General features: G+C 45.4%; 6 protein-coding genes, 7 long non-coding RNA genes, 1 other non-coding gene and 9 pseudogenes across 48 annotated transcripts, besides 44 other annotated features; 10 read left to right on the top strand and 13 right to left on the bottom strand.

Moving 5' to 3' along the window:
* Window positions 1-6,898: 6,898 nt before the first annotated feature.
* Window positions 6,899-40,522, bottom strand: CHAF1B (chromatin assembly factor 1 subunit B). Of its 2 annotated transcripts, NM_005441.3 has the most exons (14): window positions 40,463-40,522; window positions 39,652-39,854; window positions 38,184-38,316; window positions 34,246-34,363; window positions 31,264-31,367; window positions 28,403-28,499; window positions 26,309-26,393; window positions 23,063-23,156; window positions 17,084-17,153; window positions 16,449-16,540; window positions 14,310-14,451; window positions 12,599-13,030; window positions 10,525-10,619; window positions 6,899-9,639 (listed from the first exon to the last, which is right to left on the bottom strand). In NM_005441.3, the coding sequence occupies exons 2-14, from the start codon at window positions 39,775-39,777 to the stop codon at window positions 9,548-9,550; spliced, it is 1,680 nt and encodes a 559-aa protein (NP_005432.1). In that variant the 5' UTR covers window positions 39,778-39,854; window positions 40,463-40,522; the 3' UTR covers window positions 6,899-9,547. The 2 variants fall into 2 exon arrangements, with proteins under 2 accessions (NP_005432.1, XP_047296956.1); XM_047441000.1 differs by lacking the exons at window positions 28,403-28,499; window positions 34,246-34,363; window positions 38,184-38,316; window positions 39,652-39,854; window positions 40,463-40,522.
* Window positions 16,181-17,380: an enhancer, noted in NCBI's record as "CDK7 strongly-dependent group 2 enhancer chr21:37780832-37782031 (GRCh37/hg19 assembly coordinates)". NCBI's record gives its function as "activates an origin of replication core promoter dependent on BRD2, BRD4, P300/CBP, MED14 and CDK7 cofactors, with strong dependence on CDK7, by STARR-seq in HCT116 cells {active_cell/tissue: HCT116}" and the evidence as "EXISTENCE:reporter gene assay evidence [ECO:0000049][PMID:35650434]".
* On the top strand, window positions 36,802-37,036 carry ATP5MFP1 (ATP synthase membrane subunit f pseudogene 1; annotated as a pseudogene).
* Window positions 39,070-39,569: an enhancer, noted in NCBI's record as "H3K4me1 hESC enhancer chr21:37758643-37759142 (GRCh37/hg19 assembly coordinates)". NCBI's record gives its function as "activates a minimal SCP1, AML or CMV promoter by ChIP-STARR-seq in primed H9 embryonic stem cells {active_cell/tissue: H9 hESC(primed)}" and the evidence as "EXISTENCE:reporter gene assay evidence [ECO:0000049][PMID:30033119]".
* Window positions 39,570-40,071: an enhancer, noted in NCBI's record as "H3K4me1 hESC enhancer chr21:37758141-37758642 (GRCh37/hg19 assembly coordinates)". NCBI's record gives its function as "activates a minimal SCP1, AML or CMV promoter by ChIP-STARR-seq in primed H9 embryonic stem cells {active_cell/tissue: H9 hESC(primed)}" and the evidence as "EXISTENCE:reporter gene assay evidence [ECO:0000049][PMID:30033119]".
* Window positions 40,191-40,290: a silencer, noted in NCBI's record as "silent region_13286". NCBI's record gives its function as "represses an Ori minimal core promoter by ATAC-STARR-seq in GM12878 lymphoblastoid cells {active_cell/tissue: GM12878}" and the evidence as "EXISTENCE:reporter gene assay evidence [ECO:0000049][PMID:35858748]".
* Window positions 40,321-40,690: a silencer, noted in NCBI's record as "silent region_13285". NCBI's record gives its function as "represses an Ori minimal core promoter by ATAC-STARR-seq in GM12878 lymphoblastoid cells {active_cell/tissue: GM12878}" and the evidence as "EXISTENCE:reporter gene assay evidence [ECO:0000049][PMID:35858748]".
* Window positions 49,282-105,717, bottom strand: MORC3 (MORC family CW-type zinc finger 3). Of its 3 annotated transcripts, NM_001320446.2 has the most exons (18): window positions 105,611-105,717; window positions 95,921-96,006; window positions 92,196-92,268; window positions 88,908-89,040; window positions 87,968-88,182; window positions 86,993-87,140; window positions 84,368-84,515; window positions 81,207-81,335; window positions 80,883-81,002; window positions 76,506-76,603; window positions 69,190-69,294; window positions 65,837-65,959; window positions 65,656-65,730; window positions 63,686-63,731; window positions 61,655-61,821; window positions 56,038-56,926; window positions 53,383-53,540; window positions 49,282-50,771 (listed from the first exon to the last, which is right to left on the bottom strand). In NM_001320446.2, the coding sequence occupies exons 4-18, from the start codon at window positions 88,937-88,939 to the stop codon at window positions 50,618-50,620; spliced, it is 2,607 nt and encodes an 868-aa protein (NP_001307375.1). In that variant the 5' UTR covers window positions 88,940-89,040; window positions 92,196-92,268; window positions 95,921-96,006; window positions 105,611-105,717; the 3' UTR covers window positions 49,282-50,617. The 3 variants fall into 3 exon arrangements, with proteins under 3 accessions (NP_001307375.1, NP_056173.1, NP_001307374.1); NM_015358.3 differs by lacking the exon at window positions 95,921-96,006; NM_001320445.2 differs by lacking the exons at window positions 92,196-92,268; window positions 95,921-96,006.
* Window positions 60,961-61,137: a silencer, noted in NCBI's record as "fragment chr21:37737075-37737251 (GRCh37/hg19 assembly coordinates)". NCBI's record gives its function as "represses an EF-1alpha promoter that drives an FKBP-Casp9 reporter gene in an ReSE screen in HepG2 liver carcinoma cells {active_cell/tissue: HepG2}" and the evidence as "EXISTENCE:reporter gene assay evidence [ECO:0000049][PMID:32094911]".
* Window positions 88,118-89,317: an enhancer, noted in NCBI's record as "CDK7 strongly-dependent group 2 enhancer chr21:37708895-37710094 (GRCh37/hg19 assembly coordinates)". NCBI's record gives its function as "activates an origin of replication core promoter dependent on BRD2, BRD4, P300/CBP, MED14 and CDK7 cofactors, with strong dependence on CDK7, by STARR-seq in HCT116 cells {active_cell/tissue: HCT116}" and the evidence as "EXISTENCE:reporter gene assay evidence [ECO:0000049][PMID:35650434]".
* Window positions 88,569-88,863: a silencer, noted in NCBI's record as "tiled region #5695; HepG2 Repressive non-DNase unmatched - State 15:Elon". NCBI's record gives its function as "represses a minimal TATA promoter and a strong SV40 promoter by Sharpr-MPRA in HepG2 cells {active_cell/tissue: HepG2}" and the evidence as "EXISTENCE:reporter gene assay evidence [ECO:0000049][PMID:27701403]".
* Window positions 105,134-105,593: a silencer, noted in NCBI's record as "silent region_13284". NCBI's record gives its function as "represses an Ori minimal core promoter by ATAC-STARR-seq in GM12878 lymphoblastoid cells {active_cell/tissue: GM12878}" and the evidence as "EXISTENCE:reporter gene assay evidence [ECO:0000049][PMID:35858748]".
* Window positions 118,286-118,857: an enhancer, noted in NCBI's record as "OCT4-NANOG-H3K27ac hESC enhancer chr21:37679355-37679926 (GRCh37/hg19 assembly coordinates)". NCBI's record gives its function as "activates a minimal SCP1, AML or CMV promoter by ChIP-STARR-seq in naive H9 embryonic stem cells {active_cell/tissue: H9 hESC(naive)}" and the evidence as "EXISTENCE:reporter gene assay evidence [ECO:0000049][PMID:30033119]".
* RPS26P1 (ribosomal protein S26 pseudogene 1) lies at window positions 121,911-122,028 on the top strand (annotated as a pseudogene).
* Window positions 129,857-130,098: a silencer, noted in NCBI's record as "fragment chr21:37668114-37668355 (GRCh37/hg19 assembly coordinates)". NCBI's record gives its function as "represses an EF-1alpha promoter that drives an FKBP-Casp9 reporter gene in an ReSE screen in K562 erythroleukemia cells {active_cell/tissue: K562}" and the evidence as "EXISTENCE:reporter gene assay evidence [ECO:0000049][PMID:32094911]".
* SRSF9P1 (serine and arginine rich splicing factor 9 pseudogene 1) lies at window positions 130,122-131,083 on the top strand (annotated as a pseudogene).
* DOP1B (DOP1 leucine zipper like protein B) lies at window positions 131,640-269,090 on the bottom strand. 5 transcript variants are annotated; one of them, NM_001320714.2, is made up of 37 exons: window positions 268,971-269,090; window positions 261,043-261,206; window positions 226,663-226,844; window positions 225,413-225,583; window positions 217,010-217,199; window positions 214,263-214,361; window positions 213,817-213,940; window positions 211,724-211,833; window positions 211,358-211,472; window positions 206,422-206,542; window positions 202,564-202,683; window positions 200,247-200,349; window positions 198,037-198,228; window positions 194,780-195,464; window positions 192,839-193,110; window positions 188,500-188,652; window positions 187,213-187,313; window positions 185,959-186,149; window positions 179,237-180,866; window positions 178,286-178,397; window positions 177,346-177,534; window positions 174,630-174,752; window positions 172,005-172,142; window positions 165,182-165,237; window positions 162,264-162,368; window positions 162,100-162,166; window positions 155,757-155,901; window positions 148,814-148,893; window positions 147,830-147,939; window positions 147,559-147,705; window positions 145,568-145,629; window positions 144,303-144,431; window positions 137,764-137,900; window positions 137,103-137,158; window positions 136,708-136,869; window positions 133,681-133,810; window positions 131,640-132,594 (listed from the first exon to the last, which is right to left on the bottom strand). In NM_001320714.2, exons 2-37 carry the CDS (start codon window positions 261,178-261,180, stop codon window positions 132,343-132,345), a joined length of 6,897 nt encoding a protein of 2,298 aa, NP_001307643.1. In that variant the 5' UTR covers window positions 261,181-261,206; window positions 268,971-269,090; the 3' UTR covers window positions 131,640-132,342. The 5 variants fall into 5 exon arrangements, 3 of the variants coding, with proteins under 3 accessions (NP_001307643.1, NP_005119.2, XP_016883998.1); NM_005128.4 differs by lacking the exon at window positions 268,971-269,090 and adding an exon at window positions 261,321-261,379; XM_017028509.2 differs by lacking the exons at window positions 225,413-225,583; window positions 226,663-226,844; window positions 268,971-269,090.
* Window positions 136,072-136,121: a silencer, noted in NCBI's record as "silent region_13283". NCBI's record gives its function as "represses an Ori minimal core promoter by ATAC-STARR-seq in GM12878 lymphoblastoid cells {active_cell/tissue: GM12878}" and the evidence as "EXISTENCE:reporter gene assay evidence [ECO:0000049][PMID:35858748]".
* Window positions 143,567-143,686: a silencer, noted in NCBI's record as "silent region_13282". NCBI's record gives its function as "represses an Ori minimal core promoter by ATAC-STARR-seq in GM12878 lymphoblastoid cells {active_cell/tissue: GM12878}" and the evidence as "EXISTENCE:reporter gene assay evidence [ECO:0000049][PMID:35858748]".
* LOC124905072 (small nucleolar RNA U13) lies at window positions 167,383-167,488 on the top strand. The gene has a single exon (XR_007067951.1). It is a non-coding gene; the product is annotated as a small nucleolar RNA U13 (small nucleolar RNA).
* Window positions 169,944-169,993: an enhancer, noted in NCBI's record as "active region_18432". NCBI's record gives its function as "activates an Ori minimal core promoter by ATAC-STARR-seq in GM12878 lymphoblastoid cells {active_cell/tissue: GM12878}" and the evidence as "EXISTENCE:reporter gene assay evidence [ECO:0000049][PMID:35858748]".
* Window positions 171,764-171,863: an enhancer, noted in NCBI's record as "active region_18431". NCBI's record gives its function as "activates an Ori minimal core promoter by ATAC-STARR-seq in GM12878 lymphoblastoid cells {active_cell/tissue: GM12878}" and the evidence as "EXISTENCE:reporter gene assay evidence [ECO:0000049][PMID:35858748]".
* Window positions 179,654-180,155: an enhancer, noted in NCBI's record as "H3K4me1 hESC enhancer chr21:37618057-37618558 (GRCh37/hg19 assembly coordinates)". NCBI's record gives its function as "activates a minimal SCP1, AML or CMV promoter by ChIP-STARR-seq in primed H9 embryonic stem cells {active_cell/tissue: H9 hESC(primed)}" and the evidence as "EXISTENCE:reporter gene assay evidence [ECO:0000049][PMID:30033119]".
* Window positions 185,476-185,975: an enhancer, noted in NCBI's record as "H3K4me1 hESC enhancer chr21:37612237-37612736 (GRCh37/hg19 assembly coordinates)". NCBI's record gives its function as "activates a minimal SCP1, AML or CMV promoter by ChIP-STARR-seq in primed H9 embryonic stem cells {active_cell/tissue: H9 hESC(primed)}" and the evidence as "EXISTENCE:reporter gene assay evidence [ECO:0000049][PMID:30033119]".
* Window positions 214,410-215,344: an enhancer, noted in NCBI's record as "H3K27ac-H3K4me1 hESC enhancer chr21:37582868-37583802 (GRCh37/hg19 assembly coordinates)". NCBI's record gives its function as "activates a minimal SCP1, AML or CMV promoter by ChIP-STARR-seq in naive H9 embryonic stem cells {active_cell/tissue: H9 hESC(naive)}" and the evidence as "EXISTENCE:reporter gene assay evidence [ECO:0000049][PMID:30033119]".
* Window positions 215,949-216,243: a silencer, noted in NCBI's record as "tiled region #3517; HepG2 Repressive DNase matched - State 12:CtcfO". NCBI's record gives its function as "represses a minimal TATA promoter and a strong SV40 promoter by Sharpr-MPRA in HepG2 cells {active_cell/tissue: HepG2}" and the evidence as "EXISTENCE:reporter gene assay evidence [ECO:0000049][PMID:27701403]".
* Window positions 240,757-241,950, bottom strand: LOC124905016 (uncharacterized). The gene is made up of 2 exons (XR_007067855.1): window positions 241,908-241,950; window positions 240,757-241,352 (listed from the first exon to the last, which is right to left on the bottom strand). It is a non-coding gene; the product is annotated as an uncharacterized LOC124905016 (long non-coding RNA).
* RPL3P1 (ribosomal protein L3 pseudogene 1) lies at window positions 255,708-256,993 on the top strand (annotated as a pseudogene).
* Window positions 268,596-268,895: a silencer, noted in NCBI's record as "silent region_13281". NCBI's record gives its function as "represses an Ori minimal core promoter by ATAC-STARR-seq in GM12878 lymphoblastoid cells {active_cell/tissue: GM12878}" and the evidence as "EXISTENCE:reporter gene assay evidence [ECO:0000049][PMID:35858748]".
* Window positions 268,926-269,475: a silencer, noted in NCBI's record as "silent region_13280". NCBI's record gives its function as "represses an Ori minimal core promoter by ATAC-STARR-seq in GM12878 lymphoblastoid cells {active_cell/tissue: GM12878}" and the evidence as "EXISTENCE:reporter gene assay evidence [ECO:0000049][PMID:35858748]".
* Window positions 268,926-269,896: a biological region, named in NCBI's record as "H3K27ac-H3K4me1 hESC enhancer GRCh37_chr21:37528316-37528982".
* Window positions 269,230-269,896: an enhancer, noted in NCBI's record as "H3K27ac-H3K4me1 hESC enhancer chr21:37528316-37528982 (GRCh37/hg19 assembly coordinates)". NCBI's record gives its function as "activates a minimal SCP1, AML or CMV promoter by ChIP-STARR-seq in naive and primed H9 embryonic stem cells {active_cell/tissue: H9 hESC(naive and primed)}" and the evidence as "EXISTENCE:reporter gene assay evidence [ECO:0000049][PMID:30033119]".
* CBR3-AS1 (CBR3 antisense RNA 1) lies at window positions 269,606-294,147 on the top strand. 3 transcript variants are annotated; one of them, NR_038892.1, is made up of 4 exons: window positions 269,606-269,697; window positions 279,559-279,658; window positions 292,153-292,227; window positions 292,840-294,147. It is a non-coding gene; the product is annotated as a CBR3 antisense RNA 1 (long non-coding RNA). The 3 variants fall into 3 exon arrangements; NR_038893.1 differs by lacking the exon at window positions 292,153-292,227; NR_038894.1 differs by lacking the exons at window positions 292,153-292,227; window positions 292,840-294,147 and adding an exon at window positions 283,968-284,518.
* Window positions 269,656-269,715: an enhancer, noted in NCBI's record as "active region_18430". NCBI's record gives its function as "activates an Ori minimal core promoter by ATAC-STARR-seq in GM12878 lymphoblastoid cells {active_cell/tissue: GM12878}" and the evidence as "EXISTENCE:reporter gene assay evidence [ECO:0000049][PMID:35858748]".
* Window positions 269,796-269,845: an enhancer, noted in NCBI's record as "active region_18429". NCBI's record gives its function as "activates an Ori minimal core promoter by ATAC-STARR-seq in GM12878 lymphoblastoid cells {active_cell/tissue: GM12878}" and the evidence as "EXISTENCE:reporter gene assay evidence [ECO:0000049][PMID:35858748]".
* Window positions 269,897-270,564: an enhancer, noted in NCBI's record as "H3K27ac-H3K4me1 hESC enhancer chr21:37527648-37528315 (GRCh37/hg19 assembly coordinates)". NCBI's record gives its function as "activates a minimal SCP1, AML or CMV promoter by ChIP-STARR-seq in naive and primed H9 embryonic stem cells {active_cell/tissue: H9 hESC(naive and primed)}" and the evidence as "EXISTENCE:reporter gene assay evidence [ECO:0000049][PMID:30033119]".
* Window positions 279,352-290,835, bottom strand: CBR3 (carbonyl reductase 3). 2 transcript variants are annotated; one of them, NM_001236.4, is made up of 3 exons: window positions 290,433-290,835; window positions 287,982-288,089; window positions 279,352-279,838 (listed from the first exon to the last, which is right to left on the bottom strand). In NM_001236.4, the coding sequence occupies exons 1-3, from the start codon at window positions 290,719-290,721 to the stop codon at window positions 279,402-279,404; spliced, it is 834 nt and encodes a 277-aa protein (NP_001227.1). In that variant the 5' UTR covers window positions 290,722-290,835; the 3' UTR covers window positions 279,352-279,401. The 2 variants fall into 2 exon arrangements, with proteins under 2 accessions (NP_001227.1, XP_011528074.1); XM_011529772.3 differs by lacking the exon at window positions 279,352-279,838 and adding an exon at window positions 283,770-283,990.
* Window positions 289,861-290,030: an enhancer, noted in NCBI's record as "active region_18428". NCBI's record gives its function as "activates an Ori minimal core promoter by ATAC-STARR-seq in GM12878 lymphoblastoid cells {active_cell/tissue: GM12878}" and the evidence as "EXISTENCE:reporter gene assay evidence [ECO:0000049][PMID:35858748]".
* Window positions 289,861-290,672: a biological region, named in NCBI's record as "H3K27ac-H3K4me1 hESC enhancer GRCh37_chr21:37507540-37508346".
* Window positions 289,866-290,672: an enhancer, noted in NCBI's record as "H3K27ac-H3K4me1 hESC enhancer chr21:37507540-37508346 (GRCh37/hg19 assembly coordinates)". NCBI's record gives its function as "activates a minimal SCP1, AML or CMV promoter by ChIP-STARR-seq in naive and primed H9 embryonic stem cells {active_cell/tissue: H9 hESC(naive and primed)}" and the evidence as "EXISTENCE:reporter gene assay evidence [ECO:0000049][PMID:30033119]".
* Window positions 290,181-290,350: a silencer, noted in NCBI's record as "silent region_13279". NCBI's record gives its function as "represses an Ori minimal core promoter by ATAC-STARR-seq in GM12878 lymphoblastoid cells {active_cell/tissue: GM12878}" and the evidence as "EXISTENCE:reporter gene assay evidence [ECO:0000049][PMID:35858748]".
* Window positions 290,673-291,480: an enhancer, noted in NCBI's record as "H3K27ac-H3K4me1 hESC enhancer chr21:37506732-37507539 (GRCh37/hg19 assembly coordinates)". NCBI's record gives its function as "activates a minimal SCP1, AML or CMV promoter by ChIP-STARR-seq in naive and primed H9 embryonic stem cells {active_cell/tissue: H9 hESC(naive and primed)}" and the evidence as "EXISTENCE:reporter gene assay evidence [ECO:0000049][PMID:30033119]".
* Window positions 290,781-290,850: a silencer, noted in NCBI's record as "silent region_13278". NCBI's record gives its function as "represses an Ori minimal core promoter by ATAC-STARR-seq in GM12878 lymphoblastoid cells {active_cell/tissue: GM12878}" and the evidence as "EXISTENCE:reporter gene assay evidence [ECO:0000049][PMID:35858748]".
* On the bottom strand, window positions 292,808-293,520 carry RPS9P1 (ribosomal protein S9 pseudogene 1; annotated as a pseudogene).
* MEMO1P1 (MEMO1 pseudogene 1) lies at window positions 293,998-295,442 on the bottom strand (annotated as a pseudogene).
* CBR1-AS1 (CBR1 antisense RNA 1) lies at window positions 299,274-356,272 on the top strand. Its single transcript, NR_040084.1, has 4 exons — window positions 299,274-299,427; window positions 327,655-327,790; window positions 350,947-351,033; window positions 355,429-356,272. It is a non-coding gene; the product is annotated as a CBR1 antisense RNA 1 (long non-coding RNA).
* Window positions 311,679-311,738: an enhancer, noted in NCBI's record as "active region_18427". NCBI's record gives its function as "activates an Ori minimal core promoter by ATAC-STARR-seq in GM12878 lymphoblastoid cells {active_cell/tissue: GM12878}" and the evidence as "EXISTENCE:reporter gene assay evidence [ECO:0000049][PMID:35858748]".
* Window positions 312,076-312,588: an enhancer, noted in NCBI's record as "H3K27ac-H3K4me1 hESC enhancer chr21:37485624-37486136 (GRCh37/hg19 assembly coordinates)". NCBI's record gives its function as "activates a minimal SCP1, AML or CMV promoter by ChIP-STARR-seq in primed H9 embryonic stem cells {active_cell/tissue: H9 hESC(primed)}" and the evidence as "EXISTENCE:reporter gene assay evidence [ECO:0000049][PMID:30033119]".
* Window positions 312,730-312,829: an enhancer, noted in NCBI's record as "active region_18426". NCBI's record gives its function as "activates an Ori minimal core promoter by ATAC-STARR-seq in GM12878 lymphoblastoid cells {active_cell/tissue: GM12878}" and the evidence as "EXISTENCE:reporter gene assay evidence [ECO:0000049][PMID:35858748]".
* Window positions 312,870-312,999: an enhancer, noted in NCBI's record as "active region_18425". NCBI's record gives its function as "activates an Ori minimal core promoter by ATAC-STARR-seq in GM12878 lymphoblastoid cells {active_cell/tissue: GM12878}" and the evidence as "EXISTENCE:reporter gene assay evidence [ECO:0000049][PMID:35858748]".
* Window positions 316,224-321,033, bottom strand: LOC105369306 (uncharacterized). Its single transcript, NR_147887.1, has 2 exons — window positions 320,791-321,033; window positions 316,224-318,316 (listed from the first exon to the last, which is right to left on the bottom strand). It is a non-coding gene; the product is annotated as an uncharacterized LOC105369306 (long non-coding RNA).
* Window positions 319,457-319,657: a silencer, noted in NCBI's record as "peak4410 fragment used in MPRA reporter construct". NCBI's record gives its function as "represses an SCP1 promoter by STARR-seq MPRAs in K562 erythroleukemia cells {active_cell/tissue: K562}" and the evidence as "EXISTENCE:reporter gene assay evidence [ECO:0000049][PMID:32103011]".
* Window positions 320,676-321,177: an enhancer, noted in NCBI's record as "H3K27ac hESC enhancer chr21:37477035-37477536 (GRCh37/hg19 assembly coordinates)". NCBI's record gives its function as "activates a minimal SCP1, AML or CMV promoter by ChIP-STARR-seq in primed H9 embryonic stem cells {active_cell/tissue: H9 hESC(primed)}" and the evidence as "EXISTENCE:reporter gene assay evidence [ECO:0000049][PMID:30033119]".
* Window positions 325,424-326,285: an enhancer, noted in NCBI's record as "OCT4-NANOG-H3K27ac hESC enhancer chr21:37471927-37472788 (GRCh37/hg19 assembly coordinates)". NCBI's record gives its function as "activates a minimal SCP1, AML or CMV promoter by ChIP-STARR-seq in primed H9 embryonic stem cells {active_cell/tissue: H9 hESC(primed)}" and the evidence as "EXISTENCE:reporter gene assay evidence [ECO:0000049][PMID:30033119]".
* Window positions 346,645-346,794: an enhancer, noted in NCBI's record as "active region_18424". NCBI's record gives its function as "activates an Ori minimal core promoter by ATAC-STARR-seq in GM12878 lymphoblastoid cells {active_cell/tissue: GM12878}" and the evidence as "EXISTENCE:reporter gene assay evidence [ECO:0000049][PMID:35858748]".
* On the bottom strand, window positions 352,750-355,890 carry CBR1 (carbonyl reductase 1). Of its 2 annotated transcripts, none has more exons than NM_001286789.2 (3): window positions 355,510-355,890; window positions 354,857-354,964; window positions 352,750-354,099 (listed from the first exon to the last, which is right to left on the bottom strand). In NM_001286789.2, exons 1-3 carry the CDS (start codon window positions 355,796-355,798, stop codon window positions 353,975-353,977), a joined length of 522 nt encoding a protein of 173 aa, NP_001273718.1. In that variant the 5' UTR covers window positions 355,799-355,890; the 3' UTR covers window positions 352,750-353,974. The 2 variants fall into 2 exon arrangements, with proteins under 2 accessions (NP_001273718.1, NP_001748.1); NM_001757.4 differs by having other exon boundaries at window positions 352,750-353,468.
* Window positions 355,585-355,834: an enhancer, noted in NCBI's record as "active region_18423". NCBI's record gives its function as "activates an Ori minimal core promoter by ATAC-STARR-seq in GM12878 lymphoblastoid cells {active_cell/tissue: GM12878}" and the evidence as "EXISTENCE:reporter gene assay evidence [ECO:0000049][PMID:35858748]".
* RNU6-992P (RNA, U6 small nuclear 992, pseudogene) lies at window positions 359,262-359,369 on the bottom strand (annotated as a pseudogene).
* SETD4-AS1 (SETD4 antisense RNA 1) lies at window positions 361,238-365,310 on the bottom strand. Its single transcript, NR_186380.1, has 3 exons — window positions 365,293-365,310; window positions 362,345-362,408; window positions 361,238-361,697 (listed from the first exon to the last, which is right to left on the bottom strand). It is a non-coding gene; the product is annotated as an SETD4 antisense RNA 1 (long non-coding RNA).
* Window positions 365,386-365,435: an enhancer, noted in NCBI's record as "active region_18422". NCBI's record gives its function as "activates an Ori minimal core promoter by ATAC-STARR-seq in GM12878 lymphoblastoid cells {active_cell/tissue: GM12878}" and the evidence as "EXISTENCE:reporter gene assay evidence [ECO:0000049][PMID:35858748]".
* Window positions 365,388-391,373, top strand: SETD4 (SET domain containing 4). 24 transcript variants are annotated; one of them, XM_011529643.2, is made up of 13 exons: window positions 365,388-365,567; window positions 366,990-367,098; window positions 368,437-368,530; window positions 368,710-368,805; window positions 372,294-372,331; window positions 377,518-377,606; window positions 379,903-380,332; window positions 381,958-382,132; window positions 384,026-384,107; window positions 385,259-385,339; window positions 387,641-387,764; window positions 389,663-389,829; window positions 389,954-391,373. In XM_011529643.2, coding segments are annotated over exons 3-12 (1,251 nt in total). In that variant the 5' UTR covers window positions 365,388-365,567; window positions 366,990-367,098; window positions 368,437-368,529; the 3' UTR covers window positions 389,798-389,829; window positions 389,954-391,373. The 24 variants fall into 24 exon arrangements, 22 of the variants coding, with proteins under 22 accessions (XP_011527945.1, XP_011527946.1, NP_059134.1 ...); XM_011529644.2 differs by having other exon boundaries at window positions 365,388-365,632; XR_007067790.1 differs by lacking the exon at window positions 368,437-368,530 and adding an exon at window positions 389,234-389,396 and having other exon boundaries at window positions 366,941-367,098; window positions 389,663-391,373.
* Window positions 365,466-365,615: an enhancer, noted in NCBI's record as "active region_18421". NCBI's record gives its function as "activates an Ori minimal core promoter by ATAC-STARR-seq in GM12878 lymphoblastoid cells {active_cell/tissue: GM12878}" and the evidence as "EXISTENCE:reporter gene assay evidence [ECO:0000049][PMID:35858748]".
* RIMKLBP1 (ribosomal modification protein rimK like family member B pseudogene 1) lies at window positions 373,727-375,891 on the bottom strand (annotated as a pseudogene).
* Window positions 409,357-409,880, top strand: RPL23AP3 (ribosomal protein L23a pseudogene 3; annotated as a pseudogene).
* LINC01436 (long intergenic non-protein coding RNA 1436) lies at window positions 417,619-420,594 on the bottom strand. Its single transcript, NR_110419.1, has 2 exons — window positions 420,049-420,594; window positions 417,619-418,595 (listed from the first exon to the last, which is right to left on the bottom strand). It is a non-coding gene; the product is annotated as a long intergenic non-protein coding RNA 1436 (long non-coding RNA).
* A 652-nt stretch (window positions 420,595-421,246) lies between these two features.
* Window positions 421,247-471,254, top strand: LOC101928269 (uncharacterized). Its single transcript, NR_110418.1, has 6 exons — window positions 421,247-421,350; window positions 437,743-437,784; window positions 441,084-441,342; window positions 443,998-444,163; window positions 455,747-455,839; window positions 471,089-471,254. It is a non-coding gene; the product is annotated as an uncharacterized LOC101928269 (long non-coding RNA).
* Window positions 472,045-473,244: an enhancer, noted in NCBI's record as "BRD4-independent group 4 enhancer chr21:37324968-37326167 (GRCh37/hg19 assembly coordinates)". NCBI's record gives its function as "activates an origin of replication core promoter dependent on BRD2, P300/CBP, MED14 and CDK7 cofactors, and independent of BRD4, by STARR-seq in HCT116 cells {active_cell/tissue: HCT116}" and the evidence as "EXISTENCE:reporter gene assay evidence [ECO:0000049][PMID:35650434]".

Below are 489,047 nucleotides of genomic sequence, written 5' to 3'. Positions count from 1 at the left end.
CACGATCTCGGCTCACTGCAACCTCTGCCTCCTGGGTTCAAGTGATTCTCCTGCCTCAGCCTCCCAAGTAGCTGGGATTACAGGCGGGTGCCATCACACCTGGCTAACTTTTTTGTATTTTTAGTACAAATGGGGTTTCACCATGTTGCCCAGGATGGTCTTGAACTCCTGACCTCAAATGATCCACCCACCTGCCTTGGCCTCCCAAAGTGCTGAGATTATAGGCATGAGCCAGGCTTGCTGTGTTTTTTAAATGCTTGTTTCTACATAGTGGCTGTTTTAAAGGCCTTTTTGCAACTGTGTGCATGAGAGCCTCACTCAGCATTGTCAGCTGTAGAAGCCGTGCCACACATAGCAGCCTCGTCCGCCTTACATCACTGGACGTTTCTGCAGCTGCCTCTGGTTCACGGCTCCCACCCTGCCTGAGTCAGCTCCCCTGGAGGCTGCTCTGGCCTGGGCTTCTCTGGTGGGTGTCAAAGCCAGCCGTGGTGGGTCGGGGGATGGTGTAATGACTGCAGCTTGAGAATGTGCATCTCACTCATCCCTCAGGGTGGTCCAGGGCCACCAGCCCACCATAGGCAGCTGCTCCTTTGTTGGTGAACAGTACGAATCCCACCGTCCCCCAAAGGGGACTTTCTTCCCAACATCTGCTTCTCAATAGCAAGAAACCCAAGAGCAAAGGGCTTTTTTTTTTTTTTAAAGAAATGGAGTCTCACTATGTTGCCCAAGTTTGAGCGCAGTGGCATGACCATAGCTCACTGCAGCCTTGAACTCCTGGGCTCAGCCTCCTGAGTAGCTGGGACCACAGGCTCTCGTCACTGCGTCCATGGAGGGCTTTTGAGATGTTAATTTGATAGCTTTTGACAGGGCAAGGTCTACTAGGAAGAGCAATATGAGCTGGGGCCCAAAAGCATTGGTTTGGACTGAAACCCCTGTAGCATGTGTGCCCATGAGGGGGTCAGTGGCGACAGTGACGGGGTCTGGAAAGGAGTAGCCCTGGCTGACGGGTTCTGAGGCTCACCACAAGGGACACCAACACCAGGCACTCCACACAGGGTCTCTCATTTAATCTGCACTGCAAGGCCTCGAGCCCAGGGCTCTCTGTCGTGTCATTTTACAGATGAAAAAAGCAAGGCTCAGCGAGGTTAAGCAACACACCCTTGGTCACACAGCAATTGGCAGAGCCAGGATCCAAGCCCGGGCACACTGGCTGGGAGTCTGTAGCCTTTAAACCATGTGATGGCTGAGAACCTGTGTTGTGCTGGATTCAGCTACGTATTAACTCACAAATTCTTTGGGTTGTTCCTGCTCACAGGGAAGGAACCAGCTTAACCCTGTTTGAATAGTTCCTGAATTGTTATGAGAGGTTATCAGAGTATGATATTTGATTGATATCCTCAGAGTATTCTCATTTTGTAGATGAGAAAATTTGGAGGGAGAGAGGGTATTGTACTAAATGTCTGGGAGGCCAGGTTAGCCACGGATTAAGGATCCAGACCCACGGCTGTTTGGAGTCTAGACTGTTGGTCAGCCCACCAGGCCACACACGTTCTCAATTCCCAATTCCTAGTGCTGGCCTGGGTGCAGGTTGATTTTGTGTGTCAACTTGGAGAGTGTTTTGGAGAAATTAACACTTAGATTCATGAACTCTGAGGAAGCAGATTGCCCTTTATAATGTGGGTGGGCCTCACTCAATCTGTTGAAGCACTGACTAGAACAAAAGTTGACCTTCCCTGAGCAAGAGGGGACTCTCCAGCAGATGGCCTTGGCCTTCCTCTGCACTGCTGGCTCTCAGGGGTCTCCAGGCTGCCAGTCCACGCTGTTGATTTGGATTTGTCAGCCCCAACAATCGCATGGGCCTGTTCCTTAGAGTAAATCTCTCTACACACATCCTGTAGAACCGTGACTGATAGTGGTTAAGTATCTCTCCAGAAATCTACATTTCTCTTGTGAGAAAACAGAACTCTCAACTTAAGAGGAAGCTAGGCCGGGTGCGGTGGCTCACGCCTGTAATCCTGGCACTTTGGGAGGCCGAGGTGGGCAGATCACGAGGTCAGGAGTTGGAGACCAGCCTGGCCAATGTGGTGAAAGGCTGTCTCTACTAAAAACACAAAAATTAGCCAGGCATGGTGGCATGCGTCTGTAATCCCAGCTACTCGGGAGGCTGAGGCAGGAGAATTGCTTGAACCCAGCAGGTGGAGGTTACAGTGAGCTGAGATCGAGCCACCGCACTCCAGCCTGGGCAACAGAGCAAGACTCCGTCTCAAAAAAAAAAAAAGAGGAAGCTACCTGTCTCAGGTAATCCTTTCAAACACCGTCAGGCATATGCTGCATCCCCATTTTACAGAGAGGAAAATGGAGGCCAAGGTCGGTGAAGTGAAATGTGCAAAGACCCACGGCAATTTATTGCTTAAGACAGAACTAAGCCCCTCTTCTAGCTCCAAAGTCCATGGTTTTCCACTCTCACCTCCCACACCCCCTTTCTCACCATCCCACACACTCCGGCAGCCCCAACTTGGGGGAGAAGCTGACAGTCACTTGGCTCGCTGGCCTAAGGTCCCCTGCCACCAACAAGGACAACTCCCTTGCCAGCCTTCCACCCACCCGCCTGGTTTAAGGTCTAACGCTAATATTAGGTGCTGCCTGGCCTCTAAAACTGGAAGGGCCTTGAATGGCTTAACTGCAAGCTCCCCTCCCCACTCTCCAGCCGGGCCTTATCATGGCCCCAGGCGCATCTCCTGTTTATCCCTGAGCAGCAGGCTTCACTTCCCAACCACCCCAGGAATTAGTCACATGAGCCCATCACATCCTCCTGTGGGAACCAGGGGGACCCCGTCCTCTTGTTACTGCAAAGCCGGCTGCCCACCACCCCTGCGGTTCACTCTGCCCTCGAGTGCTGCCCCGTGTGGCCCTGCCTGGACGGAGTACTCCCCCTCCCAAGCTGTGAGTGATGCGACTAGCAAACAGCTGTGCACCTCAGGTGTCCCGTGTTGGATGCTGTGTTTGACCATCCCGAAACCCCAGTGTGGGAATCCCTCCCTCACCAACAGGGTGGAAAGGAGGCGATCAAAACGCACCTCTGGTGCAGGGGCCGTGGGGAGAGAGCTGCTGCTAGGGGGTGGGCAGGCCACCTGGCCAGCCAGGCAATGTGGCGGGGCAGTGGCCCAGTGACATCAAGGATTAGGAGACAGGCCACGTCTAAGGCGGCCTTGAATATCGAGGATTCTGTGGAAATCAAAAGGACAAACAACTCAAATGCCTCTGGTGTCAACGACAACCAGCAGACATGTCAGTCCTGGAGGCATGGTCGGACTCTGGATGGGACAGTCACGGGAACAGCTGCCTATCTGATAAGGGGCCGCCAGGGAATTCACAGCAGTTTCCAACAGCAGAGCCCCACAGAGAGCAGGGACAAGAGACCTGGGCCCGGGAAGGAGACAGGGACAGGACTCTTTGGGGCAAGTAGGAGAGAAGGATTAGCAATACCGCCCCCTAGTGGCTTCCGCAAGTGCCCGGCCTGTTAGGAACCCGAGTTCCTTGCTTTGGGGGTGGCGGCAGTCACAGGGCATTTACTCCTTCCTGTAACTGTCACGTGAAAGCAGAATGACACCGGCATGGGGGGTGACTTTTCCCCAACACTCAGCCTCTTGGGTCGTGGAATATGGATGCTTGTCATGAAATGGCTGAGCTCCAAGTATTCCATTCCCCTTCAAATTTTCCAGACTTCCCAATCTCCCCCATCGGGGGTTCCCTACGCTGAGGGCCTGGAGTCTCCTGAGCTTTGGAAATTGCATGTGTCCGGCTCACTTGCAGAGGCTGACTCCGGATCTGGACAAAGCCCAGGCTTGAGGTGATGTTCTTTTGTTTTGCTTTTGAGCACAGCCAGCTCCACAGACTCAGAGGGCCGGAGGAGACAAGGAGGAACTCGAGGGAAGAGAAGACCTGGAGCAGGAGGGGCTGACACCAGCCCTCACTTCATCCCAGACTATACAGACTCACCAAGGGCTCTGACCAGGAACAGAGACCAGAGTGATTTCAAAGAAAGAATCTGTGATGACACTTGAAATGGCTTTTATAGATAATATTTGATGACGGAAGGAGACATCAGGTTGTTCTGGGTATTAAGAAAACAGAGGCTGGCCGGGTACGGTGGTTCACGCCTGTAATCCCAGCACTTTGGGAGGCCAAGGCGGGTGGATCACAAGGTAAGGAGTTCGAGACCAGCCTGACCAACATGGTGAAACCCCGTCTCTACTAAAAATACAAAAATTAGCCAGGCACGGTGGCAGGCGCCAGGTACTTGGGAGGCTGAGGCAGGAGAACCACCTGAACTCGGAGGGCGGAGGTTGCAGTGAGCCGAGATCACGCCACTGCACTCCAGCCTGGGCAACAGAGCGGGACTCCATCTCAAAAAAAAAAAAAAAAAAAAAAAAATACCAGCACTTGGGAGGCTAAGGTGGGAGGATCGCTTGAAGCCAGGAGTTCAAAACCAGCCTGGGTAACATAGTGAGACCCCAGGAATGAGATCTACAAAAGAAAAAATTTAAAAATGAGCATGGTGGTGCATGCCTATAGTCCCAGATACTCGGGAGACTGAGGCAGGAGGATTGTTTGACCCTGGAGGCTGCAGTAAGCCAAGATGGTACCACTGCACTCCAGCCTGGGCAACAATGAACCCCTATCTCAAAAGAAGAAAAAAGGGCCAGTCTATTACCCCCTCTGTATAATCATTGCTACAAATTTGTTACAGACTCTTTGAAAGGGGCAACACCTGTTGCTTCACGCCATCACTCAGAACTGAAACTTGAGGGAAAAACAGCCCTCTCTGCAGGGGACCCACATCAGTGGAAATATTTTCCCCTCCATGCTGACCTTGTCTACGCTAAGGCAGGACATAAGGTACAGGGGCCAGCAGAAGAAAGTGCCCTCCACAACCACCACCTCTCACAACTGAGTGCTTAAAACCACCACAGAATTTGCTAAAAGCAGGACATGGAAGGTAACAGCTAGATGACACGTGGTTCTGCCTTCGATCTGGGACAAAAGGGCCAGGCCAGAGACGGAGGACCACCCAACTGCATCCCCAGAGGCTGCGCACAGGCAGGCGTGGGGTCGACTCCCAAGGGGAGGGTGACAGGGAGGCCGGGTGACGAACAGGGCAACTCCAGACAAAATGGGGATTCATGCCAAGTGGGGAAGCAGTGGGGGACCCCAAAACACCCAGCCTGCCCAGAGAACACACCGGGTACCCTAGATGACAAGGATATCCTGCTCCTAGAAAAATCTAGAACGCCCCATCCGATCACTTTCCGTTCTCTCTTGCGTTGCCTCTCGACCTTCTCGGCTCGGCCCTTCTCACTCCAGGCTACAACCCAGTCTCCAACCCAGCTCTCCCAGGGCGCCTCACCACTCTGTTTTCCCTGTATTTACTTATGTTGGTCTCCCCAAGCCAGGATGTAGGCCCCAAGAGGGTGGTGGCTTTTGTCTGGTTTGTTCCTGAGGTGTCCTCTGGTACCCAGAGGATATTTGATAGACATTTCTTGAATGAATGAATGAATGAATGAATGAATGAATGAACAAAGGCATGGCCATGCACATACTGCTTTCATCATCCTCTCCCACCCCTGTCTGCTCAACAGTGTTCCACTCTGGGTCTGGCCATCGGGGCGGAAGCCGGTATCTAAGGCCACTCTGTTCCCAAGACCGGACAGGGGCGCGGATCACTTAGAGGAGGTGGGGCGGAGACATGGGACCTTCAGGCCTAAGGAAGCAGGACTGCTGAGTGGATTCAGTGGGGACAGTGACCCCCAGTGGCCACTGAGAATTTGTGCATGAAAACAAGTGTGTTACTTCAATATGCCAGGCAAGGGAAGTACAATCTGGCTCAGCTTCCAGCTGCATTAACTCAGTCTCTCGTTTCTCTGTGGGTGACCCCCCCCTACATTTTCTCTTACCCCTCTCCCCTACCAAAGCAAACAAAGTCCAAGGTTTTCTAGCTGTAGAGACTTTTTCTGATGAAGAAACAGGCACAGACCCATGAAGTAATTTGTCCAAGTCTGTCTGTCCTACACACACACCCAAGGTTGAACTGTAGCTTAATAACCAGGGAGGCTGCAGAAGTCCTGGGAGACCCCAGACCAGGGAAGAAGGGGCTGGAGCAGCTCATCCTCCACCTCCTCCCTCTCCCCATTTGATGTTTCCAGAGCCAAGGACTTGGAACCTATGTTGTTTAAGTGAACGCTGACAACTATTTAGGTAAGGAGGGCCAAGGGCATCGTTACACAGATGTGCTTTCAGCAAAGACGACGGAAGTGGATATAAGGGAGGAAACTGGAGTAAACGAGGACCCCAGGAGACTTTCTCCCCTGCCCCGTGGCACATCCTCCTGCCCCTCTCTGCTAGAGGGCCCTGGCCCTGTGGGCACTTGCTGAGGATGGCTGGGCCCGTTATCCACGATAACCCGAGGAGGCACCGCATACCCCTGTCCACCGTACGGGCCACTGCATAAAATGAAGGCTTCACCCTCTGCTGCCCACGCTGAGCCTCCAACTTTCTTCCTTCAAACGCCGACCTATCCTCACAATCCCAGATTCCAGGGAAGTCAGGTCAAGTTCTCCCAAGCAGTCTCCCCAAGCCTGAGACTGATTTTCTTCTAGGCACCCCCAGCAGCAGGAACTAATATTCAACAGTAGAGTTGCTAGAGACATCTGGAAATACTGCTCAAAACAGAAACAACGACCCCTCCAAGTACAGATCCAGAACCATGAGAAGGATCTTCAACCCAGCAGCCACTGTAAGGTGGAAGCCTGCCCAACCTTCAGGCTGGGCTCCCTTTGCAAAAGCTTTCCCAATACACTGCCCAGATGGTTGCAGGCAGTTTTAGACTATGACACTGAAGTGACTTCACTTGGTCTTTTATTGCCAATTTTGATTTATATTTAAGGATGATGGCTGAGAACAGGCAGGCCATCAGGGGTCCCCCACCCCAACTCCCACAATCAATGCACAAGAAACAGATTTGTAAAACCTAATACTGTTCTTCTTTTTCTCTTTTTTTTTTTTTTTGAGACAGAGTCTCGCTCTGTCGCCCAGGCTGGAGTACAGTGGCACCATCTCAGCTCACTACAAACTCCGCCTCCCGGGTTCAAGCGATTCTTGTGCCTCAGCCTCCCGAGTAGCTGGGATTACAAGTGTGTGCCACCGCGCCTGGCTAGTTTTTGTATTTTTAGTAGAGATGGGGTTCCACCATGTTGGCCAGGCTGGTCTCAAACTCCCAACCTCAAGTGATCCACCCACCTTGGCCTCCCAAAGTGCTGGGATTACAGGTGTGAGCCACCACACCCAGAAAAACCTAATACTGTTCCTCCCCAGGTATGGCCAGGAAGCAGGCTGCTCAATAAGGACAGGGGACCCATGGTCATTCATCTGTCTGCACAGGATCAACAACTGCAAACCGCACCTCACGCCAGCCACATGACACTGAAAGCTGTCTCTTTTCAGAAGAGCTGATGGCACCTCCTGCATACTGTCCTTCAGTCCGCGGCCCCAGCAAAGGAGGATGTCAATCAGTGACGGGGCAGAGATAATCAAGAAAATGCTTTCGGCTGGGCGCGGTGGCTCACGCCTGTAATCCCAGCACTTTGGGAGGCTGAGGTGGGCAGATCACGAGGTCAGGCGTTGGAGACCAGCCTGACCAACATGGTGAAACACCATCTCTACTAAAAATACAAAAATTAGCCGGGCGTGGTGGCGGGTGCCTGTAATCCCAGCTACTGGAGAGGCTGAGGCAGGAGAATCCCTTGAACCTAGGAGGTGAGGTTGCAGTGAGTGGAGATTGCGCCACTGCACTCCAGCCTGGGTGACAGAGCGAGACTCTGTCTCGGAAAAAAAAAAAAATGCTTTCAGTGGAAATGCATTTAACCAGAACAGACCGTATCCAGGGAAAGTTTTTTCCCTTAGATTTCTCAATCTTGGCTGCGCATCAGAATTACTCCAGGAGCTTTAAGAAATCCTAATATTCAGAACATACCCCAGACCGATTAGGCCAAATCCTCCGAAGCGGGAACCCAGGCACTGGTATGTCAGCTCTTAGGTGATTTCAGTATGCAGCTACAGTTGAGAACCACCCGTCAAAACAGATACCATTTGACCAGGCATGGTGTCTCACGCCTGTAATCCCAACACTTTGGGAGGCTGGGGAGGGAGGATTACTTGAGCCCCAGGAGTTCGAGACCAGCCTGGGCAACATGGAAAAACCCCGTCTCCCCTAAAAATATAATAATTAGGCCAGGTGCAGTAGCTCACACCTGTAATCCCAACACTTTGGGAGGCCGAGGCAGGCAGATCATCTGAGGTCAGGAGTTAGAGACCAGCTTGGCCAACATGGCAAAACCCCATCTCTACTAAAAATATAAAAATTAGCCGGATGTGGTGGCACACACCTGTAATCCTAGCTACTCAAGAGGCAGAGGCAGGAGAATCGTTTGAACCCAGGAGGCGGAGGTTATAGTGAGCCGAGATTGTGCCACTGTACTCCAGCCTGGGCGACAGAGTGAGACTCCATCTCAAAAAAAAAAGAAAAAAAATATATATATACACACATACTTGTGTGTGTGTGTATATATATATATATGTATCATATATATGTGTGTGTGTGGGTGCATGTGTGTGTGAAATTAGCATGGCATGGTGGCACATGCCTGTAGTCCCAGCTACTCGGGAAGCTGAGGTGGAAGGATCGCTCGAGCCCAGGAGGTCGAGGCTGCAGTGAGCTGAGATAGCGCCACTGCACTCCAGCCTGGGCAACAGAGCAAGACCCTGTCTCAAAAAACAAAAAAGATACTTTTTTTGCTTTGAAAAACCAATCTAAAAAACTAACCTATTTAGATACCAAATTGCATATGAAATAAAATCTCAATTCTCTTTTTAGAATAAATAGATCCACAAAAATGCTAAGGAAATATACTACAACATTAACGAGGGTTACTTCTGGTGGGAAGATGATGGGTGATACCCATCTTTTTCACTTCACTTAGTTACTAAAAGAATAAGCATCGTCACCTTTAAAATCAGAAAACAAACACAACTACCTTCCAAAGTTTAATCAATCAACTCCTTAGAAGTGAAATCTAACAATCACTTCAAATACTCTAAAATTCGACAGAGTAAAATCTCAAATTACTTTCTCATCTTCCTAATTCTTATTGAAAAGGAGTCCCTCCATGAAGTGTGTGCACTTTCACGAGGATGCCAGGGAGGACTCACTGATTTTCACACTGGATAACGTTGAACCGCTCCAGTTTCAGAAACTCATCAAAAAGAGGATTTACTACGTTAAAACGTTCATGTCCCAAGTTAAAAATGGATACTGAATACAACAGCATCCATATTTCTGGAGAAAAATCAGTACACATGTCACTTCTGTTATAGAAATCCATTTACAGTGTGTCCCGCTCCATGGAAGCCCTGGTCTCAGGCACCTCCAGCTTTACCGTCTCCCTGCACACACCGGGAGCCTGGTAGGCTTCGAGCAGAAGCCGAGGTCCCATCAAGGGTCCAGACTTTCCGTGCCTCCTTTGTTTTCATCGAGTCTGGGCCGCTTTAGCTCTGGGGGACTGCCCTGAGCGTCTCCAGGCGTCTCTGCAACATTAACAAACATAAGGTTGGCAAGTAAATGAAGAATTCTGGAAGTCAAGGGCTGACATTTACAGAATACAGAGCCAAGACACGGAACTGAGCTGCCTGGCAAGATCCTATACTGATATAATGGAAGTTCTATAGAGTGGCTCTCAACCAGGGGCGATTTTGCCTCTCAAGGGACAGTGGGCAATGTCTAGTGGCATTTTTGAATGTCATGGGCAAGCTGGGCGCGGTGGCTCACGCCTGTAATCGCAGCACTTTGGGAGGCTGAGGCGGGTGGATCATTTGAGGCCAGGAGTTCAAGACCAGCCTGGCCAACGTGGTGAAACCCCCGACTCTACTAAAAATACAAAAATTACCCGGGTGTGATGGCGCACGCCTGTAGTCCCGGCTACTCGGGAGGCCGAGGCAGGAGAATTGCTTGAACGTGGGAGGTGGAGGCTGCAGTGAGCCGAAATCGTGCCACTGCATTCCAGCCTGGGCGACAGAGCAAGACTGCATCTCAAAAAAAAGAAAAAAAAAAAAAGAATGTCATGGGCAAGAAGTAGCAGCCGGGGATGCTGTTAAACATCGCATAATACACAGGACAGTCCTCCACAACAAAGAATTGCCTGGCCCACAAGGTCAGCAGTCATCAGGTGGAGAAACCTGAGCTAGACAATCTCCTGCTGAACCCACTCCCTGGCTCACCAGGATGCTCTCACTGGCCAGGTGCCCCCTGCTGAGGCGTAAACAGGCAGCCGGCGGGTTTAAACAATGGTTCCAATAAGATGCATCCCTGCTGTCTCAGAACTGACTTAAAATTAGGCGGCATTAATTTCCAAAAGAACAAAAGAAAAGATACTCTACCTTTCATTATATTAAACCAGTAACAATATTACTTACCTGACTGAATTTCTTCTGTAGAAGGGGTGGAAATCACACTGGTTGGTACAGAACTTGGTGGAGTGTCCGTCTTTAAGGGTGTTAAGTTTATTCTCCTTGATTTAAAAAAAAAAAAGTAGAGGGGTGATGGCTCATTAGTATCACAGGAATTGTTTATGTATGATACCAACCTTCAAAACTACCAAAGGAAATACTTAAATTTTCAGCTGAACTTCTGGTTCAAGGCATTAAATAGTAAGATGTGCCCACTTGTTTAATAACTGAGGATTACATTCATGTATTAAGTTAAACCATCACATTTATAACAGTCAACTTAAACCATAACCAGTCATCGAAAAGTTTCAAAACCTGTGTTCTGTTCATTACCGACGGTCTTGTGAACACTCTGCTGGCTGCTGTAAAAGGCAGTCAGATATGGTTTCTATATATAGAAAGCGTCGAAACACAGGTAATACTTTTTTAAAATCCAGAGCGTTGGGCCGGGCAAGATGGTTCGCACCTGTAATCCCAGCACTTTGGCGGGCTGAGGCGGGCAGATCACTTGAGGTCAGGAGTTTTCGACCAGCTTGACCAACATGGCAAAACCTCGTCTCTACTAAAAATGCAAAAAGTCAGCCAGGCATGGTGGCGCATGCCTGTAATCCCAGCTACCTGAGAGGCTGAGGTAGGAGAATCACTTGAACCCAGAAGGCGGAGGTTGCAGTGAGCAGAGAGCATGCCATCGCACTCCAGCCCGGGCAACAGAGCAAGACCCTGTCTCAAATGAATAAATAAATAAATAAAAACCCAGAGTCTTAATTTTCAACAACTATTCTTGTTTGCAAAAGATTACATCTTCAAGAAGCTTGGTAAATAATTCAGAAGAAATCAAGAGGGGAAAAATAATTTAATACCAAAAATAGTTCAAGGAATACCTTCCGTCACATAAAAACAAACAGAAAAATTGTAAAATACATTGCTAATCTGCAGAAAGAAATGAGAGATTTTAAGAGGGCGTTAAAGCCAGCAACCCATACACATATTATGAACTTGCCAAAGAAGACCTATTGGCGCAGGAGAGGCTGAGAGGCACAGGGCGCTTCTGTCCAGCTCACCATCCCCACCACTCCCCTCTGCATCCCCCTTCCCAGCTCTCCTCGTGACTCAGTTTATGGGAAGGTTGGGAGGCAGAGGGCTTGGTGGAGAAGGAACTATACAGGATCAGAGGGGTAACTGGACATCAGCTGCAGGGGAAGAATGGAAACAGGAGGCTGTGCTGCCTGACGGCAGAAGGATGTGCTAAGTGGCTCTGTATCCAGTAGAAGTGGCAGACACAGGCGTGCGTGCCAGCCACACTGATGTAAGCAGGGAAGAAACGACTCTGCACCTCCTGGGGATTATTTGTTATCAGATCAGGACCTCCGTTTCTCACCGACCAGGCTGCTGGAGACATCAAACGCAGTCTCAGGAAGACACTCCTGGAATTGCCTACATCCTGGGCAGAACAGCATAAATAAAAAATGGGACCTGCTTCCTGTCCTTGGGGGCTCACAACCAGCAGGGGAACTGGAGCATCAAAGCACCTGCTATGGAATCTGATGTGTGGTGACAAGGGAAAGGCTGAAGGGCCACAAAGACTGCAAACAGAGAGGGTACATTGAAATGGGTCTTTCAGGAGACTCCTGGCATCACCAAGAGGAAGAGGTGTCCAGGGCTTCCCCAGAGAAGGGAAGGACAGAGGCCTCAAAGGGCAGAGAGTGCTCTGGGAAGATGACATTCAGGACTAGGCCGGAGATGAAGGCCACAGACTCAGGAGAGAGAGTGGCCACAGTCCTGGATGACAGGCTGCAGCCAAATCACAGTCTGTGTGTGTGCATAGGAGCCTGGGCTTTATCTGACAGGCAGAAACTGGAGGAACAAACAGAGGCCTATATGCAAGAAATGACACTCTCGGATTTGAAGTTAAGAATCTCTCTGGCAACCTACTGGCATGAAGCATTCACCGCCTGAAATTTCACCTGCAGCAGGGTGGGAGCGTTCTGTCTGCATTTTGTGTTTCATTTTGCAATGACATCTTGTTCCAACAAGTTCTTACCGGGGTGTTGTCTTGCTCCAGGCTTGCAGTGTGTTCAGAGTGACCCTCCGGGATGGGTGGGCTTTTGTGTTTTGACTACTGGGCTGCAGGGTCTTCTCCTCCGAAGGCCCCGGCAAGGGGCTTTTGACAGCAGGAGTGATGGAGGGAGGGTCCCTGATGACTGTTGGGGCTGGGGCCTGTCTGGCCTGAGGGGGAGTCGTGCCGGGGCTGCTGGGGTCTTGGGTTCTGCTGGCAGGGGTTCCCTCTACCGGTCTGGGTCCTGGCGAAGACCCTCGATGTGTCTGACTCTTGGTTTTCTTTGCTGTATCAGGAGTTCTCATGTTCAAAACTGGCTTCTCTTTCAAAGGAATTCCAAGTTCATCTTTCTCAAATGTCACAAATGAGCAGTAACCGTCCGTGGAAGAAATGGCCAGGAAGGCACCATCGCTGGACCTTCGTCCCCAAAACAGGGAAAAGTTACAGACCTTACCAACACTCTCACATCTACTTAGAAGAGGGAAGTTCGAGCAAAATCACAAGCTTGTTTGAAGGCAAAAACCAGGGAAAAGATACAACTGGAAAAGAGTGTGTGATAGCGACTCACTCATGCAGTTTCATCGCGATTTGCTAAGTCGCTGCAACCTATCTGTGCTACTAGCAATTTTCACTTGAATAGGCCGGGTGCGGTGGCTCACGCCTGTAATCCCAGCACTTTGGGAGGCCAAGGCAGGTGTATCATTTGAGGTCAGGAGTTCAAGACCAGCCTGGCCAACATGGTGAAACCCTGTCTCTACTACAAATACAAAAAAATTAGCCAGCCATGGTGGTGGGCGCCTGTAATCCCAGCTATTCGGGAGGCTGAGGCAGGAGAATTGCTTGAACCCAGGAGGCGGAGGTTGTAGTGAGCCACGATCGTTCCACTGCACTCCAGCCTGGATGACAGTGAGACTCTGTTTCAAAAAAAAAACCTCACACTGGGCCAAGCAGGCCACGGGGGCTGAATTGGGGACCAAAAGGTGGCAGAAGGACAGTGCTGAGTGACATCCTCTACACAGGCCCAGCTTGGGGCACTTCCCTGTCCTGGGCAGCAGGGGCATGCAGGGAAGGGCTTCCTCCCAGAGGGCCTCAGAAGTCCCCAAATGGCCAGGGAGTCTACAAGGCCTCCCCTCAGTTTATCAAAGTCCAGTTAACCCCACAAGGCAATCTGAATGCCATCAAAACCCACCAGTGTGAAAATAAGAAGCAAGTATTGTGGCAAACTAGAAACGGCTTTCCTTTTAATGTTGATTCCTTTAAAAAACAAAATTGGGGCCGGGCGTGGTGGCTCACGCCTGTAATCCCAGCACTTTGGGAGGCTGGGGCAGGAGGATCGTTGAGCCCAGGAGTTTGATACCAGCCTGGCCAACAGGGCGAAACCCCATCTCTACTAAAACCACAAGAATTAGCCAGGCGTAGTGGTGCGCACCTGTAATCCCAGCTACTTGGGAAGCTGAGGCATGAAAATCACTTGAACCTGGGAGGTGGAGGTTGCAGTGAAACGAGATCACACCACTGCACTCCAGCCCGGGTGACAGAGTGATACTTGGTCTCAAAAAAATAAATAAGAAACAAAATTGGTGAATATGTCCCCCAAAGCCATCTTTAGTAATGAAATGCTCCCTAACCCCGGGGTGTCTTCCAGGATACAGCCACGGTCTCCTTCACTCACTCTCCCTCATTAGCAGCCACTCACCATGAAATGTCACTGAGGGTGTGGTAATGTATATTAGACACGTAACCAAAAGGGAAGGACTGCTGGGTGTCATACAGAAGCACGGAATCCTCCGAGGCCACAGCAAACACCAGGCGGTAGGGCAGACTCATCAGCTCCACACCTGGGGGTTGGGGACAGAGACAAAGTAAAACCACAGAAACAAGGCTTCTGACCAGGTGCAATGGCTCACGCCTAGAATCCCAGCACTTTGGGAGGCCGAGCCGGGTGGATCACTTGAGCTCAGGAGTTTGAGACCTGCCTAAGCAACATGGCAAAACCCCGTCTCTATCAAAAATACAAAAATTAGCCAGGCGTGGGGGTGTGTGCCTGTAGTACCAACTACTCAGGAGGCTGAGACAGGAGAATCGCTTGAACCCAGGAGGCGGAGGTTGCAGTGAGCTCAGATTGCACCACTGTACTCCAGCCTTAGTGGCAGAGGAAGACTCTGTCACAAAAAAAAAAAAAAAGAATATTTATAAGAATAAAAATACATCCAGCATCCACTAAAGTAAAAGTCAGTGTCTAGTATCTAATCAAAAAGTACCAGGCAAACAAAAACAGGAAGATATGACCCACAATGAGGAGAAAAAAATCAAAACCAACCTGTATACAAGGACATTAAAAGAGCTATTATAACTGCACTCTATATGCTTAAGAAGCAAGAGGAAACTGAGGCGGGCAGATCACCTGAGGTCAGGAGTTCGAAACCAGACTGGCCAACATGGCAAAACCCTGCCTCTACTAAAAATAAAAAAAGTAGCTGGGTGTGGTGGCGCACACCTGTAATCCTGGCTACTTGGGAGGCTGAGGTGGGAGATTCACTTGAACCTGGGAGACGAAGGCTGCAACGAGCCGAGATTATACCACTGCACCCCAGCCTGGGCAACAGAGCAAGAAAAAAAAAAAAAAGAAAGCAGCAAGAGGAAAAATGGAGCATGGAGAGGCACAGAATATATAAGGAAAACCCAAAGTGAATCTCTAGAGATGAGAACCACAACAAAGAAAAACACACTGGATGGGACCAAGGGCAGAGCATGCAGAAGAAAGGGTTAGCAAACTCAAAACACAGCTATAGAGACTTCCAAAATCAAACACTGGAAGAAGAAAAAAACAAAAAAAGTAAGTAGTATCAAAGGCCAGGAACTAATTTCAAAGGACCTAATATAATACATGTGTAATGGGAGTATTTGAATAAGAGAAGGGAATAACAGAAATAACATTTGAAGGAAAAATGGCTGAAACTTCCCAAATGTAATAAAAACTATAAACGGATAGATCTACGAAGTTCAATGAACCCCAAGCACAAGAAAACAAAGAAAATGGCTGGGCATGATGGCTCACGCCTATAATCCCAGTACTTTGGGAGGCCAAGGTGGGTGGATCACCTGAGGTCAGGAGTTCGAGACCAGCCTGGCCAACATGGCAAAATCCCATCTCTACTAAAAATACAAAAATTAGCTGGGTGTGGTGGCATGCGCCTGTAATCCCAGCTACTCTGGAGGATAGGAGGGAGAATCCCTTGAACCTGGGAGGCAGGGTTTGCAGTGAGCCAAGATTGCACCACTGCACTCCAGCCTGGGCGACAGAGCAAGACCCCATCTCAAAAAAAAAAAAAAGAAAAAGAAAATTGATAATGAGAGACATAGACAAACAAAAGGAGTACGTCCATTCCTTTTAAAGTGCCTTAAGCAAGAAAATATATCCTGAAGAAAGAAAAAAAAAAAAAAACTGACATGTATTTTGATAACCCCAGTCTTTGCTCCAGCTTTTAAAAATAACTAAACCAGGCCGGGCACAGGGGCTCACACCTGTAATCCCAGCATTTTGGGAGGCCGAGGCAGGTGGATCACTTGAGTCCAGGAGTTCAAGACCAGCCTTGGCAACATGGTGAAACGCTGTCGCTACCAAAAATACAAAAATTAACCAGGCTGATAACCTGGTCTCAAAATAAATAAATAAATAGATTTAAATGTAAAAATAAAATATTTTTAAAATAACTGAACTGAACCAAACCCAGATACCCACCTTTCCCCATAAGACAGAATCCAAATCTCCACCCCACTCTGGTGACCTGTTTCGGAGAGAAAACATAACACACCCCTGAGGCTCTGAGGATACCTGTTTCCACCACTGGCCTCAGTTCAAAGTAGACCGGACAGCAGCGAACAGCAAGAGTGGCTTTTCCAGGACATGGAAGATGAGCGATGGGCCTAATGGATTAATTGCAGTGTTAGGAAAAGGCACTGTGACTAAGCAAAAGCAAAAATAAAAGGTAAACATTTTGGCAGGGCGCGGTGGCTCACACCTATAAACCCAGCACTTTGGGAGGAGGAGGCAGGCGGATCACCTGAGGTCAGGAGTTCAAGACCAGCCTGGCCAACATGACGAAACCCCATCTCTACTAAAAAAAAAAAAAAAAAAAAAATACAAGCCGGGTGCAATGACTCATGCCTGTATTCCCAGCACTTTGGGAGGCCGAGGCAAGCGGACCACTTGAGGTCAGCAGTTTGAAACCAACCTGGCCAACATGGTGCAACCCCATCTCTACTAAAAATACAAAAATTAACTAGGAGTGGTGGCGGGCACCTGTAATCCCACCTACTCAAGAGGCTGAGGCAGGAGAATCACTTGAACCCGGGAGGCAGAGGTTGCAGTGAGCAGAGATCGCACCATTGCACTCCAGCCTGGGCAACAAGAGCGAAACTCCGTCTAAAAAAAATGTAAACATTTCAAACATTTCCTTGACTGCATACCTTTTAAGATTCTTCCTGGAGAAAACATAAGTGGTATTCATTACATTTTCACCAGATTCCACACATCCAGCTGGGGAACAGGGAAGGGAGGGAGAGGAAAGAAAAGTCACTGTTTCAGCAAACTGTTCACCAACAGAAACTCAAGAGCCTTCAGGTCCGGTTTGCAAAATACTTCCCCCTGCAGTTATATTCTCTGGACAATGTTGTGACAGAGCACAAAAACATATATTCCGGCACTGTCTGTTCTCAGCCCTTACTCCAGTTCTACCTACCTGTCATCTCCACCTACCTGTGGGCAATCCCCGGGGACCTGGTTCTGATCTTGGGCGAGGAGAACATAGTGAGCCTTTGCCATAGGGCACCGTTGAGCCTCCAGGCAATTCCTCGATTGAAGCACCGTGACTAGATTCAGCTGCCCAGGCTCCTTTCTCCCTAGGACCCTCATCTCTATTTCCTGGATTCCAGCCTTGGATGCCATCCAAAGGCTGAGACTCGCCTTTCCCCAACTTCCCTATCCAGCCATGAGGCTGCCAGGAGACCTTGCCCTCTGCTGAAACCTCCAGCCTCCTTCAGAACCTGACTTCACTCTGGGGAACAGTCCCCATCTGAGAGCTCTTCTACACTCACCCCCTGCTGTACTTAAAACAGTTCAGCCCTGTCAGAGTGACCATCATACACTGCTGCTCTTGGAAACATCTCCCTGTTTTATGCTATTTCTTGATACATATACACACACGTAACTTTACATATGACTGTTTCATATCCACCAGGGAGGGCAGTAGACAGTATCAATAGTCTTTTTTATTATTATTATTAATACATTCTACATAGCTGCCCTCTTTTTTTTTTCTTTGAGATGGAGTCTTGCTCTGTCACCCAGGCTGGAGTGCGATGGCGTGATCTTGGCTCACTGCAACCTCCACCTCCCAGATTCAAGCAATTCCCCTGCCTCAGCCTCCTGAGTAGCCGGGATTACAGGCACCTGCCACGATGCCCGGCTAATTTTTGTATTTTTAGTAGAGAGGGGGTTTCACCATGTTGGCCAGGGTGGTCTCGAACTCCTGACCTCAAGTGATCTGCCCTCCTCCGCCTCCCAAAGTGCTGGGATTACAGGCGTGAGTCACTGCACCCAGGCCCCTCTTTTCATCCCACTCCATTCTTCCATCCCCAAGAAATCCATTTTAACATTCAACAAACCATTATGTCATCTGTATATTTCCTCCATGCTCACATAATCATTACAATCAGTTATAACTCAATCACATGTATACCTCTATGATATTTTTTATTGAGTCCATTTGTTTTACAAAACTGACACTTCTCCTTATTTTGCTTGTTTCAATCAACTACTCATGAAAGTTAACTTGCATAGCACTGATGCATTATTTTTTTGTAGCTGCATAATATTTACTGCAAGATTCATTCACCCAGCCTCTGTTAATGAGTATTTTTTTGGCTTTTGGTTTTTTACCACTATAAACAATGCTTGCAATAAGCATCCTTGAACATATACTTTTTTTTTTTTTTTTTAGACAGAGTCTCACTCTGTTGCCCAGGCTAGAGTGCAGTGGTGCGATCTTGGCTCACTGCAACCTCTGCCTCCTGGGTTGGAGCGATTCTCCTGCCTCAGGCTCTTGAGTAGCTGGGATTACAGGTGTGCATCACCATGCCCGGCTAATTTTTGTATTTTTAGTAGAGACAGGGTTTTGCCATGTTGGCCAGGCTGGTCTTGAACTCCAGACCTCAGGTGATCCACCCACCTTGGCCTCCCAGAGTGCTGGGATTACAGGCTTGAGCCACCATGCCCAGCCAGTTTCCAGTCTTAATTGGGTCTTCTCCATTCCTAGAATGTCCTCCTATATTTCCTTACAAGAGTTTTCTATTTTTACCTTTTGTGTTTAAGTACTGAATTCACCTGGAATTTATTTTTTACATCTAGGCAAGGGGTCCAATTTTACCTTCTTCCACATAGCTGGCTACCCCAGCACTACTCATTCAATAATAGAGTCCTCCCTTTGCAAGATCCATCTCTTGTACAACATGGTGATTATGGTTCATAACAATGTATTATATTCCTGAAAAATGCTAAGAGATATAAAGCGTTCAAACCACAGAAATCCTAATTATGTGAGACCATGCTATGCTAATTAGCTAGATTTAGTCATTCCACAACATATATATACTTCAAAACATCATGTCATACACAACTACATACAATTTCATCTGTCAATTAAAAAAAAAAGGAGGCCAGGTGCAGTGGCTCACGCCTGTAATCCCAGCACTTTGGGAGGCTGAGGCGGGTGGATCACCTGAGATCAGAAGTTTGAGACCACCCTGGCCAACATGGTAAAACCTCATCTCTACTAAAAATACAAAAATTAGCTGGGCATGGTGGCCGGCGCCTGTAATCCCAGCTACTTGGGAGGCTGAGGCAGAAGAATCACTTGAACTCAGGAGATGGAGGTTGCAGTGAGCCAAGATCACGCCAATGCTCTCAAGCCTGGGCGACAAGGGTGAAACCCTCTCAAAAAAAAGAGGAATAGGTCTTTGTCCAATCTCAACACTTCCCAACCTTCTTAATGACATACTCTTGTCCTATCTGCCTTCAGTGTCTAATTCTCTTGAGAATTATTTAAGTAACATACAATTAATTACAAATAAATAATAGATTTTTTTCCACTGGAACAGCACCTGAGGTCATATATTAAATCGCCTTATATCCTGAGATCTTTTTCTGGATTCTGTGTTCTGGTCCACTAATCTATTTGTTTGGTCCTATAGCAACACCATATTGATTGGCTAAAAGTAGTGTTATAGGATCTTCTGATATGTGGTGAGGCAAATGCCCTCCCAAGTATCACTGTTTTTTTTTTAATACTTCTTTGGCTATTCTTCAGCATTTATTCTACTAAACAAAGCTGAGATTTCATCCAATTAAAAAAAAACTTTAATGCAATTCTAATTGGAAATGAAATTAGTATGTTAATTGTTAGAACACGACATATCTTTCCATTTGTTCAGAACTTGCTTTATAACCTTCAGTAAGACCTTCTAGACTTCTCCATAAAGGTCCTGCCCCTTTCTCATTAAATTTACTTCTGCCTGGGTGTGGTGGCTCACACCTGTAATCCCAGCTCTTTGGGAGGCCGAGGCGGAAGGGGTGCTTGAGCCCAGGAGTTTAAGACCAGCCTGGGCAACATAGCAAGACCATGTCTCTACAAAAAAATAAGAAAATTAGCCAGGCATGGTGCTACACGCCTGTGGTCCCAGCTAGTAGGGAGGCTGAGGTGGGAGGATTCCCTGAACTCAGGAGATCAAGGCTGATGCAGTGGGCCATGATCACACCACTGTACTCCAGCCTGGGTGACAGAGTGAGACCCTGTCTCAAAAAATAAATAAATAAATAAATTTACTCTATGTATTTTGCAGGTTTTGCACTACTCTGAATGAAATATTTCTCCTCCTTCCATTTCTAAGTACTCACTGCCAATATAGACGAAAGATAGGAATTTTTATATATTTTATAATATCCAGCCATCTTATCAAATTATTTTAAAAATTCTAATACTATTTTTAAAATCTCTTGGATTTTCTAGAAATACAATCCTATTGCAGTTTTTTATCTGTTCTTTTCCAATCTTTGTAATTTCATTTTCCTGTTTTTCCCACACTTACTAACACCACAAAGAACAATAACGTTGATAACAGACATCCATTTGCTACTTGATTTTAATTGAAAATATTTTTAGAGTGGCCAAATAGTAAAGGATTTGCTACTGGGGCTGGGCGCAGTGGCTCACACCTGTAACCTGTAATCCCAACACTTTGGGAGGCCAAGGTGGGCAGATCACCTGAGGTCAGGAGTTTGGGACCAGCCTGGCCAACATGGCGAAACCCCATCTCTACTAAAAATACAAAAATTATCTGGTTGTGGTGGCAGGCGCCTGTAATCTCAGCTACTCAGGAGGCTGAGGCAGGAGAATCGCTTGAACCCAGGAGGTGGAGGCTACAGTGAGCCAAGATGGTGCCACTGCACTCCAGCCTGGGTGACAGAGCGAGACTCTGCTTTTTAAAAAAAAAAAAAAAAAAAAAAAAAAAGGCCAGCGCAATGGCTCACACCTATAATCCCAGCACTTTGGGAGGCCAAGGTGGGCAGATCACCTGAGGTCCGGAGTTCGAGACCAGACTGACCAACATGGAGAAACCCCGTCTCTACTAAAAATACAAAATTAGCTGGGCGTGGTGGCGCATGCCTGTAATCCCAGCTACTCCGGAGGCTGAGGCAGGAGAATGGCTTGAACCCGGGAGGCGGAGGTTGCTGTGAGCCGAGATCGTGCCATTGCACTCCAGCCTGGGTAACAAGAGCGAAACTCCATCTCAAAATAAATAAATTAATAAATAAATAAAATAAATAATTTAAAAAAAAAAAAAGGGCCGGGCGTGGTGGCTCAAGCCTGTAATCCCAGCACTTTCGGAGGCCAAGGCAGGCGGATCACAAGGTCAGGAGTTTGAGACCAGCCTGACCAACATGGTGAAACCCCGTCTCTACTAAAAATACAAAAATTAGCTGGGAGTGGTGGCGCACACCTGTAATCCCAGCTACTCAGGAGGCTGAGGCAGGAGAATCGCTTGAAACTGGGAGGCGGAGGCTGCAGTGGTGAGCCAAGATCGTGCCACTGCACTCCAGCTGGGCAACAGGGCAAAACTCAGTCTCAAAAAAAAAAAAAAAAAAAAGGATTTATTACTGGGTTTAGTGAATAACTTTTAATAACTAACTTTAGTAAATATAACCTAAACAACTACTTATTCTTAGTCCTGAGACTTCTTGGGCCAAAGTGTCATTCGCACATGTTCCGCAGTGTTCTTTAAAGCCCCACCCACACAGCTGCATGTGTGATTCACGCCCTTCTCAGGCCCTCCCTGGCTCAGCTGGGATGGGACTCAGTGGCAAACCAAGACAGTGCCCTCCCGTTTGGCCCAACCCTGGGCTATGTTGTCATCTCTATGCACAGGATGGTCCTGGAGCCACGGCAATGAGCAGACATTCTCCTCTGAGAACACTGTGGCCACAATAATGCCTAGCCTTATCTTGCTGGGCTGAGCCCCTTGCCTTCCTAGGGACATAGGGACAATAAACCTATCTAGTCCTTGCTACTTGGCTGACCTTTTGATTTTGACCACTGCTGCTTCCACAAGTTTGTCCATGAGTCTAATCCTGTCACAAATGCGCTTTATTGAGGAGAATAAAAACAATAAAGGAGCTTTATCTTTGGCTTTAGCGCTATGGCTTCCATACACATGTTAATGAATGAAAAAGCATTCATTGAAAGGGTTTAAATAGTAAAGTTTCTTTTTTTTTTTTTTTTTTTTTTTTTAGATAAGATATCACTCTGTCGCCCAGGCTGGAGTACAGTGGTGTGATCTCGGCTCACTGCACCCTCTGCCTCCTGGGTTCAAGCGATTCTCCTGCCGCAGTCTCCCAAGTGGCTGGGATTACAGGGTATGCGCCACCACATCATTAATTTTTGTATTTTTAATAGAGAGGGTGTTTCACCATGTTGGCCAGGCTGGTCATGAACTCTTGACCTCAAGTGATCCGCCCGCCTCAGCCTCCCAAAGTGCTGGGATTACAGGTGTGATCCACTGTGCCCAGCCAAAAGTTAAATTTATCTAAGAGAAAATGCCTATCATTTTAAACTCATTACTCCCAAACTTTTCTGCACATTACAATCACTTGGAAATCTTCTTAAAATTCCAAAAGCCAGGCCACCCAGACCAATTACATACACTACAATCTCTAGGGATGGGACATAGGCACCAATGTGTTTTTTGAAGCTCTCCTGGAGGTTCCAATGGGCAGGTAAGTCGGGGACCCCCACTCTAATCAGCATTCACTGAGCTGATAAGCTGCAGCGTAAAACGGGAGCAGACATCCCCACTCGGCCATCATTCCTTTAAGTCCAAAGCTACGAAACACACCTGGCGTGAGAAGCAAAGATCCGTCGGGAGTGAAACTCAGTCTACGGAAGAAAGACTTCATGCTGTCGTCGTGAAACATCCGGTAGCTTCTTGCCTGTCGCACACAAAATTTATTTTTATTATTTTTTTTGTTTGTTTTCTACACACAAAGCTTAAACATTTTTCCAAATCTTTACACTCACAAATAAACGCTTCCCAACTGCTATATGTGCCTATGGTTTTCTTTACATAGTGTCATTTATTGTTGACATAATCATAAATGAAACTGAAACACATTACAAATCAAATAATTGTACAACACTGCAAGGGTAAACATTCATGAAAACTGACCACACATTTTTGTTAGGTAAAGCTATATGTATATATGTGTGTTTTATGTGGTTCTAAAATTATTTTTAAAAACTCTTAAGAACACAAACCACAGGGTCAATAGTGGCATGTCTGGGGCCTGAGACTGGCAGACAGTGGGAAGATGACCAGGAGACCTCTGCTTTCTATCTGTGTGGATTCATTAGAATTTCCAACTGAATGCACTCTTTAGATACAGAGTCTCGCTCTGTCACCCAGGCTAGAGTGCAGTGGCGCAATCATAGGTCGCTGTAACCTAGAACTTCTGGGCTCAAAGCAATCCTCCCGTCTCAGCCTCCTGGGACTACAGGCACATGCCACCACATCCAGCTATTAACAAATGCACCCTTTAAAAAAAGAAAATAGTGGATTATTAAACTGGTAATCATTAATCTTTTAAAACAACATTTCTTTAACACCTGTCTGGGACAGTTTTTACTACTATTTATAAACATCAAGCATTTGCCAGACATGGTGGCTCACACCTGTAATCCCAGCACTTTGGGAGGCCAAGGCGGGCGGATCACTTGAGTCCAGGAGTACGAGACCAGCCTGGCCAACATAGCAAAACCCCATCTCTACTAAAAATACAAAAATTATCTAAGTGTGGTGGCACACGCCTGTAATCCCAGCTTCTCGGGAGGCTGAGGCAGGAGAACCGCTTGAACCCAGGAAGCAAAGGTTGCAGTGAGCCAAGATCGTGCCACTGCACTCCAGCCTGGGTGACAGAGCCAGACACTGTCTCAACAAACAAACAAGCATTTAATTCTTAAGAACACAAGGAAGCCGGCATTACTATTCATATATATATATATGTAATAGATATATTTTTATATATATAAAATATATAATATAAAAATATATATTATATATAATATAAAAATATATATTATGTATAATATAAAATATATATTATGTATAATATAAAAATATATATTATGTATAATATAAAAATATATATTATGTATAATATAAAAATATATATTATGTATAATATAAAAATATATATTATGTATAATATAAAAATATATATTATGTATAATATAAAAATATATATTATGTATAATATAAAAATATATATTATGTATAATATAAAAATATATATTATGTATAATATAAAAATATATATTATGTATAATATAAAAATATATTATATATAATATAAATATATAACATATTAAAGTATATATTATATATAATATATACAAAAACATATATATACACATATTTTTTTTTGAGCCAGAGTTTCGCTCTTGTTGCCCAGGCTGGAGTGCAATGGCGCAATCTCGGCTCACCGCAAACTCCACCTCCCAGGTTCCAGTGATCCTCGTGCCTCAGCCACCGGAGTAGCTGGGACTACAGGCATGCGCCACTATGCCCAGCAAATTTCTGTATTTCTAGTAGAGACAGGGTTTCACCATGTTAGCCAGGCTAGTCTCGAACTCCTGACCTCAGGTGATCTGCCCACCTCTGCCTTCCAAAGTGCTGGGATTACAGGCTGAGCCACCGCACCCGGGAAGCATTACTATTCTTACTTCACAGGTGTGACCTCTCAGTGCCTGTCAGCGCCCAGCCCACACTGCCTTACCCTGGTTCCTTGGATGCATTTGCACCATGTCCCCGTGTGAAGCCAGTAACCAGCTTGCTCCCCGCACCTCGCTGCCTGCCTCGGTAGCCTTGATTCCTTTACAAAAAGGGTCCTATTTTCATTTGCCAATTATTTGAAAGTCAAAATCCTTCCTATTCCTAAATACCAGTGTTTTGGCTGGGTCTCTGCTGTCTGCTAGCAAAACTCTCTACCTACCTGCCAAGATAGTAAACTGCCTGCTGCCAGACAGATCCAACGCTCGACCTGCCTGTCTTCTGTTGCCTCGTGTAGGGATCTTCCCAGATCAGTAGTGACCAGCCCTTGCTATACCTGAGAATCATGGAGGCCCTGCTTACCTCCAGCCAAGTGAATCACGCCACTCAGGTTGGGGCCAAGGCATCCATATTTTTATTTTTATTTTATTTTTATTTATTTATTTATTTTGAGACTGAGTTTCGCTCTTGTCACCCAGGCTGGAGTGCAATGGTGTGATTTCAGCTCACTGCAACCTCCACCTCCCAGGTTCAAGCAATTCTCCTGCCTCAGCCTCCTGAATAGCTGGGATCACATGCATGCACCCGGCTAATTTTATATTTTTTGTAGAGACAGGGTTTCACCATGTTGGCCAGGCCAGTCCCAAACTCCTGACCTCAGGTGATCCACCTGCCTCAGCCTCCCAAAGTGCTAGGATTACAGGCATGAGCCATCATGCCCAGCCTTATTTCATTTTATTTTTGAAATCGAGTCTCGCTCTGTCGCCCAGGCTAGAGTGCAGTGGCATGATCTCCGCTCACGGCTAAGACCTCCGCCTCCCAGGTTCAGGTGATTCTCATGCCTCAGCCTCCCGAGTAGCTGGGATTACAGGCATGCACCACCACAGCTGGCTAATTTTTGCAATTCATTGAGATGGGGTTTGGCCATGTTGGCCAGGCTGGTCTCAAACTCCTGACCTCAAGTGATCCGCCCACCTCAGTCTCCCAAAGTGCTGGGATTCCAGTCATGAGCCACGGCGCCCGGCCAGCACCCATATTTGTAATTCTTCCCAGGTGATTCCACCGTGCAACCAGGGTTGAAAACCACTGTCCTGTCCTCCATCAGTGGCTCTACCCTGGTCTCCAGATGTCCCCATTTCCATACAGACTAGCCCACCACAGTAACTGAGCCTTGACTGTCCAAAAGGAAGCCTTATTGTAGTTCTGGAATCGGCTCTTTGTGGCCAGTGATTTGGCTGCAAGGGTATGGGAGGAGCTCATGACTTCCTAAGTCTCAGTTAAAGCGCTGCTGAAAAAGAATGGCAAAATATTTTATACCTCTCCTTCAGCCCCTATTCCAGACAGCATCTTCGAAACATTGAAAGCCACACGCTTCTTCTGTATACTGTATACTCGCAGCACCCTGAAGAAAGAACATGTCTGATTTACCACTTCTAGTAAATGAATTATGCTTCACACAGAAACAACTTATTACCAACAGCCTATTACCACCGCAACAGTTTTCAGCCTGCAAAAGCTTTTACCAATGATATTCACAACTGGGTAATTAAGAAGGAAGCAAGTATTAACAACCTAAAGGATATTACAGGCCGGGCGCGGTAGCTCACGCCTGTAATCCCGACACTTTGGGAGGCAGAGGCGGGTGAATCACTTGAGGTCAGGAGTTCGAGACCAGCCTGGCCAACATGGTGAAACCCCATCTCTACCAAAAATACAAAAAATTAGCCGGGCGTGGTGGTGGGCGCCTGTAATCCCTGCTACTCGGGAGGCTGAGGCAGAAGAATCACTTGAACCCGGGAGGCAGAGGTTGCAGTGCTGAGATTGTGGCACTGCACTCCAGCCTGGGCAACAGAGCGAGATTCTGTCTCAAAAAAAAAAAAAAAAAATTGGTAAGTCACATTACTCCCACTAGCTAATCAGATTGTTTTACTGATGACTGTCTGAATAAAACACACTTGTCAGAAAATAAATGGCATTTAGAATACAACAGAAGATTCTATGAAAAATAAACACTAACTCCTCCCTACCACTTTTATTCCAAGGCCATCTTATATTCAATTTGTTTTATTTAAAAGTAGTCAGATAAATATTCAAAAGGACTATTAAGTAATATAGGAGGCACTCCTCATTTTTTCTAACTCTTTGTTCCAACAATACAATTAAATGCAATTATGCCAGTAAACACGACAACAAGACTTCTTTTCAGAAAGCACAAAAATAGTTTATTTTTATATCCATTTAAATGGAGTCATTAAAATAACTGGGCTGGGCGAGGTGGCTCACGCCTGTAATCCCAGCACTTTGGGAGGCCAACGCAGGCAGGTCACCTGAGGTCAGGAGTTTGAGACCAGCATCGTCAATACGGTGAAACTCTGTCTCTACTAAAAATACAAAAATTAGCCAGGCATGGTGGTACACACTTGCAATCCCAGCTACTCAGGAGGATGAGGCAGGAGAATCGCTTGAACCTAGGAGGTGGAGGTTACAGTATGCCGAGATCGCACCACTGCATTCCAGCCAGAGTGACAGAGTGAGATTCTGTCTCAAAAAACAATTTAAAAAAAATAAAAATAAAAATCACCGTAGCACACCTGTAATCTTAGCACTTTGGGTGGCCAAGGCAGACAGATGGCTTGAGCTCAACAGTTCGCGACCAGCCTGGGCAACATGGCAAAATCCCATCTTTACAAAAAAATATAAAAATTAGCCGGGTGTGGTGGTGCACACCCGTAGTCCCAATTACTTGGGGGGCTGAAGCATGAGGATTGCTCGAGCCCAGGAGGTCAAAGCTGCAGTGAGCTGTGATTGCACCACTGCACTCCAGCCTGGGTGACAGAGTAAGCCCCTCTCTCAAAAAAAAAAAAAAATAGTAATAATAATAAAGATTTACTAAGTTCAGGGCGGGGCATGGTGGCTCATGCCTGTAATCCCAGCACATTGGCCAAGGCAGGCAGATCATTTGAGGTTAGGAGTTTGAGAACAGCTTGACCAACGTGGTGAAACCCTGTCTCTACTAAAAACACAAAAATTAACCGGGCATGGTGGCATGTGCCTGTAATCCCAGCTAATAGGGAAGCTGAGACAGGAGAATCGCTTGAAACCAGGAGGCAGAGGTTGCAGTGAGCTGAGATTGTGAGATTGCGCCACAACACCTGCCTGGGTGACAGAGTGAGACTGTGTCTAAAAAAAAAAAAAAAAAAAAAGATTTACTAAGTACAAACTTCGTGTAAGGCACTTGTCCTAATTAATTTCCAATTTCTGATTATGTTGTAAGAATGAGTATGAAAACAAGAACAAAAGAATCAAAGTTAGACTATGATAAATCTTGGCTAAGTTACGATAAATACCTCTCTTCAGAAAATTCCAAGTAAATACAAAGAAATTCCAAGTAAATGCCAAAGCTGAATTTACCTGTCACAGCTCAGAGTAGCAACATATTGACCCAAAGGGTCCCAGGTTACTCCTTGGACATAACTTTTATGTTCATTAAAAATTGATATCTTTTGTCCTACAAAAAAAACACACACACACGCACCAAAACAGCATTACCAAAACCTGTTTGAGCCCAAATAGTATAAACTATGACTTAAATATTATTCCCTTTACCACGCATCACTCAGCAGGCAGTAAGTGAGAGACTCTGTACTAAAACCCTGTGTCAGGCTCTGGGGTCACAAAGATGACTTCATGCAGTCCCCACCCTCAGGGAGCCCACAGATCAGACAGACCCATCAACAAGCAAGGATCACACATGTGGACCGGGGGAGGGGAGCTGACAGCACAGGGCGGAGGGTCTGAGAAGATCTAAGTTCAGTTCCCCAGGTCAGGCAGGATGAAGAGGGGATGAAGGGTGGAAGAAGGTATTGTCAGGGAATCCCTGGGTTAAAACAGCTTAGCGAAGTGAATATGGAGCAGGGAGAGGTAGCTGAGAACTGCTAATGGGTACAGAGGAGGGCCAAGAACAGAAGATAAGGAGGAAAGGAGAAGTATTACAGAGACCTTGTGTGTAAGGAAAAGGCTGTGAATTCAAGCTGAGAAGCTGTCTGCATTTTAAAGGTGAAACAGGTTTAGAAGATGACAAAGAGGGTCACTAGTTAGGAGGTGACCGAGTAGACCAGGAGAGAGATGAGGAGGGCCCAGAGCAGACAATGCGAACAGGGATGGAAAAGGGACTTCGGGGAAAATATTTAGCACACAGAGATCGCCTGCATAAAAAGACAAGAGAGTTATGAAGCCTTGGCCATTCCTTTTTTTTTTTCTTTTTTTTTTGAGACAGGGTGTGGTTCTGTTGCCCAGGCTGGAGTGCAGTGGCGCCGTCAGAGCTCACTGCAGCCTCAACTTCCCAGGCTCAAGAGACTTAGCAGCCCTAGTAGCTGGGACTATAGGCATGTACTACCACACCCAGCTAATTTTTGTATTTTTTTGGTAGAGAGAGGGTTTTGCCATGTTGCCCATGCTGGTCTTGAATTCCTAGGCTTGAGCAATCCTCCCAAAGTGCTGGGATTACAGGCCTGAGCCACTGTGCCTGACAAGTCATTCTTTTTTTTTTTTTTTTTTTTTTTTTGAGGTTTTTGGTGAGGTTCAGTAACAACCCATCACACTTATGATAAAACCTAAAATCCTGGCCAGTCGCAATGGCTCATGCCTGTAATCCCAGCACTTTGGGAGGCCGACGCAGGCAGATCGCTTCAAGTCAGGAGTTTGGGACCAGCCTGGCCAACATGGGCAAACCCCATCTCTTCTAAAAATACAAAAATTAGCTGGGAGTGGTGGCGGGCGCCTGTAATCCCAGCTACCTTGAGGGCTGAGGCAGGAGAATTGTTGAACCCGGGAGGCAGAGGTTGCAGTGAGCTGAGATCGCACCACTGCACTCCATCCTGGGGAACTGAGGGAGACTCCATCTAAAATAAAAAAAAAAACCACACAAAACAAGACAGAACGGAGGATGGAGGATGGCTTGGCTGGACAGCATGGTACTAAAAAGAGCAAAAATTTTTATAGACTGGATGAGAACTGGGCTGACACAGTGCTGCGGTGGCAGCCAACAACAACTGCCCTACCCAGGTACTTGAGTTGTAGAATTGGCAGGAAGAGGTTTGGGAGAAAACAAAGTTTGAGTAAAGGATGGCAGGGGATAAAAATGATTAGGAGTTAGCCATACTTGCTTTTGGCATTTCACAGCTATTTTCACACCACTATAACTTTTCACATGTCCACTGTCTCCCCAACTAGAGAACAGAATGTCCCTGGCTTTCCTTGATCTTCTAAAATGGAAACCTGATCCCACCTACCCCATCAACTAGCATGCAATGCCCTATAAATTATAAGTGACTTGTTAATCTTCCCGAGATCCTAACCTCCATAAAGGCAGGGCCCGGGCCTGTCATCTTATCTGCTGGCCCCACCATGTGGGATTTGCCTGGCTTCAGCATCAGTAACTTGCAGCACCAGTGCTAAGCCTCTTACCCTCTGACAATCCATAGCATATGGGACTAACCCCTATCCTGTTGAGCCAACCACCTACTTTAGTTCACTAAAACAATTTTTTGTGTTGCTTTTAAAGTTAAAGCAAGTAGGCCGGGTGTGGTGGCTCATGCCTGTAATCCCAGCACTTTGGGAGGCCGAGGCGGGTGGATCACCTGAGGTCAAGAGATAGAGACCAGACTGGCCAACGGTGAAACCCCGTCTCTGTTAATGATACAAAAATTAGCCAGGTGTGGTGGCAGACACCTGTAGTCCAGCTACTCAGGATGCTGAGGCAGGAGAATCGCTTGAACCCGGGAGGTGGAGATTTCAGTGAGCTAAGATTGTGACATTGCACTCCAACCTGGACAAGAGCGAAACTCCGTCTCCAAAAAAATAAAAATAAAAAATAAAGTTAAGGTAAGTTAGGGCCAGGGGCAGTGGTTCATGCCTGTAATCCCAGCACTTTGGGAGGCTGAGGCGGGCAGATCACCTGAGGTTAGGAGTTTGAGACCAGCCTGGCCAACATGATGAAACCCGTCTCTACTAAAAATACAAAAATTAACTGGGTGTGGTGGTGCATGCCTGTAGTCCCAGCTACTTGGGAGACTGAGGCAGGAGGATCGCTTGAATCTAGGAGGCAGAGGTTGCAGTGAACCAAGATCGCACCACTGCACTCCAGCCTGGGCGGCAGAGTGAGATCCTGTCTCAAAAAAAAAAAAAAAAAAAGTTAAAGCAAGTTAGACTTTTAGGCTTTTATAGATGCTTAGAATATTTCTTCCTGCTAATAACAAAAATATATCATTTACCTTTGCTGACATCCCATATGATGGCTGTGTTATCCACAGAGGCAGAAGCCATTAAATTCCCATCAGTTGCCCAGCAAATATCATACACATCTTCTAAGTGGCCCCTAGAATCCAAAAACAAAGAGGAAAAAAGCAATTACTCCCCAGGTATAGCAGCTTACCCCTGTAATCCCAGCACTTTGGGAGGCCAAGGTAGACAGACTGCCTGTGGTCAGGAGTTCAAGGCCAGCCTGGCTAACACAGTAAAATCCCATCTCTACTCAAAATACAAAAATCAGCCAGGTGCTGTGGCTCACGCCTGTAATCCCAGCACTTTGGGAGGCCGAGGCAGGCAGATCACAAGGTCGGGAGATCGAGACCATCCTGGCCAACATGGTGAAACCACGTCTCTACTAAAATACAAAAAATTAGCCAGGCGTGGTGGTGCACACCTGCAGACCCAGCTACTCAGGAGGGTGAGGGAGGGGAATCACTTGAACCTGGGAGGCAGAGATTGCAGTGAGCCAAGATCGCGCCACTACACTCCAGCCTGGCGACAGAGTGAGACTCCATCTCAAAAAAAAAAAAAAATTAGCCAAAAAAAAAATAGCCAGGTGTGGTGGCGCACACCTGTAGTCCCTGCTACTTGGGGGCTGAGGCAGGAGAATCCCCTGAACCCAGCAGGCAGAGATTGCAGTGAGCCAAGATCATGCCACTGCACTCCAGCCTGCGCAACAGAGTGAGACTCTGACTCTAAACAAAACAAAACAAAAAGCAATTATTAACTCAAAAACGGACAAGTTATCAAAAATATAAGGACAATCTCCAGAACTAAGCATTAAAATGAGATTCCAAAATTTCCACTGGCACTATATTAGCTATAGCTATAAAAAACTACTTTCAAGGATAGCTATATCTGACCGGTCGCAGTGGCTCACGCCTGTAATCCCAGCACTTTGGGAGGCCGAGGTGGGCGGATCACCTGAGGTTGGGAGTTTGAGACTAGCCTGACCAACATGGAGAAACCCCGTCTCTACTAAAAATACAAAAAAATTAGCTGGGCATAGTGGTGCAGGCCTGTAATCCCAGCTACTCGGGAGGCTGAGGTAGGAGAATCGCTTGAACCCAGGAGGCAGAGGTTGCGGTGAGCCGAGATCATGCCATTGCACTCCAGCCTGGGCAACAAGAGCAAAACTCCATCTAAAAAAAAAAAAAAAAAAAAAAAGGATAGCTGTATCTTTAAAATTGAATACTTTTTACTAAGAAAAATGTATAGCCGAAACTAAGAAAATCCATTTTAATTATGCTTTCATCCTTTAAAACTATTGTCTTAGGACTGTTTCATATAAATAAAACTTCTAAATTAGACCAGCCTGGGCAACATAGTGAGACCCTGTCTCCACAGAAATTTAAAAATCCTCTCCCTCTCCCTCTCCCTCCACCGTCTCCCTCTCCCTCTCCCGCTCTCTCCACAGTCTCCCTCTGATGCCAAGCCGAGGCTGGACGGTACTGCCGCCATCTCGGCTCACTGCAACCTCCCTGCCTGATTCTCCTGCCTCAGCCTGCCGAGTGCCTGGGATTGCAGGCGCACGCCGCCACGCCTGTCTGGTTTTCGTATTTTTTTGGTGGAGATGGGGTTTCGCTGTGTTGGCCGGGCTGGTCTCCAGCTCCTAATCGCGAGTGATCTGCCAGCCTCAGCCTCCCGAGGTGCCGGGATTGCAGACAGAGTCTCACTCACTCAGTGCTCAATGTTGCCCAGGCTGGAGGGCACTGGCGTGGTCTCCGCTCGCTACAACCTCCACCTCCCAGCCGCCTGCCTTGGCCTCCCAAAGTGCTGAGATTGCAGCCTCTGCCCGGCCGCCACCCCGTCTAGGAAGTGAGTAGCGTCTCTGCCCGGCCGCCCATCGTCTGAGATGTGGGGAGCGCCTCTGCCCCGCCGCCCTGTCTGGGAGGTGAGGAGCGTCTCTGCCCGGCCGCCCCGTCTGAGAAGTGAGGAGCCCCTCCGCCCGGCAGCCGCCCCGTCTGGGAAGAGAGGAGCCCCTCCGCCCAGCAGCCGCCCCGTCTGGGAAGAGAGGAGCATCTCTGCCCGGCAGCTGCCCCGTCCAGGAGGTGGGGGGCAGCCCCCGCCCGGCCAGCTGCCCCGTCCGGGAGGTGGGGGGCGCCTCTGCCCGGCCGCCCTGTCTGGGAAGTGAGGAGCCCCTCTACCCGGCCGCCACCCCGTCTGGGAGGTGTACCCAACAGCTCACTGAGAACGGGCCATGATGACGATGGCGGTTTTGTCGAATAGAAAAAGGGGAAATGTGGGGAAAAGATAGAGAAATCAGATTGTTGCTGTGTCTGTGTAGAAAGAGGTAGACATAGGAGACTCCATTTTGTTCTGTACTAAGAAAAATTCTTCTGCCTTGGGATGCTGCTAATCTATAACCTTACCCCCAACCCCCTGCTCTCTGAAACATGTGCTGTGTCAACTCAGGGTTAAATGGATTAAGGACGGTACAAGATGTGCTTTGTTAAACAGATGCTTGAAGGCAGCATGCTCCTTCAGAGTCATCACCACTCCCTAATCTCAAGTACCCAGGGACACAAACACTGCGGAAGGCCACTGGGTCCTCTGCCTAGGAAAACCAGAGACCCTTGTTCACTTGTTTATCTGCTGACCTTCCCTCCACTATTGTCCTATGACCCTGCCAAATCCCCCTCTCCGAGAAACACCCAAGAATGATCAATAAATACTAAAAAAAAAAAAAAAAAAAAAAAAAAAAAATTTAAAAATCAGCAGGGCATGGTAGCATGCACCTGTAGTCCCAGCTATTTGGGAGGTGAGAGGATCACTTGAGCCCGGGAAGTCAAGGCTGCAGGGTACTGTGATCACAGTACAGCACTCCAGCCTGGGCGACAATGAGACCCTATCTCAAAAGAAAAGAAAAAAAAAGTCAAAAGGTATATTCCATTTAATGCACTCATCGTAAACAGAGATCACTGCCATGGTCCCTCCCAAGTTACCGCAGAGTCTTCACAACCGTCCAGTTCTCCTTGTTCAGCTGGGCCTCGTCCTCATCCTGAAAAGCGATCTGCTCCGGCTCCTTGTTATCATTCACCTTCCACAATAGGATGACAGCATCTGCAGGGTGATTCAGTAACAGTGATCCACGCTTCACCCACACTCCTTCATATTAGGATTTTTATTTTCATTTTTTTTTTTTTTTTTGAGACGGAGTCTCACCCTGTCGCCCAGGCTGGAGTGCAGTGGCGCAATCTTGGCTCACTGCAACCTCTGCCTCCCAGGACCATCCTGGCTAACTGTCTCTACTAAAAATACAAAAAAATTAGCTGCATGTCAGGATTTTTAGGGTATTAAAACAACATTTATGTTGTTCAGTGGACACTATGGCCAGGATGATTTACTTCCAAGCATTTCAACAGGGAAAGTAGGCAAATTGCCTTCTGAGCTAAAACTCCAAAATCAAATTCATAACAGATCAGAGCTATACAAAATCACCTTAAACAGAAGGGTCCCTAGGCCAGCAAATGCCACTGCAAAATGACTGGCTACATTAATAAATCTGAAGGCATAACCTATAAATAGCTGAATAGAAAAACAAAACAGCAAAGAACCCTCAGTGCAAGGGTTGGCAAATGTTCCTAGCTCAGAAACCTTCAGCAAGTCACTTAGCATCTTGATGTCTCAGTTTCCTCACCTGTAAATGGGGATAATAGGCAGGGTGGGGTGGCTCACGCCTGTAATGCCAGCACTTTGGGAGGCTGAGATGGAAGGGTTGTTTTAGCCCAGGAGCTCAAGACCAGCCTGGGCAAGAGAGCAAGACCTTGTCTCTACTAAAAATCAAAAAAATTAGCCAGGTGTGGTGGCACACACCTCTGGTCCCACTACGCAGGAGGCTGAGGTGGGAGGATCACTTGAGCCCGGGAGGTGGAGGCTGCAGTGAGTCCTGATCTTGCCACTGCACTCTAGCCTCAGTGACAGAGCAAGACCCTGTCTCAAAAATGAGGATAACAATATATCTACCTCACAGGCTGTTGTGAGGATTAAATTGGCCAATGTATATAACACACTTACAACACAATGGCTGGCAGATAGTAAGCCCCATGTAAGTGTCAGCTATTAATACCATTATAGATATCAGGTACTTTAGCCTGAGGTCACCCATTGTCTAAGTCCAATAACTCCCCACATTCTGACTCTACGATTACCACGTAACCTTCTGACCATCCCTTAGCTTCCCTTTTAGGAATGTGCACAGCAGGACAGTGAATGAATGAGGTTGTGAGGACATACGCATTCCCATTCTTTGTTTTTCTTTCTTTTTTTTTTTTTTTTTTGAGATGGTGTTTCACTCTTATTGCCCAGGCTGGAGTGCAATGGTGCAATCTTGGCTCACCACAACCTTCGCCTCCCGGGTTCAGGCGATTCTCCTGCCTCAGCCTCCCGAATAGCTGGGACTACAGGTATGCACCACCACACCCAGCTAATTTTGTATTTTTAGTAGAGACGAGGTTTCTCCATGTTGGTCAGGCTGGTCTCGAACCCCTGACCTCAGGTGATCTGCCCACCTCAGCCTCCCAAAGTGCTGGGATTACAGGCGTGAGCCACCGCACCCAGCCTGCATTCCCATGCTAAGTTAACCGGAATCCTATTCGCACACATTAGTCTGGGAGCTTGGTTAACATGCCATTGGCCCTGATGGATGAACACTCTCCACGTGCTGACAACAGCAGGTTTCTGGGCCTCCAAGACCAAGGGACTTTGGAAAATGGGGGCTGCCATGTGCAACCTCAGGGCAGACAGCAGGTAGCCACCCCCAGGTGGCGCTCCTGCTCCCCACTTTTCCCTCTACAAATCAGCGTGCGCGCGCACACACACACACACACACACACACACACACACACACACACATCCCTTCATGCACTCTGGGTATCATGGCACTGAACTCAACCAGGTCTCTTTTCCTCCTCCTGCAAAAAAAAACTTTAGATTTCTGTTTTATTTTGTAATAGTTTCTAGATTGTTTTAAAGTATGGTAAAAAGGTTTACTTTTTTTTTTTTTTTTTGAGACAGACTCTCACTCTGTTGCCCAGGCTGGAGTGCAATGGCCCAATCTTGGCTCAGTGCAACTTCCACCTCCCAGGTTACAGCGATTCTCCACCTCAGCCTCCTGAGTAGCTAGGATTATAGGAGCGCACCACCATGCCCAGCTAATTTTTGTATTTTTAGTAGAGATGAGGTCTCACTATATTGGCCAGGCTGATCTCAAACTCCTGACCCCAAATGATCCACCTGCCTCGGTCTCCCAAAGTGCTGGGATTACAACATGTGTGAGCGACCGCGCCCAGCCTGGTTTACTTTTTCCATATAGTTTTATCCCATTTAAGCACAGGCAGAAAACAAGAATCAATCTATTCCCACCAAACAAGCAAGCACAAATCACAAGGCCATTCATTAATGACACTCCCGGTATGCTCCCTCCCCAGCACCCTCCAGCAGCCCGGCACTGCAGACACCAGGACTCCAAAGCAGCATCAGTCACAGCAGGGAATGGGAGAAAACACACAGATGTCAAACCAGAGGAGCTGCCAAGCTGGGTACCGACGCGGGATCTTACCCCGACCGGCACTGCTGGAGCGTTTCAGAGGCTACTATGGGTATTACAACAAGTATGTCACTGTGAAGAAAGGGAGCATTGCGGGGGTTTCCACAGTGTTGGCAGCTTAGGTGCTTTTCAGCTACTGCCTTTCTTACAGGGAGATCAAACACGAGCAGCTACTCAGGGCCCACTGAAGAGGGGCCAGTGGGAGGGCACACTGCACTTCTGAGCATGGCACACCTCCATGAGGAACTTTGCCATTGCTGAATTCTTTCATATCCCAGTTTAGAATTCATGCCCAAATAGCCCGGGCGCGGTGGCTCACGCCTGTAATCCTAGCACTTTGGGAGGCCGAGGCAGGCAGATTGCCTGAGCTCAGGAGTTTGAGACCAGCCTGGCTGACAAGGCGAAACCCCATCTCTACTAAAAATACAAAAATTAGCCGGGGGTGGTGGCAGGCGCCTGTAATCCCAGCTACTTGTGAGGCTGAGGCAGGAGAATCGCTTGAACCTGGGAGGCAGAGGTTGCAGTGAGCCAAGATTGTGCCACTGCACTCCAGCCTAGATAACAGTGAGACTGTCTCAAAAAAAAAAAAAAAAAAAACTCCCAAAGCCAATTAATTACTAACACAGTCCTAAAGCCATTTAATTAATTACACAGAGACACAGAACTGACTCTGATCACCACAGATGTTAAACTAACAATCCAACAAAACCAGAACAGTCGCCTTGCTTGGGATGTGACAGAATGGTAAGTGCCTTTCCATCTCGTCTTAGAACAGCCTGGTGGGAGCTTGCGGGAAAGCAGCTGTTTTCAAACAGGTGTTCCTGGTTTCATCTTGCTGTCCTCCCTCCCTGACTCTACCACATTCCCTAGAACAGTATTTTACTGAACTACCTAAATGACAGATTGAGAGGGTCAGCCACACCTGAACTAAAAAGCATATCCAGGCCGGGCGCAGTGGCTCACGCCTGTAATCCCAACACTTTGGGAGGCCGAGGCAGGTGGATCACCTGAGGTCAGGAGTTCGAGATCAGCCTGACCAACATGATGAAACCCTGTCTCTACTAAAAACACACAAAAAAACTAGCCGGGCGTGGTGGCAGGCGCCTGTAATCCCAGCTACTCAGGAGGCTGAGGCAGGAGAATCGCTTGAACCCAGGAGGCGGAGGTTGCAGTGAGTCGAGTTTGCACCACTGCACTCCAGCCTGGGGAACAAGAGTGAAACTCTATCTCAAAAAAAAAAAAAAAGCATATCCAGCTCAAATCTCACTATCTGACACAAGACACACAGGTATCTATCTGGTTCCCGAAGAATCTCTGAAGGACAGCAATACTCACCATCTCCTCCCGATGCTAAAATTTCCCCAGTTGGAGAAAAACGCACAACATTGACGGCTTTGGTATGACGAGCAAGATTGGACAAAAATTCCACGATGGCTTTTCCATCTGGTCCCTTTTCTACCTTCCAGATCTGTCAATACCAACACATTCATTTGAAAAACATAGAATGGGCACATATTATACTGTCTGTATTAAAACAATACTATGGGCTGGGTGTGGTGGCTCACAACTGTAATCCCAGCAGTTTAGGAGGCCAAGGTGGGTAAATCACTTGAGGCCAGGAGTTCAAGACCAGCCTGGAAACACAGTGAGACCTAGTCTCTACAGAAAATTTAAAAAATTAGCCAAGTGTGATGGCACATGCCTGTAGTTCCAGTTATGCGGGAGGCTTAAGAGGGAGGATCACTTGAGCCCCGGGTCGGGGCTGCACTGAGCCAAGATCAGGCCACTGCACTCCAGCCTGGGCGACAGAGTAAGACCCTGTCTCAAAAAAAAAAAAAAAACAAAACTATGCTTATTTTCAGAAAGAAAACTTAGTTTTTCTTTTGAAACATAAAATCAAAGAACTCCCTATCTAAAACATAAATGTCTACTGTCCCCCTCCGCCTTCTTTCTAGAGCAACTTGTTACCCAGTAGGAACCAGGATCAGGATCCCAAAACAATGAACGTCCAGTTACAATAATCTAGGGAAAATGAATCAAATAAGAAAGCAGAGCCGGGCATGGTGGCTCAGGCCTGTAATCCCAGCACTTTGGGAGGCCAAGGTGGGTGGATCACCTGAGGTCAGGAGTTTGAGACCAGCCTGGCCAACATGGTAAAACCCCATCTCTACTAAAAATACAAAAATTAGCCAGGTGTGGTGATGAGCGGCTGTAGTCCCAGTTATTTGGGAGGCTGAGGCAGGAGAATAGCTTGAACCTGGGAGACAGAGGTTGCAGTAAGTCGAGATTGCACCACTGCACTCCCACCTGGGCAACAGAGCAAGACTCCGTCTCAAAAAAAAAAAAAAGAAAGCAGCTCTCTTTTGCTTTCATTGTTCACCGCAGGCCCTGGAAATTTAGCATTCTGGGCTAGATGACAAAGTAGTTTAGTTTGTTGACATACGTTAATTCATTCATTCATTTACTTAAGAGAAGGGTCTGGCTCTGTCACCCAGGCTGGAGTGCAGTGGAGTGATCGTTGCTTGCTTCAAACTCCTAGGCTCAAGCGATCCTCTCACTTCAACTTCCCAAGTAGCTGGGCCTACAGCTGCACACTGCCACGTCCCGCTACTTTTTCATGTCTGGCTGTTGCCCAGGCTGGTGTCGAACTCCTGGACTCAAGCGATCCTCTCACCTCAGCCTCCCAAAGCACTGGGATTACAGGCGTAAGCCACCGCGCCCAGCCGACACTGGTTTTAAGTAAAAGAATGAAAACTATTGCTTCAAGCAGTGTTCCCGGATGTCTATCTCTGCCCCAGTTTACCCTGACATTGGTGTCCACGCCGGCAGACGCCAGTCTGTGGATCCTCCCAGCCGTCCCATGCTGGAAGTCCAGGCTGTACACGGGCTCCTTGTTGTGCCAGGCTATTTCACAAGTGATGACTTTCATCCTCCTGAGTCTCGAAGGGGAAAAACGTTTCTCGGGCACCGTTCTACTTCTTCAAGACAGGAGAAAGCTGCAAAATGCTGGTGATGGATTAAACAACAGTGTTAACAGCAGCAAAGGGTTATTGAGCGCTGAATAGGGGCCAGGAGCCATTTAAAATGCACACTGCATTGGGAAAGGATGTTAACGTTGCCATCTGACAATAACACCTTGCTAGCTCCACCTAAAATGCTTCGCTGGGTCCTGACATCCACAAGTTTATGATACGCCGCTACATCCAGAAAAGCAAAACGAAACACCCAGGTAAAGGCTACCTAGGGGCCCCGGCCGTCTGCACGGCCTGTCCCCGCTTAGTAGGGGCTAGGGGCGCGCCCTGAGAGCCCGGGGAGGGGCCCGCCCCGGGAGGAGCCTCCCGGAAGAGGGGGCCAAACGGGGTAGGGGACCGGGGCGGCGGGGCGAGAGGAGAACCCCGCCTTTCCCAGGGACCGGGCGCTGGGCCCGGGAAGCTGGGACTGAGGCCGCCGGGAGGAGGCCGCGCGGGGCCGGGGGTGGACGGGGCCCCGCCGCCCCAACGCGCGCCGCTCCGGAGCTATCCCGGGGCCCAGGGGCCCGCCCTCGGCGAGGGCCTCTGGCCCGGACCGACGCGACCAAAAGAGCCGCGGAGCTGCCCGGGCCAGGGAAGCCGTACCTGGAGGGACCCGGACAGTCAGAGGCACCGTCACCTCCCGCGCAGCGCGCGCCGCTTCCCGCGCGCCGCAGGCCCCGCCCCCGCATGGGCGGGACCTCATAGACGCCCCGCCCCTCCAGCGGCCCTCAGGTCCCGCCCGACGTGGGCGGTACCCCAGGGAAGCCCCGCCCACTCATAGACGCCAAGGCGAGTCCTGCTCTGGCCCTGGGGTCGGAATCCCGGCCGGAATTTATGCCTGCCAGACCCACGACCGAAGGAAGAATGGATTCATTATTATTTATTATTATTATCCATTACTTATTCCTTGTTGATTCGCTCTTTTAGCAAAGGTTTACAGAGCCTGGGCTGTGTGTTAGACAGACCCTATGCTGGCGCTGGGCACTTGGAGGGCTAACACAACCGGTTCTCTTGCCCCTTCTGCAAACAAAAACTGAGATTTTTGGGTTTTCTGTATTGGCTTCTAGAACATTTTGGAGAGTTCAAAGCTATGAAATTGTTCAGTACCTAGCGCAAGGTTGCTTACATTTTATTATTATAGTAGATGCAGTTATAAACCCTTTTTAAGAACAGACTAACATTTTAAAGTGAGGCTGTAAATCAGTCGGTAGGCAGAGATAGATACCTCAGGCTTTTCGAAATGGGACGTTTCCAAATGAGACCTAATTTATCTGTGGGCTTCGCAGAAGGCCAGGAAACAAGTACCTCTGGATGCGCTGCTTTTACTGGATAAAAGAAACACACAGGGTTATCTGAGGAGCCAACTGCTCTAGGATTTTTGGAAAAAAAGAACAGACATGGATTCTTATATAAATACCGGCTGATGCTTTTAGCCAGCTTTATGAAAGGTACAGAAATTGCCTACAAATCCGTGTCTCATGTTGATGAGAATGGCTGTATGCTCCTTGAAGCCTGATTTCTACAGGAAGCTAGAATAACATAATCCGGATATGCAGTTTTTAGATTTTTCTCTTCAGGATTTACAGAGCTTGGACTGGGAATGACTATATACTTTAGATAATATGGCTGTTCTAAAAGTACAGATTCCTGGCCCTACTCAGCCCCATGATTCCGAATATCCAGCAGAGGCCCGTGCTCCAGGGGCTTGCATTTTCATAAACTCCCCGGTGGGTGTGATCATCAGTCTGTTTTGGAAAGCTCTGGATTCTTCGTGTCTCTCAAACATAAAATTTCTCCAAATTTCTCATAAATGCTGTTCATTCACAAATGAATAATCTGCCCACCTCTTGAAGTGTCACGACTCTGAACTGTGGATTTAAAAGATAAAAACACATGCTTTAAGTATTAAAAGTACATGAAGGAGTTGGCTTTCTTGGCGAACATTTTAGAGATCCGACTTCAGTGCCAACTTGATGAGCCAACACGGGCAGGGGATGCGGCTCTAGAGAGAGGCCCTGGGCTGTCAAATATTTTCTCAAAAAAAAAAAAAAAAGTATTTGTTCAAAACCTCAAAGTTTGCACCACAAATGTTGGACTAAAGAATTCCTGCCGGTCGCGGTAGCTCACGCCTGTAATCCCAGCACTTTAGGAGGCCGAGGTGGGCGGATCATGAGGTCAGGAGATCGAGGCCATCCTGGCTAACATGGTGAAACCCCATCTCTACAAAAATTACAAAAAATTAGTCGGGCGTGGCGGCGGGCGCCTGTAGTCCCAGCTACTCGGGAGGCTGAGGCAAGACAATGGCGTGAACCCGGGAAGCGGGGCTTGCAGTGAGCCGAGATCGTGCCACTGCACTCCAGCCTGGGCGAGAGAGCGAGACTCTGTCTCAAAAAAAAAAAAAAAAAAAAAAAAGGGAATTCCTATAACGCAATTCTAACTAGATTCCTCAACAACCACTGTTGTTCAGCTTGGGCCCCAAGCATCCATTTTGAGCAGAACTGCCTCAATTTAAGGGGACCAATGTTATTTGGTTCCTGAGAACTTTTTAATAATGAAAATTGATATAAAGGGACTAACTCTTAACTCAGCTTCGAAAAAAAACTTCTCAAGGCATTTTAATTTCCATTTGTAAGTGTGAACATTCTAAAATCAAAATCTGAGCCGGGCATGGTGGCTCACATCTATAATCCCAACGCTTTGGGAGGCCAAAGCAGGCAGATTGCTTGAGGCTAGGAGTTCCAGACCAGCCTGGCCAACATGGCAAAACCCCTTCTCTATAAAAATACAAAAACTATACAGAGTGGTAGTGTGTGCCTGTAATCCCAGCTACTCGGGATACTAGGGAGGCTGAGGCAAGAGAATCCATTGAACCCGGGACTTGGAGGTTGCAGTGAGCTGAGATGGCACCACTGCACTCCAGCCTGGGTGGCAGAGTGAGATTCTGTCTCAAAAAAAAAAAAAAAAAAAGCTTTGATAACAGACATACAAAATTCAGTACAGGGTTGGAAAAAAATGTTGAGCAAATATCAGAATAAGAAAACTAGGAGAAGCCAGGCGTAGTGGCTCACGCCTGTAATTGCAGCATCTGGGAGGCTGAAGCGGGCGGATCACTTGAGGTCAGGAATTTGAGACCAGCCTGGCCAACATGGTGAAACCCCATCTCTACTAAAAATAGAAAAAATAGGTCAGGCGCGGTGGCAGGCACCTGTAATCCCAGCTACTCAGGAGGCTGAGGCCAGAGAATCGTTTCAACCTGGGAGGCGGAGATTGCAGTGAGCCGAGATTGCGCCATTGCACTCCAGCCTGGGCAACAAGAGCAGAACTCCATCTCAAAAATAATAATAATAATAATAATAATAACAGCCAGGCATGGTGGTGGCGCCTGTAATCCCAGCTACTCGGAGGCTGAGGCACTAGAATCACTTGAACCCAGAGGGCAGTGAGCCAAGATCATGCCACTGCACTCCAGTCTGGGCGACAGAAACAGACTCAGTCTGAAAAAAAAAAAAAAAAAAAGAAAGAAAAAGAAAAATAGAAATGACGGAAATCAATACAGGAGATTGAGAACAACGGGACCTCTGGCACACTACTGGTGGAAGTGTAAACTGATGTAAATACTTTAGAAAACTGTTCAGCACTGTCTAATAAAGTTAATGATACGCCTACCCTATGACTCAGCAATTCCACTCCTTGGCATATATATCAGGAAAACAAAAGCAAACTCATACAAGAATCATTATCCATAATAGCCCCAAACTAGAAAGACACCAAATGTCCACCCACAGGAGAAAAGGTAATCAGACTGTGCCATATTCATACCACGGTATTCTACTCGGTAATCCAAAAGAAATACTGTGATAGTTAATTTTATGCCTCAGTTTGCCCGGGCTAAGACATACCCGATAGGTGGTCAACATTACTTCTGACTATGAGGGTGTTTCTGGAAGACTTTAGCATTTGAATCAGTAGACTGAGTACAGAAGATCCGCCCTCACCAACCTGGGCAGTATCTGGGGCATCATCCAACCTGTTGAGTCTGAAAAGAACAAAAAGTAGAGGAAGGGCAAATTCTGTCTCTTCTTGAGTTGGGACATCCTCTTCCACCCTCAGACATCAGAGCTCCTGGTTCTCAGGTCTTTTGACTCCAGGACTTATGCCACTGGTGTCCCTGGTTCTCAGGGCTTTGGAGTGGGACTAAGTTATACCACAGGCTTTCTTGGGTCTCCATCTTGCAGACAGCAGATCATGGGACTTCTCAGACTCCATAACCACTTAAGCCACTCCTCCTGATCAATCTCTTGCATCTATCATATTGGGCTCCGATTTTCTGGAGAACTCTACACTGACTGACACAGGCAGCAACATGGATGTGTGTGATGCACACAAGGAGTTATTATTTCAAGTGATTGGCAAACACAGAAATTTTATACTACCCCAAAGAAAGCTTACCTTCAGTCATACTATGGCTAGAAAATATTGGTATTGTTACATATATGCATACCTATGTATTTATGTATACATTAGGAAGAGCAAATACTTGTGTGGTTAGGAACCCAGATTTTCAGCAAAAGAGACTATATTATAGTCTCTTTTAGTTCAGTCTACTAAAAAGGCCTAGAAATGCCCAAACTAGGCCAGGCACAGTGGCTTATGCCGGTAATATCAACATTTTGGGAGGCTGAAGCAGGAGGATCACTTGAGCCCAGGAGTTCAAGACCAGCGTGGGCAACGTAGCAAGACTCCGTATCTAGAAAAAAAAAAAAAAAATCAGCCAGGCATGGTGGCATGCACCTATAGTCCCAGGTACTTGGGAGGCTGAGGAAGGCGAAGCACTTGAGCCCAGGAGTTTGAGGATGTAGTGAGCTATGATTATGCCATTGTACTCCAGCCTGGGCAACAGAGCAAGACCTGTCGCAAAAGAAAAAAAAAAAAAAAAAAAAAAAAGAAGAAGAAGAAAAAGAAATGGCCTAACTAGAAACAATGACTATATCTGTGCCTAGATTATTATCTTCAAATAGCATTTCCCACAAAATGAAGCAGAACTTTTGGAGAAATGGCTGTCACCAAGTCTAGACCAGGAAATTTATTAGATGTATTGAAATACCTTACATCTGAAATACCCTGGAGTATACAGAGTACAGAAAAACAAACAAACAAAAAAAACAAAACCCTAAGTTAGGGCTCATTCCTGTAATCCCCACACTTTAGGAGGTTAAGAGGTGGGGGAGTGCATCGCTTGAGCCCAGGAATTTTGAGACCAGCCTGGGCAACAAGTCAAAAATCTGTCTCCACAAAAAATACGAAAATTAGCTGGGCATAGTGGTGTGTGCCTGTGGTCCTGGCTACCCAGGAGGCTGAGGTGGGAGGATTACCTGAGCCCGGGAGATTGCGGCTGTAGTGAGCTGTGATCGCGCCACTGCTACTCGAGCCTGGGTGACAAAGCAAGAGCCTGTCTCAAAAAATATATATATATTTAAAGCCAGAAGCAGTGGTTCATGCCTGTAATCCCAACACTTTGGGAGGCCAATGTGAGCAGATCCCTTGAGCCCAGAAGTTCTTGAGACCAGCCTGGGGAAAAAAAACTAAAAAAACACAACCAAGCAAGGCAGGTTGGACAAGCTTGCTGGTACTTCAGTTGCCTCCATGAATATCACATTTTGAGAGAGATTCCCACCAAGGGAGTCACAAAACAAGAGACAATTGCCTAGAACAGAAAAAATTCTATACTCAAATTACCTTAATTCAGTCATGGTTCAGATCACAGTACAAACCAAGAGCCTCACTTCCAACAGGAACCCCATGGGAGATTAGGAAGACTTGACTCCTTTGTGAATATAAAACACCATTACATTTTGTTATGAAGATACAGCCAGCTGGGCGTGATGGCTCACGCCTGTAATCCCAGCATTTTGGGAGGCCGAGGCGGGCAGATGGCTTTAGGCCAGAAGTTGGAGCAGCCTGGGCAACATGGCAAACCCAGTCTCTACAAAATATTCAAAAATTAGCTGGGCGCAGTGGCATGTGCCTGTAGTTCCTACTACTCGTGGGGGCTGAGGTGGGAGGTCACTTGAGCCTGAGAGGTTGAGGCTGCAGTGAACTGTGATCATGCCACTGCACTCCAGCCTGGGCAACAGAATGATACTTTGTCTCAAAAAAAAAAAAAAAAAAAAAAAAAAAAAAAAAAAAAAACGAACTACAGCCAAATTCTAGATATTCACATATCAAGCACATACATAACCTAAATATTGTTAGCCAGGTTGGGATAAAAGTCCTTTATATTCAAATTTAAATTTATTCTGTCTTGTTACCAAGACATTGAGTCCTGATGACTCTCTAAGAAATTGTGGCTTTAAAAGGTTTCTTGTTAACTCTTAACCAGACTTTCTTCCTACAGGCTAGTATGTGAAAGTTAACTCTGTGATCAATAGACAATTCTAAAAAGCAACAGATTTATTTTTTCCTCTACGCCAATCAGATATTAATAGCATTCATCTTGTGAGCTGTGACCAACATTCAACAGACAAATATGCAGATAGGATTCTATTTAGATTTTCAAGCCACTTCAGTGAGTCCCTGTTTATGAGACACTGCACAAAATAGGACTTAACCAGTCAGGCGCGGTGGCTCAAATGCCTGTAATCCCAACAATTTGGGAGGCCCAGAAGGGTGGACTGCTTGAGTCCAGGAGCTTAAGACCAGCCTGGACATGGCGAAACCCCATCTCTACAAAAAATAGAAAAATTAGCTGGGCATGGTGGTGCACGCCTCTAGTGCCAGCTACTCGGGAGGCTGAGGCAGCTGGAGCATTTGGGCCTCGGAGGTTGAGGCTGCAGTAAGCCATGATCACACCACTGCACTCTAGCCTGGGCAACAGAATGAAACCCTGTCTCAAAAAAAAAAAAAAAAAAAAAAAAAAAAAGACAACCTACTGTGGATTTTCTGAAATAGGAAGAAATGGGTAGTGTGTCTGGGTAGTTTTTGGGTGGTGTGTGGCCAAATTAACACAAGCTTTCAGCTTCTTTACAGCAAGAAGACAAGAACACAGTGGAAAAGAATAGGCAAAGAACATGTATAAAACACAGAAAATTAAAATGGCCAATGTAAGGACTGAGACAAATGTCAGCTGTCATATTTTCACATATCAAATTAGCAAAAGTAAGTTTGAGAGACTTTGAGGAAAACACTCATATTTATTACTCATCCTAAGTATAAATTCCTGCAACCTTTTTTTGGATGGCAATATTTATTTAAATGTACATGGCATACATTCTTTGACCTATCAATATTCACTGTTAACAATTTACACTCTGGATTTAATCGGAAAATCATGTGTGGTATGTATTAATCTTCACAGTATACTTTGAGACGGAGTCTCGCTCTGTCACCAGTCTGGAGTGCAGTGGTGTGATCTCGGCTCACTGCAACCTCTGCCTCCTGGGGTTAAGTGATTCTCCTGCCTCAGCCTCCCAAGTAGCTGGGATTACAGGAGCCCACCACCACGCCCAGCTAATTTTTGTATTTTTAGTAGAGATGGGGTTTTACCATGTTGGCCAGGATGGTCTCGATCTCCTGACCTCATGATCCACCCACCTTGGCCTCCCAAAGTGCTGGGATTACAGGCACGAGCCACTGCGCCCAGCCAGTATATTCTTTCTAACGAAAAGTAAGTAAGTAAGTAACCATTAGGAGCATATTCCTATGATGAAATGTTACTTAAGCTTTTTGAAAGAATGATATGGAAATGTTTAGTTATCAATTATATGGTATAATCCCACTGTGTAAATATCGACACAAATATACGCAATTTAATGTAAATAAAATACATACACATGAATGTGTGCATGTATGCACACAAAAGCCAATAGTGGTTACCTTTAGAGGCCGTGGAGAAAGTCTTTTCACTGTTCATTTACATCTCTACCGGGGCACCGCTCTGCTTCCCCTCCCTCCCCCTGCTTGCCCCAGTGAGAAAGTGGATATGCTGATCCCGTTTGTTTCGTGAACCACTCAAGTTCAACATTTATAAATACTCAACAGAAGACACAACTCAACAGTGCTTGGCTCTGATGGTGCACTGGAATTAACCCGGGAGGCCTTGAAAAATACTGTTATCTGGGTCTAACCCCAAGGACGCTGACTTAATTAACGTGAGGTGCAGCCTGACTTTGGGAGTTTAAAAAACTCCCCAAGTAATTCTACTACGCAGCCAGAGGTGAGAACTTAAATGATTCCTCAATGATGTATGACCCAAGTTTAAGACGTCTCATGTGACAGCAAGAATCAAGCGTCTGAGATCACAGGCAGCGTCACCAACTGGACCTGCCACATGAAGAATTTGAGGCCCAAAGGAAGCACACAGGGACGTGCCATGCCCTCCTGCTCTGTGTGCTCACTCAGCTTTCACTGATTTTGCCACCCTAGGTCCTGTTTGAAGACTGTGGACTGTTTTGGTTTACTTCCTCATACCTTTCGTGTTTTAAAGTAATAAACATTAGTTGAAGCAATACTGTCCCCCACATGCAACAAAAGAAAGAGAAAGGTACATACATCATGAAAGCCCACGTTGTTCTGTTAAACAACAGTTGTTCTGTCTGCAACTGTGAGCCACATTTTCGAAGTCTCATATCTTGGCAATACTTCAATATCTTCATAAAGAGCAAAAAGTATCTAAGTGCTTCCAAAGAATCAATTTAGCAAGCAAGTTTCTCTTACTAATCCCATGATTAATTTTCCCATCAAGCCAGACAGCTACAGGAAATATTTTTGCAAGAATACATAGAGAAGCTGGCCAAAAGGAAGGGAAAAATAGCAAATTCCAAAAAGAACCACTGCATGAGTTAGATATTCACAAAACTTACATATGATTTACATAGCTGCTATTATTTAGGCAAGGTTTCTCTAGAGTAAATGATTTATACAAAGAAAAGTCCTTTTTTTTTGAGACGGAGTTTCGCTCTTGTTGCCCAGGCTGGAGTGCAATGGTGTGATCTCGGCTCGCTGCAACCTCCACCTCCCAGGTTCAAGTGATTCTCCTGCCTCAGCCTCCTGAGTAGCTGGGATTACAGGCATGCATCACCACACCCGGCTAATTTTGTATTTTTAGCAGAGACGGCATTTCTCCATGTTAGTCAGGCTGGTCTTGAACTCCCGACCTCAGGTGATCCGCCCGCCTCGGCCTCCCAAAGTGCTGGGATTACAGGCGTGAGCCACTGCGCCAGGCTGAGAAAAAGCTTTTGAAAACAGAATATACATGCTCTGAGGAAAGAGGAGCTCAGCCTCAGTCTTAATGGAAACAGTCTTCAAAAAATAAACTGCAATTAAAGTAGTTAAAATGAGCTCAAGTTGAGGGTCTAATGAATACATTTTTAGTTTTAAAATAATTTGAGGTTAATATTAAGTCTTTAAAAGTAGCATTTGAACAGTTAGCCATCATATATTTTTATTTTATTATAAGATATTTTAAAATTTGGGAAATTACAATTGTGACAGAAAACCAGCTTCATACCAAAAATACACTTTCAATTACTTTATCAGGCAAATAAAAACAATCTTCATTTATTTGCTCTTTCCAGAATTACTATACAGTAAAAATTCAATACTGTATATGACCGACACGTATTAAGCATACATACAAAATGAACGGATTGAATGTTCAAAAACAAAGGTAAAAATAAATAGCAATGATAAAACTTTGGAAAAAATAATGCACATTTTAGTTGTGGAAAATATGGTTCTTATATATACATAGTTTATACTTAATAGAAAGCCATCTCTTTAAAATTGCACAAAACATGGGACCAATAAAGCATAGTATTTTATGGCATGTAATACTATAATCCTAAGGAAATTTGTTCCTTGACTCTAGGATATAAAACACTTAGGTTTGTAATATAATAAAAGGTATGTAGTATTGTTTGAGAAAGACTGTCTTCCTCAACTCACATTAACCTGTAGTAATCCTACAAAAGGCTGTACAGGAAATTTCACAAAAAGAAATATTAAAAAATTATCATGCCCACTTCATGCTGACTAAACAGCCAAAAATGGGCTTCAAAGTAAACTTGGTGGCCATTTAATATTTCAATACCTTTTTTCTGTTAAAGACTGTTTCTTCATTCTATAAAAACACTTTGTGTTTAACCGTGATTGGCAATCTCAGCACAACAAAATCCTGGCAAAATGGAGTTGGTTTTTGCTTACCTTATTTTCATGAATAAAATATTTCAGGACAGGAATTTATACAAAAGAAACATTAATGCTCAATTCACTTATAACCAGAGTTGTATCAGGAGTGTTACTACATTATTTAAAAATCCTATTTAAACTCCTTTATAAGAAAATCAAAGGTAACATTTCCATTTGTATTATGGCATAGCCCTCGACTTAGAGAAAAATACACTTTGGGGAACCAGAAAAAATTGCACAAAGCTTAGGGGCAACCTGAAAAGCTCTTGGTGAAAAACACTTGAGTACTCTAGGGCAATAAAAAAATATGTGCAGGCTTAATTACAAATATTTACATTCAAAACAGAGTCATGAGTTAGCTTCAGCTGCTCAATGCCAACAATTCACAGGTATTTCAAAACATAAGATAATGTGTCCACAATATTTGTGACCACATTTGAATGCATAGAATACAGTAAAGATTATGGTTTTCAGTCTGTTGCCTATCATATCTATAAAACAAAATTAATTATATTTTGAAAGCTGTACAACCAAAAGAATTGAGCAAATATTTTATCTTACATAACATATACTTTAAGTACTACTGATTTCACTCATTTGTTCAACAACTTGTCCTAAAATCTCATCAACTACATCAACATCGTAATTCACTTGCTGAAGATCAAGATCAGGCACAATCATAGCCAGCAGTTGTCCTACGTTAACTCGAAGAGATCGGAGTTTGAGGCTGCAAATACAAATATGTAACTTATTAGATGAGCATTACAAGTTAAGATTCATGTAGACCTTAAAAAGTAAAATATCAAAATCAAATCTCCGTAGAATAATATACAATTAAACAAAAGGAAAAGCAAAACCTCCCCTAGAGAACTCAATTTACTTTAATAATTCACTTTTATGAGTCAGGTGCACTTGCCCATGCCTGTATTCCCAGCATTTGTGAAGCCGAGGAGGGAGATCGCTGGAGCCCAGGAGTTCGAGACCAGCCTGGCCAACATGGTGAAACCCTGACTCTACTAAAAACACAAAATATTAGCCGGGCTTGGTGACGACACCTGTAGTCTCAGCTTCTCAAGAGGGTGAGGTGGGGGATCACCTGAGCCCAGGAGGTCAAGGCTGCAGTGAGCTGCGATGGCACCACTGCTCTCCAGGGTTCACGCAATTCTCCCACCTCAGCCTCCTGAGTAGCTGGAAGCACAGGCCCACACCACCATGCCCGGTTAATTTTTATTATTATTATTTGTAGCAATGGGGTTTCACTATATTGCCCAGGCTGGTCTCAAACTCCTGGGCTCAATCAAGCATTCTGCCCACCTCAGAGTGCTGGGATTACAGGCATGAACCACCATGCTTAGCCAGAATTATCTAAAACATGTTCTATAAGATATCCATAGTTGTGTAAGAGGTAATAAAAGGTTCTGTGGTCAAATAAGCTTGCAAAACATTGTGTTAAACAATGTTAAAGCAGCTTTTTTTTTACGCCGGGCACAGAGGTTCACGCCTGTAATCCCAGCACTTTGGGAGGCTGAGGCGGGCAGATCGCCTGAGGTCAGGAGTTCAAGACCAGCCTGATCAACATGGTGAAACCCCGTCTCTCCCTAAAAATACAAAATGTAGCTGGGCGTGGTGGCGCACACCTATAGTCCCAGCTACTGGTGAGGCTGAGGCAGGAGAATTGCTTGAACCTGGGAGGCAGAGGTTGCAGTGAGCCGAGATTATGCAACTGTACTCCAGCCTGGGCATCAGATCAAGACTCTGTCTCCAAAAAAATAATAATAATAATAATTGTAGGACTGCTCTGATCCTATTACATGCTTAAGTTACCGTGCATTTACAGAGAACAATGGTTTGCTGAAAACACTGGGAAACCATAGATTAAGATAATTATGCCTTCCAAGTTTATGAATATCAACATTCTAGACTTTTTAAAAAATGCCCAAAAGTATTTAAGCAATAAACACCTAAACTGTAAGGCAGCTTTTGCTTCAAATATTATGGCAAACACATAAAATGAGTGTTACAGTTGTTCTTGTTCCCTACCCCACTACAATATAATAAGTCCATATTTAATTTAGATACTGATTTTTCTCGAGTGGAAATCTATGAAGGGATCAAGATGTTCTTCCTTAGTCTGATAATGCGGAGAATGTGATTTTGAGCATGTTTTTTTGTGAGCTTTTATGGTAAGAGTCCACTAGACCTTTGATAATACTTTAATCGTTCCCATACCAGCTTTTTTTTTTTTTGAGACGGAGTTTTGCTCTTGTTGCCAAGGCCACAGCGTGATGGCGCGATCTTGGCTCACTGCAACCTCCTTCTCCCAGGTTCAAGCGATTCTCCTGCCTCAGCCTCCCAAGTAGCTGGGGTTACAGGTGTGCACCACCATGCCAAGCTAATTTTGTATTTTTAGTAGAGACGGGGTTTCACCATGTTGGTCAGGCTGGTCTCGAACTCCTGACCTCAAGTGATCCACCCATCTTGGCCTCCCAAAGTGCTGGGATTACAAGCATGAGGCACCACGCTTGGTTTTAAGACAGAGTCTTGCTCTGTCACCCAGGCTGGAGTGCAGTGGCGCAATCTCGGCTCACTGCAACCTCCACCTCCTAGGTTCAAGCGATTCTCCTGCCTGAGCCTCCCGAGTAGCTGGGACTACAGGCGCCTGCCACCACGCCCGGCTAATTTTTGTACTTTTAGTAGAGACAGGGTTTCACCATGTTGGCCAGGCTGGTCTTGAACTCCTGACCTCAGGTGATCCGCCCAACTCAGCCTCCCAAAGTGCTAGAATTATAGGTGTGAGCCACCACGCCTGGCCTATCTACTTGTTTTAATAGGACTTCTTCCTAATATCATCTGTACTATGGCAATTTTTAATAATTTTGCAATTTCCTAAAAGATTAGAGTGAGCATACAGTGAAATAAGGACAGCAAGCCATAAAGACATGGTACCAAGTACGACAATAAAAGAAAAACAGGTTGAAGGAGTGAGTTTCAGTAAAAGTCTCCTGTCTTCTACTCATGGCCAAATTCCCCCTATTCTTCAATATCTTGTCCATTTTTATTTTCCTTCAAAAAGCATTCTAAAACCACTCTGACCAATCAAATGCTTTATCCCTTCTAAATTCCTATTCCACTTAAATAGAACCTAAAGGGTCAGAAACTGGAAAGGAAGGATAATGAAGTGTCACTTCTTTTTTATCTATCATAACACCAGGGTCACAGCAGACCATCAATAACTTCTTTTGACAGAACAGTATCTATTTGATGGGTGCTAGCAGATAAAAATAAATAGTATCCTAACCATAATTGCAGCCCCACAAAAACGCCTCATTTAATATTACCTTTCTCCATCCATATGATTTACAGACTCCTCAATGTTACTTGATGTTGAAACATCTGTTGCCGTCTGTTGATTTGTAGATTTTAACTGTTCTACTTCAGTTTTGAGTTCTTCACACTGTGAACGGATTTGTGACTTTTCCATTTCCAGCAATTCAACCTAACAAAAATATAAATGAGCTTTATAACTGTAAAACTTAAAAATACTAATGGCAAAGTGAAATTTCAAGCTAATATAGAGAACCTGCTTGATAACATTATCAACTATCAAAAAACAAATACACAAAGAAAAACCAGTAGTTTTCTATAAACAAGGCTTCATTCGTTTACAGCTTCACTTCTACATCTTTTTACACTGAGAGAATACAACATATTACCACTTGATTTAAAAAAAAAAGTGGTACCTAGAAAATGAAAAACCAGCCGGGCATGGTGGCTCACGCCTATAATCCCAGCACTTTGGGAGGCTGAGGTGGGCAGATCACCTGAGATCAGGAGTTTAAGACCAGCCTGACCAAAATGGAGAAACCCCATCTCTACAAAAAATACAAAATTAGCTGGGTGTGATGGCAGCCGCCTGTAATCTCAGCTACTCGGGAGGCTGAGGCAGGAGAACTGCTTGAACCCAGGAGGTGGAGGTTGCGGTGAGCTGAGATCACGCCATTGCACTCCAGCCTGGGCAACAAGAGCGAAGTTCCATCTCAAAAAAAAAAAAAAACAAAACAAAACAAAACAGAAAAACCAAGATACTAATGCCTAAATTATGTTAATGTCACAGTGGTTTTTATTTCTTGCATACTCATCAGCTTATAATTAAGTTACAATAATGAGTTTATGCTTTTTATAAACAGATGGTCCCTGACTTACAACGGTTTGACTTTATGATTTTCCAGCTTTATGATGGTGTGAAAGTTATATGCATTCTATAGAAACCACACTTTGCATACCAATACAATCATTCTGTTTTTCATTTTCAGCACAGATTCAATACATTACATGAAATACTCAGTATGTTGTAATAAACCAGACTTTGTGTTAGATGATTTTGCCCAAATGTAGGCTAACACAAGTGTTCTGAGCACTTTAAGGCAGGTTAGGCTAGGCTAAGATTTTGGGAGGTTGGCTGTAATTAAATGAATGTTGGAGTTAATGCTGTTTCCAACCTATGATGGGTTTTTCAGGACTGACACCATCATAAGTTGAGGAGCATCTGTATTTTGTCATTCAACTCCTGAGCCAAGACATCAAGATTAGTGTTTGCATGAGTAGCAAATATTCCCAAGGAAGAGACAGCACAGCACCACACCATGGTTCCCAAACTCTTTTTAGCAGGAAAATCCTTTCAAAGGCCTCACACACAAAAATGTATAAAATAGATTAAAAGGAGCTACCTGAATTTGAAGTAGGGGCATATGAAGAAGCTACTGATATTTATCATTTGTCTCTTGGTATTTATCGTTTTTCTCCTTCTTTCTCAGTAGAAGAACCCATGCATAAAGACTGCATTTCCCAGGCACCCTTTAGCCAGATGACTCAGTTCTGATAGTCAGAACACAAGCAACTCAGGCCAGGCATGGGGGCTCACGCCTGTAATTCCAACACTTTGGGAGGCCAAGATGGGTGGATCACTTGATGTCAGGAGTTTGAGATCAGCCTGGCCAATGTGGTGAAACCCTGTCTCTAATAAAAAGACAAAAATTAGCCGGGCATGGTGGCATGTGCTGTAATCTCAGCTACTCGGGACGCTGAGGCAGGAGAATCGCTTGAACTCGGGAGGTGGAGGTTGCAGTGAGCCGAGATTGGGCCACTGCACTCACTCCAGCCTGGGCAACAGAGCGAAATTCTGTCTCAAGAAGAAGAAGAAAAAAAAAAAAAAAAAAAAAAAAAAAAAAAATATATATATATATATATATATATATATGTATGTATGTATATTAATCAAAGATTTTAAAAGGGATAAGTCAGTTTCTCTCAGGAATCTTGAAAGACATAATCTAGAAAAATGAATGACTCCATAACTAAAGGATTAACTATACTTAAAAGCAGAATTGATGCCCAAAAAAGAACATAATTAACTGTATTAATGAGGTATTAAGTTAATATTGGTATTCTGAACAGGACATTTACCATACCTGGCTACCCCTAATATTTTTCAGGAATGCACATCTCAAGACATTGGAAGAACCAAAAATGCCCCTACACAATTCCATATGCCTCCAGGAGGCCCTCTCCTCAGTTGAGAACCAGTAGAATAACAGACACTCAATAAGAACAGAATTATTTTTAAGTGAAAGCATTCCAATCAAGCAATTGGCAGCTTTTTTTTGAGACAGAGTCTCGCTCTGTTGCCCAGGCTGGAATGTGGTGGTGCAATCTTGGCTCACGGCAGCCTCCGCCTCCTGGGTTCAAGTGATTCTCCTGCCTCAGCCTCCCACCACCACGCTAGGCTAATTTTTGTATTTTTAGTAGAAACGGGGTTTCACCATTTTGTCCAGGCTGGTCTCGAACTCCTTGACCTCAAGTGACTGACCCACCCGCCTTGGCCTCCCCAAGTGGTGGGATTACAGGTATGAGCCACCGCGCCCAGCCAACTGGCAGCTTCTTAAGGTTTAAATGGCCCTGGACTCCATGACTACATGTTGGATGATATAACTCACCTCACTTTTATACTGGTCCCTCTCAATACTGCATTTGTCCAGTTGTCTAAACACATCGTCAAGCTGCACAGCCATCTCATCCATTTCACTTTTACTCTCATTATTGGAACACTGGCTGCATTCAGCCTTTACATGTTGCAAAGCACTACATTGTTTTTTCAGCCTTTCTATTTCTTCCAAAGCTTGCTGATACTGAGATACCATATGGTCTGGACTTTCAGATTTGCCATTAATACTTTCAAGTAAAAATACAGCATCGGTTTCAGTGGACTGATGGCAAGTTTCTTTCTTAACATACTTGTCATTCATTTCTAGTATCCTCTGTTGTAACACTTTGATTTGATCAGTAAACATATGACACTGTCTTTTATAATTCTCTTTTTCCTCAGTGACAAGGAGTAGCTGGTTTCTCAGTTCTTGTAATTGGCAGCCTGCATCATCTGCAGATTTATCGGTGGTTTCCTGGGTTTCATGTATCTTTGCTTCAGCTTCTACACAGGAGGGCAGAATCACTGCATCATTTCTTACGTCTATCTCGTCTTCAACAGTTTCTTCTTTTTTAACAACTAAACTTGGTACTTCAGTCTGGGTAGCTGCAGTATTTCCCTGGTCGCATCGGGATGATGAGGTGCTTGTTGAACCAGTCTGGCCACAAGGTTCACTGTCACCCACAAACTCAACCTGAACACCACCTTGCTCAACGTGACTCTGTTCTGATTTCATGTCAATATCATGATCTACTGCAGGTTTGGGGGTACTGTTTTCTTCTAAGATGATGACATCTTCATCATCATCATCACCTTTATAAACTGAATTTTCAAACTGACTACTCAATCTCCGATTCTTTGCATTCAAAATTGAGGAACGAGTAGAAAGTCTCCGTTTCAAGCTGAAAAAAATTTTATACATAAAACATAAGATTATAAAATATGGACAAAATAGATGACCTTGAAGTAATCATTCTAACAAATGCAGTATTGTAACAGTTTTTTTGTTTTTTGAGATGGAGTGTCACTCTGTCGCCCAGGCTAGAGTGCAATGGCACAGTCTTGGCTCACTGCAACCTCTGCCTCCCAGGTTCAAGTGATTCTCCTGCCTCAGCCTCCTGAGGAGCTGGGATTACAGGCACCCGCCACCACGTCCAGCTAATTTTTATATTTTTAGTACAGATGGGGTTTCCCCATGTTGCCCAGGCTGGTCTCAAACTCCTTGAGCTCAAGCAATCTGCCTGCCACAGCCTCCCAAAGTGCTGGGATTAGACACATGAGCCACTGTGCCCAGCTATAAGTTTTGCAATACTAAGAAATACCCAGGCTCATTTTTTAAAGTGACGCATTGTATAGTACCAATCACTGATTTAATGAAGTAGAGATTATTTTCTCTTTTTACAGATGAAGACGATGGACTATTGAGATCTCTTTGAAGTACCAGATCTATTTACTGCCAAACATCTCTGCATTTGATCACCTCCAGGCATTTCAATGTACACATTTCCAGAACAGAATGCTACCCACCCCGGCCCCTTCTTTGTATTCTTCAGCTCAGGGAATGGCACCACCATTTTCATTTGCCCATAATAATTTTTATCAGTAATCAGTGATCAAAGATAAGCCATAAAGCAAACCAGTATTTATCCTTTCATATGAAATAATTTTATCTGAATTAAAATTGCCCCAATTTCTTCATTTGCATCATTCCCTGTTCATTCATGTTAATATGTGCATAGTTCACATTTATTTATCACCATTTGATTGCCTTTTTCCACACTTGGAGGAATATTTGTACTGGTTTGCTATTTGGGCCTTGTGTTAGACCTCCTAGATCTCAGGAAGGATTTTCCTCTTTTTTGGACTGTCTCATATTGGGCGAGCACAGCCTGCAACAGCATCTTAATGAAGGGTACACAGAACATAACAAACGCAAAGTTTTGCATGATGAAAACATCTTTATTTCTCTCTCAAGTCTATTGCTAGCTTAACTGTTATATAGGCTTCCGGGTTGAAAAATTATTTTCTCAGAAATTTAAAAGCATCATTCCATTTTCATCTGCCATTCAAGTGTTTCTGCCATTCTAATTCCTCATCTCTTGCCCGTACATAATCTGTTTCTTTCTGAAAAAATCTTTTATTCCCTGCGTTAAAAAAATGTCATGATCCTATGTCTTTGAGTGGCTCTCCTTCCAGACATTATGCTCTGTAGTTAGTGGAAATGCAGTTTTTCTGGTATGATTTCCCATTCTGGAAGGCAGCTATGTTTGCTACACCATACCAGTGCCTACGTCCCATTCTGAAACTCCCTTATTCAGATGGTGGCTTTCCAGCACAGATACTGTATCTTTTCTTCTTTCTCTATCTTCCGACTGTTAAGCTTTTCATTCTAAATGATTTATTTATTCAAGTTTACATCACTTTCCCCCAATAAATTTCACAATGTTTTCTTCTATTCCCTTTGTTTCAGTCTGCTGTCCCATGTGGGAGATGACACATGTGGCTATCCAGGGCGATCTGCGTATACCTAAGAGTGAAACTGACTAGCAGTAGTTAGGGCTGAGCTTGTGATTCAAAGGGTGCTCAAACTGCCATCATCATTTAGGGCTTCTCTCTTGGAGCCCAGTGAGGAGGGAAGGGTGGATTTCTGACCATTCAGTATCCAAACTTTCCCTTACTCATTCTGTTTCAAAACAATGGCTCATGTACATCTTCAGCAGTAAAAACTGCTCCATAAAGTAAATTCCCTATCTTCTGACAGAGGCAGAGAAAGGGCACTCACCAGACTTTGCAGGTTGGAAAGAGGTCTCGACTTTAAGTTTCCAACCAAGCCTCTGGTTCTCACCCCTATCTATCTTCCACCTTCAGCAGTCCCCAATGCTTCCAAGTTAGGAGACTTTCTAGGGACCTGTGGCGTAAACTGGTTTCTACCATCCTCCAGCAGCTTAGGTTTCAGCTTCCCTTGGTTTGCTGTATCAAGTACTTCTTGCTTACTCTGCCCTGTTTAATTTGGAGTTACTCTATTCTTTTTCTTACCAAGCTCATTCCTATTTATATTTCCTAAGACTTAGATACACCCTTTCCACAAACTTTGGTTTATAAATTTGAGAATACGGCTTTAAAAACTGTTTAATAGGCCGGGCAAAGTGGCTCACGCCTGTAATCCCAGCACTTTGGGAGGCCGAGGCAGGCAGATTGCCTGAGCTTAGGAGTTTGAGACCAGCCTGGGCAATATGGTGAACCCCCATCTATACTACAACACAATAAATTAGCAGGGCATGGCGGTGTACATTTGTAATCTCAGCTACTCAGGAGGCTGAGGCAGGGGAGTTGTTTGAACCAGGAGGCAGAGGTTGCAGTAAACAGATTATGCCACTGCACTCCAGGCTGGGTGACAGAGAAAGACTCTGTTTCAAAAAAAAAAAAAGTTGTTTAATCAAAAATTTCCCTCTTTATTCTTGTCTTCCATTTTGATGACGGCCAACTTTTAAAAAATTTTCTTTGCAGCCATAAAAAAGAAAGAAATAATGTCCTTTGCAACAACATGAATGCAGCTGGAGGCCTTTATCCTAAGGGAATTAAGGCAGGAACAGAAAACCAAATACTTCATGTTCTCACTTATAAGTGGGAGTAAGTGCTAGGTACACATGGACATAAAGATGGGAACTATAGACACTGGGGACCACTACAGTGGGGAGAGAGGAAGGGAGGTGGGCAGGGCTGAAAAACTACATATTGGGTACTATGCTCAATAGCTGGGCGATGGTATCATTCATACCCCAAACCTCAGGATCACGCCATATACCCATGTAACAAACCTGCATGTACCCTGAATCTAAAAGTTAAAATCATTAAAAATACCTTTAATCTCTTATCTATAAACTACAAAACCATCCTTACAAAGAAAAGCCAAAAATGTTAAGGAGAACTGTAAAATATGAGTTCTTAATAAAGTAGCAATCCAGCTCCAAAATGAGTGTCCAATACACAGGTTATAAAGAGCAAACTGGCCGGGTGCTGTGGCTCACACCTGTAATCCCATTACTTTGGGAGGCCGAGGCGGGCGGATCACCTGAGGTCAGGAGTTCGAGACTATCCTGGCTAACACAGTGAAAACCTGTCTCTACTAAAAATACAAAAAATTAGCCAGGCATGGTGGTGCGTGCCTGTAACCCCAGCTACTCGGGACGCTGAGGTGGGGGAATCGCATGAACCAGGAGTCGGAGGTTGCATTGAGTTGAGATTGCACCATTGCACTCCAGCTTGGGCAACAAAAGCCAAACTCCGACTCAAAAAAATAAAGAAAGGAAGAGCAAACTATTCTAGAATATGCCCTCTTTGATTTATATATGCATAAAGGCAGTTAGTTATTTATAATCTTCCTTGGGGTCAAAAATTCCTTTGAGAATTTGATAAAAGTTACAAAACATCTCAAAAAAAATCTGGCCCCACTATCTTAGAGAAGCTTGTTTCAATGTTCCTCTTCGAATAACAAACATCAGTATAGTCAGTGTGATCCACTCGTTTGTAGACATCACATTCATTCTTCTTCACTTGTCTTCATTCTATTAAATTGGAAGAGGCCATCTACAAGACTACTGTTTTCAGAACTTCAGGAACCAACGTAAGTACCACCTCATCACAAAGCCTTCGCTGATCAATCCAGTCAAGATGGCTAACTATTCAATTCATGCATCACTTTCTCTTTGTCCCTTCCTTCTCCATCCACTCCTCCAATAAATTAAGTGCCTACAGTGTGCCATAGGCTTTGCAAAGAACTTCTGGGTCACTATAGTGTCGTACTGTTAATTGCTTCATGTTTTTTTTTTTTTTTTTTTGAGATGGAGTCTCGCTCTGTCACCCAGGCTGGAGTGCAGTGGCGTGATCTCGGCTCACTGCAACCTCCGCCTCCCAGGTTCAAGCGATTCTCTTGCCTCAGCCTCCCAAGTAGCTGGGATTACAGGCATGTAACGCCACACCCACCTAATTTTTATATTTTTAGTAGAGACGGGGTTTCACCATGTTGGCCAGGCTGGTCTCGAACTCCTGACCTCAAATGATCCACCCACCTCGGCCTCCCAAAGTGCTGGGATTACAGGCGTGAACCACCGCGCCCGGGCTGCTTCACATTTTTTTAAGTCCTGATCATCTTAAAAGCAGGAATTGTCATACTATATAGAAATTCAAACAGGTGAGAATGCGATCAAACTCTACAATGAATACAATTAATGCTTTTTTTTTTTGAGACGGAGTTTTGCTCTTGTTGCCCAGGCTGGGGTGCAGCCTCAGCCTCAGCCTCAGCCTCCGCCTCTGGAGTAGCTGGGATTACAGGTGCCCGCCACCACGCCTGGTTAATTTTTTTGTATTTGTAGTAGAGATGGGGTTTTGCCATGTTGGCCAGGCTGGTCAATTAATACTTTTTAACGAATTTAACAGGTGGCAGAAGTAGGGTTTAGCCTAAGTTTAGACAATAAAAGCAAGACAATTTGTCCTGAAGATTTTCACATTCATGGAACCTACAATTCACAATGGAACCTACAATGATCCCGAATTGCATCACTGTCACAGAAGTGTCAAGTAAAAGCTCTGTTTAATATTCCCCAAATGGAAAACCAATCTTAGCCACTGACCTGTTGCTCTCAGGTTCAGACTGAGGTGGAACTTGATGATTATTTAGAAGTCTTGTCGCATAAGAATTTGTTCCTTCTGAAAGATGTCTTCTTGGAACACTTTCCTTAGGAGAAGAAAAGCTTGGAGTTGAAAGAGCAGTTGGCCGAAACAACAGTTCAGCATTAATCTGTTGGAGGGAAAAATCATCACCTTAAAGGAACTATTTCTAGTGTGACATGCCCAAAACACAAGATATAATCTTCCTCTTCCCCCTTATCCCAGAAGACACAAAAACAATTCCAAACATGTAAATTCCTTGTGCTATACCAGGAATCAACAAGTAAACCAATGAACTAAATCCAGCCTGCAAGTAGGCTAAGAATGGCTTTGTATTTTTAAAAGGTGTGAAGAAACAAAGCAACAAAACAAAGAATATGCAACAGAGACTTTATGTGGCCCACAAAGCCAAAAAGATTTACCATGTGGTGACCTCTTTGCTACTAGACTTATCAAGACCCAAACTTCTCAAGCAAGAAGCACAACTGCCTACTTGCATTCAGATGGCCCCTGATTTACAATGGCATCAACTTTATGATGGTGCAAAAGCAATACCCATTCAGCAGAAACTGTACTTCGAGTACTCAAGCAATCATTTTTGTTTTGTTTTTCACTTTCAGTATTCAATAAAGTTCATGAGATACTCAACACTTTATGATAAAACAGACTGTCAGATGACTGCCCAATGTAGGCTAATATAAGAGTTCTGAGCACAATTAAGGTAGGCTAGGCGAAGCTATGATATTCAATAGGTTAAGTGTATTAAATGCATTTTTGATAACAATATTTTGTTTGTTTTTTGTTTTTTTGAGACAGAGTCTCAGTCTGTTCCCCAGGATGGAGTGCAGTGGTGTGATCTTGGCTCACTGCAACCTCCATCTCCCAGGTTTAAGCAATTCTTGTGCCTCAGCCTCCTGAGTAGCTGGAATTACAAGTGCCTGCCACCACATTATTTTTTATATTTTTAGTAGAGACAGGGTTTTGCCATATTGCCCAGGCTGGTCTCGAACTCCTGGCCTCAAGTGATCGCCCACCTCACCTTCCCAAAGTTCTGGGAACACAGGCATGAGCCACCACGGCTAAAAACATTTTCAACTTATAATGGGCTTATCAGGATGTAACTCTACGGTAAGCCTAGGAGAATCTATACTCAACCAAAGCTCTTTAACACAGTAAGTATTAAGACAGAAGAGAGAGGCCAGGCAGAGTAGTCAACACTGGGAAAAACACTATGGCTTTTGTCCCGGTTAGCACTAAAATATGGCTTCCTGGGTGTTCCTGGGATGTCTTCCTTAACTGCTTATCTAACAGTACAATTTTTAAAGTTTGTTTGCCTTTCCTCAGAAGATACCCAACTAAACAATCAAACTAACAGTTTGAATGATGTTGGATTAGGAAGAGTTGGAAAGGTGGGCAAGCAGAAGTACAAGAGAAGAAAATGAACTAAATAAACCAAATCCCTTTGATATGTATTAAACTTTAACATTCACTACTGATTAAACTAAGCACTACACAATATAAGACACAGCTATAAAATGGAAAGCTTGGACAGGTGTGGTGGCTCATACCTGTAATCCTAGCACTTTGGGAGGCTGAGATGGGAGGATTACTTGAGGCCAGGAGTTCAAGACCAGCCTGGTCAACACAGTGAGACCCCATCCCTATTTTATTTATTTTTTGAGATGGAAGTCTCGCTCTGTGGCCCAGACCGCAGTGCAATGGTACCAATCTTTCTCACTGCAACAGCTACCTCCCAGGTTCAAGCAATTCTCCTGTTTCAGCCTCCCGAGTAGCTGGGATTACAGGTATGTGCCACCACATCCAGCTAATTTTTGTGTTTTTAGTAGAGACAGGGTTTCACCATGTTGGCCAGGCTGGTCTTGAACTCCTGACCTCAGGTGATCCACCTGCCTCGGCCTCCCAAAATGCTGGGATTACGGGTGTCAGCCCCCATCTCTATTTAAAAAAAAAAAAAAAAAAGAAGGCTTAATTACCCGAGGGATCATTTCCGGTTGTCTGATCCTGAATTTTTCCTTGTTGCTTTAAAATAAAGATGAAAAACATGTTGTTATTTCTCAATCCCATTTCCCAATGACATACCTGCCATTTATGCAGTTACTAAGGTACTCTGAACTCTGCTTCTATTTCAATATAATCAACAGTAAGCCCTTCAGGAAATACTTTCTACCTTTTATCTCAGTAGCACCCTAATTTTAGCCTGAATTTTTCCATCCTCACCGGTATAAACTGCAGATCTTTGGTGTTTTTTTCTCCACTAAGACCAGATAACTCAGTCCAGAATCACAGGCTTTTGAACTAGAACATCACATAGGTTTTTTCTTTTGAGAGGGAGTCTTGCCCAGGATGGAGTGCAGTGATGTAATCTCGGCTCACTGCAACCTCTGCCTCCCGGGTTCAAGCAATTCTCCTGCCTCAGCCTCCCGAGTAGCTGGGATTACAGGCGTCCACCACCATGCCCGGCTAATTTTTGTGTTTTTTGTAGAGACAGGGTTTCACCACATTGGCCAGGCTGGTCTCGAACTCCTGACCTCAGGTGATCCGCCCAACTCAGCCTCCCAAAGTGCTAGAATTATAGGTGTGAGCCACCACTCCTGGCCTGTCTGGGATTACAGATGTGAGCCACCACACCTGCCTTTTTTTTTTTTTTTTTTTTTTTTTTTTGAGACAGAGTCTCACTCTGTCGCCCAGGCTGGAATGCAGTGGTGTGCTCGGCTCACTACAATCTCTGCCTCCTGGGTGCAAGTGATTCTCCTGCCTCAGCCTCCTGAGTAGCTGGGATTACAGCATGCACCACCACACCCAGCTAATTTTTGTATTTTTAGTAGAGACGGGGTGTCACTATGTTGGCCAGGCTGGTATCAAACTCCTGACCTCAAGTGATCCACCCACCTCAGTCTCCCAAAGTGCTGGGGTTACAGGTGTGAGCCACCACACCAGCCCACATAGGTTTCTATACTTCCAATACTATTGCTGGATTTCACTAAAGAATAGTACACTACAAATCAAAGCCACCTGAAAGGCTCTTAGTAACCTGGCCTTCTGTGTGTGGTAGATTAGCCTGAAGTCTCCACTGGCTGACTATCCTTATTCAGCATCTGTCCCACTTCCACTATCTTTTTTTTTTTTTTTAAGATAGAGTCTCACTCTTGTTGCCCAAGCTGGAGTGCAGTGATGCGATCTTGGCTCACTGCAACCTCTGCCCTCCAGGTTCAAACGATTCTCCTGCCTCAGCCTCCCGAGTAGCTGGGATTACAGGCACCTGCCACCACACCCGGCTACTTTTTGTATTTTTAGTGGAGACGGGGTTTCACCACGTTTGCCAAGCTGGTCTCGAACTCCTGACCTCAGGTGATCCACCCGCCTCAACCTCCCAAAGTGCCACATCCATTTTCCATTATTCCCATTCACATACTCTAGCTACACTGAGTAAATGTTTATTCCCTGTACATTCTCATCGTACCCATCCTTCAAGGCCTATTACAAAAATGACCTCCTTCATGAAGTTTCCTGATCTATTTCTGCTCTCCTGCCCACCAGACAGAACTACTCTCCCTATGAGCTTCCTTACAGCACTGGACCAGAGCTTCTATGGCACTCACCAACACGTAACTGGTAAAATTCATGTATCACCTCTTCTGTTACACCTTCTCTATAAGCTTCAATGGGGGGGGTATTCACTAATGATTCCTCTGCATACAGCTCACAACAGCAGACTGCTCTTACACAAAACATCCGCACATATGGCAGCAATAAGCATGAAATAAACAGCAGGTATCCACAGCATAAGTTTTTGTTTTTAAAGCCCTTGATATTACGCACTCCACATTATAAACTTTTTCAGTTACAGGTGCTTTACCTTGGAGAAGCATCAAATAATGTTGCCAAGGCATCACTGTTCATGATCTGGGCATTATTACCCACTATACATCAATACAACACTCACGTCTTTTTGTAGGTTTTTTCATAAGTGGGATGTACCAAATCCTCATCTTCAGGTTCTTCTGGAACCTCACAATTTCTATTCAGAAAAATCACATAGGAATAACATGTCACCAGCGCCTATTCATACACTGTGAACAGTACTTTCCGTCTTTCCAAAAAGGGTACTACCAACTCTATGGTACCTGAACTGTGGGTCAGGGTTATTGGAGCAATACCATTTTTCAGGAAGTTGATCCATCCCATCAGGTAATTTCCGCCACTTTAGACAGGCATCACACTGAACCCATGTCTGATCAGGACGCTTCCTGTCCCAAAACAAGAACAAAATATTAACACAGAAATATGGACTCTAAATACTTCATCAGATGTTCCACATCATTTCTACCACAAGATGCCATTATTTAATTCCTTTCCTAAAAATTATGACGTAACTCTTTCAAAATTAGGCTGGGTGCGACGGCTCATGCCTATAATCCCAGGAGTTAGAGACCAGCCTGGACAACATGGTGAAACCCTGTCTCTACAAAAAAACACAAAGATTAACTGGGAGTGGTAATGCACACCTGTGGTCCCTGCTACTTGGGAGGCTGAGGTGGGAGGATTGCTTGAGCCCAGGAGGCAGAGGTTGCAAAATCATGCTACTGACCTCCAGCCTAGGCTACAGAGTAAGATCCTGTCAAAAAAAAAAAAAAAAAAAAAAAAAGGAGAGGAAAGGAAAGGAAAAGAAAAGAGAAAAGGCAAGGCAAGGCACGGTAGCTCATGCCTATAATTTGGGAGGCTAAAGCAGGTATTTTTTAGAAATACATTTTAAAAACAACTATTTTGAGCTGGGTGTGGTGGCATACACCTTAGTCTCAGATACTCAGGAGGCTGAGGTTGGAGAATCGCTTGAGCACAGGAGTATGAGGCCAGCCTGGGCAACATAGTGAGACCCCATCTCTCAAAAATTAAACACAACCATTTTGGTTACCTTCAAAAGATTAAAAGTCACAAGCCAATTTGAACAATGTGACTTATGTCTTAATAGCATTAAATTTTTTCTATAACTTAATATTTCAAATGCCTTGCCCTGAACTTTATGTTTAGTGTCTACAATGTTAAATCTACAATATATTGTATTTATTAGCATAATAAATCACTCAAGTCCAGAAAACAGAATTCTGTTGTTATAATTTAAGTAACTTTAAATAAGACACTTTTGCCCTCTTATTTCTGAATAACTAAAATTAGTATACTTTTAGTTTACAAAATGCTTTCATATTTTTCTCATTTAAAAATCAAGGCTGGGCGCGGTGGCTCATGCCTGTAATCCCAGCACTTTGGGAGGCTGACGCGGGTGGATCATGAGGTCAGGAGATCGAGACTACCCTGGCTAACACGGTGAAACCCCATCTCTACTAAAAATACAAAAAATAAGCCATGCGTGATGGCGGGTTCCTGTAGTCCCAGCTATTCAGGAGGCTGAGGCAGGAGAATTGTATGAACCCAGGAGGCAGAGCTTGCAGTGAGCCGAGATTGCGCCACTGCACTCCAGCCTGGGCGACAGAGCAAGCCTCTACCTCAAAAACAAAAAAAAAAGAAAAATCACAATAATTCCTGTAAAGAACTTGTATATATTCTTTTATTTTTTTAATTATTTTTTGCTTCTACTTTATTTATTTATTTTTTTAAGAGATAGGTCTCACCACGTTGCCCAGCCTGGTCTCCAACTCCTGAGTTCAAGCAATCCTTCTGCCTTGGCCTCCCAAAGTGCAGGGATTACAGGCGTGACCCACTGGATACAGCCTATGTAGACTTATTTTACATATGAAAACTTCACCTTAATGTCAATAGCTTTTTAAATCTAGTTTTATTTCATTTTATTTATTTTTTTTGAGACAGAGTTTCACTCTTTTCGCCCAGGCTGGAGTGCAATGGTGCAATCTCGGTTCATTGCAACCTCTGCCTCCCGGGTTCAAGCTATTCTCCTGCCTCAGCCTCCCAAGTAGCTGGGACTACAGGTGTGCACCACTATGCCTGGCTACTTTTTGTATTTTCAGTAGAGACAGGGTTTTACCATGTTGATCAGGTGGGTCTCAAACTCCAGACCTCAAGTGATCCGCCCGCCTCGGTTGGCCTCCCAAAGTGCTGGGATTACAGATGTGATCCAACGTACCTGGCCTGCTTTTTAAATCTAGCTTTGAAAAAGCATTTAGATATTTATAAACAACTTCAAAACAGGATGAGCGCGGTGGCTCACGCCTGTAATCCCAGCACTTTGGGAGGCCAAGGCAGGCAGATCACCTGAGGTCAGGAGTTCAAGACCAGCCTGGCCAACATGGTGAAACTCTGTCTCTACTAAAAATACAAACATTAGCCAGGCGTGGTGGCACACGCCTGTAGTCCCAGCTCCTCGGAAGGCTGAGGCAGGAGAATTGCTTGAACCCGGGAGGTGGAGGTTGCAGTGAGCTGAGATTGCGCCACTGCACTTCAGCCTGGGTGACAGAGTGAGACTCCATTTCAAAAAAAAAAAACCAAAAAAAAAAAAACCCAACCAACCAACCAAACAAATCCGAAACTTCAAAACAATCTAGAGGTTTATAAAGCATAACTTTATACTTTATAAACTCCTTGTCTCAGGAAATTACCACTGCTAATTTTTAAAATACTAGCAGAAATTTTCTATGCTTATAAAGTATGCATGTGTATACTGACACATTAAAAAAATACAAGCTGGGCACGGTGGCTCATGCCTATAATCCCAGCACTTTGGGTGGGAGGATCACCTGGACCCAGGACATTGAGACCAGCCTGGGCAACACAGGGAGACCCCACCTGTATAAAACTTTTTTTAAATATAAAAAAATTGAAAAGTACGATGGGAAGTCTATACACTGAGCTGCATCTTTCTTGTTTTTCATTATATATCTTGGTTATCTTTGTAATAATGTATAAATTATGAATAATATGTATAATGTATAAATTATGTATAATAATGTATAAAGAACACACAGATAAAGAACACACAGATATTGTTCATTCATTCATTTATAGGACTGTTATCCTGTGATGTGTTACTAAGTGACTGTCAGGCATATTATTTAATTCATATAATTCGAGGAGGCAAATGCTCTTAATGTTCCCATTTTATACACAAGAAAATGGAGGCTTACAAGAGGCCAAGTAATATGTTCAATGCCACATGGCTACTTAAGCAGAATGAGAATATGAACTCAAGTTGGGTTTCAGCCCCATCATCCTAATGATACACTATACCAGTGTTTTTCAAACTATTATATAATCCATCCATAGCATCTTAAAATGAAATAACATTAACATGCATCACATATGGGTAAACATTGTTTTATGGATGTTTTGTGTGCATGTATACAGGTTTACATTCTATTCACTGATTTTGCAGTGCGCTAATTCATGTTGCAGAATTTATTCCTATGAGTTACAGTCCTAAGTTTGTGAAACATTGTACAATCCCTTTACTCTCTAATACCACATCTTGATATCTAAGTGAAATGATATGTTTTAAAAATGTACTTACTGTATATCTTCAACTGGCAAATTTAGAGGATATTCTGTATTTTTCTTCACTTTCATTTCATTCCAGTAATCATTCAGCTTTTCTCCTAGTGCTGTTATTGTAAGTCTTAAAAAGTAAATCATAAAATCAAGAAAAAATTCTTTTCAAACATAAATCATAAATAATCTAGTAATGAGTACATAGACACTGTGAAGAGAAAAAACTCCAAAACATATAGTTAATAAAGAACATTCAAGGTATAGGTGACCCTTGAACAACACAGGTTTGAACTGCACTTATACACAATTTTCTTTCAATAAATTAGAAAATTTTTTAGAGAGTTATAACAATTTGAAAAAAACTTCCAAGAACTGCATTGCCCAGAAATATCCAAAAAATTAAGAATAAGTTAGATATGTCATGAATGCATAAAACATGCAAATACTAGTCTATTTTATAATTTACTACCATAAAATATACACAAAGCTATTTAAAAAGTTAAAATTTATCAAGACTGAAGCATATACAGACTGTAGGTGGTTTCATTTGCAGTCAAGAGAAATGTAAACAAAGATGCAGTCTTAAATTATAACTGCATAAGATTAATTATATACATACAATATTATTATAGTAATTTCATAGCCACCTCCTGTTGCTATTTTGATGGGCTCAAGTTTTTTATTTGCTTCAAGTGCCTTATGACATGCTTATCTCCATGTAAGCATCTCCAAGAAATTTTATATTGCAGTAAAAATCGTTTAGTGCAATACTGTAAACCTTGAAAAACACCACAGGACCCACACGAACTGCCACTAGTGATGCCAGTTGTTTTCCCAAGAAGCAAAGTCATAATATAAGAAAAAGTATAAATTGCTTGATATGTAGGTTGAGGCGCCTGAGTAGCTGGGGCCACAGGCACTTGCCACCACACCTGGCTAATTTTTTTTTTTTTTCATTTTTTGTAGAGACAGGGTATTGCTTTTTTGCCCAGGCTGCTCTCGAACTCCTGGCCTCAAGCTATTCTTGTCTCAGCCTCCCAAAGTGCTGGGATTACAGGGATGAGCCACCATGCCCAGCCTGTTTGAACAGGTTTTTAATGCAAACAAAAGTACTCTATTCTGGGAAAAAATGCCACAAAGAACACTTATTAGCAAAAAAGAGGAGCATAAACCAGGATTTAAGTCCAAGAACGGACAGGCTAACCCTACTGCTTTGTGCAAATGTAGTCAGGTTTATGATCAGGACTGCCATTATCTATAAAGATGCTAACCCTTAAGCCTTGAAGAGAAAAGACAAACACCAGCTGCCAGTCTTTTGGTTGCACAAATAGAAGGCCTGGATGAGAAATTCTTTTTCTGACTGGGTCTATTGATGCTTTGTTCCTGAAGTCAGGAATTAACTTGCCAGTAAAGGACTGCCTTTTACAGTTCTTTTGATATTGGACAAGGTACCCTGGCCACCCATAACCCCATGACTTCAATACCAAAGGCATCCAAGTGGTCTACTTGTCCCGAAACACAATGTCTCTAATTCAGCCTCTAGATAACAAGGAGGGTCATAAGACCTTTAAGGCTCATTACACACAGCAAATCTACGGAAAAGATTGTTAACGCTGTGGAAGACAATTCTGACAGAGAAAACATCATGAAAGTCTAGAATAACGATGCCATTATTAAGTACAGAAAAAGCTGTGAAAGAAATCAAGCTCAAAACAATAAATTCCTGCTATGTCCACATGTTGTGCATGACTTCACAGTATTTACAAGATAGCCAGTTGAGGAAATCATCAGAGAGATTGTGGATATACAGGAAAAAAAAGGTAGAGGGCAAAAAGTTTCAAGATATGGATGTTGCAGGAATTCAAGAGCGAACAGACACCACACCTGAGGAAATCAACTGAAGCCTACTTGATGGAGATGAGTGTTTCTGAACCAGTGTTAGACAGTGAGGAAGAAGACAGAAGAAGCAGTGCCCAGACAACAAACTGACATTAGACAATCCAGAAGGTGGGTTCCAATTATTCAAGACTGCTTTTGATTTCTTTTACAACATGGACACTTCTATGATACAGGCACTGAAACTGAAGCAGACAGTGTAAGAAGGATTGGTACTGTACAGAGATATTTTTATGAAAATAAAAATGCACTGGGCACGGTGGCTCACGCCTGTAATCCCAGCACTTTGGAAGACAGAGGCGGGCGGATCACAAGGTCAGGAGTTCAAGACCAGCCTGGCCAATATGGGGAAACCCCATCTCTACTAAACACACAAAAATTAGCCGGGCGTGATGGCGTGTGCCTGTAGTCCTAACTACTCAGGAGGCTGAGGCAGAAGAATCGCTTGAACCTGGGAGGCGGAGGTTGCAGTGAGCCAAGATGTGGGCAACAGAGCGAGACTCCATCTCAAAAAAAAAAAAAAAAAAGAAAGAAAGAAAGAAAGAAAACAAAAATGGAAATAAGTCAGACAGAAATTACAGTGTATAAAAATTAAACTGAGTGTGCCTGCCTCTCCTTCCACCTCTTCTCGTGCCATGGCAAAACCAATCCCCCTTCTTCCTCAGCCTACTCAACACGAAGACTACGAGGATGAAGACATATGAACCACTTCCACTTAATGAACAGTACATATATTTTCTCTTCCTTATGATTTTGTTTTTGGTTTTCTTCTTTTTTTTTGAGACAGGGTCTCACTCTGTCACCCAGTCTAGGGTGCAATGGCGTGACTTAGGCTCACTGCAACCTCCACCTCCTGGGTTCAAGTGTTTCTCCTGCCTCAGTCTCCAAAGTAGCTGGGATTACAAGTGCCCACCACCATGCCCGGCTAATTTTTTTATTTTTAGTAGAGATGGGACCAGGAGTGGTGGCTCACACCTGTAATCCCAGCACTTTGGGAGGCCGAGGTGGCCGGATCACCTGAGGTCAGGAGTTAGAGACCACCCTGGCCAACGTGGCAAAACTCTGTCTTTACTAAAAAAAAAAAAAAAAAAAAAATACAAAAATTAGCCGGGCTTGGTGGCAGGTGCCTGTAATCCCAGCTACTTGGGAGGCTGAGATAGGGAGAATTGCTTGAACCCAGGAGGCGGAGGTTGCAATGAGCTGAGATTGCACCACTGCACTCCAGACTGGATGACAGAGCAAGACTCCATCTCAGAAAAAAATAAATAAAATAGTAGAGATGGGGTTTCACCATGTTAGCCAGGCTGGTCTCGAACTCCTAATCTCAAGTGATCTACCCACATCAGCCTCCCAAAGTGCTGGGATTGTGGTTCCCTGGTGGTCTAGTGGCTAGGATTCAGTGCTTTCCAAAGGGCTGGGATTACAGGTGTGAGCCACCGCACCGGCCTGAGCCACGGCACCCGGCCATGATTTTTTTTTTTTTTTTTTTTTTTTTGAGACAGAGTCTCTCTCTGTCACCAAACTGGAATGTAGTGGCTCAATCTCAGCTCACTGCAACCTCCGACTCCCTGGTTCAAGCAATTCTCCTGCCTCTGCCTCCTGAGTAGCTGGGATTACAGCCACACGCCACCAAGCCCAGCTAATTTTTGTATTTTTAGTAGAGACTGGGTTTCACCATGTTAGCCAGGATGGTCTCGATCTCCTGACCTCGTGATCCGCCCACCTCGGCCTCCTAAAGTGCTGGGATTACAGGCGTGAGCCACCATGCCCGGCCTATGATTTTCTAATAACATTTTTTCATTAGCTTATTTTAAGAATACAGTATATATTTAACATATGAAATACATGTTAATAGATGGTTTTCTTTTTTTTTTTTTTTAGAGAAAAGGTCTTGCTCTGTCACCCTGGCTGGAAAGCAGTGGCACTATCACAGCTCACTGCAGCTTCAAACTCCTAGGCTCACATGATCATTCTGCCTCGAGCATCCTGAGTAGCTGGGACTACAGATGTGTGCCACCATTCCCAGCTTAATCAACTATTTATGTTATCAGTAAGGCTTCCATTCAACAGCAGGCTCTTAAGGTTCTGAGGAGTTATACGTGGATCTTTGACTGAGGGGTAGTCAGTCCCCCTAATAACTGCGCTGTTCAAGGGTTAATGGTACTTAACATTGTCAACTACTGGTACAAGCTGAACATCCCAAATCCAAAAATCCAAATTGCTCCAAATCTGAAACTTTTTGAGTGCCAACATGATACCCAAAGGAAATGCTCATGAAAGTACCTTGGATTTCAGATTTTCAGATTTGCAATGCTCAACCAGTAGGCATAATGCAAACATTCCAAAATACAAAAAAATCCAAACCAAAACACTTCCGGTCTCAAAGATTTCAGATAAGGATACTCAACCTGTAATAGAGCTTTATGTCTTCCTTTTCAACCTGCCCCCCCCCACCCCTTTTTTTTGGCCTTATTACATTAGTTATTTCCTCAAGAATATTTAGTGAATGGCTGGTATCCTTAACTCTCCCACCCTTCTAAGGAAAGCTATCAATTGTTCCCCATTAGTAATGTAGCTTGCCGTGTGTGTGTAAATACTCTGTTATTATGCCCTTTGATTCACAGTTTTTGTAGGTGTTCCTTTTAAAAATAATTGCAAGTGCTTTTTCTCTATCTATGTATATGACCATAAGGGCTTTCTCTTATTAAACATCAATATGATGAACTATACTCATTTCTTACATTAAAACCACCCATATTGTCTTAGAACACAACCCACTTGGTTTTAATGTTATTATTCTTTTAGCATGTACTGGATGGTATTTACCAATATTTTAATTAAGACTTTTAATTCTATGATAAGAGACTGACATAAATTTCCTTTCCTGTACTCTTGAGCTTACTAACAAGGCTATGTGGCTTCATAAAACCTTTGACTACTGTGAACAGTGCTGCAATAAACATGAGAGTGCAGGTATCTCTTCAAATATACTGATTTTCTTTCTTTTAGATATATATCCAGCCATGTGATTGTTCAATCATATGGTAATTCTATTATTAGTTTACTTGAGGAAACTCCATCCTATTCTCCATAGCAACTATACTAATTTACTTTCCCACTAATAGTGTACGAGGGTTCCCCTTTCTCCACATCCTTGTCAGCATCCATTAACGAATAAATGAATAAAAAAACTATGGTACATACACACAATGGGATATTATCCAACCACAAAAATGCTGTCATTTGTAATGACATGGATATAAATGGATATACCTGGAGGACATTACATTAAGTGAAGTAAGTCAGGTATAGAAAGACAAATATCTCATGTTCTCATCCATATCTGAGAGCTAAAAAATACTGCCCTCAGGACATGGGACAGGTAGTGGGGAGAGGGAAATAAAGAGGGGCTGGCTAATGAGTATAAAAATACAGTTAATTAGAAGGAATAAGATACAGTATTTGGTACCACAATAGGACAACAGGGCCGGGCGTGGTGGCTCACACCCATAATCCCACCATTTTGGGAGGCCAAGGCGGGTGGATCACAAGGTCAACAGATCAAGACCATCCTGATCAAAATAGTAAACCCCATCTCTACCAAAAATACAGAAAATTAGCTGGGCATGGTGGTGCATGCCTGTAGTCCCAGCTACTCGGGAGGCTGAGGCAGGAGAATCACTTGAATCCCAGAGGCAGAGGTTGCAATAAGCTAAGACCTGGGGGCCACTGCACTCCAGCCTAGTGACAGAGTGAGACTCAGTCTCAAAAAAAAAAAAAAAAAAAAAAAAAAGGAGGACAACCGTAGTTAACAATAACATCTTATATATATATTTCAAAGTAACTAGAAGAGTAAAATTGGAATGTTCCTAACACAAAATAAGGCAACTGCTTGAGGTGATGAATATCCCAATAACCCTGACTTGATCATTACATGTTGTATGCTTGTATCAAAATATCACATGTATTCCATACAAATGAACTATTATGTATTGTTTTAAATAGTTTTTGTAAATAAAAAGACTGATGCCACTTCTTCCTTAAATGTCTGAATTTAGTATGTGGGAAGTTTTCTAAAAAGTGATTCAATTTCAAAGGAATGTGTCCACGTCATCTAAAATGGAGAAAATTTATTTGTGCTATCTGCTTAATGTTTCATGTCTGGAGGCTCTGTAGTAATTTCTTCTTTTTCATTTCTAATATTGATGATTTGTATTTTCTACTCCTTTTCCTTAATCAGTCTTGACAAATGCTTATAGACTTTATTAGTCCTACCAAAGAACCGAAATTTTTTTTTTTTTTTTTTTTGAGGCAGGGTGTCTTCTGTCACCAGCGCGGGAATGCAGTGACACAATCACGGCTCATTGCAGCCTCAATCTCCTGAGCTCAAGTGATCCTCCCACCTCATTTTTTTATTTTCTGTAGAGATAAGCTCCCACTGTGTTGCCCAGGCTGGTCTCAAACTCCTCGGCTCAAGCGATCCTCCGCCTACTAAAGTGCTGGGATTACAGGTGTAAGCCACTGTACGTGGTCTTTTTTTTCCTGAGACGGGATCTCACTCTGTCATCGGGTTGGAGTACAGTGGCGCCATCTTGGCTCACTGCACACTCCACCTTCCCAGGCTCAAATGATCCTCCTGCCTCAGCCTCCTGAGTAGCTGGGACCACAGACACATGCCACCACACCTTGCTAATTTTTTGTATTTTTGGTAGAGACAGGATTTTGCCATGTTGCCCACGCTGGTCTCAACCTTCTGAGCTCAAGCAATTTGTCCACCTTTGGGCCCCCTTAGTGCTAAGATTACAGGAAAGAGCCACTGCACCTGGCTGACTTTTTTGATTCATTCAGTTACCAATTTATTGTCTCTAGGCTCCAAATCCAGCCCAAGTTCTGGTACTCTGTTACTATTTTGCTAGGGCCCAGTGACCTCCCAGAGGAGCTTCAGCTGTGCCCATCAGGCCATGCTTTGCCCACCAGCAGTCTTCTGCTAGCTCCAACAACATAAGGCTCCCTCTACAGACCAGCTCCAACCTATCCACACACCCTATGTCAACCAGAGACCACGTCTATAGGCCAGCATTGGCCAGGCCCTCTATTTACCTATTTAAATTATTGACTTCTTTTTAAAGTTTATTTTCAAAATACTTGCATAACTTCTCTTAAGCTAAATGTTTTGCCACCTTGTGGATTTTTATTTTAATTACAAAATTATAATTACATTATCGAACTTTAAGAAAATGGGTAGGTAAGGGACTTACATAGAAAACTAATATAACCATCTTCCATTCTAGGAATTGTAACCTACACCATCACAAGTAGTATATTCAAACCTTTCTTTACTAATAAGGTATTTCTGAGATTCACAGAAAATAGAGTAGTTCCTGCTTTCTTGGTAATACATTTCCTAGGAACCTCAGTCAATAATTTAAATAGGTAACATACCTGTACTCATTAGTATAGTCGAAATCTTGTTTATTATGAGTTGGCTTAAGGAAATTACACTCTATAATTCCAACCACTCCAACACCCATGTTGTTTGCCTGAAAAAATAAAATGAAATCAGCATTTTAAGCATAAGACATGATGCTCAAAATAATTACCCTTAAAGAATTATAGTTTGTATATTTTTCTATATTTTATCTTGTATGATTCTCATCACATTTATTTTTATTTTTATTTGTTTTTATTTTTTTGAGACAGAGTCTCATTTGGTCACCCAGGCTGGAGTGCAGTGGCATGATCTTGGCTCACTGCAAGAACCAAGAGACCGCCCAAGCTCAAGTGACTCTCGTTGCCTCAGCCTCCCGAGTAGCTGGAAGTACAGGCGCGCACCACCAAACCCAGCTAATTTTTCTATTTTTAGCAGAGACGGGGTTTCACCATGGCTAGTCTCCAACTCCTGACCTCAAGCAATCCACCAGCCTCGGCCTCCCAAAGTGCTGGCATTACAGGCATGAGCCACCGCGTCCGGCCAATTCTCATCAAATTTAGACTGAAAAAAACACTGGTAGGTGATTTATATTCCTGGGAGTTAATTTCTAAATACACTAGAGCCTTCCTCAAAAACCCTTTGATTGTTGACAAGTATCCATTTAGACAAGTATTAACATCCCCAATGTTATACAAGAGAAAAAGGACTACCTGCCAGGGGCGATGGCTCACGCCTGTAATCCCAACACTTTGGGAAGCCGAGGTGGGCAGATCACCTGAGGTCAGGAGTTCAAGAACAGCCTGGCCAACATGGTGAAATCCCATCTCTACTAAAAATACAAAAAATTAGCCGGGTGTGGTGGCATGCACCTGTAATCCCAGCTACTCAGGAGGCTGAGGCAGGAGAATTGCTTCAACCTGGCAGGCGGAGGTTGCAGTGAGCTGAGATCGTGCCATTGCACTCCAGCCTGGGCAACAAGAGTAAAACTCCATCTTTCAAAAAGACAAAAAAAGAAAAGAAAAGAGGACTACCTCTACTAGGATACAATTTCTTAGAGAACAGAAACCACAAATAATTCATCCTGATCTTGTAGTGACTAGCAAAGGCTCTGAAAGGCAATATTCCATACGTTTGTGAGATAAAAGTTAAAGTCATTTACCCAAAGTTAGGTATCCAGTTGCTAACAATGAAGTAAAAATCTAGGTTGGTTAAATTAGTTATTTTTTAAATCTGCTAGCTAAAATGTTGAACTCAAAGTATATGAGTCATCTTCTGATTATCTACGTGTGACTAACAAGTATATTTTGTTCATGATTGTAGCTATACTTCTTAGTCTATGAAGAAAAAAGTAAAATGTGTAACTCATAAAATGAAAATTTTTATAAACCCAACTATAGACCAAACCATACAACTAATCCTAATTCTGCTCTATTAAAAACCATCAGGTTCACCATTTCAGACTATTTTTAAACTACAGTAATAACAATATCCTTCAATTTGTGGTTCTTATCCATCTTCCTTCCAGCCTTATCCTGTCTCTCTCATTCCTCTGTTCTCCACTTAAAATATGGTCCAGCCACATCAAATTACTCCCTTTATGATGTCATACTCTCAGAAGCCTCTTTCTCTGCCTTTGCACATGTTGTCTCTGCCTGGAAAGCCCTTCCAGACTTTGCAGCACAGTGAAATCAACTGAGACTCATTTCAATCAACACTTTCTCTAAGAAGCCTTTTCTGATGCTTCCAAGGATGTTCCACAGTCCCCTCACAAAACTGAGCTTTGAGGGCATGCTCTGTATTTTACCAACTTTTTATGCTGAGCACCCAGCACAGCAAATCACAATGGGTATCTGATACTTATTTAATGTTTACCGAATCCACAGAATGCAAATACTAGGCCCAGTCCATCATCTGGTAAAGATAAACATTGTAATTTAGCTGTAACAGCCTATCTTTACAAGGTCGAGCTTAACTAGGAAATATGTACAGTACAAATTTAACTCGGTTGGGAAAATGGGCTATATATCTTGGTTAAGTCAGATTCATAGGTGATAAAAAGAAAAAAATTTACATTCTGTGGTAGACATAAAGTTCATTTACTTCTGCAAATATGCTATATTTGGGCTCATGCCATGTAAAGTAGGTGAAGCAGAGTCAGAACCCCTGTTAAGTGGTATTCAAGGTGAATCTGCATTGGTATACTGTGTAGATCTCACATCATTCTACAAAAAACTCAGAATAAAGTTAAGACAAAGAATTATCACCAAAATCTTAAAAATATGCAATGGATCCATATCCAAATGCAGTCAAATGATGTGTTTGTGTCTGAGATCCACGCTGTTATGTCTTAAGCAACTTGCTTCATCTATTTGTTATTTGCCCCAATTTCTTTGTTTTTTTTTTTTTTTTTTTAAGAGACAGGGTCTCACTCTGTTGCCCAGGCTGGAGTACAGGGGCAAAAATCATAGCTCAGTGTAGCCTCAAACTCCAGGGCTCAAGCACTCTCCCACCTCAGCCTCCCAAATAACTAAGACTACAAGGACGTACAACCACACCTGGCTAATTTGTTTTTATTGTTTTGTAGAGACGATTTTTGTTTGTTTGTTTGTTTGAGATAGGACCTCACCCTGTTGCCTAGACTGAAAAGCAGAGGCACAATTTTGGCTCACTACAGCCTCAACTTCTTGGGCTCAAGCAATCCTCCCACCTCAGCCTCCTGGTAGCTGGGACCACAGGCATGCACCACCAGGCCCAGCTAATTTTTGTATTTTTTTGTACAGACAGGGTTTTGCCCCATTGCCCAGGCTGGTCTTGAACTCCTGGGCTCAAGCAATCCCCCGGCCCAGACCTCTCAAATATGCTGGGATTACAGGTGTAAGGCACCGTACTCAGCTGAGGTAGAGACTTGGTATGTTGCCCAAGCTGGTCTTGAAGCACTGGCCTCAAGCAATCCTCCTACCTCAGCCACACGAAGCACTAGGATTACAGGAATGAGCCACTGTGTCTGGTCCCCAACTTCCTTATGCATAAAATAGGGATAAAAGAAATATTCTGTCCCCACCTCAGGGCTGTTCAGGATCAAATACAAAATTAATATACTAGGCCGAGCGCATTGCCTCAGGCCTGTAATCTGAGCACGCTGAGAAGCCGACGTGGGTGGATCACTTGAGTTCAGGAGTTTGAGGCCAGCCTGGTCAACATGGTAAAGCCGTCTCTACTAAAAATACAAAATTTGGCCTGGCATAGCGGCACACGCCAGTAGTCCCAGCTACTTGGGAGGCTAAGGCCCGAGAATCGCTTGAACCAGGGAGGTGGAGGTTGCAGTGAGCTGAGATCACACCACTGCACTCCAGCCTGGGTGACAGAGTGAGACTCCATCTCAAAAAATAAACAAACAAATAAATAAATAAAAGAAATTAAGGTGCTGGCATGCACCTGTAGTCACAGCTACTCAGGAGGCTAAGGTGCGAGGATCACTTGAACCTGGGAGTCAGAGGCTGCAGTGAGCCAAAATTGCGCCACTGCACTCCAGCCAGGTAGAGTCTCTCAAAAAATAAAAATAAAGCCGGGCGCGGTGGCTCACACCTGTAATCCCAGCACTTTGGGAGACCGAGGCGGGTGGATCACCTGAGGTCAGGAGTTTGGGACAAGCCTGGACAACACGGTGAAACCTCGTCTCTACTAAAAATACAAAACAACTGGCCGAGTGCGGTGGCACACGCTTGTAATCCCAGAACTTTGGGAGGCTGAGGCAGGCAGATCACCAGGTCAGGAGATCAAGACCATGCTGGCTGACACACTGAAACCTCACCTCTACTAAAAATACAAAAATTAGCCAGGCGTGGCGGCACGTGCCTGTAGTCCCAGCTACTTGGAAGGCTGAGGCAGGAGAATTGCTTGAACCCAGAAGGCAGAGGCTGCAGTGAGCCGAGATATCGCCACTGCACTCCAGCCTGGGCGACAGAGCAAGGCTCTGTCTCAAAAAAAAAACAAAAAACAAAAAAAACCAGGCGTGGTGGCATGCACCTGTAGTCCCAGCTACTTGGGAGGCTGAGGCAGCAGAATCACTTGAACCCAGAAGGTGAATATGGCAGTGAGTTTAGCCAAGATTGTGCCACTGCACTGAAGCCTGGGCAAGACTCAGACTCCGTCTCAAAAAAAAGGAAGGGAAAGGAAAGGAGAGGGCAGGGCAGGGGAGGGGAAGGGAGGGGAGGGGAGGGGAGTTAATAAAAGTTCAAATACCACAGTGTTATTTTTTACAAATTTACATTAAAAAGCTATAGGCAAAAGGTACAATAAAATTATTTAACATTTGACTCAAGAGCATATATTATCCTAACTTTTGTGGAAAATAGACATTTTCTTTTCAAATAAAAAATAAAGCTTACCCTTAACTGACATCCAACTTTTTCATAAGCTTTGATGAGTCTATTTCTGTGATACATCATTATCCCATAATGATCTTTATTTCTGCAGTTGAATCCAAAGGTAATTCTCACTGTTTTAGACTTAAAATATTAAGGTAAATTTTGAACACAACACCTCACTCAGTTCAAATCATCCTTTCTATTTCATTATTTGGTAAGTCCAAAAGCACACAAAGGAGGGCAAAGCTAGAGCAGACTAGAATCCCTATCAGCATATAAGGGGAAAGGGGCAAAAGAGAATACACCTGACTAACATATCTCTATAAGGAATCAGAAAAAGGATACTAAAAATTTTGGTCGATAAACATCACGTTCGATGTAGGCAAGACTCTTCGAAACCAGCTGTGTCTTCACTTTCTGTCCACGTAGGATGATCTGCATTCTTGGCTTTAGATATAATATACTGCAATAAGCCTGGAAAATAACATAACAAGAAGTTAGTATCTACAGGTTTGCTCACCATTACTTAGACATGGATTTACACAGAAGCTCTCCTATTAACTTGATAAAAGATCAATTAACTCTTCAATAAAATAGGCTATAAAGCTGTATGTTATTCTGATTTGGTTATTTTTCATTAAAAATAAGCTCAATATACCGCAGCCAGTAAAAATGACTTGCAGAATACAATCAACTGATCTATATAGATGCTGATATATTTATTACTAAGTGAAAAAGATTACAAAACAGCACGTATGGTATGATCACATTTTAATTTTAAAAAATGTATATATGTACAAAAAGGTACATTTTCTGATTTTTCTGTCAAGTATGGAGGCGGAGGCTGCAGTGAGCCGAGATCACACCACTGCACTCCAGTGTGGGGGACAGAGGGAGACCCCCCCACCTCAAAAAAAAAAGATTCAACACAAAACTAAAACTTAAAAGCTTCTCCTACTTTTCCTGACTCTTGATTTCAAAAGAAGTGGTGCTTTGCGTCATTTAAAAAACACTGTATTTTGTAGTGTACTAAAACCATACCATCTTCTCTGGCTGCCTCTGAACCTGTTTCATACTTGAATAAGACTTTTTCAACACTAGGAACACATTAGGATACATCAAGGAACAGTAAATATCTGCTATTTACTATTTTAGTAAATAGTAATACTACTATTTACTATTACTATTACTAATAATGTAATTGCTAAGACCTTAGCAAAAATTACATGAAAAATCTGTAAATGACAAATACATCCACAGCTTGGGATTAAAGAATAATATCAACACAAGAAATAAAGCAAAAAGTGGCTAGGCAAGGTGGCTCATTCCTGTAATCCCAGCACTTTGGGAGGCCGAGGCGGGCGGATCACGAGGTCAGGAGTTCAAGAGAAGCCTGGCTAACATAGTGAAACCCTGTCTCTACTAAAAATACAAAAATTAGCCAGGCAGGGTAGTGCATGCTTGTAGTCCTGGCTACTCAGGAGGCTGTGCCAGAAGAATCGCTTGAACCCAGGAGCCGGAGGTTGTGGTGAGCCGAGATCACGCCACTGCACTCCAGCCTAGGCAACAGAGTGAGACTCTGTCTCAAAAAAAAAAAAAAAAAGAAAGCAAAAAGTTAGTATCACATGTCTTATCAAAACAACTAAAAAACTTGATATTGGCCGGGCACGGTGGTTCACACCTGTAATCCCAACACTTTGTGAGGCCGAGGCAGGCAGATCACTGAGGTCGGGAGTTCGAGACCAGTCTGGCCAACATGGTGAAACCTTGTCTCTACTAAAAATGCAAAATTAGCCGGGCATGGTGGCGCATGCCTGTAATCCCAGCTAGTTGGGAGGCTGTGGCAGAAGAATCCCTTGAACCCAGGAGGTGGAGGCTGTGGTGAGCCAAGATCATGCCATTGCACTCCAGCCTGGGCAACAAGAACAAAACTCCGTCTCAAACAAACAAACAAAAAAACCTTGATATTAATTTATCGACATTATTATATCAAGATATTAATTTCTCCAATCTTTTTTTTATTTTTATTTTTTGAGACAGAGTTTCACTCTTGTTGCCCAGGCTGGAGTGTAATGGTGCGGTCTTGGCTCACCACAACCTCTGCCTGCCGGGTTCAAGGGATTCTCCTGCCTCAGCCTCCCAAGCCGCTGGGATCACAGGCTCCCGCAACCGTGCCCAGCTAATTTTTCTATTTTTAGTAGAGACAGGATTTCACCATGTTGGCCAGGCTGGTCTCCAACTCCTGACCTCAGGTGATCCACCCGTCTCTGCCTCACAAAGTGCTGGGATTACATGTGTGAGCCACTGTGCCTAGCCCATTTCTTTTAATCTTAAACAGATACTCATTTTGACCAGGTGCAGAGGCTCACACCTGTAATCCCAGCACTTTGGGAGGCTGAGGCAGGTGGATCACTTGAGACCAAGAGTTTGAGATCAGCCTGGACAACTTGGTGAAACATCGTCTCTACCAAAAATACAAAAAAATAGCCGGGTGTGGTGGCACACGCCTGCAGTCCCAGCTACTCAGGAGGCTGAGGTGGAAGGATTGCTTGGGGCCAGGAGGCAGAGGCTGCAGTGAGCTGAGATCTCACCGCTGCACTCCAGCCTGGGTGAGAGAGTGACACCCAAAGACCTAATCTCCAAAAAGAAAAACAAAAAAACAAAAACCTCATTTCTAAAGGGAAAATCCTAGAGGCATTTATCACAAAATTATATTAATGTACCTTATCTAACTATAGTCTATAATTTATTGCTTTAGGAGGACAATTAAGGTATGTATTCTAGAATACGTTAAATTTTTTGTGTGTGTGTGATGGCGTCTCACTCTGTCACCTAGGCTGGAGTGCAGTGGTACAATCTCCGCTCACTGCAACCTCCGTGAACCGCACTGCCCCACCTGCAGGTTCAAGCGACTCTCCTGCCTCAGCCTCCCGAGTAGCTGGGATTACAGGTGCCTGCCACCGTGCCCAACTAATTTTTGCATTTTTAGTAGAGACGGAGTTCAAGACCATCTTGGCCAGGCTGGTCTTGAACTCCTGACCTTGTGATCCACCCACCTTGGCCTCCCAAAGTGCTGGGATTACAGGTGTGAACCACCGTGCACGGGCAAATACGTTAAAATTTAATAAGACTTTGAATTTGTTGTTTTTTGAATTAGTCTGGCCACCATATACTGACTAATATATTGATTCTAATAAGATAATAATGTCAGCATATAGTAAAAACTACAAGCATTGTTAGGCCTGACGACTTCATAATTTAAAAAGGGTTTCCAAACAAATAAATCAACCAGTGTGCTAATGAAAAGTTTAACTAAATTTGTGTGTGTGTGTGATACAGCCTCACTCTGTTGCCCAGGCTGAGTGGGCCAGGGAAAATCATGTCTGAGATACTTTCATTTAGAGAGCACTGGCAGCCTTTCTATCACAAGCAGGTAACATGACCTCTCCTAATACTACCAGCATTCAATGATTTTCTCACTTCCACAAAGAGAGCTGAATACATACCCTCAGGGAATAGTCACTCTCAGGGGCAATCTGGTCCATCCTTTCCTGCTTCTTGTACCCCTTCTTCCCTGTTATCTCATCTAAATCCTCGGGAATTCTGATATCATATTTATCCTTTTCAAAATCGAACTCTGTTGCATTTTTGTAGCTGTAAAAATAATTTTTAGAAAGAACCAAAATTTAACTTCACAGCAAGATAAGCCAGCAAACACTGTAAGTCATTAAAAAGGTAAGCAAATAAATAAACCTACACATGGTGCACGTCAGTGGGGGGTTGGGGGTGCAAAGGCAAGAGAAAAAGAAAGAAAACGGATCCTGGATGATGTGGAGAAACTGTAACACTCATACACTGCTGGTAGGAAAACACTCAGGAAAACAGTCTGGCATTTCTTAGAAAATAAAATGCAAGTACTATATGATACAGCAATTACACTTCTAGATATTTATTTCAGAAAAATGAAGACTATATTCCCACAAAACTGTGTACACAAATGTTTACAGCTTTATTTGTAATATCCCAAAACTACAAACCTAGATGTCTTGAATAGGTAAACACACTGGGTTCCATACATACAATGAAACACTACTCAGCAAGAAAAAAGTGCAAACTGGCTGGGTGCAGTGGCTCACGCCTGTAATCCTACCACTTTGGGAGGCTGAGGCATGTGGATCACCTGAGGTCAGAAGTTCAAGACCAGCCTGGTCAATATGGCAAAACCCTGTCTCTACTAAAAACACAAAAATCAGCCAGGCATGGTGGCAGGTGCCTATAATCCCAGCCACACGGGAGGATGAGGCAGCAGAATCGCTTGAACCCGGTGGGCGGAGGTTGCAGTGAGCCGAGATGGCGCTATACTTCACTCCACCCTGGGGGAAAGAGCAAAACGCTATCTCAAAAAAAAAAAAAAGAAAGAAAGAAAGAAAAGAAAAGAAAGAAAAAAAAAAGAAAAAGGAAAAGGTGCAAACTATACATACAAGAACCTGGAAAACGCCAGGAGTTATGCTAAGTGAAAAAAGTCAAATCCAAAAGGTTTCCATGTTGTTTATGTAATATTCTTAAAATGGCAAAATTATAGAAATAGAGAACAGATTAGAGGTTGCCACGGATTAAGGAGGGAGTGGGGTTATGAGGGAAGTGGGTATGGCTACAAAAGAGCAACATGAGGGATTCCTGTGATGACTAAAGTGTCCTGCATCTTGACTGTATCAACATCAAAATCCTGTCAATATCAATAGTACTACTGTACTATAGTTTTTTTTTTTTTTTTTGAGACAGAGTCTCGCTCTTTCGCCCAGGCTGGAGTGCAGTGGTGCTATCTCGGCTCACTGCAAGCTCCGCCTCCCTGGTTCACGCCATTCTCCTGCCTCAGCCTCCTTAGTAGCTGGGACTACAGGCGCCCGCCACCGCGCCCAGCTAATTTTTTGTAATTTTAGTAGAGACAGGGTTTCGCCGTGTTAGCCAGGATGGTCTCGATCTCCTGACCTCATGATCCACCCGCCTCAGCCTCCCAAAGTGCTGGGATTACAGGTGTGAGCCAGTGTGCCTGGCTGTACTATAGTTTTGTTAGATGTTACCAGCAGGGGAAACTGAATGAAGTGTACCTAACATCTCTCTATTACTTCTTACAACTACACATGAATCTACAATTACCTCAGAAAGTATAATTGAAAAAATCCTCCAGGAGAAGGAGGGGTAGGGAAGTGAAAGCAAGAAAAACGAATTCAGGTATCAGAATAGCACAAGTTTTTTCAGTTCTTTAGGCTTATCACTACCTGTGCTTTATTCCTGTGATTCAGTATGTCTTAGATCTTTCAGTATTAGACATTAGTCTTAAATTTTAAAATTTATTTGCGAAGGATTTTATCCTCACAAAGATAAAGGATTATAAATTTTAGCAACACAAAAATCTCACCTATATTACTTTTCTCATCAGGTGCTACATCACTTTTAGTTTTAAGTAATGTACACAATGAAGAAAGATTTATCCTCCTGAATTTGTCTTCTCATTGCTTTTTTTCTTTTTTCTTTTTTTTTTTTTTTTTTTGAGAAGACGGGGTGGAATAAATGAGAGAGAATAGAGTGCTAATGGAGACTGAATGGCAGGGATAGAAAAAAATTTTTTTTTTTGGCCGGGTGTGGTGGCTCACGCCTGTAATCCCAGCACTTTGGGAGGCCAAGGCGGGTGGATCACCTGAGGTCAGGAGTTCTAGACCAGCCTGGCCAACATGGTGAAACCCTGTCTCAACTAAAATACAAAAGTTAGCCGGGCATGGTGGCAGGCGACTGTAATCCCAGCTACTCGGGGGACTGAAGCAGGAGAATCGCTTAAACCTAGGAGGCGGAGGCTGCAGTCAGCTGAGATTGCGCCATCGCATTCCAGCCTGGGGAACAAGAGTGAGACTTCGTCTCAAAAAAAAATTTTTTTTAACAAGATGAAAATATCTCAAATTGAAGCTGAAATGGCCTCTATAACATATCCTGGGCAAAGACAAATCAGTAACTACACCAAAAAATGAGTACCTTTCCATGTATTTCTACTGTGTGTAACGAGAGATGAATATAACACCACCACCCTGCACGTGCACTTTACTTCCCAAACGGTCAACATCTATGTCCACGTTTACCTTCTAAGATTCCAAATGATGATCCTCGTCCCCTTCTTGCCTATAATAGCATCAAGTTCTGCCAGTAACTTCTGTTCCGTGGAAAACAGAGAATGTTCCAGAATTGCAGCAAGGCTGGCTTTTGATTCTGCTAAATTAATCATCTGTCGTATATCATAAGTTAAAGACTCAGATTGACAACATAGTTTTCATAATTACAATATGAAAACTAACTCTATAAACTTAAATAACAGAAAAACTATTTATAAATAATTTTCTAAGGTTTTTTTTTTTGTGAGATAGGGTCTCACTATTGCTTAGGCTAGAGTGCAGTAACATGATCAGGGCTAACTGCAGCCTAGCTGGGACCGACCACAGGCACCCACCACCACGACCGGCTAATTTTTAAATTTTTTTTGTAGAGATAGGGTCTCCCTACGTTGCTTGGGCTGGTCTCAAAATTCCGGGCTCAAGCAATCCTTCTGTCTTGGCCTCCCAAAGTGGTGGAATTTCAGGGATCAGCCACCGAGCTCAGCCTATTTTCTAAGTTTTAACATGGCAGTTTGATTTCAAATGAACAAGAAGAAGAATAAAAAATAAGCAGATTATTATTCCTAACTAACTTAATACTTTCTAATATTCCAATGTGTTCATACAAAAGGCATTTTCCTAAAGTTATCCTGCCTTTTGTGGTCACTAGTCAAATTTTCAAGCCAAACCATAAAGTCTTACTAGTCTACAATAACCCTGAAGTAAACAGAAGAGCTATGGGAAGTTTAACATAAAATGTTGAGTATTTCCATAGCAGGATTCCAACAGAGAAGAGAAAGGGACAAACCCTTAGCCTCAGGTGTAGGGTAAATGCAGAGGACAGAGGTAAGAAATGGAATAGGTGTTATTCAAAGGGAATAATCTGGAAGAAGGCAAAAACATAGAATGTTTCCAAATTATTTCTTCAGTTTCTCCACAGCTTTTATTTCACAACCAAAAGGATATGGTGCTTGTTGAATGCCACTATTGGAACAACAACATGCTCCGCTTTTATGACTTCCAAGTAGGTCTGAGACAAAAGGCCCACGCTCATGCTTTCTCCATTTTTGGTAAAAACGATTGCGTCTTTACCCAGACGCATAGAACCCGACTTGAAGCCATTCCCATATAATCCAACTGGGACATGACCATTCATGGTGACTTTGTCACTGAAGCCAAAGCTAAGAAGAAAATAAAGATTTTTAAAAATAAATACCTATAATCAAAAATAAATAAATAAATAAATACCTATAATCTTTTTTTTTAATTCATTAATTGTAATACCAAGTAAAAAGCCTGGGTTCAAATACTGGCCTCACCCTTCCTAGCTGTATAATCTTGGGCAGATTACTTTTTTGTTGTTGTTGATTTTTTATGTATCGGGCAGATTACTTTTAATCTATCTTGACGTGTTTTCCCAGCTCTGAAATAAGGAAACCAAATCTACATCACAGGGGAGAAAAAGGATCACAAGTACTAACATGCAAACTCATCGCTGGCACACCCTGACTAAATAGCTGAGTATAACCCATGCTTCCGGGACTGTGAGATTTCACCCCATGAATCTCTTCCTCTAAAAGTTACTCCCAACAAAGTGGTAGGTTTTATTACAAACAATGGTTAAACCTAATTTACACTAAAGTTATCAGTAATTGATATAAATATACTACAACTCTAAAGGAATGGTGGACTTTTAGGGAGTTGGAAGTAGGGTGGGGTAGGTGATGACAGTGGTGAAGACTGACTCATCATCTACCAGTAGTAGAAAATCATGCTTAGAGAACAGCTCACACTGTACATACAGCATTTCATTTCAAAAAACAAAAACCAAGAATAGTAAGTATGGCATGGAAAACCCTTTAGGTAAAAGCAACAATTTTAAGAAGTGTGGCACATTTTTACCTACCTTAGCATTTTATGTAATTTATCAGAAGTCATACCATTCCCATTGTCGGTGAATGTCAAGCATATATGGTCATTTATCACTGTTTTGTCAATCCATATTTGTTTAGCGTTCACATCAGGATCATAAGCATTATCTGGGAAACACAAGTTTGAAGAAATTCTGATTTTACACTTTAAAAAGAGCAATTAGTTCAGAACAATCCTGTAAGAAGCAATAGAAGACTATGTTTTAAGACAACTTTAAAAGCTGCAATTTTTAGCAGCTTTAAAATTTAAAGATTTTAAACATGAAAATAAGATTTAAAAACATGAAAATAAACTGCATCCTGGTATATATTAATCGACTATTATAGAATTAACACCCTCCATGTTAAAGAGACAGCAAAGACTGGTACCCAGCACACCAAAGAAGTACAAAGGAAGAAAAATCACTACACTGCAGAGATGATTAAAAGATGGACTAAGTCTGCATGTGGTGGCTCACGCCTGTAATCCCAGCACTTTGGGAGGCTGAGGCGGGCAGATCACCTGAGGTCAGGAGTTTGAGATCAGCCTGGCCAACATGGTGAAACCCCATCTCTACTAAAAAATACAAAAATCCGCCAGGCATGGTGGCACATGCCTATAGTCCCAGCTAATCCAGAGGCTAAGACAGGAGAATCGCTCGAGCCTGGGAGGCAGAGGTTGCAGTGAGCGGAGATCGTGCCACTGCACTCTAGCCTGGGCAACACAGCAAGACTCTGTCTCCAAAAACAAAAACAAAAACAAAAACAAAAAAGCTGACCATGGTGACTTACGCCTGTAATCCCAGCACTCTGGGAGGCTGAGGTGGGCAGATCACCTGAGGTCAGGAGTTTGAGACCAGCCTGGCCGACAGGGTGAAATCCCATCTGTATTAAAAAAAAAAAAAAAAAATTAGCCAGGCATGGTGGCGGGCACCTATAATCCCAGCTACTCAGGAGGCTGAGGCAGGAGAATTGCTTGAACCCAGGAGGCGGAGGTTGCAATGAGCTGAGATAGCGCCATTGCACTCGAGCCTGGGCAACAAGAGCGAGACTCCGTCTCAAAAATGGAAAAAAAAGAAAAAAAGAGAGAGACTAACCTGGCTATTGTAGGGGAAAGAGATCTGAGTGTCAATGGAAGGTACACAATAATCAATAAATAAATGAAAAGGCAGCAACATTTTCTGCTAAGTTACATACAAGGATGGAAGATTTACTTTCTACTATTTCTTTAAATTGTGATCCTTTTCAGTTTAACCAAGTTAAACCAAGTTTCTGGTGGCTTTTACATTTTTATTTCTGTATACTTCTCCATTTAACATCCTTGTTTAGCATACTCATTTCTCTCAGAATAGGTGTAGGAAGAAATACGTTTAAAAATGAAAAATAGGGCTGGGCGCAGCGGCTCATGCCTGTAATCCCAGCAGTTTGGGAGGCAGAGGTGGGTGGATCACCTGAGGTCAGGAGTTCGAGACAAGCCTGACCAATATGGTGAAACCCTGTCTCTACTAAAAATACAAAAATTAGCCAGGAGCGGTGGCATGTGCCTGTAGTCCCAGCTACTCGGGAGGCTGAGGGACAAGTGCTTGAACCCAGGAGGTAGAGGAGGTTGCAGTGAGCCGAGACTGTGCCACTGCACTCCAGCCTGGGTGACAGAGCGAGACTCTGCCTCAAAAAAAAAAAAAAAAAAAAAAATTCCTTCTTTTTCTTTTATCTTCCATCTATGATAGAACCCTTCCTTGATAAAGATTCTAAAATATATCTAAGAATTCCTAAGAATACAATTTCCCTTTATTATCTGTTTCTTAAACATATGCCTAAATTTTTCAATTAGGCTTATGTTTGTGTGCATGAATTTTTCTTTTCTTTTTCTTTTCCTTTTTTCTGGAGACAGGGTCTCACTGTAGCCCAGGCTGGAGGAAGACTCACTCTGCTGCAGCCTTGACTTCCCTGGCTCGAGTGATCCTCCCACCTCAGACTCCCGAGTCACTAGGACTACAGGTGTGCACCACCACCCTGGCGAATTTTTGTATTTTTTGTAGAGATGGGGTCCCACTATGTTTCTCAGGGTGGGCCCCAACTCCTGGGCTCATGTGATCCTCCTGCCTCAGCCTCCCAAAGTGTTGGGATTACAGGTGTGAACAACTGTGTGCCCAGCCTATGCATGAATTTTTCCCAAGAAAAAAATCATGACCCATAAATGCAAATCAGACCGCAACCTTGCCGCTTTCTCACGTTCATTGAAATGCTGTTAAAATACAATCCTAAACCTTAAACTTCCCATTTATTGAAAGAAGCAAGAACTTATTACATATCTAACACAATACCAATCCTCCTATTGATACCAGAAAAATGAATCCATGCTGTATGTTACACATACTTTTGTACTACTAATAAACATAATTCTGCCAGTCACTGTGGTGCACACTTGTCATCCCAGATACTCCTGAGGCTGAGGTGGGAGGATCGCCTGAGCCCAGGAGTTTGAGACCAGCCTGGACAACATGGTGAGACCTCATCTCAAAATAAGCAAACAAATTCCCCATAATTCTCACTGTTTACTTTTATAATAAAAATAAAAATATTTTCAATATAAACACTTCAGGAACTTAGCAAAGTAAATCCTAAACACTATGAAATACTTGGGTAGTATTAAAGAGAAAGCTGAACAGTGACTAATCTGACATCCATGTGAATAGCTGTTATGCTATGCAATTTTTATCATTAATGTTATCATTCAAGGTATCTGTTTTTTTTCTTGCTTTGTCGCCTGCCCAGGCTGGAATGCAATGGCACAATCACGGCTCATTGCAGCCTCAACTTCCCGGTCTCACGTGATCCTCCCACCTCAGCCTCCTGAGTAGCCGGGACCACAGGCCTGCACCACCATACCCAGCTGATTTTTAAAATATTTTTGTAGGCCGGGTGCGGTGGCTCACACCTGTAATCCCAGCACTTTGGGAGGCTGAGGCAGGCGGATCACGAGGTCAGGAGATCGAGACCATCCTGGCTAACACAGTGAAACCCCGTCTCTACTAAAAAAAAATACAAAAAAATTAGCTGGTCGTGGTGGCAGGTGCCTGTAGTCCCAGCTACTCAGGAGGCTGAGGCAGGAGAATAGCGTGTACCCAGGAGGCAGAGCTTGCAGTGAGCCGAGACTGCGCCACTGCACTCCAGCCTGGGCGACAGAGAGAGACTCTGTTTAAAAAAAAAAAACAAAACAAAACAAAAAAAAAAACACTACAATTGTAAGCAACAAATGGTATATGAAATGTCAAACTACATACCTATTAATTCAGCAACTGCACTGAATGGCCAGGTGTGACTAGTAGAATTTGTATGTAAAAACTTCGGGCAAAGCTGAAACAAACAAAAGGTCCATGTAAATTAATTCAGGTCTTACTTTTGAAAATAAAAACCAGTATTTTTATCCCTGTGTTAAACAACATTGAGACCAAACAAAAGTGACTTAGCTGCTTGCTCCAGGATACATCTGGAAGATACAATCTAGAATATACGATTCTTGGAAGATAACACTGGGAACCAACTAAACAGCTTACTCACCAAGACTTGGTTCAAAACCCTTGCCCTCTTTATGTCTACAATGTCATAACTGTCCAATCCCAAATAGGGACATACCTTGCCAAGACCTACCTTAAAATGATCCAGCCAAGGCCCTAAAATCCTATAAACACCATTTCCTAATTTCTCTATTCTGAGACACAACTAAGACTTTGTCAAGGAGGCACTTTCTCCTACGTGTATCAGGCCTAATAAACTTAACTGTGCTTGATCACTAAGTTTTTCTGGCACTGTGACTTCATTATTTACTCCAAGTTCATTATAGCTGAACTTGTAGCAGTGTAGTAGTATACATCTACAAACTCTTCAAAGAATTCAAATAAGAGTTACAATTGTTGGCCGGGCGCAGTGGCTCATGCCTGTAATCCCACCACTTTGGGAGGCCGAGGCGGGCAGATCACGAGGTCAGGAGATCGAGACCATCCTGGCTAACATGGTGAAACCCGTCTCTACTAAAAATACAAAAAAAGTACCTGGGCGTGGTGATGGGCGCCTGTAGTCCCAGCTACTCGGGAGGCTGAGGCAGGAGAATGGCATGAACCTAGGAGATGGAGCTTGCAGTGAGCCAAGATCGTGCCACTGCACTCCAGCCTGGGCAACAGAGCGAGACTCCATCTCAAAAAAAAAAAAAAAGAAAGAGTTCCAATTGTTAAACTAAACTAAACTTGGCCTGAGGATGCCTCCATACTCGAGTCAGTACATAAGGAACTACAACCTAATAGTATGAAAACTAACTGTACAAATTCTTCTAACTTAGGGCAATTTGTACTCCAGTAACAAACAGCTGAGTCTCAGTCAACTACAGAATCCCATCTTCGGTCAATCACAGGTCACCAGCTGATTTAAATAAGGCAAAATGCCAAGCTGCAACCAATTAAACTATTTCTGTATCTCACTTTTGTTTTGTCCATAAATATTGCCTGATCACGTTGCAGGCCAGAGTGCTTAGAACCTGTTCCGGTTCTGAAGCCTGTCCTATTTTTTTTCTGAGACAGAATCACACTCTGTCACCTAGGCTGTAACGCAGTGGCACAATTTCGGCTGACTGCAACCTCCGCCTCCTGGGTTCAAGCGGTTCTCCTGCCTCAGACTCCCGAGTTGCTGGGATTACAGGTGCGCACCACCACACATGGCTAATTTTTTGTATTTTTAGTAGATAAGGGGTTTCGCCATGTTGACCAGGCTGGTCTCAAACTCCTGGCCTCAAGTGATTCACCCTCTTCAGCCTCCCAAAGTGCTGGGATTACAGGTGTAAGCCACCACACCCAGCCTCTTATTTTTTTCAGAGATAGTCTCTCTCTGCTGCCCAGGCTGCAGTGCAGTAGTGCAATCATAGCTCACTGCAGCCTTGAACTCCTGAGTTCAAGTGATTCTCCTCCCTCAGCCTCCCGAGTAGCTGGGACCACAGGCATGGACCACTATGCCTGGCTAATTTTATACTTTTTTGTAGAGACAGGAGTCTCACTGTGTTGCCCAGGCTGGTCTCCAACTCCCAGCCTCAAGTGATCCTCCCACATTGGCCTCCCAAAGTGCTGGGATTGCAGGAGTGGGCCACTATGCCCAATGTGCCCAATTCTTGAATCATTCTTTGCTCAATAAAACTTTAACTTGTCTAAGGTTTTTCGTTTGAACGCAATGCAACAAATTTGCATTGCATCTTAATTCCCAAGGCTTTTATGCCTGATTTTACTCACAATTCATTATGGAAGAATATGCCAGTCAACCTCATGCTATTGGGAACTCTCTTAAGTTCCTGAGTAGTGGTACGTACCAAATGTATAAAAACACACAAGTAGTTTTTTTGTTTGTTTTTTGTTTTTTTGAGATGGAGTCTCGCTCTGCTGCCCAGGCTGGAGTGCAGTGGCGCCATCTCAGCTCACTGCAAGCTCCGCCCGCCGGGTTTACTTACACCATTCTCCTGCCTCAGCCTCCCGAGTAGCTGGGACTACAGGTGCCCACCACCATGCCCAGCTAATTTTTTGTATTTTTAGTAGAGACGGGGTTTCACCGTGTTAGGCAGGATGGTCTCAATCTCCTGACCTCGTGATCTGCCTACCTCAGCCTCCCAAAGTGCTGGGATTACAGGCATGAGCCACCGTGCCTGGCCAAAAACACACAAGTAGTTTTAAAAGGCAGAGCCTTAAAAATTTCAGTATGCAGAGAATTTTCATGCAATTTTTTTGTTCATTCTGAACAGATTCTCTCCTAATAAGGGGAAAAAAGGTGGAAAGCACTTTGCAGTGTGAAGAGCCCTAAAAATATGATTAGACTGTAGATCAAGCCAACCACATCTGTAGTGCTCACGTGCTGCCACAAGGTGTCAGAAAGGTCTACTTCTCCTCTGTCCACACTTGCTTCTGGACAATTCCAAAACCTTCATTTACCATTAAGTTGAAGCACACAAGTGAGAAACAGTATCCTGAAGAAGACTGTTCAAACTGGTATATATGCAATTTAGACTTGCTCTGGCAGACATCACATAATACAGCATACATCCGTGAAATATGGAGTATAGGTAACTCAAGACTTTCTAAAGCACACATCACAAACAGTTCTTAATGAAACTAAATTTCTAGCTCTTCATCTTGCACAAGAAGTCTTTTTTCAAAAGTGAGCCATCAGGAAAACTTTCCTGTCCCACCTTCTCCCCTGTACAAATATCATTCTACCACTGATAAAAGAATGATACACTCCTCCCCCACTCTACATCTTAACCATGGGACATGGCCTTGGGGTGTAAAACCTCTGGCTACTGTCGACTAAAAAGAGTCAAAGTTTGTAAAATATTTGAAGATGTTTATTCTGAGCCAAATATGAGTGACCATGGCCCATGACACAGCCCTCAGGTGGTCCTGAGAACATGTGCCTGAGGTGGTCGGGGAGCAGCCTGGTTTTATATATTTTAGGGTGGTATGAGGTATCAATGAAATACATTTAAGATGTACATTGGTTTGTTTCAGAAAGGCGAGACAAGTCAAAGCGGGGACTTCCAGGCTATAGGTAAATTTATACATTTTCTGGTTAAGATTGGTTGAGTTTGTCTAAGGACCTGGGATCAACAGAGAGGAAATGTTTGGGTTAAGACAAGGATTGTGGAGACCAAAGTTTTACTACGCAGAGGAAGCTCTTAGCTAGCAGGCATAAGACAGAAGAGGCTGTAAAATGTTTTCTTATGAGACTGAAAAGGGTGCCTGACTCTTAATTGATTATCTCCTGGATCTGGAAAGAAAAAAAAAAGGGAATGGCCAGGTGCGGTGGCTCAGGACGGGTCTGGTGGCTCACACCTGTAATCCCAGCGCTTTGGGAGGCCAAGGCTGGTGGATCACCCAAGGTCAGCAGTTTGAGACCAGCCTGACCAACATGATAAAACCCCATCTTTACTAAAAATGCAAAATTAGCTGGGCCTGGTGGCTCATGCCTGTAATCTCACCTACTTGGGAGGTTGAGGCAGGAGAGTTGCTTGAACTCAGGAGGCGGAGGTTACAGTGAGCTGAGATCAGGTCATTGCACTCCAATCTGGGCAACAAGAGCGAAACTCCGTCTCAAAAACAAAAACAAAAAAAAACAAAAAAAGAAAAGAAAAAAGGGAAAAGAGGATTCTCTACACAATGTACATTTTTTTCCACAAGAGACAAACTTTGCAAGGCAATTTCAAGATATGACAAGGAAATCTATTTAGAATTATTTTTATTTCTTTCCTTGTTATGTGATGTTACGCCAGAGCAGTATAATGAAGCAGGTCTGACCCCAACTTCCTGTCATGGCCTGAACTAGTCTTTCAGATTAAATGTTAAGAGTGCCCTGGCTGAGAAGGAAGTCCATTAAAATGGTTGGAAGAGCCTTAGAATTTTATTTTTGGTTTATACTACCAAACAAGGAGAAATTAGTCAACTACTATAAACCCTTAGTCTCCTGTACTTCTGACAGACCAACCATAAATTGGGCATTCACATGATTCCCCTCATGTTTGATAATGTGCTATAATGCTCACAAAACCCAAAAAAAACACTGATTCATTGTAAAGCAAGCCTGTCCAACCCTCAGCCCCCATGGGATGCATGTGGCCCAGGACAGCTTTGAATGCAGCCCAACACAAATTTGTAAACTTTCTTTTTTTTTTTTTGTTTTTGAGATGGAGTCTCGCTCTGTTGCCCAGGCTGGAGTGCAATGACATAATCTCGGCTCACTGCAACCTCTGCCTCCCGGGTTCAAGCGATTCTCCTGCCACAGCTTCCCAAGTAGCTGAGATTACAGGCAACTGCCACCACGCCCAGCTAATTTTTTTGTATTTTTGGTAGAGACATGATTTCACCATGCTGGCCACGCTGGTCTCGAACTGCCGACCTCAGGCGATCCGCCCACCTCGGCCTCCCAAAGTGCTGGGATTACAGGCATGAGCCACCCTGCCCGGCCTGTAAACTTTCTTAAAACGTTATGAAGTTTCTTTCGTGATTTTTTTTGTTGTTGTTGTAGTTCATCAGCTATCGTTACAATTTCTTTTTCTTTTTTTTTTTTTTACCTCATCAGCTATCGTTAGTATATTTTATGTGTGTGTGGCCCAAGACAATTCTTCTTCCAATGTGGCCCAAGACAATTCTTCCAATGTGGCCCAGGGAAGCTAAAAGATACAATGTAAAGGATATTACAGACTGGGCCCAGTGGCTCACACCTGTAATCCCAGCACTTTGGGAGGCTGAGGCAAGTGGATCACCAGAGGTCAGGAGTACAAGACCAGCCTCGTTGACATGGTGAAACCCTGTCTCTATTAAAAATACAAAAAATTGGCCAGGCGCGGTGGCTCATGCCTGTAATCCCACCACTTTGGGAAGCCGAGGTGAGTAGGTCAACTGAGGTTAGGAGTTCAAGACCAGCCTGGCCAACATGGCGAAACCTTGTCTCTACTAAAAATACAAAAAATATCCAGGCGTGGTGGTGCGCGCCTGTGTCCCAGCTACTGGGGAGGCTGAAGCGGGAGAATCACTTGAACCCAGTAGGTGGAGACTGCGATGGCGCCACTGCACTCCAGCCTGGGCGACAGAGGGAGCATGAACTAAGGTGTGGTTAAAAAAAAAAAAAAAAAAGGCGGGGGGGGGCTTATTATTATAAATAACAAAAGATGTTCCACTCATAGTTATCAGGAAATACCAAAGATTTCAGGAACTCCAGTGCCAAGAACCAGGACAAAGAACAAATATACATTTTTGATCATATCAAATGTATGTAAATGTGAAATAAAAAATATAGGACAGCTGGGCGTGGTGGCTCACACCTATAATCCCAGGACTTTGGGAGGCCGCGGCAGGTGGATCATTTGACGTCAGGTGTTTGAGACCAGCCTGGCCAACATGGTGAAACCCCGTCTCTACTAAAAATACAAAAATTAGCTAGACCTGGTGGCACACACCTGTAATCCCAGCTACTTGGGTGGCTGAGGCATGGCAATCACTTGAACCCAGGAGGCAGAGGTTGCAGTGAGCCAAGATCATGCCACTGCACTCCAGACTGGGCAACAGAACAAGACTCTGTCTCAGAAAAAAAAAAACAAAAAAGGAGGCCACTGTTTTGGACTAAGCTCCTGCTCTAGGCCTCCAAAAACAGACTAAAAATCAAAATGGAGTCACCCATGCTAAAATTTCAGTCACCAAACTGAAACTAAGTTGTTATCTGACCTTCAGCGAAATCAAGGGAGATAACAGCCAATTTACCGAACAGGTCAGTTTCAGTCATCAACTGGTATGACAGATAATAAGTTCCCTCCATTTTGTTGTTTTACAACAAAAAGTAACCTAATGTCAGTCAGTTATTTATCTATTGTTTTTAACTTTGAAATGACGTATCTGCTTTTTGTTCTTTGTTTCTGCTTTCTTTCGGCCTTTTTCTGTCTACAAAGCCAGCCTCCTCTGTTCAGTTCACTAGAACACTTACTGTATTTTATGGAAGAAGTGTTGCCCAATTCCAGAATAGGAAATAAAGGCCAAGCACGGTGGTTCACTCCTGTAATCCCAGCACTTTGGGAGGCTGAGGCGGGCAGAACACTTGAGGTTAGGAGACGAGCCTGGCCAACATGGCAAAACCCCGTCTCTACCAAAAGCCAAAAAAATTAGCCAGGTGTGGTGGTGAGCGCCTGTAATCCCAGCTACTCAGGAGGCTGTGGCAGGAGAATTGCTTGAACATGGGAGGAAGAGGTTGCAGTGAGCTGAGAGATCTCACCACTACACTCCAGCCTGGGAGTGTCTGTCTCAAAAAAAAAAAAAAAAAAAAAAAAAAAGAAATAAAGCCAATTAATATCTTTAAATTTAAATTTGAGGCCAGGCGCGCTGGCTCACGCCTGCTGTAACCCCCGCACTTTGGGAGGCTGAGGTGGGCGGATCACCTGAGGTCAAGAGTTCAAGACCAGCCTGGGCAACATGGCAAAACCCGTCTCTACTAAAAATACGAAAATTAGCCGGGCGTGGTGGCAGGTGCCTGTAAACCCAGCTACTAGGGAGGCTGAGGCACAAGAATCGCTTAAACCCGGGAAGCAGAGGTTGCAGTGAGCCGAGATCGCACCAATGCACTCCAGCCTAGGCGACAGAGCGAGACTCGGTCTCAAAAAAAAAAAAAAATCTTTAAATTTATAATGTTGTCTTCTGACATACAATAAAATATTCACCTTAAGCAAACAAGGAAATCCTAACGCACACTACAACATGGATGAACCGTGAAGACATTAATGAATAAGGCAGTCACAAGTCAAATATTGTATAATTCCACTGATAGGAGTACAGCAGTCTCCCCTTATTCTCAGAGAATGCATCTCAAGACCCTCAGTGGATTCCTAAAACTGCAGTATACATATGTATGATAAAGTTCAACTTATAAATAAGGCACAGTAAGAAATAAACATTTTATTATTTATTTATATAGAGATGGAGTCTTGCTCTGTTGTCCAGGCTGGAGTGCGGTGGTGTGGCTCACTGCAACTTTCACCTTCAGGTTCAAGCGATTCTCCTGCCTCAGCCTCTGGAGTAGCTGGGACCACGGTTGTGTGTCACCATGCCCGGCTAATTTTTTTTTATTTTTGGTAAAGATGGGGTTTCACCATGTTGGCCAGGCTGGTCTCAAACTCCTGATCTCAAGTGATCTGCCCGCCTTAGCCTCCCAAAGTGCTGGGATTACAGGCATGAGCCACCGAGCCTGGCCAAATTAACAATAATTTATTCTATTTTTTTTGTTTGAGAATAAGTTTCACTCTTGTTGCCCAGGCTAGAGTGCAATGGCGCGATCTCAGCTCACTGCAACCTCCACCTCCCGGGTTCAAGCGATTCTCCCGCCTCAGCCTCCCAAGTAGCTGGGATTACAGGCACCCACCACCATGCCCAAATAATTTTTGTATTTTTAGTAGAGACTGGGTTTCACCATGTTGGCCAGGCTGGTCTCGAACTCCTGACCTCAAGTGATCCCCCTGCCTCGGCCTCCCAAAGTGCTGAGGCGTGAGCCACTGCGCCCAAATTAACAATAATTTAATAATAAAATAGAATGATACAACAACAGCAAATCTGATAACCACAGCTACTAAGTGACTAATAGGTTGGCATCATATATCCACAGTGTGGATACACTGGACAAAGGGATGATTCACATTCCAGGTGCTACTCAGATGGGGGCACAGTTTAGAATTTATGAACTATTTCTACAATTTTCCATTTAATACTTTCAGACCATGGTTGACTTTGGGTAATTAAAACCGAAGAAAGCAAAACTGCAGATAAGGGGGGACTACCGTAGTCAAATTCCTAGACAGAAAGTAGAATAGTGTTTGTCAGGTGCTGGAGAAGTTACTATTTAACGGGAACAGGGTTTTAGTTTCCCAACAAGAAGAGTTCTGGAGACTGGTTATTACACAACCATGTGAATGTACTTAGCACTACTGAATTGAAACTTTAAAATGGTTAGCATAAATTGTTTGCTACATGTGTTTTATTACAATAATAAACAAATAATCAAACAAACAGCAAGTCAGCAAACTGAACAATGTGATACGCCTTTCTTCCTTTCATGCCAATTTCCAAGAGCTAGCAGCCAGAATTATGCCATGGCAGGAGACCAGACGTAGAATTCCTCCTTGGGAAGCTGATTTCTCAAAGTTCTATTTGGTTCTTAGCAATTCCGCCTGGCTTTTCTGGATAGCATCTTGTTTTTGTTGTTCTCGTTTTTTAAAATTACTTTTTAAAATTTTCAGTTTTTAAAAATATACTTATGGTCCAACAGTTCCCATTTTTTATGGTCTACAAATACCAACATAGAGCACCCCCAACAAAATGACTCCTTCCTATGTGATCACCCAACAGTGAAGCCCACCAAAGGACTAGCTCTATTCATGTATGAAAATTTTGCAGTCAGCTTTAAGTGTCTCACTTAAAAATGTGAGAAGGCTGCCAGGCGCGGTGGCTCACGCCTGTAATCCCAGCACTTTGGGAGGCCGAGGCGGGTGGATCAGTTGAGGTCAGGAGTTCAAGATCAGCCAGGCCAACATGGTAAAACACCATCTCTATTAAAAACACAAAAAATTAGCCAGGCATGGTGGCGCATGCCTGTAATCCCAGCTACTTGGGAGGCTGAGGCAGGAGAACTGCTTGAACCTGGGAAGTGGAGATTGCAGTGAGCTGAGATCATGCCACTGCACTCCAGCCTGGGCAACAAGAGTGAAACTCCCGGCTCAAAAAAAAAAAAAAAAATGAGAAGGCTGTTTCCAGACATTTGAGAGTGTTTAAAATTAGAAACCAAAAACAATACACAGTAAAAGAAACATGAAGAAAATAGAGATAATGCAGTGAGCAAAACAAAACTTCAAAAATACTACGGTTAGGCCAGGCATGGTGGCTCACGCCTGTAATCCCAGCACTTTGGGAGGCCGAGGCAGGCAGATCACGAGGTCAGGAGATCAAGACCATCCTGGCTAACACGGTGAAACCCCGTCTCTACTAAAAATACAAAAAATTAACCAGGCAACGTGGCAGGTGCTTGTAGTCCCAGCTACTCGGGAGGCTGAGGCAGGAGAATGGCGTGAACCTGGGAGGCGGAGCTTGCAGTGAGCCGAGATCGCGCCACTGCACTCCAGCCTGGACGACAGAGCGAGAAGACTCCATCTCAAAAAAAAAAAAAACTACAGTTAATGTATCTAGCAATAAGAATGAACATTTTGTCCAGGGAGAATTCAAAAAGACATTCAAAAGCTAAGACATTGCTTGTAACAATTAAAACTATGGTGGCCGGGCTCGGTGCCTCATGCCTGTCATCCCAGCACTTTGGGAGGCCAGGGCGGGCAGATTACCTGAGGTCGGAAGTTCAAGACCAGCCTGACCAACATGGAGAAACCCCATCTCTACTAAAAATACAAAATCAGCCAGACGTGGTGGCGCATGCCTGCAATCCCAGCTACTCGGGAGGCTGAGGCGGGAGAATCGCTTGAACCCGGGAGGCAGGGGTTGCGGTGAGCCGAGATCACGCCCTTGCACTCCAGTCTGGGCAACAAGAGCGAAACTCCGTCTCTAAAAAAAAAAAACACTATGGTAAGAGCAAGGTAGGAGATAAGTAGAGGAAATCCCCCAAGAGGAAAAACAATAAGACAGTAAATAAAAAAAGAGAAAAATGGTGCGAAGAAAATTGTCAAAATAAGTAAGAACATTTTCCAGATGTTAAGGACTTGAGCTTCCAGGCTAAGTGCCCAATAAAATGCAGAGGCTCTATTAAACAATCAAGCACGTCTTTAAAATTCGGAAAGAATTTCCAATCCAGAATGCAAATCCAGCCAAATTATAATTAAAGAAAGAGCAAGGGTAGCATGAATGTATTTTCAAGAAATGATGAAATTTTTTTCTTCCCATGAACCCTTTTTTCAGGAAGCTACACCTGTTTCTGGAAGTGGTGTTATTGTTAGTGGTGGATATTCTCCACCACTAACAATAACAAAAACAGCAAACATTATTGTGCACCTACGGCACGCACAGCCCTTTTATTTATCTATCTGCTCATGTAATTTTTAAAACAACACTTTGAGGTGTGTAAGATTATTATTGCCAACATTCAGATTGGAAACTCTGGCACAAAGAGGTTAAATGACTTGGCCAAGGACATACATCTGGTTATGAGTCAGGATTTGAACCCGAGAGAGTAGGCTTCAGAATGGCAGTCACTAAGCTACATATCAGACAGAAGGATATGTGAGATGGAGACACATGAAAAGAGGAAGGAAATTTCCAGACAGATGTTAAAGGGAAGTCCCCAAATTACGACTGAGCCGATGACTCCCAACTGACTTCCAAATGACAAAACACTGGGTGTGTCTGAATCCATCTGGAAAAGAGCTCCCAGTTCTCTGGATGTCTGGATGATCAGTACAGAGAAAAACTAAGAAAACAAAATATAAATCAATTAACTTCAGGGAAAACAAAAGGTTTGTATAGGAAAGAAAATGCAATCATACTACCCTGGCTAGCTCATTTGTAAGAGTAATAACAAACCATATAGTAATTCAACCAAAAAAAGTGAAAAAAGCATTGAAGTATGGGAGGTGGTGAAGAGTGTGCATCAGCTAAATCCACAGCAGCATTTCTGAAAAAAAAAATCAACAACAAAAACCAAAGTATATGCATTTCATTTCACTAGAATTACAGGGGTAAAAAGCAAAAAATTTAAAAACTTTTTGTCACTCTGCATTTCATCCTGGGATCTCCGACCTCCTAAATGACTGTTTAAAATGTGTATACATTGGGCCGGGCACAGTGGCTCAGGCCTGTAATCGCAGTGCTTTAGGAGGCCAAGGCAGGAGGATCACCTGAGGTTGGGAATTTGAGACCAGCCTGGCCAACATGGTGAAACTCTATATATACTAAAAATACCAAAATTAGCCGGGTGTGGTGGCCCACGCGTGTAAACCCAGCTACTCGGGAGGCTGAGGCAGAAGAAGTGCTTGAATCCGGGAGGTGGAGGCTGCAGTGAGCCGAGATCGTGCCACTGCACTCCAGCCTGGAGACTGAGTGAAACTCTACCTCAAAAAAATAAAATAAAATAAAAAAGTGTATACACTAAGGGTTCACCCTTTGTGCCTTAAAATGTAGGACTTTTGACAAATACATAAGCTCATTAATTTTTATCTCTTAACGCATGCATTTGAAAACTATAAGCAAATAATGTTTCTGGCTATATTCCAATAAAATTTTATGGAAACTGAAATTTGTATTTCGCATAATTTTTATGTCACTAAACATTCTTCTTTTTTTCTCAACCATTTACAAATGTATAAATCACTCTTAGCCTTCAGGCCACACAAAAACAGGTGCTGGGCTGGATTTGGCCCATGAGCTGTATGTAGTTTGCCAACTCCTGACCTAAAGCAAAAGCAAAGAGGCTGCAGATGGGAGATTTCTGTCAGTCAGGTTCCCAACAGCCCATATTACCCACAAAACAAAGACCCAGCACATGGACAGCAGCTACACCCAGAGTGCCCGCTAACAATGCTGGTCTCTAAACACTGACCATTATCTCTGCTTCCTTTCTCCCCTCAATCTTGAAGAGCCAGAGTCTACAAGGGCCTGGGGGCGGGAAGGGAGAAGAGAATCAAAGGACAGAAACAGGAAATCAACTCACTCCGTTTCTCCACTACAGGTTTCTGGGCCTGAACAAGACTCAACCTCGAGAGAGGAAGGAGAGAGAAGTGGGGAAAGGAGATAGGGGAAAGAGAGGGGGAAAAGGGAGGGAGAGAGAATAGAGATTTTAAACTAGGTAAGGCCAGACTTTACAATACCTTAAGCTAATGGGAAAGCGTTAGTCAACCCAGATTCACACAAGTGGGGAATAATTAATGTTTACACTCAGTGGTTAAAAAAAAAAAAAAGAAAAAAAGAATAAAATTGTCCTCTATTTTCAAACTACTAAAGCCTAGCTCACTCAATAAGCTAGTTACATAACGAAAGGATGGACCTTTATCCAGAATACGTAAAGAACTCTTACAAATCAATAAAGATCCTCCCAAAAGAAAAACAGAAAATGGTCAAAGGATATGAATAGGCAATTCAAAAAAACAAAACAAAAAACCACAAAGACTAATACATGCGAAGAGCTCAACAACACAAACAGTCAAGGAAACGCAAGTAAAAGCAAATATCATTTCACAAATATCGGACTAGAAAAAATTTAAAGTCCGTCAAAACCAGGTGTTAGAATCTGCCTAAACGAATGAAAGTCCCAGAGCAATGCACCAATTATTCACTACGTGTTTGTACCCCAAGGAGTCACTACCCATTCGAATGTTAAAATTAGTGGCACTAGGGCAGTCATTCTTTGGCAAAAGTCAACAACCTCCAGAAAAGAGGAACATTTCAGCATAACATCAACTGCGCTCACAAGGTAGAAAAGTTTTTTAGGATAATCAGGTGGGGAAGCCACGCCCACATTTCCTGGACGTGAGATTTCAAGTTATCTTGTGTGACCGCTCCCTACGATTTAAGATACAAGAAATGTTCACAGGGTTTCCAAGAACTCGAAACGCCCCAAAACAGACGCAACGCGGGATAAAGAGGAGAGCTCGAGCTCAGCGATCTAGGGTCTGGGCCCCAAGGCTTCCACTGCCAAGGAAGCTGCAGGCACTGACAGGCATCAGGCACACTCATCCTGACTCCACTCGCCCGCAGGCAGGCCCGCAGCCCCGTCCCCCCGCCCCCGGGACGTCGAGGCCGCCGGCGTTTCTGGACGCGGAACCCGCTCCCTCCCACCACGACGCCCAGCGGACAGAAGAGGGTCAGGGGCCCCGCGGCCCCGAGAGCAGACCGATCTCCCGCCGAGGCCTCGCCCGCGGACGACAGCTGCTGGGAGACTAGGAGGGAGCTGGGAGGAGGAGCCGCGACCCTGGCCCGCCCCGAAGCAAAACAGAAACACAATGCAGAGGCGACGGAACGCAGCCCGGCCCGCAGCCGAGCTGTTCCGCCGACGGGAGCGAGATGGCCGCCCCCTCCCCGGGCCCCGCCGCAGCCCCCGCCGCCGCGTCGGCCCCACAAGCCGCCACCGCCCACTGCCGGCCCCCCTTCGCTTGCCCGCCCGCCCTCCTGGGACACGGCCCGCTCCACCCCTCGCGGCTGCTCACCGCGCTGAGGCGTATCCCGCGGGGTGGCTGCGCCGCCATCTTGAGCGAGCTACAAAGCCAGGAACGGCCTCCGCCGCAACCCGACTGGGAGGTGGCGGAACGACTGTGGAGCCCTATGGGTACCGCCCACTTCCGGGGAGGGGCGCACGTCTGGCCCCTCCCACCCACTTCCGCCTCCAGGCAATGCCGAATTGGGAGCTTGGGGAAGATGAATTGCCTGACTGGTTAAAGCAGGGTACAGTGGGAGCTGAGCTTCCAGCGCGGGGCCCTGCGGGCCTAGGGCGCATGCGCGAGGCGCGGCCGGCCCGTACCCGTCTCGACACCCAGCTGGAGCTCGAGACTCGGGGATCTAGAGTTTGAAGCCTGGCGCGAGATGCGGTATACCCGAGACCGGTGAACTCCAGTCACTTGACCTGGTCGGATGTGAATTGCGCAGAAAAAAGCCATTCCATATCCACCAGTGTCCATGTGAAACCTTAACGAAATAAAGACGGAAATTAATGTAGACTGTTTGGATTTGCCCTGAAAACTATCAATCTAACTCATGATTTAAAAAAAAAAAAAAGAGTTCTGGGGCCGGGCGCGGTAGCTCACGCTTGTAATCCCAGCACTTTGGGAGGCCGAGGTGGGCGGGCGGATCACCTGACTTCGGGAGTTCGAGACCAGCCTGACCAACATGGAGAAATCCCATCTCTACTAAAAATACAAAATTAGCCGGGCGTGGTGGTACATGCCTGTAATCCCAGCTACTCGGAAGGCTGAAGCAGGAGAATGCTTGAACCCAGGAGGCGGAGGTTGCAATGAGCCGAGATTGCGCCATTGCACTCCACCCTGGGCAACAAGAGTGAAACTCCGTCTCAAAATAAATAAATAAGAGTCCTAAAGGCATAAGGCCGGTGCAGTGGCTCATGCCTATAATCCCAACACATTGGGAGGTCGAGGTTGGGGGTTCACTTGATAGGGGTTCAAGACCAGCCTGGCCAACATGGTGAAACCCCATCTCTACTAAAAATACAAAAATTAGCTGGGCATATTAGTGGGCGCCTGTAATCCCAGCTACTCGGGGGGCTGAGGCAGGAGAAGTGGGTGAACCCAGGACAAGGAGGTTGCAGTGAGCCCAGATCGCGCCACTGTACTCCAGCCTGGGCGACAGAGTGAGACTGTCTCAAAAAAATTAATTATTTTTAGAAAGAGAAATTGGCTGGGTGCAGTGGCTCATGTCTGTAATCTCAGCACTTTGAGAGGCTACATTGCGAGGGTCTCTTGAACCCAGGAGTTCGAGACGAGCCTGGGCAACACGAGGAGACCTCATCTTTACAAAAAAAAAATTGAATTAGCTGGCAGGGCGTGGTGGCTCACACCTGTAATCCCAGCACCTTGGGAGGCTAAGGCGGGCAGATCACTTGAGGTCGGGTGTTTGAGACCAGCCTGACCAACATGGCGAAACCCCATCTCTACTAAAAATACAAAATTAGCCGGGTGTGGTGGCACATGCCCGTAATCCCAGCTACTGGAGAGGCTGAGGCAGGAGAATCACTTGAACCCAGGAGGTGGAGGTTGCGGTGAGCCAAGATCACACCACTGCACTCCAGCCGGGACAACAAGAGCGAAACTCCATCTCAAAAAAAAAAAAAAATTAATTGTGCTTGGGGGCGCACGCCTGTGGTTCCAGCTACTTGGGAGGCTGAGGTGGGGAGGACTACTTGACCCTGGGAGACTGAGGCTGTAATGAGCCATGTTCTCACCACTGCACTCAGTCTGGGCAACAGAGCGAGACTCTCGTCTCAAAAAGGAAAAAGAAACAAAAGAGAATGGATTTTTTTTTCTTTTTTTTTTTTTGGAGACCGAGTCTCGCTCTGTCGCCCAGGCTGGAGTGCAGTGGAATGATCTCGGCTCACTGCAAGCTCCGCCTTCCGGGTTCACGCCATTCTCCTGCCTCAGCCTCCCGAGTAGCTGGGACTACAGGCGCCCGCCACTGCGCCCAGCTAATTTTTTGTATTTTTAGTAGAGACGGGGTTTCACCGTGGTCTCGATCTCCTGACCTCGTGATCCGCCCGCCTCTGCCTCCCAAAGTGCTGGGATTACAGGCGTGAGCCACCGCGCCTGGCCTGGATTTTTTTCTTTTTCTAGAGACTCTGTTGCCCAGGCTGGAGTACAGTGGCACAATCATAGCTCACTGCAACCTTGAACTCTTGGGTTCAAGCAATCCTCCCGCCTTAGTCTCCCAAGTAGTTGGGACAACGGGTGTGTGCCACCACACTCAGCTGATTTTTAAAATATTTTTTATAGAGAAAGGGGTCTTGCTGTGTTGCCCATGCTGGCCTTGAACTCCTGGGCTCAAGTGCTCCACCTTCTTTGGCCTCCCGAAGTGCTGGAATTATAGTCGTGAGCCACCATGCCCGATCAAAGAAGTAAGTAACCAGGATAGAGAGGAATTTCCAAAGAATTCAGAGGGACAGCATTCGAGGGAGACACAACTCTGCAATTCCAGAAAAACAACAGCAGAGGCCTAGAGATTTGGAAAGGGCTGCTCATGTTTGAGGAACTGATATGGGACAAGTGTAATTAGAGCCTGGCATTGGAGACAGAGAGTGCAGTAGGATAGTGATGAATTGATGAAGTGCAGTAGGATAGTGATGAATTGATGACATAACCTATTGTACAACAGACTGGTCTGCACAACCTGTTGTACAATAGAGTATGTCTTCAAATTTTCCTAAGGTTGAGAGGATTCTGGAAAGATAGTGTGAGGACATGGTTTTTGAGCCACCCCAAAAATACCACTACATAAATCCCTCCATAAAAACACATAGAGGGCTGGGTGTCATGTCTCAAGCCTGTAACCCCAGCACTTTGGGAGGCTGAGATGGGCGGATCACTCGAGCCCAGGAGACCAGCCTGGGCAACATGGGGAGACCCCATCTCCACAAAAAAAATAAAAAAATTAAAAAATTTTCTGGGCGTGGTGGTGCACACCTGTAGTCCTAACTGCTCGGGAGGCTGAGGTGGGAGGATCGCACTCCAGCCTGGGCAACAGAGTGAGACTCTATCTCAAAAATAAAAAAATAAAAAAAACAGCTAAAAGGCATCCTCATCAACCCCAAGACAGGAGCAAGTGGAACAACATGCACGAGTGTGTCCGTTTAAGAACAACAGAGGGGGGAGTAGCAAGATGGCCGAATAGGAACAGCTCTTGTCTGCAGCTTGTCTCCCAGTGAGACCAACGCAGAAGGCAGGTGATTGATGCATTTCCAACTGAGGTACCCGGCTCATCTCATTGAGACTGCTTAGACAGTGGGTGCAGCCCACAGAGGGTGAACAGAAGCAGGGTGGGGCGTCACCTCACCCGGGAAGTGCAAGGGGCCGGGGAACTCCCTCCTCTACCCAAGGGAAGCTGGGAGGAACTGTGCCTTGAGGAACGGTGCACTCCAGCCCAGATACTACTACACTTTTCCCACAGTCTTCACAACCTGCACACCAGGAGACTCCCCTGGGTGCCTACACCACCAGGACCCTGGGTTTCAAGCACAAAATTGGGTGGCCATTTGAGCAGACACTGAGCTAGCTGCAGTTTTTTTTCATACCCCAGTGACGCCTGGAATGCCAGTGAGACAGAACCGTTCACTCCCCTGGAAAGGGGGCTGAAGCCAGGGAACCAAGTGGTCTAGCTCAACGGATCCCAACCCCACAGAGCCCAGCAAGCTAAGATCCACTGGCCTGAAATTCTCACTGCCAGCACAGCAATCTGAAGTCGACCTGGGACGCTTAAGCTTAGTGAAGGGTGGGGGCATCCACCATTACTGAAGCTTGAGTAGGCAGTTTTCCCCTCACAGTGTAAACAAAACTGCAGGGAAGTTCGAACTGGTGGGGAGCCCACTGCAGCTCAGCAAAGCCTCCATAGCCAGACTGCCTCTCTAGATTCCTCCTCTCTGGGCAGGGCATTTCTGAAAGAAAGGCAGCAACCCCAGTCAGGGGCTTATAGATAAAACTCCCATCTCCCTGGGACAGAACACCTGGGGGAAGGGGTGGCTGTGGGTGCAGCTTCGGCGGAATTAAACATCCCTGCCTGCCAGCTCTGAAGAGAGCAGCAGATCTCCCAGCACAGTGCTTGAGCTCTGCTAAGGGACAGACTGCCTCCTCAAGTGGGTCCCTGACCCTTCTGCCACCTGACTAGGAGACACCTCCCACCAGGGATTGACAGACACCTCATACAGGAGAGCTCCCACTGGCATCTGGTGGGTGCCCCTCTGGGACGAAGCTTCCAGAGGAAGGAACAGGCAGCAATCTTTGCTGTTCTGCAACCTCTGCTGGTGATACCCAGGCAAACAGGGTCTGGAGTGGACCTCCAGCAAACTCCAGCAGACCTGCAGCAGAGAGGCCTGACTATTAGAAGGAAAACTAACAAACAGAAAGCAATAGCATAAACATAAACAAGAAGGACGTCCACACAGACACCCCATCTGAAGGTCAGCAACATCAAAGACCAAAGGTAGATAAATCCACGAAGATGAGGAGAAACCAGCGCAAAAAAGGCTGAAAATTCCAAAAACCAGAACGCCTCTTCTCCTCCAAAGGATCACAGTTCCTTGCCAGCAAGGGAATAAAACTGGATGGAGAATGACTTTGACAAATTAACAGAAGTAGGCTTCAAAAGGTGGGTAATGACAAACTCCTCTGAGCTAAAGGAGCATGTTCTAACCCAATGCAAGGAAGCTAAGAACCTTGAAAAAGGTTAGATGAATTGCTAACTAGAAAACCCAGTTTAGAGAAGAACATGCATGACCTGATGGAGCTGAAAAACACAGCACAAGAACTTCGTGAAGCATACATAAGTATCACTAGTCAAATCAATCAAGCGGAAGAAAGGATATCATAGATTGAAGATCAACATAATGAAATAAAGCGTGAAGACAAGATTAGAGAAAAAAGAATGAAAAGGAACGAACAAAGCCTCCAAGAAATATGGGGCTATGTGAAAAGATCAAACCTACGTTTGATTGGTGTACCTGAAAATGATGGGGAGAATGGAACCAAGTTGGAAAATACTCTTCAGGATATTATCCAGGAGGACTTCCTCAACCTAGCAAGGCAGGCCAACATTCAAATTCAGGAAATACAGAGAACACCACAAAGATACTCCTTAAGAAGAGCAACCCCAAGACACATAATCGTTAGTTTCACCAAGGTTGAAATGAAGGAAAAAATGTTAAGGGCAGCCAGAGAGAAAGGTCGGGTTACCCACAAAGGGAAGCCCATCAGACTAAGAGTGAATCTCTCTACAGAAACTCTACAAGCCAGAAGAGAGTGGGGGCCAATATTCAACAATCTTAAAGAAAAGAATTTTCAACCCAGAATTTCATATCCAGCCAAACTAAGCTTCATAAGCAAAGGAAAAACAAAATCCTTTACAGACAAGCAAATGCTGAGATTTTGTCACCACTAGGCCTGCCTTACAAGAGCTCCTGAAGGAGCTAATTTAAATTTCATATGGAATCAAAAAAGAGCCCATATAGCCAAGACAATCCTAAGCAAAAAGAACAAAGCTGGAGGCATTATGCTACCTGACTTCAAACTATATTACAGGGTTACAGTAACCAAAACAGCATGGTACTGGTACCAAAACAGACAGATAGACCAATGGAACAGAACAAAGGCCTCAGAAATAATGCCACACATCTACAACCATCTGAACTTTGACAAACCTGATAAAAACAAGCGATGGGGAAAGGATTCCCTATTCAATAAATGGTATTGGGAGAACTGGCTAGCCATATGCAGAAAACTGAAACTGGATCCCTTCCTTACACCTTATATAAAAATTAACTCAAGATGGATTAAAGACTTAAATGCAACACCTAAAACCATAAAAACCCTAGAAGAAAACCTAGGCAATACCATTCAGGACATAGGCATGGGCAAAGAATTCATGACTAAAACACCAAAAGCAATGGCAACAAAAGTCAAAATTGACAAATGTAATTAAACTAAAGAGCTTCTGCACAGCAAAAGAAACTATCATCAGAGTGAACAGGCAACCTACAGAATGGGAGAAAAGTTTTGCAATCTATCCATCTGACAAAAAGCTAACATCCAGAATCTACAAAGAACTTAAACAAATTTACAAGAAAAAAAAACCCATCAAAAAGTGGGTGAAGGATATGAACAGACACTTCTCAAAAGAAGATATTTATGCGGCCAACAAACATATGAAAAAAAGCTCATCATCACCAGTTATTAGAGAAATGCAAATCAAAACCACAATGAGATACCATATCATGCCAGTTAGAATGGCAATCATTAAAAAGTCTGGAAACAAGAGATGCTAGAGAGGATGTGGAAAATAGGGAATGCTTTTACACTGTTGATGGGAGTATAAATTAGTTCAACCATTGTGGAAGACATTGTGGCGATTCCTCAAAGATCTAGAACCAGAAATACCATTTGACCCAGCAATCGCATTACTGGGTATTATATACCCAAAGGATTATACATCATTCTACTATAAAAACACATGCACACATATGTTTATTGCAGTGCTGTTCACAATAGTAAAGACTTGAAACCAACCCAAATGCCCATCAATGATAGACTGGATAAAGAAAATGTGGCACATATACATCATGGAATACTATGCAGCCATAAAAAAGGATGAGTGCATGTCCTTTGCAGGGACATGGACGAAGCCAGAAACCATCATTCTCAGCAAACTAACACAGGAACAGAAAACCAAACACTGCATGTTCTCACTCATAAGTGGGAGTAGAATAATGAGAACACTTGGACACAGGGAGGGGAACATCACACACCAGGGCCTATCGGGGGGTGGGGGCTAGAGGAGGAATAGCATTAGGACAAATACCTAATGTAGATGACAGGTTGATGGGTGCAGCAAGCCACCATGGCACATGTATACCTATGTAACAAACCTGCATGTTCTGCACATGTATCACAGAACCTAAAGTATATTAAAAAAAAAAAAAAAAAGAACAACAGCAAGATGGCGCCTATACCAATGAATGAGAACCACCAGACTGTAGCTAGGACTCAGGGAGCAGGAGCAGTCTGGCCCACTCAGATTCTGAAAAGTAAACCAACCAGCGTGCCTTTCCAGGACAAAGCCCCACATGGGATGAAAGTACTGGGAAGAAAACCAACCAAGCAGCAGGGAATCAATAGGGTCAAAGGAAAAACGACGTCGATAAATGTCAGGAAAACTAATTTAATACAAAAATGAGATATGGGCTGGGCAAGGTGGCTCACGCTTGTAATCCCAGCAGTTTGGCAGGCCGAGGTGGGTGGATCACGAGGTCAGGAGATCGAGACCATCCTGGCTAACACGGTGAAACCCCATCTCTACTAATAATACAAAAAATTAGCCGGTTATGGTGGCAGGCGCCTGTAGTCCCAGCTACTCGGGAGGCTGAGGCAGGAGAATGGCATGAACCCAGGAGGCAGAGCTTGCAGTGAGCCGAGATTGCGCCACTGGACTCCAGCCTGGGTGACAGAGTGAGACTCCGTCTCAAAAAAATAAAAAAAAAAACACAACAACAACAACAAAAATTAGCCAGGCGTGGTGGTGGACACCTGTAATCCCAGCTACTCGGGAGGCTGAGGCAAGAGAATCGCTTGAACCCGGGAGGCAGCAGTTGCAGTGAGCCGAAGATGGTGTCATTGCACTCCAACCTGGGCAACAGAGCAAGACTGACTAAAAAAAATAATAATAAAAAATAAAAATAAGGTATGATTTATTTGTTCTTTCTCCACTTCCACTGCTCGATGTGACTTCTCTTTAAATAAAATGAACTATATGGCCAGGTGCCATAATACATGTCTGTAATCCCAGCACTTTGGGAGGCTGAGGTGGGAGGATTGCTTGAGTCTGGGAGTTCAAGATCCGCCTGGGTAACAAAGCAAGACCCTCCTCTTTGCCAAAATTTAAAAAAAAAAATGGCCTGGCACAGTGGCTCACGCCTGTAATCCCAGCACTCTGGGAGGCCAAGGCAGGCGGATCACTTGCAGTCAGGAGTTTGAAACCAGCCTGGCCAACATGGTGAAACTCGGTCTCTACTAAAAATATGTATTTTTTAAATTGGGTCAGACGCAGTGGCTCACGTCTGTAATCCCAGCACTTTGGGAGGCCAAGGCGGGCAGATCACCTGAGGTTAGGAGTTTGAGACCAGCCTGACCAACATGGAGAAACCCTGTCTCTACTAAACATACAAAATTAGGCGGTCATGGTGGCGCATGCCTGTAATCCCAGCTACTCTGGAGGCTGAGGCAGGAGGATCACTTGAACCTAGGTGGCAGAGGTTGCGGTGAGCTGAGATCATGACATTCATTGCACTCCAGCCTGGGCAACAAGAGTGAAACTCTGTCTCAAAAAAAGAAAAAAATTAGTTGGGCGTGGTGGTGAGTACCTGTAATCCCAGCACTTTGGGAGGCCGAGGCCGATGTATCACCTGAGGTCAGGAGTTCGAGACCAGCCTGGTAAACATGGTATCTCTACTAAAAACACAAAAATTAGCTGGGTGTGGTGGAAACATGTCTGTAATCCCAGCTCCTCGGGAGGCTGAGGCACAAGAATCACTTGAATCCGGAGGCAGAGGTTGCATTGAGCTGAGATCATGCCACTGCACTGTAGCCTGGACGACAGAGTAAGACTCTGTCTCAGAAAAAAAAAAAAAAAGCCAGGCACAGTGGCTCACACCTGTAATCCCAGAACTTTGGGAGGCTGAGGAGGGCAGATCAAAAGGTCAGGAGTTCGAGACCAGCCTGGCCAACATGGTGAAACCCCGTCTCTACTAAAAATACAAAAAATTAGCCAGGCATGGTGGCAGGCACCTGTAATCCCAGCTACTCGGGAGGCTGAGGCGGGAGAATCGCTTGAACCCAGGAGGCGGAGATTTCAGTGAGCTGAGATGGCGCCACTGCACTCCAGCCTGGGCAACAGAAGGAGACTCCGTCTCAAAAACAACAACAACAACAAAAAAAAACAGGCACAGTTGGCTGGGTGCAATGGCTCACACCCTTAATCCCAAGACTTTGGAAGGCCAAGGCTGGTGAATTGCTTGAGCCTAGTAGTTTGAGACCAGCCTATGCAACAACATAGTAAGACTCCATCTCTATTTAAAAAAAAAAAAAGAACACAGTAAATGTCTGAAGAAACTGACCTAGAACCACCAATACCAAGGCTTACTTTAGTAAAATTATTGGACTTTAATTTCTTATAAATCCAGGCAAAATAACCAAGTTATTTGTAAAGGAAAAAAGATCAAACTATCATCAAACTTTGCCAGCAGTGCTTTAGGCCAAAAGAAAACTCAATAGTATATATTTTTTAATAAACTGAAGGAAAGAACATATGTGCCAAGAATTTTATAATTAGCCAAAGTGAGATTCAAGATAAAGGCCACAAACTGTCATCAATATGCAATAACTCAAGAAATATTGTTCTCATGATTTCTTTTTTAGGAATCTTCCAAAGAACAAACATTAGACAAACAAAATGTCTGTCTATATTAACATAAGATGATGATGAATTTTAAATACATATTTACTTGTAGGAAGAAATCAAAATCAGGGATGTAAAAGATGTAATGGGCCAGGCGCGGTGGCTCACACCCACAATCCTAGCACTTTGGGAGGCCGAGGTGGGCATATCACTTGGGACCAGGAGTTCAACGTGGTGTATTTTTTCTCTACAAAAAAAATACAAAAATCAGCCAGGTGTGGTGGCAGGTGCCTGTAGTCCCAGCTACTCAGGAGGCTGAGGCAGGAGAATCGCTTGAACCTGGGAGGCAGAGGTTGCAGTGAGCCAAGATCACGCCACTGCACTCCAGCCGGGGTGAAAGAGCAAGACTCTGTCTCAAAAAAAAAAAAAGACATACTGTATAAACATAATGTATAGAGGGTCAAGTAAATACCCAGCCAGCAGTTTTGACTGTGAACTGGAGGCATCAAGGCTTATGGGGACTTCCTGACCACAGCAGTTGCTCAGCCACGCACCTGTGCTGCTCATATCAGACAAATTCAAATTTACGTGTAAGTCTAAAGAACAAAAAGTCAAATCTGAATTTTCTGTGAATCAGAAATATCACTATGAATTCATGAGGGTTTTTCTGGGGGTGGGGTTGTTTTTTGAAACGGAGTCTCACTCTGTCGCCGACGCTGGAGTGCAGTGGCACGATCACAGCTCACTGCTGCATCAACCTCCTATGCTTAAGTGATCCTCTCACCTCTCAGCCTCCCAAGTAGCTGGGACTACAGGGTGCTACCACACCCAGCTTATTTTTGTATGTTTTTTTGTTTGTTTGTTTGTTTTGTAGAGATGGGATTTTGCCATGTTGCCTAGGCTGGTTTCAAACTCCTGGGCTCAAGCGATCCACCCGCCTCAACCTCCTTAAGTGCTGGGATTACAGGCGTGAGCCACCGGGTCCCCTCTAGCACTTTAAGAGGCTGAAGCAGGTGGATTGCTTGAGCCTAGGAGTTTGAGACCAGCCTGGGCAACATAGCAAGACCTTGTCTCTACAAAAATAAAAAAAAAATTAGCTGGGTGTGGTTGTGTGCACCTATGGTCCCAGCTACTTGGGAGGGAGAGGTGGGAAGACTGATTGAGCCCGGGAGGTCAACACTGCACTGAGCCCTGATTGTGCCACTGCACTCCGGTCTGGGTGAAAAAGGGAGACCCGGCCGGGCGCGGTGGCTCACGCCTATAATCCCAGCACTTTGGAAGGCGGAAGCGGATGGATCACGAGGTCAGGAGATGGAGACCATCCTGGCTAACACGGTGAAACCCTGTCTCTACTAAAACATACAAAAAATTAGCCGGGCGTGGTGGCGGGCGCCAGTAGTCGCAGCTACTCGAGAGGCTGAGGCAGGACAATGGCGTGAACCCGGGAGGCGGAGCTTGCAGTGAGCGGAGATCGCGCCACTGCACTCCAGCCTGGGCGCCAGAGCGAGACTCCGTCTCAAAAAAAAAAAAAAAAAAAGGGAGGTCCTGTCTCAAGAAAAAAAAAAAAGTGTGTTTTCTAGCTCTTAGCTCTTCACTGAAAAGGCCTAGAAACAATGAGCAACCTAGCAGCAATGAGCACATATAGAATTAGGCTTGTAGGCTGGGCGCGGTGGCTCACGCCTGTAATCCCAGCACTTTGGGAGGCTGAAGCAGGTGGATCTCCTGAGGTCAGGAGTTCGAGACCACACTGGCCAACATGGCGAAACCCTGTCTCTACTAAAAATACAAAAAATTAGCCGGGCATGGTGGCGGGTGCCTGTAATCCCAGCTACTTTGGAGGCTGAGCCAGGAGAACTGCTTGAACCTGAGAGGTGGAGGCTGCGGTGAGCTGAGATTGCGCCACTGCACTCCAGCCTGGGCGACAGAACGAGATTCTGTCTCAAAAAATAAATAAATAAATAAATAAATAAATAAATAAAAGGAATTAGGATTGTAATCTCAAAATACCATTTTTCTACTTCTCCCCGCCTCCCCACCCCGGAATCAAAAAAGAACAAGGCATCTAAGATGACTGATTCCAAGTCTGCCAAGAGAATCCTGGAAACTCTTGTCACACCAGATAGCAAAGACACTATTAAAGACCACCGCCATTGTGTCAAACAGATTGAGAGCCAATTTGAACAGACAGTTTTGTTAGGTTTCTCAAAAGACCACATTTCAACAAATTTAGTTTAATGATATAATTGGCTTTGTTTGTGAGGCGTGAATGGGGAGCATCTCATCTAAAAACACAGGTGCTCTGTTGGGCACGGCAGAACAGTCGGGTTTGGAAGGTAACATGAGCAGGAACAAGAAAACAGCAAATACAAAAAGTAGGTTGATTAGTATCTGGTTACTTCAGGTTACTTTCCTTGTAAGGGCAAACAGAGGGGACTTCCTTATTATGCCGGCTAAAACTGGCCCATTTGCATCAAATGAACAACTTAGTTTTGCTTGGTGACGTGCAACTTTGGCATGAGTGACTCCATTTTTGTTTTAGTCTGTTGGGTCTAGTGCAAGTGTTCGGTCCAAATAAATGGCTTCCCATATATTTTATTTATTTACTTATTTTTATTTATTTATTTATTTATTTATTTTGAGATGGAGTCTTGTTCTGTTGCCCAGGCTGGAGTGCAGTGGCACCATCTTGGCTCACTGCAACCTCCACCACCTGGGTTCAAAGGATTCTCCTGCCTCAGCCTCCTGAGTAGCTGGGACTACAGATGCATATCACCACACCTGGCTAATTTTTGTAGTTTTAGTAGGGATGGGGTTTTGCCATGTTAGCCGGGTTGGTCTTGAAATCCTGACCTCAGGTGATCTTCCCGCCTCAGTCTCCCAAAGTGTTGTCATTACAGGCATAAGCCACCTCGCCCACCCCATAGACTTTATTTAATAGGCAGAATAATGACCCCCAAAGATAGCCACATCCTAATCTCTGGAACCTGTGAATGTAAACATATATGGCAAAAGGGAATTGTAACTGCCCAACGGGTTCATTTTGCCAACTGCCCAGATAGAGCCGATTTATCAAGACAGAGGGATTGCAATAGAGAAAGGGTTTAATTCACACAGAGCTGACTGAATGGAGTTTTATTGTTACCCAAATTCAGTCTCCCCAAAAGTTGTGAGGACTAAGCACTGATTTTTTTTTTTTTTTTTGAGAGGGAGTCTCGCTCTGTTGCCCAGGCCAGAGTGCAGCTTACTGCAAACTCCGCCTCCCAGGTTCAAGCAATTCTCCTGCCTCAGCTTCCTGAGTAGCTGGGATTACAGGCACACGCCACCAGGCCCAGCTGATTTTTGTAATTTTAGTAGAGATAAGGTTTTGCCATGTTGGCCAGGCTGGTCTTGGAACTCCTGACCTCAGGTGATCTGCCCGCCTTGGACTCCCAAACTGTTGGGATTACAGGCGTGAGCCACCAAGCCCAGCTTAAAATGCTAATGTTTTTCTTATCGTGATGAAATTCCTATCTAAGGGATCTGGGGATTCATGCCCTACAAACCATAAATTCTCATCAGACAGGTTTTACTTAACCCTATATATTGTGACTTACTTTCCAATCTGATTCTGGCATAACATTAGGTGACAAAGAAGAAAAATTTTAACCCAAAACATGTTTCTTTGCCATATTTTGTAATGGCCCTGAAAAGCCGTCCTTTGTGGAGAGAAATTTGCATCTGTAAAGAATCTCTATTAACATAGCTGGATCTCTTTCTTCCACGCCCTCCCAATCTTGAAAAGATTGAGACTCTAGCACCTTTTAAAGGTCTGAATAGGAAACATTTGTCATCTTTGTCTCTAAGGGCAGCCAGTATAAAGACTTCAAAAGAACCTTGGTCTCCACAATCTTTTTTTCTTTTTCTTTTTTTTTTTTTTGAGATGGAGCCTCGCTCTGTTGACCAGGCTGGAGTGCAGTGAGGCAATCTCAGCTCACTGCAACCTCCACCTGCTGGGTTCAAGCGATTCTCCCGCCTCAGCCTCCCGAGTAGCTGGGACTATAGACGCCCACCACCACGCCTGGCTTTTTTTTTTTTTTTTGTATTTTTAGTAGAGATGAGATTTCACCATGTTGACCAGGCTGGTCTCAAACTCCTGACCTCAAGTGATCCACCCACCTTGGCCTCCTAAAGTGCTGGGATTACAGGCGTGAGCCCCCACACCCAGTCTCCACAATATTTTATCTTAACCTGAACATTCCCTTTCTGTTGATCCCAGGTCTTTAGACAAACTCAACCAATTGTCAACCAGAAAATGTTTAAATTTACCTACAGCCTCAAACCCCTGCCCACCACCCACCCCCCGCCAACTTTGAGTTGTCCTGCCTTTCTGGACCAAATCAATGTATTTCTTTTTTTTGAGATAGAGTTTCGCTCTTGCCGGGATCTCAGTTCACTGCAACCTCTGCCTCCTGGGTTCAAGAGATTCTCCAGCCTCAGCCTCCTGAGTTTGCCCGGCTAATTGTTGTATTTTTAGTAGAGATGGGGTTTTACCCTATTGGCCAGGCTGGTCTCGAACTCCTGACCTCAGGTGTTCCACCCACCTTGGACTCCCAAAGTGCTAAGATTATAGGCGTGAGCCACCGCGACCAGCTGACCAATGTATTTCTCAAATGTATTTGATTGATTTCTCATGCCTTCCTAAAATGTGCCCCAACCACCTTGGGCGCATGTTCTCAGGACCTCCTGAGCCTGAGGCCTGTGTCATGGGCCAGGATCACTTGCATTTGGCTCAGAATAAATCTCTTCACATATTTTACAGAGTTTGATTCTTTTCGTCGACAGTTGAAAATTTGGAGACTGGGTGTTTTTGTTTTTTGAGACAGAGTCTTGCGCTATCATCTGGGCTGGAGTGCAGTGGCGCGATCTCAGCTCACTGCAACCTCCGCCTGGAGACTGGGGTTTTTTAAGGATAAGTTGGTGGATGGGGGCCAGGAAGTGGGGAGTGCTGGTTAGTCAGGTTGAAGATGAAATATAGGGGGTTGAAGCCATCCTCTTGTGCAGAGTTGGCTCCTGGGTGGGGGCAACAAGACCAAATGAGCCAATTTATCTTTTTTTTTTTTTTGAGACAGAGTCCCATTCTGTTGCCCAGGCTGGAGTGCAGTGGTGTGATCTCAGCTCTCTGCAACCTCTGTCTCCCAGGCGATTCTCTTGCCTCAGCATCCCCAGTAGCTGGGATTACAGGCGTGTGCTACAACACCCAGCTAATTTATTTATTATTATCATTTTTTTAGACAGAATCTCGCTCTGTCACCCAGGCTGGAAGGCAATGGCACAATCTCAGCTCACTGTAACCTTTGCCTCCCGGGTTCAAGTGATTCTCCTGACTCAGCCTCCCAAATAGCTGGGACTACTAGCTCAAACCACTATGCCCAGCTAATTTTTTGTATTTTTAGTACCAACGGGGTTTCGCCATGTTGGCCAGGCTGGTCTCAAACTCCTGACCTCAGGTGATCTGCCTGCCTTGGCCTCCCAAAGTGCTGGGATTATAGGCATGAGCCAACAGAAGATTATTTGACTGCTGAAGCAGAGAGAGACGAGAAGATGCTGTGCTTCTAGCTTTCGAAATGGAGAAGGGGGCAAGGAATGTAGGTAATGCAGCTCTGAAAGCTAGAAAGGCAAGAGACTACATCCTAGAGCCCCTAGGGCCTCTAGAGGGATCGAGACCCTGTAGACACCTTGGTTTCAGCCTAGTGAAACTCATTTTGGACGTCTGCTCTCAGAACTGGAAGAGAATACATTTCTGTAATCTTTTTTTTTTTTTTGAAACGGAGTCTCACTCTGTCACCCAGGCTGGAGTACAGTGGCATGATCTCGGCTCACTACAACCTCCGCCTCCCAGGTTCAAGCAATTCTCCTGCCTCTGCCTCCTGAGTAGCTGGGATTGCAGGCACCCGCCACTATGCCCAGCTAATTTTTTGTATTTTTAGTAGAGACAGGGTTTCACCATGATGGCCAGGCTGGTCTCAAACTCCTGACCTTGTGATTCACCCGCCTTGGCCTCCCAAAGTGTTGGAATTACAGGTGTGAGCCACCGAGCCCGGACTTCTGTAGTCTTAAACCACTAAATTTGCAGTAATCTGTTACAGCAGCAATAGGAATAGACAATAGTCTATCCATGTCTAAGCAAATACATACCTATACATACAAATTCTTGCCCGTCCCACTTCCCCACTTTTTTTTTACACAATAGTAACATACTGTGAAGTTAATTCTACATTCCCAAGTCTTACTCATATAAGAGAAGCAGAAGGCAATCAAGTAGAGGTTAAACTTATAAGAGGTTGGTATAAAAGGATTTTTTTAAATTATAAAAACTACTCTGGGGGTGGTGGCTCATGCCTGTAATCCTGCCACTTTGGGAGGCTTAGATGGGAGGATCACTTGATTCCAGGAGTTTGAGAGCAGCCTGGGCAACATAGTGAAACCCCGTCTCTACAGAAAGTTACAAAAAATCAGCCGGGTGTGGTGGTGCACGCCTGTGGCCCCAGCTACTTGGGAGGTTGAGGTAGGAGGATCGATTAAGGCAGAGAGGTTGTGGCTCCAGTGAGCCTTGATCCTGCCACTGCACTCCAGCCTGGGCAACGGGGTGAGACCCTGTCTCAAAAACAAACAAACAAACAAACAAAACAACATAAAAAACAAAAACAACAAACAAACAAAAAACAAACCAAAAAATCCCTATTTGCTCTCTTGGGTCCTCACCTCCAAGTTGACAAAGATAAGGACTTTGGGAGGCTGAGGCGGCGGATCACTTGAGGTCAGGAGTTTCAGACTAGCCTGGCCAACATGGTGAAACCCCGCCTCTACTAAAGATACAAAGGAAAGGAATAATGGTCCTGCCAAAAAGGGCTGCGGCCACACGCAGCCGATTCACTGCACAAACTGTGCCCCATGGGTGCCAAAAGACAAGGCTATTAAGAAGTTCCTCTGGCCAGTGCTCACACCTGTAATCCCAGCACTTTGGGAGGCCGAGGCAGGTGGATCACCAGAGGTCAGGAGTTCAAGACCAGCCTGGCCAACATGGTGAAACCCCGTCTCTACTAAAACTACAAAAACTACCCGGGCATGGTGGTGCATGCCTATAACCCTAGCTACTCAGGAGGCTGAGGCAGGAGAATTGCTTGAACCTGGGAGGCAGAGGTTGCAGTGAGCCAAGATCGCGCCACTGCTCTCCAGTCTCCAGAGCGAGGCTCCATCTCAGAAAAAAAAAAAAAAAAAAGAGCTTCCTCACAGTATTTTGCATCTTCATAATATTCCATTAAATTAATGTGTCACAATTTATTTAGCCAGTCTCCTACTGGAGAACACGGAGTTTGTCTCCAAACCTATGCTACTATCAGTACTACTTTATATTTTATTTATTTATTTATTTTGAGACAGGGTCTCACTCTGTCGCCCAGGTTGGAGTACAGGGGCACGATCTCAGCTCACTGCAACCTCCAACCCCCTGGGTTCAGAGATTCTCCTGCCTCAGCCTCCTGAATAGCTGGGATTACAGGGACATGCCACCATGTCTGGCTAATTTTTGTATTTTTGGTATATACGGGGTTCCACCACGTTGGCCAGGCTGGTCTTGAACTCCTGACTGACTTCAGGTGATCCACCTGCCTCGGCCTTCCAAAGTGTTGGGATTACAGGCAGGCATGAGCCACCGCACCTGGCCAGTACTACTTTAATGAATAACTTGTACATAAGTCATTTTGTGCATATGCACATATATCAGATAAATTCCTGGAAATAGATTTTCTGGGTCAAAAGGTACATGCATTTGTAATTTTGATAGAAATTGCCAAATTTCCTCCAGAGAGGTTGAACCAATTTATATTCCTACCTGCAATATATGGAGTATCCTGTTTTCCCTTATTGATACCTGCAAATGATCAGTGAATAATATCTCAGAACAATTTTTATTTTTTTCTAACATTGTAAATTTTGGCATATTTTACATGTGTAAAGGCCAATTGTATTTTTTGGTAAACTCCCTACTCATATCCATTGCCCATTTTTCTTTTCTTTTTTTTTTTTTTTTTTTTTTGGTAGGCATTCTTCAAGTATTGGAGAAATAAGCACTTTGTGACAGGAGTCTGAAATATTTTTCTCAGTTTGCCATTTATCTTTTACCTTGCTGGTGATATTGATTATGCAGATTTTTTTTTTTCTTTTTGAGACAGGGTCTTACTCTGTTGCCCAGGCTAGAGTGCAATGGCTCGATCATAAGTCACCTCAGCCTTGAACTCCTGGGCTCAAGTTATCTTTCTGCCTCAGCCTCCTGAGTAGCTGGGACTATAGGTTTGTGCAGCCATGCCCAGCTGATTTTCTGACTTTTTGTACAGATGTGGTCTTGCTACGTTGCCAAGGTTTGTCTCAAACTCCTGGTCTCAATCATCTTCCTGTTTCAGCCTCCTGAGTAAGTGGGACTACAGGTGTGTCATGGTGCCTGCCTAGCTTCATATGTACATATTGTAAAAAGTAAAGTAGAGGTTCCTCTTCAAAGACTTTCCTCCCCATTTAATTAGGAATAAATAGTAACTTCTCTTAGAAGCAAAATTTATTCAAAGACCTGTGCTAACATTCTTAAATATCTGCTAGCCATGATAATCAATGTACTTTAAGTTCTTAGCTCCCACAATTTAGCCTAAATATTTGCCCTGGCATGCTTATACTGGTCCAAGCAAGCATTAGGTCATAGCCTGTTCCTCTTCCTTATTTGAAGGTGTTTTTACCTTTCTCAGCATTCCACAAATTACTTCCTCATTTCTTTTCTTGCACTGTTGCCCAGGCTGGAGTGCAGTGGCGCGATCTCAGCTCACTGCAAGCTCTGCCTCCCAGGTTCACATCATTCTCCTGCCTCAGCCTCCCAAGTAGCTGGGATTACAGGTGCCTGCCACCATGCCCGGCTAATTTTTTTTGTATTTTGAGTAGAGACGGGGTTTCACCATGTTAGCCAGGATGGTCTCGATCTCCTGACCTCGTGATATGCCCGCCTCGGCCTCCCAAAGTGCAGGGATTACAGGTGTGAGCCACTGCACCCGGCCTTCCTCCTTCCTTTGTTCTCCTCCACCTTTTGCCTCTTTTAAAAAGTTCTAAGTTGTTAGCCAATCGGGACAAATACAGAATGTGAGGTCCCGTTCCAGCCAATGGAAACCGGACACAGCAGTATAAATGACCCTGTCTCCTTTGTTTGGTGTACTCTCATGGCAAAACTGCTGGCGAGTGTACCTTTTCTGCAGGAAGTAAAAATGGCCTTGCTGAGTAAATTAAATGTATGTTCAAGTGCTATTTCTTTATGGCACCAGGGAACAAGCATTTCAAATAGTATTAGGCCAATCATCGTCTTCAGCTGGCCACAAGAGCTACCCCTCCCAAAACATTAAACAACTTGTCTGTTTCCTGACACAATTTATTTTATTTATTTATTTATTTATTTTTGAGACAGAGTCTCGCTTTGTCACCCAGGCTGGAGTGCAGTAGTGTGACCTAGGCTTATTGCAGCCTCTGCCCCGCTGGGTTCAAGCGATTTTCCTGCCTCATCCTCCCAAGTAGCTAGGATTACAGGCACACACCACCACATCTGGCTAATTTTTGTACTTTTTGTAGAGACAGGGTTTCACCACGTAGGCCAGGCTGGTCTCGAACTCCTGACCTCAAGTGATCTCTCCCAAAGTATAGGGATTACAGGCGTGAGCCACCATATCCGGGCATGAAATTTAGATTGTTATCTTGGATAAGACGGAAACAAACAAAACATAATAGGAGGAGAAACGTGGAACACTATTCAATTGAGTCCTTAGTTAACACAGTACCATTCATATAACACAAAGAGCTGCAAGAAGTACAGCTGTGCACCGAGTCCTGTTTGGTTGTCAAAGGGTCCGGCGAGAATTATGGACAAGCCTAGTGAAGACGGCATGGGTGGTCTTCACAGAGATGCTTTAGGGGGGTTGGACTGAAGCTGGGTAGTCCTGGAACCAGCAGGGAAGAGGTAAAAAGCATGTCAGGGGGCTGGGTGTGGTGGCTCACACCTGTAATCCCAGCACTTTAGGAGTCTGAGGTGGGAGGTTTGCTTGAGCCCAGGAATTTGAGACCAGCCTGGTCAACATAGGGAGATCCAGTCTCTTCAAAAAATAAAAAACAGGCCAGGTGCAGTGGCTCATGCCTGTAATCCCAGCACTTTGGGAGGCCGAGGTGGGCAGATCACCTGAGGTCAGGAATTTGAGACCAGCCTGAACAATATGGTGAAATCTTGTCTCTACTAAAAATACAAAAATTAGCTGGTTGTGGTGGTGGATGCCTGTAACCCCAGCTACTCTGGGGGCTGAGGCAGGAGAATTGTTGAACCCAGAGGCAGAGGTTGCAGTGAGCCAAGATTGAGCCACTGCACTCCAACCTGGGCAACAGAGCCAGACTCCATCTCAAAAATAAAATAAAATAAAATAAAAATAAAAAACATTAGCTGGGCATGGTGGCACACACCTGTGGTCCCAGTTACACAGGAGGCTGAACCTGGGAGGTCGAGGCTGCAGTGGGCCATGATCACGCCACTGCACTTCAGCCTGGGCAACAAAGCCAAAGTGAGACCTTGTCTCAAAAGAAAAAAAAAAAAAGAGAGAGCCAGTCGTGGCGGCTCACGCCTGTAATCCCAGCACTTTGAGAGGCCGAGGTGGGTACATCACTTGAGTCAGGAGTTTGAGATCAGCCTGGGCAACATGGTGAAACCCCATCTCTGCTGAAAATACAAAATTTAGCCGGGCGTGCTGGTGTATGCCTGTAGTCCCAGCTACTCAGGAGGCTGAGGCACAAGAATCACTGGAATCCGGGAGATGGAGATCGCAGTGAGCCAAGATCGTGCCACTGCACTCCAGCCTGGGCAACACAGCGAGACCCTGTCTCAAAAAAAAAAAAAAAAAAAAAAGCATACCAGGAAGAACATCCTCCTGAGCAAAAGGTGGGTGATCAGTGAAATAGCATCTGCCTCGGGGAGATGATTATTAAGATGATGAAAGGTCCAAGTTTGGGGCAGAAAACCCACTGTTCTCTGAGCCCCCACCTGTCTAGTCCTACAAATTAATTGATTAAACATTTGGTTTAGTACCTTCCCCTCTTCCTTCTAGCACCGCCTTGGGCAGATACATCAACCTTCATGTTCGTTTAGTCACGTACCGGGCACCTATATATGCCAGACACCGCTAGGAACCGAAGATATGGACCCTGTTTGTTTCATAAAACAGCTCCTACCTCTCAGCCAGCAATGGGCAACTATGTTAATCATAGGGCCACCCTATGGCAGAGTCCCTCCCTGTACCTGAGGAAGTACAGAAAGAGAGCAAGAAGCTCCTCAAAACCAGAACTCAGCCTGGTTCCCACATATTTGTTAAATAAACCAAAAAATGACTTAACTAGGACTCTGCCAGGTGGAGGAGGAGGATAAAATAATATCAAGCAGATGGAATGGCATATGTTATGAAATGCAAGAGATGATAACGCTGAGTGGTTGGAGGAGGCAGAAGAGATGGATAAGTGGCCGCCAGGAAGGAGGCTAGAAAGAAAGGGCCATCTGTTCCTAAAAGTCATTATTATAACATCAGTTTAGGGTAAAATGTCAAGTGACTTCCATTTCTATAGCCAAAACATTGAAGGGCAAGCTTCTGCTTAATTTGCTACCTCTCATCTGCTTCTAAACACCTCTGAGGATGGGACAGGTGCTTGCTCATCAGAGAAGGGGGAGCCCCGGCTCTCTCCAGCTGCAGAACAATCACACTTGTCTCCCCAGCCCCCACTTTCAGCCCATAGTGTTTTGTTTTTAAATTTTTTCACTGTGGTAAAATATACATAAAATTTTACTATTTACTATTGTAACTTTTTTTTTTTTTTGAGATGGAGTCTTGCTCTGTTGCCCAGGCTGGAGTGCAGTGGTGCAATCTCGGCTCACTGCAACCTCCGCCTCCCAGGTTCAAGCAATTCTCCCGCCTCAGCCTCCTGAATAGCTGGGATTTTAGGCACCCACCACCACGCCTGGCTAATTTTAGTTGCGACGGGGTTTCGCCATATTGGCCAGGCTGGTCTGGAACTCCTGACCTTGTGATCCTCCTGCCTCAGCCTCCCAAAATGCTAGGATTACAGGCGTGAGCCACCATGCCCGGCCGACAGCTGCATTCTTTTACCTCAGAGCATTTAAGACCAAATAGCACAGAAGACTGTCTGCTCCCCAAGACAGTTGTTCAAAACTTTACAGTCTTCATCAATGATCTCCATGATTCCAGCTACTTCTACTGATTTTCAACTGAGCATTGTGTGCAAATACTGGAAAGTAAGGCTTGCTCTCCTTTAAAACACACTTCATCACGCCTTGTAAGCGGGGAACCTCCTCTCTGTGTATGATCTCCCATCTCCTCTGCTGTGGCCCTGGCAGGAGCTGGTTTAGCAGGAAGTCATAACTGGGTGGGGCAGTCTCAGAAACTGTCTCTTCTGCACATGACTAGACAGCCCCGGCTATCTGGTTCCTGTTTAACTTTCTCAGCACTGTGGTTGACAACATAGAGCGCTGGTGAGAGACCTAGGTTTCGATTCTTCACCCTGCTTCTCTGAGCCTCAGTTCTGCTGGCTTTGTAGAATGGGCTAAGGGTCCTTACTTTCTGAGGGGTGGTAAGAAAATCACGCACATGAAGTCCTGAGCACCACCCTGGCTGCTGCGGTAGGGCTCATTTCTTGCCCACATACACAGGGGCTACACCCACACCGGCACTCCCTGAAGATCCGTGTGTTCAACTCTCTGCTCTGTGAGAATTCCCAGTCTGTTCTCATTGTTTGCCACAGCCACCCTTGGCAAACACCAGCCCTTCCAAAACACTGCCTGCCCTTGGTGTAGCGACCCTTTGGTCCTAGGGCCACATATGGCCTACTTCTGGGACAAACTGAGTTATAGCAGTTGTCTCCAAAGAGGGTGCAGAAGCTCATTGTTGGGGGCTAAGAAAAAAATATCAGGCCATCTGTGGTGGCTCACACCTGTAACCTCAGCAATTTGGGATGCCAAGGCAGGAGGATCGCCTGAGCCCAGGAGACTGACCTGGACAACATAGTGAGACTCCTGTGATATGGGTTGGCTCTGTGTCCCCATCCAAATCTCATATAGAATTGTAATCCCCACGTGTTGCTGGTGGGAGGTGATTGAATCATGGGGGCGGTTTTCCCCATGCTGTTCTCATGATGGTGAGTTCTCATGAGATCTCATGGTTTAAAGTGTGTGACAATTCCCCCCTTCACTCTGTCTCCTGCCACCATGTAAGATGTGCCTTGCTTCCCCTTTGCCTTCTGCCATAATTGTAAGTTTCCTGTGGCTTCCCCAGCCATGGAGAACTGTGAGTCGATTAAACCTTTTCTTTATAAATTACCCATGCTCAGGTAGTTCTTTATCGCAGTGTGAAAATGGACTAATACACCCCACCTCTACAAACAATCAAAAAGTTGGCTGGGCATGGTAGTGTGCACCCGTAGCCCCAGCTACTCAGGAGGCTGAGGCAGGAGGATTGCTTTGAGCCCAGGAGTTCGAGGCTGCAGTGAGCTATGATCATGCCAGTCCACTCCAGCCCGGGCAACACAGCAAGACTCTAACTCTAAAATCTAAAAAGAACAAACTGGTAATTTTGTTTGACCTCATTTTTTTTTTCTTTTTTTGGAGATAGAGCCTCACTCTGTCACCCAGGCTGGAGTGCAGTGGGGTGATCACGGCTCAGTGCAATCTCTGCCTTCGGGGCTCAGTCAATCCACCTGCCTTAGCTTCCCAAGTGGCTGAGACTACAGGCTTGCACCACCACACCTGGCTAATTTTTTTGGTATTTTTATAGAGACAGGGTTTCGCCATGTTGCCCAGGCTGGTCTCAAACTCTTGGACTCCAGTAATCCTCCTGCCCTGGCCTCCCAAAGCTAGAATTACAGGCATGAGCCACCACGACTGGCCTGTCCTCATACTTTATTTATTTATTTTTTTTTGAGATGGAATCTTGCCCTGTTGCCAGGCAGGAGTGCAGTGGTGTGATCTCTGCTCACTGCAACCTCCATCTCCCGGGTTCAAGTGATTCTCCTGCCTCAGCCTTCTGAGTAGCTGGGACTACAGGCACGTGCCACCACGCCCAGATAATTCTTGTTTTTTTAGTGGGGACGAGGTTTCACCATGTTGGCCAGGATGGTCTCCATAGCTTGACCTCGTGATCTGCCCGCCTTGGCCTCCCAAAGTGCTGGGAATACAGGCATGAGCCACCACGCCCGGCCCCAGTCCTCATACTTTTAAAATCCCCATCCTCTGTTTTATAAAATACACATGTTGGAACCCAAGTAAATTAATGTAACACACAGCTTATAGATATTGGGGCTGGAGAGATACTTAATTTTTACTGCTGGGTGTATGATCAAAACTGCTTAGAGATCACAGAAGTGGCAGAGCTGGTTAGTTGCTACCACCGTAAGAGGTAGTTACCATTGATATTCCTACCTTAAAGATGAGGAAACTGAGACACAAAATATGCGCAGGACAGTACGTGGGGAAGCTGAGTCAAACCCAGGCACTGCGGAGACTATATCCGTAACTACCGTGCTATATCCTGTGACAAAAGGAAAGATCTAGACGTACATCACGCGTGTAGGACTTTTTTATGAACATGAAGATATGAGTGCTGTTAAATCCCTATCTTTGCAGACATCGCTGTACATAGCTGTAATCCCAGCTACTCAGGAGGCTGAGGCAGGAGAATCGCTTGAACCCAGGAGGCGGAGGTTGCAGGGAGCCGAGATCGCGCCACTGCACTCCAGCCTGGGTGACAGAGCAAGACTCTGTCTCAAAAAAAAAAAAAAAAAAAAAAAAAAATTAGCCGGCCATGGTTAGCTGGCACCTATAATGCCCACTACTTGGGAGGCTGAGGCAGGTGAATCGCTTGAACCCGGGAGGCAGAGGTTGCAGGGAGCCAAGATCACGCCACTGCACTCCAGCCTGGGCGACAGAGAGAGACCCTGTTAGAATAAAACAAAACAGACGCTGCGGGGGCAGCCGTGCTGAGGCGGCAGCGGCGGCGATACGGGCGGATGCGGGCTGCGGCTGGCCAGCAGCGTCGGGCGGTGCGGTTGTCCGGCTGGGCGGACACGAGCGCGGCTGGGAGGGCGACGGGTGCATCTACGTGGGGAAACCTTCCGACCCACGTGCGCGAGAAGGAGCCGCAGGACCTGTTCTACAAGTACAGCCGCATCCGCGAGATCGAGCTCAAGAGCCGGTACGGCCTTGTGCCCTTCGCCTCCGTGCGCTTCGAGGACCCTCGAGATGCAGAGGATGCTATTTATGGAAGAAATGGACTTCTTCCATCAGGCAGCTGGCAGGACCTGAAGGATCACACGCGAGAAGCTGGGGATGCCTGTTACACGGATGTGCAGAAGGATGGAGTGGGGATGGTTGGGTGTCTCAGAAAAGAAGACATGGAATATGCCCTGCGTCAACTGGATGACCAAATTCCACTCTCATGAGGGTGATACTTCCTACATCAGAGTTTATCCTGAGAGAAGCACCAGCTATGGCTATTCAAGGTCTCTATCTGGTTCAAGGGGCCATGACTCTCCATACCAAAGCTGGGGTTCCCCACACTACTCTCAGGCCCTACTGAGACAGGTGATGGGAATTTTTTATTTTTTAGGTTAACTGAGCTGCTTTGTGATCAGAATCTACATTCCAGATGGAGCATTTAGTGTCTTAGGAAATTTTTTTAATTTTTTTTTTTTTTAAAGAAGAAAAGAAACTACATAATTTCTACCAGGGCCATATTAGCAGTGAAACATTTTAAACTGCAGAAATTGTGGTTTTGGTTCAGAAACAAGTTGTATATTTTTCACCCCTGATTATGGGAAAAAAATCAGTTCTGTCTTTGTGGGTTGCTCTGCTATGGAGATCAACAGTTACTGTGACTGAATTGGCCCATTCTGTTTAGAAATATATTTTAAACGTTTAGGGGGAAAAAAGAAAAAAAAGAAAAGAAAAGAACGTGCTGTCAGAAATTTAAAACCCTGTACTTATGTTGTTAAACTGTGCAAACATGAATTTTTTTTTTTTTTTGAGACGGAGTTTCACTCTTGTTGCCCAGGCTGGAGTGCAATGGCACGATCTTGGCTCATGGCAACCTCCGCCTCCCCGGTTCAAGAGATTCTCCGGCCTCAGCCTCCCGAGTAGCTGGGATTACAGGCATGCACCACTATGCCCAGCTAATTTTGTATTTTTAGTAGAGACAGGGTTTCTCCATGTTGGTCAGGCTGGTCTTGAACTCCTGACCTCAGGTGATCTGCCCACCTCGGCCTCCCAAAGTGCTGGGATTACAGGCGTGAGCCACCGCGCCCGGCAAACATGTAATTTTTAATGTGCGAGGTTTGAATACATTGAGGTTATCTTTGAATACATTGAGGTTACCTTACCTCTGCTGAATGGGTAAGGGGCAATTATTGTCCTCAGAAAACAATGTATTTTCGTTTTAAAATGGAGTACCAAAATAAGCACTTTAAAGGACATTTGTGTGAAAGGTTAAAAATAACATTCTTTTAATAAGTTTAAACTTTTAGAGAAAAGAGAAATATACTGAGAAAGACCCATATAACTGCTTCAACAAAGAAAACAACTTCTTCATTATCTTCATACTTTACTTCATATTACAAATTTTGTGCTACTGTTAGATGATATATTAATTTTATTTTCATTACATAAATTGAGGAAGAAATGCAGAATCAGATTCAAATATATTACAAGGCATTTAGGGAGGTGTGTCCTGTTGCTGAACAGTAAATTATCTGAAATCTACTTTTTTTTTTTTTTGGAGATGGTCTCATTCTGTCACACAGCTGGAGTGCAGTGTCGTGATCTCGGCTCACTGCAGCCTCCACCTCCTGGGTTCAAGCAATTCTCATGCCTTAGCCTCCCAAGTAGCTGGGATTACAGGCGCCGCCACCACACCCAGCTAATTTTTGTATTTTTAGTAGAGACAGGGTCTCACCATGTTGGTCAGGCTGGTCTCGAACTCCTGACCTCAAGTGATCTGCCTGCCTTGGCCTCCCAAAGTGCTGAGATTACAGGTGTGAGCCACCGCACCTAGCCTGAAATCTACTTTCAAAATGGAAATAGGCTTGTTCAAAAGCACTATCCTGCCTTCTTTCTTCTTTAGAATATAACCTGGTTTTCAGTAAAGTACCAATACATGGATTAAACATATTCTCTCTCACATGGTTAACATTCTGGATGTTCCAGAAAATCATATTCGATGCATTCTTCCAGTTGTTTTAAGATCCTTGGGCTATCTGTGACAGGAAAGTCCAAGAATGGAGTTCCTGGGCTATCAGCAGGCAGCTGTCTCTGGGTCTTAAATGCACCATTTAGAGTCATGAAGAATGGCATCAACTGCCTGATGCTGGAAACAGAATGTTGGCGCAGAAGCGGGAATTCACTCTTCATGGTGATCTCATCAGAGCTACTGATTTCCTGCAGAAAAAACAAACCCATAACAATGATATGGTTTTACTGAGGGCTCGAGATGGCTGGGAAGCACATGCATGTGGCAAAACCTAAGAAATAAGGTCCTTTTTTTTTTTTTTTGAGACAGAGTCTTGCTCTGTCGCCCAGGCTGGAGTGCAGCAGCGTGATCTTGGCTCACTGCAACCTCTGTCTCCCGGGTTCAAGCGATTCTCTTGCCTCAGCTTCCTGAGTAGCTGGGATTACAGGTACCGGTCACCATGACCAGCTAATTTTTGTATTTTTGTAGAGATGGAGTTTCACCATATTTGCCAGGTTGGTCTTGAACTCCTGACCTCAGGCGATCTGCCCACCTCGGCCTCCCAAAATGCTGGGATTACCAGCCTCATGAATATAATTTTTAAAAAGAAAAGCAGGCTGGACACGGTGGCTCTCGCCTGTAATCCCAACACTTTGGGAGGCTGAAGCAGGCGGATCACCTGAGGTCAGGAGTTCGAGACCAGCCTGACCAATATGGCGAAAACCTGTCTCTACTAAAAATACAAAAATTAGCCCCAAGAGTGGTGGCATGTGCCTGTAGTTCCAACTACTTGGGAAGCTGAGGTGCGGGAATTGCTTGAACCTGGGAGGTGGAGGTTGCAGTGAGCTGAGATCCTGCCATTGCACTCCAGTCTGGGCAACAGAGTGAGACTTCGTCTCAAAAAAAAAAAAAAAAAACCCAAAAACAAAAAAACAAAAATTAGCCAGGCATGGTGGCGTGCGCCTGTAGTTCCAGCTATTCCAGAGGCTGAGAGGAGAATTGCTTGAAACCAGGAGGCTGAGGTTGCAGTGACCTGAGGTTGTGCCACTGCACTCTAGCCTGGGCAACAGAGTGAGATTCCGTCTCAGAACAAAACAAAACAAAATTAGCCAGGTGTGGTGGCACATTCCTGTAATCCCAGCTACTCCGGAAGCTGAGGCAGGAGAATCACTTGAACCTGGGAGGTGGAGGCTGCAGTAAGCGAAGACCGCACCACTGCACTCTAACCTGGGTGGCCGAGTGAAACTCTGTCTCACCAAAAAAAAAAAAAAAGAAAAGAAAAGAAAAGCACTTACCCCAAACTTTAATTTTAGAAGTTCTAGAATCCTGACAGTGTGGGGTTTGCATTCTTGGTGATTCTCCTCTACATCCGACAGGAAGGCAGGGCCCTCTGTGTCCACTTCTGGAATAAATGCCCACCTATAACTGCAGGGAACAAACAGAAGGTCAGGTCTGCTGGTAAGAGGCCTTCAACGTCGTTAAAATTAGTTTTATTAAGATATAATTCACATACTGTATCTATTTAATATGGACAACTCAATGCCTTTTATTATATTCATAGAGTTGCACGTCTATTATCACAATCAATTTTAGAGTATTTCATTACCCCAAAAAGAAATCCTGCCCTGCTCAGCCATCACCACCCCAACCCCCTATACCCTTGAGACCTAGGCACCCACTAATCCACACTCTGTCTCATCGTGGACATTCCATATAAGCAGAATCATACACTATATGTTCCCTTGTTTCGAGCTTTCACTTAGCATCATATTTTCCGGTTCATCCAGATTCCAGCGTGTCTCAGTTCTTCAATTCTTTTTGTTGCTGAACCGTATTCCACTGTATGGATATGTCACATGATCTGCCTGTTCATCAGCTGATGGCCATTTGGGTTGTCTCTACTTCTTGCCTATTATAAATAATGTTGCTATGCACATTCACATATATCGGAACCCACTTTTTTGTTTTTTTGAGACAGTCTCGTTCTGTCGCCCAGTCTGGAGGGCAGTGGTGCAATCTTGGCTCCCTGCAACCTCCACCTCCCAGGTTCAAGCAATTCTCTGCCTCAGCCTCCCGAGTAGCTGGGATTACAGGCACCTGCCACCATGCCTGACTAATTTTTTTGTATTTTTAGTAGAGACGGGGTTTCACCATCTTGGCCAGGCTGGTCTTGAACTCCTGACCTCGTGATCCACCTGCCTCAGCCTCCTAAAGTGCTGGGATTACAGGCATGAGCCACTGCGCCTAGCCTCCACTTTTTTTTGGTTTGAGATGCAGTTTCGCTCTTTCGCCCAGGCTGGAGTGCAGTGGTGCGATCTCGGTTCACTGCAACCTCCGCCTTCGGTTTCAAGCGATTCTCCTGCCTCAGCCTCTTGAGTAGCTGGGATTACAGGTGCCCACCAATACAGGCAGCTAATTTTTGCATTTTTAGTAGAGACAGGGTTTCACCATGTTGGCCTGGCTGGTCTTGAACTCCTGACCTCATGATCCGCCTGCCTCGGCCTCCCAAAGTGCTGGGGTTACAGACATGAGCCACTGTGCCCGGCCTCTTTTTTTTTTGAGGGGGAGTCTCGCTCTGTTGCCTAGGCTGGAGTGCAGTGGTGCGATGTCGGCTCACTGCAACCTCTGCCTCTCGGGTTCAAGTGATTCTCCTTCCTCAGCTTCCGAAGTAGCTGGGATTACAGGCGCCCACCACCACATCTGGCTAATTTTTGTATTTTTTTTTTTTTTTGAGATGGAGTCTCGCTTTTGTTGCCCAGGCTGGAGTGCAATGGCAGATGGCATGATCTTGGCTCACTGCAACCTCTGCCTCCCAGGTTCAAGCGATTCTCCTGCCTCAGCCTCCCAAGTAGCTGGGATTACAGGCATACGCCACCATGCCCAGCTAATTTTGTATTTTTAGTAGAGATGGATTTTCTCCATGTTGGTCAGGCTGATCCCAAACTCAGGTGATCCAACCACCTTGGCCTCCCAAAGTGCTGGGATTACAGGTGTGAGCCATCGCGCCTGGCCTAATTTTTGTATTTTTAGTAGAGACAGGGTTTTTCACCATGTTGGCCGGGCTGGTCTTGAACTCCTGGCCTCAAGTGATCCACCCACCTTGGCCTCCCAAAGTGCTGGGATTACAGGTGTGAGCCACGGTACCTGGCCTAATTTTTGTGTTTTTAGTTGAGACAGGGTTTCGCCATGTTGGCCAGGCTGGTCTCGAACTCCCAACCTCAGGTGATCCACCCGCCTCAGCCTCCTAAAGTGCTAGTATTACACGTATGAGACACCACGTCCGGCCCAAACCTGCTTTTTAAAAACTAAAAGACTTTCTTTTGCAGAACAGCTTTAGGTTCACAGCAAAATGGAGTAGAAAGTAGTTCCCGTACATCCCATCCTACATACATACAAGCCTGCCGTATTATCAACATCCTGCACCAGAGTGGTACATTTGTTAAAACTGAAGAGCCTCTACTGACTCACTGTTATCCTCCCAAGTCCAGAGTTTACATCAGGGTTCACTCTTGGTGGTGTACATTGTATGGATTTGGAGAAATGGACAATGACATGGATCTACCATTATAGCTCTGTATGCAATAATTTCACTGCCCTAAAAATCCTCTGTGCTTCACCCATTCATCCCTGCCTCCCTCTCCCCAACCCCTGGCGACCACTGATCTTTTTACTGTCTCCATGGTTTTGCCTTTTCCAGAATGTCACATGGTTGGAATCATACAGTGTGTAGCCTTTTCAGACTGGCTTCTTTCACTTAGCAATGTGCATTTAAGAGAACCCGCTCTTTAACCACAAACATTTCTATATGATTACTCTCTTTGTGGGGGTAGGAGAGAGAGAAATAGCCTCTGGGGCTGGTCATGAAATTAAACAAATGAGCAGCTGTGCTAAGCCGGCAGGAAACATAAGCCTATGGGGCAAAGTGAATCGGAGATGGCAGGCTCCAAATAAAGGCATTTGTATCTAACTAAACACAGACAAAAAGGTCTACACAAAGGCAGTGAGGAGCACCAGTGGGTAAGCCCTGTTTTATAAGCATTCAGTAGCAAAAACCACACACACACACACACACACACACACACACACACACACACACACACACACCATAGAAACACATTCATAAACACTCCTGTGAGCCAAATTTGCAGAGCCACAGATGTTGCAAGTAATCTGAAACTTGGTATTCCGAGCTGGCTTAGCTGTCACTAGAAACCCAGATGGTGGTTTCCCATAAACTGTACATGAAAAACAAGTGAAAGTGCTTAAAAGGAAAAAACAAAATCTCTTACTTCAAAAAGGACACACGATCCTATCTGACTTACATTTGAAATAATGGCATCTTGTCAGGTGGAAAAGAAAGCGCTGTGTCCAAGAATTTGCAAGCTGATAAATACAAGATGAGTTCACTCTGGGGTATCTCCCCCACTGAGGGTCCATTTGCATCCGGGACTGAAACTTTCGTTCTGTTTACTTTGTTGGTGCTTCTATAAATTTGCAAAGAAACGCTTGTTATAAATTCATTCAGATCTGTTATAGTCCATTCACCTATGACCTGTCCCTCAGAAGAATTTTCTTTTTAAGAAATTTTTGGAATAGCTGGTCCTTTCACAAGTACTTCAAGATAACAGCATTTAACATTAGACAACTCTATATCTAAAGTGACGTGCTTTAATCGTGACTATCTTTTCCTCTTGTGTACAGATCTTGTACTGCTTACCTCAATGACTCATCTTCATCTTTTAGATCTTCTTCAAGCTGTGTGAATGTCTGAATCTGAAAAAAAAATGCATTCAAGTTACTATCTGAGACAGATTAAATCTACCCAAATATTTTTTTTTACTTATTTTTAAAAATCGATTAATTTATGAATGAATGAATAAGACGGGGTCTTACTCTGTCACCCAGTCTGGAGTGCAGTGGTACAATCATGGCTCACTGCAGCCTCAACCTTCTGCAGATGCAACTTCCCGCCATGCCGAATTAATTTTTGTATTTTTTTGTAGACAAGGAGTTTCACCATGTTGCCCAGGCTAGTCTCGAACTCCTGGGCTCAAGTGATCCATCCACCTTAGCCTCCCGAAGTGCTGGGATTACAGGCATAAGCTACCACGCCCAGCCCAAATTTATATGTATATAAAAAACTAGTAAGTATTATCAAATGGTACAAGTTAGTTGGAATAACTGACAGGGTGAGAGATCAAATATGATCATAGAGTAAAATATTCTCTGTTTAACCAAGAGCTAACCATGTGCTACCAACCTGATTAAAAATAACATTTAGATAAAATGGGATACATAGGAAATAGTACGTTATGTTACTGAAAAAGCATTTTAAAAAGCTCCAACCTTGCTTTCAAACTTACAATACTTGTACTCACCAATTCAGAGACCATTATTGGCCACAATGAAGTCAAATGTTGAGGAGATATTCTTAGCAGCAAAACTCTGAAAAAAAGAAACATCTGAGCAGCAACTATGGATGTCTGTCCAACTCTGAGATTGTCTGTCAGGCGTTCTAAGGAAAGAAGATTGTAAAGATGTTACACAAATATGCAGTTTAGGGTTTCTTATCAGACAAAGAAAAATAAAACTGTGACTGTTCTGACATTCTAGTAACAACCCAGTGTAAGGAATGAGTGTTACAGGCCAGGCTTGGTGGCTCGCACTTGTAATCCCAGCACTTTGGGAGGCCGAGGCGGGCGGATAACAAGATAAGGAGTTCGAGGCCAGCCTGGCCAATATGGTAAAACCCCATCTCTACTAAAAATACAAAAATTAGTCGGGCGTGGTGGTGGGCGCCTGTAGTCCCAGCTACTTGGGAGGCTGAGGCAGGAGAATCGCTTGAACCTGGGAGGTAGAGGTTGCAGTGGGCCGAGATCACACCACTGCACTCCAGCCTGGGTGACAGAGTGAGACTCCATCTCAAAAAAAAAAAAAAAAAAAAAAAAAGAATGTTAGGAGATGCTTTTGTGCAACTAGTCCACCCCAGCCCTCTTCTTTGTGAAATACAGCAGTTCATGGCTCTTGCCAAACCTAAGGAAATGATTCCCACAGGCCGTCCCCCTGCCACAGCTGAGTAGAAAGACATGAACATCTGTCACCAGAAATCCACTGGATGACCAACAGCCATTTCAATGTTCTTTTAAGAATATGAATGAGGAGACGCAGAAACCAAGCAGCCCATGGTGAGGAATGGACTTACACAATCATATGGACTGGCTGGCAGACAACACCATATTTTGAGGGTGGTGGGTGGGAAGCGGAGCAAGTAAATATAACAGATTTACTGAGTAAGGTTTAAACTTGATGGCCATGACAAAAACTTTCATTCCTATGGAGGGAAAAGTGTTTCAAATAACACTCTCTAGCCCCTAACACTCTCCCCTGCTTCTCCCCTGAAATGTCTTGTTTGTAGAATGAGACTTTTTTTTTCTTCCATAGCTTAAGGTTTCCTAGGAATGTAACAAATTGCTACAGCAAACAGCTGAATGGTAGTCATGCTAGCTAAGATCGGCTGTAGTACATTAGTACATTAGTATATTAGTAATAAATTTTTTTTTTTTTTGAGATGGAGTCTCACTCTGTTGCCCAGGCTAGAGGGCAGCAGAGCAGTCTCCGCTCACTACAACCTCCGCCTCCCGGGTTCAAGCAATTCTCCTGCCTCAGCCTCCAGAGTAGTTGGGATTACAGGTGTCTGCCACCATGCCCGGCTAATTTTTTGTATTTTTAGTAGAGATAGGGTTTAGCCATGTTGGCCAGGCTGATCTTTTAACTCCTGACCTCAGATGATCCACCTGCCTTGGACTCCCAAAGTGCTGGGATTACAGGCGTGAGCTGCCATGCTCAGTCAGTTTTGTGTGTGTGTGTGTGTGTGTGTGTGTGTGTGTGTTTTTGAGATGGAGTCTTACTCTGTCACTCAGGCTGGAGTACAGTGGTGCGATCTCGGCTCACTGCAGCCTCTGCCTCCTGGGTTCAAATGATTCTCATGCCTCAGCTTCCCGAGTAGCTGGGATTATAGGCACCCACCACCACACCCAGCTAATTTTTGGTATTTTTAGTAGATATGGGGTTTCACCATGTTGGCCATGCTGGTCTTGAACTCCTGACCTCACGTGATCTGCCCTCCTTGGCTTCTCAAAGTGCTGGGATTACAGGCATGAGCCACCGCGCCTGTCTTTGACCTTTCTTTTTTGTGGTAAGAGCACCTAAAATCTACTCTCTTGGCAAATTCCCAGTACATATGCAGTGTTATTAACGACAGTCCTCATGTTGTACATGCCTTTTCTAGACTTACTCATCCTCCATAATTGCACCTTCGTATCCTTTCACCTACATCTTCCCAGCCCCCAAAGACGTAAGACTGATGTCACTCTGAGCCGAGACATACAGAGCTGCTCAGCTCCCCATCTCCTTCTCTGCTACTCGATGGTGCAACAGTGTCCGGGGAAAAGGACCCCAAACGGTATCCCAGGAGAGAAGTGTTAGAAATTCTCCACTCCTGTCTCTTTTTTTTTTTTGAGATGGAGTCTCACTCACTCTGTCACCCAGGCTGGAGTGCAGTGGCGCGATCTCGGCTCATTGCAACCTCCGCCTCCAGGGTTCAAGCAATTCTCCTGCCTCAGCCTCCCAAGTAGCTGGGATTATAGGCGCCTGAAACCATGCTCAGCTAACTTTTTGTATTTTTAGTAGAGGTGGGGTTTCACCATGTTGGCCAGGTTGGTCTTGAACTCCTGACCTCAAGTGACCTGCCCACCACAGCCTCCCAAGGTGCTGGGATTACAGGCCACTGTGCCCAGCCTCCTGCCTCTTTTAATTGGGCCCAAACTATTTACTATGGGACACTTCTTGGGAGCTTCTGGATGCATCTACCTCTCTGAGGCAGATGTGGGCATCATCCCTCCACAGGGCATCTCCAGGCAAGTTCAGTGTCCCACAGCTCTGGCAGAGGACACTCTGAGTGCCATCAACCCAGGACTCAGGGGGGCTGGGCCTATCCACGAGCATCCTGGGGACAACGACAACATGTAGGAAAGTGCTCTGTAAACTGTCAGTTCATCAAAAATGAAAACAGGGCAAAAGGCTTATTTTTTAAAAACACGTAGTATTTTTAGAAATATAGCACTTGAGCTATCCAAAACGAAGCGTATTTATTTAGAAATTCTTTTTCCCGGCCAGACATGGTGGCTCATGCCTGTAATCCCAGCACTTTGGGAGGCTGAGGCGGGTGGATCACTTGAGGTCAGGAGTTCGAGACCAGCCTGGCCAACATGGTGAAACCCTATCTCTACTAAAAATACAAAAATAAGCCAGGCATGGTGGTGGGTGCCTGTAATCCCAGCTACTTGAGAGGCTGAGGCAGGAGAATCACTTGAACCTAGGAGGCGGAGGTTGCAGTGAGCCAAGATTGTGCCACTGCACTCCAGCCTGGGCAACAGAGTGAGACTCCGTTCCCCTCCCAACAACAACAAAAAAATTTCTCTTTTCCCAAGAGCCCAAAACCTACCTCCATTTTCAGTTAGCATTCTGCTGCCTTTATTGCATATTTGAATATATAATATAAACAAGTATATTGTTATATAGTATAATATTTAATATTACTATTTATATAATCATTACCTATTAGTTATTACAATCATGTCAATATAATACAAATATAATAATTACATGTTACAATGTCATATAATTATATAACATATTAATATATTATGTAAAACATGTTTTTTATATATATATTCTATTATATTGCCTGTGCTTGCTCCCTCTCAGAGAAATAATTTCTCAGAATTGCTGGGTGTTTAAACTCTACCATGGTCAAATTCTCCACACCCCTGTTTCAGAATGTTGTCTATCTTTTTGTTTTTTTGGTTCTAGCTTCTATACACCTAATGCTGTCTATTTAGCTATCTGGGCTTCCTCCCAAATTTGAGAGGAGTGTGAGATGGGGTAGAAAGAAGGAACAGGGCTGGGCGCAGTGGCTCATGCCTGTAATCCCAGCACTTTGGGAGGCCGAGGCAGGTGGATCACGGGGTCAGGAGTTTGAGACCAGCATGACCAACATGGTGAAACCCTGTCTCTACTAAAAATACAAAAATTAGCTGGGCGTGGTGTTGTGTGCCTGTAATCTCAGCTACTCAGGAGGCTGAGGCAGGAGAATTGCTTGAACCCGGGAGGCAGAGATTGCAGTGAGCAGAGATTGCACCACTGCACTCCAGCCTGGGCGACAGAGCGAGACTCCGTCTCAAAAAAAAAAAAAAAAAAAAAAAGAAAGAAGGAACAGGTGGTTGGCCACGGTGGCTCATGCCTGTAATCCCAGCACTTTGGGAGGCCAACACAGGCGGATCACTTGAGGTCAGGAGTTTGAAATCAGCCTGGTCAACATGGCGAAACCCCATCTCTACTAAAAGTACAAAAAAATTAGCTGAGTGTGGTGGCTGGTGCCTGTAATCTCAGCTACTTTGGAGGCTGAGGCAGGAGAATTGCTTGAACCTGGGAGGTGGAGGTTGCAGTGAGCCGAGATTGTGCCACTGTACTCCAGCCTGGGTGACAGAGCAAGACTCCATCTCAAAGGAAAAAAAAAAAAAAAAAAAAAAAAGGAACAGGTGTCTGCTCTTAGACTGAAAAGGCACTGAAAGGGTTATCAGGTACATTGCCCAATATGCTCTCCTTTTCATTTTCCTCCACTGAGAAAGTAGGCTTACTGCTTCCCTTAGGGCCACTGTCTAGTGGTTGGGTTCATAAAGAATCCTCCCCTATACTGCACATGAACTAAAGAAAAGGTGATTCCTGTTGTTCTTTTTCTCTCCAGATTTTGTAGGGAGGCAACAAAGTTCAGCTCTGACCTTGCATTTAGCCACAGTCTTTGGAGAGCTGACATTACCTTTACTGGTGCTCCTGGTTACCGTCTGATTAAATCATCCTCCTATCACAGTTATTCAAGCAAGGCACGCCAACTGGACTTGTTAATATTTGAAAGTTTTCTTTCATGTTTCTTAAGTGTTCAAGATATTACAAGGTAAAAATCTTATGTGCACTACATGCGGAAATTATGTCAGTTAAAGTGTAAAGGTGTTTTATTATTGCATATGTAAGTTATCATGACTAACGAGTCAACGCTGTTAATGCTTTGAACTAAAACAAGATCTTTCCGGCTGGGTGCGGTGGCTCATGCCTGTAATCCAAGCACTTTGGGAGGCCAAGGTGGGCAGATCACCTGAGGTCAGGAGTTCGCGACCAGCCTGGCCAACATGGTGAAACCCTGTCTCTACTAAAAAAATTCAAAAATTAGCCGGACATGGTGGTGGGTGCCTGTAATCCCAGCTACTTGGAGGCTGAGGCAGGAGAATCACTTGAACCTAGGAGGCGGAGGTTTCAATGAGGCGAGACTGCGCCACTGCACTCCAGCCTGGGTGACAGAGGGAGACCCTGGCTCAAAATGAAAACAAAAACAAAACAGAATGTCAACTTTGCCACCTGAACATTTTATGAGAAGGAAAAAAAAAAAAAAACCCTGACAATCACGTACGATGTTGGCAATAATAATAACAATTTATTTATTTATTTTTGCAATGGAGTCTCTCTCTGTCACCCAGGCTGGAGTGCAGTGGCACAATCTCGGCTCAGTGCCTACCAGGTTCAAGCGATTCTCCTGCTTCTGCCTCCCCAGTAGCTGGGATTATAGGCATGAGTCACCACACCAGGCTTATTTTTGTATTTTTAGTAGAGATGGGGTTTTACCACATTGGGCAGGCTGATGTCAAACTCCTGACCTCAAGAGATCCACCCGCCTTGGCCTCTGAAAGTGCTGGGATTACAGGCGTGAGCCACCGTGCCCAGTCAGCAATAATTATTTTTGATGCAGTCAAAGAATGTAGTGGGGATGAAAAAAAAATTGTTAAGGAAAAATTAGATCCTTCTCCAAAATCTTGCCCCTTCCCTGGCCTCAGCTGAAGGTGCTGATTAAGGGAGTACTGTAAACACCGAGTACCTTGACTGCAGGAGGACTCTAGCAAGAGACAGTGCTGAGGAAGTATTATTCCTATACTGTGGTCAGACTTTTAAAAACTAATACAAATTAATAACACTGTAATTGATTTTATTATGTATTTATTTAGAGACAGAGTTTCGCTCTTGTTGCCCAGGCTGGAGTGCAGTGGTGTGATCTTGGCTTACTGCAACCTTGGCCTCCTGGGTTTAAGTGATACTCCTGCCTCAGCCTCAAGTAGCTGGGATTACAGGTGCGCACCATCACGCCTGGCTAATTTTGTATTTTTAGTAGAGATGGGGTTTCACCACGTTGGTCAGGCTGGTCTTGAACTCCTGATCTCAAGTCATCCACCCACCTGGGCCTCCCAAAGTGCTGGGATTACAGGCATGAGCCACTGTACCTGACCTATAATTGATTTTAAAATAAAGTTTCAGATTTACCAATATACTTCTGAAGTTCTATAACTCTGCAGAATACTTGTTTTAACAAGTGACAATCATGCCAAAGCACGCAGTAGACCCCTCTAGTACTTAATCATCTCAGCCCCTCATGGGTCTATCTGTGTGTGGGGGCAGTGAGGGCAGGTCAGCTGTTGCTGTGGTTTGAATGTTTGTCCTGTCCAAAATGCATGCTCAAATTTTATTGTAAATGTAATGTTATCGGGAAGTGGGGCCTTTAAGAGGTGATTAGGCCACATCATGGATGGGATTGGTACTGTAATAAAAGGGCAGGTTCAGCCCCCTCTTGCTCTTTTGCCTTTCCACCTTCTGCCATAGGATGTTGCAGCAAGAAGGCCCTTGCCAGACGCCAGCCCTGGATATAGGACTTCTCAGCCTCCAGAACTGTGAGGCAATAAATTTCTGTTTTTATAAATTCCCCAGTCTCAGGTATTCTGTTATAGCAGCAAAAAACAGACTAAGACAGCTGTCTTACCTTGTATCAGTGGAAGGTAAAGGTGGTATTGATCAAGTTCTCCACTGAAGACAGCAAAAGCCTGGCGCTTTAACAGCATGGCTTTCTGTTCAAAACTTGAGAATAGTTTCAAAGAACTGCTCTGCATGTCTAGAATAAATACAGCAATGTTTTACTTAGTGAGAAAACCACAATTGGAGGGAAGTGATGGGAAATTCATACTAGTGTAATTCTATATTCCCTGGTGAAAAATCATGATCTTTATTAAGTAAGGACATGAGATTACTGTTCCCATGTATATTTAAAAAATAGTTATTTCTCTTTTTATTTCTTATTTGAGACAGGATCTCATTCTATCACCCAGCCTGGAGTGCAGTGGTGGGATCACAGCTCACTGCGGCCTCGACCTCCTGGGTTCAAGCGATCCTCCTGCCTCAGTCTCCCAAGTAGCTGGGACTACAGGTGCGTGCCACAGTGCCTGGTTAATTTTTTGTAGAGATGGGGTTTCGCTATGTTGCCCAGGCTGGTCTTGAACCCCTGGGCTCAAATGATCCACCCACCTCAGCCACTCAAAGTGCTGGGATTGGCGTGAGCCACTGTGCCCAGCCAATACTTATTTTTTTATTTTTTTGAGAAGGATTTTCGCTCTGTCGCCCAGGCTGGAGTGCAGTGGCACGATCTTGGCTCACTGTAATCTCTGCCTCCCGGGTTCATGCCATTCTCCTGCCTCAGCCTCCCGAGTAGCTGGGACTACAGGCGCCCGCCACTATGCCTGGCTATTTTTTGTATTTTTAGTAGAGACGGGGTTTCACCGTGTTAGCCAGGATGGTCTCGATCTCCTGACCCTGTGATCCGCCCATCTCAGCCTCCCAAAGTGCTGGGATTACAGGCGTGAGCCACCGTGCCCAGCCCAATACTTATTTCTTTAATGATACTTAATGATAGTGCATGAGAAGGGATCTGAGGTGTAGAAAAGTCCTCCTAGTAAATTATAGAAACTTATTACTTTCAGCACAAATGTCAAGATGTGAAGCTGGATGCTTTCGGCAGTATTTCTCCACTATAAAACTATGAAAAAGGTTGTCGTGGCGTTCTTGTCAATAAATTGCAACTGGAAAAGACTCATTGATTTAGTCCTGCCATATTATGAACATCACATTACAGTCTTTGTGGCGTAGACAGCACCATGAAAGTGTGAGTAGGGTTCGGAAATACATGATGAAAGCTGGTTATATTGGCATTGATCCTATCAAGTGTGAGTTATGCAAAAGTAACACAGAACTTACTCATTAAATCCTTAAACATTGTTTTCTCATGAGTCAAAAGATGGTCAATAATGGACTTCCAACTGGATATTAAAGAAAGCAAAATCAATTAAATTTGCAGTGGATGATAGTTTGATTCAAAACATTAAGAAAATAACATATCCTCTTAAGATATATTAAAAACTGCTTTCTGGGCCAGGTGCAGTGGCTCACGCCTATAATCCCAGCACTTTGGGAGGCCGAGGTGGGCGGATCACCTGAGGTTGGGAGTTCAAGACCAGCCTGAGCAACATGGAGAAACCCTGTCTCTACTAAAAATACAAAATTAGCAGGGCGTGGTGGCGCATGCCTGTAATCCCAGCTACTCAGGAGGCTGAGGCAGGAGAATCGCTTGAACCCGGGAGGTGGAGGTTGTGGTGAGCTGAGATTGTGCCATAGCACTCTAGCCTGGGCAACAAGAGCAAAACTCCATCTCAAAAACAAACAAACAAAAAAACTGCTTTCTGAAAAGAGGTTAGTGATAGAAATAAATAGTTTACATATAAAAGAAAGCTACGAAAAAGCTTTTCATTTATAACCCTAACATAGGGAATGAATGATGACTTTTTCCAGTTTACCACAAAGAAACAAACTGACAAGGCACTCTGGCTTTTTCAAGGGTTATTCTTAAATATGTTCATACAGGATGATATTCACACAGTTGTGTTGATGAAAAGAGTGGGATAGTGAAGACAAATACCACCCTTAGCTTTTCTTTCCAAATGAGCTACCCCAGCAGAGCAACAAGATCACGTGGAGGGAGGCCACAGGGCCACCAGCAGCCCTCTGGGGGTGGCCATGCTTTCATGCCATACAAAAAGGGTTCCCAATCTCTACCCTCTATCGCTAAGCCTTCCTGTCATTAATAAAGGAGTGGCTTTCTTTCTTTCTTTCTGGTTATTTTGAGACAGGGCCCAGGGTCGTGTGCTGTCACCCAGGCTGGAGTGCAGTGGCACAATCACAGCTCACTGCAGCCTCAACCTCCTGGGCTCAAGCGATCCTCCTGCCTCAGGCTTCCATGTAGCTGGGACCACAGGCATATGCCCGCATGCCTGGCTAATTTTTTTGATTTTTTTTTTTTGTAGAGATGGGGTTTCACTTTGTTGCCCAGGCTGGTCTCCAACTCCTGGGCTCAAGCAATCCTCCTGCCTAAGCCTCCCAAAATGTTGGATTACAGGTGTGAGCCACCATGACCAGCCCTGAGTGATTTTCTTTATCTCAGGAAAAGGCCCAGGAGCACATCTTGCATCTGAGTCTCAGTGGATCTCTGCTTGGCTGCTGCAAGATCTCAGTAAGAACTTGTGGAGTATCAGCCGAGAAGTGGGGTAAAGACACCCCCAGGGTCACCCAGTGGGCTCTGTCATCTTAACACTGGCCAATTATTTTGTGATTACAAGACAAAGCAGTATTAGATAGAACAAGTATCACTGGAACCCCAAGTTCTGCTGTTTATTTATTTGAGACAGAGTTTCACTCTTGTTGCCCAGGCTGGAGTGCAGTGGTGGGATCTTGACTCACTGCAAGCTTCACTTCCCAGGTTCAAGCGATTCTCATACCTCAGCCTCCCGAGTAGCTGGAACTACAGGTGTGCGCTGCCATGCCCGGCTAATTTTTGAATTTTTTTGTAGAGACGGGGTTTCGCCATGTTGGCCAGGCTGGTCTCGAACTCCTGGGCTCAGGTGATCCACCCACCTTAGCCTCCCAAAATGCTGGGATTACAGGCATGAGCCACCGTGCCCAGCCAGGAAATAACATGCTCTCTGAATTAAGTGATATTCCTCTTTGTACTTTAAAAGACTTGATCCCTTTCCCATGAACACATGGTCAACATGCGAGCCTGTGACAGGGACGTCCTGTTATTTGGGTTGATCCTATGGCTCTGCTTCTATTTCAGGAATGAGAATTCTGTAAACCAAAATGCCATTTCCACCTGAAGATTCAGAGCACGTTGTTATCAGGACAGCATATCTTACTGAACACAGGAAGTATCCATCTGAAAGAAAGCGGGGTCGAGAAACAGCTCCAGGACCTCCTTCCTCCAGGCTCGCTTTGTGTAGGCATAGCCACTCAGGGAGCTCAGCAGCTGAGCGCCAGCCCGGAAGCTGGGAGCATTGTAGGCACTGAGTGGGAGTGGGAAGAGAGAAGGGTCAAGGTCAAGGACTGTCCAAGGAAAACTACTTGATTCATTTGTGAAAACATATTTTTCTGCATATGGGTGGGAAGAAATGGCGAAGATGACGTTACCTGTGGTTGCGTAAGTATGGAAAAACATAGTAAAGCAGACGGGAGATTAACGGCACAGCTTTCTCCTTCTCATCACTTCGATAAACCATGTCCAGGAGGGAAGCCAGTACCTAAAAGAACAAGGCCCTAAGAAAACAGAAACTGGCCAGGTGCGACGGCTCACACCTGTAATCCCAGCACTTCGGGAGGCTGAGGAGGGCGGATCACTTGAGGCTGGGAGTTTGAGACCAGTCTGGCCAACATGGTGAAACCCCATCTCTACTAAAAATACAAAAATTAGCCAGGTCCTGTAATCCCAGCTACTCAGGAGGCTGAGGCAGGAGAACTGCTTGAACCCAGGAGGCAGAGGTTGCAGTGAGCCGAGATCACGCCACTGCACTCCAGCCTGAGTGCAGACTCCAGAGCGAGACTCCATCTCAAAAAAAGAAAACAGAAAGAAAAAGAAAAAAAAAAGAAAGAAAACAGAAACCCTTGGAAGCGAGCAACAATAAGAAAAGCAGTTATGGCTGGGAGCGGTGGGTCACGCCTGTAATCCCAGCTCTTTGGGAGGCCAAGGTGGGTGGATCACGAGGTCAGGAGATTGAGACCATCCTGGCCAACACAGTGAAACCCCGTCTCTACTAAAATACTAAAAACTAGCTGGGCGTGATGGCGCGCACCTGTAGTCCCAGCTACTCAGGAGGCTGAGGCAGCGGAATCGCTTGAACCCGGGAGGTGGAGGTTGCAGTGAGCTGAGATCGCGCCACTGCACTCCAGCCTGGCAACAGAGCAAGAATCTGTCTCAAAAAAAAAAGTGCAGTCCTTAAAGCAAAACCTAACCCAAAACTCCATGGTGCAGCTTGAGGCCAATGCTGCCTGATGGACGAGCTCACCTGGGAGGGTGCGGCCCACGCTCACTGGCACCTGGGAATGAACAAATGTCTTTGCAACAATTCGTGATGGCGCTCATTTCCATAAAGGACGACAGGTCAGGTGTGTATTTACCTCTGCCAGGAGAGAGAGGGCTTGCACGCTGTACACCGACGGGGCGGATGAAGACACCATTGCTGAAGCTGCAGCAGCATCTGTGAACAGAAAGAGCCATTTGTATGTTAACTATGATGGATGGGTCACCATTTACTGTCCCCAAAAGCCCTGCATGAATGTGAGCCATCAGCTCCCGCCTTTCATACCAATTGTGTCCATATGACTCAGGTATTCCTCTCTGTTAACTTTCAGCTTTTTCTTTTTTTTTTTTTTTTTTTGAGATGGAGTCTCACCCTGTCACCCAGGCTGGAGTGCAGTGGTGTGATCTCGGCTCACTGTAGCCTCCACCTCCCAGGTTTAAGCAATTCTCTTGCCTCATCTTCCCGAGTAACTGGGACTACAGGCATGTGCCACCATGCCTGGCTAATTTTTGTATTTTTAGTAGAGACGGGGTTTTGCCATGTTGGCCAGGCTGGTCTCGAACTCCTGGCCTCAAGCGATCCTCCTGCCTTGGTCTCCCAAAGTGCTGAGATTACAGGCGTGAGCCACCGTGCCTGGCCATCATTCAACTTTTTTATTTTTATTTTTGAGACAGGATCTTGCTCTGTCACCCAAGCTGGAGTGCAGTGGCATGATCATGGCTCACTCTATCCTTGACCTCCCAGGCTCAAATGATCCTCCTGCCTTAGCCTCCCGAGTAGCTGGGGGCACAGGCACACATCACCACGCCCAGGTAATTTTAAAATTATTTATAGAGACAAAGTCTTGCTATGTTGCCCAGGGTGGTCTTGAATTCCTGGGCTCAAGTAATTTGCCTGCCTTGGCCTCCCTAAGTGCTAGGACTATAGGTGTGAGCCACTGCACCCTGCCAACATTCAGTTTCAACAACTAAGAATCTGGATATTTTGATCAAATAAATTAGCACTAACTCACTAACATCCTCTCCATTTCCATTCTCATCATCGTTCTTGAAACTGCACGACCCCTTTGGATGCTCCCTCCTACATCCCAGCCTCTAAGCCCCTGGCCTTCTTCTCTTCTAACCATCCCCGACTCCGCTCCAGCTCCACCACTGTCATACCCTTGACCTCACCAGCTTCTCAAATCTCCGTTTCCAGCATCCTCCTCTGACCACCCCTCTGGCATTTTCCTGCATCCTAGGACAGCTTTCCAGTCCCTGAGTCCTACTGCCTAACTACCCAGCAGCTGCTACAGGTCCTCACCTCCCACCCACACCCAGGGTCAGTCATCTACCCTTCACTCCTTTGCTTCTTTCCCTCGGAAGGACTCACCTAGAAGAATGCACTGCTGGGTACACCCAATGATCTGTCTACGTAGTTATGTGTAGCTAAATGTTCCAGAGCAAACCAGACCACCAAGCAACTGATCTTACTTTATGTCATGACCATGAATCTCTCAAGGGACTTGATGCTACCACATGTTCCCAGGTGGGGTGCTGGCTTTCCCACTCTCCAACATAATTCTTTTTTTTTTTTTTTTGAGACAAGTTCTCGCTTTGTTGCCCAGGCTGGAGTACAGTGGTGCAATCTTGGCTCACTGCAGCCTCCGCCTCCTGGACTCAAGTGATCTTCCCACCTCAGCCTCCTCAGAAGCTGGAACTACAGGTCCCATTACTACAGGCTGTAATTTTTGTAGAGATGGGGATTTTTCACTGTGTTGTCCAGGCTGGTCTCGAACTCCTGGGCTCAAGCAAACTGCTAGCCTCAGCCTCCCAAAGTGCTGGGATTACAGGCGTGAGCCACTGTGCCCAGCCTCATCTCCTGTTTTAATAGATATGTTCCTGACTCCTATCAAATAACAATAATTCCATTTATGATCCCAATCCTGGCCCTGTGGCCATCAAGGACTCTGCTAATTATCCTTCCTCTCTCTTGAATTAATTTCTTCCTCTCTGCTGTACTGTTCTGTCACCATGCAAATAGGCTTTGATATCCTCCATTTAAAAACAAATCAGGCCGGGTGCAGTGGTTCAGGCCTGTAATCCCAGCACTTTGGGAGGCCAAGGCGGGCAGATCGCTTGAGGTCAGGAGTTCGAGACCAGCCTGGCCAACATGGTGAAACCCTGTCTCTGTCAAAAATACAAAAATTACCCAGGTGTGGTGGCGTGCACCTGTAATCCCAGCTACTTGGGAGGCTGAGGCAGAAGAATTGCTTGAACCCAGGAGGCAGAGGTTGCAGTGAGCCAAGATCACGCCACTGCACTCCTGCCTGGGCAACAGAGCGAGACTCCATCTCAAACAAACACACAAAACAACAACAACAAAACATTCTCTGGTCCTTAATTCTGCTTGGCTACTGCCCTATGGACAACTAGCCTCAAAGAGTTACCGACCTCCACTGTCTCCCCTTGCTCCATTCCCATCCTCTTCTCCACCTGTTTCTCAAGTGTCCCCTCACCATCCTGACCACCCACCCCGATGAATTCTACATTGTCAGCTCCTGTTGCCCCTTCCTGTTGCACTTTGCTTCTCAGCGGCCCTCCACCGTGTGTCTGCCCCTGGGGCCTTCGGACACATTGTCTCCTCCCAGACTCCAAGGCTCTATGCTCTCTTGGTTCACCCACCTCAGTGACTGCTTAATCATCTTTGCTGGGTCCTTCTCTTTTCCATCATTTCCGACTTAACATGTGCAAAATCAAGCTCAATTTTTCTCTACGAAATGTTTTTTCTTCTGTTTTTTCCACCTTGGTAAATTGCTTAAGCCAAAAACCTGTCATCCTTGGCTGCATTTTCTAAAATAACTACATCCGATCCATCAGCAAATCCTGCTGACTCTGCATTTAAACTGTCCCTTTCTGTTGACCCTGCCTCCAAGCCAGAATCATCTTCTGCCTTAACCAGCGCAAAATCCTTTTACCTGGACTTCCAGTTTCTGTGCTCATCCAATACACACTGTACTGATCACAGCAGCCAAAGTGATGGTTTTTAAAGTTTGACTAACATGTGGCTGCTCTAAGTACTTTAAGGCTACCTGTGGCAAGTGGGATGAAATCCAAGCTCCTTAGTGTGCTTTCTTTCTTTTTTTGAGACAGAGTCTCTGTTGCCTAGGCTGGAGTGGAGCGGCGCGATCTCGGCTCACTGCAACCTCCACCTCCCTGGTTCACGCCATTCTCCTGCCTCAGCCTCCCCAGTAGCTGGGACTACAGGTACCTGCCACCACACCCGGCTAATTTCTTTTTGTATTTTTAGTAGAGACGGGGTTTCACCATGTTAGCCAGGATGGTCTCGATCTCCTGACCTCGTGATCCGCCCGCCTCGGCCTCCCAAAGTGCTGGGATTACAGGTGTGAGCCACTGTGCCCGGCCCCTTAGTGTGCTTTCTACCAAGCCCGACAACCATCAGTCTCATCAGTCTCCACCCTTTCTCTGACCTCTTCCCACCACTTTCATGAAGCTCCAGAGTCCTGGTCTTCAGGTCGCTGGGTCTAAGCCCACTCCCGTGGCCAAGGCCTGCAATCCCCTCGGGGCAGTGCCTTCCCAGACCTCTGCAGGGCTGTCCCCTTGTCTTTCATCTCTCAGCACAACTGTCACCTCCTTGGGGACATGTTCTGTAACACTCACAGTGGCCCTGCCCCACTACCAGCCACTCCTTATCACATTACTCTTACTTTCCTCGCAGTACTAAGTCCCACCTGAAATTCTCTTGGTAATTTACTTTCTTTTAGTCATTAAAAAAACTTTTTTTTTTTTGAGATGGAGTTTGCACCCTCTGTTGCCCAGACTGGAGTGCAGTGGCACGATCTCGGCGCACTGCAGCCTCTGCCTCCCAGGTTCCAGTGATTCTCCTGCCTCAGCCTCCCGGGTAGCTGGGATTACAGGCACACACTACCATACCTGGCTAATTTTTGTATTTTTAGTAGAGACAGGGTTTCATCATGCTGGCCAGGCTGGTCTTGAACTCCTGACCTCAGGTGATCTGCCCACCTCAGCCTCCCAAAGTGCTAGGATTACAGGTGTGAGCCTCTGCACCTGGCCTTATTTTTATTTATTTATTTTTTTGAGATGAGTCTTGCTCTGTCGCCCAGGCTGGAGTGCAGTGACGCCATCTCGACTCACTGCAACCTCTGCCTCCCCTTTTGTAGAGATGGGGTCTTTTTTTTTTTTTTTTTTTTTTTGAGATGGAGTTTTGCTCTTGTTGCCCAGGCTGGAGTGCAATGGTGCGATCTTGGCTCACAGTAACCTCCGCCTCCCAGGTTCAAGCCATTCTCCTGCCTCAGCCTCCGGAGTAGATGGGATTCCAGGCATGCGCCACCACACCCAGCTAATTTTGTATTTTTAGTAGAGATGGGGTTTCTCCATGTCGGTCAGGCTGGTCTCGAACTCTGGACCTCAGGTGATCCGCCCACCTCGGCCTCCCAAAGTGCTGGGATTACAGGCGTGAGCCACCGCGCCCGGCCTGAGATGGGGTCTTGCTGTGTTACTAGGATAGTCCTTTTTTTTTTTTTTTTTTGAGATGGAGTTTGGTCGCTCTGTCACCCAGGCTGGAGTGTAGTGGCACGATCTTGGCTCACTGCAACCTCCACCTTCCGGGTTCAAGTCATTCTGCCTCAGCCTCCTGAGTAGCTGGGACTACAGATGCCCGCCACCATACCTGGCTAATTTTTGTATTTTTAGTAGAGATGGAGTTTCGCCAAGTTGGCCAGGCCAGTCTCGAACTCCTGACCTCGGGTGATCCACTCACCTTGGCCTCCCAAAGTCCTGGGATTACAGGCCTGAGCCACTGTGCCCGGCCTGATTTATTTTTAAATGGAGTATATCCCAAAGTGTTGGGATTACAGGTCTGAGCCACCATGCCCGCTAACCAGGATAGTCTTAAACTTGTAGCCTCAAGCCATCCTCTCACCTTGGCCTCCCAAAGTGCTGGGATTACAGGTGGGAGCCACTACACCCAGCCCTGCTAACAATTTTCGTAGAAGTAATAATGAAAGATAACAATATTTGAACATTACTCTGTGGCAGGTACTGTGATAGTTTACACTGAAAACTGAAATGTAGTTTCTTGTTCCTGTATTAAATAAAACTGGGACCAAACATCCTTTCTCACGTTGTATTAAGCTCTACTGGCACTGGGCATACTGTCCTTCCCTGTGTTAAATGACACTGACAGTAGCAAAGAAAATCACTTGCCCCAAGATATGCTTAATCCTGAAAAAAAAAAAAAAAGGATCATTTGTAATCACCTCAGGCGACCCGCCCACCTCAGCCTCCCAAAGTGCTGGGATTACAGGCATGAGCCAACCCTCCCAGCTTGATTTGCTAAATTCTCTTTCCATAGTTCTGCAAAAAGAAACACACACATTCTCATCATCTTTATCCCACACAGATTTCTATCACCATGTCCAGGTAAATGGTCTTGGGGTGTTACTTTCTGGAGCCCCACTGAGGCTCAGTGAAGGTCAGCAGGATGGCATACACATGGTGGGACACCAGCTAAGGGGTCCCGGTGTTTAGCACACACACATAGTATGTTGTAAAAAGTCAAAACAGACAGTTCAGTCATCTGGCTATGGATACAAAGGAAGAGTCTGGGCCGGGCGCAGAGGCTCACGCCTGTAATACCAGCACTTTGGGAGGCCGAGGTGGGTGGATCACCTGAGGTCAAGAGTTTGAGACCAGCCTGGCCAACATGGTGAAACGCTGTCTTTACTAACCACAAAAATTAGCTAGGCATGGTGGTAGATGTCTGTAATCCCAGCTATTCGGGAGGCTGAGGCAGGAGAATGGCTTGAACCAGGGAGGCGGAGGTTGCAGTGAGCCAAGATGACGCCACTGCACTCCAACCTGGGTGAACTCCAACCTGGGTGAACTCCAACCTGGGTGAACTCCAACCTGGGTGAACTCCAACCTGGGTGACAGAGCGAGACTCTGTCTCAAAAAAACAAAAACAAAAAACAAAGAAAGAGTCTGGGTGAATGAACACAGACTTGAGAAGGTAGTTTGCTTTTTCCTATGCCTAAACTTTTTTTTTTTTTTTAACTTTCCAACATCTTTTCCCTTACCAGTTTTAATTAGATATAACTGACAAATAAAACTGGTATACATTTCAGGTTATAACATGATGTTTTGATATATGTTTTCTTTTTTCAATATTTCACCATCCCTGCTGATATATGCATACATTGTGAAAAAACACAAGTTAAGACATGCATCACCTCAGGTACTTTCTTTCTTTCTTTTTTTTTTTTTTGAGGTGTAGTCTCACTCTGTCGCCCAGGCTGGAGTGCAGTGGTACAATCTTGGCTCACTGCAACCTCCTCCTCCCAGGTTCAAGCAATTCTCTGCCTCAGCCTCCCATGTAGCTGGGATTACAGGCGCCCACTACCACGCGCGGCTAATTTTTGTATTTTTAGTTAAGATGGGGTTTCACCATCTTGGCCAGGCTGGTCTTGAACTCCTGACCTCAGGTGATCCACCCACCTCGGCCTCCCAAACTGCTGGGATTACAGGCGTGAGCCACCATGCCTGGCCTCAAAGTGATGTTTTCTAAAGTTTGACTAACATCTTGTCACTGCTCTAAATACTTTTTTTTTTTTTTTTTTTTTTTTTTGAGACGGAGTCTTGCTTTGTCGCCTGGGCTGGAGCGCAGTGGCGTGATCTCGGCTCACTGCAACCTCCGCCTCCCAGGTTGAAGCGATTCTCCTGCCTCAGCCTCCCAAGTAGCTGGGACCACAGGTGCTTACCACTGTGCCCAGCTGATTTTTTTACTTTTAGTAGAGACGGGGTTTCGCCATGTTGGCCAGGCTAGTCTCAAACTCCTGACCTTGCTTTATCTGCCCATCTCGGTCTCCCAAAGTGCTGGGATTACAGGCGTGAGCCACCGCACCCAGCCTACCTTAAGTACTTTCTTTCTTTTTGTGGTGAGAACACTCAAGATCTCTCTTAAGGAAAAGCCAGAACCACGCGCTGACCAGAGGCACTATCAGCCAACCCATCTCCACCTACCATACAGGTCCTCCTCAGCATCAGATTCTTCTAGAGAGGCCTGAGGTTGGGCCTTCACTTCCAGGTTTCTGCTTAGCCAGCTGGTTTGCTCCAAGGAAGAGCCGGCAATGTTCCCCACAGCTTCTAGGATTTTCTGAGTGATTTCCTGAGAATTATCAGGAGGAGGGGGAAAGGAAGTTAATTAAGGAAAAGAATGTTAAGTGCCTAAAACAGCACTGTCCAGTAGAAATAAAATGCAGGCCACAGCTGTGAGCATATACGTACCATTAAGCTTTCTAGGAGCCACATTGAAGGTAAAAATAAACAGTTAAAGTTAAATTAATAATATAGGCTGGGTGCAGTGGCTCATGCCTGTAATCCCAGCACTTTGGGAGGCTGAGGCTGAGGCAGGGGGATCACTTGAGGTCAGGAGTTTGAGACCATCCTGGCCAACATGGTGAAACCCTGTCTCTACTAAAAAAAATACAAAAATTAGCTGGGCATGATGGCACATGCCTGTAGTCCCAGTACTCGGGAGGCTTAGGCAAGAGAATCGCTTGATCCCAGGAAGTGGAAGCTGCAGTGAGCTGAGATCATGCCACTGCACTCCAGTCTGGATGACAGAGTGAGACTTCGTTTCAAAAAAAAAATTAATAATGTATTTTATTTAACCCAATATATACAAAATATTATCAACATGCACTCAATATAAAAATTATTAATACGCTAGGTGTGGTGGCTCATGCCTATAATCTCAGCATTTTGGGAGGCTGAGGCGGGCGGATCACCTGAGGTCAGGCGTTTGAGACCAGCCTGACCAACATGGTGAAACCCTGTCTCTAGTAAGAATACAAAATTAGGTGGGTGTGGTGGTGCATGCCTGTAATCCCAGCTACTTTGGAGGCTGAGGCAAGAGAAACACTTGAACCCGGGAGGTGGAGGTTGCAGTGAGCCTAGATCATGCCATTGCACTCCAGCCTGGGCAACAGGAGCGAAACTTCGTCTCAAAAAGAAAAAACAAAAACAACCTATTAATCAGATTTTGCATTCTCTTTTGTGTGTGCCCTAAGTCTGAAATCCAATGTGTGTTTTGCACTTACAGTGCATTCAATTCAGACTACCACATTTTTCTTTTTAGGAGGTGGTGGGCAGGACAGGGTCTTGCTCTGTCAACCAGGCTGGAGTGTAGTGGTGCAATCAAGACTCACTGCAGCCGGGCGCGGTGGCTCACGCCTGTAATCCCAGCACTTTGGGAGGCCGAGGCAGGCGGATCACAAGGTCAAGAGATTGAGACCATGATGGCCAACATGGTGAAACCCCGTCTCTGCTAAAAATACAAAAATTAGCTAGGCGTGGTGGTGCACGCCTGTAATCCCAGCTACCTGGGAGGCTGAGGCAGGAGAATCATTTGAACCCAGATGACAGAGCTTGTGGTGAGCCAAGATAGTGCCACTGCACTCCAGCCTGGTGACAGAGTGTTGCGGGAAGTCAGCGACCCCGAACAAAGGGACCGACTGGAGCCGCAGCAAAGGAACATAAATTGTGAAGATTTCATTTTAATATGGACATTTATCAGTTCCCAAATAATACTTTTGTAATTTCTTACACCTGTCTTTAATCTCTTAATCCTGTTATCTTCATAAGCTGAGGATGTACATCATGGCAGGACCACTGTGATAATTGTGTTAACTGTACAAATTGATTGTAAAACGTGTGTTTGAACAATATGAAACCAGTGCACCTTGAAAAAGAACAGAGTAACAGTGATTTTTAGGGAACAAGGGAAGACAACCATAAGGTCTGACTGCCTGTGGGGTTGGGAAAAAAGAGCCATATTTTTCTTCTTGCAGAGAGCCTATAAACAGACGTGCAAGTAGGGAAGATATCGCTAAATTCTTTTCCTAGCAAGGAATATTAATATTAATACCCTGGGAAAGGAATGCATTCCTGGGGTGAGGTCTATAAACAGCCACTGTGGGAATGTCTGTCTTATGCGGTTGAGATAAGGACTGAGATACGCCCTGGTCTCCTGCAGTACCCTCAGGCTTACTAGAGTGGGGAAAAACTCCATCCTGGTAAATCTGTGGTCAGACCGGTTCTCTGCTCTCCAACGCTGTTTTCTGTTAAGATAAGATGTTTATCAAGACAATACGTGCACCGCTGAACATAGACCCTTATCAGTAGTTCTGCTTTTGCCCTTTGTCCTGTTCCCTCAAAAGTATGTGATCTTTGTTAGACCCTTATTATTAGTTCTGCTTTTTGCCCTTTGAAGCATGTGATCTCTGTACCTACTCCCTGTTCTTACACCCCCTCCCCTTTTGAAACCCTTAATAAAAACTTGCTGGTTTGAGGCTCAGGAGGGCATCACGGTCCTACTGATACGTGATGTCACCCCTGGTGGCCCAGCTGTAACATTCCTCTCTTTATACTGTGTCCCTTTATTTCTCAGCCGGCCGACACTTACGGAAAATAGAAAGAACCTACATTGAAATACTGGGGGTGAGTTCCCCCAATAACAGAGCAAGACTCCATCTCAAAAAAAAAAAAAAAAAAGTCTCACTGCAGCCTCGACCTCCTGGGCTCAAGCCATCCTTAGGCTCCCAGGTAGCTGGGACTACAGGTGCATGCCACCACATCTGGATAATTTTTAAATTTCTTGTAGAGATGGGGTCTCCCTATGTTGCCCAGGCTGCAGACTAGCCACACTTCAAGTGCTCAACAGCCACCTGTGGCTAACGGCTACTATACTGGCCAATGTAGGTAAAATATACAGAGAACACAAGTCATTGCAGCACGCTGATGAAAAAACCATAAATTGTATTCAGTGGATTGGCTTTCTGGTTTCTCTAGGACCACGGGTTCTTCCTAGAAATGCATCTTTCAATAATATACAAGAAATAAAGGTCAGTAAGTTAAACTGACTCAGTGGGGTGAAGTGAGGAGTCATCCACTCTCAGGAGTATGATCAGTAAAGAATCTGGTTAGTAGCTGGAGAGACAGAAACTCGAAGCAGGCTTCTCAGCCAGTGTCATCAAGTGTCACCAGCTACGAGTGGCTATAATCCTTGACATCCGAGAATTTTATAATCCTGACCTCAACTGTGCCACACGGTTCCTAGGCTCAGCAGTTGTGTTGAGGTGTGAAGCAGGGCACACCTGCCTGCTGGGTGAGAGAAGGGTGCGCTCGAGGGAAGTGGCGAATTGGCTAACTTAGGCAGGGCAGGGTGTGAAGGGCACAAGGAAAGTCAGGAAAAGGGATTAGGGGCTTAGAGGAGTTCCCGTAAGGACTGATGAAAGCACTGAGTGGACGGGTGTGATATTGTGGAAATGTTTTTGGCCTTTCTCCCCATTTCCCAGCTATAACTCCTAAATTCCTTGGATTCTCCAAAGTAATACGTGTCTTAGATGGTTGTGGCTGGGGGCCCCCAGAGAACTTCAGCTCCCCAACCTCCAGGAAGGGGAGAGGGGCTAAAGGTTAAATTGATCACCAATGACCAGTGATTTAATCCATCATGCCTATGTAATGAAGCTTCCACAAACCCCAAAGTAACTGGGTTCGGATGAGCTTCTGGATGGCTAAACATGTGGAGGTTCCTAGAGGGTGGTGCCCTAGGAGGGCATGGAAGCTCTGTGCCCCTTCCCACGTACCTTGCCTGATCATCGCTTCATCTGTATCCTTTCTAATCTCCTTTATAATAAACTGGTCAGCCGGGTGTGGTGGCTCATGCCTGTAATTCCAGCACTTTGGGAGGCTGAGGCGGCTGGATCACGAGGTCACGAGTTCGAGACCAGCCTGGCCAACATGGTGAAACCCCACCTCTACTAAAAATACAAAAATTAGCTGGCATTGTGGCGGGCACCTGTAATCCCAGCTACTCGGGAGGCTGAGGCAAGAGAATCGCTTGAACCTGGGAGGCGGAGGTTGCAGTGAGCTGAGATCGTGCCATTGCACTCCAGCTTGGGCAACAAGAGCAAGACTCTGTCTCAAAAAAATAAATAAATAAATAAAATAAACTGTTCAATGTGTTCCCTGAGTTCCATCAGCCACTCCAGCTAATTAACAGAACCCAAGGGGTGGGTAGTGAGAACCCCAGTTTAGAGCTGGTCTGTCAAAAGCACAGATGAAACCACTTGGGGCTTGTGATTGGCATCTGAGGGGGTGGGGCAGTCTTGTGGGACTGAGCCCTCAACCTGCAGGATCTCAAGCTATCTCTAGGTGGGGAATGCCAGAATTGAATGGAATTGGACGGTGCCTATCTAGTGTCCACTGCAGAACTACTAGCTTGGTTGCTGGTGGGAAGCAATTCCCACACATTTTGGTTACGAGGTCACAGAAGGATTCTATGTTACGAGAGTGTGGTAGGAAAATCACACTTTGTTTTTTTCTATATCCTCAGTGGGGAAGAAGCATAGGGTGTCGCTCAAAACAGTAGGAAGGAATTAGTGGCGGGGAGGCCAGGTGTCATGAGACAGAAAGAAGCAGATGCCACCTGGTCCCCGCAACCAAAAGGAGCAGAGAAGAGGCATGCCAGCTGCAACAACGGAGGGAATGCCTGTGGCCAGAGCCCTGTCCAGGCTGGCTGAAGACAGAGGGGCCTGCTACAGGCAACAGGCCACGAAAGCAGGGAGGGCTTAGGTGAGCAAGTGCTATCCCAGCACCTGGACGTGCAGCATCGGCATTGTAACGTTTTCTTCTCTGGCTACAAGTCAAGGCCAAAGGAGGAGGCACTGGAATTTTCTAATTATGCTTTATGGTGTTTTTGTTTTTTTGTTTTTTGTTTTTGAGACGAAGTTTCACGCTTGTTGCCCAGGCTGGAGTACGGTGGTGAGATCTCGGCTCACTGTAACCTCTGCCTCCCAGGTTCAAGCGATTCTCCTGCCTCAGCCTCCTGAGTAGCTGGGATTATAGGCATCCGCCACCAGGCATGGCTAATTTTTGTATTTTCAGTAGAGGTGGGGTTTCACCATGTTGGCCAGGCTGGTCTTGAACCCCTGACCTCAGGTGATCCGCCCACCTTGGCCTCCCAAAGTGCTGGGATTGCAGGCGTGAGCCACCGCACACGGCCTACTGCACTTTATACAGTACTCTTGTGGTTCAGAACTGTGGACCTGAGGCTGTTTCTGGATATACCTTTCACAAATGCCAGGGATCATAAAGATTAGCAGTAGTATCGCCAAGGCTATAAATGTGATAGAAAAGCCAACTGAATCAATGTCTATAATGGTTTGCAAAACAGTGATTTTTCCAACTTCATCATAACTTCCGTATTTATTAGTTGGCATTCCACTCTGAGTTTTCCTTCTCCTATGATGAGTTTTATTTTTCAGTATTAAACAAATTGTTATGAGCATATATTACTGTTATAATGGGGGATAAGGCGTTTAAGGAAAGAAATCCATGTATGGAGGCTGGGTGTGGTAGCTCACGTCTGTAATCCCAGCACTTTGGGAGGCCAAGGTAGGAGGATCACCTGAGGTCAGGAGTCTGAGACCAGACCAGCCAACATGGAGAAAGCCCGCCTCTACTAAAAATACAAAAAATTAGCCGGGCGTGGTGGCATGTCTGTAATCTCAGCTACTTGGGAGACTGAGGCAGAAGAATCGCTTGAACCCCAGAGGTGGAGGTTTCAGTGAGCTGAGACCGTGCCACTGCACTCTAGCCTGGGTGATGGAGTGAGATTCTGTCCAACCCCCTGGCCCAAAAAAAAAAAAAAGAAAAAAAGAAATATCCATGTATGGAGATAGCTTCCTTTTTTAAAAAATTTTTTTGAGACAGGATCTCTCTCTGTTGCCAGGCTGAAGTGCAGTGGTGTGATCACAGCTCACTACAGCCTCAACCTCCCAGGCTCAAGGGATCCTTAGCCTCCCAAGTAGCTGGGACTATAGGTGTAGCTATCACACTAGGCTAATTTTTGTACTTTTGTAGAGATGAGGTCTCACTATGTTACCCAGATTGGTCTCAAACTCCTGAGCTTAAGCAATCTGCCCGCCTCAGCCTCCCAAAGTACTGGGATTACAAGTATGCGCCACCGCGTCTGGGGGGAAATAAGATTTCTTATTCCATTTATGTTTTACAGTGAGATCCACATACATCTGCATACAGTGTGGAGGGTGAGGGGTGCAGCTGTCAATTCCACAATCGATTGCTCAAGCATTACACAAGAACCTTCATCAGAAAACCCGGGCCCCGGGACTGTCCGAACTCTCTAGAGACAGTGATGGCAGAAGTAAGACTTGAGAACAAGTGCAAAGCTAACCTCAGATTCTGTCCAATGTCTCTTGTCTACCTGCTATCTGATATCCCCCAAAGGAGGACAGCACTGCTGGGGTAATATCATTTGGCTGAACCTCTTTCATATACAAACCTGCAGGTCTTTTTGGTCCTTCTTGTTTTCCAGGTTGGGAGTTCTTGTTACAAAGTCATTCAGCATGCTGTTGGGAGACAATCAGCTTCAGATTAAAAATGCTGCAGAAATAAAATATGTGCCAAGAGAAAATATTACACAATGACAATGTGGTGACATGATACCTGAGAAGCAGAAAATACCCAGGTGGGGCTAGATTCAACTGTACAGACTCTTTCAATACTCCCAACAGTGAAGAAAAGTTCTCTTGCAAGGCTGGTACTGGGAGCCTGTTTTTTTAAAAGATAGGAAAAATACTCAACCACGAACAAGTCAAAATACATTTATTTATAAGCATATTTAAGATCCTGGCAGTTGGAAAGCAAAGGGTAAACAGCATACCTCACTGACCTTTTTCTTTTTAAAAACTTACAATGTACATGAGCTAAACTTTGGTATTCTGGCAAACACTTGGAGTTTGAGAACCTGAAATCCTACTGCTGGCAGGTGAGATACTCCTGGTTTCTTTGTCTCTAAAATAAAAGCCTTAAATTAGATGATCGACCTTGACCTCTCAGGCCTTTTTTTTTTTTTTTTTGGTGAGACGGAGATTTACTTTTGTTGCCCAGGCTGGAGTGCAATGGCGTGATCTCGGCTCACTGCATCCTTCGCCTCCCAGGTTCAAGCGATTCTCCTGCCTCAGCCTCCCGAATAGCTGGGATTACAGGCATGTGCCACCACGCTCGGCTAATTTTGTATTTTTAGTAGCGACGGGGTTTCACCGTGTTGCCCAGGCTGATCTCGAACTCCCGACCTCAGGTGATCCACCCGCCTCGGCCTCCCAAAGTGCTGGGATTACAGGCGTGAGCCACTGCGCCCGGCCTTTCTTCTATTTTATTTTATTTTATTTTATTTATTTATTTATTTATTTTATTATTGTTTTTTAAGATAGAGTCTTGCTCTGTCACCCAGGCTGGAGTGCAGTGGCACGATCTGAGCTCACTGCAACCTCTGCCCCCCGGGTTTAAGCGATTCTCGTTCTTCAGCCTCCCAAGCTGGGAGTATAGGCGCGGGCCAACACACTGGGCTAATTTTTTGTATTTTTAGTAGAGATTAGTAGGGTTTCACCATGTTGGCCAGGCTGGTCTTGAACTCCTGGCCTCAAGTAAATCCACTTGCCTCGGTCACCCAAAGTGCTGGGATTACAAGCGTGAGCCACCGTGCCCGGCTGATCTCTCAGGCCTTTCTAGTGCTAATATTCTGCTTCCCTGAAGTGGCTGGTAACACAGCATCACCTGTCAGAAGGCTGCAAAGCATTAGGTCCCAGGACACTCACCAGGAAACTGGCCTACCCCGCTCTGTAGCTCTCAGGATGAGGATTCTGAGATCACCGCTCCAAAGCGAGGAAGCACAGTCCAGGCAGTGAAAGCTCAGACTACAGTCAGAGTGTCCCAGGTCCAAGTCCTGGTTCTCCAACTTACTACCTATTGTGTGACCTAGGCGGTTTCTCCTCTGCAAAAGGAGGATGACCAAATCTAACCTGCAGCTCCTGGGAAAGCTCAGCTGTCCCTCAGGCCACTACACTCAACATTCGCCAGCAACGCAATATATATTCGCTGTCACAGGAGGGAAGTGACCGGCTCATCTTTAACTCCTGGAGGAAAGAACAACAATGATGCTCACAAGGGAAGTGGTCTGAATTTAACCCCACCCTGGTCATCTACCAGGAGGCCTCAATTTACCGTCCTGCAACTTCAGAATGTGGTGAGTGGGAATAACTATGTAATGTTAACTGTGTGAATCAAGGAGCCTGTGCCTGGTTGTTGGAGTTATTTACAGTGAGACTCCTGATGGCTATGTAGGCATAGTGAGGCTTCCCTGAGAAGTGGTCTATACCCTTCCCACCCCCATTTTTTTTCCTTTTTGAGATAGAGTCTCATTCTGTCCCCCAGCCTGGAGTGCAGTGGTGTGATCTCAGCTCACTGCAACCTCTGCCTCCTGGGTTCAAGTGATTCACCTGCCTCAGCTTCCCGAGTAGCTGGGACTACAGGCATGCTGCCACCAAGCCCTGGCTAATTTTTTGTAGTTTTAGTAGACATAGGGTTTTACCACGTTGGCCAGGCTGGTCTCAAACTCCTGGCCTCAAGTGACTCACCCACTCTAGCCTCCCAAAGTGCTGGGATTACAGGCGTTGAGCCACCGCACCCAGCCACCTCACCCTCATTTTCTGCAACACAGAGCTGCACCTGGGATGCAGCCATTGTAAGATCTGAATGAGGTCCAGTAAAGCTTCTTTTTCATCCATGGGGAAAAACCTGCGGAATCCCCTTTAATGCTCTCTTAGCTGAGACACCTAATACATATATTAACTTAGCAAATCAAAGCAGATACCTCTCCACATAAAACATGGGAAGGCACACTGAGAACGCCACCAGAAACAATCATTTTGCCTTTTTTTTTTTTTTTTTTTTGAGACAGAGCCTTGCTCTGTCACCCAGGCTGGAGAGCAGTGGTGAGGTCTTGGCTCGCTGCAACCTCCGCCTCCTGGGTTCATGCAATTCTCCTGCCTCAGCCTCCCGAGTAGCTGGGATTACAGGCGCACGCCACCATGCCGGACTAATTTTTGTATTTTTAGTAGAGATAGGGTTTCACCATGTTGACTAGGCTGGTCTCAAACTCCTGGCCTCAAGTGATCCGCCTGCCTCCACCTCCCAAAGTGCTGGGATTGCAGGTGTGAGCCACCGCGCCTGGCCCATTTCTCCTTTTTCTAAAAGAGGTCTTTAACACTTCCCTATATGTGGTTTTTTTCTTTTTCTGTATCAATTTAATGCAAATCCAAGCCTTTTAAAGTTTAACAGGCCTCACATAAAGCTTCGCTCATATAAAGTGTTCAAAGTACGCTGCACAGATTTTAAGATGTTAACTCTCTGGAGAAGGAAAAGCATAGATCAATACCTTGGGAAGAAATTATGACAACTTTAAGATATTTTCTGAACAATGGCTCTCTAGTAGTCTAGAAATAAAACCAGATATTTATTATGCATGCTCACTGCAATAGCATCTGTATTTAAGGAAGTTTTTGGAGGACGGGGGACTGTATTACCTTTGGAGAAAAGCATAGCAAAACTGCAACACAGGAATGTCCACTAGGGGCGATTTCTGAAAATGAAAGTAAAACCAATTACTCCGAGTTGGTGGGAAATAAGGCTAAAAGAATTCAGATACAAAATGAAACAGATCTATAGCCTAACAAAGCAAAGGTTTTTGACTAAAGAATCTTTCAGATATAACAACAGACATGATAGTGCCCATCATGTACAATTAAAACAAGTGTGTCCTATGAGTCCCCAAATCATTCACATCCCCTTAGACTTCTACAGTGATCTCCCACCCTGTGCACCTACTTTACATTCCAGGCGTCAACAGGCATTTCGGGAAAATTGGCACTGTAACCGAACTTCCCAAACAGAAAGCTAGGGCCAGTGTTGACTCCAGTGAATGCATATGATTACCAAGAGGCAAGAAAAAATTCTAATTCTTCTTTCTTTCTTTCTTTCTTTCTTTCTTTCCTTCCTTCCTTCCTCCCTCCCTTCCTCCCTTCCCTTCCCCTTCCCTTCCCCCTTCCCTTCCCTTTCCTTTTTCTTTCTTTGCATTCCTTCTTTCCTTTTTTTTTTTTCTTTTTACAAGAGTCTTGCTCTGTTGCCCAGGCTGGAGTACACTGGTGCAATCTCAGCTCACTGCAACCTCCGCTTCCCAGGTTCAAGCGATCCTCGTGCCTCAGCCTCCCAAGTAGAACCACCGCACCCGGCCAAAAAATTCTAGTTCTTAGTTTAGAAGATGACTCCAAGCCCAGCTCAGACAGCTTCCCCAAAAACCCTGTGGCTGGAACTACTTGGAAACAAGTTCTAAAACACATATTTTACCCCCTCCTTGCTTGTAAAAAGCTATTTGCAGCTATTAATTAACTAAACTAACCACAAAATGTAGTTTTGTTATTTGAACCGCCAAAAATCAGTCAGCTAGATAAAATCCGGTTCCTTTATAGCCCAGGAAAGACTAGAAATTGCAGGTATTTGTAGAAATTCAAGTAATGTGAAGGAATACAACCTAAACACACTCGCTCTGGCTGTCATAGCCTCTGCAGAGCTGTCTTCAGGACCTCGAAGAACCCCTTGGTTCTACGGCGACCAAGCCTGCAGCAGCACAGACCGCCCTGTGGAGCACCATTCCCACTCCTAACATTTATGGACAAGAATGAAAGGAGGCCAGGCACGGTGGCTCACACCTATAATCCCGGAAGTTTGGGAAGCCAAGGCGGGTGGATCACTTGAGGTCAGGCATTCAAGACCAGCGTGGCCAACATGGCAAAACCCCATCTCTACTAAAAATACAAAAAAATTAACTGGGCATGGTGGCGCAAGCCTGTAATCCCAGCTACTCAGGAGGCAGAGGCAGGACAATTGCTTGAACCCAGGAGGCAGAGGTTGCAGTGAACCAAGATCACGCCACTGCACTCTAGGCTAGGCAACAGAGCGAGACTCCATCTCAAAAAAAAAGAAAAAAAAAAAAAAGCCCGGGCGCAGTGGCTCACGCCTGTAATCCCAGCACTTTGGGAAGCCGAGGCGGGTGGATCACGTGGTCAGGAGATCGAGACCATCCTAGCTAACACGGTGAAACCCTGTCTCTACTAAAAATACAAAAAATTAGCCGGGCGTGGTGGCGGGCGACTGTAGTCCCAGCTACTAGGGAGGCTGAGGCAGGAGAATGGCATGAACCTGGGAGGTGGAGCTTGCAGTGAGCCGAGATTGCGCCAGCCTGGGCGACAGAGCAAGACTTCGTCTCAAAAAAAAAAAAAAAAAAAAACAGTGAAAGGCAACAGGATGACCATACGTTCTTGGAAGATTGGGAGACCTGGGCCAGATCCCCAAGAAATACTGTGGAAGTCATCCGGGTCCTTTTACATTCGAAGCCTTAAGCACTGACTGAGCTCGCTCCATAACCTGGCCTCGCAGTGCTGTTATTTTTTAGGATGGCTTCTCTTCTCTTCTCTCTTCTTTGCCAACCTAGAATATAGGAGGACTGAGGGCAGGAATTGCTTTTTCCACTATTTAGCCTCCACGACACCACTCAGTGCACATAGAGCATTGTCGATTAACACTGGAACGAAGGAAGAGACCAGGAGCTGGAGGATAACTGACTGGGTGACGCCCAACGGCCAGGCCCTCGGGGCCTGGACATTTCTATAGGGGGCTGCCCCGTGTCATATGTGAGGCTGAAAAAAATGGCTGAAAAAAAAGTCTTCCGATTCATCTGCAGTTCATTAGTGTGATGATTGGGTGTTCACGCACATGCGTGATATGTGCCACCCTCAAACTTTGTTACAATGGTCGGCACATTGTCTGATGTGAAAAAAAAAAAAAGTCTTTCTTTTGTTTTCAGACAGGGTCTTGCTCTGTACTGGAGTGCAGTGGCGTGATCTTGACTCAATGCAGCTTCAACTTCCCTGGCTCAAGTGATTCTCCCACCTCAGCCTCCCAAGTAGCTGAGGCTACAGGTGCATACCATGCCTGGCTAATTTTTTTTTTCTTTTTAGAGTCAAGGTTTTACTTTGTTGCCCAGGCTGGTCTTAAACTTCTGGGCTCAAGCAATCCCCCTGCTTCGGCTTCCCAAAGTGCTGGGATTACAGGAGTGAGCCACCCTTTAACACTCTAAAATCATAATATCTATCTACCTACCTACATCTATCTATCTATCTACCTACATCTACCTACCTACCTACATCTATCTACCTACCTACATCTAACTACATCTATCTCTCTACCTATCTACCTACCTACCTACATCTACCTACCTACCTACATCTACCTACCTACCTACATCTACCTACATCTATCTCCCTATCTACCTACGTACCTACATCTATCTACCTACCTACATCTACCTACCTACCTAACTACATCTACCTACATCTATCTCTCTACCTACCTACCTATCTACATCTACCTACCTACCTACATCTATCTACATACCTACCCTACATCTACCTACCTACCTACCTACATCTCTCTACCTACCTACCTACATCTACCTACCTACCTACATCTATCTACCTACCTACCTACCTACATCCATCTCTCTACCTACCTACCTACATCTACCTACCTACCTACATCTATCTATTTACCTAACTACTTCTATCTATCTATCTATCTATCTATCTATCTATCTATCTATCTATCATCTATCTACGTATCAACCTATGTTTTTACGTGTTTGTCTGCAGTTCTTGGTTCATAACTCCTGCCCTCCTTTGACCTGCCCCAAGGCAGGACTCTAATCTGACTACGGTTCATAAGACCCTCATTCTGGAGAGGGTCCTGTCCCACACCCTGGAGGAAGCAGTGCTGTGCAGACAGGCCAAGAAGAATCTGAACAGGCAGGCCCTGCTAGGTTTCCCCAGTCACTGTATTAAGTATTAGATCACACTCTTTTTGTCCAATCACACTTCGACACGGTTGTCCATGCTTTAGTCATACCCATCCAATGAAGTTTCCATAAAAGGCCCAAGAGGACTGGGTTTGGTGAGCTTCCAGAGAGCAGAGCACATGAAGGTTCTGTGCCCACGGAGGGCACAGGAGCTCTGCACCTCTTCCCCCATACCTTGCCCTACGCATCCCTTCATTTGTATCCTCAGTAGTAGCCTTTATAATAAACCAGTAAACGTGTTTCTGGAGTTCTGGGAGCTGCTCTGACAAATTAACTGAACCCAAAGAGGGGGTTCGTGGGAATCCCAACTTGAAGCTAGTCAGTCAGAAGTTCCAGAGGCCCAGACTTGTGACTGGTGTCTGAAGTGAAGGGTGCTCTTGGGGACTGAGCCCTCACCCTGTGGGATCTGACACTATCTCCAAGCAGATAGAGTAGGAATTGAATTGGAGGACACCCAACTGGTGTCCACTGCGGAATCAATTGCTTGCTTGCTGGTGGGGAGAACTCCCCGCATATTTGGGGTAAGAGAAGTCTTCTGTGTTGATTGTTATGTTGTTGAGTGAGGACACAGTTGTTTTTTTTTTTCCAGATATAGAACTGTGTTAGTCCTCTTGTGACTGGCTTATTTCATTCAACTTAATGTCTTCAAGGTTCATCCATGTTGAGGATCTGACATCCATGTTGTGTAGCACGTGTCAGAATTTCATTCCTCTCGAGGCTGAGTACTAACGCGCTGCACGCACAGATCTCACTTTGTTATCCGCACACCCACTGAGACACACAGGGATTGCGTCCACCTTTTGGCTGCTGTGAATAATGCTGCTATGAACATCGGTACACAAACACCTGTTCAAGTATAGCTATATTTTTTAATAATCACTTTTTCCATTGCACGAATTTTCTTTTTTTTGGACAGGGTCTCACTCTGTCACCCAGGCTGGAGTGCAGTGGCTCAATCATAGCTCACTGCAACCTCGAACTCCTGTGCTCAACTGATCCTCCTGTCTCAGCCTCCCAAGTGGCTGGGACTACAGGTGTGCACTACCACACCCAGCTAATTTTTAAATTTACTGTAGAGATGATGTCTCCCTACATTGCCCAGGCTGGTCTCGAACTCCTGGACTAAAGTGCTAGGACTACAGGCATGAGCCACCATGCCCGGCCCCCCTAATTTTCATTTAGATTATTCTTAAATTTTTGCTAACTGTATGATTTTAAACTGTTCGACAGAAGGCAATTATTTCAAGATTGAAATAAATCCCTGGTTTTTATTAAATTAGTTAATTAAGAGCAAAACAGCTCTGCTGCTTTCAATGATGAAGACTGCTTTGGTAAAAACAGAAATAGAAGACTCTAAGGGAATGCAAATATTAAACCACACAGCTTGCCCTGTTTTAAATCCACCGTGTATAATTGAAGAAGCTCTCTAGACAACATGGGCCCTCCAGGCTGCTGTAATGAAATTGAGCAGAAAAATTACAAGGAACTTCTCGGTTCAATGACATCACCCTGAAGGTTTCTGTTTCACAGCAGCCAGATGAAATCTCCTCTTTCTCAGAGTGTCTATCATTAGTTATGTTCTCTGACATTTATTTTCTACCTTTATAAAAAATTATGCAGCCAGGCATGGTGGCTCTCGCCCGTAATCCCAGCACTTTGGGAGGCCGAGGCAGGAGGATTGCTTGAGCCTAGGAGTTCCAGACCAGCCTGGGCAATGTGGCAAACCCCGTCACTACAAAAAATATAAAAATTAGCCAGGTGTGGTGGTGTGCATGTGTGGTCTCAGCTATTTGGGAAGATCATTTGAGCCTGGGGAGGTCGAGGCTATGGTGAGCTGTGATTGTGCCACTGCACTGCAGCCTGGGTGACAGTGAGATCCTGTCTTAAAAAAAAAAAAGTTTTAAAAAAAATTATGCAAATTTTGGCCGGGCACGGTGGCTCACGCCTGTAATCCCAGGACTTCGGGAGGCCAAGGCAAGTGGAGTTCAAGACCAGTCTGGCCAACATAGCAAAATCCCGTCTCTACTAAAAGAAAAAAAAAAATACAAAAATTAGCCGGGCTTGGTGGTGCGCACCTGTAATCCCAGCTACTCAGGAAGCTGAGACACAAGAATCACTTGAACCCCAGGGGCGGGGTTGCAGTGGGCTGAGATTGCACCACTGTACTCCAGCCTGGGCGACAAAGTGAGACTTCATCTCGAAAAAACTAAACAAAACAAAACAAAACCAAAAGTTAGCCAGGAGTGATAGCATGCACCTGTACTCCCAGCTACCCAGGAGGCTGAGGCACAAGAATCACTTGAGCCCAGGAGGTGGAGGTTGCAATGAGCTGAGATCGCACCACTGCACTCCAGCCTGGGTGACAGAGTGAAACTGTGTCTCAAAAAAAAAAAAAAAAAAAAGTTACACAAATTTTAATTTGCCCTTGACAAAGACTCTCTCCTTGAGCTGATTCTAGCTAGGCTCCTCTGAGCCCTCTGCTTGACAAATGATTCTGTCCACCCCCACAGCCCCAAACAACACTAGCATGGATCCCTAGGATGGGGACACCAGTCCTCTTCAAACACTTGTCCGAGAAAGCTCAAGGTTGCCAAATAATTTACTGTTTGTTCCTGCGAGACCCCTGACCTCCCTTTCTTAGAGCATTTTCTTTTAAGTTTACAATGATAAATACTTTCTCTGTCCCTTTGAGATGTGTATGTGTCTCCCACAACCTAGGAATGTGTTTCTCAAGGACCTGGGAGCCATCCCTTTGAAACAGAATCATCAAGAAAGACAGAGTCTCGATCTCCCAGCCTCTGTGGGAGGGTAGGAGCCTCATTTGGATAAGCCCCAGTTAGCAAACCCAGATGGCCTAATCACATCTATGGACTGAGCAGCCTCCCCACCTGCTCTTTTGTAATTTTCTACTTCTCCAACTCTCCTTAAACTTCCTGCTCCTTCCCCCTCCCTCCTCCCTCATCCTTTCCCAGTCATCTCCACACAAATCTAAACTGAACCCAACACTTTCCCTTACCGCAGTGGTTATTGAATCACATCTGTCTTTACCATCTTTCACTAGAGTCTGGTTTTGTTTATCTTTGGCATCTTTATGGCTGCGAGCTCCTTGAGGCAGGTGCCATTTCCTCTTTCTAAAGATTTTATTCCACTTGGTGCCCAGAAGGCGCTAACCCATGTACCAGGCAGTGTCCTCAGCAGCAGGGTACAAGGAATGAGAGCCCCTGACCTCAGGCAGTTCCCAACTTAAAAAAGAAGCACCAGATCTTCATAGGTCTCCCCCAAAGCACAGCAAACAGCACCTCCACTTCACTACCCCAAGCATTCCCACTAGCTCTTGTTACCTATCCTTCCCTCCCAAACACGATTTATAAGGAAGTAGAGTTATGACAAATGCCACCCACTAATCTGCAGAAGCCCAGAGGCTTCCCCAGGCTCCTCACCTCATCACCCCCTTTGACTTGGGGTGGCCTCTTCACCACCTCCTTCACCAGGTGCAGCAGCGTGTCAGTCTGCAGGGTGCTGAGTGCACACACCAAGTCGACAAGGGTTAGCTGGGATGCACTTGCCGTTGGGATAATCTGCCAAGAAAAAAAAAAGTTCCTTGAAAGCTTATAGAGAGAAAGTAAAAATAAGGATGACACATCCTTATTGTATTCTACAGTAGTCGTCCCTGGAGAAATCAATCTGTTTTCATCTCTTTTTTTTTTTTTTTGAAACACGGTCTCACTCTGTCACCCAGGCTGGAGTGCAGTGGTGCGATCTTGGCCACCACCACGCCCAGCTAAGTTTTGTATTTTTAGTAGAGATGAGGTTTCGCCATGTTGGCTAGGCTGGTCTCAAACTCCCGACCTCAGGTGATCTGCCCGCCTCGGTCTTCCAAAGTGCTGGGATTACAGGCATGAGCCGCCACCGCGCCCGGCCTGTTTTAATCTCTTAAACAAACATTTCCTATTGAACTAGGTAAAGGCTCCACCCAGGGGAACAACATAATTTGATACAAATTAGGAATAAAAGGTGCAGGCCATGATGGGGCTGTAATAGTGGTATGTTTGAATTTAGTAGAAAGCATTTTAGAAACAAATATACTAAATTTGAAGGAAACAAGAGATGGAATCAAAAATACGAAGACAGGAAGTAAAAACAGATAAACCAGGCTCCCATTTGCTAGCCTTGGAAGGAAAGCCCTGGTATGGGAGGCATATTTTTGATGACAGAAGTCTGCATACCCTGGTCATGGGCATTTGGAAGAAAAACAACTAGCACCAGGTTCCTCACCAGGGAAGGAGCCGACAGGCGCTCAGGAGGGTGGCCTTGGACACTGACCACTGACTCTTCCTCAGAGAACAGGCGCCCATGTCTGCCACAAAGGCTGAGCACTGGGGGAGTGTCAAGGAGGTGCAGCAGCAGATCCCGAGCAGGGGATGGAGCAGGGGTGGGAGGGAACAAAGGAAGAGGATTGAGGTTGAAAAAGGTAAGCCGACCCCTGCAGGACTTCATCATGGACCAGTCAAGTGGATAAAGAACGGGCAAAATACAAACTGATATTATCTTTGGGCTCACGCCTGTAATCCCAGCACCTTGGGAGGCCGAGGCAGGCGGATCACGAGGTCAGGAGTTTGAGACCAGCCTGGCCAACATGGTGAAACCGTCTTTACTAAAATTACAAAAATTAGCTGAGTGTGGTGGCATGCACCTGTAATCCCAGCTGCTCAGGAGGCTGAGGCAGGAGAATTGCTTAAACTCAGGAGGCAGAGGTTGCAGTGAGCTGAGATCGCTCTGTCTCAATAGAAAAAAAAAAAAAGAAATTATCTTTGGGCATAGAAATATGATTGGTGATTTCAATTTTCTTTATTATCATGGACAAATGTAATTTCCTTTTTTTTTTTTTTTTTTACATGAAGTGTCACTCTGTTGTCTAGGCTAGAGTGCAGTGGCACAATCGTAGCTCACTGCAGCTTCATATTCCTGGCTTCAAGTGATCCTTCCATCTCAGCCTCCCAAGTAACTAGGACTATAGGCGCATACCACCATGCCCAGCTAACAAGTGTGATTTCTACACATTAAAAAAGCAATAAGATGGTACTACAAATAAAAAAAGGCCCACAGTGCTAGGATAAGTGACCATTTCTTAAGCCAAATGGGTGGCATGTTCTTAGGTAAAGTTTTTTTTTTTTAGATAGGGACTTGCTTTGTCGCCCAGGCTGGAATGCAGTGGCACAATCATGGCTCACTGCACCCTCCACCTCCCAGGCTCAAGTGATCCTCCCACCTTAGCCTCTTGAGTAGCTGGGACTATAGGTGCACAACACCACGCCCGGCTAATTTTTTGCCATATTGCCCAGGCTGGTCTCAAACTCCTAGACTCAAGCGATCTGCCCGTCTTGGCCTCCCAAAGTGTTGAGATTATAGGTGTGAGCCACTGTGCCATTTTTATTCTTTAAAAATGTTCATGTTATATATACTCTTATATGTATTTTAGATTTAAAAAGATTAAACACAAGTACTATATACTCATTACAGAAAAATTAGAAAACAGAAGTCAGGTGCGCTCTTCCCTACCTGCCCAATACACATTCTACTTGTACTGAGACACAGCTATATTATCTCATGCATTTCAAATGATGAAATCGGCAAGGTGTGGTGGCTCACGCCTGTAATCCCAGCACTTTAGGAGGCCGAGGTGGGTGGGTCACCTGAGGTCAGGAGTTCAAGACCAGCCTGGCCAACATGGCGAAACCCTGTCTCTACTAAAAAATACAAAAATTAGCCGGGTGTGGTGGCGGGCACCTATAATTCCAGTTACATGGGAGGCTGAGGCAGGAGAATGACTTGAACCCAGGAGGTGGAGGGTGCAGTGAGCCAAGATCGCACCACTGCACTCCAGCCTGGGTGAAAAGAGAGAGACTCCATCTCAAATAGATAAAGAAATAAAATAAGATAAAATGATTAAATCAACTCAATAGTTTCCCATGCTGGCTTCCAATGTCACCTTTGATTCCACATGATTCTGTGGTATTTCTTTGTCACAGTAAGTTTAACCACTCCTGTAACTTTTTAAACTTTACCTTCATCTTACTGTGACGCTGGGCTTTCTTTCTGCTCCACACTGCCGCAACAGCCGCTGTCAACTGAACCCCAAGATGGGCCGTCAAGGGGTTTAAGAAGTCTAAAATTTTTTGTCTTATGGTCTAGAAAATAGGGAAAAAAAAGTTACTGCAGAGTAATATTGGGGCTATGGCATCATATACATTGAACCACCACTGCTGTCCATACCGAGAGCAAGGACCCTGTCATGTTTGTGCCCAATGTTGTGCTGAGGTGCTTCCCTGATGGGTGGATCCCAGCAATGGGAGGAATCAAACCCTTTCCGCAAGGAGCTAGATGTGTGATGTTGGCGTGTCATGCCGGCGGGGGGAAGGGGCAGTGAGCAGCCAAGGTGGAGAGACGGATGGCCAGCTCGATTGGCCAGGAGCATCTCGGGAGACGATGAATATCACCCTTGCTGCTGTGAGCACAGTGGGGGTCTTGCAGGAAGCCGGGCAAGGCTTTGCAGCACTGCTTCCATCTGGAAACCCCACAGCCTCAGCCTGACTCCATCTGCTGCGGAAGGGCTTATATTCATTAGGAAAGTTGTTGCTCAATTTCCAGAAATAAGCACCATTTAACTAATTTTATCAGGTAATCAATTTAAACCTGTAACATGGTCCTGATGTCACTCAGCACCCTCTGTTTTGCTACTTATGAATTTCTCTGTGTTCCCGCCACGTTTCTCGCTCTGTAAATCCTACCGCTCTCTCAGCCTGCAGTGCCCACCGTAGTTAAATCCTCTCCGCCTGGGGCCTCAGCTAAGCCATGCCGCCTCAGGAACCCCAGGTCAGGCCAGGCCTCCTGTTCACACACTCTCAGGAAACCCTGTGTTTCTTTGAAGCCCTGCTCACATCGTTATTACACTGCCAGTTAATGTCTGCCTCTGCCACAGGGGCAGGGACTTCATCTCTCTTGTCCACCGGTAAAGCAAGAGAGCCTGGTGCGTGGCAGCAGGCACAAAATGTCTGTCGAAGAGACGGATTTACCCAGCGCTTCCTGTGACAACCGCCCATGTTTATTTCACATTAGATACAACTGAGCCAGCAATGGAGCTGTCCCCTCTTTTCCACCATGGCTTCTGCTCTAGAGGGACTAATGTGGGGTCCCGCTCCCCGGCCCTGGGTTCCTCAGGGAGGGCTAGGAGTTAAGTGCCTAATGAGCATCGGCCTTTATCGTAATTACTCTTTCCCTCAACCCATGAGGACAGGATGCTAGCCACAGCCTGGTTTAACAGACGAGGAAATGGAGGCTCAGAGAGGCTGAGTGCTACAGGAAGCTCCCCTAAAAAAGGTTTAGAAAATCTTTTTTTCTGAGTGAGAAAAAAGGTTTTCTGAATCTTTTTAAGAGCAGGTTCTTATAGGAGCTTGAAATACAGAATTCCCTTGGCACCCTAGGAACCGACAGAATGTCTGGAGGCCAACAACGCACCGTGGTACCTAAATGCAGGATGGCAAGGCTCATCCCTGCGGCCACATCTGGCACCTGGGGGCTCTCAACTGATGTCAGATGTGGCAGATAATTCTGAGATGCCACACACAGTAACACAGATGGTGAGCGACCGAGTCCTGCGCCTACAGCCTTCTGAGGCAGACACTGAAAACCAAAGACTAAACTATAATATAAATATTCACAGTTGTGCGTTTTTGGTTTAAGAACTCAAAGGCACCCTGACATTCCACTCTGATGGGGCCATGTTTGACAGGCACCGCTAAAAGCAGAACAGAGATGAGCTGTCTCGCAGAAATGCTTTAGAGACTCAAGGCTGGGGTCTCTAGATCATTTAGAGGTGAGGATCTAGGTATCCCCGCTTTGAACCACTAGAGACTATTGTTTTTGAGACAGGGTCTCACTCTGTCACCCAGGCTTGAGTGCACTGGCGTGATCTCAGCTCACTTCAACCTCCACCTCCCAGGCTCAAGCAATCCTCTTGCCTCGGCCTCCTGAGTAGCTCGGACTACAGGTGCCTGCCACCATACCCAGCTAATTTTTGTATTTTTTGTAGAGATGGGGTTTCGCCATGTTGGCCAGGCTGGTCTTGAACTCCTGAGCTCAAGCAATCCACCCCATCTTGGCCTCCCAAAGTGCTGGGATTACAAGCATGAGCCACCGCGCCTAGCTCTAGAGACTTTATTTATTTTAATTATTTTTATTTTTTTTTGAGATGGGGTTTTGCTCTGTTGCCCAGGCTGGGGTGCAGTGGTGCAATCTTGGCTCACTGCAACCTCCGCCTCCCAGGTTCCAGCGATTTTCCTGCCTCGGCCTCCTGAGTAGCTGGGATTACAGACACGTGCTACCACACCTGGCTAATTTTTGTATTTTTAGTAGAGATGGGGTTTCACCATGTTGGCCAGGCTGTTCTTGAACTCCTGACCTCAGGAGATCCATCCGCCTTGGCCTCCCAAAGTGCTGGGATTACAGGTGTGAGCTACCATGCCCGGCCAAGACTTTATTTTTAACTACAAAATAAGGTGAATGGAAAATAAGAAGAAAACAGGCTGAAACCACTCAGACTCCTCCATTTCAGGTATAGGAAACTTACTGATAACAAATGAACTAGAGATTTCTACTTCTGATCTCTGACTTGGGTTTCATTGAGCACATCTGTTTATCATGCACACTTTCCTATACACATTTATTTTGGGTGGAACAATACAAGACCAAGTAAATGACAGAACTACAGAGACATCCTCTTACTTTGGTGGTTTTAAAGTAAACGGAAGAGGATCCCTTCGTGGCCCCTAGGAGATCGACAGGTCTCTTTTGAGTCTCCTCCTTTCTGAGAACATTCCAGAGAAGGGCCATGGTGTTAACAGTTCGAGGCAGCTCTTCCAAAATGGCATTTCTGGCATTCCTCAAGTTGGCAGGATCACCTGCAGCCATGGTCTAAAAATTAAAATGAATACATGAGGCAGGCTGTGTCTGTGGAATGGTTTTTCTTCCCACGAGGGCAGCAGTGCTAGCGGGATTAGGTCTGGGCTGTTGGACTCTCTTCTAAGCAACTCATACATGTGGTGGTCTGGGAGCAATAAGCTTCTCTGTGCATTTCAACCCATGGTTCTCTTTCACAGAGACAGCTGTGAGTCTGATGTTCTAAATTACAAACTTTTCAACCATTCAACCAAAGTGTTAGATGTATTCTAAGACTTAATCCCAGGGTATTCTACAGGGTAGAATAACCAACAGCTAAAATGTCTGCCTACTCAGATTTCATGAACACCATGATAGCAAGTAAAAAATACATGGAAAAAGATGACTATAAGCCTAAAATCAAACAAGTGGCTTTATAAGTTATCTCACAGGCTACTGATGGAACAATGGGCAAAGGGCTGGCACAGGGAGTGCCAGCAGGAAGAAAACTATGTTTGCATGGCTGACATACATACTTATGCATTTGCGTTAATTATATACATGCATTTGCATATGCATTTGCGTAGGCACTTGCATTGCTAACACACATGCATTTGCATACGTGTGTACGTGACTTATGTAATATTTGCATTCACATTTGCATCACCTCCATACGCATATTAGTTACAGACATTACATACATACGTTACTTATTTGAAACAGTCATAGCCCAAAGACAAAACAATACATGAAAATTGCCTTGAACTCAGGAAAAAAAAAAATTTACCTTTTTGTTTTGGTTGGCTTGTTCCAAAAGACAAAAATGACTAATGGTCGTTAGACCTTCTAGAAGGGTGAGTGGATAATCTGGAGAAATGTTTTCCCTCTTGGAGGTTGTGCTGTGGTGAAGAAAAGAGAAACTGGTTTGAGAATTTTTAAAGAATGAGGCCATAAGGGTTTCTAATCCTATATATAAACACAGGAACTAGGGAGAGATCACCATCCCAAATAAACTGGAGCTCTCGTCATAGAATATCATTATAATAATGTTAACCATCCTTTGTGTGATTTTACATTCATATAGTCACTTTGGAAAAATGGTTTCAATGTTTTAGAATTTCTGTGAAGATGATTCACATTTTTATTTCTGTTTTGCAAAAATAGTAGAGAGTAGCTGACATGCCCTGCAACACTGAGCTAGACTGGGTACCTGTGCGGATTTGAAATAAAGGATCAGGGCTGGGCGCAGTGGCTCCCTCTAGCACCCCAGCACTTTGGGAGGCCGAGGCAGGGGGATTGCCTGAGCTCAGGAGTTCAAGACCAGCATGGGCAACACGGTGAAACCCCGTGTCTACTAAAATACAAAAAATTAGCCAGATGTGGCGGTAGGCACCTGTAATCCCAGCTACTCGGGAGGCTGAGACAGGAGAATTGTTTGAACCTGGGAGGCAGAGGTTGCAGTGAGCTGAGGTCATGCCACTGCACTCCAGCCTGGGTGACAGAGACTCTGTCTCAAAAATAACATAACATAACATAACATAACATAACATAACATAACATAACATAACATAATGGATCAGAACATTTAGTTGCTTGTTACCCCTCTTGATAATGCTAAACAGGCTTCTCATTGGGATGAAATTATCCTCCAACCGACATCCACATCCGTGGCAAAACAGTCATTCGTTATAAAAACCATCACTAAAGCAATAAAGATGTCACAAGGAGCGTAACGCACCTGACAGAGAGCTTCACAGATTCGCTTTCATACTGCTTGACCAAGTCATCCAAGTTTTTGCAAATCTGGACAACAAAGGGTGTCACCGTCCAGCCCAGGGACTTTCCGAAGTAGGGCAAGGAATGCGTGACCAAGCTCACCCAGGCCGGATGCATGCCGTAACCGTAGGCGGGCTGCAGACCCCTCACCACCGCAGAGACCAGAAGACCCTGGGAGGTGAGGGGGTGGGGCTGCACGTACTGCAGGGCGCTGATGGCCTGCTGGAAGTTCAGGGCTCTCTGCCACTCCCGGGACAGGTCGGGCTGGTTTTCCGCCTCCTCATGGGCCCGACCCAGGTGGTGTTCCAAGACAATCAGCACCTGCAGCAGCTTCAGCAGCTCAATCTGCAGCGGGTGCTCACTCCAGATCTGGTCCTGACCCAAGTTAATGAGACTCTCCTCAAAGAGGCTGTCCTCTGGCAGGGCCCTGCCGTGGTGGGCGGTGGCCAGCCCGTAGCGCTTCTGGCTCGTGTACATGGACGCCGACAGGGAGAGCAGGACAAACTCCTGAACTTTGCACCTCTGCAGCAAGCTGTGGATGAACTCCACGTTCTTCCCTTCCGAAGACTTGGCCACTGAGACCAGCTGCATCATTATCCTGATCAAAACCTCGACACTTTTGACCTGCACGTCCCGGTTGCCGAGAATGTCTCGGTGCGAGACCTTCAAATAGCAAGGGTAGTAGGAGCGCAGGAAGCTCAGGCAGAGGTAGGTGAGCAGCTCCAGGAGCAGAGAGTGGGGGCACACGTTGGGGACCTGGGTCTGGAGCTTTCCGTAGAAACTCTGGCCAATGAGGGCCTCCTGGTGGCGAGCGAGGAGGTTGGAGATGAGGTTGAGGTGCGCGGTGGAGCTGGTATCCATGCTAGTCCTGGACACAGCCTCGATGAATTCCTTAGGGTTGGTTTTGAGCACAGCCTCCAGCACCGAGAAGGCATAGAGGACCCGCCGAGAGTCGTAGGGCTGCAGGTAGAGCAGGATGTGCTTGAACAAGGCCTCGACGGCCTCCTGCCTTTCCCGCTGCTGCTTTAGCAGCCTGGATGTGGTGAGGGCCTGGAGCTCCAAGTCCGCCTCCTCGTCGCTGGAGAACGACTCAGAAGCCTGCGTCTTGTCCGAGTCCACCCGCACCAGGCTTAACTTGGCCCCAGCCTTGAAGCTTTCTGACTGGAAGGCCGCCAGCAGGGCCGAGCGCTTGGGGTACGCCCTGCCCCCCATGGGGATGGGTGCACAGCAGTTCTCTTCGTTGCTCAGCTCCTGCAGGTCGTGGGAAGGGGAGGAGAAGGAGGACGTGTTCTCGCTGTCCGTGTGGCAGGAGCTTGTATCTGCAGACTCGGTGTGCTCGCTGCTGTCCGGGGCGCCGTGGGCCGTCCTGTCTGGAAGCTCCACGTAGTAGGGCAGCTCTTCCTCGCTCAGCTCGCCTCGCAGCGGGTACTTCTCGGGCTCCTTCTCCACTTCGGCCCAAATGGCTTCACGGTCCACTGTGGTGAACTGGCTCAGAGGCAGGTGCTCTTCAGAGCCGCTCTCCTGAGGCTCGGGCACTGCGCATGCCTCTCTGAAAGAGGTTTTCTTCCTGTTAAACCAACGGTGCAAGTCATCTGAAAATTACAAGATGACAAATGACTTTAGACAGAAGGGTCAGCTATGATACATTAGCTGTAGGGCGGTCTTTGTCTTAAAGCCAGACAGAAAGATCAATATTCCTAAAATTCTCACATGAAACACCACCACCAGAGTCCGGTTTACATTACAGACAAAAGTAGACAAAGGAAGGTGGATAGGTTTTACAGAATGTTCAAGGATGGGATCATTTAGTTACATTGTTATAGTAAACTTAAGTATTTTAATTTTTTGGAGGGGAGCAATTTTTAAAAATACGTATTATTTTTTCCTAGGAATTCTCTTTCAAGAAATGTCTCCTGGCCGGGTGCAGTGGCTCACACCTGTAATCCCAGCAATTGGGAGGCCAAGGCAGGTAGATCACCGGAGGTCAGGAGTTCGAGATCAGCCTCGCCAAAATGGTGAAACCCTGTCTCTACTAAAAATACAAAAAGTTAGCTGGGCGTGGTGGCAGGTGCTTGTAATTCCAGCTACTCGGGAGGCTGAGGCAGGAGAATCATTTGAACCCAGGAGGCAGAGGTTGCAGTGAGCTGAAATTGTGCCACTGAACTCCAGCCTGGGCAACAAGAGCGAAACTCCGTCTTAAAAAACAAAAAAACAGAAATGTATCCTGCAGAAATGTCAGCAGAAGACTTTCAAAGCCATAAGGATGTGGATATTCACCGAAATGTCACATGTGTATAAAGACAAACTGGAGGCTGGGTGTGGTGGCATGGTGGCTCATGCCTGTAATCCCAGCACTTTGGGAGGCCTAGGAGGACAGATCACCTGAGGTCAGGAGTTTGAGACCAGCCTGGCCAACATGGAGAAACTCCATCTACTAAAAATACAAAAATTAGCTGGACGTGGTGGTGCGTGCCCATAGTCCCAGCGTGGGAGACTGAGACAGGAGAATCACTTGAACCTGAAAGATGGAAGTTGCAGTGAGCTGAAATCATGCCACTACACTCCAGACTAGGCAACAGAGTGAGACTCTGTCTCAAAAAAAAAAAAAAAAAAAAAAAAAGGAAAGGAAAAATCAGGCCAGGTACAGTGAATTATGCCTGTAATCCCAATACTGTGGGAGACCAAGGTAGGAGGATTGTTTGGGAGGCCAAGGCCAAGGTAGGAGGATTGCTTGATCCCAAGAGTTCCAAACCAGCCTGGGCAACATGGAAAAACTCCATCTCTAGAAAAAATTTAAAAGCTATCTAGGTATGGTGACACACACTTGTAGTCCTAGCTACTCGGGAGGCTGAGGCAGGAGGGTCTCTTGAGCCCAGGAGTTCGAGACTGCAGTGAGCTATGATGGTGTCACTGCACTCCAGCTTGGGCAACAGAGTGAGACCCCTGTCTCTAAAAAGAAAGGAAAAAAAAAATCAAGCAGCAGAAGAGTATTATGTAGAATGAGCCCAGTTAGGAGAGAGTATGTATAATACACAGCCACTAGGAAAGTCTGGGAGACTACCTGCAAGCCATTAACAATCCCTAGTTCTATCAACTAGCATTACAAAGGACTTCCACTTAGGTTTTTATGTCCTCATTATTTCCATTTTAAAACTAACCATGTTAGTACTTCTATAATCAGAAAACGTATGACACTTTAAAATATTGAAGTCTTTTTTAGGAGAAGTCAAATAGGCCACTGACCACTGCCTATTTAAAAAAAAAAAAAAAAGAAGAAAAGGAAAAAAAAATTAGTGAGTCAAAAGTCTTTGATATTGCCAAACATTTTAAATAAGCAGTGTTCAATAAATCTATGCCATGAGCCGGGCATGGTAGCTCATACCTGTAATTCTAGCACTTTGGGAGGCTGAGGTGGGCGGATCACTTGGGGCCAGGAGTTCAAGACCAGTCTGGCCAACATGGCGAAACCCCATCTCTACTAAAAATACAAAAATTAGCTGGGCGTGGCGGCGCGTGCCTGTAATGCCAGCTACTCAGGAGTCTGAGGCAGGCGAATGGCTTGAACCTGGAAGGCAGAGGTTGCAATGAACCAAGATTGCGCCACTGCACTCCAGCCTGGGCCACAGAGTGAGACTCCATCTCAAAAAAAAAAAAAAAAGAAAAGAAGAAATCTGTCATTCTCATAAGGTTTTTAGGATGATCAAACAAGATAAAGGCACACAAAAGAGCTTTAAAAAAACTCTATGCCATGGACATTAAGCAAGATCAAGAAATGAAGAAGAATCAGACATCAGAAATTGATGAGCTGCTTGAAGTGCATAGCAGTATTTTAAAAATAGATTTCTACAGGATTACAGAAATAGGGTGGGGTAAGCAGGACACTTATCATTTTTTTCAGAGAAAGAAAATGGCAGAGCAAAGATGTTCTCTCCTATTCGGAGGTAGCAGACCATTTCTGTGGTCAGCAGGAAACACAGATTAGAGGAAGCAGCAAGGTAGTGCTGGGGAACTTTTAAAGCCCAAGGAAGGCCAGGCGTAGTAGCTCATGCCTGTAATCCCAGCATTTTGGAAGGTTGAGGCGGGTGGAACACTTGAGCTCAGGAGTTCAAGACCAGTCTAGCCAACATGGCGAAACACCCATCTCTACTAAAAATACCAAAACTAAGGCTGGGCATGGTGGCTCACACCTGTAATCCCAGCGCTTTGGGAGGTAGAGGCGCATGGATCACTTGAGGTCAGGAGTTAGAGACCTAACCTGGCTAACATGGTGAAACCCCGTCTCCACTAAAAATACAAAAAATTAGTTGGCTGTGGTGGCCAGCGCCTGTAATCCCAGCTACTTGGGAGGCTGAGGCAGGAGAATTGCTTGAACCTGGGAGGCAAAGACTGCAGTGACTTGGGATCACACCACTGTACTCCAGCCTGGGCAACAGAGTGAGACTCTTCTTCAATAATAATAATAATAATAATAATAATAATAATAATAATGCCCAAGGAACTGTGGAGATAGAGCTTTCCTCTTAAAACAGAAAGAAAAAGAAATACTAAAAAATGTAGCTGCCATGAATAGTAGCCAAACTTTTAAGAAGGTTCTTTGTTTACACTTCTTTCAGTTTTACTTTCTTACAATGTGGAACAATAAAATGTTTCCTATTTGATAGGGCAGCCAGCTTTTCCCCTAAAGGAAAACCAGAGGTTAGAGGTTTAGGCCAGGAGCCTTATAAAGACAGGAAACCATTTCACACACCTCTGCTTACTTAGCTAATGGGTTGCTTTTCTCTGTAAGATAAGATTGAGATAGCCAGGCGTGGTGGCTCATGCCTGTAATCCCAGCAATTTAGGAGGCTGAGGCGGGAGGATCATTTGGGGTCAGGAGTTCGAGACCAGCCTGACCAACATGGTGAAACCCTGTCTCTACTAAAAATACAAAAAAAAAAAAAAAAAAAGAAAGAAAGAAAAAAAAATTAGCCAGGCATGGTGGTGCATGCCTGTAATCCCAGCTACTCAGGAGGCTGAGGCAGGAGAATCACTTGAACCCGGGAGGCGGAGGTTGCAGTGAGCCGAGATTGCACCACTGCACTCCAGCTTGGGTGACAGAGCGAGACTCTGTCTCAAAAAAAAAAAAAAAAAAAAAAAGATTAAGATAAATACAGGATAAGAAAAAACAAGAACTGGCTAAATACAGACATTTGTCCTTTTTTTCCTTCACCCTTGATCTGGAGAGGGGGGTGTCTGGAGCTTATTCCTTTGGTTTCAACTTCTCGAACAGCGTTAGCTTATAACTGTCTTTGAAGTGAGCTTGCTAGGCAGAGGAAAACTTGTTCTTCTTTTCTTTCTTTTTTTTTTGAGATGGAGTCTCACTCTTTTGCCCAGGCTGGAGTGCAGTGGTGTGATCTTGGCTCACTGCAACCTCTGCCTCCTGGGTTCATGCCATTCTCCTGCCTCAGCCTCCCGAGTAGCTGGGATTACAGGCCCCTGCCACCATGCCTGGCTTATTTTTTGTATTTTTAGTAGAGATGGGGTTTCACCGTGTTAGCCAGGATGGTCTCGATCTCTTGACCTCACGATCTGCCTGCCTCAGCCTCCCAAAGTGCTGGGATTACAGGGGTGAGCCACCGTCCAGCCCTTCTTTACTTTTTAACCCTTGTCTTGCCACATTCTGGGCCTTGGTTTTTACTTCTTAGACTAGGTCACTACAACCTTCTTATAGCCTTGTCTGTTACTTTTCTTGGAATGAATGAATGCAGTACTTCTTCTTATTATTATTTTTAAATTTCTGCCTCAAGCTAAACAAACTCACTCAAAGTTTGCAAACCATCCCTTAGAAAATTGTGAAGTCATTAAATACAGCTATTGTAGGAAGTAATGTTAGTTCATAAAATGCATTAGATATTAATCACTGAAGTTTAATTGACTCATCAGGCTTATTTAGTTTTTCTTTTCTTTCCTAATTTCTACCTATATTCTTTTATGTTTGTGTTAAAGATGCCTCTGGAAGTTCTCTGAACTGAAAGGTTTATTTCTTCTTCATTTCTGATAATCTGATTAACAAGATTTTATAGTCTAAAAGAATCTTAGAGCACAGATAGAAAATAAACCACTTACCTTGTAGTTGAAGGTTCACAAATAAGTTATTTTATTTATTTATTTATGTATTTATGAATGACAGTCTCTCTCTGTCACCCAGGCTGGAGTGCAGTGGCACCATCTCAGCTCACTGCAATCTCTACCTCCCGGGTTCAAGAGATTCTCCTGCCTCAGCCTCCTGAGTAGCTGGGATTACAGGCATGTACCACCACGCCCGGCTAATTTTTGTATTTTTAGTAGAGACGGGGTTTCACCATATTGGCCAGGCTGGTCTTGAACTCCTGACCTCAGGTGATCCACCTGCCTCAGCCTCCCAAAATGCTAGGATTACAGTTGTGAGCCACCGTGCCTGGCCAACTTTCCTTTTTTAATAACAAAACAATCTGGTTTTTCAGTGAAAACAGCAAACCCACTCCCTAATAGTTCTAAATGCTAGATCACTAGGTCCTTAAATTGCCGAAGTCCTCACAATTTACAAAGTACCATTTGCATCTAACAAAACCCCCTAGTGGGCCTCAGTCTCTCAGCTATCACTGCTGAGGTCCAGTCCCCCCACCCATTCCTCCCTCACCCTCGGGTCCTGTGCAGGCTGCTCACCGGCCGAGTTCTCCTGCTTGAGGCAGTGGATGGAGGTTCTCTGGGTTTTTGGCTGCAGCAGCAGCAGGAGCACGGGTTCGAGGATGCGAGCCACGTCCCCGAGGGAGAGCGCACGCACCAGCCAGCCCTGGGCTGCCGCACCGATGGCACCATCCGTGCAGGCCAGGCTGTCCAGCACGACAAACAAGGACCTGCAGTGGGAAACACACCAGTGAGTTCACTCGCAGCCACCCCTGTGCGCCAGGCACCGTGGCAGACACTGGGCATAGGGCGTCACCCAACACAGGTACCCTAGGACCTCCACCCAAGCTGGACTTCCAGACCCAAGTAGATGAGCACAATGGGGACTCAACTTTGGTTTCGCGTTGGAATCACCAGTGGGAGCATTTAAAATCCCAATGCTCAGGCCTCACCCCAAATGGGTTATATATCTGAGTCTGGGCCTGGGCCTCAGGCATCAGAATCAGCTGGTGTCTCTAAGGCCGAGTGCCTGGCCTCACACCTAGAGTTTCAGAGGCACTCGGGAAAAACAATGTGGAATACAATGGGCTGCAATCAAGTTCACCTCTTAAGCATGAGACAGTGATGGGACAAGCACACACACCAAGTATGGTCACTGCTCCAGGGGAGGTCTAGGCCATCTGACCTCCCTGCAAAGTCCCCTCATAGGGGCATGCCGTAAAAGCTGCACAGGTGATCCCGGGGCATGCCAGGATTCCTCACATCCCAACCAAATTAAGAAAATTCCTAACATGTGTTCACATGTGTCTGGCCTAAATTCACTTAGGGGTTTATGGGAACCACTGGCTGTGCTCGGAGGGGTCATGTGCAGGGGTCAGCTTTTCTTTGTTTGAGATGGAGTTTCGCTCTTGTCACCCAGGCTGGAGTGGAGTGGCGCAGTCTCGGCTCACTGCAACCTTTGCCTCCCGGGTTCAAGTGATTCTACTGCCTCACCATCCCAAGTAGCTGGGATTACAGGTGCCCACCACCACGCCCAGCTAATTTTTGTATTTTTGGTAGAGATGGGGTTTCACCATGTTGGCCAGGCTGGTCTCTAACTCCAGGCCTCAAGTGATCTGCCCGCCTCGGCTTCCCAAAGGGCTGGGATTACAGGCGTGAGCCACCACACCCGGTCATATGGGTTCATGTTTTCAACTGCACGCTCCTCTCCCTCCCCAGCCCCACACGTTGGGCAGGCACCTCTGTGGAGTTTCCTCGTGAGTTAACGGTAGATCATAACGAAGGCCGCCTCACCTATCAAAGGAGCGATTGTGAGATGTTACTCGACTGCCTTGGATCTCTCTTGTCAGATGCCAGATCACGGAAAATCTAAACAGAGCTTCCAGCCTTGTTCCCTTGATGAGGAGATACATGGGAGTGAGGAACTTGGTTTTGTAACTGACCACTGTCTTCAGTCACCATAAACCCCATTTAAACAATAGATCAAAGACTTCAGCAGAACTGACAGCAACCACAGCAAAGACGCTGCATTCTCCTTTGACTGATTCGGCCAGAAGGAAAAGGAGAACCTGCATCCTCTCTCTCTGATTGTTCACTTTAACACAGCGGCACATTCAGAACTCAGTATTAGAGTCCAGGGTCACCCCTGTGGTCTGCAGCCAAAGGAAAACACAAAGGAGCATGGCTTCCTTGCAAGTGTCAGGCCCAAGTGTCTTAAAGAACGAGGAGACACAACAGACTGGAAAGGAGACCCAGGACGATAAATTCTCAATAAAATATATTCTTTTAAAAAAATTGGTTTATTATTATTTTTATTTATTTATTTTTTGAGACGGAGTCTTGCTCTGTCACCCAAACCAGAGTGCAGTGGCGCGATCTCGGCTCACCGCAACCTCCGCCTCCCAGATTCAAGTGGTTCTCCTGCCTCAGCCTCCCGAGTAGCTGGGATTACAGGCATGTGCCACCATGCCCGGCTAATATTGTATTTTTAGTACAGACAGGGTTTCACCATGTTGCCCAGGCTGGTCTCAAACTCCTGACCTCAGGTGATCCGCCTGCTTTGGCCTCCCAAAGTGCTGGAATTACAGGCGTGAGTCACTGCACCTGGCCTTATTTATTTATTTATTTTTGGTAGAGATGGATCTCACTATGTTGCCCAGGCAGGTCTTGAACTCCTGGCCTCAATTTCTCCCACCTCAGCCTCCCAAAATGCTGGGATTACGGGTGTGAGCCACCACGCCCTGCTTCAATAAGTTCTTAAAGGGACAATAAATTCCCTACAACTGCCTATTTTGCCAACACCTGCAGAAGCCCTGCAAGTCCTTCCAGCAAGTTTGGGCAGGTTTCCCTGGTGAGCCTCAATATGGTCACAAACCACATTTCCAGGGCTGTAAAAAGAATGGCTCATGCTTCTAGTGGCCTTCCAGTACTGAAATCCTAGAACACCTCTGCTTATTTTATTAATCACGATGTCCACTCAGCCCCAGAAAGACTTCGACCGAATGGATGTCAGTTGGCTAAGGGCACGTACAGCAGGGGCCGGGGTGCTGCAGGATGGAGGTGGCGGCCAGAAAGGCTCACCTTGTCAGGGTCCAGGAGGGCATGGCAGATGATGTCCTCGCAGATGTTGGCCGTAGGGGCCAGGCAGTGCAGCCGGTAGAACAATTCTACGCAGGTGACGTGATGCTCCCGGGTCTCTTTGTTCAGCTGATTCCAAAGCACACGAGCCACCCTCTGGGACAAGGAAAAGGCAGGCGGTGGGGGACCAGGTCAACACAGGCAACATCCGCTCACATCCTCACTCAGTCAGTCCCAGCCCCGACATACTGGATCTCACCTATACTTGCCATGTGAGAATCCTCCATGCTCAGAGACAAATCACCAACAAATAAAGCAAGAAACCTACCAAAGGCTGGGAGCGGTGGCTCATGCCTGTAATCCCAGCACTTTGGGAGGTCGAAGTGGGGCAGATCACCTGAGGTCAGGAGTTCAAGACCAGCCTGGTCAACATGGCAAAACCCCAACTCTACTAAAAATACAAAAATTAGCCAGGTGTGGCGGCGGGCACCTGTAATCCCAGCTACTTGGGAGGGTGAGGCAGGAGAATCACTTGAATCCAGGAGGCGGAGGTTGCAGTGAGCTGAGATCCTGAGATCATGCAACTACACTCCAGCCTGGGCAATAGAGTGAGACTCTGTCTCAAAAAAAAAAAAAAAAAGAAAAAGAAAAAGAAAAAAGAAAAAAAGGAAAAACCCACCAAAGTCATCCAGGCAGCAGGCAATGTTATAGGAGGTCAAACCTGGAGGTTTCTGGCCGACTAAGAACACTGCAGCTCTTGCCTCAACCTCAACATTACTTTCAGAAAGAGAATTAACTGGAAACTGGACCAAAGGGGTTGAAGCATTCTTTCAACAGGCAGGTGCCGAGCAGGCACTGGGGAATGCACAGATGTACCCTCTGGGGAGTTTGGTGAATTTACAGTGGTTGTCAAGATCACTCATTCTGGGGTTCAGCTCCACAGCACTTGGTCACCTCTGGGGTCTGCTCGAATTGGTTACCACGCAGCATGGATAAAGAGCCACGCCTACCAGCTTTAATTCCACTAACTTGACTCTTCCCTTTTCCCTGCACAACGCTGTGGCAGGTGCCTGCCTCACTTTCAAAACACTATTATACCCCCAAATCGTGTCCTCCATCTTCCCAGCCCTGAACTGAGCTCATTAAACATGCATGGTCTGCAAAGGGCTACAGCCCCTTGCCAAGTGGCAGGGAGCAGGAGCCAGTGTGCCTGCCCCAACAAGGGTGAGACCCAGAAGGAGGGCTGGTCCCCACTTCCGGGAGGGAAATTTCTAAATTTCTAAAGACATTCTTATACTTCATAGACTATATGAAGTTTATATCTCATAGACTGGAGTATTTTAGGCATAACTTAGATCAAATAACTTCTTTGGCCCATTTATTTCTACTCAACAAAACCGTCTTTCTCTGCATAGATCAAGTTAACCACTGACTGGCTCAAACTCCTAACCATTATTTTGTTACTTTTTCTCTAAGGGAAAGTGATTTCCAACAATCACATTACAATTGAATTCTGATATATAACTTTTTGACTACGTAGACCGCCCCCCCCCCGACTTCCTTGCTGTCACTATGGCAAATATATATGCAAGAGACTCCCTTCCGGAAGGTTTAAAAAATTTTTTTGCAAGGTTTTTGAGAGTTGATGCCGATCACAAATCCATACCTACTCCCTCATATATATTTTTTTGAGGCAGGGTCTCACTATGTGCCCCAGGCTGGAGTGCAGTGGCACGATGTCAACTCACTGCAACCTCTGCCTCCTTGGCTCAAGTGATCCTCCCACCTCAGCCTCCCAAGTAGCTGGGACTACAGGTGTGTGCCACCATGCCAGGTTAATTTTTGTATTTTTTTTTTTTAGACATGGGATTTTGCCGTGTTGGCCAGACTGGTCTCGAACTCCTGAGCTCAAGCAAGCAGCCCTCAGCCTCCTAAAGTGCTGGATGCTGGGATTACAGGCGTGAGCCACCGAGCCGGGCCTTCCTTCACATGTTTAAACCTTACTCTACTCCTCTGTTCTGGGTGTTGTCTTAGTTATCTGAAATCTGCCAACACTACCTGATAAGAAAGGTCAGGGCACCCTTGGGCTATCTGACCTTTTCTTGTTTGCACTGTGGGAAGCAGGAACTCTGGTATGTGAGCTGTTCCCGCAGGATTAAAAAAAGGCTGAAAGATCAGACAACAGCCCTGTCTGGAGTCTGAGAATTGGGGGCACGTCCTGGCTATGGGTAAGGTTGCTGTGTCTCTAGTTCCAGCATCTGCAACAGGGACAGGCACTAGCTGCCGCTGTCCTCAACTCTCAAGAACTGTACAGTACATAAAAGTGTGCTCCAAGGAATAAATCTTGGTACTCTACTGCACAGTAGGGTGACTACTGCTAACAATAATGCATTGTGTATTTCAAATTGCTAGAAGAGAGGGTTCTGAATGTTTTCACAACAAAGAAATGATAAATGCTTAAGGTGATGGGTATGCTAATTACCATGATTTGATCATCATACAATGTATAAATGTGTCAGAATATCAAATTGTACCCATATATATATACAATATTACATGTCAATAAAAAAAGTATGCTCTTGGCCGGGTGCGGTGGCTCACGCCTGTAAGGCACTTTGGGAGGCTGAGGTGGGAGGATCACTTGAAGTCAGGAGTTTGAGACCAGCGTGGCCAATATGGTAAAACCCCGTCTCTACTAAAAATACAAAAATTAGCCAGGTGTGAGGGCGCACATCTGTAGTCCCAGCTACCAGGGAAGCTGAGGCAGGGGAATCGCTTGAATTCAGGAGGCAGAGGCCAAGATCATGCCATTGCACTCCAGCCTGGGCAACAGAGCAAGACTCTGTCTCAAGGAAAAAAAAAAAAGAAAAGTATGCTCTAGTGCCAGGCAAATGGTAAGTACTTGAATATGTACTACATGAAAATGAAAGTAAAAATCAAGGCTTCAGTAAGAACTTGGAAAAGCTTCCCTCACTGCCCCAAAATAAAAGGAATGTATTTAATGCTGCCACTTTTATTCTATGAGTACCTTTCCAAAGATTCATGATCTCAATTCTTTCTTCTTTTTTCTCCCCTGTGCCTATATATAGTGTAAATATGCCAAATTTTCTGATCTCTGATCTATGTAGGGCCAAGATGACACTTGCTTAATCACTGCTGCTTATAGCGGTTCCAGTCCTGGTTTCAAGTTCTGTCTATTCAAGATCTAATGTGACTCAACTCTAGCAGGAAGAAGAAATGTGGTACAAAAGTCAATAAGCAGCTGGGCACGGTGGCTCACACCTATAATTCTGGCACTTTGGGAGGCTGAGGCGGGCCTCCCAAACTCCTGAGGTCAGGAGTTTGAGACCAGCCTGGCCAATGCGGTAAAACCCCATCTCTACTAAAAATACAAAAATTAGCCAGGTGTGGTGGCAGGTGCCTGTAGTCCCAGCTACTCGGGAGGCTGAGGCAGGAGAATTGCTTGAACATGGGAGGCAGAGGTTGCAGTGAGCCGAGATCGTGCCACTGCACTCCAGCCTGGGTGACAGAGCGGGACTCCGTCTCAACAACAACAACAAAAAAAGTCAATGAGCAATTAAGTAAAAGCTCCCCCAGGACCTGACACCGTAGATGGTGTCCCACATGGAACCAAAGCTGAGCGGTGTGAGGAGTTCCACAGACAGACCCTCTCCCAAGCAACACAACCATAACTGGTGAAAATTATTTTAAAACCAACAACAACCAACCATTTAGAGTCTGGAAATTATCCAAAGGACATTCAGGAAATAAAGAAACATTTATTCCGGAAAACCTACGACATTTCGGTCAAAGCAGCAAGAGTCATGGCACTTGAGCCATGACCTGCTCATCATCTCCTTCCTTCCCCAGCTTAGCTCCATGGAAACGTCACTATCCACTCTGGTGCATGTGGCCAAGCAAAAGGGTGCTCTCTTTCCCCAGCTCCCAGTCAAGGGCTTTTGCACCTCCTGGGAGGGGCAGGCCACCAGCACGTCACCTTCCCACCCCTCTGCTGGATGTGGCAGAGGCTAAATCCAGGTGAGTGCAGTGGAGGAGTCATGGGCTCCCTGCCTCCACCCAGACCCCACTCCCAGGCAGGGGTTCCACTCAGTCCTGGCAGGCCCAGAATACTGGGGCCCCAGTTGCTCTCACTGTAGCTTTCCTGGAGGGTGAAAGTTACATGCTGGGAGAGGAAGACCAAAGGCTACTGCCTCTGCCCAGTGCCCTATAGAATATCACTCTCAGAGAAGTGGGCCACTGCCCCCATCCCCAGCAATACGGTTCTGAGTTTTGCTCAGGGGGAGAAGGAGGCCATAAGAAGAGTGTTCCCAGTGGGAAATACCTGATAGAAATCTGTTTTCTCTGCAATGACTTTCAATATCCCTGGAGCAATGGGAGGAACCGTCACCATCTGCAGCTTGCCAAAAAAAGGGTTGTGTCCAGAGCTCTTATAGCGTTTCATCTTGTCTTCAATGACAAGCGCCAGGGACTGGGAATGGTTTATCACTTCCAGCAGAGTGGAAATGGCCACGTTCTGGAGGTAGCAGTCAGTCACACAGCAGCAAATAGTCATGAGGGACTTCAGCCAAGATGGAAAACTGGAATCACCGGCTCCTGAAAGGAAGCCAGCCGGAGAGGCAGAAACAAGCAGAACCACGTGAGAATGGGTCCCCAGTCTGCAGATTCTACAGCACCCTAGATCTGGGAAGTTACCTGAGAAATCCACCTGGACAGCAGTGCGCTAACCTCCCGCTGGTGAGACTTATTTGGAAATAAGGTCCTTACAGAGGTAATCAAATTAAGATGAGGTTGTTAGGGTGGGCCCTAATCCAATATGACTGGTGTCCTTGTAAGAGGGACATGTCAAGGGAAGACAGGACATACAGAGGACACCCTGTGAAGACAAAGGCAGAGACGGGACTGATGCAGCTGCAAGGTGAGGAGCCCTCCAAGGGTTGCCGGCCAGCACCAGAAGCTGAAGAGGCCAAAAAGTATTCCATCCAGGGTCTCAGAGGAGGAGTATGGCTCTGCTGACACCTTGATCTTGGACTTCTGGCTTCCAGAACTATGAGACAAATTTCTCAGTTTATGGTACTTTGTTAGAGGAGCCCTAGCAAACCAATATATAAAATATTGGCCAGGCACGGTGGCTCATGCCTGTAATCCCAGCACTTTGGGAGGCCAAGGCGGGCAGATCATATGAGGCCAGGAGTTTGAGACCAGCCTGGCCAACATGGTGAAACCCCATCTCTACTAAAAATATGAAAATTAGGGGGCCAGGTGCAGTGGCTCACGCCTGTAACCCCAGCACTTTGGGAGGCCTAGGCGGGTGGATCGCGAGGTCAAAAGATTGAGACCATCCTGGCCAACATGGTGAAACCCTGTCTCTACTAAAAATACAAAAATTAGCTGGGTGTGGTGGCGTGTGCCTGTAACCCCAGATACTTGGGAGGCTGAGGTAGGAGAATCACTTGAACCCGGGAGGCGGAGGCTGTAGTGAGCCAAGATCGCGCCACTGCACTCCAGCCTGGCGACAGAGCAAGACGCTGTCTCAAAAAAAAAAAAAAAAAAAATTAGCTGGGCGTAGTGGCACGTGCCTGTAGTCCCAGCTACTGGGGAAGCTGAGGCAGAAGAATCACTTGAACCCAGGAGGCGGAGGTTGCAGTGAGCTGAGTTGGTGTCACCACACTCCAGCCTGGGCAACAGAGCCAGACCCTGTCTCAAAAAAAAAAAAAAAACAAAAAAACCCAACACAAAAAAAACTTTATCAACAGGCATCATGAAATAGTCTATTTACTATCACTGAATGCCACTCATGTTCTAGGTCTTCTGATGGGCTGTGCTGGACACCCAGGGTTTAAAAACATAGGCCCCACCCTTACCACTTTGCCATGTGGTGAGACACAAGTCAAAAATGTACTAATTACAAATGAGGAAGGGAACAAATGAGGCCAATAGCACCTTCTTGGCTTACACAATTTGAGCTAGTCTTTAAATATAGGTTGAGAATCTCTAATCTGAAAATTCCAAATCCAAAACCTGAAACCTTATTAGCACTGACATGATGCTCGAAGGAAACAGTCACTGGAGCTCTTGGATTTTGGATTTCTGGATTAGGAATGCTGAATCGGTAAGTGTAAGGCAAATATTCCAAAAATCTGAAAAAAGTCCGAAATCCAAAATACATTTGGTCCCTAGCATTGTGGATAGGGGATATTCCACCCACGTCAATCGCCTCATCGTATGATTCCCAAAGAGGGACTTCGGCAGGGCTGCCTCTCACCTGGCAGCTGGAAGAGCGTTGCACAGAGCTGCTCGGTCTCTTCCTCGGACAGGTAGACAGGGAAAGTGGCACAATCCAGCAGCAGGTGGCAGGCGGCGGCAAAGGCCTCCCTGCGTTCCTCCCTGGAACCCCCCAGGTCAATGACCACCTTCTCAACATCCCATTCTCCCCCGTTTTTCCTGGCAGGGCTGCTGGGCGAAGACGATGGTGACTCTGAACTTTTTGTCTTGAATGGAGACCCTCGTGCTGTGAACAAGTCTGACAGCATCTGCTTGAACTGAGGCACAGTGATGGGCTTGGGCTCCCAAGAGTTCTTCCTGCTGGAATCATTGGCTGCCAGGCTCTGCGTCCCATCCCTGTCCCTCTTCCCTGCAGGCTCCTCGGACTTGCTTTCTTCTCCTGACGCTGTCAGCTGTACTCCAAAAATGTTCTTGCTGGCAAAGTTGGCGATTAGCTCTTGGATGCAAAGAAACGTCCTCTGCATGCTCCCGCCCTTCTTCCAAACGTCGTCCCTTTCCAGAGAAACTCGAGGAACCCTCAAGTGCTCAGAGAGCTCCGGTGACGAGGCACTGAGCCCGATCCCACTGTCCTCAGACTTCAGAGGGGGAAACGAAGCATCTTCGTCACCGGGAATCACTGCCTTTGTTTCCAAAATTATTTTGCCGTTTTCACCTTTTACTGGACTCTGTAAAAAATAAAAAGATGTGAATTGTGCATCTCTTAACACCAAGCTATTTAAGTATCAGTTGAAATCATGAATGTATTTCAATTCTGTTTTTCAAAATCATCACTCTCCAGACTAGAGAATCCCTGTGTTAAGTGTATAATGAAATTTAGGAGGCACCCAAAGCAGGAGAAGGAGAGCGGTGGGTAGCAAAGAGGAGGCTGGTACACCCACATGCTCTCTGGGGAGGCTGGCTTTTGGGCCTATTTTTCTTGTGTTTTTGTCTAAATATATAACCCCTTTAGAGTTCAAAAAAGTTGTTTAAGAATTGTTTCTGCCAGGCGTGGTGGCTCAAGCCTGTAATCCCAGCACTTAGGGAGGCTGAGGCGGGCGGATCACCTGCCACAATTCTCTGGACAACAGAGCGAGAACTGTTTCCGACAAATTAACAAATATGAATGAGGAAACTGAGCTGAGGGTAAAATAAAGGTATGAAGAAATAAAATAAGGCCAGGTGTGGTGGCTCATGCCTGTAATCCCAGCACTTTGGGAGGATGAGGTGGGTGGATCTCCTGAGGTCAGGAGCTCAAGACCAGCATGGCCAACATGGTGAAACCCCATCTCTACTAAAAATACAAAAAATTAGCCAGGCATGGTGGTGGGTGCCTGTAATCCCAGCTACTTGGGAGGCTGAGGCATGAGAATCGCTTGAACCCATGAGGTGGAGGTTGCAGTGAGCCAAAATCATGCCACTGCACTCCAGCCTGGGCGACAGAGAGAGACTCTGTCTCAAAAAAAAAAAAAAAAAAGGTAAAGCAAGTCAGAGAATAGTGTACGTTATGGGTTGAACGGTGTCCCCCAAAAATAGGTTGAAGTCCTAACTCCCAATACCTGTGAATGTGACCTTAATTTGAAAATAGAGTCTCTGCAGATGATCCAATTAAGATGAGATCATTAGAGTGGGCCCAAATCCAGTAGGACTGGATTTATAAAAAGGAGAGATCTGGACACAGAGACAGACATGCACACAGGTTGACAGCCAAGTGAACATAAAGGCCGAGACTGGGCTGATGCCTGGACAAGCCGAGGAATGCTGAATATTGCCAGCAAACCACCAGAAGCTCGGGGGAGGCATGAGACAGACTCTTTTTCCCCAGTGCACTCAGGAGGTGCCAACCTTGCTGACACCTTCGTGTCAGGCCCTGGCCTTCAAAACCATGAGAAAACAAGTGTCTGTTGTGGAAGCCACCCAGTCTGTGGTACTTTATTATGGCAGTCCCAGCAAACTAATCCAGTACCTCATCTCGCTTATATTCGAAATAACCAAAATCACATGCCACAAACACACACATAAAACAGTGCAGGGCTAGTTATAACTAGCCCATTAACTGTAGTTACATAGTTATTAACTGTATCTAACCATTAACTGCAGTTACAGAGCAGGCAAGTAGCATGAGAATGGGTGAAACAAAGGGTGCTAAACTTAAAAATTTTTTTTTGTAGAGACAGGGTCTTGCTCTCACTCAGGCTGGAGTGCAGCCGTGCAATCATGGCTCACTGCAGCCTCAACCTGTTGGGCTCAAGCGATCCTCCCACCTCAGCCTCCTGAGTAGATGGAACTACAGGTGAACACCACCATGCCTTTTTATTTTATTTTATTTTATTTTATTTTATTTTATTTTATTTTATTTTATTTATTTATTTTGAGACAGAGTCTCACTTTTTCGCCTAGGCTGGACTGCAGTGGCACTATCTCGGCTCACTGCAAGGTCTGCCTCCTGGGTTCACGCTGTTCTCCTGCCTCAGCCTCCTGAGTAGCTGGGACTACAGGCGCCCGCCACTGCACCCGGCTAATTTTTTGTATTTTTAGTAGAGGCAGGGTTTCACCATGTTAGCCAGGATGGTCTTGATCTCCTGACCTCATGATCTGCCCGCCTCGGCCTCCCAAAGTGCTGGGATTACAGGCGTGAGCCACCGCGCCCAGCCCTTATTTTTATTTATTTTTTTTTTTGAAACGGAGTCTTGCTCTGTTGCCCAGGCTTAAGTGCAGTGGCGTGATGGCTCACTGCAACCTCCGCCTCCCAGGTTCAAGAGATTCTCCAGCCTCAGCCTCCCAAGTAACTGGGACTACAGGCATGTGCCACCATGCCTGGCTAATTTTTGTATTTTTAATAGAGATGGGGTTTTGCCATGTTGGTTGGGCTGGTCTTGAATTCCTGACTTCAGGAGATCCACCCGCCTCAGCTTGCCAAAGTGCTGGGATTACAGGTGTGGGCCACTGTACTTGGCCTAATTTTTATTTTGTAGAGAGATGAAGGCTTGCTATGTTGCCCAGGCTGGTCTCGAACTCCTGGGCTCAAGCAATCCTCCTGCCCCAGTCTCCGAAAGTGTTGGTATTACAGGTGTGAGCCATTGTACCATGCCAGGTGCTAAAACCTTTTAAAGTGAGGGTTTTACAAGCATATTTGACATATCACCTGGGTATCTTCTCATCTTTATTCCTATCCTAACCAACCCTAAAGACTTTCTACTCCCAGGAAGGCATAAGCTGCTTTTAGCCCCCAGAACCATTTCTGCCCCTCAGAGTACACACCGAGGTTCCGCTGGTGGACTCCGTGTCGAGGTAGGAAGGAGGCATCTGGACTTTGCTGAGCACCTTGAAACACGTCTTCAAGGCATGCGTGAGTTCAGGTAAACTTAAGGCCTCCATGTCCTCAGCAAGAGGCTGCACCAGGCAGCCGAGCACCTGAGGGAGATACTGGGTTTGCACCTCAGAGTAAAGTTCCTGTGAAATAAACGTGTAGGTTAACCCCACAATGTTGGTTCACAATCAGAAAAACAATGCATCTCAAAATGGCATCTAATTCAATTTTTTAGGGCATAAATTTCACACTAATTTTCTTTCTTTCTTTCTTTCTTTTTTTTTGACAGAGTCTTGCTCTGTAGCCCAGGCTGGAGTGCAGTGTCGCGATCTCGGCTCACTGCAAGCTCAGCCTCCCGGGTTCACGCCATTCTCCTGCCTCAGCCTCCCGAGCAGCTGGGACTACAGGTGCCCACCACCACGCCCGGCTAATTTTTTGTATGTTTAGTAGAGATGGGGTTTCACCGTGTTAGCCAGGATGGTCTCGATCTCCTGACTTTGTGATCCATCCACCTTGGCCTCCCAAAGTGCTGGAATTACAGGCGTGAGCCACCGTGCCTGACCCACATTAATTTTCTTTTTTATTTTATTTTATTTTATTTATTTATTTATTTATTTTTTTGAGATGAAGTCTCACTCTGTCACCCAGGCTGGAGTGCAGTGGTGTGATCTCGGCTCACTGCAAGCTCTGCCTCCCAGGTTCACACCATTCTCCTGCCTCAGCCTCCTGAGTAGCTGGGACTACAGGCGCCCGCCACCACACCCGGCTAACTTTTTGTATTTTTTTTAGTAGAGACGGGGTTTCACCGTGTTAGCCAGGGTGGTCTCAATCTCCTGACCTTGTGATCCGCCCACCTCGGCCTCCCAAAGTGCTGGGATTACAGACGTGAGCCACCATACCATATTAATTTTCAAATCAGAAAACAAAAGAAGACTAGGCGTAGTGGCTCATGCCTATAATCCCAGCCAGCACCTTGGGAGGCTGATGCAGGGAGATTGCTTGAGCTCAGGAGTTCGAGACCAGCCTGGGCAACACAGTGAGACCCCATCTCTACAAAAAATACTAAAACTATCCAGATGTGGTGGCACATGCCTGTGGTCTCAGACACTTGGGAGGCTGAGGTGGGAGGATTGCTTGAGCCTGGGAGGATGAGGCTACAGTGAGCTGAGATCATGCCACTGCACTCCAGCCTGGGTGACAGTGAGGCTCTATCTCAAAAAAGAGAAAAGAGGATGGGCATGGTGGCTCACATCTGTAATCCCAGCACTTTGGGAGGCCGAGGCTGGTGGATCGCCTGAGGTCAGGAGTTCAAGACCAGCTTGGCCAATATGGTGAAACCCTGTCTCTACTAAAAATACAAAAAATTAGCTGGGCGTAGTGGCAGGTGCCTGTAATCCCAGCTACCTGGGAGGCCGAGGCAGGAGAATCACTTGAACCCCAGAGGCGGAGGTTGCAGTGAGCCGAGATCACACCATTGCACTCCAGCCTGGACAACAAGAGCAAAACTCTGTCACAGGAGAAAAAAAAAAAAAGAGAGAGAGAGACAGAGAAAAGAAAAGAACATTTCTATTGTTTTTGTTTGAGACTGGATCATGTTATGCTGTCCAGGCTGGTCTCAAATTCCTGGGCTCAAGCAATGCTCCAATCTCAGCCTCCTGAGTAGCTGGGAATTACGAGCGCATACCACAGAGCTAGGCTCGGTATTTCAATTTGATCTAGACAAATCAAGGATGTTACTCCTCTCCTTGCAAGTGGCTTTACACTTTCTAATAAAAAATAAAATTGGCACGTTTCTACATTAAGGAAATTAGTTTCCTTTGAGAAAATTAGCCAACAGCACAATTTTAACTAGGAAATGTATTGACTCTTTCCCTAAAGTAACTGTAGTACGGGAATGATACCCAGTTCTTCAGCTGGTTGACCTAACTTCAGCTTTGCCCACTTACAACTGGCCCAAAAGTTATAGCCCCTTTTAAATAAGACATTAAAAATTTAAGAGATTACATCCAGCTATATCTTTTATGCCAAAACAAACATCAAAACAGTGTTGCATATTTATGTAAAACATTTTCAGTAATGTGAGGTTGATAAAGCAGGCCATCACCACCAGTAAGAATGTAAATAATAGCAGGCGTTGAGATGTCCCTTCCCCAGCACTCACCAAAGGAATGACATCCAGCAGGAAGACCAGGAGGGCGCAGAGCTCCGAGACCGTGGGGGGAGGGCTGACGCTGTTCCTCACGCTGTAACGCTGCTTCACTGGTCTATAAATCACAGCAAAGAAAAAATCCATTCTTTGGCCAGGCATGGAGGCTCACACCTATAATCTTAACACTTTGGGAGGCCGAGATGGGTGGACTGTCTGAGCTCAGGAGTCTGAGACCAGCCTGGGCAACATGGTGAAACCCCATCTCTACTAAAGTACAAAAAAATTAGCCAGGTGTGGTGGCCCACGCCTGTAGTCCTAGCTACTTGGGAGGCTGAGGCATGAGAATTACTTGAACCCGGGAGGCAGAGGTTGCAGTGAGACAAGATCGCACCACTGCACTCCAGCCTGGGTGACAGAGCAAGACTCTGTCTCAGAAAAAAAAAAAAAATCAATTCTTCTTCCTGCGGTAAGTCCAAGCATTTCTTACAATTTCCAGTAACGTTATTCTACTTCAAACATAATGGAAGGCAGCTTTTGTAGTTCTCATAACTAAATTTTGGTGACTAAAAGTATCTAACATGTAGAAGTGTCAATAAGTGTCCTGAATCTGTTGGTGTCCAAACAGATTCCCTCTGACTTGAACTCTACCAATTCAGGTGTCTCCCAGGAGACCTGGAGTACCATCGACAGATGTAATCCCAAGTCCCCAGTCCAAGCCCAAAAGCACGATCCAAGGGAACGAGGCTGGGCTGGAGAACACCACAGTCCACATGGCTGTTCACCCTGCTGTAGGAGTGGCCTGGGACTACTCCTCTCCAAGTAATTCCAGGAGTTTATCAGCACCTGAGTTGCCTAGAAAGTTTCAGCTTCTGTAGAGAAGTGTAACCCCACCAATCAACTATTGTTAGTTGCTTATCTTATACTGAAATTCAAGACTTCTTTTAAAATAAACAGGCTACTAGATAAATGGGTAAGTTAAAAAGTATCTATTGCTTTTCATCTCATAACCCTGGGATGAATAAATTAACTGTAATAGGATCCACAGGCAACAGCAAAGCCATGTTACACTGAAGACAGACATTAATCTCAGGACAGGGATTAACTCTGGGATGAAAAGAGGACAAAATGTTGCAAAGATGGAGAGTCAGCTCTATCTGGGTAGAAACATTTTATTCTTTTTTTTTTTTTAATAACCAGGATGGCCAGATGCGGCGGCTCATGCCTGTAATCCCAGCAATTTGGGAGGCCAAGGCGGGTGGATCACTTGAGGTCAGGAGTTTGGGACCAGCCTGGCCAACATGGTGAAACCCTGTCTCTACTAAAAATACAAAAATTAGCTGGGTGTGGTGGCGTGCACCTGTAGTCGCAGTTACTTGGGAGGCTGAGCCTGTAGTCTCAGCTATTTAGGAGGCCAGGATGGGAGGATCGCTTGAACCTGGGAGGCAGAGGTTGCAGTGAGCTGGGATCGTGCCAGTGAACTCCAGTCTCGGTGAGAGACAGAGACTCCGTCATAAAATAAAAAATAACATAACAACCAGGCTGACCAAAGCATACTCTAACCTCAATATAATATGGCCTTGCTGTTGCCTGTGGATCCAATTGCAATTAACTTATTTTTCCCAGGGTTGTGAGCTTATTTGGGCAGAAAAGTGTAGTGGTAGCAGCTGAGAAGTAAGACTCTGAAACAGCCAAGAGCATTACAGTGGAGATGAACAAGAAATAAGTTTTACAGCATGCCTCAGGACAAAACAGGGTTTGAGACATGACCTTATTCCTCCCGTAAAGAAAATGGCATGGGAAAGGGCTCTCCAGGAAAGCTCGGTATTCCTGGGGTACGCCACTGCAAACAATTTAGGGGTGGTGCAATTCACCCGGTTAAAAGAGATGGTAAAGCTGATTATAGTAGCTTAAAACATTAATGCTTTTATCTGACCAGTTACATTCATTTCAGCAAGAGTTTCAAAAACACTCTATCCAGTCACAAAGCCACAAAACTAAGCTGCTTTCAATAGATCGGGCAGCCAGGAGAGGAAAGCTGATTTGATGAATGTAACCAGAAAATGCGCTGAGGATTTTCTAAAGTTAGACTTTTAAAGCAGCTTCAGAATTACATGGCAAAGATTATGTGAACCTTCTTATTGGAGATGTTTTTATTCTGCTAGAATCTTAAGTGAATTCTTTCCAATCCTGTTTTAGTTGAATTTTAAAACTCAGGAAAGACTACTCAGCTTCAGCTACTTATATATAATCTGATATTCTAAGCAGCTACAAAATTATTAAACCCTCTCATCCTTCCTAAATATTCTGCATTCTTGAACTGCATACTTACCTAAAGCATTCCTCAAAACACCTTGTCATATAATCCCAGAGAAAGTCTGTGCTTAGAGAAGTTATCAGCAAATTTACCGTTTTGACAATCTCAGAGGCATTTCTGTTTTCCTTGATTGCACTGTAAAAGGGGAGGACATGAATAAATATGTCTATAAAAAAATCCTGAATTACAAAAAGTGTCCAAAAAACTGTAATTGATTTCACCATCTGCAACTTATTTCTAGAGAAGCTGACACACCCTGATAAAAATGAAAATATTACTGTTCTTATAATGTGTTTGCATAATGCCATCGTAAACAATATTTATATTGATACAGTCTCTTAAAAATAAATTTCAGAGCTGGGTGCGGTGGCTCACACCTGTAATCACAGCACTTTGGGAGGCTGAGGTGGGTGCACCAGCTTGACCAACATGGTGAAACCCTGTCTCTACAAAAATACAAAAATTAGCAGGGCATGATGGCGGATACCTGTAATCCCAGGTACTCAGGAGGCTGAAGTGGGAGAATCGCCTGAACCTGGGAGGCGGAGGTTGCAGTGAGCTGAGATTGAGCCACTGCACTCCAGCCTGGATGACAGAGTGAGACTCTGTCTCAAAAAATAAAAATAAAAATAAAATAATAATAATTTCAGAGCTACTGTAAAAAGAATTTGTACAGAAAATCAGTTTTAGTCCATACTCTACTGGTGGAATAACATGGTACATGGATATTCAGCAGGGAAATTCAGCCAAGATTTTAAATGTTTATCTTCTTTTTTTTTTTTGAGACACAGTCTCACTGTTTCCTAGGCTGGAGTGCAGTGGTACAATCTCGGCTCACTGCAATCTCTGCCTCCCAGGTTCAAGCGATTCTCCTGCCTCAGCCTCCCGAGTAGCTAGGATGGATTACAGACGTGCACCACCACGCCCAGCTAAGTTTTGTATTTTTAGTAGAGACGGGGTTTCACCGTGATGTTGGCCAGGCTGGTCTCAAACTCCTGACCTCAAGTGATCCACCTGCCTCAGCCTCCCAAAGTGCTGGAATTACAGGCATAAGCCATAGCATCCAGCCTTAAATTTTATCTTCTATGGCTCAGGAAATTTATTCAAGAAATTTATCCTACCGAAATCCCTGCACAGCTACATAGATGTGTGCAGAAGTGTACCACTAAATGGCCATTAAAAAATACTGAAAAAGGCCGGGTGTGGTAGTTCACACCTGCAATCCCAGCACTTTGGGAGGCCGAGGCAGGCAGATCACTTGAGGTCAGGAGTTTGAGACCAGCCTGGCAAACATGGCAAAACTCTGTCACTACTAAAAACATAAAAATTAGCCAGATATGATAGTGGGCATCTGTAATCCCAGCTACTCGGGAGGCTGAGGCACGAAAATTGCTTTAGCCCAGGAGGTGGAGGTTGCAATGAGCCGAGATGGCGCCACCGCACCCCAGGCTGGGTACAGAGCGAGACTCCGTCTCAAAAACAAACAAACAGGCTGTGCGCAGTGGCTGATGCCTGTAATCCCAGTGCTTTGGGAGGCTGAAGCAGGTGGATCACGAGGTCAGGAATTCGAGGCCAGCCTGGCCAACATGGTGAAAACCCCATCTCCACTAAAAATACAAAAAATTAGCCAGGAGTGGTGGCAGGTGCCTGTAATCCTAGCTACTCAGGAGGCTGAGGCAGGAGAATCACTTGAACTTGGGAGGTGGAGTTGCAGTGAGCCAAGACCACATCACTGCACTCCAGCCTGGGCAACAGAGCAAGACTCTGTCTCAAAAGCAAACAAACAAACAAAACTGAAAAAGCAGAAACTGTCTAAAAGTCAATCAATAAGAAATTGGTCAGTCAGGATTTATTATTTTTATTTATTTTTTGAGATGAAGTGTCGCTCTGTCGCCCAGGCTGGAGTGCAGTGGCACGATCTTGGCTCACTGCAGCCTCCACCTCCCAGGTTCAAGCAATTCTCATGCCTCAGCCTCCCAAGTAGCTGGGACTACAGGCATGGCCCACCACACCCGGCTAACCTTTGTATTTTTTTTGTAGAGACCAGGTTTTGTCATGTTGGCCAGGCTGGTCTTGAACTGCTGACCTCAAGTGATCCGCCTGCCTTGGCCTCCCAAAGTGCTGAAATTACAGGCGTGAGCCACTGCACTTGGCCTTAAATAAATGATAAATCCTTAACAAATATCTAAGGCAACTAATCCCATAGGAGAATAGTGTAGAGCTACTCACAACTTGCATTTTAAAAAACAAGCAGTGGCCGGGCACAGTGGCTCACACCTGTAGTCCCAGCAGTTTGGGAGGCTGAGGCAGGAGGACTGCTTGAGGCCAGGAATTCAAGACCAGCCTGTGCAACATAGCAAGACCTTGTCTCTACAGAAAAATTAAAAATTAGCCAGGTGTGGTTGTGTGTGCCTATAGTCGTAGCTACTTGGGAAGCTGAGGTGTGAGGATCACTTGATCCCAGGAGTTCAAGGCTGCAGTGACCATTGATGGTGCCACTGTGCTCTAGCCTGGGAGACAGAGTGAGACCTTGTCATGCTGGAGAGTGACACTCCAGAGAGTACCAGGCATGGCGGCTCACACCTATAATCCTAGCACTTTGAAAAGCTGAGGTGGGCAGATTGCTTGAGCTCAGGAGTTTGAGACCAGCCTGAGCAACATGGTGAAACCTCATCTCCACAAAAAAAAAAAAAAAAAATTAGCTGGGCATGGTGGTGCATGTCTGTAGTCCCAGCTACTTAAGGGGCTGAGGCGTGAGGATCGCTTGAGCCCAGGAGACTGAGGCTGCAGAGAGCCATGTTCACGCCACTGCACTCCAGCCTGGGTGACCCTGTCTCAAAACCAAACAAACAAACCAACAAGAAAACAAAAAGAAAACCCCAAGCAACTAAATAACTGGTGTAATTCTACCTTTAAAATAAAAGACAGGCATCTATGTATTTATGTATGTAGTAGAAATCTAGAAAGAAGTAAAAATGTTTTATGGTTTTCTCTGAAGAGTGCTAGGATTACGTGTGACACCTTTTTTCTTGATCTTTCAAATATCAGTAAATGCAACAATGAGCATGTATTACTTTCATACTCAGAAAAACAATAAACCGCTTTCATTCTGGGAGAAAAAAGCAAACACTAAGAACTCTTAGTACACTTACAACTAACAAACCAGAAAAATATTAACATTGATTTAAATTTTCAATGTACCCAATGCTAGTTCAGGCAGAAGGAAATTACATTAAGAGTAAAGCAAAAAGGAAAAAGTTGTATTCCCTTAAAAGGAACAAAATAAACAAACAAAACAGGGTTTGTGTGTAACTGCGCACGTGAGGCCAATGTGCCCGCTGTCTTCCAAACACCACTCACTCTGCCTCTGGGGGAATGGAGCCTGTGCTCTCCGGTGCCCTGCCTGGGTCTCCCCCAATCTCCCCCAACACCCCCTGGACTCCTGTCCTGAAGACTCACATCCCCTTTCCACTTGCCAGGTGCCCTCCCCTCCATTTTCTCTGTTCTCTCTGCCCTGTAACTCACCACTTGGGTATACTAGATCAAGCTGCCTTTGTTAAACGAGTTTCATACTTGATCAATACATACATTTCATTGTTTCATACTTGATCAAAAAATCAATAAATACCTGTCCATCCCAGGCTGGGGGAAAGACTATATCAAACTCCCTTTAAACTCTTCACCGTACTCAGTAGGGAACAGTCAATTCCCATGGACTGACTTCAACGCATTGATTATTTTCACCAATGGTCTCACCTGCTGCATCTCTGCTTTCTCTACCACTTCACAATTTATAGTAAGCAAGAGAGGAAAAAAAAAATCACAGTACCGGGGAGGGAGAGAGATGCGTGAGGTTCAAGGCCAAACCCATACCTTATCAGCGAATTTCCACTCTGGGTGTAGCTAAGTTTAAGATCAGAGCCAAGGGCATCTCTGCAGTAAGAATAAAAGGCCCTGATGACTTCGAGAAACAAATTCCCAACCACTTGAGGCCCTGTAATTAGAAGGAAGATGGTCAGAGACAGATTAACAATCCCCTTTAAATCAGTAAGTGACATATGTATATACATAAGACATATATACAGTAAACCTGTGCAGACAGACATTTTATATAGTCTAAAATATACAGAAACTTAACTTTACTGGTGACAACTTTAGCTGGGGAAACAACATTCATGAAAATAGCCAACATTTTTGTAGAACTTCCTGTGTGCCAGACACCCTTCTACGCGTTTTACATCTATTAACGTATTAAACCCTCGTAACAGCCATGCAGACAGATCCTGTACTGCTGATTACACATAAGGAGATGGAAGCACAGAGAGGTTAAGTAACTTGCCCAAAGCAGATTCTGCTAGATAGAGGCAGAGCGCAGACTACGTGTGTTAAGTGTGCATAAACTGCTGGCCAGGGACGTTACTCAACAGAAATATCCAGAGAGCAGGGCAACTTCTTCAATTCCTTTAGTCATGAGCTGGAGCAACACAAAAGAAATGATGGCTATCCTGAAACGCTGAGAAAGATGGCACAAAAGAACTGGACCAGCTGCATGTTAGAGAAGCTTCCCTGCAACCAGGCAGGGGATGGGCAGGGCATTGCTGCTCCGCAAACCGCAACCCTCAGGCAGCTGAGGGCCTGACTTCTTACCCATGTATCCAAAGGCAGAAACACACAATCAATTCAGAGAAAATGAAAGCTCTGTCAACACTGGCAAAAAAGCAGATTAATCCAATCTTTTACACTTCTTTTCACAAAACCAAAAGATGTGCCTCTGAGAGAATTATTTTCATGCTAAGTTTCCTGTGTATTTTTTTTAAGATAGAATTTATTATTATTTTTTTTGGAGACAGAGTCTTGCTCTGTTGCCCAGGCTGGAGTGCAGTGGCATGATTTCAGCTCACTGCAACCTCCGCCTCCCGGGTTCAAGCAATTCTCTCGCCTTAGCCACCCAAGCAGCTGGGATTACAGGTGTGTGCCACCACGCCCAGCTAATTTTTATATTTTTAGTAGAGGTGGGGTTTTGCCATGTTGGTCTTGAACTCCTGACCTCAGGTGATCTGCCTGCCTCGGCCTCCCAAAGTGCTGGGATTACAGGTGTGAGCCACCGCACCTGGCCTTGGCTTCCTGTGTATTTTATCTACAGCATAAGAATGCTAAATGCTTGTTACAAAAATGAAGGCAATTTTGTTGCCTTGATTGATGGAGGAGGAAATGAGGTATGGCTAAAGCCCAGCCACAAAAAGTATGGACTGGACTGAATGGCCGTCCTGTGCCTTCTAGTTCTGTATAATCACCTCCTTTGCCTCCTGAGTGTGATTTCTTGCAGACAGCTAAAAAATTGGAAAGAGTAAATTAAGTGACTGTTATGATTGGGCAGGAGCGTGATATTCATTTGCTTCCAGAAAATACGACCTGGAGCCAAGTTAGCAGCAACGTTTACTTGGCTCACCAAGGTGCATGGCTTTGACATAAAACACACATCTCCAGAATGCTAAGTTATATTTTCTTCTTTTAATACTTCCCTGAAGTTACACAGCAAGCTCCCAATACATTTATATAAGTGTTCCACTTTTTGGACTAAATCATGATTTTTCAGAGCTGCAGTTACTCTACACTAGCAGGAAAATCTATTTGGTTTAAGGTGGGAGCGGGCAGATGGGAAGAGGAATCTGAACAAAGTGCAGACACCCTGAGGCAGCACATCATGGGCAGAGCCTGGAAGAACAAAAGCTTCATACTTGGACTTTCGTTAAGAATGACGAGAGCTGCACAACTCTTGGAATAAAGTTCACCTGGTGACAGAGGCAAACATCTCGGGTAGGACTTCTCTGAGTGCAATCAGGCAAGCATCGGGGGGTGCTGACAAACCCAGCTTAGGCTCCTGACTGGCCCTGGGCAAATTACCTACTCCCACCCAACCTTAGTCTTTCCATTTGTAAAACAGGCATAGTGGGAGAACCTACCTTGGGGTTGTTGGAGGGACAGAGGTGTGTGTGCAGACAGATATAAAAGGATGTATGTAAATCACTTGGCACAAAATAATTGCTCAAAAAATGTCAGCCATGGTTATTATTAATGAACAGTAAAAACACTCCAGGAACATGGAGTCTCCCCTTCCCTCTAACTTCATGAGAAGCTGCTCCCCTTTTGTCCCCCTAGAGCTGGCACCATCCCTGCCACATGGCAGATGCTCTGTGCTTTTGAATGGATAAGCGAAGGGCCTCCATCCCAAGGCCAGAGAGAGGCCACTTCACTAATGCCCTCAGCTCTCTTTTTTTTTTTTTTTTTTTTGAGATGGAGTCTCGCTCTGTCACTCAGGCTGGAGTGTAGTGGTGTGAACTCTGCTCACTGCAACCTCTGCCTCCCAGATTCAAGTGATTCTTGTGCCTCAGCCTCCCAAGTAGTTGGGATTACAAGTGTGCACAACCATGCCTGGATAATTTTTGTATTTTTAGTAGAGATGGGGTTTCACCATATTGGCTAGACTGGTCTCAAACTCCTCACCTCAAGTGAGGCCCACCTTGGCCTTCCAAAGTGCTGGGATTACAGGCATGAGCCACCACACCCGGCCAGCCCTCAGCTCTCTTGTCCTCTGCAAACAGCTACCAGGAGGTAGGTACACCTGGAGCACTGAAATGACATTCTTAGGCTTGCAATCCTATGGAAGACATGGGGATCTTTTCCCTGGTATAGGGCTCACATAAGCAGATGCAGACCTTAAAGTGAGCTGATATGGTAGCAAATTTCTTTTTTTTGAGACGGAGTCTCACTCTGTTGCCCAGGCTGGAGTGCAATGGTGCGATCTCAGCTCACTGCAATCTCCACCTCCTGGGTTCAAGCAATTCTCCTGACTCAGACTCCCAAGTAGCTGCGATTATAGGTGTGCACTGTCATGCCTGGCTAATTTTTGTATTTTTAGTAGGAATGGGGTTTCACTATGTTGGCCAGGCTGGTCTTGAACTCCTGACCTCAGGTGATCCACCTGCCTCAGCTTCCCAAAGTGCTGGGATTACAGGTGTGAGCCACCACACCTGGCCGCAAATTTCTTTTCTTTTTGAGATGGAGTCTTGCTCTGTCGCCAGGCTGGAGTGCAGTGGCGCAATCTCGGCTCACTGCAACCTCCACCTCCCTGGTTCAAGCGATTCTCTTGCCTCAGCCTCCCGAGTGGCTGGGACTACAGGCACGCGCCACCATGCCCAGCTAATTTTTGTATTTTTAGTAGAGATGGGGTTTCACCATCTTGGCCAGGCTGGTCCTGAACTCCTGACCTCATGATCCACCTGCCTCAGCTTCCCAAAGTGCTGGGATTACAGGTGTGAGCCACCACACCTGGCCGCAAATTTCTTTTCTTTTTGAGATGGAGTCTTGCTCTGTCGCCAGGCTGGAGTGCAGTGGCGCAATCTCGGCTCACTGCAACCTCCACCTCCCTGGTTCAAGCGATTCTCTTGCCTCAGCCTCCCGAGTGGCTGGGACTACAGGCACGCGCCACCATGCCCAGCTAATTTTTGTATTTTTAGTAGAGATGGGGTTTCACCATCTTGGCCAGGCTGGTCCTGAACTCCTGACCTCATGATCCACCTGCCTCGGCCTCCCAAAGTGCTGGGATCACAGGTGTGAGCCACCGTGCCTGGTCGCAAATTTCTTTTTAAAGTGAGGGAGAGGGCCAGGTGCAGTGGCTCACACCTGTAATCCCAGCACTTTGGGAGGCCGAGGCAGGTGGATCACTTGAGGTCAGGAGTTTGAGACCAGCTTAGCCAAGATGATGAAACCCTGTCTCTACTGAAAATACAAAAATTAGCCAGGCATGGTGGCACATGCCTGTAATCCCAGCTACTGGGGAAGCTGAGGCAGGAGAATTAATTGTTCGAACCCAGGAGACAGAGGTTTTAGTGAGCCGAGATTGCGCCACTGCACTCCAGCCTGGGCAACAGAGCGAGACTCTGCCATTCATTCATTCGTTCATTCATTCATTCATAAATAAATAAATAGTGAGAGAAGGTCACTTTTCTCAACCTATGCTCATAGGACCATAGTATCTAAGAAGGGAGCCTTTGGTGACCAGAGTCTAGTTCAACCCTCTTCATTTTACAGTGAAAATGTTTTTACTCTCCACAGTGAAAAGAAGTGGCTTGCCCAGGATCCCAAGGCAAAAAGATGGACGGGGTCCCCTACTTAATTGAAAATCAAACCAAAGCTCATTTTAAGTATGACATTGAAAAAATAGGCTTAAAAAGGAAATACCACATGTTCTGTAGACACTATAGGAGCTCAAAGGTATTTTCCTAACAAAAAATGTTCAAATTATTGTGCAAAACTTTTTTTTCAGACTGGGTCTCACTCTGTCGCCCAGGCTGGAGTGCCGTGGTACAATCACAGCTCACTGCAGCCTCGACCCCCTGGGCTCAGGTGGTCTTCCCACCTCAGCCACTTGGTAGCTGGGACTACAGGGAAGCACCACCACGCCTGGCTAATTTTTTTGTATTTTTTTATAGAGATGGGGTTTTTCAACATGGCTTTTCAGCCATATTACCCAGGCTGGTTTCAAATCCATGAGCTCAAGTGATCTTCCTTCCTCTACCTCCCAAAGTGCTAGGATTACAGGCATGAGCCACTGCGCCCAGCCATGCAAAACTTGTAAGTGACCACAGATATGATCATTGAACCATATAACATGACTTCAAAGTTGTGAAATTCCAAATATTAAATTATATTCAAAATAACGCTTTGGTTGTATCTCACCATGTTGTATTTCCCTGAAAACAGGTAATCTGTATTCAGCATAGGATAGAAGCAGCATTTCTAACATTACCTATTTCTGGCTTGTCAAGCAGACTGATGAGGACGCGAAAAGGCTTCAGGTATGCATGATGGCGTTCCTCCACGTCAGCATCTATGAACTTCTGATGCAATATCTCAGCCAAACCCTATTATTTAAAAAAAGCCACATATTAGAATATCGTATATCATAAAGTGTAACAACATTACTGGCTATTCTAATTGTTAAATACTCTGGGACAGAAGGAAAACCAGTCACCCAGCATGCAACAAATACCCTGCAGTTCCCCAAACCAGGGGCCAAGGAACGTGCTCACTGCCTATGTGGAAGCCTCCCAAAGAAATCCACTGGAGAATCGTCACCAAGGATACCCTGAACTTTCCGGAAATGCTCCTTTACCTCAACTAAAAGATCCTTGGAGTATTTTTCAAAAAAATAAGACGACTGGTCTTCATAAGAATTTGAGATTTCAGATTCTGGCACAACGGTATTTCCTTTTATGTCTGAGCCTACAAAAGAACAAGCGCCGAGCTGTAAAGAGAGCTGTGCTTTTAAAGGACATCATATTGTGCAAAAGTCTCATGCTCCAATATTTTTAAAAATATCATTCTTCTGATGGAAAACCAAAATCAGATCCAGAAAGACCACGTCAGATTTTCTTCTTCTGACAGTGGTGTGGCTAATGATCAGACAGGCAGAATTCCACCTCAATGGGTATCAATTTAGTTTGTTCTAAGAATTCACCCTGTTGGCTGGGCGCGGTGGCTCACGCCTGTAATCCCAGCACTTTGGGAGGCCAAGGTGGGTGGATCACCTGAGGTCAGGAGTTCGAAACCAGCGTGGCCAACATGATGAAACCCCGTCTCTACTAAAAATACAAAAAATTAGCCGGGCGTGATGGCGCACACCTGTAATCCCAGCTACTTGGGAGGTTGAGGCAGAAGAATCACTTGTATTTTTTAGTAGAGAAGGGGTTTCAGCATGTTGGCCAGGCTGCTCTTAAACTCCTGACCTCAGGTGATCCACCTGCCTCGGCCTCCCAAAGTGCTGGGATTACAGGCATGAGCCACCATGCCTGGCTGAGGATCACTTTTTAAAACCAGTGTTTTTTTGTCCAGCATTATGTGAGATCAAGGTATTCTCATGCACATGCTCCCATCAGCTGGAGCCCTGGATAAGTCTGCAAGGTTCTCAGGGCAAGAAAGTGCATCCTCATGGTATGGGCAAAGAATATGGGGCTCCTGGGGCCGCAAGTAAGTGAGCCAGAGCTGGCACTGTGGTCAGGCCCAGTGTCCTCCACACAGCATATCAAGTCCCGTAGGAGCAGAGCTGTGCCCTTGACAAAATCATCCTTTACATACAAATCCTTAAAGAGCCTACAAATAGTCTTCTTAAAATCCTTAGTAAGCTTCCATGCAATGACTTTCTAAAGTTTTATAACTAGGGAGAACAGCAGGAAGGACTGAAGAGGACTTCTTGACTTTGGTAAGATCTTTGATAAGATCTGAATGCTAGGCTGAGTGTGGTGGCATGTAATTCCAGCACTTTGGGAGGTAGAGGTGGGCAGATCACCTGAGGTCAAGAGTCCAAGATCAGCCTGGCCAACAGGGCGAAACCCCATCTCTACTAAAAATACAAAAATTACCCAGCCGGGGTGGTGGGTGCCTGCAATCCCAGCTACTTGGGAGGCTGAGGCAGGAGAACCACTCCAACTTGGGAGGCCGAGGTTGTAGTGAGCTGAGATTGCACCACTGCACTCCAGTCTGGGCGACGGAGTGAAACTCCATCTCAAAAAGGAAAAAAAAGATCTAAATGTTGAGAGTTGATCAGAGCTGTTAAGTCCTGTCACAATCGTTTTGTATACGTTTTCTTAGGTACGTGAATATGGGACTTTAGAAAATTCATGAACGTGTTATCTTTAAAGTTGCAATTTCCTAGGCTCTGTCCCTGGGAGGCCTTCCAACCAATAGTCAAGGGCCCTTTGCCAACAAATTTATAGGCAGTCCACACACTCTGACACACAGAAACATGGCCCAGGGGCTCTCGTGATCTCCAAAGTTATCCAAATGTCTCCCAAAACATTTACACTTACACAAAACCTCCTCCTTTATCTACATATCTTCCACAATATTTGTAAGTTTTCTCCACGATACACCCTCATCCCATGGAACTTCTCCATAGCAACAGGCTTCTACCTGAATAAGGTTTTGCTACCACTTTTTGGTGGTATTTCAAGCTCTTAAATGGAATTCAGTTGGCATTTTAAAAATCCCACTTATTATTTCCCCTTTTTTAAAAAAGAAACTGCAAAATAACCAAGCTATGTGTAGGCAGCAGACCTCAACTGACCAGTGCCATATTTAGTCATTGTGGTATCTTTCCATACTTCATGATTCAGAGATACATCACCAAGACCAAATCTTATTCCAGAAGTCAGCACTAAAAGGTTTCATATTAACTTTGACTTTAAAAGGGTGTATACTGCTCAGTACCTAGTAACCATGCATACAGTCTTCTGTTCAGGGACATGTCCCTTCTCAGTAGGGTCTGGGTGGCGGCTGAGAGAATGCGCACGATGTCAGATCTGAGGAGGGGGATGGCTCTCTCATTGGAATCCTATTAGAAGGACAGAGAAATTTACTGCAAGGGAATGATAGGGCAGATTGCTGACTTTTTGACACGCAGCCCTTCCTTGCTGGTCTGCAAAGCTCTATCTCAAAATGGGCTGGTTCCTTACACATTACCCATGGAAAGAAGCTATTCAATACGTGCAATGAAAACGCTATCCTTGCAAAAATGAACAAGGACTTTTCACTGGCTACCAGCAAATAATGCCCATGAGTGGCTGAGCTGTCCTCGTACGACAGAACTGCTTGAGATCTATATCCCACCCCTTGGGAAACACCAGTGACTTACCAGAAGAGTACAAATTACTTACCAGACAGGTATAAAATGGGAAGAAAAACAGAACGATTTCCAGATTATTTCTTTGCACAAGAACATTTGAGTCCAACAGGGAGGCACGCAAAGACTTCACCTGTAAACGATCAAACGGCACTAGCATTTTCAGGCTACTCTTTATGGTCATAAAAACGAAAGTAACCTTTCCCGGGAATCTTGAAACTCCTGCGTTATATCACTCAGAAGAGAACCAGCAGCCACAGGTCAGGAGGGTGTGGGTTCTAGCTCTCGAGGCCACAGGCTGCGTGACATCGGAGAAGACGTTCAGCTGCAGACCTCACTGTTCCACGTGAGAGCCGGAGGGGTTTGGACCAGATGGCCGGGTTCTATGATCTCAAATTCTACGATCCCAGAAAGGATCCAACAGGAACCTTAAACTAAAGCTCTGAAGACACATGGGAAAATAATTCCTGATCAATTCAGTAGATATTCTGAGTGTCTTTTCTGAATACAGATAGGTAGACTAGAGATGCATAAGAAATTAGAGCCACAGACAAACGCTCAGAGTTCAGAAGAGGAGAGCTCTTTCAACTGCAGAGAACAATGATGCTCCACGGGAAAGCTGGGCTTGAAGAACAGGAAGGAGCTACACTGAGACCTCGAAGAAGGGCAGGAATGCACAGCCAGGGGGACAGAAGGGAACAGCCGGGAGCAAAGGCACTGTGAGGCCAGGCCCTGTGGCAGTCGTGTGGGAGCGCAGGGCCTGCAGGGAAGAGTGAGGTGCTGTGGCTGGGAGCAGATGGTTAGAATGCTCTTGAGCTTGGACTATAGCTGTTGGCAATGGGAAGTCAGATATTTTTATTTTTTTATTTTCTTTGAGACAGGGTCTTGCTCTGTCACTCAGGCTGGAGTGCAGTGGTGTGATCTTGACTCACTGCAACCTCTGCCACCGGCGTTCAAGCGATTCTCGTGTCTCAGACAGCTGAGTAGCTGGGATTATAGGTGCCCGCCACCATGCTCTGCTAATTTTTTTTGTTTGTTTTTCAGACAGAGTCTCGCTTTGACACCCAGGCTGGAGTGCAGTGGTGCAATCTTAGCTCACTGCAACCCCCGCCTCCCAGGTTCAAGCGATTCCTTTGTCTCAGCCTCCTGAGTAGCTGGGACTACGGGCGCCCATCACCACACCCAGCTCATTTTTGTATTTTTAGTAGAGACGGGGTTTCACCATGTTGGCCAGGGTGGTCTTGAACTCCTGGCCTCAGGTAATCCACCCGCCTCGGCCTCCCAAAGTGCTGAGATTACAGGCATGAGCCACTGCGCCCAGGCTAATTTTTGTATTTTTAATAAACGTGGGGTTTCATCATGTTGGCCCGGCTGCTCTTGACCTCCTGACCTCAAGTGATTCACCTGCCTCAGGGCTCCCAAAGTGCTGAGATTACAGGCATGAGTCACCGCACCCAGCCGGGAAGTCAGACATTTTTAAAGCACAGGATACATATGAGCAAAGCTAGGCTTTCTCCCCATCCCAAATCTCTTAGCAGATTTGGGATGGGAAGAAACCAGTCAGATCCAAGAGTAAGAGACAAGAAGCCAGAGCAGGGCTGAGACGATGGAGAGAAAGAGACAAAGGGGATACTGACGGGGCAGGAAAGGGACGTGTTCATCGGGGTCGCCTGTGTCCTGATCATTGTGCGAGGCGCTTTTCATCCATTTTTCCACCTTGTCATCAGAGAGATCCTGTGAAGCAGGTCTACAACCCCCATTTTGCAAAGAGAAATGGAACCAGAGGGTAATTCACACTCAGCTGCAGATCTTCTCACCTGCGAATTCAATCTGAACACTTTAAGATCAAAGTGTGGGAACACCACCAGGTGGCGAAAGACAGCAAGACACAAAAGCACAAGAGGCAGGTTTGGGGAAAAGAGACAAAGATCTGGGAGGTTACCATTTCTAAGGGCACGAGAAGGGATGTCGTTACCAGGGAAGAGAGCTTCCCTTGAAGGGCCTGGAGATGGATACCTGGGGGACCCCAATAATTTAGGTTTGAGAGCAGCCAATGGAGACAAGAGAGGAGGGGGAGGACGCCAAGGGAGGAGGGGGTTTCCATGTGTGAGTGGGCAGTGGCCCCCGTGACACAGGACAGAGGAAGGAAACAAAGACCCGCCAATGCAGCAGACCCTCTGCGTGCAGAGGCCGTCTGAGCGCCGTGTGCAGCTAAGCACATTTCTGCAAAGCCAGGGGCCTCCAGAAGGGACCTCTGAGGGTGTGAACACTTATTTGAATGTATGAATCTTAATGCCACTTTGGGAGGCCGCGGTGGGTGGATCACCCGCCAGGCAGGCAGTTCGAGACCATCCTGGCCAACATGGTGAAACCCCATCTCTACTAAAAACACAAAAATTAGCCGGGCATGGTGGTGGGTGCCTGTAATCCCAGCTACTCGGGAGGCTGAGAGAGGAGAATTGCTTGAACCCGGGAGGCGAAGCTTGCAGTGAGTCGAGGTTGTGCCACTGCACCCCAGCCTCGGCGACAGAGCGAGACTCCGTCTCAAAACAAAAACAAAAACAAAAAAAACCTTAATGCATATGTTAAAAAAGCCACCACCAGCCTCAACTGCACAAGGCCTCCTTCTCGCCTTGCTCAGCCGTTCGTTACCCAGACTTAAGCTTGGTGCACCTCCCTTTCCTGGATGTCCCTTTGCAGCTTCAGTGACAACCTGCCCATGAGGATGCTGTGCCCACATGTCGCCTCCTCCCCATGCCCTGTGAGGAACACAGCACCCACCGTGAGTTGGTGATTGGTCCCCAGCATGTACTTCTGCTCCCGGCCGGGGGCATCCCTGTTGATGTGGCCCACCACGAAGACTGAGGCAGGGAGGCGGATGGACGGGCTGGCCAGGACGCTCCCCCAGAGGGCGGTGTAAAACACCTCTTTGCCAACCACCAGCGACAGTCTCAGGAGCAGAGCATCCGTTCTGTTGATGAGAGAGGATAGGGTTCAAGGGCTCGCCCCATCTTCCCGAGTCCCACTGCACACTGCTCTGCGAATGCTGCATGAAGAACCACAGCGGATTCGCCTGGCTGGGGAAGCCCCACCTTCCTCATCGCCGGGAGCCGCTGCCATCTCTCACCCTGCTGTGTGTGTCCACCTGCTGGCTGTCACACTGACCCTGGATTTGCCAAAACCAATGTCACTAGGCAGCGCGGTGTCTTGGCCAATGGAAAGTGGCTAAGCAGTCGTGCGTGGCAGGGCAGAGACCCATCTCCACCCTGGCCGTGCCACGGATGCCTAGGTGCTCACGGAAGGGAGGTTCCACCATAAGAGGGATAGGCAGGTCAGCCACTTCACAGAAAAGCGGAAGGAGCCATTGGTGTATCAAAAACAAGCATATGCTGAGGAGACTGATCAAAGACTTAAGCAATTAGATGCCACCAACTTGAGCACAGCCAAAAATGTGCCAAGTGACATCTGCCTTTAGAAATGCTAGGGGCAAATCTGCCTGGGGCCTCCCACGACCCTGCAAATTCCATCAGCCTGGAGTGGTGTTTCCTTTCAGTCTGCCCACAGCACCTGCATGTGCTGACTCCCGCTCCCAGGGGCTCTTGTGCTGAGGCCGGGCATTTGTTCGCCTCTTATCTTTATCTAGGTCTCCCGTGATACAAAGTCAGCACCTTCTCATGCATCCTTTTAAGAGAAGCAGCGTCACCAGTGGATCAGGGCTCGTTTTTCCCCTGACGCTGACCAAGGCCAGGCCCATGTCTGTTCGGTGGTGTCCCTGCAGCTGACTGCGGCCCTTTCCCTGTCCTCAGTGCACACAATCTGCAGGCTGGGTGACAGCATCTACCAGTAAAACAGCAGAGGCACATTCCCCCTAAGGGATATCACCCCACGAAGGATCTGACTCATTACCTGAAAGGATTCAGTTTCTCACATGCTTCCTATCTGCAAAGACCACAAAAAACAATCAGAAAAACCAACCCGGTGGAATGTGTTGGTTCACAGAGCTTGCCAGAGTTGGCCCTCCCGTGTCCAGATCCTGGTTGTGATGCCTCCTAGATGCAGGACCTAGGACCAGTTTAACATCTGTGCACGCCCGTGCTCAGCTAAAAGACAGGGGAAGGAGCCTCGACCTCGTGGAGATGTTGTGAGAATGAAGTGAGAGTCCCCTCAAAAAAAAAAAAAAAAAAAACAAAAAAAACTGTTTGGCTGGGCGTGGTGGCTCATGCCTGTAATCCCAGCACTCGGGGAGGCTGAGGCGGGTGGATCACCTGAGGTCAGGAGTTTGAGACCAGCCTGGACAACATGGTGAAACCCCATCTCTATTAAAAATGCAAAAATTAGCCAGGCATGATGGCAGGTGCCTATAATCCCAGCTACTGGGGAGGCTGAGGCAGGAGAATTGCTTGAAGCCGGGAGGCGGAGTTTGCAGTGAGCCGAGAGGCCGTCACTGCACTCCAGCCTGGGCAACAGAGTGAGACTCTGTCTCAAAAAAAAAAAAGAAAAGAAAAAAAGAAAAAAAAAAAACTCAACCCAGAAGAACAGACCTAATGCTTGGGCCATGCCGCCTGCAATTACTACTAGGTCCACTCTGTTTGCTGTCACAGCCCCAGTGCCTATTTGAGCAAGTGACTCCAGGTTGGCACTCGAAAAACCCCTCGGTTAATTTTTTTGTATTTCCTTCAAAAATATCTACCATCGCGTTATATTAAAAGTACATTTTGTTCTCCTTAAAATTAGTCTGAACTTCCTGTAAAATATTGCAGGAAATAATGCATGGTACCGTCTTCTTAGAAAAAATAAAAATGAAGAGACATAAGTAATGGCTAAGTGTATAGAAGAAGTAGGCAGGGCGATTTAATGGCTGAGGTTATTGATTGGTCTTCTATTAAAGGCTGAGTAAACAAATAGAGCTTGTCTTTGCCTAGCTCTGAAATCATCACAAACACTATAATGCACACATCGTGGTGTCACAGTCCCCCTTTAATTAGAACTGCATATTCCCAAAGTATGTTCCATGGAACACTGGCCACTAGAGATGTTCCACAGAAGAGGGGTTCCACCCTCAAAAAGTATGGGAAACGCTGCCTATGTTGTCTCTTCAATATTCTGAAAACTGGCTACTAGCTTTCTATTAAAGAAATAATTTTTTTTTTTTTTTTGAGGCAGGGTGTTACTCTGTCACCCAGGCTGGAGTGCAGTGGCATGAACACAGCTCACTGCAGCCCTGACCTCCTGGGCTCAATCAATTTTCCTGCCTCAGCCTCTGAGTAGCTGGGACTACACACCCATGCTGCCACACTGGGCTAATTTTTGCATTTTATATGTAGACAGAGTTTCACCATGTTGCCCAGGCTGGTCTTGAACTTTTGGCTTCAAGTGGTCCACCCTGCATGGCCTCTCAGTGCTGGGACTACAGGTGTGAGCCACTGTGCCCAGCCAGCTTTGTTTTTTAAGTCTCATTTTATTCTAAAAAAAATGGATGCATACTAACAATTTAAATGACATCATAGTAGAAACAACAGCAACTATGACAAACCTTTGGTATGAGAGAGCAAAATAAACGGGGTTAAAAACGAAATAACTTCCTACTCAACAAGAGTTACTATGATCATCTCGGTTGTTAAATTCCAATATTAGTGTGCAGTTTACAGTCCAGAACTCTAAACTTTTTTTTTTTTGAGACGGAGTTTCACTCTTGTTGCCCAGGCTGGAGTGCAATGGCACGATCTTGGCTCACTGCAACCTCTGCCTCCCAGGTTCAAGTGATTCTCCTGGCTCAGCCTCCTGAGTATCTGGGATTACAGGCAGCCGCCACCATGCCTGGCTAATTTTTGTATTTTTTTTTTGGTAGATACGGGGTTTCACCATGTTGGCCAAGCTGGTCTTGAACACCTGAGCTCAGGTAACCCCCCGCCTCGGCCTCCCAAAGTGCTGGAATTACAGGCATGAGCCACCATGCCCCACTGGGAACCCTAAACTTTTAATTCAAAACCAACAAACGGGCCAGGCACAGTGGCTGACACCTGTAATCCCAGCACTTTGGGAGGCCAAGGCAGGTGGATCATTTGAGCCCAGGAGTTCAAGATCAGCCTGGCCAACATGGTAAAACCCCGTCTCTACTAAAAATACAAAATTAGCTGGGCATGGTGGTTCGCACCTGTAATCCCAGCTTCTCGTGAGGCTGAGGCAGGAGAATTGCTTGAACCCAGGAGGTGGAGGCTGCAGGGTGCCAAGATTGCACCGCTGCACTCCAGCCTGGGCAACAGAGTGAGACTCCATCTCAAAAAACAAAACAAAAACAAACAAAAAACCAACAAACATTAAAAAAAAAAACCCAACTTCCAAACCCCAAGTATTTCCATCCTTCCTAACTCATCCCAGCTTATGCTCTCTCATGCCTCCTGCAAACGCAGCTCCTTCAAATGACACTGGCATGCTCCACTCCACAACTGAGAGCAGGTGAGTGGCATGGGCCGGGCACCGCAAATCCCAAGCACTCCACAACTTTGGTTCTGCAGCTGCTTGCCAAAAGGACAACCATGGAAAGCCAAGCTGTCACAAGACAGCACCGCTTTGGTACAATCATCTGAAACTGAAGAGGCAGGGCAGTGACAACAGCACCCTGTACTGTAAACTGCAGGTCAGAAACAGCGCTAAAGAGGGGGCAAAAAAAAAGCCTCGAACCAGCACAGATCATGATCACAGTGCCTGAAACCAACCAAAAGAAATGTTGGTGCTGGGTGCAGTGGCTCACGCCTGTAATCCCAGCACTTTGGGAGGCTGAGGCAGGTGGATCACTTGAGGCCAGGAGTTCAAGACCAGCCTGGCCAACATGGTGAAACTCCGTCTCTACTAAAAATACAAAAATTAGCCAGGTGTCATGGTGCATGCCTGTAGTCCCAGCTACTCGGGAGGCTGAGGGAGGAGAATCGCTTGTACCCGGGAGGTGGAGGTTGCAGTGAGCCAAGATTGCGCCACTGCACTCCAGCCTGGGCGACAGAGCGAGACTGTCTCAAAAAAAAAAAAAAAATAGAAATGTCAGCCAAAAGGGGTGGCTCATGCCTGTAATCTCAGTGCTTTGGAAGGCTGAGGCCGGAGGATCGTTTTATCCTTGGAGGTTGAGACTGCAGTGAGCTATAATCCTGCCACTGTACTCCAGCCTGGGTACACAGCAAGACCCTGGAATTCAATGTGATCATGTGGGTCATGCACGTCGCAAGTGCTCAGTAAAGGGTCCATTTGTTTCCTCCACGATAGGGGCCCTAAGAGGGTACGTCTTCCCCTCTTCATATGGTGACGCTGTGGGTAACTCTTTAATGGGACAGGACATCATGGAAACTCTGTACTATGGCCTCCCTTATTAATGAGCTCCAAAAGAAAAGAAATGTCAATAAATATTTTTCAACTCTTTAAGCCAGGGTTTCTGAACGTCCACCCCACTGACATCTGGGACCAGGTAAGTCTTTGTTGTCGGGGCACCTGTGTGCATTGTAAAATGTTCAGCAGCTCCTGGACTCTACCCACTAAATATCAGTAGCACCCTCCCCACCCCCAGTTGTGACAGCCAAAACTGTCTCCAGATATTGTCAAATGTACCCTGAGAGGCAAAATTACTACTACATTGAAAATTACTGATTTAAATGGAAATATCTGGTGAGCTAGTTGTTGCCTTCTTACAAACCATTTAAAACATTCACCTCTCCTCATCTCCTGAGAAGAAGAGTTTAGTGCTTTCCCTGTTCTAATCTTGTTTTCTTAGTACAGCAAAACACAGCTATGTAGCTATTTCATGGGCACTTAAAAAAAAAAAAAAAGGATTTCTGACCAGTCATAGGTTATCTGCAGACCCCAAAGGGTTAGAAAGCCAGGGTGGATAATAAGTTCTAACAGGGGCCAAAAGTTTCATTCCTTATGGTTCACTAAAAAGCACACACCAGGGACAGCCTCCACCTACATGAAACCTGTGAGTCATCCCAGCCTTCACCAGCTCAACCTAACTCACCACTTTGCAATTTCTACCCACGTGCTCATCATGACCCCCCCCACTGCACCCTCCCTTTCTGCTCTCTGCACATTTGTTGGGGTGTTTCACTCAATTCCCAAGCACTTTTTTTCTTTTTTGAGATGGAGTCTTGCTCTGTTGCCCAGGCTAGAGTGCAGTGGTGCGATCTTGGCTCACTGCAACCTCCACCTCCGAGGTTCAAGTGATTCTTCTGCCTCAGTCTTCCAAATAGCTGGGATTACAGGTGCCTGTCACCACACCTGGCTACCCAAGCACTTCTGGGAACAGTTACCAAACCGTCTCAGACTGAAATGGATATAGCAACCAAAAAATCTTGTACAGTCACTTCAATTACTGTGGCTGCAACACACTGGCTCAGAGATTATTGTATAACCTTTCACCTGCATCCACCTTGGAGAGCTGATAACTAATCACTTCTGGGTGCCACACTGCATTTGGTTTTCTGTCACAGCTAAATAGATTCGGTGATTCATGAAGCTTTACTTGGCTCTTGGTTCAATGTCAAGAAATCACAATATTCAGAAAAAAAATCAATGTTAAGCAACTTTAGCAACTGTTCAAATGAACCTTTATTTATCAACTAAGAAAACAAAAACACTCCAACTATTTACACTTCTAGTGTGATTCACACAGATTTAAAAGATCACAGTAAGCTTTAGGGAACTAATGTGTTCATCTGTCCAATGATGGAAAAATCATGTAGGATGTATACTCACATATCTGTCATCAGAACACAAACACAGCAGAACTTCTAGAAAGGGCCTGGGATTAGGAGTCCATTGGCATGGAGTCTGGCAATGTCCTCCAGCTGCCTCCTATGTGACCTGGACCACTCGTTAACTCAACACACACTTACCGAGTCTCACCGTGTACCAGCCACAGGGCCTGGCGCTGGGCTTAAAACCGCAACGAGACAGATTCTGCCTCCTAAGGTAGAAACTGTAAAGGTGGATTCTCCTTTGGGAAATGGAGAGCCAACACCTGGTCTATGTGAGAGCTTGAAATGGTTAAAGTGCAATGTTTTAGTTACATCTGTCAAGTCCTGATATAGAGCTCACGAAATGCACCCTTGGCCACTTCCTAACTAACCCTTCAAACCATTCTGATTACTTGGTTTACTTAAGGCTGGGGGAGCCGTGCAAATGGACCTTGGATTGATTCCTGGGTTAGACTCCAGCCTCCTGCACCCCTCAGTCACAGCTGACACCACAGGAAAGGGTGACCTGACTAGGGCCTCCAGCACAGGGTAATATGAGCAGCGCGTTGTGTAATCACATGGCAGCTTTTACAAGCACAAAAGTCACCAGTGACTGAACATGGGCTCTTAAAACAGGTCCCATTAACAGAGGTGAATCACTGTGGCATCTCTCAGAAGAGTTAATAAGCTGGAAGTGAGTTCTTACTTTATACTTCTCCGGAAACAAAGGTCACTGTGTATACTCAACAGTCTGGTTTTTGTTTGTTTGTTTGTTTTTTTCTGAGACGTAGTCTTACTCTGTCACCCAGGCTGGAGTGCAGTGGTGCAATCTCGGCTCGCTGCAACCTTCACCTCGCAGGCTCAAGCTATTCCCCTGCCTCAGCCTCCCAAGTAGCTGGGATTACAGGCGCACACCACCATGTCCGGCTAATTTTTTTGTATTTTTAGTAGATATGGGGTTTCACCATGTTGGCCAGGCTGGTCTTGAACTCCTGACCTCAAGTGATCCACCTGCTCTGGCCTCCCAAAGTGCTGGGATTACAGGTGTGAGCCACCGTGCCCGGCCATACTCAATAGTCGGAACAGATTCACACTTTCTCCCATTCCTAAGCAGTGACCACACACACACACACACACAAAGCTACATGAACTTTTGTGCATATGAGTGCTATAGATTTCTCCAAGGTGCTACTGAAACCTGTCAAGATATTCTGCTTCACATCACACTAAATTGCCTTCTCAAGCCCTGCCCTGGCTTTGCTTTTTAATTTAGAAGCAGCCTAGTTTAATGGAAAGAAGAAGGACTTTAGAATCTGATATGAGCCGTGTGTGGTGGCTCACGCCTGTAATCCCAGCACTTTGGGAGGCTGAGGTGGGCGGATCACTTGAGGCCAGGAGTTTGAGACCAGCCTGGCCGCCAGAGGGAAACCCCATCTCTACTAAAAATACAAAAATTAGCTGGGTGTGGTGGCACGAGCCTGTAATCTTGGCTACTTGGGAGGCTGCGGCGGGAGAATCACTTGAACCCAGGAGGCGGAGGTTGTAGTGAGCCGAGATCGCACCACTGCACTCCAGCCTGGGTGATAGAACAAGACTCTGTCTCAAAAAAAAAAAAAAAAAAAAGAATCCAATAGATACAGTGGAATAGAATCCCAGCTGTGGGGCTCACTGACTGTGCGACTGGGAAACCTTCTTACCCTCTGACCCTCACCTGTAAATGGAGGTAACTCCTGGAGCAGAGGAATTCATTACACAATGTGATCATGTGTGTAATGCACGCTGCAAGTGCCCAGGAAAGGGTCCCTTCATTTCCTCCACACTAGGCGCCCTAAGAGGGTATGTCTTCCCTCCACACATGGTGACTCTGTGGGTAACTCCGTAACGGGACAGGACATCATGGGAACCCTGCACTATGGTCTCCCTTATTAATGAGCTACATTTCTCTCCGCCTAAAGGATCTCATCTCTCCGGGCTCGGGACTTCCCCTTTGGTAAAGAGACAAGAGAGATTCCCGGGAGGAATTTGAAATCACAACCACCAAGGAAATGTGAAAGAGCAACCCGACCTCCACACCTACTGCTGCTTCCCATGTCTCTGCACTTCCTTCCCCGTGTCTTTTTTTTTTTTTTCGAGACAGAGTCTCTGTTGTCCAGGCTGGAGTGCAGTGGTGCGATCTCGGCTCACTGCAAGCTCCGCCTCCCAGGTTCACGCCATTCTCCTGCCTCAGCCTCCCGAGTAGCTGGGACTACAGACGCCCGCCACCATGCCCGGCTAAATTTTTTTATTTTTAGTAGAGGCAGGGTTTCATCGTGTTAGCCAGGATGGTCTCCATCTCCTGACCTTGTGATCCACCCACCTTGGCCTTCCAAAGTGCTGGGATTACAGGCGTGAGCCACTGCGCCCGGCCCCCTCCCCGCGTCTTATAAAGCAGTGGAGTAAACACAGCCTGGACAAGACGCCCACGCACCTGTCGGAGATCTCGGAGCCCTCTTCAAGGCCGGGCAGCAGGCCCACGATGAAGGCCTGCAGACTGGGCAGGAGCAGCTTCTGCAGTGGGAGGAAGTACTTCTCGTACAGGGTGAGCAGCACCGGCCTCACCGACACCGCCGCGTGTGCCAGGAGAGGAAATAACCCGCAGCTTCGAGAAAGAACGAGAGGGAGCGGGGCAGAAATAAGATACCCAGTCAGAAGTCCCAGGTGACAAGCCAGCCGAGGGGAGTTTTCACAAGCAAACAGCTGGCCATTTAAACTGCTGGTTTCGATGTGTGGGTATGACATGAGATGGTCACAAAACACTGTTACGTAACAAGCCAGCAATGAAGCTGTCCGCACGTTCAGATGCTAAAGTTCCCTTATAGCAAAGTCAAAATGGGGTGCTGGAGAGGATGTGGAGAAATAGGAACACTTTCACACTGTTGGTGGGACTGTTAACTAGTTCAACCATTGTGGAAGTCAGTGTGGCGATTCCTCAAGGATCTAGAACTAGAAATACCATTTGACCCAGCCATCCCGTTACTGGGTATATACCCAAAGGATTATAAATCAAACTGCTATAAAGACACATCCACACGTATATTTATTGCAACACTAGTCACAATAGCAAAGACTTGGAACCAACCCAAATGTCCATCGATGATAGACTGGATTAAGAAAATGTGGCACATATACACCATGGAATACTATGTAGCCATAAAAAAGGATGAGTTCATGTCCTTTGTAGGGACATGGATGAAGCTGGAAACCATCATTCTCAGCAAACTATCGCAAGGACAAAAAACCAAACATGGCATGTTCTCACTCATAGGTGGGGATTGAACAATGAGAACACTTGGACACAGGAAGGGGAACATCACACACTGGGGCCTGTCATGGGGTCGGGGGAGTGGGGAGGGATAGCACTAGGAGATACACCTAATGTAAATGACGAGTTAATGGGTGCAGCACACCAACATGGCACATGTATACATGTGTGACAAACCTGCACGTTGTGCATATGTACCCTAGAACTTAAATTTAAAAAAAAAAAGAAAGAAAGCAAAGTTAGGACGGATAGACTCCAGAAGGCGCCCAGTGACGTCTCCTGGTGATGGCTTTATGATAAACTGTTGCACACACAGCCCTACGCTTATTTTGCCTGTTTGTCATTTTCTCATCTTGTGAGCTGAAATACCGGTTACTTGGGTAATAAAAAGGAACACAGCAGAGAAGCAATCGCACCTGTACAGAAACAAGTCCTTGGCCAGCCATTTGGTCCCCACGATTTTAAAGATAATCTCGTAGGTTTCCAGAGCTTTTAAGTGGACACCACTGGGCAGGGCAGGGTGCAAACACTGAGCTAATCTTTTGCTGATGAGGAGCCGTCTTGGCAACAAGGAGTACCTCAGGTTACTCTGAAGAGCCTGTCAAACAAGACAAAAAAAACACATGAGGAAGAAGGCAGCGATATTTACAATGGAGAGTGGATCTGCTGAAGCCAGAGAGACTGCAGCCATGTCCCAGTGTGGCTGTAAGAAAGAGACATACACAACAAAGGGGCAGAGGGACTGCATGGCGAGAGTCCACAGCAGCTCTGGCAGCGCTGGAGATGAGGCAGGCACAAGGACTTTCTTAGTAGGTGGCCAGCTTCTCGGTCACACCTCTGAGCCCGTGATGGGTGAGGGCCGTGTGCTTCTCCATCTCAGGAAGCCATGAGTAGGGGCTCACTCAGAAGATATGGATTGGGATTAAAGCCTTCCAGGCTGTGACGCCTGACATTTCTACCAGTTGGAGATGGTGCTGGGAGGAACCCGTGTTCTCCAGGAGGAAAACAGCACCACCCCACTGGGCTGGAGCAATGGTAGTCCCAAGCTAGGCTTCCATAAGCAGGATACACGACACGTCTGCGGGAAAGCATCCCAGAGTGCTTGCTGTACCCGAGAAGCAAGGTCGAGAGTGTGAACAGATCGATGCTGTCCTTCGTGGCACAGAGTAACCATGGGCAGAACTTTGTGCGTGGGAGGCCCCTCATGGCTTAATCTTTTTTTTTCTTTTTTTTTTTTGTGAGATGCAGTCTTGCTCTGTCACCCAGGCTGGAATGCAGTGGCGCAATCTCAGCTCACTGCAACCTCTGCCTCCCAGGTTCAAGCGATTCTCCTGCCTCAGCCTCCCAAGTAGCTGGGACTACAGGTGCCCGCCACCATGCCTGACTAATTTTTTGTATTTTTAGTAGAGAAAGGGTTTCACCGCGTTAGCCAGGATGGTCTCAATCTCCTGACCTTGTGATCCACCCGCCTCGGCCTCCCAAAGTGCTAAAATTACAGATGTGATCCACTGCGCCTGGCCGGCTTAATCTTATAACACAGTGTCTGATGTTATCAGGGAATGATCTGCATAAGTAGTTCATTTGCTCACACAAATATTTACTGAAGGCCTACAGGGTAAAAGTTCACGCTTCTTTTTTTTTTTTTTTTGAGACGGAGTCTTGCTCTGTTGCCCAGGCCGGAGTGCAATGGCATGATCTTGGCTCACTGCAACCTCCACCTCCTGTACCTCCTGGGTTCAAGCGATTCTCCTTCCTCAGCCTCCTGAGTAGCTGGGATTACAGGCACACGCCACCACATCCAGCTAATTTTTTGTATTTTTAGTAGAGATGGGGTTTCACCATGTTGGCCAGACTGGTCTCGAACTCCTGACCTCAAGGGATCCACCCGCCTCGGCCTCCCAAATTGTTGGGATTACAGCCGTGAGCCACTGCATCTGGCCAAGTTCACGTTTCTTAAAAGGTCTCCCAAGCACGGCTCCAGCCTTCCTTTCACTGCCCCTTGCCTAAATGCCCTTCCGGCCACCTTGCTAACTCTTCCTCACGTGTGATTTAGCTCAGTGCCCCCATCTCAGGGAGGCAGAACAGGCCTTCCCTCTACAGTGCGAGGGCAGGGACTATCTCACTCTTCTCTGCTGTCTCCAGCACCCTGCACAGTGCCTAGAACAAAGCGGGCAGTTGGGAAGAGCATCTAAGACATGTGCAATGCCAGCTGCATTCCATCCACATCAGAATCGTGGGCCCTCAGCCTCATGACCACAGGGCCATGACAACTTTCCTCTTGTACGCAAACACTACGATCCCACCTCTAAAGCACACTCAGGTTATGCAGGACATGAAAGGAAGACAAGGAAAACAAGAATATTTTTCATCAGATATCTGTGGTCTAAGTGAATTCTCAAATTCAATAAAATGACATCTTTAAAAAAAATCAGATATGGCCAGGTGCAGTGGCTCACACCTATAATCCTGGCACTTTGGGAGGCAGAGGTGGGTGGATCACAAGGTCAGGAGTTCAAGACCAACCTGGCCAACATGATGAAACCCTGTCTCTACTAAAGACACAAAAAATTAGCCGGGCATGGTGGCGCGTGCCTATAATCCCAGCTACTCAGGAGGCTAAGGCAGGAGAATCACTTGAACCCAGGAGGCAGAGGTTGCAGTGAGCCAACTGCACTCTAGCCTGGGCGACAGGGTGAGACTCCATCTCATCTCAAAAAAAAAAAAAAATCAGATATAACTAGTGGTCATCAAAAAAGGGTTGCACTCTGTTACACAGGCTGGAGAGCAAGTGTGCGATCATGGTTCCATGCAGCTTCAACCTCCAGGTTCCAGTGATCCTCCCACCTTGGCCTCCTGAATAGCTGGGACTGCAGGTGCATGCCACCAAGCCTGGCTAATTTAAAAAGATTGTTCTGTAGAGACAAGGTCTCCCTACATTGCTCAGAATGATCAACTGGTCTCAGACTCCTGGGCTCACGCAATCCTCCTGCCTCAGCCTCCCAAAATGCTGGGATTATGGGTGTGAGCCACTGCGCCTAGCCCTTAAAACATCATTTATGAAGAATGTGATACCTTAAAACAAAGGGAATGCTAATAAAATAATGTGAAAAAATGTGCTTATGTTCCAAAAAGGAAAAAAAAAAAAAGAACAGAGGAGAGGCCACTTAACTTCCACACTGTCACAAAGGATGAAAACAGACTGACGGTAGCAGCAGAGAAGGAATGAACGTGGATAATGGATAGCAAACAGTACATTTGCTCATGGGCAATTTCAAACACATAGAACGGTCAGGCAGCCAACATCCAGCTTCACCACCAGCAATGCCCAGCCAGCCCGCAGAAAACATTTCCACGACTCCCATGGCTTACTGATCACAGGCTAACAAGCTTTCTCCATGGATTCAAGAGCAGGAGAGCTAAAAGCTGTCTTGACCTGTACCATTATTTTTGTCAAGGCAGAGTTTTCTCTTTTTAACACTACCAAATCTCATTTTTGCTCATTATACTCTAAGACTTCTGCTATTTGGGACAAAAAAGATGTTAAGTACTTCCCATGGGGAGCATCTGGGATTCCTAAGAGGTTCCCTCAGTCTGTGCACACAGCAGGATCCCTTTCTTCTGCTCTTTTGAGTATAGGCACGGCAACGTGACATACTTGGGGCCAACAAGATGAATAGAATTATGGGAGTCACTTCTGGCACAGATCTTCAAAGCCAACTCATAGCTTATCACTTCTCTTTTCCCTGCCTCTAAGATTATGGAAACACAGGTTGAGATAAAGCCCCTGAGAAATTTCAGAAAGCAGAAACTACTTTCTGATCCAGTAAGGCAGAAATAAACCATGTTGTAAAAGTCACCATGATTTGAGGATTGTTTGTTACTGTGCATAACTTTCCCTATCCTGACTGATAGATCTCTTTTCATATGAACGCAATTGCAAGGAACCACAACCACTCATTTCAAATTAATAGAACTGATTGCTATTTTTTCTCATTTACATGTGTTACCTCACTTCATTTAATGTGAAAAAGACATAGAAAAAGACACATAGCCCAGAACTGAGGCTGTAACCAGTAAAAGTGGAATGAACTTGTTCACTGTATGTTGACCATGTTTATCATGTTTTGATTTTTTGAGACAGGGTCTCACTCTGTCACCCAGACTGGAATGCAGTGGTGTGATTGCAACTCACTGCAACCTCTAACTCCCAGGCTTAAGCAATCCTCCCACCTCAGTCTCCTGAGTAGCCAGGGTTATAGGCGTGCACCACCACACCCTGCTGATTTTTTTTTTGTTTTGGGGGGATTTTTTTTTTTTTTTTTTTTTTGAGCCAGAGTCTTGTTCTGTCACCAAGGCTGGAGTGCAGTGGTGCAATCTCAGCTCACTGCAACCTCCACCTCCCAGGTTCAAGTGATTCTCCCACCTCAGCCTCCCAAGTAGCTGGGATTACAGGCATGTGCCACCACACCTGGCTAATTTTTGTATTTTTTAGTAGAGACAAGTTGAGCCACATTGGCCAGGATGGTCTTGAACTCCTGGCCACAAGTGATCTACCTGCCTTGGCCTCCCAAAGTGCTGGGATTACAGGCATGAGCCATCATGCCCAGCATCTTTGGTATTTTTTCGTAGAGATGGGATTTTGCCATGTTGCTCAGGCTGGCCTCGAACCCCTGGGCTCAATTGATCCACCTGCACTGGCCTCCCAAAGTGCTGGGATTACAGGTGTCAGCCACTGTACCCAGCCCATGTGAATAATGTGAGCAAGGCCCATCTGAGACAGGCAACTGATTTCTGTTGAAGAAAAGGTGCACTAAAGGCAAACTCAGACTGCTTATCAAGAGAGACAAGCTGCAGTTGTCTTCTTTAAAAATGCAGCAAGAAGGCTGGGTGCAGTGGCTCACGCCTGTAATCTCAGCACTTTGGGAGGCCAAGATGGGCAGATCGCCTGAGGTCAGGAGTTTGAGACCAGCCTGGCCAACATGATGAAACCCTGTCTCTACTAAAAATACAAAAATTAGCCAGGCGTGGTGGCACACGCCTGCAGTCCCAGCTACTCAGGAGGCTGAGGCAGGAGAATCACTGGAACCTGGGAGGTGGAGGTTGGAGAGAGTCGAGATTGTGCCACTGAACTCCAGCCTGAGTGACAGAGTGAGACTCTGTCTCAAAAAAAAAAAAAAAAAGAGAGAGAGAGAGAAATGCAGCAAAAGCAAAGGCAATGAACCAACAGGACTTAGAAAAATGAAGAGATATCCTTCCTTTGTGGTAAGAAAAATAAAATTAATATAACAGTGAAATATCATTTTCTTCACCCATCAGAGAGGTAAGCTTGACTCAAGCATACAGGTTCAAGCATAGAGCAGAGTGATCTAGAGATCATGAACAAAGTTAATCAAAACCAGGTCTAGATTTGGCCAGACAGAACTTGCTGGACTGCTCCTTGGAGCTGTCGTCACACAGAGATTGAGTGTTTATACACTCTACATGGAGCCTCGCACTTAACAAGTGCTTCAAAACTAAGGCTTAACAAAGCAATAAACAAAACTGAGGCTATTACTGATGCCTGGTCTAAATATGCAAGCTTGGGCACCAGAGCCACCAATTCCAGTTTCAGAATTTGCTGTTCGGGCAAATTACCTTTCTGGGCTGAAGTTTCATCTGTAAAAATGAGGACTGTGATACCTCACGAAGTTACAAGCATAAAGAGTTACCATGTATAAAGAATTTAGCATACTGCCCAGCACAAAGTAAGTAATCCACACACATGACCTCTTAGTATAATGACAAATTGAAAAATAAGCAGAATATTTAAAGATGGAGACTCCACTCTTTGTGCAGAAGCTCAGAGCTGTAGCCCAGTGGAGAAGGGAGAACCAGTTGCTTGGATCAGTGGTAAAGGCCACCATGGAGGTTCCCACTCGGGCTCCCCGCAATTCCACCTTACGAGACTTTTCCGTGATGCCCTTCAGTCTCACTGAAGGCCAGCACCAGACACAAGAGGGACAGCACATTTTTAGGGCAAACTTCTCTGGTGGATACTAATGGGGTGCAGGAAATGCTACCCCAAAATATGGTACCTGGGAAACTGAGAAAACAGCAGAAGCAGGAAGGATACTCTCACCTTCCTCCCTGTGGCAGCTCATAAAGCCTAGGCAGCTCATAAAGCCTAGGGAGATCAAGATCTCCCTCCCTTCTCCCCTGAACGCCCTGTGACAGGCGTCCTGCCCTATACCCAGAGGGAAGGAATGTCTCCCAGAGGCACCAAGAAGAACCTGAACAAACAGGCCTTGCTAAATTCCCCCCGGGGTATTCCTGAATCATCACAGCCCGCATCCAGTCATTCTACGCGACTGTCACACTTCATCAAACCCAAGCACAGAGACACAGATTGGAATCCCTGTTTCTCCAAGTCTTCATTTCTGAAGGCTCTCATGCCATGTAAAACTTAATTTGCATGCTTTTCTCTCGTTAATCTCTCTTTCGTTATAGGGGTCTCAGCCATGAACCTCGCAATGGATGAGGAAAAGATATTACTTATTCACCCCTTCAACACTGTTCTTTACAATTGCTAATGCCCTGTACCCAAAGACAACACCGGTGCCCTCGTCCAAGTACAGGACTTAGGAAAGCTTCTTTCTTAGATAAAACAGTATGAATTTCCTTGTTCTAAAGAATGAAAGTGGGGCCGGGCATGGTGGCTCATGCCTGTAATCCCAGCACTTTGGGAGGCCAAGGTGGGCAGATCAGAGGTCAGGAGATCAAGACCATCCTGGCTAACACAGTGAAACCCCATCTCCACTAAAAAAATACAAAAAATTAGCCGGGCGTGGTGGCGGGCGCCTGTAGTCCCAGCTACTCGGGAGGCTGAGGCAGGAGAATGGTGTGAACCCAGGAGGTGGAGCTTGCAGTGAGCCGAGATCGTGCCACTGCACTCCAGCCTGGGCAACAGAGTGAGACTCCATTTCAAAAAAAAAAAAGAATGAAAGTGGCTGGGCATAGTGGCTCACACCTGTAATCCCAGCACTCTGAGAGGCCAAGAAGGACAGATCACTTGAGCCTAGGAATTGGAGACCAGCCTGGGCAACATGGCAAAAACCGGCCTCTACTAAAAAAATACAAAGAAATTAGCTGGGTGTGGTGGCACATGGCTATGGTCCTAGCTACCTGGGAGGCTGAGGTGGGAGGATCACCAGAGCCCAGGAGGTTGAGGCTGCAGTGAGCTGTGATCATGCCACTGTACTCCAGCCTGGGCGACTCTTGTCTCAAAAAAAAAAAAAAAGAATGAAAATTAGTTTTTGGTAGTTTTTTTTTTTTGACAGTGTCTTGCCCTGTCACCCACAGTGGAGTGCAGTGGTGTGATCTTGGCTCACTGCAGCCTCAATCTCCCAAGCCCAGGCAATTCTCCCTCCTCAGCTTCTCGAGTAGCTGGAACTACAGGCGTATACCACCACGCCTGGCTGATTTCTATATTTTTTGTAGAGATGGGGTTTCGCCATGTTGCCCAGGCTAGTCTCAAACTCCTGAGCTTAAGCAATCCACCCACCTCAGCCTCTCAAAGTGCTGAGATTATAGGCATGAGCCACCATGCCCAGCCAAGAATGAAAGTTATCCTAAGGAGTTTGAGACTAGCCTGGGCAATTCGGTAGGACTCCATCTGGAAGTTTCTGTTTGGGAGGATGAAAAGGTTCTGGAGATGGATGGCAGGATACACAATATGAATGTACTTAATACCACTGAACTGTGCCCTTAAAAATGGTTAGAATGGTCAACTTTAGGCCATGTGTATTTTACCACAATAGCATAAAGAGAAAAGAAATAATGCTGTTTCATGGCAATTGCTCTTGCTGGCTAAGGCTGTAAGAGCCATAAACTTTTTTTTTTTTTTTGAGACAGAGTCTTACTCTGTTGCCAGGCTGGAGTGCAGTGGTGTGATCTCGGCTCACTGCAACCTCCGCCTTCCGGGTTCAAGCAATTCTCCTGCCTCCGCCTCCCAAGTAGCCAGGATTACAGGCACGTGCCACCATGCCCGGCTAATTTTTGTATTTTTAGTAGAGACGAGGTTTCACTATGTTGGCCAGATTGGTCTCGAACTCCTGACCTCAAGTGATTCACCTGCCTTGGCCTCCCAAAGTGTTGGGATTACAGGCGTGAGCCACCTCGCCCAGCCTAGCCATGAATTCTTGAGTGACACTTGCACGCCAGCCCCTCCTGGACTGAACTGACCAGAGAAGAGTGGGACTCATTTCAGCAAACCCTGAGGCAGCCCAGGGATTTGGTGCAGCTCTCTTGAGAGTGAGCTTTCAATCTTTAATTACCACAATAACTACCTTCTAGGGCTTGCAAACTCCTGATTCCCTCTTCAGGGTGTATGTGTGGGTATGTGGGTTTTTTTCTGTTTTTTGTTTTTTTTTTTTTCTGACTTGTTTTTTAAAGTTCTAGTGGGGTATGTCTTATTCTCTGACAGCGTCTTCACCCTTCCCCCAACGACACTCTTCCGCTCCCATTTGGCAATGTCGCTGACATTATGACCCACTAGCCACGGCTAGGAAAACTCCAAGGTAAGAAGTATTTGGATCCCAAGAAAGAAGCCTTGCTCTCAAATTCCTTCTAACTCTCATCTAGGAGGAGAAGCAAGAGCTCCTGCCCTCATGGTCGGTCTTGGTGACTTTTCCTTCTCTGAGCAAAAACTGGGCCACATGTCACTGTCATCCCTCTCCCGGCAGGTCCAGGGCTGCCAAGACTGGAATTAGCACAAAACAGGTGTGCCACCCTCACACTACCTTTCTCATCTCCATCCTCCATCCAGGCTTTGCCAAGAATCTTCTCCAGCAAGAAAAGCTCAGCAAACACTTCCAGGACAGTTTCACTATCCAGAAACCCAAACTGGCTGGCCAGTAAGCTTAATATACGTATCATATGAGAAATATTCTTCTGCAACTATAGAATAAATATCACAGAGAAATAGATGAACTGAGGTGGGGCACAATGGCTCACGCCTGTAATCCCACACTTTAGGAGGCCGAGGCAGGTAGATCGCTTGAGGTCAGGAGTTTGATATCAGCCTGGGCAACATGGCGAAACCCTGTCCCTACTAAAAATACAAAAATTAGCCAGGCGTAGTAGCACAGGCCTGTAATCCCAGATACTTGGGAGACTGAGGTGGGAGGATCACTTGAACCCGGGAGGCAGAGGTTGCAGTGAGCTGAGATTGCGCCACTGCACTCCAGCCTGAGTGAGAGAGCGAGACTCCATCTCGAAAAGAAAAAAAAAAGAAAGAGATGAACTGGCCAGGAAAAATGGCCATGTTTTCAAAATCACTTTTAATTTAATTAATTTATTTATTTAGAGACAGAGTCTCACTCTGTCCCCCAACACTGGAGTGCAGTGGTGCAATCTCGGCTCACTGCAACCTCCGCCTCCTGGGTTCAAGTGATTCTCCTGCCTCAGCCTCCTGAGTGGCTGAGATTACAGGCATGTGCCACCATGCCTGGCTAATTTTTATTTTTTGTATTTTTATTAGAGACGGGGTTTCACCATTTTGGCCAGGCTGGTCTCGAATTCCTGACCTCAGGCAATCTGCCTGCCTCAGCCTCCCAAAGTGCTGGGATTACAGGTGTAAGCCACTGTGCCCAGCTGAAAATCATTTTTTTTTTTTTTTTTTGAGACGGAGTATCGCTCTGTCACCCAGGTTGGAGTGCAGTAGTGTGATCTTGGCTCACTGCAACCTCCACTTCCCAGGTTCCAGCGATTCTCCTGCCTCAGTCTCCCAGGTAGCTGGGACTACAGGTGCATGCCACCACGCCCAGCTAACTTTTGTATTTTTTAGTAGAGACAGGGTTTCACCATACTGGTCAGGCTGGTCTCAAACTCCTGACCTCGTGATCCACCTGTCTCAGCCTCCCAAAGTGCTGGGATTACAGGCGTGAGCCACTGTGCCTAACCCAAAATCCCATTTTTTTTTGAGACAGAGTCTCGCTCTGTCACCCAGGCTGGAGTGTAGTGGTGTGATCTCAGCTCACTGCAACCTCCACCTCCCGGGTTCTAGCGATTCTGCTGCCTCAGCCTCCAGAGTAGCTGGGACTACAGGCGTGCACCAGCACGCCCAGCTACGGGGTTTCACCATATTGGCCAGGCCGGTCTCGAACTCCTGACCTTGTGATCCACCGTCTTGGCCTCCCAAAGTGCTGGGATTACAGGTGTAAGCCACTGCACCCAGCCTTCAAAATCACTTTTTAAAGTGCTAAAAAAATTTAAAAAGGAGAAACTGATTAAACAGGAAATTAAACTTTCTTATTTATTTCACTCAGGAACTACACTGTTCTAAAAGCATTCCTTGAGCTATAATTAGGACATAATTGTAACATTTTTGACCTCATTATATGCATAGGCTCAGTAGGCTGACCTTAAAAGAAAATACTAAAATGTTAAGTATAAAGTATGTTTGAAAAAAAAAGATTCAAACTACATCCAAGCTTAATAGAAATCAGGAAGTGTCACTGTTGCTCCACCCAAGAAAATATCTTTGTTTCCTTTGACTTTACACAACCTGACAGTATGACAGTCCCCAGGACACGGCATGATTTAGAAGCATTCTGTGTAGGGAACACGATGAAAAATTCCAAAAGGCTACACATGGACACAAGTTAATATGCTTAAAAATGGTTAAGATGGTAAATTTTATGTTATATGTATTTTACCACAATTTGTTTATATGTATTTTACCACAATTTAAAATGCTTTAAAAAAGGAGTAATTTAACCATATGGGTGGGGAGTGGACAGAATTATGTTTCATTTTTAAAACGCTTTATTTAGCCCGTAAAATAAAAATGTTAAATGTTTCCTTTAAAAGTTCCTAGAAGAGACAGTCACCCTACTTTTGCACAGAGTACAATGCTGACTTCAGAATGCCAGATGTCTTTGTCTAGAAAGAAATGTAAGTCAGCCAATTTAAAAGCACGTCTCCCACCAAGCAAACGAGGAGTTGCATTTTTCACGGTGAAACACTGACATGTCTTCCTTCTGGAAGTCAGGCATCTTTGTAAGGGTGTTCTTTTCATGCCACTGAAAGGAAGCTGCACAGTGGCACAGTGAGTCAGGGAGGCCAGGTGACACAGGCTCAAACGCTCAGTGAAGCACCTGCCAGGGGGCACTGTTAGTGCCCTTTAGACAGGACGAAAATGGAACAGACCAGCACTTGGCCAGGACTTCCCAAGTGCTCATGGTGTGGCATTCCACCTTGACTGAAATGGCATGACCCGGTTGCTTTGCCAGCTTGAGGGAGTGGCGGTGGCAAGAGATAAGCTGGAGAAACAGGCAGAAGGCAAGGCTGCCGAGAGCCATCTCAGGGAGTCGGGGTTCCACAGGTAACCAGTGAGACCAGTTTTTGTTGAACTGGGAGAGCAGTGCTGCTATAACTCCTATGTAAACAAGGAGCTTCCTTCTCTGAAAGGTCACAGCTGAAATATCATTGTGTTGTATTTACCTAAGTCAGTTGAACCCTAACAGGGCCATGCACGTGATTAATCAGCTCTCAGCATGAGTTATCCACATACCCAAATCCCAGCTTCCAATAAAGCTGCTAGCAAGGAATGGGTCACTCAGGCTAACTCCATCTTCTGCATCAGGTAAGAAGACACATTAGAATATGCTTTTTTTTTCCTTTTAAAATTTTCTTAAAATTACCATGCTGCTTGAGTAGGAGTAGAACTGAAGGCTGGGTGTATCACCTACTAGAGATTTTAAAAGCATGCTCAGAAAAAAAAGAAGCAGGCCAGGCGCAGTGGCTTACACCTGTAATCCCAGCACTTTGGGAGGCCGAGGCAGGTGAATTGCTTCAGCCCAGGAGTTCAAGACCAGCAACATGGCAAAACCCTGTCTCTATAAAAAATACAAAAATTAGCTGGGCATGTGATGTGCACCTGTAGTCCCAGCTACTTGGGAGGCTGAGGCAGGAGGATCACTTGGAACTAGGAGGTCAAGGCTGTGGGCGAGCTACGATCGCACCTCTGCACTCCAGCCTGGGCAACAAAGTGAGACCCTGTCTCAAAAATAAAATAAAAAATAAAATAAATAGGCTGGGCACAGTGGCTTATGCCTATAATCCCAGCACTTTGGGAGGCAAAGGAAGGCGGATCACCTGAGGTTGGGAGTTCAAGACCAGCCTAGCCAACATAGTGAAACCCCATCTCTACTAAAAAAAAACAAAAATTAGCCAGATGTGGTAGTGGTCTCCTGTAATCCTAGCTACTCAGGAGGCTCAGGCAGGAGAATCACTTGAACCTGGGAGGCGGAGGTTGCAGTGAGCTGAGATGGTGCCACTGCACTCCAGCCTGGGCAACAGAGCAAAACTCTTGTCGAAAGCCAGGCCTTGGCTTCAGCAATGTCATTCTCCCCACAGACGATGAATGGGCGCTGGCCACAGTCAAGCACCCTCCCCCGGGAAGGGAGGGGAGAGGAGGGGAAGGGAGGGGAGGGGAGGGGCAGGACAGCCAGCTAACCCAGGCCAGGCCTTGGGGGAAGAGCACAGTGGGTGCTTGACTGTGGCTGGCACCCACTCACCGTCTGCTGGGGGAATGACATTGCTGAAGCCAAGGCCTGAGCCCTGGCACCTTGGCAGGTTCAGAAGCTCATTTTTATCAGTTTACCCAGAGGTGGCTCTGCTGTGGAGGGAATGTTTTGCTGGCCGCCGGTCGAGCTCCTAAGACGGGCCCCGAAAGTCAATGGGAGGGGAACTGTGACAGAGGCCAGGCTCTGAGTGGCAGGCCTGGGTCCGAGTCCGGGCTCCAGCTCTCATCTGAGCAAGCCTGTCACAAGTCACCTGATAGCTCTGAGGCTCTGCTTTCTCACCCATTATTTCTGAAACCTGGAATCCTCCAAAGTCAGCACCATTCAGCCCCTTTTACTGAAGAACGAGCTGGAGCTCAGAGGTCTGCCTGCAGCTTCCCAGGTGTGCAGAGTATTTCAGGTCCGCCAGCGCCCTGCAAAGCCCACACTCCGGGGGTGGGGGTGGAACATGTAGACATGTCAGGGGAGGCTGAGGAAGTGCTGTAGGTGACCAAAAATATACCATCACCTACTCATAAGCTGGTCGTGCAGGATAAACTCAAAAAGGAGCTGAAACATACAGGGTATTCATTCTATTTCCACTTCCCCAGTGTGTCAGGGTTAACACTGGATATGCGTACACATGTCCACACATGCAGGCACACAAATACATACATACATACTTCCCATACATATACACACACACACCCTCTACACATGCATACATGTACACACATGCACACACTCCACACATACACACTGCATACATATACACACATGCATACACACATCCCACACGTGTACACATACACAAGTCATGAGCAATAGGGCCTGTCAGCCACACAGGCTGCTCCCAATCTCTTAGTTAAGATGACTCAAGAATCCACATGCTAGATCAGAAAATTACTTCTTTTTTTTTTTGTGAGACGAAGTCTCGTTCTGTTGCCCAGGCTGGAGTGCAGTGGCGCAATCTTAGCTCACTGCAACCTCTGCCTCCTGGGTTCAAGAAATTCTCATGCCTCAGCCTCCCAAGTAGCTGGGATTACAGGCGCCCGCCACCACGCCCAGCTAATTTTTGTATTTTTAGTAGAAACAAGGTTTCACCACGTTGGCCAGGCTGGTCTCAAACTCCTGACCTCAAGTGATCCACCTGCCTTGGCCACCCAAAGTGCTGGGATTACAGGTGTGAGCCACCACGCCCGGCCCAGAAAATTACTTTTTAAAACACAAGGCAACAAACTCACCGCTGCCTCACAGCGGGTAATCTGCAGCACACATGTGCAAATGCTGCCCCTTATTTTTCCCCGTCAGAGTTTATTATGACACTTAGACTCAAAGCCACTCTGTCTTGCCACTAACGCCTACTTTCCCTGTCTTCCCATAGAGGAAGTTTAGGTAGCTGTGATGCTGTACAGTACCTTCCGCATTTCTAGACTTATATTTTATTCTTTTGCGATGGCACAGCACTTCCTCAGCCTTCCCTGACATTGTTACATGTTGCCCTCAACCCTGGAGTGTGGGCTTCACAAGGCGCTGGCCGACCTGAAATACTCGTCATACACCTGGGAAGCTGCAAGCAAGCCTTTGAACTCCAGTTTCTTCATCAGTAGAAGAGGCTGAGTGGCACTGAGTTTGGAGGATCCTAGGTTTGAAAAACAATGGTGGCAAGCATATAATAGGGGCTCACAAAGGAAACTGTTCTATTTGGGGGGTCTAAGAGCTAACAGTCTCAGAAGTGATGAAAAATGGCAGGAGGAGGTGAAGGCAGCTGAGTTCTGCAATAAACCACAGGAAAAGAAGGTAAGGATGTGGGGCCGACTCTCCCTTCAGAACACAGTCTACACCTTGAAATGTACATGATGCAGAGAACACTGCCATTCTTATGCATTTATCATCACAAACCAGAAAATCAAATAAAAGTAATCATACCATTAAAAATATAAAATAACATAGTATCGGGAGATGTTATTTTTCTAATTTTTAAACATATTTTATTGCACATACAAATGATCTGTTTAACAAACACCAAAGCTTATAGGGAAACCTGCTTGTTAAAGTCAGAGACAGAAGAAAAGGAAGAACGCCTTCGGGACACAGTCTTACTACAAATCCTCAACAGGTTTCAGTCCCCAAAGTTCTACTGGTAGAACTCAATATTCTTCAAAAGTCACACCCAGAACAGAACTGGCATGCTCTAATGAAATGAGATGTTAACTCCTCCTCCCCAGCGCCTTCTTCTAGAGAACTCCCAGAGGCCTTCCTGACCCTCAGCGCTACAGCAGATTGGGCGCAGAGTGGCTGTTCAGAGCTCCAGGCTCAACCTCCCACAGCGATCCTGTTCCCCGCAGCCCGCAGAGCCTCCCACACCTGAAGCGCACGTGGGCTGCCTGCTGGGTCAGCACTTGCTGCGTATGCCGGGCAGCCTGAGCACCAAGGAGGGGAACGCAGAGCCTCAGGCCGGCAGCGAAGCACACAGCTCTCCACGATAGCCTGTTCTGAATCCAGTCTGCGGTCTTCCTCCTAGTGCTTTTTCCTCCTGCTTCCCTGTCCCTGGAATAAGCTACCTGCACGGAAGCAGGAGACCTGTGAAAGAACCATCTCTCGGCAGCTGGGTGGGAAGGGGCCGCAACAGTGTATACAGGGGCTGGGCACGGTGGCTCATGCCTATGATCCCAGCACTCTGGGAGGCCGAGGTGGGTGGATCACTTGAGGTCAGGAGTTCAAGACCAGCCTGGGCAACATAGCGAAACCCGCCTCTACTAAAAATACAAAAATTAGGCCGGGCGTGGTGGCTCACACCTGTAATCGCAGCACTCTGGGAGACCAAGGCAGGTGGATCACCTGAGGTCGGGAGTTTGAGACCAGCCTGACCAACATGGTGAAATCCCATCTCTAATAAAAATACAAAAATTAGCCAGGTGTGGTGGTGCACATCTGTAATCCCAGCTACTTGGGAGGCTGAGGCAGGAGAATCACTTGAACCTGGGAGCCGGAGGTTGCAGTGAGCCAAGATCACGCCACTGCACTCCAGCCTGGACGACAGAGTATGACTCTGTCTCAAAAAAAGATAAAATAGAAAAAGCAAAAAACAAAAATTAACCAGGCGTGGTGGCACGCACCTGTAGTCCCAGCTACTCGGGAAGCTGAGGCAGGAGAATAGCTTGAACCTGGGAGGCAGAGGTTGCAGTGAGTTGAGACTGCACCACTGCACTCCAGCCTGGGCGACAGAGTGAGACGCCATCTAAAAAAAAAAAAAAAAGAAACCATGTACACAGGAAATGTGAAGATGGCATGAAAGCTGGGCTATCTCCAGATACATTCAAGCCCAAAGCTGACTCCTCTCTCCAAAAGGCAGCAGCTATACAACTCTGTCCCGGGCACTCAGAACAAAGAGGCAGAGTGCTGTGGCTGGCAGAGGCGGCAGGTGCTGGAAGCACACGACCCCCTCCAAAACACAACAAAGGTTCCGTAGTTGGAATGGTGCCTCCGCCATGGGGAGACAGAAGGTCCTCTGCAACTGCTCTGTAGGCGTCCTGCTCCCAGCCAGAAACCACTCCAACAGCTGCAAGACACTGCATCTTTTAAGGATGCACAAAATACCTTTACTGTCAACAGACAAGTACGTCCACGTCAGCCTGCAGAAGAAACAGGCTCTGGCTCTCGGGTTGAGGATGGTCCAGGGTTGTGAGCTCAGCTAGGACATGTGTGGCTGTAAAGAACAGACCATCAAGCCATACAGGTTTAAATGAAGCAATGTATTGCCTCACAAAACCAAAGGTCTACAGCAGTGGTTCTCAACTGGGGAAATTTTGCCCCCAGGGGACATTTGGCAATGTGTGGAAACATTTCTGGCTGTTACAACTTTGGGTGGAGGAGGGGGTGATACTGGCATCTACTGGACAGAAGTCAGGGAGGCCAGGATGGGAATAAGCATCCTACAGAGAGCTGGGCACAGTGGCGCGCACCTGTGATCCCAGCTACTCAGGAGGCGAAGGCGAGAGGATTGTGTGAGGCTGTAGTGAGCTATGACTGCATCTGTAAACAGCTCCTGCACTCTGGCCTGGGCAACATAGTGAGACCCTGCCTCTTAAACAAAAGAAAACATCCTACAGTGCACAGACCACCACCCACCCGCAGCCAGAATGTCTGCCATGCCACAGCATGCCAAGGCTGGGAAACCAGGGCTAAAGGAGCTCATTTCTGCATTTGGTTCCTGCAAGGGCTCAGTGACATCCCCAAAAGATCCAAGCATTCTGGTGCCTTACATGCTGTCAATGATGAATTGACTCTTCTTTTTTAGACAAGGTCTTGCTCTGTTGCCCAGGCTAGAGGACAGTTGTGCAAACATGGCTCACTGTGGCCTCAACCTTGTGGGCTCAAGCAATTCTCCTGCCTCAACCTCCCAACTAGCTGGGACCACAGGTACACACCGTCACACCTGGCTAACTTTAACTTTTTTTGTAGAGATGGGGTCTGGCTATGTTGCTCAGGCTGGTCTCAAACTCCTGGCCTCAAGCTGTCCTCCCGCCTCAGCCAAGTGCTGGGATTATAGATGTGAACCAGCACGCCCTGCCAGTGAATTGACTCTTAACCTATCTTTCCCTGTCGTGGCAGTGTGTGTTCCTTTTTGTCTCTTTGTATGAGAAAAAAACCTTTCCAGAAGCCACCCTGCAGCCTTCCCGCCATATCTCATTGGGCTAGAGCAGGTCATGTGCCCACCTCGAAATTAATCCCTGCCAAGGAAAGCAGGATTTTTAGGATGAAGTCCTAGAACAATAACATTTACTGCTGGGGCCCCCACCCTGCAGCGCATCACCACCTGATCCCCAAATATAACTGGGGTTCTCTATTGGCAAGAAAGAAGAGGGCAGAATGGTTATCGGTGGGTAACCAGTGCATCTGCCCCAATCTCAGAAATGGTGAGTCTGAACATGACCCCAGGTGCTCCAATTCCGGGCTCCTTCCTGCATTCCACAAATCGGAATTAGATTATCCTCCAACATATTTGCTTCCCAGGCACATCCTAGGCATTGGGAAAATCTAGCCTAAGTACAAGAATGACCCCCAAACACAAGAGTAATATATAAGGCAGAACTGTGATGCTTGGTAAAAAGCAATTCAATACTTTACATGTTGATCAGGTAATGAAATGACATGCCTTTCTTGCCATATAAAGATAAGTAGTTATTAAAGTTAGTAACCAAGGAATAAACTGATCCTTTATGACACAAGAAACAGAGGGAGGTCACAGGGTAGAGATGATGGTGAAACACTACAGACCCTTCCATTAAATGGAAGGTGAGTGCAGGCACTGGGCCCAGCCCACCCAAATCACGGCTCCCTTCTTCTTCAGTTAGGGCTGCAGCTGGGCCATGGCTGCCCAGTCTCCCTGGGAGGCATGGGTGGACATAACACGTGCCATCAGGACCTGGCTGGTTAAAACCTCAGTATGTGTGCTTCTCTGTGTCCTTCCCTTTTCCTGTGGGACAGAATGGCAATGAAAAGAGGAACTGTGAAAGCCACGTGTTCAAGAAGACAAGAGTCCTGGGCCGGGCGTGGTGGCTCATGCCTGTAATCCCAGCACTTTGGGAGGCTGAGGGGGGTGGATCACATGAGGTCAGGAGTTCATGACCAGCCTGGTCAACATGGTGAAACCCCGTCTCTACTAAAAATACAAAAATTAGCCGGGCGTGGTGGCACACGCCTGTAATCCCAGCTACTCGGGAGGCTGAGGCAGGAGAATTGCTTGAGCCTGGGAGACGGAGGTTGCAGTGAGCCAAGATCGTGCCACTGCACTCTAGCCTGACTGACAGAGCAAGACACTGTCTCAAAAAAAAAAAAAAGAAGACAGAGTCCTAGCTTGAGTTTCTGGAATGACCGTGTAGAAGAGAGCTGCCCACCCATCTGAATAACATGCTTAACTGATACATGAGTGAGGATAAACTTCAATTACATCGAGGACATTGATTTTGGACTTCTTTGTTATAGCAGCCAACATTACCGTGGTTAACACACTGATAGCAACATTGCTATTCAACACTGTTCCAGGAAATGCTAGCAAAATATTAGAAAAAAATACAAATCAGTATTGGTTGACGGTATACCTGTCTACCTGAGGAAAATAATCCCATTCACAATAGCAAAAACACATGTATAAAATACTTAATATACTTGAGGAACAGGAAGGTCTTATTTAAGAAGAACTCTTAAGGACATAAGTGAATACTTTTTTTTTTTTTTGAGACACAGTCTCACTCTGTCTGACAACCCAGGCTGGAATGCAGTGGCATAATCTCGGCTCATTGCAACCTCCGCCTCATGGGTTCAAGCGATTCTCATGCCTCAGTCTCTCAAGTAGCTGGGATTACAGGTGCACGCCACTATGCCCAGCTATTTTTTGTATTTTTAGTAGAGATGGGGTTTTGCCATGTTGGCCAGGCTGGTCTCGAACTCCTGACCTCAGGTGATCCCCCCGCCTCGGCCTCCCAGTATGCTGGGATTACAGGCATGAGCCACTGTGCCCAGCCACAATTTTTTTTCTTTTTTTGAGACCGAGTTTCACTCTTGCCCAGGCTGGAGCGCCGTCTATTGCCCAGGCCTGATCTCAGCTCACTGTGACCTCTGCCTCCTGGGTTCAAGTGATTCTCCTGCCTCAGCCTCCCAAGTAGCTAGGACTAACAGGTGTGCGCCACCACACCCAGCTAATTTTTTGTATTTTTGGTAAAGATGAGGTTTCACCATGTTGGCCAGGCTGGTCTTGAACTCCTGACCTCAGGTGATCTGCCTGCCTCAGCCTCCCAAAGCCCTGGGATTACAGGCATGAGCCACCGCGGCCAGCAAAGTGAGTACATTTTAATGAATGATGGAAACTACCACATTTCTATATGGAAGGGCCCAAGTGTGTAAAGATGTCACTTCTTCCCAGAATAATCTAAATTGTTATTACCTATAATGGTTAATATCAATAACCCCCTCTAGTTTTTTTTTAACTTTATAAATTATCCTAATGTTCCCAACATGGGAATAGTGGAGAAATTCTGGAATCAGAAGAGTGACAAGATTGGGATAGAGAATGTGGTCCTGCTAGATAAACACATGACAAAGTACAGCAGGTGACAGGCTGTGGCTCTGGCATCTGTGCAGGCAGAGGAGAGGGGCAAAGGCAGGCCAGCACATACCCCTGTGTCCAGAGGCTTCACTGTACGTCCACTGACCCAGCTACTCCACCTCTAGCAATTTATCTTAACAAAAATAGCCACGTGCGTAAAGATGTTCATTACAGCTTTATTCAGAGTCGTGAAAAACTGGAAATACACTAGTCCTACAATAAGGGGCTTCGAGATCTTGTCCACTCCTATACAGTACCCCCTCCCTTTCTCTCACACACACACAAGATTGAGTGGGCTATATGTAAACTGTTCGCCTGTCCTTTCTTCCCCCTTATTTATAATAAGCATTTTTCATGTTAGTAACTACCAGTCTACTTGGTTCCATGGCTGTGTGTGCATTATATTGTCGTTCCATGACTCACTTCACAACTACTCCCCTACCAGGGGTGGTCACTCCCAATTTTTTGCTATTACCTACAATAAAACAGTGAAGATTCTTACAGTGATCTTTATGTTATGTGTCTATGGAATTAAAACAAAGTTACAATGACCACTTACTGATTTTCTAATCATCTGTCATGTACAAAATGCAAAAGCCACAATAAGAGAGTATTACACTCTCATTAAAATGACCAAAGTGAAAAAGACTGACCATACCAAGTGTTGAAGAGGATGGGGGAGAACTGGAGCTTTCATACACTGCAGCTGGGAATGTAAAATGATACAACCACTTTGGCAAACAGTTTGGCAGCTTCTTAAAAAATTAAACATATACCTACTGGAAGCAACCCAAATGTCCACTAATGGGAAATGGATAAAGAAATTGTATATATCCATGGACTCTTACTCAGCAGTAAAAAAGAAGGAAACTTTGATGTACACAACAGCCTGAATGACTCTCGAAGTAGCTTTGCTGAGTGAAAGAAGCCAGACCAGAAAAGGAGAGAGACGGCACATACTGTGGGATTCCATTTATATAAACTTTCAGAAAATGCAAACAAATCTATGGTGACAGAAAACAGATCAGTGGTTGTCTGGGGACAAGGGAGGGAGGGAGACGACAAAAGGACAGGAGGAAACTTCTGGGGGTGACAGATCCATGCTCATTGTCTTGATTGTGGTGATGGTTTCACAGGGATAAACGTTATGTCAAAACTCTTTAAATTATACACTTCTAAATGCTTGCAGTTTATTGTATGCCCAATAAAGTTGGAAAGAAATTTAAAAGGAAAAGACTATTTTTAAAAGATAGGTAAATGGGAATGCCTGTATGTGACTCAAATACAAGCTTGAATGTTGGTATTCCTGTTCAAACAGTTGCTTTTTTTCTGAAAAATACAAGTTTAACTTAGTTCCTTCTGTATTAGTTGGCCCAGGCTGCCATAACAAAATACCACAGAGTGGGCGGCTTAAACAACAGAAATTTACTTCTCCCAGTTCTGTAGGTTGGGAGTCCGCAATCAAGGTGCCAGCAGTTTCAGCTCTCTTCCTGGCTTGCAGACAGCCATCTCCTCACTGTGTCCTCACATGGTGGGAGGTGGGAGGAAGTCTGTCTCTTCCTCTTCCTTTTTTTTTTTTTCTTAAGAGACTCCTGGACTCAAGCAAACCTCCCACCTCAGCCTCCCAAGTAGCTGAGACTACAGGTGCATGCTACCACACCAGGCTAATTTTGTTTGTTCGTTTGTTTTTGTAGAGATGGGGTTTCCCCATGTTGTCCAGGCTGGTCTCAAACTCCTGGGCTCAAGTGATCCACCTGCCTTAGCCTCCCAAAGTCCTGAGAGTACAAGTGTGAGCCACTGTGCCTGCCCTCCTCCTATTCTTATAAGGCCACAGTCCTATTAAATTAGGGTCTCATCCTCATGACCTCATTTAACCTAAACCATCTGCCAAAGATCCTACCTTGATATACAGCTACACTGGGGTTAAGACTTCAGCATATGAGTTTGAGGGGAGAAGGAGAAACACAATTCAGTCCACAGCACCTTCCACACCAAGGCGTGACATGGAGTTTCTAGCTCCTAACTTTCTTGGGAGAATTTATATAGTGTAGGTGGGTCACAAACCCTTTCCCTTATCTATAAACTCAATTCTGTTAGATTGCTGGATATTTTAGTCTATTTTCTGTTGCTTATAACAGAATACCTGAAACTGGGTCATTTATAAAGAAAATAAATTTACTTTTTACAGTTACAGAGGCCAAGCTCAAGGGGCTGCATCTGGTGAGGGCCTTCTTGCTGGTGGAGACTCTCTGCAGAGTCCCGAAGTGGTGTGGGATATCACATGGCAAGGAGGCCGAGCATGCTAATGCTAGCTCAGGCCTCTCTTCCTCTTCTTATTTAGCTACCAGTTCCTCACCCAGGATAACCTATCAATGCATTAATCCATACGTCGAGTAACTCATTTATGAGAACAGAGCCCTCATGGTCTGGTCACCTTTTAAAGGCCCCCCCAACCCCAATATTGTCAAATTGGGGTTAAGTTTCAGCATGGACTTTGGAAGAGCCATTCAAATCACAGCACTGGAGGAATAATTCATCTCTAAATCTGGACTACCTCCAGCCCCACAGCAGACCTGAAAGGAAGAATGGCAAAAATATTCCTTCACTCAAACACAAAGTAAATAGACTATCCTGGCTACAAATTATCGAAAAGCATATCAGACTCTTTTCAGCAAAGAGAAATGCTCTTTTCAAAAAGACCATCTCGATCTTACAGTGTGAGTGGCCCTCACTGAGGCTGCTGTGAAGCCTGGGGTAGCAGTGCTCTTGAACACCCTCAGCTCCTTCAGATAACCTGGGGTAAGGGGTGAAGCTGCAACATCATCAGAGCCCCAGCATGGCACCCACAACAGAACGACAGCAAAGGATTCAGCAGCCTTTGCCACACCTTAGAAATGGGAGTTAGGACTGGGCACGGTGGCTCACGCCTGTAATCCCAGCACTTTGGGAGGTCGAGGCAGGCGGATCACCTGAGGTCAGGAGTTCAAGACCAGTCTGGCGAAACCCTGTCTCTACAAAAAATACAAAAAAAATTAGCCAGGTGTGGTGGCGCATGCCTGTGATCCCAGCTACTCAGGAGCCTGGGGCAGGAGAATCACTTGAACCTGGGAGGTGGAGGTTGTAGTGAGCCAAGATTGGGTCACTGCACTCCAGCCTGGGTGACAGAGTGAGACTCTGTCTCAAAAAAGAAAAGAAAGGGGAGGGGAGGGAAAAAAACGGGAGTTGGATCTGCATCTTCTAAATACTGGTGCCAAGAGCATCAGGACACTGCCAGAGACAAATGGATGCTGGGCTGGCCCCTCTCCTGCAGAGGTACAGGATCTAGTTTAACGTGAAGCCAGTCAAGAATTCCCATCAACAGCATCCTTTCCATTTGGTGTCTTCTCAGAAGGCAATTCAGGCCCTTATCATTCCACGATGACCCTGGCCCTGCACTTACCTGGCCACCTCCACCCTCACGGTCATAGCCACAGAGGTCATCAGAACAAAGGTTGCTAGAAAATGGCTAAAATCATAGCCCCAAATTTAGGTGTCACGCTCTAACAGAGGATGCCCTACAAGTGAGATGCTGAGATGAAACCAGGCACCCTGCAGGCTGAAAGATGCAGCTCATACACAAGGAGGCTGGCAGGGCTCGTAGCCTTGTTCTAGGCACTGAGCATGCAGGGTCTGGCCAGCAGGGATAAGGAGTGCAGAGTCAACTGTGGCAGCAGCACCAAGGCTCCAGTGGGGGAGGAAGGCTGAAAGGGCCACCCCCAGCAGACATGTAGGATACCCCCACAATGCAGTGCCCCATAAATAAGCTGGTGCAGAGCTCTTGGCATGCGGTGGAGGGGGCACAAATCACCTGGAACGCTTTCCTGACTCAGCAGTTCTGGGTGCTTAACTGTATCACCACACACACACACACACACACACACGCACACACACCCCAAAGTCGAAGCTCCTCACTGGGCTCCTGGATCAAGAACAAGACTAAAGAAATCACACTTCCTCTGTTCCTCCACAAGGTGTGTGATAAAAGACCATCTGGGCTTCTACCAGAGATCAGCTTTGTAAACAGGTGACAGGTGGAGAGACAGCCTGCACCTCCTCATCACATTCTGTCATGGCTGAACTGTATCCCTCTCAAACTCCTATGGCAAAGCCCTTCCTGACCTCCACCTGAGACTGGGACTGTATTTAGAGACAGGTTCTTTTTCTTTTTCTTTTCTTTCTTTTTTTTGAGACAGAGTCTCACTCTGTTGCCCAGGCTAGAGAACAGCAGTGCCATCTTGGTTCATTGCATCCTCCACCTTCTGGGTTCAAGTGATTCTCCTGCCTCAGCCTCCTGAGTAGCTGGGATTACAGGCATGCGCCACCATACCCAGCTCGTTTTTATATTTTCAATAGAAACAGGATTTCACCATGTTGGCCAGGCTGGTCTTGAACTCCTGACCTCAAGTGATCCACCCATCTTGGCCTCCCATAGGCCAAGGGATTACAAGCATGAGCCACCATACCCGGCCGGAGACAGGATTTTTAAATAGGTAATCAAAGTAGAATGAAGCAGTTAGGGTGAGCCCTAATGCAGTCTGACTGGTGTCCTTGTAAGAAGAGGAAATCTGGGCCAGGCGTGGTGGCTCACGCCTGTAATCCCAGCACTTTGGGAGGCCGAGGCGGGCGGATCACTTAAGGTCAGGAGTTCGAGACCAGCCTGGCCAACATGGTGAAACCACATCTCTACTAAAAATACAAAAATTAGCTGGCTGTGGTGGCAGGCACCTGTAATCCCAGCTACTTTGGAGGCTGAGGCAGAAGAATCGCTTGAATCTGGGAGGTGAAGGTTGCAGTGAGCCAAGATCGTGCTACTGCACTCCAGCCTGGGCAACAAAGTGAGACTCCATCTCAAAAAAAAAAAAGAAGAAGAAGAAGAAATCTGGATACAGATACACCCAGAGGGATGATCCTGTGAGGACCCAGGGAGAAGACACCATCTCCAAGCCAGGCAGCGAGGCCTCAGAAGAACCAACCCTGCCGACACGTTGATATTGGACTTCTGGCTTCCAGAACTGTGAAACAAAACAATCTGTTGTTTAATCCACTCTGCCAGTGGTATTTTGTTATGGCAGCCCTAGCAGACTAACACAGACTCCAGGCTGAAGAGGATTTATGTGAACTAATACTAGTCAACAGGGAAGAGGAGTTGATTCAGGCAGGGGTAAAAAATCAGGATCCCGGCCAGGCACGGTGGCTCACGCCTATAATTCCAGCACTTTGTGAGGATCACTCGAGCTCAGGAATTTGAGACCTGCCTGGGCAACATAGTGAAACCCTGTCTCTATGAAAAGAAAATACAAAAATTAGCCAGGCATGGTAGCGCACACATGCCTGTAGTCTCAGCTACTTGGGAGGCTGAGGCAGGAGGATGGCCTGAGCCCAGGAGGCAGAGGTTGCAGTAAACTGAGATCATGCCATTGCACTCCAGCCTCAAAAAAAGAAGAAGGATTCTGTTGGACTCACCCAAGTTTTTATTAATTTATTTATTATTTTGGTTTTTGGTTACCCAGGCTGGAGTGCTGGAGTGCAGTGGTGCAATCTCGGCTCACTGCAACCTCCGCCACCCAGGTTCCAGAAATTCTCTTGCCTCAGTCTCCCAAGTAGCTGGGATTACAGGTGCCTGCCATCACGCCCGGCTAATTTTTGCATTTTTAGTAGAGACGGGGTTTCGCCATGTCAGCAAGGCTGGTCTCAAACTCCTGACCTCAAGTAATCCACCCACCTTGGCCTCCCAAAGTGCTGGGACTACACACGTGAGCCACCACGCCTGGCCTCTCACCAAGTTTTTAGGTAAAGAGTTCTTGCAGCCGATCTGTAAAGGGCTGGAGTAGTTCACTAGGTCTCCAAGCTCCAACCCGTGTTCTTCCCACCACACTGCAGCACTAATTCTGAAACACACCATCAGGAGGCTCTGCTTTAAACAGGAGGTGCTTGTAGCTAACTGATGAAGACTCCGGAAGCTGAACTGTGTGACACCACAGACCTCATGCTGCCCTTCCTGTTCATGGCTGCTCTGTGAAACCGTAGTGTGTCATCAGATAAAAGCAGCGAAAAAACAAAAAACAAAAAAAACTGGTTCATTTAGGACCATTATAACTTTTTTTTTTTTTTAAAGAGCTTTAATGATAAGATTTTTAAATCCAGAGTTAATTTATTTCTATTAGCCTTCACTTCCAAAATCAAAGCTGTAAATCAGGCTTGGTAGAGCACCTGGGTTCAGGGCTCAAAAGGGCACTTGATGAAAATGTTTTTCTTGGGCCGGGCGCGGCGGCTCACGCCTGTAATCCCAGCACTTTGGGAGGCCGAGGCGGATGAATCATGAGGTCAGGAGATCGAGACTATCCTGGCTAACACGGTGAAACCCCGTCTCTACTAAAAATACAAAAAAAATTAGCCGGGTGTGGTGGTGGGCGCCTGTAGTCCCAGCTACTCGGGAGGCTGAGGCAGGAGGATTGCTTGAACCCAGGAGGCGAAGCTTGCAGTGAGCCAAGACGGGGCCGCTGCACTCCAGCCTGGGCGACAGAGCAAGACTCCATCTCAAAAAAAAAAAAAAAGATAAACTATTCTCTAACACAGAAAAATTCTAAAAATGATGCTGAAACATTGAGCAAGTTTGAAAATGATACCATTAGAATCTGTCTACAGCTGGACATACCAAGACCTTCTGGGAACCAGTTTTCTTAGTTGAAAAAAGGGTTGACTGGATGAGTCTTCTCCTCCAAATCTAAGTTTTATGCATTATAACATTTAGTTACCTACCTTAAAAAAAAGAATGTTGACCCTAAGCTTTTGTGTCCTATATCATTGTTTAAATCTGTATTATAAAGAATTTTGCTAATTCAACTCTCAACTCTTTTTTGAGACAGAGTCTTCCTCTGTCCCCAAGGCTGGAGTGCAGTGGTGCAATCTTGGCTCACTGCAACCTCTGCCTCCCAGGTTCAAGCGATTCTCCTGCCTCAGCCTCCCAAGTAGCTGGGACTACAGGCATTCGCCACGATGCCTGGCTAATTTTTTTTATTTTTAATAGAGACAGGGTTTCACCATGTTGGCCAGGCTGGACTCAAACTCCTGACCTCAGGTTATCCACCTGCCTCAGCCTCCCAAAGTGCTGGGATTACAGGGGTGAGCTACTGCGCCCCGCCCAACTCTCAACTCTTACTCACTGAATTTCTGTGCATAAGTCCAAGAAATGTGACGATCACCAAAGCCTTAAAAAAATTCCTTTTTTTTTTTGAGCCAGGGTCTCACTCTGTCACCCAGGATGGAGTGCAGTGGTGCAAGAGCTCCAGGCTGAGGCTCCAGGGATCCTCCCACCTCAGGCTTCTGAGTAGCTGGACTACAGGTGTGCACCACCATGGCCAGATAATTTTTGTAGTTTTGGAGAGACAAGGTTTTGCCATGTTGCCCAAGCTGGTCTGAAACTCCTGGGCTCAAGTGATCCTTCTGCCTTCAGCCTCCCAAAGTGCTAGGATTACAGGCATGCATCACTGCACCCAGTGAAGAAAATTCTTTATTCATACCAACTCCTATCAGGGACCCTTGAATGCAGAAGTTGCAAGTTTCACAGAACCAAGTATTCCTGATGCTGATCAAGATGTGCTCCCTCCAGCACCATCCAAACCCTCCACATCCAGTAACGGCAGGAACTGATCTCAGGCCTAATGGTGCGGGCATCCACACTGGCTCTTGTGCTTGCTGACGGCCCGGGGAATTCTTGGAATGGGTGAGGCAGAGGTTCCCTTGCTCACAGCCTCCCTGGGAGGAAGCTCAGTGGCTTCCCCTCCCCGCCAGAGCAAAATCCTATCAGTGGCCTGACCCTGCTGTATCTCTGGTCACTCTGTCCTCTGGCTACTCCTGTCCCCTTCCCATGCCTTGGACACAGGCCCATGCCCCAGATTGCCCTTCCCACCAGCTTGCTCACTTCACCCCAACCTCTGCTTTAAGGTCACGCTGTCAGTGTCCTCTCTGTCTAAAATAGCACTCCCTCCTCCTTCCTCCATACCCCACTTCCCCAGTTTATTTTTCTTCTTAGCATTCAGCATCTGACATCACACAGTCATCTGTCGTCTGTCTCTCGCCAAGAAAGCGTCATTTCTTTCCATGAGAGCAGGGGCTTAGTGTTCAATGCCTTATCCCCAGCACTGAGGTGTTAACAGATCTTGTCCTACCACTGTCATAGCATTCTAGGGCTGCTATAACGAAGTGCCACACACCAGGTGGCTTCAACAACAGAAATGTATTCTCTCATGTTAAGTCTGAAATCAAGGTGTCAAGAGAGCGGCTTTCTTCTGAAGGCTGCATAGACAATCTGTCCCGTGCCTCTCCCCCCGCTGCTAGGAGTTTGCTGTCATTCTTTGGCACTTCTTGGCTTGTAGATGCATCTTTCTGGTCTCTGCCTTCATCCTCACATGGTGCCTTCCCTCATGCATGTCTGTGTCTACATTTCCCCTTTTTCATCAGGACACCAGTCACACTGGATTAGGGCCACCCCCTAATGACCTCCTCTAGCTCGATTAGCTCTGTAAAGATGCTGTTTCCAAATCAAGTTACATACTGAGGTACTAAGGGTTAAGACTCCAGGGTTTCTTTCACGGAGGCCAAAATTCAATCCATAATAACCACTCAGTTGCCATAAGACACTGGGCAAGTAGGTTAGCCTTCATCGGTAAAATGGGCCTAATAATTGCGCCTACTGCATTTGGGTGATGGAGACAGGGTCCCTGGCAGCAAAGAAGCACAGCCCTTTCCCCTTACGTAAGCTATACAGATACTGACATGAAGAAGGCTGGAGGCTCTGCTCATGAGCATGGGCCTTGGAACCAGGCTGGTCGGGGTCTGAGCCCTCTCTCTGCCACTGGCTGGCAGTGGCCTTGCACAAGTGGTTGAACCTGAGACGGATCTCAAGATACATTTTAAGTATTATACAATAATGCACGTCAACTCCTTAGCACGCAGTGAGCTCTCCATGAATGTCAGCGGCCTCAGGCAAAGCAGAGGTAGGGACTGACAGCATCACCTTTGTCCCAACCGTATCTTGCAAATTCTTCAAGGTGGCTGCTTAAACTCAACAGTTAATCACAGCAGCAGGGAACAAGAAATGAGATCCAAGAGGAGACCCTTGGGATGGGAATCCTCAGGTAACAACTCTAACAAAGTTATGTCTTTTTTTTTTTTTTTGAAACAGGGTTTTGTTCTGTCACTCAGCACTACGTGCTGCAGCGTAGTGGCATGATCATGCTCACTGCAGCCTTGATCTCCTGGGCTCAAGCGATCCTCCTACTTCAGCCTCCTAAGTAGCTGGGAGGACAAGCAAGCACTACCACGGCTGGATAATTATAAATAAATAAATAATAATTTTATATATATATATTTATTTATTTATTTAGACAGAGTCTCACTCTGTCACCCAGGCTAGAGTGCAGTGGCACGATCTCAGCTCACTGCAACCTCTGCCTCCCGGGTTCAAGCAATTCTCCTGCCTCAGCCTCCTGGGTAGCTGGGACTACAAGTGCATGCCACCATGCCCAGCTAATTTCTGTATTTTTAGTAGAGATGGGGTTTCACCATGTTGGCCAGGGTGGTCTCCATCTTTTGACCTCATGATCTGCCGGCCTCGGCCTCCCAGAGTGCTGGGATTACAGGCATGAGCCACCGCGCCAGGCCTAGAATAGAAATTTCTTCCAAAAAGATACACAAATGCCCAAAAAGCATATGAAAAGGTGCTCAAAATTATTAGTCATTAGGGAAATGCAAATCAAAACCACAGGGAGAGCTCTACCGGTGGAATTTGATTGTGTGATGTCTCACAGAAAGTTCTCCACTCCCAGACATGGGTCCCTCTGCTTCCTGCCATAGGAGTGAAGAAATAGGCAACGTGGGAAGGTGAAGAGCTTCCCTAAGGATGACCCTTCCAAGCTGGTCAACGTCACAGCCTTCCTGGGATACAAGGCTGGCATGACCCACATCACACGGGAAGTCGACAGGCCAAGATCCAAGGTGAAAGTGAAGGAGGTGGTAGAGGCCATGACTACTGTGGAGACACCACCTATGGTGGTTGTGGGCATTGCGGGCTACGTGGAAACCCCTTGAGGCCTCCGGACCTTCAAGGCCATCTTTGCTGAGCACATCAACGATGAGTGCAAAAGGTGTTTCTCTAACAACCGGCATAAATCTAGGAAGAAGGCCTTTACCAAGTACTGCAAGAAATGGCAGGATGAGGATGGCAAGAAGCAGCTGGAGAAGACTTCAGCAGCATGAGGAAGCACTGCCAAGTCACCCGCCTCGCTGCCCACACCCAGACGCGCCTACTTCCTCTGCGCCAGAAGAAGGCCCAGCTGATGGAGATCCAAGTGAACGGAGGCACCATGGCTGAGAAGCTGGACTGAGCCCAGGAGGGGCTACAGCAGCAGGTACCTGTGAACCAAGCGTTTGGGCTGGACGAGATGATCGACATCATCGGGGTGACCAAGGGCAAAGGCTACAAAGGGGTCACCAGTTGTTGGCACACCAAGAAGCTGCCCCACAAGACCCACCGAGGCCTGTGCAAGGTGGCCTGGATTGGGGCATGGCATCCTGACCATGTGGCCTTCTCCATGGCATGTGCTGGGCAGAAAGGCGACCATCACCACACTGAGATCAACAAGAAGATCTGTAAGATTGACCAGGGCTACCTTACTGAGGACAGCAAACCGATCAAGAACAATGCCTCCACGGACTATGACCTGTCTGACAAGAGCATCGACCTTCTGGGTGGCTTTGTCCACTATGGTGAAGTGACCAATAACTCTGTTATGCTGAAAGGCTGTGTGGTGGGAACCAAGAAGCGAGTGCTCATTCTCTGCACATCTTTGCTGGTGCAGACCAGACGATGGGCTCTGGAGAAGACTGACCTTAAGTTCACTGACACCACCTCCAAGTTTGGCTATGGCCGCTTCCAGACCATGGAGGAGAAGAAAGCATTCATGGGACCACTCGAGAAAGACCGAATTGCAAAGGAAGAAGGAGCTTAACGCCAGGAACAGGTTTTGCACCTGGTGGGGTCTCAATAAAAGTTATTTTTTAAAATTATTAATTAAAAAAAAAAACCCACAGGGAGAGACCACTTCACACAACTAGGATGGTTATCATTTTTAAAAAACTGAAAATAGGCTGGGCACAGTGGCTCAAACCTGTAATCCCAGCACTTTGGGAGGTTGAGGCGGGCAGATCACCTGAGGTCAGGAGTTCGAGACCAGCCTGGCCAAGATGGTGAAACCCCATCTGTATTAAAAAGTAAAAATAAAAAATTAGCCAGGCATGGTCGCTAACGCCTATAACCCCAGCTACTCAGGAGGCTGAGGGATGAGAATCGCTTGAACCCAGGAGGTGGAGGTTGCAGGAGCCAAGATTGCACAACTGCACTCCAGCCTGGGCAACAGAGCGAGTGTCAAAAAAAAAAAAACTTGAAAATAAGTATTGGTGAGGATGTTAGGAAATTGGAACACTCACGCATTGCTTTTGGTGGATATGTAAAATGGTGCAACTGCTGGGAAAACAATTTGGTGGCTCCTCAGTAAGTTAAACATAGCGTTTCCGTATGTCCCAGCAATGCCCCTCCTAAGTATGCACCCCAAAGAATTGAAAACTGAGGTTCAAACAAAAGCTTGCAAATGAATGCTCATAGCAACACTATTCACAATAGCCAAAAGGTAAAAATCTAAATGTCCATCAACTGATCAATGGATAAAGAAAAATGTGGCTCGGCGCGGTGGCTCATGTCTATAATCCCAGCACTTTGGGAGGCCAAGGCAGGCAGATCACTGGAGGTCAGGAGTTCAAGACCAGCCTGGCCAACATGGTGAAACCCTGTCTCTACTAAAAATACAAAAATTAGCCGGGTGTGGTGGTGTGCGCCTGTAGTCTCAGTTACTCGGGAGGCTGAGGCAGGAGAATCGCTTCAACCTAGAAGGTGGAGGTTGCAGTTAGCCGAGACTGTGCCACTGCACTTCAGCCTGGATGACAGAGTGAGATTCCATCTCGAAAAAAAAAAAAAAAAAAAAGAAAAAGAAAAGAAAAGAAAAGAAAATGTGACTTACCCATACAATAGAGTATTATTCAGCTGTAAAAAGGAAGGTAATTCTAACACATACTATAACATGGATGAACCTTAAGAACATTATGCTAAATGAAATAAACCAGTCACAAAAAGCCACATGTGGTATGATTCCATTTCCATGGAAAGTCCGTAGAGAGGGAAAGTAGATTCGTGGTTACCGGGGCTGGGGGGAGGGAGGAATGGGGAGGAACTGCTGAATGGGTACGGGTTTCCTTTTGGAGTGATGAAAATGTGTGGAACTAGATAGTAAGGGTTACACAACATGGTAAACATACTAAAGGCCACTTAACTGTGCACTTTAAAATGGGTAAATGGTGAATTTTGTGTTATGTGAATTTTATCTCAATAAAGAAAAAGAAAAAACAGAAATAATGAAGACTGTGCCCTCCCCAACAATAAATATGCTGTTCGGCTGGGCACGGTGGCTCATGCCTGTAATCCCTGTACTTTGGGAGGCTGAGGTGGGCGGATCACTTGAGGTCAGGAGTTCGAGACCAGCCTGGCCAACATGGTGAAACCCCATCTCTACTACAAATACAAAAAAATTAGCCAGGCCTGGTGGCGGGCACCTCTAATCTCAGCTACTCAGGAGGCTGTGGCAGGAGAATCGCTTGAACCTGGGAGGCTCAGGTTGTCATGAGCCGAGATCGTGTCACTGCACTCCAGCCTGGGTGACAGAGCAAGACTGTTTCAAAAAGAAAAAGAAAAGAAAGAAAAAGTAGGCTGTTCTTAGACTCCAGGAGGGCTGAGTACTGAAAAGTGAAACATCCAGAAGAATGTGGGACTCAATGCGGTTCTACTGCTTCTCCCTTTCCCCTCAAAAAGCAATCCACCTTCAGAGCAAGTCTGCGAATGCAATCTGCATTCACCTAGAGAATTCCTGAGATAGAGCTGTAAAACCAAAGAATTTGCAAGCTCTTATTTCCTGTTTTAAAGACCTTAGAAACATTTATCCACCCCAGCCAGCACGGAGCCGTGACATTTACAGGTCGTAAATATACCTTGCAAAAGACCAGCAGCTTACTGGCCACGAGCTGTAAGAACTGCCCATCTGCAGCGTGCCTGATAGCCATCTGTCAGGGCTGGAGGGTCAGGCTGCTGAAATTCTTCACTCACCCCAGTTCCCCTGGTGTGTTTGGCCTGGGGAGCTGAGATCTGCAGAGTAGAGTTAGACATCTCCTAACTCCCACCTAGCACTTGGGCTCCAAACTCAGGTCCTGTCTGAACAGCAACAGAGCCAGGTACAGCTTATCTAAGCCCAGATATCATCTACCTACATGTTGTAGTGGTCATCTGAGCACTTGAAAGTCCCTGTGTCACTTTCTTTCTGGGAAAGAAAGGATGGGAAAATATAATGCTCCCATCTATATGTCACTTATATAGAGATGTGGTTCCCAACCTTTTTGGCACCAGGGACCAGTTTCGTGGAAGACAATTTTTTTTTTTTTGAGACGGAGTCTTGCTCTGTCACCCAGGATGGAGGGCAGTGGTGCAATCTCAGCTCACTGCAAGCTCCGCCTCCCTGGTTCACGCCATTCTCCTGCCTCAGCCTCCTGAGAAGCTGGGACTACAGGTGCTCGCCACCACGCCCGGCTAATTTTTTTGTATTTTTAGTAGAGACAGGGTTTCACCGCGTTAGCCAGGATGGTCTCGATCTCCTGATTTTGTGATCCGCCACTCACCTTGGCCTCCCAAAGTGCTGGGATTACAGGTGTGAGCCACCACGTCTGGCCACGTGGAAGACAATTTCTCCACAGATGGGGTGGCAGATGGGTGGGAGGGCGCATGGTTGGTTTCAGGATGAAACTGTAGATCTGCTGTTGTACCACCTCAGATCATCAGGTATTAGTTAGATTCTCATAAAGAGTGGCCAGGTGTGGTGGCTCACGCCTGTGACCCCAGCACTTTGGGAGGCCGAGGTGGGTGGATCACTTGAGGTCAGGAGTTCGAGACCAGCCTGGCCAACATGGTGAAACCCAGTCTCTACTAAAAATACAAAAATTAGCCAGGTGTGGTGGCACGTGCCTGTAATCCCAACTACTTGGGTGGCTGAGGCAGGAGTAATCGCTTGAACCTGGGAGGTGGAGGTTGCAGTCAGCCAAGGTTGCGCCATTGCACTCCAACCTGGGCAACAGAGTGAGACTGTCTCAAAAAAAAAAAAAAAAAGATTCTCCTAAAGAGCATGCAACCTAGATCCCTCACATGTGCAGTTCACGATAGGGTTTATGCTCCAGTGAGAACCCAGTGCCACCACTAATCTGACAGGAGGCAGAGCCCAAGCAGTAATGCTCGCTCGCACCGCTCACCTCCTGCTGTGCGTCCCGGTTCCTAATAGGCCACGGACTGGTACCGGTCAGCGGCCTGGGGGTTGGGGACCCCTGATATAGAGTACAAGGTCAAGCCCACGTGTGACCAGTTTTGGTTTTCCTAGATCTGACCCCATACACACACATGCACACACGTATGCACACACATGCACACACACACACAAGTTTTGGGCAGATTTCAATATTTATTTCAACTTTTATTCTTCTAGGAGTTACCAGACAGCAGTAAAAGGATCAAAAAAGTAGATCAAAGAAGAAAAATAAATAAAAATCCTAAGGAGTATACAAAGAACAGTCTTTGAATACCTAATTTGACCATTTTAAATTTTATCTTGTCTAGACATTAACATTGTTAAGAAAAAGACTTCAACTATACGAACACTATATATATTTTTATGCTCAGAAAAAGCTGGAAGGAGGTACATACATTGATAGGTTAACAGTGGGTAACACTGGAGGACAGAATTATGAGTGGTTTTTTTCTTTTCTATATTTTCTAATTATTGTAATCATCATTGTATATATAATGGTATTTCCTTGAAATAATATAAAGATTATACTGTATAATATGTAATGATATAAAGATTATAAAATACAAATAATATAATCATGTAATTTCTTATAATAATAAAAAGACAATTACGTCCCCACCTCCATGCAATCCAAATAGGATACACCCTACATACCTTGTTGAGTTTGCCAAGTGAAGATATGAGATCCGCCCATTCACTCGAGGACTCAAAATTTCTCAAAGCCTTTTCAATCACTGAAGAGTAGCTTCTGTATCTGTAATCATTTAAGAGCTCCTGCTCTTCTGGATCCATCTTACATTCTCACAGCAGAAAAGTATCTAAAAGCAAATCAAAAAATAACCAAATGAGAGAGCCATTTGGGGATACAAATCATTCCCAACCCAGAGCTACAGAAGACACGTGTCCACAAACACAACTGTGCACAAACTCACTGGGCAATCCTGTTCAAATATTTAGCAAGGCTTCTGGGCCAGGCACTGTGGGAGATGAAAGATAAATAGTTCCCGCCCTCGTGGATTCTGGGGGAGAACAGGAAACAGGAGCAGACAGCATAGAAGTGCTAGGGCTCCAAGTAACTGACAAAATTAATTCCAGGATCAAAGCTCCAAAGCTGCTAGACTATATGTTGTTGCCAGCCGGTAATTTTAAATGAGCACAGCCCCTCCCATCATATGGCATTTCTAAACTTTTTATGTTTTTTTGGAGGCAGGGTCTTACTCTGCCACCCAGGCTGCAGTGCAGTGGCACGATCACGGGTCACTGCAGCCTTGACCTCCTAAGCTCAAGTGATCCTTCCTTCCACCTCAGCCTCCCAAGTAGCTGGGACTATTGGGATGTATCACCATGCCTGGCTGTTTTATTTAAAGTGTGGCAGGCATCTACCCAACATGCCTTGTTCTCCTTTTCTGTACTAAAGGAGCACTGGTTTTGTTCATGGTAACACTGTAATTCCCAGACTCCCTTGCATCTAGGTGGCCATGTGACAGCTCTTGACAATGAGATGTCAGTAGAAGCTGTGGGTCAAAAGGCTGTTGGAAAGGAGGCAGACTTCCTGGCATAAGCCTTTTGTCCTCCTTTCTTCCTCTTTCTGCCTAGAACAAAGGCATGATGTTGGAGTGAAGCTACATCTTGCACCTGTCATGAAACATGCACGAAAGTCACAAACTAACGATGGCTGAGTGGAACGACAGAGCCCCTGCAGCCCCAGATGGCATGATGAAGGCACCACATGCCAACCCCGGATGCTGTAATGTCTGGTGTATGTTTTCTGCACATAACAGCTAATTTGTTTAAGCCACTGTTCTATCAGGTTTTCTGTTATAGCCAACCACAATCCTAATTGATATATGAGGACAAATAGTATTTCACCAGTACTGCTCAGTCTGAAAGGAAAGACAAATACAGAGCAATGCTATATAGTTAAACGTGAGTGAACGCGGTTAGCTGGGTAGATTGCTAAACAAGTTGGATGTAGTCAATCAAATAAAAAGGCAAATATGGTAAATGGAAGAAACTGAACTGAAGGTACAACACGTTCTTTAAGCTTGAGTCTTTCATTTACAGGCCAGTACAGTTATAAAAATTTCATGAAATCTCATACTTCAATTTCCGATCACTCCAGACCCAATCCAATCTTCACCAGGCCACCACTACTTTCTTTCTTTCTTTTTTTTTTTTTTTGAGACAGAGTCTCACTCTTGTTGACCAAGCTGGAGTGCGGTGGCGCAATCTTGGCTCACTGCAACCTCTGCTTCCTGGGTTCAAGCGATTCTCCTGCCTCAGCCTCCCAAATAGCTGGGGCTACAGGCACGTGCCACCATGTCCAGCTAATTTTTGTATTTTTAGTAGAGACGGGGTTTCACGTGTTGGTCAGGCTGGTCTTGAACTCCTGACCTCGTGATCTGCCCACCTCAGCCTCCCAAAGTGCCGGGATTACAGGCGTGAGCCACCGCGCCTGGCAACCACCACTACTTTCAAGTCACCAATGGCAGAGGTCCTTTCTGTTTCCTCACTTTACCTCTCAGTAGCACTCTGCGGCAGACCACTTCTTTAAGCAGCCTAGCAGCCTCCACTTGGCCCACACACTCCTCTGGCCCCTCCAGCACCAGAGCTTGTTTCCCATCTACCTCTCTGAACTTCTTTCCTCCTCCTCTACCAACTGCTAAATACATTCCCTGGCGGCTGGGCATGGTGACTCACACCTGTAATCTCAGCACTTTTGAGAGGCCAAGGCGGGCAGATCACTTGAGGTCAGATGTTTGAGACCAGCCTGGCCAACATCGTGAAAACCCATCTCTACCAAAAAATAAACATAAAAAATAGCTGGGCATGGTGGCACACACCTGTCCCAGCTACTCGGGAGGATGAGGCATGAGCATTGCTTGAACCCAGGAGCCATGGAGGTTGCAGTGAGGTGAGACTGCGCCACTGTACCCCAGCCTGGGTAACAGAACAAGACTCCATCTCAAAAAAAAAAGAAAGTGAAGACTTTGGGAGGTGATTATGTCATGGGATTAGTGCTCTTTTAAAAGGGACACCAGCTGAACGGAGTGGCTCACATCTGAAATCCTGGGAGGCCAAAGCAGGTGGATCACTTGAGTCCAGGAGTTTGAGACTAACCTGAGCAACATGGTGAAACCCCATCTCTACAAACAATACAAAAATTAGCAGGGTGTAGTGGCACATGCCTATAGTCCCAGGTACTCAGGAGTCTGAGTTGGGAGGATCACTTGAGTTTGGGAGGTTGAGGCTGCAGTGAGCCATGATCATGCCACTGCACTCCAGTCTGGGCAACAGAATGAGACCCTGTCTCAAACAAATAAACTAAATTAAAGAGACCCAAGGGAGCCTGGCTGTTCTTTCCACTGTGAGGATACAGCAAGCAGGCCCCACCAGACACCGAATCTGCCAGCACCTTGATCTTGAACTTCTCAGCCTCCAGAACTATAGGAATACACTACTGTCACTTATAACAGAAATACCTAGTTTACACTATTTTATTGGAGCAGCCTGAATTAACTAAGACAAGCATCCATCCACAAAATATGGTCTATCCACAAAGGAACGCTGAGGCAATGGAAAGGAACCAAATACTGATACGCCGCAACTTGGATGAACCCTGAAAACACACGCTTAGTGGAAGACGCCAGACACACAAGACCAGACATTGTATGATTCCATTGATATGAAATGCCCTCCACAGGCAAATCTAGAGAGAAGGCAAGTAGGTTAGTGGCTGCCTGGGGTGCAGTGAAAACAGGGAGTAATGGCCACTGGGCACGGCGATCTTTCTCAGGTAAGGCAAACGTGCTAAAATGGGATGATGGCGATGCTTGCACAACTCTGTAAATGTATGAAAAATCACTGAAATTATCTGGGCACAGTGGCTCATGCCTGTGATCCCAGCTACTCCAGAGGTTGAGGTAGGAGGATTGCTTCTGCCCCGGAGGTTGTGACCAGCCTGGGTCACAAACAACATGGCAAGACCCTGTCTCAAAAACAACAACAACAACACTGAATTATACACTTGAATGAATTTTATGAGCTGCAAATTATAGTGCAATAAAGCTGTTAAAAAAAATAAAACTAGGCCAGGTGCAGTGGCCCATGCCTATAATCCCAGCGCTTTGGGAGGCCGAGGTGGGTGGATCACGAGGTCAGGAGTTCGAGACCAGCCTGGCCAACATGGTGAAACTCCATCTCTACTAAAAATAGAAAAATTAGCTGGGCATGGTGGCTGTAATCCCAGCTATTCAGGAGGCTGAGGCGGGAGAATCACTGGAATCCAGGAGGCGGAGGTTGCAGTGGGCTCAGATCGCACCATTGCACTCCAGCCTGGGTGACATAGTGAGACTCTGTCCCCACCAAAAAACAAAACACACACACAAAAAAAAACAACAGTAAACTCTCAATTCCATCTGCTCAACATGCTCCTTCTCCCATCTTTTCCTTCTCAGAAAGTAGCCCCTTTACCTGTTGGATTATTCTAGACTCTTCCTTCTCTTCTCCTGCCATGCTCAACCCCAGTCCTGTTTGCCTCTTCTTCCTAAACACCTGTTGACTCAATTGCTCTCCATCGCCACACCGCAGTGTGGGCTGCCTGTTGCCTGCATGTTTGCAGGAGCTTCCCAATGATTCTCCCACACTTGCCCCTTTCCAGTGCCTTTACACACAGTGCTCCAAGAATCCTTTTAAAACAATGCATACAACTGCCATGTTTAAAATTGTTTCCATAAAGCTTAAAATAAGGCCAGGTGCAGTGGCTCACGCCTGTAACCCCAGCACTTCGGGAGGCCGAGGCGGGTGGATCACCTGACATCAGGAGTTCGTGACCAGCATGGCCAACATGGCGAAACCCCGTCACTACTAAAAATACAAAAATTAGCCAGGTGTGGTGGCACATGCCTGTGATCCCAGCTACTCGGGAGGCTGAGGCAGGAGAATAGTTTGAACCTGGGAGGTGGAAGTTACAGTGAGCTGGGATTGTGCCACCGCACTCCAGCCTGGGTGACAGAGTGAGACTCTGTCTCAAAAAAAAAAAAAAAAAAGAAAACTTAAAATAGAACCAAACAACCCCTTTTCCAGCTTACAAGACTCTACCCACTTGTCACTGCACCCTCCAACCCCAAGACGGACCCATCCTGCCACAGAGCCTCTGCATATGCGTGCCTCTCTGCAAAAATATACTGCACCTTGCACACCCACCCACAAAATAAGACCGCCTACTCAATCCTGGGAAGGCCTGTCCCTTTTTCTGAAATAACTGCCTTCACACATTTTGAAAATATTAAGGAAAAGATGGTAATGAGAGCTGGTAGTTTGTTCCTTTTGCCAAGTAAAGACTAAGAAGTTGATATATCCAAAATGGTCCATATTATTATTATTATTATTATTTTTTCCAGAAAATTCAGTTCTGAAACCCAGCATCTCTAAACCACCGCAATACTCCAATGGTGCACAGTCTGTTCACTCTACTAAGTGTCTAAACATGGGGGAAAGAAACATAAATAAGACAAGGTCCCTACTCTCATAGTTCATAGCCTAATAAAAGTGGAAGTACCTAAATACATAATTTCAGTTTAATGTGGGACACGTAAGTGTCAGAGGGTGGACAAAGTGGCCTTGCTCCTTTTAACACACATAAGTGACAGAGGGTGGACAAAATGACAGAGTCTGATGATACCAAGAGGAAACTCAGCCACCGGCAGAGGAGTCCTCAAAGTCCAGAGGTGTGGGCAGCTAGAGTTACCAGGAAGAGAACTGTGATAAGGTGTGTATTGACGATAAGGTGTGTATTTAGAAGGTGGGGTGGCAAGGGACGCCACTGCTCATGGCAAGAAGGGCATCAGCCAGGTAAGAGCAGTAGCTGGAGCAGTTCAGTGTTATGGTTGGCCATATGAAGAAAGTGCTATTTGGTGTAACTACCAGCACACGAGAGAAGTTTGGAAATCGTCATTCATGCAAGCTCCTTTATTTCGAAATATGGGGCACGTGGTATGCTACCAAGCAAGTCTTCTGGGTGAGCTTGGTAAATTCACCATTTATGCATGCATTTGTTTTTCTTCTTTTTTTTTGAGATGGAGTTTCGCTCTTGTTGACCGGGCTGGAGTGCAATGGCGCGATCTCAACTCACCACAACCTCCGCCTCCTGAGTTCAAGCGATTCTCCTGCCTCAGCCTCCTGAGTACCTGGGATTACAGGCAGGTGCCACCACGCCCGGCTAATTTTGTATTTTTAGTAGAGATGGGGTTTCTCCATGTTGGTCAGCCTGGTCTCGAACACCCAACCTCAAGTGATCCACCCACCTTGGCCTCCCAAAGTACTGGGATTACAGGCATAAGCCACTGCGCCCAGTCTCTTTTTTGTTTTGTTTTGTTTTGGTTTTTGATTTTTGAGACAGAGTCTCGCTCTTGTCACCCAGGCTGGGGTAAAATGGTGTGATCTTGGCTCACTGCAACCTCTGCCTCCCGGGTTCCAGCGATTCTCCTGCCTCAGCCTCCCGAGTAGCTGGGATTACAGGTGCCCGCCACAATGCCTGGCTAATTTTTTAAAATATTTTTGGTAGAGACAGAGTTTCACCATGTTGGCCAGGCTGGTCTCAAACTCCTGACGTAAGGTGATCCGCCCACCTCGGCCTCCCAAAGTGTTGGGATTACAGGCATGAGCCACTGCACCTGGCCTTATGCATGCATTTCTTTTTTCTTTTCTTTTTTTTTTTTTTTTGAGACAAGAGTCTCGCTCTGTCGCCATGCTGGAGTGCAGTGGCGCCATTTCGGCTCACTGCAACCTGCGCCTCCTAGATTGAAGTGATTCTCCTGCCTCAGACTCCCGAGTAGCTGGGACTACAGGCGCATGCCACCACGCCCAACTAATTTTTGTATTTTTAGTAGAGACACAGTTTCATCATGTTGGCCAGGATGGTCTTGATCTCCTGACCTTGTGATCCACCCCCTCGACTTCCCAAAGTGCTGGGATTACAGGTGTGAGCCACCACGCCCGGCTGCATGCATTTCTTTACTGCAATACACGAGTCCTGTGAGATGGGTATTAGGCCCAAGATGAGGATATTAGAAGTCAGGCCATTCGGAAAATTGCCCAGGTCACACACCCAGCAGCTAGCAGAACCAGATTCGAGCTCAGGTCAGTGAGATAGTACAGGTCTCCACTACATTATGCTACTGATAAAATTATTGGTTCAGTTCTCAAATAGCTCTTTTGCCAATGATCTTGCAATCTATCCTGGATATGTCTCCTGTGAGAGATTGAAGAGTTCAGTAAAACCGACAGTTATACAGGCTATAAATAACTAGACACAGAAAGAAGTAATCACACAAGAAGTGTATCTGCTCAGATACCTTAAAATCGAAAATGTCAGCAAGAAATCTCTCTCTTTACCCATTTTTAATTTCATAGAAAATCAAATTCAGGGTTGGGCACTGTGGCTCATACCTGTAATCCCAGCACTTTAAGAGGCCGAGGTGGAAGGATTGCTTGAGCCCAGGAGTTTGAGACCAGACTGGGCAACATAATGAGACCTTCGTCTCAAAATAATAATAATAATAATAATTTAGAAAAAGAAAAAAACAAGTTCAAGAGAAAAACCAACTGCCAGATCCCAAAAAAGTTCACTGTAAATATGTCTATATGAAGGAACATTTCTCAGTTCGATGAAAATGAGGACAGTGACCCTACCACATAAGCAAAAACATTTAGCAACAGATAACAGATATGTACTATTAGTAATAAAATTGATAATGATCCTTAGTCCACAGCACAGAAACACTCATCACCAATGGGCTTAATCAACTCTGGGACACACTGTTTTGAATGTGGTCTTTCAAAGTGGCAATTAAATTGTACTGGAAAAAATTTAAGCCACCTAATGGCAGCAGACTTGTGGGGCCGGGGGGACGGTCTTCCCTCGCCTTACCAAAAAAATCCTAGCAAAGTCTTCCCAATTGTGGGGCTGCAGTCGCGAGTGTAAGGCAACACTGCGGGTAACAGTCCCCGCGAGCAGCCGGGAACCCTGCAGGGCGCAGGGGCCAGGCTGGCAGAGCGCGCACTGCGGCCCGGATCCCTTCTCCTGGGGACTGGCTGGAAGACTGGGGTCTTCCCCAACGAGGAAAGCCCTTAGTTCTCACAGGTCTGCGTCCCCAGCCTCCTCCCCAGCCAGGGCACCAGCAAACAAAGGCTGAGCGTCTCTTCGTGGGCCGGCCCCGGGAGGGCGCGCGGGCCGCGACCCACCCCTGGACCTGCACCTGCCGCCCCGCTCGGCGAGGGCGTGGCCGGCATCATATCCTCCGCGCCAGGGTCGGGTAACCCTAGGGGACCCCACCCAGTCTCCCCGCTGCCCTCCCGGTCTCCGGCCCCGAGCTCTCCGCCCCCGCACTGCAGCAGAGCGCGCCGCAGGCCCGGGCCGCGCGCCGGTAAGCCACCTGCACCCCGGGCCGCCCCACGGCGCCGCCCAAGCCCTCTGGACCCGGAGAAGGACCCGCGGGCCGGCGGGGAGGAGATGCCCGGCTCCTCCGGCTTCGCCCAGCGGCTGAGGACTGGACGCCGGACAGGGCGCAGGCACGACTTACCGCGGCAGTGGCCCTGTTGGCGGGCGCGCTCACGTGCGGCGCGGAGGAGCCCTCCGGGCTGGGGGAGAGAGACTGGGCAGGGCTGCGGCGCGGCCGGGAGCCAGAACCGCCGAGGAAGAGCCGGAGAACCAGCGGCAGCGGCTCTTCCCCACCGCGCGGGTCGGGGCGGAGCCTGGAAGCCGGGCCTCGGCGCTTGGGGCGGGGCTGGAAGGCGGGGCTGGACGCCTGGAGGCGGGCTCAGGGGCGGGACCTGGAGGTGGGCCATAGGCGCGCGGGGGCGGGGTTTCCGCGGGCGGGGCGGAACTAGAAGACGGGGCCTGACCGAAGGAGGCGGGATCAAGGGCGGGGCCTGGAAGTGGGCTGTCCCTACAGGGGCGGGGCCTCGGCTGGCCGGGCTAGGCTGGAAGGCGGGGCCTGACTCATGAAGGTGGGATCAAGGGCGGTGCCTGGAGGCGGGCCATAACAACAGGGGCGGGGCCTCGACGGGCTGGGCTGGACTGAAAGGCCAGGCTTGACTCACGGAGTCGGGGTCAGGGGCGGGGCCTGGAGGTGGGCCTTAGACGCGGGGGCGGGGCTTCGGCTTGGGAGCAGGGCTTGGGGAGGGCCCCGGCGTACTGGGGCGGTTCAGTCGCCTCAGCCGCGGTGTGAGGGAGCGGGAGTCTTCCTTAGCTTCTCCGCCATGGGTGTCGCTTCGTAGCCGGGCTGCTCCGGGAAAGGCCTCGTACAGGTGAGCGGGGCGGCGTTCGCGCCTCACCTGGGGACCCCCGACACAACCGAGTGGAAGGGGACATTGGTCAGTGCCCGCCCAAGGTCGTCCGCGCGTGTGTCGGCCCTCGGAGGTGCTTTGGAGTCACTCACAGAAACGGAGAAGCGGGGGCTCCTCGAAGGGTGCGCGGCACCTGGTTCACCCCATCTTTTCCCTCTGGACCACGTCCAAGCCCTCCACACACGTTTGGGGCGCAGGGGGCGCGGCGGGCTTGGGACCCCTGCTAAGTTGCCCCAGCCCGCACGGGCCTCAGGTTTCCGACCCTGGGCGACAGGAGAGGTGAGATCATTTCTACCTGGACAGAGCTTATCACGTGGACTGTGGCTCAGGAAGGAGACCTTGACGTCAACCTTAGAAAGCATTCATATCTCCAGACAATCACCAGCCCCTGCCTGCCATCCTCTCGAGCGCTGGGACCTAGACGGTCCAGTCCGACCGCTTCAGGGTAGGACGCACCTGGAGGGTGCGCGGTAGGCAGTGCTCACCTGAGCACAGGCCCTGTCCCCACCCAGCTGTGGCTCCAGCCAACCCGAAGTGGGCCACTTGTGGATGAAGGCTGTCATTTCTGCAGTGGCCTCGCTCCTTTTAACTCCCGAGCGTCCTTTAGAAATGTTCAGACCAGGTCTGGAGTTCGTGAAGGCGAGGCAGTGGTCAATGAGCTTGGGAGGTGGGGGAGGTCATGAGCACCTGGAAGTTGTTTAGAACACTTTGTGTATATGCATGTTTCTAGGGGAGGGGTATATTATCAGCTTCCAAAGTGGATCTATCACTTCCCTGGAAACACTAAGAATATTTTAATAGCTTGGGATGCTGGACCTGTGGCCCAGCCAGGCTGCTGATTCTGATTTTGTCTCCATTTGGCATATACCAAGTGCCCCAGATGTAAATCCTCTCATGGTCAATTTGAGGAATGGTCTTAAGATAGAAGCAGAGAGAAACGAAAAGATTGAGCCATAGTTAGCAGGAAAAAAAATTAATTTCATGAAAATTGATTTCCTAATGAGAATATGATAAACTGGTTTTACAAAAGCAGCAAACAAAACCAGCAAAAACCAAAAAACAACAAAAAAAAAACAAGAAGATGGCAAGCAGGTGAGTTTTTTTTTTTTTTAGGTTCTTCAAATCCTAGTCACACTCAACACTGCACTGAACAGAGATGAAAGAACTGCTTTACACTTAACATTGAAAAAAGAAGTAGTCTGTTTGTGCCAAAGCCACCATGCACATACAATCTGTGCCTTGTATTCATATACCACCTATCTGTAAAGGATTCCAGGTGTGTGTGCGTGTGGGGGGGTTTAATTTAATTTTGACAAATTCATTTGTAAATCATAATTTAAAAAACTCAATTTATAATTGACAGTATACTGTCAATTACTGTATACTGTATACAATATACTGATACTGACAGGATTGACAGTAAATGTACAACATTGAGATTTGAGTATTCTGGCCGAGCGCAGTGGCTCACGCCTGTAATCCCAGCACTTTGGGAGGCCGAGGCAGGTGGATCACCTGAGGTCAGGAGTTCGAGACCAGCCCGACCAATATAGTGAAACCCTGTCTCTACTAAAAATACAAAAATTAGCTGGGTGTAGTGGTGTGCACCTGTAGTCCCAGCTACTGGGGAGGCTGAGACAGGAGGATTGCTTGAACCTGGGAGACAGAGGTTGCAGTGAGCCTTGATCACACCACTGCACTCCAGCCTGAGTGACAGAGTGAGACTCCATCTCAAAAAAAAAAAAAAAATTGCATATTCTGACAAGAAATATGTTTTCTTGGATCAAGTTGTCTTGTCACAACTTAAAAGTCTACTTAGCTACTTTCATCAGTTTAAGACATGCAGAAACGGTCAGGGTCCTTTCATAATAATACTCAAACCAAGTAAAGCATTTCAACTTTAATTTAAACCGGAACTTTAATCCTTACCCCTCTTGACAGTAAAGAAGGCATTATAAATCAGAACCCACTGCATTATCTGGCTCAGGCTGATCACCCAGTAGAGAGATTGGCCAAGTAAATTCATTCTTAGTTTTGATATGCAGATATTGGTGACCCTCTAAGCCAGTGTCTTCTTTTTTCTTTCTTTTTTTTTTTTTTTGAGATGGAGTCTAGCTCTGTTGCCCAGGCTGGAGTGCAGTGGTGTGATCTTGGCTCACTACAACCTCCGCCTCCCAGGTTCAAGCGATTTTTCTGCCTCAGCCTCCTGAGTAGCTGGGATTACAGCTGTGCGCCACCATGCCCAGCTAATTTTTTGTATTTTTAGTAGAGATGGGGTTTCACCATGTTGGTCAGGCTGGTCTTGAACTCTTGCCCTCAAGTAATCTGCCAGCCTCGGCCTCCCAAATTGCTGGGATTACAGGCGTGAGCCACCGCACCAGGCCTAAGCCAATGTCTTCTATAAACTAACTTCTACTCCACCCATCTTGGTAATAACCACTGTTCTCTGTTGGCTTCTGCCTCCTTTCTCAAAACATCCATTCCCTTTGCCCTCCCCATGTTCTTAGTGGAGAAGTCCTGTGCAGTTTCTATACTTGATACCGCATCCACTTTGCAGTTGACTTGAAATAACAACTAAACCTTTGTCATTGACACCTGTTTCGTCTCCACACTGCATCCTTCTTCAGATTCTTGGTCTGTCACAATCCTTGTTGCTGTTCAGTAGGTGAAGGCAAAGTCAAAGGGTTGAGTCTAAAGCTGATATTGTATGTGGGTGTACCACACATGCAACAGTCTAGAAAAATCTATCACAAGGCTGGGCCTGGTGGCTCATGCCTGTAATCCCAGCTACTCGGGAGGCTGAGGCAGGAGAATCACTTGAACCCAGGAGGGGGAGGTTGCGGTGAGCTGAGGTGGCGCCACTGCACTCCAGCCTGGGCAACAAGAGTGAAACTCCATTTCAAAAAAAAGAAAAATGTTTCACAGAAAAGCTGATGTGGAAAGAACCACTGGCTCCCTCTGGTGTCTAAAAAAAACACATTGTATTAGCCAGGTGTGATGGCATGCACCTGTACTCCCAGGTACTTGGGAGGCTGAGGCAGGAGGATCACTTGAACCCGGGAGTTGGAGGTTGCAGTGAGCTGAGATCATGTCACTGCACTCCATCCTGGGCAACAGAGTAAGACTCTGTCTCAGAAAACAACAAAAACAATATAAAACAAACAAAAAACACATTGTATGAGATAATCCATTTAAAATATGCTGCATTGAAACCATGCTTCATTTCTCTATGGAAAAGTTCACATATAGGCTAACTTGGGGATCTATTAATAATAACCATATGACTTATACTTTAAGCATAATCTAATTTACACTTAGATTTAATGTATCATCTCCCTTAGTTCTTACACCAAGAGAGTTACTACTCTCTAGACTCATCAGTGAAGCTGGACCTGCCAAGCACTGGAGACCACAGGACTTTGTAGTCAGTCCTAGATATGATCCTGGCTTTAGCTCTGAGATCTTGGGCAAGTTAATTAACCTCTCCAAACCTTTATTTCTTCGTTCGAAATATGACAAATATGACATTGATTCCTACCTTAAAGGATACAGTGGTTTCAATGTGTCCCCTAAAGTCATGTGTTAGAAACATAATCCCCAAGGCAACAGTGTTGCAAAGTGGAACCTTTAAGATCATGAGTGAAGACTCTGCCCTCATAAATGGATTAATACCTTTATCAGGGGAGTGGATTCCTGATAGAAGGATGAGTTTAGTTTGCACCTTGTGAGCATTCTCTTGCCCTTCTGCCTTCTGCCATGGTAGAACACACAAGCAGGCCCTTGCCAGATGCTAGTGCCATGCTTTTGGACTTCCCAGCCTCCAGAATTGTGAGAAATAAACTTACTTTTTTTTTTTTTTTTTTTTTGAGACAAGTGACAGAGTCTCTGTTGCTTAGGCTGGAGTGAAGTGGCATGATCATAGCTCACTGCAGCCATAAACTCCTGGGCACAAGTGATACTCCCACCTCAACTTACCAAGTAGGTAGAACTAAAGGTGAGCATGATCACACTTGGTCAATTTTTATTTTTTGTAGAGATAGGGTTTCTCTATGTTGCCCAGGCTGGCATTGAACTCCTGGCCTTAAGTGATGCTCCCACTTTGGCTTCCCAAAGTTATAGGATTATTGGCATGAGCTACTGTGCACAGGCAAATTTACTTTCTTTATAAATTACCTAGTTTGTGATATTCCATTATAGTAACACAAAATGAACTAAGGCAAAGGACTATAGTCAGAATTACCTAAAACCATGTTGGGAAAGCATTAAGCAGGACATATGGTCTAATTTGCCATAGGTTCTCAATTCATGATTTTTTTCTCCTTTTGATTCCAAGCCCAATTGTTTTTTTTCCTACAGCATAGGGTGAACCCCCAACATCGGAGGCAGGTCTCAGTTAATTTAGAAAGTTTATTTTGCCAAGGTTGAGGATGGGCAACCATGACACAGCCTCAGGAGGTTCTGAGAACTTCTGCCCAAGGTGGTCAGGGCACAGCTTGGTTTTATACATTTTAGGGAGACATGAGACATCAATCAATATGTGTAAGATGTACATTGGGCCAATCCAGAAAGGTGGGACAGCTCCAGGTGAAGGCAGGACAGCTGGAAGCCTGGAGGGGACTTCCAGGTCATAGGTAGGTAAGAGAAAAATGGTTGCATTCTTTTGAGTTTCTGATGAGCCTCTCCAAATGAGGCAATCAGATATGCATTTATCTCAGTGAGCAGAGTGGTGACTTTGAATAGAATGGAAGGCAAGTTTGCCCTAAGCAGTTCCCAGCTTAACTCTTCCCTTTAGCTTAGTGATTTTGGGGCCCCAAGATTTATTTTCCTTTCACAATACTATAAAACATGTTAATGCACTTCTATTAGTTAGGTTCCTTTTGATTGCAAGCAACAACTACCCAATTCAATATAGCTTATGAAAAAGAAAATATATTTTAAGGATACAAGGGTATCTTGGAGCATCTCTGAGAATTCAAGATTTCAGGAATGATCTGAGGACAGGGAAGGGAGTTTCTCTTTGGGCCACTTCTTTTCTTTTCTTTTTTTTTTTTTTTTTCCCCAAGACAGGGTCTCGCTTTGTCATCCAGGCTGGAGTGTACTGATACAAACACGGCTCACTGTAAACACCTCCCAGGCTCAAGCAATCCTCCTGCCCCAGCTCCCCAAGTAGCTGGGACTACAGGCATGTACTGCCACACCTGGCTAATTTTTGTATTATTCTGTAGAGACAGGGTATCACCATGTTACCCAGGCTGTTCTCAAACTCATGAGCGCAAGCCATCCACCTGCCTTGATCTCCCAAAGTGCTGGGATTGTGCTGGCAGGAGCCACCACACCTGGCTTAAATGCTCCTCTTGATGGTTGGCCTCTTTCTCTGGCAATGGCTGGCTCCCTCTGCTCCTCAGGCACAGGGGGTGAGATGCACAGTAACAACTCTGATCCAATCCAGCTGGTTCTTTTTAGAGGAAAAACCTATAGCTGGAGCAGTCAACAGAGGCAAGGTCACCTTGTGGCAGCTGCAGCTGCAAACATGGGAAGGAAGCAGGGGGCAGGGGAGGGCAGGAGATCATATTTTGGAAGAGGGTGCTGGGCAGACCATCCAATAAGGGCTAATGGCAGCCCTTCTCTAAGAATGAGAAATGTCATTCTGACCAGCAGTTGACAGTTAAGGGTCATCCAAATGAGCTACATGCTTATCCTAAAAGGATTGGCTAGAGACAAAAGAGGAAGTGGGTTACACACTTATCCAAAAAGGATTGGTTAGAGACAAAAGAGGAAGAAGAAATAAAAGGGACTGGCTCATTTCTTCTGAACTTCCTGTCTGTAACTTTGTCAGGCAGAGCCTGAAGTGCTCTGTGGTTCCTGGGCTATTGCCCGGCATTAGCAGGACTGGAGTTTGGCTGCAGAGGGAGGCGAGAGTACAAAAGATACTCGGGAAGCTGATTGAAAGCCATTAAATTGTTTTTAGAGCCAGGAAAGGAGACATTAAAATGTCTTAGGAGCTGTAGCCTGAGATGAATACCATAAGAGCATGTTGGATTTAATCAGTGACATACAAATAGGCTAAAGGAAGTTTTTGTTGTTGTTTTAGGCTTTTTTTTGAGACAGGGTCTTGTCCTGTCACTCAGGCTGAAGTGCAGTGGCGCAATCATGGCTCACTGCAGCCTTGACCTCCCAGGTTGAAGTGATCCTCCCAACCTCAGCCTCTGAGTAGCTGGGACTACAGGTGTGCACCTCGTCTGCCTGATCTTTTTGAATTTTTGTAGAGAGGGGTCTCGCTATGTTGTCCAGGCTGGTCTCAAACTTCTGGGCTCAAGCAACCCGCCTGCCTTGGCCTCCCAAAATGCTGGGATTATAGGCATGAGCCACTCCATCTGGCCTCAAGATGTTAAATGCAGTCTAGGTGGGATTCAGACTTCCCCCTACCCCAAGTGGATGAAAAAGTGGGTGCAGGCTGTGAGAGTTAAACTGACACTTTGAGGTGCTGCCATTGTAAATCAGAGAGTTAAGAAAAACAAATAGCTACATACTGTGATGAACCAGAAATAACCAGGTCATCCTGTGCAGTTCAGTTCCCCCAAATAAAAGAAACTTGAGCATTCCCATACTTTACTGATTCCCTAAGGAAAAACGGCATTATCTCTTATGACTGCAGTGCTTACCTATGTCAGGGGATATGATGTGACATTTGTGGGTTTGATAATCAAGTGACAACATTTCTAATTTCACACAGTGAGCAGCCTATCATAAACTTGGTAACCTTGGCAAATTTGTAGTTATTTCCCTTTGGTTTTTTTCCATCTTTCAATGGATTCGTTTTCTTTTTAAGTAGAGACAGGGTCTGGCTGTGTCACCCAGAATGCTGCAGTGCAGTGGCACGACCATAGCTCACTGCAGCCTTGAACTCCTGGGTTCAACTGATCCTTCCACCTTAGCCTACCAAGTAGCTAGGACTACAGGTGTGTGCCACCATGTCTGGCTAAGTTTTGTTTGATTTGTTTGCAGACATGGAGGCCTGCTGTGTTGCCCAGGCTGGTTTCAAACACCTGACCTCAGGTGATCCTCCTGCCTCAGCCTCCCAAAGTGCTGGGATCAGAGACTTGAGCCACTGTGGCCAGCCGGAATGTAAATTCCACTGAATTTTTTTGTGTGATTAGCCTTCTTGCCGAAGCCTTGACACTCTTGCAAGCCTTTGCGAGTACATTTCTTCTATTTCAGAAGACTCCTTGCTCTCCAAGACTTTTTTCTACAAGGTGTAACCAGAAGCCAGGAGGCCTGTTGCAAAACCAATCCCATTTGAAAGCAGAGAATGTGAACTCACCTATTGTCATAATGATTATAAAAGAGGCTTTGGCTCACTCCTGTAATCCCAGCACTTTGCAAGGCCAAGGCAGGCAGATCACCTGAGGTCAGGAGTTCAAGACCAGCCTGGCCTACATGGCGAAACCCCATCTCCACTAAAAATACAAAAATTAGCCAGGCATGGTGGTGCACGCCTGTAATCCCAGCCACTCTACTCAGGAGGCTGAGGCAGGAGAATTGCTTGAACCTGGGAGGTGGAGGCTGCAGTGAGCCAAGACGGCACCACTGCACTCCAGCCAGGCGACCGAGCAAGACTCTGTCTGAAAAAAAAAAAAAAATTATGAAAGAGGGTGGGTGCGGTGGCTCATGTCTGGAATCCCAGCGTTTTGAGAGGCAAAGGAGCGAGGATCACTTTAGTTCAGGAGTGCTAGACCAACCTGGGAAACATAGTGAGACCCTGTCTCTACCAAAAATTAAATTATTTGGGCATGATGGCACATGCCTGTAGTCCCAGCTACTTAGGAGGCTGAGGTGGGAGGATCACTTGAGGTTTTAGTCATGGAAGTCTCTTGCCCTGGAGGTCGAGGCTGCAGTAACCCATGATCGTGCCACTGCACTCTAGCCTGGGCAACAAAGCAAGACACTGTCTCAAATTAAAAAAAAAAAAAAAGGCTTAGGGAGTTACTGAAGAATCACCCTGGGCTGTAGTTCACAGGGAGTGTGCATAGGTTAAGGAGAAGACATCTGCATGAGTTTCAGTAAAGAGATACAGTTGCGGTGGCTGGGCAACCTCGTAAACATTCTGGGAAGGAATGCAGAATGCAAAACCCAGCTGAAAAATCTAGAAGAAATCATGTCCCAGTTAAAGAAGATATTCCTCCTGAGTCCTTCAAGCTCTGCTACTTTGTAAGTATAAGAACCAGCCGGGTGTGGTGGCTCATGCTTGTAATCCCAGCACTTTGTGAGGCTGGGGTGGGCGGATCACTTGAGGCCAGGAGTTTGAGACCAGCCTGGCCAACATGGTGAAACCCCATCTCTACTAAAAATACAAAATATTAGCTGGGCATGGTGGTGGGCGCCTGTAGTCCCAGCTATTTGGGAGGCTGAGGCAGAAGAATTGCTTGAACCCAGGAGGCAGAGGTTGCAGTGAGCTGAGATTGTGCCACTGCACTCTAGCCTGGGCGACAGAGTGAGATTCTGTCTCAAGCAAAAAAAAAGTAAAACAACCAATAAAAATATACTCAAAACAGAATGAGATGCAAAGAAAGCTTGCAGAGCTAAGGAAATAGAGGATAAAGCATCACCCTTACAGAATCAAAAAACTGGAAACAGCAAGGAACAGCTAGAAAATGGCTCCATAGTTCTGAAACCACTTGCTACACCAGTGGTTCTAAGTGCAGTCCCAGCACCAGCAGTGTCAGCACCACCTGAGAACTTGTTAGAAATGAAGTGAATTGGTGTGGGGAGTGGAACCGGCAATCTGGCTTAATCAGCCCTCCAGGTGGTCCCGATGCCCACTAAAATTTGAGACTATGTTCTTCTCCCTCTCAGGCTGAAGAGTTGGGCATAGCAATGTTGTTCAGCTCCAGATTCCAGAACTAGACACGTTTCTCCCAGGGAGATTCTTATGAACATTCCTTTTCAAGAACAGAAAGAGGCCAGGCGTGGTGGCTCATGCCTGTAATCCCAGCACTTTGGGAGGCTGAGGCGGGTGGATCACCTGAGGTCAGGAGTTCGAGACCAGCCTGACCAACATAGAGAAACCCCATCTCTACTAAAAATACAAAATTAGCCAGGTGTGGTGGCACATGCCTGTAATCCCAGCTGCTCAGGAGGCTGAGGCAGGAGAATCATTCAAACCTGGGAGGCGGAGGTTGCGGTGAGCCAAGATCATGCCATTGCACTCCAGCCTGGGCAACAAGAGCGAAACTCCATCTCAAAAAAAAAAAAAAGAGAGAGAGAGAGAGAAAAGAAAGAGAAAAAAAGGCCGGGTGCAGTGGCTCATGCCTGAAATCCCAGAACTTTGGGAGGCCAAGTTGGGCAGATCACCTGAGGTCAGGAGTTCGAGACCAGCCTGGCCAACATGGTGAAATACCGTCTCTACTAAAATTACAAAAATTAGCCAGGCATGATGGCAGATGCCTGGTAATCCCAGCTACTCAGGAGGCTGAGGCAGGAGAACAGCTTGAACCCAGGTGGCAGAGGTTGCAGTGAGCTGAGATCATGCCACTGCACTCCAGCCTGGGCAACAAGAGCGAGACTCCGTCTCAAAAAAAAAAAGAACAGAAATAATCAAACCACAGCATCAATTCATTCATTCATTCCACCAACATTTATTAAGCAGCAAGCTCCGAAGCAGACGTTTACCAGTTTTGCACAACTTTGTCATGGACCAACTGGCCTTGTGGCTCAGTGGCATCTGGAGGCAAGAGGGCCAAGTAGACAGGGGTCTCAGCCCCCTCCTCCACAGTCCTGATGCTGTCTTTCCCATCCATGTCTGTCTTCACTGGTCCTGGGCAGCACGCATTCACCAGAATCCTGTCAGCTTTCCTCTTCTCATCCAGACGCCTGGCCAGGATCCTCGATAAGACCGTGACCCCCAACTTGGACACCCCATAAGGTGAGTTGGGCCAGCCTTCCCTCTCATGCACCTCATTTTTTGTGTCCTCCACAAACTTTTTCATGAGATCCACCAGGTCTCCTTCTGTGAGTGTCTCACTGTGGAACCTTTCCTGCAGATCTTCACTGCAGTTTTCAAAAGCCCTTAAACACTGCAAACTACTGATATTCACCACTCTCCCTGAAACAGAATGATAAATATATGAAAGCATATCACAGAGGTACAACCACTGGTTGAATAATATACCAAACATATGATTGAGTCTTGGTGCAGGTTTTTTTTTTTTTTTTTTTTTGAGACAGAGTCTCGCCCTGTTGCCCAGGCTAGAGTGCACTGGTGCCATCTCGGCCCACTGCAAACTCCACCTCCCAGGTTCAAGCAATTCTCCTGCCTCAGCCTCCTGAGTAGCTGGAATTACAGGCGTGAGCCACCATATTCTGGCTAATTTTTGTATTTTTAGTAGAGACAGGGTCTCACCATGTTGGCCAGGCTGGTCTTGAACTCCTGACATCAAGTGATCTTCCTGCCTCAGCTTCCCAAAATGCTGAGATTACAGGTGTGAGCCACCGCACCTGGCCATTGTGTAGGTTTAATTGCTGATTAAAAACAAAAAAGTGGCTGGATGCTGTGGCTTATATCTGTAATCCCAGCACTTTGGGAGGCTGAGAGGAGTGGATCACTTGAACCCAGGAGTTCAAGACCAGCCTGGGCAACGTGGCAAAACTCTGTCTCTACTAACAATAGAAAAATTAGCTGGGTGTGGTGGCGTGTGCCTGTGGTCTCAGCTACTCAGGAAGCTGAGGTAAGAGGATCACCTGAATCCAGGAAGTAGAGATTGCAGTGAGCCATGATCACACCACTACACTCCACTACACTCCAGCCTGGGTGACACGAATGAGACCCTTTCTCAAAAAGTAATAATCAAATTTAAAAAAAGATTAAAAATGTGACTATAGAAGGCATAAAATCTATGCACCCATGGGATTTAATTTTTTTGGCCCTATTCTCCCAAGGGGAAGAACACACCTCCATCAGTGACAGGGGGGGCTCCCTTTCTCAGGGATTCGCTGAGAGATGGGTGAGGTAGTAAATTTGTAGATTCCCCAGGCAGTTTTATTTTTACTTTTACTTAAATTTATTTATTTATTTTTTAAGACGCAGTCTTGCTCTATCACGCAGGCTGGAGTGCAGTGGCACAATCTTGGCTCACTGCAACCTCCGACTTCCGGGTTCAAGCAATTCTCCTGCCTCAGCCTCCCAAGTAGCTGGGACTACAGGTGCCCACCACCACGCCCAGCTAATTTTTGTAATTTTAGTAGAGATGGGGTTTTGCCATGTTGGCCAGGCTGGTATTGAACTCCTGACCTGAAGTGATCTGCCCACCTCGGCCTCCCAAAGTGCTGGAATTACAGGCGTGAGCCACTACACCTGGCCTAAAATTTTTTTATTTTGTTTTGTGAGACAGAGTCTTGTTTTGTTGCCTAGGCTGCAGTGCAGTGGCACAATCTCGGCTCACTGCAACCTCCGCCTCCCAGGATCAAGTGATTCTACTGCTTCAGCCTCCCAAAGTGCTGGAATTACAGGCGTGAGCCACTACACCTGGCCTAAAATTTTTTTATTTTGTTTTGTGAGACAGAGTCTTGTTTTGTTGCCTAGGCTGCAGTGCAGTGGCACAATCTCGGCTCACTGCAACCTCCGCCTCCCAGGATCAAGTGATTCTACTGCTTCAGCCTCCCAAAGTGCTGGAATTACAGGCGTGAGCCACTACACCCGGCCTAAAAATTTTTTATTTTGTTTTGTGAGACAGTCTTGTTTTGTTGCCTAGGCTGCAGTGCAGTGGCACAATCTCGGCTCACTGCAACCTCCGCCTCCCAGGATCAAGTGATTCTACTGCTTCAGCCTCCCAAGTAGCTGGGATGAAGGTGTGTGCCACCATGCCCAGCTAATTTTTGTATTTTTTTAGTAGAGATGAGGTTTCACCATGTTGGCCATACTGGGCTTGAACTCCTGACCTCAAGAGATCCGCCCGCTTTGGCCTCCCAAAGTGCTAGGATTACAGGTGTGAGCCACCGTGTGCCCAGCCCGCTGGCAGTTTTATAAAACTGCTCCTCCCCAGCATACACACTCCAAGTACTTATAAACCTGCTTTCTGAGGGACAGTGCTCTCACCCTAAGGACTAAAGCTCTCAATTTCCTAGGCACACCCAATGTCCTAGGACAGTGGGCAGCCACCCCAATTCCTTAGTGCCACAACCAGCAGTAAGGAATCCCTGGGGATGACTCTGTCTGTCCTTCATTATGGACACTTCACGTGTGGAATGGGCTGTTTTTCCATCCTGGTTTTTATCTCATCACTTTTTTTTTTTTTTTTTTTTTGAGACAGAATCTCACTCTGCCAGCCAAGCTGGAGTGCAGTGGCATGATCTCGGCTCACTGTAGCCTCCACTTCCCAGACTCAAGTGATCCTCCTGTCTCAGCCCCACAAATAACTGGGCCCACAGGCACACACCACTGCACTCAAATAATTTTTGTATTTTTCGTAGAAACGGGGTTTCTCCATGTTGGCCGGGCTGGTCGCAAACTCCTGAGCTCAGGAGATCTGCCTGCCTTGGCCTCCCAAAGTGCTAGGATTATAGGCGTGAGCCACTGCATCCGGCCTGATTTCATTACTTTTTAGTCCCTATTTGATAATATTAATATTCATTAAATTATGAATTAATATTCATGTTGATCATGATTCACAGCTACTAAAGAGACAATTGTGCCCATAGAAACAAATATGTAGGCCAAAAATTTTACAATTTGAAGTACTGGTGGAAATCCAAAAACCAGTAAATGTGTTAATTTACACATTTCATCAGCATCAAACCCCACTAATTTTAGTGAGTTCTTTTATTATGTATTATTCTGAATGCATATTCTCTGTGTCCAATAGGGTCTTTTTTTTTTTCTTTGAGATGAGTCTTGCTCTGTTGTCCAGGCTGGAGTGCAGTGGCGCGATCTCAGCTCACTGCAACCTCTATCTCGGGTTTAAGTGATTCTCCTGCCTCAGCCTCCCAAGTAGCTGGGATTACAGGTGTGCGCCACCATGCCCAGCTAATTTTTGTATTTTTAGGAGAGATGGGGTTTCACCATGTTGGCCAGGCTGGTCTCAAACTCCTGACCTCAGGTGCTCTGCCTTCCTCGGCCTCCCAAAGTGCTGGGGTTGCACGCATGAGCCACCGCACCTGGCCGGATCTGTAGATTTTATTTCATTTTCTGAATGGCATTCCCCACAAGTTCCCATTGCAAGGGAGCTGCACATTCTTGTGGACCCCAATCCCACAAGAGATACCCTCACTCTGTCCTTGGAAACTAGCACCTCACTCATCCCCCCAGGTACCTAGTACTATTCAGTATTTCTTTCCTTCCTTCTCTCTCTCACTTTCAAAGATGAAGTGTATGTATGTATTTCTTTCCTGTTACAGAGAAGTTACAAGAATAGTTCGATAAATACCCTATGCCCATCACCTAAGTTCACTAATTGTTAACATTTTGCTGTGTTTGCTTTTTCCCTCTCTGTCCCTTTTTCTCTCCAAGTTGCTGATATCATAAACCTTCATCTTAAACACTTTAGTATTATATATGGTAGCAAGGGCATTCCCCTACATTACTACAGTTATGACCACATGCCAGGCATTTATCATTATACAACACTATTATCTAAAATACAGCCCATATTCAAATGTGTCCAAATTGTCCCAGTAATGTTCTTTTACAGTTTTTGTTTGCTTTAATCCAGGGTCCAAAGTAGGATCATGGATTGCGTTTTTTTTTTTTTTTTTGAGATGGAGTCTCGCTCTGTCACCTAGGCTGGAGTGCAGTGGCGTGATCTCGGCTCACTGCAAGCTCCACCTCCCGGGTTCATGCCATTCTCCTGCCTCAGTCTCCCAAGTAGCTGGGACTACAGGCGCCTGCCACCATGCCTGGCTAATTTCTTGTATTTTTAGTAGAGACGGGGTTTCACCGTGTTAGCGAGGATAGTCTCAATCTCCTGACCTCATGATCCGCCCGCCTTGGTCTCCCAAAGTGCTGGGATTACAGGCGTGAGTCACCGCACCTGGCCCATGGATTGCATTTAATTGTCACATCTCTTTCATATATTTTAATGTAAGGTAGTTGGCAATGACTTTTTTGAAGACTGTAGACCATTATTTTGTAGTATTTCTCTCAAAGTGAATTGGTCTGTTCTCATGAGGAGAGTCACATCAATATTTTGGCCAGGAATACTACATCAGTGATGTTGTGTTCTTCATTGCTTTCTAAACAGCTTTGTTCTCAGAAACTTGGCGGCTACAAGGAATTAAATGTGAATGGGAAAGGAAGAAAGAAAAACACAGATCATAGAAGCTGTGCCTTCGAGGAAATAAATCCTCTTAAGGGGAGGAGGTGTCCTCTTTGATCTGAGGGCACACCTCTGGGAGAGAGGCCAGAGGCTGACAGTCAGCCTCGTCAGCCAGATGCGTCATCAGCCCTGGGAAGGGCTGCACCCACACCACCCTCCACTGAGGTCCAGGTGGCCCCACCGGTCCCGAAACACCTGCTGCCTTACTCTAGAAAGAGTAGGCAAGTTGCGCCCTCTAGTGGCTTAGTAGTTGCTTGTCCTATTGACTCAGAACCTTGAACAAATAAGCAAGTCAAATACAGATAGATGGTCCCTGCCCTCTGATGGTTCCACTTAGGACTTACTGACTTCACTGATGGATGAGGAAGCGATATGCATTCTGCAGAATCTGTACTTGGAGGCCCCATACAACCATTCTGCATTTCACTTTCAGTACAGATTCAATAAATTACATAAGATACTCAACATTTTATGATAAAATAGGCTTTGTGTTAGATGACTTTGCCAGACTATAGGCTAATGTAAGCGTTCAAAGCACCTTGAAGCTAGACGAGGCTGACCTATGGTGTTTGGTAGGTCAGATGCGTTAAATGCATTTTTTTTTTTTTTTGAGACAAGGACTTGCTCTGTCGCCCAGGCTAGAGTACAGTGGCACAATCATAGCTCACTGCAGCCTCAACCTCCTGGGCCCAAGCGATCCTCCCACCTCAGTCTCTCGAGAAGCTGGAACATGCCACTATGCCCAGCTAATTTTTAATTTTCATTTTTTGTGTAGAGCTGGGGTCTCCATATGTTGCTCAGGATTAAGTCCATTCTTATGATATTTTCTTTTCTTTCTTTCTTTCTTTTTTTTTTTTTTTTTTTGAGATGGAGTGTGGCTCTGTCGCCCAGGCTGGAGTGCAGTGGCGCGATCTGGGCTCACTGCAAGTTCCGCCTCCCGGGTTCATGCCATTCTCCTGCCTCAGCCTCCCGACTAGCTGGGACTACAGGTGCCCACCACCATGCCTGGCTAATTTTTTTGTATTTTTAGTAGAGATGGGGTTTCACCGTGTTAGCCAGGATGGTCTCGATCTCCTGACCTCGTGGTCTGCCTGCCTTGGCCTCCCAAAGTGCTAGGATTACAGGTGTGAGCCACTGTGCCCGGCCACAAAAACTTCTTAACCTAAAAAGGTGAATGGTGAGAATTGCACTTGTACTCTTGTACTTGCTCAGTTTTTTAGTGGGATGGGATCAGAGAAAGCCTGCAGGGAGAACTGCAGGTGCTCTGGAAGGGGATGGAGTTTTAAAGGTGTCTTAATACCTTGCAGCTCTCAAGTTCCCATTCAAAAATTTATCGGGAGAAAACTTCCCAACACTGGGTAAAAGACATCCCTATAATGGCTGCGTCCCTATATAGCCACAAAAAAGATAAAAGCTTTCTGACCAAACCTGGAGAGAGCCCCAGACATAAGGAGTAAAAAAAGCAAAGTGGCAAACATTGTATGAAATGTTACCTTCTGTGTAAAAAGGAGAGTTTTTAAAATGTGCGTTTATATTGGCTCAGATTTGCATTTAGAAACTCCATCCCCTTCAAAGCACCTGCAGTTCTCCCTGCAGGCTTTCTATGATCTCATCCCACTCAGAAACTGACAGAGTACAAGTGCAACTCTCACCATTCACCTTCTTAGGTTAAGAACTTTTTGCGTCTGAGTGCGGTGGCTCAAGCCTGTAATCCTAGCATTTTGGGAGGCCAAGGCGGGTGGATCACCTGAGGTCAGGAATTCGAGATCAAGCTGGCCAACATGGTGAAACCCTGTCTCTACTAGAAATACAAAAAAATTAGCTGGGCGTGGTGGTGCTCGCCTGTAAACCCAGCTACTTGAGAGGCTGGGGCGGAGAATCTCTCGTACCTGAGAGGCGGAGGTTGCAGCGAGCTGAGCTCATGCCACTGCACTCCAGTCTGGGCGACGGAGGGAGACTCTGTCTCAGAAAAAAAAAAAAAAAAAAAAAAGGTTTTGCATCCAGAGATAATTTTGTTTGTTTGTTTAAAGTGATGAGGGTCTTGCCATATTTTTCAGCCTGGTCTTAAACTCGTGGGCTCAAGTGATCCTCCTGCCTCAACCTCCCAAAGTGCTGAGATTACAGGCATGAGCCACCACACCCGGCCAATAATCCATATTCGAAATGTTAAATTAAGAAAAGCACACTTCTGGCCAGGTGCAGTAGCTCACACCTGTAATCCCAGCACTTTGGGAGGCTGAGGCAGATGAATCACTTGAGGTCAGGAGTTCGAGACCAGCCTGGCCAACATGGCAAAGCCCTGTCTCTACTAAAAATATAAAAATTAGCCGGGCGTAGCGGCACACGCCTGTAGTCCCAGCTACTCAGGAGGCTAAGGCAGGAGAATCCCTTGAACCCAGAAGGTGGAGGTTGCAGTGAGCTGAGATCCTGTCACTGCACTCCAGCCTGGGCAACAGAGCGAAACTCTGTCAAAAAAAAAAAAAAAAAAAGAAAAAGCAAGCACATTTTTAATAAAAACCACAGTTCTAAGAATCCACAGTTAACTTCTTGGGGAATAAAATCCTCAAGGAAGCAAGCTTCCCTGTACCCCAGCACAGCTGTCATTTCACACTTCAGATTCTTTGCTAATGGATATCTCCCCCACTAGAGTTTCAGCTCCACCAATGAGATGGTCCCTGTCTATAATGCTCACCATTGCACACCCAGATCCCAGCATAATGCCTGGAATATGGCAGGCACTCCAATGTTTGTAGGAAAAGTATAATAGTAACATTTATTGAATACCTGCAGGTATAGGCAAGACATTTCCTAATAAAGAAAATTTCTCGTTCGGGCATGGTGGCTCACACCTGTAATCCCAGCATTTTGGGAGGCAGAGGTGGGTGGATCACTTGAGGTCAGGAGTTTGAGACCAGCCTGGCCAACATAGTGAAATCCCATCTGTACTAAAAATACAAAATGAGCTGGGCGTGGTGGTGCACACCTGTAATCCCAGCTACTCCAGAGGCTGAGACAGGAGAATCGCTTGAACCTGGGAGGCGGAGACTACAGTGAGCCGAAATTGTGCCACTGTACTCTAGCCTGGATGACAGAGCGAGACTCTGTCTCAAAAAAAAAAAAAAAAAAAGAAAAGAAAAAAAAAGAAAAGAAAATTTCTTTTGGGTTTTCTGAATCAACTTGAGAAAGTATGGTATAAGAAGAAAGGAATATAGGAAAAGTTGTAATGCTAAAACAGATACCAAGGTCCAGAGATGAGCTAGATGTGGGCCCATCACCTTGGAGGGCTGGAGGACTCATGAGATTGACCAGAGGCAAGCGGCCTTTGGGGACTCACAGCATTCTATCATTCTAGGATTGAGTTCATGACATGGATCCCAAAAGCATTGTGATATGTCACACTTATCTTTGGAACTTAAAGCTAAGGCTGGGCATAGTGGCTCACGCCTGTAATTCTAACACTTTGGGAGGCCAAGGTGGGTGGATCACCTGAAGGTCAGGAGTTCAGGACTAGCCTGGCCAACATGGTGAAACCACGTCTCTACTAAAAATATAAAAAATTAGCCGGGTGTGGTAGTGGGTGCCTGTAATCTCAGCTACTCGGGAGGCTGAGGCAGGAGAATTGCTTGACCCCGGGAGGTGGAGGTTGCAGTGAGCCAAGATCACACCATTGCACTACAGCCTGCACAACAAGAGCAAAATTTCTTCCCACCACCCACCCCACTGCCAAACAAAACAAAACTAAACTAAACTAAACTAAACTAAACTAAAATGTTGGAGTGAGAAGCCAAACACTGTGGGAAAATGAAGCAATTTTCTATTTTTCCCCCTTCAGAGAAATAGCACCCCTGAGTGATTTCTGCAGGGTAGCCCTGCTCCGGGAAGCCTGTAGCCCACTTCTTACTGAGGGATGCAACCCGACTGTCCACACGTTGGGCTTACCATGAGGTTTCATTATCGGCAGTAACTCGTTGCACATGTTTCTAGTGGCAAAAAAATTTGTCTTCAGTGTCATCTCAGCTTTAATGTCAAAGGGCATTGGATCATCACCTTTCAAAAAGAGAAAGAAACAAAAAGAAAGTCATATTTTTCCCCCTGAAACTCACATGACAAAGTGGATCCTAACTCCTAACAACTAAAGGAAAAACAAGTTAATTTTAAAACAATTTTTAAGAACGAGGTCGGTGATTCTCAAACTTTAGTCTGCATCCGAATCACTTGTAGAGCCTGTTAAAACACAGCTTCCTGGGCCTCACCATTGGAGTTTCTGATTGCAAAGGGCTGGAGTAAGGGCTCCAGAATTTGCATTTTCTTTCCTTCCTTCCTTCCTTCCTTCCTTCCTTCCTTCCTTCCTTCCTTCCTTCCTTCCTTTCTTTCTTTTCTTTTCTTTCTTTCTTTCTCTTTCTTTTCTTCCTCTGTCACCCAGGCTGGAGTGCAGTGGCGCGATCTCGGCTCACTGCAACCTCCACCTCCTGGGTTCAAGTGATTCTCCTGCCTCAGCCTCTGGAGTAGCTGGGATTACAGGCACATGCCACCACACCCAGCTAATTTTTTTACTTTTTGCAGAGACAGGGTTTCGCCATGTTGGCCAGGCTGGTCCCCAACTCCTGACCTCATGTGATCCACCCGCCTCGGCTTCCCAAAGTGCTGGGATTACAGGCGTGAGCCATCGCACCTGGCCTGAGTTTGCATTTCTAGGTTCCCAGATGATGTGACAGCTACTGGTCTCCAGCCACACCTTGAGAACACTTGGCTTTGACTACCACTTCTTAAACTTAAAGGTGCGTAGGAGGGAGCTGGGGATTCTGTTGAAATGCAGATTTTTTTTTTTTTTTTTTTTTTTTTTTGAGGCAGAGTCTCGCTCTGTCGCCCAGGCTGCAGTGCAGGGGTGCAATCTCCTCTTCCTGCAACCTCTGCCTCCTGGGTTCAAGCGGTTCTTGTGCCTGAGCCTCCCGAGTAGCTGGGATTACAGGAGTGAGCCACCATGCCCAGCTAATTTTTGTATTTTTAGTAGAGTTGGTGTTTCACCATGTTTCCCGGGCTGGTCTTGAACTCCTGACCTCAGGTTATCTGCCTGCCTCAGCCTCCCAAAGTGCTGGGATTACAGGCATGAGCCACCGCGCCCAGCGGAAACGCAGATTTTGATTCAGCAGGTGTGGGGCAAGGCGGGAGATTCTGCCTTGCCATGAGCGCCCAGGTTTGCAGCTGCTGGTGGTCCATTCCCCATACCTTGAAAGGCAAGGGGAAGTCCCTCCGCCTGTCGTCCAGGAAGCCGGGTATTTATCCACCAATCTCTCAGCCCATGGCTGAGGGCTGCATTAGGGGGTGTTAATCCCCACTCCTGCACCCCAGCTCTCAGAAAGCCGGCAGGCTGAGTTGCCCGTGCGGGTCAAAGAAAGTCTCAGGTCCCCATGCACAACAATGCGGAGTGCCTAGGGCCAAAGGGAGGGGTGGAGACTTCTGCTCCCCCATCCTTCATTTCACTCCCTCTTAGGCTTTTTTTCCCCACTAGGTTGGAGGTGAAGCCGGCCTGTTTATTTCTCCGTAGTAACTTTTTTTTTTTTTTCATACGGAGTCTCGCTCTGTCTCCCAGTCTGGAGTGCAGTGGCGCGATCTCGGCTCACTGCCTCCCAGGTTCAAGCGTTTCTCCTGCCTCGGCCTCCCAAAGTGCTGGCATTACAGGCGTGAGCCACTGCGCCCTCCTGTAATTTTCTTCAGTAGTAGTTAGAATAAGCAATCTCTTGATCCCCGCCCCTCTCCTTAAGGAAGATGCTTTTAAGACCACACGCACGTATTTTATAACAAACATAAGCTCCCCGGGCGGGGGTGGGGGAACGAGAAGGCTCGCTTCCTTTTTGCCAGAGCCTATCAAAGCTCTGCATTACACAAATTGTCAAGTCCACCAAGGGCAAGCGCGCGCTAATCCTGTTTTAGCGATTCATTTCCTTTCCCGAGCAAATGCCTCCGGGCATCTATGAATGCGCCCTTTCAAGGAAAGCGAAAGCCCAAAGCGAGCGGAGACCGTTTCTTTGCAGAGAAAATGTTTCTCGCGTTGGAAGGAAAGCTGATGAACTCTAGCAGGGCGTTGCCCCCTCCCAGGAGGCCAGTTTTCCTGCACACAACAGCGGCTGACAGTTCGGGGAGGGCCCCGGGCCGCGCACAGGCCCTCACAGGCCGGCGGGCGGGGCGCGCTGTTTGTCGCCCGGGCCCGCCTGGGGCTCAGCGAATCACGGAAAGCGAAAACCGCCTCGCGGGAGGCGTGGGCTGAGCGCATCCCTAGGGGTCGGCGCCACCCTCCTCGGTCACTCAAGTGGACGGGTGGGGAGCCTGCGGCTGGCCACCTCCGCACCCTCGGAGCGCTCCAGGGGGCCCCAACCCAAGCCCTGCACCTACTCTTGAAGGCGACGGCCGCGTTGTTGACCAGTACGTTGAGCCCCCCGTACTCCTTGCGCAGGAAGTCGCGCAGGGCGCGGATGCTCTGCAAGTCGTCGATGTCCAGTTGGTGGAAGCGCGGGCTCAGGCCCTCCGCCTGCAGCTGCTGCACGGCCGCCTGGCCCCGCGCCACGTCCCGCGCGGTGAGCACCACATCCCCAGAGAACTGTCGGCACAGTTCGCGCGCGATGGCCAAGCCGATGCCCCTGTTGGCCCCGGTCACCAGCGCCACGCGGCTGCAGGACGACATGGCTGAGCGGGGAGCGCGGGGCACCTGCGTGGAGGGCGGACCGGGCTTCGGACCACCTGGGGCGCGCCCCGAGGAGCCCAGCTAGTGTCAATGCCGCCGCGCAGACTAAGTTCTGGGATCCAGTGCTGCGAGTCTTAAAGAAAAAGGCCCCGGCTCCGGTCCCTCCCCTCCGAGGAGGGGCCGTCTGTGCCCTCTGTTCCAACTCCCGGGCCCGCCCCCTGCCCACGCTGCGCCCTTCAGGATCCGGGCTCTGAGCCGCGGGGTGATCTGCGAGGTGTCCGAAGCCAAATCGGACCTTGATGGGTCAGTCGGGGGCTCCAGATTCTTGGCAACTGGACTGAAGAAATTATTTTGGGAAAACCCCAAAGTGAGAAAAACAAGTGCTGAGTAATTTTCTTGGGTGTGCGCCCATCATGCACTGCAAAATGCGAATGTTTGCTTTTTCCTAAGATGCAGTGACTTACTTAGACACAGTAACTGCTTCTCTGGACATAGGTTGCCTTGCTTGCTTAAAAGGAACTCAAGAGAGGGAACTAGATGCCCTGTGAGCGCACTTAGCAGGTGTGGGCAGGCGACATCGCTCTGGGATTCCCAGTGAATGTGCCCCCAAGTGGGAGGGAATGTTTTTATTTAATCCTACCTAACTCCTACGGGTGCTAAAAGTGTCTGCATTTAGGTTTGTCCAGGGAGGATATAGATCTATAAAGATCTGGATTGATCATATGTTCTCACAGATCTGTGTACCGGCAAAGAAAGTTAAACCAAATTCCCAAAGGTGTGTCAAGCTGTGGGCACAAAATTAGAGTCTCATCCATCGTCTTCAGTGTAAACTGAGTTGTTTGATCAGTGACTTTGAGATTTGGGGAGAACCATGACATCATCACGACTCAGCCTTTTCCATGCAGAGCTGGCTAACCCGCCTGTGTCTCTGTTACTCTGACTCTACCTTCTCTCTCAAGTCCTTACTTGAGGTTCCGGAGGTGGGCCCCTGCTGTGATCTCCTACTGTGCCTCCCCCAGTATTTCCTTCTTTTTTCTCCTAAAGATCATTTGGTCCGGGCGCGGTGGCTCACACCTGTAATCCCAGCACTTTGGGAGGCTGAGGCGGGTGGATTACGCGGTCAGGAGTTCAAGACCAGCCTGACCAACATGGTGAAACCCCCATCTCTACTAAAAATACAAAAATTACCTGGGTGTGGTGGCACGTGCCTGTAATCCCAGCTACTTAGGAGGCTGAGGCAGGAGAACTGCTTGAACCCGGGAGGCGGAGGTTGCAGTAAACCGAGATTGCACCACTGCACTCCAACCTGTGCAACAGAGTGAGACTTTTCAAAAAAAAAAAAAAAGATCATTTGGAACCTTGTTTTAAGGATATGGGGCTATTTAGGCTTTCTATTTCTGTTTTTTTTTTTTTTTTTTTTTTTTTTAATAGGGTCTTCTCTGTCGCCCAGGCTGGAGTGCAGTGCTGCAGTCGTGGCTCACTGTAGCGTCAGTCTCCTGAGCTCAGGTGATCCTCCCCTTTAGCCTCCCTAGTAGCTGGGACTACAAGTGTGCCACAGTCATGCCTGGATAATTTTTTTTTTTTTTTTTTTTTTGAGACGGAGTTTTGCTCTGTCACCCAGGCTGGAGTGCAGTGGCACGATCTTGGCTCACTGCAACCTCCGAATCCTGGGTTCCAACGATTCTCCTGCCTCAGGCTCCTGAGTAGCTGGGATTACAGGCGCTGCCACTACACCCAGCTAATTTTTGTATTTTTAGTAGATACAGGGTTTCACCATGTTGGCCAGGCTGGTCTCGAACTCCTGACCTCGTGATCCACCCGCCTTGGCCTCCCAAAGTGCTGGGATTACAGGCGTGAGCCACCACACCCGGCCTGCCTGGATAATTTTTTATTTTATTTTATTTTTATTTGTTTTTAGAGATGGGAGTCTCACTGTGTTGCTCAGACTGGTTGAACTCCTGGGCTACATCGATTCTCCCTCCTTGGCCTCTCAAAGTGCTGGTATTACAGGCTTGTGTCACCGTGCCTGGCCTAGTTCTTCTTGAGTGACCTTAATTTCTGTTTTTCATAATTTTATTTTTTTAAATAAAGCATTGATCCTGTTTTATCATTTGGCAGGAAAACTAGACAATCCACCAGCCCAGGAGGGGACAAGCAGGCTTATTCCTCCTCCTCGTCATCTCTGGCTCCAGCCCCACCCTGGCCCTTGCTGGCATTCTTCCTCTTCACGTGGCTGGGGTTGGCCACCCCAATAGGGAAGCAGAGGGAGAAGTCAATGTGCTTCTGGGAATCCAGGCGGACAGTGAAGAACAGGATATTTACCACCTGCTCACGGACACGGATATGACACTGTTGAATCAGCACATGAGCGTGGCGGATGGACTTAGCCAAGCCAAGCTTGAAGACCTGGGTCTGTAGGAATCTCTAAGAAATCATTGATCTTCAGGCCCAGGATGTAATCCAGCTTCATCTTGCCCTCATCCAGCACCCCAGTGCGGACCAGCCACTGCAGCAGGGCAATGCCTTCGAACAGACGCCGTGGGTCCTTCTCATCAAGCGTCAGCAGCTCCCGGGCGGCCTTATGGATCTTGACCAGGGTAAATTTGACCCTCCAGACCTCACATTTGTTCTGGAGCCCATACTCACCAATCAGCTTTAGCTTTTGGTCGAGATGAGGTTTCTCGAAGGGTCTCTGCAGGGTCACATAAGTTTGGCAACAAACCCAGCTCTGGGCCGCTGGCATGTTGGCTCCACTTGCCCGTCTATGCCTAAGCACAGGCCCTGGTCACTGAGAAAGAGCTCAAATTTTTTATATATTTCATCTAAGGTGTTGATTCTATTGATACCCTTATCCTTTTAACATGCCCTTATCCTTTTAATGTTGGTAATGATGCTACCTGTCATTTCTGAGACTGGTTTGTGTCTTTCGTGTTTTTTTCTGATCTGTCTGGCTAGAGGTTTACCAATTGATTTGATTTTCCTCAAACTTCTGGTTACAATGATTCTCTCTCTCTCTCTTTTCCTGATTATATTAATTTCTGTTCTGATCTTTGTTTCCTTTCTTCTGCTTACTGGATTTTATTTGCTCTTTTTCTGGTTTCTTACTGTAAAGGCAGAAGTCATTGATTTGCATTGATTTGAGACTTCTTTTCTAATGTAGGCAGTAAGTGGTGTAAATTCCCTTTTAGTATGACTTTAGTGGCATCTCACATTGATATGTTTTCAATTTCATTCAGTTTATTTTTATTTATTTTTTAAATTATTTATTTATTTATTTATTTTGAGTTGTGTAGCCCTTTATTAGCAACTAAAATAGAAGGTATCTGTTGTACAACATGGGTAGTAATTGACTATAACTGGAGATTTATTATATTCTAATACAGATCATTTATAAATGCAATTTCTTTATTAAAAAGCTTCCACCTTTTTGTTTGTTTGTGTACAATTTGCAAAACTATTCTGAAAGCGGAATATATGTGCACAAGTCTGCAAAGAGTGCAAATTTAGGATATGGTAAATGCTTTACAAGTTACTTTCAAAAAACTGTCTGCCATAACTGAGCCTTTACATTGTCATCTTTTTTGATCAAAATATTTTGATGCCAGCCTTCCTTCCACTGCCCTAAACTATAAAGCATTTTTTAATGAGTTGAAATTAAGGAAGGACTACACCTACTAGAAAAAAAGAGAAGAAAGTTCTATTAGTTTGAGGTTTCAGAATCCCCCCAAACCAGGACCAGTATCGTGGTAAAGGCTAGGCTGGGAGCCCGGACAGAGTATGAGAATGTGCAGGTGGCATCCCTGAGGATTCAGAGCTTCAGTGGACCGTGAGTGCTCCAGCTGCATAACTCACTGAACTGTCTTGCCAGTTTCTACACTGGCTCGACTGGGCATAATTCAAAAACGAAAAACTCATATTCATTCCATTCTTCTGGAGCTCTGTGATAGCATTTAATAACACCCCAATGGGATGTCTTCCACATATAGTATTATGGTATTTCTTCAAGTAATTGCTAAAAGATACAGGGTCTAATTGTTCTATAATACTCATACCCATTTTATCTAGATGTTCAATGGATCTACAAATCTCCCCCTGGGATTCATCATAGTAACTGTGACGGAACCTTTGACCCCAATGGCAGAAATCAGAAGAAACCACAAAGAGATTACTAGGATCCGCTAGATATTTACTGAAAAGTTCCGAATTCCTGTTCTTTTGACTCAGAGCTCCAACCAGTAAAGGAATAATGGTAAACTCATCCTTATGGCTTTCCATGGCTTTAGCTGTATAAGGCAAATGCATTTCAATACTGCGTTCATCTTCATCTGTCTGCAGAGACATGCGTTCAAACATTCCTGTCTTCCATAGTTCTCCGTAAATCTTTTGGTCAATACGAAGGTCATACAGGGGTGTCCTATATATATCCACACTGGAAAGTGCACATCGAGAGAGGGGCACATGATGAGAAGGCCCAAGGATGAAAATTCTCCGGGTAATAGACGGATCCACTTGTTTATAAGCATGGGCAGCACAAGACCCACAGTACGTATATCCTGCATGGGGGGCAATAATGGCTCTAGCAGGTCTTTTTGTAGACTGTACTTGTGAAAGCCAACCTTCTAGCTGTGCATTCAGCTGCGGTCCTGAGGCTGTGTACCAGCTCCCGGCGTGACTGGCTTCTCGGCAGACCACTCGGTTGGACATCTTGGTGCCTGTGCCGCCTATGGTGCACGAGGATGAATGAGGAGGCGGCGGCGGCGGCGGCAGGAGCGGCTCCGCGAGGGGACGAGACACCGCGGGCCCAGCCCAGGAGGAGGCGGCAGCGGGGAGGGGATCAGCCCGGCCCAGGAGGAGGAGGAAGAGGAGGAGGCGGCGGCCCAGGAGGAGGAGATGGCAGCCGGGGGGGTGGCGGCGGCAGCAACAATCACCACAAACTCCGGCGACCGCCGGAAGATGGGGCCCACGGCGGCCTCACCTAAGCCCGGAAAGCCCTGGCCCCGGCCCCCGGCGTCCCCGCTGCTGCCCAGCCGGGGCTGGTTCAGCCGAGCCGCCCCCACGGCCCCCTCCCCTCCCAGCTGGCCTCCCCGAGCCACCGCGAGTGACCCCACCCCCGTGACTCCGCGCCCGCCCCCGCCGCGGGGCTCCCCGCACCCACCCCCACCCCCACCCCTGGCAGGGCCCTCCAGCCCGGCCGCCTATTTTTATTTTTATTCTTATTTATTTATTTTTTGAGACAGAGTCTTGCTCTATCACTGAGGCTGGAATGTAGTGGTGCCATCTCAGTTCACTGCAGCCTCCACCTCCTGGATTTAAGCGATTCTTGTGCCTCAGCCTCCTGAGTAACTGGGATGCACCCGCCACCAAGCCCAGCTAATTTTTGTATTTTTAGTAGAGATGGGGTTTCACCATGTTGACCAGGCTGGTCTCGAAGTCCTGACCTCAAGCACTCTGCCTGCCTTGGCCTTCCAAAATGCTGGGATTACAGGCGTGAGCCACTGCCCCTGGCTAGAAGTGTATTTTTTAAGTTTCCAACTTACTTGGGGATTTTTCCGGCTATCTTGCGATTGATTTCTAACTTAAATCCATTGTGGTCAATGAACTCACATTGCACAACTTAACTCCTTTTTAAAGAATTTCAAAAGCCGAGAGAGATATTAAAGCATGTTTTTATGTAATGACAATAATCTCAGAGAGAGAACAGTTGAAGAACAGGAAGAATTGCAAGAACAAAATGTGTGGGAAGACCAAGCACGGGTGGATCCAGGAATCAGGTGGGGGTGTGGAGGGGGAAACAGCACACCTCTTCTCTTGTAACAGAAGGAAAGGCAGAGTGTGTGGGTTTAGACCCAAGCATGTTGGGGAAACTAAGGCCTTCCTGAGGGCATCTGTTATCTCTTTGGAGGGTGAGAGATTTGAGGTCATCATTGAGAGGGATTAGTTTGGGGAAATTGAGGACAGTAGCCATTTTGCAGATTGGGAAAGTGATTTTTTTTTCCTGTGGCTCATACCTGTAATCCCAGCATTTTGGGAGGCCAAGGCAGGCAGATCACTTGAAACCAGGAGTTCAAGACTATCCTGGCTAACACGGTGAAACCCTATCTCTACTAAAAATACGAAAAAATAACTGGCCGGGCATGGTGGCGGTCGCCTGTAGTCCCAGCTACTCGGGAGGGCTGAGGCAGGAGAATGGTGTGAACCTGGGAGGCAGAGCTTGCAGTGAGCTGAGATCAGGCCACTGCATTCCAGCCTGGGTGACAGAGACAGAGTGAGACTCTGTCTCAAAAACAAAAAAACAAAACAAAACAAAACAAAAAAAAACCAGGTGTGGTGGCGTCCATCTGTAGTCTCAGCTACTCAGGAGGCTGAGGCAGGAGAATTGCTTGAACCCAGGGGGTGGAGGTTGCAGTGAGCCAAGATCACACCACAGCACTGGAGCCTGGCAATAGAGTGAGACTTTGTCTCAAAAAAAAAAAAAAGAAAAAGAAAGAAAGAAAGAAAGAAATGGCTCCGGTTATTGCCGTCGACAGAATAATGCCCCTCCCCCAAGAGGTCTGCATTAGAATCTGCAGAGCCTGTGAATTTGCTTTCCTTCACAAGAGGGACTTTGCAGAAGTGATTACGGATCTTGATGTGGGGAGATTAGCCTGGGTTACCAAGGTGGGTCCAGTGTAGACCCAAGGGTCTTTATGAGAGGGAGGCAGAAGGGTCCAAGACGAAGATGTGGTAGAAGCAGAGGTCAGGAGAGATTTGGAGATGGAGGAAGGGCATGTGCCAAGGAACACAGACAGCCTCCAGAAGTTGACAGGACAGCAGAGGGGTTCCTCCCTCAGGGATTCTGGAAGGAGCACGGCTCTGATACCTTGACTTTAGGACTTCTAACCTCCAGAATGATAAGATCATAAACATGTGTTATCTCACGCCCCTCAGTTTGTGGTAATTTGTTTTAGTGGCCATAGAAAGGACTGCAGTTACAGGAAGATTCCTACCTTCTGTCCTGGCTGAGAGGAAACACCTTTCTCTTGTACTTAGTACAGCATTGCGCAAATAATTGGAATTGTGAGCAGATTTTTTAAGAAAAAGACTGGGCCGGGCTCAGTGGCTCGTGCCTGTAATCCCAACAGGCTGAGGAGGGTGGATCACAAGGTCAAGAGATTGAGAACAATCTGGCCAACATGCTGAAACCTCATCTCTACTACAAATACAAAAATCAGCTGGGTGTGGTGGTGCGTGCCTGTAGTCCCAGCTACTCAGGGAGGCTGAGGCAGAAGAATTGCTTGAACTCGGGAGGCGGAGGTTGCAGTGAGCCGAGATTGTGCCACTGCACTCCAGCCTGGCAAAATACTGGTGGCCAGGCATGGTGGCTCATGCCTGTAATTCTAGCACTTTGGGAGGCTGAGGTAGGTGGGTAGCTTGAGTCCAGCCTGGGCAACATAGTGAAACCCTGTCTCTACCAAAAATACAAAAATTAGCTGGGTGTGGTGGTGTGTGCGGTAGTTCCAGCTGGGAGGATTGGGTGAGCCCGGGAGGTGGAGGTTGTGGCGAGCCGAGATGGCGCCATTGCATTCCAGCGTGGGCAACAAGAGCAAAACTCTGTCTCAAAAAAAAAAAAAAAAAAAAAGTTGTGGGTTCTGGTGGTTTACTGCTGTGATTCTGTTTAGATTGGCTTTGCTATCACTTAATGCCATTGTCCCTTTGTGTTTACCAAATCACTGGGTAAGAACCCAAACCTTTGCCAGTAACATGGCATTCTTCCAGGGTTCTTCTCCTTCCAAAGTCCTTTTGTGGTCTGAAGGACTGAATGTCCACAGCCGTTCCCTCATCTGCATCCAGCGACTGTCTGAGCACCTGTTAGGTACCAGTCATGCTCAGGAGTGAACAGAGGCCTGGGAAGGGCAGGAGTGGAGCTCCCTGCCTTCATGGCTCCTTATTGTAGCTCCTACTTACTCACTGTGTGATCGTGGGCAAGGTTCCCAATCTCTCAGTGTCTCAGTTTGCTCATCTGTACAATGGGAATAGTTTTAGTGCCTAGCTCTTACGATTGCTGTAAGGAGTACAGCATGAATGTTTAATATTATAAAAGTGCTTAGAGCAGTACTGACAAACGGTAATACATAAATGTTTGCTGTTCTTACATTTTTTCAGCAAAGGCAGGCAGACACCATCTAAAACCATACATTCATGTCTTTACAGCCATTGATTGGTGTTCTCCTGGGTAACAGGCACAGTCATGACTACCATTATTTGCTAGAGGCAGATAATGTGGGCAGAGGTGGGAGGTGAGGGGAACCTGTCTACAGCTTCGCCTTAAAGAAAGCGCTCTTGACTCCCATCGCGTTCTAAGAAAGTCTGGGTTGCAGAAGGCAAGCTTGGGCAGGAATGGGGCCCATTGTTTTTCTGGAAGCAAGATTAAGGTCAGGTTCTGAGTCAAATGAAGAGGTCAGCAAACAGCTTGGTAACTCCCCACCTCCTCTTCTCTATGCCTAGTTCTTCACTGCCTGCCCTTCCCAGGGGTGGGTCACAAAGTGGCTTAGGGTCAGGACAGTGAGGCTGTTGAGTGCCATGGGGGGTGTCAGGGAGAAGACAATTCCTACAATGCCACCTCATGTAGCTGAAACCTCGCCTTCCTCTCCTAAGTGTTCTGTGCCTGAGTGCTGGGGTCAGGATTATGCATGGTCCCAACAGGGCTTGACCAGGCAGGACAAGCAGGTGTGTGATTTGTATGCTTGAGGTCACCATGGTGGCTGTCCCTTTGCTACCCTGGAATTGGTTTCTGGTCTCTATATTCAGAGTGACTCAGGGAAAAGCATACTGCTTATTGTAAACACTGCTGACTTGGAAGAAGAGATTCTCCTTGCAAATGTGGTAGGAACCAGTTTAAGTGTGATGTCTGGAAGGCTGGGCTCTGTGCCTGAAAGGAAATCTGCCACACCCTTGCTAAACTGGACAGAGAAGGGGCCATGGCAGGCTGGTGAAGCACCTGTGCTGGGAAATGTGGGTCCGAAGGCCCCAGTCCTCTCCTTGGGAGCTGGATCAGGGTTTATTTTAAAGCCCATTCTTACCTCTTAGCTTGGCAAAGTATTGCCAAGCCTGGGGAAAACCAGCCATTCATGTATATTTCTGGCGAGTGTAATGTACCTCCTCTTTGGAGGGCAATTTGGCTGTTGTCTATTGAAATTAAAAATATGCGTCTCTTCCTGGAAAGGGAATTGTTGGGGGAATTTATCCTACAGATACCCTCCCGTGTGTGTAATGATAGCCGGACCAGGATGTTCTTTAAAAGTGGTTCTCAGCCAGTTTGTTACAAAGGTCATGAATTATTCAGCAAGATGATAATGGTTTTATGTTTTTAAAAATGATAAATTGTAGCCTGTTGATCATCGTTAAAAATATTTGAATGCTATTTGTATGGCTTTCTCTGTGAACTTCAGTGATTATTTTGGACAGTTTGTGTTTGTAGAACTTGCTGCCAGACAGTGCCCCTTGTGGTTGAGTGGCTGCACTACATGGCATATGTATCAGTTTCCTGCGGTCACCATAACTAAACACCAAATACAGGTGCAGAGCTTCATTCTCTCATAGTTCTGGAAGCCAGAAGTCCGAGATCAAAATGTTGTCAGGACCATGCTCTCTCTCCAAGCGCTGGGAAAGAATCCTTCCCTGCCTCTTCCACTTGCTGGTGGTTGCTAGCAATCTTTGGCATTCCTTGTCTTGGGGCAGCATCACACCAATGTCTGCCTCTGTCTTCATATGGCTGCTGTCTCTGCTGAGCATCTGTGTATGTCTTCTCCTCTCCTGTTCCTTTTTTTTTTAATTTTTTTTCCTGAGACAGTCTCACTCTGTCGCCTAGGCTGGAGTGCAGTGGCATGATCTTGGCTCACTGCAACCTCCGTCTCCTGTGTTCAAGCGATTCTCAAGCCTCAGCCTCCCGAGTAGCCAGGATTACAGGCGCCTGCCACTACACCTAGCTAATTTGTGTATTTTTAGTAGAGACACGGTTTCACCATGTTGGCCAGGCTGGTCTCGAACTCCTGACCTCAAGTGATCCACCCGCCTCAGCCTCCCAAAGTGCTGGGATTACAGGCATAAGCCACCATGCCTGACCCTTCTCCTCTTCTTATAAGGACATTAGTCTTCCAGCATAATCTCATCTTAACTAATTACATCTGTAAAGACCCTATTACCAAAAGGGCACATTCTGAGATGGCAGGTGGACATGAATTTTGAGGGGACACTGCAGAACTAACCCACTATAGAATCTTTCTTTAATGTTTCTATTGATCCCTTTCAACTGGTCTAATATATTATTTAGCCTGAATTTTTTTTTTCTTTTTTGAGACAGTGTCTTGCTCTGTTGCCCAGGATGGAATGCAGTGGCATGATAATGGCTCACTGCAGCCTTGACCTCCCAGGCTCAAGCGATCCTTTGTAGCTGAGACTACAGGTCTGTGCCACCATGCCTGGACAATTTTTTATTTTTATATATGTTTTTAAGAGGTGGGGTCTTGCTATGTTGCCCAAGGTGGTCTTGAACTCCTGGGCTAGAGCAATCCTCCTACCTTGGCCTCCTAAAGTCCTGGAATTACAGGCATGAGCCCTTGCATCTGGATAGCCTGACTTGTTTATCATAAATTCTTTTTTGAGATGGAGTCTTGCTCTGTTGCCCAGGCTGGAGTACAGTGGCACGATCTCAGCTCACTGCAACCTCTGCTTCCTGAATTGCAGAAGAATTCTGCAATTCTCCTGTCTTAGCCTCCTGAGTAGCTAAGATTACAAGTGTGCACCACCACACCTGGCTAATTTTTGTATATATATATGTTTTTTAGTAGAGATGGGATTTCGCCATGTTGGCCAGGCTGGTCTCAAACTCCTGATCTCAGATGATCCTCCCACCCCGGCCTCCTAAAGTGCTGGAATTACAGGCATGAGCCACCGTGCCCGGCCTATCATAAATTCTTGCCTGCATGTCTTAGTCCATTTGTGCTGCTATAACAAAATACATGAGACTGGGTAATTTATAAACAATAGAAATTTACTTCTTGTGGTTCTGGAGACTAGAAAGTCCAAGGTCAAGGTTCTAGGAAGTCTAGTGAGGGCCTGGTCTGTGCTTCCAAGATGATGCCTTGTTGTTTTGCCCTCCAGAGGGGATGGACGCTTTGTCTTCACATGGTGGAAGGGCAAAAAGGAGGGAAGCAGCTCCCTTATATATCTTTTATAAGGTCATTAATCCCATTTGTGAGGACAGAGCCCTCATGACCCAATCACCTCCCCAAAAGCTCCACTTTCTAATACCATCATCTTGGTGATTAGGTTTCAACATATAAATTTTGGGAGGACACATAATTCAAACTATAGAAGCATATATAAAGCTTAGTTTCCTTTTGGTACAGTTTGCTCTTATATTTATTTTTCTACCATCATAGGAGTTTGCTATGGTTTGAATGCTTCTCCCCTCTGAAACTCATGATGAAACTTAATCCCAAATGTAACAATATTGACAGGTGGAGCCTGTACGAGGTGATTGGGTCATTAGTGCTCTGTCCTCACCAAAGGATTAATATATCATGGATTAATGGGTTAATGGATTAATGGGTTATCATGGGAATGGGTTAGTTATTTTAAAACTGAGTCTGTTATAAAAGCCACTTGGCATTCTCTTGTGTACTCCTTGCCATGTGACCCTGTACCACCTTGGAACTCTGCAGAGAGTCCCCACTAGCAAGAAGGCCCTCACCAGATGCAGCTCCTTGACCTTGAACTTCCAGCCTCCAGACCGTAAGAAATGAATGTATTTTCTTTACAATTTACCCAGTCTCAGGCATTCAGTTATAGCAACAGAAAAGGGACTAAGATAGCCATCTTTATTGTTTTTGTTATCTGGTATTGCGTGTCTCTAAAGAGAATATAACTGGATTGTTAACTATTTCCTACCCTCCTTTGTTAGTGGCTTCATATTTTTTTATTATTTATTTATTTATTTATTTATTTATTTATTTATTTATTTTTTTGAGACAGGCTCCCTCTGTTGGCCAGGCTGGAATGCAGTGGCGTGATCTCGGCTCACTGCAGCTTCAACCTCTTGGGTTCAAGCTTCCTGAGCAGTTGGGACTACAGGTGTGCACCACCAAGCCTGGCTAAATTTTTGGTAGACATGGGTTCTCACTGTGTTGCTCAGGCTGGTCTCAAATTCCTGGGCTCAAACGATCCTACCCACTACAGCCTCCCAAAGTGCTGAGATTATAGGCATGAGCCACTGTGCCCAGACTTTTAGTGGGTTTTTAAAAATAGAAAGCTAATATTCATGGAACTCTTGCTCAGAGTCAGGTGCTGGTCTCCACACTTTACACTGACCTATATGTTCCACTCTAACAAGAGACTCACCCCATATCATGAGCCAAGCATGGGGGGAGGACCTTCTTGAAAGCAGACACTAAAATGTCTTGGTAGCCACACTGATTTTCTTTTCCCTTCATAGCTGTCCTGTTGCTTTTAGTTCTGTATCACCGCCTTCAGTGTGCCCAGCTGTCCACACCCCGCTATCCAGGTTCAAGAGAAGATCCCGTTGCACTCATTTTCCAGGGCCATTACACTTTTTGGGAAATAATTTTTGTGCTGTTGTCAAACAACAGTTATCCTCTGTTATTTAGCAACCCTTGTTCCTTGAACATTTTCTTCTTTAAAAAATAGTTTTATTGAGATGTAATGTGAATTAAATCCCATTTAAAGTATACAATTCAATGATTGATAGTATGTTCACAGAATTATACAACCATTACCACTATTTTGGGACATTTTCATCACCCCTAAAACAAACCCCATAGCCATTAGCAGTCATTCCCCATTTCCTTCCATGCCTTCATCCCTAGGCAGCCACTAACCTGTTTTCCATTTATATAGACTTACCAATTCTAGACATTTCAGATAAATGAAACAGTAAGATGTGGCCCTTTGTGACTGACTTTCACGTAGTGGGTTTTTTTTTTTTTTTTCTTTTTTGAGACAAGGTCTCGCTCTGTTGCTCAGGCTGGAGCCCAGTGGTGCAATCATAGCTCACTGCAGTCTTGACCTCCCTGGGCTCAAGTGATCCTCCTACCTCAGTCTTCTGTGTACGTGGGACTACAGGGGTGCACCACCATGCCCTGCTCATTTTTTGTATTTTTTTGTAGACACAAGGTTGCACCATGTTAGCCAGGCTGGTTTCAAACTCCTGGGCTCCAGTGATCTGCCCACCTCAGCCTCCCAAAGTCCTGGGATTACAGACATGAGCGACCACAACCAGCCTCTCTTAGTATGTTTCAAGGTTCATCTGTGTTGTAGATCTTACTGGCTTTTAAAGTTAACATTTAGTAAGTTTGATTCTTGATAGGATTTATAATTAATTTTTAATCATAGAAATATTCTTAAAAATATTAATTGAACATAAAGTTGATACAATAAAGGTGTAGACTTTGTGGCTTCAGGAATCAGTTTTTTTCACAATTGACTCTACATGAATATAATATTTTGTTGCTTTTTCAGAATTTTAAGTAAAACTAATATTTCCATATTGTATTTCGCTCATCTATGCTTAATCTAAAAAGGTTGAGTTGGTTTAAAGCATTCCTAAGAAGTGGCTGATGTAAGATGGATTAATTGATTCAGGGTCTCACCCTGTCACCCAGGCTGGAGTGCAGTGGCATGATCATGGCTCACTGTGGCCTCAACCTCCTGTCTCTCTCCAAGTTGCTGGGACTACAGGCATGCACCACAATACTCGGCTAGTGTTTTGTATTTTTTGTAGAGATGGGGTTTCGCCATGTTACCCAGGCTGGTCTCGATCTCCTGACCTCAAGTGATCTGCTAACCTCAGCCTCCCAAAACGCTGGGATTACAGGCATGAGCCACTGTGCCTGGCCAAGATTTATTTTTTGAAATATCAAATTTCAAAAGTTTGAAAAAAAACTGTGGAAACTCTTTAGTCCCTTAAATTCTTTATATCTAAATATAACATTATTATTATTATTTTTAGACGGAGTCTCATTCTGTCGCCCAGGCTGGAGTGAAGTGGTGTCATCTCCACTCACTGCAACCTCCCCCTCCTGGATTCAAGCAATTCTTCCGCCTCAGCTTCCCAAGTAGCTGGGACTACAGGCACCTGCCACCACGCCTGGCTAATTTTTGTATTTTTAGTAGAGATGGGGTTTCCCATGTTGGCCAGGTTGGTCTCGAACCCCTGACCTCAGGTGATCTGCCCACATCAGCCTCCCAAAGTGCTGGGATTACAGGCATGAGCCACTGTGCCCAACTAAATATAACTTTTAAAGTTAAGTCTGTATGTTAGTAACTTATTGCTACATAACAAGTTACTTCAAACTTTGTTGGCTTAAAACATTTATTTTCTCAGTTTCTGTAGATCAGGAATGAGAGTAGCTTGGCTGGGTAGTTCCGCCTCGGGGCCTCTCGTGAGCCATCTTGCTGTCAGCTGGGGCTGCGGTCATCTGGGGACAGAAAGCTGGTGGCTGGAGGCCTCAGCTCTTAGCCAAGAGGGCCTCTCCTTGGGTGGCCTCAAGACACTGCAGCTGGCTTCCTCCAGAGTGAGTGAACCAAGAGAGGGGGAAGATGAAAGCCAAACTGTCTTTTATGACCTAGTTTCTTCTACCATTCCTTCCCCATGTCTGCTGGTCACACAGAGCAAGTCTGATCCAGTGTGGGAAGGGCCTACACAGGGTCTGAAGAACAGAAGGCAGGGATCATGGGATGGTCTTGGAGGCCGGCCACCACAAGCTGGGCAGTCATCTGACTCCCTAGACTGGCAGTCAAAAAATCACTTACATTGCCCAGTAGGTAATACAGTAAAGATTAGGGAGGCGGAGCGTGGTGGCTCACACCTGTAATCCCAGCACTTTGTGAGGCTGAGGCGGGAGGATGACTTGAGGCCAGGAGTCTGAGACCATCCTGGGCATCACAGTGAGACTCCATCTTCACAAAAAATTTTAAAAATTAGCCATCTCCACAAAACATTAAAAAAATTAGCCAGGTGTGGTGGTGTGCACCTGTAGTCCTACCTACTTAGGAGGCTGAAGCAGGAGAATCCCTTGAGCCCAGGAGCTTGAGGCTGCAAGTGACCTATCATCACACTACTGCATTCTAGCCTGGGTGACAGAGTGAGACTATGTCTCTAAAAAATTTTTTTAAAATTAATATTGCCAAGCACAGTGGCTCATGTCTGTAATCCCAACACTTTGAGAGGCTGAGGCAGGCAGATAGCTTGAGCCCAGGAGTTCCAGACCAGTCTGGGCAACATGGCAAAACTCCATCTCTTTTAAAAAGACAAAAATTAGCCAGGTGCAGTGGTGCACGCCTATAGTCCCAGCTACTTGGGAGGCTGAGGTGGGAGGATCACTTGAGCCTGGCAGGTGGGGGTTGCAGTGAGCCAAGATCATGTCATACCACTGCACTCCAGCCTGGGCTATGGGAGTTAGACCCTGACTCCAAAAAAATAAAAACAGAAACAAAAAACAAGAAAGAAAATAAAAGAAAGAAGGAAAGAAAGAAAAGAATACTGCATGGATCATGTGAAAATATCTCATATGTATGTACAGATACAAATGTGTATTGAAAAAGTGTATGCTTTTAAAGCAAAAATTTAACTTTGGAAAAGTGAGTTTAGGAATTTTTTACTAGTAGCTACTAGTCAGCATTATTAATATAAATTTAATTCTAAAAAATTATAGTTACTAGAATAATATTTACGTGTACTTGAGGAATGGCTTGAGTGTTATTTTTGAAATACTGTTCAATGAGGTAGTAACATTGTGGCTAGTGAGCACTTAATGTTAATGTTACCAGCCTGAATGAGATGTTGCCATCAACAGAAACTTTCAAAGACTTAGTACAGAAAATTGTTAAGTACCTCACTAATATTTTTCACGCTGATCATACTGCAAAACACACATCATTTTCCAATGATATTTCGTGTTGGGTGAAATTAAATGTTAAAATGTTAGTTTCACATGTTTCTTTTTTACTGCAATGTGCTACTACAAAATTTGAAATGACATGTGATTGCATTTGTAGCTGAAATTCTGCTTCTTTTGGTTAGTGATGATTTGAAATGGAAAAGTTTGACTGGACTCAGAATTCATTGACAATATCACAGGACAATGTCAATTTGTGAATGAAAAGAAAAGCTATTAGATTTAAAGACTAGACTATTGCTTAGAACTATGAATTAAATAGATTAAATTATCTGAAATCTAGTTAATGGCAAGAACAGAAAATGTTTAAAAAATAGGGATAAACAGTCTCCTGTTTGTTCCCACCTACTTGAGCAAACACATTTCCCTTTTTTTTTTTTTTTTTTTTTTGAGATGGAGTCTCGTTCTGTCACCCAGGCTGGAGTGCAGTGGCGTGATCTTGGCTCACTGCAAGCTTCGCCTCCCGGGGGTTCACGCCATTCTCCTGCCTCGGCCTCCCAAGTAGCTGGGACTACAGGCACCTGCCGCCATGCTCGGCTAATTTTTTGTTATTTATAGTAGAGACGGGGTTTCACCGTGTTAGCCAGGATGGTCTCGATCTCCTGACCTTGTGATCTGCCTGCCTCAGCCTCCCAAAGTGCTGGGATTACAGGCGTGAGCCACCATGCCCGGCCTGCAAACACATTTTCTAATCAATGGTAACACTAAAAAAAAAAAAAAAAAAAAAAGGAAGCGATCATCTTTAAAAAGTTATCTTGATCAGGAATTGCATCTAGAGAGTCCTCATTATTCATGAACTCCATTTTGTGAATTCAACTACTCACTAAAATTTACTCGTAACTCCAAAATCAGTGCTCCTGGCACTTTTGCAGCTGTTTGCAGGTACGCACAGAGTGGCAAAAATTTTTATCACCTAACACGCACGTTCGCAGATGAAGTCAAACAAGGGGACACCCTGCCTTCTTGTTTTGCTCTGATATTGTAAATCAGTGTCCTTTTTGTGGTCTTAGTGCCACATTTTTCACATTTTTGTGCCTCTTGGTGGTGATTTTTTTTTTTGGTTAAGACAGAGTCTTGCTCTGTGACCCAGGCTGGAGTGCAGTGGTGCAATCTCGGCTCACTGCAACCACTGCACTCTGGGGTTCAAGCAATTCTCCTGCCTCAGCTTCCCTAGTAGCTGGGATTACAGGTGCGCACCACTACGCCCAGCTAATTTTTGTATTTTTAGTAGAGATGGGGTTTCACCATGTTGGCCAGGCTGGTGTCAAACTCCTGACCTCAAGTGATCTGCCCACCTTGGCTTCCCAAAGTGTTGGGATTATAGGTGTGAGCCACTGTGCCTGTTCAAAATGGCCCCATGCAGAATGCTGAAGTGTTGTCCAGCATTCCTTGGCACAGGAAGGCTGGGATGGGCCTTTGATAGGCTTCGATTCAGGCATGAGTTGTAGTGCTGTTGGCTGTGAGCTCAGCATGAATGAGTTAACAATACAGTCCATCCAGAAAAAGGAAGAAGACTGCCAATCTGTGATGAAGCTATGGAGAAGTGGCTACATTTGTGGATTCCTGAGATGACGACCCATTTAACAAAACCAACCAAACATAGCAGACAGCACTGTGAAGCTGAAAGCCCAAGAAACTTCCAGTCACATGATACAGGATTAGAACATTGTTAAACCCTTCTCAGCCACTGCTGGTCAGCAAGCGTGTTTCAGAAGGTGACATGGAGTGAAAAACATCAAGTTGCAGGTGAGGCATGTTCTGCAGATCTGGAAGAATTTTTAAAATACCTGCTGAGTGATATTTTAAAAGAGTCCTGTGGAAGAACAGGTTTTCAATGCTAATGAAACTGGTTTGTTATGCAAGGAAGTTGGCAAATGAACCTGTACCACAAGTGGCATTTCAGTTTATAAAAATGTGGCCAGAGGCTCATAGGAACTTAACCCTGTATTTCCACTAGGAACAATAATTTAGTATTAACAGATTCAGTGTTTGCAATGACTTTATAGAACATAACTGTGGTGAATAATGAGAATCAGCTATTTCAGGCATAAAGCCTGATATTTAAAATATTAAATAATATAAAGCCTGATATTATAAATAAAAAAAATCAACTTCTTCAAAAAAATTAAAGACTTAGAAGTTTTGTATAGGCCAGGTATGGTAGCTCATGCTTGTAATCCCAACACTTTGGGAAGTTGAAGTAGGAGGATTGCTTGAACCCAGGAGTTTGAGACCAGTCTGGGCAGTAATAAGAGACTCTAACTCTAAAAAAATAAAATAAAATTACATGGGCGTGGTGGTGCACACCTGTAGTCCTAGCTACTTGAGAGGCTGAGGTGGGAGGATCCCTTGAGCCCTAGAGTTTGAGGGTGCAATGAGCTAGGATCACGCCACTGTACTCCAGCCTGGGTGACAGAGTGGGACCCTCAGTTAAAAAAAAGTTTTATATAAATTCAATGTCAATATCTTCTCCTGTATGTGTGTTTGTGTGTTTAATAACTGTATGTCGGGTGTGGTGGCTTACACTTGTAATCCTAGCACTTTGGGAGGCCGAGGCAGGTGGATTGCTTCAGTCTAGGAGTTTGAGACCAGCCTGGGTAACATGGTGAAACCCTGACTCTACCAAAAGAATACAAAAATTAGCCAAGTGTGGTAGTGCTTGCCTATGGTCCCAGCTACTTGGGAGGCTGAGGCAGGAGGATAGCTTGAGCCCAGGAGGTGGAGGCTGCAGTGAGCTGAGATCATTTCACTGCACTCCAGCCTTGGTGACAGAGAGAAAGCCTGTCTGAAAAAACTAACAAAACTATATAATATAAAGAATATAGGCCAGTCATGGTGGCTCACGCTTGTAATCCCAGCACTTTGGAAGGCTGAGGTGAGAAGATCGCTTGAGCCTAGGAGTTCCAGACCAGCCTGGGTAACATGTAAGACCTCGTCTCTACTAAAAATAAAAAATTAGCCAGGTGTGGTGGTGTGCACCAATGGTCCCAGGTACTTGGGAGGCTGAAGCTGCAGTGAGCCGTGATCATGCCACTGCATTCCAGCCTGGGCAATAGAATGAGAACTTGTCTCATTTAAAAAAAAAAAAGAAAGAAAAAGAAAGTATTATTAGTAACATTTTCCATCAAGGTCCAAGGTAAATGACCTCAGTACCTTCAATTCACTTCAGTGTGTTATATAAATATTAATATATTTGTGTGTGCTATGAGATGAGAATAATTGGGAAGTATGACATTACAGACTTATTTGTAACTTATTTATATGTCTCAAATAGCCCCGTGACCATCCTTAATAGAACGATTAAATACTCATATGATGAGATGCTATGCAGCCATTAAAAAGAATGAGGCAGCTCTAAATATTGTAAAAGGGAAGAGGCTTCAAAATGTATTAAGTGAGGAAAGGAGGTGGGACACGGTGGCCCATGCCTCTAATCCTAGAACTTTGGGAGCCTGAGGTGGGAGGATTGCTTAAGGCCAGAAGTTTAAGACCAGCCTTGGCAACATAGACCCCATCTCTACAAAAAATTTTTAAAAATTAGCTGAGGGTGGTGGTGCATATCTGTGGTCCCAGCTACTCCCGGGGCTGAGGCAGGAGGGTCGCTTGAGCCACAGAGTTTAAGGCTGCTGTAAGCCATTATTGCACCACTGCACTCAGTCTGGGCAACAAAGCAAGACCTTATCTTGAAAAAAAAAAAAAAAGAAGAAGAAGATGATGCTGGGTGCAGTGGAGGCTGAGGTGGGTGGATCACTTGAGGTCAGGAGTTCCGGACCAGCCTGGCCAATGTGGTGAAACCATGTCTCTACTAAAAATACAAAAAAAAAAAAAAAAAAAAAAAAAATCCAGGTGTGGTGCTGTGCATCTGTAATCCTAGCTACTTGGGAGTCTGAGGCAGGAGAATTGCTTGAACAGGTTGAACAGGGGAGGCAGAGATTGCAGTGAGCCGAGATCACGTCACTGCACTCCAGCCTGGGTGACAGAGTGAGTCTCCGTCAAAAAAAAAAAAAAAAAGGAAAGGAAGAAAGAAGGAAAGAAAAGGGTACTAGTGTATTTATTAGTTTTCTATTGTTGCTGTAGCAAATGTTCTCAAATTTAGGGGCTTAAGACACAAACTTATTACCTTCTGATTTTGGGGTAGGAAGTCTGACACAGGCCTCACCTGCCTGGGATCAAGGCGCCAGCAGGGCTGCACGCCTTTCCAGGGGGCTAAGGAGAGAATCAGTGTTTTTGTCACCTGCATTACGTGGCTTCCTCCATCTTCAGTACCAGCAACTTTGCGTCTCTCTAACCCCAAAGTCACATCTTCTTCTGACTACAGCCTGGGAAGGTTCTCAGCTTTAAGGATTTGTTTGATTACATAGGGCCCACCTGGATAATCTGCCTTCTCAAGGCCTTTAACTTGAATCAGCTGCCCCGTCCCTATTGCCGTATCACATATTTACTGATCCCAGGCATTAGGACACGGACACCTTGGTGAGGAGGCTTTATTCCGGCTACCGTGGTATGCTATTATTTGTATCAAAGTATTTGCTTACTTAGACTGTCTCTGGAAGGGGACATGGGAAGCTGGTAACAGCAGTTGCTTCTGGGGAGGACTGGGTAGCTGGGGGATGTGGAGGCTGACTTCCCACTGTATCTAGCTTTCGTTCATTTGGGTTTTTAATCAGTGTGCATATATTTACTTGAAAAAGTGAAGAATTGGCCAGGCACGGTGGCTCATGCCTGTAATCCCAGCACTTTGGGAGGCTGAGGTGGGTGGATCACTTGAGGCTGGGCGTTTGAGATCAGCCTGGCCAACATGGCAAAGCCCCATCTCTACAAAAAGTTGGCCAGGTGTGGTGGCACATGCCTGTCATCCCAGCTACTCAGGAGGGTGAGGCAGGAGAACTGCTTGAACCCCGGAGGTGGAGGTTGCAGTGAGCCAAGATTGCACAATTGCACTCCAGCCTGGGTGACAGAGGGAGACTCCATCTCAAAAAAAAAAAAAAAAAAAAGTAAAAGTGAAAGTTTACAGCTCTTAAGCTACATGGTGGTGGTTCATTGATGTGGTGTGTTTGCTTTCTTGCTAGTAGTGGAAGTTATCTGAGAGACCGGCAGCGAATCTGTACAGGTCTGCAGCAGCCTCAACTCTTCCTTCCTCAGAAGAAAAAAATAGATTGTCATAAGGCAGGAAAAGAGACCGAGGCAAGTTTTACAGCGGAGTGGAAATTGATGAAAAAGATTTAGAGCAGGAATGAAAGAAAGGAAAGTACACTTGGAAGAGGCTTAAGGGGGCACCTTGGAGGTCAAGTGCTCCGTTTGACCTTGGACCTAGGATTTTACATGCTGCCCTGCTTCCGGCGTCTTGCACCCCTTTCCCTTCATTCTTCCCTTAGGGTGAGCCACCCGCATGCGCAGTGACCTGATTGTGCTTGGGAGGCAAGCATGTTTACCGGAGTTACGTGTGTTTACTGGAGCTGCAGGCATGCTCACCTGAGTCGTTCTTCCCGTTTCCGGTGGAATGACCCCCTAGAAGGTTACCCCCCGCCATTTTGCCTCTGCGTGTGTGTGTGTGTGTGTGTGTGGGGGGGGGGGGGGGGTTGTTTTTTGTTTTTTGTTTTTTTTTGAGTCAGAGTTTCACTGTTAGTTGCCCAGGCTGGAGTGCAATGGTGCAATCTCGGCTCACTGCAACCTCTGCCTCCCAGGTTCAAGTGATTCTCCTGCCTCAGCCTCCTGAGTAGCTGGGACTACAGGCGCACGCCACCATGGCCGGCTCATTTTGGTACTTTTAGTAGAGATGGGGTTTTCACCATGTTGGCCAGGCTGGTCTCTAACTCCTCACCTCGTGATCCGTCTGCCTTGGTCTCCCAAAGTGTTGGGATTACAGGCATGAGCCACTGTGCCCGGCCGCCAGTGAAGTTTTTTTTAAGATGCTTAGTACTGTATTCCAGATACCCGAGAATGTTACAGTAGGTAGCTAGTGGGGCATGAGCAGGGCAGGAGACAGCTCCCCCCACACACCAGAAATGTCAGGCGACCATCACGTGATGGGCCGGAGGTTGTCATCCTGCCTCGCTAAAATGATAATTGGTTGCAGCTGGCACCAGGGAGCGGCCGTTTCCCAGTAGATAGAAACAACTGAAATTGGTAGTCCGCAGTTGCGCTCCAGCCTGGGCAACAAGAGCAAAACTCTGTCTCACACAGAAAAACAACCCCAAAACAACAGCAAAAAAAACCCACGAAAAAAAACCACCGGCTTCCAACCTCTACTGCCAACCACCATGACAGTCACTAGATGGCGCCCTTTCACTCTTTCTGGTACCGCTGGTCACAGGGCTTTCTCCTTGCCTGTGCCGTTCATGTTGAACCCAGCAAGTATGGGTGATAGGCAGGCTTCACTGATTTCTGTACACATGTGAAGGCTGTTTCCTCCTCTGTAAAATGAGGGTTATAATAGTACCAGCTCATTATGAGCTGTACTAAGACTAAACGAGAGTGTACATAAACGTCTCTAAAAAGAGCATACCTAGTAAATAATCATTGACTAATGTTAACTATGGACATTAATGTCTACCTTCCTGGTTAGAAAGTTTTCCCAGGCCTCTCTTCTTCCTATGAAAGGGCAACTCGACCCAACCTTAGGGGACCCTTTCCTAACACTATCTTAATTCTGTCCCAGCCTATCAGTCCTTAGATGCCGCAAACATTTGTTTCAGGTAAGCAACAACTGCATTTTGTCTGTTTAGCTTTGTAGGCAATATTTAAATTCCAGATCTACATTCTGATTTTCCCAAATGGGGCCAACTCCAAAAAAAAAACAAAGTTTGTACCAAATGAAGTTAAGTTACATGATAAATCTATGGCTCTTGTGAACAGATCTCAAAGCAATTGCCTTCAGGTTACGATGGGATTTGTAAACTTTTTTTTTTTTTTTTTGAGACAGAGTTTCACTCTTGTTGCCCAGGCTGAAGTGCAATGGCACTATCTCAACTCACTGCAACCTCTGCCTCGTGGGTTCAGGTGATTCTCCTGTTTCAGCCTCCCGAGTAGCTGGGATTACAGGCGCCTACCACCACACCCAGCTAATGTTTTGTATTTTTAGGAGAGTTGGGGTTTCAACATGTTGGCCAGGTTGGTGTCGAACTCCTGACCTCAAGTGATCCACCTGCCTCGGCCTCCCAAAGTGCTGGGATTACAGGTGTGAGCCACTGCACCCGGCCAGTAAACCCATTTTTGATGGAACGCAGGCTAGCATCACATTAGAAATGCTACCCCACCCTGTCCTATGGGACATTTGTCATTTTGGGGCTTTGGTCCTCATTGATCCTTATTCAAGGATGTATCCTTCCTTCCTTCCTTTCCTTCTTCCCTTCTCCTTCCTTCCTTCCTTCCTCCCTTCACTTTCCTCCCTTCCTCCCTTCACTTGCCCCCTCCCTCCCTCCCTCCCTTCCTCCCTTCCTTCCTTCCATCCTCCCTCCCTCCTCCCTCCCTCCCTCCCTCCCTGCCTTCACTTTCCTCCCTCCTTCCCTCCCTCCCTGAATTCTTGCCTCCTCAGAAGAATTTGACTGAGGGGCATAAGGCAGAATAAGAGACCAAGGCAAGTATCAGAGCAGAAGCTAAAGATTATTAAAAAGCTTTAGAACGGGAATGAAAGAAAGGAAAGTACACTTGGAGGAGGCCCAGCTGGGCAAGTTGAAGGACAAGTGCCCCACTTGACCTTGGATTTAGGGATTTAGGTGCTGGCATACTTCCAACATCTGGTGCCTCTTCCCCTCATTCTTCCCTTAGGGCGAGGGTGATCTGCGTGCATGCGCGGTGGCCTGCTAGGCTCGGGAGGTGAGCATGCGCAGTGTGTTTGCTAGAGTTGTATGCATGCTCACCTGAGGTAGGTGTTCTTCCCTTTTCTGGTGGAATGTACCTGGAAGGTCATATGCCAGTTAAACTCTGCTATTTTGCCTCTTAATGCACATGATTGAGCCCACTCACCCAATTCCTGAGATCTTATCGGGAAGCTGCCAATCACCAGTTTCAGGTGTTTTTTTAATCTGTTGGGAAACTGTCTTTCCCTGGTGCTGGCTCAGACCAGTTATTATTTTAGAGAGGCAGTGGGACAACTGCTGGACCATCACCTGACATTCCTGGTGGGGTGTGGGGGCCTTCTCCTGCCCTGTTCATGTCTGACTACTACCCTCTGTAACATTACCTGGCATAGATTCCAGCTAAATATGAGTTCCTTTCTGGTAACGACCAAAATGAGTGATTGAGGCACTAAGAAGAAGAGGGCAGGAATCGCCATGTTTGGGTGGACCCAGTTTCTAATGGCCTGCAATTGCATATCAAAGGTTGCCGGCCTGGCTCTAAGAGCCTGTGCTTTCCTGCTAGACAAGAAACATTTATGCAGCTGCTTTAAAAGAAAGAAACAAAAACTTCCCAAGGACCCCTTTTCCTCTCTATCTGCCTAAAATAATTTCTTAATAACTCCTATAACATTCCCCCCTGTGGAGATGTCACCCTAACTGCTGTTAGGAGGTTTTGGCTGATGACTCTTTCTGGCTGCTTCCTGCTGAAAAGGGGCGTTGAATGGGGAACAGCAGCGAGGGCTCCTTGTGGGGTCAACCTAAAGGTCCTCAGAAGAAAGGCCTGTCCATGAGTGGCTCAGTTTGCGGGACCATTTGGAGTTTGATCGCTTCTAGGTGAGAGGAAACAATTCAAGTTATAGTATTGAGTATACAGGGTCCAATTATTAATACAAGACATAACAGCAAGAGGGTGCTTATTAAAGGGGTTAACCAATTCCATAAAGAAGACTGGAATTCATTAAAGAGGGATTGTAGCCACCTGGGGCTGAAGTCTGCATTTTCCCTGAGCTTGTCAGTAATTTTGACTTTATCGTTAAGCCCTTGTAGATTTTGTTATAAATAAAGTTTCGGTGCCGCAAAAGACATAGCACTCGAATATAAAATTTTCTTTTTAATTCTCAGCAAGGCAATGTACTTCTATAGAAGGGTGCGCCCTTATAGATGGAGCAATGGCGAGCGCACACTTGGACAAGGGAGAAGGGGTTCTTATCCCTGATGCACGTGGCCTCTGCTGCTGTGTTGTTCCCCTATTGGTTAGGGTTAGACCGCACAGGCTAAACTAATGCCAATTGGTTAATTTAAAGAGAGTGACAGGGTGAGTGATTTGGCGGGAAAAATTGTTATGGCAGAGCAGGAAATCAGAATTCAGGGCAGAGCAGGTAATCGGAATGAGTCAGGATGGAGCAGGTAATCGAAAATGTTTGCGTTACGAGGAAGTTTACAAGTAAAAGGCAAAGAATGGAACATACTGACATATTGATTCTTTGAAGAGAAATTTAGAACTCATATCTAACAATCTCTCCTCTTGCATTTCCTTACAGCTCTTTCCCTTCAAACTTCTTTAACATGTCTTGGCTTAGTTGTTCTGCTTGATTTTCCAAAAGAAGAAGCTTCTCTGGATAAGGTGGAGGATAGTTAAGGGAGGTTTTAGTAAGTGCCGTTTTTATAAACCTCTGCACCAACGCAGACAAAACTCCTCAGACACTGGATTAAAGAAGGAAGAGGTTTACTTGGCTGAGAGCATCGGCAGACTTGCATCTTAAGAGCTGAGCTCCCTGCAAACTGAATTCTTGGCCTTTTTAAAGGCTTACAACTCTAAAGGGGTCCACATGAAAAGGTCGTGATAAATCCAGCAAGCGTGGGGAACGTGACTGGAGGCTACATGCATCAGCTAACAGAACAGAAAGTTTTGCAATGCTTTTTCATACAATGTCTGGAATTTACAGATAACACAAGTAGTTTAGGTCTGGGGTTGATGTTATTATTATTACCTTTTTAACTCCTAGGGCCAGGTGGTGGTGCCAAGGTTGTCTGGCTATTTATCTTACTTTTGCTTCTTTCCAGCTTTTTGCTTTCTCTCTTTCCTCCTGTCTTGTGAACTAGGCAAGGTGGTGGGAGGAGGGCAGCAGGAGTTGTAGCGGTCTCCTTCCTTAGTGTGACACAACACCCGACAAGAATAAGCACACCTATGATGGCTGCGATGGAAGTAAGAATTGGGGCTACTATTCTTTTCCATTTACTGAACCACTTTTCCAGCCATCCTGTAAAGGGGTCATTTACCCCCGAGTTATTGGCTAACTCAGGATAGAGCAGTCAGACCTTGCAATGCCTTTGTTATACTTCCATTAGGGGCGGTGTTGTTTGGGATGAAGTTACAACATTGATTTTTAATTATGATGCAAATTCTTCCTTTTTCTGCTAATATCATGTCTAAGGCTATCCTATTTTTCCCAAGCCATCTGGCTAGTAGCCCCTAATTGCTCAGCTATTCCTTTAACAGCATCTCTAGTGTAGTTAATGGATGGCTGTTGGTTGTAATAGATGTAGTTTATCCAATTTACATTTTATTGTCACCCACCAAAATATTGACTCAAATCCTGCAGCTATTTGATTTCAGGCTTTAAATTGATCTGGTATTCCCTGTGGGACTGTAATTATGTCTAAATAGATGTGAGAGTCAAAAGACCCATAAGGGGCTTCTTTTGCTTTATGATATCTTATTTTTCCTTTCTCTGGTTGATGAAATGCCAGCGTGAAAGGGATAGCCAACTGGACTAAAGCAAGTGCCACTTCAGTTACTCGGCAGAGTGTCCAGTAAAGGTCCATCATAATACCACTACACATCTGCTCAGGGATGAGTAAGGGCTAATTGGTAAGCTCTTGAAATTTCTTAATCTCACTGCATCCCTTCAGGACTCCAAGGAACGCTAAGTTTCCTCCCGGTCCTGAGAGACACGAAGTGAACTTAGTGTTGGGAGATGGAAGCTGGATGGCCCTTGGGGGCTGACCCGCAGGGTGTTGAACTTCGGGATGTAGCAGAGAGAGAGCTTGGCACGACTTGTTACCCCAGGCTGAATAATCCTGGGAAAGATCTGCCATGCAGGCCATGCCCAGTCAACTAGAGGGCCACCCTAGTGGAAAGGGGACAATCTGGGCTTCTGGCCTGTCATGTGCACAAGCATAAAAATTGCCTTTGTTTAACGTGTGGACAGAATATTTAATCAATTTTAACCAGGCATTTACATTTTTATACCCTGTTTTAATGGCTATGGTTTGCCTTAGGTCTCCTATTTCTACTACCGGGACCTTGCTTTTGTCATTTGGCATGAGGTGAGTCATAGTTTGATTTTGTAGGTTTGGGAAAGGGGCAGCCATAGGAGGTGGAGGAGGGAGAACAAAGCCCACCTTAAAGAAGCCCATAGGATCCTTTCCAGTGACCTCTGCTCCTAAACCACAGAAGCGTTCTAAAGTGGGGTTAGAGTTGCTAGTGGTAGGAATAGTAATGGATATAAGCACTGGGTAAGGAAGGGAAAGGAAAAGATAGATAGACTAAGCTTTCCTTAGCTTTAATTTGGTAGGGCTTGATCCAGGAACAATGGCCCATGATTCTGAGGATAATGGTGCTTGCTTGACTCATGTGTGATGTGTCCATCTCTTTCCAACCTTACGAACAGCAGTCTCAGTGGTTAGCAGCACAAGGTAGGGTCCTTCCCGGGCTGGCTCGAGTTTCCCTTCTTTCCCCTCTTTGATGAGAACGTGATCCCCAGGCTGATGCTGAGGCACTGGAAAGTCCAAAGGCAGCACCTGTGCTAAAAGACCTCTGTTTTAAGGGAAGAGAAGGTGGAGGATAAACCGAGTATATAATTTCTAAGAAATTGATCTTTTGTTTTAAACGTGGGGATATCAACAGTGGACTTTATAGTCCTTCATGCTTTCTTGTTGAGAAATTTTCTTTGGCACCTATTTTTATTAGTTTTTAGACCAAAGAAGGCCAAACACCATTTTGTATTTGACAATGCTTCCTGTATGATTTTTATACCAGATAAGCTAAATTTCATCTTTATATTAGTGTGTTATTAATGTTAAACTTAATTTTAGTAAAACCTTGTAGACATATTTATCCAATTTTTAATGTCTGATCATAATGTAAGATTTTTACAGACTCTTTTTAACCTTTTTATAATTTTTGTTAAAGAGCAGGTTAGTGCTTTAAGAAAAACCTGTTGTGCTTTTATTTTAATGTCCAGTTCACAGAAAAACTGGATGATACCCCTTTAACTTCAGCCAGTATGATTACACACAGAATTTCCTTTACAATTAACATTTCAAAACTTGCTTAAACCTTTAAAACAAAATGTATTTTTTTAACCTTTTAATGTAGGTAAAAATCCACATTCTTATGCCTCCTTGTAATCCTTTTACCAAAAGTATATTCTACTTTCCTTACATACCTTGCACACAAACTCTTTCTTCAATAGTTTTACATTCAGGAGGCCTAATTACTTTTAAATTATACATTTCTTGCATAAATTCCCTTTTATAACATTTTTTCACGACTTTCACAGACAATTCTTCAACATGCCTCAACTTTCTAACTTGTTGCCAACATCCCTTTCTTTAAACAACCAGTTAATTTACTTTAAGAATTTACCATAACATTCCTTTTTACATAAATTCTACCCCCCCCCCTTTTTTTTCTCAAATATGATAACCATTCTTTTCCCAAGTGAACTTCATGTCTGTGTCTAAGGCCACAAGATTAGAAGTTAGGATAATACATGTTACACTGTTAACTTTTAGCAAACTTTGCTTTTGTTGAAAACCTTGTATGTTTGGGATTTCAATTATTCTTTGCTATTAATAAGACCTCGTTCAGTCCCTGTTAACTTAGAATTTGTATAGATGGCTCCTTCCTGATTCTGTAAGTACTTTAAGGCTTGGCTGAGTGCAAACAGCTCCCACGTTTGAGCAGACCAACTACTGGGCAATTTTCCTAACTCTGCTTCTACAAGAGTTTCCTTATCACTTACTGAATATCCATCGTGTCTTTTTCCCTCAGTCACCTGGGAGGAACCATCTATCATCCTGTCCTGAAGGGAGTTCCTCCTAGGTGTGATCTGAACTTTCTATGGTAATTAAGATTTAGATCCCCTGTTAGGAAACCTGCTGGGTTAAGGGAATTTTCAGTGGCTAGTGTTAAATCATCTTTTTCTAATAGAATAGCCCCAAAAATCACAAAACTTACTAACTTACTAAAATCTCAAAACTTTAAGATTTTTGAGTTAGTAAGCTACCTTTATGCTTTTTTGACTTAGGTAGTTCTGAACTGGTGAGGTGTGCTCACAATGAGGTTTCCTTTAAAAGTTATTTTTCTACTTTCTTCTGTTAGCAAAGCAGTTGCCACTACAGATTGAATGCATATGGGCCATCCGTGGGTTACTGGGTTAAGGATTTTTGATAGGAAGGCTACGGGTTGTCAGTGGCCTCAGTGCTTTTGGGCTATGCCCTTGTTAACACTGGCAACAAGGTGGTATTGGAGTGTTATAGGGTCATGGAGAAGACCTTCAATCATTAATTACAGGTTTTAAATTTACCCTGGCTTTTAAAGGAATAGGTTACACTGTTTTCTCTTTACTACTTCTCTCTCTCTCTCTGACTCTGTCTCTCAATTTCTCTCTCTTTGACTCCCTTTTTGTCTCTCTGTCTCTTTCTCTCTCTCTCTCTCTGCCTCTTTCTCTCTCTCTCTGCCTCTCTTTCTCTCTCTCTCTGCCTCTCTTTCTCTCTCTCTCTCTCTGTCTCTCTCTTTGACTCTCTCTTTCTCTGCCTCTGCCAGCCGCTTATGCCGCTGTTCTCCCCTCTCCTTCCCCTTTCCCTAGGGGAGGGACCGGCAGGAGTGGAGTTACTCTTTCTTCCCCTGAGAAGAAAGGCAAGGGGAGTCCTGAATATTTTTCTTGCTACTGGAGGTTTGTGTGAGGTTCATGAAACTTGCAGAAGACTCAACCCCTCAAACCAGGGGTGTCTCGCTTTGCCTGCCCTGGAAGGCTCAATCCCTTAAATCAGGGATGTCTTACCTTGCTGCTCTGGGAGGTTGACCTGTTTCCTCCCTTTCCCCCTCTCAAGGTCCCTTGCACACTTCCCACTTGTGTTGCCCTCTCTGGCTGCTCCCCCAAGGGAGAATTAGGCCCCTCTTAGTGTCGGTGTGCCAGTATAAATCCCACGGCAGGATCCGCCCTAAGCCATATGAGGTAGCTACGGAACTGCGGAGAGGTCCCACTCACTCTGTCCAGCAGTAGGTCTTGTCACCATCCACATGAACAACACCGCAGGTAGGGTTATTTGTGATCATTCATGCACACACACATTTAGCCCTCCGGAATTTGACCACCAAGGGAGTACTTTACTGGCTCCGGCGGCTTCTCCTTCCTTGGTCTGTGCACAGAGTCATCGCCGCAGATGTGAGGATCCTTTAAGCTAGGTTGCTGGCCAGTTTCTTTCAGCGTTGCAGAGAGCTCCGGTTATTCCTCGCACTGGGTGGTCCTGATTTCTCACCCCTGAGGCCACCACAAGGGGGCGGGGTGCGCCTCCTCAGGAGAGAGAACCGGAGACCGCCCCTGGGGGAAATGTAATCAAGGGTGAGCCCTGAAATTGTTATAAAGTTTCGGTGCCGCAAAAGAAATAGCACTCAAATATAAAATTTTCTTTTTAATTCTCTGCAAGGCCATGTTCTTCTATAAAAGGGTGCGCCCTGACAGATGGAGCGATGGTGAGCGCACACTTGGACAAAGGAGGGGAAGGGGTCCTTATCCCTGATGCACGTGGCCCCTGATGCTGTGTCATTTCCCTATTGGCTAGGGTTAGATCGCACAAACTAAACTAATTCCAATTGGCTAATTTAAAGAGAGTGACGGGGTGAGCGGTTTGGCAGGAAAAATGGTTATGGCAGAGTGAGAAATCGGAATGAGTCAGGGTGGAGAATGAGTCAGGGAGAAGCAGGTAATCAGAATGAGTCCGGGTGGAGCAGGTAATGGAAAAAGGTTGCTTTATGAGGAAGTTAAGTTTATAAGTAGAAGGCAAAGAATTGAACATACTGACATATTGATTCTTTGAAGAGAAATTTAGAACTCATATCTAACAATTTTCCTCTACTTTACTAGAGGTGTTAACCTAAGATATAGAATTTCCTTTTGGGGAGGTCTATGAAGTTCCTTGGTTTTATTTTCCCAAACAAAGAAACCTCTGGGTTATGGGCACCCTACTCACTTTCATTACCTGGCAGAATTTGCAGGAGAATTGTCCAGAACTAGCATATTGATCCAGGTTTTTATGTTAACCATCCCCCTTTGATTCTTCCAAGCTGCAGGAGATCACCACTTGATTCACAGGAATAAGCAGGGTTAGTCTAAAATGTAGGCGAAAAGCTTAAAAACAATTAATGAGACTAGGATTTAATGACAAATGTATGATAAGCTTTGGAGAACAATTTCTCTCTCCAGTCCTCATTTTTGGTAAAAACAAATTATGATAGGACTGTGTGGGTTGTTCGTAGAATAAACTTTAGTCTTATACTTGGCCTGATTATTTGCATAAAGTGCAGCAAGAATGGTTGTTTCTATGTAGGCCTTTGGATTGGCTTTGATGAAACTCTGTTCCACAAGGAATTTCAGATAAGATCTTTAAAGCTGAGCCCAGCCATGGGTTTGTATCCTCAAATACCTGTGAGTTGGGTAATCCTCTCCTCTTGAGGGTCTAAGATAAACTTGGAGCTGCTGGACCTGTTAGAAAATGACATTCTTTACTGACCACAATTTAGGAACCTTGTGCAGGAACTGTGTAGACAAGGTATGAGGCCAGTTCTCCTTAAGGGGCTTTTATTGGGTCTGCATGTCAAGCTTCATTCCTTAAAGGGAAACACACCCTTTCAGTCAAAGCCTTGGTAAAATAACCAGTTTTTTCAATTGTGTCCTGTTGACAAAGAAAAATGGATTCTTATTGCACTGATGCAAATATTGCCATAAGTTAAGAGTACTCACAGATAGTTTCCAAATTCTAGAGGAACCAGGCAGAGAAAAACAAACACACTCCAAATTTTGTTTACAGTAGTATACCTTACTCAATTATTAAAGGCCATAAATAGTTCAAAGTAAGTTTCCTTCACTCTGAAAAATAAAACAAGGATCAGCAATATTCCAAGCAAGAGTCAAAAAGTTGCTTTAACCTTCTGAGTGCTGTCCGTCTAGTTAAATCTTGTTTTGCTTGATATTTGTGAACATGTAAGCTCATTATGAGTCCCATACATTCTCTATTCCAATGTTACAATCTTCAAAGCTACTAAAAACCTGTATTTGAGAATGCCTGTTAAATTCTTTAATATAGCTTGATTATAAACCATCTTTTGAGAAGGAACAAAGCAAGATAACAATTGTCTGTGAATGACAAGATTTCCAGGATATTTATAGTTAACAACATGATTAACAAATTTATTCATTTCAGTGGTTTACAATAACTTTACCCTTAATTATGATTGATAGCATATACTTAGACATCAGAATTTTAGAAATCATATGTAATTTTGGAACATATAATAGTATTTTTTAAAATTATTTTTATGAAATGGAGTTTTGCTCTTGTTGCTCAGGCTGGAGTGCAGTGGCATGATCTTGGCTCATTGCAAACTCTGCCTTCTGGGTTCAAGTGATTTTCCTGCCTCAGCCTCCCAAAGTAGCTGGGATTACAGGCACCTGCCACCACACCTGGCTAATTTTTTTGTATTTTTAGTTGAGATGGAGTTTCACCATGTTGGCCAGGCTGGTCTTGAACTCCTGACCTCAGGTGATCCACCTGCCTCAGCCTCCCAAAGCACTAGGATTATAGGCTTGAGCCACTGTGCCCGGCCAGAATATATTAGTATTATTTAGCAAAGTATAACTTAAGATTGGACATCATTTTGGCAATCTCATGTGATTAAATATGTCAGATAATCCTGTTTATCTCTTTTCTGAATGTTTCAGGGGCCCTCTGAACCATCAAAAAGCCAGGCATCAGGAACGACAATTTTGAAACTTGAAGTCTGATTTTAGGATGCCTGTTAAATGTTCAAGGTTTAAAACACTTGATGTTATGAAATGGAATTCCAGATTGCCATACATTATTTCTTTTGCCAAAATGGTGACTTAAAAGGCAAAAACTGTTCGTTGGCCTTTACTATGACATGAAAATCCTGTTCAAACCCAAATTTTACCCTTGCATTAGTTTATTAATATTAACCCCAATTTGTTTAAATTAAACCTTATAGATCATTCCATCTAACCTTAACCAATTTGACCATGAGGTGAAATCTTTACAAACCTTTCATAACCCTTTTACTAAAGGACAGATTAGTGTCGTAAGACCTCTTTGCTGTGCTTTTATTTCAATGCTCAATTTATGAAAAGATCATATAATACACTTTTAAGTTTAGTTAATGTTCACTGTTGAACTTTTAGCAACTTTTATTTTTGGTGAAAAACCTGGTTAGTAATCTATTTTAATTATGTACCAGATGTGGATCCTAGGACTCAGACAGAAGTGCAGATAAAGTCTGACGTTTCAGCATCTAGGTCCATGTGTCCCAAGCCTTACCTATCTGAAAAGCGGGCAGTATACACAGCCTTGGAACATTTAGCAAACCTAGTATCTAAGCTGAATGATTTAGACCACCTATTTGTATTTTGACAACACTTGCATTTTACCAATAATCCTTAAGACTATTTTTATTTCTTAAAGTTATGTGAACTAAAAAATATTTGATTTAAGCACTTGTTTTTCTTTAAGCCAGTCAATTAGAGCTCTTTTAATAGACCTTACACACAACATGTATAGAGCAACACGAACAGACAGAAGATTCAGCACTTGTAAGATTTTTCATTTGCCAGTTTCTTAATTGGATTACTGGCGTCAGGGTGGAGCCCTTGGAGGAACAGTGCCAGGCAGCAAGCAGTAAGAGTGGTAAGACAAAAAATGGAGAAAAATAATTCAGTCGACTGAGAAGAAAAAAGCCTTTTACCAGAAAAACAAAATCCAAGAAGCAAAAAACATAAAGGCCTTTTAAATATATTTATAACTTGAATATCCACTTTTAATTAAGCTGAGCACTCATTAAGAAAAATCCTTTTAAATCCCTTGTGACTCGACTTTAGCCACAGGAAGCAGTTAAGATGTTCAGCTTTTGAAACCTCACAGGTGAAACTGACAAGTCTTAATTAGGTTTATGGCTTAATTAGGTTATGACTTAACCTTGAATGTACAAGGTATTTTCAAAGGGGTGATAGGCAGCTTTTGAAACTGTTACTGCAAAATTGTGACTGAGACAGCGAAAGAGATCTGACCCAAACAGCTGCATTTGTTTTCCAGCCCCAAGCTGTTCTTGCCCATCCCTGGGGGTAGTCCGAACCAACTTTGGGAGCAGCCTGGTTTATAATCTATAGTCTAAAACAAAGATGATAACAGCTCCTTTTCTTTTCTTTGGAGTCTCACTCTGTCACCCAGGCTGGAGTGCAGTGGCGTGATCTCGGCTCACAGCAAGCTCTGCCTCCCGGGTTCAACGCCATTCTCCTGCCTCAGCCTCCTGAGTAGCTGGGACTACAGGTGCTGGCCACAACAACCAGCTACTTTTTGTATTTTTAGTAGAGATGGGGTTTCATCGTGTTAGCCAGGATGGTCTCGATCTCCTGACCTCGTGATCCGCCCACCTCGGCCTCCCAAAGAACAGCTCCTTCTTAAGATATACTTCCCTCTTGCCTGGGGACCAGACCAAGAAACTAGCTATAAGATTAGAAACCATGGTTTAGGAGTCATGCATCTGGAGGCTACAAGATTTTGACCCTCCTAAAACTGCACTCAAGATTAGTGCTTAAGATATTTTGTAAATCCTGCCCTTGATGGATCAGGGGGCACCACCCAGATTGACAAACTGGCTTATCTGATTTTGTGGCCCTCACCCAGGAATTGAGTTAGCACAATATCGGGGGACCTGCCCCGATAGTCATGTAGGTTCTTTTCTATGTTCCTAAGCATCGGATGGCTTGAGAAATAAAGGGACAGAGTACAAAAGAGAGAAATTTTAAAGCTGGGCGTCCGGGGGAGACATCACACGTTGGTAGGATCCGTGATGCCCCACAAGCCACAGAAACCAGCAAGTTTTTATTAGGGATTTTCAAAAGGGGAGGGAGTGTGCGAATAGGTGTGGGTGACAGACATCAAGTACTTAACAGGGTAATAGAATATCACAAGGCAATTGGAGGCAGGGCGAGATCACAGGACCACAGGATGGAAACGAAATTAAAATTGCTAATGAAGTTTCCGGCACCATTGTCATTGATAACATCTTATCAGGAGACAGGGTTTTGAGATCAACCGGTCTGACCAAAGTTTTTTAGGCGGGAATTTCCTCTTCCTAATAAGTCTGGGAGCGCTATGGGAGACTGGAGTTTATTTCACCTCTGCAACCTCGACCATAAGAGACAGTACGCCCCGGGGGGGCCAGTTCAGAGACCTACCCCTAGGTGCGCATTCTCTTTCTCAGGGATATCCCATGCTGAGAAAAAGAATTCAGCGATATTTCTCCCATTTGCTTTTGAAGGAAGAGAAATATGGCTCTGTTCTGCCTGGCTCACCAGCGGTCAGAGTTTAAGGTTATCTCTCTTGTTCCCTGAACAATTGCTGTTATCCTGTTCTTTTTTCAGGGTGCCCACATTTCATATTGCTCAAACACACATGCTGTACAATTTGTGTACTTAACGCAATTATTACAGGGTCCTGAGACGATATACATCCTTCTTGGCTGACAGGATTAAAAGATTAAAGTAAAGACAGGCATAGGAAATCACAAGGGTATTGACTGGGGAAGTGCTAAGTGTCCATGAAATCTTTACAATTTATGTTTAGAGATTGCAGTAAAGACAGGCATAAGAAATTACAAAAGTATTAATTTGGGGAACTAATACATGTCCATAAAATCGTCACAATCCACGTTCTTCTGCCATGGCTTCAGCCGGTCCCTCCGTTTGGGGTCCCTGACTTCCCTCAACAGCACAAGAAGACAGACACCATTGTAAAATGATGGAGACTAAAACAAAGTATTGCCACTTGGTTACAGGTCATGTTGCCAAGGACATGAAACAAGATGGAGGCCTGCAGGCAAGTTTGTTACTGACTGTTCTGTTGGGTTGGCTTGAACAGCAGGCTTATGGGTTCCTGGGCCTGCATCCTAACCTGAGATACCCTTTCTTTGACAGAACCATACAGAAAGACATGCAAAGCACACCAGATTGTCTACAGCTTAAGAGCAACCTCACAAATCCTTTTTCATTAATTATACATTTACAGAGAATATACACAATGGTTCTTATTAACCCTTTTACTTGTTTGCACAGGGAGAGAAAAGCTGAAAGCCCGATCCGTAAGAAATTTTTACCCTTTTGCCGGCATATCAGGCTTCTGGGTTCCCTTCCCCCTAGCTCAACTCTAAGCCAAGCATTTTAAGGTTTGGAAAATTAACTTTTCCCAGGTTGGAAGAACATTATAAAAGAGATAGAAGCCGTTTTAAACCATGAAAGAAGGAAAAACACCACAGAAAGGAGTTCCAATTAGGGTTGTCAAGAGGTTTTGCCTCTTTTCCTATTGGGAATGGTGTTTCCCCTATTTCTTTGCCTTCCCTATTTTCTCTTTTCCCTTTTGGCCCTACTATAGGAGACATATTGCTCATCTCCAAAATTTTCTTCTGCATTCAGAGCTGCCTGTTTTAGCTGCAGTTAGAGTTTGGCTTAGGAGAGGCACAACATTCCTCCATGAGAGGTCAAATACCTGAGTTAAATTTTGGAAAGCTTCTATATATCTATCAGGGTCATCAGAAAATTGGCCTAAGTCTCATTTTACTTGTCTAAGGTTCTGCAGTGAGAAGGGGTGTTGAAGGGGCCCCAAATAAGGGAATCCTCAGATGGTTCCCCTGGAACTTGGTTTACTAATTTTGGGGAATTATTCTCTTTGGGCCTGCCTGATATGATTGCTAAAAGAGCTTGGTTGATTTTGCAACACCTGCAAAGGTCTAGTAAAAAGGCCAAGCCCTTGTGCAAAAGAAAATAAGCCACTTTTCTTCAAAATTTCAGGGTCGAAGGAGTCCCAGTGCTTTAAAATACACTCCAGGGGAGTACACGTTACTACCTTGTGAAGAGGGTGCCTGCTTCTGCTTCACCTTCAGCCATGATTGTAACTTTCCTGAGGCCTCCCCAGCCATGCAGAACTGTGAGTCCATTAAACTTCCTTTCACTATAAATCACTCAGTCTTGGTTATTTATTTATAGCAGCATGAGAACTGACTCATACAGACCGTAACTGCTCCACAAAGGGCTATGAAGTGGAGAATTTGTCCCTATCAGCATCCACACACCCTGTGGGCTCAGGCAGTCTTACTGGGTCTCATTTAGCATGTCTAATTAACATTGCCGGAAGGGCAGATTTACATGCCTTCTGCTTTATGATGCTAGGTAGGGGAAACATTTCCCCAGTCTGATACAATAACTATTTTAAAAGTCATTTAGGTAAAGGAGATACAACTACTTTACATTGTAAACCAAAAAGTATCTGAGACAGGTCTCAATCAATTTAGAGGTTTATTTTGCCAAGGTTGAGGACATGCCCAGGAAAAAGGAACACAAAACCACAGGAGCATCTGTGATCCATTATTTTTCCAAAGAAGGTTTGAGACCTTCATGATTTAAAGGGGAGGCCGGGAGTGGCAGCTCATGCCTGTTGTCCCAGCACTTTGGGAGGCGGAGGTGGGCGATCACTTGAGGTCAGGACTTGAGGACCAGCCCGACTAACATTGCAAAACCCTGTGTCTACTAAAAATACAAAAATTAGTTGGGCATGGTGGTGCATGCCTGTAATCCCAGCTACTTGGAAGGCTGAGGCACAAGAATCGCTTGAGCCCGGGAGGCAGAGGTTGCAGTGAGCCAAGATTGCACCATTGCACTCCAGCCTGGGTGATAGAACGAGACTCCATTTCAAAAAAAGAAAACAAAGATGAAGGGAAAGAGCAGGCAGGCAGTAGGGAAAGACAAGAGAAGAAAAAAAGTGAAGGAGGGGTGTGAAAAGAGGCAAGTGGTTACATTCTTTTGCAGCTTTAATCAACATTCTTTGAATCCACATGTTACTGTGGGTAGATAAATAGTCAATTATGCATTCATCTCAGGCTCAGTGAATCTGCATTAATATGCATTTGTCTCAGGTAGGTGGAGGGATGACTTCTGGTCCTGTCTTTGTCCCCTACTTGCTAAGATAAGCTATTAACTTACATTGTCAGGGAGAAATTCAACAGAACTGCTTTAGGGTAAGGATCTTAGGGCCTGCAAGGAATTTCCTTGTGGGCAAATTGTGAGAGAGCACCCCTGGGGAGGGATGTGGGCTTTTATCTTTGTAGGAACAAAAATAGGCAGTTTTGTGTGACTCAGTTCCCAAGCTTGACATTTCCCTTTGGCTTAGTGAGTTTGGGGTCCCAAGATTTTATTTTCCTTTCACAGACATAAAACCTGTTGAAACATTCCAACTTTCTTAATTCTATCAACCCTTGCATCTTTATGTTCTGGTCCCAGGCACCTTTTCTTGTCCAATCCCAGACCATTTTACCCTTCCTGGTGAAAAAGGCTTTGAGTCCCCAGCAGGGGTGCTGAACCAAGGAACCCTGGCTCCTTTCATCAATCTTATCTTGATGAACATTGTCGCAGGCAATTCTTCAGCTCTCTCATTGTAATCTCTGCCCTCATATTTTTTCATAAATCTCTCCAATCTAGGGTAAATATGGCACTGATTTGGGGCCCTTGGAGGACAAATGTTAGAGGACCAGCTGGGGCTCTCTTTGGTTTCCCAACTTTCTTTTTTTTTTCTTAAAACCCTCATACAAACACCCAACTTTCAATAGTGTTGTATTAAGACCTTTATTTTAGTGCCAATTTCCATTTTATTCATTTCATTTCTTTCTTTCTTTCTTTTTTTTTTTTTTTTTAATTTTGAGGTGGAATCTCACTTTGTCACCTAGGCTGGAGTGCCATGTGATCTTGGCTCACTGCAACCTCCACCTCCCAGGTTCAAGTAATTCTCTGCCTCAGCCTCCCGAGTAGCTGGGATTACAAGTGCCCACCACCACACCCAGCTAATTTTTTTTTTTTTTATGAGATGCAGTTTTGCTCTTGTTGCCCAGGCTGGAGTGCAGTGGCGCAATCTCAGCTCACTGCAGCCTCTACCTCCTGGGTTCAAGCAAGTCTTCTGCCTCAGCCTCCCGAGTAGCTAGGATTACAGGCATGCACCACCACACCTGGCTAATTTTGCATTTTTAGTAGAGATGGGGTTTCTCCATGTTTGTCAAGGCTGGTCTCACACTCCTGACCTGAGTTGATCCACCTGCCTCGGCCTCCAAATGTGTTGGGATTATAGCGGTGAGCCACCGTGCCTAGCCTTCGTTTCATTTCTTAATAACCATCTAAAGATTTCCACCCTGCTGTGATGGGTTCCATGATTTGCCCTTTCTTTTTTCTCTTAGTTTCAACCCATCAATGATTTTTAAGTTTTACCTTACTTTGTAAATAACTGCTTAAAAATCCCCACCTTTTTGGGATGAGTCCTTTGACTCCCCCTTTTGCCCTCACCATTTTTTTTTTTTTTTTTTGGAGACAGAGTCTCACTCTGTTGCTCAAGCTGGAGTGCAGTGGTGTGATCTTGGCTTGCTGCAACCTTCATCTCCTGGGCTCAAGGAATTCTTGTGCCCCAGCCTCCTGAGTAGCTGTGATTACAAGTGTGCACCACCACACCCAGCTAATTTTTTGTATTTTTAGTAGACACAGGGTTTCACTATGTTGCCCAGGCAGGTCTCAAACTCCTAACCATAAGTGATCTGCCTGCCTCGGCCTCCCATAGTGCTGGGATTACAAATGTGAGCCACCATGATCCTGGATGCCTTCACCATTTTCTTGTTAATTAGCCTAATGTGTTTACTAGCATCTGTAAGACTCTTGAGGAGAAGTTGAGACAGCAGATTTGATAAGACCTCCTGAACTGTCTTTTGGTTTTGCAGCAATGTTACTGGAAAGGGGTCCTCATCCAGACCCTGAGAAAGGATTCTTGGATCTCGTGCAAGAAAGAATTAGGGGTGAGTCTATAAAGTGAAAGCATGTTTATTAAGAAAGGAAAGGAATCAAGAATGGCTACTCCATAGACAGAACAGCCCTGAAGGCTGCTGGTTACCCATTTTTATGGTTATTTCTTGATTATATGCTAAACAAGGGGCAAATTATTCATGCCTCCCCTTTTTAGACCATATGGAGTACCTTCCTGACATTGCTTGGAATAAGATATCTCTAACATTTTTTTATTTTCAGTGGTTTATTTAGTTCCAATAGTGACACAATCCAAAAGCTTCTTTCAAGCCTAGGTGGGAATTTTCCACGTTTTTTACCATGTAAGCAAAAGATATTCCTAAAAAGGGTATAGAGGAGGCATCTTCATGATCCCCCAAAATTCACTCTTATAAATAGACTTAAGATACCAAAAGATGGCCAGGCACGGTGGCTCACGCCTGTAATCCCAGCACTCTGGGAGGCTGAGGTGGGCGGGTCACCTGAGGTCAGGAGTTTGAGACCAGACTGACCAACATGGAGAAACCCCGTCTCTAATAAACTACAAAATTAGCTGGGCATGGTGGCACATGCCTGTAATCCCAGCTACTCGGGAGGCTGAGGAGGGGTATCACTTGAACCTGGGAGGTGGTGGTTGTGGTGAGCCGAGGTCACGCCATTGCACTCCAGCCTGAGCAACGAGAGCAAAACTCCGTCTCAAAAAAAAATAAAAATAAAACATAAAAAATAAAAAAAAGATAGCAAAAGATGACAAAAGCCCTGTAGGAATGGGACCTTTTAAGACAAAACTCCCATAAGAGCCTGATACGTTCAGAGTGAAAAGTGAGCTTTTTAAAATATTATGTGTCTTGGACCCTCAGAAAATCAGATGAGGACCCGAAAAATCACATTTTCTGGATGGCAGAGACTAAGAGTATCCCCCCTTAGTCACAAAGTGAAGCTCTCAAGGACACGAAACAGGAAGAGTGGGAAACTTCATCTGGTTTTTGTTTCAGGGACCCACAGTAAAGTTTGTCTTAACAGACATTGGTCCGGTCAGAACCACAAAAGACTGACCAGGCTGCAGTGCCGTTTTCACAGCAGGCTTACAGGGGCTTACAAGAGTTCTAGGCTCGTATTCTACCCTATGGTACCCCCTTTTATTGTTACTGAAACCCTAGAGGTTTAGGCTAGGTCCCGCTTCTCACTGCACAGAAAGCTGCTCACTGAGACAGCCAGTATTGCTAGGCTTTAATTGGGTGCTGCAGCAGAGGAGATGGGAGATCAGTCTCAAATCTGTCTCCTCACTCACTAAAGATAGGAGTTTATACAGCAGAAATGTAACAACATGCAGGAAAACAGGAATTAGGAAGGGGTAGGAAAGGGACCTTGGTCAACAGGCAGCAGGTGGTGGGTCAGTCAATCATAAAGGGAGAGAGGTATGACATTTCATTATTCAGGTGTGGTGATCCGATGAGTTTCAATTCTTTGATTCTATCTGGGAGACCTGATGGCTGATTTCTTGAGAAAGGAACTCAGATAAGATGAATGTAACTTTCTCAAGTTTCAAGATTGGAAAGGTAAATTTCTATGTTTCTTCAAAAGAAACTGTAAACATCTATGAGATGGTGAACTGTAAAGTTCTGTGGAATAATTGGGTCAGTTTCATTCTGACAGAAGGACACAGAAAGAAGAAGCAAAGTGGCAACAAAAAAGGATATTAGAGGAAAAGGGATCAAATGATGTGAATACTCATAACACAAAATACCAGAGTTACAGCAGAGTCACCACAGTGCAAGACTAGTTACACAAATCCTTTTTTCCCATAATCAAAACTTTGCAGATGAGGTTGGACATGGTGGTTCACACCTGCAATCCCAGCACTTTGGGAGGCTGAGGCAGGAGAATCACTTGAGCCCAGGAGTTTGAGATCAGGCTTGGCAACATGTCAAAACTCCATCTCTACAAAAAATACTAAAAATGTTACCTAGGCATGGTGGTGCATGTCTGCAGTCCCAGCAACTTGGGGGTGCTGAGGTGGAAGGATCACTTGAGCCCTGGAGGTCGGGGCTGCAGTGAGCTGTGTTTGTGCCACTGCACTCCAGCCTGGGTGATGAAGTGAGATCCTATCTAAAACAAAAACAAAAACAAAAACAAAACAAAAAAAGAACCTTGGAGATGAGACAGTGATTTTTACCATCCACCCAGCTGGAGTCCACAGAGAGCCTGGCTGGTGAGAAATTCCTAGTTCTTGGCTGGCAGATCAGGTTCCTGGGTTCTCTTCACTGTGGGTTCCAGAAGAGAAGAATGGCTTTGTCCACTCTGCTTGCTGTGCCACACTGCAGGAGTCATAGGCCCTTGGCCCCCTAAAGGTTCACTGAAAAAAATCACTGGTGTGAAGCAGATGATGAGTAGGAAAGGCATGCACATTTATTTAACATGTGTACAAGGGAACCTTCAGAATGAAGACCTTAGCTAACCTTTCCTAGATTCAGGCTAGAGAAAGTCTGGCAGGGCTACTTTAAAATATGTCAAAGATATATATTTTGGCCAGCCTGGGCAACATAGTGAAACCCCATTTCTACCACAAATACAAAAAATTAGCCTGACATGGTGGCATGCACCTGTAGTCCAAACTACTGGGGAGGTTGATGTGGGAGAACCACCTGAGCCTGGGAAGTCAAGGCTGAAGTGAGCTGAGATGCACCACTGGACTCTGGCCTGGACAACTGTAGCCTCTTCTCTTTGAGAAGAGTCTGTCTCAAAAAAAAAAAAAAAATATATATATATATATATATATATATATATATATATATATATATATATATATATATATAATTTTTGGGGGGGTAAAATAATTTTAAAAATTTTTTGGGAGGGTAAAATATTGATTTATCTTAACCAGCCAGTGTTCCTAGGGTTGAAACTTGATTTTCTGCAGCTGCAGGGGTTTTAATCAACATGGAGATGTGGTAAGAATTGGTCAAATCTAACAGAAGATGGACTGAAACAAAAAAAACAGAAAAAGCAATAGCAAAATTTACATATTGCTGGGACCTCTGAGTATAAAGGAGAAGTTATAGCCAGTTGTCAGTAAACCTTGACCTTCAACTACCAAATCCCCAAATGAAATCCCAAACCACTTCCTTGCCTGGAGATGGAGCCCAAGCTGAAGACTGCTCTTTGTTGGCATGGAAGCAGCAAACTCACCTTCGTTATTGGAAGTGAGCAAACTCCTTTTCTAGAGGAGTTTCCTGGCAAAATAAACCTTGAATCTCAAACCAAAAATTTCAGGAGATCAGGGAACCTCAGGAGAGAGAGCAAGCTTCTGAACCTTTGCAATTTGCATAGTCAGAGGGAATCTCTTGTTGGAAGGAGAATTGCTGCAGGTCAAAGGAGCTAATCTCTTCTCCGTAATCCCTTCATGGTTACCAAAATTACAACCAAAATGAGTGACTGAGGCACTAAGTCTCAAACCACCAAGGTTTATTGAGCCAGCTTGAGGATGCACAGGGGAAAAACACGAGTCATAGAATCAGTGGCTGGTTTTTCCAAGGAGGTTCTTAAAAGATTTAGTATTTATTACATTTTCCTTAAAAAAAAGGGGTTGGGGGCAGCAGTGAGGCAAATGATTACATACTTGTAAGACTTTAGTTAGTGCCCAGGAAATCAACATTTTACGTAAGATAAGGTGAAGATTTGGAGAAATAGGAAATAGAAAAGGCTGAGTCTTGGGGAGGGATGAAGGAATGATTAGTTTCATCTTGTCCTTGTTCTGTGCCTGGGAAGTTGAGCTAGTAGTCTTTTGCAAAGACTGGTTTCTGTTTAGTCCTTATGGAAGAAAACCTAAGTACTGTTAGCGAGAGAGTAGGTATAATGAGGTGTGTTTGATCTCCTATCTTATCATGGCTGTGAACTCAGCTTTCAAGGTTTCTCTGGAGTCCCCTTGGCAAAGAGAGGATCCATTCAGTCAGTTGAAAGGCTTAGAATTATTATTATTATTTTTTTTTTGAGGTGGAGTCTCACTCTGTCACCCAGGCTGCAGTGCAGTGGCACGATCTCGGCTCACTGCAACCTCCGCCTCCTGGGTTTAAATGATTCTCCTGTTTCAGCCTCCCGAGTAGCTGGGATTACAGGCATGTGCCACCACGCATGGCTAATTTTTTTGTATTTTTAGTAGAGACAGCGTTTCACCGTGTTGACCAGGCTGGTCTCGAACTCCTGACCTCAAATGATCCGCCCACACTCAGCCTCCCAAAGTGCTGGGATTACAGGCATGAACCACCACGCCTGGCCGAATTTTTTTATTTCTCATTGGGAAACACTTTTACTGTCTTCTTTCTCAGGTCCATCCCCACTTTCTCCTCAAATACTCATGGTGAAATGTCTACCAGTCTTATTGGGAGGGGTGTGTGTGTTAATCTGTAAGGTATAACTCTTGTTAAAAGTGGAACTAAAATATCATTATTTCATGTTTTTTTAAAAAAATTAACTCTTAGGGCACGGTGGCTCACGTTGTAATCCCAGCACTTTGGGAGGCCGCGGCGCAGAACACCGGAGGTCAGGAGTTTGAGACAAGCCTGGCCAATATAGAGAAACCCCATCTCCACTAAAAATACAAAAATTAGCCGGGTGTGGCGGCAGGTGCCTGTAGTCCCAGCTACTTGGGAGGCTGAGGCACGAGAATCGCTTGAACCCGGGAGGCGGAGGTTGCAGTGAGCCAAGATCATGCTATTGCACTCCAGCCTGGGTGACAAGAGCAAAACTCTATCTCAAAAAATAAAATAAAATAAAATAAACTCTTAATCAAATATCCAGCCAGTATTTAAATTTCCACAATTATCTCATTTTTAAAATACATTTTATTTGCATTAAGATCTAAATAAGGTGCATACACTGTATCTCTTAATCTACACGTTTCCTACCATTATTTTTGCTTTTGTAGCGGTTTGTTTCTTCAAAATTTCTTCTTTTGTCTTGAAAAGCAAGTTTAAAGCTTTATGATGCATACAATTTTTGTAATTAGAAAATGTTTTAGTCTGGACATGGTGGCACATGCCTATAATACCAAGCACACTGAGAGGCCAATGAGGGCAGATTCCTTGAGGCCAGGAGTTGAAGACAAGCCTGGGCAACACAGCAACACCCATCTCTACAAAAAAAAATACAAAAATTAGCCAGACATGGTGGTGCATGTCTTGTGGTCCCAGCTACTTTGGAGGCTGAGGTGGGAAGATCACTTAAGCCTGGGATGTCGAGGCTACAGTGAGCTGAGATCATGCCACTGCTCTTGAGCCTGGGCAAGAGTGAGAGCCTGTCTCAAAAAAACAAAAACAAAAACAAACAAAAAAACAAACAGAAAAAAGTTTCAGAGGAAAAATAACCTATAAAGGAAATAAAATTCACCTATAATTTTATAAGTTTCTTAAACATTTTTAATATTGGCAAAATACTTCATTGTGTGACGTGCTGCAATTTAATGACTGCTATATTTTTGGACTCTTAAGTTGTGTCCAGTTTTCTCTTCTGGTTAATTGTGTATCAGGGATTATTGTGTCTATAAAGCATTATGCACATCTGATTATTTCTGTGGGAGGATAAACTCCTGGAAGTAGAATTAACAGTCACAGTGTATATATGTATATAAAAAAAATCTAAGGCTGCTGAAGCCTGTTGAGAAAATTCTTCATAAAGACTTGTATTTGGGCCAGGCATGGTGGCTTACACTTGTAATCCCAGTGCTTAAAGAAGGCCAAGGCAGGAGGATTGCTTGAGGACAGGAGTTTCAGACCAGTCTAGACAATATAGCAAGACCTCTATTGCTGCAAAAAGTAAAAAAAAAAAAAAAAAAAAAAATAGGCCACTGTGGTGGTGTGTGCCTGTAGTTCCATCTACTCTGGGTGCTGAGATAGGAGGATCCCTTGAGCCCAGGATTTTGAGGCTGCAGTGAGCTGTGATTGTGTCCACTGTACTCTAGGCCTAAGTTACAGAGTGAGACCCTGTTTCAAAAAAAAAAGAAAAAAACCAGACATATTCATAGTCAGGTATCTTAATCCATTTTCCATTGCTTATAAGAGAGTATCTGATAGTGGGTAATTTATAAAGAACCAATTTATTTCTTATAGTTCTGGAGGCTGGGAAGTACAAGGTCAAAGGGGTGCATCTGCCTACTTGCTGGTGGAGACTCTCTGTAGAGTGCTGAGAGGGGTGAGCATGCTAGCTCAGGTCCCTTTTCCTCTTATAAAGCTTCCAATCCGACTCCTGTGATAACCCATTAGTCCATGGATGGATTAATCCACTCATGGCGCAGGGCCATGAGCCAATCACCTCTTAAAGGCCCCACCTCTCAGTACTGCCACACTGGGGGTTAAGTTTTTGTTTGTTTGTTTGTTTGTTTTTGTTTTTGTTTCTGTTTTCTGAGATGGAGTCTTGCTCTGTCACCCAGGCTAAAGTGCAGTGGCACGATCTCGACTCACTGCAGCCTCTGCTATCTGGGTTCAAGTGATTCTCCTTCTTCAGCCTCCCAAGCAGCTGGGATAACAGGCACCTGCCACCATGGCCAGCTAGTTTTTGTATTTTTAGTAGAGATGGGATTTCACCATGTTGGCCAAGCTGTTCTCAAATTCCTGACCTCAAGTGATCCACCTGCCTCGGTTTAACATGAGTTTTAGAAGGAACAAAAATTAAAACCATAGTATCAGGAGTACAAGAAAATAGCACTTCTACCACAGTCTTGCAAATACCAGGTATTAAAAACAAAAACACAAACTTCCCAAGTTGACACATAGTCTGTTTGTTTCAGTTTATTATTAATAATGAATTTGGGAAATAATTTCTTCATATTCTCAGTAGTCAATATTTCTTCTATCGTGAATTATCTGTTTAAGGTATTTGCCCATTTCCTATTGAGAGTTATATTGGTCAGGGGTTCTAGCTGTCTGTTACTACGTAACAAATTACCCCAAAATATATTGGCTTAAAATGACAACTATTCTTATGCTTCTGTGGGTCAGGGAATTCGGGCAGGACATAGATGATCAGTTCTTTTGCTTCATGTGGTGTTCATTGGAATTTCTTGGTGATATTTATTGGTGGCTGGGGTGGGCTGGAGGGTCCAAGATAATCTCAGTCACATGCCTGGTGCCCTGTGTGGGGGAAGGCCAGGCCCAGCCAGGTTGCCTCTCCATCCCTGAGCAGTTTTAGGACCTTTCCTTATGGAGGAGAGCTGTTTCTTCTTCCTTCCAAAACCCAGCATCCCTTTATAGCTAACTCTGGCAGGCCCCAGATCCTCCTGAGGGCAGCTAGCAGAGGGCCACGAGCTCTCTGAGAAATGTCCAGTCATCCACTAACTATTCAGCATTCAGGAACAGAGGAGCCATTCTCTGAAGGTTGCAGAGATTGTCGAATGAGGGACTGGAGGAGAGGGAAACTTCTAGTCTCTTCTTCTCTTAAGCTTCTCCCTCTCCCACTGCCTGATAAATCCCTTCCTTGGTGGGAAACATGAGCTCTCACTTGCCCACCCTCCTCTGTGTGAAAGGGCAGGCAGCTGAGGTATGGTGGCAACTGTTGGGTGCCTGAGTGTCTGGAAGCCTGGTGCTGAATGCCAATGAGGCCTTTCCACGCTGGCTGGCAGTAGGATGGAGGCTTGGGTAGGCTGGTACTTGGCATTGCATAAAAAGAGCAACAGATAACACTGTCTTTGTTTGCCGGCCATGATGTCATCTCAACACAGAAAATGACCCAGACCAAGGATACACCCTGGGAACAACTCCAGTGTCCCCGTGTGATGTAGGAGAAGAGTAGGGGACTCTTGGGGGCATGAGCTGTACCACTAGGGGGCTGGCTGAGGCCAAGCCTAATGTGTGCCTTAGTAACTTAAGAAAGGATGGCCGTGGATCAAATCTGAGGCAGAGAATCTCACTCAAAGAAAGACAAAAACCTTAAAGTTACTACATATAAAAATAAGCTAATGAGCACTACTGAATTATGAGAGAATTTACCACTGCTAGACCCGTGGCATTTAGAAATGCTAAAGGGAGTTCTTCAATCTGAAAGAAAAAACATTAATGTGAAAAGAGAAAGCAATTGAAGGTATAAAACCCACAGGTACAATTAAGTACATGGACAAACCCAGAATATTTTAATGCTATAAGTATGGTGTGCGGTCCACTCATCACTCTCATATGAAACCCAAAAGACTATCAAAAAATAATAATAGCAATAGCAACTAGTTAAGAGGTGAAATAAAATATATAAATTGAGACAATTAAAAGTCAAAATGTGTGGGAGGGGATGGAGTTAAAGTGTAAACTTTTTTTTGTTTTTTGTTTCTTTGTGATCTAAGTTGTCATCTCTTTAAAATAACTTGTTCTATCTCTATGAATTTTTTTTTTTTTTTTTTTTTTTGAGACGGAGTCTTGCTCTGTCACCCAGGCTGGAGTGCAATGGCATTATCTTGGCTCACTGCATCCTCTGCCTCCCAGGCTCAAGCGATTCTCCTGCCTCAGCCTCCCGAGCAGCTGGGATTACAGGCACCTGCCATCATGCCCGGCTAATTTTCATATTTTTAGTAGCGATGAGGTTTCACCATGTGGGCCAGGCTGGTCTTCGACTCTTGACCCCGTGATCCACCCACTTCAGCCTCCCAAAGTGCTGGGACTACAGGCAAGAGCCACCACACCTGGCCTCTAAGATGTTTTTTGTAAGTTTCATGGTAATCACAACACAAAAACCTATAATAAATTCACCAGAAATAAACAGCAATGAATTAAAACATATTTCCAGAGGAAATACCTTAACCACAAAGGAAGACAGTGAGAAAAGAAGAGAGGGGTTACAAAACAACCAGAAAACAACCAACATAATGGCAGTAGTATGTTCTTACTTGTCAGTAATGAAACAACATAAATGGACTCAGTTCTCCAATTAAAAGGCATAGAGAGGCTGAATGGATAAAGAAACAAGACCCATATATGCTGCCAACAAGAAACCCACTTTACCTATAAAGACACACATGGACTGAAAGTGTAGGCATGGAAAAAGATATTCCATGCAATTGGAAACCAAAAAACAGCAGGAGTAGCTCCACTTATATCAGATAAAATAGACTACAAATCAAAGACTAAAATGAAACAAAGAAGGTCCCTATGTAATGATAAAAGGATCAATTTGGCGAGAAGATATGAAATAACAATTATAAACGTATATGCAACCAACACTGCAGCCCTCAAGTATATAAAGCAAACATGAATAGATTTAAAGGGAAAGACAGACTGAAATACAATAATAGTAGAAGACTTTTAATGTACAGATTATTCAGATAGAAAATCAAAAAGGAAACATCAGAGTTAAACTACACACTACATCTAATAGGCCTAACTCACAATAGGAGAACATTTCACCCAACTGTTGCAGAATACACATTTTCATCAGTACATAGAACATTCTCCAGAATAGACCATATCTTAGGCCACAAAACAAGTCTGAACACATTCAAAAAAACAGAAATCATATCAAGTATCTTTTCTGACCAAGATGGAAGAAAACTAGACATCAATAACAAGAGGAACTCTGGAAATTACACAAACACATGGAAATTAATACAGGCTGGGCATGGTAGCTCATGCCTGTAATCCCAGCACTTTGGGAGGCCGAGGGGGACAGATTGTCTGAAGTCAGGAGTTCGAGACCAGCCTAGCCAACATGGTGAAACCCCATATCTATTAAAAATACAAAAATTAGCTGGGCGTGGCAGTGGACAAAGGCACTGGCTACTGATTGTAGGATTAGGGATCCTGACGATGAAGAAGCAGGGAAGCCTGAAGAATCCTTGGCAGAGGCCAGCACAGCTGGGACCTGGATTTTAGCTCTAGGTTTTATCCCTAGTCTCTCGTTGGCCCTAGAGAACCTAATTTCTAGGGTTTAAAACTTGAGCCTGGTTGGCATGGAGACCTGGGCTGAGGGAACCCTTGGTGTCTCTGGTATGTGGTGAAGTAGCTGTTAGAGATGGGACCCATGAATGTCAGAATGGTTATCCTTGGATTCTAGTTGGTCTGTGCATTTTTTTCGGGGGGGGTGGGGACTATGGGTACATGCTACCATGTCTGGCTAGTTTTTTTTTTGTTTTTGTCTTTGTTTTTAGAGACGAGGTCTTGCTGTGTTGCCCAGGCTGGTCTTGAACTCCTGGGTTCATACAATCCTTCTGCTTTGGCCTCCCAACAGGGCTAGGATTATAGGTGTGAGCCACACAACACCCAGCCTGGCCTGTGCATCTTGATAGAGCAGCAGCAAATCTGTGCACAGCAAGTTGGTAGTGAGATATCACCTGCTGGGACACTGAAGACTTCTTGCTCAAGCTGAAGCCAGCAGCTGATGAGCTCTGAGTGTGAGTGCTTGATGTTTTCCATCTGAACAGGGAGCAATCTGCCCTTGGCATGGAGTTTCTTGTGAGGGACAACTGCTTGGGAGACTGAGATCTCCCAAAAGCTGGTCTTGATGGCACTGATCTCAAGTGACCCTAAGTATTCAAATCACCTACACAAATTCTGCTATTGAGTAAGTTTGAAGCCCTTGCATACAACTGCTCCTGATTCTGAGGATACAATTACTCCATCCCAGCTGCAATGCTATAACCATAGTGCGTTTTGGATTAAAATGGCAACAGGCTGGATCAAGACTTTTTGGGAGGCCTGGAACTTTGTTCTGAAGCTTCAGTTCATATTGGCCAAAGAGGATTAGGAGTTCTATAATTTTCTTTGTCAGATTTTCCACACCTTGTCATGAGTGGGAGTCCCCACCATTAGGTGGCCTTCATAAGCTGGGTTCAGAAAGTTGTTCTCCAAAATTAGCAACCTGAATCTTGTAGGATATACATTTTTGTAGGCTTGTGGACTGCCTCCTGGATTTGTGCCTTCTGTTTGAATCTTCAGATCTTCCCCCTGTACAGAATAGCATCCCCATACTTGGCTTCCTTCTCCATCTTGAAAACAGAGGTTAATGCATCCATTCCAAGAACTCAAGAATTCTCACTGCATTGTGAGAGTCCCAGAAGCTGTCTTTTCTTTTTTTTTTTTTTTTGAGACGGAGTCTTACTCTGTCACCCAGGTAGTGCATTGGTATGATTTCAGCTCACTGCAACCTCCCCTTCCCGGGTTCAAGTGATTCTCCTGCCTCAGCCTCCTGAGTAGCTGGGATTACAGGCATGCACCACTGTGCCTGGCTGATTTTATTTTATTTATTTATTTTTTGAGACGCAGTCTCACTCTATCGCCCAGGCTAGAGCGCAGTGGTGTCATCCTGGCTCACTGCAACTTCCACCTCCCGGGTTCAAGCGATTCTCCTACCTCAGCCTCCCAAGTAGCTGGAATTATAGGCGTGAGCCACTGCACCCGGCCTAATTTTTGTATTTTTAGTAGAGACAGGGTTTCACCATGTTGGTCAGGATGGTCTCGAACTCCTGATCTCAAGTGACTCACCTGCCTCGGCCTCCCAAAGTACTGGGATTACAGGCGTGAGCCACCATGCCCGCCTCTAGAAGCTGTCTTCTTTTGTGTCTTTCACAATTGTCCAAAGACCAGCCCTGCCAGGGGCCTGTTTGTGTTTCTTGTGGTTGCAGTCCTTTAAGGCCTCTAGCATGAAGTGGAGGCACAGGAGGGACGGCGGGGCTCTAGTTCTCCTGAGCTCAGACATGGGGTTGGGGTGAGGACCAGCACCAGCAGCACTAATGATGTGAGCAGCGATGACGCTTCCAGGCCCCACACCTGTGACCTTGCTACCTCTGGTGCTTCTCCCTGATGTGTTCTTCCTTGACCACCCCCACCAAGCCCTCACCTAGTGAGAAAGCAGGTGATATCACATGGCATAGAGAGATGGGAGTAGTGACTTGAAGAGCTACTCTTTGAGGTTATGTTTTTTGCAAACGTGTGTGTGTGTTTTTGTTTTTTTGTTTGTTTGTGTTTTGCAACACAGTTTCACTCTGTTGCCCAGGCTAGAGTGTAGCAGTGTGATCTCGGCTCACTGCAATCTCCGCCTCCCAGGTTCAAGCAATTCTCATGCCTCAGCCTCCCAAGTAGCTGGGATTACAGGTGTGCCACCAGGCTCCGCTAAGTTTTTGTATTTTTAGTAGAGACAAGATTTTGCCATGTTCGCCAGACTGGTCTTGAACTCCTGACCTCAGGTGATCTACCTGCCTCGGCCTCCCAAAGTGCTGGGATTACAGGCGTGAACCACGGTGCCTGGCCCCAGCAAATGTTATACTAACTTATTGTCATATCTCCAACTTAACATGGTTTTGCATGGATAATTTCAACATGGCCAATGTTTTCAACACTTTCTCTAGCACTACTTGGAGAAGCAACTTACCTCCTTCACTGGCACTGGCTTACTGCAGTTGTGCTTCTGAGTTTTGGGTTGCATGGCAGGATCTTGTTGGAGATTGGGGAAAGTAAGGGAATATGTAATTTGAACAAACAACATCGCTATTCTTAAATTCTCTATCCCAGAATCATTGGCTATAAACAGTAGGAAAGAAAGCAAGTTCAAGGGTATAAAAAGACTTCTTTACTGCTTCCTGAATATTACAGAATGAGCTTTCAAAGACTCATGTAAGACCACCAGAAAAACCTGATTATTAAAAAAAAAAAAAAAAAAAAAAGAAGCTAACTTTATTAGAAACTTACTAAGCAAGGGAGCCACTGGCTGAATAATTCCACCCAATAGACTCCCCCAGGGTCTTGAGCTACGAGGTTTTATGTTTGGATGGTTAGTCATAGGGTGATCTTAGAGCAGAAGTTTATAATTGAGGTTTACATTATGGTTGGTCAGAATTTGTAAACTAGGAGAGGTGCTAACGTTGTTTGTATTTGAACAGTTTATGAGCTTATCTTTCTAAAACATGACTCCACCGAACAAACTGACACTCAAGGTGTTTGAATTTGAACCAATCTATCTGGATTTTAAGTCTGTGGTCTCTATATAATTAATCTGCTTGACAAGTTATAATTTCTTCACTTTTCTATTTCTGAGACATAATTTTTGAATCATATTTCAACCACATCTATGGAAGAGAAAACAACTTTGACTTACAGCACTGGATGGAATATTCATGGTTGGAAGTCACTTCAGTTTCAGTAGATATTAGGTCTTCTTGTTTTTGTCAATAAGATCATTGATAAAATAGCAGCTGTGTGGCAACATTTATGATTCTGTAGAAGTACATGTTTGATCACTGCAACACTGAAGAACTGTTTGGAGTCTACTTCTCAGCCAGGAACCAAATTTGCACAATTTAAGCCAAGAAAGCAGATACTATCTGCTCTGTTTGAAGAGCCCAAAGAACTGGATGTGGGAATATCGACCAGATTACTGAATTTTCTTTTTTTTCTGTTTTTTTTTTGAGACAGAGTCTCAATCTGTTGCCCAGGCTGGAGTGCAATGGTGTGATCTAGGCTCACTGCAAACTTCACCTCCCAGGTTCAAGCGATTCTCCTGCCTCAGCCTCCCAAGGAGCTGGGGCTGCAGTCGTGCACTACACCATCTCTACTTAAAAACAATACAAAATTAGCCAGGTGTTATCTCCTAACTTTTGTATTTTTTTAGTAGAGATGGGGTTCCACTATATTGGACAGGCTGGTCTTGAACGCCTGACCTCAGGTGATTGCCCACCAGGGCCTCCCAAAGTGCTGGAATTACAGGCATGAGCCACCACACCCAGCCCAAATTGCTGAATTTTCTAATGCCTTTATTTCCCAGATCTCTATAATATTAAAGATCATAGAAAAGACTGTAGGATGGAAGTTTAACATTCTCTAAGAAGGTGCCTGTTCTGCCTTGAGAAGGCAGTAGTATGTCTAGAATGACTCTTTTTAACCCACTGTCAATCCAGTCCTGTGAATTTCTTAGGCAAGGAGACCTCTGGCTTTAATCACACTCCCTAGTTCTCTGTCAGTCTCTGAACCAAGACACGTAGGGTTTTTTTGAGCCACTTTTTGGGCCTTCTGTAAAGTGTGAAATAGGTATGCCTGAAGACAGAATAAAGCAGCACGGAATTGTTCCTCAAAGGTTAAGATTTAGGGTTTTAAATTGAAGCTCACATTTTCTTTTCTTTTCTTTTTCTTTTTTTTTTTTTGAGACAGTGTCTTGCTCTGTTGCCTAGGCTGGAGTGCAGGGACATGATCAGAGCTCACTGCAGCCTTAAACTCCCAGGCTCAAGGGATCCTCCTGCCTCAGTCTCCCCAGCAGTTGGGACTACATGTATGTGCCACTATGGCCAGCTAATTTTTAAATTTTTTGTAGAGATGGGATCTCATTATATTGCCCAGGCTGGTCTTGAACTCCTGGCCTCAAGCAATCCTCCTGTCTTGGCCTCCCAGAGTGCAGGGAATATAGGCACGAGTCACCATGCCTGGATTCTTTATCTTGAATTAAGAGATTTGAAGACTTTTTTTTTTTTTTTTTTTTTAATGAGGGGAAATCAATGGGCCAAAGGGACCCAGAGAAATATCAGGAACTTTCCTGATAGTTGGCATCAGCTTATTGGGTTGGCACATCTCTGTCTGATTTGTGGGCAGTAGCCAATAAGCTTTTGTAGCATAAATCCACTATCAGTCACTGGAGGCCACCCAAAGTTCCATTGTTTGCCAAAATACCCCATGATGTTGTGTAATTGTCCTACAGCTTTGACACAAGTCAATACAAGTCTATTCCAGCACCAGACAGTGAAATGCAGACATCAGCACATAGTTCCATAGTCAAGGAGACTAAGCGTAAGTAGAAACCTTCCTTAAAGCATCTGTGTAAAAGCAGAATCTTTTACTTGTACAGTTAGTCCCATATCAGTTGGTTGCTTACAAGCTCTATTAGTAAGTTTGGTTGAAGTGCTAATTTCTATGAAAGGATACCCAAGTTTCATTTTAACGGAGACAGAAAATTCCCACTTTTTTGCATGACGTTATAAAGAGTACTTGGTTTTTGGCCATCTGGCTTGTTATAGTATTTGCCGTTTATACAACCAACTGATTCACTACAAGGGATCAGTACTAATGGAAACTGGGAAATGCTCAAAGGGATGTTGTATCAGTCCATTCTCTCCCTGCTGTAAAGCAATTTCTGAGACTGGGTAACTTACAAATAAAAGAGGTTTAATTGGCTCACAGTTCCACAGGCTGTTCAGGAAGCATGGCTGGGGAGGCCTCAGGAAATTTACAATCGTGGCGGAAGGCAAAGGGGAAGCAGGTACAACTTACATGGCTAGAGTAGAAGGAAGAAAGAAAGGGAGGAGAGGCCGCACACTTTTAAACAGCCAGATCTCATGAGAACTCTATCACGAGACAACACTGGGGGGATGGCGCTAACCCATTCATGGGAACCCGCCCCCATGATCCAATCAGTCCCACGAGGACCCACCTCCAGCACTGGGAGGATTATTGACATGAGATTTGGGTGGGGACATAGATCCAAAACATATCAAATGTGGACATAATTCCAATGGTTGGTTAAATTATGTTTAAGCCATGGAGTCACGAGGGGTAGTACAAAGGCAGTATTAGGAACAGGGGCCCACATGGGTGACATAGTTAGGAGATAACAAGTAGCTATTTGCAATCCAGAACCTTAAACCAGCAGAGAAAGGGAAAAAAAAAAAACAAAAAAAAACAAAGGTAAATAAGGAACGAAAGTAACTAAAAACAAAGGTATGTAAGGAACAAAAACGTGAAGACACGTACAGCAGTCAGTTGTTCTAGGCATTTGAGATCTCGTTCTAATGTCTCGGGAGGTGAATCAGTTTTCTCAGAAATGTTGACTATTTTCAGTGAGCAGCAAAAACTGTGCAGCCGGAGGGCCCTATGTTAAAGGAGGCTCCAGGGGTAAGGCGACAGAGGGCTTCAGGCACGCGGCTGCTGCTGCCACTGCTGCTCTGAGACAAGGTGGATGAGTCTGCTGCCGGATCAAGAAAAAGGTTGTCATAGCTTTTTGCTTCTAGGCTCCAGAGAACTGGGTAAAAATTGGAAGCCCTTCTGTATGAGTGAGCAGAGAGGTTCATAGTTAGCTAAGGCCAGAGTGGGAAGTTGTTGGAGGGTTAATTTCAGTCACAGGATATCTGCTTATGTTCGGGTTTCTGTTTCACTTTCCTAGGGCTGCCATAACACATGATCCGGGCGGGCGTGGTGGCTCATGCCTGTAATCCCAGCACTCTGGGAGGCCAAGGCAGGTGGATCACTTGAGGTCTGGAGTTTGAGACCAGCCTGGCCAACATGGTGAAACCCCGTCTTTACAAAAATACAAAACTTAGCAGGGTGTGGTGGTATGTGTCCGTAATCCCAGCTGCTCCTGAGCTTGAACCCGGGAGGCAGAGGTTTCAGTGAGCCGAGATCGCATCACTGCACTCCAGCCTGGGCAACAGAGCGAGACTTCGTCTCAAAAAACAAAACAAAATGAAACAGATAACCCCAAACTTGGTGACTTACAACGGAGATTTACTCTCATAGTTCTGGAGGCCAGAATTCTGAAATCAAGCTGTCAGTATAGCTGCATTCCCTCCAAAGTCTCTAGAGAGAAATCTTTCCTTGACTCTTCCAGCTTTTGTGGGCTGCAGGCTTTCCTTGGCTTGGGGCTACGGCCACATCCCTCTAATCAACCTGTCTTCATATGCCTGCCTTGTCTCTCTGTTTTGTAAAAAGACACTTGTCATTGATTTAGGGCCCACCCAGATAATCCAGGATGAGCTCAGCTTGAAATCCTTAATTACATTTGCAAAAATCTTTCTTCCAAAGAAAATATTCATAGATTCTGACACATGGACATATCTTCTTGGCAGCCAGCCTTCAATCTATTACTGTTCCCAAAAATGGGAATTCTGGCATAGATGACTGAAAGTTATAGAATTGTGGTGATTACAGAAAAGTTAGGGACTGACTTTCTGCAATAGCTAGTGTGACCCTAAATCTCCTGTGTTGTCTTTTAGTGTCAGGACTGGGCAGTTCCGAATGGTAAATCCTTGTGAGGGATGGACTTCCTGGGATAGTCCATATCCTAAGAAATGTACCTTGTTCTGCCAAAATTATACTTCACAGGGTATAGACACCTTCTCACCTATATTGGGATTATGGAGATCCGAGTAAGTAGCCCAGCTAATGGAAGGCATGGATTCTGACCCCGTGTCATGAACAACTCCTCTTGTACCTCCTTGTGCCTCCGTGTGTCCCACCAGATGCTGCTTTGTTTGCAGCCAAAGTGCCCAGTCCTGTTTATCTGAGACTAACACCTCGTACACATTATAAGTGGTATTGGGACCTGCGTGTACAGAGACGTCAATTCTCGGAATTGTTGCAGCCTGAAGGTGCCTTATGGCTGCAGGCCGGCATGGTTGCTCTGGGCTGTACAGCAGAGCTAAGTTCTGCATTCCAGTGCTGCAACTCGAGGGGCTGAATGTTCCAGAAAGTTTCCTAATGCCCCCACTCCTGGGTCTACCCTTTCCATGAGCTGTGTATTGGGTCATGCCAAGACACATCCCTCTTTTGATCCTAACAGAGCCAAGCAATGGTTTGCAGGGCTAAGAGGTCGGGCTCTCTGAAAGCAAAACTGGATGGTGATGGGTCAGTAGGGGGCCTGAGACAGGTGACAGTTGAATTAAAACTATTTTGGGAGAATCCCAAAGGGAGGAAAACATGTGCCAAGTAATTTTCTTGGATGTGCACCCATCACCCACTGCAAAATGCAGATGTTTGCTTTATCTTAAGATGCAATGAAATTATTTACACACTAAGTGCTTCTCAGGACATACATCCCCTTTCTTAAGAGAAACTGAAACTTAAGAATTAGAGAAAAAAGATGTCCTGTAATTAGACTTCCAGGCATGGGCAGGCAATCTCTGTGTGGTTCCTAGTATGCCCTCAAATGAGAGAGAATGTTTATGAAGCTCCTACTATGCCGTAAGCCATTTATTAGAATGTTTTATCTAATTGTTACATAACCCGTTTGCTAAAAGTGTCTGCATTTTTGTTTTATCCAAAGTCACAGTTAATATGTAAAATATATGGCATCTCCCCATGAAATGTGTACCCACAAAACAAAGGAATTGTCAAAGGTGTGTCAAGGTATAGACGGGCAATTGGATTCCTTCATTCGTCTTCTTCACTGTAACCCACGTGTTTGATCTGAGTGTGTTTGATTAGCGACTCTGAGATTAGCAGAGAGCCACCATCTCATCATGACTCTGCTTTACTCAAGCAGATCTGGCTGAACTGCCTGTGCCCTGCCACCGAGTCCACTTTCTCTATCAAAGTCAAGTTAATAGCTGGGCACCTGCTGGGTGTGGTTCCCTTTATGCCCCAACCAATCTTTCTTTCTTTCCAAAGAGTATTTGAAACTTCACTTTACAGACATAGAGCTATTCAGGTTTTCCATTTCTTCTTCAGTGAGCTTAGTGTTTTTCTAAATATTAATAAATGTGTACATTTTATGTAAGTTGTTAATTCCAATGATTTGAGGTTGTTAGTAAAATGCTCTTTTTTTTTTTAGACAGTCTTACTCTGTTGCCCAGGCTGGAGTGCAGTGGCATGATCTCGGTTCACTGCAATCTCCACCTGGGTTCAAGCGATTCTCCTGCCTCAGCCTCCAGAGTAGCTGGGATTACAGGTGTCTGCCACAATGTCTGGCTAGTTTTTGTATTTCTAGTAGAGATGGGGTTTCACCCTGTTGGCCCGCTGGGCTTGAACTCCTGACCTCAGGTGATCCACCTGCCTCGGCTTCCCAAAGAGCTGGGATTTTAGGTGTGAGCCACTGTGCCCAACCCCTTATTATCTTCTTATTAATCATAATGATGCTACTTCTCATTCCTGACATTGGTAATCTGTGTCTTTCATTTTTTTTTTCTTTTTCTGATCTCTCTGGCTAGAGGTTTAGCACTTTTTGTTTTTCCTCAAGGAACCGGCTTTTGGCTTCATTGATTTTTTTTTTTACCTTTATTGCTCTCTTCTGATTATACTAATTTTTGTTCTGATCTTTATTTCCTTTCATCTGCTCATTTGGGGTTTCATTTGCTCTTATTCTAGTTTCTTACCATGGAAGCTGAGGTCATTGTTTGAGACAGTTCTTTTCTAGTGTAGGCATTACGTAGTATACATTTCCCTCGAAGTACCGCTTTAGTGCCATCCCACAAACATTGATATGTTGTTTTCAGTTTCATTCAGTTCAAAATACTTTTGAATTTAACTTTCAATATCTTTAAAAAATTTTGTTGTTGTTGTTTTCTTAACTTTTGATATCTTTTCGACTAAGGGTGTTTGAAAGTGTATTTTGTTGGTTTCCAACTATTTGGGGATTTTCTAGCCATCTTACTATTGATTTCTAACTTAATTCCAGTGTGGTCGGAGAATATACTTTGTGTGACTCAACTCCTTAGTTTTAAAAGCTGGGAGAGATATTAAAGCATGTTTTTATGCAATGGTAATCTGAGAGGTGAATTTGGTGAAGGAAAGAAAGGGAATAATTACAAGAACAAAATGTTTGGGAGGGCAATAATGGACGAACCAGGACTCTGGTGGGGGTGCTGCCTGGGAAGCAGTGTGCCTCTTCTTGTAACGGAAAGGGGGGCAGGGTGTGCTGTCTGGTTGCAGGTATGTTGAACGACTCTCCTCAGGGGCATCTATTTCTTTTTTAGGGAACAGATTTGAGGACATCCTCCAGCACGATCAGTCTGGGAGATATGCGGAAAGAATAATCATCTTACAGAGTAGGAGAGTGAATTTACTAGGGGAAAAGACAACACTGGCTAGGAGAATTGCTTGTCTGTTTGGGATTGGGGTGGGAACATAAAAGAGTACAGTCAGCCTCTTGTTTCCTTTCTCCCTAGCAACATCATCTGTTAAGAGCTGCTAGAGCAGGCTGGCATGGTTATTAAGCATGGGGATGGGTGTTTTGCCAGACTCACACAACAGAGTGAAGGGTGCTTGCAAGGCAAGACTCGTAGCATTGAACTATGGCCCTGTTCATTCTTTGAGATATTTTGCATCTCTTTCTTAATTGTAGGTAACAGAGGTGCAAGTGCTGTCCTGTCTAGTGGTGACTGAATTGACGTCCTCCTCCCTGTAAAAACACCAGTTTTGTCGTCATTTGCAATTCAGCTCAACATTTGTTGATTCCATATAATCTGTTAGCTTTTCCTTTTAGCTTTTCCTTTGAACCAGTTATAACATTTCCCTGGTTCCCTTATGAGTAAAATACATTTTTTTGACTATTATTTTTACATCTGTATGACAGTCATGATTTTACCTTTTTCTGAAAATTGTATTTTAGCACCATGTACCTATCACCTGGTATAAGAAAGAAATCCTTAGCAATAAAGACGGAACCACGTATGTCCTCCTCCCCTCACCCTCAGAGGTAAGCAGGTACTTGAATTTGGAACAATGCTTTCTCTAAATCTCTTAAAGAAGTTAGGTGTTATTTTTAAGGTATTAAGGGAAAAATATCTTTGCAATACAGGTACAAATTTCTAAACTAGCACTTGAGAATACCAGTTTTGCTGCAGACGTGATTGTTTTCTGGTGTCTGTGTACAAAAACTAGGAAGAAATGAACAGCCCTACTGAAAGGTGAAACTTGTCAAAGTAAACCTCACTTTTAACCTAAGGGACTAGGCTGGGTGCAGTGGCTCATGTCTGTAATCCCAGTACTTTGGGAGGCCGAGGCGGGTGGATCACTTGAGGCCAGAAGTTCGAGATCAGCTTGGCCAACATGGCGAAACCCTGTCTCTACTAAAAATACAAAAGTTAGCCATGCATGGTGGCGGGCGCCTGTAATCCCAGCTACTCAGGAGGCTGAGGCAGGAGAATCACTTGAACCCAGGAGGCAGAGGTTGCACTGAACCAAGATTGAGACTCTGTCTCAATAAACAAACAAACAAACAAACAAATAAATAAATAAATAAATAAAATAAGGGACTCTTCCGAAGCAGTTTGGAGAATTAAAAAATAAATAGATAAAAATAAAATAAGGGGCCTCTCCTTCTTTTCACGGGTGATCGCTTTTTGTTTCTGTAAGCCTTAATTCTCACTGGTGAAGTGTGAGAGATCACAACACTGTGATTCTGTGGAAGAAACAGAATGGCCTGGGCATTTACTGGGTGTTAGACAGTAAACACACACTTCTCATTACCAGCAGGGACAGCGTCAGGCCCATTTACAGGAACTAATGACAGCAGGGGCTGTTCTCAACACTATTTTTTTTTTTTTTTTTGAGATGAAGTCTCACTCTGTCGCCCAGGCTGGAGTGCAGTAGTGCAATCTTGGCTCACTGCAACCTCCACCCCCTGGGTTCAAGCGATTCTCCTGCCTCAGCCTCCTGAGTAGCTGGGATTACAGGCGCCCACCATCACACCCAGCTAATTTGTTCTCAACACTTTATCTCAATACATATAATCCTATGACTGTCATCCCAATTTGACAGTTGAGGAAACAGAGACAAAGCCAGATACAGTATTCTGCCTGAGGTCAGGAATTCAGTGGGCAGAGCCAGAAGTTTCCACTGCCAACCCCCAGGTTTTGAAAGCTTTCAACAAACAGAAAAGTTGTTTTTTTTTTGCCTTACCTGTTCATCAGTCTTTGTATACTTTGCTGAAACACATGTTGTACACCTGGGGCATATGTTGTACACCTCATGACACTTCATCCCTACATAAATAACACATTCCTATGGAGATCTGATAGGTCCCTCATCAGCTCGGTGTTTCACACAAGTGCACACTCACGTTTCACACATAGCAACTGGTTGTTTTTCCCCAATGACTTTGGCTTTTTTAAAGAGACCAGGTCAGCTGCCTTTGCCGTTGTGGTACTATTTGTTTTCCTAGAGGCTGGGAAGGGCCAGAGCCAGCTATGCTCACAGGCTTACATGCTGTCAGCTTTTGTTACATAATGTGGATTTGGGGAGTTCCAATGCATTGTTTGACCTACAACATTGAAAATATTGACTAACTGGCTCTTTCTTTACTTTCTGGGTTTGCTCACCCCCAAGTTGTACTGTCCCTTCCCTTGACCTTTTAGGTTGATTGTACTTGAGACAAAGCTTATTTAGCATCTAAACAATCTGTACAAATGGACACTTATAAAGAACCATTTATTCATCTGTTGATTTTCATTCATTATTTTCATCAATTACAATTTTTCCTCTCCTGCATCAGAGGAAATCACAAAAGACCTGACAGATTTACGTAGTCAACTGAGTGCGTAGGTTGCTCAATTAGTAGTACATTAGTGAGTGCTAATTGATAAGAGATCATTTTTTTTCTTATATAAGGATATTTATGACATTGTAAATGCCCTTTGGACCAACTCAGGACAAGGTACAAAATGGGGCCCATGGATGGAGCTGTGAGCCCAGCTCACCACTGTTCAACTCTCTTCTCTGAAACAAATTGTCCATGGGGACCCTCAGCATCTGGGGGCAAAAGGGCCAAGTACACAGGGGTCTCTGCACCTTCTTCTGGGCTCTTGGTGGCCTTGGGTCCCGCCATGTCAGTTCTCACCCACCCTGGGCAGCAGGCATTCAGGAGGATCTTGTCCCCTTTCCTCTGCTCACTCAGTTTCCTGGCGTGGATCCTGGACAGAACGGTGACGCCAATCTTCGTCACCCCGTATGCGCTGCTGGGCCAGCCCTCCTTCTGGTGCACTCCCTTCTTTGTATCCTCCACAAACTTGTTCATGAGCCCCACCAGCTCCTCCTCAGTGATGGTCTCACTGCGGAACTTCTGCTGCAGCTCTGGGCTGCAGCTTTTAAGGGCTCTGACGCTCATGATGCTAGATACGTTCACCACTCTCCCTAAGATACACCACAAAGCATTATGTAGAAAGGTGTGCAACAATCCCGTAGAGAGGTGAATGCCAAATTTGCAGGGATTTTGGAGCAGAAAATTTTCATATGAGAGACAGTTACTGGTATGAGTTCTAAGAGGAATACGCATAGAAAGTGTGGTGGTAGTTGCATGAAGAAGTTCATTCCTGCCTTCGAATTTTGGCTGAGTAGAGTCAGGTGAGATTTGGAAGAGCTGCCCTTTGAGGTCCTGGTGAACCAGAGCCTTAGAAGTAGCACAACTTAACAGGACGACAGGACAGGGAAACAGGATAAAAGCTGAGAGTAAGCTGTACATGCAAGTACCCAACTCGAAGCCACACATTTAAATTTTTCTAAAAGTGGCTGCTTAATTGCTGTGTTATTTAATGGGTGGGTTCATCTCCTGTCCCATTACTTAGGGTAACTATCACAGCAGTTTACAACCAAAGACATGTGATAGTCATGTCCAGCACCTTCAGCACGTTGAAGGGGAGTTAAAATGGGCCCAGAGTTAAGCAGCGGCAGATTATGGACATCTCTGTGAACCATGCTAAGGGCTTGGACTTTCCTCCTGAAGGATTTTGGGAGAGGCATGACCATGCAGACAGTACGCAGGATGCTGGGAAAGGAAAAGAGGAAAAGACTCAAGACCAGAGGTGCCTTGTGAGGGTTTGCAATTGTCCAGAGGGACAGGTGAGGGCCTGCTGTAGAGCTGCAATGAGACGGATTCAGGAGGAACTCAGTGGGCACAACTCCTAGGACCTAGTAAATGATTATGAGGGGTGGGGCATGGTGACCTGCAGGATCCTGGTGGGTGGGTGGTGGGGTCTGTGTCCCAAACGACTTAGGGAAAAGGATAGGGATCCTCTGGAAATATCTTAGATTGTGGGGAAAGGCATCAGGAAGAGATGGAAAGGCAGCAAGACAACCATGTGGTTGGGAGCTTAAGGAGTGTTTCAGACAGGTGACAGGTATTAGAAGGGCCTAATGAACTGGTGGTAGTAAAGCCTCCACCAGCCTGAATAAGATCTCTCTGAAAGAGCAGAGAAAGGGTACAGGATGGACTCCCACGCAGAGGGGAATGGAGCAAATAAAGAGCATCTCTCAGGAGACGTTTGAGCTAAGACCTGAAGGATGAGAGTCAGCCAGGTGTGCAAAGACCAGTGCGACAGGGAGGACGAATGGCCATGGGAGTGGGAGAAGTGAGGACAAAGTCCTGAGGCAAAATGGCACATATCAGCTGGCAGGAGAAAAAGCACAGAGGTCAGTGCACGTGCAGCATGGAGAGGAAGCAGGAGCCTGCAGGAGAAATCCCAGGCAAGCAGGGGCCAAATCAAGCCCCAAAGAGAAGGTGCGCTGTTTCCCATCAGACTCACCTTGGGGTTTTATTAGAGGGAGTAATTCTGTGCACACATCTCGGGTACCAAAGAAATTTGTTTTCATCGTCACTTCAGCTTGAATATGAAAGGGTGTGGGATCAGCAACTTTTAGGAGAGAAAGAGAACATAGTTAATACATTGTACCCATGGGGTAAAATTCTATACAATGATACTAAAAAAAAAAAAAAAAAAAAAAAAAAACTTAGTGCCCTCTGCCTAAAGTAAGTCTGTATCTGGTTACAGTATTGTGCCAATGTCAATCTCCTGGTTTGATCATGTTCTAGTATTTTTGTAAGATGGCACCATTGGGGGAAGGAGGATGAAGGGTGCACACACTGGATCTTGGCATAACCATTTTTTCTTTTTGCAATTTGTCGTTTATTTTAAAATCAGTTCAAAATCCATCCAGTTGCCTTAAAGCTCAATTCAGAAAAACTGCAGAAAACCTGAAAAAGATCCCCAAGAGTCCCAGCCAGGGAAACACAAAGTTCCCTTTGGCTGGAAAACTCTCACTTTCTCCAAGGTTTCTGCACTCCCTGCATCTCCTAGCTCCTCCCTCTCCTCCCTAGGGAGGCGTTATGGACCCCGCAGACGCCAGGAGCCCCAGTGCATCGGTTCTTCTTCGGGGAGGCCACGTCCCCTCCCCATACCCTTGAAGGCGATGCCCGCGTTGTTGACCAGCACGTCCAGGCCCCCGTACTCCTTGCGCAGGAAGTCGCGCAGGGCGCGGATGCTCTGCAGATCGTCGATGTCCAGCTGGTGGAAGCGCGGGCTCAGGCCCTCCGCCTGCAGCTGCTGTACGGCCGCCTGGCCCCGCGTCACGTCCCGCGCCGTGAGCACCACGTCCCCCGAGAACAGCCGGCACAGGTCGCGCACGATGGCCAAGCCGATGCCCTTGTTGCCTCCAGTCACCAGCGCTACATGGATGCCGGACGACATGGCTGAACGGGGCGCGCGGAACACCTGCGTGGAGAACAGACCTGGCTCAGGCCCGGGAGCCCCGCAGCGTGTTCCAGAGACTGCTCGAGTCTGGCGGTCGTGGGCGCGCACCCGTGGGTTACACGCCCGGCCGCTGAGCGCGCAGGCGCAGGCCCCGCCCTAGCGGGGCGGGGCTGAACCATCCCTACCCCTCCCCACCGGAACCTCGCCGGGGTGCGGAGCAGGCGGAGAGCCAGCTAGCCTGACTTTGCAGAACCCGCAGGCCGAAGACCGAGGCTGGTCTCTAGCTACTGGCTGTTGGCTGCCCACGTGGCAGTGAAGAACCATTCCTAGTGGCCATGTGCCTAGATCTGAACTCACTGCTTGCCCTTGGTTCTCTGAGGGGTTTTCTTCATATTCTCCCAGCTGTTCAATCATTCCTAGTTGTGTTTGAAGAAATAGTACATTTGCATGGTTTTTTTTTCTTTTTTTCCTGGTGTTCTAAAAAAAAAAATACTGCAGGAACTGCAGTCTTTGGAGCTAGAGTTGCAGAAGAAACTGGAAGGAAATAACAGGGCATCAAGTTTTTGTTGATTTTCCCCCTAAGTATATGAAAACAAAGCTACTGACTTAGCCAGATTTTCCAATAATGGTGGGAAACATTCACTAAATCTTTATAAGGTTACTTCTCTGGGCATTTGCAGGGCCATCAGTTTATCTGTGCATAGGTGTAGGGGGTTTCACAGCCCTATTTTACACGGACAATAACACTCTAGGATGTACCTTTTAATCCCCATCTTAAAATGAAGAAACAGGGATCCATCCTCAGAATTTATAACTTAGTTCAGTGGTGGGAAATTGTTAGAGAAATGCCAGGAGTTTGGTCTAGGTCTGGTGGTTCACAGCACAGAAAGCCAGTCACTGAGACCCCATTATTGTCAGGGAAGAAGGCATTATTTGGGTGCTACAGCCTAGGGGGGAGAGATCAGTCTCAAATCCATCTTCTCAACTGATTAAAATTAGGATATAGCAGGGAAGAAATGTAACTGCATGTGGGAAAATAGCAGGAGTTAGGGAGAGATGAAGAGGAGTGGGTCAACAGGCATCAGGCAATTGTTGCAGGTGAGGGGTCTGGTGTCTGATTTTCCAGATGTGGTGATCCGATAAGTTTCAGTTCCTTGGTGCTATCTGGGAGGACTGATGGCTAGTTCCCTGAGAAAGGAACTCAGATAAGACAAATGTAAATTTCTCAAGTTTTTAGACTGGGAGGGTCAATTTGTTTATTCAAAAGAGACCAGGCCTGGCGCGGTGGCTCACGCCTGTAATCTCAGCACTTTGGGAGGCTGAGGTGGGTGGATCATGAGGTCAGGAGTTCAAGACCAGCCTGGCCAAGATGGTGAAACCCCATCTCTACTAAAAAAAAAAAAAAAAAAAAAAAATACAAAAATTAGCTGGGTGTGGTGGCAGGCGCCTGTAATCCCAGCTACTTGGGAGGCTGAAGCAGAGAATTGCTTGCTTGAACCCCAGAGGCGGAGGTTGCAGCGAGCCGAGATCATGCCACTGCACTCCAGCCTGGGCAACAGAGTGACTCCCTCTCAAAAAAAAAAAAAAGGAAAAAAAAAGAGACCATAAACATCTGTCCTATGGGACAATTGCATGGTTTCAAAGTGAGTGTTCCTCCTTCCTACTTACAAGGGAATTGGGAATAAGGTCAAGTTTCATTTCTGTGCTGTCCCATAGGTTGCCACTATCACAGGTGGCCATTTAAACATAAATTCAAATTAAGCAAAATTTGTAATTCAGTTTTTTAGTTGCACTAGCCACATCTCCAGTGCTCAATATGTGCATGTGTTAGTGGTCACTGTATTGGGCAGTACAGATTTAGGATATTTCCATCCTTGCAGAAAGGTCTGTTGAACACCACTGCTTTAAATAGATTGCAATTACATTGCAATTTCAAGGTAGGTTTCCAATCAGTTGCTTTAAAACAAGTTAATAATCAAGGAAAGACCCTTGCTTTTTTTCAACTGAAATTTTTGTCGAGCTAATTATAGAGTCACATGCAGTTGTAAGAAATAATACAGAGATTCCTTACCCTTTACTCAGTTTCACTCAATAGTAACATATTGCAAAAGTATAGTACAACATCACAGTGAAGATATTGACAACAAAACAGTCCACCAATCATACTCAGATTTCCCCAGTTTGATGTGTACTTTGTGTATGTATTTAGTCCTATATAATTTTATCAAATGTTGGTTTGTGTATCCACCACTATAGTTAAATGAAAATGTTTCTATTAGCACAAAGAGCCCTCCTGTTGCACTTTTATCACCAAACATACCTCTCTGTTACTCCCCAAACCAACTCTAATTCATGGCAACCACTAATCTGTTCACCATTTCTACAAGTTTGTTGTTTCAAAAATGTTACATAGATGGAGTCATACAGTTTGTAGTATTTTGTTTTTGGTTTTTTTTTTTCCACTCAGGATAATTCAGAGCTCTGTTTTGGATTTTCTTTCCTATCCCAGTGTGTGCGTGTTGGGTCTGTCATTGGCTGGGTTCTCTCCACTGCACTAGCTACTGTCTTCTGTAGCTGGTGTGAGTTAGTGTTAGAGTGGATGGATTAAATTTATTAAGAGGGCCAGTCAGCAATAGCACATGGTGTACAGGGAACTTTGGACAGGGTGAGGGTCCTGCTGTTTCAAAAGGCAAATCCTATGAGGACTATGAATCATGAGTTTGAGTCTGATTTATTTTTTTAGGACTGGAACCAACATAAGAATTGACAGGTACATTAGGCAGGATGCTCCGGAAAATATATAAAATATATATTAACAAGAATTTACTGTATGATAAAGGTGGTTTAACAACTAGTGAGGGAAAGAATTATTCCAAAATTAGCACTGGGGAAAGGGCATAATGATTGGAAAGAAAAAAGATCCCTTACAACATACACTAAATAATTTCCGAAGAGAGAGAAACAGTGATTTATAAATGAATCCATAAAACAACTAAAAGAAAACAAAAGTAAAAGTTTTATTTTCAGTAGGGGAAAATGCTTTCTTTTATAAGCATAAAAATAGGGGAAGAATCATAAATGTCTGATGGGTTTGACTATGGGAAACTTTTTGAAAATTTGTTTTTGAAAAGCATAATTTAAAGCCTGTGAATTAAGCTCTACTTGGATGGTTTTGTATTGTTGTCTCTCTTACATCTGGGTCTTGATTCTGGTGGTATGTGTGAAGAGCCTCCAATATGTAGCACCTTGTCTGGATTCTGAACAATTTAAGAAATAAAACAGAAATTTAAAGATGGAGTTTCCAGATCTCTGCTATTACTGCTATTGGCTAAATTGGAAGACATGCCTTAGTTGTGAGAATCAAAGGTCTGAGACTATATTGGATGCTATATAGATAAAGAATTTTATCACATCAATTAACCTGTGGAATGAATTCATATCTTTACTACCCACTGTTTTTTTTTTAATGGAACGCTTCATGAATTTGCATGTCATCCTTGCCCAGGCACCATGCTAAATCTTGTCTGTATCATTCCGGTTTTAGTATATGTGCTGCCCAAACGAGCACTACTACCCACTAGTTTAAAGCAACTAAAGAACATAGTTCCCACAAAAAAGAATGGAATCATTTCCTTTGCAGCAACATGGATGCAGCTGGAGGCTATTGTGCAAACGCAGAAACAGAAAACCAAATAACGCATGTTCTCCCTTATAAGTGGGAGCTAAACATTTGAGTACACAGGGACACAAAAGATGGTAACAATAACACCGGGGATTCCAAAAGGGGGAGGGAGGGGGTAAGGGTTGAAAAACGAACTATTGGGTACTATGTTTTCTACTTGGGAGCATTAGATGCCCAAACCTCAGCATCAGGCAATACACTGATGTAACAAACCTGCACATGTACCCCCGAATCTAAAAACAAAAACAAAAACAAAAAAGCCCAAAACACAGTTCCATGGTATATATTAAAAGAAAAGATGTTGGAAAATAATATTGTTAAATTATGAACTGTGAGGTTCTCCAGGTCGTTCCTTTGATTAGTTACCCTCACGGATCTGCTTGACACTGGCTGTGTTCCTCTTGCATTTTATGCTTGTTTAGGATATTCAATAAGCCTTTCTACAGCGGTAGACCATGGACTTTGAGACCTGGAATCAATCTGTGGCTTAGGTGCTTAGTAGTTATTTAACTCAAGCAATTTACTGAATTCTGTGAAAGATAAAGCCAGACACTAAGGTGGTAAGGACAGATTTTAGTCAATAATGAACTCCTGTAATAGGAAAGAGGGTCCAGTGGAAACAAACTTTCATTTGTACAGAGATGACTGTGCCTTTTAAAGGGAGAGTGAAGGATCAGGAAGTGGGAGGAGTTAGGGAAATGACAAATTGCCAAGGGTTGCTCAGTGGAAATGTTGGTTAGGCCAGCTGTGTCTGTTAGCTGGCAATTAGCAAAGTTGGGATTCTATTCTCCCACTATAAAGACTGAAAGACAGAGGCCGTATCATTTCTGATGATTACATTTCAGAGGAATGGCTTTCAGGTCCTTGAGAAAGACATTCTTTCTTTTTTTTTTTTTTTTGACACGGAGTTTCTCTCTTATCTCTCAGGCTGGAGTACAGTGGTGCGATCTCGGCTCACTGCAATCTCTGCCTCCCAGTTTCAAGAGATTCTCCTGCCTCAGCCTCTCGAGTAGCTGGGACTACAAGCGTGTGCTACCACGCACAGCTAACTTTTTGTATTTTTAGTCGACAAAGGGTTTCGCCATGTTGGCCAGGCTGGTCTCGAACTCCTGACCTCAGGTGATCCGCCTGCCTTCACCTCCCAAAGTGCTGGGATTACAGGCGTGAGCCACCACACCTGGCCAAGAAACACTCCTGGGTGGGAGATACATCTCAAAGGGACCGAGAGAATTCACAGCTCTAAGCCGTTTTTAGTAAATGCTTTAAGAAAGGGCAGTCAGGGGCCTATTGTCAGAAGTTGGTTATTACAAACACATTTTTTCTTTTTTTTGGCAGCTTAAACATTCTCAGGAAGGGGCTAGAGTCATCCTAGGGGTGATAGGGTCATCCTAGCCATGCAGCCTTGAGCTGTGTTAAAAAAAAAAAAAAAGAAAAAACCAAAAACAACTCACAATGTATAAATTTAGAAAAGGAGGCCGGACGCGGTGGCTCACGCTTGTAATCCCGGCACTTTGGGAGGCCGAGGCAGGCGGATCACGAGGTCAGGAGATCGAGACCACGGTGAAACCCCGTCTCTACTAAAAATACAAAAAATTAGCCGGGCGTGGTAGTGGGCGCCTGTAGTCCCAGCTACTCGGGAGGCTGAGGCAGGAGAATGGCGTGAACTCGGGAGGCGGAGCTTGCAGTGAGCCGAGATCGCACCACTGCACTCCAGCCTGGGGGACAGAGCAAGATTCCGTCTCTGAAAAAAAAAAAAAAGAAAAGGAGATGGGGACTTTATTTCTTCTAAACGGGTACAACCTGCAAGGTAGCCATCCTGGAGGCTGGGGAGCTGACTCCAGCAGAAACAGAGACGGGCACTTTGAAGGGGGAGGCTTTGAGGCAGGAGCTTTAGACTGAACAGGTTGGCTAAACTTACACATTCAACAGTTTACAGGAGGAGCTGTGAATATTCATGAAGGTGGTCCTGATACATGCATATTGAAGAAACATGCATGTAACATACGACTCATGTATATTCACTTTGGGATGGTGACTTGACATTTAAATGTATTACCATTAGGCCCTATCTGTCAAAAGGTCTTTCAGGACATCAAGGCACGCAAGTACACAGCCTCTGTAAACCAGAACCAGTCCATTCCATAGTCCATGATCTTCTTATCAGGAGAAAGTTGTTGAAATCAGTCTCTTGTCTAATCAAAGCTGTAGTTATGGCTTGTGTGTAAGAGTTAGAGAAAGAGGAAAGAAGCAAAAATGCGTTGGCAGTTAGAGACAGGTCTACTTTAGATGAAACCTGAGAGGCGCTCCTGGCCCATTTTGGTCAGGAGCTCTTTCTCTTACAGACTAAGAGTATGTATTGGTTTTAGGGTAAGGGGGCTTATCACAAGCTTGGAATATTTATGTGTGTGGAGAAGGTCATGGCAGGGTTGGAATCTCTCTGGGAGGAGCGGAGGTTATCTTGGGGCAGACATCTTTCTGGCCTGGAGGGGGGTTATCTTGGGGCCAGCATCTTCCTGGCCTGGAGGGGGCTTTATCTAGGGGCTAGCATGTCTCTGGTCGGGGAGGAGTTTGGAATCTTTCCGGTTGGAGATGTTATTTGTGGTGTGTGTAGGGATGTGGGATTGTTTGGCATCCATGTGGACTGGCGAGAAGAAGCAGAGGGTGTCTGTTTTTGTTCTAGGCATTCCCAGACAAAAGACAGAGACCCAGAATCCTCTTACTAAAGAGGATGGTCAAGTTGAGAAGAAACTGGGCGTCCCCAAGGTTTCCTCTAGCTTAGTTCTGCTGGTCCTCTGAGGACCGGACGGCCAACCTGACTTTTCCCGGGTACCGCGAGAAAGCCAGGGGAGGGCAGATCTTACCAGTTGGCTGGATTAGTGTCCGATGTTGGATGTTCCAGTTGGAATTGGCAAAGGGCCTCTTGGACTGCAGCCGCATGAGGAAGAGAGAGAAAGAAAGAGAGAGAGAGAAGGAAAGAGAGAGAGGGAAAAGAGAGGATGAGGGAAAAGTGAAGTGAGAGAAAAGATGGAGCGGGTGGCCCGAGACCCTCAGGATCCAGAAATTAGCTCAGGACCAGCTGTGGTTGCCCACTGCTTCCTGGGTTGCAAGAGAGCCTCTGCCCCCAGCACCCGGCCTGGGTTTCCGCACCAAATATAAGAGTTCAAGAAAGACGTAAGAACACTAAACGCGGCTGGCAGTTAGAGACAGGTTTACCTTATATGAAACCTGACAGGTGCTCCTGGCCTGTTTCCGTCAGGAACTCTTTCTCTTAGAGACTAAGAGTATGTATTGGTTTTAGGGTGAGGGGGCTTACCACAAGCTTGGAATGTTTATGTGTGTGGAGAAGTTCATGGCAGGGTTGGAATCTCTCTGGGAAGAGGGGAGGTTATTTTGGGGTGGACATCTTTCCAGCCCTGAGGGGTGTTATCTCGGGGCTATCATCTTCCCCACTTCCCAGATGGAACGGGGTTTATCTTGGGGCTACCATGTCTCTGGTCAGGGGGGAATTTAGAATGTTTCTGGTTGAAGATATTATTTGTGATTTATGGTCATGGTGACCTTAGCCATTAGGCTGATGCCCTTTGGATTTAGGCGGTTTTTGTTTTGTTTTGTTTTGTTTTAGCCAGAGTCTTGCTCTGTCGCCCAGGATGGAGTGCAGTAGCGCTACCTCAGCTCACTGCAAGCTCCTCCTCCTGGGTTCATGCCATTCTCCTGCCTCAGCCTCTCAAGTAGCTGGGACTACAGGCGCTTACCACCATGCCCGGGTAATTTTTTGTATTTTTAGTAGAGATGGGGTTTCACCGAATTAGCCAGGATGGTCTCGATCTCCTGACCTCGTGATCTGCCCACCTCGGCCTCCCAAAGTGCTGGGATTACAGGCGTGAGCCACCGCACCTGGCCTAGGCGGTTTTTTATTAAGGTGCACTTTAGAATGAGGGGGTTGTCCAAGATGGTGATGCTCTGTCATTGTGGAACAGGGGGTTAGTTAACATCTGGTGGTGCACAAGCGGTAATTGTTTTAATATTGCTTAGGTGGAGGTGAGTGCTTGTTTAGCTGCTAGAGAAAAAGAAAAAACTTGTAACCATTAGAACAGAATTTATTCTTGAAGTGACTTAACTCTTTCCTGGAATGGCCTTAGGTCTTGTTTATAATTTTTGTATCTTATTGCCACAAAAAGTCTGTTCCATCAGTCTCATGGTCTCTATTTTAACATCAATGCTGGCCAGTTGTATCTAAACTGTAAAAGAGAGAGGGTATAATGAGGCATGTCTGACCTCACATTCCATCAGGGCTGGGAACTAAGTTTCTAAGTTTTTTTCTGGGGCCATCTTGGCCAAAAGGGGTTCCATTCAGTCAGTAGGGGCTTAGGATTTGTTTAGTTTACAGCTGTTAGAAACTATGTTAGTGTTTAAATCTTTTAGTGTTGGGGGGCAGGGGTGAATAAAATCATTTGTGTTTAGAATCTGTAGTTTAAATAGGATTTGTGCTCCGTATGCTGAGCGCCGGTCCACTGGGCCCACTTTTCTTTCTCTATACTTTGCCTCTGTGTCTCTTTTTTTTCTCAGTCTCTCATCCCACCCGATGAGAAACACCCACAGGTGTGGAGCGGCAGGCCACCCCTTCACTATTTACATAGTATTTACATTGTATTAGATGTTATAAGTAATCTAGAGATGATTTAAAGTATATGGGAGGATGTGCATAGGTTATATGCAAATATTACACCATTGTGAAAGTTGCAGAATCAAAATGGAGTCACTTGTGTCAAAACCCTGATAAATGCAGCTGGGGAAGGCCTTGAAGGAAGGGTTCTCATGCACTACGCCTCATAACAAGAATTGTCACAAAAGACCCTAACCTTGCAGAAAGGCCCAATCTTAAACACAGAAAATCCTTCTGCAAGGACATCTGTCCAGCAACTTTGGACTGATGCTACCTTTGTTATTCATTCTTTTAGCCAAAGATAATTGATTTAAAGCAATTCATATAATCTTCATTTTCCTTTTAAAAACATCTCCTTGCCTCAACCTCCCCCAAAACGCACACAGTTTACTATGGCATGCATATTCCCATTGCAATGCTACTCCCAGATAAATCTCATTTTCTTTTAGGGAGCCTCTTTTGTTACTTAGGTTTACACCATTGTATACAAGGGACTTGAGCATTCTAATTCTGGTATCCGCAGGGTCCTGGAACCATTCCCCCACGGACACTAAGGGACAACTGTACTTGTTTTTCATGACAGAAAACATGTTTAGGAGTACTAATTTTTTTTCCCCCATAGAAGATTTCCATAGAAGGGTTTTGGAGAGAGACACCACAGGAACATGCTATCAGCATGATTTCTTCCTGATGTTATCCTTGACCACCCGGTAAGGTACTGTTTGCCAGGTTTCTCCACTGTAGTCCCCAACACCATTCCAGGCTGTACTCTTTGGAATCAAGTTACTAGGCATAGCCCATAATCAAAGTGGGGGTGGGTGGGGCAGAAATCGAGCTCCCGCTATTGGAAGAAGGGGTATTTAGATATATTATTTAGAATTTTCCTGTGAGGCGGGTCCTGGGGCCAGAATGAAACGGTGGAATGGGGGCGGGGATTGGCGAGCAAAGTGACTCGACCCGGCAAACCCAGCCTGGCAGGAAAGCCCGAGGTCTGGGCGAACAGGGCCGCGCGCCCTAGGTGGTTTAACTTCGTAAGGAAAGACTCCGCAGGCCGGCTTTTCAGTGCGCAGCTTGCTCGCCTGCGGGTTACTGGGTTTTCTGACCCCTGACTCGACGTAGGGGTTATGGGGCTGTGGGTGTGCCGACCTCGTCCCCGACTGTACTGGGCGTTGGCGGCGAGTCCGCGAACACTGCGCATGCGCGAGCCGGAAGCTGCCGCCCGCGGCGGAAGGGGCGGACCCGGGAGACTGAGGACTTGGATTGCTTAAGGACACCAGGCAGGCGCGACAGCCTTCAGCCTCTCCCTCTGCAGTTTTGGCCGGTTCCTTTAACTTGCCTTCATCTGGGGCTGTTTGGTATTTCCACGTGCCTTGGGCCCGCCCACTGCAGCCTCCATCTTGGAAGCGGCCGCCGGCGCCTAGGTGAGCTAGTAGGACTTCCGGGTCGGGCCTCCAGTTGCCCGGGTAACGGGAGCAGAGTCGGCGGGGTGCGTTCCTTAGTCTTTCATTCATCAGCGTAAAAAGAACTGAGTTTAGGTCGCAGGTCCCCTCCAGGGCAGGCATTATCGTGTGCGCTGCAGTAACCTCTCATCTTGTGGAGTCCTACACTTAGCGCATGTTGCTCCGGCGCGCTGCGTAAAGCTGAGGAGCCTGAGGCCCGAGGTCCGATGCTCGCCTGGCTGGCCTATGGCTGCGGGAGCGGTGTGTGTCGGACCGTAGGACGGCCTCACGGCTAGAGTTTGAGGACTATGGGGGCGGGGACGGTGCCTGTGTCTGTGGCGGTCACCGGGCTTCACGTGGTCCTCAGCAGGGTGATGGTGGACAGCTCGCGCGAGGGCCCGGGAGTCTTGGGGACACTTCCCGGCGCGGTCTGTGGACTGAGCGCTGGGACCCGCACCGAACCAGCCGCCGTTCGCCTCTGGAGCTGGACATGCCGACTTTCGTTAGGTCAAATAATGAACCTTATACTGCGGAAGTGCGGTATTAATATTGCCTGGAGTTCTTGTCTCTTGCTCATTTCTGCCCTCGTATGTTTTAGAAGTAGATTTATTTTTTATTTTTATTTTTTTAATTTATTTTTTGTGACAGAGTCTCGCTCTGTCGCCCAGGTTGGAGTGCAGTGGCGTGATCTCGTCTAGCTGCAGCTTCCGCCTCCTGAGATCAAGCGATTCTCCTGCCTCAGCCTCCCCAGTAGCTGGTATTACAGGTGCCTGCCACCACGCCCGGCTGATTTTTGTATTTTTAGTAGAGACGGGGTTTCACCATGTTGGCCAGGCTGGTCTTGAACTCCTGACCTCAGCCCGCCTCGGGCTCCCAAAGTGCTGGTTTTACAGGCGTGAGCCACTGTACCCAGCCATTATTTTATTTTTATTTATGTATTTATTTTTTTATTTTTTTGAGACGGAGCCTCGCTCTGTCGCCCAGGCTGGAGTGCAGTAGCGCGATCTCGGCTCACTGCAACCTCCGCCTCCCAGGTTCAAGCGATTCTCCTGCCTCAGCCTCCCAAGTAGCTGGGATTACAGGCGTGTGCCACCACGCCTAGCTATTTTTTGTATTTTTAGTAGATTAAGCTGTAGTCACTAGGTCTGCAAGATAAAACTGTTTTAGAGGGACTGATATAATGGGAATTCTGTTACTGTAGGGATCATGATTTAGCTCACAGTATAAACGTTTCATGTACAAAAGCACTTGAGAGAAACAGTTTACCAAAACATACATTTGTATACTTAAAGGTACAAAGAACAGTGATTATCATATAACTGGAAAGTAAATCAAAGAAATGTTTTTTATTTTAGATTGAGCATTTCCACAGAAATTACAGTTTTGTCCTTTTTGAAAAAATAGAACTGTATTTCAGAAAAAAGAAACTACAGTTTTAGCATGCAGAAAGGAAAAGGGAGAACAAGCCGGATCAGAAGACGAAAACTCTGCGGAAGTTCTGAATCAAGAGGAGGTATGGTTTTTCTTTTAGTACCAGTAATGAAAAAAGAAATCCTTTTGTGATTGCTTGTTTGTTCATACGTAGCTTTTCTTTCTTTCTTTCTTTTTTCTGAGACGGATTCTCGCTCTGTCACCCAGGCTGGAGTGCAGTGGTGTCATCTTGGCTCACTGCAACCTCTGCTTCCCCGGTTCAAGCGATTCTCCTGCCTCAGCCTCCCAAGTAGCTGGGACTACAGGCGTGAGCCAGCATGCTCGGCCTAACACATAGCTTTTCTCAAAGGCACACAGTGTTCAAAGAGAATCTTTCTTTTTTTTTTTTTTTTGGAGACAAGGTACATTCTGTTACCCAGATTGGAATGCAGTGGCGTGATCATGGCTTGATCTCCCAGGCTCAAGTGATCTCCTCCCTTAGCCTCCCTCCTGCCTCAGCCTCCCAAGTACCTGGGACTACAGGTACATGCCACTGCACCCGGCTAATGTTTTTTTAAATTTGTTGTAGTGACAGGGTCTATGTTGCACAGGCTGGTCTTGAACTCCTGGGCTCGAGTGGTCCTCCTGCCTTGGCCTCCCCAAAGCACTGGGATTACAGGTGTGAGCCACTGTGCCCAGCCCAAAGAGAATATTTCTTAAATAACACTCTTTTTTAATGGTGCCATTGTATTCTTTTAGATCCTGGTGGGAATGTGAAGATAACTAACTCATTGTTTCAACTGTCTTCTCTGGGGATGACTCCCAACTTTCTTTTTCTGGTCTTGACCTTCAGCTATCTGTAGGATATCAATGTTTGGATGTAAATTTATGACTTCAAATTCAGGGTAACCCTGTCTGAAGAAGATACTGTATCTTGTTCAATACAAAAGTGCTTGGCCATCTGGAAAGTCCTATGTAAATCCAACTGGATATGGTACAAGATATCGATAAGCTCACTTTTTTTTTTGCTGATGGAGGTCCAGTTGTTTGATCATCATTTATTGAAAAGACTATCTTCTTCCACTGATTTGCCTTTGCACTTTGTCAAAAATTTACGTGTGGACCTCTTCCTATTTTCTGTGTTGTTCCTTTGACCTATTTGTGTCTGTTTTGACAATATCACACTAATTTGATTACTGTAGCTTTATAATAAGTTTTAAAATCAATCTTTCAAAGATATTGGGGCTATTCTAGGCTTTTTACATTTCCACATGAATTTTGGGATCATCTTGTTAATTCCTGTATGAAAGCCTGCTTGAATTTTGATTAGGATTACATTGAATGAATATAGTCGTATGTTGCATAAGTATGTTTTGGTTGATGGATCACATGTACAGTGGTGGTCCTCAGATTATAATATTGTATTTTTTTTTTTTTTAAGAGATGGGGTCTTTCTGTGTTGGGCAGGCTGGGCTCAAACTCCTGGCCTCAAGCAGTCCTCCCGCCTTGGCCTCCCAAATGCTGGGAATACAGAAGTGAGTCATTGCGCCTGGCCAATACTGTGTTTTTATTGTAACTTTTCTATGTTTAGATACACCAATTCTTACTATTGTGTAAGTCTGTCTGACACATTTCATCAGACATGTTCTTTTAAAAATGGTAATCCGATTATATAGTGGTTTTAATCACCATTTGTTCTCTCCTTGCCTGATAGTGAATGAGAGCCACAAGTCTGAATTTATAGAGCTGAGGAAGTGGCTGAAAGCTAGGAAGTTTCAAGATTCAAACTTAGCGCCTGCTTGTTTTCCAGGTAAGATCTAGCCTTCAGCTGTCCTGCCCTTTCCCACACGAGAGCCAGGTAGACAGCAGGGGCCACTCTTGCAGGTGGGCCTCAGCAGATATTGTCCTTCAGCTGGTTTGCATGTGTTCCCCTTGGGTTGGAGGAGGAGTCCCCTGTGTATGGCCAGTTAATTGCAGAGCAGTGGGCTTCAGCACTGAACTGAGGTAGACTGACATTCTTCTCTGGAACTTGTGCTTATTAGGGAGGTTAGGTTAACATTTTGCCAGGCGTGGTGGCTCACATCTGTAATCCCAGCACTTTGGGAGGCTGAGGCAGGCAGATCACTTGAGCTCATGAGTTTGAGACCAGCCTGGCCAACATGACAACATCCTGTCTCTACTAAAAGTACAAAAGTTAGCCAGGCGCGGTGGTGTGCCCTGTAGTCCCAGCTACTCTAGAGGCTTAGGCAGGAGGATTGCTTGAGCCCGGGAGGCTGAGGCTGCAGAGAGCCATGATCATGCCCCTGCACTCCAGCTTGGGCGATAGAGTGAGACCTTGTCTCAAAAAACTAACAAAAAACAAAAACCACTTTCTTCTGGAACATTCTCTCACAGAAGTTGGGCAGCTTGCTATGGGTGTGTGCCTGCATACATGGCCACTCCACTCTTCCCACAGGTGGGCAAGAGATAACCACAGGGAGGACCAAGATGCTCTTTAAAAGGATTTGGAGTCTGCTGTAGCACAGAGATAGTGGTGGTGCAATTAGGGCCCCAAAATTCTACATCACAGGGCAGGCTGCATCTTACAGAAAAGTCAAAGCATATGCCACACAATGCTCCCCTTGGCCATTAGAATTATTATTCAAGTACCCATTAGGTAATTGAACTTTGAGCAAATTAACTTCCTCATATACCACACGCCAAGGCAAATGATTTCCCACTTGTGCCCCTTGCTGAGTGAGGTGATGTGTGTAAAGTTGTTCTCCATGAGTCAGTTACACATCATGACTTTGAACTAAAATGCTTGATTTGAGCCATTTTCTATTAAGGCCCCTTCTAGTTGATGGTCATGAACCATATTGTCAGCCTCTAAAATAATGCTTGACTTTCTGTTTTTGTGTGTCAAAGATGGTCAGTAAAAGCCACACCCTTAGATGTACAGAACAGAGTTTTTCCCCAGATGATCAAGAGAGTCAGTAGTGTCAGCAGTAAACTTGCCGTGTCTAAGGCCTGCCCACATCTCTGGTGTCATTTGCCCTAGGAAGGATGGGTTTAAAATCATCAAGCAGGAATCAGCAGATGGTTTAGATGGAATACCTGAGAATAGGTCATCTGTTTGTAATTTGGAGCAGTAAAGAGTTCCTATTTTTAAAAGTGAGCACAACTTGCCCTGGCCCCAGCCCCAGATTTCGGGTGATGCAGGTGGCTTGGCAGTGACCCGTGCCCAGTGCTTACAGTTCTGGGGAACCTTCTGTAAGTGCTTCATGTAGTTTTTAGCTCTTAATCAGTGTATGATAGGAGGTAACATTTCTGGGCTTCAGTCAAAATGTATGAACTCTGGGGAATTCATCTTAGTTTGTGGAGGGGCACAGGAAATCTCCTAAGCAGGATTCCATCTTTAGACTCTCTCTTCTTTTCTGCCTTGGGAACTGACCGCAGCATTTCCTTTCACCACCAAAAGCACTAGCCAGGTCAGGGCCTCCCATGTAGATTGATGATAGTGGAAATTTTGAGGCTTTGAGACATTTGTGATAAGCTTTACTCTCATGAGCTCCTAATGGCCACTTCTACTTTGCCTAGTATATCCAATATGAAAATGAAAGTAAGTGTAGATTACTATATGTTTTTTGATATTAAACACTATCTACCATATAAATATAGGTAAAGGATCTTCTAGATGTATTCCATAGGCCAGCTTTTGTTCATATATATGTTTGGAGAGAATTTCCACTTAGATTAGCACGTAAGTTTTTGGAAGGATAACCAGGTAGAAGAAAATCTTCCCATTAGTCATTGATTCTAGGAGGAGTTCTGGAGCACAGGGATGATTAACTCCACAATGGGGTACACAAAATCAATGAAATAAGTTAACACTAGAACCAGCTGTATAAGCAGACAGTGTCCTCCTGGGAGGGGAGATGAATTGGGACTCATCAAATCCAACTTGCTGGGAAACTGATGGAGGACTTGAGGCAGGAATTCCCACCATGAGCCAGGAGCATCAAATCCAACCTGCCAGGAAGCTGATGGAAGACTTGAGGCAGGAATTCCCACCATGAGCCAGGAGCATCAAATCCAACCTGCCAGGAAGCTGATGGAAGACTTGAGGCAGGAATTCCCACCATGAGCCAGGAGCATCAAATCCAACCTGCCAGGAAGCTGATGGAAGACTTGAGGCAGGAATTCCCACCATGAGCCGGGAGCATCAAATCCAACCTGCCAGGAAACCGATGGAGGACTTGAGGCAGGAATTCCCACCATGAGCCAGGAGCATCAAATCCAACCTGCCAGGAAACCGATGGAGGACTTGAGGCAGGAATTCCCACCATGAGCCGGGAGCATCAAATCCAAGTTGCGGGAAACTGATGGAGGACTTGAGGCAGTGAGCCACCGTGAGCTGGGAGCTCCCAGTAGTCCTGCACTGACTTGGCTGAATTATTTTCCCTCCCAGCTAAGAGAGGAAAGGTGAAGAACGATGAATTGGAGACGTTAATGCTCTAGGCCTCTTATGACCATGTAATACCTATGCCTGCCAGAAAAGCTGTCATCTGAGCATCCTTTCAATGTTTGTCTGACTGTTCCAGGAGCAGAAGCTTAGGCATGAAGGGAGAAACTTCTGGAAGTTGGTATTAATTTTTAAATAAAGGAATTTATTGAATTAATTGGTATTAATGCAGCTGCTGAGGTTACTATGGTGACTGTGCTCCAGCCGGAGCCTTGGCTCACAGGGAACAGCTGGAGCTGACCTACCCAGCTGAGCTCACCAGGTCATGGAGAGCCCATCTCATGGGTTACCTGATCAGAGAGGGGAGGATGTCTGCAGGCTTTGTGGGGACTTGAGTGGGGTTTATTGGCCAGTCGGCCAATCAAAGGGGTCTCAAGGTCTTCACTTGGGAGAGCTGAGTCTGGTAATGGGGATAAGTGGCCTGGGGCTCTAGCCTCAGAGGTTGGCTGGGCATTGGGAATAGCACCTTGTTAGCTGGTAGGCCCCAGTGGAGAGAGTCCAGCCCAAAGCGTCCTGCAGGAGGCCCAGCAGTAGGTCTGTATAAAGTCCACGGTGCTCTTTAGGTCTCACCTCTGAAGCTGACTGCCCTTCAAGGATTATAACTCACTGGAGGTCAAGACATTTTCTGGAATAGCTTTCTGACTCCCTGTTTCCCCTGGGAATCAAAGGCTGAGAGACATCCAGCTTCAGCCTTGTGTAATTTTGAAGTTCACATTTTTTTTTTCCATAATAGTTATCTCTGGGACCTTGAAGTTATGGTAGGATTTACTCTCTTTCTGTCTTTGCTTTCCTAGGTACAGGAAGAGGGCTGATGAGTCAAACATCCCTGCAGGTGAGAACTGTTCTTTGATCCTTGAAACCCAATGTAGATTTTGCTGCTTTGTTTTTGCGGTTCAAACGAAGTGAATTAAAAAAATTTCAGACATACAGTCATTTCTTACTTACCTAATAGATATATTTGAATATGGTTCTATCAACTAGGATTAAGTTTGTTGCAATAAAAGACAAGCCCAAAATTGAGGTGCTTAAGCAGCATGGAAATTTATTTTGTTCTCACTCATAGAAACAAGCTTGGAGTAGGCTGACCCTGGCTGGTGGGGCAGTCCCATGGCTGGCAGAGGCCCCAACTCCTTCCAGCTCTCTCATGTCCTTAAGGGAACTGCACCCTCAGGTCAGGTTGTGGGTCTTGGAACTTGGGCATCAGGAGAGAGCAAGCGGGTGAGGAAGGGCAGGCTTCCTTCCTTTAAGGAAATTCCAGTCCCTCTGTCCTTGGCCAGTGATCAGGTACACAGCCCTAGCCAGCTGCAAGGGAGGAGATCCGTGCTGGCCTTTCCCCAGCCACGTGCCCTCTAAGTAGGATTCCGTTAGCGAGGAGGGGGAGAGAAGGCGTGTTGGGATAGGCAACTAGCAATCTCTGCCACAGCACATGTTACATGTCAGATCACGTTTTCAGTATGCCAAGGGAGCTGCTGCTGTCTGTGAGGCAGTCGTGATGTGGCAGGTAGAAACCAGAGCTAGGGGAGGATGAGGCCTCAGACTTGGGCCAGAGTTGCCTTCAGCTGCCTGAGGCCCCAGCATGAGACCCCTCATACTCTTGGCTCCTGTTTCCTCACCTACAAAATGAGGAAGTAAATGACAGCCTCCAAGGTTTCTTTTCATTCTTCCAATGCTATTTTAAAGATCTCTAGCGCACGATTTTCTGTGAAGCCAGAAATTAATTTCTTCCTTTATTTAAAAATTATCTTATTTTAAATTCTCTATTTAAAACTTGCACTCAGATGTGTACATATGTTTAGGCTAAGGAATGGTATCTTTTTTTTTTCAGTAGATAAAACGTCCTTTTTTTTTTTTTTTTTTGAGACAGAGTCTTGCTCTGTTGCCCAGGCTGGAGTGCAGTGGCGCGATCTCGGCTCCTTGCAACCTCCGTCTCCTGGGTTCAAGCAATTCTTTTGCCTCAGCCTCCTGAAGTAGCTGAAATTACAGGCATGTGCCACCATGCCCAGCTAATTTTTTTTTTTTTTTTTTTTTTTAGTAGAGACAGGGTTTCACCATCTTGGCTAGGCTGGTCTTGAACTTCTGACCTCAGGTGATCTGCCCGCCTTGGCCTCCCAAAGTGTTGGGATTACAAGCATGAGGCACTATGCCTGGCCCAAAAGTAATTTTACTTTTTAAAAATGTTGTGTTAAAAAGAGAAGTTTTTAAAATATTAAAGGAAAGTATAGTTTCTTTAAAATGCAAGCATAGTCAGCAAGGGAATTCAGGTTATCTTTCCTAAACAGGTGAAAATCACAAACACAAGAAGTCCAATATATAAAGAATGGTATGTTTTAATGTTGTAATTCTATTACGCCGTGTTAATGTTTTCATCATTTAAAAATTTTTAATTGTAAAATATATGTAACATAAAACTTTTTTTTTTGTCATTAAGAAGCCTTTATTGGGTTATATTCACTTTGACCCTCCCACCAAATTAAGAGGGAAAAAACGAAAAACAAAAATAAGAAATCCCAGTAAAAGAGCCCCTCAAGATTTCATAAACTACAAACTAAAGCTGCTAGTTAATAAGGAAATGGCAGAATTTTCAGAGCTGTATAATACAAAAATTCCTGTAATTTAAGCAGATGTTTTCCTCACTGATGACAAATCTTCCAACACAATGTGAAGTTATGCTACTTGGATATTTGTAGCAAAACCATTTTTTTTGTACAAAAACAAAAGCAAGGGACCATGAAAAAAAAAGTATTTGTTCCTCATGGTCTATGAGCATACAAATTTTTTAGCAATTTAAAAGGGTAACTGACAGCCTGACATTTTTCTATACCCCACCTATTCTGCCTCTCTGTAGGATTTGTAAATGAAAGTAACATCTTACTAGCGGGGGTCTCGTCTATCTCCCACTCTCTCCAACTAATCCTACTAATTTTCTCTCATCTTCCTGAGCATCCTCCATGAACAGCATTGCAAGTTGGTTTTAAAAATAGAAAAGAAAAAAGAAAGAAAGTTTTACAAGGGTTTTGTTGGTTAATTACCAGTGGAGTCAGTCCACCAGTAGTTTGATTTCATTGGCTAGCAGCTGGTTCATGTTGAACAGTCACCCTGGGAGTTTGGTGAGCAGCTCTCGCTCCATGCTTTCAGGGTCACTGTCAACAGAGCTGGAACTTGCACTTATGTTGTCAACAGCAGTGCTGGCTGGGGGACCCAGCTCCAGCTCACTAGTCTCACTGGCAGTGGACACCACAGAGAGCAGGGACATACGCTGGGTGAGCTGGCCAGAGGGTAGAAGGGAGGCAGTATAGTCTGCTCTGATACCAGCTACATCTAGATTACAAGCCTTATGAAAGACGATGAAACCTACATTTGCATTGGCCTCACAGACACAGAAGGAGCTGCCATCTTTCATCAACAGGTCAACGCCACACACATCCATCCCCAGGATATTAGACACCTGGATAGCTAGCTGCTTCCCTTGTTCACTCAATGAACACATCATCCCCACACCACCTAATGAGCAGTTGCTTTGCATTCTCCCATCTGTTGAACAATGTAACATGGTGCCAACCACATGGCCTCCCACGACAATGACACGTACATCCCGTCCATGTGACTCTTTAACATACTTCTGGAACAAGTATGGCGCTTCATGGCAAATAAGATGGCTTAGATCAGCCAAATGGTGCTTATCTCGAGCCAAGAAAACAGCTTTACCTCTATGACCCCGCGTATTCTTTACTACCATTGGGAACTCCGGTACTTGAGCTTCATCAATCATTTTAGCAAAATTTTCATGGCCACCATAAGAGAAAGTATCCGGCAGAGGAACACCATGGCCAGCCAACTCTTGAAATGTCCAGAACTTATTAACGCAGTTCAGGATGGCTTGAAGTCGGTTCATTAACTGGCATCCCATCTTCTCTAGATGGCGCAAAACAGTGATGTCACTATCACTTTGCACCCAAGGGGTTGGTACTCTGACTACCACCACTTGTGGGTAGGCAGTGATTAGCTCTCCATTGATCCGCAGACCCAAGTTTCCTTTCTCCATTGTCAGCACCACCTCATCCATCACCACAGCCCTAAAGTCCAGTTCCTCCTCACAACATTTGGCCTTTAATGCTCGTAAAATCTCTGTTTGAGGATAGTCTTCCCTGATGGGACAATCTATCAAAAACCACAACTTGGCAGCCACGTAACTACAGATCTTGATCAGCTTGTGCTTCCTTGCCTGGATTGTTTCCTCTTGGATGTAACATCTACCAGTTGATTATGGAAGATGAACAGCCAGATATAGAGGTCTGCAAGAGTCCTGAGCACAGGGGCTTCTGTCCCCGAGTTAGAGTGCACCACCCTCCTAGCAGGTGGAAGCAGCCCACGAATCCATAAACCCGGAAGCTCATCTAACATAAAACTTACCATCTTAACCATTTTGAAGTTCAGTAGTATTAAGTACATTCATATTGTTGTACAATATTTTTGTTTTTGGAGGAAGGTGTAATTGACTTTATTCTGTAGCAGAATTTGGGGATGAGAAATGTCATGTATGCAGCAGTAACTACAGGTAGTTTTTGTTTAGGTCATGAAATAATTGGCAGTTGTTTCACATGTACATTCAAATATGGTTGTTTTATCAAAAGTTTTTGAAAATTGAGACATATTTTACATATAGTGAAATGCACAGTGAAGTGTACAGTTTGCATTTTGATGATAAAGAGATTTACCCAAATATTTTCAAACCAAAAGATCATAGGATGTTGGAATGGGAAGTGACCATAGTGATCATCCAGCTTAATCTTGCTTTACAGATGAGGAAACCAGAAATTGATCCCGGAAGATTTTTTGGCTGAGATTTTTTTTTTCTTTTTTGAGACGGAGTCACGTTCTGTCGCCCAGGCTAGAGTACAGTGGCGCAATCTCGGCTCACTGCCACCTCTGCCTCTCGAGTTCAAGTGATTCTCCTGCCTCAGCCTCCCGAGTAGCTGGGATGACAGGTGTGCACCACCATGGCCAGCTAATTTTTGTATTTTTAGTAGAGATGTGGTTTCATCATGTTGGTCAGGCTGGTCTTGAACTCCTGACCTCAAGCGATCCACCTGCCTCAGCCTCCCAAAGTGCTGGGATGACAGGCATGAGCCACCGCGCCTGGCCTTGGCTGAGATTTTTAACCAACTTAGATGCCAGTTAGAATTAAAGGAGAGTCTTACATCTGGCTTCTTCATGCAGTGTTTATTTAAACTGTTTTCTATTACTTTACATCTAATTTTTCTTTCCATGGTTCTATCTCCGTGGGAGACACTGAAAACGATACTCTTGCAAGTGGTAGAGTTCGACGCTTACTGTGTTGGGCATGCTGGCCTTTCTTTAGCTCATAAGCGTGGGTTATGTAGAGAGCAGACCATCACCTGGCCACTTGGATTTCACTGGATACAATTTTTTGGGGGTAGTTTCTGTCTGTTTACTATTGGTAGCACTATTTCCTGGCATAAGAAAGTGAAGAAATAGGTGAAACCCTGTCTCTACTAAAAATACAAAAATTAGGCACCATCATGGTGATGGGTGCCTGTAATCCCAGCTGCTTGGGAGGCTGAGGCAGGAGAATCGCTTGAACCTGGGAGGTGGAGGTTGCAGTGAGCTGAGATCACGCCATTGCACTCTAGCCTGGGAGACAAGAGCAAAACTCCATCTCAAAAAAAAAAAAAAAAAGTGAAGAAACAGTATAATTTGAATTGTCAGCATGTTTCCACCACTCATTCTGGTGAAGGGTTGACTGCTTGTGGGTGTCAGTCACATAATTGACCTTTCATTTTTGTTGGGGCTGTGGGGCCTCGCCTTGGAGCAGCCTCGTGTGCATCTGCTGACTCGCAGAGTTGGGAGCGACTCCATTGGTAGGCTCATTGGTGGCTTTTGGTTGAGTTACAGTGGGTTACTGGTAGGTGATTGTGGGATCAACGACTTTGTAAGACTCATACTCATGGGTCCTTCCCAAAGCATAGGCGTCCTCAACTTTACTTTCCTTTTGGCCAGGAGGGACAGATGATTATTTCGTTGCCTGAGAGTTGCCTGCTCACCACGGACACAGTGATTCGAAGCTACTTAGGGGCATACATTACTAAGTAAGTGACCACACACTTGCTTACCTGGTGCAAGTGCTTCTCCTTAAGGTCTGTCAATGGCAAATATGTCACTTGAGACACAATTCATTAGAACCCAGTCCCTTGTAGAGCTGATAAATAACCTGAATGATGTGAAAAGTTTACTCCATTCTAGAAAGTTTGCCCTCCCTCCCTGCCTTCCTGCCTGCCTGCCTGCCTGCCTTCCTCCCTCCCTCCCTCCCTCCTTCCCTCCTTCCCTCCCTCCCTCCCTCTCTTCCTTCCTTCCTTCCTTGTCTCTCTCTCTCTCTTTCTCTCTCTCTTGCTTGAGATGGAGTCTCACCTGTTGCCAGGCTGGAGTGCAATGTCGTGATCTTGGCTTATTGCAACCACTGCCTCCCAGGTTCAAGTGATTCTCGTGCCTCAGCCTCCCAAGTAGCTGGGATTACAGGTGCCTGCCACCACGCCCAGCTAATTTTTTTTTTTTTTTTTTTTTTGTATTTTTAGTAGAGACAGGGTTTCACCATTTTGGCCAGGCTCGTCTTGAGCTCCTGACCTTGTGATCCACTCGCCTCAGCCTCCCAAAGTGCTGGGATTACAGGTGTGAGCCACCGTGCCCGGCCAGAAAGTTTGTTCTTAATTCACTGTAAATGGCATTTCTAAGGTTTTTAATAGGCTTCCTGGAGTGTGGGTATGATATCCCGATCCATCACTGACTAAGAAATAAAAATTAAATGGGATAATATATGTAAATCACAGCTGAGTGCCTTGGCTCATAGTAGCCTCTTCTCTTCCATCATAGTAGCTCTTGACAAATGTAAGTTACTCTCTCTTATTTCTACCGTTATTGTACTTCAGTTTTCCTTGAACTTTGAAGAGCTGTTAATTTTGTGAAAGAATTAGTTTTATTTAGGTATAGAAGAGAGGAGGCTGATGGGGAAGAACTGTTTTCTGGCACACGTTCTGCTGGGCCTTTGTTTTGGGGCATCTTTGAGGACAGAGTGAGAGCGACCCGCAGTGGAAGGGATTTCTAAATACAAGGGTTGAAAGAGTATACCGTTTTTTTCTTTCTTTTTTGAGACAAGGTCTTGCTGTGTTGCCTAGGCTGAAGTGCAGTGGCGTGATCTTGGCTCCCTGCAACCTCCACCTTCCGGGTTCAAGCAGTTCTCATGCCTCAGCCTCCCAAATAGCTGGGATTACAGGTGTGCGCCACCATGCCCTGCTAATTTTGTATTTTTAGTAGAGATGGGGTTTCTCCATGTTGGTCAGGCTGGTCTCAAACTCCTGGCCTCAAGTGATCCACCCACTTTGGCTTCCCAAAGTGCTGGGATATAGGCAAACGGCCACTGTGCCTGGCGTATACTGTCTCTTAACCATTAGGTAAGTGCTGGTCTTTTTTCCCCCTGGCATGTTTTTGGAAGAGAGTGAATAGGTCTTTTAGGCCTGTGTAGAGACAATGATGCTGTCATTGTTAACATTTTCTGAATCATTCTGAAATTTTGAGTAGAATGTATGGCAGTATAGGAATCTGGATGTCGAAGGATTGATGAAAACTTTCTAAATACATTCAGGCAACATGAGATCTTTTTATCGGCAATTGTGCAAGTAAAAATACTGTGATACATAATTTGTAATAGAGCAGGTAAACTTAGGAATAAAAGCTTTAGAACTGCAACAACTGTATATGAGCATATTCAGTTTTGGTTTAGGTTGGTGCCCTCCAATAGAGCTTTTAGCAATGACAGATGTTTTTTATGCATTGTCCAGTATGGTGGCCACTAGCTCTGAATGGCTATTGTGCAATTAAAACATAGCTTATCTTACCAAGGGATTGAATTTTAAATATTCAATTCTAAATAATTAAAGGTTAAATTTAAATAGCTCTGTGTACCCAGTGATTACTATATCGGATGGTGCAGGTCTCAGTTCTTTCCACCATTTTTTCCCCACCATATTTTATATCTTTACATAGGTGAGACAAATGGACTTAGGTCAAAAGGTTTACAACTGGAGAACCAAGTTGGAAGCAAAGAGGTTTTTTTGCAAAGAGGAATCTCTTGCAAACAAACCTGGAACTTGGCTTAGTGAGTCAGTTTTTCTGACATGTAAGTATGGCTCTTTCAGAGCACTAGCACTGGGGCTGTGCTCCCCTGGAGAGGAAGAGCCTTAAGGAAGGAAGGAAGGAACTCTTGAGTCTGTTAAGTAAACTGAGTGTGTTGACAGTTTGAACACACTCCTTCTGGCAGCAAAACAAACTGCTTGGCTTATTTCGTATTTTGAATCAAAGTAATTCCTTTAAACTGGCTTTTAATTTTCAAAGGTGGAAGCCTCCTCCATCTCCTCTGCTGGCGCTGTGCACCTTTTTAGTTTCAGAAAAGCATGCTGGGCACCGATCTCTTTGGAAGCCTTACCTGGAGATTTTACCCAAGGCGTATACCTGCCCTGTTTGTTTGGAGCCGGAAGTGGTGAACCTTCTTCCCAAATCTTTAAAAGCAAAGGCTGAAGAGCAGAGAGCCCACGTGCAGGAGTTCTTTGCTTCCTCCAGAGACTTTTTCTCTTCTCTGCAGCCTCTGTTTGCGGAGGCTGTTGACAGCATCTTCAGCTACAGTGCCCTGCTGTGGGCTTGGTGCACCGTCAACACCAGAGCCGTGTACCTGAGGCCCAGGCAGCGGGAATGCCTTTCTGCAGAGCCGGACACCTGTGCACTCGCTCCGTACCTGGACCTGCTGAATCATAGCCCACATGTCCAGGTGAGAAGCTGACAAGGGAGCAGCTATTCTATTTGGATAGGAAGGCTTCCGCTGCCCAGAACCTGTGGCTGTAGATGTGGGTGGCACCACAGGGAGAGGTGTCGGCGGCTTCAGGTGACCCTGTCAGGTTGGCCTGACGTCAGGAGGCTCCTGTTGTTCTTCTAGACCCCACTATCCCTCCCGCAGTGCTTGCCTTGGCCCCTTTTCTTCACTCTGCTCTTCAGGCCTACAGAGCCTCGTGCTGCATCCTCTGTCCGGTCTTTCCCAGCAGCCTGTGGTGCGGAGCCTTCCTTCCTTCTCCCTCGTTCCTCCTTCCGGGACTGAAGCTTAGCTTGCTTTCCTGCCCCGTCCCTTTTAAACTGGTGTTGTAGCTGTCACAGCATTTCTCTTCGCTCTGATCGCTGACTGACTTGCTCTTTTTCCCACTGAGCTCTGAAATCTTTGAGAATGGGGTCTTTGTCTTGTTCCTCTTTGTCACCTCAGTGCTCATGGCAGGGCCTGGCACATAGTAGGTGTTCAGTAAATGTTTATTGAATGGATGGGTATTTGTGGGGAAAGGGTTCTGGGAAATAATGAAAGAAACCTGATTTGGGAGGTGGTCACAGATCGCCTCCTCCCCAGCGCTTTCCCCAGGTGGCTCATTTAGGAAATGAGTGTATTTGCAGGGCATGCAGGGGTAGAGGCCTGGCTTGGAGAGCGGAAGAGAGTCCATCAGTTGGCTCACCTGTAACCACTTTGGGGTGTGTTGTGGAGGGACATGGCTGGGATCTGTGTCCTGGCCGTCGCCTTCATCTGACATTCCACTGGAGAAGAGCAGCCATGCCTTGTGAGCCCACGTGCTAAGCTTTCGTGCTCTCTACGTGAGATCAGAGCTTAGGGAGGTTCCCGCTCTGCTTTCTTAGCCCAGGAACAAGGGCTGTCTGCTTGTTACTTTTGTAGAAAGAAGTATCTTTAATAATCGGGAGCAAAGGAGCCTGGGATTAGGTGAGTGTTTCTGTGGTTGATGTTGACGAAATAATATCAGGAGTGTGTAGTGTGATAGGATGCTAGACATGGGGACTCCGTCAGCAGTGATTTATTTTTATTGGGACTTTTGGTGCATTTATGTGCCAAACCAATGAGTTTATAGTTTACTGTAGGAAGACCACAGCACGAACTACAGCCTGTGGGCGTGTGGCCCAAGAGCCCTGAGCTAAGAATGGTTTTTACACTTTGAAAGGATTGTGAAAATACAACAACTTGTGACAGAGACCACATAGTGCTGGCAAAGCTGAACGTATTTACTCTCTAGCTTTTTACAGATAAAGTTTATTGGCACCACCATGTCCTCCTTCCCTGGGCTGTGAGTGGACGTGACCAATAAACTGCTGATGATCTCATCTGTGCTGTGTCGGGTGTCGTGGTGTGGCCACCCCCAGAGCCCTAGGGCAGGACTCCCTCCGTCATCAATGGGGTGAAGTCGAGGTGGATGAAACCGGAAGTGGCATTTTCCCTATGCGTAGTTACATTTATTGATGGGTGTTTGAAAGCTGCACCTGACTCACATTAATATTATGTAATAACTTAATCAGCTTTGGAGTTTTACACCTTACTTTAAAAAATACCTTAACAGTTTTTCTTTCTAGGTAAAAGCAGCGTTTAATGAAGAAACTCATTCTTACGAAATTAGAACGACTTCACGTTGGAGAAAGCATGAAGAGGTATTCATCTGTTACGGCCCTCACGATAATCAACGGCTGTTCCTGGAATACGGATTTGTTTCTGTCCATAATCCTCATGCTTGTGTTTATGTCTCAAGAGGTTGGAATCAACTTTGTTCTTAACATTAACACTATATAATTTTTTTCCCCATTTGGAGATGTGTATTTTCAGTTTTAATAAAAATATCAAAACCTTAAGACTGACATACATATCACTAATTTTCTTCTAGGTAGGCCTAGCCTTACTCTTACTGGCTGTAATTTCAGTGTTGAAGTAAAAACAACGAAGTTTTGACTGATATTTTGAGAAGTTTTCATTGCATTGGGTCAGAAGATAGAATGGAAGAAAAGGAAAACTGCTAAGGAAATAAATACAGTATTAAAGGATGGAAATGTTTATACTGAGACGTTGTCACTGGCACTAAAGAAAATAGGATTAGAGAGCAATGAATAAAAAATATTTATTAAGCACCTACTGTGGGTAAGACACTGTGTTAATCACAGAGATAAATCTACCTATAGTCCTTGTTTCTGGAGGTTGTTGCCATGGTGAGATTTGATTTCATGTATGTTCTTTTGTGATCTATTAACCTAGCCATCATCATTGATTTTATTATTTTTGAGTCAGAGTCGCACTCTGTTGCTCAGGCTGGAGTGCAGTGGTGTAATCTTGGCTCGTTGGAACCTCCGCCTCCCAGGTTCAGGTGATTCTTGTGCCTTAGCCTCTGGAGTAGCTGGGATTACAGGCACGCACCACCATGCCTGGCTACTTTTGTAATTTTAGTAGAGACGGGGTTTCGCCGTGTTGGCCAGGCTGGTCTTGAACTCTGGCCTCAAGTGATCTACCTGTCTCAGCCTCCCAAAGTGCTAGGATTGTAGGAGTGAGCCACTGTGCCTGGCCTGGTTTTATTATTACTATTTTTAATATTTGTTTTTTCATATGATAGAGACAGTGTCTTGTTATGTTGCCCAGGCTGGTCTTCAACTCCTGGGCTCGAGATCCTCCTGCCTCAACCTCCCAGAGTGTTGGTATTATAGGCGGGAGCTACCGTGCTTGGCCCAGTTTTATTATTTTAAAATAGTAAGTTAGCCATTACACTTAAGATGTGAAAATTCCAAATATAGTGTTAAAAAAGTACATAGAAGACTGATTTTTCCCTTTCTGAAACTGTAGAGAAGCAGTTTTCTAGGCCATGAAAAAACGGCAAGAGCCTTATTAAATATATAATTTGAAGCATTTTTAAATATAGATTTGATTGGAGATAGAAACTTGGCCAAGCTGTTACTACTCCATCTTATAGGCAGAATAATAATGTGATTTCTCAAAATAAAAATAGAAAAGCAAAAACTGGGTCTTGCTGCTAGAAAACCAGCTTCGAGATTGGCTTCATGTTTTCAAAATCCTGATAAATTTAATATTGATGTCCGCGAAGTATTCATTTGTTGAATAAATTAATTTGAGCAAAAATTATATTTTAGTTATATTTACATTTTTAAAATAAAATAGAAAAATCCCTTATTACCCTGCTTCTCCAAATAGCTCTGTTAATTTGTGCATATTTACTTTAAGTTTTTTGTAGTTGCAGTCACTAATATCCAGACTGCTTTGAATTCTGGTTTGGAAAAAGCTCAGTATTGTAAACCTTTCCTCATGTTTTTGCAGGGCCTCTACTTTTGTTGACTGTAAATTTTCAACAGTCATGCTGATGTCCTAATGACCTGCTTGTTTTTGGTGGATTTACTTAGTGGGAGCAGGAGCTGAGGTTATGCGTGTTTAGTCCTCCAGCCTTGAAATTCTTACAGCCTTTCAGGGACTCAGTACTGATGTGACTGAATTGGACTTGAAGAGTAGATTTCCTTTGTGTGAATTAGGTGGAACTGTTTATGCATGTCTGGGTTGCTAAAGGGAAAGGAAGTGAGTTGAGAAGGGAAGGGAGACATACTTTTGTCCAAATTTATGCCCTAACAGTCTGATTTTTTTTTTTGAATATAGAAATACTTGTTAAATATCTTCCATCAACAGATAAACAGATGGACAAAAAGATTTCTATTTTAAAGGATCATGGCTATATAGAGTAAGTGTTTCTCTTTCCCTCTTAAAATTATTCCTTTAGGAAATTTTCATGGAAAACCTGGGGTTAAATTTTCCATGGGGGTGAGACCCCTCCTGACCCTGTATCAGCTGACGGGTAGGTATTGAGCACTTACTATGTGCAGTAAAACTGCGCTTGATGTTGTGGAGGACAAAAGGAGTATAAGACACTTGAAAGAAACTTCTTTAGGGACATAAGATACAAGCTAGAAATATTAAATTATGGTACCAAAAGAGAGCTTGGATGTGTTGATGGGTGGCCCAGGGTGAGTCTGTCTCCCTTGTGGTCATGTGGAAAGGCCAGGCTGGGCCTCAGGAGAGCCCACGCACCTGGCAACATGGTGCAGGCTCTTGGGGTAGGTGGGTAGCGAGGTGATTCCATGCCAAGTGGCTAAACAGGGTTCAAGGCTCTCCCTTTCAGATTTTCTTTTCTGGATGAAATGAAGTTTGAAATGATCCCGCCATGGTGTGAGAGCAGCCTGGCAGTGGTGGCTGCCATCAGTGGGATGCCCAGGGTAGTTCCAGTTCTTAAGCGTTTCTCTTACTGGGAACTCCTGTGCATGGGCCCTGCCTCCGGCCCCTCATCCATGGTTAAGCTCTTTTTTTTTTTTTTTTTTTTTTTTTTTTTTTGAGAAGGAGTCTTGCTCTGTCGCCCAGGCTGGAGTGCAGTGGCGCAATCTCAGCTCACTGCAAGCTCTGCCTCCCGGGTTCACGCCATTCTCCTGCCTCAGCCACCCAAGTAGCTGGAACTACAAGTGCCTGCGACCACGCCCAGCTAATTTTTTGTATTTTTAGTAGAGATGGGGTTTCACCGTGTTAGCCAGGATGGTCTCGATCTCCTGACCTCGTGATCCACCTGCCTTGGCCTCCTAAAGTGCTGGGATTACAGGCGTGAGGCACTGCGCCCGGCCAGCTGTTTACTCTTTAGAAAAAAAATGGGGAGAGAATTTCCTGTTACTTAGGCTTTCTTCTTAAGTATTTGCAGACTGATTTTCTCTTGTCCTTTGGCCGAGGTTGCAGGTTACATGACATTTAGCAACCTCTTTAAAAAGGTGTTTGGCTCTTCAGTCATTTGCTATGAGGTCATGAAATACTGAAATGATGGATTTGTCATTATTTGTTTTTCTACTTCAGAAATTTGACATTTGGATGGGATGGACCATCTTGGAGGCTACTCACAGCCCTTAAGTTGTTATGTCTGGAAGCTGAGAAATTGTAAGTTTCACATGTGTTGGTCTTAAGCTGTAGCAACAGGCTAGATATAACTTTGGAGGGTTGGTTTGTTTGTTTTTGGCTTGCATTCAGATACCCAGCCAGGGAGGAAAAAGGGATGTCATACATTGGAGTTGCTTTCTCATTATGTAACTTGCCCATGTAGCGAATGTTTCATTTCTAAGTTTTAACCGTTTTGGAATTCTGGTTTTAGACTCAGCATACATAGTTTTGATAATCTTTTTGTTTCTACTCATATTTTCCTTCTGGTGACCTGAAATCCTTTAAAAAGTGTGGGCATTGGCACTGTTCAGAGGAAAGTCTCTGAGTAGGTAGGTTTTGCCCAGGACAAGTAGAGCTAGAGTCCCTAACGTCGGTCCTGCCCTGGGGGAGATCCAGAAACCTGGCTGAAGAGCTGGACTTTTCCATGGGGGAGGCAGGTCGGGGAGCCCCCGGTGTGGGTGTGCATCCTGGCCAGGCTCCCTCATGTTCCTGCCTGCTGTCAGTCCTGCTCCCTGCAGCCCCCTGTCGACACATCCAGCTGTGCTGTACCCAGTGTAGGGGCAGCTTCAGCCTGAGTCCCTGGCAGGGAGAGCAGCCTTCAACCTTCTGCTGCTAGATATCCAGGGAGAACCTCTTGAAGATGGTGCAGGCTGTCCTTGAACAGTTGGGAGGACTGACTGAGATGAGGCACAGTGCCTGGGAGCAGTCGGTGCCCCTTCAGTGACGCCTGTTCTTCTTTTGGATGAGATGATGTTGCTTCCTTCTTTTTCTCTAGGAACTTTTGGAGTAAAATTTCTCTCTGGTCTCAACACTAGACATAGTTTTTGTTTTTATTCTTAGCAAATGGAGTGTTTTTATCTTACAGATACTATGAATTCTTTAACCGATGTTTCCTTCTTTTCCTTGTTCACTGGAAAACTGAGAGGCAAATCTGAGGTGCATGCAAACGTACCTAGTGTTGGGACATGCGGTTTCGCACTGGCCCATTCCTGCAGTGTCTTGTCTTTTCTCCTTTTGTCTTCCTTTGTCTTGTTTTCTGCCTTCATTCATCTTACCTTTTATTTTGTGTGTACTTATGTTAGCTTCTTTAAATCCTTCTGGCAACAAGGTATGAGTCCTTTTCGGACACTTCAGCCTAAAATTAAATACAACAACTGGCTGTTTCCCAGAGGTCTTCCTTAGGCCTCTTTTCTTGCATTTGAGTTACCGCTTACTGAGTGGGTGTGGAGAAAGCACGTGTGGGGCTCTGGCTGGGGCGTTTCAGTTCTTTCTGCCTCACTAGCTCTGTCACTCAGGGTGAGTGCTTCAACTTTGCTGAGTGTTTCTTTGAGTCTAGCATGCGGATTATCGTGCTTTCTTTGCTAGGTAACTGTGAAGATTAAATTAGGTAATGGTTATTCATGAACACCATGCCTGACACACAGTCATTTCCTTTTTCTTTACTGAGAACTCATTTCACCTGTCATCTCTGAAACTGAAGCCTTCTGAGACTATTCCGGGCTGTGTCTTGCCAGCTGTTCTGAATCTAATGGGCTCCTGTTTACTTCCACAGCAGCCATCTTTCCTCCCCTTCGAAGCCACTTCCACTTCCAGATTCTCGGTGTTCAGAATCCGGTCCTCCGTCGTCTTTCTCCCGGTAGTTCTTCTTTCTAGTGTCTAGGTCTGGCGCTGCCACCTCTGCTCCGCATCCTGCTGTGGCTCCCTTGCACCTGCCACAGCAGACCTTCCAGAGTGGGCCCTGCCTGCTGACTGAGCCCCGTTTCCTGCGAACCTTTGTAGTAGAGCACTGGAATGACCTGCATGGGGATAGAGGCTTGCTGTAGATTCCTCCTTCCAGACATGGAGCATTTGGCTTTGTGAATTGTGCCCAGTTTGCTACTATTTTGGACAGACGGTCACTTGAAGGAAAACTTCTGCCTTTGCTCCTTAGTCCTCTGCCTTTCGGCTGTGGACTCGCCCTCCTGTTCTGTCACTGGCTTCGTTCCCATGGCCGGGAACGGGACTTCATTCACTCATGGGTCAGACACAGGTTTGTGATGATAATAACATTCAGCCCTTGCCTGCAGAGAGTACCCACCCCCCGTGCTTTTATTCTCAGCTCCTCCTCCTCCTCTCTCATTACCTGGTCGGCTTCCACATGGGAGCTGCAAGTGGCATGGAGGTTTGGGGAATCTGCTTATGGAATGAGTTGTATTATGCTCCTGGAGAAATAGGAGAAGGAGTTTATGTGTTGCACTGAAACAAAAAAATCTGTTTTTTGAGAGCCTGCTAAAATTGTGTCATGGAACATTTTGGTTCTAGTACATGCTGGAAAAAAGTACTTCTTGGGGAGGTAATTTCAGATACGAATGAGAAGACAAGTTTGGACATAGCCCAGAAAATATGCTATTATTTCATAGAAGAGACTAATGCTGTGCTTCAAAAGGTATGTTTCTAGAATATGACATCCTTAAAGAAGTGTCTTGATTCAGCAGTTCCTTGTTTTGTACATGTTATTAGGGATAGTGCATTTCATAAGAGCATTGTTTAGTGCCTTAAATAAATAAATGTTGATGTAATCTCTATTTTTGTTTTCTTTGAGATGGAGTTTCACTCTTGTTGCCCAGGCTGGAGTGCAATGGCACGATCTTGGCTCACTGCAACCTCCACCTCCCAGGTTCAAGCGATCCTCCTGCCTCAGCCTCCCGGGTAGCTGGGATTACAGGCACCCGCCACCATGCCCAGCTAATGTTTGTATTTTTAGTAAAGACGGGGTTTCACCATGTTGGCCAGGGTGGTCTTGAACTCCTGACCTCAAGTGATCCACCCGCCTCAGCCTCCCAAAGTGCTGGGATTACAAGTGTCCACTGCGCCTGGCCTGAACCACCGCATCTGGGCTCCATTTTTGACTGTTAACATAGTACCTATGCTTTTTCTCTCAATTTTTTATTTTTATTTTTTCTTTTTCTTTTCTATTTTTTTTTTTTTTTTGAGACAGAGTCTTGCTCTGTCTCCCAGGCTGGAGTGCAATGGCACGATCTCGGCTTACTGCAACCTCCGCCTCCTGGGTTCAAGTGATTCTCCTGCCTCAGCCTCCCGAGTAGCTGGGATTACAAGTGCCCGCCACCACATCTGGCTAATTTTTGTATTTTTAGTAGAGACAGGGTTTCACCATGTTGGGCAGGCTAGTCTCAAACTCCTGACCTCAGGTGATCCGCCCACCTCAGCCTCCCAAAGTGCTGGGATTACAGGCATGAGCCACTGCACCTGGCCTCTTTATTTTTAATTGGTCAGTAAAAATTGTATATATTTATAGTGGACTACATGATGTTTTAAAATAGGTATACATCGTGGATGGCTAAATCAAGCTATTTAACATATGCATGATCACATATACTTATTTTTTTTGTGGTGAGAACACTTAAAATCTGCACTTAGCAATTTTCAAGTACATAATATATTGTTATTAACTGTAGTCACCACGATGTACCATAGATCTCTTGAACTTAATCCTCTGGTCCAGCTGAAATTTGGTGTCTTTTGATCAACATCTCCCTAATCCCTCTCCAACCCCTCAGCCTCTGGTGACCACAATTTGACTCCCTGCTTCTATGAGTTTGATGATTTTAGAGTCCATGTATAGTGAGATCATGCAATATTGGTCATTCTGTGCTGGCTTATTGCCGTGTGACAGCATGTCCTCCAGGTTCATCCACGTTGTCACAAATGACAAAATTTCCTTTTTTATAAGGCTGAATGTACTTCACTGGGTATATATGCCACTTTTTCTTTATTCATCTGTTGATGAATACTTAGGTTGATTCCATATCTTTGCCTTTACTTTTTATTAAAAGGCAAAAAGTAAAAGTTACTGTGTGACTTCAAGCATTCTTTCTCATTGATGTGTTTATTTAGTAAATGTTTTAGTTAAATGAGAAATCAGCTTATTCGTATGAAAACATGCCTGGGATTTAAAGAGTGATTTTAATGAAGCTTGAAGACATTATTGGAAATGAAATAAGCCAGACACAAAAGGACAAATGCTGTATGATCCACTTCTGTGAGGTTCCTGGAACAGGTGAGTTCGTAGAGACAGAGAGTGGAGTAGAGGTGACGGGGGGTTTGGGGAAGAGGGGAATAGGGTTATTGATGTATGCTTGTAGAGTTTCTGTTTGGGTGATAGAAAAAGTTCTGGAGCTGGAGAGTGGCAGTGGATCTAAACAATGTGAATGTACTTCATGCTGCTGAACCATACACTTAAAATTGGTTAAAAAGGTACGTACGTTCTGTGAAATATATATATATGTTTTACTACAATAACAATAATTAAAAAATAACTTTCAGGTGTCTCATATGAAGGATGAAAAAGAGGCCCTGATAAACCAACTAACTTTGGTGGAATCCTTGTGGACGGAAGAGCTAAAGATTCTCAGGGCATCTGCCGAGACCCTGCACAGTTTGCAAACAGCTTTTACCTGATTTCACCGAAGCGCATTTGGTCACCTCCTCTGGTGGGTGTTAGTCACACATTTTAGACTAAGGTTTGATGGACTAAATTTATATAGTTTAGAGTCGATGAGTTGTGTCTACTCAACAATTAGGAACTTAATCCTTTTCCTTTTGCTTTTCCTACAGAAACAAAAGTTAATTTTGAAGAGCATCATCATGGGCTGGGGTGGTGGCTGCCCCCAGGACATGCAGGATTTCTGCAGGGGGCAGCACAGGTTCTGGGATTGTGAGGCTGTGAGTGAAGGTGGACAAGCTGTCTGGATGGCAGGTCTAATGCTCTTCCGAATAAAGTGCTGAACTGTGAGGAGAGAGGCGGACTGTGAGGCAGCCAGGAGCCAGCTGCGTCCGTGTGTGGTCTGTCACCACGGGGCCTGCTTCTTATCTGACACAGCAGCTATCAGAGTCTAGTGGTTGTGCTTTTAAGATGCTCTGATACCATTGGGTTAAGGGGCAGATTGGCGGTGGGTGTGGGGCAGTGTGAGGTAGTCCTGGATCCCCGCCAGGGTGGCCCAGACGCCAGCCCTTCCCTGTGTGGCTGCACTGAGGTGGGTGTTGAAGAGCCCCCTAGGGGACACACAGCTTCCAGGAGGAGGGAATGTCCTCTAAGCATGCTCCTGGCCTCTCAAGGTGGCGCTTGTCTAATTATTCACTTGGGAAGAATGACTAGCTCAGCCAGCGGCTCTTTCTGCTTTGTTCTGGCGACTTTCCTGGGCAGGCCTTTCCACCTGGGGAGCTGGCTCATCCTGCACAGCTGGGCCGTGGTGGGCCTGTCTGCTTGATTCTGGGGTTCAGTGTAGGTCAGCTGATGGCGAACCATGGTGGTGGTTTGGCTTCTGTTCTTATTCTTGAGTTTTGATACCACGCAGACCTTGGGTGGGGAGAGCTTCCTGCACAGCTCTCAGCGGCCTGTGGCCTTGGAACTGCCTGCGTAAGTAACGGAGGGGCTGCTGGTCCTGTTCAGGCCCGTGCTGGGGACGCCGCTTAGACAATGTTGCCCAGAGTCCTGTTTACCCTCCCAGGGTTCATTCTTCCCAAGAACTCAAATTCCTTTCTCATTGGAGCCTAGTGAAACCAAATGAACGGGACCTGCTGGCCTCAGGAGGCAGGCAGAGTTTAAAATAAAACTTTCTCATGATTTCTTGAACATCTTTCCCTGTTTGTATATACACTTTGTGTTTATTTTTCAGTAGCTGCAGTATATTTTTTTTCAATATTCAGTATAATGCAGTGTATTTCATCATATGCTGTATGGAGAGTGGGCAGACTTCTGTGGAGGGCCCGATAGTAACCATTTGAAGCTTTCTGGACCTGTGGTCTTAGTCCCAGCGATTCTGCAGAGCGGCCATCGGCAGCATGTCAACCATTTGCATGGCTGGGCTCCAGGGAAACTACTGACAACGACAGGTGGTGGGCCATAGTTTCCTGACCCCTGTGCTATGCCAGAATTTCTTTTTCCTCTTCCCTATGAGTGGACCTAAATATGTTAATTCCTTTTCACCTTTCAAAACGGACAGCCCCTTGAACATTAAAAACTTCGCAGACCCTACATGGTCATTGTGCTTTCCTTGTCCAGTGATTAGAAAAACTGCGCAGTGGGTGGGCGTGGTGCTCACACCTGTGATCACTTCAGGGGAGGCTGAGGTGGAGGATCTCTTGAGCCCAGGAGTTCTGAACAGCTTGGGTGATGTAATGCGTCCCCCCGCCCCACAATCCCGTTCCTACAAAACAATTTAAAAAATGAGCTGGGCAGGGTGGTCCGTGCCTGTAGCTGCAGCCACTCGGAAGGGTGAGGCCAGAGGATGGCTTGAGCCCAGGAGTTTGAGGTTGCAGTGAGCCAGGATCGTGCTACTGTACTGCAGCCTGGGCGACAACTAACTGAGTGAGACCCTGTCTCTAAAAATAATAAAGCAAAATTAAAAAATACACAGTGACAAAAAGCAGCTGCCCAGAAACATGTACAACTAATAGTTCATCAGCACAGCAGATCTGCATTTATTTACAGCTGAGTAATACTCCATCAGCACAGCAGATCTGCATTTATTCGAAGAATAGTATGAGACTGTAGACAATGCTAGTTATGTGAAGTCACGGACCCCTTGCAAGAAACCTGTGGCCCCTTGTTGGGCAGTCTGGCCACAGGGTGAAACCACCGCTCACAGTCCATACGCTTCCTTTCGGCTGCTCTTTTGTTTTGGACTCAAAAGACGCTGGTGGCAGGCTGTTCTCGTCAAGTCATTCTTAGGGCAGCAAACCCATCTGTCCCCATCTAGGGTGAGGCAGCGTGCAGTGCTGTTTAACCGACGGCGCTATTTTCTTCCTTATTGTCTAATCACCACCGCCCTCCCCGGACTCCCCCTAGCCATCTTTCTTTCTTGGTTTTCTCTTTGCTGGTGCTTTGGGTGGGCCTGAGGCTCCTAAAGACTCGCACCCCTGTTGGTGTCTAGTTCTGAGTTTGGGTGGTAAACCTCCAACTGCTGACTTGGCCCGAGGGGACAGACAGCAAGAAGTTAAGGGCGATTGGAGGCATTCCTCGATCATCTTTCCAGCTAAGGATAGAATAGGCCCTCCTCTGTGGAGGGTGTTCCTCAAGGAGGGAGGCCCTCCTCTGTGGAGGCTGGCAGTGATGTTTGAGGAAATAGGTCTGTAATTGTGTGAAAATGACTTTCTCACCGAAACTCCTGGCCGTGCCCCTTGAGGGCCCATGGGGTCCAGCAGAGGCGATTCTGGCTCCTCCTCGGTGGTCAGCTGCTGCCTTCCGTACTATAGGTAAATGCTGGGCGGCAGGTTTTGTCCCGAGGGGGAACGTGTAACAGAACCCATGACTTGTGGGCTGATATTTGAACAGCCTTGTCAGGAATGCCACCTGTGGGATCCCTTGTAAAAGAGCTTTCTCCCACAGTACAGAAAGTCCTGTGGGAACTAAAAGGAACAAAACGGAGGAAGGAAGGCGCAGGGACAGTGCATCTTTCTCCAGCCCGGCCAATGTATCCATGCATCAGCCCCCACAACAGGACAGCGACCCCCACACATCAGTGCCCCACAACAGGACGTGACCCCCACACATCAGCGGCCCCTACAATAGGACAGCAACCCCCACACACATCAGCCCCCACAATAGATCAGCGACCCCCACACACATCAGCGCCCCACAACAGGACAGCGACTCCTCACATCAGCGCCCCACAACAGGACAGCGACCCCCACATATTAGCGCCCCACAACAGGACAGCGACCCCCACACATCAGCGGCCCTCACAACAGGACAGCAACCCCCACACACATCAGCGGCCCCCACAATAGGACAGCGACCCCCACACACATCAGCGGCCCCCACAATAGAACAGCGACCCCCACACACATCAGCGGCCCCCACAATAGAACAGCGACCCCCACACACAGCAGCCCCCACAATAGAACAGCGACCCCCACACACAGCAGCCCCCACAATAGGACAGCGACCCCCACACACAGCAGCCCCCACAGTAGGACAGTGGTCCCCACACATATCAGTGCCCCCCACAGTAGGACAGCAACCCCCCCACACATCAGCAGCCCCCACAATAGGACAGCGACCCCCACAGTAGGACAGTGACCCCCACACACATCAGTGCTCCCCACACACATCAGATTCCCCCCACAGTAGGACAGCGACTCACCACACGTATCAGTGCCCCTCACACAACACACCAGTGTCCTCACACAACACACCAGTGTCCCCCACACAACACGCCATTGCCCCCACAGAACATGCCAGTGTCCCCCGCACAACACACCAGTGTCCCCCACATGACATGCCAGTGTCCCGTGCACACGCCAGTGTCCCCCACACAACACGTCAGTGTCCCCACACAACACGCCATTGCCCCCACAGAACACGCCAGTGTCCCCCACACGACATGCCAGTGTCCCCCACACAACACGCCAGTGTCCCCCACACAACATGCCATTGCCCCCACAGAACATGCCAGTGTCCCCCCGCACGACACGCCAGTGTCCCGTGTACACACCAGTGTCCCCCGCACGACACGCCAGTGTCCCCACACGACACGCCATTGCCCCCACACAACACGCCAGTGTCCCCCACACAACATGCCATTGCCCCCACAGAAAATGCCAGTGTCCCCCCGCACGACACGCCAGTGTCCCGTGTACACACCAGTGTCCCCCACACGACACGCCAGTGTCCCCACACAACACACCATTGCCCCCACAGAACACGCCAGTGTCCCCCACACGACATGCCAGTGTCCCCTGCACAACACGCCAGTGTCCCCCACACAACACATGCCAGTGTCCCCCAGACATGCTAGAGTTCCACTGACAGCACGCCAGCACCTGCCCCCACCAGCAGACATTTCTCTCCCGTGCTCATCCCTCTCACCTTTCAGAGGGTGTTTCTCATCTTCCTGTTGTAACCTTTCACTATTTTCTTGTTTTAATATCCTTTTATTCTATGTAGTTTTAACATTAGGCTATAAGAAAATTAAAAAAAAAAAAAAACACCTGGGCCAGGCACGGTGGCTCACGCCTGTAATCCCAGCACTTTGGGAGGCCGAGGCGGGTAGATCACGAGGTCAGGAGATCGAGACCATCCTGGCCAACATGGTGAAACCCTGTCTCTACTAAAAATACAAAAAATAAGCTGGGTGTGGTGGCGGGCACCTGTAATCTCAGCTACTCCGGAGACTTAGGCAGGAGAATCACTTGAACCCAGGAGGTGGAGGTTGCAGTGAGCTGGTATCATGCCACTGCGCTTCAGCGCAGGCAACAGAGTGAGACTCCATCTCAAAAAAACAAAAAACTCCCCAAAATAGAATGTATTTAATAAAAATGTAAGGCTACCACTCCACAAGGTAGATAGTAGCAGGTGCTGTTACTATCCGAGGTGGGAGGATCACTTGAGGCCAGAAGTTTGAGACCAGCCTGGGCAACATAGTGAGACCCCCTGCCCCGCGTCTCTACAAAAAATAATAAAAAAATAGCTGGGTGTGGTGCTGCATGCCTGTAGTCCTAGCTACTCTGGAGGCTGAGGCAGGAGGATGGCATGAGTCCAGGAGTTCGAAGCTGCAGTGAGCTGTGATCACACAGCTGCACTCCAGCCTGGATGACAAATCTGTGGAGTCCTATTTAGGGCAAAGGAGTCAGGCTGGCGGGACTGAGGGAGTTAAAGATAAAGCAGATAAGTTACCGGCCTACCTTTCTTCATGGTCCAGGACACATAGCCCTCCAGTGCAGATAACGTACATTACCCACAATCCTCCTGCACCCAACTTAACATCAAACACTTCCGTTTATCATCAGACACCTTGGCTGATAGAAAAATGCACGTTAGCTCCTTGCAGCCCTGGCGTTATCAGTATTGTGCGCAGCCCTATGTAGCCGAAACCATCCTATAAAATCTCCAGGAGCCTTTGTCTCTGGCAGTCAGCTCCTCCTCCGCTGATCTGCCCGTTGCCTCCTAACAACGTGTTTTCATTCTTCCTCGCGTAAATCTGCCTTTCTTTACCTACAGCTGTCTTGGTAAATTCTTTTACCCCTGCATGCCACTGGCTCAAATGGTTGTCGCCCACCTGCGACAAGTGAGACCCTGACTGTAAAAAAAAAAAAAAAAAAAAAAGGTGGAGTGGGACTTAGAGCCACTGTGTCCTCCTGGTACCCGGTGGGATATCCCTCTTTCTCATCTAATTGTCACAATAGCTCTATGAGGCAGGTATTCCATCTTTTGTTAGAGTTGAAGACACTGAGGCATAGACGGGTCAACTGACTTCTCCCACATCACGTGGCAGGGATTAGAAGCCAGCAGTGTCTGGTGTCTGAGTTCCTGCCTCTGATGTGTGAGTGATACCTGTTTCTGCCTCCTAAGTTAGGCAGTCTAGGGTAAGGGAGGGGACCCGCCACCTTCAAGCAGTTTATGTTGTCTGGTTTTGCTTTGTGAAAGGCCGAGTGACTACTTCACCTTGCAGGCTGTTCTGGAGGAACCAGGCAACTCCACTCCCTGGCCCTGCTGCAGGGCAGAGTGAGCCAGTCTCTCTCGCTGCAGCCTCGCCTCAAATGGTCCCATTTCAGTTTTACAGCCCGCTTCTCATCACACTGACAGCTCATATCTCATACAGGGCATAGCTGTTATTAGAGGGCTGAGAAGGGGTGAGTGAGCCCAAAGCAGGCCTTTTCTCGTTTCCGTGGAATTCGTCTCAGGGGAGAGGCTCTCCTGTTGCAGTTGAAAGCATTGTCTCGGTGCCATAGAAACTGCTCAGAACCCTGAAATCTCTTCCTAATGCCCAGATTCAGAAGATAGGGCCAAGACCAGAACGGCAAAGACCCCACTCAGTAATGCTTGGGACAGTCAACAATTCCAGTTTTTACTGTGATAATCACAAAGGGAGACTAAACTGTTGACAGATAAGAGAGAGTTTGGGATGTCACAGAGGAAGCAGGTTGGGTCTAAGGCGACTGTGTTTGGGACAGGCAGCGTAGACCTGTGCTTCTCGTGCCATGTCTGAGACCTGTGTCACTGGACGTCTTTGCCTTCCAAGCCTCTGATGGTAAAGGCTGTAGCAGTGGTTGGCGGCTTTGCTGTTCACTGGAATCACATGCGGAGCTTTAAAAAATTCTGAGGCCGGGTTCCCACTGCAGGGGTCTGAACTAGTTGGCCTGAGGTGTGCCGGGGCAGTGGAGATTTAAAGCTCCCACATGACTGATGTTCACCAAAGTTCCCTTTCTGAACCTCTGGGATATGGGAGCAAGCTGCCTTACCTTTTCCCAGCTGGAACTTTCTGGTTTTCAGAGGTGTGGGAGGCAAGCTGAAGAGTGTCAATTCTTTTCTTTTTTTTTTTTTTAATTTTTTTGGAGATAGAGTCTTGCTCTGTTGCCCAGGCTGGAGTGCAATGGCGTGATCTCGGCTCATTGCAACCTCCACCTCCCGGGTTCAAGCAATTCTCCTGCCTCAGCCTCCTGAGTAGCTGCGATTACAGGTGCATGCTGCCACACCCAGCTAATTTTTTGTATTTAGTAGAGATGGGGGTTTCACCGTGTTGCCCAGGCTGGTTTCGAACTCCTGAACTCAGGCAATCCACCCGCCTTGGCCTCCCAAAGTGCTGGAATTATAGGCGGGAGCCACCACGCCTGGCCAAGTGTCAATTCTTATACTACACAAGTTCATGCTGCCTAAATGATCTTTTAAATAGTACCACTTCATGTTGAGTACAGATGAATCCAGAGATCAACTCTTTATCATTTGGCTCAGTAAATACAGTTGGAGTGCCCGCCCAGTCCACGAGAAGTGATTAGCAAATTTAATTCCACGTGTCTCCTTTAAAAGGCGCCACACCTCTCCGTGTCCAGAGTGTTTGGGCTGATGCTTGGTAAGTACCAGGTGGATCTTGGAATCCCTGTGGGACTTTGCAACGTGCTTGAGCCACTTCCACCTTTCGTACACTAGATGGCGCAAGAGGACCGCCGAGCTGACCTGGGTACTGCGGCTCGGTCAAGTCAGGCAGCAGAGAGTGGTTTTCCCAAATATTAGTAGCATCCAAACAAGGCAGAAGCAACTCTCCGTGTTTCCCCTGGAAGAAAATGCCAACGTTCACATTCTCCTTTGGGCGGATAAACACCACTTCAAGGTGATAGCTGCTCGGGAAGGGACCTGGCCAGGTGGGGCAGGGGCTGGAGAGGGCAGTGGTGGCTCAGATGTAATGGCGAGAGGAGGAGGGGGTGAGACCGTGCAGGAACCATCCTGGCTCTGCCCACAGAGGAGCCACAAATAAAGGCATATATTTAGCCCTTACTTTTGAGAAGGAGAGAACTTTTCACACCGGGTAGCAGGTTTCAATTTCTATCCTAATTGATAGCAGGTAGACTCAGGCTGTTTCAGGCAGGCCAAAAGAAGGATTTTTTTTTTTTGAGACAGAGTTTCACTCTTGTTGCTCAGGCTGGAGTGCAATGGGGCGATCTCTGCTCACTGCAACCTCTGCACCCCAGGTTCAAGCAATTCTCCTGCCTCAGCCTCCGAGTAGCTGGAATTACAGGCATGCGCCAAGAGCTGGACTTACAGGCATGCACCACCATGCCTGGCTGATTTTTTTATTTTTAGTAGAGATGGGGCTGGTCTCGAACTCCAGGCCTCAGGTGATCCACCTGCCTCGGACTCCCAAAGTGCTAGGAAGTTGCTGGGATTACAGGTGTGAACCACTGTGCCTGGCCAGAAGGATGGCTTTTAAGGAGTTGAAACTGACCACCCACACAAACAGAGGGACGGATCCTGTGACTCCTAGCTTCTCATCTGCCAGGTGTTTCTAGAATAACGTGAAGTATTTTGTGGTGAGGTGGAAAGAATCCATTTCTGCTGACCGAGGGGAGGCCTGGCCCATCTTTGTTAGAGGTGCATGACTGATCAGAGGTTGGGGCCTCAAGGTAGAGTGAAAAAAACCATCAGGGTGCGCTTGAGCTTCTCTGTCCACAGGATACTGAGACACTGTAGATCCCCAAATGGCTGGTGATGTGGACTGACTCAGTACAACATCACATGATGACTTGACGCTGATGGCCTCACTTGAAATGATTTCTTTGGTCAGCTGGACTTTATCAGAAGCTCTGTCATCTGGTCTTATGTGTAGACAAATTCAACTTGTGAACCGGGAAGCTGCTATAATGCTTTTCTCCCTCCTGATACCCTTCTCCTCCCCAGCCCCGTGCTATTGATACACATTCTGGCTTTGTGTTGAGTGGAAGTTTGTTTTCTCTTTGGCATGTTGATCTACAGAGTGCTACCAAGACCTCGATGAGGCCAATATTCAATATCACTATATTGAAGGTTTTTTTTTTTTTAATTGGAGGAGTAGAGAAAGGTATACATTACTGTTTATCTGATTGGAGTTGCCTCACTGGTGATGGTGATTATGTATATGGAATGCAGATATTATTTAAGAGAACTCAGGTTGGGGCCAAGCATGGTGACTCATGCCTGTAATTCCAGCACTTTGGGAGGCTGAGGTGGGCGTATCACTTGAGGCCAGGAGTTCCAGATCAGCCTGGCCAACACAGCAAAACCCCATCTCTACTGAAAAAATACAAAAATTAGCCAGGCTTGGTGGCACATGCCTGTAATGCTAGCTACTCAGGAGGCCAAGGCATGAGAATCACTTGAATCTGGAAGGCCCAGGTTGTAGTGAGCCTAGATCATGCCGCTGTACTGCAGTCTGGGCGCCAGAGCAAGACTTTGCCTCAAAAAAAAAAAAAAAAAAAAAAAGAGTAAGCCAGGCGAGGTGGCTCATGCCTGTAATCCCAGCACTTTGGGAGGCTGAGGCAGGCAGATCACCTGAGGTCAGGAGTTCGAGACCAGCCTGACCAATGTGGAGAAACCCCGTCTCTACTAAAAATACAAAATTAGCAGGGCACGGTGGCTCACGCCTATAATCCCAGCTACTCGGGAGGCCGAGACAGGAGAATTGCTTGAACCTGGGAGGCGGAGGTTACGGTGAGCTGAGATCGCGCCATTGCACTCCAGCCTGGGCAAAAAGAGTGAAACTCCGTCTCAAAAAAAAAAAAAAAGTATTCAGGTTGGAATAACAAGTTTTTTTTGTTTTGTTTTGAGACAGTTTCGTGCTCTGTCACCCAGGCTGGAGTGCAGCAGTGGCATAATCTCAGCTCACTACAACCTCCACTTCCTGGGTTCAAGTGATTCTCCTGCCTCAGCCTCCTAAGTAGCTGGGGTTACAGGCGTGCACTACGCCACCACTCCCAGCTAATTTTTTTGTATTTTTTTTAGTAGAGCTGGGTTGTGCCATGTTAGCCAGGCTGGTCTTGAACTTCTGACCTTAGGTGATCCAACCGCCTCGGCCTCCCAAAGTGCTGGGATTACAGGTGTGAGCCACCCACACCTGGCCACAAGTGATTTTTGATGGTTGTGGTTCAATGTTAAGAGTAGGTGGCCACCATGTAGTCTAGGCAGGGAGTCTTGACTCACAACCATGGCAGCAGTCGTGCGAGAGGAGAAATACTGTGTCTCTGTATTAGAAGGCAGTGTCTCTGATACCAGCAGGAGAAAAGTACTGGCAGGGGGCAACTGCTAGGATCTATCTTCTTTCTTTTATAGGTCACCAGGGCAAAAGTCTATAAAGGAGGCCACTACCACCAAAAAATGTCCCCCAGGAAGCTAAATAAGTGCTTTCAGCTTTGTTGATTGGGGCTGTTTGCCTTAGAACCCTGCTCCTCACAGGGTGATCTGCAGAGCACATCAGCAGCACCTGGGAGCCTATTAGAAATTCAGGATCTTGGCCGGGCGTGGTGGCTCACACCTGTAATCCCAGCACTCTGAGAGGCAGAGGATCACCTGAGGTCAGGAGTTCAAGATCAGCCTGGCCAACATGGGGAAACCCTGTCTCTACTGAAAACACAAAAATTAGCTGGGTGTGGTAATGGCACCTATAATCCCAGCTACCTGGGGAGGCTAAGCCAGATCACTTGAGGTCAGGAGAATCGCTTGAACCCGGGAGGTGGAGGTTGCAGTGAGCCGAGATCGTGCCACTGCACTCTAGCCTGTGTGACAGAGCGAGACTCCATCTCAAACAAACAAACACACACAGACACACACACACACAAATGAAAAGAAATTCAGGATCTCAGGCCCTGCCCTGGACCCACTGAATCAGAATCTGCATTGGAACAAGATTCCCGTGTACGTGAAAGTTAGGAAAACAGTGTCTTCGAGGTGTGACCGACTCCAGACATCGAGCCAGTTGGGCGGTTTATGACCTGTCTTCTGGGCTGTCCATTGGCAATCCCTTTAGCCCTGTCCTGGTTCACCCTTCCTTGACACGAGGTGCCAGTGGAGATGGCTCATTTACAGAAAGTGAGGCGGGGCTGGGGTTCTGCTCAGAGGACCCACGAGGCCCGATTATCAGCACAATGACCATGGTTTTGCCCCTTTTACTTTGGGGCATGGCAGTTGCCAAAGACTTCTTGAAGTGGGAGGCAGCTGGACAGAAAGCCACCAGCCCCTTACTCACACCACATGCTGGGGAGCCTCTGCGCCGTGGGGCTGCGGACCTCCAGCCTAAATCACTCACATTTGTGAGTTTTTCATTCACCGGGAAAAATAGATCCCAGTGCAGCAGTGTGGTTACAAAATCGCCGAGCTCCACAGGTGCATTAGGACTGGTGCACCCTGAGTGGAGGGGTCCCAGGATGTTCAGACTGGACCGTGGCATTGACTTAGCATTTCCAGGTGCCAGCACAGTACGACAGGCTGCCAGCCCTGAATCAGTTTCATCCTCAGTGGCTACAATAGTCTCCCCCAACAGATGGGGAAAGTCCAGCTCAGTCAGTCAGTCCAGCTTATTTTTATTAGCTAGCAAAGTCCCTTCCTTGTCCAAGGTTCGTGGCTGGTATAGACAGACCAGCTCTGGGTCCTGGTCTGCTGGATACCATGTGGGCACTTGGTACCCTCTCAGCCTTGAGAGACAGGGTCCTGCTCTTTTGCCCAGGCTGGAGTGCAACGGCCAATCATGGCTCACTGCAGCCTCAAATTCGTGAGCTCAAGCAACCATCCTGCCTCCGTCTCCTGAGCAGTTGGAACTACAGGCACGCACCACCACACCTGGCTAATTCTAAAAATATTTTGTAGAGACGGGGGTCTCACCATGTTGCCCAGACTGGTCTCAAACTCTAGGCCTCAAGTGATCCTCCCACCTTTGTCTCTCAAAATGCTGGGATTACAGGCATGAGCCACTGTGCCCAGTTACCACCCAGCCTCTTTCCAGTCGTTTCCCCTGGCTGCTCTCTGATTCCCCACAGCACTGAGGTCAAGGTTGAGTTTCACTGGAATCTTAAAGAACAAGCAGAGAAGGATGTTGGGAAAGGCAGTGGTGGAGGGGGAGCAGTCTTCACCTTTGCTTTGTCTTGGCCATCATAGATTCTGGGACAGGAACCTCAGAAAAGGAGGAAACTTGGCCAGGCACGGTGGCTCATACCTGTAATCCCAGCACTTCGGGAGGCCAAGGCGGGCAGATCATTTGAGATCAGGAGTTTGAGATCAGCCTGGTCAACATGGTGAAACCCCGTCTTTACTAAAAATACAAAAATTAGTCGAGTGTGGTGGTGGGTGCCTGTAATCCCAGCTACTCGGGAGGCTGAGGCACTAGAATCACTTGAACCCAGGAGGTGGAGGTTGCAGGAGCCGAGATTGCAGCACTGCACTCCAGCGTGTACAACAGAGGGAGACTCTGTCTCAAAAAAAAAAAAAAAAAGGAGGAAACTTCAGGAGAGATGGGGGTAGGGGGGTGGGGGTGGGACCAGATGACTGCACTTTGAAAGTTGGCTGTGCCCTCTCTTTCCTGTGGCTTTGGTTGCCTTCAGCTGGTTCTAACATGCTCAGAGCTCAGGTACGGAGGCAGGTGGGGCTGCTGGCCGCCCGGGCATGCTGGCCACGCTGATTTCATGGGATTGTTTTCAGCCATTAGTGCGTATTGTGCAGAATGACAGGGAACAGGGCCTAGTGCCTCTTTTTCTCTTCTTTTGTTTATATACTTTTTTTTCCTCTTTATGAGGGAGAAAAAAGGGCTGACTCCCTTTCAAGGGACATGAAAACTGAGTTTTGTCTTCCCTTCCTATTACTGTCAAACAAAAGTCACCTTCAAACTCCAGCTCACATGGAGTCCGTCACTGGCAGGAAGCAGGGCCTTCACTCCTGAATGTATAACTTACAGTAAGTTCTCAGCAGACCAAAAAAAATTCCTTTTATCATGTTCTGGTTTTTTTCCTTCCACTGTTTTATTTCACTTACAACATCACTCAGGCCCAAATGGTATTTGTCAGGAGTAATTGGCAAACGCTGGAGGCTGTGTTCAAGGCTGCTTGAATGGAAAATCTCAAAGCAGTTGTCCATGTTGAAAGAAAATATTACATTTGATCTTTTTAAAAAATGATTTTCGCAGACATGATGCATGTCTGCATTCTTTAGCCTTACAACCTCTTTATATTTGGGAGGGGAAAGAAAACCTCCCTGCAGGAAGTAGCACTTCACAGTTAATTTACAGTACGTCGGAGAAGTAATGACAACACATGAAAAGTCATTTGAAAAACATGACTATGATTTATTTTATTAGCTAGCTCATAAGCCTGTACTGGTTTGCAGGTTGTTATGCATTGAGTTATGACTTCAAGCTTTGCATTTCATGTGTATTTCTCTAAGGATGTTTATTCTTCTGGATGAAAATATGCTTAAGGATGGTGGCAGCCATCCACGGGGGGTGGTGTAATACCTTCACATGCAGTCTCATTTCTAAGCTACATGCTTTTCCAGAGCAGGACATCATATAGCCAGCAAATGAGAATCATCTGATTAAACTGAGGCCCAGAGAGCAGGGATAACGTGACTGAGGCCATGCAGTGAATGGTGACTGGGTACCCTAAATCTGTTGTCATCATACTGTACCAGCTGGTTCCTCTGTGCATTTTCACTTCCAGGAACAGAGCATAGCATCAATGACACGGTTCTGAGGCTTTTAAATCCATACTACCCGCTATTAATATGCCTTCCTCCATGTTCCAGGGGTGTATGTGCACATGCCCAAAGGAAATGACACAGTCCAGGGACTGAGGATGGCAGAGCTCATAGGAAGTACCACCTCATATCTGCTATGCTGGGATAATTCTGGAACAGTCACATACCAAGAGCCACTTTGATGTTATAGAAAACTCTATACCAGGAGTTGGCAAACTATGGCCAGTTTCTATTTTTGTAAATAATTTTTTTTTTTCCTAAGCCGGGTATGGTTGCTCACGCCTGTAATCCCAGCACTTTGGGAGGCTGAGCTGGGTGGATCACTTGAGGTCAGAAGTTCGAGACCAGCCTGGCCAAAATGGCAAAACCCCATTTCTACTAAAAATACAAAAATTAGCTGGTTGTGGTGATGCATGCCTGTAATTCCAGCTACTCAGGAAGCTGAGGCAGAAAGAATGAACCTGGGAGGCAGAGGTTGCAGTGAGCCGAGATGATGCCACTGCACTCCAGCCTGGGTGACAGAGTGAGACTCTGTTTGAAAGAAATTTTTTTTTTCTAAATGCAAACTTTATTATGACAAAATATGTATAACATAAAATTTACTATTTTAACCATTTTAAATTGTACAATTCAGTGGCATTGAGTATATTCACACTTTGTATAACCATCCCCACTATCTAATTTCAAAACTTTTTCAGCACCCCAAATAGGAACTCTGTACCGTGAATCGGTAACTTTCCATTTCCCACTTTCCTGAGCTTCTAGTAACTTCTACTTTCTATCTCTATGAATTTGCCTGTTCTAGGTACTTCATGTAAGTGCAGTCATACGATCTTTTTACTTTTGTGTCTGGCTTATTTTACTTAGCATCATGCGTTCAGGGTTCACCCACGTTGTAGCACGTGTCAGAATTTCATTCCTTTTTAAGGCTGTATACTATTCCTTTGCATGTACGTGTATCTACACATTTCGTTTGTCCATTCATCTATTGATGAACACCTGGGTTATTTCCACCTCTTGGCTATTGTGAGAATAACATTCATATACAAGTATCTGTTTGAGTCCCTGCTTTACATTTTTTTGGGTATAGAGCGAAGCATGTGTAAATAAAGATTTTCACGTGTATTTGTTTGGCAGTTGCATATGGTTGGTTTCACTTCCCAACAGCAGAGCTGAGGAGGTGTGACAGAGACTACTCCGGTTTGTGGTTCACAAAGCTGAAAATACTTACTATCAAGCCCTTTACAGAAAAGTTTGCTGGCCTCTGCTAGAGCTGATACAGTACGTGCCCTGTTCGATGGCTCTGTTGGAGAGTGCCTCTCTCCATCACTGGCTTTGAACAAGGCCTACCTGTTTGCCTGGTACTTGGTACCCACAGAGTGATAGCATCAGGCATGCTCCAACCACCAGCAAGTTTGCTCGCCCCCTGGGGTCTGCCGTCCTCCCAGGGGTTTGCTGACGGCCATGAGATGCTGCTTTTTGGCTCTCCTAGAACCTGGAGCAAATCTTCTCTATACTGGGGCAGCATTTCTTTCCCTGCCTCGACCCACAGGTGTTAGTTTCCCAGGGCTGCCGTTACAAAGTTCCACAAGCTCGGTGGCTTAAAACAACAGACATTTATTCTTGCACAGTCCTGGAGGCTGGAAGTCTGAAATCATGGTGTGAGCAGGGCTGTGCTTGCTCTAAAGGCTCTCAGGGAGAATCTGTTCCCTGCCTTTCTCCCAGCTTTTGGTGGCGGCCGGCCATCCGTAGGGCTCCCTGGCTTGCTGCTGCGTCACTCCCATCTCTGCCTATGTGGTCACATCACCTTCTCCCATGTCTCTTTCTGTATCTGTTTCTCCTTTTGTCTTATAAGGTTCATTGCATTCAGGGCTCACACAACTAATGTAGGATAATCTCAACTTGAGATCCTTCTCTTCATGACATCTGCAAAGATATGATTTCCAAGCAAGGCCGCATTCACAGGTACTGGGACTTAGGGATTGGGCATGTCTTTTTTTGGGGGAAGGGGACACCATTCAACCCACTGCAACAGATAATGGATGACATTCAAATCCAAACGGCATAGATGTATATATATAGCTAATAAAATGACACATCCCATGAGTGGACTCCGATTTTGAGAAAATATAAGATTTTTTTGTTTTGTTTTGTTTTTAAAGAAACAGAGTCTTGCTCTGTCACCCAGGCTGGAGTGCAGTGGTGCAGTGATAGCTTACTGCAGCCTTGACCTCCTGGGCTCAACTGATCCTCCCACCTCAGCCTCCTGAGTAGAGCTTGGGGTTACAGGCTCATGCTCCTGCACCCAGCTGATTTTGAGAAAATATCAAAAATCTGGTAGGGAAGTAAGGCAAATAACGCTGCTTTTATTTTCCCCAGGGACATTGATAAACACATTCATCCACATGAGTAAAGCAGCCATGTAAAGGTCTCCAAAAACTAGTCACTGAAAATCATTTAAAATGTATTTTATTTTTTAGTTTTTTTTGGAGACAGTCTCATTCTGTCACCCAGGCTGGAGTGCAGTGGTGCAATCTCAGCTCCTTGCAACCTCCACCTCCTGGATTCAAGAGATTCTTTTGCCTCAGCTTCCTGAGTAGCTGAGATTACAGGCGCTCACCACCACACCTGGCTAATTTTTGTATTTTTAGTAGAGATGGGGTTTTGCCATGTTGGCCAGGCTGGTCTTGAACTCCTCACCTCAAGTGATCCACCCACTTTGGCCTCCCAAAGTGCTGGGATTACAGGTGTGAGCCAATATGGCCGGTCTAAAAATGTGTTTTAAGGACTAGATTATTTTTTTAAAGAGTATTGATTTTTTTCTTTTTCTGTATTCCACAGATAATTAAGCAAACAGGCCAAGGGTAGTGATGGCTCACACCTGTAATCCCAGCACTTTGGGAGGGTGAGGCAGGAGGATCACTTGAGGCCAGGAGTTTGAGACCAGCCTGCTCAACACAGCAAGACCCCGTCTCCACAAAAAAAAAAAAAAAAAAAAAAAAAAAATTAGCTGGGTGTGCTGGCACATAGCTGTAGTCCCAACTATTCTGGAGGCTGAGGCAGGAGGATTGCTTGAGCCCAGGAGGTTGAGGCTACAGTGAGCTAGGATCGCATCACTGCACTCTAGTCTGGGCTACAGAGTGAGAACCTGTCTCAAAAATACAACAAATAAAATAAATAAGATAATTAAGCAAGCGAGTACCACAATAAACACATTTAAATAAACACATTTTTGTTAAAAATCACAGTAAATGGAATTCACACATTTTTGGCTATGTAAGAAGAGTTCCAGTAGAGTAGCCTTGATTCTCGTAAGGGCTGCTAGTGGCTTCCTCTGCTGATGAGGAACACAGGACAAATCCAGGACATCTGATTTTTCTTGTGGTACGTGCATGAAAGCTAATCTGAATGACAATACTGGAAAAAAGCAAAGAAGAGTTCATACAGCCTGATGGCAGGTTTCTCCTCTTTGCTTGGAGAGAGGCAGGGTGGCATATTCGTTCATCAGCAGTGCAGGGGTTACTCACGTGTGTTTAGCCTTGACATCTTTCATGTTAAAAATCTATCTCAGGGCCAGGCACGGTGGCTCACGCCTATAATCTCAGCACTTTGGGAGGCTGAGGGGGGTAGATAGCTTGAGGTCAGGACTTCAAGACCAGCCTGGCCACCATGGTGAAACCCCATCTCTACCAAAAATACAAAATAAAAATTAGCCAGGTGTGGTGGCGGGCATCTATAATCCCAGCTACTCAGAAGGCTGAGGCAGGAGAATCACTTGAACCTGGAAGGCGGAGGTTGCAGACAGCCGAGATCACATCACTCCACTCCAGCCTGGGCAACAGAGCGAGACTATGTCTCAAAAAAAAAAAAAAAAAGAATATATTTCAGAATGAAATGCAAAAGAAAACAACAGAAACTATAAAACCACACCTTGCAAGCAGCAGAACAATTTGTATTTCCCACGGCTGCTCACTGTGGATCAAGGGCTTCTGGGTTGTGAGGGGAAGCATAGGTGGTTCATTCATTCTCACCTAACTTCTTTTTTTTCACTACAGAAAGCACATCGGAAGTGACATTATTTTAGGGATAATGTTTAAGCCATTTTAGGCTTTTGAAGGCATAATTTAATTTTATGTCAGGGAGAAGGCTAAATTTGGATTAATAACAAATTACTTGTGCACATCTCATAGCTGCTTGGGATAATGTTACGGTTGGTCTCAATGTACAAGATTATTTCCCTGTTGGAAAATTAGGGGCTTCCCCAGCCTGAGCACAGCAGTGTTACATAGCAGTAGAAATGGGAGCCACAGCTGAACTTTCTGGAAAAAGAAATCTGAGAGCAGGACAACATCGAGAGGGCCTTTCATGGTCCCACATAGAGCGGGCATCAGGATTCTGCGGTTGTCCGGAGCTGTGCAGGTAGAAATGGTGGTACCCAGGGCCATGCAAGTTTTTCTTGGCCAGACTGATCCTTCGAGGGAAGCTTTTTGGAGTGGTCCATTGAGAAATGGAGAGTGTGCTAGAATTAGACTATGAAGCCCTCATGGAAGCAATCAGCTCCACCAGCATCAAACCTCGGAGTTGTCATGGGGACACATAGAATGGTATCCTCAGACAGGGAGGGGCCCAGGACCTGTCACCAAGCCCAGGAACACCAGCTCTGGGCTCCACTTCCTGAAGCCCTGCTTGGCCTCCCATTCAAAATCACAAGGAATATCAAAACATGCCTCCCCAAATCTTACCACGCAAAATCTCACTCTGAAAGGGGAAGAAGAGAGGAAGTTAAGGACTGAGGAGGAGAAGCGAAGCGTTTCTTTTGTTTTTTTGAGGGTGTTTTTGGTTTGTTTTTTGTTTTTTTGAGATGGAGTCTTGCTCCGTCACCTAGGCTGGAGTGCAGTGGTGGTATCTTGGCTCACTGCAACCTCTGCCTCCCAGGTTCAAGCAATTCTCCTGTCTCAGTCTCCCGAGTAGCTGGGACTACAGGCGTGCACCACCACGCCCAGCTAATTTTTGTATTTTTAGTAGAGATGGGGTTTCACCATGTTGGTCAGGCTGGTCTCGAACTCCTGACCTCAGGTTATCCACCCGCCTCAGCCTCCCAAAGTGCTGGGATTACAGGTGTGAACCACCATGCTCGGTGGAAAAAGAGGGATTTTAGAATCATTTCACTATTTCCACTGAAAACTTGCTCCACTCCTCCACAATCATTCATTTTCATGGGGGTAGAGGATAGCGGTGGGGAGGCTTGGAGTGATGTATATTTGTCTCCATATCGTAATATTTCCTTCCCATTAAAATGTGGTACCTCCAAATTTGTGATATAGCATCGCAATGTAATCTGGCAATGTACAAAAAGAAAAGGAAATAAATGTTGGTCTGAAGTAGGGTAAATATGACATACAATCAGTGATGTCAGCAGCTATCAAAATTGTAAAACATAATCATGGCTCTTGATTCTAGCATAGTGAAGAGCTGGGTTGATGAACTGTGACCCATGGGCCAAATCCAACCTGATGCCTGTTTTTTGTTTTTGTTTTTGTTTTTGAGATGGAGTCTCGTTCTGTCACCCAGGCTGGGTGCAGTGGTGCGATCTTGGCTCACTGCATGCAACCTCCGCCTCCTGGGTTCAAAGTGATTCTCCTGCCTCAGCCTCCTGAGTAGCTGGGACTACAGGTGCGTGCCACCACACCCGCCTAATTTTTGTATTTTTTGTAGAGACAGGGTTTCACCATGTTGGCCAGGCTGGTTTTGAACTCCTGAGCTCAAGTGATCTTCCCACCTCGCCCTCCCAAAGTGCTGGGATTACAGGCACGAGCCACCGTGCCCGGCCCCTGATTCCTGTTTTTATTAATAAAGTTTCATGGAAACACAGCCACACCCTTCATTTACATATTGCCTATAGCTGCTTCGTTCTTACAAAGGCAGAGTTGAGTAGTTGCAACAGAGACTATGTATGGCCTGCAAAGCTGAAAATATTTACTATGAAGAAATAGAAAAACTTTACCAATCTCAATTTAAAAATTAAGATGGGCTTTTCACAAGATGGCACCGAAAGCAAAGAAGGAAGCTCCTGCCCTCCTAAAGCCGAAGCCAAAGCGAAGGCTTTAAAGGCCAAGAAGGCAGTGTTGAAAGGTGTCCACAGCCACAAAAAAAATGATCCACACGTCACCCACCTTCCAGTGGCCCAAGACACTGCGACTCTGGAGGCAGCCCAAATATCCTTGGAAGAGTGCCCCCAGAAGAAACAAGCTTGACCACTATGCTATCATCAAGTTTCCGCTGACCACTGAGTCGGCCATGAAGAAGATAGGAGACAGCAACACACTTGTGTTCATAGTGGATGTTAAAGCCAACAAGCACCAGATCAAACAGGCTGTGAAGAAGCTCTATGATATTGACATGGCCAAGGTCAACACCCTGATTCGGCCTGATGGAGAGAAGAAGGCATATGTTCCACTGGCTCCTGATTATGATGCTTTGGATGTTGCCAACAAAATTGGGATCATCTAAACTGAGTCCAGCTGGCTAATTCTAAATATATGTATATCTTTTCACATAAAAAAATTAAGATGGAAACCAAAGCAAAGATGAACTATGGAGATAGTCTAAGCAGTGATCTTCTACTATAACATTGGATTGCGTTTGTGTCTGCCTTCCCTCTTGCCCCACACCTGCTTTAATTTTTTTTTTTTTCTCTCTCAGATACTTCTGGGTAAAAGTGACAAGCCAACTGGCAAACCTGCAGAAATTAAATTACATGCAGAAGATGGCCTGGGATGGGAGCAGTGGCTCATGCCTGTAATCCCAGCACTTTGGGAGGCTGAGGCTTAAGGACTGCTTGAGGCTAGGAGTTTGAGACTAGCCTGGGCAACATAGCAAGAGCTCGTCTCTACTAAAAATTCGAAAAAAAAATGAGCCAGGTGTGGTGGTGTGCACCTGTAGTCCCAGCTACTTAAGAGGCTGAGGTGGGAGGATTGCTTGAGATTGGGAGATTGAGGCTGCAGTGAGCTACGATCACACCACTGCAGTCCAGCCTGGGTGACAGTGAGACTGTCTCTAACAACAACAACAAAAGGAAGGTGGCTTAAGATTCTTGTCTATTTCTCTCTTCCCAAAGGATCTGTTGGATATCTTCACTGTTGAGTTCACAGCACAAGTAGTTCTATGTTTCTGAAACACGGATTCACTTTAATCAGTTCCTAAAATGTTGCTAAATACTGACTAATGGATGTTTCCAACATTTGTAATGCAATTGAAAAGCCGCTAATCAGAAACACAGCAATCAAGTCATTTATCAAATATGAGAAGTCCCTGTTCACAAGACTGTGAATTCTCATGATTGATTCCATGACTATAAAATAGCATCATGGTTTTTTACATACTCAACTTGCAACGGCATACGCCCCATATTTTGACAATGGGGAAAAAAAGCCCAGTATCTTGTGTCTTCTTTAAATTGATGTTGAATATTCAGAGATTTGAGATTTTCGGGATGCCTGAGTCATATCCAACATTTTACTCAGCAATTTTAAAGAAATAGTGGATTGGAACAAAATATGCAGGATTGACAGCAGTGGACGGAACTTCCACCCAGGCTTGTCAGGGACTCATTTCTCCTGTGTTTCTTTCTGGGTAACTTGACTCAGCTGACACATCTAGGAAGTAAGATTGATTTGCTCACCCTTCAGAAGAGCACTGAGAAAAGAATCTGTTTCTCAATGGCTTTTGCAATAAAAGCTCATCAATTGGGACTCTGGAATAGTTTGGATATAGCAGATCCCTGAGGAGTTCTGTTTTCACAACTCCGACACAGGGTGGATTATCCTGGAGCAGTATGCTATTGAAGGGAGCACGGCTCCCACAGGAGTTTCAATCTCTACTAGAGGTTTTTTTGTTTTGTTTTTTTGTTTTGTTTTTTGAGATGGAGTCTTACTGTGTCGCCCAGGCTGGAGTGCAGTGGCGCGATCTCGGCTCTCTGCAACCTCCACCTCCTGGGTTCAAGCGATTCTCCTGCCTCAGCCTCCTGAGTAGCTGGGATTACAGGCACCCACCACCACGACCAACTAATTTTTGTATTTTTAGTAGAGATGAGGTTTTGCCATGTTGCTGAGGCTGGTCTCAAACTTCTGACCTCAAGTGATCCACCCGCCTCGGCCTCCCAAAGTCCTGGGATTACAGGCGTGAGCCACCACACCCGGCCTGCTGAGAGTATTAAGACCTTCACTGCGTCACTCCAACACACTTTACACTAAGCGTCCATGCCTTTCTTCTCCTCTCTAGGTGTAATCACCAAAGGCTCCCTGCTGTTTTCTGAGCTTGTGTCCTCAGTCTCAGAAGAGGGATTGGAGGGGGAACCCTGTTACACACAGCAGCGTCAACTTAAAATTGCACCTTAGCAGCTCTGTGTGTCAGGGCCTTCCAGCCCTTATGAAACTGACTTCTCATCCATTGCACCAGCCCATAAGCCTGTACTCCTCACGATCTCACCCCTTCTCCTTCATTTCTCTCTTATCCTCACCACATCCCTTTCAGAACATTCTTGTGAACTTCGAATTCTCATTGTGTTTTAAAAAATCAAGATATAGGCCAGGTGCGGTGGCTCACGCCTGTAATCCCAGCACTTTGGGAGGCTGAGGTGGGCAGATCACGAGGTCAAGAGATCGAGACCATCCTGGCCAACATGGTGAAACCCTGTCTCTACTAAAAATACAAAAAAATTAGCTGGGCATGGTAGTACGTGCCTGTAGTTCCAGCTACTTGGGAGGCTGAGGCAGGAGATTCACTTGAACCCAGGAGGTGGAGGTTGCAGTGAGCCGAGATCACACCATTGCACTCCAGCCTGGTGACAGAGCGAGACTCCATCTCAAAGAAAAAAAGAAATCAAGATTTAATCCACATATAAAATTCACTCTTTAAAAGTGCAAAATTCACTGATTTTTAGTATAATTATAACATTGTCCAACTATGACTACTCTCTCATCCCAGAACATTCTCATCACCCCCAAAAGAAATACCTTACCCACCAGCAGTCACTACCTACCACAGCCTCCCTTCAGCCCTAGGCATCCACCAACGTAGTTTCTGTCTTTACGAATTTATCTATTCTAGATATTTCATATAATAAAGGAAGCTGGGTATTTCATATAATAAAGGGATCTGTGTCATGTAATAAAGGAATATAAAGGAACCATACAATGCATGGCCTTTTGACTGGCTTCCTTCACTCAGCATAATGTTTTCAAAGTTCATGTTGCAGCATATATCTGTACTTCATTAATTTTTATGTGGAATAATATTCCATCGTATGATATAGCATGTTTTATTTGTCCATTCATCAGTTGATGAACATTCATTTAGGTTGTTTCCACTTTTTGGCTCTTATGAATAATGCTGCTATGAACATTTCTATACAAGTTCTAGTGTGAACATGTGTTTTTAATTCTCTTGGATATATAACTAGGAGTGGAATTTTGAGGAACTGCCAAACTGTTTTTAAAAGTGGCTGCACAGGCCAGGCATGGTGGCTCACACCTGTAATCCTAGCACTTTGGGAGGCCGAGGCAGGCAGATCACTTGAGGTCAGGAGTTCGAGACCAGCCTGGGCAACATGGTGAAACACTTTCTCTACTAAAAATACAAAAATTAGCCAGTCATAGTGTCATGCACCTGTAGTCTCAGCTACTTGGGAGGCCGAGGCAGGAGAATTGCTTGAACCCGGGAGGCGGAGGTTGCAGCGAGCTGAGATCATGCCATTGCATTCCAGCCTGGGTGACAGAGCAAGACTCTGTCTTAAAAAAAAAAAAAAAGTGGCTGCATTATCTTACATTCCCACCAGTAATGTATGAGGGTCCCAGTTTCTCCACATCCTCACCAACACTTGTTTTTTGTCTTTTACATTGAAGCCATCCTAGTGGGTGTGAGGAAGTATCTTGTGGTTTTGATTTGCATTTAACAATTGAATTATTTATCCTTTTATTGTTGAGTTGTAAGATTTCTTTATATATTGTGGATGCTAGACCCTTAACAGATATATATGATTTGAAATATCTTCTCCCATTCTGTGGGTTGCCTTTGCACTTTCCTGACAGTGTCCTTTGAAGCACAAAAGTTTTTGATTTTGATGAAGCCCGATTTATCTATTTGTTTCATTTGGTTGTTTGTGCTTTTGGTGTCATATCAAAGAAACCGTTGCCTAATTGAAGGTCATGAAGGCTTATACTTATTTTTCTTTTCTTCTAAGAGTTTTAGAGTTTTAGCTCTTGCATTCAGGACTTTGATTCATTTCAATTACTTTTTGTATATGTTAAGAGATAAGGGTCCAACTGCATGACATTGGTCTGGGCAATTATTTTTTTGAATTTGACTCCAAAATCACGGGCACAGCAAAAATAGACAAATGGGATTACTTCAAAGTAAAAAGCTTCTGCACCACAAAGGAAACTGTAACAGAGTGAAGAAACAACCTATAGATTAGGAAAACATATCTACAAACCATACATGTGATAAGGGGTTAATATCCAAAATCTATAAGGAACTCAAACAACTCAATAGCAAGAAAACAAATAATACAGTTAAAAATGGTCAAAGGACTTGAATAAACATTTCTTAAAAGAAGACATACAGGCTGGGTACGGTGGCTCACGCCTGTAATCCCACCACTTTGGGAGGCCGAGGCAGGGGATCACTTGAGCCCAGGAGTTCGAGACCAGCCTGGCCAACATGGTGAAACCCCGTCTCTGCCAAAAACCCATAAAAATTAGCCAGGTGTGGTGACACACACCTGTAGTCCCAGCTACTCAAGTGGCAGGGCACAAGAATCGCTTGATCCCAGGAGGTGAAGGTTGCAGTGAGCTGAGATCATGCCACTGCACTCTAGCCTGGGCAACAGAGAGAGACTCTGTCTCGAAAAAAAGAAAAAAAAAAAAAAACAGAAGACATACAAATGGCCAACAGCTATATGAAAAAGTGCTCAACATCACTAATCATTAGGGAAATGCAAATTAAAACCACAATGAAATATCACCTCACACCTGTCAGAGTGGCTATTATCAAAAAGATGCAAGATAAATGTTGGCAAGGATGGAGAAAAGGGACCCCTTGTACACTGTTGATGGGCATATAACTTAGTACGGCCATTAGGGAAAATTGTATGAAGATTCCTCAAGAAACTAAAAATAGAATTACCATATGATCCAGTAATCTCTGGGAATATATCCACAGGATTTGAAATCAGTATGTCAAAGACATACCTGCACTCCTGTGTTCCTTGCAGCATTATTCACAATAGCCAGGTTTTGAAATCAACCTAAATGTTCATCAGTGGATGAATGGATAAAGAAAATGTGGTATGTACACAATGGGATAATATTTAGCCTTAAAAAACAAGGAAATTCTCTTATTTGCAACAACATGGATGAACCTGGAGGACATTATGCTAAATGTAATAAGTCAAGCACTGAAAGACAAATACTGCATGATTTCACTTGTATATGGAATCTGAAACAATCAAACTCACAGAAGCAGAGAGCAGAAAGGTGGTTGCCAGAGGCTGGGGTTGTGAGAAGAACAGGGAGGTTATGGTCAAAGGGTATAAAGTTTCAGTCAGAAGGAATAGGTTTCGGAGACCAATTGCACAACAGGGTGCCTATAATTAACAATGGTGTATTGTATATTTCAAAATTGCTGAGAGTAAATTTCAAATGTTCTCACCACAAAAAATGATAAGTATTTGAGGTGATGAGTATGTTAGTAGCTCGATTTAATCATTCCACATTGTATAAATATATCATAAATCTTTGTACTTCATAAATACATACAATTATAATTTGTAAATTTACAGTGAAAAATATATTAACTATGAGTTTTTGTGTATGCCCTTTGTAAGGTGCCCTTCTATTTCTACTTTATTCATTGTTTTTTATCATGGAAGAGTGTTGGGTTTTGTTACATGCTTTTTTCATGTCAGATCATGTGTTTTCGCACTTTATTCCATTAAAGTGTATTACATTGATTGATTTTCATATCAACCAACCTTGTATTCCTGAGATAAATCCCACTTGGTCATAGTACATAAACCTGTTTTTATGTTGCTGTTTTCAGTTTGCTAGTATTATGTTGAGGATTTTTGTTTCTATATTCATAAAGGATATTGGCCTATAGTTTTCTTTTTTGTAATATCTTTGTTATGGTTTTGGTATCATGGTAATACTGGCCTCACAGAGTGAGTTTGGAGGTGTTTCATCTTCTTTTTGTGGAAGAATTTGTGAAGCATTGGTGTTTTTCACTATTTTGCACTGCAATTTAGCTCTTCTCAGCCTCTATTCTAAAAGGTAAAAAGAGGCAAGTGAGAAGGACCACATTGTGCTTCTAGATGTCATCAGTGTGTGATACCTAGATCTATGGCAGCCTCTCTGGGAATATAGTGGGAGATATTCCCAAGTCAACATCCTAAGGGTGGCAGAGGAGAAAGAAGGAAAGAACCCACGTACTTTATGAGTAATTGAATAATTAACCTGGAGCCTCTCTGTCTCCATACCTCGTATGGACATGTCTTTGTTGTTGTTTAAGCCTCGTTTGCTTAGGGTTTTAATCATTTGCAGCTGAAAGCATGTCTGATAGTTAATATCATATCCATTGCAACAGGAGCATTTTCTGTTTATTGTCTTCCACTTTCTGTGTCATCAGGCTGAGAACACTAATTGTGCCTACAGAAAAGTCTCCCGAGGGAGAAGTGACAGTCACTGGTTTCTGGGTAAAGTAAACTAATGACAACCTCAAGGTTACATGGAATTCAAGTCTGCCGGAGTCCTCTGGGCTGAACTGAATATTTCAGCATCCTTGAGGGTTAACATTCTTGCCCCTTGTGTGAAGGTAGTTAAAATACAGGACAGATTGGGTTTGGAGAGATGCACAGTGGACCCGAATTGTTACTCATGCACTAACCTTGTGTATGTGCCAGGGTTCTCCAGAGGAATGCAACAAATAACATTCTAAGATGGCCCCCATTCCTGCCTCTGGTGAACATACCCTATATAATCTCCTTCCTTCTTAAGTGTGGATGGGACAATGAATACAATGTTATAAGACAAATGTGAAAGGGTTTTGTAGATATAATCAAGGTCCCAAATCAGCTGATTATGAGGCAATTAAAAGAAAGACCATCCTGGGTGTGCCTGACCTAATCAGGTGAGTCCTTAACTGTCTAGATCCTTTCTGAAGTGATAGATCTGAAGTGGAGAGGGCCCATTGAGGAGACCATGTGTCAAGGGCTTGAAAGCAGCCTCTAGTCACTGAGAATGCTTCCTAGATGATGGCTAGCAAAGAAAATGGGGACCTCAATCATAGAGCCACAGAAAAATGAATTCTGCCATTGACCTGATGGAACTTGAAGATGGCACTTTTCCCAGTTGAACCTCCACATGAAGATGAATCTGGCTAGCAAATTGATTTCAGCCTTGTGAGACCCTGAGCAGAGAATCCACTTAACATGTGCTGGGCTCCTGGCCTACAGAAACTGTGAGATTATAAATTTGTACTGCTCTAAGATAACTAGGTTTATGGTCATTTGTTATGCAGTGATAGAAAATTAATACAGGCACCATTTCAAATATTGCACCTTTATATTGGAAAAAAAGATAAAGATCAACAAAGAGCAAATTGCAAAAAGTAATGTTTGACAATGCAGAACATGACAGAGATGAAATGTTCTGGCGAGTTGCCTTTTGTTTTTCTTCATTCAACTTTGTCACTTCTAATGAAACTCCATGGACAAGAGACTGGATTGGGCAGAATTTAGGGGATGCACTTTTATCTTCCTCCAGATGGTTGAGCACACATGCTCAGCCCTTGGGAGGCTAGTGCACCTGTGTGGCCCTTGTCCTGGCCCTGGGACAACCTTGGCCAATGGAAGTCACAATCGGCCCTGGCCTGTACACATTCTGGGGTTCCTTCTGTCAACAAGAAATCTACTCTAGGTGAGACCATCCAAGTTAAAAAGAGTTACAGCTTTGACAGAGAGTACCTACAATACATGGGACAGATATCTGGTTGAATTGTTTTTCTCTATGGTGTGAGACATGGTTATTTCTTAAAATCTTATAACCCAGTAGAAATTATTTGGGCGGATCAGTTTGCTATGCAGCCCCACTTGTGCTATGACCAGTTTTGGCATCAGAGTAGTTAGGGATAGCAGGAAGATCATGTCCCATCTACAAGTGACTAAATTATTTATAAATTGATTTTTAAAAGTGATCAAAACTGCCGACCTTTTATTAACCTTAGAGAAGAAGTTTTTGGGATTATTTTTTAATGTCATATATCTGTACAGAACAATTTTCTTTTCTTTCTTTGGCTTTGATGGGATCAAAGGTAGTCGTGAGAATTTCTAGCTTGCGAGACAGTGGAAAATGAGAAGAGAAGTGCATACCTTTTTTGTTGTTGCACTGACAATGAAAATGAGAATCAGATGGAGGGCTTTTTTTTTTTTTCAAATTTAAAAAATGTCCAGTCATTTGTACAAATGCTTTAAAAGCCTTGAGATTTTAGGAATGTTGTATTTGCAATTATTCTCCTTTAATAATTAATTACTAATATGTTTTAATCACTGAGAACCTTGTTTTGATCATTAAGAATTTACAATGTAAAGATTATTTCAAGGTCAAATTTCAGATGTTAATCATCGTAATGCATGTAAATCTCTGCTGAATTCAGTTTAAAAATAAAAAGTAAATCATTAATTCGAACTGGCATACTTACTGGAAATTGTCTTTTATTTTTCTTTGCTGTGGTTCAAGGTCATTTCTTTAATCAAACCTCAGAGTTGGATATAGAGTCATCAAAAGAAAAATCATTCTTCTTCCTCTCTGTTTCCCTAAAAATAAAACAGTCACAGGAGACCTTTCCTTTTTTCTTAATTGTTCTCATCTCATCTTTAATTATTGCTGCTGCTGTTATGTGTTTATGTTTCCCTTTTTTTTTTAAGTTTTGAGGGTAGATCGTGTCACTGGGCGTAAGATACTGAGAAATCAGGTAGCTTCACTGGCTGGTAGGGGACTTTTGCTTTTGAAACGTCACAGGCTGTCTTCCTTTGGATGTAATGGACGTCCTGATGACCCAAGCCATCTGCTTAGCTGTGTTCTGACCAGGGCCTTGGGGATATGGATGACCAGCATGGGTTCTAGAGTGGGCTTCCCCGGGTTTGAGTCCTCAGCACCACTTATTAGTTCTGTGACTGTGGAAAGTTTCCATCCATCCTGTGCCCCACCTCCTCATCTGTAAAATGGGGACAAGAAAAGCACCAATTACTTAATTAGCCAATTAATTAACTAGAGATGGTGTTGCCCGGCCACTCAGGCTAGTGCACAGCAGTGAGATCACAGCTCACTGCAACCTCGATCTCCTGAGCTCAAGGCACCCTCTTGCCTCAGCCTCCAGAGTAGCTGGGTCTACAGGCATGAGCTACTGCATCTGGCCAGGTAATCTATTTAACTCATTCTACAGAGAAAATGTGACTCTTTACTTTGTCTTCTTTTCTTTTTTTTTCAAACGGAGTCTTGCTCTGTCCCCCAGGCTGGAGTACAATGGCGCAATCTTGGCTCACTGCAACCTCCACCTCTCAGGTTCAAGCGATTCTCCTGGCTCAGCCTCCCGAATAAGTGGGATTACAGGTGTGAGCCACCACACCTGGCTATCTTTTTTGCATTTTTAGTAGAGATGGGGTTTCACCATGTTGGCCAAGCTGGTGAACTCCTGACCTCAGGTGATCCACCCACCTCCCAAAGTGCTGGGATTACAGGTGTGAGCCACCATGCCTTTACTTTGATCTGGTCTTCTCCTGAACCCACTCCACAGGTTATTGGGTAAAATATGACTTCTAATCCCATCCAGTTTAAATCTTAGTGTCATCCAATTTAATTTAAAAAGTCCCTGTTGAATTTACATAGCTTCTTTTGGTAACAGCCCAAAGAGAAACATGCTCAAAGCGCTGCCCCTTGTGTTTGTCCCTAAAATGTTGCAGGGTGTGTGGTGAGGTTGCGTGTTTACACAGCTTCCCCCCCATGCTGATTCTCCTGTCTGTAACTGGTGAACTTCTGGTCTGTTCTTTGGGCTCAGGCACTATCTTGGGGACACATCTGCTATCTCTCCCTGGCTGGCTTTTGCTACCTGCAGACCCCAGGCTGGGATCCACAAGGCCAGGGAGGTACTTGGCTTACTGCCTCTCAGCTCAGGGTCTCTGCTATGGGAGAATGAAGTGGCCTGGGACAGCTGATCTTTGAGGTTTCCTTTGAAATGTTTTTGCCTTTTGTTTTTAAAGAGTTTTAGAGACAGGGTCTTGCTCTATTGCCCAAGCTGGAGTGCAGCAGTGTGATCATAGCTCACTGTAACCTTCAACTCCTGGGCTCAAGTGATTCTCCCACCTTTGCCTCCTGAGTAGTTGGGACTACACGTGTGCACTGGCACTCCTGGCTAATTTTTAATTTTTTTGTAGTGATAGGGTCTTGCTATGTTGCCCAGACTGATCTCAAACTCCTTGCCTCACACGATCCTCCTGCCTCAGCCTCCCAAAGTGCTGTGATTACAGGCGTGCCACCGCCCCCAGCCCAGACTGCTTTGTGGGCTGTCGAATTTGCTAGGACATGTCCAAGCTCTGGATTGGTATATGGGGCAGCCTGTTAGGTTGCTCTTTCTATAAACTGACACATGGGGAAAGACAGGATATACTCACTGAAAAACAGAACACCTGTTGGCTTGGCTTGACCTCCTGGCTTCAGGTTCCCATTTTCCCACTTTACCCCTGGCATCTTTCCTCCTGGCATCTCCATCCCCATTTTTGCTACTTTACCACTTCTTGTTGGCGAACCGCTGAACAGTTTTTATAAACATTTCCTGTTTTAGTCTTCCACGCCTGGCTCTTGATATGCCAAGTGGAGAAGAAAAGCTGGACATTCTTTCTCAGGTCACCAGCCCAGCCTGAAAGACTAGCTCTTCCTGCAACATCTTTCTCTTGAGTGCATGAAGGAGAATCTCACGTTGGTCTATCTCCTTGCATTCTTTCTGTATTCCTTATGTTTCCACTAGGCAGAGGGATGTCTCCAAGATCAGAGCAAAGAAAAACTCTGCCAAAGAGAAAAGCACGTTAATGCTTTCTGCAAGGCTCTTGGATTGGTCGGAACCCTGAGAGCGCGCCAACAAGCAAAACAAGGCGGTGTGGAGCAACACACTGTTTCAGTGAGCGCCTGGGTGCAGATGGGCTGAGGCCTAAAATGGCGTCAGCCCCAAATGAGCACGGGGCAGGAATTTTATAGTCTCCTGTAAACAGGAAGTGTCTCAGTCTGATGTAACTGCTACGCGGTAGACAGACGGCCTCTCTCTGGGTCTTCAAGGGGTGCATGTCTTCCCGCCAGCTCTCCTCCTGCTTCTGCTGTCTTGCTGACGCACGCTGCGCCTTGGGACTGGGCCTGAGAAGAGAGGAGGAGTTATTCACATACCACCAACGGACCCACCCCCCCCGCACCCCTTCCCCCGGCCCCCCCGACTCCCCCCTCCCCCTGCCTCTCCCTCCCCCCTTTCCCCTGCCCCCCCTGCCTCCCCCTCCTCCCTTCCCCTGCCTCCCCCTGTCTCCCCCTCCCCCCTTTCCCCTGCTTCCCCCTGCCTCCCCTCCCCCCTTTCCCCTGCCTCCCCCTGCCTCCCCCTCCCCCCCTTTCTCCTGCCTCCCCCTGCCTCCCCCCCGCCTCCCCCCGCCTCCTCCCCCCCGCCTCCCCCCGCCTCCTCCCCCCCCCGCCTGCCCCCCGCCTCTTCCCCCCCCGCCTCCTCCCCCCCCACCTCCTCCCCCACTGCTGCCTCCCCCACTGCCTCCCCCGTCCCCCTCCCGCCCCCACCACCGGCACCAGCTTCCAAGCTCTGGGTAAAGTCTTTCACTTTCTAAACTGCTGCCCTTCTAGTGCTGATGCTGGACTGAAGCTTCCTGCAGGCTGGGATCCTGTCTGCATATCTCGCAATGTGTTCCCAGGACCAGGCGTAGTTTCTGGTAAAAACTCAAGGAATATTTGTTGAATGAGTTAATGAATGAATAATGATGATAATTCATACCAGAGTTGCCTATAAATAAGCGTACGGTGAACCCCGTGAACAAGTCATTTTCACTTGGAAATTGGACGTCAATATAATATTTTATACTGCTCACTGTAAATATTCCTTACTGAGGTAAAATGCCATCAGATTACCAGTAAGAGAATGTAGTTAATGTTCCTATATTTTGCTTTTTTGGGTCAATCATTTGGTAACAGCAATTAGAAAAGAAATTGGAGAGTACAGGGCCTGTCTGTGGAAGTTCTTCAGAACCTCAGTGCCATTGTCAAGAGAAAATGACCTGAGTTTTTCGCACTTTAGAGGGGGTGTTAACAATGAGTGCTTTCCCGATTCGATGCCATCACCAGCCATATTTGTGTTGAATCAGGTGCCTTATGGTAAAATATGTCATAAGTATACAAATATTTTTCCAAAAAAGTCTGTACTATGCGCTATTTCTTTTTGTGTTTCACTCACAACTATGTCTTCTTTTCTATCATCACACTTGGCTAATGATTGTTAGTAGATATTAGTCACCATAACTCTCCAGCACAGGAGAAGCTTAAAGAGAAAACTTCCTGGCGCACGCCTGTAATCTCAGCACTTTGGGAGGCCGAGAGGGCACATCACCTGAGGTCGGCAGTTCGAGACCAGCCTGACCAACATGGAGAAACCTAGTCTCTACTGAAAATACAAAATTAGCCAGCCGTGGGGGCGCATGCCTGTAATCCCAGCTACTCGGGAGGCTGAGGCAGGAGAATCGCTTGAACCTGGGAGGTGGAGGCTGCAGTGAGCCAAGATCGCACCATTGCACTCCAGCCTGGGCAATAAGAGCAAGACTCCGTCTCAAAAAACAACAAACAAAAAAACAAAAAGAGACAAGTTCCATGGGAGGTGGCACGCATTGGATGAAAGTGTAGTTATATAAAGAAATATGACTTAAAAGAAAGTAATCCAATGCTGGAAGCAAGGAGAAAATAATAAAGGATAAAAAGATAAATGGGAAATCTGAGCTAATGGTATTGGTTAGGCTAAGAAGGCATCTGCATGTTTTCACCTTGATGGTGTCAGTTGTGGAGTGCCTGGTAGAAGTGTTGTGAGCTGCCAGAAAGGCTGTGCACTATACTCTTCAGAAAAATCTATCAGTAGGGATGAGTTCAGTCTGTCGTGGGCATGTGGTTTAACACAATTTAGGACAATTTAGTTCCAGGACCTTACCTCTCCCTTAAATGATCATATGTTATAGACTGCCTCTTGGCCCATTTGCAAAAGAGGTATTTTACGTTAGCTCATTTGCAAAAGAGGTATTTGTCAATCCTCATGGAGTTTTATAGTCGTGTACCTTGACGAAGGAAAATATTAAGAACCATAGGCCAATGGCGATTTAGTGCCAGAAACCAGAAATCTCCATCAGCTAGTCACTTTTGATGATTTACACAGATTTTACACATGTTGGATTAAGTGCCTTCTGAATTATGTCTCACTGTTTATAAAACAGTAATTGCTTTTAAGTTTAGCAGCAGCAGATTTTTGGATCATAAGGATATTGAGTGAAAAGCTCTCATACCTTATTTATTAAATGCTGTATCCACATTTTTTTTCTCCCATCAGAAGCTAAATACAAGTGGTTTCTAAGACGTGTATTTTGACATACTTTATCATTTGGATATAAAATGAATGTCCAAGCGTTTCTGATTGAATGGAAGTCCCTTTCAATTATATAAAAAAGTAAAGACTAGAAATAGTATCATCTTCTCCCATGCATATGGGATTTTATTATATATATAGTTGATTTATTTTAGAGGTATGGTTTAACCCGTGGTATTTGTACATTGATATATTATGGATCAAGTTGTAACAGAGTAATACCTTAAACCCCTCCACCATTCTACAGAGTTTTATTTTATTTTATTTTATTTTATTTTATTTTATTTATTTTTTTTGAGACGGAGTCTCGCTCTGTCGCCCAGGCTGGAGTGCAGTGGCCTAATCTCGGCTCACTGCAAGCTCCGCCTCCTGGGTTAACACCATTCTCCTGCCTCAGATTTTATTTTATTTTTGAGATGGAGTCTTGCCCTGTCACCCAGGCTGGAGTGCAGTGGTGTGATCACGGCTCACTACAGCTTCCTCCTCCCCAGCTCAAGAAATCCTCCCACCTCAACCTCTTGAGTAGCTGGGCCCACAGGTGCATGCCACCATGCCTGGACAATTTGTTTTAGGTTTTTAGTAGAGATGAGGTCTCACTATGTTGTCCAGGCTGGTCTTGAACTCCTGGGCTCAAGCAGTCTTCCTGCCTCGACCTCCCAAAGTGCTCAGATTACAGGTGTGAGCCACCACACCGGCCTCTTCAGAGTCTTAATAGTTGACTCTGTTAATATTTCTGGGTTATCCTCTATCATGAACTGAATTGTATTGTCACAGAATTCATGTTGAAGTCCTAACTCCCCAATGTGACTGCATTTGGGAAAAGAGCATTTAAGAAGATAATTAAGATTAAATGTGGTCATAAGGGTGGTGTCCTCATAAGAAGGCAGTGGGCCAGGGGTGGTGGGTCACGCCTGTAATCCCAGCACTTTGGGAGGCTGAGGTGGGTGGATCATGAGGTCAGGAGTTCGAGACCAGCCTGACCAACATGGTGAAACCCCGTCTCTACTAAAAATACAAAAATTAGCCGGGTGTGGTGGTGCGCGCCTGTAATCCCAGCTACTCGGGAGGCTGAGGCGGGATAATCATTTGAACCTGGGAGGCAGAGGTTGCAGTGAGCTGAGATCACACCATTGCACTCCAGTCTGGGTGACAGAGTGAGACTCTAAAAAAAAAAAAGAAAGGAGTGACACCAGGGTGTACATGCACAAAGGGGTGACCTTGCGAAGATGCAGCGAGAAGGTGGCTATCAGCAAGCCAAGGATAGAGTCCGCAGGAGAAAACAAACCCGTGGACACCTTGATCTTGGACTTTCAGTCTCCAGAACTGTGAGGAAATTAATGTCTGTTGTTGAAGCCCCCTAGTCTGTGGTATGTTGTTATGGCAGCCTCAGCAAACTAACGGATCCTCTTTCTAAGGAAGTAAGAATTGGGCCACAGTTGAAAATCCAAGGATTCAGGAAATGCCAACAGATCAAAGCCACTGTGCACTTAATACCTTACCCTATTGAAAACACCTTTTTCTTCCAGTCATTTGAATAATAAAAAAAAATCCACTGGAATTGGAATGATCAAAGTGAGTATATGTAAAAGCCAAGAGGTAGAAGGAAGTTTGTCTTCTAAGGTGGGTGAGAAACCTAGAACTGTTAGCACTGCCTGGCAGGCTCTGCGGGGTCCCCTTCAGTTGTCCTCAAATACCTAGTTATTGGTTTGTTCAGCAAGTGCTACATATATGACTGACGCAGAGATTCCAAACCTACGTAAAGGCAAGCATAGAAAAAGCGCAAATGAGAAATTATTATGGAAAAATCAGAGAAAATCCATAAAGGGTCTTCTTTAGTCTATACTGCTACTCTCAGTGAGCACATCCGTTGTGATAGGAGTGGTCAAGACACAGTTGGAGACAAGCGTGCTTCCTGGAAGCCTGAAGTCAAATGCACCAGGCCATCCTGCTGACCAGCCCCTTCACAAGTGTTCACAAGCATTCACTCGTTAGCCTCCCAACACTCCCAAGAAGGCGCTGAGCATCTTTGTCCTCTTTTTTCCTACTTTACCGCTTCTTGTCTGGTGAACTGCTGAGAGGCTCAGCAAATTGCCCAGTATTGGCTCCCAATAAGACTCCTCCACACCCTGCAGCATCGAGCTAGATTTCCTACCCCCACCGAAGTGTCTTCTGGATGCTGCAAATCCCACAGTCAGTCCATTTACCTGTAGCTCTGCAAATCTGGTCCTATTCCCAAAACAACATTACTTGATATTTAAGAAGCGACCGGAATTCTTATTTTTACTTGCAATTTCAAGGCTTTTTCCTTTCTCCAAATCTCCTTGGGCTATAAATTAATCTTAGTCAAAACATGCTTTTAAGAGAAGGGGACTCAAAGTGGGACAACGACTTGTTCTTTTTGAAATTGCAGATAATTTAACAGGGAATAACCTTTGAAGAGGAAATATGACCTGCGCAGAACATCGCAGTGGGATTTAAGGAGGCTCTATGTCTGAAAGCCTCATCTCAAAGAAGGGAGGTATTTGGTTTCAAATTATCAAAACAGCCTTGTACTCTTCTTGGAGTTATTTTGACATCCAAATAATAGTTCTGGCATTTCTTTCACAGTGTAAATCAATAACATTGACTTAGTGCATTCTTTCCTCTTATTTTCATTCCTTACTCTTTTATAAACTTAAATCAAGTATTAATAATTATTTTAAGCCTTAGCTTAGGTTTGGTATCTTGCCACTTACTGATGCAGGAGGCATCTCCCCCCTCTCCCCTTCCTTTTACCAGTTGCCCAGCTCTTCCAGAATATTCTCTTCTTGGGATAAAGACTACATTCATCGTCAAAGGCAGATAAGTAGATTTAGTGGTCGCCTTTGACACATCTCTTTTTCTTCTTTTCCAGTTCTCACAGTCTTAGAATGCAACACCTTTCTCCTTTTTTTCTTTAATCATAGCCTCTTATCATGAATTCCTCCGTGGTCTCTCCCCAGGGTTTCTGAAGGATGACCTCAGAATCAGCTGATGCTTGTTGCAGTGGCACTTCTTGGGCCTCACCCCAGACCCAAAGAATTGGAATCTCTGGGGATGAGGACCTAGATGGTGCAGTTTTAACAAGCACACAGAGATGCTTATGGCATGAACATGTGGGAAGCCCTACCTCACACCTTCCTGGCTTTCCAATTCCTACCATTCCAGTTAAACTCAAAGTAGTTATTGAATTCTTACATGCGAACTTCTGATATGGATATTACTGCATTTTCAAAAATATTCACACAAGCTCCAAAGTCCTCGTGATTGACTTTCAGACTCTGCAGGATGCGGGGGTAGTATAGTGGGGAGGGGGCAGAGAGACATAAAAGGGGGTGGGAGGGGCTTGGAGGTCAGTCTAACCTAGGTTACATTTCCAATCCAGCTGCATAACTAGCTGAATGACCTTGGGTGAGTGATTTCATTTTGTGAAACTCAGATTTCTCTAAGTGGGGGTGATAATCAATCATGCAGAATTGTTTCAGGGCTGTTTAGGAGGATTAAATGAAAGAATGCATGTAGAGTTAGGAGGTGCTACTACGTGACAATTTTTTTTTTTGGGATGGAGTCTCGCTCTGTTGCTCAGGCTGGAGTGCCGTGGCGTGGTCTTGGCTCACTGCAACCTCTGCCTCCCGGGTTCAAGTGAGTCTCCTGCTTCAGTCTCCTGAGTAGGGATTACAGGCACCTGCCTGCTAATCCTGCTGATTTTTTGTCTTTTTAATAGAGATGGAATTTCACCAAGTTGGCCAGGTTTGATCTCGAAATCCTGACCTCAGGTGATCCACCGGCCTCGGCCTTCCACAGTGGTGGGATTACAGGCGTGAGCCAGCGCGCCCAGCCTATGTGACAACTTTTATTGCTCTTTAGTTTATTTCTTTTGTCTTTTTCATTCCTATACTTCTATTTCTTGGTTGTCTTAGTTCCTTGTCTTTTTTCCATATTATCCTCTTGGAGAACTTTAAGGTCTTATCTTAGCATCTTCTTTTTCAGAAACTCCTCTCTAAAGTGATTTCAGCTTATTCATACCTTTTATTCTTGACCTTGTTAGGTTAACTGTGTAGAAATCCCTCAGGTGGGGAGTACCCAGTAGGTATCTGCTGTTTTGGTGTGTTTAGCACTTCTTCCTCCAGTAACAGTACCTCTCTTCACCTTTGAGGTCCTGCTGGTCCTCCCCTAACATGTGTGGTTGTGGGGGGCTGAACGGGCACCTGACGCAGGGTGTGCTGCTTATGGTGCCACATCCTTCCCACCATGGTGATTGGTCCTGGAGTTGTCAGGTAATGCAAACGGGGCCAATCAGCGTCGTTCCCCGTAGTTTTCTACATTGGACTTGTTGGTAGAACTTACTTTTGTTTCTGGAGCTCCAAGTCCCCTTAAAGCTCTAAGACTTCTTTGGTCTGCTGATACTTGCTTGGGGCGGTGGGGTGGGGGCAGCAGTGAAAGTGGGGATGGAAGGCAGCCTCTGTTGCCTCCTGGACTTTAGGTGTGCTGGGGCTTACCCCTCTCTTGCCGCTAGGGAAACACCTTCCAATCTCTGCTTTTCTGGAGGCGCTCCCTCTTCAGAGATGCTGGGTGCTGGCTCCCAAGAATTTACAGCTCTCTTAATTGTTTGTATTGTACATCCTTTTTCTTCCCCAAATCATGTACACACTGTCAATGTGGTTGAGCCTGCGGGCAGCATCCAGGCAGAGTCGTACCTAGAATTACCATTTCCCTCTATCCCACAGGTCCTGTTGGTGAATCTGACACATCAGGTTCAACCTTTATCCAGCACAGTAGACTCTGTCCCAGGGACTGTCACAGTCTCCTCTATTCCCACCTTCTGTGGGCTTCCCCTACTTGGCACTGTTCTACCTGCTCCTGGGCTCAACAGAGATTCCAGTAATTTGGGGGGAGGTTTCTGGACCCCATGATAATTAGTGGATGCCATGCATGTGGGTGGGTCTTTCACCTCCACAAGCTTCATCTACAGCCTAGACAAGATTCCTGCTGCACATATCATTAGAACTGTGCAAAAGTGTGTACACAACATTCAAGTATGGGAATAGTTAATAATTGAGGGATCATTAGTGGGTGCAAATTCAACAATTTCAATTCTATTGAATTGGTGAAAGTTTCAATGGGATGTGGTAGAAATAGGAGGAGGCAGGAATCAAGGTCCACATATAATTCTTTTGTCTCTGCCAATGAGTAGCTATGACTTTAGACAAGTCAGGAAGTTCCTTCTTTCCACAATTTTGTCAATGGCAAAATGGCAACTGTAAATTATGAATGATTCCATGACAATGATTTTAAGTGGAAATTTAGTGGCCCATGGCTGGATTTTGAACCATCTACTCAGGTCTCACAGTGCTGAGGGCGTGCTCCTTGGTACTCAGGATTTCTGAGACCTCAGTACCTGTTGCTGACACGTTTGCATTAAGACGGTTCCCCCCTCCTTCCATGGTTGTTTGGATCACTGGGGCAAGCCGGGTAAATCAGCTTTCCTGGGCACTTAGAATTGGGTCTCAGAAATCCTGAGTACCAAGGAGCACACAAAAATCCAGAAGTCATGGAGTGGCCATAGGTATTCCTTAGAGCTATAAGATGGTCTTTTTCTACCCTATGAAGTGAAGTAAACAATGAAGTTCTGGAGAAAGTAGTTGTACAAAGAGATGTGGAGCTAAGAGGCAGAGAGCTCGTGGATTTCCCAGTCCCCCAGTTGCTCATGAAGTCTCCTTATCCTCGGGTTCCATGAAGCACCCCCGCATCCTTCTCACAAATTTCATTTTCTGATCAAGGTAGCCCAAGTTGGTTTTCATTACTTGCTTTGCCTTGACTAAGATAATCTCTACTGTTCCATAATAACATCCAAATTTGGGGTGGTCCTTAGCAAATGCTTATGCTAAGAAAATTCCTAAAATAAGAAAAATCATTCAATCTATGTTGAACATTTATGGAAAGAATAAGGATCATAAATAAATATATCCTAAAAGTGCTTGAAGTGGGAAGTAGGATGTTTTCCTATTCCTTTCCAGCAAGATCTAAAATCATCCCACCAGAAATCAGGAGAACAGATTCCCAGAATAAACAGGAGGCCATCAACCAATCTTTTGCAAAAAGGGTTGCTCTCAGTTTATTTAAAAATTTATAATAATTACAAAAATAATAAGACATGGCTCATGTACTGCTACTATCTTTTAATGGAACAACATTGGTTATTTAGTCCTAGAGTCTCATAACAAGTCAACTGAATGTTTATTGTGTTTGAATGAGGCTCCAGGAAGCTGCAAGAGAGGTATACAGTGGATGCTTAGGTTTTGGACCTCTTTTTTTTTTTAAAGACCATTTTTTTCTACTCCCTTTCCCTTTTTTAGTAGTTAGTCTTATATACTGGAAAATATAACTTTCTATGATGATACAAATGTTTTATATCTGTGCTGCCCAATATGGTAGTCACTAACCACATGTGGCTTTTGAGCACTTGATATATGTGGTTAGCATGACTGCAGAGCTGAATTTTAAATGTTATTTCAGTTTAATGAACTAAAGTTTAAATTGAAATAGCCACATGTGCTAATGACTACTGAGTTAGACAGTGCACATTTAGTCAGTGTTGTTAAGACTTCATTTGAGGGAGCTAAGCTATGAGGATGCAAAGGCATAAGAATAATACATTGGACTTTCGGGACTCGGGGGGAAAGGCTGGGAGGGGGTGAGGGGTAAAAGACTACACATTGGGTACAGTGTACACTGCTTGGCTGATGGGTGCACCCAAATCCCAGAAATCGCCACTTAAGAACTTATTCATGTAACCAAACACCACCTGTTCCCCAAAAACCTATTGAAATAAAAAAATAAATAAAAAAAGACTTCATTTGTGATGTTTGGCAGGGTTTTACAGTGGTTTGAATTACTCATCTGATTTCTCTTAATTCTCTCATTTCCCACTTCAAGAAGATCCACGATCGTGAAGCTGGCTGTATCACCTTTTAAGCACATTTGATTTTGTTCTTTGGATAAAGCTCTGCCCCAGTTCTGGTTTATTTTAGATGGGGGTTCTGTGGTTGTGTGTGGGTGAATTGTGGCTTTTTATGATAATGCTGGCATTCACAAAACACACCTGACGCTGAGGGCAGTCAAATGTAACCTGGAAGGAAGGGTATTTGCTTACCTTTCAACTTGTTTGAAGACTAAACCACAGCCATGTTGGGATAAAAGAGCCTGGTGAGATAGTACCAGCAAACTCTAGGGAGAACTCATCATGGCTCACCACAAAAACCTCAATGTTGATATGCACTTTTTTTCCTTTATGGACCTTAATGACAGACTTTCCTGGGTCTCGGTTGCTGTGAAGAGGTTACTTGAGGAGGGGAGTAGTATATTTACTACATGTAATTATTCCTGCCGTTGCCCTCTTTATTTAAAAAACAAACTCAGAGCAAACCTTTCCACAAGAGGTGAGTTGACAGCCTCATGCTCTGCCTAGGAGCCTGTTCTCCTGGTTCCTGGCAAAATGGGTTCAAGTTCAAGCCGATTGGATCCAGAGCTGGGAGTCTTTTGAGATATGACTGAATGCATTGGTTCAAAGACAGTAAGGTCTGTTGCAGAAGATGACGACACATTTGATTGAGATAGTTGAGAAGGTGTCTCTTCTATTGTTTCTGGTTGGGTTTCTTCGTTAGAGACTTGAGTGATCTTTCAGTTTCCTGCCTTGTGCCCTGCTGAGAAGCAGCCCTGGTCTCTAATGGCTGGATCATTTTGTTTTGTGCACCTTGTGACATCTGTGACTATAACTATCCACAGGCCTGGCAAAGCCAGTCAATCCGTGGATGCTATCCACAGGACTTTTCTTCTCCTATCTTCCTGAAAAGGGGAGGGAAAGCATCCTTCTCTGCACTTTGGCCATCCGATGCCTGAACTGCCTGAGGTTGAAGGGAGATTTGTTTATTGGTGTGGTGAGTGGTTAAGTCAACCTCCTGAGGAGGGCTGGGGCCCAGATGCAGGAAAGCAGATAGGTTGAAGTCTGGGGCCACTTTCTGCTATTGTCACCATAGGTACCCTTATCAGGACAGTCCGGGAAGACCTTACTGCCCTCCTGATTAACCAGCATCTGTTCAGTGCGCTTATTGCACCACTTGCTTGCTCAGTGGTCCATGTGGCTACTGCTTAGGGAAGTGCTGGGTCAGGTCAGTGAGTCAGGTAGGTGCTGGCATTCGTGGAATAAGCCAGTCACACAGAGTCCTCTGCCAGTGAATGTTCACCTCAGTCCAAGCAAACTCTTATGGAGAGCCAGGAGCAAACAGCCACTGGACTCGACTCCGGGTTGAGTTGGCCTGGAGGCTGTCTTCGTGAAGTCCCTGGACATGGCAGGGTTTCTGATTGGTGGGGCTCAGATATGAGAGTTGTGGTGTGTGAGAGTTGAGGTGTGCGCTGAGGTGTGTGTGAGTTGGGGCATTTGTGAGTTGGGGTGTGTGAGAGTTGAAGTGAGTGGGTTGGAGTGTGTGTGAGTTGAGGTGTGAGTTGTGTGTGAGAGTTGGGGTGTGTGAGTTGAGGGGTGTGTGAGTTGGGGTGTGTGTGAATTGGGGTGTGTGAGCTGGAGTGTGTGTGTTGAGGTGCAAGCTGGGATGTGTGTGAGTGGGGTGTGTGAGGTCGTTTGATTGTTGAGGTGTGTGCTGTGAGAGTTGGGGTGTGTGAGAGTTGAGGTGTGTGACTTGAAGTGAGTTGGGGTGTGTGAGAGCTGGGGTGTGTGTGAGTTGGGGTGTATGTAAGTCGGAATGGTGTGAGTTGGAGTGTGTGAGAGTTAAGGTGTGTATCAGTTGGGATGTGTGTGACAGTTGGGGTGTATGTGAGTTGGGTCATCTGTTGGGGTGTGTGCTGTGAGAGTTGTGGTATGTGTGAGAGTTGGGGTGTGTGAGTTGCAGTGTGTGTGAGAACTGGGTTGTGTGTGAGAGTTGAGGTGTGAGTTGTGTGTGTGAGTTGGGGTGTGTGAGAGCTGGGGTGTGTGTGAGTTGGGATGTGAGTTGAGGTGTGTGAGAGTTGGGGTGTGTGTTGTGAGAGCTAGGGTGTGTGTGAATTGGGATGCGTGTGAGAGCTGGTGTGTGTGAGTTGGAATGTGTGTGAGAGTTGAGGTGTGTGAGAGTTGGGTCATCTGATAGTTGGGGTGTGTGTTATGAGAGTTTGGGTGTGTGTGAGAGTTGAGGTGTGAGTTGTGTGTGTGAGTTGAGGTATGTGAGAGTTGGGGTGGGTGTGAGTTGGGGTGTATGTGAGTTGGGGTGTGTGTGAGAGTTGAGGTGTGAGTTGCAGTGTGTGTACGTTGAGGTATGTGAGTGTGTGTGTGAGTTGGGGTGTATATGAGTTGGGGTGTGAGTTGAGGTGTGAGTTGTGTGTGTGAGAGTTGGGGTGTGTGTGAGTTGGGGTGTGAGAGTTGGGGTGTGTGTGAGTTGGGGTGTGTGAGAGTTGAGGTATGAGTTATAGTGTGTGTGAGTTGGGTTATATGTGAGTTGGGGTGTGTGTGAGAGTTGAGGTGTGTGAGGGTGTGTGTGAGTTGGGGTGTGTGTGAGAGTTGAGGTATGAGTTACAGTGTGTGAGTTGTATGTGAGAGTTGGGGTGTGTGTGAGTTGGGGTGTATGTGAGTTGGGGTGTGTGAGAGTTGAGGTGTGAGTTGCAGTGTGTGTGAGTTGGGGTATGTGGGAGTTGGAGTGTGTGTGAGTTGGGGTGTGTGGGAGTTGGGGTATGTGGAAGTTGGGGTGTGTGGGAGTTGGGGTGTGTGGGAGTTGGGGTATGTGGGAGTTGGGGTGTGTGTGAGTTGGGGTGTGTGTGAGTTGGGGTATGTGTGAGTTGGGGTGTATGTGAGTTGGGATGTGTGAGAGTTGAGGTGTGAGTTGCGGTGTGTGTGAGTTGGGGTGTGTGTGAGTTGGGGTGTGTGTGAGGGGGTATGTGTGAAAGTTGAGGTGTATGAGAGCTGGGTCATCTGATAGGGTGTGTGTTGTGAGAGTTGGGGTATATGGGAGAGTTGGGGTGCATGTTGTGTGAAGCTTGGGCATTGTGGTGGGTGTTGTGTGTGTGTGAGGCATTGTACAGTAAGGTAGCCTTGGCAGCCTCTGAGACAGCCCCCTGAGCCCCAGCTTGAATCGGAAGGGCCCGGCCCATCACCTTCAGGTGGACTTGGGCAGTTAACCCCGCAATAGGGAAACAACAGTCTTCTGGGATGCGCCATTCACTTCTATTTGTCTGTTTGGGAAGCTGTGAGAAAGGGCTGCAAACTCCAACAAATGTGTGTACACTTGTGCTAATAGCAGCATTATTCACCATAGCTGAGAGGTGGAAGCAGCCCAGGCGTTCATCGATGGGGGAATAAATACAGAAAATGCTGTATGGCTGTAGATAGACCAGCGCAGCACCCAGCCTGGAAAGGAAGGGAATTCGGACACAGGGATGAACCTCGGGGACATTATACTAAGTGAAAGAAGTCAGTTACAGAAGGACAACTACTGTATGATTCCACTTACACGAGGTCTCTAGAGTAGTCGAATTCGTAGAGACAGAGGTAGAACGGTGGTTGCCGGGGGCTGGGGCGAAGGGGAATGGGGAGTTAGTGTTTAATGGGGCAGAGTTGCAGTTTTGCAAGATGTAAAGAGTTCTGGAGATGGTGGTGAAGGTGGCTGCACACGCATGTGAATGTACTTAACACTGCCGAACTGTAGACTTAAAAATGGTGAAGATGGTAAATTTTATGTGATGTGTATTTTAGCCATTGCAGGGTGGCTGTTCCATTCCCTACTACTAAGCCTGATGGTTTATGTTGGCTGCTAGCACTTGGGGGTGCACTATTTTGCTCCCCTTAGCCTCTGCCCAGGGAGGCGTGCTCCCAAATCTCTCACAGGAGGAGAAATGAGATCGCACTGGCCTAGCATCAGGGAAACATCAGTCTGGTTCAGCACACTGGAAACAATTCAGTACAGGAGCCTCCCACGTGGCTACAAACTGCACGCCCAGAACGAGGTTAAATAAAACAAAATGGAATCGTAGGCTGAGTTGGGAAAACAGTTTCCCCCAGGTTACTAGGCTTTACCTTCCTAGATGCAATAGGCGCCGGCCCAAGTTGGCTTTTAACTCTGGCTCTGTGAGGTGGTGGGGCCGAGCTTTTTTTTTTTTTCCCTTTTTTCAGATGGAGTCTCACTCTGTAGCCCGGGCTGGAGTGCAGTGGCGCGATCTCGGCTCACTGCACCTCCGCCTCCCCAGACTTAAGCGATTCTCCTGCCTCAGCCTCCTGAGTAGCTGGGACTACAGCTGCACACCACCATGCCCAGCTAATTTTTGTATTTTTGGTAGAGACGGGGTTTCACCATGTTGGCCAGGTGGTCTTGGACTCCTGACCTCAGATGATCTGCCCGCCTCGGCCTCCCAAAGCACTGGGATTACAGGTGTGAACCATGGTGTCTGGCCTGGAGCCAAGCATTTTTATCCCCAGTGGTGAAAAGGAAACTGGCATCAGTGAGGGACAGTGATGATCCATCTCCCTCCTCACTCTCCTGCTCTGTCCCGCAAGGCCACCTCTGTTTGCACTGGGAAAATGCAGATGTGTGAACAGAAGCCTGGACAACAGGGGCTTCTCTCTCCTCATGGCTGCAGTCAGGAGTCTGGCCAGCGCTGCTCACCGTCAAATCCTTTGATATTTTGACTTAAACCAGTATCCCATTGGAGCCGCCAATGGAAGCAACAGTTGAGGCCCTTTGTGTACAGTCCTCTCATCTCACATTTCTGGGTGGATTTCTTTTTGGAGACAATGTTCGAGAATCACCTTTGAAATGAGCATTTATCTGCTTAGGGACTATTCTCTGGATTGTCAGAACAAGTGTAACTCTGAAATCCTGTTTCCGTAGTCCTAGGCCTACTCCAAAGGAGGAGAGGAATCTCCCCCACCCCTACCCGGGGAGCTATGCTTTATCTTATTTTTCCCAAAGACTAGCACGGCAATTCTCACTTGCTTCTTTCACTTCCCTACGGAATGGCTGGCCTGACTCATCGCACTGTTCTCCTGGTTCTGCCCCTTGCTCTCTAAGTCTCAGTTTCCTCTTCTGTAAATTGGGTACAATATCTCAGGATGGCTGAGAGTTTAACTGAGTTTTTTTTTTTTTTTTTTGACGGAGTCTCACTCTGTTGTCCAGGCTGGAGTGCAGTGGCATGATCTCGGCTCACTGCAACCTCCACCTCCCCGGTTCCAGAGCTTCTCCCGCCTCAGCCTCCTGAGTAGCTGGGATTATAGGCATGCACCACCATGCCTGGCTAATTTTGTATTTTTAGTAGAGACAGGGTTTCTCCATGTTGGTCAGGCTGGTCTCGAACTCCCGACCTCAGGTGATCTGCCCGCCTTGGCCTCCTAAAGTGCTGGGATTACAGGCATGAGCCAGAGCACCTGTCCGTAAGTGAGTTTCTATAGGTGAAAGTGCTGTATCGATTTGAAACTGTTACGCCAATGGGCATTACTCTCCTGCTAAAAACCCATGAGAAGATGGGCGGTTTGTCTCCCTCTGAACTTGCTGCCTGGCAGGGAGACTATGTCTTAATCATGCTGCCATATTAAAAACATTAATAACGAAGATCATTTCTCTCTCCTTTCGGCCCTCTTTCCCTCTGCCCCCATTTCTGTCTTGGTGATCATGCAAATTGATTTTCATTTCTTTTTCTCTCTCCTAGCCTCACTGTCAGGAGAGGTTCGTCAAAGCTGTTTCTCCTTGAATGTCTGTTATTTGCCATTGCCTTCACACGAGTCAGTGGAAGGTCCTGCTTTAAGCCTGTGAAGGTGTTGGAGAGCTAGACAGCCTTTGTCTTCTGACCCACAGAGACTGATGTGAATTTAAAGGCAGATATTTTTGGCTTTGTTTATTTATCTTTTTGAGACGAAGTTTCGCTCTTGTTGCCCAGGCTGGAGTGCAGTGGCACGATCTCGGCTCACTGTAACCTCTGCCTCCCAGGTTCAAGTGATTCTCCTGCCTCAACCTCCCAAGTAGCTGGGATTATAGGCATGCACCACCACACCCACCTAATTTTTTGTATTTTTAGTAGAGACGAGGTTTGACCATGTTGGCCAGGCTGGTCTCAAACTCCTGACCTCAGGTGATCCACCCACCTTGGCCTCCCAAAGTGCTAGGATTATAGGCATGAGCCACCACGCCTGGCCTTTGGTCTTGTTTTGTTTTTCTTCCGGGGAAGGGCATCATTTGGGAAGACAAAGAGGTCCAGAGAGTGGGCTCAGCTCAGGGCTGGAGAGGGCAGCTGGGAACCACCTTCTGCTGGCTCCCTGCAACCCTGGCTCAGCTCTGCCCCTGGACACTGAACCTCTCTTCATGCCCAGAACTGCCGACCGTATTCCCAGGCTCACAGGAAAGTTAATATCTGTTCTGTGGTTTGTTGAAAAGTCCAAATCTGACTGTGTGATTCAAGCCAGTAGCGTCAAACTTTGGCCGGGGAGGGTTGGTTTTTGGGGGAAGCTTGGAGAAGTGAGAAGCTAAATATTGTGACATGAGAAGTTTTTCTGTTGATTTTAATGCACTTTGCATAGTTTTCCAAGGCTCTTGGCGCTGGGCGGTGGCCTGATTCATTGTGTAACATGAGGCTGCCATGGATGAGGCTCAATAATACTTGGGTGTGTGGTTTGTCGTCTGGGAACCTGGGTGTGCACGCTCTGTATTTTCTTGCCAACCAGAAATCTTGAGCAAATGACCAGCTCATCAACATAACATTTCTTCCTGACCCTTGATGTGCCAGTGAGTTCTTGAAAATTACTACCATGTGACAGCTTTTTGGTGGTCTCTGTGTGGAGGAGACAGAAAGGAATCAATTGTATAAAAATTGGCACCACACTTGGCATTTTGGCAGGCCCTCTCAGAAAAGTGGCTGTTGTCGTATAAAATGATCTGCTTTGTCAAGGGTGGGTGGGAAGGAACGCTGAGCTTCTAGCTCATATTGGGTTGTTGAAAGTCAACCTCCTGGAAAACATTGTTGAAATCAGGAAGCCAAGTATATTATGGGTATGGGAAGATTGAGATGGAAGTTCCTAAGATCTAGGTGAAATCCAAGAAGCTGGTGGCAGGGAGCAAAATCTTTTTTTTTTTTTTTTTTTTTTTATAGAAAAGCTCTTTGTTTTGAAATAATTGTAGATTCATAGGAAGTTGCAAAAAATATACAAGGATATTCCATGTTTCCTTTACTTCCGTCACATCTTGCATAACTGTAGTATGAGAGGAAGTCATTAAATGAAGCCAAGTGCTTTTGAGGTAGCTAATTGACACTTCTGACAATGCAATCATGATCCTATTATGGAGATAACAGCAGCAAAAAAAAGTTTTTTGAGCCCCTGCTATTTGTCAATATACCGAGCATTGGGAAGGTAAACAGATCAGTCCCGGTTCCTCCCTTTGGAGGGGGTTACAGAACGAGCAGGGGGACTGACATTAAATAAATCATTATGCAGCTAATTCGTTAATTACTGTTGTGATAAGTGCTATAAAATGGAAATATAGTCAAAAGAAAAAAATAATTTCATGAAAAGAGACCTTAAAAATTTCCATGAAGTTTAATCATCTTAAAATTTTCTAAACATTCTATAGGAGTGGTAACTTTGAAGTTTGCTCCTACTATCAACTTTATAATCGTGTCCTTTTTGGGAATAATTTTTCCAAATTTTCTTCTTTTTCTTTTTTAGAACTGTGAAGCCAACTATGCAGCGATGACTGTACCCACAGATGTAAGTTTATGAGGATATTATTAATATACGTCGAAAATTTGGCTGCAGAAAGAAAATTAGACTTCAGAAATCTGTTCTGCAATATCACCAGCAATTAAAACATGCTCCTGCCAAGGGGCACGATTCTTGAACATTGGCTGTGTTTGATGAGACGCTAACATCTTTTCAATAGCAAAGCTTCCTGCCTTTAGTTCCAGAGGGTAGATTTGCAAACCACATTGAGAGGTCAAATGCATAAGGTTCACTCATGTAGTTCAGCAATGCAATCTAATTTGGAATCCTTAGGGTTTAAGTGAAGAGAGGAACAATTAGATTTATGTTCCCTGTTGAACTCAAGATGTGGTATCCAGGCAACTCAAGCTGAACGCACCCAAGATAGCGACCCTACCCACCTCCTTGGTAAACTCTGCACAGGTGGTGGAAATAATACCTGGATAAATATCACTGGTCACTTAGGAAATTTTCTTTATATCAACATTTGCTGTGGGAGGTTCTCACGTCTCCTGGCTTTTGCCAAGCAAACAGTGTACTTCAGACAAGAAGCAGGAAACAGAGGTTTGTCAGAAGGTGCTGGGAGTCCTTGGCCTTATCAGTGATGTCAGCCAGGTTATTCGACTGATCGCCAGCTCCAGTTTGTGTGAGATGCTGTCTTGAATTAGAATACCTGTCCAAGAAGCACATAATATTTAAAAGCGCTGACTTTATGTTTGTTTAAAGGGGAGCATCTTTGTAATGTTTCATTCCTCATTGATGTTTGGTGTCAATGAGTCTTTCAAAATGCGCTTAGTATAGAAGCAAGAGCTGCACTTCCATTGCCTTATTCTAAATAAAATGGGGAAAGAAAGCCCCGCAAAAATCCAAAGAGCCTCAAACGTAGCTTTTCCTCCCCTTGTAGGGAAATCACAGGATCAGTTCATGTTAATCTTGATGTTAATCCTTTTGTTGAATTTCACTTTTACAATTATTTTTTATTTTTTATTTTTTTTGAGACAGTCTTGCTCTGTCGCCCAGGCTGGAGTTCAGTGGCTCAATCTTGGCTCACTGCAACCTCCACCTCCTGGGCTCAGGTGATTGTCCTGCCTCAGCCTCCCGAATAGCTGGAATTACAGGCATGCGCCAGCACACCCGGCTAATTTTTGTATTTTTAGTAGAGACAGGGTTTTACCATGTTGGCCAGGCTGGTCTCGAACTCCTGACCTCAGGTGATCCACCTGCCTGAGCCTCCCAAAGTGCTGGGATTCCAGGCGTGAGTCACAGTACCTGGCCAACTTTTGCTATAATTTTTAAATAATAATTTTTGGTATTTTTTTCAGAATGTTGGAGCTGAGATCGGGAGAATTTGTTATTTTCAGTGAATGCCAGTGAGCAGGTGGGTGTCCTGTTAGACACTGGAAGCCTGATGTCCCCTAGGCAGGCAGATGCTGCGCTAACTCTTGGAGGCAGGCCCCAGTCACTTCTGTATTCCCCAGGGCCTGGCACATAAGCTGTCATCAGTGGATGCTGGCTGCGTTGCTGTTGAAAACTTGCAGCTGGACGATGTTGGACTTTGGAGAAGATATCTGATTTTGAATCCTGGTTCTGCCACTCACTCATCTGAGTCCTTGGGCAAACCAATTAACCTCTCTGAGCCTTGTTTTTGTTTTTGTTTTTCACATGTAAAATGAAAAATAATAGGACCCACCACATAGAGCTGGAAAAATTAAATGAGATGATATTTAGTGCTTTCTATGGAACCTGAGGTACGTGTACTTGTAGATTGCCTGTGTCCCCAATTAGAGTGTAAGCCCCATGTGCACAAGGATTTGTCTTATTCACTGCTGTATCCCAATGCCTGGCACAGAGCAGGTGCTCAATAACTATTTGTCAGATTAATGAATACAAATGTATTACCAATTTTTCTATGATATTACTGTAAAAAGAAAGAGAACAGTGTAAAGATTGGGAGAATGAAGACATGAGACAATTATATTGGAAAACATAAAATTATTGGAGAGATATTTGTGTCAATATGAGTTATCTGGATATATCAGTATTGGACATCAATTCTACTTTTAAGTATAGTTAATATTTTAGTTATGGAGTCATTCATTTTTCTGGATTATATTTTCAAGATTCCAGAGAGAAATTGACTTACCCCTTTTAAAATCTTTAATTGATATACATATATATATATATATATATATATATATTTTTTTTTTTTTTTTTGAGACAGAGTTTCACTCTGTTGCCCAGGCTGCAGTGGCGCAATCTCAGCTCACTACAACCTCTGGCTCCCGGGTTCATGCAATTTTCCTGCCTCAGCCTCCTGAGTATCTGGGATTTCAGGTGCCTGCCACCACACCCGGCTAATTTTGTTTTTAGTGGAGATGGGATTTCACCATGTTGGCCAGGCTGGTCTCAAACTCCTGACCTCAAGTGATCCACCCACCTCCACCTCCTAACATGCTGGGATTACAGGCGTGAGCCACTGTGCCCGGCCCCATATATTTTAAACATAATTGTGTATTCTTATTTTTGGCTCTCCACCGAATATGGCAATGACTGTGACTGTCCCTCTCTTCCATGCACTCTCTTCCCCTTTCTTATTTCTTGCTATTTTTCTCTGCCTCCAAGATAAAATATTACAGTGCATTAAAAATATTTCTGAGAATTAATGTTGTAGAGGAATGTCAGCTTCTCAGGGAAAAGTTTAAATAAAGTCAAAATAGTGTTTTTCCTTAGGGGTTACTCACCTTTGTACTAATAATTCTATAGGCAGCCAGTAATTGACCTGCCCTTGAAATTACCAGAATCTGGTGTCAATTAGTAATCAATTTGGGGGATCAATATGTGTCTAACTGCTGGGACTCAGGCTGGCACTGATGCTACTACTTTGCAAAGTCACGAGTGGATTTAAAAGTGTTTTAGGGACAATTCTTGAACCCACCACCAGATGGGAAAGGTACTCCATTGAAGTGGAGTGTAGCATTGGGTTTGTTCAAACAGGTTTTGTCACTTTGCTCCTTCCTAGACTGGATGGTTCGCATTTTTCTGGATGCAGGAAAGAGAGCTATTCACTTGGGCTGTATTTTAACATTTTATGTAGGAATTAAAGTACATGTTGTTACAGATTCTGATACTATATGTGCTCTTAAAATATCCAAAGGGTTACATATTTTCAACCTTTAAGAGGATGCTATTGACATGTAAGTTTGACTTTTTTTTCCCCTCAAAGTAAACTTTGGTTTCCCATTTCATAACTTCCAATCCCCTCTCTTCCATGTCATCCCCCACGTTCTTTGTCGGATCATTAACAATAGGTTAATGATTAAGAACAAGTGCGACAGAGATCAACAGCTCTGCGTTCAAGTCCAAACTCTTCCCCTCGGCAAGGCACGTGACCTCCCTGTGCCTCAGGTTCTTGCAGAGTGGAAATGCCCACTTCACAGAATGGCTGAGGGTGTGGATGAACGGTGGACGCTCCTGCCCGGCACCCATGGGTGCTCACGACGATTGTGTTTTACTGTTGGCTGCAATATGTCATGACTTATCATGTGTGATCCTTGAGTGAATAGGCAGGTGAGTGCAATATTTCTATACCTCTCCGGTACATTAGCATCTCAAACTCCACTAAATGATAATTTAGTTATAACCCCTTGCTTCCTCCTCCCCACCCCACCCCCACTTCTGCATAGGTAAAATAAGTGGTTTTCAGTGGTGAGGGTAGAGGATGAGACTACTCTGCCAGGGAACATTTGGCAATGTCTGGAGACATTTTTGATTGGGGGTGGGTATTACTGACATCTACTGTGTAGAGGCCAGGGATGCTACTAAATATCCTATCATGCACAGAACAGCCCCCCTACAATAGAGAATTATCTGGTTCCAAATGTCAATAGTGCTGAGGTTAAGAAATACTGGGCCAAAAAAAAAAAAAAAAAAGAGAAACACTGGGCTAAGTGGTATTCAGTAGAAGGAAAGTTCCCTGTCCTCAGTCTAGTCCATTGAACTTGATTACTTTCTACATATATACTAATCAGGACCTATGCTGGACTCTGGGGCCAGTCCCAAAGAAGAAAAGGCATGAACTCAGACCAGGACCTGCAAAGGGTCTGAGATTTTACTCTACTTACAAGCTGATAAGTTAGCTTGTTACTGTTTTATGGATGCTGGCAGAAGACACAAGATCCCTGGGTCAGAGACAAAGGACTTTATTATTCATGGCACAGCAAGCTGAATGAGCGTCATGTTGGCACTGGTTCCCCTTGCCCCTCAAGTCCCACAGGGGTAACCTGGATGTGCCAACGTGAATGCTAAGCATGTAGTGAGTTTACATTTTAGCTGATGAACACTGAACTTGGGAATCTACAGCTCTTATGGTAAACAGTAAGTCTGCTCCTTGTCTGTTACTACGTTTGCTCTTAAAGTGACAGAAATTAAGGGGGAAGACTTTACCTCATCCCTCAAGGGCATAAAGAATCCTATACAACGTGCAGAGGTCATGGAATAGGGTATTTCAGATTGGTGGTGTTTGAGAAAGCTTTATGGAAGTGGAGATACCTGAATTGGGTTTTATGTAATTTTTTTATTTTTAAAATTTCATTAACATACTTTGTTTCCAGAAGCTTTGCCAATGAAGGTAAAAAGCATAGAAATACAGCTCTGACAAAAAAGAGTTGTAGTATGAAAAATCATTAAACATGAAATTAAAGGAAGCTGTACTAAAATCACATGTGCATCCAAGTGGGTTAGGATTGGGGAATAGAGGGAGCACCTGATCTTAGCACAGATCAGGGAGCACAGGAAGAGGGAGGCCTGCTTGGCCTCGGGCTGTGGAGGCATCAAGGATTTGGCTCCTGGCTGGTCGCAGTGGCTCACACCTGTAATCCCGGCACTTTGGGAGGCCGAGATGGGAGGATCACTTGAGGTCAGGAGTTTGAGACCAGCCTGGGCCAACATGGTGAAACTCCGTCTCTACTAAAATACAAAAATTAGCTGGGCGTGTTGATGCATGCCTGTAATCTTAGCTACTAGGGAGGCTGAGGCACAAGAATTGCTTGAAGCCAGGAGGCCAAGGTTGCAATGAGCCGAGGTCACGCCACTGCATTCCAGCCTAGGTGATGAAGTGAAACTCTGTCTTAAAAAAAAAAAAAAAAAAAAAGGATGTGCCTTCCATTCTGCAGACTCCTGGAATTGCACTTAGCAATACACAGTCACAGCTGCCAGTCCCTAGCCTGTCTCCAGAAAAGGAAGAAACCTAGACAGGGACACGGAAGAAACCTAGACAGGGACACGGAAGAAACCTAGACAGGGACACAGAGAGGCGTGTATCTTGCTTGCTCATGTGATTGACTGGGAAATGCTGCCTGGGGTGCTGTTCTGCTAGAGTTTTTGAGGCATACCTGGGCCTAACAGGAACATGACCTGGACTAGGTTAGTGTTGTTTGCCTTGGGAAAAAGGGTGAAGTGATGTGTGGTGTCTGCATGGAGGATACTTTCTGATCCTTCCAGAAGTCCAACTCAGAATGAACTGGGTGTAAAAGGGTGAGTAGGGCTTCAACCCAAAGGCAAGGAGAGAAAAAGTGTGCCCAGAAGCAGAAATAGGATAGGCAAAAGGCACAGAAGCACAGACCATCATGGGATGTTCAGGAACAACATGCCATTTCATGTTGACAGAGTGAAGCATGCCGTCAGAGAGGGCAGATGGTCTGCTCTTGGTGGGGCAGTCAGGGGGTGCATCTTGCCTGTTGGTGTTCCTCAGAATGAGCAGGAGCATCTCTTACTGTGGTCTATGAGTGCCCTAGAATTGAGGGGTATGAAAATATGTGTCATGGATGTAATTGCAATTCTAGAGCTCTCTGTGAAATATAGAGAGCTGTATCTGCCCTCTTTGAAAGGCTCAGTGACACGAAACATGGAACGAGGAATGAATGATACAAAGGAATACAAAGAGGTAGAGGAGAATTGGGAGTTGCGGTGATGCTAGGAACCCTCTAAAGAGAGACTTCTTTTTGTTCCAGCAATGCACTAACTTCTGTGCTGAGCATCTCAACATAGATTATGTGGGGAGAGGGAGGACCCTCTGGAAAAGTCCTGGCTGAGCTTAATCAGCTTGTTAGCACAGAGAAACGGTTGCATCTGTGCCCCACAATGATAAACGTAGGTATAACAATGACTTATTGTAAGCAGCTGAGCTACATTTTTCTGAGATGATTTTTTTTTTCATGTTGGCAGCTGCGAGCCTGAGCGGACTCCTATGAACCAGTCTTCTCCAGCAATAGACCCTCCTTCAACTCGTGGTAGCCTGTACGCCAAGGGTGACAGACTGGAAAGCAGGATCCACCGGTTCATCTATGGGAAAAGGAGGGGGAATGAGATCAAGGATTGAGGACGCTAATGGGTAAGCATGAGAACCATTTGGGTAAACACCGCAGCACGGTCTCTATTAATCTAATCTGAGAACACTGGCTATGAAAAGTATCAGAGGCTGGGCAGGCAGGGTGTAAAATGGAGCCAAGTTAGGGAGAATCCTGTGGGATATGGCCACAAAACGGAACATTATACCACAGTGAAAATGATGAAAGTAGGCAACAAGCATTAACATGAATACATTCTAGCCTTTTAGTCTGAGAACCAGAAACCATTCTGTATATTTCCAGCAGGAAGGGTTTACTTCAGGAAATTAGGTGCCTAGAAAATGGTTGCAAGGCCATCCTGGCCAACGTGGTGAACCCCGTCTCTACTCAAAATACAAAAATTAGCCAAGCATGGGGGCGGGTGCCTGAGTCAGGAGAATCGTTTGAACTCGGGTGGCGGAGGTTGCAGTGAGCAGAGATTGTGCTACTGTACTCCAGCCTGGGCGACAGTGAGATTCTGTCTCAAAAAAAAAAAAAAAGAAAGAAAAAATGGTTGCAAAGGATGGTCAGGGAGCAAAAGCCAAGGGAGGTGGTGCTCCTCAGAAGTCAGGAGGTATCAGGAAGCCACTGTTGCTACTGCAGAAGCCCGGTTGTCTGCCGCTGTCGCTGCCCCAGGAAGAGTGAAATCTGTCTTTGTCCCACCATGTGCTTCTCACTGATGATCTCAGAACAGAGACCCTAAGGGCTGTTCCCAGGCTGCCCCATCCTGTGATACATCAGCTGAGAGCAAAGAAGGGGCAAGGATGATGTTGAGGGTCAAAAGACAAGAGTGACATAATGTGGTATGAAAAAGCAACTCCCAGATTGCATGCAGCATATTACCATTTTTTAAAGTACAAAAAATAACATATTGTTTGGGCATTTATGTCACGGTGCATTGGGGCTGGGCTGAACTGGCATGCAAGAGCCAACCGTTAACTTTTCAGGAATTTTGCAAGCCAGTTGTTAAACACAGCCATGATTCAAAATTAATTACACTTATTGTTAAATAAATTATATTGAATTTGATGATAACATTCTAAGCTCATCATTTCTTAATCATTTTACTGCCTTTTATTATTAGCTGTGCTTTTAAGGTTATTTATAGCTATTGCATCTGTTTATTTTTATTTTTTTGAGACGGAGTTTCACTCTTGTTGCCCAGGCTGGAGTGCAATGGCACCATCTCGGCTCACTGCAACCTCCACCTCGTGGATTCAAGCGATTCTCCTGCCTTAGCCTCCCAAGTAGCTGGGATTACAGGTGTTTACTACCACACCTGGCTAATTTTTGTATTTTTAGTAGAGGTGGGATTTCACCATGTTGGCCAGACTGGTCTTGAACTCCTAACCTCAAGTGATCTGCCCGCCTCAGTCTCCCAAAGTGCTAGGATTACAGGCGTGCGCCACCGAACCTGGCCAGCTATTGCATCTGTGTGGTGAAAATACAATACTCTGGTGTGCTACTGTACATCTCTTTGCAACTCTGTGTTCAGTGACATCACCTTGGTAGCCTGGAATATGCCACAATGGGAGTATTTACACCAAAAAAATTGACAAATTCTGCCAATCAGAGCTTGCTTGTTTTGTTGATTATCTAGACACAAGGAAGTGTGGGGAAATGTTAATCATGCAGATTCGACTTAAAAGTTTGTCATGTCTTCAGCTGCTGCATTGTAAATGGCACAAAAATTGAGGAAACAGTCTTCTAGTATTTGACAACTACTACCTGATTTAACAAAGAGTCGCCCTTATGAATGATGAAAATGTTTTCCACCATATGTCTTTGTCATTTATTTTGCTTTCTTCTTACTTGTTAATGTAAAACAAAAATATTAACCAGCATTCATATTGGAGCTACACTTGTTCATCAGTTGCAGCCATATGTTGGCTGCAATTACAATGGTTTGGCAAAAATCAACAAAACCATTCTGTAAGAATCAATTGACTTTACCGATTTACATAAAAGGCAATCTTATTATTTGTAAATTGTGTGCTATACATCCTTCATGTCAAAAAATTTATAAGACACAGCATGATAACTATAGTTAATGTATTTGTCTTGGTCTGTTTGGGTTGCTATAACAAAATATCATAAACTGAGTGGCTTACAAACAACAGAAATTTATTGCTTACAGTTCTGGAGGCTGAGGAAGTCCAAGATCAAGGTGCTAGAAGATTCAGTGTCTAATGAGGGTTTGCTCTCTGCTTCATAGATGATGCCTTCTAGCTGGGTCCTCACAGGGCAGAAGGGAAGAACAAGCTTCCTCAGTTCTCTTTTATAAGGGCACTAATCTCATCTGCGAGGGCTCCACCCCAGTGATCTCCTCACCTCCTAAAGGTCCCTTAAGACTATTGCATTGGGGATTAGGCTTCAACATGTGCATTTTGGAGGGACACACACATTCAGATCATAACAGTATCATATACTTAAAATTGCTAAGAGAGTAGATCTTAAGTATTCTTACCACAAACATAAGCTAAGTATGTGAGGTGAGGTGATGGATATGTTAGCTTGATTTAATCTTTTACAATGTGTACACAGACCAAAACATCACATTATACACTATAAATATGTATACTTTTGATTTGTCAATTATACCTTAATGAAGCTGGGAAAAAATTTTAAAAATTTGTAGTAAACTTGTACAGGAATAGACACACATACCCACACGCATACATTCAATTTTTTGGAGATATGGTTGCTAAACATTTATCATCACATCACTGCATATATATATCATGAACGAAGAGGTGATAACATTTCATATAGCGGTTGCCTATGTGGGGCAGTTGTGGGTGGAAATCCACCAATACCCGCCTCTATTGTGTCTTCCCTGGTTTGCCATTTACCTAGGCATCCAAGTTCAAAGTCGGGGAGCCATGGAGGAATCCTCCCTCCCACTTCACAGCCCATCGCCCGCTATGGTTGAGTTTTCTTTTTCATTTTATTTGGAAAACAGCTTTATTGAAGTGTAATCGATACATTTGAAAAACTGGGCAGGCCACAGGGGCTCATACCTGTAATCCCAGCACTTTGGAGGCTGAGGCAGGAGGATTGCTTGAGCCCAGGAGTTTGAGACCAGCCTGGGAAACAAAGTGAGACTGTCTCTACAAAAAAATAAAAAATATTAGACTGGTGTGGTGGCACGTGCCTGTGGTCCCAGCTACATGAGAGGCTGACATGGGAGGATTGCTTGAGCCCAGGAGTTTGAAGCTGCGGTGAGCTGTGATTGCACCACTGTACTCCATCCAGCCTGGGCAACAGAACAAGACCCTGTGTCAAAACAAAACCAAAACCAAAACTGCACATGTTCGATGTATACGATTTGGTGAATTTGACATAGGCTTATACCCAGGATACTATCCCAACAATCAAGGTAATGAACATATCCTCTCCAAAAGTTTCCTTGTGTTCTTAATTTTATCATATGTTTATTTTTTTGTGGTAAAAATGTTTAACATGAGATCTGCCCTCTTAACACATTCTTACGTGTACGATACTGTGTAAACTATAGGCATGACATTGTGCAACAGATCTCTAGAACTCATTCATCTTGTGTATTGGTTCATTTTCATGCTGCTGATAAAGACATACCCAAGACTGGGTAATTTACAAAAGAAAGAGGTTTAATGAACTCACAGTTCCACGTGGCTAGGGAGACCTCAAGATCATGGCGGAAGGCAAAAGGCACTTCTTACATGGTGGCGGCAAGAGAGAGAATGAGAGCCAAGCGAAAGGAGTTTCCCCTTATCAAACCATCAGATCTCGTGAAACTTATTTACTACCATGAGAACAGTATGGGAGAAACTGCCCCTGTGATTCAATTATCTCCATCAGGTCCCTCCCACAACATGTGGGAATTATGGGAGTACAGTTCGATGAGATTTGGGTGGAGACACAGCCAAACCATATCATCTTGCATAACTGAAACTTTATACCCACTGAAAAGCTCCCCTTTTCCCCCCTCCACAGCCCCTGACATGCACCATTCTATTCTCTGCTTCTTGAGATTTATTGTTGCGTTTTCTTCCTGAGCCTTTCATTGTATTTATGTTTCCACTTGACAGTTTCCAACTTGGAGTCCAGTTGGAAAAATGGTTTTTCCCAGCGAGTCCTCTCCTGTAACTTTCAGAGCACAGACTGCTATGGAGAATGTGGTTGCTAGAGAACATGGAGGGTAGAGAGACACAGAGAGCTCTCCTAGTGTCACCCAGCTTCCTCAGCAAAGTGTGCTGTGGGCATTTATTAATCTCTGGGGAAGCAAACCTCTGCCAAAAAAGCCTCAATGAAGAACACATGTAAGGGGACCTTGAGCAGTTCAAAAGGAGAGGCCAAGACTGAGGTCCCTGAAAAAAAGAAAGTGACATATCAGCGTAGCCTCTGCAGAAACGAGCAGGACAAATGGAAGAGGGTGAGTTGAGCCCACCTAGAGAAATCCAGGCCACAGGATGGGGCTGCTCCTTGAAGCCATTTCTCAGCATGGGGCAACTGGAGGTGGTGGAGCTGGGTGAATGTAGCCCCAGTGTTGTCCTGGCCCGAGGGTGATGCAGGGCCTGCACAGCTGTGTGTGCAACAGAACTCCAGGTACTGTGAGCTCAGCTGCTCCTCCTCTTGGTGGAAACTCCTGGGGGACAAGGTTAGGAAAGTGGGCAGGGCATGAAGGGACATGGGGAAGCAGGCTTGGGGAGGCTGCATGGGCCTGTGAGTGCTACCTATGATGCCAGCTGCGTTCTGAGGCTCCTTCAGCACCTGTGTCTGCAGGATGGTCAGTGCCATGCATTGAGGCGGATGCCCACTCTGCTTGCTTGTGCTTTTCTGTTCCAAGAACAAATCCCTGCTTGCCTCCCTCCCTTCCTCCCCAGAACCCTGCACCCAGCATGACTCCTTTCCTCTTTTCTAGAAAGAAGGAAGGGGAGCTTTTTGTTGCCCCAACAATGCCCTGGGCCTCATCCCTTTGTTGATATCAGTATCTTGCTAAACATACTTCTTAGATTTGGATACCCACGTCAATTCCTAGGAGAACAAATAACACATATAATGTGGTTTTCAGTTCCTAGGGGGTTTAATGGTTCAGCTGTTTTCACCACATCCTGTATTTAACCTCTGGTCAAGGCTCAACATTGAGACTTGGACTGGGTGGACCCAACTGGGTGGACCCATTTGCTTCACTAATGTGGGCAAAACCAGGTACGCTGTGAGCCCTTTCAGAATGTGGCTCACCCTCCTCTGAGTGTGTCCCAGGCTATATAAAGACAAGGTGCAAATAAAGAATGTGTGTCTGTAGCTGGCGGTTTGGAATTCAGCATGTAAAGATACTACCCAATCAAGGCAATCACAGTATTTCAGGATACAAAAGAGATTGATTCCACTCAATTGGGAAATGCAAATTAAAGACTTGGCTTCATTCCTCCACCAGAGCAAGAAGCCAAACAGTCTTGCCCTTAAAAAGGTGGGCTCTAAGTTCATGTGACCTGCCTTGGAGGGTGACTGTCCTCACAGTCACATGCTAGGTGGCCTTGGCGTTAAAGACCTTATTTGCTCTGTCTCTTCCTTTAGCTTCAGTTTCCCATAGTGCATTGAGCTGGAAATACTTGTCCTAACTCCAGCCCCGAGGAACCTCTAAAAAAGACCCCTGGCCAGCCCTTGTTTCACATGAGGAGGCTGTGATTCTTCTCACATCTACGCCCATGCACATGCTAGAACATTCCTAAAGGGATGATTTCTACCTGGCTATCAACAGTCTGCAATCTTACAGGAGTCATTCATTCATTCATTCATTCATTATTTTCATTCTATCTCATTCTGCCTCAAACAAGTATGTAATGTTGGATGGGCACAGCTTGTTCAATAGTTGCTGAGACTTCTTGAGAGAGAGAGGCAAAGTATGCTTTCTTGGATTCTGAGTTCTGTGTTTCCTGTTTAAGATTGCAAACTACTGTGGCTTCCTTCTGGACAAAAGGAAGAAATAAACACGGAAGGCCTTACCCCTGTACAAAGATTAGCACAGCATGAAGATGCCGGGCAGGATGGGAAAGGCTGCCGCCGAAATGAGGACTAAAGGGAAGCATTTCATTACCCCCATCCCATGGCTGATGTTTTATCATTTCCTCCTTGCCTGGGTGCTGTACCAGCTCTGTCCAGTTCCCATCCTGGGAGAGACACATTCTGATTCCATGATACATGGATAATTTTCAGGTTTGGCGACTAACCGTGAAACTGGATGTAGCATTCTCTTAAGAGATGGATGCATCCTTGCTGGGCGCAGTGGCTCAACGCCTGTAATCCCAGCACTTTGGGAGGCTGAGGTGGGTGGATCACCTGAGGTCAGGAGTTCAAGACCAGCCTGGCCAATGTGGTGAAACACTGTCCCTACTAAAAATACAAAAAATTAGCCAAGTGTGGTAGCGTGTGCCTGTAATCCCAGCTACTTGGGAGGCTGAGGCAGGAGAATCACTTGAACCTGGGAGGCAGAGGTTGCAGTGAGCCAAGATTGCGCCACTGCACTCCAGCCTGGGTCACAGAGTGAGACTCTGTCTCAAAAAAAAAAAAAAAAAAAAAAAGAGAGAGAAAGAAAGAAATGGATGCATCCTACGGTTAGATCAAAAGGATCTGCTCAGTAGCTATTTCTAATTTGGCTGCTGTACTGAGAAGCGACCTGGGTTGCGGGTGCGGCTGCTCTTATCACATTGTGCCGAAATTCTCTGCACTGTTTGCCCAGCTGGTGTCTGTTTAGAGAGCTATTTAGATCCTCCCACAGAAAGGAAAGCTTTCCATCCTCGGAGAAACCACAGCGATTAAGTACATATAAGAGAAAAGCATTATGGTGACTCATCAGCGCAAAATCAATGATTCCCTTTTTGCATTATAAATGATGGGGTTTATAGTGGACAGCTTTTAGCATGAGTGCCGGTGTGACTGTGGGATGGGGTGGGGAAAGAATCACACAAATGCCATTGAGCACCGGACCTGTCCGTTGGGAAAAAGACTAGAAACGATAATGATGTGATTAGGGTGCTCACTGATAATCTGAAGCAGGAAATTCTTTTTTAAAAATTTTTATTTCATTTTATTTTAAGTTCCAGGATACATGTGCAGGACATGCAGGTTTGCTACATAGGTAAACGTGTGCCACAGTGATTTGCTGCACCTATCAAGCCATCACCTAGGTATTAAGCCCTGCATGCAGGAAATTCTTAGCCTTTGTATTGGAAGAAAATATTATCAGAGGAAGTAAGAATTTTCGGTTAGCTTATGGGCAGTCATTTGAGGACACCCAACCTAACTTCTCTGTCCATGTGGAAATTCTCTACAAAACCTGACTTCGAAGCCTGAAGAATCTCATGATCCCCTGAATTTCCATGCAGCCAAGAAAGTGAAAGGCAGCCTTTGTAGGAATTTGTCAGTGACAGGATGCTCATCACCTCTTGTGGCTCTTCCAGTTTTTGAATGGCTTTAATTACTTGAAAGGTCTCCCTCACATGTAGGTGAAATTTGTCTTCTGGTAACTTTTATCTGTTGGTCTCAGTGCTGCTCTTCGGAACTATAGGGAAAGCCTAGTTCTCTTCACACTACAGCTCTTACAACATTTAAGGATGACACTAGTGTTTTCTCTGTCTCGCTGTCTCCTGACCGTCCTCACTGCTTTCTGATGCTAAAGAAGAACACTTATCACTACTCGGCCACCTTCCAGGTCTGAACATGTGGGGTCCATATGTTGTTCATATATGGAGAAAGAACTGTGGGATTGTTGTCCACCTTTGTTTACAACACTATACATCTATTAACCAGTCTCTCTTAAGAACTTGTTAGTTTTTTAGCAGCTATTGGGTCCTGCCTACCTTAAAATCTGAATTTGAGCCTTCTAGTCCCTCAAATTTCCATGTACCTGAGGAGTTGGAAAGAAGCAGAAACAAAATATCTGACCTGTCACTATTGACCTGTTCTGCTTTGATCAAGGCCTTTGCAGTATTTGATGTTAGAATCTTAGGTAAGTGGATATATTACGTAGTTTGCATAGTTTTGCAATTTTAATATGATAGGATCACACAAAAATCCATGTTCTCCTTTGGGAATGGTGGCTGGAGCTTTGTTAGATTTTTGACAAAAATTATACGTGCTGGTCATAGCCACGTAAACAGTTCAACCAGCTGAAGGTGTTATTATCAATAAGGAGCTAATGCCGCCAGAATTAGGAGTTTGAGGGCATTTGTGTGCAATATTTACAGAGCAATGGGAATCTCTTATTTTATTTTGGGAATCCTCTTTGTATGACTGGTGCAGATGTTAGGGTCTACCTGAGCAAATTGTGCCAGGCAAAGTCCCAACCTGCAATGTGAAGTACAACCAGTACATCTACCCTTGAGCAGGCCTTCCAAGAGCATGTGCTTGGTGGGCCAATTCATTCAAAAGTATACTTGTTATACTTTTCTGAATCATCAGATAGTACCTGTGGACGTATCTGGTTTGAGTGGACTGAGCTGGTGAGAAAATCTCTCTCCATCTCCCTCATTGTTAATTTGATGACCATCTTGGATTAGAAAGAGTGGCCAACTCAGCAGTGGGGAGACTTAGCCTTGGGAAGGAAGGTGGGAAGGGCCTCTATCTTCCCATTTCCCTGTGCTGAATCCTTAGCCTGAATCCCAGGAGCCCAGGTGTGTCTCTTCTTTCTTTGAACTTCTTAAGTACTTGTGGTCTATATTAAACACTTGGGCATTTACACATTTAATTAATAAGCCTGTTAACCTTTCCCCATGAGTACCTATTGCCTCCCCAGCTAGATTGTTCCATCTTTTGCATCCTCTACACTCAAGCATGGAGTTGTACCCATCAAAAGGCCTAGATAGATAGATGTGGAATTAAACTATGAAGATCTGAGAGGTTCAGCTTCTTCCTCAGAAGAAAGGGCAAGAGAAAAAGGAAAACAGATTTAGGAGATTCCTATCCTATGCTGGACACTGAGCTGGGAACTTTACATTTGTTACTCCCTATAAATCTCCATAGGACCCTCAAGTAAGCATTATCATCCTCATTTTGCAGAAGAAGAAACTAAGTCGCAGAGAAGTCAGGGAATGTATCCAAGTTCAGGCAAAGCATAAGAGACCAGGCAAGGCTTGATCTCGGGTTCCTCCACCTGCAGGAGCAGCAGTGTTAGGAGACTCTCCTGCCCTGGGAGGGGGCAGCAGGGCTGGGCGTGAAGACAATGTTTGTGGCTGTAGTTGCTGCATGGCCACCTTTGAGTTACCACCAGGACCATCTCACTGCTGAAGACGGATGGGAGAAGGGCCAGGCCTGAAAGAACAAAGAGGCACATACATCATCAAGGAAGGTGGAACCATGAAGAAGGAAAAAGAAAGAGAGGAATATAATAGATTACTTACAGTTCTCTAAGCAGGAGGAATCTCACATCTGCTCAGCAGAGCAATGTGCTCATCAATAAAGTAGTTGTAAACCCCTGAAAAGGCAAAGCAGTGACATGAGTTTATCTTAGTCCCTTCTTTCAAAAGGAGGAAGACATTTTTTTTTGCTAGAGATGACAAGGATTTTTAATGTTGTCATAGAGCTTTGGAAACTTTGATCCCAATCACTGGATCATGTTTGCAAACTTTATTAGTCAGTTTGCTCCTGTTGCAGTAAATAAACCTTGATACCTCAATGGCTTACATGAGAAAGATTTATTTTTGGCTCATGAAAAGTCCAGTGTGGGTTGGGTGAGCCTCCAGGGCAGCTGTCCATGTGGTGACATGGGAATCCTGCTTCTATGCATGGAGGCCACCATCTCAGCACATGGCTTCCAGATTGCTGTGGCAGCCAGTGTGGAAGGTCAAGGACCAGCTTTAAATTTACTTATTTTTTATTTTTGGAGGACAGGCTCTCTGTCACCCAGGGTGGAGTGCAGTGGCACAATGATAGTTCACTGCAGTCTCGAACTCCTGGCCTCAAGTGATTCTCCCACCTAGTCCTTCAAAAGTGTTGGGATTACAGGCGTGAGCCACTGTGCCTGGTCAAGTAACAGTTTTTACAAGCCTTAGCATGGAAATGTCACAGATCACTTCTACTCACTGTTCCTTGGCCAGAGCTACTCACACAGCACTGCCTCACCACAGAGCAAAACTGTGCTGGGAAGGGTGGGGGAACATTTGGGTAGTCAATGACTATTAGATATCCTGACACATTTTCCTTACTCTCTTCTGCTCAGCACCCTTTCTAAGGCAGCTCATTGCTTTTGGAAAGAATACAGGCTCCCTAATACAGCTTGTAGGCCTCTGGCCTTGGCCTCTACCTTCCAGTCGCATTGGACATTTTCCATTGAGTCTCTTGGCTGAGTTTACCTTCTCTTACCTACTACCTTCTGCCTGCCTGAAATATTCTCCCCTTTCTGATTTTCTGGCCAACTCCTTTGCTATGTGGAGGCTTAGCTCTCACTTCTTAAGGAAATCTTTCCTGAACCTCTAAATCTGGACACAGTCCTTCCTTTGAGCATCCAGCCATCCTTTATTTCTCCCGTTACATTGCATTGTGGAAAGTCACTATTTTTTTCTTTTCTTTTTTTTTTTTTTGAGACAGGGTCTTGCTCTGTCACCCAGGCTGGAGTGCAGTAGTGCAATCTCAGCTCACTACAACCTCCACCTCCTGGGTTCAAGTGATTCTCCTGCCTCAGCCTTCCGAGTAGCTGGGACTACAGATGCATGCCAGCATACTTGGCTAACTTTTGTATTTTTGGTAGAGACAGGGTTTCACCATGTTGGCCAGGCTGGTCTTGAACCCCTGACCTCAAATGATCCACCCACCTTGGCCTCCCAAAGTGCTGGGATTACAGGCGTGAACCACCAAGCCTGGCCAGAAAGTCATTATTAACTAGTCTGTAGTCTATTAGACTGTGGCTGTGTGACACTTGGGATCACTGTGAGAGCAGCCCCTGGGCACAGTGACCCCCACACAGTAGATGCTTAATTAGTATACGTTGGGTAAAGGAAGAAGGGAAGGAACTTCCTTTGAGGCTGAATGTGGATGATGATACTGTTGCAGATTTTATTCTAAACTAAAAAGCAAAGGCAGTAGAAAAGGCAAGAAACTTTGAAAAAGAATAATGGAGAGATTTTCACTTTCCTTGAGGTGAACAGGAACAATGGAGTTTCACTAATTAAAAGAGAGAGATGCTGGTGTAGGAATAGACCAAGAGACAAATAGAATAAAATAAAGAATTGACATTGCAGTCTTGATTCTGAATTCTGCAGGCCAGGCCAGGCAGGCTGGAAACTTGGGCAGGGTTTCTGTATCTTGAGGCAGAATTGCTGCTTCTTTGGGAAATCTCAGTCTTTGCTCTTAAGGTGTTCAACTGTATGAGGATTATACATGGGAAACTGGCATGTAATAAAGGAGGCATTTTATTTTGTTTTATTTTATTTTATTTTGAGACAGGGTCTCACTCTGTCACCCAGGCTGGAGTGCAGTGGCACAATCATGGCTCCCTACACCCTTGATCTCCAGGGCCAAGCCATCCTCCCACTTCAGCCTCCCGAGTAGTTGGGACTACAGGTGTGTGCCACCATGCCCCACTAATTTCTGTATTTTTTTTTTTTTTGTAGAGATGGGGTTTCACCATGTTGCCCAGGCTGGTCTTGAACTCCTAGACTCAAGTGATCCACTCGCCTTGGCCTCCCAAAATGCTGGAATTACAGGTATGAGCTATTGTACCCTGCCAAAGGAGGCATTTTAAATCAGTGGAGAAAAAATGAATTATTGAACAAATTATTTTTATACAATTGGCTGTAGTTTGTAAAATTAAAAAATAATCAATAGTTTAATAATTAATTAAAAAATAAGATTTAAGTTAAAAAATTAAAAAATAAAGTCATATCCCTAGCGTGTTTTCCTATGTGGTTCTCATCTATGCAAGTTTCTTTCCTACTGTACTGCAGAAAATGAATAAATTGGAAAGTAGTTAAGGACCTAAAGCAATGCATGGTTTTGAGGGAGCCTTTTGTGTGCCTGGCAGTGTACTCCGTGACTGGCCACCAAGTGTTAATAGCTTGGGTGTCTAAGAAATCCTTTCTCATCCAGTCTGAAAGATTCATGTTGGAATACAGGATATTTTTATTAAAAGTCTCTCCCTTCTCCATAGTCATATTATAGATGAACACTGTGCTGGCTCTGTGTACATCAAGACAATCAGTCTTGCTCCTCCGTAGGCCTTTGGCAGAGCAGGGAGTTAAATGGGCATGTTCGTGACATGCACTTCAAAGACAGCTGGTTACGTCAAGTCTCATTATAATGAAAGATGAAAATGAAAGGTGACTGTCTAAACTTTGCCCTGTCTTGGTATTCAAATGCCACATGAATGTTGGTTTACTGAATGCAAAACCAGAAAAATATAGCGACCGTGCGTTGTCTTGTGTACCTTGTACCCAGGACAAATGGGTACAAAGGAGGTACAAGGAGGACCTTGTTGGCATGAAAAAGTTACTGTCATACCATTGAATACATTTCTGTTGTTGCTCCTGTTTTTGGTCTGTATTGACTTGTATTGCACTGTACTATTCATTTAATATAAAAGCAAAGCACGCTTTGGATACTAAGTCCTAAACCAAACAAGTGAAATACAAGGATAGCCTCCTGAAAGATTTCTGGATAAATGTGAATATATACAACAGATAAAATCAGTTGCAATTATTCATATCACAAAATGATACTTAGCATGAAAAAGATTCAATGCAGGGTCTTTAAAGAGAATTTTCTTAATTTAGATAAAATACAATATGGTCAATTTCAATGCACCTTTAAGAGCATAATCTGTAATGAAGCCCGATATAGTACATTTTACAATTAAAATATTTCAAGTCCCCCAAATTCAATTTGGCTCATGGTAAGTGCAAATAGGACTCTTATTCCTCTCTCTCTCTCTCTCTCTCTCTCCCTCTCTCCTCCCCCCTTTGTCTTGTGTTTTACCAAATTGTAGTTTCAGATATACAAACTTCTGTCCCTTGCACACACTTCGAGTTGCCTTATAACTGGGGACGTCTAGCAGCTGAAGGGTAGAAAGCTATGAGAAACTGAAAAGGAGCTTTGGCCATAGTTAAAGTAAAAATAGAATTGCAGAATTTGTGCAATTTGTCTAGCTAATTAAGCAAAAATCCACAGGACAGAATAGCAATAGTGAGCTGAAAGAATGTGCCCAATGGGATAGAATTCATCATTTAAAACAATTCTGGTTTTCTACATCAGCTTTATTGGTTGAACAGGCATAATTCCCTGAAAATCTGTGGTTAATGTCTCAGGTTCAATTAATGCATTAAGGAAATGTTAACATTTTAGCTGTGATGTAGCTTTGTTTCTTACTTTTATTTTTTGAAATGGAGTCTCACTCACTTTGTCACCAAGGCTGGAGAGCAGTGGCGTGATCTCAGCTCACTGCAACCTCCACCCCCCAGGTTCAATTGATTCTGCTTCAGCCAACTGAGTAGCTGGGATTACAGGTGCATGCCACCACACCTGGCTAATTTTTGTTATTTTTAGTAGAGACGGGGTTTCATCATGTTGGCCTGGCTGTTCTTGATTTCCTGACCTCGGGTGATCTACTGGCCTTGGCCTCCCAAAGTGCTGGGATTACAAGTGTGAGCCACCACCGCCTGCCTAATTATTATTATTTTTTTAAAGTAGAGATGGGTTTTACCATGTTGGCCAAGCTGGTCTCAACCTCCTGACCTCACGTGATTGGCCCGCCTTAGCCTCCCAAAGTGCTGGGATTACAGGTGTGAGCCACCACACCCAGACTGCTTCATTTTTTTTAAAAACAAAATCTCCCAGTGCTTTGGGAGGCCAAGGCAGGAGGTTTGCTTGAGGCTAGAAGTTTGAGATCAGCTGGGCAACATAGCAAAATACTGTCTCTACAAAAGAAAGAAAAAAAAAAGAAAATTAAAAAATAAGCTGGGTGTGGTTGTATGTGCCTATAGTCTCAACTACTTGGGAGGCTGAGGTGGGAGGATCACTTGAGCCCAGGAGCTCAAGGCTGCAGTGAGCTGTGATTGTGCCACTGCCCTCCAGCCTGGGTGACAGAGAGAGACCTTGTGTCTAACAACAAAAAAAAAACAAACATACAAAAAAAAAACAAACAAAAACAAACAACAAAAAAGCAACCCATCCAAACCCCAAAAACTAAGGGCATGAGTTTGCAAAGGATCAGAAAGGACTTCACATGACTTTGCCAGTCACTGCACCTTGCGCCTGTGCTGAAATGAGCTTATTTATATTCAAATGTGAGGCCTGAGTTTAGGGCTTGTCTCTGACTCAGTTTCTATATCACCACAGAGCTGCCCACCTCTCTTACCCACTGGCTGGCTTGGCCCCAGCCATGGCTTGTGCTGGTCCTGCAGTCACAAAGTCAATTCATTGCTGCCATTGTTGCTGCCTGTACTACAGGCCAAGTTGCTCTCCATGCAGTACGAATTGGCTAGAAGAAGCTTCACCTGAAGAGGGCGGGGGATGCATCTAGAAAGCATGGAGAAACTAAAACCCCCTGTCACCACCTTTGCCCAGCAGGAGGTGATGGATAGGAAGGGACTGGCTAATTAGTTATTTTCCCTTCTCCATCTCATGCCCTGCCCCACATACTGTTCTGAGATGCAAGCATCCATGTGACCTTCCTGAAGACATTATGTGAGATCAAGCCATCATCCAGGCTGTTATAAAGCAGCTCAGTAGGCCGGGCACGGTAGCTCACACCTGTAATTCCAGCACTTTGGGAGGCCAAGGCAGGTGGATCACCTGAGGTCAGGAGTTCAAGACCATCCTGGCCAACATGGTGAAATCCCGTCTCTACTAAAAATACAAAAATTAGCTGGGTGTGGTGGCCCACGCCTGTAATCCCAGCTACTTGGGAGGCTAAAGCAGGAGAATCGCTTGAACCTGGGAGGTGGAGGTTGCAGTGAGCTGAGGTTGCGCCATTGCACTCCAGCCTGGGCAACAAGAGCAAAACTCCATCTCAAAAAAAAAAAAACAAAACAAAAAAGCAGCTCAGTAACCCACGCCCTCATGTTTGATCTTCCTCTTCCTTGCCTCACTGGTCTCCCTCATACTCCTGCTTCCCCAGGATTGCACTTGTCAGTGAAGTCTTAGCACGTAAACGTGTGCCCAAGGCTCTACTGTCCAGGGAAACTTGGCCCCAGAAAGCAGAGCTTCTGATGGGTTTTGGTAGCAGCAAGTGGGTGGTGACAATCTCTGACATTCTGTAGCATCACAATTACAAAAGCTTTTATCTGAAGCTAATTAGGATGAGGCAGAGGAGGAAGCCAAAGTACTGACTTATCAGACACTGGAGCACTTGATGCATTTTGGAGCAATAATAACCCTAAGGACTTGGATGTGGGTGGTAACTTTTGAAGGCATTGGAAGCCTTGCAAAAAGAAAATAATAAGTGCAGGGCAGCTATTTGCCACCTGGAGGCCCTGTCTGAAAGCCAGAGTATTTCTGTAGTCACTTTAGAGGAGGTTCTCATCTCTAAAACCCACAGGACAGAAGGTTATTAAACCTGGGATCTGATTATAAGGGTGGCAGAAATGCAAAAGAAGCAAAATGCACAGCCTTAACACCGCCCCAGTGTCAAAGTAAAGACCTGACAGGAGAGTGGACCACCAAGACCTTGGATGGTGATGTTTGCGTGGCCAAGGCTGAGAATATTGTAGCCCCCAATTCCCTGAAGCTTCCTGGCTGGCCGAAGCTGTTCCCAACAACCTGGGGAGAGAACAGCCTCGTCTTCCCAGTGCATTACACTATGACCTCACCTGGAGGTGCTCCACACAATGATCATTGTTTTTCTCCAGATCTGTCCCCACTATCTCTCATTATGTCCTGGCTAACAACCAGAGTCAGGCCTGAGCACAGCTTCAATGAGGAAGTACAATCCCTGCTGCAGGAGAAAACAGTCTATGTGTCAAAGGCTTACAGGAGCTGGCAGGCACGAATTAGCAAACACCTTGTAGTAGCGTATCTTGAGGGTGTTAGATCATCATGATTACCTGGAGCTGGTCCTAATAGTCTTTTGAGACAGCTCCATGACATTTAGATAGGATGACGGCTGCAATTGATAAGGTGGAGATGCTGGAGCATATTTGGCATTATGTCGAGAAAGGGGTTAAGGCTCAAGGAGTTGGGAATGTTAGAATGAATTTACTATGTAAATCCTGAGAACCTGCCACATCACCGTGTTTCCTGAAAAAGACTGGGAGACACTTTTGCTATGAATGCAGCAGGAGTACACAAGTGAAGGGCTCACTAATATCTTTGAGAATCTTAGTGTCTGTCTTCTGTAGGCAGGGGTTATGGGTGTAGACACTTCCATCGAACTGAACTTCTTCTTCTTCTTTTTTTTTTTTTTTTAATAGGAGTCTCACTCTGTTGCCCAGGCTGGAGTGCATTGGTGCAATCTGGGCTCACTGTAACATCCATCTCCTGGGTTCAAGCAATTCTCCTGCCTTGGCTGAGATTATAGGCACCCACCACCATGCCCGGCTAATTTTTGTATTTTTAGTAGAGATGGGGTTTCACCATGTTGGCCAGGCTGGTCTTGAACTCCTGACCTCAAGCAATCCTCCTGCCTCGGCCTCCCAAAGTGCTGAGATTACAGGAGTGAGCCACTGCACCCGGCTGCAACTGAACTTCTTTATATCAATGGGGATAGTGAGATTCCAGAATTATAAAACTAGAAGGCAACTCGTAACCACCAGAGGCAAGGTGGCCATAATGATTATAATTGGAAACACTGAAGAATAGTACTTAGGGTGCCTCAACCTTCAGAGATTTGTAGCAATGGTTAAGAGATCCTGGTGTTCCTAGGCATGAGACAGAAGGACAGCTAACTAGGATGTTATTAAGATTGTATAATAATAATAAAAAGAAAGCTGGAGAATAGAAGGTTGACATCAGTCCTTGCAATAAAAAATTGTGGACTCTCACTCAGTTTTCAAATGTAAGCCAGTTTGAAAACCGGCTTGAAGTAAAGTTTTCAAACTGGCTTATTAGGTTGATGCAAAAGTAATTGTGGTTTTGGCCATGACTTTTAATGGCAAAATTGCAATTATTTTTGCACCAACCAAATACATTTGAAAACTGAGTGAGAGTCTACAATTTTTTATTGCAATGACTGATGTGTGGATTGAGGGGAAGACTTAGGCTTCCTTGAAGAAGGACCCTTCTATTTTCCACAGTATACCTGAAAATGTGTTCTTCTAATCTTCCCCTTTAAGGAATTTGCACCCATTTCCCCAAGTAACTAGTGCCAGAGAATAGGGACAATTCAGACTTTTTGAGGATTAGTAATATACAAGGTTTGAGCTGATACTGATAAGGAGTTAAGAAGAAATTACTTAGGCAGGTAGTGAGGGTACGGAAATCCTCGGTAAGGTTTTTCCTTTAATGAAAAGCAGCCCCAAATCATTTTCTAACAAAGAGCAGCCTGTAAAATCAAGCTGCCAACATAGATGCTGGCAGCTGTGCCAATCATGTTCAAGATAGCAACTCCATCTTCCCTTTTCTTTGATAGCCACGTGTACAGTAAGGAACAGACAACATGACCCAGCCAAGGGGAAATTTCATTTGCTAAGTAAGATTAGGGTGGGTGGCCAGCCTTCCCCAGTGGTATGTAAACATCATACCTGATTGAACCAATCTGTGAGCCCTACGTAAATCAGACACCACCTTGAACCAATCTGTGAGTCCTATGTAAATCAGGCACCACCTTGAACCAATCTGTGGGCCCTATGTAAATCAGACACCGCCTCCTCAAGCCTGACTATAAAATCTGGCGCATCTGCCGCCAGCGGGCCTTTTCCTCTCGGAAGTTCCCTCCCTCTCACTAGAGAAAGAGAGCTGTTTTCCTTTCTTTTTCTTTTGCCTATTAAACTTCTGCTCCTAAATGCCTCATGTGTGTCTGTGTCCTAAATTTTCCTGGTGTGAGATGACAAACCCTAGGTATTTACCCCAGACAACATAGCTGCTTCAATACCAAGGGATCTTAAATGATACCAAGGAATATTAAATGCCTTATGTTGTCCCTCCCCACCTGCCCTGTCCCGTTAGATTGGCAGTTTTAGGAAGTCTGGTGATAAATAGAGTTTTACCCCAAGTCTGTTTCACAATGGGTCCATTTGGTCCACTGGGTCCAAAAACTACCCTGTGGTTATTTATCAGGTCCCCAAATATACAATTGGGGTAGATATATTTAGTGGTTGGCAGAACTCCCACTTATGGAGTAAGGAACTATGGTGGGAAGGGCCAAGTAAAGTATCGGAAACTGTTCTTTCCCCATTATTCAAGATGGCAATCAGGAATAACAAGGCATTCCAGGAGGAAGTACAGATATGATTGCTATCATCAAGAACATCAAAGCTGCAAGGAGGTGGTGGTCCCCATAATATCTCCATTCAGTTTACCCACTGTGTCCGTGTAAAAACCAGATAAATGATGGCAGATGCTATTAGGTGATAGCCCCTTGAAGCTGTTGTGCTGGGTTTGCTATATTTACTGATGAAGAGCAACACGCCTTCTCAAACTTCATATGTGACTACTGATCTGGCAAATGATTTCTTGTCAACCTCCATCAATAGGGGGACTCTGCAGTGGTTGGCCTTTCCGTGGCAAGGATAGCAGTATACATTCACTATCTGCATGTCTGCAGGGATCTTGATCATGCTGACATTCTGCAGAACATTGCTCTGTCTCACCTATTAGTGACATCATGCTAATTGGACTTACTGACCTGGGAGTAGCAAGTATCATAGATGCCCTAATACAGGGCATCAACCTGGGATGATTTTAACCCCCAGGGGATATTTGGGAACATCTGCAGATATTTTGGTTGTTATAATTGGTTGACGTGAGCAACTGGCATCTACTGGGTAGAGTTCAGGGATGCTTCTGTACACCCTACAACACAAAGGATAGCCCCCTACCCAAACAAAGAATTATCTGGCTCCAAATGCCAATAGTGTCAAGGTTGGGAAACACTGTCCTAGAAGACACCTGTGTACCAGTGGTGGGAGGTCAACCCTATGCAAATTCAGGAGTCTGTTACATCAACGAAGTTTCTAGGAGTTAAGTAGTCTGGGGCATGCCAGACCATCCTTTTTAAAGTTAAAGGATAATTGGCATATATCAGGCTCTTAAAAATATTTGCTGAATGAATGAGCGAATGAACAGCATATAGAAAAGTTCCCTGTGCAAAGAGAAGGAGGCTTGAGAGAGAGAGTTTCCCAGAGGAAGGCAGAAGTTTGCTGTGGCCAGAGGCCAGGAGAGGGGCTGGAGGTGCGGCCTGGGAGAAGGCTGTGGTTTATATGGTTTACATGCTATTCCTTTAGACACCCACCCACAGAAGGTGGAGGGCAAACAAATGAGAAACAAGGCCTGGTTTGTATTCTAGAAAGATCACTTTTGGACTGGTTAGAGAGGTTGTCCTGAAAGGTTATGAAACCAGAGTCAGTCAAACTAGTCTGGCCCCCCTTTTTTTGCAATAGTCTGGTTGGGAAACCTTGGGCACCTGTTCTGGGTCAGAATGGAAATAAATGGAAGAAACAGATTCCAGAAGATTTGGGAGAAAAAAATTATCAGGAGTTGGTGACTGAATTGAGAGTGTGGGTAAAGGGAGAAGCAGGGGTAGAAGAAAACTCTCAGTTATCTTGGTCTTTGGGTAAATGGGAAGTGCAGGAAAATAATACAGTTTTAAATGGCATTTTTGAGAAGGTTTTGTTCTGGATATTTTGTAATTTAAAGATGTGGGGCTGGGTACAGTGGCTCACACCTGTAATCCCAGCACTTCGGGAGGCCGAGGTGGGCGGATCACTTGAGGCCACCAGCCTGGCCAACATGGTGAAGCCCCGTCTCTACTAAAAATACAAAAACTTGGTTGGGCATGATGGTGTGTGCCTGTAAGCCCAGCTACTCAGGAGGCTGAGGCAGGAGAATCACTTGAACCCAGGAGGTGGAGGTTGCAGTGAGCCGAGATTGCACCACTGCACTCCAGCCTGGGCGACAGAGTGAGACTGTCTCAAACAAAACAAAACAAAGATTGGGGGCATACAAGACATAAAAGAGGAAGAATCCAGCAGGTACCTGGAAAAACAGGGCAGGTTTCAGCTGAAGAAGGAGACTTGGGAGCCTTCCTTGATGGGTGATGTTTGAAGTGATGGATTGCGTGAGAGCATGCAAGAGAAGTTAAATGCTTCATTTGTGTTATTCTGTTTCATCCTCAGCCATGTCTAGAGGAATATTGTCTCCATTTTATAGATGAGGAAACTGAGGCTCAGAAAGTTTATCTAACTCAAGTTGACATAGCTGATGATGGCCAGAACTCATATTCAAACCCAGGCATTTCTGTCTTTAAGGCTTACTCCACCACCTCCTAACTTACCTTTTTTCAACTTTTATGAACCTTTACTTTAAAATGCTATGGGTCTCAGTGACTCACGCCTGTAGTCCCAGCACTTTGGGAGGCCAAGGTGGGTGGATTACTTGAGGTTAGGGGTTCAAGACCAGCCTAGCCAACATGGTGAAACCCCGTCTCTACTAAAAACACAAAAATTAGCCAGGCGTGTGCCTGTAATCCCAGCTACTTGGGAAGCTGAGGCAGGAGAATTGCTTGAATCTGGGAGGTGGAGGTTGCAGTGAACTGAGATCGTGCCACTGCATTCCAGCCTGGATGATGTAGTGAGAACCTTGTTTCAAATAGCAAAAGACTAAGCAGCAGGATGGGAAGGGTTAAATAAAGGATGCTGCATCCATACAATGGACTGCCATGGAACTGTACAAAAGAGTAAGGAAGCTCTTAGGGAATGAATCAGAGGGCTTTGGGGTATGTTGTTACCTTAAACAAAAGCAACAACAAAATCCAATGTGTCAAACACTGTGTCTACTATTCTCTCTTTTGTGTAAGAAAGTGAAAATAACATTTACTTGTATCTGTGTAAAGAAACACAACAAATATAAGATACTTACTGAACTAGTTACTTATAAAGGCAGTGAAAAATGGAGTGGAAGGACACAGAACAGGAGCAAATATTCTCAGTGGACATCTTTTAGATTTGAAGTATGTGAATATAGCACCTATTCAGCAATTAAAACATTAAAAAAGTGGTATATTTACCTATTAGCCTTTATCTACATTTGATATTTATTTCTGCCCCTGGAAAGATGGCTTATGGATTTATAATATTCTGGCTTATGGCTTTATAATATTCTGGTACTTAGCAATCAGTCAATCAATGGATCAATTGACCATCCATCCATCCATCCATCCATCCATCCATCCATCCATCCATCCATCCATCCAATTATTCATCTATGTGCCAGGTGCTGGGCTAGCCACAGGTGAAATAATTGAGAAAATTAAAGGCAGGCATAGTTCCTGCGTTAAGTCTAGACAGAAAAACAGATTAGTCAAACCACCCTACAAATATGCTAAAAATGTCAGCCATGCTATAAAAAGTGTAATATATATATATGTATATGTATATATATATATATAGAGAGAGAGAGAGAGAGAGAGAGACTGAGTTATTCTGGGATGGGGTAGGCAGGGCATGTTAGGAAAGGTTTTCCTGAGGAACTGGCTTCTGCGCTTCAGGAAATGCAGGAAGTAATAGGCAAAGAGAGGGAGGAAAGGTGGAGGGGACAGTATTTGCAAAGGCTCTGAGGCAAGATGGAGCACAATATTTGATGAACCCAAAGAAAGCCCGTGTGGTTGCTGCGTAGGGACTGAGGAGATGGGGCGGATATGTTAGAGAGGGAGGGGTTACAAACATGCAGGATCTTGTCAAGCATGAGGGATTTTGTGATGAAAACTGGATTGGAACCCACTAGAGAGGTTTAGACTACAGTGGAACAATATGATCCCATTAATTAATTAATTTATTTATTTATTTGAGAGGCGTCTCACTGTTGCTCAGGGTGGAGTGCGGTGGCATGATCTTGGCTCACCGTAACCTCCACCTCCTGGGTTCAAGCGATTCTCCTGCCTCAGCCTCCCGAGTAGCTGGGATTACAGGCACATGCCACCACGCATGGCTAATTTTTTATATTTTTAGTAGAGACGGGGTTTCACCATATTGGGCAGGCTGGTCTTGAACTCCTGATCTCAGGTGATCCACCCACCTCGGCCTCCCAAAGTGCTGGGATTACATTTATGTTTTAAGAAGACCACTGAGGACTCTTTAGAGAATGATGGGCGTGTGGAGCAAGAGTTGACTCAAGGAGACCAGCTGGATGGTCCATCGTTAAAGAGTAGGCAAAATGTGACCTTTACTTGGACCAGGGTGGACATTAGGGTTAAGAGAAGTGGATGGATTCAAGAGAAAATGAAACCAAGAAGACTGGGTGATGTGGTTGTATAGGAGTGAAGGAGAGAAGTTGTCAAACATGGATAGGTTTCTGATGAGTACAATGGAAGAAATGGGGTTTCCATTTCCTGAAAACAACAACAACAACAAACCCACACATTAGGGCAGGGTGTTTTCTGGGGAACACGTTGAGTATGAGGGTTCTTGGGCTTTCTGGCAGTTGCCTGTTTTCTTCTGGTTCCTCTGAAGGCTTAGCTGTTAGTCTTCCTTCATGTTTTATAATTCCTTTGTTTTTAAAGGGCTGCCCTTCTATTGCTACTCTCTTCACTGCTTCCGTATTTACAGGGATCTTTTCCTTTATTTTCTCTCGGCCTTCCACAGAATGATTTTGGTAACTTGAGACTACCTTGGGGAATGCAGCCATTATATTTTCAGTCTCTCTGTGTGGCAACACTACCACCGATATTTTCACAGGTTCTCGGTTTGCTAGTGCTGTTTTTGTTTTTTCCTTCTCAACCTTGAAAATACAACACTAACACAATTTTTTGCATCCATGGAAGAATCAGTGGCATCATTGGAAGTTTCCTAAGGGGAACACTTTTCTGTATGAAAAGGAAAGGATGGGAAATTGCTTTATGATTCAAAAGCTGGCATAAACATTTGTTATTATTTTTTTAATCGTGGTTTATTCCTGCATAAGTTATCCAACCATGGAGCCACATTCAGTCAAGGGCATTGTGACCTCTGTGGGGAAACAGAACAACCTGAACACCTGATGCAAACTTTCTGGCCTGAAGGCAGCTCCAGTGACTGATTTCCAACAGATCTGTAAGGACAGCTTGTTTAGAAGTTGTGTCTGCTCCTAGCACAGGTCCTGCAAGGTCTGTTTTTCAAGGAATGAATTCTTTCCATGTTTCTGAATGGAATGGATAGCTACACTTTCATTTGGTCGGTAGTGAGGTATAGGCATGGAGAGATGACAGTTGGTGAGAGAATGAAGCATGAGAGTTTAACAAGGGCCTAGGCAGGCTCAGATTGCTAGCCTTCAGGTGTATTCTATTGGGCACTATGGAGGATATGAGAATGGCCTCAGATCTATGACTGCAGTTGGCATCGTTGACCAACAGCCCCAGCTGCTGTGCTTTGAAATCCATCACTGATCGGCCCGAGACCTTGCTTTTCATGACTGAGCAAGGTGGGATACCCAGACAGGCCTGTTTCTGGGAGAGGTGATGCCTCTGACTGTGGCTTGATGCCTCCCAACTGGCCTTGTAGAACTTCCTGGAGAAATGCACTGTAGTTGAGGAAGCATCTAATTCACCTTGCTTCCTTCCCTCTCTCCTTCATGCAGGTCAGACCTACACGATGGTCTAACATCTCTAGTAGCCTGCTCCTCATGTTGTCTCTGTTATGGACTGAATGTCTTTGCCCCCCAGATTCATATGTTGAAACTCTAATCTCAATGTGATGGCCTTTGGGAGGTGATTAGGTCATGAGGGTGGAGCCTCATGAATGGTATTAGTTCCCTTTAAAGACACTCAGAGAGTTCTTTTGTCCTGTCTTGCCATATGAAGATGTAACAAGAAGTCAGCTGCCTGCAACCCAGAAGAGAGCCCTCCCCAGAACCTAACACTGCTGCTGGCATCCTGATGTCCAACTTTCAGCCTCTGGCACTGTGAGAAATCATGTTCAGCTGTTAATAAGCCACCTAGTCTATGATATTTTGTTATAGCAGCCTGAATAAGAGACTCATAGGCGCTTCTCTTAATAAATTACTTGTACATTGAATCCTGCCCTGGTTTATGCTTTTCAGAAGATCCTGACTTGATTAAAAATTCAGAAGATTCCTTGATTAAAAAAAGTGGGCAGGCATGGTGGCTGACACCTGTAATTCCAGCACTTTGGGAAGCTGAGGCGAGTGGATCACTTGAGGTCAGGAGTTTGAGACCAGCCTGGCCAAAATGGTGAAACCACGTCTCTACTAAAAATACAAAAATTAGCTGGGTGTGGTGGTGCATGCCTGTAATCCCAGCTACTTGGGAGCCTGAGGCAGGAGAATTGCTTGAACCTAGGAGGTGGAGGTTGCAGTGAACTGAGATTGCGTCACTGTGCTCCAGCTTGGGTGACAAAGGAAGATTCTGCCTCAAAAAAAAAAAAAAAAAAAATTTAGAAGGTACACATGCAGTCCCACTGTCTTACCCCTTCTGTCTTGTATTCAGCCTGGTTCACATGTTTATGTTACATGTCTGACTTCTGTAGGTGTTTGATTTTATTTCCTAGGTCTTGTATTATCTTTTATAGAATAGTAGAGACAGAGAAATAGGGAAGGATTGACAAATTGGGAAAATATGACTCTGTTGGTGTATTAGGGTTCTCTAGAGGGGCAGAACTAATAGAAGATACGTATATATATGTATATGTGTGTATATATATAAATATATGTATATGTGTATATATATGTATATGTGTGTGTGTGTGTGTGTGTGTATATATATATATATATATATATATATATATATATATATATATATATATATGGTCTGAGTCCTAAAACTGAAGAACTTGGAGTCTGATGTCTGAGGGCAGGGAGCATCCAGCACGGGAGAAAGACGTAGGCTGGGAGGCTAGGCCAGTCTTTCCTTTTCACGTTTTTCTGCCTGCTTTTTGTTTGTTGGCAGCTGATTAGATTGTGTCCTCCAGGTTAAGGGTGAATCTGCCTTCCCCACCCTACTGACTCAAATGTTAATCTCTTTCGGCAACACCCTCACAGACACACCCAGGATCAATACTTTGTATCCTTCAATCCAATCAAGTTGACACTCAGTATTAACCATCACAAGTTATATGAAGTTAAACTTTTTGATCTTTTGAAATTTATCAAATTTGGATATCATTATCATTCAACATACGAATGATCCATCTAACTTTTACATTTTAGCAATTCATTTAAATTTTTTCTATTTTAATTTAACCTGTGAGTCTATGGAGTTTTCTCAAAATTAGAAAGTTATAGAATTAATGATGCATTTTGCCTTTTGTTAATACACATAATTGTTGAATAGCCAAGTTCTCTTCAGTATTTGTAAAGCCTTGGGTTTTATGTCCACGAATCCTGACTCTGCCCTTGGGAAGAGGTGGATTAAACAATTCCCTTTTGGTACATGGTGCACATGTAGTAGAAATTGTCATATGACTTCAGTAAATAACTTTCTGAAGTTTCCAAACAACAAAAATAGCTTCCCAACAACAAAAGTAGTTTCCCAGCTACTCTTATTAGCTGGGAAAATTTATTAAATTAGCTTATTAAAATTTCCAGTAATTATTTTTATAAAAGAATTTTCTGTATTATTTCTTTCCTTCAAAGCAACTAATCAGCTCAATTATTCTCCTTGATTTGGGATTTATTAGAATCTAAGCTTTGTTGTTGCTGTTGTTAGCCAGAAAGAGATGGCCACACCTCTATCAAGTTGGGAGAACAGAACCATTAGACAGAGTGGATTTTCTCCACCTTAGAAAGTTTTCCCTCCACAAAGAACATGAATGCATCCAGGACCAACTACGTAATTTTTAGGGCTCAGTACAAAAAGAAAATGTGGATCTGCTTGTTGAAAAAGCAGAGAAAAAAATGCTGCTAAAGGTACTAAAATATAAAGTTTTTCTTTTGGTTTTATGAATCTCTTCTGCTCATATGCATGCTCCACTGTCCCAAGTTCAAAGGTAAAATTGGAAAGAATTTCCAGACGGCCACAGCAGAGCATGAAACCAAGCTTGGGACTCTTCTGAGTATGGGACCCTGGGTGTGACTACAGCAGTTCCCATGGAGCTGGCCCTGGATACAACTCACCAGCAAGCCACGAGCAAGCTAGAAGCCAGAGGGAACATTACCCCTCTTCCCTCTGGAGTTTCAGGTGGAGGTGTGGGCAGGGATCATGGTAGCTGCCTGAGTCTGGGCTCCCAGGTGACATGGAAGGCACGGTGCTTTGTATCTGATGTTGGAGAACAGGAGCAGTTTTTCTCTCTCTTCTTTGTTCTCGACTCACCTGGGCAGTGGCTTCACCACACTGTCTATCTTTGTGGAGAGAAGGGGAATGACTTGCTCATGATGGGCAGCGGTATTTTGACTTTCCATTGTAAATACTTGATGTATACGTCTCATTATATTTATTGAGTGCTGGCTCTATGTTGGCTTCTGTTCTAGGTGTTGCTGGGATCTTCCTGTCCTCATGGAGCTTACATTCTCATGGTGGGGAGGCGTGGAATAATCAAAAGGGAGGAGTAGACCCAATGTAAAGAATGTCAAGCATGGGAGTGCTATGGAGGAAAGCAGGGTGGAGAAGGGATGCAGATGTCGGGGCTGCTGGTTTATAGTTGTCAGTAGGGTGGTGAGGGAAGGTCTCACCAAAAGGTGACACTTGATGATGAACTGAAGAAGATAAAGGAGAGAACCATGCTGACCTCTGGGAAAGAGTGTCCGGGACAGTGACAGTCAATGCAAAGATTCTGTGGTGGGAGCAGAGAACTTTGTTCTTCATTGACCTTGCATGAGTTTTTGGTGTGATTTTAGCACATGAAGATCTATGTGAAAACATTCTTTCCCTCTTTTTTAAGGAGAAAAGCAGTCCTTCTGGTACTGGCTGGGTGTGGTGGCTCACACCTGTAATCTCAGCACTTTGGGAGGCCAAGACAGGAGAATTGCTTGAGTCCAGGAGATTGAGACCAGCCTGAGCAACCTACGGAGACCCCCCTCTCTACCAAAAAAAAAAAAAAAAAAAAAGAAAAATAGTACGCCTCTGTCCTTGCAGTTAAAGATGAACAAGGAAGAGTTCCAAAGCCTTGATTGAATGCGGCTTCGTCTCCTCCAGCAGCCGCACAGCTGGGCTCTGACGTCGAGGAACTTCTATAGACAGATCTCTCTTATTAAAGGACATTTCTTATTAATGGCTGACTTCAAAGCAAACTTAAAAAAAATCCAATCGATTTCTCATTTATTACATTTTGTTTTGTAAAAGATTTTATGTCAGTGATTGCAGAATGAAGGTGCCAATAGTAAAATAATTGGTTTATAAATGGAAAGTTAATTAGGCATTCCCCTTTACATCGTCCTCTCCAAGGTCAGGGCATGACTGAAATGCAAAGAAAACACATTTGTACAGCAGGCAGATGAGAGGCTCACGTGGAGGGCTGTTAACCTTGGGGCTTGCCTCCTCAAGTGTTGAAGCAAATGGCTTGATGAGCTTCAAAGGAACGGGACATTATTGTACCTGGGAATATAAGAATGGTGTCTGCAGTTACATTAATTGGGATAACAATTATGAAAGCTTGAGAAGCCTCAAATTTCAGAGCCCACTCTAATCCCCAGGAAGACTTTTCCCTGGGTGGATATAATATTGCTATATTCCAGGTGCATTCCTAAGATGTATTACATTTCTCAGACTTACTTTGTATAGGCCATTGCCAGGGGCAGGTTTGGGGGTGGCCAGAAGATTCTTTGGTTTCAGCCAGGCAACTCTCTGCCTCCCTGGAGGGTTCATGTACTTGGGGAAAGCCAGGGTCAAAGTAGACTTGACATTTGTCTGGAAGCATGAGCTCCATGTCCTGGTTTCAGTGAAACAAAAGGCAGGAATGCAAAGATCTGTTTCCTGGAACTGTTCGTATTTACACAGTGATAACGTATTTCTTCATGTTGTTGACCCAGATGTAGTTGTATCTTGCCTGGTGACAGAGTCTGCTTTGTTGATTGTCTGCTTTGGAATTTTCTGGGCTTCTGTTGAACATGGGACTATGTTTTCCTGGAAAATAGAATATTAAAATAGTTGACAATTCTCCCATAAGTGGAGCTGCGTTCCAAGAACAGCAATGTAGGTAATCCTACCTGATTCACCTCTAGATCTCTACTTTGAGTTTCTGTTGGTGGCAACAAAGCTATCATGAGAAACAACATCCTTCACCTTTGAAAAAGAAAACTTCCATTAAAAAAAAAGCAGGAAGCTTTTTAAAAAATTATCATTGAAGGCTGTTGTCTGATCCTTACTTTAGGGGAAAAACCTTGCAATGTAACAAAAATATCAATGGGTTTACATGAGCGATTCCAAACTCCTTGCAGAAAAACTCTTAGATAGCATTTGGAAGTGTCATTATGGCAGAAGTATATTGAATAACCATGCTCATCTCAATCAGTGATGTTTCTGTATTCACATGGGCCTTGACTTTTGAAGCCTTTAGAGAAGGAAGAGTTGGCATATATTAGACACCAAAGTTTTTGCCAGCTGAATGTGTCATTCTTTCCTTTATCTCTTTACAGGAAATGTTTAGTTATTAAATTCATTGATATTTCCTGAAATGATATTGCTATTTCCCATCTGAAGGACCATAGAGGTGAGCCTCTAGAACATTGTCCCTGAAGATGTTCATGTGATGATTCTAGCACTTACGTCCTCCACAATCTTTCTTTTCTATCGGGCAGTGGCACAGAGGCATTGGGTCTGACATGAAAAGCAAAAGCATGCATAGCCTTTGCCCTGATCCTTCCCACTAGGAAGCCATTTCCTTCCCTCCAGAAACCACTGCCAGTTTTGGACAATCTCCTGCTGATGTTGTTATCATGGGGGACAGAGAGGAAATGGGACAGGAATGTGCTAGAGCTTCTAGCCCCTGCATTTCTGCTTGATTGGCCAAAAGTGATGGACAGACACAGCATTTTGGCTGATTTTGGCACAGAAAATGAAGGGAAGCTGGGCAGGACACCCAGCACAGACCCATGCACTTCATCCATAAAGAAAAACATATTTCTTTAAGTTAAATTAACTTCAGAAGCATGAGCCAGGATGACTCAGTTGGAGTTATGAGGTTCCCAGTTATTGGCTCTAGTGCTACAAACTGGCCCTTACCTCTGTCCTTTCACATCAGGTCCTTCTTCCCTATTTCAATGTCCGTGGGTCTGGAAATGAGTTCATATCTCGTCTGAGAATTTCTACAACTGCCGGAGGCTCACAGGTTTGTTGGAAACTCACAGATGAAAGCACCCGGAAGCTTTTATCTCTCTGCTGAAATGTCTTCCCTGAGGACACACACATAGTGTCATTGTGACCTTTAATCTTAATTCCTAATCATTTTTTTTTTTTTTGAGACAGGGTCTCGTTCTTTTGCCCAGGCTGGAGTGCAGTGGCATAATCTCGGCTCACTGCAACTTCTACCTCCTGGTTTCAAGGCCTCAGCTTCCCGAGTAGCTGGGATTACAGGCACCTGCCACCTCACCTGGCAGTTTTTGTGTTTTTAGCAGAGACGGGGTTTCATAGTGTTGGCCAGGCTAGTCTCGAGCTCTTGACCTCAAGTGATCCATCCATCTTGGCCTCCCAAAGTGCTGGGATTACAAGTGTGAACCACTGCGCCCGGCCAATCCTTTTCTTATCACAGAATAGTTTTGATCACTGGAAAACTGCCAGCTTCTCCAGGAAGCCAGATCTTTTGGAAATCATGTAAAAACACCAACAGCAATTACAAAACTAGCAACACAAAATGGGTTAAAAAGTCTTAATGTAGATCTATTCCTATTGGCTTTTTTGACAGTAGCTGAGAGAGGCTTAGAAACTATGATTTCAGGTTCAACGACACATGGCAGAGTGTATTTGGGGAGGAGAGGCTGCAGGTGAAATTCCAGGGCAGAGGGCCCTTACTTCTCAGGCAGCAGCTACCTGGCCATGGGTTGGTCACACTTGTGTTTGAACAGTGGGCATCGCTCAATCTGAGACAGTTCATGGGGAGTCAGGATGGTCTTTAAGGTTCTTCTTTATCTCTTCTTCTGCCTCTTGACTGGCTCCACTCTTCATCTTCCAAAAGGATAATCCAAGGGGTCACATCATTAGTGCACACTACTGTGCACCCCATTGGTCAGCACAGACATAGGGTGGAAGGATCGGGGGTGACTACTGGCTCATTGAGAAGCTCTAGTTCGCACTGATTCTCGGTCCTCACTTGGCCACGCATAGCAGAGGGTCTTTTGCAGATAGGCAGTGTCTCCAGGGCCCTCCCAGGATGGCTTACCTTGGAGAATTTGCCAGGCTTGGGTTTGGCCCTAGGCTGGCAGGCTCAGAGAAGATTGGCTGAACACATTAAGAGATGGTTTTGTTTCTCTCTCTAGCACAGACACACACCTCTCTCATGAGACTCAAGTGTAAAACCGGATCTCCAATCCATTGATTTTTTACAAGAAATGTAACTGCACAGAGCCTGGATTCTCAAAAATGCCAGGCAGGTCTGATTACCTGGGGAATGAAATCACAATCAGAAAGAAGTGTGATCAGCTTGGATTCAGAACTGGGGATATCAGTGGCAAAGGTTCAGTCAGAATAATGTATGCTTTCTGCAGTGGATTGAATGGTGAGCCACTCAAAAGGTGTGTCCACCTGAACCCTATAAATGTGACCCTATTTGGAAAAAGAGTCTTTGCAGATGTAATTATGTTAAGGATTTCAAGATGAAATCATCCTTGATTAGGTGTGCCCTAAATCCAGTGTCAATTTACAAATTCTATATCCTTACAAGAGAAGAAAAGAAGGCCATGTGAAGACAGATGCAGAGATTGGAGTTCTGAAGCTACAAGCCAAGGAGTGTCAAGGATTCCTGACAGCCCCCAGAAGCTAGAAAGAGGCATGGAATGCACTGTCCCTCAGAGCCTGTAGAAGTAGCCAACCCTGATGACACCTTGATATCAGATTTCTGGCTTCCAAAACTGTGAAACCATACAATTCTGTTGTTTTTAACCACTCAGTTTGTGCTAATTTGTTATGGCAGCTCTAGGAAATTAATACACTCTTTCATTTAGATAGAGCTGCCCCTGGGCCAGGCAGCTGGAGTCCTTGGGCCAGCCCCTTCCCTGCACAGTGCTTAGATGGGGCCTGCCAACATTTGCCCACAGGCTGGGCAGATTCCATGGCTGGCCACTCTAGTTTACAAGGAGCACATTTTGTCTTTCGACATGGTAATCCAACCCCATGGGTGGATTGCTGGACTGGGAGCTATTCTTTCTCTTAAACCTGCCATTTACATGTATCATCTGATGGTTTTGCAGCTTAGCTATCCAAGTGGCCACCTTATTCCCCAAACGTTCTTGGGGACAGTGATGAAAGTGGAAGATATACTTCTGCAGAAGTATATTTCACAAGGACTCAAAATACCTTGTTTGCATGTTTTACTTCTATGCACATTTTCCCATAAAGTCTTGCCAGCCCCGCTTGGTTCCAGGACTTGTCTATTCTCCTGGGGCTTTAGTAGTGAAATCAATGTGTGGTACAGAGTCCACCTCATCAGTAGTTACTGGGTACTGAATAAAAGAAAAAGCAGGGTAAGATTCTCTAAGATTGGGTATAACTTTCTCTCCAGGGCCAAACCCATCCCTCCGGTCTTCTTCAAAGAAGGTACTGATTTAAATTTCTTTCCTAATTAAACATTTTTCTAAGAAACATGTTTCATGGAAGATGGGATGCTTGTGCAGATAGGAGTTGCTCTTCTGGTGATGAGATGGGATGAGGATGGTGCGGGTTTGGGGAATGCATGTGCACAGGTGTGGGGCTGTCACATTGGCTGCAGGAGTGGGGACGGAGCCAGCAGGGATGACCAGAAAGGCCTGGAATATGCATGAGCAGTTCTGACTGTCCTTGGTAAGTGACATGGAACCATTGGAAAGGATTAGGCCAGGTAATATCATTATCAGATTTGATTTTTTTTAAATTAATCCATTTATTTATTTATTCATTCATTCATTCATTTATTCATTCATTTTAGAGATAGGGTCTTACTCTGTCACCCAGGCTGGAGTGAAGTGGTGCAATCATAGCTCATTATAACCTCAAACTCCTGGGCTCAAGTAATACTCTTGCCTCAGCCTCCCAAGTAGCTGGGACTACAGGCACCCACAACCATGCTCAGCTAATTTAAAATTTTTATTTATTTATATTTTTTGTAGAGACAGGGTCTTACTGTGTTGCCTGGGCTGGTCTTGAACTCCTGGCCTCAAGTGATCTCCTGACTTGGCCTCTGAAAGCATTGGGATTACTGGTATAAGCTACTGTGCCCTACTGGACTTGAATTTTTGAAGTCCATCTGAATTGGTTGGGGTGGGATAGGGTGGAGGAGGCAGGGAAAGCAGCAAGCAGACTATGGAAGTGAATAGGAAGTATCTATGTGGAATTTGGTCTTGAGTTGCAAAGCTTTAGCATAGTCCACATTTCAGTGCATGCCCCATTGCCTTTTCCATTCATCTTGCAAAGATGTCGTAAAACATCTTTCAAAGATGAGATAAAAGTAGAAAGGAACATGCAAAAGCAGTAAAAATAGTTAGTGTTATAGCAGCTCATTCAGTGACATTTCATTATCCTGGGCAAACCAGTACAACTGACCTTTTCACACAAGGCAGCTGGGAGTAGGAGCAGGAGGAATGGATAGGGATGGGAAAGGCAGTGTCCCATGGACTGTATCACTTGGGGCCTGACTTTGCAACCTTTATAGGAATCTGTGATCCAGATGCCTTGTTAAAGCCAAAATAAATTTTATACACCATTAAACCAATGTTGGTTACCAAGTATTTTTGGAAGGACGATTATGCTTCCATAACATGTATTAAAACCAAAAATAGGCATAAAAAGATTCAACAATTGGGAAAGAAGTAGCCCCACTCTTCCAAGGATCTAGGGCCACATTCTCATGGCATCTTATGTTTCTAGCAGTATGCATGGCACATGGTGGCTGCCCGTTACATTAAAAATATAATGAATATAGGGAACCCTCAAAGCCCATTAAGGATTTCTTAGCTGTTTGCCAGGGTACAGTTTTTTCTCTTTTTCTTATATCACACAACTAGAATTATTCAAGCTGAATAGAACTAATCAAACATTTGCCTTTACAAATACAAGGGACTTCTACCCTGTACTCTGTCTGGTTGTGCCTGCATATGCCTTTGTTTTTCTTGGTCATTTGAAAACACAGGCTGAACCCTGAGTTTGGAACCCATTTTGCCCCTTTCTCCTTTTTTTTTTTTTTTTTCCTTGTTAGCTGAGATTGGGAAGTAGAATGCTGAATAAATAGAAACTCATTCTGGGGCTCAGGGCTCTTTAGGAGGTAATTCTGACCTCCAGCCACTTACAGAATATTGGTAATTTGACCTCGACTTGATTTCCGCATAAGCTGTCATTTTATACACTCAGAGAAAGCAAGAGAGGACATAAACGAAGAGGATATATTTCTAGTGGCACACTAAAACAGAATCAATTACCAAAAACTATCCTTGCTGAAGTGATAACACCTCATATATTTTCTTTAATTTTTGTTTGCAGTTGTATATCTTGAGCTTCTATGGGTTCCAGTACACAGTTTGTAATAACTTTTGGGGTTGGTTATAAAATTTTCCTAATGGGCTAGCAGCCTGGTATGTAAAATTAATTGGATATTCATATACTTATAAAGTAGATATATAATTGTTAAATGGTTAAGATACAATGTAACTTTTTTCTCTGATTAAAAAAGTAATATAAGCTTATTTTAATAAATTGGGAAAATACAGAAACATGCTGGAATTGCCTGGAACTCATCATTCAGCTATAATGACCATTATTTAAAGTATTTCATTTTTTGTGCCTTTACAGAATAATTGTGTGTGATTATACATATATTATGTAATAGATAATTCTGAATTCTACTGTTTACCCCTTAACATTGTTGTACAAATATTTTCCCCATGTTATTGAATATTCTTGGACTATAGTAGGAATGGTTAAGGCTTTAATTGGTCAATTAATAAAGTTATTTGATCCTTGGCATGGCAAGATGTTTGGTGCTTCCACGCGAACACCGCATAAAGGATTCTTTTCTTGTTGTTTATTAAAAATAAAGATATCTCTATTTCATCCACAGGGCGATAGCTGTTTGAAGGCAATTAGGATCTATATGTTCTGTATTAAGAAAAATATTGTCAGATATCTGGAGCTACCTTTTCTGTTTTTTAAATTTATATCTTGTACATTTTCTTTTTTCTCCTGGTAGATCAAAATCATAGAAGTAATCAAACCTCAGTAAGAAAGGTAATTCCTACAAATCTGGAGGGTTTAATTCAAGCTGGTGTGGAATATAAATGCAATATTTTACAGAGTGCAAATCATCCTTGATCCTCGTATATATCCCTTTCCACGGCACCAGCCCCAGAATGGCGATCACTGAGCATATAGGGGAGTGAAATTTAAGGGGGCAGAGTGGAGTGTTCATAGGTAAGTGACCAGAGGTTGCACAGAGGTTTGGGGTACATAGGCCTATAGTTACTTTCAAGGGAAGGCTTGAGGTCAAGGACAACGATAAGAGTATACAGGGAAGGCTGGGCGTGGTGGGCTCACACCTGTATCACAGCTACTTGGGAGGCTGAGACAGGAGGTTCTCTTGTGGCTGGGAATTCAAGACCAGCCTGGGCAACATAGTGAGACCCTGTCTTTAAAGATAATAATAATAATAAAAGAATATACAGGGAAGGACTTCTGCTTTTTCAGGGTAGCACCCTCAGGTTCAACTGCCTTCATTTGCTACACCTCTGCCAATTAGGCAAAGGGTTAATCTAGGTGGAAGGGAACCTGTGGAAGGGGAACATACCCCTGTCCCAGGTTTTAATAAAATAGGCCTCAGTGGTGATGACTGTCAACCTCGAGGGGGCGGGGGTTAGAAATAGAATTGCTAGAGCAAGGGGCTTCCTTGCCTGTTCAGGGCTGGCCAGGGGAGCTGAGCTGGATGGGACTTTTCTTGGCTTCAGTGGGCAGGTGACCCCAGTGGCAGAGTGGGGACTCTCTCAGGGTCTCCTCAGTCAGCAGCAAGTCAGATGGGAGGAAGGAGAAGGGAAATGGATGTTTGCTGAGCTGTGTGGCTTGGCCCTTCCTCTGTGGGAAGCAGGGAGTTTAGGCACCACTCACCCTCGGCCTGAAGTGGCTGCTCTGTTGATGAACGACCTCAGGCCTCCACTCAGAGCATGTGGACCCTCTTATGCCAAGAGTGGGGTTCTGCTGGTCTTGCCTGGGGGCACTGAGCTCCCTGTCTCTGCCCATTGTCTAGCATCTGCTCACTGTCCAGCTTATATGAGTTCTTTGCAGGGTTGTTTCCTTCTGAGGGCTGTGAGGAGAATCTGTTCTGGGCCTCTGTACTTGACTTGCAGATGGTCATCTTCTCTCTCTCTCTGTCCCCCCCTTCTCTCTCCCTCTCTCTCTCCCTCTTTCTTTCTCTCTCTCTCTCTTTTTTGAGACAGGGTCTCTATCTGTCACCCAGGCTGGAGTGTACTGGCATGAACATGGCTCACTGCAGCCTTGACCTCATGGGCTTAAGTGATCCTCCTGCCTCAGCCTCCTGAGTAGCTGGGGCCACAGGCACGCGCCACCATACCCAGCTGATTTTTTAATATATTGTAGAGATGGGGGTCTCCCTATGTAGCCCAGGCTGGTCTTGAACTCCTAGGCTCAAGCAATCCTCCTGCTTTGGCCTCCCAAAGTGTTGGGATTACAAGTGTGAGCCACTGCAACTGGCCCCTGTGTCTTTTCAAATTATCTTCCCTCTATGTGTGTCTGTTTCTGTGTCCAATTTTCCCCTTTTTTGTAAGGACAGCAGTAGTATTGGATTAGAACCGACACTAATGACATCATTTTAACTTGATTACTCCATAAAGATCCTATTTCAAATTAAGTGCTAGAAGTTAGAATGCCAGCATGTATTTTTTGAGGGGACACAAACCCGTAACAGACCCCCATCCCCCACCTACTCGTACCCTAGTGAGTTCAGGAAGTCCTTCAAGCTATCACTAAATTATGATTTTCCACTCAGTGTATCTCTGAAGTAAAGGTTGAATTAAGCAGCAGGTTCTTTGAAACACTTTCACTTTGAAGGAATGATTCAGCATTGCTTCTTTATCTGGAGATATGGTACTGTTGGATGCATCTTCTCTCCACGTCTGTTCGTATCAGTGCAAAAGGGAAAATGAAGATAAGTTTTTTCTTTTTTTTAAGTAATAGAAGATAATTCAGGATCCATCTGGGTTTAAGATGGAATGAGCTGGCTGCTGGTTATCTCTATGGATCAGCTTGCTGGGGGTCATGGTAGCAGTAACTGTACCGCTCAAGTCTGTGCCAAGACACCACCTGTGGAGCTTCTCACTCAGCTCCTGGGCTTTCGGCCTCCATGAGCTCTAGTTAATTCTCCATGTGGGCTCCAGCAATGTTGAAAAATGGAATAGCAGCTATCTTAGTCCATGTTGTACTGCTAAAACAGAGTGCCCGAGACTGGGCAATTTATGAAGAATGGCAATTTATTTCCTCACAGTTCTAGAGGCTGGGAAGTCCGAGATCAAGGCACTGGTGGGTTGGATTGTCTGGTGAGGGCTGCACTCTCTGTTGGGGAGGGAAGTTGTGTCCTCACTTGGTGGAAGGTAGAAGAGCAAGTTACAAACACTGCTGTGTGAAGCCTCCGGGGCCTTAAACTCATTCATGAAAAAGGGGTTCTTATGGCTTAATCACCTCTTAAAGGCCCCCACCTCCAAATATCATTTTACTGGCTGTTAACTTTCAACACCTGAATTTTGGAGGGAACACGTTCAAACCATAGTGGCAGCCTAGTGCAGCATGAAGAGAGTAGAGTCTGGAGCCAGGCTAACTGGGTGGTAACCAGCTGTGGGACTCTGAACAGGGACTTACCCTCTGTATGTGTCAGCTCTGCATCTGTAGAATGGGAACAATACTAATATCTATATTTATATCATGGGGTTGGCCAGGCACAATGTCTTATGCCTGTAATCCTAGCACTTTGGGAGGCTGAGGTGGGTGGATCTCCTGAGGCTGGGAGTTCGAGACCAGCCTGGCCAACATGGTGAAACCCTCTCTCTACTAAAAATACAAAAATTATCTGAGTATGGTGGCATGCACCTGTAATCCCAGCTACTCAGGAGGCTGAGGCAGGAGAATCGTGTGAACCCAGGAGGCAGAGGTTGCAGTGAGCTGAGATTATGCCACTGCACTCCAGCCTGGGCAACAGAATGAGACTCTGTCTCAAAAAGAAAATTATACGATGGGGTCGTTAACAGGATGAAATGAATTGATATATGCTAAGCGCTTAGAACAGGGCCTGGCACATAATAAGCACAATATGAATTTTTTAGGTAAAAATAAAGATTGAAAGCTTTCTCAGTGCCGGGCACTGTGATAAGGACTTTAAACGCGGTACTATAATGATGCTAGGGGATTGGTTGCTATGATCCCTACTCAAAGGCAGGAAACAAACTCAGAGAGGTGAAGGGACTGTTCAAAGTCAAGAGCTAATAAGGCAGAGCCAGGCTTTAAGAGAGGCGTGTCTGATCCCCACCTGACCTCATCACCACCTGCGATGCTGCCTGCAGATGCAGCCTGAGAAATGGTTTTGTTCTGCGAATAAATGAGCCAACAAACACTTGCTGAGTGTCTGTCATGAGGTGACAGGTTCATGACACACTTGAACAGAATACTGATGACATTTATAAATAAAAGGCTTATTTACACTTGAATGTCAGTTCTAATAATTCATGTGAACTATGCTTTGCCACCTTCTCTACATTTACTAGTATTAAGAGTAAATAAAGAGGTTCATGGATTTCACCCCATTTGAATTTTGAATTGAGCTTCTCTAAAAGGTTTCAGTGATTACTTACTACTGAGTAGCTGAATATCTTCCTTAACCTTACAGATAATTATTTTTATTATGGATCCATTAATAGGCTTCAATACATTAGAGTTCTTCTCTCTTGTTGAGTATTCACTCACCTGTGTATCTGATGCAGATTCGAGTTCAACATGATTGAAGGTGGAAGGTAAAAGGCAGAAGGCACGTGTGATCCATTTACCTTGGACAACAAGTACATGGCCTACAAGGTGTCCACAATGACCTCTGGGAACCACGGACAGGGCCAACATATAATCACGGGGCTATGCAAGGATCTGCGTCCCGTGCTTACACTGACGCTGCAACTGAACAGTTAAGAAAGGTGTGTTGGTGGAGAAAACATTCCGACAGGTAAATTGCTATGTAACATATTATCCAGACCAAAGCTCTTCAGAATAAAAAGAGAGTGCTAATAACAATTATGCCAGGGCAATAGGAGTAACTGGGATTGTCCTGGCCAATGGGGTGATGGCCACCCCAACTACAGTCTACCAGGATGACAGAGCACTGGGTGCAGACCCAGGAGAGGTGGGGAGGAGTGGCACGAGATCCTTGCTGGGGCCTGTGACAAGAGGACAGGCTGGAGCTGTCTGGATGGAGGTCTTGCTGGGCCACTGTTCTGTCCCGATGTGTACGTTCTTATGCTGTTGTGAATAGAGGCATGAGAGAAATCCTGTTTGAAGGTAAATTCTAAGTCTTCCAATTTGATTAATCACCATAACTGTCTTTGTAATTTCTCTGGGTATTTTTCATCTGGAAGCACACTGTCCTTTCTGCTGACACGGCAGCATTGACCTGGCCTCCTTTCTGGGGAGCCGACACTGTTGAAATCAGGGGTGAGCAAGCTTGGTTTAATGACAGTGGCCACCAGTTGTTCATTTATTTCATACAATTCTTCTTATCAAAGGCTGTGTGTGTGTGAGTGTGTAGATATATGATGTGTAATGAGGTACACAGGTAGGGATGTGTGTGTGTGTATGATGTGTAATGAGGAAGTATGTGGGAAGGTGTGTGTGTGTGTGCAGATGTGTGATGTGTAATGAGGAGGTAAGTAGTGGTGTGTGTGTATGTGCAGATGTATGATGTGTAATGAGGAGGTAAGTGTGTGTGTGCAGATGTGTGACGTGTAATGAGGTAAGTAGTGGTGTGTGTGTGTGTGTGCAGATATGTGTAATGAGGAGGTAAGTAGGGATGTGTATGTGTGCAAATGTGTGATGTGTAATGAGGTAAGTAGGGATGTGTGTGTGTGCAAATGTGTGATGTGTAATGAGGTAAGTTTGTGTGTGTGTGCACGCAGGTGTATGATGTGTAATGAGGAAGTAAGTAGTGGTTGTGTGTGTGTGCAGATGTGTGATGTATAATGAGGAAGTAAGTAAGTAGGGGTGTATGTGTGTGCATGCAGGCGTATAATGTGTAATGAGGAGGTAAGTTGGGGTGTGTGTGTTCGTGCTTGCTCATGCTGTGTGTGTGTGTGCACACCAATGTGTATACAGCATGCATGGATCCAATAGGTCTGACCCCGGCCCCATCTCAGTGGCCTATCTGGTTGGTGCCCTTTGTGGGCTCAGCCTGGCCTGGTACTGGTATTCAAAGCCATCTGGAAGACACTGTCGGAAGGAGATGGTGACAGGTGAGCTATTTGAGAGCCATGACTATAGAAAAGGCCAGAAGGAAAGAGGCAGAGCTGAGACAGTCATGAAGTTTTATGGGCTGAGCCCCCTTGCCTTCCTCTGGCCAGCATGGGACTGTGGGGTTTGCTACAGGGCTGCTGGGGTGAGAGAGGCCAATGCAGCTTAGAGAGGGCTGCAGGAGTAACCCTAAAGGTTGGGAAGAAAATGAATGAGGACAAAAAGGCATCAATGGCCATAGCTAAACACATTTAATTTAAAAATCCTGGAAATATTCATTCACCCTTTTAATCTGAAGAGTTGAGATTTTCCCAAAGATAGCCAGTCTACCTTCAGGGCATGTGGCTCATGGTAAGGTCCACGTTGGTCTCATGGTCTCTGTTTTATCCTGATTACCACCCTCATCATAGCGTCTTTTTCTGAAATGTATATAAGGTAGAACTGGAGCTTATTTTTACTTACTGCGTTTACTGAATAATTTAATGTTGCTTAGTCTTCACTTTGAAGATAACGGCAATATCCTGTATTTCTTATTCACCAAAAACCTCAAATAAAATAAACTCTGAGTTGAGTTGCTTTTACTTTCATGGGTCTTACATGACCCGGTGATTTGGGTTGTCACTGGCTCTTCCCAGAAGAAAGGCACTCGACCCTCTCTAGGATTGCTCACAAACTTCTTGACGTGCTCCATGTACAGCAATATTTAATTGTTTTCCTCCTCTTATAACAGAAAAGAAGTGCATGATAGTGTGGTTTGCAATGTGCCATTTTATGTATGCAAAACATTATGATATTCAAAATAAAATACATTCCAAAACTTTCACATATTAATATTTTTTTAGTGGTGGTGGGGAGTAAAGGATTAAAACACACACACACACCACACACACACACACACACACACACAGATTCCTTTGGATGTTAGGTGAGAAAAGTTCCTGCTTTCGTGTCTTTGATAGTAGTTTTGGGGCTTGAATTCAGCATTTTCCAGTTTTGTATTTACTTTTGGTTAGTTTGTGAGCCTAATGTTGGGACTGATTAACTTAAAGAGTAGGATAAAGTTAATTTCTAAAATTATCAGGGCTAAGTTTGTTTTAATTTATTTTGAGAGCACTGTTCTATAATACTCATCCCTTTGGGTTCGGGAAGAAATATGGGAAATTGTTACACAAATCAAAGAAAAAACTTGTTGCATGTATTGCAAGTTTGGAATTGCTGACATAGAATATTACTTTATTTCTAGTGCTTTTGGAAAATTATCTTACAATAGGAAAGCAAATAATTTGGGTTTCCTTTGAGGGATGTTCTCTTTTGAGTGTGAAATTTCGTTTTGCCTTTCATAAATAGAGACAACAGAAAAATTACTCATTACTTAAGGAGATGTTTTTCCATCAGCTTTAAATTATGGAAAATCCTGTCTCTCATGGAAGGATTTTTGTCTTGTTCTTTGTAACCCCTAAATTTAGTGCAGTGCCTTGGACATAATAGATGTTCAATACTTATTCATCAAATAAAGCACAACTTTAGGTGAAGGATCCATGGCCGCCTCCATGTAGTTTGCAGGCTGCACTGTGTTTTTTACTTAGCTGGTCACTAGATGTCCCTCTGTATCCACGCTAAATCTCCATTACTATGCATGCTCATTAATGCACGCAGACACAACCGCTCAGGCTGTGAAGCATTTGAACGGCTCAGTTTTGCCCTTTCACTGGGCATCAGTTACAAGTACTCTAGACTGTTGTACACCTAAGACAAAGCTGGCGATGGTAATGTTAAGTCATTGAAAGAAGAAACAGAGAACAGAGGAGCTGTTTTAATTAGAGAGGTGCTCTTCCCTATACTGGCAATACTGGGAAAATTTTATAGTCAGCACATTTTAAAATTAGCCAGACACGAACTTTAGCCGTTCGCCTGAATACTCATCGCACAGAGTGCTAGAACCCTGCAAGTATTGTTTGGGTTGATGGTGCATTTGCTGAATGGCTTATCTGTGATAATTGGGAGGCAGGATCATCTGTTGTTGAATAGACAGAACCCACTCTGCTAATGCTGCTTTGTGGTCAAACTTTGAGCCGTCAATGTAACTGAAAAGTCACTGTTGGCCTGGTTCTCTAGAGTGTCTGTAATAGTATTCCCCCTACGGGTGTAGACACTGCCTTTAGCAGGAGGATACCTTGCTGAGGAGGCACGGAGAGAGAATGTTTTAGAGGTTGGGATCATGGTAATCTTTATTGTAGTCACTTCTCTTATCCATGTGCTGGGCTATTGGAACCATACTGTCACTGAAAAGGGGGAGTTTTCTTTGGGACAAATCCATTTCTTTGAATAATAATTTTCCCCCTGATTATAAAAGTCATGGATTTCCATTGTAGAAAATTTGGAAAATACAGAAAAGTATTATGAAAACAAGAATTCTTACCATTTTAGAGATCAAACTGAAATCATGTTGAATGTATAACTTTACATCCTCCTTTTAACGTTATATTATGTAATGAACATACTGTATTCCAGATCATTACTCTTCAAAAACTGATTTTTGACAGCAACATACTATTCTACCTTTTGCCTATGCTGCATTTTTAATCATATTTAATCATTTAATATTAATATTTAATCATTTCTCTATCAATGGACACTTAGATATTGTTTCAAATTTTCTTTCAGAAATGATGCTGAAATAAACACTGTTACAGATGCATTGTTCTCACATCTCTGTTTCATTTCTTAGCATGAATTTCTGTAATTGGAATTAAAGGGAGGACGAATGGCTTCTTGACATAGAAGCAAAATGCAACCTTTCTCAGGAAGAGTTCTTCACCCTTCTGGTTATAAACTCATGGCTGGATCAAGGGTCTCTGAAATTAGGATACTATCAGAATTCTCGGAAGTATTTCTCATGTAGCATCTTTTTAGATAAGTCCATGTCAGAGGTGGAAAACTCAGGTTGTTCTGTTTTGCAAACAAGTTCTCCTTGCCTTATACCAGTATCATTTATTTTCTGACAGCTTAACCCTGAGGGTTTCTGTCAGCAAAGGCTGCTTTTTCATACCCTCGTGTATATTTATAGCATCTTCTATCACTTGGAGACATCCGTGAGAGGCCGCCTGTGTGTTTCTAAAGACATCCATTGCTCACTGTGACACTCTCCTCCAATCACTGGTGGGTTTAATGCAGGTGACACATGTGAGGTTTACCTGATTTGCAATTGGGGATCTCAAGGAAGTGTTTTTGGCATGGCCCTTGTAACTATGTTCTTTCACCAGGAAGGACACATTTTATTCCCATTCTAATAAAAGAATCACAATGTAGTGGTTTGAAAGTGTGTCTGTGACCATGCCATTGAGAAAGGAAAAGCCAATGTTTCTATTCAACATTGAAGACAATAGTTTAAAGGCTGTCAGGCAGGAGGAGTCCTCTCTTCCTTGGGAGAGGGTTGGTCTTTTTGTCTATTCAGGGCATTGACTGATGGGATGAGGCCCGCCTACATGAGGGAGGGAAATCTGCTTTACTTAGTCTACTAAGTTCAGTGTTAAACTCCTCCAAAAACACCTTCATGGAAACACCCAGGGTAATGTTTAACCAAATGTCTGGGCACCTTCTGGCCCAGTCAAGTTGACACATAAAATTAGCCATTACGGTTAAGTAATATATCCTTTGAGTTTCATCCTTCTTATTTATTTGTATTGTCTTCTATGGTTGTGCTAAATATTTTTAAATAACACAGCAAACACATGTTACAGCTGTCATGTTCCCAAAGTGCTGATAGCATATCCTTTCTGTGAACAATATTCACATTTGGAAATAGAGATCTCTGACCACAGTGCTCCTCCTGCATGATCCCAGCTATGGCATTGGGTGAATTCTGTGGCATATGGAAGCTATTAATTTCTTCCTTTTTCTACTTACTCCCCAGCTACTTTCTTCTTTAAGGCCCAGGCCGCATGTTCACACGTTGTCTGTGGCTTCTTCTGAGCTATAGCACCAGAGTTACATGGCTGGGACATAGACCGTCTGATCTACAAAGCCTAAAAATATTTCCTAACTCGCAGAAAAAGTTGATTGACCCCCTACTCCACAGTTTCATAAAATAAACCTTACCACTTCAGTTTTAAATTTGAAGAAACCAAGACTCTGGAAGATTATTTACTTTCCTAAGGTTCCTAACCAACAGGAAATTGGCAGTTGTGTGACTCAATTTCAGAACCAGGATATTTCCAACATACCATGCCACCTTGGGGGAACTTGTCTTTAGTTTGTGTGGTCCACTTTTTCTGCTTAGAGAGCATGATTTTGACCTGTCATATGGACCTAATTTTGTTGTTGTCAATCTCCTTTTTAGCTCAGCAAACTCACACTCAATACGTAATCTCTGTTTCTGGGTCTTAGCTATCTTCTAATTTATTATGAACTCAATAAATACTTCTTTTATTTTGTAATTTAAGGTTGTTGATGAAAGGGTTAAGGTTGTGTTGGATAAAGGTGCGATTGTCTGTGAAATGCCACTAGTTATGCATCCAGAGTGAATCATTAAAAACAAAACCCACCTTTTAATGTCGAAATCATTTTAGATTTATGGAAGAGTTGCAAAGGCAGTACAGAGAGCTTTTTGTATACTCTTCACCTGTTTTCCTTAATGTTAACCTCTTACATAACAGTGGCATATTTATAAAAAGTAAGAACTCAACATTGATACAATACTATTAATTAGACGATAGACTTTATTCTGATTTGTTTTTCTACTAATGACTTTTTTTCTTTTCCAGAATCTAATCCAGGATACGATGCTGCATTTAGTCATTACAGCCCCTTAGTCTTCTCCAATCTGTGACAGATTCTCAGTCTTTTGTTGTTTTTTACGACCTTGACATTTCTCAAGAGGACTGGTTAGACATTTTGTAGAATGTTCCCCATTTGCATGTGTCTGATGTTTTCTTGTGATTAGACCAGGGTTTTGGGTTTCTGGGAAGAATACCATGAAGATGAAGTGCCCTTTTCATTGCCTCATGGCAGGTGCATGTGATGTCAACATGACTTCATACCGCTGATGTTAACCTTGATCATTCGGTTGGGTGAATGATTTTTAATGATTGATCATCAATATTGGGTCACACTAATTTTGTATTCAGCACAATGGTAGGTACTTACTGGGTGAGATAATTGAGAAACAGCATAGAAAATCATTCCAAAAAATGGATAAAAAAGAATATTCTTTATATAATGTGCAAGGAAATAGTGAG

Source organism: Homo sapiens, chromosome 21 (genome assembly GCF_000001405.40).
Source record: "Homo sapiens chromosome 21, GRCh38.p14 Primary Assembly".
Classification (NCBI taxonomy): Eukaryota; Metazoa; Chordata; class Mammalia; order Primates; family Hominidae; genus Homo; species Homo sapiens.
The sequence above is the reverse complement of the archived record's forward strand: the minus strand, read 5'-3'. Positions and strand labels throughout refer to the sequence as shown.

Bases quoted from the DNA above. Each gene is read 5' to 3' on its own strand.
- CHAF1B (NM_005441.3), bottom strand. From the start codon at position 39,777: ATGAAAGTCATCACTTGTGAAATAGCCTGGCACAACAAGGAGCCCGTG. The intron at 14,452-16,448 runs GTATCCTCAGAG...CCCAACCCCCAG, and splicing joins GAGGCCAGTGGTGGAAACAG to GTGTGGAGCTGATGAGTCTG. The intron at 10,620-12,598 runs GTAAGAACTTGT...TTTTAAATCAAG, and splicing joins TGGAGCAAGACAACACCCCG to GAGAATAAACTTAACACCCT.
- MORC3 (NM_015358.3), bottom strand. From the start codon at position 105,649: ATGGCGGCGCAGCCACCCCGCGGGATACGCCTCAGCGCG. The intron at 87,141-87,967 runs ATATCCTTTTGG...CTTATGATATAC, and splicing joins AGTGGCATTCAACAAGCACC to GACAGATGATTAATTTAGCA. The intron at 65,731-65,836 runs GTACCATAGAGT...TTTTCTGAATAG, and splicing joins AACCCTGACCCACAGTTCAG to AAATTGTGAGGTTCCAGAAG.
- DOP1B (NM_001320714.2), bottom strand. From the start codon at position 261,180: ATGGATCCAGAAGAGCAGGAGCTCTTAAATGATTACAGATACAGAAGC. The intron at 211,834-213,816 runs GTACTGAGCAGT...GTTCTTTTGTAG, and splicing joins ACTGTATGCATGGTTACTAG to GCTCAGACATAAAAGGAAAT. The intron at 155,902-162,099 runs GTTTGTATATGA...GATAATTCTCAG, and splicing joins AGGACCAAAAAGACCTGCAG to GAAATCACTCAGAAAATCCT.
- CBR3 (NM_001236.4), bottom strand. From the start codon at position 290,721: ATGTCGTCCTGCAGCCGCGTGGCGCTGGTGACCGGGGCCAACAGGGGC. The intron at 288,090-290,432 runs GTAGGTGCAGGG...TCTTTTTGAAAG, and splicing joins CGCGGCCGTCGCCTTCAAGA to GTGATGATCCAATGCCCTTT. The intron at 279,839-287,981 runs GTAAGCCCAACG...ATTCTGTTTCAG, and splicing joins GCCGATAATGAAACCTCATG to GGAGAGTGGTGAATATCAGT.
- CBR1 (NM_001757.4), bottom strand. From the start codon at position 355,798: ATGTCGTCCGGCATCCATGTAGCGCTGGTGACTGGAGGCAACAAGGGC. The intron at 354,965-355,509 runs GTATGGGGAGGG...CTCTCCTAAAAG, and splicing joins CGCGGGCATCGCCTTCAAGG to TTGCTGATCCCACACCCTTT. The intron at 353,469-354,856 runs GTGAGTCTGATG...GGTGTATCTTAG, and splicing joins CCCTCTAATAAAACCCCAAG to GGAGAGTGGTGAACGTATCT.
- SETD4 (NM_017438.5), top strand. From the start codon at position 367,026: ATGCAGAAAGGAAAAGGGAGAACAAGCCGGATCAGAAGACGAAAACTC. The intron at 367,099-368,709 runs GTATGGTTTTTC...CTTGCCTGATAG, and splicing joins AAGTTCTGAATCAAGAGGAG to TGAATGAGAGCCACAAGTCT. The intron at 387,765-389,662 runs GTATGTTTCTAG...AATAACTTTCAG, and splicing joins CTAATGCTGTGCTTCAAAAG to GTGTCTCATATGAAGGATGA.